The sequence below is a fragment of the Aquarana catesbeiana genome, linkage group LG06 (genome assembly GCF_042186555.1).
Source record: "Aquarana catesbeiana isolate 2022-GZ linkage group LG06, ASM4218655v1, whole genome shotgun sequence".
Classification (NCBI taxonomy): Eukaryota; Metazoa; Chordata; class Amphibia; order Anura; family Ranidae; genus Aquarana; species Aquarana catesbeiana.
The window spans coordinates 339,259,576-339,836,291 of record NC_133329.1 but is presented as its reverse complement, the minus strand read 5'-3'; the positions used below and the strand labels follow the sequence as shown (position 1 = coordinate 339,836,291).

Sequence of the window (576,716 nt, the reverse complement as noted above, 5' to 3'; positions counted from 1 at the left end):
ATTCGGATGCAGCTCACAGCAGGGGCGAATCAGGCCCGAATTTTTGCCTAAATTCGGACCTGAAACTAAGCTAAAGACGCACAGGACCTCTGTGCAATCTGCTCCGCAGCCGCCCCAGAGATATGTGATCCAGTTTCATTGAGAGCCAGTCACAGTCTCCTGTTATGCGAATTGGATGCGGAGAATCGACATCCAATACGCAAAAGTTTGAACCCAGCCTTACGTTGGTAGTCAATAGGAGATGGACTCCTTACATTGGTGTCCAGTGTGTACCACCAGAGACCAGTCACCGCACTGGGTATGTGTAAGGGTTTACAGCCGCTTTACGACCCCTTTCACACTAGGGCCGCCTGTGCGTTAGCGGTAAAGCGCCAATCGTTTTATCAGCGCTTTACTGCTGTTTAAGCGGTGCTTTTCAGCCGCTAACGGAGAGCTTTTAACCCCCACTAGCGGCCGAAGAAGGGGTTAAAAATGCCTGTGTTGCGGCACTGCCCATTTATTGCAATGGGCAGGGGCGCTCCCAAACTGCCCCAAAGATGCTGCTTGCGGGACTTTTTCTAACGTCCCGCAAGCGCACCGCCCCATTGTAAAAGCACTCAGGCTTTCACATTCGGGTGGCATGGGAGCCAGTTTTCAGGCGCTATTTCTAGTGCTAAAATGCCTGAAAACTGCCTCAGTGTAAAAGGGGTCTAAAGCTAAATTGCAGATATTATGTTTTTTATTTATTTATTTATTTTTGCACAGTTATACTGCTCTATCTTAGGCCAATGTAACTATGTATATTCCATACCTCTTAATGAATGCAAAGTGTTCTCTGATTGAACGAGGTAGAGAGGGGTGGGGCAGTAATGATATAATCTCCAACTTGTCCAGTAAGAGAAGGCATTGTATTCATTGAGAAAAATAGGCACTCCCTGAATGGCACCCATACTGAGTGAGGAACCCCCTGTGTTCTCTATGCAGCAGGTGTGCTGCTTGTCATAGAATCCTGAAGACAGCGAGGATCACTGTAGTAGCAATGGCTACTGCAATACTTTCACAAGGATCAGCCAGGTATGAAATCGAAATACTTACCCTTTGTTCAGACAGGAAATAACACCCCTATTATATGCAGACCCCCTCTGTTATTGTGCCTGCATTTGCCCTGGGTTGCGTGCAGGCAGCCTATAGAAGCAGATGAAGACACAGCAGCTGCAGGGACACTGCCACATGTCAAAATTTAACATGCATAGAGAAGTGGGTGCAGAAATCTGAATGCACACTGTGTGCACCTGCAATTCAGCTTTAAGGAATACTTAAAGGCGAAGGACAGCCAAAGCTTGTTTGGCTGTACTTCTGTGGATCACAGGAGTGCAGTTTAATCTGCATTCCTGTGACCAATTTTTAGCAGACAGCGGGCTGAAGTCACAGAGCCTGTCCAGGCTGGGGCAAGATCGCAATACTATGGTCAGGATCTGCCCACAACCCTAGACCAGCACTCGGCTCTGGCTCCCAGCAAGCCACTGAGAGCCTGAGCCAGCTGCCCCCTTTCACTGCCCAGCGCTTCAGTGAGTTATGGGGAGGGGGCAGAGCAGAGAGCGGTAACTGACAGTCACCAGCTCTCTGCTCAGAGATCCCTGAGAATGGAGTGATCAGTGGTGTTTGATTGCTCTGTTCTCAGTCTTATGCCCCGTACACACGGTCGGATTTTCCGATGGAAAATGCGTGATAGGACCTTGTTGTCGGAAATTCCGACCATGTGTAGGCTCCATCACACATTTTCCATCGGATTTTCCGACACACAAAGTTTGAGAGCAGGCTATAAAATTTTCCGACAACAAAATCCGTTGTCGGAAATTCCGATCGTGTGTACACAAATCCGACGGACAAAGTGCCACGCATGCTCAGAATAAATTAAGAGATGAAAGCTATTGGCCACTGCCCCGTTTATAATCCCGACGTACGTGTTTTACGTCACCGCGTTTAGAACGATCTAATTTTCCGACAACTTTGTGTGACCGTGTGTATGCAAGACAAGTTTGAGCCAACATCCGTCGGAAAAAATCCTAGGATTTTGTTGTCGGAATGTCCGAACAAAGTCCGACCGTGTGTACAGGGCATAAGAGCCAACAGGAGACCCATGGTGTATCGGACCGGTTTCCCTTACCTAAGATTCCGGGACCTGCACCCGAAGCCAATTGCAGAATCAGCTCGGGTGCGGACATCGCTGAACAGGTAAGCGTTCTTTTATTAAAAGTCAGCAGCTACAGTATTTTTAGGGTGCTGTCTTTAAATTTTTTTGGGGGGGGGGAGCGGAGCTCCTCTTTAACCACTTCAGCCCCGGAAGAATTTACCCCCTTCCTGACCAGAGCACTTTTTGCGATTCGGCACTGCGTCGCTTTAACTGACAATTGCGCGGTCGTGCGACGTGGCTCCCAAACAAAATTGACGTCCTTTTTTTCCCACAAATAGAGCTTTCTTTTGGTGGCATTTGATCACCCCTGCGCTTTTTATTTTTTGCGCTATAAACAAAAAAAGAGTGACAATTTTGGAAAAAAACGCATTATTTTTTACTTTTTGCTATAATAAATATCCCCCAAAAAGATATAAAAAAAACAATTTTTTTCCTCAGTTTAGGCCGATACGTATTCTTCTACATATTTTTGGTAAAAAAAATCGCAATAAGCGATTATTGATCGGTTTGCGCAAAAGTTATAGCGTTTACAAAATAGGGGATAGTTTTATGGCATTTTTATAAATTTTTTTTTTTTAAATGGCGGTGATCAGCGTTTTATTTTTTATTGTGACTGCGACATTATGGCAGACACATCGGACATTTTTGACACATTTTTGGGACCATTGTCATTTATACAGCAATCAGTGCTATACAAATGCACTGATTCCTGTGTAAATGACACTGGCAGTGAAGGGGTTAACCACTAGGTGGCAGTGTAGGGGTTAAGTGTGTCCTAGGGGCCTGTTTCTAACTGTAGGGGGATGGGCTGTGTGTGACACATCATTGATCTCTGCTCCGATAACAGGGAGCAGAGAACAGTGACACTGTCACTAGGCAGAACGGGGAGATGCTTGTTTACGTTAGCATCTCCCCGTTCAACCCCCACCCCCCCCCCGCCGTGAGGCGATCGCGGGTATCCCCATGGCGATCGAGTCCGCGCGACTCGACTCACAGAGCTTGCCATGGGCGCGCCTGCTGGCCGCCTGTTAAGGGGGAACTTACAGGTGAGTGATTCTGCCTGTACGTGCCCTTCTGCCGCAGTATATCTGCGTGAGGCGGTTGGCAAGCGCTTAAAGTGTAGGAACACTAGGAATGCTATTTTTAGCGCTGCTTTACCGTCGATTTAGTGGCGCTATTCGGCCACTAGCGGGGCAGTTTTAACCCCCCGAGAAAGGGTTAAAAACCACCGCAAAGCGCTGCTACAGCAGCGCTATGCTAGCGGTATAGCCGCGCTGCCCCATTGATTTCAATGGGCAGGAGCGGTGTACACACCGCTCTAAAGATGCTGCTAGCAGGACTTTTTTTAGCGTCCTGCCAGCGCATCGCTCCAGTGTGAAAGCCCCTGGGGCTTTCACATTGGAGAGACAGCAGCGGCCGTTTCAGGGCGCTTTTCAGGCGCTATTTTTAGCGCTGTAGCGCCTGCAAAGCGCCCCAGTGTGAAAGGGGTCTTAAGGCGTCTGCATACTAAGACATTTTGGACAATTTCATGCTCCCAACTTTGTGGGAACAGTTTAGGGATGGCCCCTTTCTGTTCCAACATAACTGCGCACAGTGGCAGCCCATCCATAGGGGGCGCCCGGGCCCTGCCCCCCCCCCTGCTGTAGTCACAAAAAAAAAAAAAATTTTTTTTAAATGGCCCCTTTACACAGAGGCAGAGGAAATTATGTCATCTCTCCTCGGCTCGGTATTCTCCGTTCCGGCGCCGAGGAGAGAAGACTTCAATGTGAGTGAAAACACACTACACACACAGTAGAACATGCCAGGCACACAATACACCCCCCTTTACCCCCCCGATCCCCCCCCCCCCGGTCACACTGACACCAAGCAGTTTTTTTTTTTTCTGATTACTGCATTTTTGTCAGTTTGTGACAGTTAGTGTGGTAGGGCAGTTAGTGTTAGCCCCCTTTTAGGTCTAGGGTACCCCCTAGTAAAGTTTTAACCCCTTGATCACCCCCCGTCGCCAGTGTCGCTAAGCGATCATTTTTCTGATCGCTGTATTAGTGTCACTGGTGACGCAAGTTAGGTAAATATTTAGGTTCGCCGTCAGCGTTTTATAGCGTTGGGGACCCCCATATACTACCTAATAAATGTTTTAACCCCTTGATTGACCCCCTAGTTAACCCTTTCACCAGTGATCACCGTATAACTGTTACGGGTGATGCTGGTTAGTTCGTTTATTTTTTATAGTGTCAGGGCACCCGCCGTTTATTACTGAGTAAAGGTTTAGCCCCCTGATCGCCCGGCGGTGATATGCGTCGCCCCAGGCAGCGTCAGATTAGCGCCAGTACCGCTAACACGCACGCACCGTACACCTCTCTTAGTTGTATAGTATCTGAACGGATCAATATCTGATCCGATCAGATCAATACTAGCGTCCCCAGCAATTTAGGGTTCCCAAAAACGCAGTGTTAGCGGGATCAGCCCAGATACCTGCTAGCACCTGCGTTTTGCCCCTCCACCCGGGCAAGGCCAGCCCACCCAAGTGCAGTATCGATCGATCACTGTCACTTACAAAACACTAAACGCACAACTGCAGCGTTCGCAGAGTCAGGCCTGATCCCTGCGATCGCTAACAGTTTTTTTGGTAGCGTTTTGGTGAACTGGCAAGCACCAGTGGCCTAGTACACCCCGGTCGTAGTCAAACCAGCACTGCAGTAACACTTGGTGACGTGGCGAGTCCCATAGGTGCAGTTCAAGCTGGTGAAGTGGCAAGCACAAGTAGTGTCCCGCTGCCACCAAGAAGAAGACAAACACAGGCCCGTCGTGCCCATAATGCCCTTCCTGCTGCATTCGCCAATCCTAATTGGGAACCCACCACTTCTGCAGCACCCGTACTTCCCCCATTCACATCCCCAACCAAATGCAGTCGGCTGCATGAGAGGCATTTTTATGTCCTCCCGAGTACCCCTACCCAGCGAACCCCCCCCCCCAAAAAGATGTCGTGTTTGCAGCAAGCGCGGATATAGGCGTGACACCCGCTATTATTGTCCCTCCTGTCCTGACAATCCTGGTCTTTGCATTGGTGAATGTTTTGAACACTACCATTCACTAGTTGAGTATTAGCGTAGGGTACAGCATTGCACAGACTAGGCGCACTTTCACAGGGTCTCCCAAGATGCCATCGCATTTTGAGAGACCCGAACCTGGAACCGGTTACAGTTATAAAAGTTAAAGTTACAAAAAAAAGTGTAAAAAAACACAAAAAAAAAAAAATAAAATGAAAAAAACAAAAATAGCTGTCGTTTTATTGTTCTCTCTCTCTATATTCTCTCTCTATTGTTCTGCTCTATTTTTACTGTATTCTATTCTGCAATGTTTTATTGTTATTATGTTTTATCATGTTTGCTTTTCAGGTATGCAATTTTTTATACTTTACTGTTTACTGTGCTTTTATTGTTAACCATTTTTTTGTCTTCAGGTACGCCATTCACGACATTGAGTGGTTATACCAGAATGATGCCTGCAGGTTTAGGTATCATCTTGGTATCATTCTTTTCAGCCAGCGGTCTGCTTTCATGTAAAAGCAATCCTAGCGGCTAATTAGCCTCTAGACTGCTTTTACAAGCAGTGGGAGGGAATGCCCCCCCCCCCCCCCCACCGTCTTCCGTGTTTTTCTCTGGCTCTCCTGTCTCAACAGGGAACCTGAGAATGCAGCCGGTGATTCAGCCAGCTGACCATAGAGCTGATCAGAGACCAGAGTGGCTCAAAAAATCTCTATGGCCTAAGAAACCGGAAGCTACGAGCATTTTATGACTTAGATTTCGCCAGATGTAAACAGCGCCATTGAGAAATTGGGAAAGCATTTTATCACACCGATCTTGGTGTGGTCAGATGCTTTGAGGGCAGAGGAGAGATCTAGGGTCTAATAGACCCCAATTTTTTTAAAAAAGAGTACCTGTCGCTACCTATTGCTATCATAAGGGATATTTACATTCCCCGAGATAACAATAAAAATGATTTTAAAAAAATGAAAGGAACAGTTTAAAAATAAGATAAAAAAGCAAAAAAAAATAAAGAAAAAAAAAAAAAAAGCACCCCTGTCCCCCCCTGCTCTCACGCTAAGGCGAACGCAAGCGGCAGTCTGGTGTCAAATGTAAACAGCAATTGCACCATGCATGTGAGGTGTCACCGCGAAGGTCAGATCGAGGGCAGTAATTTTAGCAGTAGACCTCCTCTGTAAATCTAAAGTGGTAACCTGTAAAGGCTTTTAAAGGCTTTTAAAAATGTATTTATTTTGTTGCCACTGCACGTTTGTGCGCAGTTTTAAAGCATGTCATGTTTGGTATCCATGTACTCAGCCTAAGATCATCTTTTTTATTTCATCAAACATTTGGGCAATATAGTGTGTTTTAGTGCATTAAAATTTTAAAAAGTGTGTTTTTTCCCCAAAAAATGCGTTTGAAAAATCGCTGCACAAATACTGTGTGAAAAAAAAAAAATGAAACACCCACCATTTTAATCTGTAGGGCATTTGCTTTAAAAAAATATATAATGTTTGAGGGTTCAAAGTAATTTTCTTGCAAAAAAAAAATAATTTTTTCATGTATGGGCGGCACAGTGGTGTAGTGGATAGCACTCTCGCCTAGCAGTAAGAAGGGTCGCTGGTTCGAATCCCAACCATGACACTACCTGCCTGGAGTTTGCATGTTCTCCCTGTGCCTGCGTGGTTTTCCTCCGGGTACTCCGGTTTCCTCCCACACTCCAAAGACATGCTGGTAGGTTAATTGGATCCTGTCTAAGAGCCCTTTCACACTGGGGCGGGGGCGGCGCCGGCGGTAAAACGCCGCTATTATTAGCGGCGTTTTACTGTCGGTATTCGCCCGCTAGCGGGGCGGTTTTACCCCCCGCTAGCGGCCGAGAAAGGGTTAAATACCACCGCAAAGCGCCTCTGCAGAGGCGCTTTGCCGGCGGTATAGCCGCGCCGTCCCATTGATTTCAATGGGCAGGAGCTGTGAAGGAGCGGTATACACTCCGCTCCTTCACCGCTCCGAAGATGTTGCTAGCAGGACTTTTTTTACCATCCTGCCAGCGCATTGCTCCAGTGTGAAAGCCCTCGGGGCTTTCACACTGGAATGAAAGCAGCGGCACTTTCGGGTCGGTTTGCAGGCGCTATTATTAGCGCAATAGCGCCTGCAAACCGCCCCAGTGTGAAAGGGCTCTAAGGCCCCTTTCACACTGGGGCGTTGGGGGCGTCGGTGGTACAACAGCGCTATTTTCAGCGCTGCTGTCCTGTCGATTTTGCCGCGGTATAGCCGCGCTGTCCCATTGATTTCAATGGGAAGGAGCGGTGAATTCACCGCTCCAAAAAAGCGGTTTGCAGGACTTTTTTCACCGCCCTGCCTGCGCACCGCTTCAGTGTGAAAGCCCTCGGGCTTTCACACTGAACAAACAGCGGAGGCTGTTTAGGGGCGGTTTGCAGGCGGTATTGTCAGCACAATACCGCCTGCAAACCGCCCCAGTGTGAAAGGGGTCTTAGGCTCGATTCACATCTATGCATGTTGCTTTTGAGCGTTTTTGGAGTTTTTTTTGTGATGCTTGCCACTTTTTTGAGCAGCGTTTTTGTAGCGTTTTTGTAGCGTTTTGCGTTTTTGGTTTTTTTTTACAGTTTTTTTTAGACTGTATACAGTTAAAAAAAAAAAAAAAAAAAAAACGCCAAAAATGCAAAACGCTGCAAAAACGCTGCAAAGCGCTGCACTTGCGCTTTTGATGCTGGTCCATTGAATTCTATTACATGCAAAACGCTGCATTTTGCATGAAAAAAAGTCCCTGAGGCTCGATTCACACCTATGCATGTTGCTTTTGAGCGTTTTTGGAGTTTTTTTGTCATGCTTGCCACATTTTTGAGCAGCGTTTTTGTAGCGTTTTTACAGCGTTTTTGCTGCGTTTTTGCCGCGTTTTGCGTTTTTTTTTTTTTACAGTTTTTTTTAGACTGTATACAGTCTAAAAAAAACAAAAAAAAACCCGCCAAAAACGCTGCAAAAACGCTGCAAAAACGGTGCACTTGCGTTTTTGATGCTTATCCATTGAATTCTATTACATGCAAAACGCTGCATTTTGCATGAAAAAAAGTCCCTGACCCTTTCCAAAAATGCAGAGGTACAAAAAGGCATTGATGTGAACATGTTCCATAGGAACCCATGTTAAAAAATTCCCATGCAAAATGCAAAATGCATCAAAAAACGCGCTAGTGTGAATGGAGACTCAATTGTCCCTAGTATGTATGAATGTGAGATACATACTTGAGGGTAGGGACTGATGTGAATGTACAATGTATATGTAAAGCGCTGCGTAAATTGACGGCGCTATATAAGTACCTGAAATAAATAAAATAATAAATAAATGTAAACAAAGTGTCAGAAAGGGCTTTGTCTTCAAGTGGTTAGAAGAGTGGGTGATGTGTGACATAAGCTTGTAAATGTTGTGCATAAAATGCCAGAACAGTTCAAAACCCCCCCAAATGACCCCATTTTGGAAAGTAGACACCCCAAGATATTTGCTGAGAGGCATATAGAGTCCATGGAATATTTTATATTGTGACACAAGTTGCGGGAAAAAGACAATTTTTTTTTTTTTTGCACAAAGTTGTCACTAAATGATATATTGCTCAAACATGCCATGGGAATATGTGAAATTACACCCCAAAATACATTCTGTTGCTTCTCCTGAGTACGGGGATACCACATGTGTGAGACTTTTTGGGAGCCTAGCCGCGTACGGGACCCCGAAAACCATGCACCGCCTTCAGGCTTCCTAAGGGCGTAAAGTTTTGATTTCACTCTTCACTGACTATCACAGTTTCGGAGGCCATGGAATGCCCAGGTGACACAAACCCCCCCCCCCAAATGACCCCATTTTGGAAAGTAGACACCCCAAGCTATTTGCTGAGAGGTACAGTGAGTATTTTGCAGACCTCACTTTTTGTCACAAAGTTTTGAAAATTGAAAAAAGAAAAAAAAAATTTTTTTCTTGTCTTTCTTCATTTTCAAAAACAAATGAAAGCTGCAAAATACTCACCATGCCTCTCAGCAAATAGCTTGGGGGTGTCTACTTTCCAAAATGGGGTCATTTGGGGGGGGGGGGGTTGTGCCACCTGCGCATTCCATGACCTCTGAAACTGTGATAGGCAGTGAAGAGTGAAATCAAAAATGTACACCCTTAGAAATCCTGAAGGCGGTGATTGGTTTTCGGGGCCCCGTACGCGGCTAGGCTCCCAAAAAGTCCCACACATGTGGTATCCCCATACTCAGGAGAAGCAGCTAAATGTATTTTGGGGTGCAATCCCACATATGCTCATGGCCTGTGTGAGCAATATATCATTTAGTGACAACTTTGTGCAAAAAAAAAAAAAAATTGGTCACTTTCCCGCAACTTGTGTCAAAATATAAAATATTCCATGGACTCAACATGCCTCAAAGCAAATAGCTTGGGGTGTCTACTTTCCAAAATGGGGTCATTTGGGGGGGTTTTGTGCCATCTGTGCATTTTATGGCCTTCAAAACTGTGATAGCTAGTTAGGAGTAAAATCAAAAATTTACGCCCTTAGAAATCCTGAAGGCGGTGATTGGTTTTCGGGGCCCCGTACGCGGCTAGGCTCCCAAAAAGTCCCACACATGTGGTATCTCCGTACTCAGGAGAAGCAGCTGATTGTATTTTGCGGTGCAATTCCACATATGCCCATGGCCTGTGTGAGCAATATATAATTTAGTGACAACTTTTTGTAATTTTTTTTTTTTTTCTCATTATTCAATCACTTGGGACAAAAAAAATTAATATTCAATGGGCTCAACATGCCTCTCAGCAATTTCCTTGGGGTGTCTACTTTCCAAAATGGGGTCATTTGGGGGGGTTTTGTACCGCCCTGCCATTTTAGCACCTCAAGAAATGACATAGGCAGTCATAAACTAAAAGCTGTGTAAATTCCAGAAAATGTACCCTAGTTTGTAGACGCTATAACTTTTGTGCAAACCAATAAATATACGCGTATTGACATTTTTTTTACCAAAGACATGTGGCCGAATACATTTTGGCCTAAATGTATGACTAAAATTGAGTTTATTGGATTTTTTTTATAACAAAAAGTAGAAAATATCATTTTTTTTTTCAAAATTTTTGGTCTTTTTCCGTTTATAGCGCAAAAAATAAAAACGGCAGAGGTGATCAAATACCATCAAAAGAAAGCTCTATTTGTGGGAAGAAAAGGACGCAAATTTTGTTTGGGTACAGCATTGCATGACTGCGCAATTAGCAGTTAAAGCAACGCAGTGCCAAATTGTAAAAAGTGCTCTGGTCAGGAAGGGTGTAAATCCTTCCGGGGCTGAAGTGGTTAAGTAAGTGCACTGTGTTCGGGCACCGGACTCTATGGGAAGTGCCACGTCAATGCAGTCATGATATTGCAGACGTGGCGCTTCATTGGCGGGGTTTGGAGCTGCTTTACGGCGCAATCGATCGCGCCAAGCAGCATCCGGCCAGGTGCTTTGTTATCAGTGTGAGAACAAAGTCACGTCCGGCGGCTTCAAAAAGATGGCCACTGTGAGGACTGAGCCCCTTGTGCTCAGTGGAAAGGGGAGGCCCCTCCCCTCTCCACTGAATACACGGAGAAAACCAGGAACTAGCACAGACGCGGCTTGAAGGACTGCTGTGCTGCCGGGACACAGACAACACACAGATAGGTGATACAGGGGCAATTATTGGGGCAGGATTATAGAGGACCCGGCTGCTCCACTGGGGACACAGATGTGAGGAGGACCCTGCTGCACCGCTGGGGACATAGATGTGAGGAGGACCCTGCTGCTCCGCTGAGGACACAGATGTAAGCAGGGGCTCCGCTAGGGACACAAATGTAAGGAGGCGCTCCACTGGGGACACAGATGTAAGGAGGGACTCCGCTGGGAACACAGATGTATGGAGAGGCTCCGCTGGGGACACAGATGTAAGGAGGGGCTCCGCTGGGGACACAGATGTAAGGAGGGGCTCCGCTGGGGACACAGATGTAAGGAGGGGCTCCGCTGGGGACACAGATGTAAGGAGGGGCTCCGCTGGGGACACAGATGTATGGAGGGGCTCCGCTGGGGACACAGATGTATGGAGGGGCTCCGCTGGGGACACAGATGTATGGAGGGGCTCCGCTGGGAACACAGATGTATGGAGGGGCTCCGCTGGGGACACAGATGTAAGGACGGACTTCGCTGGGGACACAGATGTATGGAGGGTCTCCGCTGGGGACACAGATGTATGGAGGGTCTCCGCTGGGGACACAGATGTAAGGAGGGTCTCCGCTGGGGACACAGATGTAAGGAGGGTCTCTGCTGACGGGACACAGATGTAAGGAGGGACTGCGCTGACGGGGACACAGATGTAAGGAGGGACTCCGCTGGGGGCACCTGATGTAAGGAGGGACTCCGCTGGGGGCACCTGATGTAAGGAGGGACTCCGCTGGGGGCACCTGATGTAAGAAGGGACTCCGCTGGGGGCACCTGATGTAAGGAGGGACTCCGCTGGGGGCACCTGATGTAAGGAGGGTCTCCGCTAGGAGCATCTGATGTAAGGAAGGACTCCGCTGGGGGCACCTGATGTAAGGACGGACTCCTCTGGGGGCACCTGATGTAAGGAGGGACTCCGCTGGGGGCACCTGATGTAAGGACGGACTCCTCTGGGGGCACCTGATGTAAGGAGGGACTCCGCTGGGGGCACCTGATGTAAGGAGGGACTCCGCTGGGGGCACCTGATGTAAGAAGGGACTCCGCTGGGGGCACCTGATGTAAGGAGGGACTCCGCTGGGGGCACCTGATGTAAGGAGGGTCTCCGCTAGGAGCATCTGATGTAAGGAGGGTCTCCGCTAGGAGCATCTAATGTAAGGAAGGACTCCGCTGGGGGCACCTGATGTAAGGACGGACTCCTCTGGGGGCACCTGATGTAAGGACGGACTCCGCTGGGGAAACCTGATGGCATCTGGTGGCAGGTGACGTGACAAGTGACACGCTCAGGGCTCCCGCTGATTCTGCATTATGGTGAGTTGAATGATTTCATTTTATATTACAATGTAATAATAGAAATATTGCGCTTCAATCATCCTGACACCATAACAACCATGGTGCCGGGATGATTGAAGTGCTATCACCAGGTGTTTGGAGTATCTTTATCTGCTGATTGTTAAACTTTCTAGAATACACATACAGTGGGGACAGAAAGTATTCGGACCCCCTTAAATTTTTCACTCTTTGTTATATTGCAGCCATTTGCTAAAATAATTAAAGTTCATTTTTTCCTCATTAATGTACACACAGCACCCCATATTGGCAGAAAAACACAGAATTGTTGACATTTTTGCAGATTTATTAAAAAAGAAAAGCTGAAATATCACATGGTCTTACGTATTCAGACCCTTTGCTGTGACACTCATATATTTAATTTAGGTGCTGTCCATTTCTTCTGATCATCCTTGAGATGGTTCTACACCTTCATTTGAGTCCAGCTGTGTTTGATTATACTGATTGGACTTGATTAGGAAAGCCACACACCTGTCTATATAAGACCTTACAGCTCACAGTGCATGTCAGAGCAAATGAGAATCATGAGGTCAAAGGAACTGCCTGAAGAGCTCAGAGACAGAATTGTGGCAAGGCACAGATCTGGCCAAGGTTACAAAAACATTTCTGCTGCACTTAAGGTTCCTAAGAGCACAGTGGCCTCCATAATCCTTACATGGAAGACGTTTGAGACGACCAGAACCCTTCCTAGAGCTGGCCGTCTGGCCAAACGGAGCTATCGGGGGAGAAGAGCCTTGGTGAGAGAGGTAAAGAAGAACCCAAAGATCACTGTGGCTGAGCTCTAGAGATGCAGTCGGGAGATGGGAGAAAGTTGTAGAAAGTCAACCATCACTGCAGCCCTCCACCAGTCGGGGCTTTATGGCAGAGTGGCCCGACGGAAGCCTCTCCTCAGTGCAAGACACATGAAAGCCCGCATGGAGTTTGCTAAAAAAACACCTGAAGGACTCCAAGATGGTGAGAAATAAGATTCTTTGGTCTGATGAGACCAAGATAGAACTTTTTAGCCTTAATTCTAAGCGGTATGTGTGGAGAAAACCAGGCACTGCTCATCACCTGTCCCAACAGTGAAGCATGGTGGTGGCAGCATTATGCTGTGGGGGTGTTTTTCAGCTGCAGGGACAGGACCACTGGATGCAATCAAGGGAAAGATGAATGCGGCCAATTACATGGATATCCTGGACGAAAACCTTCTCCAGAGTGCTTAGGACCTCAGACTGGGCCAAAGGTTTACCTTCCAACAAGACAATGACCCTAAGCACACAGCTAAAATAACGAAGGAGTGGCTTCACAACAGCTCAGTGACTGTTCTTGAATGGCTCAGCCAGAGCCCTGACTTAAACCCAATTGAGCATCTCTGGAGAGACCTAAAAATGGCTGTCCACCAATGTTTACCATCCAACCTGACAGAACTGGAGAGGATCTGCAAGGAGGAATGGCAGAGGATCCCCAAATACAGGTGTGAAAAACTTGTTGCATCTTTCCCAAAAAGACTCATGGCTGTATTAGATCAAAAGGGTGCTTCTACTAAATACTGAGCAAAGGATCTGAATACTTAGGACCATGTGATATTTCAGTTTTTCTTTTTTAATAAATCTGCAAAAATGTCAACAATTCTGTGTTTTTCTGTCAAAATGGGGTGCTGTGTGTACATTAATGAAGAAAAAAAATAACTTAAATGATTTTAGCAAATGGCTGCTATATAACAAAGAGTGAAAAATTTAAGAGGGTCTGAATACTTTCCGTCCCCACTGTATTTCTATTGTTGTGTAGGATCTGGGCCTGCTGTCCCTCCCTCTCTCCCTCCCTCTTCCTCCATCCCCCTCCATCCCTCGTTCATCTTAGACTCTAATCACACCACCTTAGAGCCAAAAAGGAAGGGCGGGGTCTGGATCCTAAAACTTCACCAGCCGCCACTGACTGCGCACCAGTGCACAAAGCAAGGTCCATAAAGACATAGATGAGCGCATTTGGGGTGGAGGAACTTAACTGGCCTGCACAGATTCCTGACCTCAACCTGATAGAACACCTTTGGGATGAATTAGAGCAGAGACTGCGAGCCAGGCCTTCTCATCCAACATCAGTGCCTGACCTCACAAATGCGTTTCTGGAAGAATGGTCAAACATTCCCATAGACACACTCCTAAACCTTGTGGACAGCTGTCCCAGAAGGGTTGAAGCTGTAAAGGGTGAGCCAACTCAATATTGAACCCTACGGACTAAGACTGGGATGCCATTAAAGTTCATGTGCGTGTAAAGGCAGGTGTCCCGATACTTTTGACAATATAGTGTTTGCATTACATGGTCGGCAAGAGGTAAAACTCTCACTGGTTCTCATTGCTGAAAATAATGGAGACTAGGACAAAAAAAGACCACTGTATCATAGTGAATTGAGCCTGTGGTTTACAGTGTTCATTCTTTTTTGTTAATTACAGAAAACATATGCGCTTTCTTTTTCATCTTCCTTTTTCTAGCACAGTAGGGCTTTTTTAGAATGGGAAAAATGATTTATGTCTCAATACAAAAATCAGAAGGTTATTCCATATTTCAGGACAGTGGGTGGAACCATGTAAATCATTCCTTTACACCCCAGTGACTAAGAGCCGGTTCACACGGGGGCGACTTGTCAGGCGACCTAGCCGCCTGACAAGTCGCCTCCCGTTCTGTACAATGGAACCGTTCTAATCGGAGCGACGCAAGTCGCTCCGACTTAGAAGAAAGGTTCCTGTACTACTTTGGGGGCGACTTGCATAGACTTCTATACAGAAGTCGTCTTGCAAGTCGCCGCGGCAGTCATGTGCAGGTCGCCTCGGTGAGGCGACCTGCAAGTCGTGCCGCTTCTAATGTGAACCGGCGCTTAGGGCTCTCTTTAGATGGCCGCCCAGAGGATGGTAAAAATGGGCTTCTGAGCCGTGATTTTACCGCTCCCTGGTCACCCATCTAAAGAGCCATTTTAACTCGGGGTGCAGAGTTTGACAAGTGGCAGCACTTGTAAAACTCACCCATAAAGTTCAATGGAGCTATGCCGAGTTCAATGCATGAGATTATTTCAGGGTAGTGGGGAATTACAGGGTTAAATCAGGCTTTGAGGAGGCGACAGAATGCCTCCTTGCTGTCTGTCAAATGCCCTTTGAAAAGCAATCCAAGCAAGAATCGCCCTTCAGAGGGCACCACAAATGGGAAAGAGCCCTAACTGCACATCCAGAACAGTACAGGAGCCCCCTAATATTATAGTAATAAACTAGTAATCTATTCCAACCTATATACTAGAGGGATTTTTGGTTCCTTTATTGCCCTGGTGCCCAACCTGTGTCCCAAGGGCCACATGAGACCCTTACGTACGGTATATGATGTTCAGCCCTCGGACCTCAGCAGTCTGTAGCGAAATTATTGATTACGTTAAAAGTATTGATCTATACTAGCCTCATATAGCATGTTCCCAGTTTCGTATGGTCTTGATTTTCCTTTACCGTTGGTCTCCAAGTCCTATACCATAGAAGACATGGGGGTTGATTTACTGTGCACTGCAAGTACAGTTGCTGATTACAGAAGCTCTGCTGATTTTCCCTGCATGTGATTGGGTATTGTTTCCAAAGTGAAGCTTTACCTCATTTACTAAGCTCTGGAGGAACTGCATTTGCAGTGCACAGCGTATTTGCTTTTAGTAAATCAACCTCAAGGTTTATTTTCCCTGCACTGAAGATGGCCAATGGGCCAAAAACAAATGTATGCAGTGCGGAAAAACAAACCATGGAGTTGACTTACTAAAGGCAAATACACTGTGCACTTTGCAAGAGCAGTTGCTCCAGAACTTAGAAAATAAGCAGAAGTTCTGCTGACTTGCTTCATCCAATCATGTGCAAGAAAAAACGCAGTTTTTTTTAAAAAAATTCCTTGCATGTGATTGGGTACTTTTTGCAAAGTAAGTGAAGCTTTTCCTTATTTACTAAGCTCTGGAGCAATTGCACTTGCTGAGTGCACAGTCTATTTGCCTTTAGTAAATCAACCCCATGAGTAAAAGTGAGCAGATTCTGTGCTGTTTATGGCAGCCAGTCAGCAATTGCCATTCATATGTAAATAGGACATGATTGGTTGCAATGAGTAACAGACAAATACTTTCAAATACTTTCAGTGCAATGTTCAGAATCCAACATGCAGCCATTTTGTTGGTAGAATCGGCGATCGGCCCTTCAGATCATTCCAAATTTTAATTTGATAGGTTTTTTTATTTTAATGTTGGTTCATGCCTTGGAACATGATGGTGGCAGGGCCACTTTAACACTTTGACCTACCTTTGGCAGTTTGCTTTATTTATTGACATAGCCAAGATCTTTTCAATATGCTTTGCATGTTCAGGAGGTAGGCGAGTATCACTACTTTGAATACATCTAACTTACCTAATACAATATTCCCGAGTCTATACAAATTTAAAATGAACATTTGCTTATCAGGCTACTATGAGGTTTTTTTTTTTTTTTAACACCACAAATAGAATTATTAACCCTTCTGGTTAAACTGTCCAAATTTAATACTTTGTGGTAAATAATTTTGTATGCTGATGGGAATAGCATATTGGGATTGCAACATTTGACTGGACCTTTATGGGAGCAAGTGAGATAAGTAGATTGGGATAGGTGAATACGTATTCTAAAATGTAGTAAAGCAGAGCAAAACAGCTGTTAACCACTTGCCCTCCAGATGATTTACCCCCCCCCCCCCCCCGACCTGGCCATTTTTTGTGATACGACACTGCGTTACTTTAACTGACAATAACGCGGTCGTGCGACGCTGTACCCAAATAAAATGTATGTCGTTTTTTCCCACAAGTAGAGCTTGTTGGTATTTGAACACCTCTGCAGCTTTTATTTTATTTTTGAAAAAAATATTATATATATTTTTTACTTTTTGCATTAAATCATCCAATAAAATAATGTAAAAAAAATTGAATGTCCTCATCAGTTTAGGCCAATATGTATTCTGCTACATATTTTTGGTAAAAAAAATCTTGATAAGCGTATACTGATTAGTTTGTGCAAAAGTTCTACAAACTGCGAAATATTTTTATTTATTTTTTGTTTATTTTTATATTATAACTGTATTATTATTAGTATTATTAATATTATTATTATTATATTGTAATATTATTATTATATTATAATTTTAATTTTGTATATTTTTGTACTAGTAATGGCGGTGATCAGCGACTTATTGTGGAACTGCGATATTGCAGCGGACAAATCCGTGCCACTTTGCTGCCGTATATCTAAGTTATATGGTCAGCAAATGGTAGGTGTAAGGTGTATATGGCTATATTGGGAATCTGGGCTTGTAGTCCAGTAAGCAGTCTGAGATGGCACAAAACGGGAACAGCAGGCCATGAAGAATGGAGTGTGGCCACCAAAAGAGGTTATCAAACAGAATTAGAAATATTTTAGGAGGTAATACTCTGTTCAGTTCACATGAATGTATTTCAGCTGTGCTGATTGGCTTAAGTTATACAGTCATGTTGCAAGGACAGATTGGAGTCTGAAATGGAAAACTTATTGCTTGCTGTTAGGCAGCATTGGCAGACATATGAGGTTTTATATGAGGTGTTAGATTCCCATACAGCAGAATAGTATGAATAATAAATGACCTTACTGCACTATCCATTTAATGTTAAATAGGTTGTAAGCCTCAGACACGAAATATGAACAAAGCATATCCTTCTATAGTGTGCACTTGCCTAAATTAGGGGACTAAAGGGTTGATTTAACAAAACTGGAGAGTGCAAAATCTGGTGCAGCTGTGCGGCTTCTAACTTCAGCTTGCTCAATTAACAATAAACCTGGAAGCTGATTGGTTTCTATGCACAGCTGCACCAGATTTTGCACTCTTCAGTTTTAGTAAATCAACCCCTAAGTGTCATTTCTTATTGCTGCTTCGTTCCTCTGCTATCAGCATGAGTCAATTCTGACAAGTTTTCCTGACACCAAGAAAAAATTGGTGACGGAGAGAGACCTCCAGCTGAGTGACAGCCTCAGCTCTGTTCCTATGCAATGTGTGGAGGGGGGAGTGTCTCTTCCCTCCAATCAACTTTCAGATCCCCCCTCACTAAGCCCTGCGGAGTGTAACTTCAGCTCTCCACCCCCTGTTTCCTAGAAGCTCACACAAGCTTTAGAAATTCAGCACTTTGAATGGATGTAGAGAGGAGAAGACTGCAGATAAACAGGTACAACCTATGTAGGAGAATTAGTTTAATCCCTGTGTATCACCTAAGGCCAGTCACATCACTAGGTGCTGCCCGGGTTTGGTGAATCTTGTACTAAGTTTGACGAACCCAAATTTAGAAGTGAATCCCATTAGGTTTACGAGGACAAATTTTGTTGCTAATTTCTGGCTGTCTAAGTCTAAAAGACAAACTACTGTCCTAAAAGGCCTGTGAGTTGGGCACTGCCATTTGGGACATGTGCCAATGCAAAAAAGTTTTTAAAAAATACAATGCAGTGGCATTAAGGTCTGTTGATGCAGTTTTGGGGGCAACCTTGAAAATACGTAAATTCTTTAAATAATAAGTTACATTTCAAGGCATATACAAAAGTTATTGCCGACTGACTGGATGAGACTAGTTCAGGGCCACATCACTAATACATAGTGTGAAAAGCAAGTTCCTCAAAGGTTGGACTTTAACGGACCATGAACAGTGATTATTCTTGTAAAATTACAAATTTATTGCACAGTACAAAAAGTGGGATAAAATCAAACACATGGTGAAAATGACAACAAAGGACAAACTGGAATAACCCAACTGTCAAGGAGACAGAGGAAATCCAACGAGTTTCAACAATTGAGGTAGAAGAATTCTTCAGGGACAATGGACTGAAGAGTTCCAGATGTGTACAAAGTTCATATACTGATCATATTTGAAAACATTTACAGACATAAACAAGAAGCATAAAAATAAATAAACAGAGCTGAAAATACTGACCCCATATGTTCGGCAAGAAGTTTTGAACCATCTACGGCTGACTTTAGTTTTCTGTAAGATTCTATCCGCTTGCTGACCGTATACTGTGTATATATATATATATATGGTGGCAAAGCGGCTCCGCTTCGCAGGATCATTTACCTTTACGTGATCCTGCACTTCTGGGTCTGGGGCATGCACGCCGCCGGTGATCCGCTCCCGCTGTGATTGGGCACAACGGGGGCCATTCAGCAGTTTCCGCTGGGATGTCCGCTGGGACCTGCTGATTGTTCCCAAGAGATACAGAACGGCGGTCTGCCTATGTTAACAAGTCAGATCGCCGTTCTGTGAGAAAGGGATGTAGTGATCCTGTGTTTCTGCTAAGCAGGAACACGGATCTCTGCCTTCCCACAGTAAAAGCACCCCCCACACAGTTAGCAAGCTCTCCCTAGGAACAGTGTTATTAGTACAGTGACAGTGCATATTTTGTAGCACTGATCACTGTATTATTGTCACTGGTCACCAAAAAGTGTGACTATGGGGTTGATTTACTAAAGGCAAATAGACTGTGCACTTTGCAGTTGCTTCAGAGCTAAGTAAAGGAGGTAAAGCTTCACTTTGCAAAGAATACCCAATCACATGCAAAGAAAATAAAAAAAAAGCATTTTTGCTTGCACATGATTGGATGATGGAATGTCAGCAGAGCTTCTGTTCATTTACTAAGCTCTGGAGCAACTGCTCTTGTGGGGTGCAACTGCACTTTACAAAGTGCACAGTCTACGGTCCTCCAGAGGCCCAATGGCGACCTCCAGAGTTAGGGACAGCTGACATTCTTCTGTGTAGAGTGGCATGGTGGGTGTGATGCAAGGAAGATTGATGGGCAACCAGGCACTTCTTGAATGCAAAGACATTTATTGTATTGAACCCTGGGAGAGAGGGCTTAGGGCCAGGACACTCTTTAGTAGTTGCAATGTTAATTGGCAGACTCCGAGACTTCTATGGGCAGACAGCCACGCAGGGAAAGGCACCAGCTAGACACCACATGTGCATGAGTAGGACCGCTGTCTCCTATGGCAACAATCTTGTAACAGTTTCTAAGAAAGGTTGCAATGAACTCCTTCACTTTTTCTACAATCTCCTATTGTAGAACCTCATTCAGCTGAGCTTCCAGTCTTTCACTAGACTAACAGATCCACTCGCCACTGGATCTCCTGAGCTCCTCCAATCTTCTCACTCAGTATCTTCCTCAAGCGCCACCCCCGCGTCCCTGCTGGATCCCTAGCTTGGCACTCAGAAATACTCCTCAAGCATCACCCCGCTGGCCTGCTTGGTCCCTGTCTTGGCACACAATAATGCTCTGCAAGCATCACCTCTACTGGCTGGGTCCCTGACTTGGCACTTGCTGAAGTTTCCCAATTCTTCACCGTCCTGTCTACTGGTGAGTATACTGCTCTAGTACTTGCTTCAGCTACTCACAGTGGTCTCCGGTAACAAGGTGGATGGTTCCTTAGTGGCGACAGCTTCCCCTCTACCTCCGACCACAACTGGTTATCCGGCCGGCAGAACTGTTACTTCTGGTTGGACTGCAAGCCCCCAGTCCCAGCCCTAAGCTGCTCTCTTGCTTCTGGATAGGCCCTCAGGCAGTCTAGCAGCCAGATATCCCCAGGATAGGCCTCAGGCTTCCGGCCTAGCAACCCGGGGCAGCACAACATACGTCCACCCAGGCAGCCTTCCAAGTGGCACAGAACACCGATCACCTGACTCCACCCAAAAAAATAGGCTCTCCCAGCAGGCCAAGGGACCCAATAAAATCCCTGCCCATTGGCTGAGGTATGCCATTTATTCCTAATCTGTCCTTGCAATGCCCTTGTGTTATCTAATGTCAACAGATACCCGGCCACCTAGCAACAGAAGAGAAAAGTGCAGCAGTTCCAGAATGAGGCCGAAGTCCATTGACCTCCTAGCAATTGGTCAAGACAACTTGGCAAATATTTATATTTAATAGCAACCCTGCCTATACATCAGGGTGCTACAAGTAAATCAACCCCTTGGTGTGCAATTTGTCTGCCGCAATGTTGCAGTCCCGTTATAAGTCGCTGATCGTCGCCATTACTAGTAAAAATTATTTTAAAAATAAAAATTCCATAAATCTATCCCATAGTTTGCAGACGCTATAACTCAGGGGTCTCAAACTGGTGGCCCGCCAGCTGTTGCGGAACTACAAGTCCCACCATGCCTCTGCCTTTGGGAGTCATGCTTGTAACTGTCAGCCTTGCAATGCCTCATGGGACTTGTAGTTTTGCAACAGCTGGAGGGCCGCCAGTTTGAGACCCCTGCTATAACTTTTGTGCAAACCAATCAATATACGCTTATTGGAATTTTTTTTACCAAAAACATGTAGCAGAATGCATATTGCCCCAGTGGAAGACCTTTTGAGTTGAAACGCGTCAGTCCACCACCTCTTTGCTTCCCACATTGCTTTTATTCTTTTAATCTTTTTTTGTGATCACTTTTTAATCATATATCCTGCATTCCTCTGCAAGATATTTTACCTCAATAAAGCATATTTGGTTGACCTGCACCATATGGAGCCCATTTTTCTTTTTCATTTTATATCTGGGCACTGATGTTTGTGCTTGATTTAAAACTCGAATAAATTTGCCTCAATTTTAAGTCAAGAAGCCCATCCATGGGTCAACCTATATTCCAACCGGCAAAGAAAGAGACAAAAGAAAAGCCCCTCACTGCAGACGACGTCTACACCTATTAAGTATAAACACAGTGAGGGTATTACACTGCTATTGCTTTCTATATCAAGTAAAAGGGATCTCCTCAAACGCTCAAAATCAGCACAAGGCTCCCAGGGATCCCAACAAAATGGCTACTGCCACGTGGGCCCTTAAATACCCCTTCCCGTTGCGTCAAAACACGGCACGACGCAAAGCGCCTTGTTTTGATGCAACGGGGAGGGGTATTTAAGGACCCACGTGGCAGTAGCCATTTTGTTGGGATCCCTGGGAAGAGGGGCCGCATGACACGGAAACATTCCCGGAATCCAAAGGCCGCGCCGGGCACTCCGGACAAGCCCACCACACACAGAGGGCATTGAGGTATACACGCCCTTAGGGCGGAGACCAGCGACTAATCCCCCTGTGTGTAAGTGGGACGCCACCACCGTACAGCAAGGAACTGGAAAGCCATGCCACAGGGGCCCCTTGGAGCGGGCTTGCACAGGGGAACTTAATTGGGGCGATCCCATGAACGCCCTTGGGGGCATCCGTGCGGAGTACTGAAGCGAAAGGGCAATAGGTGGTGCTGAGGCAGAGCAGAAATGGGTAGTGCCCCCTAATGGGGAAAAAATGCTTCATGACAAGGGTCCCTCTTTATACTTTCATATATCCCTAGATTCATGTAATGGTCATCTTAACTACTAGGCATTCGGAGTCATCTATCAGCAATCAAGGCTCCCACTATATATCACTCTTGATGAGAAGTCGGGTTTGAGTGAGTTGAGCATATATTTATAAGTCTGCCATGAATTCTCATATCTCACTCCTATGCAGTATAATTTGATGTAATTGTATGTTTTAATCAGCAGGTCATCTTCGGAACTGCTCTTTACCATAACGCTTTACACCCCTCACTACGGGAGACCAGGCAACTTTTGGGCGGTTTTGACTGTGCGGATGCACTGCATTATAGGACCCCACTCCCTATTTATATTTTAAATTTCATCCAGGTTCCCACACTCAGTCAATGAGGTAGGAACTTAATTTTTATTTGGTGTTACTTGCCATGTGTACAACTGCAGCCATATGTGTATAAATATATGATTTGTTCATTTTTGGGGTACTAATAAAGTTGATTGACTATAGGTCTTCATAGTTAATAAACGAATCTTCACGTTCTTTCCTGAGGAAGCCATATGGCGAAACATGTAGAAAACATGAACGTGATGAAAACACAAATGTGACTACAGTAATCATTGTCAATAATAGGATGTTTTCTCACACCTATGGCTATGACTGTATTATATGCATCGGTTTTATGACATGGTTAATATTATAATAAATTTTGTATATATTTTTACATACACTCTCGAGTGATTTCTGCGTTGTAATGCACCCATAAAGTCCCATATCTCCAAAAAAAAATTCTCTCTAAGGTTAAGGAGTGTGTCTATGGGAATGTTTGACCATTCTTCCAAAAGCACATTTGTGAGGTCAGGCACTGATGTTAGACGAGAAGGCCTGGCTCACAGTCTCTGCTCTAATTCATCCCGAATTCATCCGTGTTCTATCGGCTTGCATGTAAGCTCCTATGTATCAAAGACTAGTTTGACTGGCTAAGTGATCTCTGTACAGCACTGTGGTATATGTCAGAGGTATATAAATGTATAATAATAATTGTGTGTGACTGTGGGGGGACATTAGAGTGTAAGCTCCTATGGTTCAGAGACTGGTGTGACTGGCTCAGTCTTCTCTGTACAGCACTGTGGTATATATTATAGCTATATAATTGGTGAAAGTAAAACTAATCTTCATTCACAGAAGTAGAAGTTGAGGAGAGGAAGTGATGACGGTTGGAATAGCAGAAGCACACAGATGTAGTAATGGCTTTCAAAGTTTTATTACTCAGATTTTTTTTACAGCAGCTACAAAACACATCAGGGAGTCACGTGAATCACCCCCACATCCGCAGACAGATGTGAAGTGACATATTCCACCCTTCATACTATTGAGCTCTCTTGGACAAGCACTGTCCTGTTATCAATCATCTATCTCTTTCCTCCCCAGCCCGACTGTCCCTGGCCCGTCCATTTCATTCATTGGATTTCTGTTCTTTCAATCACGGAGGCATTACGTGTGGGCGTTGCCTATGCAAATATAGCCTGCCTAGGAATGCCCACTCCTCCAGACTGACACTCATCAAGGCTTCTTGATATTTGCATAACTCCTCCCAAGAACCAGTCCACTACTTGCATCAGGACTCAGGGCTCTTGAGAGGAGTACTAAACAGTGGCTGCTGGTGCTCAAAATTTTTGGGGGGGTGCAAACAAACTGAAAAATTCTGAAAAAATTTGTGCTGTGCCCATCAATTACTGCCACTGTACCATCAAACGCAGCCACTGTGCCCATCAATTGCCGCCTTTGTGCCATTAAATGCGGCCACTGTACCCATCAAACACAGCCACTGTGCCATCAAACGCAGCCATTGTGCCCATCAATTGCCGCCACTGTGTCATCAAATACAGCCACTGTGCCCATCAATTGCAGCCACTGTACCATCAAACGCAGCCACTGTGCCATCAAATGCAGCCACTGTGCCCATCATTAGCCGCCACTGTGTCATCAAACGCAGCCATTGTGCCCATCAAACGCAGCCACTGTACCATCAAACACAGCCACTGTGCCCATCAAACACAGCCACTGTGCCCATCAATTGCTACCACTGTGCCATCAAAGGCAGCAACTGTGCCCATCAATTTCCGCCACTGTGCCATCAATTGCCACCACTGTGCCATCAAATGCAGCCACTGTGCCATCAAACACAGCCACTGTGCCATCAAATGAAGCCACTGTGCCCATCAACTGCCGCCACTGTGCCATCAAACACAGCCACTGTGCAACATCAATTGCCGCCACTGTGCCCAACAAATGCAGCCACTGTGCCCAACAAACGCAGCCACTGTGCCCAGCAAATGCTGCCACTGTGCCATATCAAATGCTCCCTGTGACGGGAGAGCCCGTGGAACCCAGAATCCCTTGGAAAGTATGGGATGCCCTTGTTTCAGTTTCCCATACACCTCTTATGTCTAAGTCACGCTGTGTTATCCTGGCACAAGGTGAGTGAGAAAATATATCTTGGACTACTTAAAATGGGACAGTGATATTTGTCCACAATATCTCCCAGGATGTATGTAGAGACTATTCTTGGTTTGTTTGATTCTGAACTCAACATGTTCGTTAATTGAGAGAGCTGATCACATTGTCCTCTGTACAATGTAGGAGACGGGCCGACTCCTAGTGGAGCTCCTGCTATTGTGAGAAAATGTCCTGTGCTTTTACTTATGCTAATGTATAATGTACTGTGTGAAGCTCAGTGACAACAAGTCTGACCTGTAGTGAAATCCTGACGGGCACAGTCACATCGGCTGCTTAAAGGGATTAGTTAATTAGCTCATGTTAATTTGTTACAGGTGTATTGTTAGAGTAATATGAGCAGGAGGGGGGGAACTGTGCCCATCAATTACTGCCACTTTACCATCAAACGCAGCCACTGTGCCCATCAATTGCCGCCTTTGTGCCATCAAATGCAGCCACTGTGCCATCAAACGCAGCCACTGTGCCCATCAATTGCTGCCACTGTGCCATTAAATGCGGCCGCTGTACCCATCAAACGCAGCCACTGTGCCATCAAACGCAGCCATTGTGCCCATCAATTGCCGCCACTGTGTCATCAAATACAGCCACTGTGCCCATCAAACGCAGCTAGACATGTGCAGGATGAAAAAATTCGTTTAGTTTAGTTTCGTTTCGATTCGTTATTTAACTTAATTCGTTTAGTTAAATTCGTTGCATTTATTACATTCGTTTTCGGAATTCGTTTCGTTTCGTATTCGAATTCGAAAAAATTCGACCGCATTCGAAAAAATTCGACCGTATTCGAAAAAACTATCAAATTCGAAAAAATTCTAACACATTCGAAAAAAACTGTCACATTCGAAAAAATTCTACCACATTCGGAAAAAACTGTCAAATTCGAAAAAATTCTACCACATTCGAAAAAAACTGTCAAATTCGAAAAAAATTCTACCACATTCGAAAAAAACTATCAAATTCAAAAAAAATGTTACTACATTTGAAAAAAATATTAAATTCGAAAAAATTTGACCGTATTCGAAAAAAACTATCAAATTCGAAAAAATTCTAACACATTCGAAAAAAACTGTCAAATTCGAAAAAATTCTACCACATTCGAAAAAAACTATCAAATTCGAAAAAATTCTACCACATTCGAAAAAAACTGTCAAATTCGAAAAAATTCTACCACATTCGAAAAAAACTGTCAAATTCGAAAAATTTCTACCACATTCGGAAAAAACAATAACTGAATTTGAAAAAGTAAACTATATATAACCATTTTGCGAAATTTGAAATTCGTATAGAATGAAATCGAATTCCAATAGAAAAGATTAGGATAGAATAGAAAGTATAAAAGAATAGCATAGAAAAACAATAGATCAGAATAGAAAAAAATATAATATATTGTATTCTAAGCTTTTCTATTTGAATTCGAATTCATTCTGTACCAAATTCCAATTTTGGAAGATGGTTAAATATATATATTATATTTTTTTTCTATTCTGTTACATTGTTTTTCTATGCTATTCTTTTCTATTCTATTCTAAACTTTTCTATTCGAATTTGAATTAATTCTATGCGAAATTCGAATTTCGGAAGAGAGCTTCTAAAATTAGAATTTCGTATAGAATGAATTCGAATTTGAATAGAAAAGATTAGAATAGAAATAGAATAGACTAGAAAAACAATAGAACAGAAGAGAATAAAATATAATATATATATTTGTTTCTATTCTGTTTCATTGTTTTTCTATGCTATTCTATTTTATTCTATTCTAAACATTTCTATTCGAATTTGAATTCATTCTATACGAAATTCGAATTTCGGAAGATGGCTTCTGAAATTCGAATTTCGTATAGAATGAATTTGAATTTGAATAGAAAAGAATAGACTAGAAAAACAATAGAACAGAACAGAATAAAATATAATATATATATTATATCTTATTCTATTCTGTTCTATTGTTTTTCTAGTCTATTCTTTCTACTCTATTTTAATCTTTTCTATTCAAATTAATTTTATACGAAATTCGAATTTTGGAAGATGGTTATATATATATATATATATATATATATATATATATATATATATATATATATATATATATATATATATTTTTTTTTTTTTTTCTATTCTGTTCTATTGTTTTTCTATTATTTTCTATTATATTCTGATCTTTTCTATTTGAATTCAAATTCATTCTATACAAAATTCGAATTTCAGAAAATAGTTATATAGAAATAGAATGAAATCAAATTCTAATAGAAAAGAATAGAATAGAAAAACAATAGAACAGAATAGAAAGAAATATTTTATATATATATAAAAATAAATAAAACCATCTTCTGAAATTGGAATTTGGTACAGAATGAATTTGAATAGAAAAGATTAGAATAGAATATTTTATATTTTTTTCTATTCTGTTCTATTGTTTTTCTATGCTATTCTTTTATATTATTTTCTGTTCTATTCTAATCTTTTCTATTTGAATTCATTCTGTACCAAATTCCAATTTCGGAAGATGTGTGTGTGTGTGTATGTATATGTATATGTATATGTATATGTATATGTATATGTATATGTATATATATATATATATATATATATATATATATATATATATATATATTTTTTTTTTTTTTCTATTCTGTTCTATTGTTTTTCTGTTCTAGTCTTTTCTATTAGAATTCGATTTCATTCTATTTCATTCTGTTTCTGTGTAACCATTTTCGGAAATTCAAATTTCGTATAGAATGATTTTGCATTCAAATAGAAAAGATTAGAATAAAATAGAAAAGAATAGAAAAGAATAGAAAAACAATAGACCAGCATAGAAAAAAAAATAAAAATAAAAAAAATATATATAAATATATATACCGTATTTATCGGCATATAACACGCACTTTTTTCCCCTTAAAATCAGGGGAAAATCATGGGTGCGTGTTATACGCCGATCCCTTGCGATCCTGAGCTGACAGATCTTCAAAATCGCCGACCGCGATTTGAAAATGGCGCCGAAATACACAGAGCCGGTCCTCGGCTCTTCTCGGCCACTTTCGGCTTCACTCGAGTGCCGCCCGAACCTAGCCGAGTGTACTCGGCTAGGTTCGGATAGCTCCGCTCACAGTCACGCCCATCCCGGGCGGGACTACGAGTGGAGCCGAAAGTGAACGAGAGCCGCCGAGAAGAGCCGAGGACCGGCTCTGTGTATTTTGGCGCCGGCGGCACCATTTTCAAATCGCGGTCGGCGATTTTGAAGCTCAGGATCGCAGGGGATCACAGGATTTTCAAACTGCGAGCTGCAAGGCTGCACTGGGGCAAGGCTGCACTGGGGCAAGGCTGCACTGGGATAAGGCTGCAATGGACACTGGGAAGGCTGCACTGACAAGGCTGCACTGACAAGGCTGCACTGACAAGGCTGCACTGACATGGCTGCACTGGGGCAAGGCTGCACTGAGAAGGCTGCAATGATGGGCATTTAAATGTAAGTTTTTTTCCCTTAAACTTCCCTCCTAAAAGTTTTTTTTTCCTTAAAATTCCCTCCTAAACTTGGGGTGCGTGTTATACGCCAGTGCATGTTATACGCCGATAAATACAGTAATTTTTTTGTATTATTCTCTTCTATTGTTTTTTTATGCTTTTCTTTTCTATTATTTTATATTCTATAATAGTCTTTTCAATTCAAATTCATTCTATACGAAATTCGAATTTCGGAACATGGCTTCTGAAGTTTGAATTTCTTATAGAATGAATTCGAATTAGAACAGAAAATAATAGAAAAGAATAGACTAGAAAAACAATAGAACAGAATAGAAGAAAATATAATATATATATATATATATTATATATTATATTTTCTTCTATTCTGTTCTATTGTTTTTCTAGTCTATTCTTTTCTATTATTTTCTATTCTATTCTTTTATATTCAAATTTGATTTCGGTCTATATGAAATTCGAATTTTGGAAGATGTTTTATATATATATATATATATATATATATATATATATATATATATATATATATATATATATATATATATATATATATATATATATATATATATATATATATATATAATATATATATATATATATAAAATTTTCTATTCTGTTTCATTGTTTTTCTATGCTATTCTTTTCTATTCTAAACTTTTCTATTCGAATTTGAATTCATTCTATACGAAATTTGAATTTCGGAAGATGGCTTCTGAAAGTGGAATTTCGTATAGAATGAATTCGAATTTGAATAGAAAAGATTAGAATAGAAAATAATAGACTAGACAAACAATAGAACAGAATAAAATATAATATATATAATTTTTTGTATTCTGTTCTATTGTTTTTTCTAGTCTTTTCTCTTCTACTCTGTTCTAATCTTTTCTATTCAAATTCAAATTCATTTTATAAGAAATTCAAATTTTGGAAGATGGTTTATATATATATATATATATATATATATATATATATATATATATATATATATATATATATATATATATATATATATATATATATATATATATATTATACATATACATATATATATATATTATACATATATATATATATTATACATATACACACATTATATATATATATATATATATATATATATATATATATATAATGTGTGTGTATATGTATAATATATATATATGTATATGTATAATATATATATATATATATATATATATATATATATATATATATATAAAACCATCTTCCGAAATTTGAATTTCTTATAATATGAATTCGAATTTGAATAGAAAAGATTAGAATAGAGTAGAAGAGAAAAGACTAGAAAGACAATAGAACAGAATAGAATAAATTATATATATTATATTTTATTCTGTTCTGTTCTATTGTTTGTCTAGTCTATTATTTTCTATTCTAATCTTTTCTATTCAAATTCGAATTCATTCTATACGAAATTCCACTTTCAGAAGCCATCTTCCGAAATTCGAATTTCGTATAGAATGAATTCAAATTCGAATAGAAAAGTTTAGAATAGAATAGAAAAGAATAGCATAGAAAAACAATGAAACAGAATAGAAAAAAAAAAAAAAAAATATATATATATATACTATATATATATATATATATATATATATATATATATATATATATATATATATATATATATATATATATATATATATATATATATATATATATATATTTTTTTTTTCTATTCTGTTTCATTGTTTTTCTATGCTATTCTTTTCTATTCTATTCTAAACTTTTCTATTCGAATTTGAATTCATTCTATACGAAATTCGAATTTCGGAAGATGGCTTCTGAAGTGGAATTTCGTATAGAATGAATTCGAATTTGAATAGAAAAGATTAGAATAGAAAATAATAGACTAGACAAACAATAGAACAGAACAGAATAAAATATAATATATATAATTTATTCTATTCTGTTCTATTGTCTTTCTAGTCTTTTCTCTTCTACTCTATTCTAATCTTTTCTATTCAAATTCGAATTCATATTATAAGAAATTCAAATTTCGGAAGATGGTTTTATATATATATATATATATATATATATATTATACATATACATATATATATATTATACATATACACACACATTATATATATATATATATATATATATATATAATGTGTGTATATGTAATATATATATATATATGTATAATATATATGTATATGTATAAAATATATATATATATACTATATATATATAAACATCTTCCAAAATTCGAATTTCATATAGACCGAAATCAAATTTGAATGTAAAAGATTAGAATAGAATAGAAAATAATAGAAAAGAATAGACTAGAAAAACAATAGAACAGAATAGAAGAAAATATAATATATATATTATATTTTCTTCTATTCTGTTCTATTGTTTTTATAGTCTATACTTTTCTATTATTTTCTGTTCTAATTTTTTCTATTCAAATTCATTCTATACGAAATTCAAACTTCAGAAGCCATGTTCCGAAATTCGAATTTCGTATAGAATGAACTTGAATTGAAAATACTATTATAGAATATAAAATAATAGAAAAGAAAAGCATAAAAAAACACATATACATATATATATATATATAATATATATATATATATATATATATATATATATATATATATATATATATATATATATATATATATATACATATTCTATTGCTTTATTATTTTATATTCTACCTTATTGTTTTTTTTAGAAAAACGTTTTCTATTTCTTTTTAATTTGATTATGTTTTCGAATTCGATTCGAATATGTTTTCGAATTCGATTCGAATATGTTTTCGAATTCGATTCGAATTCGTTCGTTTTTTTTTTCGGATTCGTTTAAATTCTTTACTTTTGTCATTCGGAAATTCGGATGCATCCGAATTTCCGAATAATGAAAAATTCGTCCGAATTTCGATTCGGAACGAAACGAAATGCACATGCCTAAACGCAGCCACTGTGCCATCAAATGCAGCCACTGTGCCCATCAAATGCAGCCACTGTGCCCATCAAATGCAGCACACTGTGCCCATCAATTGCCGCCACTGTGTCATCAAACGCAGCCATTGTGCCCATCAAACGCAGCCACTCTACCATCAAACACAGCCACTGTGCCCATCAATTGCTACCACTGTGCCATCAAAGGCAGCAACTGTGCCCATCAATTTCCGCCACTGTGCCATCAATTGCCACCCCTGTGCCATCAAACACAGCCACTGTGCCATCAAATATAGCCACTGTGCCCTTCAATTGCCGCCACTGTGCCATCAAACACAGCCGCTGTGCAACATCAATTGCCGCCACTGTGTCATCAAACGCAGCCACTGTGCCATATCAAATGCTCCCTGTGACGGGAGAGCCCGTGGAACCCAGAATCCCTTGGAAGGTATGGGATGCCCTTGTTTCAGTTTCCCATACACCACTTATGTCTAAGTCACGCTGTGTTATCCTGGCACAAGGTGAGTGAGAAAATATATCTTGGACTACTTAAAATGGGACAGTGATATTTGTCCACAATATCTCCCAGGATGTATGTAGAGACTATTCTTGGTTTGTTTGATTCTGAACTCAACATGTTCGTTAATTGAGAGAGCTGATCACATTGTCCTCCTGAACAATGTAGGAGACAGGCCGACTCCTAGTGGAGCTCCTGCTATTGTGAGAAAATGTCCTGTGCTTGTACTTATGATAATGTATAATGTACTGTGTGAAGCTCGGTGATAACAAGTCTGACCTGTAGTGAAATCCTGACGGGCACAGTCACATCGCTGCTTAAAGGGATTAGTTAATTAGCTTATGTTAATTTGTTACAGGTGTATTGTTAGAGTAATATGAGCAGGAGGGGGGGAACCTCCTCTTCTACTGTATAAAAAGTCTTGTATTCTGGTTCTAATAAAACAGTCCATGTTAGCAGTTAAGCAAGTCTCGCCTTGTTTTGGGCTTCGTGAGCGGTTGGAATATCTGATATCTAGAGTCAGACTGGGAGGAAGTGGTATACTGACGGAAGCACTAAAGTGGAGTGTGGGACGTTCCGTGACACCCCCACTGTCCCATCAAATGCTCCCACTGGGCCCCATCAAATGCTCCCATTGTGCCATATCAAATGCTGCCAGTGTGCCCCCCTCCCGCCATCTGCACTTACACTGTCTCAGTGGGACAGCTCATCGATGTCTTCTCCGGTTCTCTGTTCCCGTCCTCTGCTATGATTGGACGCCTGAGAGGCGTCCAATCACAGCGCCTGTCGTTTCAGCCAATCAGGTGACGGGTAACAGATCTGAGCACCCGATTGGCGGAGAGGCGGTTTAGTGTTAGGAAAGCGAATATTCATTCGCTTTTCTAACACAGCTGAGTGACCTGCGAGCGCCCAACATGGCACTCGCAGGTCATCTTTTTGGACGCCTTTTAGAGCCTATAGATCTAATCAGGTGCTTCAATAACACCCTCCCGCCGCTGTAATTCAGATGCCCGGCGCCCAAAAAGGGGCCGGGTGCCTGAATAGGGGGTGGCAGCGGCGGCCATAGATAGATTCATGCAATGCATGAATCTATCTATTGGTGCTAGAGGGAGTGGCAGGAGAGAGGGGGCGGCGCCCGTGCGCCCTTTTGGACGCACCGCCACTGGTACTAAAGCAAGATGCTGTAATATTTTCAGCTCTGTACAGCACCCTGCTGGCAACTTCTGCAAGGTCATGATCTGCCTGCATTGCATAGAGAAGCACAGAGACCCAGTGATAACATCACTGGGTATAAACTAAGATATGTAATAACAACAGGAAGGTTTTATTTAACCACTTGCCGCCCACCCACCGTCAAATGATGGAGGAGTGTTGCGGCTCTCGTTCTGGGAGGACATCATATGACGGCGCCATAGAACGGCCGCTCTCGTGTGCCCGCGGGGGAGCGCAGCGATCGCGGCCACGCCGTGTTCCTAGGACACCAATGACACGGCTCTTTAACCATGTGATCGGCTGTGTCCAATCACAGCCGGTCACATGTAAATGCGGAAGTGCTGGTAACCAGCTCTCCTCGCCTCACACTGACAGAGCCACCAATGCCGCCTATCTGAGCCAGCTATCAGTGCTGCCTATCCGTGCCACCTATCAGTGCGGCATATTAGTGCCTCCTCATCAGTGCAACCTAATCAGTGCCCATAAATCCCGCCTCATCAGTGCCCATAAGTGCCACCTCATCAGTGCAGCCTCATCAGCGCACATCAGTGAAGGAGAAAAATTACTTATTTACAAAATTTACTGACAGAAATTAAGAAAAAAAATTTCTTTAAAATTTTCTGTCTTTTTTTTTGTAAAAAATAAAAAACCCAGCAGTGATTAAACAACATAAAAAAAGCTCTATTCGTGTGAAGAAAATGATTAAAAATGTATTTAGGTACAGTGTTACATGACCGCACAGTTGTCATTCAACGTGTGACAGCACTGAAAGCTGAAAAAATGGCCTTGGCAGGAAGGGGGTAAAAGTGTCCTGTATTGAAATAGTTGATAATGTCATTATCCTGTGATGGTGGAGGGGGGGGGAGGCAAAATATAAGCAAATTATACTTTAGCTTAAAGTGGAGTTCCACCCACTTTTACAACTCTTCAGCATCCCTCACTAAACTTCGCACTGTAAACAAATTGGATATTTTTAAATTTTTTTCTCAGCACCTACTGTATATCTGCTGTATTCATTTTTCACTTCCTCCTCCCTGGCCGCGGCCCATCGCATCATTTCCTGTTTGCAATGCCTTCTGGAAGGGGCGGCAACTTCCTCTGAAACTGCCGTTGCTAATGGAAACCTGACCTGAAACCTATTACATTGCTTGTGCTGCACTGAGCATGTGCGAGATCTGCAAGGATGAGATCCAGGAAGAAATACAGTCTGGCTTCAGATGCCCAGACTTAAGATGGCCACGGCCTGCTGTAAGTTTATAAAATAACAAACTACTGCCATAAACTAACAAAACAGACCTTAGTTTACAGACTAACTTTACTAGAATACATTAAGCTTGTGTATTATAGGGGTATTTTTATTTAAAAAGTATAACTTCGGCCGGAACACCACTTTACCCAAAAACTTGATAAAAAATAATGTTCTTTAGCAAGGTACATACATTCCACATATAATGCTGCCAAAATGAATGTGTGTTGTAACTTGCTTCCAGCATTGCTCCTGTTTTTTCTTGCTGGAGTCTGCCATTTTGCTGAAGTCCAGAGCTCCTGAACAGCAGTAAATCATAAAACGTAACTAAAACCATAGATTTAACGCTTTCAAAAAACAGTTCCATTCCTGGAATGCCGGGATTGCAAACCGTCACATTTGCGTGTGTCCTCAACCAAACTGTCAAACTATCAAAGCTAGTGTCATAACTGATCATAAGTGTAGCACTATGGCAGTTGTAGATCAAACAGAAGCAGCTGTCTTGGCTATAAAGAATCGGCATGTACAGAGCAGGGTAAGACAGCGTACTACCTGGATTCTAAACAGTATAGACACTTTTTCTTTTCTGCTTTACATAGCTATACCTGCAGAAGGAGCCAGCGTGAACTGATCTAGCAGGACTTAATTTTCTGTAGCAGGCCTGGCTCCTTTTTTATTGAGAGGTATACATTATATACATCATTACACAGCACAGAATATGTAAATGTTCATTGAGTTTATTGTGCAGCTTTAGATTATGTTGGCTGTGGTTAAGGAGTTCCCCCTAATGTTCAGGTCTATATGGGTATGTGCAACTGCTTGAGAAGGTGCAGAGGTCCATCTACACCCTTCTAAGGGAAAGGTTTTTGAATTAATCCAGTTCTGACCTCTAGTCACAATGCCACCAGAGCGTTCCCCGCTTGCTGTGTGCAAAATGGCTTTTTTTAAGGACGGAGCTTTTTTGACAAAGTGCTGGATCTTTTCTTGTTGTCTTGACCAGAGATGTGGAGGATGGGGGTAATAAACTCTGAGCTGCCCCCACTGGTGGCACTGCACAGGTACTGCAGAATGGCCTCTTTGGCCCTCGCATGGTCCATATTCTGCTCCTGGGAAACCATAAGACTCATCTGGTTGAGGTTGACCATGAGGATGTACGGCGACTTGGGGTTGGGGGAACCGTTGGTCAGCAGAGCCTCCTCAAAGCATTGTTTGTAAAGCTCCTGCATCTTTTTCTCCAGGAAGCCATTGAGGACAGAGTTGGAAAAGGGGGCAGATGGTAAGACATTTCCGTCCTCACTGTTTAGAACACCTTCTTCTGGAGGTCCTTCCAGGAGGTCAGTAGGAGGACTACTGCTGTCTATATCCACTGAGAGCAACACTGGGCCATCCTCGCACTCCAGGACACAGCCAGAGTCCTTCTTCTTCAGGATGTGGTCTCCTCCAATGTGAAGGTCTGGATAATTTTTGTAGAGGCTTGCATAGTTGCTGGACCAGGAGGTGTACAAGTCCAGACTACCACTAGTGGCCACCGCATCTCTGCTGGGAATGGCCATGGCTTGGGATGAAGACACAGCAGAATTCCATTCATGGCAGTGACGCTCCTCTTCATGGCCACAGGCTCCACCCTCAGTGGATGTCACCTTGCCAGAATGGTGTTCCTCTGCATGGTGCACATTGTTATGGGGACAATTCAGGGATATCTTATTGTGTGTTTCATCCTGCCCAGAGATACCGTCCATCGCCTTCTCAAACATGACGGTACTAAGGAACGCCTCCGAAAACATTCTGATGACTTAGAGTTGTTTCACCTAGAAAACAATAACAGTTCATGAATCTACTAAGATAGACAGGCTAAATCAGTCAAACTAAAGAAGTAGGACATATAAGTAGGGCAGAACAATATGAGCGAAAATTCAGTTTGGATTAGCTAAACGCATTACAGGTACATGCAAAAGGTATGTAGAATCTTACAGTTTCCTTTCTTCAGAAGGCAGCCACAGCCTGAGTAAAAACATCTGTCTTCTGCCAGCATACTGCAGAGAAGCATGTGTGGAAGCAGTGGTCCCTCTGCCAAGGCCCTTTTGTTTTCTTTACAAAGCAGCCACAGGCTGGGTATAAAATCTATTGCCAGCATGCTGCAAAGAATGTCCTTTGCTTTCTCTGTGGAAGCAGCGGTCTCTCAGCAGAGCTCCAGCATGCACTCTATTGAGTCAAAGCTCTACAAGCAGAAGGCAGTATTGGCTTTGTGGACTTGAGAGCTCTAACTTGTCAGAACTATGCAGAGAGACCACTGCTTTCAAACAAAATGCAAGGGTATTTCTCTACAGTATGCTGGCAGGGGTGGAATTTACTACTCCTGGTGTGGCTGCTTTCTAATAAAATCAAAGTCTGAATCCTGGATAAACTTGTGGTGACAGGTTCTCCTTAAGATTAAAGAAGACCACCAACATGACATGATCTCATCAACACCTTGTATGTGATCCTACTGCTTACATTTCCTCCTTTCTGTATGTTTTAACTTTTTGTTCAATCATTTTTGATCATTCTGAGATCAGAGTATATCGGATGTAAATAAACAAAGTAACCACCGTGACATAGGGATCATGTGACATTGCTTATAAACAAAGTACTAAGGTAAGCATCAGGATTAGTGTTTAGCAATAGGGTTAATGTTAGCATTAGTGTTAGGGTAAGTGTTAGGATTAACATGGTTTACACCACAAAAACGCACTCCAGATCCATTCCGAATGTGTGTTCTTAACACATTTTTGATGCGTTCCGGTGCATTTTTGATGCATTTCCAGATGCAGTCCAGATGCTTTTTCTTCTCTTTTCCAGTATTTTTTCTCCCTGTACTGGAGTCTGGTGCATTTTTTTTTATGCGTTTTTGATGCGTTCCAGTGCATTTTTATGCATTTTACCGCGTTCCAGTACAGTCCAGTGCAGGAAAAATGCGGCATGTTCTTTTTTTCTGGAATTGGAACGCCCTGGAACTGACCAAACTGTTTTGAACTGTGCCATTGGATACCATATAACCTACTTTCCATGCGTTTTTGATGCAGAAAAAAATCACTGGACTGCATGTGGTGTCAACCGGCCTTCAATGTTAAGCTTTGCATTGGGATTAAGTGTTAGCCTTAGGGCTAGTGCTAGCACTAGGATTGGTGTTAGGGTTCATTTTAAGCTTTGCATTAGCATTAGAGTTAGACATAGGTCCAGTGTTAGCATAAGTGTTAGCTTTAGGGTTAGTGTTACCATTAGAGCTAGCATTAGGGTTGGTGTTAGGGTTAATTTTTAGCTTTGCCTTAGGGTTAGTATTAGGGTTTACTATAGAGCCAATGCTAGCATAAGGGCTGACATTAGTGTTAGCATTAGGATTAGTGTTAGGCTTATGCCGCGTACACACGATCAGACATTCCGATATCAAAATCCTGGATTTTTTTCCAACGGATGTTGGCTCAAACTTGTCTTGCATACACACGGTCGCACAAATGTTGTCGGAAATTCCAAACGTCAAGAACGCAGTGACGTACAAGACGTATGACGAGCCGAGAAAAATGAAATTCAATAGCCAGTGCGGCTCTTCTGCTTGATTGCAAGCATGCATGGAATTTTGTGCGTCGGAATTGTGAACACACGATCGGAATTTCTTTGTTGTCTGAAAATTTGAGATCCAGCTCTCATACATTTGTTGTCGGAAATTCCGACAGCAAATGTCCGATGGAGCCTACACACAGTCGGAATTTCCGACAACAAGCTCCCATCGAACATTTGTTGTCGGAAATTCCGACCATGTGTACGCGACATTAGTGCTACCATTAGGGTTAGCAGTAGGATTATTTTTTAGGCTGAAATTCGATCTGTGGATGGCCCTGCAAGCACCACCTGGCTCAACAGATTTCTGTAAAGAATAAGACAGAAATTCTTCTACAAAAACAAGTCTGACTCCGCTCATTCCTGATAATGAGATTAAAAAAAATATGATTTCTAGAAGCTAAAGCTTTAAACTATAAAAAAAAAAAAAAAGAAAAAAAAAGGAAGACAAATCAGATCCCTGTGCCCCTCTATAATCCCAACCATGACACTACCTGCCTGGAGTTTGCATGTTCTCCCTGTGCCTGCGTGGGTTTCCTCCGGGTACTCCGGTTTCCTCCCACACTCCAAAGACATGCTGGTAGGTTCATTGGATCCTGTCTAAATTGGCCCTAGTATATGAATGTGAGTTAGGGACCTTAGATTGTAAGCTCCTTGAGGGTAGGGACCAATGTGAATGTACAATGTATGTGTAGAGCACTGTGTAAATTGACGGCACTATATAAGTACCTTTAAATATTAATAATAATAATAATAATTAGCCCCCGGATCTTTTTCGGTAGAGCAGCTAGTAGTTTATCATAGTAAACCTTTAGTGTCATCGCCATCCTGAGGATTCCTGGACATGCTGGGCCTTGTTTTTTTAACAGAAAAGAAGTTTTAATGCTGGGCCTTGTAGTGCTCCAGCAGCTGCACCAGCACTAACAGATGCCACTTCCTCATGGTCCCATAATAAAGGCTCTGTGTCAGTTTACAATGTTCCTCTTTTTATCACAGATACTTTCCCGGTAATCACATGATGGACAGGAAGATGACTATTGGCTGGTGGGACATAATAGAGGACAGTCACGCTGCATCTCTGTGTCACTGCAACAAGTTACATCGTGGTTGGGATAATGAGGTCCATGTACACAGGAAATGAAAGCAGACTGCGTATTGTAGGTTCATTATAGGATATAAACTGATGATGTCATTCCAATCACATGAATACAGAGGAGGGTAATCAAGAGATTATATTTCCCCAAAATAAAATTAAGAGATTTTACTTCCCCAAAATCTATAGTGGACAATGAGAAGCGATTCGCTATAAACGCCCAATAAAGGACAAGTAGGGATCATTCAGATGGGCGCTGAGAGCCGTCCTCGGTGCTGAGCTGCTTTTTGCTGCGCATGCATCCGCCTTGGAGTTGTGTGCAGGCAGCCCATAGAGGTGGATGCGGATGCAGCGGCTGCATGGACACAGCCATATATCAAAATCTGACATGTGGTCAGCAGCGGGTGCATGGATCTGAATGCCCGGCGGCTGCCTGCATGCAGCTCCAAGGTGGGTGCCAGCGCAGCAAAAAGCAGCTCAGCACCGAGGACAGATCTCAGTGTCCCTCTAAATATACTCTTATTACCAACCAGACGATGACTTGTGATAAACGGACACTGCAACCAATCAGCTGTGTGGGAGCTGAACATGAGCAATTCACCGACAACCGACTACACTGGCTGAGCGCTCCTCAGATGGTGGCACACAGGAAGGAGCAAAACGAGAATTTTCTTTTTCTCAAACATTTAGTAAAAAATTTGGAGAGTTTGGTGAAATTTCTTAATTTTGATGTTAAAAGGGAGTAGTGAAAATAAATCTAACCCCCGGCCTCCCTTCAATCTTGCACAGTTGTACAGGCTTCTTTTGTGGACTGAAATGGCGCACTCTGATCTCACTGCACACTGTAAGCTTCTCACAATGTGCATTAGAAGATACTGCAAGTCAGATAGAGCCACCTCATTTCCTGGCTAGAGGATGTCCAGCATCATCTATTCCTTTGCTCTCTAACTTGACCGGTGTAGCGTCACATATGGCGACCTATCACATTTCGCTACCTGCTGGAGTGCGCATGCGCAACGCCGCCCTATGCGTTACAACACTTTTACGACAAAACTCCACACCCCTTGCGGGCTCGCTTCGCTCGCCACACTTCGATCGCCACGCTTTGATCGCCACGCTTCAGGCACGGCCTCGCTTCGCTTGGCATAATTATATTCACTTGGATGGTGGGGGTTGAACCTGGACTTAGGAGTTGAGTTTTGTCGTAAAAGTGTTGGAACGCATATGGCGGCGTCACGCATGCGGGTAGCGAAATATGATGGGCCGCCATATGTGACGCTACACCGGCCATGGCCCACCCCTTTCATTCATTGTGTTTCAGTTCCCATATTCATAGACGCTTAGCATCACACTATGCAAATACAACCTGCCAAGGAACGCCCACTCCTCCAGATTGACACCCACTCATCAAGACATTTTGATATTTGGCTAACTCCTCAAACAACCAGCCCACTGCTTGCATCAGGAATGAGGGCTCTTGAGAGGAGTACCGAGGCTGTGATGTTTTTAGAAAGCTATGTACAGCACCCTGCCCCCCCCCCCAACTAGCCATGATCTGTCTGCATCGCATAGAGAAGCACAGAGACCAAGTAATGAGATCCCTGAGTTTAAATTAAAATATGTATCGAAAATAGAAAGGTTGTATTTAATAATTTCTTTAGTACATTGATGAGAGGGGAGGGGGGAACCAGGGAATGAAAAAAGTAAGCATATTCCGGCATTGGCCCTTCTAAACCTAAGACCACAATTTCTACAACAAAAACAGTTTATTAATACCGTTCTTAACAGCTACTAAACAGACTATAGCTAAAGCTTGGAAAACACCTACTCTGATTTTAGCCGATACCAAACATAGAATGAACGAAACTCTGTTACATGCAAAGATGGAAGCTTTAGACCCCTTTCACACTGAAGGCATTTTTCAGGCGCTACAGCGCTAAAAATAGCGGCGTTTTGCGGGCAGATTTAACCCCTTTTCGGGCGCTAGCGGGAGGGGTTAAAACCCCCCGCTAGCAGCCGAATAGTTCCGCTAAAACAACGGTAATGTGGCGCTATAAATAGGGCTGCTTTATTGTCGATGCCTGGGGCGGCTAAGTGTGAAAGGGGTCTTAGATAACAACAGTCTAAAAAAAGTTTAACAATCTCTGGAAACCATGGATTAAACAGACTTTGAAGACCAAGTACTTTTACCATGGTAGATGAGGATTTAATGTGTAGATATATCATTACCCTCTGGGAGTAACCTACCTTCGGGGACCTCCTATCCCTCCCTTTTCCTAGTTGCTTCCTTTCCCCTCCTTGTAGTAAACCCCTTTCCCTCCTTATTTTTCATATTACCTTTTTAATTCAGGTAAACTCCACTATAATGTAGTTGGTTGACATACAGGCCTGGGACAAAAAATAGTCCCGGGCATTTTGGAATGAGAAGCCCATGACATGTTAACTGGCCCCTTCCCCACTTTCCACCCTGATGGCTCCCCTGGGAGAGGGGAGGGGAAACCCGGCAGAGATGCGGGGACGAGGGGGACTGGGAAAGAGCATGGGGGGTGGGGGGGGGGGGGGCAGAGAGCACAGGGAAGAACCTTGAGAACATGGGGTGGGGCAAGAGCACAGGGGGGCTGGAGAGCACTGTGGGGGGAGGCGGAGAGCATGGGCGGCAGAGAGCACAGGGGTGAGACAGAGAACACAGGGAGGAAGAGGAGAGCACAAGGGGGCCGGAGAGCATGGGGGGGTTGGAAAGCACAGGGGGTGGGGGGTTGGAGAGCATAGGGGGAAGCAAAAACACTGGGTGGGGCAGAGAGCACAGGGAGGGTAGAGAGCACGGGGGAGTGGAGAGCACAGGGGAGGAGGTGGAGATCATTGGGGGGCCTGGAGAGCACAGGGGGAGGTGGAGAGCACAAGGGGGCTGGAGAGCACTGAGGGAGAGGCGGAGGGCACAGGGGGGCAGTGGAGAGCATGGGGGGAGGTGGAAAGCACAAGGGGCTGGAGAGCACTGGGGAAGAGGCGGAGAGCAGATGGGGGCAGTGGTAAGCAGGGGGGGGGGGTGGAGAGCACAGGGGGGTTGTGGAGAGCACAGTGGGGCTGGAGAGCACTGGGGAAGAGGGGGAGAGGCGGAGGGCACATGTGGGCAGTGGAGAGCATGGGGGGAGGTAGGGAGCACGGGGGATGGGAGGAGCACAGGGGGGCTGAAGAGCACTGGGGGGCTGGAGAGCACTGGGGGAGAGGCAGAGGGCACAGGGGGGAGGTGGAGAGCACAGGGGGGCTGGAGAGCACTGGGGGAGAAGCGGAGGGAACAGGGGGCAGTGGAGAGCATGGGGGGAGGTGGAGAGCACATGGGGGAGACAGAGAGCACTGGAGGGGCTGGAGAGCACTAGGGGAGAGGCGGAGGGCAAAGAGGGGCAGCGGAGAGCACAGGGGGAGGCAGAGAGCACTGGGGGGGGGGGCTGGAGAGCACAGGGAGGGGGGCTGGAGAGCACTAGGGGAGTGATGAATACAGTCCCTATACTACTCATTTACTAAGCTCTGAAGTAACTGCTCTTGCAGAGTAAAACTGCAGTTTGCAAAGTGCAAAGTATATTTGTCTTTAGTAAATCAACCCCTTTATTACAGATACTCTTTAAAATCAACTCGTTCTTTAAAAACAAGCTTGAAAACTTTACATGACAAGAATGTGTCCACACGCTAGCATCAGTTGGCTCGTTTGGCAGATTTCCAGCTTCTTCAGGACTGCTTATTTTATATCAGTGAATAAGATGACAGGGTAACACTGGTGAAGATTTTACTCATAAATGTATTTTACTACAAAAAATATATATTGCTGCAGAAGCCAGGAGTGGTGGAACCCTCCAACAACAATCCTCAGCCCTTCCCATTCAGTAACAGTAATCCTCCCCCACTCTCCCTGCCATATTCACACAACGTTTTGCACTGGGTATTGGAGTCTATTTGCAGCAGCTGATTTCACTATCACCTTCCCCAGACTACAGAAGTCTACAATGTACTATTCTGCATTAGAAGTCATTAGTAGAAGGATTCTTACCCCCTCATTGCGGTGGACTATACCGGTGGTGGAGTGTCAGGACCTGCATGGTGTGGCATTCAGTGTACTCGCAGTGCAGGTTGTGACTTTGTTCTGAGGCTTCGACGGCTTTTCTTGTTTTCGTTTTCCAGCTGTAAAGAGAAAAGAGAAGTGTTGAGGCAATTTCCTCTTTTAACTAGACCAGAGAGAAGGAAAGAATTTAAATCAGTAACTTCATCAAACTGACAACTTACCAAATATAGGAAGACCACTGGGCCACAAGGAGGAACGTAGTCCTAATGACGCCAGAAGAAATGCAGCACCTAGTAACCCATCTGTGGGAGTGCAGCACCTAGTAACCCATCTGTGGGAGTGCAGCACCTAGTCACCCATCCATGGGAGTGCAGCACCTAGTAACCCATCCATGGGAGAGCAGAACCTAGTAACCCATCCATGGTAGTTCAGCAACTAGTAACCCATCAATGGGAGTGCAGCAACTAGTAACCCATCCAAGAGAGTGCAGCAACTAGTAACCCATCCATGAGAGTGCAGCAACTAGTAACCCATCCATGAGAGTGCAGCAACTAGTAACCCAACCATGGGAGTGCAGCAACTAGTAACCCATCAATGGGAGTGCAGCAACCAGTAACCCATCCATGGGAGTGCAGCAACTAGTAAATCATCCATGGGAGTAAATAAAATAATGTGGCACTAACTCAGTAGGTACAAAAAAAGTGCGTAGTGCAAAAACATCAAATAACAAAATCAATAAACAACAAATCCATAAATAGTCCAAAATGTAATTAAAGTGTACAAAAGTGCATGTGCAAAAGTGAATAAGGATCCTGTCAGAAACCATGAAATCAGACCGAGACAGAAGTACAGTTAAATCACACTTGTTTAATAATAAAAGTAAATAAAACAAACATAGTCAAAACATAGCCAAAGTTCGGTAACCGGAACAGATGGTCAGCCAAGTCAGAAAGTCGGGGATCAGTGTAGTGGAACAGCAAGCAGGATCTGGAGCCAGAAGGGGTGTCAGCCAAACAAGTCTTTAAACAGGAACACAGGAGATGGTCTCTGTGATGTTGACCAAGGTGAAGGCAGAGATCCTCTGGGCTGGATGGCTTAAGTAGGCAGGTCTGCCGAGCAGGATATCATCAACAGGTGAGTAGCTGTGGAGAGATAGAAGCTGGCAATTAGTGACAGCTGAGCGGCCAGCTCAGAGAAGGAATGGCTGAGCCCAGCCCTGACAGATCCACAATCTTCAATATCATCTAGACATATGGAATTAAAAAGTGCAGTGATCAAGTGCAGGAAAGTTCATCCAATTCTAAATGAGTAATCACACTCTCTTCCACCATCAGTGATCGTACAGGTTTATATTCCAATCAAGTCTGTGGCAGAGACTTTTGTTCGTGCTGCGTACTGGCTGCTAGGTTAGTGAGAGAAACCTATCCAGGCGGGCAAAGATTCAACACATTTAAAAAGAATACATTCACCTACAAGATTCCAATTCCTAATACTACACTAAGAAAAGGTATTTGAACTTCCCTGCAACTCTTCTTCTACCTCTTTCCTGCTACTTCCTTCAATTACGTTTATTAAAGCATTGGAAAAGATACTCAAGTGTCCGGTGCCTACATTGTCTGGTACTAAACTCAACAGGACCCTAGAGCCGGTTCTGGTGAAATTAAGGTAACGAAGGTGACGGTAACAGCCCGCTTTAAACCAGCAGCTACACCGAGAGTTATTGCTACATGTGGGGGCTCATCCCGGATTTGTTAGCCGTCAACCTCCTGCAACCCTGAGAAGTATTTCACCGGGAGTTTACGTTGGAATAAGTTTCTGGACGTTGTCATTTTTTTGGGGGAGAAGAAGGGGTTAAGGTGCAGGACTTTATTTCTGACTGCGTAGGCTGCGGGTGAGAAGTAAAAGCCCGGGAGCTACGTGATCAGAGGAACAAGTGGGAGGAGCCTAACCTACTTGTTACCGCGTGGGACGCGTGTGTTTGGCGCCAGAGGAGAAGAGAGGCCTCGTGATCGTGCTGAGAAGATCAGAGTGCAGCCATGTCTTCTTTTTCGTTGGTACCGCCAACTATGGGACCTAAGATGTTACCTAAGATGTTCCCTACGAGTACCATTGCGGGTGCTATGCTGACCGGAACCCTGCTGACAGATACCGGCCATACAGAGGACTGGCCATACATCTCCGTCCATTTGTTCGTTGTTTGCAGTGCGGAGAACACTTGTTCACAGTGGAGCAACCTACTGTGTCGCCCCATGCTTATCGTGTGGATTGGGCTACAGGAATTGCCACAGTGGAGACTACTGCCATTGCTGCTGGAGAGCAACAGGCCGTGATCTCGTCTGCTACCATGAGTGCTTCAGAGGAAGATGCTGCTGTTACTGCTTCCTCTGCGGATATCACCGTTATGTCTACGTCTACTACACCTATCCCCGTTGCACCTGTCCAGAGGAAGCTGGGATATGTGAAGGCTTCCCGCGGCTGTGGTCGAGGCCTACCCCAGAGACTACCCGAACCGGAGCCGGAGAAATATATGGATCCGGAAAAGTCCACGTCAGGAACGGGTGAGAGATCAAAGGGGAATGTATCTGGGACTCTTTGTAAATATTTGCCAGCAGAAGAGTTGAGAGATTCGGAGATAGATTCTATGTCAGATCTCTCCGGTGATGATGATTTGTTTGAGACAATGTCACAGGAACTATTGTGGGCCCAGGGTGAAAATGTTGCTTCTGCCTTAATTTTCTCAGAGTGGACAGCCCTGGATTCTGGGAAGACATCACCTTGTGTGGAGCCGCACAGTATTACCAAAGAGACATTGTCTAAAGTTGCTAGTTTGCTTCCGACACCCGTCGGGTCTATGGTGAGTAAATCACCAAACTCTTGTGTGCCTCCTGGTTTGGGGAAAAATAGATCTTTGCCTAAACTTGCACGTTTACAGAGAGTGCTCAGCAAACGTGTTGCCACACAATATGGTCTGGAATTTCCATATGTTACGCAGGAAATTGAGGCCAATTGGGAACTGTGGTACAGTGAAGCTGTTTGGGACTGTTTGTCTGTGCCAAAACCTTTCTGGAGAACTGGATATTCTGTTGCTATGGATGAATTCTTCAGTGGATGTTTCCTACACTGGAACTATGGTCGGCACATCTATGCTGACAAAGTGGTCATTTGCAGACCAGGAAAAGATGATGTTGTGTACTTTATCACTACAGTGGATAAACTGGGAAAGAAACTGACATTGCCAGATCCTCGGTTTTATTGGTGATTATGAACAAGAACTTTGGGGTATATAGTTAGAGTGTCAGTATATAGAGATCTCCGTGGTCAAGAAGTGATATTCATCATAGCGTTTTCAAATCCAAAGACTCTTTGCTAGCTGGATTTTCTTTATTAAAAGTGTTTGATTCACTCAAAGATAGGGATGGACTTTTCAAGTTACTTTATTTCGTTTCTATTAAAAGGAAAAATATACGGGAAGAGAGTGTCATTCTTCTTTTGGACTGAGGCTTTGCTCCTAAACTGTTTAGTGAGGATACTGTACATATTTAGTGTGTGTCTAACTTTGTTTTTTTTCAGGAACAATTGGATCTCCTATCAAGCTGTTTGGCTTTTCAGCTAGATAGATAGTGGGACTTGTAACAGTTCTAAATGTGATTTCTTTTATGGATGTGAATATGTTGTTCTATAAATGTTAAAACTGTAATATTTCTATACTGTCTTTTCTTCCCCTTCATCCAAGTTTTTTTAAGTTCAAATACCTACTCTCAGGCTTGGGAGTTATTTTGGCAGACGTTGGGGACAACGTCTATTGTAGTGGGGGGAGTATGTAGGGCTGGTAGATTTTCAGTCTACTGCTTATAGGTAAATTTAGTGGGTTATCTGTTCATACATAGTCAGATTTGCCTCTGTTCCAGCTTGGCTGAGTTGCATGTAGTTTCGCACTGTGGGTGTTGTTGTCGCCATGGGTCAGTGTTGGAAAGGCAACACATTGAAGCGTATGAGTGTTCCTCTGTCCCGGAGATAATTCGGTGGAGGTGGTCCTCTGAGTTGCATTCTGGGAGAGGGTATTTATGGGACAGACGCCATGTTTTGGGGGTTCGTTTTCGTTCCACCTGCTGGCCCTCCTGGCCAACAGGTATGTGCTAGGAGTACTACCTCGTGGTCCTCCGACCGGGAGGCCCACGTTGCTGCAGCGTGTGGGTGGGCCCAGAAGCCTGTCTGGGGCCTACCACAGTGGCAAGGGAATGGTCCTGGGCTGTCTGTCCTGCCTGGAAGAAGCTGGACAACTAAGAAGATCCCAGGGGAGGACCCGTCATGGAAGGATCATGCAGAGTGCTGGTCTGGAAAGGGGCCTGGTGACTGAGTTGGTGGGTGCATTCTAAAGTAATCCTACCCCATAGTACTGCTGGGTCGGCTTAAAGGTTCTAGTGCTGTGTTTGCTATCCATCGTAAACCATTACATCCTGTGGCAGAGGATCGTACGGGTTTCTATTCCAATCAAGTCTGTGGCAGAGACTTTTGTTCGTGCTGCGTACTGGCTGCTAGATTAGTGAGAGAAACCTATCCAGGCGGGCAAAGATTCAACACGTTTAAAGAGAGTACATTCACCTACAAGATTCCAATTCCTAGTCCGGTGCCTACATTGTCTGGTACTAAACTCAACGGGACCCTAGACCCAGTTCTGCTGAAATTAAGGTAACAAATGTGACGGTAACAGCCCGCTTTAAACCAGCAGCTCCACCAAGAGTTATTTCTACATTCCAAAGATCCTCTCCAATCATGCAGTCTTCCCCTTGGAGTATAAGGAACAGCAGGATTAAGCAGCAGTGTTGGTGGATAAGAAAACAGTGTTCTCCCTCTAATATTAAATACGTTCTCTTTAAACCCCTCCACTCTCCTCCATATAAAACTCATAGAAGAAAAAAGAGATCTCCATAGTGTAGTAATTTGGTAAAAAATATTTATTTCAAAGCAGCAACTTACATTTAAAATCAGAGTATTCAGCAAAGCTAAACATAGGAACTTTCAATGACCGGAAGTAGACAAACGCTCCTCCCGACTCGTTGCATCACAGATCACGTGATTTCTCAAGGGCTGGAGTCAGGTGGACGTAGCTGGAAATGAATACACCTCTTATTGTCATGGCAACCTAATAGTAGCCATTTAAAATTTCCACTAAAATAAATATTAATCGTAGCATTGTTCCAGATAGTAGACAACTATTAAATATCTCAAATACATCATTATATGACAAAATTAAAAAATATTTTAAAAAATTAAAACCACGATACAACTGCTAATAGCAACATCCACTGACGGTAGGCTAACTAGATATGATGAGCACAACCCATCAACAGCGACATCTAGTGGTGACTAATTGTGATGTCAGATCTTAAATAATGATGGTATTGATAGTAAATAAATAATAATCTCATTATTGATATGGGGTTATTTATTTACTATCATTACCATCATTATTTAAGATCTGACATTTAATAGTTGTGAGAAACCGCACGAGTGGGCCGTTTCTTCAGTGCGCATGTGCCAATGATATCAGCACATGCTGATACAATGAGTATCTCCTAAACTGTGCAGGTTTAGGAGATATTCGTGGTACCTACAGGTAAGCCTTATTATAGGCTTACCTGTAGTGAAAAGCGGTGTAACAGGGTTTACAACCACTTTAATGCAGGATTATTACTAGATGTCTATGGAGGATTATTATTGAAGCAATATTATTGGAGGATTATTATTCGAGGATTGTTACTGAATGTGTATGAAGGATTATTATTAGAGGATTATTACCAGAGGAATATTATTGGGGAATTATTATTGTAGGATTGTTATTTGAGGAATATTATTGTAGGATTATTATTGGATGTGTATGGAGGATTATTATTGGAAGAATATTATAGGAGGATTATTACTGGAGGATTGTTATTGGAGGATTATTTTCGTATGTGTATGGAGGATTATTATTGGAGGATTATGATTGGACAGTTATATTTGGAGGATAAGGCTCAGAGTCATGTACAGACAATGTTGGGTTGTATAGTTTGTCCCTATTTCCCAGGTGTGCTCAGTTTTAATTTCTGACAAGTATGGTCTGTATTTCCTATGTATTGATCGATTATCTTCTACATTTTATAAAGAAGTGTGTCCCATGGATGGTGTATGTGCCAGTGGGATCCTTCAGAGTGTTTTCTCTTCTCTAAGGAGTTATAGAATTATTTTTGGGTGGTTAAATTAATTTTCTAACCAAAAATGATAAAATATCTATGGTAGAGAAGGGGTTAGAGCCACACTCTGGGCAAAAACTACCCCCCTCCCAACATATCCTAATCTTCTCCCCCATACCTGGTGAAGGCAGATGTATGCACCTTTGTCCTCAGTCCAGTAGGGTTGCCACCTCATCCCTTTAAAACACATATTAATTACACAGGTTCAGATTGATTAAGGTGGTAATTAAACTCACTTAATGCCTTATCTGCATTAAATTTGCCTCAGAACCTGTGTAATTAATGCTCTCCCCCTCTGATGACACCATCACCTTCTTTAAGACGCTGCCTCTTTTTTAGATGTGTTGTTTACAAGTTAAAAACTTTTTTTTTTTTTGCTAGAAAATTACTTAGAACCCCCAAACATTATACATTTTTTTTCCTAACACCCTAGAGAATAAAATGGCAGTCGTTGCAATACTTTCTACCACACCGTATTTGCGCAGAGGTCTTACAAGCGCGCTTTTTTTTTTAAAAATACACTTTTTTGAATTAAAAAAATAAGACAACAGTAAAGTTAACCCGATTTTTTTTTTTATATTGTGAAAGATAATGTTACACCAAGTAAATTGATACCCAACATGTCACGCTTCAAAATTGCGCTTGCTCATGGAATGGCGACAAACTTTTACCCTTAAAAATCTCCATAGGCGACATTTAAAAAATTCTACAGGTTGCATGCTTTGCGTTACAGAGGAGGTCTAGGGCTAGAATTATTGCTCTCGCTCTACCGATCGCGGCGATACCTCACATGTGTGGTTTGAACACTGTTTTCATATGCGGCCGCTACTCACGTATGCGTTCGCTTCTGCTCGGCGGGACGGGGTGCGTTTAAATTTTTTTTTTATACTGCTTTAAAAAAAAAAATTGTGTCACTTTTATTTCTATTACAAGGAATGTAAACATCCCTTGTAATAGAAAAAAAGCATGACAGGACCTCTTAAATATGAGATCTGGGGTCAAAAAGAGCGTAAGTTTCATATTTACACTAAAACGCAAAAAAAAAATGGCCCTTTAAGAGCTATGGGTGACGTTTTGACATCGCTTCCGCCCTGCAGTGTCATGGAGACGGGTGGGGGCCATCTTCCCCTCACTCATCTCCATGCACAGCCACAGGAAGGATCCGATCGCCTCTGCCGATGGCTCCGGCAAGCGGCGGAGGGCACCGGATTGCTCAGGTAAGTAAAGGAGGGGATTTAGAAAGCCAGTTGGGGCGGGGGGTTCTACACTGGAGAGTATGGATGGGCTCGGGCATGTTCGCACACTCCACGTGCAGAGCCCACCGGGAAGTCGGCACTGCACAACTCTAATCACAGGCAGTGAGACATTGTCCCGATGTGCGGCTGGAGGGATCGGGAAATGTCTCACTGCCTGTGATTAGCGCAGCGCAGTGCCGACTTCCTGGCGGGCTCTGCATGTGAAGTGTGCGAACAGGTCGGAGCTCATCCTTACTGGAGAGGACTTTAATGCCTCAGTTCACCTTTTCCATAACATAACCAGTCAGGTGCCCCAGGGGGTATTAAAGTTAAAAAGTTTTTATTTTTAGTTTTGGATAGAGTGGAGCAAGAGTAGAAACCTGTAAGGTTTTTATTGTTGTCTGTGTCCTAGGGTCGCCACCTCATCTCTTTAAACCCGAACCTTTGAATTACACAGGTTCTGAGGCTAATTTAATGCAGATAAGGCACCACGTGTTTAGTTACCACCTTAATTAGCCACAGAACCTGTGTAATTAATATGTGTTTGGGTTTAAAGGGATGAGGTGGCAACCCTACTGAGTCCCCATTAGGGAGATTCACTATTTCTATTTGTCCTGTTTACTGTTATTGAGTGAAAGAAAATCCCAAATTTTGGGTTGTCACCAGAGCAGGAATTGAGGGGATATCCTCCAATGGGGATACTAGTACACCCTGGGATCCACTTACTTTGGAGGGATTTCCTGCCAGTTTCTGTTTGGTTATGGGACAGGAAGTGAGGGGAAATCTCAATGGGACACAGATGGCAAAAAAAAAACACCTTACTTCACCTATAAAAACGAAAGAGTTTTGGCTTCAATTTTGTATGTGATTTTGTACAAACATCTCACGGAGCACTGTTCAATCCATCATCTGAAAATGGAAAGAGTATGGCACAAATGCAAACCTACCAAGACATGGCTGTCCACCTAAACTGACAGGCCGGGCAAGGAGAACATTAATCAGAGAACCAGCTAAGAGGCCCATGGTAACTCTGGAGGACCTGCAGAGATCCACAGCTCAGGTGGGACAATCAGGGCCGTCTTTAAGGCAGGGCAAAAGGGGCAGCTGCCCTGGGCCCTGTCATTGTTGTGGGGCCCAAAGCAGCTGCCTCATGCTTGCCAACTATCCCAGTTTAAATTCCCTTGTTCCTTGAGGTTTTAGTCCTGTGCTGTGTCCTGATCTCAGTGTGAAGTTCTGTTACTATTGCTGCCCAGCTCTGCCCTATTGTTGTGTACAGATGACTCACCTACAGACCCTGTGTTTACATATAAATACTGGCATTCATATGTAAATAGTGGTGGACCAGCAGCATTCATATGTAAATAGAGGCAGTATTCATATGTATATCATGCCCCCCTGAGGTCATATCCACCATCACCTATACTATATTCTGCCCACTGGGGAGATAAAAGGGCATGCTTGAAAGTCCTGCCTACAACTGCGGTCATTAAGCCTACCATCAGCCTGTTCTGCAAAGTTAAGCAAATTAGTGAGATGGAAGGTCATGTGGGGTGTGCAGAGGTAGGCAGAGAAGGAATTACAGTTTGGGGTGCACAGATGAGCAAAAAGGGGATGTATGGAGGTAAGAAAGGTGGGTGCAAAAATGAGCAGAGGAGGCAGGTAGAGTTAAAGAGGAGGGGGATAGGAATGGAGTGGAGAGGATGGGGATAGTTTGGGGTGCAGAGGTTAGAATGGGTTTAAGGATGCAAATGTGTACTGACAGAGTTGATAAAGATGTAGTTCACGTGTAAGGCAGCCCATTCATTTCAATAGGCTGCTCTATGCGCTACAAATGCAGAAGAAAGTCCCAAACCCCTTTTCAAAATCACACAAAAACAATTAATGTCACTGCTGTGTATCTGCTAAAGGGCAGCATGTTTCTGTGGTGTCAGGAAAGTGATTTTGCATGCTTTCCCAACACACACAAATGTGTACGCAGGCTAAATGTCTGAGTTACATTGTTGGTCAGTGTAAATCTTCTCACTACATTTGTGCTTGGTGTAGAATCCTTACATTCACACTAGTGGTCAGTGTGAATATCCCCCTTCACTGGTGGTCAGTGTAAATCCCTCCTTACATTGGTGGTTACTGTGAATGCTTTTATTACATTGGTGGCCAGTGTAAACTCCTATTACATTGGTGGCCAGTGTTGAAACTCCTCTCTATATTGGAAGTTGGTAAAAAAAAAAAATCAACATTGCCATTGATCACACCCTCCCCTCCCCCCAGCACTGCCACAGATCCTAGGAGTTCTAGGATCCCTAGGAGTTTTCTGTCTATTAATGAGTCCCCTCACCTCCCCAGTCCATGGTGTGCAGGCAGTGAGGAGATGATGTGCTTTAACCTCTAGCAACCAACCAGTAAGCAGAAATCATGTGCTGTAACCTCTAGCAACTAATCAGTGAGCTGTAATATGTGCTGTAACCTCTAGCAACCAGTCAGTGAGCGGTAATGATACACTGTAACCAATCGCTGCCTGATCTGATTCAGTAAACTGATTTTTAGTCTAGCTGCTATTTATTGTATGTCTCAGAGCAGGTGGGGAGCTGCATGGAGGGGGGCCCAAGAAAATTTTTGCCCAGGGTCCAATCAATATTAAAGATGGCCCTGGGGACAATCTGTCCACAGGACAACTAATAGTCGTGTACTCCACAAATCTGACCTTATGGACGAGTGGCAAGAAGAAAGCCATTGTTGAAAGAAAGCCATAAGAAGTCCCGTTTGCAGTTTGCGAGAAGCCATGTGGGGGACACAGCAAACATGTGGAAGAAGGTGCTCTGGTCAGATGAGACAACAATTCAACTTTTTGTCCCTAAAGCAAAACGCTATGTGTGGCGGAAAACTAACACTGCACATTACCCTGAACACACCATTCCCACCATGAAACATGGTGGTGGCAGCATCATGTTGTGGGGATGCTTTTCTTCAGCAGGGACAGGGAAGCTGGGGTAAGATGGATGGAGCCAAATACAAGGCAATCTTATGCCGTGTACGCACGACCGGTTTTGCCATTGGAATAAACTCTGAAGGTTTCTCCGATGGAATTCCGCTCAAGCGGTCTTGCATACACACGGTCACACCAAAGTCCGACTGTCCAGAACGCGGTGACGTACAATACATACGACAGGACTAGAAAAAGGAAGTTCAATAGCCAGTAGCCAATAGCTTCCGTCTCGTACTTGCTTCAGAGCATGCGTTGTTTTTGGCCTGTCGGAAACGCATACAGACGAGCGGTTTTCCTGATAGAAACTGGTTCCGTCGGAAATATTTAGAACATGTTCCATTTCTAGGTCCATCAGAATTTTTTAAAAAAAAAAGTCCGATGAGGCATACACACGATCGGAATAGACGATGAAAAGACTCCTTCTGACTTTTTCTGTCGGACATTCCGCTTGTGTGTACGTGGCTTTAGAAGAAAACCTGTTATGCCCTGTACACACGGTCAGATTTTCCGACGGAAAATGTGTGATAGGACCTTGTTGTCGGAAATTCCGATCGTGTGTGGGCTCCATCACACATTTTCCATCGGAATTTCCGACACACAAAGTTTGAGAGCTTGCTATAAAATTTTCCGACATCAAAATCCGTTGTCGGAAATTCCGATCGTGTGTACACAAATCCAACGCACAAAGTGCCATGCATGCTCAGAATAAATTAAGAGACGAAAGCTATTGGCTACTGCCCAGTTTATAGTCCCGACGTTCGTGTTTTACATCACCGCTTTCAGAACGATCGGATTTTCTGACAACTTTGTGTGACCGTGTGTATGCAAAACAAGTTTGAGCCAACATCCGTCGGAAAAAATCCATGGATTTTGTTGTCGGAATGTCCGATCAATGTCCGACCGTGTGTACAGAGCGTAAGAGTCTGCAAAAGACTTGAGACTGAGGCAGAGGTTCACCTTCCAGCAGGACAACGACCCTAAACATACAGCCAGAGCTACAATGGAATGGTTTAGCGCAAAGCATATTCATGTGTTAGAATGACCCAGTCAAAGTCCCGACCTAAATACAATTGGGAATCTGTGGCAAGTCTTTAGAATTGCTGTTGAGAGATGCTCTCCATCCAATCTGACAGAGCTTGAGTTATTTTGCAAAGAAGAATGGGCAGAAAAGTCACTCTCTACATGTGCAAAGCTGGTAGAGACATCCCCAAAAAGACTTGCACCTGTAATTGTAGTGAAAGGCACACCACACTTTTCACATATTTATTTGTAAAAAAAAACATTCATATATAAGCTATATATATTCTGGAATTAAAAAAAAGCAAATAAAAAAAAAAATAACATTTATTTATTTTTTTGTTTACAGGTACTTACCTGTTTTTTTTTTCAATGCTGAAAAAAACAGAATAATAATTATAAATCAATGTATTCATTTAATACAAATACAATACACACAATATATACATTTAGCACATTACAGAAAAAGCTATTCACATGCCTCATCCCATCACAAATACCAGAAATAAGAGAATTATTTCTAATATCACATTCAAAATATATTTATTGCTATAACATATAAACATATTAATTTATAATATATAAAATGTATAAACACATATTAATTTATATAACATATAATATACAAACACATTAATTTGAAACACTTACACAAAGCAATGTTTTTATAAAAAACATTAGAAATCCCAGTCTTTCGCTGAGGTGATGGCTGCCATGCCGGAGACTTTCACTCATTACGACTTATGTCTTGGGATACAATAAAATGGCAGCCATCCTGGAGACATACAGGAAGTGTATCGCTGGAGCTCTTGTAGTCAGAGCCCGGTCCTGTCACTGCTTTTGGGTGACGTAATTTTCCTTGCGCTGTTTTGGCTGTGTGGTCCCTCCGGCTCTCCGTACATCATCCATCCCGGAGTGTATGTGGCCGGTGGCGGGCGGGGTTCTCGGGAAGTGTGTACGGCGGTGACGTGATTGGAGCCGGTGGGGAGTAGTGAGCCTGGTGAGCTGGTGGGTGATGGTTCTGTGGGGGGTGGGGCGGTGGCTTGTTAGAAGTGGGGCCTACCGGCTGTCATTGTTCTGGTCCCTGATGGGTGGAGGATGGGAGGGAGCCGGCCGGGTGTGACTGAGGCCTGACTGCAGAGGAGAGGACCTGTCATCACTTGGATCTATCAGAGGATTACTCCATGTCCTTCCTCTGGGATCACGTGACTCAATGCTGCTCTAATACTAATCATACAATCTGATTGTACAATCTCCTTACCATCACCTCTGTAGTGCAGGGCCTGTCTGATTGGATAGATAGGGGTGTCCTCCTCCTCCTAGTTTTGGTAAATGTAAGAGATTGTACGATCAGGTTGTATAATGTATGGGGACACCTTGTCCCTGAGTTGTGGTCTCTAGGACCGATCAGACGCGGCCATCCTGAGGAAAGGGGACGAGTCTCTTCCAATGTCCGGCCTCCTGTACGGCGGATGTTCAGCTCCGGAGCAGGAGATCCCGGCGTGGTTCTGGTGGAGGGTACAAGAACACCACTGAGCCCCATTGCCGGCAACCTATAAAAATCCATGAGAGGCTGAAAGCTGACGGGTCAGGGTGAGGCGCGGAGCGGTACCTTAAAATATTAACAATATACAAAGCCATTCAGAACTCTGCCCTGAACAACATCACCAAGCTTTTCTCCAAATATCACCCAACCCGTCCTCTCCGCTCCTCTCCACACCTCCTGCTGTCAAGTTGTCTTGTCCCCTACTCATCACCAGGACTTCTCCCGAGCCTCTCCCGTCCTCTGGAGATCCCTACCACAATCTGTCCGTCTCCTACTCTGGGCACCTTTAGGTGATCCCTGACTTACCTTAAAGAGGTTGTAAAGGCGGAAGGTATTTTTATCTTAAAACGGATTCCATCGAAACTTCAGCTGATCTGCTTCCCCTCCGGTGCCACATTTGGCACCTTTTTTGTGTGTGTGTGTGTGGGGGGGGGGGGGGGGACTTGTTTTTGACAGGTACCCTTCCCCACTTCAGGGAGACAGTGCCGTCCTTTGGAAGTCTGGCCCCCTCCTCCTTCCCCTGCCGCTTGGGAAAATTTAGAAATTGCAGCGCTTTCTAATTTGCTCTTCGCGCGTGCACAGTAGGGAACCAGCCGAAAGGCTTCACTGCCGGTTTACCTTTAGGATGAATGGCGGTGGGGACAGCACCCGAGAGCCAATCTAAAAATAGGCTGTGGTGCCAACATTGCGGGCTCCCTGGACAGGTAAGTGTTCATATATTAAAAGTCAGCAGCTAAAGTATTTGTAGCTGCTAACTTTTTTTATTTGTTTTTTTTTTTTTTTTTTCCCCCATGCGGAGTGCTTTATTGTATTCTATGCATTAAGATAAAAAGCCTTCTGTGTGCAGCAGCCCTCCTCAGCCCCCCTAATACTTACCTGAGCCCCATTTCTATTCAGCGATGTCCACGAGTGTCTTGGCCATCCAGAACTCTCTCTCCTGATTGAGACACAGCAGCGGTGCTATTGGTTCCCACTGCTGTTAAAGTCAGTTATCCAATCAGGAGAGAGGGGGCGGGGCAGAACTGCAGCTCCATGTCTGAATGGACACACGGAGCTGCTGCTTGCTGTGGGGGCACTCAACAGGAGGGAGGGGCCAGGAGCAGCGAAGAGGGACATGAGAAGAGGTGGATCGGGGCTGCGCTGTGTTTGTTATTTTAATTTTTTTTAAAACTAGACTTTACAATCACCTTAAAACGAAGCCCTCCAGTGTCACGCTGTCCCTGCTGAGAGGGCTTTCATATTCACCCAGTCTTCCTTCTGGGTTCATGGCCTCCGGCTACATAAGTGGCCAGGGGCATGATAACGTCACTCCCGCGCATTCACGTGGGAGCCGCCGTTTACGGCACAGTATGCAGGACCTTCAGGGCTTTTACCTTACTGAATTTTTGTATGAGGGTAAAAATCCTTTTGCATGCAGCTTCCCTCAATACTCACCTACGCTCAATGGCGATCCAGCAATGTGCCCCAAAGCAATTACTCTCCCAGCTCTCTCCCTCCTCATTGGCTCAGATCCAGCAATGGGGGCAGCTCAGAAAGGGGCCTGGCAGCGAGCATGCACGGGTGATGGGGGCATTTGGGGGTAGTTTGGGGATGAGCAGGATCGCTGGCGGGTGACCCGAGAAGAGGAAGGTCACAGCGATTAGGGCTTTGATGTTAGACATCCTGTTTGCCAATGCCTCTCCTCAACAAAGATGTTTGTCTCTGTTTTTCTCCTTCGCTCCTTCTCTGAGGCTGGGTTCACACTGGTGCGATCGTAGACATTGCATGTGATTCTCACTGCATTGCTGTGCAGATCACATGCGATGTCTGTGCAATGCAAATTCAGCCATACAAATTGTATGGCTAAAATCGCATTTTTTTTTTTTTTTGGTCCGCCCTGGAATCTGCATGCATTAGTGTTCACACCTATGCAGTCAGATTCCTGCACCATTTCACAGTTCACACTGCGATCTGCAAACCGATCTGGGGGTGTCATTATCTTTACATTGACACCCGCAGCGGTTCAAAGAGGTCAGTATGAACCGTTGGTGATTCAGATGTGATGTGGAAACCCGCACAGGATTCGCAGGGTTTCCCGCATCGCACCAGTGTGAACCCAGCCTCAACCCACAAACAGGTAAAGGATGTGATGTCAGAGGAAACAACCTGCAAAAAGCATAGCAATTTAACACATACAAAAATGCATGTCAACGCACGGTAATATTAAGGTCAAAGGAAGGCAATGCACATCCATTTCTCAAGCACTTTTATGCATTTTAATGCACATTTATGTGTGAACAGACCCTAAATGTTGGTCCCACTTGGTGCACAATCCAGGCCATCAGCTTTCAGCCTCCCATTGAGTTTTACAGGTTGCTAGCAGTGGGGTTGGTTGGTGCGCTTGTAGCTTTCATCTACACCTGATCACTGGGATCTCATGTATCAGGGCTAAACATCAAGTGTACTTGGGACCCCAGACAGAAGAGGAGTTGATGTAAGAAATGGCTGTGATGTGTGGATATAATGGATGTGTGTTAATGGAAGGAGAAATCTGAAGCAGTGGCTATAGATGGTTCAATTTTGGATGTTGGACACGAATGAGAGAAAACCTATCATTCTCCCCATCTATGCAAATGGCACAGGTGTAAGATCACAACTGGAATCGCACAGCAAGTGCATGAATGCAATGGCAGGGCTGAGCAGTAACTGCGTCTGATAGGATTCAGTTCGAGTTCAGCAGATAATTTTGCACCTGGTTCAGTCAACTTTTTGCCCTCAGTCACACCAAATGCAGGTTTGAAATAGTGCGAGTTCAGCTGATTTCAAATCCGTGTTTCAGTGTGAGTTCGGGGCAATTTGAAAGACATCTGTGCGGGTTCATGCACAGATGTCTATTGAAATCGTCACCAATAGTAGTGCAGGATTCTACTTTTGGTAATCCGTGCGGTGCCGCAAAGTCAGTCATGCTATACATACCTTTTTTGAAGCCACTCCGGTCTGTTCTCCAGCGGCGGAAGCTCTGCAGAGGAGTCAGCTGACAATGGATAGGAAATGAATGGGGAGTGATGTCACCCATAGACTTACTATGGGGCTTCCGTTGTCGCCTGCCTCCTCTGCACACGCCTCCACAGAGAAGCCGCCGCTGACAACATGGGATCGGAGCAGAACGGCTTCAGAAAAGGTATGTATCGCAATTTCGTCTTTACAGAGCTGGATAGGTTAGTCCTAGATCTTGGATGCCAGTAGATTTACAGATTTTAGTGTTGGGGTGGACTTCTACTTTAATGCAGCTTTTTTTTTTAATTTCAGAAACATGCTGTCATTTAGGCTGGGTTCACATCATTGCAAATTGGGTGTGGGATCTCTGCATCCAGTTCGCAACAGCCGGTTTTACATATGTCCGCAGCAGGTCCGGTGCGTTTTGTACAATAACGTTGTGTGTCTTTTGGTCCGTTTCAGGTTTGATTTTAGCCCAAAATTCGGGCTGAAATTGGACCAAAACAGTGAACCAGCACGCATTGGACTCCTGCTGTGAGCCGCATGTGGCTCATATGTGAACCGTGCCTTAATGTACCGTATATACTCGAGTATAAGTCGAGTTTTTCAGCACATTTTTTTGTGCTGAAAGTGCCCCCCTCGACTTATACTCGAGTCAAGCACTTTTCTGCAGCAAAAAATTTCATTTTCTGAACCGACTTTGGGGCCCCGTATCTCAGGGCCACTTGGTGCTAGGAACCCCAAATTTGGTGTGCAAACCCAGTGGAACTGGTACCACAACATATACAAAGATGGAGTTCCTAGAGTTCCATATTCCTAGATATGGAGTTCCATATCCCTGAGATATGGGGCCCCAAATTCAGTTCAGAAAATGTCATTCTCTGCTGCAGAAAAGTGATTGACATTTTCTGAACCGAATTTGGGGCCCTGTATCTCGGGGCTACTTGGTGCTAGAAACCCCAGCTTTGGATATTTTATGGTGCTAGTTCCACTGGGTTCGCACACCAAATTTGGGGTTCTTAGCACTAAGTGGCCCCAAGATACGGGGCCCCGTATCTCAGGGCCACTTGGTGCTAGGAACCCCAAATTTGGTGTGCAAACCCAGTGGAACTGGTACCACAACATATACAAAGATGGAGTTCCTAGAGTTCCATATTCCTAGATATGGAGTTCCATATCCCTGAGATATGGGGCCCCAAATTCAGTTCAGAAAATGTCATTCTCTGCTGCAGAAAAGTGATTGACATTTTCTGAACCGAATTTGGGGCCCTGTATCTCGGGGCTACTTGGTGCTAGAAACCCCAGCTTTGGATATTTTATGGTGCTAGTTCCACTGGGTTCGCACACCAAATTTGGGGTTCTTAGCACTAAGTGGCCCCAAGATACGGGGCCCCAAATTCGGTCAATTGTGTCCATCTGCAGCAATGTCATTTTGGGACCCTTTGGGTTCAGAGACCTCAAATTTTGGCTGCAGCTAGGGGGCATCTAGGAACCCTTAACTACCGAGTTTGAAGTTCGGAGGACCTATGGCTGCAAATGGGCGCAGTGAGGCAGCAAATGGGCATTGTTGACCCTCTTTTCCACTTACAGTAGCTGTGCATTTCTCACCCTCGTCTTATACTTGGGTCAATAAGTTTTTCCCATTTTTTTTTTTTTTGTGGTAAATTAGGGCCTTATTAGGACTTATACTCGGAATGACTTATACTCGAGTATATACGGTATATGTAAAATCAATCCATTAAACCTCAGAAGTTTTAACATATTATTTTCATTTTTTTAAGTCTTCAGCTTTCATTAGAATAATCCCCGGTGATCCTGCCACTAAGGCTGTTATTGGCACTTCTTCTGTGGGGTGACAATGCTCTGCTCCTGTCTTCCAGTTGCTCTCCTGCAATGTCACCCAATCTCCCATTGGAGAATACAGGCATCTGTACTGATGCACATTGCACAGGGATGGTCCTCTGTTATCACCACTCAAGATTCAATGAGAAGGCGCTTCATCCCATCACTGCAGTGTATGCCTGCGGAATTTTGAGCATCCAGACTAATAGAAAAGTGGCCATGAGGCACAATAACCCGCGTGGCTCAGAAATGCAGAAGTTGGGACTTATTTGCTGTGTTTTTTTTTTTTTTTTTTTTTTTTTTAAGTTATGTGTGTTTGGGGATGGTGAAGGGTGACTGACAGTATGTGGTGACAGTGGTCTAGATTGGTCTTGCAGCTAATCCCTAGACCAGTGATTTGACAAACCTTGGCACTCCAGATGTTTTGGGACTACATTTCCCATGATGATCATGCACTCTGCAGTGTAGTTAAGCACCATGGGAAATATAGTTCCAAAACATCTGGGGTATCAAGGTTTGGCATCACTGCCCTAGACCTAAGCACTATGACATGACCAGCTATGTAAATAATACAATGAAGGAAAAAAAATTAAATCGCCCCACCGCCCTATGTATATGTAGGTCCCGCATGCATAATATTATTAATAATAATATATTATTATTATACACGATTTATATAGCACCAACAGTTTATGCAGCGCTTTACAATGTATAGGGGGGACAGCACAATTACAGTACAGTGCAATATGTAAACGGTGATCGCACCACACTTGGGAGGCATTGCTGTGAACATCAGAGTGAGAGCAATAATTCTAGCACCTGACTCTAAACTGGTGACCTGTAAAATCTTTTAACCGGGGCTAAAATGTATTTTTTCCTGAAAATTTGCAATTTGATAAACCACTACACAAACATCATGTGACATAGAAAATTGAAATACAGGCCCTGGGTCTGTAGGTTTGTTCAATGTAAAGTTGAATCTGTTTGTAAGTCGCAACAGGTAAAACATTTTTAAGTGTAGCTCCAACCAAAAAAAAATATTTTTAAGCTTTTTGGATAGCATAGGGAAGGTTAACACCCCTGTAATGTTTGTTTTGCTGCCTGAGCCCCTGTTCAGAAGATTTCACCTCACTTTCTGTCCCAATGATAATTTCATTTTGAAAAATGTGGGTTGTTGTGGAAACAAGCCTTGGTGATATAGCATCAGTGGAGGTATCTTCCCATATTAACTCTTTCAGGATTGAATTTTCCTCCCTAGGGGTAGATTTCCTCTCACTTCCTGTTGTCTCTCTCCTAGGGGACCCCCTGTAACCACCCCTTTTTTTTTCTTTGTTTCTTTCCTCCAGTGCCTTTGTTTTTAGAAAACATATAATGTTTGGGGGTTCTTAGTAATTTTCTTGCAAAAAATGCAGATTTTTACATGTATGTGAGAAGTGTCTGAACTGGCTTGGACAGCTAGTGGTGAATTCTTCACTGTGTGTAACCCCAGATATATTGAATTTATTTTGTAATTTCTAACATATTATGCACTTATTTGTTCCACAATCTGAGATGGTCCAAACTATAATGCCCTATACACACGGTCGGACATTGATCGGACATTCCGACAACAAAATCCATGGATTTTTTCTGACGGATGTTGGCTCAAACTTGTCTTGCATACACACGGTTACACAAAATTGTCGGAAAGTCTGATCGTTCTGAACGCGGTGACGTAAAACACGTATGTTGGGACTATAAACGGGGCAGTAGCCAATAGCTTTCGTCTCTTAATTTATTCTGAGCATGCGTGGCACTTTGTGCGTCAGATTTGTGTACACATGATCGGAATTTCCGACAACGGATTTTGTTGTCGGAAAATTTTATAGAAAGCTCTCAAACTTTGTGTGTCGAAAATTCCTATGGAAAATGTGTGATGGAGCCTACACACGGTCGGAATTTCTGACAGCAAGGTCCTATCACACATTTTCCATTGGAAAATCCTATCGTGTGTACAGGGCATAAAGCTTATGAAGGAACACTGGTACACAGGACAATGTTCCTTGTATTAGACAGCTTGACCTGGGTGTGGTTATGGTGACTCATGTATTCTGTCTGCACTGAAAATAAAATATTCAAGAGTCATTAGTTACCTATTCCAATGGAAACTCAGTTATGCTTTGGTTTTTCTGTTGGGGACATCGGGTAATATATGTCTTTTTTTTTTTTTTTGTTTTGTTTTTATAGATCCGTCATTTTTTGTTTCTAAAGTGAACATTTTTTTTTTTTTTTTTTTAATAGTCATCTGCATAACTAAACCTTATGACTATAAAAAAAGACGATGTTTTACCATTCAAACCTATTGCAACCAAGAATGCTGTCAAGTTAACATATTGCCTGAATGTCTGTATGCTAGTGGTCTTGTGAATAGACTGTTCCTGAAGTCATCACGTCTATTGACCAGTGTTTTGTTGGATATGGCGACCCGTCAGAATTTGTAACAGAAGTGACGTTCCGTCGCTGCCATCTTGCTACACCCCGCACTCGTCCACAGTAAGGATACAGTGAGAAGGCGGCAAGCGGACATCTTGTTACACCCACCGCAGTCTTGCGTTTCACACTTACTTTTAACAGTAAACTCGGCTTATATCGTGAACTACAGGATTTAGAAGTCCATCAGACTGTTTTGATGTTGATTTTTGAAAGCAGCGATGTTCTGTCAGTTTAGCAAACCCTGTGAGATTAGCAGGCTTGCCACTGCTTTTAAAATTCATCACGGAGCTCTAAATCCTGTATTTCATGATATGTGAAATGCAAGACTGCGGTGGGTGTAAAAAAAAAAATGTCCGCTTGCCGCCTCCCTACTGTATCCTTACTTTGGACGAGTGCGGGGTGAAGCAAGATGGTGGCGACGGAACATCACTTCCGTTACAAATTCTGTTGGGTCGTCATATCTGACGAAACACCGGCTCTGGACATGAGGATGGCAGGAACAGTCCACCACTGAACATAGTTTTCTGAAGGATCGGGTCAGTATAGCTTTGACTTCCACCCCTGGACAAAACTAGCAGTTAACCCATGCAGTGACGGAACAGCCCCACTGTATGGGAAAATAACATTTTTTGCCCGGAGTTCTTCTTCTTTAAGATAGATATGCTGTACGTGTTTTTCATCCACAGGAGTGTGTATGTGTGCAGGAGCATGCATTGAAGGGTGCAAGTAAATGTGTGTTAGATGAATTGCTGTGATCAAGCGGTTAGTAACAGTAATAGTCACTATGAAGGTATATGGATGCCCAGTTGATGATCACTGTCATTTGGCAGTGATCACACAAGAAAGCACAGTTGCATAGATGGTACTTTTTCATTAATAAACCATTCTGTGGTGTTAGTTTTTTTTTTTTTTTTCTCATTTTAGCTATTCTGTATCCCGTTGGGGTGATTTCCCTTCATTTTCTGTCCCATAGCCAGATATGAAGTGAGAGAGAATCTCTACAAATTAAAGGAATTCCTTGGGGACCCCCAGGTCACCAGAACTAAGCATCCCCATTGGAAGATTTCCCCTCTGTTACTTTTCTGGGGACAACCCAAAATTTGGGGTTTTCTTTACTTTGACTTTCGATGATGATGGGCAAATAGAGGATGAATCTCCCTAATGAGTGACACAGACGGCAAAAAAAACCCAAAAACTAATAGGTGTTCTAATCCTTCTCCACTCTATACAAAACGTAAAGTTTTGCCTTTAGTTATACTTTAAAGCGGTAATAAACTGCGGTTGATGGGGGGGTGGGGGAATCCTGCCCTGATTGCATACTAGCACATTATGAGAGGCTTGCCTTAGAATGAAGCCTTCCAGCGCCATGCTATCACTGCTGAGAGGGCTTCCATCTTCCCCCAGTCTTCCCTTCAGATTTGCGTCCTCCGGGGGCATGATGACGTCACTCCCGCGCTTGTACTGTATGCTGAACCTTCAGAGTACACGTGATGTCTCCGGCTGCATGCACTCTGAAGATCTCCTAAACTGTGCAAGTTTAGGAGATATTAACAGTACCTACAGGTAAGCCTTACTATAGGCTTGCCTGTAGGTACAAGTGGTAGAACAGAGTTTACTACCACTTTAAGGTGCCCAATTAGACTGCTACAATGTGCCTGAAATAAATCCAGGAAATGGGATCACTGTGATCACACACTGTACACCGGTCCTGCAGTGGGTAATAAGGTGAAGCTATTGGATCATTTGTCTTGTTTGTGTGTTTGCATTATATCCTATTTAGTTTTATAGTTGACAGTGTTTTTGTTTTCTTGCAGATATTGGTTCAAGGTCCTTCATCTGCGTTCTGCAAGGTAACGTCATCAGTTATACCTAAATGTTCTCAGAATATTTGCTGTAGTGTTTCCTGTAAAAGTGTATTTAGTGCCTGTAGTTTGCTAGCATTGTTTGGCTCTTACTGGCAACACTTTCCTGGCAAGGATAGATAAGAGGGTGGGCTATTTATATGGAGAAGGGAGAGAGCAATAGAAAAGTTGAAATGGCGAAAAGTGCTCCTCCAGGCTCATTCAAGTGCTGGTCTTGTGATACAATCTCAGTCATTTGGTCACATAATGTCTGTAGAAAAGGAGCATCATAATATTATAATATACTGGCTGTCACTCTTCTTCTACAGACCTCAAATGATTTTTGATATGAGCGGCACTGGAGGAAGCCTGGATTAGCATTATCTCCAGTATAGTTATTTCAGCCTTTCTGTTGCTCCTATTTAGAGATGGGAAGTCCTGGGGGGGAAAAAAAAAAAAGATATATATCTTTTTTTTCAAAGCCATTTTTTGTTGTTTTCAGGAAAAATTGTGAAAACAGGAGAGTGGAACATTTTCTTTTACAATGATAAATAATATGTCTGTGACATGGTGTTCAAACTATGTAACATGAAGACCTAAATGAAAGATTTCTGAGACTTTATGTAAAGTCTTAAATTATTGCAAATTCACTCAGCTGAGGACAAGCAAATCCTGGAATACAATTCAAGTAACACTGTACTTCTCAATGCACTCCTAAAGCAAGAGAAATATCCATTTCTGCCACCAGGGGGCACTGCATGAGGAGAGGCTCCAGTTTGGTTTGCTTGTGGGCTCCATCTTGTTCCTTCTACAGTTGGGTGATTGTTGGGATACAGTAGATGATAATTTCTGTCCTCTCAGGCCTTAATTGACAGGTAAGAGGGTAAATTTGTCTGACAAATTCATTTATCTGTTTTAACTTTTAAAAGGTGACTCCACTTTCCTGGGGAAAAAAATAGCAAATACAGAAAAAAAAATTATATAGTGTATACAATTGGGGCACAAGTCCTATTGTGTCATAGTCAAGTCATATTTAAAATTACCTTTCCTTATCAAACTGCAGCTCTGTAATTTTCTGCAAAAGGCAATGCCATATGGCTACCTGGAGGTGTTCTGTACAGAGATGGTGGACAGAACGCCCACCAAAAACACAATTTCCTGCTTGTGTGATTGGCTTACTGACTTTCCCAGAAGTCTACACTAAGATACAAGTTAGATTTCAGGCATCCCTGCAACAAAAATGTAATTTTTGGTGAGATACGCTCAAAGGGAAATTATGTCTAATGTAATGCAGACCCTGCAGCTTGCCTCATTGGAGCCTTGTAGGTGCAGCAGCTGATTTATAATTAATTCTAAAACCACTCCCATACAGATTCATTTCGCACATGGACACAGACAAACACACAGCTATTCCTTCAAAATAACAAAAAGTAGGAAACTGCAACATAGTTTGTTAAAATCCCTGCAATGTACATAGATCACCCAGAGGTGAATGTGTTTTGTTGGGGGAAAAAAAAAAAAAGTGGAGTTTTTAAATGATTCCTATTAATGTTCTCCACCATCACAGCATAATGTCTCCCTATAGTTTTTTTCTTTCCCTCCTTTTAGTAAAATAGTGAGACCAACATCTAGAGTTTGGAAACTCTTCCACAGTGCAATTTCTGCTTAGAACAAAACTGCAATTTGCAGATGCTGCACCTGACAATCAGGAGAAAATTGATAAAACTTATGCTCCTACTTCTTCCTTTAACCACTTGCCGACCGCCTTCCGCCTGTACATCGGTCCGTGCACGTGTTAGTATGGATGCGCACCGCCACCCACGATCGCAGTACAGAAAGGCATTACGGAGATCTGTAAACAAGGCTGATTCCCGTTCTGACAGGGGACAATACTGAGATCTGCTGTTCCTAATGATCAGGAACAGCCATCTCTGTGTTTTCCCAGTAAGCCCATCCCCCACACAGTTAGAACACACCCAGGGAACACAGTTAACCCCTTGATCACCCCCTAGTGTGCATTTTATTTTATTTTTTAAGCACTGATCACTGTAATAATGTCACTGGTCCCCAAAAAGTGTCACTTGGGGTAAGATTTGTCCACCGCAATGTCGCAGTCCCGCTAAAAATCACAGATCGCCGCCATTACCAGTAAAAACAATAAAAAAAAAATTAAAAGTCCCTAAATCTATCCCCTATTGTGTAGACGCTATAACTTTTGCGCAAACCAATCAATATACCTTTAATGTGATATATTTTTTGAAAAAAAAAAAAGTAGAAGAATGTATATTGGACTAAACTGAAGAATATATATATATATATTATAGCAGACAGTAACAATATTGCTTTTTTTTGTTTGTTTCAAAATTGTCGCTCCCTTTTTTTTTTTTTTCTGTTTGTCGCAAAAAAGTAAAACTGCAGAGGTGATCAAATACCACCAAAAGAAAGCTCTATTTGTGGGGAAAAAAAGGACATACATTTTGTTTGGGTACAGTGTCGCACGACCACGCAATTTTCAGTTAAAACGGCGCAGTGCCATATCTCAAAAAATGTTCTTGTCATTAAGGGGGCAAATCCTTCCAGGCTGAAGTGGTTAAAGTGAAGCTTTTTTCATTTAAAAATAACAAACATGTTATACTTACCTGCTCTGTGCAATGGTTTTGCAGAGAGCAGCCCCATTCCTCTTCTTCTTGTGTCCCCCGCCGGAGCTCCTGGCTCTACCCTCCTGCCAAGTTCCCCCAGAGCATACTGCTTGCTGTGGGGGGCACCCAAGCAGGCTCGTTCCTGAGCCGCTGCTCTGCGCGTCCATTCAAACACAGAGCCGCAGCTTGGCCCCACCCCCCTCTCCTCATTGAGTCCGCTGCTGTCTCAGCCAATGAGGAGGGAAAGTCCCTGGAGGCTTTTGTGCACAGAGCTCAGGTAAGTATTTGGGGGGGCTGCTGCACACAGAAGGTTTTTTCACCTTCATGCATGAAGGTAAAAAAAAACTTGAGCCTTTAGAACCACTTTAAGGTGGCCATACACTCTAAAGTCTGATTTACAATCTCTTTTTAGATCTACCATCAACTAGGTAGAGTAAGGACCAGTCTGATTTGATACAAAGTAAATGAATTGTTCATGTGGGCCCTCCTATAAAGGAAATTGTACAGAGATTGTACAAGTGGGTTGCATAGTGTATGGCCAGCTTTATACAAGTACATAGGAGGGAGTGGGCAGAGACAGCCGTCATTGTTCTTGTGTAAACACACCAATTTCACTTTCAAGCCTCATTCATATCTATTGTAGTGGGAGTGCAGTATTTTTTGCATGGTTTTTCCTGTGACACACATAGGGCAGCCCGCTATGTGCTTAAAGCTCCACTTTAATGAGGTCAGCTGCTGACGTACTTCTCCATTCCACTAACAGTTTTGCCAACCTAAAGGTCCTTGCGGCTGAGATAAAGCTTACTCTAGAATATAGAAAAAGCTTTTTCTTATCTGCAGCAGAGGTACATTGAAGTGATTTGTAAACGATCACCTTGTAAATCAACCCATTCAGTTTAAATTAGAAAGGCACACTGATCTTCCCAGTGAATGGCTGTCCAGTGGGGGGGGGGGGGGGTCAGGACAAGTCTGCTCATTGGAGGAGAGCAGGCTGAGATGCCAGCATAGCTAGAGAACTGACCACTATGTGCTCTCCTCCTTAGTGTGGTCAGTTTTACGAGACCCAAATGGCCCCGAGGGCTTTCACACTGGAGCGGTGCACTGGCAGGATGGTAAAAAAAGTCCTGCTAGCAGCATCTTTGGAGCGGTGAAGGAGCGGTGTGTATATCACTCCTCCACTGCTCCTGCCCATTGAAATCAATGGGGCAGTGTGGCTATATCGCTGGCAAAGCATGGCTGCAGCGCGCTTTGAGGTGGTTCTAACCCTTTCTCGGCAGCTAGCAGGGGGGTAAAACCACCCCGCTTGCGGCCCAATACCGCAGGTAAAGCGGCGCTAAAAATAGAGCCGTTTTACCGTCGATGCCGCCCCAGTGTGAAAGGGGCCTAAATAAAAACACAACACAAGTTTTTGACAAGTCCTTTATTAAAAAAGAAAAAAAAAACCTCCCTCCGGTGTAGACCTGTGGTCAACCACGCTGCCACTGGCGACCCGAAAAAAGAAGAAAGAAAACCAGACGTCCAAAGTCACATGACAAGTCACACAAATGTGAATGGGGCTTAAAGGCTCAAGGTTTCTTACCATCATGCATTGTATGCATGAAGGTTAAAAACCTTCTTTGTGCAGCAGCGCCTCCCCCCAGCCCTCCCTAACACCTGAGCCCCATATCGGCCCTGTGTCTAAATGGACACGCAGAGCAGTGGCTTGGGTGCCCCCATAGCAAGCTGCTTGCTCTGGGGGCACTTGGCAGGAGCGAGGGGCCAGGAGTGCCGGTGGGTGACCTGAGAAAAGGAGGAGAATCTGGGCTGGTCTGTGCAAACCACTGTACAGAGCAGGTGATTCTAAAAAGTTTTTGTTTTTATTGTTTTTTAAACCTTGCCTTTTTAATATCGCTAAGGCAAAGGAAATATGAATATAAACGTTTGTCTTGTAAATGTCTTCCTGATATGTCCATAATTGTTACTTTTTACTTCACCGGTTCCACAATTCATAAAAATACAACATGTATGTAGCTTGGTTCCTGACGTGACTGGCTATATTTCTATCCACGAGAGACTGAGTCATTATGAAGAGACTGACCGTTCCCTCTAAATGCAGTGTCTGCTACAAAGTGTGAACACTTCCGTCGTTCCTCACCATCTGCTCCGCTAAGTTGTAATTATTGTCTACCTGGAAAAAAAAAAAAAAAAAGCTTCCTTTTGAAGATTCCCCTTGCATCCTGTCTGCGAGTGTCTTAATGTACCTGTCTTCACACACATACCTCAGAATCCACAGCGAGACTGTAATGTTTTCCAGTAATACTGTCTTTGATGCTCTGCAATGAAATTGTTTTACTTCATCAAGCTAGCTGTCAAGCCAGATGTCAGTTTTCGAGTTTTAAATCACAATTCTGAAAGCAAACGTGAAGTGTAAAATACCTGATCTAGTGCCATTAGCCCACAGCAGGAACCTTAAAGCGTAGTTCCACCCAAAAGTGGAACTTCCGCTCATCGGATTCCTCCCCCCCTCCGGTGTCACATTTTGGCACCTTTCAGGGGGGAATAAACTCCTGCGGGAGTCACGCCTCCTCCCGCACTCCCCCGCTGTTTCCTGGGAAAGACACAGGTCCCAGGAGATAGCCAGGACCATTGAGAAAGTACAGCGCGACTCGCGCATGCGCAGTAGGGAATCGGGAAGTGAAGCCGCAACGCTTCACTTCCTGATTCCCTCACTGAGAATGGCGGCGGCTGGACCCCGGGACAGGTAAGTGACCTTATTTTAAAAGTCAGCAGCTGCAGTATTTGCAGCTGCTGACATCTAAAAAAAAAATTTTTGCCGGACTCCCGCTTTAAGAGACCAGCAAGTCAGGTCCTCTGCCCCACTGCAGCCCAAAATGGCCAGATGCTCTGTTATGTACATAATTCCTGGGTTGATGGGTTGAGTGCCTGGTCTGGATACCTTTTTGCCTTTTAACCCCCCGCTATTGGCATGTGAGGCATCTGGTTTTTGTAATGGGCTAATTAGGTGGGGTGGGGACTAGGCTGATGATCCATTAAATATGCATCTACAGTATATTTGCATTCTGGGTACTTGGGGGGGGGGGGGGGGGGGTGTTAAAGTGGAAAAAGTCTTAATGTGTAGGGGGTGACTTCAAGTTTACATTAAAGGTGCTGTCCTAGTGTTAGGGCCTGGACTTGAATTTAGGACCTCTGTTGTGTCTGGCAATGACTCTTATTGAGCCACCAGGTGATTCTGGACAGCTCCCTCTTGGATCTGTTAGACAATCTTGCCTTTTACCTTGTTTTTGCATGAACTCTTTGCTCCTCCCATGAACTTCCTGATTTAAGCCATGTCTCCGCACTTCCTGTTTGCCATATTTATTGTGCTCTCTCCAGCCAATATCTCTTCATTGTCTCTCCTTCTGTGGTCCATATCTTTGCTACCATTCGTTACCGACCTTTAGCTTGTTTACTGACTACACTTCTGCTAGATCTCTACCTTCTATATCTGCTACTGGACCCCGGCTTGCTCACCTTCTAGTGGGGCAATCCTGATGACCGCGACTTGGTGCTACCCTGCAGCAATACCCATCTCCACCATCAGGAGCTCTGGTGAATACCAGTTAGTACTTAGACCCCGCACCTCAGGTGAACCTGTGTTATCTGTGAGGGTGACCTGTTTGTTTACCTGTCCTGTCTGTCAGTGGGTGCTGCTCCACTGCTATAGCTACTGGCCTCTGAGCCTGACTCCAGATTGTGACACCTATTGAACTTGGGAACATTGAGTTTGGGCTTACTTTCTATCCGGTGCTTAAAGCGTAGTTAAACCCCCAAACCAAAATTGGGGGGCAGATTCGGACAGTAGCATTGTGGGTCTGACAGGAAGGGAGTGTTAGAAGTACTAGCAGATTTAATTACAGTAACAAATTGAAGCCAAACTCCAGCTAATAGTTTATAATTTGTCACAGCAAACTGTTTTGTTTCCTCTTGGGATAAAGGTTTAACATGAATAAATAAAAGCTGATCATTTTAATCACCTCTGTCAGTGGTAAATAGTTATTAAGTCTATCCCTGTAACTGCAAGAGAGCTTTTCTGTTAAAAAGCAGACTTGAGATTAAGGTCTGGAGACTGGCTAGGCCACTTCAGGATCTTAATGTGCTTTGGGTCATTGTCATGCTGGAATAGCCATCCAAGACCCATTTTGAATGCCCTGGCTGAGGGAAGGAGGGTCTCACCCAAGATTTGATGGCACATGGCCCCGTTCATCGTCCCTTTGATGCCGTGAAGTTGTCCTGTTCCTTTTAGCAGAAAAACAACCCCAAAGCATAGTGTTTCCACTTCTATGTTTGAAGGTGGGGATGGTGTACTTGAGATCATAAGCAGTATTCCACCTCCTCCAAATACAGCGAGTTGAGTTGATGCCAAATAGCTTGTGTGTGTGTGTGTGTGTGTGTGTGTGTTTTTTTTTTTTTTCTTTTTTTTTCTTTTTTTTTTTTTGTCTCATCTGACCACAACCCTTTCGGTCTTGACCATGGTGGAGAAATTGAAATCTGATTGCTTCTGTGGACAGGTGTCTGTTTGTTTTTTTTTTTTTTTTTTTTTTTTTATACCGGTAACAAGCTGATTTTAGGAGCACTCCCTTTTTAAGAGTGCTCCTAATCTCAGCTCGTTACTTGTATATAAGTTACCTGGGAGCCAGAAATCTTGCTGATTGATAGGGGATCAAATGCTTATTTCACTCATTAAAATTCTTTATAACTTTTTTGAAATGCATTTTTCTGGATATTTTTGTTGTTCTGTCTCTCACTGTTAAAACAACCCTACAATTAAAATTATAGACTGATCTTTTCTTTGTCATTGGGCAAACGTAAAAAATCAGTAGGGGGTTAAATAGTTTTCCGCCACAAATACAGTGAGGGAAAAAAGTAACACTGCACATTACCCTGAACACCCCCCCGTGAAACATGGTGGTGGCAGCACAATGTTGTGATACTTTTCTTCAGCAGGGACAGGGAAGATGGATGGAGTCAAATTCAGGGCAATCTTAGAAGAAAATATGTTAAATTCTTCAAAAGACTTGAGCAGGACAACAGCCCTAAACATACAGCCAGAGCTACAATGGAATGCTTTAGATTAAAGTATATTTATGTGTTAGAATGGCCCAGTCAAAGTCCAGACCGAAATCCAATTGAGAATCTGTGGCAAGAGTTGAAAATTGCTGTTCAGACGCTCTCTATCCAATCTGACAGAGCCTGAACTATTTTGCAAAGAAGAATGGACAAAAATTTTACTCTCGATGTGCAAAGCTGGTAGAGATATCCCTAAAAAGACTTGAAGCTGTAATTGCAGTGAAAGGTGGTTCTACAAAGTATTGACTCAGGGGGACTGAATACAAATGCACGCCACACTTTTCACATTTATTTGTAGAAAATGTTGAAAACCATTTATCATTTTCCTCACTTCATAATTATGTGCCACTTTGTGTTGGTCTATCACATAAAATCCCAATAAAATACATTTTACATTTTTGGCTGTATCATGACAAAATGTGAAACATTTCAAGGGGTATGAATACTTTTTCAATGCACTGTATTTCCTGTTTGATTGTAAGATGGAATTGGGATTAGAGTGTCCATATGGCAGTGTCGGGGCAGGAAAAGATATCTTTTGGTAGTCCATTAGTCCATAACTAATCAATAGGATCTAGTGCATATGTTCTATAAATCATTGTAACGCAGGATTGTGCAGCTTTAATGTCAGAAGGGGATCAGACAGTTGGGCCTAGAGCTTGCCTTAGCGATTGGAACTGTGTCTTTGTTCATCCACTGTGATTCATCATGTGATATCAAGCGTTTTGGGGAAGGAAAAGCAGTGCCATCAAAGAAGGTTTTGTTGAACTTTCTGTACTAGATATAATATTACAGCAGTGTAGAACAAGAACCTGGTTATGTAGTTGTAAGTGTAAATGGTTCATGTATTTAAATATCTGTGAACAGTAGAAGTTTGGATTTAGTCCTCATGCACACGGACGTTTTTACAGCTGCTTTTTTGAGCTTTTTTTGCAGCTTAAAAAGGCCTGTCTATGTTAGTCTATGGCTTCATGCCCACCTAGGCGTTTTTGAGCTGCAAGTGGCATAGGCGTTTTTAAGCTGTAAAAAAAACCCAGGACCAGTGGGTTCTGAGAGACGTTTTTCAGCTGTAAAAACGCTCAAACGCTCAAAAACGCTCAAAAACGTCATTCACCAACGTTTTTTAGCGTTTTTGATCCATTGAAAAAAAAAAAAAATTTGAAAAAAAAAAAAAAACGCTAACGCGGAAAAACGCTCAAACGCTCAAAACCGCTAAAAAACGCTATTACAAAAACGCTGAAAAAAGCTGAAAAAAGTCACTGCTAAAATACTGGCGTTTTCATAACGTTTTTTTAACAGCCTGTGTGCATGAGGGCTTAGGGTGATACCATTTATTGGACTGGTTAACTAAATACATTTTGAAGTGCAAGCTTTCGAGGTTTGCTGGCCTCTTCTTCAGGCAATATTGTCAACGGCTAACACAGTCCAATTTGCAATTACAGCATCTTTGAGCAAGTTTTGTAGGTGGTATAAGATTTTAAAATTTCATTGCCTTTAAAGAAAAACTCTACTAACTTTATTTTCTTAAAGCGGGAGTCTGGCGACCAATCTCTTTTTTTTTTTTTTTTTTTTTTTTTTTTTTTGCAATATTTCCGCCTCTGTTTTTGTACTGAAGAATAACTTAAAATATGTGATGCTGGCTGTTTCCATCTTGCTTGTGGGCATGTGAAGCCCACAAGCATTGATTTACTGGATGCGGTGAATGCTGTTCATTCACAGCTTGTTCACACGCATGATCATTGTTTCCGCACTGAATCTTGGGAAGCCTGACACTAAGCTCCCAGGAGACAGTGCGGCACCGGGGAAAGGCAATAAACAACGCCTCCTCCCATGGGAGGAGAGGTGCCACAATAAAGTACAATATAATGGTAATTACAGCGATTAAAAAAAAATTTTGTGCGGCATTTGAACATCTATGCAATTAACTGAAGGGGGTAAGATTAGGTTAAAAATTTGAGTGGAACCCCGCTTTAAGGTGTCTAACATTGTTATATGAAAACAAAGAACCTGCGTTTTTAGGGGAATCCAAATAGAAGTGCCATATTTTTTTAATTTGAGACAGACTATTCCAATTTGTAGATTTTTGAAAAGTTGACATTGATTTGGCAGCATGTTTGGGATCAGGGCTTCTTTTTTTTTCTTAGAAAATAGGTGCACACCCCACACACACCCTCCTAACCACATCAAATAGTGGGTGTGGTCAATTTCACTAATAGTGGGAGGGTCTTAAAGGGGCATTAAATACCAGGAGTGCATTACATGCAGAGTGGCTTCTGTGTTTACAAGTGATATTGGTGAGCAGGGAGCAGAGGGCCTGAGCCAGAGGTGGTGGAACTGAGTTCCACTCAGTTCCACCGAGTTCCATCTGAAAAAAGCCCTGCTTGGGATGAAGTCGGGCCATTTTTCCAGTTGTGTAGGATAGCTTTCCTAGCTTGGAAATGTTATTTGAAACATTGTATAAGTATGTGTAAGTGGTACCAAGTCATTAAAGAGGATCTCCAGGCTCCTTCTGAAAAAATGAAATACTGTAGCTGCTGACCTTTTAGTATTGGGGCACTTACCTGTCCAGGAATCCAGCGGTGTCCTCACCGGAGCTGATTTTTCAATCGGGTGTTGCCGCCGCCATAAGGGAACATGCGTAAAGCGCGCTGAGCTTTGTGAATGGACCGCCTGCAGGGAAAGGAGGGAGAGGGATGAAGTGGGAGGGGGTACCTGTCAAAACCAGGTACCCCCCCCCCCCCGCCTCCAAAAGAAGCCCAGTGTGGCAGTGGAGAGGGGGAGGAGGCAGACAAGCGGAGGTTCCCCTTTTGGGTGGAGCTCCGCTTTAAGAATACTTAAGAGACAGACCTCAGATGTCTGAGGACCAGTAAAACATAAAATTGTTTCATCATAGAAAGCCTACTAGCTTTAATTTACATTGAAAGTGGTTCTAAAGGCTGAACTTTTTTTACCTTGATGCATTCTATGCATCAAGGAAAAAAACCTTCTGTGTGCAGCAGCCCCCCGATACCTGAGCTCCCTCTAAATCCAGCGATGTACACGAGAGCTTTGGCTCTCCAGGGAATCTCCCTCCTAATGGGCTGAGACAGCAGCGGGCTGCCACTGATGTCAATCACAGCCAGTGAGCAGAGATAGGGGGGCGGGGCCGAGCCATAGCTCTGTGTCTGATTGCAGTTGACCAGCTTAAACATGTATTACAATATCCCTATTTTTTTTTTTTTTTTTTTTTTTTTTTTTATTGCAAGTGCAACGTTTGCTAGAAGGGGTATAGCATTGTGTAGAGGGTTCATCCAGTATTTTTAGTGTTAAAATGTGATCACACCCCTTTAAAACCTGGTAAATTATATGCATGTTCAAGCTATTGTGATCAGGACATGCAGAACAGTGGCTCAGGTGTGTGCCTGTTTGGGTGCCCCCATTGCAAGCTGCTTGCTCTGGGGGCACTTGACAAGGGGGGCCAGGAGTGTCGGCGGGAGACCCCGAGAAGAGGAGAATCGGGGCTGCTCTGTGCAAAACCACTGCACAGAGCAGGTAAGTATAACATGTTTGTTATTTAAAACAATTTTGTATATGGGTATGGTCACTCTTTGTCCGCGGCATATTATAGCGGTACAGGCCAGAGGTCAGTGTAAAAAATGCACATCTCTGGTCATGTATATGGAGCTTTCCCTTGTTTTGTATTGACTATGCTGTAATCACTTTGGTATAATAGACTACACAGACACAAAATAATTTAGGATGTCTGCTATTGGACAAAGTATTGCCATTGGACAAAGCTTGGGGACACGTTACTTATCCAAATTTCATATACACACGTCACATATCCTTCATATTAGCTGTATATGATGCTCTCCATGTCTGCCATGTATCAGCCAGGTCAGATACCTCTCTGTTGATTGCTAAGGAGATCACATTAGAAGAGGAGAGCCTGGCAGAAGTCAGAGTGAGTGCCAACGTCGAAGATTCCTGAAAACGTGTGTTGGAGGTTTTGAGCTCCCTGCAGAGAAGATGGTTAAAGAAAATGTGAACATGCAGGTAGAACTTTCTAGTGCCTGCTTTTCTGGATTAGTCATAAATAAATGTCACTTTTGAAATGACAGGTTCACTTTAATAGTGGCAAATATTTAATTGCAGAAAAGCATAGCTACTAGTGGGCTATTAATGTTACTGAACCCGCAACAGTAAAATCTCTGTAGTCTGTATATGCAGTAAAGCATGCTTGTTATAGTTACTGTGGAACCTAAGGGGTTAATCCTCTGCATTGGGTAAAAAGGCTGTTCAATCCTGTCTTCACAGATTCTCTCCTCCTTCTACTGTCCCCAGTATAAATCCTGATATTTACAAAGCCAGGGGACAGGCTGCATATGCTCAGTTTGGTGTGTATTGCTAGAGAGTTTTCCTTTTTTTTTTCTTGGGAGAGTGCTCTGTCCTGACAGTCAGGGGTCCTGCATTCTCATATAACAGTCGTGGGAGAATGAAAATTTCCTCCTACAAGCTTTAACCAGACACTGATAGAAGTCACAAGACTGCTGTAACTGCTGATGAAAAAAGGTATCTAGCAGTTTATATTTACAAAAATAATTGCATTTCCATGTTCTGTGTACCGAGGGAGACCAGATATAGTGAATGCAGGTTCCTGAGTTTAGTAACACTGTAAGAAATTTTACAAAGCTTTTTGTAGTGTGCCAAGCACTGAGATCAATGTGAATTAGGATTGATATTGATGTTCACTGAAGAGAACAGCTACCTCTTTATTGGGTGCAAGCACTTGGGTTGCCTAGGATAGCCTTTCTCAACAATTTTACCTCTGAGGAACCCTTAAAATTATTTTTTTTTTTTTTTCAAATAACATTTTATTGATCCAAAAGTCAGGTAAGTTACAAAGACAATGATATCTTGTTGTATAAGATTTGCCATGCCGGAGGCAAAACCGGCAAGTAGTCGGTATCAAGAGAAAAACATTCAGTTGTATAAAGCTTAGATTAGTAACCATATACTGTGCAATAATCAACATATGCATATAGACGTGTAACCTTACATCATCCAGTAAACATAAGGAATAAAAGAAAGAGTAGAGAAGAAAAGGAAGGAGAGGGGAGGGGAGGGAGGGAGAGGATGGGGGAGGCTCCACCTGTGGCTCAAGGAGGATCTTCTCGTCTATGCCAGTCTTCCCAGACCTTATCATGTGTTTCCAATCTGTCTTGCAATCTAGCAGTCATTTTTTCCATTAGCTCTATATCCTTGATTCTGGCATATAGATCTGTTGAGGTAGGCGGGTCCCTTCTTTTCCAGTAGAGGGCTATGAGACACCTCGCGGCTGTCAAGATGTGCCGAAGCAGTTTCTTGGAGTGCTTAGGTATCTGTAAGCCAGATACTCCCAAGAGGAATAATTTAGGGGTTCTGGGAACCTGTACTCCCAGCAAGTGGGTTAGTAAGGATTGCGCCTCCCTCCAGAAGGGCTCTATCTTGGGGCAGGACCAGTAAATGTGATATAGTGTTCCCCTTTCTCTCTGACATCTCCAACATCTATCTGAGCTAGAGGGGTAGATGGCTCGGAGGACATCAGGGGTCATATACCAAAAGAAAATGATTTTATAGGCGTTTTCCTTATAGAGTGTGCAGAGAGAGCTTTTAGCTGCTTGGGACCAAATTGTTTGCCAGGTTGCTTCTGGTATTTCTTCTCCCAGTGCTCTTTCCCATCTCAACATGTATGCATGTTTACCCTGGGTGGCAATACAATATGAATTTAGCACCTTGTATATATCTGAGATTAGTCCTCGACGTGCGGAGCCCTCTAACATCAGGTTCTCAAATACGGTTGGAGTTGAGAATTGTAAATTCGGGGCTATTGACTGGGCATAGTGCCTGATCTGTAGATACCCATAAAACACCTGACGGGGGAGGTTAAATTTCCGTTGGAGATCGATGAATGAGAGCGATTTGCGCGTGCAGGGGTGCACTAGATGACCAAAACGGAACAAATTTCTGATTGCCCATGGTGAGGACATTTGATGTGTAAGGCCTGCAGGCAGTCTGGGGTTATAAAGAAAGGATGTGAGGAGAGATCTCTCCGAGCCCAGTTTATGAGTTCTGGAAAGTTTACGCCAGAGAGAGCGAAGAAGAGACATAGGACCCAGGAGCCGGGTCGATTCCACCTCCACATTTGCATTCCAGAGTAAGCTATTTGGGTGTATGGGTGCCAGCCAGATTTTTTCAATTTCAGTCCATCTATTGTAAGACCGTTGGGGAAACCAGGTCGCCAGGGCCCGCAATTGGGCTGCTTGGTAATACTTGTTCAAGTCGGGAAATGCCAGTCCACCCTCTGAGCGCGCCGCCACTAATACTGATTGAGGTATTCTGTGCCTCCCGTAGTTCCAGACAAACCTCACCAGATCCGCCTGAAGTTTCCTCAGATCTGACCGAGGGACCGGAATGGGAAGCGTCTGGAAAAGGTACAGAAGTTTGGGAAGGATGGTCATCTTTACAGAGGCCACCCTCCCCAGGAGGGATATATGGTGGACCTTCCATTTTTGTAGCAACTCCCTTATAGATCTATAGAGGGGAAGGAAGTTGGCTCTATAGAGGGTGGTGTACGACGGGGTGATCTGCACTCCTAAGTATTTAAGGGCTGTAGTTTTCCAGTGGTAGGGGAAGCATTGTTGTAGATGTTGAACCTCTACTGGAGGGATATTTATGGGAAGGGCCTCTGACTTAGACGCATTTATTTTGTAACCGGATAGAGAACGATATAAATCTAGCTCAGCATGTAAATTAGGGAGTGATATCCTAGGTTGAGTCAGGGTAAGTATAATGTCGTCCGCGAATAGTGCTAGTTTAAAATCCCTGCCCCGTACCGGAACCCCGTGTATATTTGGATTTTTACGCGCCGCTGCCAGAGGCTCCACACATAGTGCAAATAACAATGGCGAGAGAGGGCATCCCTGGCGCGTTCCGTTAGCTATCGAAAAAGCTGATGATAGGGCAAAGGGTGTCTTAACCTGAGAGGAGGGATTTGTATATAAGTGTTGTATGGCCCGCAAAAAGGGGCCCTGGAACCCCATGTGTTTCAGTGTGGCAAACAGGAACGGCCATCCAAGGCGATCAAAGGCCTTTTCAGCGTCCAGCCCTAGGACCAATGTTTCTAGGCCATCCCTGTTTGCCACCTCTATGAGATCAATAATCCGTCTCGTATTGTCCCCTGCCTGACGGAGGGGGACAAAGCCCACTTGATCCTTATGTATTAAGGAGGGAAGTATTAGGTTCAGTCGCATCGAGAGGAGCTTGGTAAAAATTTTTAAATCAGAGTTTAGTAGTGCGATTGGCCTATAACTTGCGCATAATGAAGGATCTTTTTCAGGCTTAGGGATCAGCGTGAGGAATGATCTCTGCATGTCTGAAGGAATAGGGGTTTGCTGGAGGAAGGCATTGTACAATCTGCACATATGGGGCAGGAGGACCGGGAGAAATGTCTTATAATATTCATAAGGGAGGCCATCGGGGCCGGGGGACTTTCGTGACGGTAAACTTTTAATGGTGGCTGTCAGTTCTTCTACCGATATCGGGGCGTTAAGGGAAAGTAAATCAGATGCCTGAAGTTTAGGAATATTACTGTCTACTAAATATTGTTGCATACGCTCAGCTAAGTCAGGGGAAAGTGGGTCGTGTGGAATTTCAGGGTCATTATATAGGGCTGTGTAGAATTCTCCGAAAGCCTGAGCTATATCCTGGGGGTGTGAGAGAAGTGTATCTCTTCTATTTTTTATTTGATGAGGGGTGGTCATATGTGATCTTTCTGACAGTTTACGTGCTAGTAATGAGTGGGCTTTATTGCCTTTGTCGTAGTACGTTTGTTTTAGTCTAAGGAGAGCTTTCTCTACCTGGCCTAACGCTAGATCCCGAAGTGTAGTACGCAAGCAAACAATTTTTTTAAGAAGGGTTAGGGATGGCGAAGTCTGTAGTTGGGATTCTAAGGTTTTAAGATCCTTCTCCGCCTGAAGTTTGGATGCCTTTGCATCTTTCTTCATGGCTGAGGATAGTGCTATACACCGCCCCCTGAGGACCGCCTTGTGGGCCTCCCAGAGAGTGGCAAGAGTAACATCTGGTGTGTCATTTTCAAGAAAATAGTTTTGTAAGGTTGACTCGAGTTCTAGTTTAGATGGGGTGTGTTGTAGAAGAAAGTTGTTTAGTTGCCAGTGACATGGTTTACGTGTATAGGTACCCATCTTCAAGGACATAGTCACAGGGGCGTGGTCAGACCAGGAGATGGGTAGGATCTGAGCGTCCACAGTGGCGCGAAGGGTGGCATTGTTAACAAATAGGTAGTCTATACGAGAGTGCATGCGGTGAGGAGAGGAGTAAAATGTATATTGTCTGTCACCTGGGTGTAGTGCCCACCATATATCAAAAAGAGCATAGCGCCTAGTGAGTTGGCGAAATAATTGTGCTTCCCGAGCCACTCGGGCTTGGGGTTCTGTGGGGTTCATTACATGGCGATCTAGACCAACCGACTGACATAAATTAAAGTCTCCTCCAATGATCAAGTAGTCGTTGGGGGATTTAAATATGCGCGCTAGTACTCTAGTTAAAAAGTGTATTTGATGGGTATTAGGGGCATATAGTACACAGATAGTGACCCCTTGATCTTGCCATTGGCCCCGTAAAATAATGTAGTGTCCCTGTGGGTCTATAAGAGATTCAGTGCATTTGAAGGGGGAGCCCTTTTTGAACAAGATCGCCACTCCGGCTTTTTTGCGGGGACTAAACGCCTGGTAAACCTGAGGATAGCATCTGGATGCAAATGTGAAGGCGCCTCCCTTATTAAAATGTGTTTCTTGCAGCAGGGCCACATCCGCCCCAGACTGCCTGAGTTCCCTCGTAACTAGATGCCTTTTTTTATTTGAATTTAGGCCGTGAACGTTAAGTGATATTATTTTAACCATAATTGAGGGTATGTGTGAGCTCAGCGTTACTTAGCTTATCCAGCCGCGAGAGTGTCTCATTATCCAAGGAGGTGAGGGATCCATACGTAGGACATGTCCGGTCAGCCCTCCCGAGCCGATGATGTGCCAGGGGAAGGGAAAGAAAGGGGGAGAGAAAAAAGAAAAGGAGAGTGGAAAAAAGAAAAGAGATATTAGTTATCAACACAATCAAAAGAAGCAAACATTGCAAAAAGACCCCAAGCAATCCAGATCGCCCGGGATCAAGTAAGTTCCAATAAGTCTCCCCGGGCGGGCTCCCCATAAAGAGTCCAGTCCGGGGGGACATAGAGAACCCAACTGTCAAATACAGCAGTATTCAGAGAACCTCCTATAACAATAGGAAATAAAAAGGGGAACTTTGGTTAGGTAAACCTAAAGGGGGACTAGTGACCAGAGAAACTACTACTGTCAAGTCTCCAACTGAAAGTGCCTGATGTGAAGCAGGAATTAACAGGCTTTGGGCCTAAGAAGGGGGGGTTGCAAATATAGCTGATGGGTGGGCCAGGGGGGGGGCCCAATATGGCAATCATCCATTCCTATGCTTAGTGGACCCTCTAGGAGAGTCTCTGTCCCTGGGACGTTTTGTTGGAGATATCTTCTGCCAGATCACCGGCGGGGGCGTTGGTGTTTCTACCAAGTCCCATTCTTGAAGACGGGGGACAGGAATTTCTAGGGTGTTGCAAAAGTTATCCAAGTCCTCCGGGTAGCGCAAGATGGCGGATTTTCCTTGGTGGCGGGCTGTTAAACTGAAAGGAAAGCCCCATCGATAAGTTATGCGGTTCTCCTGTAGTGAGGCTAGTAGAGGCTGGAGAATTCTACGCTTTTGTAGGGTGATCCAGGAAAGATCAGGGTATAGCTGTATAGGCGCATTTCCATGAACAACCTTCCTGGCGTCTCGGGCCTTTCGCATGATGTCTTCCTTTAAGGGGAAGGAGTGGACTCTGCATATGACGTCACGTGGTCTGGAGGCAGGTCCCTTGGGTCGTAGTGCACGGTGGGCTCTGTCCATCTCTATGGGTTTATTCAGGGGGTCCCCCAATAAGTTGTTGAATAAAGATTGCAGGGTTTCGTGGAGATCCTCCGGGCCCTCCGATTCTGGTAGTCCTCTAATCCGAATGTTGTTCCTGCGACCCCTATTATCTAAATCTTCAATATGGCGTTGCATATTTCTGAGCATTAGGTGGTGATCAGCTCCTTGCATTTGAGTGCGATGTATAGCAAGTTTGGTCTCCTGAATCTCCTCTTCAGCCATCTCCACTCTCTCAGATAGGTGTTTGAGGTTGGCATGAATTGTTTGGATTTCCGCCCTGCATGCGGATTTAACTTCTTCAATAAGGAGTTTAAAGTCCTCTTTAGTGGGTATGGCTTGGAGACATGCTTGCCATGTAGTGTTTTGTTGGATTTGTGGGTCATCATCCATGTGTTGTTGGGGACAATGCAAGAAAGGGGGCTCCCCTCGTGGAGCAAGGGGGGGCTCAGTTCCTGGTGCTCCACTAGGCTGAATATGGGTGCCCTGTATGTTACCCCCTCTTAAGAAAGGGGGATGAGAAGCAGTTATTACGCCTTCTCTGTGGGTCAGATTTGGAGAGTTAGTCACTTGTGCATAGGACAATGCCTGATCCATGCCTCTTTCTGTCGTGGTGGAGGTATTATGCCGCGCTTGTCTTTGTGGCTGAGGTAGGCCCATGACATAGTGGCGTTCCTGCAGGGGGTTGCTTTCCCCTGTTTGTTTTGTGAGCTGGGGTCCCAAGGCGTACTCCGGCGCCGGTAGTGGGGGAAAGTCTCCCGAAGTCAGTGAGGGTGAGGGGGACCCCCTCCTTCCTGCTGAAAGAGCCGGGTCTGAGGCCGTTCGTAGCAGCCGCGGGTAGGCCTCAGAGCACTGGGCATAGCTGGCTGCTGTGAGGCCTTGTGTAGTGTCTCGGGGGTCATGCTGTATCCCATTATGGGGCATATAAGGTTGTGATGGACTCACCCCTCCTGGGTCTCGGGTGCCCGAACCGCTCCTCTCCCGATCCAGCACCAGCGTGTTCTGTGGGTACAGCAGCGGAGGAGAGTTCGGCGGCTGCTGCGGCATCGTGGAGAGAGAGCATGGCGGCGGCGCCATCTTGTCCATCCCGCCGTCGGAGCCGGAGGGAGGTTTAAAGTACTCCCGGAGGGTCGTTGAGGATCCGGAGGGTGGCGCGGATGGTCCCCTGGGATTAGAGGAGCGGGTTCTCCGATTTCCACCCATATACAGGTGCTTAAAATCCCCTTATTAGGCCGTTAGGCTGCAGGTCGGTGGAGAGCTACAGGATCAAGCGTCCATACAGGGCAGCTTCCGGTCCTAAAATTATTTTAATGTCTCGGGGAACCTTTGTCTAAATAAATTTATTGGGGGTGTGACAACAACTTTAGCTCATTGGTAGTGCTTTGCAGTGAGTCTAATCTATGGCAGATATTCCTTTTCAGGGCTTTTTCTGCCCACTTTTATTAAACACAATGGAAAAAAATTCACAGCAGTCAGTATCCCTCATAGGGGTTTCCACCATTCACACATAATATAACAATGTTCAGCCTTCTGGCTCTCTTTAACAGCACTGTTGCTCAGGCCTCCATCGTCCTCATCATCTAACACAACTTCATAGTACTTGAGCACAAACGTTGTACCTCTGTCAGCTCTCTCTTTCCTGCAGCTCCCTGCTACTCTGTTTCTGAGGCTTGGGCCTCTGTGTGCTGTTCCAGACAACCCCGTGCACACCCCTCTGGCTGTCCCCTAGCAAACCACACATGGACTCCTCAGAAGGGTGGAGCCCAGAACCCTAGCTCTGATTATCCTAAGAACCCAGCACACACCTGCACCATCATTGTGCTATTGGTGTACAAATCTGGGCACAGACTGCCTTTTAACACCATGACCAGGAACTGCACTGTCACATAGGTCATTGGAAAAATGCCTATTCAGTTGTTGGTAAGAATTGCCCCCTTTTCAGCTAAAGAGATTATTGGTGTCATGCAGCTGGCAGTATACGTCTATTTCCCAAAGACAACCTCTGGATAAGATGCTGAGCACGTGCACTCAACTTCTTTGGTCAACCATGGCGAGGCCTGTTCTGAGTAGAACCTGTCCTGTTAAACCGCTGTATGGTCTTGTCCATCGTGCTGCAGCTCAGTTTCAGGGTCTTTGCAATCTTCTTATAGCCTAGGCCATTTTTATGTAGAGCAACAATTCTTTATTTCAGATCCTCAGCCAGTTCTTTGCTATGAGGTGCTATGTTGAACTTCCAGTGACCAGTAAGAGAGTGAGAGCGATAACAGCAAATTTAACACACCTGAGACCTTGTAACACCAATGAGTCAAATGACATTTTCACTAAAGCTACTTTCACACTGGGGTGAGGGACGTTAGTGGCACTTTTCGGCTGCTAACCGGGCGCTTTTAACCCCCGCTAGCGGCTGAATTAAAGGGTTAAAAGAGCCGCTGCTGAAGCGCTGCCCATTGATTCCAATGGCAGAGGTGGTGGAGAAGCAGTGTATACATGGCTCCCGCACCGCCCAAAAGATGCTGCTTGCAGGACTTTTTCCAATGTCCTGCAAGGGCACCGCTCCAGAAAAATGCCCCAGCGTGAAAGGGGTCTCAGGGTTGTACTTACTTTTGTTGCCAGTGGTTTAGACATTAATGGCTGTGTGTATTTTGAGGGGACAGCAAATTTACACTGTTATACAAGCTGTACACTCACTACTTTACATTGTAGTAAAGTGCCAATTCCTCAGTGTTGTCACATGAAAAGATATAATAAATTATTTACAAAAATGTGAGAGGGTGTATTCGCTTTTGTGAGATACAGTGTGTGTGTGTGTGTGTGTGTGTTCCTACTGTGAAACACGGAGGTGGATCGCTGATGTTTTGGGGATGTGTGAGCTACAAAGGCACAGAAAATTTGGTCAAAATTGATGGCAAGATGAATGCAGTATGTTATCAAAAAATACTGGAGGAACATTTGCATTCATCAGCCAGGAAGCTGCGCATGGGACGTACTTGGGCATTCCAACATGACAATGATCCAAAACACAAGGCCAAGTCGACCTGTCATTGGCTACAGCAGAATAAAGTGAAGGTTCTGGAGTGGCCATCTCAGTCTCCTGACCTTAATATCATTGAGCCACTCTGGGGAGATCTCAAATGTGCAGTTCATGCAAGACAGCCCAAGAATTTACAGGAACTGGAGGCTTTTTGCCAAGAGGAATGGGCAGCTTTACCATCTGAGAAGATAAAGAGCCCCATCCACAAATACCACAAAAGACTTCAAGCTGTCGTTGTTGTTAAAGGGGGCAGTACACGGTATTAAGAGCTGGGGTATGTAAACTTTTGATCATAATGGCAACAAACTTCCCAAATGATGACCCTGATTTAAAAAGAGTAAACACAGTTGATTGATAATAAAGGGCTTCAGCCAAACACTAACCATGAGTGTAAGAAATGTTTTTGTGTTATCATTCATATTCTCTGGAAAATTACCAAGAAATCATTTATTCTGCCAGGGTATGTAAACTTATGAGCACAAGTGTGTGTGTGTGTGTGTGTGTGTATGTATGTAGTGGATATAAAAAGTCTACACACCCGTCTTTTAAAATGTCAGGTTTCTGTGATGTAAAAAAATTAGACAAATATAAATCATTGCAGAACTTTTTCCAGCTTTAATGTGACCTATAAACTGTACAACTCAATTGAAAAACAACCTGAAATTTTTTTTTTTTTTTTTGGGGGGGGGGGGAGTAAAAATAAAATCTAAAATAATGTTGTTGCATAAGTGTGCACACCCTCTTATAACTGGTGATGTAGCTGTGTTCAGAATTAACCACTTAAAGACCAGCCTCGTTTTGGATTTTAGGTGTTTACAAGTTTAAAACAGGTTTTTTTGCTAGAAAATTACTTAGAACCCCCAAACATTATATATTGTTTTTTTTCTAACATCCTAGAGAATACAATAGCGGTCATTGCAATACTTTTTTTTGCACCGTATTTGCGCAGCGGTCTTCTAAGCGCACTTTTTTTTGGAAAAAATTCACTTTTTTGAAAAAAAAAATAAGACAACAGTAAAGTTAGCCCAATTTTTTTTTATATTGTGAAATATAATGTTACGCCAAGTAAATTGATACCCAACATGTCACGCTTCAAAATTGCGCCCGCTCGTGGAATAGCGTCAAACTTTTACCCTTAAAAATCTCCATAGGCGACGTTTAAGAAATTCTACAGATTGCATGTTTTGCGTTACAGAGGAGGTCTAGGGCTAGAATTATTGCTCTCACTCTACCGGTCGCGGCGATACCTCACATGTGTGGTTTGACCACCGTTTTCATATGCGGGCGCTACTCACGTATGCGTTCGCTTCTGCGTGCGAGCTCGTCGGGACAGGGCGCTTTAAAAAATTTTTTTTTTTTTATTATTTTATTTTATTTATTTTTTCACTGTTTTTAAAAAAAAAAAAAATTTGGATCACTTTTATTCCTATTACAAGGAATGTAAACATCCCTTGTAATAGAAAAAAGCATGACAGGTCCTCCTTAAATATGAGATCTGGGGTCAAAAAGTCCTCAGATCTCATATTTAGACTAAAATGCAAAAAAAAAAAAAAAAAAAAAAAAAAAAGTCGTTTAAAAAAATGACACTAAAAAAATTTGTGCCTTTTAAGAGAGTGGGCGGAGCCGTCGTAATGACGTCGCTCCGGCCGTCACATGGTATGGAGACGGGTAGGCGCCATCTTGGCCTCACTTGTCTCCATACCTCAGCAGGGAAAGGACCCGATCGCCTCCGCCGCTACCGACGGCTCCGGTAAGCGGCGGAGGGTGCGGGAGAGCGGCGGGAGGGGGGGTGGCACCTCTCCCGCCGCCGATAACGGTGATCTCGCGGTGAACCCGCTGCTGAGACCACCATTATCGTGTACAGAATCGCTCACTGAAAAGATGGATATCTCGGTTGTGGCAGCAGCTGCTGCCGTTACCGAGATATCCATCTTCAAAAAAATGACGTATATATACAGTGAGCGGGGCTGAAGTGGCAATTACATTCAAACTCACACCTGCCATCATTTAAAGTGCCTCTGATAACCCCATATGAAGTCCAGCTGTTCTAGTAGGTCTAAAATGTTCCTAGTTGCATCCTATAGCAAAAGCCATGGTCCGCAGAGAGCTTCCAATGCATCAGAGGGATCTCATTGTTAAAAGGTATCAGTCAGGAGAAAGGTACAAAAGATTTTCCAAGGCATTAGATATACCATAGAACACGGTGAAGACGGTCATCATCAAGTGGAGAAAATATGGCACAACAGTGACATTAACAAGAACTGGACATCCCTCCAAAATTGTTGAAAAGACAAGAAGAAAACTGATCAGGGAGGCTGCCAAGAGGCCTACAGCAACATTAAATGAGCTGCAGGAATGTCTGGCAAGTACTGGCTGTGTGGTACATGTGACAACAATCTCCAGCATTCTTCATATGTCCAGGCTATGGGGTAGAGTGGCAGGGTGGAAGCCTTTTCTTAAGGAAAAAAACCTCCAAGCCTGGCTAAATTTTGCAAAAACACATCTGAAGTCTCCCAAAAGCATGTGGGGAAATGTGTTCTGGTCTGAAACAAAGGTTGAACCTTTTGGCCATAATTCCAAAAAATATGTTTGGTGCAAAACCACTGCACATCACCAAAAGATTACCATGCCCACAGTGAAGCATGGTGGTGGCAGCATCATGCTTTGGGGCTGTTTTTCTTCAGCTGGAACAGGGGCCTTAGTCAAGGTAGAGGGAATTGTGAACAGTTCCAAATACCAGTCAATATTGGCACAAAACCTTTAGGCTTTTGCTAGAAAGCTGAACATGAAGAGGAACTTCTTTCAGTATGCCCACGACCCAAAGCATACATCCAAATCAACAAAGGAATGGCTTCACCAGAAGAATATTCAAGTTTTGGAATGGCCCAGCCTGGCCCCAGACCTGAATCCGATTTGAAAATCTGTGGGGTGCTCTGAAGAGGGCTGTGCACAGGAGATGCCCTCGCGATCTGACAGATCAGATTTGGAGTGTTTTTGCAAAGAAGAGTGGGCAATTATTGCCAAGTCAATATGTGCCATGCTGATAGACTCAAACTCAACAAGACTGAGTGCTGTAATAAAATCATAAGGGGCTTCAACAGAGTATTAGTGTAAGGGTGTGCACACTTATGCAACCATATTATTTTAGTTTTTTTTTTTTTTACTTCCCTCCACCTAAAAGATTTCAGTTTGTTCTATTGAGTTGTACATTTTATAGGGCACGTTAAAGGTGGAAAAAGTTCTGAAATGATTTATCTTTGTCTCATTTTTTTTTTTCCCATCACAGAAACCTGACATTTTAACGGGGGGTGTGTAGACTTTTTTTATATCCACTGTGTGTGTGTGTGTGTGTGTGTGTGTGTGTGTGTGTGTATGTATGTATATATATGTGTATGTGTGTATATGTGTGTATATATATATATATATATATATATATATATATATATATATATATATAATATAAAATTAGGGCTGTTACTGATTAAAATATGTGTTCGATGTAAATCGATTTTTTTTTTTTTTTTTCATAATTGATTAATCAACTAATTTTGATTAATTATAACGCACATTCAGATCCAACTTCTTTTAGCTGATTTAGCGCAACGGCTATAGCCGGACATAGCGGGGCATGGCTAGGACGTTACACGTCATAAACTCAGCCTCACCGTGCCCATAATTGCAGCCTCGCCGTGCCCATAATTGCAGCCTCGCCGTGCTCATAATTGCAGCCTCGCCGTGCCCATAATTGCAGCCTCGCCGTGCCCATAATCGCAGCCTCGCCGTGCCCATAATCGCAGCCTCGCCGTGTCCATAATCGCAGCCTCGCCGTGCCCATAATGGCAGCCTCACTGTAGTCAGTGCCTGTGCCTGGATTACACAGTCTGCGGGCACCTCCCGCTGTGTGTCTCGAAGCTGAGTGTGAAAACTTTGGCCGTTCTGTGAGAAAAGTCCCGCCCTCCTCCTAGATCAGCTCGTGTGATAGACAGAACACTGCGTCTTATCACACGAGCTGATCTAGGAGGAGGGCGGGACTTTTCTCACAGCGCGGCCAAAGTTTTCACACTCAGCTCGAAGACACACAGCGGGAGATGCCCGCAGACTGTGTATGACATATAGTGGAGGAGGAGGGAGCAGAGCGCTGCGCTGCGCTGCAATCACAGCTTGGCCCAAAGCGGCCCCAGGGCAGACAGCCTACTGATCAAAAAAATTAACGATTATTCGAGGAAATAATCGTTAGTTTCCGCAGCCCTAATATATTAATAAATAATATAGATACAGTGGGGACGGAAAATATTCAGACCCCCTTAAATTTTTCACTCTTTGTTATATTGTAGCCATTTGCTAAAATCATTTACGTTCATTTTTTTTCCTCATTAATGTACACACAGCACCCCGTATTGACAGAAAAACACAGAATTGTTGACATTTTTGCAGATTTATTAAAAAAGAAAAACTGAAATATCACATGGTCCTAAGTATTCAGACCCTTTGCTCAGTATTTAGTAGAAGCACCCTTTTGATCTAACACAGCCATGAGTCTTTTTGGGAAAGATGCAACAAGTTTTTCACACCTGGATTTGGGGATCCTCTGCCATTCCTCCTTGCAGATCCTCTCCAGTTCTGTCAGGTTGGATGGTAAATGTTGGTGGACAGCCATTTTTAGGTCTCTCCAGAGATGCTCAATTGGGTTTAAGTCAGGGCTCTGGCTGGGCCATTCAAGAACAGTCACGGAGTTGTTGTGAAGCCACTGCTTCCTTATTTTAGCTGTGTGCTTAGGGTCATTGTCTTGTTGGAAGGTAAACCTTCGGCCCAGTCTTAGGTCCTGAGCACTCTGGAGAAGGTTTTTGTCCAGGATATCCCTGTACTTGGCCGCATTCATCTTTCCCTAGATTGCAACCAGTCGTTCTGTCCCTGCAGCTGAAAAACACCCCCACAGCATGGTGCTGCCAACACCATGCTTCACTGTTGGGACTGTATTGGACAGGCGATGAGCAGTGCCTGATTTTCTCCACACATACCGCTTAGAATTAAGGACAAAAAGTTCTATCTTGGTCTCATCAGACCAGAGAATCTTATTTCTCACCATCTTGGAGTCCTTCAGGTGTTTTTTTAGCAAACTCCATGCGGGCTTTCATGTGTCTTGCACTGAGGAGAGCTTCTGTCGGGCCACTCTGCCGTAAAGCCCCGACTGGTGGAGGGCTGCAGTGATGGTTGACTTTCTACAACTTTCTCCCATCTCCCGACTGCATCTCTGGAGCTCAGCCTCAGTGATCTTTGGGTTCTTCTTTACCTCTCTCACCAAGGCTCTTCTCCCCCGATAGCTCAGTTTGGCCGGACAGCCAGCTCTAGGAAGGGTTCTGGTTGTCCCAAACGTCTTCCATTTAAGGATTATGGAGTCCACTGTGCTATTATGAACCTTAAGTGCAGCAGAAATTTTTTTTGTAACCTTGGCCAGATCTGTGCCTTGCCACAATTCTGTCTCTGTGCTCTTCAGGCAGTTCCTTTTACCTCATGATTCTCATTTGCTCTGACATGTGCTGTGAGCTGTAAGGTGTAATATATATATATATATATATATATATATATATATATATATAACAGGTGTGTGGCTTTCCTAATCAAGTCCAATCAGTATAATCAAACACAGCTGGACTCAAATGAAGGTGTAGAACCATCTCAAGGATGATCAGAAGAAATGGACAGCACCTGAGTTAAATATATGAGTGTCACAGCAAAGGGTCTGAATACTTAGGACCATGTGATATTTCAGTTTTTCTTTTTTAATAAATCTGCAAAAATGTCAACAATTCTGTGTTTTTCTTGCAATATGGGGTGCTGTGTGTACATTGAGGAAAAAAAATGAACTTAAATGATTTTAGCAAATGGATGCAATATAACAAAGAGTGAAAAATTTAAGGGGATCTGAATACTTTCTGCCCCCACCGTGTGTGTGTATGTGTGTGTGTGTGTGTGTGTGTGTGTATATATATATTATATGTGTGCAGCGCTACAAGTTATATTAAACATCAAAATAAAAAACAAATTCATATCAGAAAGTCCATAATAAATCCACCACCCAGAATGCCTAAACAAACACAACGGATACAATTCTAGTAGAATTTCCACCTTACATTCATAAACACCACATGTCCTTCACCAAACAATCTGAGGCTTACCAGATTGTGTGACTCTCAACAGAGAAGTCAAACAGAACTTGTTGCCACTATAGCATTCAATACTCATATAGCTCAGCACATCACATAGCAATTCCTTCTTCCATTCAAATCGCTATATATATATATATATATATATATATATATATATATATATATATATATATATATATATATATATATATATATATATATATATATATATATATATATAAGCATATGAGATGAAAGAGAACCAAAACCCATTCCAATAGTATAAATCCAGCAAGTATATTTATTAAAAATCGGTTAGAAACACTTACTAAACATTCGATCAAAAGCCGCGTTCAAACGGGCAACATCCAGAATCCTTAGCGATGCGTGTGGATGCATGTTGACATCATGGCTTCTATCCCCGCCCAATGCGTTTAGGCAGAAATGACAGCATCAGAGGTGTGGTGGGTTTATTATGGACATATGACTTTCTGAGATCAATTTGTAGTGTATACTGTATATAACGTATAGCACATTTTTATATATTTATATTTGCACTATTTTGTTTGTATAGCATATGCTAAACTGTGTGCTAGCTGCTTTTCTTGTAGTACATTATTCCTTGCAGCTCAGATTTTTCTTGTTGTGTTTGGATGGTGTACCATGAGGAACCTTGATGTGTGGTAAGTACCGTTTGTGCTCCTGAACTAGGGACAAAGCTGGAGCAACCATTTACATAATTTCTAGGCTCTGTCTCCCTCCAGTCTTCTCTGTATAGCTTCATCTTCTCAGCATCAATCACATAAACCAACCTCCTACAGCCTTAATGTCTGGCACCACATACAAGATGAAGAGGGTTTTAATCTTTGCAAGCCAAAAGTGCAAATTTATTTTTATAGGATTGTGTGTGCCAAAAATTACAGGTCCACTTCAACCCAGACATTTTGGGGGTTTAGAAATGTCCTGCCAGTTCGTCTGGCAGCAGAGAAGTTATACTTTAAATGCTTGTCTTAAGTATTTTGCGGTCCTGTCCATGGATTAAAGGTGTTTACAAGAAATGCTGATGTGTTCTGACTTGTACTGAAACATAAAGCTTGGGAGGAAGATGCAATGTGATTTATTAGACTTGTGTGTTGCTGAGATCTCTCAATTAACTATATAACTTGGCAACCCCATTTCTGACATTGTTCCAGGCCCAGTGCTATGTGACATTTACATCATTAACTAAAAAGGCTTGTTAAATGAGTTGAAAGATACGTTTCAGATATGTTATGAAATGAAAATTCTTATTGTTAGAAGTGCATTTTCTTGTCCTGTAGCTAAATTCTATATATCTATATGGTATGATGATGGTAAATCGCATACTGTGTAAAATGTAAAAAACGATTTGTGATCACAGTTTTTACCATTGCAGAAATCTGGCTATTGCAATCTGTATAAGATAATGGGAGCCAACAGATGATTCACTGCGCTGGTGCCTGCTCAGAGCTGAAATATCCATTTAGATGACGTCAGCCTTAACATTCTTTTCATCTTTCCAGATCTCTCATCATGTCGGATAAAAGTGAACTGAAGGCAGAATTGGAACGAAAGAAACAGCGGTTGGCTCAGATCAGGGAGGAGAAGAAAAGAAAAGAGGAAGAGAAGAAAAAGAGTCAGGTGGGTGTATTAGAAGAGAACTGGTGTGAGAAACCTTTGATGGAAGTAGCCATTTCCCTGGATTCAGGGCAGTGGCCTAAATTTCTGGGTCTAGTCTAACAAATGGATATAACACTTCCCCACTTTCTAGTTTAAGTAATATTGAAGTGTTCATTTCCTAGATTTAGCAATGTTTGGAGTAGGGGTCATTTCCTGGATCTAGTGGTTGCTGCGGTAGGGGTTTTTCCACTGATCAGGTAATGGTTTTGTAGAGGCGGGGGTCATTCCCTGAATCAAGTAATGCTTGTGGTAGGGGTTATTCCTTAGATCTAGTGGAAATTGTGGTAGAGGTCTTTCCCTAGATCAAGTAATGATTGTGGTGGGAGTCCTTCCCTGAGCCAAGGGGGTAATTCCCTGCATCTAGTGACTGTGATGGTGGTCATTCCCTGTGTATAATGATTGTGGTGGGGGTCATTCCTTAAATATTGTGATGGTGGCTTTCATACCCTGGATCTCATGGTGGGGTGGTGATCATACCATGGATCTAGTGCTGATTTGGGTGGGGGTCATTTGTTGGATCCAGTGATGTTTGTGGCGGGGGGTCATTTCCTGGATCTAGTGTTTGTGGTGAGGGTCGTTCCCTGAGTCCTTAAAAAGGAACTGCTCACATTTGTAATAAAACCATCTCTGCTATTCTGAAGCTTCCCCCCAACCACTTTTCATATTATTTGATATATAATGTGATTCTGTACTTGCCAAATATGCTGCAGAATTCTCCCTCTATGAAGTCTGGCTGCAACCATTTTAACTGTGGGCAGCTGAAGCTGCTGCCTGTTCACTTCCTGGATTTACACAGACACACAGAGGCACACCTCCAGCTCTGCAGCACTCTTTGGGCCTCTCATGACTTCTTCCCCCCTCCCTTCCTGGAAAACTCTCACGAGAGAGATAGAGCTGTGCATGATGTCATAAGCCTATGCTAATGACCAGAGAAAGAGGAAGTGGGCTGTATAAGGTTTTTACTGGTAAAATTCTTTTTTTTTTACCATCCAAAATTAAAACAACAAGGGCAGAAGATTTATTAGATGGAAAGTTGCAAAAATGACCGAAGGTCTGCTTTAAAGAGGAGCCCCAGGCTCCCCCCTAAAAAATTAAAGGCATGAAACTGGTAACGTTTCTAAACTACAATACTAGAACGTGCTACATCGACAAATATAAAAGAAAACCAGGATAAAATGACGTGTATTATAAAAAAAGAAAAAGATATTAAAACTGTGATATTGTTGTGAATGAAAGAGGAGTACAGGGGGACCTGGTAAGTTTGAAGACTCTATATGAAGCCTAAAAATACTCATACTACATGGTCTGAAGGGGGGTGGGTGGGACAGAAAAAGATAAATGGGGAATCAAACTAAAGGGAAAAAAACACTCCTTTCTCCTAAACATGCGTTAAGGCTAAATAACGAATACAGTTAGCAAAAAAGGGAGGAATTGTCATTATTATAGTGCAGTACGAAAATATGACAGCTGCAACAAGACAAAAGGGGGTAATAGGGACCATTGACAGCAAAAAAATAAAATAAAAGCTTAAATTATTTACTTTTTTTTTTTTTAATAAGTCATTCAAAAAATATAGCATGGTCCATACTTCCAACTTCTCATTCAGACCCCCTGGTGATAAGGTGTTGAGATGGTATGTCCAAAAAGTTTCCCTGTGGCAGAGAATGTAGTACCTCTCCACCGCAGAGTCACAGGGGGGATCTGCTTGAGGACCCAAACACGAAGACCCTCCGTGGAGCCATTATGAATGGACTTGGTGTCGGACGCTATGATCCATGTTCCCCTCTTCAATCATCCTCCCGTGCTCACCAGATCTGCTTTATGAGGTGATTCTGCCCAGATCCTACCGGAGCTGCAGAGGTGAACCACATTCCATCCATCTATCCACTCTTAATTCATCCATCATCCATCTATCTATTTTTCATCCACCCTTCTACCATTTATCTACTATTGCTATAATTGATGTACTACCACAGACTCTCAGTGTGTTTATCCATGGACAAATTGTCATTATATTGTACATTGGAGCGCTGAATGATTTGTGTAATATTTTTTTTTATTATTATTTATTTTTTTATACTGTGTTTTTTCGTGATTTTTGTGTAATTTTTACACGTTTCTTTTGTTTTTGGTAAGGGTTATTCCCTGGATCTAGAAGTGATTGTGATGGAGGTCTTTTTTCTTGGATTTGCAGTGATTGTGGCGGTGGTTATATCCTGAATCTAATGATGCTTGTGGTGGGATTCATTCCCTGAATCTTGGTAAAGGGTTTTTCAACTCCTGTGTTTGTCATCCAGCCCAAATGTTTGTCTCTGTCTCTCTCTGTCTCTCTCCCTCTCGCAAAGTTTTTGATAGATTGGGGTTAGGACACCTGTCAGGTTTTTATTGTTATCTGGGGCTCACAGACTTTCTGTCAACAAGTTCTGAGTAAACTAGAGCTGCACCGAAATTTCAGCATCCAAAACATATTGTCCAGAAATGATGTTTTTCGGCATTTTGCCAATCGAGAAAATGGTGTCAAACTCATGTGATTTTGCCAGTTTTTGATTTTACTGTGATTATGGTGTGTTTTTCATAGGTCATGTGACTGAAAAACCACATCAAAAAAGTAACGATGTGTTAGTGATGTTTTCTTGCTGCGTTTTCAATGCATTTCAAGGGGCTTTTTTTTTTTTTTTTTTTTTTTTTTTTTAATACTGCATATAAATACTGCAAGCAAGATTTTTAACACTGCAATGGACCAGTGTGAAGACATGCAAAGAATTTAAAGGGATCCATTTTTTCTTGAGCTTTTCTTGCGCTAAAGGTGCCAATATTGGCAGACAGTAAATTCATATCCATTTAATTTCATGATATTAAATAAAAAGTAGAATATATTACAATTGTATATAAAAAAAAAAAAAAAAAAAAACCATAGTAATACTTTGGATTGTGAGTAATGCGGTTTACGATCGTTTCGCAATACGAGCAAGTTTCTTTTAAAAATCCTGACCTGGTTTGCGAGCGTTGTCTCTCAAGACTAGCAGGATTCATGCCTCTGGGGTGTGCAGTACCGCATGTGGCCAGAGGTGCGGGGCCGCCGATGACGCTTGGAGACACTCGGAGACAATCCTGAGCGTCTCCGAGTGTTTCTGAATGTCTGCGGCTCCCCCGCACCTCCTGGCCACATGCGGTACTGCATAGACCAGCAGTGCCACTGGAACGCATTATATGAGTTTCCATTGATTACTATGGGGAAACTTGCTTTGATATACAAGTGCTTTGGACTACAAGCATGTTTCTGGAACAAAATTATGCTCCTAATCCAAGTTACTACTCTGTGTGTGTGTGTGTGTGTGTGTGTGTGTGTGTATATGTATGTGTATATATATACAGTCAGGTCCATTAATATTGGGACATCAACACAATTCTAATCTTTTTCGCTCTATACACCACCACAATGGATTTGAAATGAAACGAACAAGATGTGCTTTAACTGCAGACTTTCAGCTTTAATTTGAGGGTATTTACATCCAAATCAGGTGAACGGTGTAGGAATTACAACAGTTTGTATATGTGCCTCCTACTTTTTAAGGGACCAAAAGTAATGGGACAATTGGCTGCTCAGCTGTTCCATGGCCAGGTGTGTGTTATTCCCTCATTATCCCATTTACAAGGAGCAGATAAAAGGTCCAGAGTTCATTTCAAGTGTGCTATTTGCATTTGGAATCTGTTGCTGTCAACTCTCAATATGAGACCCAAAGAGTTGTCACTATCAGTGAAGCAAGCCATCATTAGGCTGAAAAAACAAAACAAACCCATCAGAGAGATAGCAAAAACATTAGGTGTGGCCAAATCAACTGTTTGGAACATCCTTAAAAAGAAAGAACGCACCGTTGAGCTCAGCTACACCAAAAGACCCGGAAGACCATGGAAAACAACTGTGGTGGATGACCAAAGAATTCTTTCCCTGGTGAAGAAAACGCCATTCACAACAGTTTGCCAGATCAAGAACACTCTCCAGGAGGTAGGTGTATGTGTGTCAAAGTCAACAAACAAGAGAAGACTTCACCAGAGTGAATACAGAGGGTTCACCACAAAATGTAAACCATTGGTGAGCCTCAAAAACAGGAAGGCCAGATTAGAGTTTGCCAAACAACATCTAAAAAAGCCTTCACAGTTCTGGAACAACATCCTATGGACAGATGAGACCAAGATCAACTTGTACCAGAGTGATGGGAAGAGAAGAGTATGGAGAAGGAAAGGAACTGCTCATGATCCAAAGCATACCACCTTATCAGTGAATCATGGTGGTGGCAGTGTCATGGTGTGGGCATGTATGGCTGCCAATGGAACTGGTTCTCTTGTATTTATTGATGATGTGACTGCTGACAAAAGAAGCAGGATGAATTCTGAGGTGTTTCCGGCAATATTATCTGCTCATATTCAGCAAAATGCTTCAGAACTCATTGGACGGCGCTTCACAGTGCAGATGGACAATGACCCGAAGCATACTGCGAAAGCAACCAAAGAGTTTTTTAAGGGAAAGAATTGGAATGTTATGCAATGGTCAAGTCAATCACCTGACCTGAATCCAATTGAGCATGCATTTAACTTGCTGAAGACAAAACTGAAGGGAAAATGCCCCAAGAACAAGCAGGAACTGAAGACAGTTGCAGTAGAGGCCTGGCAGAAACCCAGCGTCTGGTGATGTCTATGCGTTCCATACTTCAGGCTGTAATTGACTGCAAAGGATTTGCAACCAAGTATTAAAAATTGAAAGTTTGATGGATGATTGTTAATCTGTCCCATTACTTTTGGTCCCTTAAAAAGTGGGAGGCACATATACAAACTGTTGTAATTCCTACACCGTTCATCTGATTTGGATGTAAATACCCTCAAATTGAAGCTGAAAGTCTGCAGTTAAAGCACATCTTGTTCGTTTCATTTCAAATCCATTGTGGTGGTGTATAGAGCCAAAAAGATTAGAATTGTGTCGATGTCCCAATATTTATGGACCTGACTGTATATTATAATATTATTTTTTTTTTTTTTTTTTTTACTGTCATTTTCAGTTTCGGCCAAATGCATCCCAAATTTTCAGTACCAAAATTTCCATTCGGTGCACCTCTTAAACATCAGTAAATTATTACACCCATGTGTAACTGGCCTAAAAGTTTCGTTCACATTTGGACCTTTTGTTGTTGCTTGGGCCATCCTAAATGATCATGCTTGTTTTGTTGATGAAGTAGAATTTTTTTTTTTTTTTTTTTTTTTTTTTTTTTTTTTACTGAGGTTGCCTCTGCCTTTACTATTGGGGATTATGCAGTGTTTACCTGCTACTGTAACTGCTATTAAAACAGTTTTTATCTTTGTCATATGTTTGCTCCTGTAAGAGAATACTGGGAAAAATATCTAATAGGCCCTCTTAAAATATTTCACTAGTAGTAAGAGTCGGGTCCAATCTGGCTAATAACTTTTGCCTGGTGCCTACCTGTTGAGCCTTGTCTACTTTAAACAGTGGTAACTGTCATTTCTTGGTTACATAAAATTGCCTGTGGGCTGCTAGGTTGTTTAGCTGGGCTTATAACCATTGAGAAAATCCCCACTTGCAATTAGCAAAGTGTGCAGCAGGGGGTACTAAAAGCCTATCTAGTACTGTGATGTTTTTTGCTGTTATCTGCAATCTTTATTGGAGTATAAATAGATCTAAAATATGTTGTACACTAATAACTACTTTACTTTTAGAGCACTTTTTTCGTAATGTATTTTTTTTTCCTTTTTTAAATCTGGTGTATTTTTATTTGTTTAATCACATCATATTTGTACTGGAGAAGAAAACATGAAGTTAAGTGCTGTATTCTACCTTTTGTTAGAACAACCCTTCTGACAGTTCTGCAACAATATATACTTTTTGCTATTGTTGACCATACACAGCTTGAATTTCGGCTGTTTCCTGCTGAATCAGCTAAAATTTGAGCCTTGGGTGGTCCTGTTGGCACCAGCCAGCTCAACAAAAGCAAATTAAATATCAACTGACCAAGGTTGAACATTGTCAGCTGAACGCTAATGGAATTTGATCTGATTGTCAATGTTTGAATATTTGGACTAGGGGTGCCCATCTTCACTGGTCTCACGATTCGATTCTGATTTATCCTGTCCACGATTCGATTCCGCGATGCATCACGATTACTGCTCATGGTTTTTATCCAAAAATTCAAGCAGTCATAAGAACAAATTTTTTTTTTTTTTTTTTCATCTGCTCTTAGTGCAATATCCTATTTGGGGAGGGTAATTCTCATAATCATCCTACAAGTTATTCCCTTTCAGTTCATTACAGACAACAAAGGGACATTCTTTACATATAGAGGAAAAACAGAAAGGCTTCTTTGCCATAAGAGCTGTGAAAATGTGGAATAGACTGGCTCTCTCACAAACTAGTTCTGGGCTGCTCAGATTGTTTTAACAAAGACCTGAAATGCATTCTTGTCCTAAATGCACAAAATATAAGTGATAATGACAGAAGGATGGTGGTGGGGAGATGGGGATCAGTCAGAGGGAGGGATTGTGGGATGGCGGGGATGGGATCAGCGGCAAAGGGATGGTGGGATGGATGGGATCAGTGGCAGAGGGATGGTGGGTTGGATGGGATCAGGGGTAGAGGGATGGTGAGATGGATGGTATCAGGGGCAGAGGGACGGTGGAATGGATAGGATCGGGAGCAGTGAGATGGATGGTATCAGGGGCAGAGGGATAGTGGGGTGGATGGGATCAGGGGCAGAGGGGTGGATGGGATCAGGGGCAGAGGGGTGGATGGGATCAGGGGCAGAGGGGTGGATGGGATCAGGGGCAGAGGGGTGGATGGGATCAGGGGCAGAGGGGTGGATGGGATCAGGGGCAGAGGGATGGATGGGATCAGGGGCAGAGGGATGGATGGGATCAGGGGCAGAGGGATGGTGGGATGGATGGGAACAGGGGCAGAGGGATGGTGGGATGGATGGGAACAGGGGCAGAGGGATGGTGGGATGGATGGGAACAGGGGCAGAGGGATGGTGGGATGGATGGGAACAGGGGCAGAGGGATGGTGGGATGGATGGGAACAGGGGCAGAGGGATGGATGGGAACAGGGGCAGAGGGATGGTGGGATGGATGGGAACAGGGGCAGAGGGGTGAGGGTGGGATGGGATCAGGGGCAGAGGGATGGTGGGATTGATGAGATCAGGGGCAGAGGAATGGATGGGATCGAGGCAGAGGGATGGTGGGATAGTTGGAATCAGGGGTAGAAGAATGGTGGAATGGATGCAGTCAGTGGCAGAGGGGTGGATGGGATCAGGGGCTGAGGGATGGTGGTGCGGGGGGAGAGGGGATCAGTGGCAGAGGGATGGATGAGATCAGTGGCAGAGGGATGATGGGACGGAAGGGATCAGTGACACTGCCACTCACTCAGCACTGGTGTCAGTCACTTCCCCCTCCATGCGCTATGCATGTCTCTGTCTCTCTTCTCCTTTCCAGTGATGCCTCTCCTGACGTCGGGTCCTCTCGAGCTCCTCCCCTTGCACTCTACTGGCTGTCAGCTCATCAGCTGACTTTCATCTTCAGTGTCCATATCTGTGGGCGGGGAAGGAGAGGGGCCTTTATTCACCATGCAGGCTCTGCCTCTGTGTTTCTCCAGGAGAGGCAGAGCACAGCATGGAGCACCAGATGACGTAATTGCAGATCGATTCAGTTGACTCAGCATCGATGCAGAACCGCAAGTGTATGAATCGCAGTGCATCGATGCTGCGGTTATATTCAACACCTTTAATTCAGACACCAATGGGTGCTGTGGCTTTTTAAATGCAATAGGTACCACTGCACAATCCTCCATCCATGTTCTTTAGCTTGGATGGGGGAATTTCAGTGATGGCTATGGCATATAGCTAGCTTAAAAGTCATGTTTTGTTTAGACTTTGACAAAGAAAAACAAATCTCTTTCGCTTGAGAGATATGTGCGACCAAGGACAGCCTAAGATCTTCAACTGATCTGTCTCTTACACTGGCTTAGCTGATCATGTTTTATCTGGCATCATGCCTTATACCATCTCCCCAAGAGTTTTTTTACTGGTACTTAGACCTCTTTCACACTGGGGCGGCAGGTCCGTTAGCTGTAAGGCGCAGCTAGTTTTAGCTGCGCTTTACCGTAGTTTTAGCGGTGCTTATCGGCCCCCGCTAGCGGCCGAAGAAAGGGTTAAAACTGCCCGCGTTGCCACGCTTCAGAAGCACTGCCCATTCATTCCAGTGGGCAGGGGCGGTTTAGGAGCGCTGTATACACTCTACACCCTCCCCGAAGAAGCTGCTTGCAGGAATTTTTTTCCCGCCTCGCAAGCGCACAGTCCCTGTGTGAAAGCACTCGCGCTTTCACACATGGGAGGCAATTTTCAGGAGCTATTTCTAGCGCTAAAACGCCTGAAAACTGCCTCAGTGTGAAAGGGGTCTTATTGTACGTTTTATGTAGCAAGTATTTTTATATCAAATACAGGACCAACAATGCATCTATCTCTAGCAGGGCTTTCAATTCAAAGTCATAGAGAGCCCAGACTCCCTATTGCAATTATAAGCTGAAGCCAATTAACAATATTCCTGGAAGAAACCCTTAGGCCGGCCATACACGATTCGAACTGTTAATGGGCAGTCTGGATGTACCAAATTAATCAATCAGCTTGCATACAATCAGCCTGCTGGATTCACTTGCGATTATCGCTAGTGGCAGCTATAGCCTCCTGGTGGAGACAATTGCTGGTTCTCCTGTCAACACTCCGTGTTGATGGGGGAATTGTGCAAATTTTTTTACTGCAACCAGTGGTTGCAGGAAACCCATTTTCACTGTGTATGGCCGGCCTTACTCAAGAATATGGTAAGCATCATTCCTATTGGGTTCTAGCTGGACTTAGGTCCGGGGCCCAGTGCTGCATGGCAGCAAAGATTACAATTTTGAATTAGTATGTCTAATGTAGTATAGACACAATCAGTTTCATTCAATATTTTATTTTTGCAAACAGTTTGGCTGCTTTCTGTGAATCTTTTGTTCAAAGTCAAAGAAAAGAAAAATGAATACCAGTGTTGCTCAACCAGCCAGATGCTTGTTTTAATTTTCTAGCCTATGCTAGCAAATGACAGATGAAACTGAACTGGTTGCTATTGGCAACACCAACATTTCTGTTCTAAAGTTATGACCCTGTGTGGCATTATCATGTTTAACTTCTGGACATTGTTTCTGTTGCTAGACTGAACAGAAGAAAGAGGCAGCTCCTCCACAAGAAGAATCTGACTTGGAGAAAAAGAGAAGAGAAGCTGAAGCCTTACTGCAAAGTATAGGAATTACCGCCGATACCCCTCTGGGTAAGCATACTGCATGAATGTTGCTAGCTGCACTTGACCGCATGCTGCCTGCTCTCCTGTATTACTGCCTGCAACTGACCTACTAATCACATAAACTCCAGCCATTCCATTACTGACCAAACGCCACACAGTGTATAAGTAGGGTACTAGTTAATTATGTTCCTAAATACAGTACATTACAAATTATAAATTACAGACAAAGCAACGGAATTGTCTGCATAGAAGTGTATTTATAGAAGGAATATGAATAATACTGTATCGTATGTTTGTTTTTGTGGTTATTATAACCCCCGAAGTATGGCTGTTTACATGAATTTGGCAGCACAGACTGGGCCTTGTCATGCAGTCACAAATTTACATAGCTGTGTTTACGCTGTGAGCGTTCTCGATCGTTTGCCTCCAGCAGTAAGACCAAACTGTCTGACAACTTCTGGATCAGGATCCAGCAGTCACAACTCCCAAACTCCTATTCCTCCGTCTGTGGGGATACATTGTATCTTTTGCAGAGGCTGGTTCAAAAAAAGTAAAAGTAGTAAAAAAAAAAAGTTACATAAAAAACGTAAAATACAACAGTTAGCTCAGTGCTTGATCTAGTTTGTTATAAGTATGTTTTAGGTTGGATAAAAATAATTACATTTAAAGCTAAAGTTTAGTTACACTTTTTTTTTTTGCAATGCAGCACCAAGGATATAACTGTAGCTGGGTATACACATAACAAAATATGGCTAGTTCAGCAGGAACTGGACAAATTTTGGCATGTGTGTACCGCTGTTCAACAGAAGCCGGCCTGGCTTCTTTCAAGCAGTCATGTTGGAAAACTAGCATTCAATCAGTGCTTGCAGCCAATGGCTGCAGTGCTGATCTGTATATTCTGACAGAGGGGGAGTCCCTGCTGGAAGGAAGAGAGGAAAGATCCCTGGTGCTGTACATCCACGTCCTATGTTGGTATGAGAAGACTACCTCAGCCTGGGCTCCCACCAGGCCACGCCCCCACCGCGTTTCACTCCACCCCTCAGAGCTTAGTCATGGGGGATCCCTGCTTTTAGAATACAAAAGCACAGCAGGGGAGATGCCTACAGCCACATCGCTTGTGTGGATGCGGGGATCTCTTTTTTTTTTTTTTTTTTTTTCTATTTAGCCCACTGGTTGAACGAAAAAAAAAAGCTGTCTGTGTGTACCCTGCTTTACTTCTAATGAAGTGTGTCCCATGTCTAGATAGCTGCTGCATAGTGTAGAAATCAACTCCTCCATTGCTGCCAGGTCTTTCCCACAGCACTGATCTGCTGATACTGCTGGGATTAACGTCAGCCACAGCAAGAGTGACGAAGTTGCGCAGCTTGCCCTACTTTTCTGCCCGCCTCCTCCATTCATAGAACTTGTACTATTCTTTCCTAGAGTGCAAAGCCTTTTGCAAATAGAGGACGACAAGGCAGACGAGATCTACCGCCTCCAATCGCAGAACTCTTTGCATTTAAGGAAACAGTGCTACGAGTTCTATAGATGAGGGGGGTGGGCAACTTTCACACTTGCAGTGGCAGCACTGGAAGATCAGTTCTGTGGAGGAGAAGATTTCTACACTGCGCAGCAGCCAAGTGGACATAGGACACACTTTATCAGAGGTAAGTTATGTCCCTGGAGCTGCATAGCAAAAATTAGTTTAAACTTCAGCTTTTTAATTTTTATTATGTGGTGTGTAGTGTGCTCCGTTTGTCTTTCTGTGGGTGCCAGTGTTTTAGCTAGGTCAAGAAAAATAGTTTGTTTATTACTGTTGTAATGTGCAGTATGTAGCTCAGTTTCGTATTGCAGAGTGTCTGTAATGTGTGTCTGATACCCGATAATTAGATTTGGATTCATTGCCCACTCCAAAGGTAAAACATGCACTGTTGTCTCTGGGTCCTACAATGGGTACAAACAACAAATAATGCACACATACTGTATATGGTATCCCTATACATGTCGAGAGTAGGAAAATGTATTTACTTTTTTTTTTTTTTTTTTGTGGTGGATTACAGTAATGACAAGACATATACAGCTAACGCTCAGAATATTATCAGTTAACATTTACTACTAAACGGATTCCCAGTTAGTCCTGAAAAAAGGGTGTAATTCATCTGGATACACTGTAGTTGCAAAGATATGTACATTATGTATATTAGCACAAGTTGCAAAACTTGGTTCACAGTCATTAGTAAACTTTTAATAAAAAAAAAGCTCTCCCTGCGGGTTGATACTATAATGTGCTAGTATGCACCACATACTAGCACATTATGACATGCTTCCCTTATAAACCAAGCCCTCCAGCGGCGTGCATCACCACTGCAGGTTCTTCCATCTTCTCTGGTCTTCCTTCCAGGTCCGCACACTTCGATCGTTTGAATAAAGGTCGCAATGATGTTACTCCCTTGCACATGCATGTTGATGGCTCCTTGTATCCTCAATGAAGAGCACACTGGGCATGCTCTGGTGATGTCAATGGCTGCTGCAGCTGTAAATATCTCCTAAATGGTGCAACTTTAGGAAATATATACTGTATCTACTGGAATGACTTATAAGCTTGCGTGTATTTACAAGTGAAAAAGCAGAGTTTCTTACCACTTTAAGGTTTTTTTTTTTTTCCCTTTTTCATTAATGTGTTGAAACATTTTAAAAAGTGTAATTTATTCCTATAAGCCAATTTTCTTTTGAAAAGCGAGTACTGTTAGTTTGTTACACTTTAATTGTATGTTGGAGTGGAACAAGTAGCCTTTAGTTTTACATCTATACATTTTAAAAATCGAGGATAGCAACCAATCAGGAATGCCTATTCATTAGTCTAGTCTATATTGTGTTGGTTAACCTGGGCATCTGCAATTAGCCTTTTGTAGTGTTTGATTTTTCTCTATGTGCTTTTGATCTAACTAAAGTATTAAAAACTTTATTTTTTGGTCCTTTGTTCTTTTAACAAAAAAAAAAAAAAAAAAAAAGCACTGTTCGCTACTATATTATCACAGCAGATTTTTTTTTTCTCAATCCCCCTGTAAAATAGTTTTAATATCTTTTGATCCTACCAGTAGATTATTTTTTCACTTTTGTTAACAGGGTGACGACACTTATGTTTTGCAGTGAAATTGCACAGCAGAGTTGTCACCTTGTTAGAACAGTAGTTGTAAATCAACATCATATTCTTTTTTTTTTTTTTTTTTTCTTTGTATACAGGGCAAATTAAACAGGAAATCACCCCCACTTTTTTTTTTTTTTTTTTTAATTTTCTTACCTTTTTCCTGGGTTATTTACAAAACGCATACACCCTTCAAATCCAGAGGTGTTCTGTACTGATCTGCCAGTCTGCTGTGGCACACCCAGTCCTGCACTGCCTATTCTTTTTTTACGTCATCAGGAGCGAGGTGTCTATTCCTGGTTTTTGCAGCGGTCCCCCTGATGACCTGTCATGGCATATGCTGCAGATTTCCTCAAAACCTCCTGGAATGCTTGACTTAAGGTGGTAGTAAACTCTGTTCTACTACTTGTACCTCCAGGCAAGCCTATAGTAAGGCTTACCTGTAGGTACTGTGAATATCTCCTAAACTTGCACAGTCAGAGTGCATGCAGCTGCTGACCTCACCGCCGCATGTGCTGTGAAGGTCCGGCATACAGAGCCAGTGCTATAAACAGCGACTCATGTAGCCGGAGGACGCGAACCTGGAAGAAATTTCTGGGAATGATGGAAGCCCTCTCAGTGGTAACAGCGCGGCGCTGGAGAGCTTTGTTCTAAGGTAAGTCTCTCATAATGTGCTAGTATTCCATGCATACTAGAACATTACGACATTTTTTTTTTTTATTTTTTTTTTCAACCGGAATTTTTTTAAAATTTATTTTAAACTGCGGTTTACTACTGCTTTAGAGTGGTTCTTAAGACTGAAGTTTTTTACCTTCATGCATTGTATGCATGAAGGTAAAAAACCTGTGTACAGCGGCCTCCCCCAGCCCCCCCAATCCTTACCTCCACCCCCTCTGATCCATCTATGTTCAAAATAGCCTTGGCCCTACAGGGACTCTCCCTCTTCATTGGCTGAGACAACAGTGGGAGCCCATTGGCCAATGAGGAGAGAGTGGGGGGGTCAGGGCCGGGCCGTGGCTTTGTGTCTTATGGACGCATAGAGCAGCGGCGCCCCCAGGGCAAGCAGCTTTCTCTGGGGGCACTGTTCGAGGAGGAGGAGCTGGGAGCGCCAACGGGGAACCTGAAAAGAAGAGGATCAGGGCTGCTCTGTGTGAAACCATTGTTGGTTATTATAACAAAAAAAAAAAAAAAAAAGAACACAAAGCTTTAGTATCACTTTAAATATTTCAGGAGACTTCAAGCAATCGAGAAATTGCAAGAATTCCCAAGTGCAGGACGAAAAAAAGTTATTACAGAAATACATTTAAATAAAGGCTTGCAGCCTATAAAATGAAATACATATACTAAATTTTATCCTTTCATGTATTGTCCCCAATGCAATATTGTTAACTATCCTTTTAGAGTAAATTGTAAAACTTAGTGAACACCCCTATGCTTGCTGCTGAAAAAACGTATTCCTATTTTTTACCTAATCTATAATTTATTAAATGCAAGTCTTGCAACAAAGTGGTGAAGAAATATAGAAATAATCAGCAGACTGGGTGAAGGTTTTTTCAGTTGGGAAAAGAGTTGCAGATTAACAGACAAGGAACTGGTAATGACATCCTGTTCTGGATTTAATAGTGGAGTTAGTAGGTTTAACAATAATGTTGTGCATCAGAAAGCTGTGTTTTACTAGGTATAAGCAAAGTGAAAGATTTCCTTTCTGAGCCAATCAATTCCCTTGTAACACATACCCAGTAAATGTGTATAAAGCTGTTTGAGGCCTAATTATATCCCTTTGTGAATAGTTGGTTTAAGGACAGTCACTTTTGGCCAGGTGTCTGCATCTTAACCACCCTTAATTGGTTTGTTAGCCAGTTTCCAAGAAGCACCCTACAAGTGAATGGCCAGAGAGCCTGAACGGAGCCCCGCAGGTGGCCCACTCTCATCCTCTCTTCAGCCCAAGCTAGGGATTAGAAGGCAAGTCAGTGGTAAAAGACTGGCTCTTGTGAACCGGCAGCACTCGCATTCCCCACACTGCTTATCTGTCCCCTGTTCAGATGACCTAAATACAGAGTCAATGTGGCCAGGCTCCCTACCAACAATAGAACAGTTGGGAAGTGCCGTAACGTATCGTGCTCACGCACAGCAGTCACATTACATATGCATATTTAATGGTTTGCTTTCTGCCTGCCATTAGATTTAATTGTACTATACAACGCTACTTAATTTATGCCTTCGTTATATTTTAAATGCTGGAGACATTAAAATGTAACTTGTAAATGGCTTTTCTTTTTGTCTTATTAACTTACATCCAGCATGTATTGTTCTTATACTGTCAGGGGATTACAAATTTATCCATTTTGCATATTTGGCTTCACAGCTGGTGAGTGGTTAAAAGCGAACGGTGGCTTTACAGGGGCTGATTCAAGTGTCACCTGTGATGATGAAGTAATATAGGGTCACACTTGCAAAAAATATAGCGCACCTATAGCGTTAATATGTGTTTTTGATGCGCTTGACGCGTGTTAAAAGGACGCATCCGACACACCCTCCAAGTGTGTGTGTATGTGTGTGTATATATATATATATATATATATATTTATTGTTACCCCAATACTTCATATTCCTGATATATGTCTGCTGTACCATGTACTTGTATGAGAAAGTATCCTGTTCTCTTTTTTTATTGCTTCCTTTTATGTGAAATCCCTGGTGTTCCTGCCAGTCCCTCTGCTTTCCTATTAAAAACTGACCACACTAAGCACACTAAGCAGGAGAACACATCCTTGTCAGTTCTCTAGATACGCTGGGAACTCAGCCTGCTCTCCAATGATCAGACTTGTCCTGTCACGCCTCTGTTGCACAGCCATTTACTAGGATCTCAATGTGCTGCTGCTTCTCCACCCAGCTCTTATGCAGCTGAGAAAAGAGGAATAGTGATCAGTTATAAAAAAAAAAAAGGGGGGGAAGAAAGGTATTTTATAATGTATTATTATATCTATACACAAATGTTTGCCTTTCATTTCTATTTTAAACTGAATGGGTTTTTTTTTTTTTTTTAAACAAGGTGATCATTTACAATCACTTTAAGGGGGAAGTGTTTTTTCCCAACTCACTGATATTTTATAAACGCTTGTCAAGCACGTTATGCATTAACTGTGTATATACGTGATGTGTTTACCGTGAGTTACCAAAGACCAGCTTCAACTCCTCCCAGACTCAACATGTGACTTGATTTTTGCCACACAGAGACACAAAGCAACGCAAATGCTACATGTTTTTCAAATGTAAACGGCTCTGTCCGCTGTCCACATTATCCATTGTAGACTGCTTTGATAGGTGTTTTGGGAGCTGCAAAAACGCATCCCAATCACCTGTTTCTAATGCCATTGTGAACAGGGCTTAAGGGTGCATGACTAGCACTGCAATAAGAATACGTGCAAATACAAAGCATAGATTACACAAAGGATTAAAGGATAAGTTCACCTTCGGGAACATGTTACACCCGTTGTTAAGGTGGAACATATAACATGTTCCCGCTTCTGCAGATGCTTGGGTATCTGCTGCGTCTGTGTGACAGCAGTACGGGTAGAAGTTCCCTGTACTAGCTGTCACTTTTTAAATCAGCGCGGCCATGGGAGGCTCCGCCCACACGGCCGTGTCACACATAAATTACAAATACCAACATCTTTTGGCTGTCTTCTTGTAGTTCTCAATGAACTACCACAGTGACTGTTCCTGTCAGTGTATCTGCTTGCCCGTACCGGATGTACGGGTACACAGCTATACCGACAGATTTGCAGGAGACTGGCATGGCACCAGTGATCTAGTGCAATGCTTTACAGGCTCCCCAAAAAAAAAAAAATGCACATTTTTTTCACCTGCAGAAAAAGTGCGTATATTTAAAAAAAAAAGAGTCAACTTCTTCTTTTAAAGTGGAGTTCCATTGAAAAATTGAACTCCTTACAAGCACCCCCCCCCCCCCCCCCCCCAAACCATCTTTTTTGGATATTTTTTTTCATACCTTTTTATCTTTTCTTTGGGACTTCCATCCCATGGCGCCACTTCCGCAGGTTTTTTTTCCTCTACAACCCCCCCCCCCCCCCCCGTCGCCTTCTGGGAGACGATGGACGGCTTCGAGTGCCGACATCGCAGGCTCACTGGACAGGTAAGTGTCCTTGATATTAAAAGTCAGCAGCTACAGTATTTGTACATGCTGGAACTTCGCTTTAAAGCAATCTCAAAAAGGCACAAAAATCTTTCTGTCAGTAGCCATTCACAGATTGAAAGGACCTGGGTGGAAAATTGTCGGCCAAACAGTGACTGCATGCAGTAAGATACAGTCACTATTCTGGTATTCAGACACTCCTGGGTGTGAGCTGCCTCGGTACAATAGTCGGCAGGTGGAAAGAAATTGATTTCTCTCATTCAGTGTAGGTTCACACTGACAGCGGAAATTAAATCATGCAAGTTCATTCCTGTATGTCAGTCCCGACTTCGGGGACCATTTCAGAGACATTTGTACGGGTAGCTGCACTGATGTCTATGGAAATCGCACCCCAAAGTCACCAGAAGTAGTACAGAAACTACTTTTGGGAATCAGTGCGGCGCCACACCGTTTCGGACGGTGCAATTGCCGCCAATTTGGCACACAATTTGACATGTTACATCGCATTCCAAATCACTCCAGTGTAAACCAGGACTCAAACCACGGGGTTGAGTAAGAGAAATCTAACTATGTATGGCTAGCTTATGTTTACACAGGACTGATCTATTTTAGTCATATGTGGACTTTACCCTCAACCTCTTAATGCTAAACACCAAACGGAAATAAAAAAAACTGATTATGGTCAATGTAACTATTTGTTTACTAGATTGTTGTTTGTGTGCTAGATTTGTTTATTTCAAAATAGTTTTTGTTTTCTTCGAATTTTTGTTGTTATTGATTTTTTTTAAACCATTCATATCAGTTTTTTGATAACTAAAGAGTAATACAAGACAAAGGTGTCCCTGAGCACTTCGGGTTATTCGTACCGACAGCCCAGCCGGACAGCTTGGTTTGCAGCTCCCCTTGTCTGAAATCTCCAAATGAGCTGTCTGATAAGTAATTGCTGGAATGACTCTTCAAGGGTTCATTCACACCATAGGGTAATGTGCATAGAAAACAGCTGTTTTCCATGTGCCCGGATCACACCACAAGCAAGCACAATCTTTGGGGTGGTTTGGAACGCTGTATACAGCGCTCCTAAAACGCCTCTGCCCATTGCAACGAATGGGCAGCGCTTCCGAAGCGCCTGAAAAGCATTTTGGAAGCGCTGCAACACAGGCGTTTTTATATCCTTCGACTGCTAGCCAGGGCTAAAAGCGCCACACTAGCGGCAGAAAAGCACAGCTTACACAACGGTAAAGCGCCACTAAAAGGAGCAGCGCTTTACCGCTAATGCACGGGCGGCCCCAGTGTGAAAGGGCTTTTAAAGGCAAAGAGTAGGGAGGTGAACACCTCGATATCCTTTTAACTGTAATGAAGCAGTGGCAGCCCATCCTTTAGGGGTGCACGGGCGACCACAAAGCCCCCCCCCCCAGCCATACGTCCGGCCCCCTGATCTACATGCAGGGCGCCGGACGCATATCTGATACTGCCTCCAATATTCTGTTTGCCAGATTTTTAGAGTTGCTTCCTTTATTATGCTGGGAATAATTGCAAGAGCTTAGTGGTATATGCTGAAACTTGCTATCTTGTGGCGATCCATCACTTTTAAGAATAATAGGAGATACCTTAAATGGCTGATCCTATATCAGATTAGATTGGGTTTATTATTGCCACCACACAATTTTCAGAAACATTTCTAGGAATTAGTAAGCAACTGTAAATATGACCACTTTGGCTCATCATCTTTTGTTACTCCATTATTAATGCAATTACTTTTGATACATTTCCTTCACAGTCCCTGTCACAAATAGCTAAGACACTGGACAAAAGTTGAAGCCAGTGTCACATATTAAGACATAGTAGCTTGTATTATTATCTCCGCCTGCAGTGAGGGACCTAATCTTCTCATGCCTCATTACGTTTCCACTAGGCATTTTCTCTTGTTCAGATTACATGCTTAAATAGGAAGGAGGGGGGTGAGGATTTAAATGTAAATGATTTTGTAAATCCTATGTAACCTGTCAGCAGTTTTGAAAGAACAAATAAATTCTTATTGATACAAGCAGCGTCTCCGTTTCAAAGGGAAATTGAGGAATTTAGATGCGGCTCCTGGGGATGCTACATCATTGTGTCCTTTTATTCACACTGCATACACACTCCTAACGACTTTTGTACCACTGGACAGGACTTGGAGAAAAGAGAACAAACTTGATTTTGTTCACCGCTAATCCATGTACTTATCTTAGGGAAAACGTGTGTCTGAGGACTACGCAGTTTAGCACATTGATGGCAACAACTTATGTTGATCATGGTGTGTTTTTATTTTTTATTTTTATATATAATGTAAGGGTTTAAATCTATGCCACATGCAGTGACCAGCACCCTTCATGTACAAATTTCACGTGTTTATAAAATTGCACGTGCGAAAAAAAAGCATACAAGAGCAAAGTTTATTTTTCAGTGTTTGGAATCATGTTTCACTGTTTCCTTAGTAAATAATTATTTGTGAAGCTATTGTAAAGTTTCCTACTTGGAGAACCTGGCAGTAAGGCCAAGTCCTGTTGCAAGCTGACAACAACAATCCACTGCTTTGTAAGTAGCAGCAGCAGCATTACCTTTCCATGTGCTCTCCTTCCGTTGGGTGTTGAGCCACCTCTCAAGTTTTTGGCAGCCCAATGGCTCAGAGAAAGCTTGCATGACAGGGTGACAACACTGCTGATTGAGAGGCAGCGGCTTAACATTGTCCGCTTGCAACAGAAAGTGATGTTACTGGCAGGATCTCATATAATAAACTTGTAAACCGATTCACATAAACTATCTGTAAGAAAATGTAAAAATATATACTCACCTATTTGACTGCAGCATCAATCTGATGCTGGATCTGTACCCCACTGCCTCTAATACCAAAAACTAAGCGATCAAAGACCGTCGATCGTTCGCTTCTCGGTCTTCAGTGGTGAGTAGAGAGCCCATGACTGTCAGTCACTGGCTCTCTGCTTTTCCAGAGCTCACTGAAGTGCTGGGCCGTGGAGCGCCTGGGTCAGGCTCTTAGGAGCATAATGAGAGGCTGTGCCAGCTGTTGTCCAGGCATCTGAGTGGATCTCCAAATTAAAGCCGGGATCACTCAAGAGCCTGGACCGCCTGAGTGGCATCAGCCGACAGCAGGCTTTAGGCCGCTGTCAGCTGAATCTGGGTCACAGGAATGCAGAACTAAGTGCACTCCTGTGGCCCACAGGAGAAGTCGGGCCAAAAGAGCTTTGGCCCGACTTCTCCTTTTTATAAATTTGCATGCAGAGATGCATGATGCTAAACATACTGAAAATTGATTTAGAGCTTACATAATGCTCTCCACCCAAAAATTAAAAAATAAATTCCACGTTCCAAGTTTCACAGTGCATATAAATTGTACCAATCAAAAAGAAAACCCCATCCATATCTCTGTGCATTGACTGAAAACCAAGTACAAAAAATACTAGAGAAACTTAATTTGAACAAATCACCAGGTCCAGATTACTTACAACCGCAAGTCCTTAGAGAACTTGGCCCAGTTATAACCAAGGCACTATTTCTAATTTTTAATGACACTTTACTGACTGAAATGGTACCATCTGATTGGTGTAGAGCAAATGTGGTACCAATTTACAAAAAAGGATCAAGATATATGTATATACCAGGAAACTACAGACCAGTCAGCCTAACATTAATAGTATGTAAGGGACTCTGCAAAAAGTGTCATAAGTGACAATCCGCATAGATTTATGAAAGACTATGTTTGTCAGAACAACCTGATATCGTTCTATGAGTAAGTAAGAAATTGGATGGTGGAAGTCCAGTGGACAAAATTCATCTAGATTTTGCTAAGACATTTGATAATGTACGTTCTAAAGATTTAAAGTGATTGTAAGCCCTCACATATACCCAGTGAAATGAACAGCCTCAGATGATACACAGGGATGAAACAAATCTCCATACATAAGTTTAACATGTATATCTGCTGTCTTCCCGAGCGGCACATTCGGCTGATAAGGTAGATCGACACAGAGCGGTTTGCAAACCAGAGAAGATCCTCAGTGAGCTTCTAAAGACCCTCCTCTGCTAGTGGTCTTGACGAGCATTATCTTTCTATCGTTTCTAATTCTTCTTCATCTCCTTTTTTTCCTCGCTGATTTCTGGATTTCTTATATATGAACCCAGTTGGTGCTTGGTCTATTGCCTTGCATTTGTAGTTACTGGGAATCCTCCAGGAAACTATTACCAAGTTTTTGCACAACCAGTTTGATTGATTCTCCTGTAGTTTACGAGGTAAATGATAGCGAAGTTAATTGCAAATTTGAAGGCTTCATTTGGTACCTAAAGTGTATTTTTGGATGTACTTTACTACGACTTGCTATTAGATTCTTGCAAGATTTCCAGTGTTTGTTAATCTTCTCCTTTTCTTTTTTTCCTTTTTGTATTGGTAAAAAATATAAAAATGTAATATAAATTGTCAATTCTAAAAAAAAAAAAAAAGTTCAGATCGTGTTAGCAATCTTTCTTCCTCTTTCAGCAGTGGGTGGGGAGTCTGCACTTACACTGTGTGAGAGCTGATTGGAGGAAAGGCCCCCCCCCCCTCCATATAGGCAGAGGAATGAAGGAACATGCAGGGCTGCAGTCTGAATAGACCAGCTTCCTGCTAATCTCCCCCTAAGCTCCCTCTCTGACACAAATTTTTAGCTACTGTTATCTCATGTGTTGGAGAACTTGTCAGAAGTGACTCATGCTGATAACAGTGGAACACAGCACCAGAGAGAAATGGCACTTAGAGTTTTGGAGAGAGATAAGTAAACTCTACACACATGTGCTTAGATCAAATTTTATGAATGGAGTTTACAACCACTTTAATCCATAAAAAAAAGGTCTATTGGAGTTGATGAAATTGTATGTACGTGGATAAGAAACGGGTTACCTGAACAGGTCTGGAGAGTAGTGATAAATTACTCATTTTGCTGAACAGTCTAAAGTTGATAGTGCCGTGCCCTAGGGACCTGTCTTGGGCCAATGCTGTTCAATTTGTTTATTAATGATATAGAAGTTGGAATCAAGAGCTTAGTTTCAGTGTTTTCTGGTGATACCAACTTATGCTGGGAAATCACTTTGGCACAGAATGGAGCATCATTACAGGAAGACCTTGACAAGTAGGTGGTTGGGCAAGCTACATAGCAGATGAGGTTTATTATTGAAAAAATGTAACATTTTGCACTTGGGAGCCAAAAATATACATTAGGAAGGGCTCTCCTAGGAGAATCAGTGATGCAAATGGATCTGGAGGTGCTTGTAGGTCAGGCCTATCAATAGCATACAAAGGCAAGACACAGCTAACAAATCTAGCAAAATACTGTCCTGCATTGAAAGCAGCATACATTCCATAGATAAATCCATAATTCTACCCCTTTACAAAACACTGGTTTGGCCTCATCTCGAATTTGCAGTTCAGTTTTGGTCACCAATCCTCAGGAAAGACTATTTTAAATTAGAGTTAAAGGAGTTGTAAACTCTCAGGGTTTTACACCTTAGTGCATTCTACGCATTAAGGTGAAAAAACTTCTGTGCTGCAGCGAACAGAAAATTTAATACGGGGGATAGAGGACTTCGACCATGAGGATTGATTGCATAGATTACAGTTATCCACTCTGGAGAAGAGGTGCTTAAGAAGGCATAGGATTACAATGTACAAATATATCAAAGGTGACTCCAGTAACTGTAATAAACTGCCCCTGACTAAGGTCCCCGAAGAGGACCCTTGACCAACTGACGGTGATTTGAGGTTCGAAAGAAGGTTTAAGTTTAGATTGTGGAAATAGTTCTTTACTGTTAGAGCAGTAAGAATGTGGAATGCCAGAAATGGTACTTGCTGAAAGTGTCATCAACTTCAAAACCTTTTTACATATCTTTACCTGGAAGCAAAATATACAGGGCTGTGGGAATTGTTAGACAATAAAAATAGCACACACATAGGTTGAACTGGATGGACCTGGGTCTTTTTTCAACCCAACACACTATGTTTTGTGTAGGAGTTCAGCTTTACTAACTTTTACACCAGTGCAGGGTAGTCAGAAGAAAATAAATTTACAGTTGGCCCCTACTTTACAGGTTCTTCGATTGGCCTGACTTCTAGATAAATTATTCTGCCTCTGCATAAATGTAAAACACGACCTGTTGCTAATGTGTTTTGATAGGGACTCCTTTTTGATAATATTTTTTATTTCCCTCTGCAAACTCAAAATGACTAAAAAAATGCCACTAAAAAGTCTTAAAGCACTTTAAAAATCACATTAGTCACCTCAAATTACCCATAATCCGTGGATTGTGCCAGCATGCCAAAGGCGTGACAAACCAAACTAGAAAGCTGATTGGATGCTATGGCTTACAGCTCTTTGCCCACCACCATTACTTTTTTGCATAGCTGATGAATATGGTGACATAGTATAGGTGTGTTATGCGGGTCACCTGGATGAATATGTGAATTATAGTACTGGCTCCACTGTAAGAATTGCTCTTTGGTAAGGATCATCTTCTGGTTTTTATGCTTGGAAAGGACTGCTGATTTTGTTTGGAATCCAAATAGATGCTGGAATAAAGGTTTTATAGATGATCAGAACCAAAATGGGGTCAGGTGGCCCTATGGTGTATCATAACTCTGTAGGAATCATTTTTAGGATCTCCGCTTGTCTGAGATTATTTTCTTAGATCTTTCGCATGTAGCAAAATGGTGACATTTTTTTTTTGGTCACTTTTTACATTGAGTGGACATTTATTACAGTAGTTCTATTATTATTTCAGTTATCATTACACATCATTTTAAAATAAAACTTAGTTGATATTCCCACCGTTTTCCGTAACATTAATTGGATATCTGTATAAACAAATAAACCTATTGCACCATGATTTTAAGTACAGTATTTTTGACAGCATGCAGAATATTTTTGAGCTCTAGATGGCAGTATTTGTCCAGAAGTGTGTTCAAGACTTGGTGGCTCAGTATACATAAAGACCTGCACATCATTTTAAAAAAAGCAAGCAAGGCTTACTCGAGGTTAAATATATTCTTATTAGCCAGAATTACTAGATGTTTTCCTTTTTTTATATATTTTTTTTAAATGTTAGTGTTTAGAATCTTTTGTTTGGCACCTTGTCATGCAGACTGTTGCTGTAGTTTTTGCAGGCTGTCCATGTCCTATACTGCTGACCCTGAACATGTAACATAATTCTTGCTGAGACTTTGCACAGTAGTTAAACAGAATTCATTTCCCTGATTGACATTTCCTTTTTCAGTAAGCTAGAGAAGAGAGTATAGTGCGCTATAGATTACTACTAAGTGTTGTCAGTGTGAGAGAGGGCCGAGGAAGCGTAACCTTGAATGGCATTAGCATACAGCTGGTATAGAAACTAGTGTATAGCTTTATGTGAAGAATAGCAAGAAAAAGAATATCTTATGGCATTCATTTGGGATATGGAAAAATGAACGTATATGCAATCCCAGTCGCTAAAATCTTATATGAGCTTTCATTAAAAAAAAAATTTGCCTCCTTTATTAAAATAATACTTTTTGTAATCCGTGAAATTCCTTGTTAAAAGTATGGGATTTAAAAAAAAAAAAACAATCATCTTTACTAGAAGGCTGCAGTAACGATCCGATGCTGCACCTGTCCCCCACCACCTCTAAGACCAAAAAAATGCGTGATCACACACTGCTGATTACTCGGCTCTTGGTCTTCAGACTGCAGAGAGCCAGTGACTGTCAGCCAGTGGCTCTCTGCTCTGCCACCCCAACGCTCACTGGAGCACTGGGCTTTGGAGGGGGTGAGAGCAGCTGGCTCAGCCTCTTAGCGCCTTGCTGAGAGGCTGAGCCAACTGCTGGTCCAGGCTTCTGGGCGGATCCCAACCATATAGTCAGAAACTTTTCAGAGGGTGGTCCTGACCTCTGACATCAGCCAACAGCGGGCTTTAGCCTGCTATCGGCTGAAAATGGGTCACAGAAGTGCAAAACAAACTGCACTGCTGTGATCCATAAGAGAATTATAGCCAAAGCTTTGGCTATACATCTCCTTTTAACCAGTTGCCGACTAGCTGCCATCCATATATGGCGGCAGGTCAGCATGTTCCCGTAAATCGCCGTAGGTGTAAGTTGGCACCTTTTAAGGGTGATAGCAGGTGCGCATGGCGGGGGACCCGCTGCGCGTGGCCGGCGGCTGCGATGTCTGCCGGCCACCCGCGATAGCGGGCACGGAGACAGAATGGGGATCTGTCAATGTAAACAGACTGATCCCCGTTCTGACAGGGAGGAGTGCCGTTCCTAGTGATCAGAAATAGTGATATGTCTCCTCCAGTCAGTCCCATCCCCCCACAGTTAGAAACACCTCCCAGGGAACACATTTAACCCCTTGATCGCTCTTTCCCTACAAGTGACATTTACACAGTAATCAGTGCATTTTCATAGTACTAATCGCTGTATAAATGTCAATGGTCCCAAAAAAGTGTCCGATCTGTCCGCCACAATGTCGCAATCCTGCTTTAAAAATTGCAGATCGCCGCCATTACTAGTTTAAAAAAAAAAAAAAATAATAAAAATGCCAAAACTCTATCTCCTATTTTGTAGACGCTACAACTTTTGCCCAAACCAATCAATATATAAGCTCATTGCGTTTTTTTTTTTTTTAAATTGTCGCTCTTTTTTTGTTTTATAGCACAAAAAATATATAAACCGCAAAACCACCAAAAGAAAGCTCTATTTATGGGGAAAAAAATGACGTCACTTTTGTTTGGGTACAACATCGCATGACCACACAATTGTCAGTTAAAGCGAAGCAGTGCCGTACTGCAAAAAATGGCCTGGTCATTAAGGGGGAAAATCTTCCGGTCTGTAAGTGGTTAAAGCCGAGCACAAAAACATTAAATTAAATTTATTTCCCAATAGCCACAAAAGACTTAAATCCACTTTGTGTGCACCAAATGCCTTTGCAAACCCAGATATTACCTTGTAAAAGTAGCAGTGAGATCATCACTGTGTTGTACATAGCCTGTTTAGAGAGCAGAGCAGTAGGAGGAACCCAACATCCCCACTCACAACAGGCTGCCTGCAGAAAAATACAGGAGAAGGTGAATATAAAACCAGTCACCCGGCACAAGGAAAGAGTAGCACTGGCTGGTCTTTGTTACAGGAAGTTCTTGCAAAGAGGCAAAGTTTCACACGGGATTAGTGCAAGAGCTGGAAGAAATGTCCAAAACACACCAAGATTTAAGTGAGAATACACAAGTCTTTTTTGCAATTAGACCAGGGGTCTCCAAACTTTCTACACAAATGGCCAGTTTACACTCCTTCGAACTGTAGGGGGGCCGGACTGTGGCCAGTGATAGTAGAAATTGACATGGTGTTAGTGGGAGTAAACCGTTCCCCATCTTTGGTATTAGGGGGGAGAATAGTTCCCCATAGTGCCCATTGTTGGTGCCAGTGGGAGGAATAGTGCCCCATTGTTGGTGCCAGTGGGAGGAATAATACCCATTGTTGGTGTTGGTGGAAGGAATAGTGCCCTGTCATTGGTGTTAGTGGGAGGAAAGGTGTCCCGTCGGTGGAAGGAACAGTGTCTCGTTGGTGTCAGTGAGAGGAATAGTGCGTCTTTGAGAGGACTAGTGTCCCATCATTGGTATCAGTAGGAGGAATAGAATGGCAGAAACTATGGCCCACTGTTGCTGACAGTGGGGGAAATACTGCCCCAGGGGCCAGATAAATGCAATCAAAGGGCCACATCCGGCCCCCAGGGCGCAGTTTGGAGACCACTGATTTAGACAATATTTGCTGGAGTGCATAAAATTTACACACTATTGATGTTTATATGATGCCCGGCTCACCTTGGCAGTCATGACTTAAAGTGGTTCTCTTTCCCTGAGCCTCCTAATCACCTGAGTTCAATCCAGGGATTTACACGAGAGCAGAATATCTCCCAGGTCTCTCCTTCCTCATTGGCTGAGACACAGCAGCGGGAACCATTGGCTTCCGCTGCTGTCCAGCACAGCCAGTGAGGATGGTGCAGGGATGAGCTGTGCTATGATTTACAGCTGGAGCCAATGGCTTCTGCTGTTGCATCTCAGCCAATCAGGTGGAAGGAGGCATGATTTGCCTCTGAAAAACATTCTGATTGGTCAGTTCTACTCTGGGTCTGACAGCTCCCTGCAGCTCGTGGTTTCAGTGTCCTCCCCCTTGTCTTCACGGAGCCTAGGACTATATCGTGCAGGATCCTTTGCACAGCCCACCTGGGCACAGACAGCGTTTCATTACCCTGTGTGTTGAACATGTTACTGTGTGTTACATTTACTCATTAAACTGTTTTACACTATTGGTCGCCTGGCGCCTCTCTCCCCTTCCCCTCTTCTGAATCAGGAGGGAGAGACCCGGGAGAGCCTCGGTCTCGTGCACATCGCTGGGTCGGGCTTAGGCAAGTATTAGGGGCTGAGGGAGGAGCTGCACACCGAAAGTTTTCGTAGAATACAAAAACCTTCGTAGAATACATGAAGGTATAAAAATTGTGCCTTTATAACCACTTTAAGGCTGGTCATTCTACGCATGCACTGCCACCACACGATTGACTCATTCAGAGCTGACATGTAAACAATAGTGTTTAATCGTCAGGGCTGCTGATTTACACATTGTTGAGATTTATATGTTGGCCCTAAACTGTAGAAATAGCCAACAAGGTCCATGTACATTGATCTGTGGGGGCAGATCAAGAACGCGAAGCTAGAGCGGTTACATCGTTAGGCGTGCGCATAAGATTGCTGTATTCCCCCAAATAACAAAACGACAAACGCCTTTTATACTATTCAAATCGAGTTGCTCTATCCTAAAGACATGTTTTTGGATACAAATGGCTTATATATTGTATTTGTACATAGATCTGCCATAGCAACACTTTTCGAAACCCGTTAAAGCACACAAATGTGTAGAATTTCACTTGTGCTGACCATAAAAAGGGATAATAAATGACTGTGGCCTTGCAGAAAAAATAATCTATCGTTTTTCATTTCCATTAATTTAAATACTTGTAAGATAAAACCTCAATTATGTGCAATAAAGTTCATCCTTTCATTTCTCAGATGAACATTTTAATTACAGGTTTATTAATATCTACAGAAACATAGATGACATTAGCAGAGGAAATTTCTGGGGTTGTTTTTTTTTTTTTTGCTAAGATCCTGCCATCATAAAAACTTTCAACTCCTATATACCATTCTGTCTTATTAAAGCGGGAGTCCACCTAAAAAAAAATATTAAAAGCCAGCAGCTACAAATACTGCAGCTGCTGACATTTAATAAATGGACACTTACCTGTCCCAGGGTCCAGCGATGCCGATCACTCGCTCGACTCTCGGCAGCTGTATAGGGATGGGATGGTCAGATATAGCTTCAAAAATGACATTTTTTGCAGACAGGCCTTTACAGTACCAGCTACCAATAGATGCTTACATAGAAATCAGCCGAGCTTTAGAGGATATTGCTGGCTTGCATTACTTTATATGCATTATGGAATTTTAATGAAATATCCACCATGGTATTCTGTCTATTATAATACATTTGTAGTACTAGGAGGTGTGATGGTTTAGTCCACCCTAAAGTTAAAGTACATATCAGTTGCTGATGGTGTGAGTCAGCTGCTGCTCCCAGCATCTTTTATTTATTGGGTACTTAAAGTGGAACTAAACCCTCTTATGCTTTACAGTCAAGGAAGCTGCCATCTTAGTCTGTTTGATCAACAGTTGCCACTATGCTGCACATGTGATCAGTTATGACACCAGCCATTTGATGGCTTGATAACCGTTTTGGTTAACTTTTAAATCGGTGGATTTAGTTCTACTTTAAGTAAGGAGATATCTGAGTTCTTGGTTGTATTGTTACTAATCTTGAAAATGACCCGCCCACCCACCAAAATGACCTGTGGAGTATTGCATTCATAAAGGATATATTGCATGCAGGGCTTTAATGAAGAAAATTGCAGGGTCTGCATCCTTTTAGACGTGATTTCCCTTTGGGAGTATCTCACTAAAAATGTAGTTTTTGTTGCAGGGGATGCTCAAAATTGTATTGAAGTACAGACTTCTAGGAAAATCAACGAGTCAATCGCACAAGCAGGGAATGACATTTTTAGGGGGTGTTCTGTACCCCATCTGTGTACAGAACACTTCCAGATTGCCACATTGCATTTTACAGAAAATGATAACACTACAGATTGAAAAGGAAAGCTTTGCTTTCGAACCGCCCTATAACAGTTTTACTGCAGATCACATATATGCATGATCCTACACGTCTGCTTGAAGGGGCACGCCCTGCCAGCCGATCGATGTCCGCCAGCACCCGCTGATCGTCGGGCAGAGAAACAGAATGGAGCTCTGCCTATGTAAGCAAGGCAGAGTTCCATTCTGACAGGGATGTGTTCCTTCAAAGCAGTAACTAAAATTCATCTCTTCCCATAATAAAAGCAGCACCGATAGTAAACACAAACACTGGCTAGGCACACACATAACCCTTTTATCGCTTAGATGTTTAACCCCTTTCCAGCCAGTATCATTAGTACAGTGCATATTTTTAGCACTGATCGCTGTATTCCTGTCACTGGTTCCTGCAAAGTGTCAGTCAGTGTCCGATTGTCCGCTGCAATATCGCAGTCCCGCTATAAGTAGCTGATTGCCGGCAGTACTAGTATATAAATACATTTCCAGTTTATATCCCATAGTTTGTAATCTCTATAATGTTCACGTAAACCAATTAATATGTGCTTATTGGGATTTTTTTTACCAAAAATATGTAGAATATACAAATTGGCCTAAATTTATGAAGACATTTTTTTATTGGATATGTTTCATAGCAGAAAGTAAAACAATATTTTGTGTTTTTTTATTTTTTGTTTTTTAAATTGTCGGTGTTTTTTATGTTAATAGCGCAAAAAATTTGAAAATGCAGTGGTGATCAACTACGATCAAAATAAAGCTTTATTTGTGGGGAACAGTATTGTATGACTGTCCGTTAAAATAACACACTGCAGCATCGCAAAAAGTGGACCTGGTCATAAAGAGGGATAAATCTCCCAGAGGTCAAGTAGTTAATGACATTCAATCACAATATTACTTGTGTCACAATTGTAAATGCTTTATTATTTATTTATTTTATTTGCTTTTTTTCCCCCCACGAAAGTGGAGTTTACCCTTTCAGTTTAGTTTTGGCTGGACTGTCCCATTGTTGATGGCCTTGCTCCGCACTTTTGATCTGTGCTTCTAAAGTAGCATTCTGGGCACCTTGATTACGACCTTGGTCCCCCAACCCCCAGAATATAATGGTGTATGTTTGTAGTCTATTACCAAAAATCTTTATAAGTAGGTCCATTCTATGGGTTTTGCAGGACTTGGGCAGAGTGTCAGTTTCTAGTACTATTGCTGGTGCTTTGTGATTTGGTTTAACACAACTTGAATCCAGCACCCCCCAAAAGAAATCTGAAGAGATTTATAAAAATAAACTTATAGCAGTATTGGACTTGTTTTAATTTGATCACAAATGGTATACAAATGCAGAGTTAAGCAGGAGTAGGGCTGCAACTGGTAATAATTATTTTCGTAATCAATTAGTTGGCCATTTCTTGTTTCGATTAATCGACTAATTGGATAAAAACCTCAGTAAAAGGATGATGTATAATTTAGTTTAATATTCATGAATATCTATATGCAGCAGTAAATATAAATATCCAGCTATATATAGTTATAACAGACAGATATATGTATTATTAGAGGTTGAATCTGGTACATGGCAGACCCAAAGATCAACATTTTATAAATTTATAAAGACCTAAAACACTGTTTTGCAGATTTTCGGACAGGACTGTAATATTCTACATGACGGACTCCCTTGTAATAGGCAGGTAGCTTGATGCAAGCTCCCTGCGCCTGCTGTCACTTATGCTTGCCATACAGGAACAAATTTTTCTTTCGGAAATGCTTGTTTTAAGAAGATTAATCCGATTTTCTAACTATTAATGTGGTCAAATCAGCATTTTTTTTTTCAACCACAGTGATAGGAAAATACGAAGGAGCAGAATCGGAAACTTTTCTTGATCAAACAAATTTTCAAATAGTGTATGTGGTTTTTGCTCAGAAGTTACATTTGTTTTAAAATTGAATGTTAAAAGCAAGTGAAATTTTCAAACGACACTTGTCCATTCTTCGAATGTACAAAAATGATTAACGAATATTCGAGAAAATATTCACGTTCAAAGATCGATGAACGTATGGCCAACATAAGACATTTAGTAGCAGCAGCATGTGTTTATTTAATCATCTGTTATGATGGGGTTAAAAAAATAACCCTTTATAGTAGGGCTGGGGAAAAAATCGATTTAAATCTTGAATTGAGTTGAGAGGTCAAAACGATTCAAAATTTAAGTAAATCGATTTTTGTAGATTTTTTTTTTTTTTCACCGCGCCGGTCCTGAGGAGCTGCGGGCAGGAGTTTTTAGGCGAGGCAGTGGCTTCAGCCTGGTCCGCGAGGCCGGATTCCGCGGACTAGGCCGAAGCCGCGGCCTCTCCTACAAACTCCTGCCCGCTCCTGAAAACTCCTGCCCGCAGCTCCTCAGGACCGGCGTGGTGTCCAAAAAAAAAAACTCGATTCAAGATAACAAAATTGCAGATTTATTTATTTTTTTTGTGAAAATGGCCCAGCCCTACTTTATAGTACAAAAACAGCAGATAATCACTACTATAAGGGATTCGTTTATACTGTGAAACAGTGAAAGTGATATATTTTATATAGTGTGTGTGTGTGTGTGTGTGTGTGTGTGTATATAATAGACCCAGAGGTCTGATAAATATATAACCCCTTCCCGATCAACCGCCGCAGTTGTACGACGGCAGGTTGGATCCCCTGGGCGAACTGACGTAACTACGTCGGTTCAGCTTTTGACCACTAGGGGGCACGCCACGACGCCGGAGCCGATGCGTGTGCCCGGTGGTCGCGATGACCACCCGGCACCCGCAGTCGCTCCACACAGAGACAGTACGGAGATCTGTCAATGTAAACAGACAGATCCCCATGCAGTCAGGGGTGAGGAGAGCGATCTGTTGTTCATACTAAATATAAACAACGATCATTCTCACCCAGTCAGTCCCATCCCACCACAGTTAGAATCGCCCCTAGGGAACACAGTTATCCCCTTGATCGCCCCCTAGTGTTAACCCCTTCCCTGCCAGTGCATTTTTTTATAGCACTGATCGCTGTATAAATGCAAATGGTCCCAAAAATGTGTCAAAAGTGTCTGATCTGTCCACCATAATGTCGCAGTCCTGATTAAAAATCGCTGATCACTGCCATTACTAGTAAAAAAAAAATAAATAAAAAAAAATGCCATAAACCTTTCCCCTATTTTGTAGATGCTATAACTTTTGCGCAAACTAATCCATATACGCTTATTGTGATTTTTATTACCAAAAGTATGTAGAAGAATACATATCGGCCTAAACTGAGGAAAAAAAAATTGCTTTTTTTAAAAAAAAATTGGTGATATTTATTATAGCAAAAAGTCTAAAATATTTTTTTTTTTTTTTTTTTTTAATTATCGCTCTTTGTTTATAGCGCAAAAAATAAAAACCGCAGAGGTGATCAAATACCACCAAAAAGAAAGCTCTATTTGTGGGAAAAAAAGGACAGCAATTTGTTTGGGTACAACGTCGCACGACCGCGTAATTGTCAATTAAAGAGACGCAGTGCCGTATCGCCAAAAATGGCCTGGTCATTCAGCAGCCAAATTTTCTGGGGCTGAAGTGGTTAACTTAGAGTCAGACATGAAACTATATGAAGGATGGAGGGGGGGGGATAAAACTTTTATATTAAAGTAGTACTAAAGGCTGAGACTTTGTTTTCCATGGATATTTATAATTTTAAATATAATACACAATATTGGTAAACTTTTACTTTAAATGTAATTGTATTGCCTTATATTACCTCCAGCCCCTAAAGTGATTGGAAATGTTTAATATTTTTTTTTTAAACAAACTTGTCATACTTGCCTGCTCTGTGTAATGGTTTTGCACAGAGCAGCCCAGATTCTCCTCTTCTGGTCCCCACCACAGGCACTTCTGGCTCCTCCTGCCTTCAGTGCCCCTATAGGAAGCCGCAAAGTATAGTACTGTATAGTGTGTCCCTATAGCAAGGTAAAAAAAAGTCTGCCTTTTAGAATCACTTGCATCCTTCTCTTGCCCAGGACTACATGTCCCATGATGCATTGCTCCTCGCACATTCACAAGTTCTCAAGCATTAACTGACATGTTTGAATGGTGTACTGAGCTGTATGTGTGCTGCACTGCATTTACTATGTAAACAAATAATGCATTCTGTATGCAGGCCAAAAAATTGGCTGATCGATTACGAAAACAGTTGACAACCATTTTCATAATCGATTATGTCGATTAGTTGTTTCAGCCCTAAGCAGGATTGCTGATTTTTATGGGAACTAATCTTTCCCCATAAGATACGAAATGTTTAGATTGATATCTACTCGAGTACAGTGAGTGAATTATTGCAAGGTGTGCAGGCCAGACACATGAGTCTTGGTACAATGATGTGTATGGCCTTGTACATAAGCACAAGCTGTTGGATAGCCTAGTCCAGTGTCTTCTCAACGTTTTTTTCCATTAAGGAACTCTTTTAAAGTATAGACACTCAAGGCACCCTTTAAAATTATGGACAGTCTCGAGGCACCCCATTCTAAAATGTAAAAAACTATTCTAATTGTATTACATAATGCAGCATCATCCACATATAGGACCCCCCAACATTAGAGGTGATTTATTCTTCCAAAGCAAATACACTTGTGCACACTGGTACTGACTAAGGATGAGCTCCGGCGTGTTCGCATGCTGCACGTGCTGATCCCGCCAGGAAGTCAGCACGGCGCATCGCTAATCACAAGCAGTGAGACATTTTCCGGATGTGCAGCTACAGAGCTTGGGAAATATCTCACTGCTTGTGATTAGCACTGCGCTGTGCCGACTTCCTAGCGGGATCGGCACGTGCAGCATGCGAACACACCGGAGCTCATCCTTAGTACTGACTAATATACCTTTGTGTCTCTTCTCCCTCAATTTCTCTCCATCAGTTAGCTAATTTGACCCCAGTGCCGAGGGGGAGGGGCACATGAGAGTCAAACATGGATGCTGTGGAGGCAACAGACTGATTATCAACTGATGACCTCACTGGTTGTTAGGATACCAGTGTCTAGAAAGTCATAATGGTGCATAACATTGTCAGCCTGCGTATGGAGGGCAAAGTAACATTGGGGGTTATTTACGAAAGGAAAATCCACTTTGCACTACAAGTGCACTTGGAAGTAAAGTCGCTGTAGATCCGAGGGGGACATGCAAGGAAAATAAAAATCAGCATTTTAGCTTGCACATGATTGGATGATAAAATCAGCAGAGCTTCCCCTCATTTCAGATCTACCCCTCAGATCTACAGCAACTGCACTTCCAAGTGCACTTTCAGTGCAATTTCAAGTGCACTTTGCACTTGTAGTTTGCTCTTGTAGTGCAAAGTGGATTTGCCTTTTGTAAATAACCCCCCTTGTCTTTGTAATGGGGCCCCTGACTTAATCATACTCACTTTGCATGCCTTCCTTCATCACAGCTAACAACACTACATGCCACTACTGAATATGTTGTAGTATGTGACCAGTTCCCTTGTGATGGTGCTAACACCTTGCCAATCGCTAGGCCCAAACACTATCACATGACAAGGGAAATGACATTAAAGCTCCCTCCCAGGTTGCCGATGCCCCAAAATATTTAGTGGCAGTTGTGATGCAAGAATAAGTAAGTATAAGGGGGTGGGGGCTTTGCAGAGACGCTGTCATTTTTCCTGCATTGGCAAGGTGGCAGTGTCTCTTTAATCTCTGTAAGAGGTGGTGCTGTCATCAAAATCATTATTTTTAGAACTATTGTAAGTGTTATGGGCAGCATTAAAGAGCAGTTTTACATAAATTACATCTAAAGATTACTGTATGACTGACTAAAGACATCCCAGATCCATTGACCATATGATTCACAAGCCTCATTAAACACCCGAAACTACCTCCTGCAACATCAATGCTTCATTGAAGAAATTTACCTTCACTTCCTGTCCTGTAGCTGCAACAGGAAGTAAAAGGAAAACTCAAGTGTGGGAAATCACCTCTTGGACAGTTGTCATCACAGCAAGTGTTCCCATTGGGAGATTTCCCCTATATTTCTGTTCTAGTGGCAACTCAAACTTTCAGATTTTTGAGCAAATTCTTTTCCACTGATAATGATCATCATCAGGATAGATAGAGGGTGAATCTCTCTAACCGAGACACAGACAGCAGCAAAAATTTGACAAGGGTTCTTATCCTCATCCATTGTGTCTAAAATAATTTTGAAAAATAGTGTTTAGTTATCCTTTAAACGGAGGCCACAGTTCTACTTTAGCTAATAAACATAATGCTATGATAGGGTGATAGCTTTGCATTGAGCTTCTGCCTTTATGCCTCAGCCTGAAAATGCAATGTCACAAAAAAATGGAATGTCCTAAACCTCTCATCATTTTCTCATTCTTTCTCCCCTGAGTGTCACCGACATGTTTTATGCAAATGCATGAGTAATCCAGCATGTGATTGGTAACTCTCTCTTCCCTTCTTTTTTCCCATTCTTCATCTCCATCCATGTATGTTTTTGGTTCGCCATCCTTCTCTTTCTGTTATCCCGTTTTTTGTGTTTTGTTTTTTTTTTTTTTTTACCAACCCCCTCACTTTAACTTGCTTTGGAAACATCTTAAGCGGTCCAACCCCTGCGAATAGTAACAGAAGATACGTGTCTGTTTCACTATTTAGTCCCTCCACCTACGTCTCCCTCCTCTAAGTCTGTGAGTACACCGAGTGAGGCTGGAAGTCAGGATTCTGGAGATGGCACCGGAGGAGCAAGGTATGTGACATTGTTAAGTAAATACTGTAACTGCTGTGTAGAAGTAATTAAGAAAGACCTCCACCTAAGGCTGTAAGTCAATTTTGGTGCTTTGTTGGTAAAGTTGGGTTTGTGCAGATGGTCATTTTTCAAGTTGTCTTCCAGGGCAGCATCTGAGATGAGTGCTGCCCTGGAAGACTTCCTAGAAAATGAGTTACCAGGTACCTAACCCTGTTTTCTCAAGTCATCTTCCAAGGCAGCACTCGTCTCAGATGGTGCCCTGGAAGACTTCCTAGAAAATTGGTTACCAGGTACCTAACTTTGTTTTCAAGGAATCGATTAGTTCAGGTTTAGAGTTTGCATTAAGCAAGAGTTTGATGGCTGTTTTTATATGTGTCTTAAAGGATAAGTTCACATTTTGAGAACACGTTACATGTTCCACCTGTTTTTAGGGTGACATTCCCACTCAAGCAGCATCTCCCCAATCTGTTGCATCAAGTGACAGCAAGAGGGGGGTGGGGGGGGCGCATCTTCTCCCCCCACTTGCTGTCACAATTTTTTTAAAATGCGGCCAAGCAGGGCTCTTCCCACCTGGCCGCGTCATTCATTCACAGAATTCTGCGATTGAGAAACTGCAAGTACAGACTTTGCGGCTGACAGCTTATAGTTCTCAGCAAACTACCAGGGCGCTGTTGATTTGCTCTCAGTAGTTTGTCTCTTCCTGTCAGTGTGTAACTGCCTGTCCATATGAGGTACAAGCAGACAGATACACTGACAAGTCTGTAGGAGTGCTGCTTGGCTTCTGCAATCTGCTGATCGCGGGTGCAATGCTTTACAGGCTCCTAGCAACAAAAATAAATAAATGCACATACTGTATTTTATTTATTTTTTCACCTGCAAAAAGATGTGCCTTTTTATATTTTTTTTAAAAAAGTTGAACCTATCCTTTAAACACAGTGACCAGGCTATATATGGTATTCTTAACCAGCAGTAAATTACAGTAAATTACCTTTAAAAACCTTCACTGTCCTCTGTAGCTGCAGGCATTCTAGAACAATTCATCCTTAAGGTTTACAGCAAAAATGTTCATTTTATATCAATAGCTTATTTTGCTGCCCTCTCCCAGCTCTGTCTTGACATCTCTAATGTAAATATAGAGCAGCTCCATAGTATCTGTAGCTACAGAGGTTGGTGACGCTTTTTTTTCAAAGCATATTTTACTGCTTTCAAGAATATGTAAATATTTAAATGTCCATAGCCTGGCTACAATTCTACTTAAACCATATAGGAATTATTGTGGTTTCTGCACAACTATATGCCCCTGTGTTATGCACCCACAAGGTTTTGCAGTTCTGTCTTTGATGTATCTGTAGAAACCAGTCACAAGATATCTCTGAGGCCTCCTGAAGAAACAATCTTATACCTATGAAACATGTTATTATCCTCACTCCACTGAAGTATCAGCAGATTCTATATGAATGTATAGCAATATGTAACAATATATTAATAGCTGACTAGTGAGGAAAACTGTATATTGTTTATCTGTGAAGTAACATTTACATTATATTTTTTAAAGACTAAGTTCATCTTTTGTAAAAAAAAATTAAAAATAAATGCACATCTTTTTGCAGGTAAAAAAAGTGCATTATTTTTTTACATTGCAGCTTGTAAAGCATTTCACCCGTGATCAGCAGATCCGTGGATGCAATGCTCGAGATCCTACAGCCTCTCAGTATACTGTTTCCTGTATCTCCAATGAGGGCAGGCAGTTACTGATTTGCAGGAACAGTCAGTGGACTGCGAGAGCGCTCACCAGCAAATTGTGACAGCGGGTGCTGGGACAAGATCCCCTGCCCGCTGTCACAGAGAGGGAGGTGGGAGGAAAAGGAGCATGTTACATGTCAAACCCTAAATATAGAAATATAGGTGTATTATGCTCCTAATCCTTTAAATATTTTTTGTTTTCATAAAATTTACTTTTAACCGAAAAACATTACATGATGTGGTATTGTTAAAGTCCATCCTTATTAAAAAAAAAAAAAAAAAATCTGTAAAAAAAAAAAAAAAAAAATGGTTGAATGATATCATATGGTATGACAGTCCTTCTTTTCAATATGACCTGCTGGCCTGTATAAATATCTCAGAAACAAACTTGGTGGAAAATTGCAAAGTATTGACCATTTTATTGGTAAAATTTAATTTACGTGATTTGTGATAATATGACTGAGAATGATTTGCCATTGTGGTGAGTATTGTTTATATCTGTGTGCTTTTTTATTTCTTGTATGTCTCTCATGACAGGTTACCTTTTAATGCGAGCCTATGATTTTTCCATGCATAGAAGAGTTACAGGCTTGTGTTAATACCCCTTGCCTAGCAATACATACCTCAATTGAACCCTGTTCAACTATTGGGAGCAAAAAATAAAATACTCACATGACTGGATATGGTACAGCATGCGATTCACTCACTTGCATTCTAAAAATAGTCATAGCTATGACTAAGCACTCCAAACGCATAAGCTTTGTTCCATTTTACTGTGACCTGTATTTTGGATGACGCCTTATTGAATAAAGGCAAATATTTTTGGAGTGCGTCTGTCCAGAATTTCTTTGTCTAACTGCCATAGCATTGCCAGCACCTGGACTTCTAGACTGAAGGAGATACCTTTTACCTTGATCTGACCCACCTGGAGCGGTGATACTCTCTCCCTCCAGGTTCCCAGTACCGGCATCTTTCGTTTGGGAAGCTGGCTGTGATAGCTTGTGGCTTCACAGCCGGCTTCCTACTGCGCATTGTGAATGGTCCCACAGCGTTCTGGGACCGGTGACATGTTCCAGAAAGAAGCGTGGGGGGGTGAACTGCTGCTCAAATCACCGTCCTAGAAAATCTGAGCGGAAGTGGGAGGAGGTACCTGTCAAAACTAGCCACGCCACAGAAAACCAATAAAAAAAATTTTAAAAAATTGGTGTGTGTGTGAAACCAACTGCCAATCAGATGTAATTTCATTTCACTCACATGTGTAAAATATTAGAAGTTGCTGAGAACTATGACATGCTGGCACCCAGAGGCACCTGCAGAAACGTTTGGTGTTCTCTGTTTTGCCCAAATGTCAGGCAATGCCTCCTCTGTCACAGGTATTTTCAGACCATGCCTCTAAGACCTACGCATTTCAATTGGTCCATCATTCTGATTGGTTGCCTCCCTTGCCAATAGGAATGTGCAGGTGTAGGCTTTTTCTTTGATAAAGTGCTGAAGCTTTGCTCTTTCTGAACACCTGAAATTTGGATTGGGGAGCTGCACTTCATGGCTTTCACTGTTCTTATATTTCTTTATTACATTGAATTCACTTTGTGATATTGAGCAGATCCAGTCTTCTGCTGGTCCTGGCCAGAGATGGGTTGCACACCTAAACCCCACACCAGTTATCTGCATAGTATTGGTTTTTAGTGACATTACATTCTAATCCAAATATCTCATTCTGAGTGTTTAACAGATCTTTCCGCAGTTTTTCTTTCACAAAGGACCTGCATGTTTTTTAGCGGAGAACCCCGAGATATTTGTTGACTTCTATTTGAATTACAACATGCACATTGTTATAAATTACAAAGCAGTGCCTACAAATTATAATAAATGTTTTTAACAATTCTGTTACTAATTTTACTAACTGTCTGTAAGGTACCTTCCATTGTTTGGCTTTGTTAGTTTTGAAATTTGCGTATTTAATAATCTTTACCATTTTAAATCTCTAAAACGTGCGCAATGACAGTACTAGGTTAGGTGAGTTAAAGTTTAGTTTTGAGCACGTTTTTCCTAGTTTAGCCAATGGAAGGTACTTCGTAATCCTATCTAACATTGTGGTGACCTGTGATGTGTATTAACTTCCTGCATGTGCTTGTTTTACAGTTCCAGAAGTGCAGTTACCAAGAAGTAAAGCATATATCTTTTTATTTTCTTAAAACATGCTTTAGAGTTCATGTATATAGATGTCTTCTAAAAGAAAGCTAATATAAGAATATTAATAAAGACTCTGCACCACCAGTTGCTGATCAGTAACAAACAAATCACAGTAGCACAGGACCCTTTGTCATTGTAGATTTGCAGCTGCGCTGCATTGATGTGAATGGGGACCATAGGACACAATGTTATTTCCATTGTCATGTGATTCCATGCGATCCAAGTCACATCTGAAATCGCATCAGTGTGACCCAGGCCTTAGGTATCTAGTAAGTACCAAGATAGAACATCTACTTTTCAAACTGCTGCATACTAATGATGGTTATATGACAAAGCAGATCTAAACCCGATTTAGCCATTTGGTTAAAATTGTTACATTCAAGGCTTCTGTGAATGATGACTGTCACGGTTGCTTGTGCTCTCAACCGAGATGTCAAATCATCAAATGGCCGGTGTCATAAGTGATCACATGTGCAGCACCATGGCAGCTGCAGATCAAACAAAGGCTAAGATGGCAGCTTCCACAGCTGTAAAGAATAGTTCTGCTTTTAAAAAAAGGGGAGGGGTATAAAAGATCCATTTGATATCGGTATCAACAAGTGAGATTTTGTTAACAATTTTAGTTCCTTAAAGTGATTTTGTTTGTGTGTGTGTTTTGTTTTTTTTTTTGTTTTTTTTTGTTTTTTTAACAAACGTATCAAGCTTATCTGCTCTGTGCAATGGTTTTGCACAGAGCAGCCCTGATTCTCTTCTGGGGTCCCCGACTGGTGCTTCTGCCTCCTGCCTTCCAAGCACCTCCCCCCAGCAAGTCGCTTTCTGGAGGGGAACTGTTTGTTTTTTTTTAAAGGATGATTGGGGGGGGGGTGCACTGGTTTGTGTTTTCAGTTAGAGGCCATCATGTCTACTGTGATTTTTGTTTAACCACTTGCCGGCCGCCTTCCACACATATACTGCGGCAAGGCGGCTCGGCTGCGCAAACCGACATACCTGTATGTCAGTCTGTGCAACTGGTAACGGCGCACGGGTCTGGCGAAATCAATGTCCGCCGGCCACCCGCGATTGCTGGAAAGAAAGGCAGAATGGGGATATGTCAATAACAACAAAGCAGATCCCCGTTTCTGTCAGGGGAGTACAGTGTGATCGTCTGTTCCTAGTGATTAGGGACAGCGATCTCTCTGTCCTCCCTGTCAGTACACTCCCCCCGCAGTTAGAAATGCCTCCCTAGGACACACTTAACCCCTTGATCGCCCCCTAGTGTTAACCCCTTCCCTGCCAGTGTCATTTATACAGTGATCATTGGATATTTTTAGCTCTGATCACTGTAATAATGTCACTGGTTCCAAAAAAGTGTCACGTGTCCAATCTGTCCGCCGCAATGTCGCAGTCCCGCTAAAAATCACTGATCACCGCCATTGCTAGTAAAAAAAAAATGCCATAAATCTATCCCATATTTTGTAGACGCTATAACTTTTTTGGGAACCAGTGACATTATTACAGTGATCAGTGCTAAAAATATCTATTGACACTGTATAAATGACACTGGCAGGGAAGGGGGTTAACATCACGGGCAATCGATGGGTTAACTGTATTTCCTCAGTTTGTTTCTAACTGTGTGGGGGGGATGGGCTCATTGCATGGACACTCTGATCTGTGTTCCTGATTAGCAGGAACACTAGATCAGAGTGTCCATGCCTAACATCGGCAGACTGCTGTTCAGTCTCTGCGGGGAACGATCGCGGGTGGCCGGCGAACATTGCGCCAGCTGGGCCCGCTGATTGGTTGCCCTGTGGCCAATCGGCATGCAATCACGGCTTCGGCGACACGCGGTCTCCAGTTGCTATTACCAAAATCACGTACAGGTATGTGATTTTGCGTAATAGAGCTGCCTTGCCGCAGTATACGTAAGGTAAGTGGTCGGGAAGTGATTAAAGTGAGGGGGAGGGGCCAGGAGTGCCGGCGGGGGGGCCCAGGAAGTGGATTATTTGGGCTGCTCTGTGCAAAACTACTGCACAGAGCAGGTAAGTATGATTTGTTTTTGTTTTTTTATAATTGCCTTTAATATCACTTTAAAGCGGTATTCCAAACCAAAAATGTAATTATATTGCAACTTACCGATTCTTAGATGTAGTGGCTGCCTTAGTTTTCTTTTCCCTTTTTTTTTTTTAAGGCTTTTTTCCCCCCTGTTTTCACCTGGTGATCTGGCCAGTAACACACCTCCTGTCTGCCCCCACTCTGGATAAATAAGCACAGAGGGCAGATTTGGACAGCAGCATTGTCCGTCCTGCGGAGACGATAGTGTTGGCTGTACTAACAGATTTAAATGGCCTAACAAATTGAAGCCACGCTCCAGCTAATACTGTATAATCATTTACAGCAAACAGTTTTTTTCCTTTTGGGATAAAAGTTTTACATGAATAATTAAAAGATAATCATTTAATCACCCCCGTCAGTGGTAAATGGTTTGTCTCATCCCTCTAACTGCTTGAGAGCTTGTTGTCCTGAAAAACAACAGACTTATTGGCTGGATCACTAGATTAAAATAGAAGAAAGAAATCCTAAAAAAAATTTAACTAGCCATCACATCTAAGAAATTGTAAACTACAATATGTTTGCTTTTAAACAGAATGGTGGGCGTGGGCGTGAGCGTGAAACGATAGTTAGCACTTTAAGGTTAGCGACAAAATAGCGCATATCGTTTTTCCAAATTTTTTTTTGCCATTCGTCAAAATATCATAAAATGAGGCATGGGTTATTCCTTCGAAGTGTGCACCTCATGAAACCGAGTAGTTTTTCATCACATGACCTCATATCCAACGGGCATTATTTTTTTCCAGTGGACAGTTCTGAGGGACCTTGCAGAAGGAGCAATGGCAGAGAGTTTGGAGGAAAATGTCCTGGATCTTGTAGAACAGATGGTGCTTTTTTAAACACTTCCATGCCCTGTCCCCCTCCTTACTAAGGATGAGCTCCGGCATGTTTGCATGCTGCACGTGCAGAGCCCGCCAGGAAGTCGGCACGGCGCAGTGCTAATCACAAGCAGTGAGACATTTCCCGATGTGCAGCTGCAGAGATCGGCAAATGTCTCCCTACCTGTGATTAGCGCAGCGCCGTGCCGACTTCCTGGCGGGCTCGGCACGTGCGCCATGCGAACACGCCGGAGCTCATCCTTACTTCTTACCAAACAAATGTTATACATTCCTTAAAGAGGAGGTCCGCCCACCCCTGCAAAAATTAAAAGCCAGCAGCTACATATACATGTGCAGCTGCTGACTTTTAATAATAGGACTCTTACCTGTCCTGGAGTCCAGCGAAGTGAGCAGCGCAGCTGATGTTTCCATCAGCTGTCAGGTGCTGCAACTGCCATTGCGGTAAGGGAACCTGGCAGTGTAGCATTACAGCTTCACGCCTGGTCCCTACTGTGCATGCGCGTGGCACCACTGCGCTCTCCTACTGGCCCGGTGGTGGAGGGAGCCGAGCTGTGACATAATGCATCACGGCCCGGACACCTGGGATTGAGGACAGGATTCCTGTCAAATACAGGTATCTGCTCCTCCCTGAAAGGTGCCAAATGTTGCATTGGAGTGTGGGTGGAGACAAATGAGCGGAAGCAGCCTGGATCCTCCTCTTCTCAGGTCCCTCGCCAGCACTCTTGGCCCCTCTCTCCTGCCGAGTGCCCCCAGAGTAAGCCGCTTGCAATGGGAGCACTCAAGCAGGCTTGTTCCCGAGCAGCATGTCCATTCACGCACACAGCCATGGCCCAGACCTGCCCCCTCTCTCTCCTCATTGGCTCACTGGCTGTAATTGACAGCAATGGGAGCCAATGGTTCCCGCTGCTGTCTCAGCCAATGAGGAGGGAGAGTCCCCGGGGAGCCAAGACTCTTATGCACATGGCTGGATCGAGATGGGGATCAGGTAAGTATCGGGGGGGGGAGGGGGGGCTGCTGCAAAAAGGAGATTTAAAAAAAAAACAAAAAACGTTGAGCCTTTAGAACCACTTTTATTATCGCCTGCCTGGACCACTACTTATTTAACGCATTTGTGTTTAATTACTCTAGTGAATTGACTTTAACACTGTTTATGCAGTATTTACAAAGAGTTTTGTTTTTTGAGGTAAATACTGCATAAACGGATAGTGAATTGACGTTTTTAATATCACATGCGATAGTTGGGGGAAAATGTGTCACATGACCCAAATATTGCATATGACATCCTTTAGTGAATTGAGCCCATTAATGTGTATATTTTTACAGGCTAAGGCCAGGCTATTCTGAATGGGCAAAATGCCGCCACTACCTTTTATAGTCCTGAAACTTGTCCACCCCCCCTCACTCGTATTTTTATTGGGCAGGAAGGCAGTCCATCATAGTGATGAGCCAATAGGAATTTGGGAGGGCAGGAGGACGTGAGCTAAATTTGACACTTACCAGGAAGTGAGGAGTTTTGCCTGTTCAGAAGAGTTCAGTAGTTGGGCAAACCAGAAAGCGGGGAAGCCACAGGCCTGCAAAAACTGCACAGTGCAAGCTCCTACTTTAAAAAAAAAAAATAGAATACGGCTTCTTAAGAGGTCTGCAAATTATGATATTAAGAGTGGTTACATGAGATCTCATTTACTTTGCTTCTGTCAGCGTGCAATTAGCTTGCCTTATAGTGAAGTTGCTTAGAAGTTCAATTATAACTAACCATTTGTTTGTTGACTCTGGCCAACTGTATTTCATCTATGCCCACAAGTAGAACTGGCATCATTTAAAAGTCACATTCTCACCACTGCAGGCAATTCTCTTGTGGGCACAGTTTAAGCAAATTCCACTTTAATGTGCATTTGAAGCTTAAAGGGTAAATTAATTATGACTGGACTAGAATCACATAGGTGGGCAGCAAGCTGGAATTGTGTCAAATCTCTAATTGCTGGATACAGCCGAGTGATGTAGATTGAAATATGGATTGTGTGACACATCAGTGCAAGAGGTTAGTTTGTAATGTCACCCCTCACCCACTTCCAGTACATAAAAAGACTGGAGCCGCCATTGCAGAGCATGGGGGTTAAGCAGGCCTGCCCAATTCTGCTGGGCTGCTGAATTTATATTAGATGTATGGTGGGTTTCACATGAATTGACACATCTGAGCCTAAGGCTGTGATTAACCCATAATTACAGCCGTGTCACATCTTGGCAAGACTATCAGTACCACATCCCAGTGGAAATGCAGATTGCTTCCTTACCAAAGAACCGATGTGTTAGCCTTCTTCCTGTAGCAATAGTACCATTTCCTGCACATGTTTTCTGCTGTGGGCAATGTTACCAGATACTGATCATTCACACCGAGCATGTACGGGTCCTGCTTAGGATCACATGCTACAGAGGGATCGGATCTCACAGTGGATGAGAAACAGATTACAGCATTCACTTCAGTGCTGTGACAGACCTCAATACATCACAGAGGGTCTGCTGTATCACAATTGCTGTGCTTTTTGTATCCTCAGTGAATGCAATATGAACAGACATATACGTTTTGCTTGAATAACTGGCTAATGAAAAATGCCAGACAAATGTAAAACACACATGTATGTGTATGTCAGATGGATGATTCTCTCTCTCTCGTTCGTTCTCTCTCTCTCTCTCTCTCTCTCTCTCTCTCTCTCTCTCTCTCTCTCTCTCTCTCTCTCTCTCTCTCTCTCTCTCTCTCGATCTAGAGAGAGAGAGATAGTAAAACCTTGGATTGAGAGTGTTTTCCAAAGCGTTTTTATAAATTTAGACTTGATATACAAATGATGGCTTGATATACAAGTAGCGTCATGTCACAACTAAGTATAAAAGAGAAGAGAGGAGCCTCTAAGTGTAGCATTATGGTTACATTTAATGAAGGTCCAACATTTAGCAACTCTCATGGTTGATGATTAAAACAGGCGCATCCAAGTTATGCAGGCATCACATCCTCTGCACTGCCATCTATGTCGTCCATTCCACGCCGCGCTCCACAAGCGCTTCTAGCCTCGCTTTCAGATCGCTCTACTGCAGGGTAGTCTTCCCAGTCATGATTGCAGACAGAGTGGTGAGAGTCGGCGGTGCAGGGGATGGTCTATGTGGACCGTTTTACCTTGGTTGCCTGCATACTTAGATGTGCCTCCTTTTAATCATCAACCATGTGAGTTGCTAAATGTTGTACCTTAATTAAATGTAACCGTATTGCTACACTTGGAGGCGCCTCTCTTTTCTTTTCTACTCTGTAGCTACTGCTGGCTTTTGCTTCTAATCCCCTTGTGGAGGCTGCCATTTGTGGATGGACATTTTATGGTTACACAGTCCATCACATTGCTATAATCGAATTTTTTTTTATATGGACTATAAACTGAAGGATTTATGAATAAATGGTTGTGGAACGAATCATCTGAGTTTCCATCATTTCTTATGGGGAAATTTGCTTTGATATACAAGTGCTTCGGATTACAAGCATGTTTCCGGAACAAATTATGCTCGCAATCCAAGGTTTTACTGTGTGTATGTATTAAAATTAAATATATATATATATATATGTGTGTATGTATGTATGTGCCTTGAAAAGTATTCATACCCCTTGACATTTTCCACATTTTTCATGTTACACCCAAAAACGTAAATGTATTTTATTGGGAATTTATGTGATAGACCAACACAAAGTGGCACATAATTGTGAAGTGGAAGGAAAATGATAAATGGTTTTCAAAATGTTTTACAAATAAATATGTGAAAAGTGTGGCGTGCATTTGTATTCAGCCCCCTCTACTCTGATACCCCTAACTAAAATCTAGTGAAACCAATTGCCTTCAGACTTCAAATTAGTAAATAGAGTCCACCTGTGTGTAATTTAATCTCAGTATAAATGCAGCTGTTCTGTTCTGTGACTCCCTCAGAGGTTTGTTAGAGAACCTTAGAGAAACTTGTCATGCTGATAACAGAAGAACGGAGCAGGAGACAGCCACGGGACATAGTGCTTTGAATAGAGATTAGAAAACACTGCAGATATATGTGCCCAGCTCAAATTTCATGAATCTGGTTTACATCCACTTTAAATTACACACAGGTGGACTCTATTTACTAATTAGGTGACTTCTGAAGGCAAATAGTTCCACTAGATTTTAGTTAGGAATATCAGAGTAAAGGGGGCTGAATACAAATGCACGCCACACTTTTCACATGTTTATTTGTAAAAAAAAATGAAAACCCTTTATCATTTTCCTTTCACTGCACAATTATGTGTAACTTTGTGTTGGTCTATCACATAAGATCCCAATAAAATACATTTACGTTTTTGGTTGTAACATGACAAAATGTGGGAAATTTCAAGGGGTATGAATACTTTTTCAAGGTGTGTGTGTGTGTGTATATATATATATATATATATATATATATATATATATATATATATATATATATATATATATATATATATATATATAGTGTGTGTGTGTGTTAAAAGCGGTCCCCAGCACACTTTTTCAATCTAGTTTGCAAAATAGACCTAACCAAAGACCTATAAAAAAAAAAAAAAAGTTTTAGTTGTATGCATTTGCCAATATGTGACAGTCATGCTGCCATGTCAAGGCAACTCTGATAAATGTGATTCCTAGCTCTAAACTAAATATATTTGTGTGTGTAAAAGATAGGCGGACAGCATCAAGCATTATACAGCCTAATGCCGGCCATACACGGTTCGAATTTCGTAAGAATTTTCTTTCGAAAATCGTATGAAAGAATTTTCGTATGAATTTCGCACCATTAGTGGGCTGCAACAACGGCCGATTTTCGTGCGGCAATCAAATTTGAGGAATCGGACATGTTGGAAATTTTTAGAAAAACGATTTTCTAATCAATGATGGGAGAATCGTGCGAGAAATGTAATAAGAAAAGAAAATTTACGGAGAGAAAAGAAGATTCCCGGCCAAGAAAATTCTTTTCTGTAGCAACATGAGGTGAAATTGAAGGCTTGGTCGGCCGAATTTCGAAAATCAATGGTGGCATTATCGGATCACAAAAAAAAAACGAACTTTCTGATTTTGAAAGAAAATTCGTTCGAAATTCGTGTATGGCCTGCTTAAGTCTATTGCTTGTAAGGCAGGAGTGCTTTGTACATAAAGTCCTTTGCATAAAACTAACAAAACATCTGCTCGTCTGAGCCACTAACTAAACTCGCGTCACATCAATTTCTGTCTACCTGGGGACCCCCTAATGGGTTCCCCAAACAGACAAGTAGCTCAGTATCTTTTGGTGTTCTGTTCAGCCTTTTCACACAGCAGCAGGTTCCCACAGCTCGCATATAGAAAGACCAGCTAAATCTAATAATAAGGCCCACCCAAAACTTTTCAAAGCTCCAGGACCCAGAGAAAATCAAATGTTTGTTGTTCTTCATGGCAATCCATATACCTTAGAATCACCTCACCATGTGTAGGTGAGAAACCTTGGTGACACATATACACACCCAGCAGCCAGCCAGTTCATTCACACACATTCTCAGGTGGGAGAATCTGTCCACCGGACAACTATGGCAAGAAGAAACCCATTGTTAAAAGAAAGAAAGCTGTAAGAAGTCCCGTTTGCAGTTTGCAAGAAGCCATGTAGGGGACACAGTAAATGTGTGGAAGAAGGTGCTCTGGTCAGATGAGAACAAAATTGAACTTTTTGGCCTAAAAACAAAACACATAGTATGTGTGGTGGAAAACGAACACTGAACACACCATCCCTACTGTGAAACATGGTGGTGGCAGCATCATGTTGTGGGGATGCTTTTTTTTCAGCAGGGACAGGGAAGCTGGTCAGAGTTGATGAGAAGATGGATGGAGCCAAATACAGGGCAATTTTAGAAGAAAACCTGTTAGAGTCTGCAAAAGACTTGAGACTGGGGCGGAGGTTCACCTTCCAGCAGGACAACGACCCTAAACATACAGCCAGAGCTACAATGGAATGGTTTAGATCAAAGCATATTCATGTGTTCGAATAGCCCAAGTTCAGACCTAAATCCAATTGAAAATCTGAGGCAGGATCTGAAAATTGCTGTTCAGACGCTCTCCATCCAGTCTGACAGAGGTTTTGCAAAGAAGAATGGGCAAAAATGTTAATCTCCTAGATGTACAAAGCTGGTAGAGACATATCCAAAAGGACTTGCAGCTGTAATTTGTAGCGAAAGGCAGATCTTCATAGTGTTAACTCAGGGGGATGGAATACAAATGCACGGCGCACACACTTTTCAGATATTTATTTGTAAAAAATAGTAGAAAACCATAGAGATAATATATAAATATATTATATTGGCCTGGGATAGCCAACCCCCCACCACCCCTTCGCCGGGGCGGGGGCCGGCGCTTAGTGCCGCTCGCCTCGGGACCGGAGCACGGACGGAAGCGGGCCGCCTCTCTCCCGGAGCGCATCGCATGTTCGTTGGGAACCCGGTGCTAAATTTTATATATATATATATATATATATATATATATATATATATATATATACACATACACATACACACACATACACACCATATTTATCGGCGTTTAACATGCACATTCATTTTAAGGGAGGGAAGTTTCAGGTAAAAAAAAAACTTAAATTTAAAATGAGGAACTTTGAAGCAAATAAGGGTCAGTGCCCATCTGCAGCCTGATCATTGTCCATCTGCAGCCTCATCAGTCCACATCAATGCAGCAGCCTCACCATTGCCATCAGTGCAGCCTGATCGATGCCCATCTGCAGCCCAGAGGAGACAGGGAGGGGGGCGGGACGAGCGCCGACAGATTACATACAGTGAGAATCTCCTATGATAGACAGAACAGTGGTCCAATGGCGACCCAGGAGACGGGACTTCCTATTACAGAGGCTGCCAAGTAAACAGGAGATTCTCACTGTATGTAATCTGATGACGCTCGTCCCGCCCCCCTCTCTGTCCCCTCCCAGGCAGCTAAAATTGAAGTATTGGCGTATAACACGCTATTTGCACCCGATTTTCAGGGTGAAAAAGTGAGTGTTATACTCCAATAAATACAGTGTATGTATGTATATATGTGTATATATATATATATATAATGTGTGTGTGTGTATATATACATGTATATATAGAGATCTCTCTCTCTCTCTCTCTCTCTCTCTCTCTCTCTCTCTCTCTCTCTCTCTCTATATAGATATATAGATATATATATATATATATATATCTATATATCTATATATATCTATCTATATATATATATTCTCATATCTAACCCATACACCTTAAGCCCTGGTGAAAATTTGTTTTAAAGGCCTAGCAGCAGTAAGGAGGCAACTCCAGTTTTACTAACTTTTTAATATAATGTAATATCACATGATTCAGCACTGTTGGCTTACACATATATCATCTTCTATAAGCATGGCAAATTTTAAAAATTCTATTTTACGCGTTTGTAAATCTTCCTTCCAACATTCTCAACAGGCACCTTCTGTTGATAAACAAGAGAACGAACGCTCAGAGCTGCCCTATGTTTGCACCAAAAGAGATAGGCTATGTAACCAAAAAAGTGAAAATATGGAGCTGCCCCTTTTTTTTTTTTTTTTTGCTTCAAACTCTTCAGTAGGAATGACTTTTATGAGACAACGACAATTCTGGGGTAGATCACCCATGCCCATGTTTTCTGTATCTTTAGTACAGTGGGGACAGAAAGTATTCAGACCCCCTTATATTTTTCACTCTTTGTTATATTGCAGCCATTTGCTAAAATCATTTATTAAAAATGTTTTTTTTTTTTTTTTTTTTTTTTTTTTTTATAGTCATGTTTGTTCAGACATAGTCGAAAGCTGTTTTATTACCTTAGAATCCCCCAGTATACTGTGGCTATCCAGACGCTTGTTAATAAGGACTTTTCAGCACCATCATGCATAACTCCCATCTGCATTAACATAAACTGTTTTGTAAGCACAGGCAAAAGTGATTAATTTCGAAATGCGTCCCTTGATACCATCTGGGGAAAAAAGACGCGGTCTTCTCTCATATTCCTGTTTTTCAAAAATGTCTTAAATATGCTGATTCCTAAGCTGGACAGCTGCAGTGAGTTACACAACCAGCCTGATTGTTGCAAAGCTGGAGTTTGTAAAATTAGAAATTACGTGACTTTTTTTGCTTAGGATTATCAAACTGTGACATCATAACTGGTTCTCTATGGTGTCTCCTGAGAGCTGAGATCCCAGTATGTGAAAGACTGTAAATAACACAGGTAGTCTTGCAATGGAGGTCTTCTTCGGTCAAAAAAACACCTTTCACAGTTCCTGTGTAAATGCCACATTTTAGGTATGTTTGGAATCAGAAGTCCATATTCTCAAGGATTCCTTGTACCACACGGAATGCTTTGGCTTAACACAAAGCTAAGCTCCAGTGTGGAGGCAGTTGCACATATGTTTTGTATATATTTTCATACTTTTTTTATAGAATGTTTACATTTGTTTTCAATATATTTTTGTTCTTTATTCTATTCAAATAAAAAGTTATTATTTTATTTCAATCTGATAAATGTGAAATATTGTACATAGACATTTTGATGTTTATTGATTCGCAGCCAGCATGTAACGCTGCGGACTTCTTTACACGTTTAGCAGGCTATCCTTACTTGGTTTACAGGGGAAAAAAATAACCTGCAGAGTGTAGCAGCGCAAGATGAAAATACCCACTCTTGGAACTGAATAACCGCCAAGTCACAATTTTTTGCCAGATGGGTTTTCCCTTGAAATCCGTGGAAATAAATGTCATGACACACATCAGTGCACGTTGAGATGTGGTATGATGTACTTTAACTTAACTTAACGTAAAGTGCATTGCAACTCAAATTAAAATGGAAATTCAGCAGGCAAAGTGTGAATGGCCCCTAAGGCAGGCCATAGATAGTGCAATTTTTTTCTTTCCCGCAACCACGGGTTGCAGGAAAGAAAATTGCTCTATTACCCCATCAACACTGACTGTGAATCTCTCCTGCAGTACTATTGCGTTCTGCCGGTGGGGAGTTTTCTCTGATGGCAGAACACATTGATTACTGATAGCAGCGATAGCCGCTGGCAGTAATTGCATGCAAAAAGTCTGACAGGCTGGTTGTACTGAAGTAAATTGATGTATTGACTTCAGTACAACCAGCCTGCCCATAGATGGATCGAATCTTGGCCATTCCCTCCTGAACTGGCCGAGATTCGATCCATCTATAGCCAGCTTAAGTTAGAGGAGTGACCCACCCCTTGCCCTGCCTGTTTTCTAAAGATGCGCCATGTGGAGGTTCAGTTAGAGAGGGTATGAAGGTAAACAGCTTCTGCTGTTTTTTTTCTTTAGAAACCCCCATAATCTTGTAACATTAGTGCAGTTTGTAAAAAAAAAAAAAAAAATGTTATAGCGATTTAGGTTAAATAAAAACTGCACACAGGAATGCAGCAAATTTTTCTCTTTTATTGAATAGCCAGCAGGAACACAATTTTGATGCATTTTGCAGTGCTTTCTCTGTAAAGGGAAGGGTGTCTTGAGCTGTTCATGCTATAATAAAAGGGCATGTTTGTTGCATCCCAATGTCTGGTATTCCTTCAACGTGAGTCTATGTTTCTGGTGGAAAGGAACTGGAACCTAGCATCTCAGATGTGCCTTTAGAGTGCAAAACATGATCTGATTTGGAGTGGTATTAAGAGAGATGTAGAAAAAATGTAAGCATTGAAAAAATGTAAGCATCAATAAAATTTACCCAAAGCCTCCCTTCTCTTTATAGGCCAGTTCTATAAAAAGTGCATGGCTGTGACCTAGACACTTAGGGGGCCTATTTATTAAAAGGTTTGTTCACCTTTACCAAAATCTGCCTATTCTGGTAAGAGATGCAGATTTGACTAAAGATAAATATAGGTGTAGGCCATTTACATACCTCCTGAAGCCTAATTGGAATATTCCCAAGATGTTGCTAAGAGAGGTCTAGTCTTTACTGCTCACTTCTACCATCACAGAAGTGAGCTCTCAAACGCTGAGCTCAGAGCTACAGCATCAGATGAGAGAGCATGTGAGGGAGGTTGAATCACTCCTGTGATGGTGGATGTGAGCAGTAATGACTTGGAATGGGCTAGAACAGCATAGAACGCTGGAGTGTCTGGTCGATCAGGGGTGCTGCCCCCCCCCCCTCTTAGTTTGCATGCGGGCACCGGACTCGTAGGTTTCTATGAGTTTTTTTTTTTTTTTCAAGCCACATGATTAGAGCCTGAGGCTCTAAATGGCTTGGAAAAAAGTTGGGCTGGGGGGAAATTGCCCCCCGAACCCACCCACTTGTAAAGGCACATATTTGCTATTGTCTTCCGTCTTCCCCTCCCAGCCAATCTGGACAGGAGGCGGATCAGGTTGGCCGGGAGGAGAAGCTGAAAAAGCCGCAGTGCCACAACCTTGGAGGGGTAAGTGCGCACCTGCGGGGGGGTGTGTGTGTTTGTTTGCCCCCCACCAAAAAAAAAAAGCTTAGCACCAGTCGCCACTGATAGCAGGTCCTAGTGTTTATAACCATGAACATGACCAGTAGGGATGCGTACAGAACCTACAGTAGTATGGGTATAAAAGCAGTTGGCTTGTGACCTGGACGTGGAGCACAGAAGATTCTTTTATTTTTATTTTTTTTTTGGGGGGGGGGTAAATTTAGTTTGAATAGTGCCATCTGTCTCTTACTATGGCATTTAGAAAAGCCTTGTTTTTCTAAACAACAAGCTGTCCTGCAAATGTAGTAGTTACAGGGTTAGGACAAACCGTTTACCACTGACAGGGGTGCTTACAATTATCAGCTTTTATTTATTTATGTAAAACTTTTATCTCAAAAATAAAACTGTTTCAATTTGTTAGTGTATCTAAATCTGCTAGTACATATAACATTTTCCTCCTCCCAGACTGACAACGTTGCTCTCCAAAAGTTCTCCTGTGCTTCTTTATCCAGAGTGGGGGCACTCTAATACAGGAGGTGTGTTACTGGCCAGATCACCATGTGAAAAAAGACTTAAAAAAAAAAGAAAAACTAATGCAGCCATCACTGCTAATGATTGGTTATTTGCAATTTATTACATTTTTGGTTTTGGATTTAATACAGCTTTAAAGGGCAAAGCAACGGGTTCACTTTAATCCCCCTGCCCAGCAGCACATAATAACCTGTTGTTCACATAGAGAAGTCTCCCATGTAATCCAGGAGTAGCTCAGGCTCTAGTTTACACGGCTATGGATTATTTTTATGTTGGAGCCTATTCACAACAGCAGCTGCTTTCTAATGTGGCCTCTGGTGTGCGCTGTGGAGTACGCAGTGCCAATGAGCTGATTACAGTTCATTTCACATTTTTACTTTTTTTTTTCTTTTAACAAAATGACATTTATGTTTATTTACTTCATCACATTCCAATGCAATTCAGTGTGCTACTCTATTCAGTGCACACCACCCCAATACAGTGATGTTAACCAAACAAGTAGGACATCGGGCAGTTTGCCTTGTCCCTGTGTTGGGACTGTGCATCTGGTGTGAATAGGCCTTAAAGTTCTCCATGTATGGGTGCTCAACCTGTGGCCCTCCAGCTTTTACAGAACTACAAGTCCCATAATGCCTCTGTTTTTGGGAGTCCTGCTTGTAACTGTGGCTTGCAATACTTCATGGGACTTGTAGTTTCACAACAGCTGGAGGCCCACAGGTTGAGAACCCATGACAGTCTTGATTGTACATTCTCATTTTAGATCCACCAACAACTTTGCAGTTCGCGGGCTTGCCTGGTTGGGTACAAATCGATTAGCTAGATTAGGTAGCTCCTCATATTATATTGTTTTGTAAACCTAAAGTTGATTGCACGGTCAGTTTATAACTCTTATGGTGACTATAACTGTGCCAGTCCCATGCCCAGTATTGTCATATGGAGTGTCAGATATTTTCTTTGCTCCCAGGACCTGAATGGAGCATTGGGGGAGCAAAAAAATGGTGAGTGTGTTGCAGAAACAGGGCAATTAAAGCGAACCGTTTATTTTTTTTGCTCTGCATGGGTAAACCATAGATCAAGCCCGCTTACCGTACAGGTCAGATTCACTTTAGTGAAAATGGTTTACTATGTTCAAGTAAAATGGTGGTGTTGGCCATGTTTCTAAAGCATTTTTTTTTTTTTTGAGTAGAAATCAGCTCTGAATGTTCTTTGACATGTATTTATATATTTATTGTATTTGTCTTTACTACATGTTATTTCATTATGCTGCTAACCACTGGAAGCTGTTCTCATCTAACCCATGCTAACTGTCTTATGTATAATATTTAACAAGTTTGGTTTGTTTGCTTAACTAACGTTTGACCTTTTCCGCTAATGCTGCCAACCAATCAGGACACTGCATTGGGACACTGATCCATCAGTTCTTCAGCTCCACTCTGACCATGAACTGGGGTACTTCAATCTTTTTCTATCTGTTCTTTTACATTTTGCTTTTGGATTTGTACTTGTCATAGCTAATAGTGACATTTCCTTAGATAAGCTTATTGTAGTTAAAAGGATAGTGGTTTTATTATCTGTATTTTTGTATCGGCACACATAACCCCATTCCACATGTACATCACTTTTCTTATTTGTTTTGGGCTACTCAGCATCACTTGCTAAGCATCATGAGATTATTTTGGGTGCGAGCAGCTTCTGTCTGTAATGCTTAAAAATAAGGATGGGGTTTTGGGTTGAAAATGAGTCTGACCATGTTTGGTCAATGACATCACTCGGGATCCCCTGGCCTGTTTGTTTACAAACAGAAACTGGTCTGGAATCTGTCATTTAGCAGTGGTTGCGCTACTGACTGACACTAAGGCCAGCCGTAGACAGACCAAAAATCATCTAGTTCACCGGAATCTGCCAAATATCGATTGACTTCAGTACAACCAGCGCATTGGGTTTTTCTCTTGCGATCACTGCCAGTAATGATCATTATTTTCTGACGACGGGGAAACCTCCCACTATCAGAATACAATAGCGCAGCAGGAAGGATTCCCCCATCAAGACTGTAAAGGGGAAATCAAGCGATTTTCTTTACTTTAAATCTATGACTTACTTGCTTAAAGTGATACTAAAGGTTCCTTTTTTTTTTTTTTTAAATCACAAACATGTCATACTTTCCTCCACTGTGCAGCTCGTTTTGCACAGAATGGCCCCAAACCTGCTCTTTTGAGGTCCCTCGGTGGCTCTCTCGGCTCCTCCCCACATTAGATAACCCCCTAGGAGAAGCACTCTCCCGGGGGGTTACCTTGCAGGTGCGCATACGAGTCCAGCATTCAGCGTCCGTAGACGGCGAATGCAGGACTCGGCCCCGCTCCCCAGCGGCCACATCATTGGATTTGATTGACAGCAGCAGGAGCCAGTGGCTGCGCTGCTATCAATCTATCCAATCAACAGCCGAGGACCCCCTAGCCGAGAGACGGCACGTCCCCATGGGACAAGTTTGAGGGTTCAAGTAAGTAAAACGTGGGGTCTGGGGGCCGGTCACTGCCAGGTGTTTTTTCACCTTAATGCATAGGATGCATTAAGGCGAAAAAACACTTACCTTTAACAGACAGATTCCTGGTTGCTATTTGTAAATGTCCCTTTTTTAAAGTAGTACTTCATACTGTTCCAAAACATTACATGCAGGTTTAAAGAGATTGTAAAGTTTATTGTTTGTTATTTTTATAGAAAAAAAAATGTTATACTCACCTGCTCTGTTGCAGTGGATTTGCACAGAGCAGCCCCGATCCTCCTCTTCTCGGGTACCTCTTTGGTGCTCCAGGCCCCTCCGTCCTATTGAGTGCCCCCACAGCAAGCAGCTTGCTATGGGGGCACTCAAGCTGAGCTGCGGCTCCCTGTATCCATTCAGACACGGAGCTGCAGTTCAGCCTCATCCCCTTTCTCTCCTGATTGGCTGATTTTGATTGACAGCAGTGGGAGCCATTGACTGTGAGCACTGATTGGTTGCTGGTTTTCCAGCATGTTCAATCGACATAAGCCAGTCATGGAACTGTGCACACGGGCCGAAAGTCGGATGGTTCCTGACGAACCGATTGTTTTTGGCATGTGTGTACCCGCTAGTAATAATCACTGTGTTCTCCTGGCAGCAACAGCTCCCCGCAACCCCGCCCGAACAACTCTCACCAGGAGAGCACAATAGCTCTGCGTGAGGGATTCCCCCATCAACACTGACTGGTTGCAGGAAAGAAAATCGCATCATCTATGGCCTGCCTTAGTATTAAAAACTAGACCAGCACATATTTTCAGATTTTTATGTTACTTCTTTTTCTTCATATTGTGTTTGTTAATAGTATATAATGTATTCTTGTTAGGCTAAGTTCACACTGGCATTAAAAGCAGGCGTTTGAGAGGCGTTAGAAACACCCCTCAAACGCCTATGCAAACGATACAATGGACAGCACAAAGTGCTGTTCATGCTATCGAAACATTCAGCGTTAGTGTTGCATCGCTTCAAAATTGAAGCCTCATGTTGAGTCGGGAGGCTTAGAAGTCTTTTAACGCCTCCCATTCACGTCTATGTTAACGCTTCGCAAACGCTGTGGCAGGCAGTTGCAGGGCATTAAGATTATTTTATTTCCTGTAATGGAATAGGCATTTGTGGAGCGGTTTTAAAACATCTTAACGCTATACTGCCCATAGGGGGTTTGGGGAGCATTTTTTAATGCGTCATTAATGCTTGTAAAGCGCCAGTCTAATGCCCATACTAAAGCTCATTAACGCGAGCCTAACACCCATACTAATGCTATAGGAGCGCTTGTTAAGCATTAGAAATGTAGTCAAGTGTGAAGAGGCCCTTATAGTGTATTGGATTCAGCCATGTCTTCTTCCTTTCTAGAATCTAGTAACTAAGAATAAGCCAGAGGGTTCTAACCTGCTGTTTCACTCTCTCCAGACGTGGCCCCTTGAAGTTGGGCATGGCCAAAATCACTCAAGTGGATTTCCCTCCTCGAGAAACAGTCACATACACAAAAGAAACCCAGACTCCAATCTTGACCCAGCAAAACGAAGGCAAGTTACGACTTTTTATTGTTGTTCCAATATGTTACTTGTGTCAACGTGTCCCTTTTTTTTTCAGCTGTACAAAGTTATTGGATTCACTTTGGGGTAGATGACAGTGAGTTGAATTTTCTATATTTTCACAGTGTAATCCTGCAAATAACATAATCCCTGTCATAGGGTGGCTACGCTTACTCATTCCACTATTTTTATGGAGGGAGCCTTAGTTGTTTTGAGGCTGGACACCCTCTTCACCCTAATTATATAGGGGTTGAGGGATTGGGAATTATAAATTTGTAGAAAGAAGATAACATTGGTCATGCTTTTAGTTCAGATTACAGAAAGTGACAAGGACGTTGCATTTCTAACATGATCACAAGGTTTTCTGTACTTGTTGAAAGTGTCTTTGGTCCATACTCCAAGGCAACACTTAGGCGGGGGTCGGGCCCAATCAGAGCTGCTGTAAGGCCTTCATAGGGCTTCAGCTTGTATAGGAGCAGTATGTAAAGCAAGCTTTGCAAAGCATTTAGCACGCTCTTAGCAGCTTTGTTCAAATCTTTAAAGGATAAGTTCACTTTTGGGAACATGTTCCACCCGTTTTTACGGTGGAACACGTAACATGTTCCTGCTCCTGCAGCCGCTCGGGGATCCGCTGCCTCTTTGTGACAGCAGTACAAAGAGAGGTTGCCCGTACTAGCTGTCACGTTTTGAAAAGAGTGCTGCTATATGGGGCTCTGCCCACATGGCTGCGTCATTCTTTCACCGAGTTCTTTGAATGAATGAACTACAAGTACCAACATCCTTCGCAGCTCTTGGCTTGTAGTTGTCAATGAACTACTACGGTGCTGTGTGAGCGATGTGGTAGTTCATTGATTCTTGTTTTGCAATGCAATCTGCATTGTAGATTGCATTTAAAAAAAAAAAAAAAAAAGTTACACCAAAGCACATAAAATGCCCCCCCCCCAAAAAAGTTGAGGCACCCCACCCCCACATATACGCACATACAAACACAAACATAAACGCATGTGTCTGGGGCGCCTACACATGAAAACGATTGTGATATCGCTGTGCACGCTGGAGTGAGCAATAATTCTAGCCCCAGACCTCCTTCGTAACACTAAACTGATACCTATAGGGGGCTTTTGAAGCGTCGCCCTTTAGAAAATATAGGGTACTGAAGTTTGTCGCCATTTCACTGGCACACACAAATTTAATGTTTGACATGTTGGGTATCTATTTACTCAGTGCAACCTCATCTGTTATATTTTACCAAAAATGTGGGTCGTTTATTGCATTCGTCTGCCCTAAAATTCACTTTAGTGTGTTTGGTTTTTTGTTTTTTTTACTAAAATTTTCAGTTTCCTAGACCTTTGTGGTAATAACGTGTGACATAAAAAATTCGACCTGCCACTATTTTCTTTTCTAGGTTGTCTGCTTTCAGAAAATATATAATTTTGGGGTGTTTTGTGTAATCTTCAGCCTAAAATTATTTTTTAAACGTGCACAAAAACGGCTCTGGCAGCAAAAGGGTTAAAGTACAATGCAGGTTCAGTTTCGATGCGGGGGAGGGGGGTTAAAGAATAACTAAACCAAAGAACAAAAATGTAATACATATCGCACTTTGTCAGTCAATAGATGTGGTTGCATTCGTTTTCATTTTCTTTTAATATTTTCAGCAAGTACAGAAAATACATGTTGATCATGCCAGAAATGCAATGTCCCTGTCAACTACTAATCCCATCTACCCACATTTTAATAGAGATGAACATATGCAGACATGTTTGAATTCCGGTCTGCCTATCAGACACGGCTTCTTCCATAGATACAGTGGAGAGAGTGAGCGTATACACCCAGGGACAGGAAGCGTGGTGTTCACAGGATTGCCAGGTGAAAAATAAGAAAATAAAGTTCAGCTACCACATTTAAGGACTGGTAAGCTACTGTATAATAAATATTTGATTTTGTTTTGTTGTAAATATGCTTTAAAGACTTGCACACCATATAAAAAGCAAACTTTTCATTGGTAAGGATTAAAAATGAATAGACCTTGGCCTTTTTGTCACACTAGACAAAGCAAACCTATGCTCCTCCACCGAATAAAGAAAAACAGGCTGTGAAATAAAATGTGATGTCGCACATGACATGGTTTACGCATTATATATGTATGTATTCATTTGCTTTTAAAAGCTGTTAAGTTGAGAAGAGATAAAGTGATCTTACGCCAGGGTTCAGAGACAGCTCTTAGGAAATGCAGCTGGAACAACGGAGCTCTCAGTGAAATAAATGAACATAGGTTTTTTTTTTTTTCTTTTATTCTTAGATGCATCTGTAAATAACTGTGTGACAGGCACCTGAAATCATCTTCTGAGCGATCGAGAAGGGAGTTTGAGATTAGTGTAGGCACTGTGGAAACGTGTATACCCCATACTCCATAATGAAGTCTGTAGAGGGGTTAGACCACAGCTGTGTGCTGCAGTGTAGAGCTGGGTACAAAATCCCTTTTTTATTTATTCACTGTTTGAGCATAGTAATAATAATGTTTATTTATATAATGCTCATCTCTCAGCGGGATTCTTAAATGACTCGCAGTTACAAGTAAAAACCTGAAAATGTACAAAGAGAGCAAACACAATATAAATATAAAGGATATAAAAGAACAGCGTGCAGTGAAAGGAAGACATTTGTGATCAACTGATCATAGTAAATAACCACAACTTCAGCTTGGCTTTCAGAAACCGGCAGTGACTGATTAGGGCTTGCTCAAAAACATTGTTTTCCTATAATGGGAAGGTGTCTGACAGCTGTCAAGCATTCATGCATTTAGGTGTAAGTAACTTTAATAAAGTAAACGGTAAAGTAAAGAAACTTCTAGAAAACTGTGCTGTATTTTCCACATTACTACCGTATTTATCGGCGTATAACACGCACTTTTTTTCCCCCTTAAAGTTGGGGGGAAATCGTAGGTGCGTGTTATACACCGATACCTTCTGTCTCTGAGGGAAGAGGAGTGAGCGCCGCTGAAATACATAGAGCCGCGATCTTCTGTGTACTTGGCGCTCTGTCACTCACAGCCACGCCTCCTGGCCCCGCATTGGGCCACTGTTCTGTCTATCATATGAGCAGGGCCAGGAGGCGTGGCTGTGAGTGATGGAGCGCCGGGTACTCAGGAGATCACGGCTCTGTAATTCGGCGGCGCTCGCTCCTCCCCTTCCCTCAGAGACAGCAGGGATAATCCAACACTGGCGAGCCTGCAGTGATGGGAAAGGTGAGACTGCAGATGGGCACTGAACAGGCTGCATTGTTGGTCAATTTAATGGCTGCAGATGGGCACTGAGCAGGGTGCGTTGATGAGCTGTAACCCTAATTTTGCTTCAAAGTTCTTTATTTAAAATGTAAGATTTTATTCCTTTAAACTTCCCTCCTAAAATTGGGGTGCGTGTTATACACTGATAAATATGGTATATATGCACCTGGATGTAACAGCAGACAACCATATCTATGGATGTCTTCAGATCCCAGTAGACTCACCTCAGCAAAGGGGTGGAAGGCAACAGTGTTAATTACTTGGTATTCCCAACCAACCCCTGTAGTTTTCTTTATAGTGTTAGTTCACCTTTACTAATAAACTGCATATGTCTGTAGATAAAAACAAGCTTTGCAGCTTTGATTGAAGTTGAATAATGCCCTTGCTAGTGTAGGCCTTTTACGTACTTCTTGAAGTCTGACTGGAATACTCCCAGGACGTTGCTAGGACTGGCTAAGTAAGACCTAGTCATTACTGTTCATCTTCTCCATCACAGGATTGAGCCCTCAGGCTCTGAGCTCAGAACTACTGCATCAGGAGGGAAAAAGTGCATGTGAGGGGATTTGAATCAGTGAAAGAGCTCAATCCTGAGATGGTGAAGGCGATCAGAAATGACTAAGCCTCACTTAGCAACATCTTAGGAGTTTTCTAGTCAGGCTTCACAAAGTACATGAATGGCCTACACTGGGGGTCGTCAGCTCATCGATTGCGGGCAGTTGACAGATTGCGAAAAGGTCCCTGTGTTGTCGAGCCTGTGTTTCTCCCCCCACGGCTGCAGACTGCGCAGGCGCACACTCAACCACTGCATGGCTAGAATTCCATCCAGCTGAGCTCCCACCTGCCTCGTCTGACTGTGACTTCATTTCTGGCTCACCATCTGCGTCACTTCTGGCTTTTAGACGGCCCCTTCCCCAGGACTCTGGTGGCTGCCAGAACTACTTACAGTGGCATCTCCTCCAGTGGACGACTGCACACAGTGTCAACTTTGTCTCTGGACCTTTTTTCCTGATCCCCCAGTACTGTTTTTTCTCCAGATCCCCCAGTAACGTGCCCTCATGATCTCCCCCCCCGTACCGTGCCCTCCCCTCCTGATCCCAACCCCCCCCCCCAGCACCATTCCCTCCTGATTCCCCCCCCCAGTACCGTGCCTTCCTGACCCCCCCCCCCCCCAGTACCGTGCCCTCCTGATGACCCCCCCCCCCCCAGTACCGTGCCCTCCTGATGACCCCCCCCCAGTACCGTGCCCTCCTGATGACCCCCCCAGCACTGTGCCCTCCTGATCCCCCCCCCAGTACTGTGCCCTCCTGATCCCCCCCCCAGTACTGTGCCCTCCTGATCCCCCCCCCAGTACTGTGCCCTCCTGATCCCCCCCCCCCAGTACTGTGCCCTCCTGATCCCCCCCCCCCAGTACTGTGCCCTCCTGATCCCCCCCCCCCCCCAGTACTGTGCCCTCCTGATCCCCCCCCCCCCAGTACTGTGCCCTCCTGATCCCCCCCCCCCCAGTACTGTGCCCTCCTGATCCCCCCCCAGTACTGTGCCCTCCTGATCCCCCCCCCAGTACTGTGCCCTCCTGCCCTACTAATCCTTATACATTGCTCTTCATACTGATGACCTCTGTACACTTCTCTTCATCCCATTTTACCTCTTTACACTGCCCTACTTACTACTAACCTCTTTGCACTTCCCTGCATACGACTTACACTGGCCAGAGATCAGAGCACATAGCCAGGCCTGAAACTAGTTGAAAAAATCAGCCTGTAGTACTAGATGTTCTGCTTTCATGATGAACTCTGGCATTAGACTTTTGGGAGTGACAGATTACTCCCCAGATATGAAAAAAAAAATATGAATGAAAGTGAATGCTGAGTTTCTCACTGAAGCTAAATTTTAAGATAGGCTAAGTTTTTATATTTTTACAGTGACATTGGTTTTATAGGATTTTTCTAAGTTTTTTCTTTATGCCGTCTTTACTTTTTATTTGGGGCTTGCTATATATATATATATATATATATATATATATATATATATATATATATATATATATATATATATATATATATATATATATATATATATATAAAGGTTTCCGCACCCTGGTGATCTTCTCTTCCATGTTGTCCAGGTAGATCTCACACCCTTGCAAAGGTTGCCTATCTCTGGTCTACACCTAGAGAAAGGGCATTATTCAGCTTCAGTAACAGCTAAACAGTTTTTTTTTAATCTACAGACACCCCTACTTGCATAGTCAGTTTTTTTGGTAAGGGTGAACTAACCCTTTAAGAAAAGATATCAGATGCTCAGCCAACATAAGAATGCCTGTTTATGCACCTGTCTTCAAAGTAGTGGTCATGACCTGATCACCAAATTTGTGTGCCATTTCAACCTTTTGAGTCATGTCAATAAAATGTAAGAATTCATTATTCTTAAGTTTTCGGAAGAATTCTTATCCATTACTTAATGAGGTGCTGTTAAATATGTTATAATAGAGCACTGGACTGTGACAACATAACAAACCCTGGCTTAAAGTGGGGGTCCACCTAAACCGCCAAAAAAAAAAAATATTAAAAGCCAGCAGCTACAAATACTGCAGCTGCTGACTTTTAATAAATGGCCACTTACCTGTCCCAGGGTCCAGCGATGTCGGCAGGCAACGCCGAGAACCCGCTCAGTTCTCGGCAGCTGCCGCCGCCATCCTAGGTGAGGGAATCAGGAAGTGAAGCGTTGCGGCTTCACTTCCCGGTTCCCTACTGCGCATGCGCGAGTCGCGCTGCGCATCGTAACTGGTCCCCGCTATCTCCTGGGAGCTGTGTGTTTCCCAGGAGATAGCGCGGAGGGACAGGAAGAGGCATAGACTCCCATGGGAGTCTATGCCGGAAGTGGGTGCAAATACCTGTCTTAGACAGGTATCTGCACCCCCCTCCCCCCTGAAAGGTGCCAAATGTGACACCGGAGGGGGGGAGGGTTCCGAAAAGCAGAAGTTCCATTTTTGTGTGGAACTCCGCTTTAAGTCAAATGTTGGGATCTCCCGTACCATGATCTGATCAGGGTCTCTGCCAGCTTCATGTGCTAGATAGTATGATTGCTCATGGAGTATTCAATTTCCATCCTGATACTCCTCTCCCATTGCCAGACTCTTAGCAGTATGTTAAAGTCTTAGTTTATATAAATCTATTTTTGAGCTCCATGACTAGGATGTTCACATATTGTCAACTTTACTTCCTCTACTAGCAGTTCCCATCTAAATGAGAAAGGTGTTTGTAAGAGGAACTTTAGTCAAACTTGTTACACCATTATAACCATTGTTGACAAATGTAAAGCCCCTTTCACACTGGGGCGGCGTCGGCGGTAAAGTGCCGCTATTTTTAGCGGCGCCTTACCGTCGTATTTGCGGAGGTATTCGACCGCTTTTAACCCCCGCTAGCGGCCGAAAAAGGGTTAAAACCACCCGCAAAGTGCTGCTGCAGCAGCAATTTGCCGGCGGTATAGCCACGCTGCCCATTGATTTCAAAGGGCAGGAGCGGTGGAGGAGTGGTATACACACCGCTCCTTCACCGCTCCAAAGATGCTGCTAGCAGGACTACCGTCCTGCCAGCGCACCGCTCCAGTGTGAAAGCCCTCGGGCTTTCACACTGAAGAGACAGGAGCGACTCTTTCAGGGCTCTTTGTAGGCGCTATTTTTAGTGCTGTAGAACCTGTAAAGCGCCCCAGTATGAAAGGGGTCTAAAGCTGATGGTTATGATTTCCATAAATTACAACTGAGTCTGTTACACCTGCCAACCTACCTGTTGATTTACTAAAACTGGAGAGTGCAAAATCTGGTGCAGCTAAGCAAGGTAGCCAATCAACTTCTAACTTTAGCTGGTTCAATTAAAGCCTTTTTTACCCCCTCATTTCATATTACTCATATGTGTCTGCTGTACTATGTATTTGTATGAGAAAGTATCCTGCTCTTTGTATTGCTTCCTTTATGTAAAATCTCTAGTGTTCCTGCTAGTCCCTCTGCTTTCCTACTAAAAACTGACCACACTAAGCAGGAGAACACACTGTGGTCAGTTCTCTAGCTATGCTGGGAACTCAGCCTGCTCTCCAATGATCAGACTTGTCCTGACACGCCCCCCTTCACAGCCATTTACTGAAAAGTTCAGTGTGCTGCTGCTTCTCCACCCCCCAGCTCTTATTAAGCTGAGAACAAAAAAAAGGGTATTTATAGTGTGTGTGTGTTTTTGTTTTTTTTTTCTTTTTTATACAAAAATGTTTTGCCACTCATTTCTATATTAAACTGAATAGGTTGTTTTACAAGGTGATTGTTTACAATAGCTTTAAAGAGGAAGTAAACCCTAATGGGTTTTACTTCCTCTTTTGATCCCCGCAAGGCCTGCAAATGAAAAGCATAATGGGCTAGTATGCATCACACTTACATGCAAACAAAGCCTGCGCTGTCCCCCGAGCAGGCCGCGTCCATATTTACCCCTCTTCCTTCCGGGGCCACGGACTCCGGCTCTGTGACTGGCCGGAATTGCATGACGTCACTCCCACGCATGCGCGCGGGATCCATCAGTCACGGCACACGCTGGGGGAACAAACGACACGGTGGTCCGTTTCTTCACAGCGCATGCACCGATGACGAAATTGGCACACTACAAGTGAAATATATTTCCACTACCTATAGGTAAGCCTTATTCTAGGCTTACCTATAGGTAAAAATCAACAAAATGGGTTTGCAACCACTTTAAGCTTTGGCAAAAAACTTGGAGGCTGGTTTCTATGCAGAGCTGCACCAGATTTTGCGCTTCCAGTTTTATCGACCCCGATGTCTTTTTCTCTGTTCCTTAGAATTCTGCAGCGGCTCTCTTCCATCTATAACTGTCTACAGTACTACATTTTTTAAAATAAAATGTCAATTTCATACTTTAGATACTTGATCCTGTGCAGGTGTAACTTGCTGAAGTTACTTTCGCTATTTCAAAATAAAGCACAGACTAATTTTTCTGAGCTATAACAATCGTTATTTACCAGAACAACAAGTATTTTCACTTGAAATGAACATCCACAATAAGACTTATGGTAAATAGGTGTTCTAGATTAATAGATTGAGCCTTCTTGTAGTATTATTTTTGACAGAAAACAAACTTCAAGAAGATAAATGCTAAAGCTTTGGCGAAGGGTAATGCTTAAAGTAACATTAAACTAAAATACATTTTAAAAATCTATAGATTATTGCTCATTCTTCATGGTTCACTGTATGTGGGAACATGGCTACCCCCTTTCGCTTGCTCTTAGGATGGACTATGGGATGTTTATTCTGCATTGAGCATTGCACATGACCGCAACTCACGTCCACTGCTTGCTCCAAACATAGGGAAGTGAGGAAGAAAAGGAGAGATTTAAATAGCTACCGAAGGACATTACAAGGAGGCAGAAACGCACCGTAAGAAATTATTTCATGAAAAATAGATTACAAGGCCGCTAAGTAATAATAAGAAAAAAATAAAAGCGTAAAACATGGGGTTTTAACGGTGCTCGGCACCCCAGAGATGCCCATTACCAACTTAGATATATGTTCCTTTTGGGGTTATCTATGATATTTACCATATGATTTAGGCTAAAGGCTATTGTGTCTGGTATACTTGCTTTTAAATAATTGCTGGTTTTTAAGAAGTCTTTTGTTTTGTATGGAATAAAAAGGTAATTTTTTTTTTTTTTTTTTTTTTTTTTTTAAAGTCGTCTTGTATGCATTTTCTGGGATGTTGAGCATTGTTAAAGCCCATACTTTGTATTTTCCTATTTCCCAGTTAGGAGTATGGTGCTCTATTTGCCCATCCATGCCATTTCTATCGTTTTTTTATTTTTTTTTTTCAATAATAAGGACATTATTTAGTGTCCCTTTTATAATAAGCTTGTTCACTCTGGGGAAAAGAAAAATAAGAGTCAGCATCTACAAATACTGTAGTGGTAATAAAAGGACACTTAAAAATCCAGAGATCCAGCACCGTCCTCACCCGGGCTAATTCTTCACTAGCCTCTTGGTTCCTGGTGCCAACATCATAACTGTGGGCAGCTAGCTGTTCTACTTGCAGCTTCACACTACACGTACATGAGCCATGCTGCACTCGAATGGCCCCGGAGTCTTCTGGGACCTATGGCGTGTCCCAGAAGACTGTGGGGAGGGAGGGGAGAACTTACTAGGATCAGCTAGGTGATCTGAGCAGAAGTGGGGGCAGGTACCTGTCAAAATTAGGTTCCTCCAGAGATGTATTTCAGTTCGGATGCTTAAGAATAGAGAACAAGGACCCGTAAAGTGGCGGGCAGCAGGAGGTGTTTAAAACACTATGACTTGTAAAGGATTCCATAGAGGCCTTACATATTACACTTCTATCTCCCAAATATCTGAAATAGTTCTTAATAATTAAACAGAGTTTCATAAATAAGTCTAAGTATAATTAATATTATAGATTTCCATGTAACCTCTATACTGAGCGATGGAGGTAATGCAAGTAACCCTGCCACAACAGTTGTACTGATCACCCATTAGCTCCCCTGTATGACATTATCTTTGTATCCCGCCACTTCTTGTCATTTATTCTTTATTTTAATAGAAGGCTCTTGTTAATTGAACTCAATTTTCCCATTAAGCTTTTGTTTTACAGAATTAATCTAAATTCCGACTTGGAGCATGCAGAGAGCCTGTGTTCGTCATGCATAAAGAATAGGTTATCCGTGGGATTGCCTGCCTGCATCTTTCTCTGACATACTGACGTGCTCTAAATATACATATCTTAATGCCCTTGTTTGTGCATAGCACAGTCTCCCTACCCCCCTCCCTTCCATCGGGCATGCCCAAAATCTTAAATGAAATCTTGCTAGAAAAACCTTGATATGAAGACACCTTGAGCTTAACAAAAGGCACCCATTTCACAGATGATTTAACTTTGATTAACCTGCTCTGCAGCAAAATATTATTCAGACAACTGGAATTTTGCTCTATAGTGTTATTGTCGTCTGCAGCCTAATTTCCAGAGCTGTTTTACCTTCCATCTCACCAAAATACATCACAATTTTGATGTTATCTCAAAGTAAAAATTCATCGGTTCATTAAACCTGGCTTTAGCATCTATTGACAAGAGGTTTGTCATTCCTTAAGGCAACCGCTACTTTGCTGCCATTTTTACTATTCCGCATGTAACCTTAGATCTGCTGTCAAAAAAAGCATGGAGTTAACCACTTAGGAAACAGCAATGAATATTCATTGATACATTGACGTGACACTTGGGGTCTTAACAGCTTGGAAGTTCATTCAAAGTTTTTTTTTTTTTTTTTTTTTTTTTCTTTTTTTTTTTCTTCCCCCTCATCTTTATTTTACATCTATTATGCATTGCACTTTAACTGAAGAAAAGGAAAATGTAGATGCAAAAATACCTAGAGGGTGAATACATAATGTTAAAAGCTAGGGTATGATGGTGTTGCATTAAAACACTCATTCATTTGTTATTTTCAGGAATTTTTCAAAGATCATTTGGAAAGGTTGATAAACAAATTTTCTTTGGTCTGCTTATATGTGGCCATACCTAAACATTCTATACAGCCATACATATGTATTCTATACATTTTGAAGTATTACTATAACTAACTGCTTCCAGTTTTTTTTGTTTGACTTTTCATTTTTTGTTTCCTTTTCCACATTTTGGTTTGATTTTTTTTTTTTTTTTTAATTCATAGATTTAAATGGTCGTCTCTATTTGTGGAAATGTAATTGGTGTTCCCTCCTTAAAGTGGACCTACCATTAAAATGGAACACACACAGAACAAGTGGCAACTCTGAATAGGGAACAGGCACGATCACAAAGTGAAGCCAGCCATAGGAAAACTTTTGGGAAAAAAAAACACACATAAATAGATATTATGTTACACATTTAGATGAAATTTAAAGTTTGGGGTTTAATGCCACTTTAAAATCCGTCAGTTTTTTTTTTCTGTTTGTGTCCATTTGAGGGGGTTATCTTGACTTCCTGTACTGGAGAAGAAATAGTAAGTGAGGGAAAATCTCTATAAAGTGAGAGAAATCAGCTCTTAGTCATTTGTTAACCACTTCCAGGCCTATTCTGGCATTCCTCTGTTCCCTAAAAAAACTATAATTTTTTTTGCCAGAAAATATATATATATTAGCTGAGACCCTAGGGAATAAAATGGCGGCCGTTGCAACTTTTTATGCCGCACGGTATTTGCGCAGCAATTTTTCAAATGTTTCATGAATTAAATAAATAAATAAACGCTTAAGTTAGACTGATTTTTTTTTTTTTTTATTGTTTTGTATAACGTGAAAGATGTTACGCCGAGTAAATAGATACCTAACCTGTCCCGCTTATAAATTGCGAACACTCATGGCATGGCGCCACACATCGGTACTTAAAAAATCTCCATGGCGACACTTTAAAAATGTTTACAAGGTTACCTGTTAAGAATTTCAGAGAAAGTATTGGGCTAGAATTATTGCGCTCGCTCTAACGTTTGCAGTGACACTTTACATGTGTGGTTTGAACGTTGTTTACATATGTGGGCGTGATGTATGTATGCGTTCGCTTCTGCGTGCGGGGACGGGGCGTTTTCATTTTTTTATTTATTTTATTTTTGTTACACTTTCCCCTTTTTAAAATATATATATATATATATATATATATATATATATATATATATATATATATAATATATATATATATAATTTTTTTTTTTTTTTTTTTTAATATTACTTTTATTCCTATTACAAAGATTGTAAACATTCCTTGTAATAGGAATAGTGCATGACAGGCCCTCTTTACAGAGAGATGTGGGGTCTATAAGACCCCACATCTCTCCTCTAGGCTCGAAAGCCTGAGATAAAAATAAAAAAAAAAAAAACAATCTCAGCCCTTCCAGCTAAAAACACGGTAGTGTCTATATCTGCTGAGGCCGCAAATGACGTCCTAACGTCGCGCCCGGCCTCCATAGGCTATAGAGATGGCCGGGGACCATCTGGTCCTCTGTCAGCTCTTTGGTAGATGGCCGCCGCTGGCCGATTAATTCTCCGGCTCGCCTATCCCACGGGCGAGCTGGTACAAGCACTGGAGGGCGGCGGGAAGGGGGGATGTCCCCTCCTGCTGCCTGTAAAAACAATCAAGTGGCTAAACATTATTGTTTTTACTTTGCACCGTGTCGCTGGCAGAAAAAAAGATATATGAATGATGCCTGCAGGTGCAGGTATTATTCAGATATCTCAACTCAAAATCCAGGACATCATTTGATGGCCATGGGCAGGAAGTGGTTAAAATAGAAGATTTACCATATATAAAAACATCAATATTTCAAACACCAGACTTCCTCCATAACGCTAAACTGATGACTTAGGGGGCTTTTAAAGTGAAGAAATCTCCTATACATGAAACGTCTTCTTATCCAGTGTGACCTTGATTGGATGATCTACTGTCATCTCTTCTGGTGACCACTATTAAAGTTCAGATTTCCCATCATTTTCTGTCTTGGTGACAATGGTCACCAGGACAACTTGAATCTTCCTAGTAGGGACACAGACACCAATAAAAACCTTTAATAAATATATTACATGTTCCAAGCCCCTTTGCACTGCTCTCCCTACTTAAAAGGGCGACAGTGCAGCTCTAGAGCCTGTCCTGTCTTTCCACGTGTCATCAAAAACAGAGTTTTCTTAATTTCGATGGTCCAGGTACTTCCTGTTCACAAGGAGCTTAAGCAGTTTCCTGTATTCCAGATAATGTTATGATGGGAGCTTGATGTGACCAGGTGTGCTCCTACTTCTCTATCTACACTGTGTGCACAATTATTAGTCAAGTTGTTTTTTTAAGGATTCATTTCTTTATTGAACAGCTACAGTGTTCTCGGTCAATCCAAAATGTTAACCTCAAACCTGAATATTTTAGAAAGTAAAAGGGAGGTTTTGGCTTTCTTAGGAGAATATCTGTGTGTGCACAATAATTGGGCAACTATTCGTGTACACTATTATGCAACTAGATGAAAAATGAAAATTTTCCCATGTCATTTGTTTATTTTTATCTTTTAGTCATAATAATAAAGAAACAACTTAAAAGGGAAAGTGTAAAAAATGTACAAATAAACATTTCTGACATTTAAAAAAAAAAAAAACGTGACCAATATAGCCACCCTTGTTTTCAATAACAGTCATAAGCCTTCCATTCATGGAGTCTATCTGTTTCTTGATCTGTTGACAATCAATTTTTTATGCAGCTGCAACCACAGCCTCCCACTGTTCAGAGAGGTGTACTGTTTACCTTCACCGCAAATCTCCCGTTTTAAGAAGAGCCTAGAAGCTCTCAATAGGGTTTAGGTCAAGTGAGGAAGGGGGCCATGTCATTTATTCTTTCATCTTTAGGGCCTTTACTGGCTAGCCACGCAGTGGAGTACTTTGATGCATGCGATGCAGCATTGTCCTGTATAAATATCATGGTAGTCTTTAAAGATGCAGACTTTTTCCTGTACCACTGTTTGAAGAAAGTGCCTTCTAAAAACTGTCAGTAGGTTTGGGAGTTGATTTTGAGTCCATCTTCAACCCAAAAAGGTCCAACTAGCTCATCTTTAATAATGCAAGCCCATATTGGTACCCCACCTCCACCTTGTTGGCATCTGAGGTTGAAGTGGAAGTTTGTGCCCGTTACTGATCCAGCCACAGGCCTATCCATCCAAGAGTCACTCTCCTCTCATCCGCCCATAAAACCTTTGAAAAAAAATCTGTCTTTAGGTATTTCTTGGCCCAGCCTTGACGTATCAATTTATGTGTCTTGTTCAGTGGTGATCGGGTTTCAGCCTTCCTTATCTTGGCCATGTCTCTGAGCACTGAACACCTTGTACTTCTGGGCACTCCAGGTAGTTTGCAGTTCTGGAGGATAATGGGTTCCTGGTAGTTTCACGTTTTGATTCTTCTCAAATCTTTGGCAGTTAATTTGCGTCTTTTTTTTTTCTCAACACATTTCTTGCGACCCCGTTGACTACCTGCAACAAAATGTATGATTCTGTGATCATGCCCCAATATCTTAGCAATTTCAACAGTACTGCATCCCTCTGAAAGACTTTTTAGAATTTTTAACTTTCAGTCAGGTAAAGCTCTTTTTTGACCCATTTTGCCTGAGGAAAGGAAGCTGCCTAATAATTGCACACCTTGATATAGGGTGTTGATCCCCTTAGGCCTCACCCTCCATTATTACACAAATACACATCACTTGATATGCCTAAATTCAATAAGCATCCAAGTTTATACAGCTTGGAGTTGGACGATTGTTAAAGTGGTGTTCCGGCCGAAATTATACTTTTTAAATAAAAATACCCCTATAATACACAAGCTTAATGTATTCTAGTAAAGTTAGTCTGTTAACTAAGGTCTGTTTTGTTAGTTTATAGCAGTAGTTTGTTATTTTATAAACTTCCAGCAGGCCGTGGCCATCTTAAGTGTGGGCATCTGAAGCCAGGCTGTATTACTTCCTGGATCTCATCCTTGCAGATCTCGCACATGCTCAGTGCAGCACAAGCAGTGTAATAGGTTTCAGGTCAGGTTTCCATAGCAACGGCAGTTTCAGAGGAAGTTGCTGCCCCTTCCCAGAAGGCATTGCAAACAGGAAATGATGCGATGGGCCGCGGCCAGGGAGGAGGAAGTGAAAAATGAATACAGCAGATATACAGTAGGTGCTGAGAAAAAAAATTAAAAAGTATCCAATTTGTTTACAGTGCACAGTTTAGTGAGGGATGCTGAAGAGTTGTAAAAGTGGGTGGAACTCCACTTTAACAATATGCATAAACATACACTGTGTGCACAATTATTAGGCAAATATTTCTCCTCATTTTCACAGGATACATTCTTTCATTAAAGGCCAGGTATACATTTAGGAACATGTTACACTCGTATTTGGGGTCTAAGACGTTCCTATGGACTACCCCTCCTTACTCGCTTAGTCCCCTTTCTGTGACAGCAGGCAGGGGTTCATCTTCCCCGCAGCCTCTGTCGCATTCAAAATTGGGGTGGCCGTTCAGGGCTCCGCCTGCACAGTCGCATCATTCATTGGGATTTGTGAGTGAATTAACTACAAGTTCCGTCTTCCACCGCGGCAGACAGACTTGTATATTTCAATGAACTGCAAGCTTGCTGATCAGTAGTCGTAGTTCATTCATTCTTCCTCTAGCTTGCTAACTGCAAGCCCATAAAGAGATACGGGCAGAAAGTTGGAGGGAGAGTGTGCATGAGCCTGATATTGTACCCATATCTGCTGATCACAGGTGTAATGCTTTGCAAGCTTCTGTAAAAAAAAAGTATATATTTTCCTGCAAAATAATGCATTTATTATTTTGTTAAAAGGTGAACTCAAAGGGGTTGTAAACCCTCGTTTTGTAACCTTAATGCATTCTATGCATTAGGGTGAAAAACCCCCTTTATTGTAGCAGCCCCCCTGTGCCCCTGTTTTACTTACCTGAACCCGGTCTTTCCTGCGCCGGAACGAGCACACCAGCTCCAGCCGGCGTTACATGTCCTGATTGGATAGATTAATAGCAGCAACGCCATTGACTCCCGCTGCTGTCAATCAAATCTAATGGCGCGGGAGCCAGGGGCAGGGCCGAGTCCTGCTGTCTGTGTCCATAGACGCAGCAGCAGGACACGGGAGCGCGCCCGCACGGGTGCCCCGAGGGAGAGCTCTTCTCTGGGGCACTCGAAGAGGAGGAGCACTGCTGAGGGACCCCAGAAGAGGAGGATCGCGGCCACTCTGTGCAAAACCAACTGCACAAAGAAGGTAAGTATGACATGTTTTTTGTTTAAAAAAAAAAGAAAATTACTTTTTTTGATATCCTTTAAAATCTTCATCCCTCAATCATAGTGGTCATCTTTTCACCTTCTGCCTACACTACTGCAGTATATGCACAATCCCCTCAAAAAGCCATTAATTATAATTAACCACTTCCGGACCGGCTCACGCCGATATACGTTGGCACTTTAAAAAGGGATATAATTGTTATGGCAGCATGTAGCTACCATAACCCCTGTATCCTCTTCTTCAGTGAGCGTTCTGTTTCAGATAAAAGTGGTCTCTGCAGTGGATTTGCCGTGAGATCACTTTTATTGGCGGCGGGAAAGGGGCCCCCCCCACCACAGAGCTGTGGGTAGCGGCGGAGGCGATCGGGCCCTCGTCCTGGCTTGGTATGTTGACGAGTGAGGGGAAGATGGCTCCCACTTGTCTCCATACCATTGCAGGGCGGAAGCGATGTGAAAACGTCACAAGCCCATAGCTCTTAAAGCAACTTTTTTTTTTTATTATTGCATTCTAGTGTAAATTTGAGATCTGACGTCTTTTTGACCGCAGATTTCATATTTAAGAGGTCCTGTCATGCTTTTTTTCCTGTTACAAGGGATGTTTACATTAATAAAAGTGACACTTTTTTTTTTTTTTTTTTTTTAAAGAACAGTGTAACTATAAAAGGTATAAGGTAAATAAGAAAAAAAAAAAAAATCTTTTTAAACGTGCCCCGCCCCTCGAGCTTGCGAGCAGAAGCGAACGTATATAAAAACAGGTGTTCAAATCACACATGTGAGGTATCACCGTGATCGGTAGAGCAAGAGCAATAATTCTAGCCCAAGACCTCCTCTGTAACTCAAAACATGCAACCTGTAGAATTGTTTAAACGTCGCATATGGAGATTTTTAAGGGTAAAAGTTTGTCACCATTCCACGAATTTTGAAACTTGGCATGTTTGGTATCAATTTACTTGGTTAACATTATCTTTCACAGTATAAAAAAAAAACATTGGGCTAACTTTACTGTTGTCTTATTTTTTTAATTCAAATTAGTATTCAATTAGTATTTTTTCCCCAAAAATTCAGCAAATACGGTGTGACAAAGTATTGCAGCGGCCGCCATTTTAGTCTCTAGAGTGTTATATATAACGTTTGGGGGTTCTAAGTAATTTTCTAGGAAAAAAAAAACTGTTTTAAACTGTTTTTAACTTGTAAACACCAAATCTCCGAGGTTCGGTCCTTAGGTGGTTAAAGCATAAAAAAGGGTTTTTTCAGGGTTAATCCCCAATATTGTAGCTCAACACCACCAAGAGCAATCCTCAAAAATCCTTAACCTTTGGAAAGCAAATCTCTGATAGCTTTGTAAGTTACTCAACAGAAACAATTGCATACCTGTATTCCACTTCTTTCTATGTAGCATGGGTTGAGGAGAGATATATGTCCACTAAAATCAACATATTACAAAAAAAAAAATGTATTCTAGCTCCAGATCTACAAAAAATGTTTGGCGTCTTCCGGTTCTAGATATCTAAATCCACCTGCGTTAAAGGTCCTTATTACAGACTCTATGAACCATAAATAATCCAGACATGTCTGAATGCATTCCAAATGTCAGAAAACACCCAGAAGCTACTATTTACTGTACATAATACAAAAGGAATCTCAGACTGCCCAACTCCCCTGTTGCTCCAAGGACAGCAGTGGTATGCTCTAAAAGGACTGTACCATTTGTAAATTGTGCCACATTAATATAATTACAGTAGTTGCAGTCCTTGTATTCCAAAAGCACTAATATGATGGTCGCGGGAAAAGTTATAATAAAATAAAGGTTTGGTGATTTATATCTACATGCATTTGTCACATACCCCAAATCTCCTATAGCACAATGGGGCCTATAACATACAACATTAAAATGTATGCTCCACATCCAAGAACAATAATATTAAAATTTCCAATGCGTGAACAATAATGATCTTTATAATTTGGAATTTCACTTCCAAACCTCTAAACATGAAAATCTTTTTCTAGGTAGTTTCAAAACCATGCAGGGTCTCAAAGAGATTAAAATAATATTTCATACGAGCCCAGATGGGTGATCTCTGCAGCAGTTTGCATAATAATGTGTAGTCTCTGAAAGTAATGAGGTAATTATATGTTCTTTGTTCACCAATGTGTGCTGTAAGGTACACTACCACGGGGCTAAAATAAATTCAGTAAAGCAATGTGATACTCTGTATGCCAGTAAAGTTGCGCAAGTTGCCAGATGGGACACCACGGCATACGTATTATGCCTTTACCTGCCAAAGTGTTTCCTTATATAGAGCCCCAGTGGATGCTCAACAGATTGAGGTTTTAAAGCAAAAATCTAATTGTACAGTTGGTACACAGGACACAATGGTCGTACTGGACTAGTATCTGCCAGTATGCGTCCTGAGTTTTCTCAGGGATGTTATCTTATAACACCAAAATCAGCACACTTAGGTTTCCAAGATTAACCGCTGTTCTCTTATAAGACAAAGTAGTTCCGTCACAACCAGAGTATATCATTGCTTGTTGATATGGATCCATAGCTTACAAAAAGGAAAAGAGATTTGTTCTCCAAATACGGAAGGGCTTCTTCGCAGTAAGAGCTGTAAAAATGTAGAATAGACTCCCTCAAGAGCTGGTTCTGGCCAACTCAATAGATTGTTTTAAGAAAGGCCTGGATTCTTTCCTAAATGCATGTAATATTACTGTATTTAATATTTTATAGTTAAAGTTGATCCAGGGAATATTTGATTTGCCTCTTGAGGAGCAAATTTGATAACGCTTTATTGGAGTTTTCTTTTTTTGCCTTCCTCTGGATCAACTGTGGGTATTGGTATTGTATTAGGGGTTTTTCTATTCGAGTGTGTTGGTATTCTTCTGGAACAGCCCAGGAGGGATAAAACTACACCTTAAGCAGTCTATAGAGTTTACAAATATCGTAATGTTCTCAGTCTCTGTAAATCACAGATCCATACGGGATCTCATGCAGCCCAATCTGCACATAAGAGAGAAGTTTAGTCACTGGTTCCCATCATGAAACTGTTGCATAGTCCCAAATTCAAGATTCAGAAATGTTTGGATGATTTACGTTCTATACAGGTCTCTATTGCAGGTGCATTTAACTCCATTAACAAATAGCTATACATTCTGTACAGTAAAGTAGAGTTTCACGCACCACATTTGTTGGTAAATTCTGTTCATCTAACAGGTCAAGCAAAAAATTTGTATGTTTCTGGCCAGTGTAAAATGAACATTGTCTTAGGACTGTTGATCCAGAAGAAGATGAACCAAAACCCAAGTATGGCAGCTGCCAATTAATCATTGCTCACTACACACAGAATCAAGCCCAGACCCCTTCAACCTTGGCAAACAGATGATACTAGAAGTCTGAAAAAACGTAGTCGTGCTCTGGAGCGCCTGTGGCGTAAGACTAAGTCCCAGAGAGATTTCTACCAATATAAATCTGCCCTCCAAAAATACAACTCCAGCCTCCTCTCTGCCAAGCAGACCTATTTTACCACTCTCATTAGCAACTTATCATCCTGTCCCCGTCAACTCTTCTCCACCTTCAACTCTCTACTTCGTCCTCCACCCGCCAACTCACTCACTACACAGGAGATCGCCAATCACTTCAAACAGAAGATTGATAATATTCGCGCTGAGATCTCTACTGTGCCGACACCCTCCACGCTTTACACTTCATGCCCACAGGCACAATCATTATTTCCCTCTTTCAACCCCACCACTACAGACAAAGTAGCTAAACTACTTGCTAATGTCCACCTTACCACCTGCCCTCTGGATCCTGTTCCCTCACAAATGCTACGTTCACCCTCTGGCCCTATACTACACTCTCTAACCCACATCTTCAATCTCTCCTTCTCTTCTGGCATCTTCCCTAACTCTCTAAAACATGCACTTGTCAGGCCCATACTTAAAAAGCCCTCACTGGACCCATCCAATCTTAACAACCTACGCCCCATCTCCTTGCTCCCCTTCTTATCCAAACTCCTCGAACGTCTGGTCTACAACCGACTGAGCGTCCACCTCGCTGATAATGGCCTTCTCGATCCCCTTCAGTCTGGATTTCGTCCTCAACACTCCACAGAAACTGCTCTCCTAAAACTAACAAACGATCTACTAACGGCCAAAACCAATCGACACTATTCTGTACTCTTACTCCTGGACCTCTCTAGTGCCTTTGATACGGTTGACCACCCCCTCCTCCTCAAAAAACTACACGCCTTTGGTCTCCGTGACTGTACACTTCGCTGGTTCTCTTCCTACTTATCCAACCGCACCTTTAGCGTTTCTTATAACTCTACTTCCTCCTCTCCTCTTCCTTTCTCTGTTGGGGTCCCTCAGGGTTCTGTTCTTGGACCGCTACTATTTTCAATCTACACTGCCTCCCTGGGTCAACTGATAGCCTCCCATGGCTTCCAATACCACCTCTACGCTGATGACACCCAAATCTATTTCTCTACCCCTCAGCTCACTCCCTCTGTCTCCTCACGTATCAGTAATTTACTCTCAGATATATCAGTCTGGATGTCTCACCACTTCCTTAAACTCAATCTAGCCAAAACCGAACTTATAATTTTTCCTCCCCCCTATGCCTCTTCCCCTGATCTCTCTGTCAAAATCAATGGCACAACTATAAGCCCATCCCCACATGCCAAGGTTCTAGGTGTAGTCCTAGACTCTGAACTCTCCTTCAAGCAACACATCCAATCACTGTCCAAATCCTGCCGCCTCAACCTCCGCAACATCTCCAAAATACGCCCCTTTCTAAACAATGACACAACAAAGCTCTTAATTCACTCGCTGGTCATCTCTTGCCTCGACTACTGCAACTCCCTTCTCATTGGCTTACCTCTACATAGTCTATCACCTCTTCAATCCATTATGAATGCCGCTGCCAGACTCATCCACCTTACCAATCGCTCTGTGTCTGCCACTCCTCTCTGTCAATCCCTCCACTGGCTTCCGCTCGGCCAAAGAATTAAATTCAAAATTCTAACAACTACGTACAAAGCCATCCACAATTTCGCCCCCAGCTACATCACTAGCTTAGTCTCTAAATACCAACCTACTCGCTCTCTTCGTTCTTCTCAAGACCTCCTGCTCTCTAGCTCCCTTGTCACCTCCTCCCATGCTCGCCTCCAGGCCTTTTCCAAAGCCTCTCCAATCCTATGAAACTCCTTACCCCAATCTGTCCGCTTATCTCCTACTTTATTAGCTTTCAGAAGATCCCTGAAAACCCTTCTCTTCAGAGAAGCCTATCCTACCCCCACCTAACAACTGTACTTTCATTTTTTTCCATCAGCTCATCCCCCACAGTTATTACCTTTTGTCTCTACTTGACCCTCCCTTCTAGATTGTAAGCTCTAACGAGCAGGGCCCTCTGATCCCTCCTGTATTGATTTGTATTGTAAGTGTACTGTCTGCCATATGTTGTAAAGCGCTGCGCAAACTGTTGGCGCTATATAAATCCTGTATAATAATATGATTGTGAAGTGGAAGGAAAATTATAGTTTTCAAAATTTTTTACAAAAATTTTTTTTTTTAAAGTGTGGTGTGCTTTGTATTCAGCCCCCTTTACTCTAATACCCCTAACTAAAATCTAGTGGAACGAGTTGCCTTCAGAAGTCACCTAATAAGTAAATAGAGTCCACCTGTGTGTAATTTAATCTCAGTATAAATACAGCTGTTGTGTGAACCCCTCAGAGGTCTGTTAGAGAACCTTAGTGAACAAACAGCATCATGAAGGCCAAGGAACACACCAGACAGGTCAGGGATAAAGTGAAGAACTTTAAAGCAGGTTTAGGTTATAAAAAAAATATCTCTAGCTTTGAACATCTCACGGAGCACCGTTCAATCCATCATCCAAAAATGGAAAGAGTATGGCACAACTGCAAACCTACCAAAACATGGCCATCCACCTAAACTGACAGGCCGGGCAAGGAGAGCATTAATCAGAGGAGCAGCCAAGAGGCCCATGGTAACTCTGGGGGAGCTGCAGAGATCCACAGCTCAGGCGGGAGAATCTGTCCACAGGACAACTATTAGTCGTGCACTCCACAAATCTGTGGAGAAGAAGAAAGCCATTGGTGAAAGAAAGCCATAAGAAGTCCCATTTGTAGTTTTCGAGATGCCATGTGGGAGACACCGCAAACATGTGGAAGAAGGTGCTCTAGTCAGATCAGACCAAGAGTTAACTTTTTGGCCTAAAAGCAAAACGCTATGTGTGGCTGAAAACTTAACACTGCACATCACCCTGAACACACCATCCCCACAGTGAAACATGGTGGTGGCAGCATCATGTTGTGGGGATGCTTTTCTTTAGCAGGGACAGGGAAACTGGTCAGAGTTGATGGGAAGATGGATGGAGCCAAATACAGGGCAATCTTAGAAGAAAACCTGTTAGAGTCTTCAAAAGAGACTGGGGCGGAGGTTAACCTTCAAGCGGGACAAGGACCCTAAACATACAGCCAGAGCTACAATGGAATGGTTTAGATCAGGGGTGTCAAACTGGTGGCCCTCCAGCTGTTGCGAAACTACAAGTCCCATGAGGCATTGCAAGCCTGACAGTTACAAGCATGACTCCCACAGGCAGAGGCATGATGGGACTTTTAGTTTTGCAACAGCTGGAGGGCCACCAGTTTGAGACCCCTGGTTTAGATCAAAGCATATTCATGTGTTAGAATGGCCCAATCAAAGTTCAGACCTAAATCCAATTGAGAATCTGTGGCAAGACTTGAAAATTGCTGTTCACAGACGCACTCTATCCAATCTGACCGAGCTTGAGCAATTTTTCAAAGAAGAATGTACAAAAATTTCACTCTTCTAGATAATAGTGTATGATAGTATAAAGCTGATAGTGTAGTGTGATGATAGTGTAAAGCTGGTAGAGACAAACCCAAAAAAGACTTGCAACTGTAATTGCAGTGAAAGGTGGTTCTACAAAGTATTGACTCAGGGGGTCTGAATACAAATGCACACCACACTTTTTACATATTTATTTGTAAAAAATATGGAAAACCATTTATCATTTTTCTTCACAATTATGTGCCACTTTGTGCTGGTCTATCGCATAAAATCCCAATAAAATACATTTACATTTTGGTTGTAACATGACAAAATGTGGAAAATTTCAAGGGGGTATGAATAATTTTTTAGGGCACATAAATATATACACCCACCCACTTCATTCCATTCTCTACCATACACTTCCAGAGCAACACCCATCTTATTATTTTTGCATTAAAAAACACATATATGTTTTTTTTTTTTAATGCAACAAACACAAGCGTCTCTCTCTCTCTCTCTCTCTCTCTCTCTCTCTCTCTCTCTCTCTCTCTCTCTCTCTCTCTCTCGAGAGAGAGAGAGAGAGAGAGAGAGAGAGAGAGAGAGAGAGAGAGAGAGAGATGTGCAGATTTTTATATATACACTTGTGTTTGGGGGGGGGGAAACGTGTGTGTAAAATAAATATATACACACACACACACACGTCACTCCACAAACACAAGCATATATATAAAAACGTGTGTATATATATATATATATATACACACACATACGCACATATTTATGTATATCAACAATGGTTGTGTAGTTAGCGTGCACCTCCTCAGTGGATTTTAGTACCATCCTCTGCACAGCCGCCAACGCTTTTCCATTCGGTGATTATCTTGCCCCCAAAAAGCTTTCTCTCTTTTCCAAGAAGCACAAAAGCCCTAACTGGCATGCTTTGTAAAGAAGTGTCAGTGTGTTAGTGAGTGCAGATCAGTAAGAATTCTTTGAAGCGCTCTTTCCCCTTTGCACCACCGCCTCCTCAGCAGGGTCACTGAGATCACTAGCTTTTCTTGAAATGGCCATTTTCACTGGCAGGTGCATTATACCCTGTATTTTCAGATTGTTTTTCCATTCTGAATGCTTGGCAGGTTGATTGCTCGGGCTGCATTGACGGAGAAAGGGCTGACAAATGCGGTTGGGCCGGCTGAAAAGACAGTGATTACTGTTTTCCTTTGTGGCTGATTGAGGCCCTTGAAAGGAAAGATTTTAACCTTCACCATTTGGTTCAAAAGTATGAGCATATATTGAAATCATTCATGCCATTTATCCGAGTTCTGTAAACTTGTCAGAACGTGCAAATCACTCAATTTCAAGTAATGTCGGACCGGCATATGTCATTATCGTTTGGATTAAAGCACCCATCCTTCTCAAAAAAAAAAAAAAAAGAAGGGTACTCTTTAAACCAAAAATCATGAATTTAAGCTATAGGCCTTGGATGGTGTGCTTGTTCAGGTGTTTGTGTTTTGGGTGAATTCATTTTGTACCGTCACAGGTCTCAAGAGCTTATAGATGCTGCTAAAGTAAGATGATAGTTGATTGATCCAATTGATTTCCCCCCTGTAGGGTGATAGTTGATTATTTGCAGAAGAACAGGCATGTGTTTGAAATAAAGCTGATGCTAGCAGTATCCGGTCTTTCTCAGCAGAGCTTTTACCATGTTGTGTTTTTTTTTTTAAATCATGAACAGCTAGTTAAAGTGTATGTCTGGGCAAAATAATTAAAAAAAACTGTTGCACCTGCCAGAAATACAGTGAGCTCTTAAAGCTGAATGTATGGATTTTATTGCATATGGTGGATATAAAAAGTCTACACACCCCTATTTTCTGTTTCTGTGATGTAAAGAAATGAGACAAAGATAAATCATTTCAGAATTTTTTCCACATTTAATCTGACCTATAAACTGTACAACTCTTTTGGGTAGAGGGAAGTAAAAATAAAATAATATGGTTGCATAAGTGTGTACACCCTTAAACTAATACTTTGTTGAAGCACCTTTTGATTTTATTACAGCACTCGGTCTTTTTGGGTATGAGTCTATATCAGAATGGCACATCTTAACTTGGCAATATTTGCCCACTCTTCTTTGCAAAAACACTCCAAATCTGTTAGATTGTGAAGGGCATCTCCTGTGCACAGCCCTCTATAGATCACCCCACAGATTTTTAATGGGATTCAGGTCTGGGCTCTGGCTGAGCCATTCCAAAACTTTAATCTTCTTCTGTTGAAGCCATTCCTTTGATTTGGATATATGCTTTGGGTCGTTGTCATGCTGAAGGATGGAGTTCCTCTTCATGATCCGCTTTCTAGCAGAAGCCTAAAAGTTTTGTGCCAATATTGACTGCTATTTGGAACTGTTCATAATTCCCTCTATCTTGACTAAGGCCCCTGTTCCAGCTCAAGAAAAACAGCCCCAAAGCATGATGCTGCCACCACAATGCTTCTCTGTGGGTATGGTGTTCTTTTGGTGATGTGCAGTGTTGTTTTTGCGCCAAACATATCTTTTGGCATTATGGCCAAAAAGTTCAGCTTTGGTTTCATCAGACCATAACACATTTTCCCACATGCTTTTGGGAGACTTCAGATCTGTTTTTTTCAAAATTTAGTCAGGCTTGGATGTTTTTCTTCGTAAGAAAAAACTTCCATCTTGCCACTCTACCCCATAGCCCAGACATATGAAGAATACGGGAGATTCTTGTCACATGTACCCCACAGCCAGTACTTGCCAGATATTCCGGCAGCTCCTTTAATGTTGCTGTAGGCCTCTTGGCAGCCTCCCTGACCAGTTTTCTTCTCATATTTTCATCAATTTTGGAGGGACGTCCAGTTCTTGGTAATGTCACTGTATTTTCTCCACTTGATGACAGTCTTCACTGTGTTCCATGGTATATCTAATTCCTTGGAAATTATTTTGTACCCTTCCCCTGACTAATGCCTTCTAACACTGAGATCCCTCTGATGCTTTGGAAGCTCTCTGCTGACCATGGCCTTTGCTGTAGGATGCGACTAAGGAAAATGTCAGGAAAGACCTACTAGAATAGCGGAACTTTTTTGGGGGTTAATCAGAGGCACTTTAAATGATGGCTGGTGTGTACCGACTCCTATTTAACATGAGTTTGAATGTGATTGCTTAATTCTGAACACAGCTACATCACTAGTTTTATAAGAGGGTGTGCACACTTCTACAACCACATTATTTTAGTTTCTTTTTTAACCCCCCCCCCCCCCCCAAAGATTTTAATTTGCTTTTCAATTGAGCTGTACAGTTTATAGGTCACATTAAAGGTGGAAAAGGTTCTGAAATGATTTATCTTTGTCTCAATTTTTCACATCACAGAAACCTGACATTTTAACAGTGATGTGTAGACTTTTTACACTGATTGCAGTTGCATTGATGCAGCTCCTAAGCATGCTAATGCAATACCTGCAGGGCCACTATGCAAGCAAAGAGTCACTGAAGCAATAGTCGCTACTGCAGTCATTGTCCACTGTCTTATGAGTTTCGTGTCATACGAGTGCCAAGCTGCATTGTAACTACAAGGGTCCCTTGCTTGGCATAGGCACTCTTCACAAAATGCCTTGCAATTTTCTAAATAAATATAAAGTGTCCTCTGATTGGATTAGGTGGTGATTGTGATGTCACTACCCCACATCTCCATTTCAGCCTTTCAGGGAACAGCTTGCATATATTTTTAAAAAATGCAAGGCTTTCTGTGAATGTCGATGTTGACTTTGTAGCAGCGACTACTTGAGTAATTCTCTGCTTCCACTGTGGTCCCACAGGTATGGCATATGCATGCATGCAAGCTGGATCAATGTAACTATGCAATAAAATGTATACCTGGAGTTCAGCTTTAAAGCAGAACTATAGGCAAAACTTTTGTTAATTTTGCATAGAGTAAGGGAGGGTTTTAACCCCTGTAAGGTTTATTTTGCCATCTGTATCCTATTGGGAAGATTTCCCTTCACTTACTGTCCCATAGCTAAAACAGGAAGTGAGAGGAAATCCCCTCAAATTAAGGGAATCTCTTGGGGACCCCCAGGTCAGCAGAACTAGTGTCACAATTGGAAGTTTTCCCCTCTTTTCTGGGGACAACCCAAAATTAGGGATTTTCTTTTATTTACACTTTTAATGATAATGTTAATTAGGACAAATAGAGAGGGTGAATCTCCCTAACAGGGGCGCAGTCAGCAATAAAAACTGACAGGTGTTTTATTCCATCTCCACTATATCCAAAAGTATTTGCCTGTTGTCGACTAAAAACTGCAGAACTGAAATCATAAGGTGTGTTGTCAGCCCTGTCTGTGTTCTAAGAACCTGTCTTCAAAGAGTGTCTCAATAAAGGGATCTTGGTAAATTCTTGGGAGTAGTTCTGCAGGGGCATGCCTAAAGCCTCGTACACACGGTACGATTGTCTGACAGACTGTTGTCCTAAAATCTTACTATTAATACGCTCCTTTTGACAATTGTTGTCCAATTTTCACCCAACAAATGTTGGATGACAGGCTAGTAAATTTTCGTCAGACAACTGCTTGACCTCAAATTTTCGTGTGGTCAGTACACAAATCCGTCACACAAAAGTCGAAAGTACAAACACGCATGCTCAGAATCAATACTCACCAAAAACGAAATTAGCAGAAGGGGCCCAAAGGGTGGCGCTCAAGAGCTGAAATTCCTCGTAGTGTACGCCACTACGTTCGTGTTTGTGGCACGACAGTTGTGTACCGTTAGTATGTAAGACAAGCTCCTGGCACACGCCCTATTGACAAAAATCAGATGCTTGGTTGGCCAACAATCATACCGTGTGCAAGGCCATAAGAACTGGCACGGGACACACCGATTCTCACTCCCAGTAGCTGCACTTGCAAGAATTTTTCATGCCTGAGAATAACATCACGGGCAGTAAATACGTTTGTTTCTCACCAGAGAAATTAGGTAAAAGAATAAAATAATGCTTTAAAGGGGTGTAAGGTTTCTACTTAAATTTGTTTCACTTTTTTGACAAGCCACCAGCTTCAATACTTTAAAGTGACTCATTCCACTCCTCTTGCCATCCTATCTAACAGTATCTGTGCACAACCATTTATGTAACCCTAGATGGCAGCTATAAGAAAATATAATTTTCTAAATGTTATTTAACTTCCTTAATTCCTTCTTTCCCCATTGGCTGGAATTATTAAAGTAATAATATTTCTAGTCAATCTGAGAAGGGAGAATGAAACTTGTATACAGGCAGACTGAGCACGGACTTTTAAAGGTAAAGTCAATTTTTGCACTGTTTTCACAGCTGCTACCTAGAGATTGCTGTAGAGCTATGATGGGAAAGAGGGAGCAATAAAGCGCTTACAACCACCTCTAGGCACAGGCACAGGTACTGTTAGATGGGATTTAAAGAGGAATTAGATGTGTCCTTTTTGAAGTTACTGACTCAAAACACAAACTGTTAATTAATTTTGTTTTTTGCTGATCTGCATATTTATTCTGTCAGTGACTCAAAGTATTAAAGCTGGTTGGTCAGGTAATTCGGGCAAGAATCAATTTAAGGAGAAGGTCAGCAGTGGTAGTACTTTGCGTACCATATTTTACTCGAGGAAGGTTTACTTTGCGTGAACCACTTATAACTGCCATGTAACCAATCCGCTTTCATTGCTTTAATTTTACATAGCTCAGCACAAATTTCTAGCGCATTCTGTAGAAGAAATTGTGTTTTAGGGTCAAGAAACATGTAAGGTTGCTGAAGGTAAGGCTGTGTCACATGTACAGTAGGTCTAAAGCAGGAAGAAAAAAGGTATATTTCAGATACAATTCAAGATTTCAGTATTTTTCTCGAGTATGCCAATTTCAGCAAGTCATTGTGGCCGCAGACACCATTTTTAAGGGTGATAGGTGCTATCCTGTTTTTTTTTTTTTTTTTCATTACATTGAAAATATTAAGTGGTTCTTTTTATTGATCTATTTAAAAGGGTTGGTAAAGGCAAATGGGGTGAGCACCGCTCCAAAGGCTTTCCTGTGAGATCTTCAGCTGCCAAAAAATCCTGGGTGCCTGCCTGGGTCCGCATACCCCATATGCAGGTAGAAAAGAAAAAGATAGCGGCACTTCCAGAGAATAAAAACAGTTCCTTTTATTGGGAATTGGAAATGGGAATGAAAGACATGTCACACACTCTCAACCCACAGAGGTTGAGTGGAGCTGTTTTTATTCTCAGGAAGTGCAGCTATCTTTTTCTTTTCTACCTATTTAAAAGGGTTGTCCTACTTTAAGGCCCAACTCCAGGCAAAGACCAAGTTTAAAGGCCTCTTGCACACGGGAGTTAAAAATTCTTAGTTTTTTACTGATCTGAAATGAGATGCATTGTTGGCTATGGGATATTGCACACAGCTGAGTAAAGATCAGTAATACAGTATTGAGTACAGAGCAGTGAAACAAAAATAGAAAATGTTTAATTTGAGCGTAGTAATTTCATTCATATGCATGTTTACTCATCTATAAGCAGGTTTATGCAAGTATAAATAAGTATTTTACAATACTGCCAGTGAAGAAAAATGTTACTTTTCTATACTCGTCTATACCCTTACGCACCTTTGCTCGCCTGTACTCAATATTACTCAGGTCTTTACACAGTGTTTGGCTCCTTGCACACGGGTGTCGCAAGTTCTTTAGTAAACATCAGTAAATTGTGACGTCTGTGTGCATCAGTTTTCCAAACCCCTGTGCCTAAGCCATCCTGCAGAGTAATGGATCAAAGTCACACAAGTCACATGTTTCCTCTTTCAGCCAAACTATCATTTTTTCTTTCTCGCTATCTTTTTGGACATGATCCTTTCTCCACCCCCATTAGTTCTCCTGCCCTATGAAAGAGAACCTGGCTGCAGCTTCACCAGTAGGAGGTGTCCACATCACGCAGGAAGTAAGGTGGACACCCCAAAAAAAAGACCCTCTAGAAGTAAACAGAAGAATAGAGAAGGAGGTGGGAGGTAGGGTTGATAACATCCCGGAGTTAGGTTTTAAACCATATTTTTTTTATAAAATTGTGGGGAATCATCCATAAAATTGGGACCATAAAAATAAATTCTAGCTTTGCTCTTAGCAACCTGATATCTAGTTTAATATGTGAAATTTAATATGATCATAATATGGATACATAAGGCCCATAGAATCCTTTAGCTTCCTTATTTTTCCACTTTTAAACCTGCATTGGGTGTTGCATTGTACAAAGAAGCACATTTCTAAAATCTGGACCAAAGCATAATTAGTGACATTACAATAGCATCCTTCAGATCATTTCTTTAATTTTCGTAACCTTATTAAAAAAAATGTATTGAGGTTTCTAATTGTTTGCTGTTGTAGCACAAAGTTATCATTTGTTCAGCACAGTTTAGAGAACAAATGCCTGACTGTCTAGAACCAATATAATCTACAGTTGCAATAAAAAGTATGTGAACCCTTTTGGAATGATATGGATTTCTGCGCAAATTGGTCATAAAATGTGATCTGATCTTCATCTAATGCCCCGTACACACGATCCGAAAATCGTACGTAAAATGCCGCATTCGAAACGATCGTACGATAATCGGATCGTTAGTACAGAGCTTTCGAGAGCCGATCAGGACAGTTCATCCGATATTATTCTATCGGACATGCACGGAAATTTTTTCCGTACGATGCCAGATCGTACGATTTTCGTTTAATCGGTACAGCTATCGTTCGAAAATGCAATACAAATGCATTGCAACACATGACATCGCTTCCGAATTTTTATTCTGTCGTACGGGAATTTTCGGGACTTTAGTAAACTCATCAGATTCGATGTGAGATTAGCATGCAAACAAAAACGGACGATCATTCGTCCGATATTCGGATCGTGTGTATGGGGCTTAAGTCACAACAATAGACAATCACAGTCTGCTTAAACTAATAACACACAAAGAATTTATTGTTACCATGTTTTTATTTAACACACCATGTACACATTCACAGTGCAGGTTGAAAACGTATGTGAACCCCTAGACTAATGAGATCTCCAAGCGCTAATTGGAGTGAGGTGTCAGCCAACTGGAGTCCAATCAATCAGATGAGATTGGAGGTGTTGGTTACAGCTGCCCTGCCCTATAAAAAAACACACCAGTTCTGGGTTTGCTTTTCACAAGCAGCATTGCCTGATGTGAATGATGCCTCACACAAAAGAGCTCTCAGAAGACCTACGATTAAGAATTGTTGACTTGCATAAAGCTGGAAAGGCTTATAAAAGTATCTCCAAAAGCCTTGCTGTTCATCAGCCCACGGTAAGACAAATTGTCTATGAATGGAGAAAGTTCAGCACTGCTGCTACTCTCCCTAGGAGTGGGCGTCCTGTAAAGATGACTGCAAGAGCACAGTGCAGACTGCTCAATGAGGTGAAGAAGAATCCTAGAGTGTCAGCTAAAGACTTACAAAAGTCTCTGGCATATGCTAACATCCCTGTTAGCGAATCTACCATACGTAAAACACTGAACAAGAATGGATTTCATGGGATGATACCACAGAGTAAGCCACTGCTGTCCAAAAGAAACATTGCTGCGCGTTTACAGTTTGCACAAGAGCACCTGGATGTTCCACAGCAGTACTGGCAAAATATTCTGTGGACAGATGAAACCAAAGTTGAGTTGTTTGGAAGAAACACACAACACTATGTGTGGAGAAAAAGAGGCACAGCACACCAACCTCAAAACCTCATCCCAACTGTGAAGTATGGTGGTGGGGGCATCATGGTTTGGGGCTGCTTTGCTGCACCAAGGCCTGGATGGATTGCTATCATCGAAGGAAAAATGAATTCCCAAGTTTATCAAGACCTTTTGCAGGAGAACTTAAGGCCATCTGTCCACCAGCTGAAGCTCAACAGAAGATGGGTGTTGCAACAGGACAACGACCCAAAGCATAGAAGTAAATCAACAGCAGAATGGCTTAAACAGAAGAAAATACGCCTTCTGGAGTGGCCCAGTCAGAGTCCTGACCTCAACCCGATTGACATGCTGTGGCATGACTTCAAGAAAGTGATTCACACCAGATATCCCAAGAATATTGCTGAACTGAAAGAGTTCTGTAAAGAGGAATGGTCAAGAATTACTCCTGACCGTTGTGCATGTCTGATCTGCAACTAAAGGAAACGTTTGGTTGAAGTTATTGCTGCCAAAGGAGGTTCAACCAGTTATTAAATCCAAGGGTTCACATACTTTTTCCACCTGCACTGTGAATGTTTACATGGTGTGTTCAATAAAAACATGGTAACATTTAATTCTTTGTGTATTATTAGTTTAAGCAGACTGTGATTGTCTATTGTTGCGACTTAAATGAAGATCAGATCACATTTTATGACCAATTTGTGCAGAAATCCATATCATTCCAAAAGGGTTCACATACTTTTTATTGCAACTGTATTTAACCTGTCACCTTTTATTGGTTGTAGTGATTGTATTACAGCTAATACATACAATACTGTATATAGTTCTTATGGAATTTTCAGCAGCACTTACAACAAAATATTTCAAGAGGAAGTTCAACTTTATAGGTAAAAAAAAATTGCATTTATTACTTTTTTCTATATGAGCCTGAAAAGTATTGCACCCACGTTCAGTGGATTGTGGATGTGATGTCAGACTCCTGCACTCTTTCCAGCTTTCTGGCCATACCTCTGTACAGGCTTTCAGTTTGAAAGCTGGAGGGAATTTGAATTGGACTATGAGCACACTGATCGGCAGGCTTCCAATCCATTGAAACTACAAGTCCCATCTGCTGCGATGGCAAACATGACTTGCAGTTTATTCAATTATAGATCCCTCCACCCGCACGGCTGTGCCAACTTTAAAATGTGACCAAGGCTGCAGGGAAGAGGCACCCCTGTCCGTTGTCACGGGGAGGGGGTGGCAAGGTGCTGAACACATTACACCCTGAATACTGGTGTAACATGGAATATGTTCAGAAGGTGTACTTATCCTTTAGCCACTTGCTTACTGGGCACTTAAACCCCCCTCCTGTCCAGACCAATTTTCAGCTTTTAGTGCTGTCGCACTTAATAGGTGGCACTTGTGGGCACTGTGGGCACTGGCAGATGGCACTTGGAGGCACAGATGAGGCATCTGTGCCTCCTTCCTCTTCGGGACCGATGTCCCTTTGACATGAGCCGGTGATCGGCTTTTTTTTCCTCCTCACGCTGTCAGCGTGAGGAGAAAACAAAACCGATCACCGAGCTTTTGTTTACATCATGTGACCAGCTGTCATTGGCTGACAGCTGATCACATGGTAAGGGGCCGGGACCGGCCCCTTACTCGGATCTGTGATCACCCGAGTCTCCGTGACTCGGTGATCACAGCGCGCACACCGCGCGCCCTGCAGGGTGCGCGCGGTGCGCGTGCATAGGGGAGGACGTCATATGACGTCCTCCCGGAGATTGAGGTCCGCGCTGTAGCCGTCATTCGGCTATGGCCCGGACCTCAAGTGGTTAAAGTGTATCTAAGCCCCCCCAAAAAAACCCGTTGCAGCTTGCCAGTCACTTAATGTGATTCATCAGACCAGGTCAACTTCTTCCATTTCTCTGTGGTCCAGTTCTGCTGCCTATGTGCCCATTCTAGATGATTTTGGCCGTGGACACGGGTCAGCATTGTTCTAGCTATTACAGTCGCTCAAATCCTTACACTTTCCCATTTTTTTCTGCTTTCAAACCATCAACTCCAGGAACAACGTGTTCACTTGCTGCCTAATTTATCCCACCCTCTTTTTTTACCATTGTAATTGGATAATTAATGTTATTATTAATGTTACAAGTACTCATGCAAATGCTCGATATCGGCATCGATACTAGCATCGGTATTGGTGCAACCCTACCACATACTGATTCAAATTTGGCCAGTCCCTGCTGAACTGGGTGAATTTCAATCAGTGTATGGCCAGATTTAGTGTGATCAGTGGGGAGGGGAGACTGTGCAGTATCCCACATTCTTAACTCTTCAACATAACATAAAGGAGTGTAGGGATCAGGAGCTGCTGACAGATTGTCCAATAGGAAAGAAAATATGTAATGACTATTTCCAGCTGCTTTCATATTGCCCTCAAAATCGTGGCTTTAGTGACATCATCATTGGCCAGCCTAATACCTGTAAAATTGTTGACTAGTCTTACAGAAAAATGCTTCCAATGTACACCCCGGATTGCCTCAGAAAAAAAAATAAAATACAAACCATTACTTACTTACATTGTTTGTGTAAATCCACCCATACAGAATGTAAAATAAGCATTGTACACGTCATCATTTTTCAAGGTAAATCGATTTCTAAAGGTGCTATTGACATTGAAATTTTCACCACATGTCGGTAACAATCCATGCAATCCATACATACAAAGAAACCAAAACAAATAAGTTCAGAAATGAAGTTATGTGTAATAAAATGGAATGCCACAGGAAAAAAGTATTGAACACGCTAACAAATGTATTTAATACTTCGTACAAAATTCTTTGTTAGTAATGACAGCTTCAAGACGCCTCCTGTATGGAGAAACTAATCGCATGCATTGCTCAGGTGTGATTTTTGGCCCATTTTTTAACACAGTCTTCAAATCTTGAAGGTTCTGTGGGCCTCTTCTATGCACTCTGATCTTTAGTTCTTTCCATAGATTTTCTGTTGGATTCAAGTCAGGTGAATGGCTGGGCCATTCTAGCAGATTTATTTTGTTTCTTTGAAACCAATTGAAACTTTGTGTTTGGGGTCATCGCATTGCTGAAATGTCCACCCTCGTTTCCTCTTCATCATCCTAGTAGATGGCAGCAGATTTTTATCAAGAATGTCTTGGTACGTTTTTCTATTCATCCTTTCTTCAATGAAATGAAGTTTGCCAGTACCGCATGCTGAAAAACAGCCCCACACCATGATGATCCCACCTCCAAACTTCACTGTTGGTATGGGGGTTTTTTTGGTATGAGGTGATGTGCAGTGCAATTTGACCTCCAAACATGGTGTGTATTATGGCATCCAAAGTGGTCCCATCTGACCAGACTATATTCTCCCAGTATTTCACAGACTTGTCTAAATGTTGTGCAGTAAACTTTTAAACGAGCTTCAATATGCTTTTTCTTTAGCAATGGAGTCTTGCGTGGTGAGCGTGCATACAGGCCATGAGGGCATTACTTATTGTTTTCTTTGAAACAATTGTACCTGCTAATTCCAGGTCTTTCTGAAGCTCTTTACAAGTGGTTATTGGCTCTTGGACAATTCTTCTGATAATTCTTTTCACTCCTCTGTCAAATCTTGCAAAGGGCACCTGGTCTTGGCTGGTTTATGGGGAAATTATGTTCTTTCCACTTCTGGATTATGGCCCCAACAGTGCTCACTGGAACATTCAGAAGTTTAGAAATCCTTCTGTAACCAATGCCATCAGTATGTTTTGCAACAATAAGGTTGTTAAAGTCTTGAGAGAGTGCTTTGCTTTAACGCATTTTGAGATTTTTTTTGTGTGACACTTTGGTAATGAGACACCTTTTTATAGGCCATCAGTTGAGAATGAACCAGCTAATATTAATTTGCCCTGACAAGGGGCAGGATTGCTTTCTAATTACTGATAGATTTTAGCTGGTGTCTTGGCTTTCCATGACCTTTTGCACCTCCCTTTCTTCATGTGTTCAATACTTTTTCCCTGTGTCATTGCATTTTATTACACACAATTTATGAACTTATTTGTTTTGATTTCTTTGTTTGTATGGGTGCATGGGTTGTTACCGACGTGGTAAAAATTTCATGTCAATAGCACCTTGCGACACTACCTGCCTGGAGTTTGCATGTTCTCCCTGTGCCTGCATGGGTTTCCTCTGGGTACTCCGGTTTCCTCCTACACTCCAAAGACATGCTGGTAGGTTAATTGAATCCTGCCTAAATTGTCCCTAGTATGTATGAATGTGAGTTTAGGGACCTTTAGAGTGTAAGCTTCTTGAGGGTAGGGACTGATGTGAATGTACAATGTATATGTAAAGTGCTGCATAAATTAACGGCGCTATTTAAGTACCTGAAAAAAAAATTATATATTTACCTAGAAAAATGGTGGCCTGTTCAATATTTTCAATATTTTACCCGCTGTATAAACTCACTCATGTAAATCTTTCTCAATAGATAACATTGCAAAGTTGCAGTAATTGGTGATCCTGCTATAGGGTGACTGTGTTTCTTACAAATGTGTTCCTGTGATGTCACCTTATCTAGGAATTCTGAAAAAGGCTACAGGTGGCTGTTCAGAAACACTTTTCACACAGACGTATTTGTCACCATCAGTAAAACCTACCCTGAGAAATGGAAAGTAGCCATCATTAAAGTACATGCATGTACTTAGGAAATGGCTGAAAAGAACTTGCAAGAGATCAGCATCACTGAGATGTGACTAAGGATGAAAAAAAGTATTTTATTAAAAATAGGTATTTTATTAAAAAAAACTCTAATCTTTTTTAAGATGTACAGGGGCATTAGCAACCTAAATGTTGTTTACTTAGTTTACATTTATGGTAAATGTCGCATAGCTTATTGATCCAAAAATTTTAATCCAATTATTTTTCCAATTGCCTTAAGTGTTCAAAAGGGAATTTTTCCTCTTGAATAACTTTGACCATGCTATGTAAGGGATTTTGCCTTGCTCACATTGCCTGGGACTTTAGAAGATGTATTTTTTCATGCGGACCCTAATGCACTTTTTTTTTTCTTACATTCAAAAGTAATATACCCCATTGGTATAACAATAAATACCATGTGCATCATTCCATTTTTTGTTTTTTTGTTTAATATGCTGCCATTACTAATTTTTAGAACTACGCTTTCCTGCTGTCTCTTACTTTGGCAACCGTTTAATCACTTGGCGTTAACTTGCTTTCTCCACCTGCTAACATACCTGAATGATATAAATACATGTCCGTAAATATCCTGCACCAAGCAGGCGACCTTCAAGATGTGCCCGGGATCCTGTCTATGTGTGTGGCTCTGCAGCTGGTTATAGAACCCTGCTAGATGTATTATTTTTTCCACTGCATGGGTGCTTTCTTGCCTGCGGGACCACCTGCAGGGCTAGTAATTGCACATCCTTGCCATTGGGGAAAGCCATGATTGGAAGCAGCCAAGCAGAAAAATGCTGTGCCATCCCATCGCCACCTCCGTAGCAGAAGGAGACAATCCCCAGCAGTACCATCTGGTTGTTGCTATCTTGTCAGCTGTCTGAGCTGGCTGAGACCTGGGCTTTGCAGCTGTTCAGTGTCCTCTGACCATTTTTATTTATGCGGCGCTCTGGATAACTTTGAACATGGGTCAGAGGCATTGCACAGACAAACAAGTTGAGCTCCCGTTGAATAGTTGCTCATTACCAGAGATAAAGCAGGTTCCAATCTCCTGCTGCCATTTCCTTGTAGACAGATGACATAGCTGTTTGACCAGTAAGTCTTTACCGTGGGAGGCTTGCCTTTTAAGAAAAATAAAATAAAATCCTGTAGGAAATGCCTGTGCCTTGTCTGCATTTAACCACGTTGTTAAGGTTATTTTCTGGTCCCTGTTTGCAGAAGTAGGATATACAGTGATTATGCAAAGCAGTTGTCACACCATTCTAGCAGGCATTGCTTTCCCGCACGCTGTACTAGGCTTCTACATTATTCATGGAAATTAAGAGGGGGGAAAAAAATACATTTTGGTTTCAAATTCTCATTGTCAAACATGATACTGTGTGGCAAATGAGACTCGCATCCGGGATGTCAGCAGAATCAAATGGAGTCGAGACTATTATGTTTTGTAAGAATTTGTCTCCGAGCATCAATCTGAAAGCTAATGAAAGACATCTTTATACCAGGTCCCGGGGCCCATTAAGCCGATGATCACAAGCCCCATTTTGGATCTTTATTCACCAATATTAATATGTCATTGTGTTGCACACAACGAATACAGCAAAGCTTGTTTTGTTTGACTTTGCCTGGGAACTGCATGTATTTTGTTCTGATGTCTATTGAGGGTATCAATAATTTTCATTGCGGCTCTGACATAGTTCACTTCTCAGTTTTTTCTTCTATATTTGAATATATTTCCTTTTTATATTTGGACTTTTTTGTAGGAAACTGAATGACGTTCTTTTGCTTTTTTTTTTTTTTTTTTTATAACCAAGAAGCCCAAGATTTTTGTTTCTACTCATTTGAAGAAACATTGAATGTTTCTATTTACACACAGGGCATGCGATTGACGTTATTCGTCTAATAGAGAAGCCAGGGTTTTGGGGATTTCTGTGAGCTGTGTACACTATTTGTACCTATATGCAGAGCCTTCTAGGTGCCAGCTTTTCACTAGCTTTAAACATTTTTAATGTAGATCCAACACTATCGCTATAAGTTCATTTTAGCTTTACCACGTTAATCTCATTTGAAGAATTGTTTTAATTTTTTTTAAATGTGCAGACTTTATTAATAATATACCTTGTGATCCTGCTATCAAAGTCCTTGTTCAGGCATTTCCTGTTATGGGGTGACAGCTGTCTCCCAATTGAGATCCAGCATTGTTACTTTTGACCCTGGTTGAAAATACACTGTGTGCACAATTATTAGCCAAGTTAGTATTTTGACCAAATCATCATTTTTATGCATATTGTCCAACTCCAAGCTGTATAAACTTGAATGCTTAATGGATTTAAGCATATCAGGTGATGTGTATTTGTGTAATGAGGGAGGGTGTGGCCTAGGGCGATCAACACATTATATCAAGGTTTACGAAATTCTTGGGCAGCTTCTTTTCCTTAGGCAAAATGGGCCAAAGAAAGTGTTTTAAGTGACTCAAGTCAAAAATTGTAAAAGTCTTTCAGAGGGATGCAGTACTCTTGAAACTGCTAAGATATTGAGGTGTGATCACAGAACCAGCAAACGTTTTCTTGCAAATAGTCAACAGGGTCACGAGAAACGTGTTGAGAAAAAAAGACACAAATTAACTTCCAAAGATTTAAGACGAATCAAACATGAAGCTACCAGGAACCCATTATCCTCCAGTGCTGTCCTATTCCAGAACTGCAACCTACCCGGAGTGCCCAGAAGTACAAGGTGTTCAGTGCTCAGAGACATGGCCAAGGTAAAAGAGGCTGAAACCCGATCACCACTGAACAAGACACATAATTTGAAAAAACTGGGTCAAGAAATATCTGAAGACAGATTTTTCAAAAGTTTTATGGACTGATGAGATGAGAGTGGCTCTTGACAGATCAGATGGATGGGCCTGCGGCTGGATCAGTAACGGCACAGAGCTCCATTTAGACTCAGATGCCAGTGAGGCGGGGTACTGGTATGGTCTGGTATTAAAGATGAGCCAGTTGGACTTTTTTGAGTTGAAGGTGGACTCAAAATCAACTCCCAAACCTACTGCCAGTTTTTAGAAGACCCTTTCTTCAAGCAGTGGTACAGGAAAAAGTCTGCATCTTTTCAAAAAGACCATGATATTAATGCAGGACAATGCTCGATCGCATGCATCAAAGTACTCCACTGCATGGCTAGCCAGTAAAGGCCTTAAAGTGGTGTTCCGGCCGAAATTATACTTTTTAAATAAAAATACCCCTATAATACACAAGCTTAATGTATTCTAGTAAAGTTAGTCTGTAAACTAAGGTCTGTTTTGTTAGTTTATAGCAGTAGTTTGTTATTTTATAAATTTACAGCAGGCCGTGGCCATCTTTAGTGTGGGCATCTGAAGCCAGACTGTATTTCTTCCTGGATCTCATCCTTGCAGATCTCGCACATGCTCAGTGCAGCACAAGCAGTGTAATAGGTTTCAGGTCAGGTTTCCATAGCAACGGCAGTTTCAGAGGAAGTTGCCGCCCCTTCCCAGAAGGCATTGCAAACAGGAAATGATGCGATGGGCCGCGGCCAGGGAGGAGGAAGTGAAAAATGAATACAGCAGATATACAGTAGGTGCTGAGAAAAAAAAAATTAAAAATATCCAATTCGTTTACAGTGCACAGTTTAGTGAGGGATGCTGAAGAGTTGTAAAAGTGGGTGGAACTCCACTTTAAAGATGAAAGAATGACATGGCCCCCTTCCTCACCAGATGCATATCCCTATTAGGAATGTGTGGGTTGTTCTTAAATGGGAGATTTACGGTGAAGGTAAACAGTACACCTCTCTGAACAGTGTCTGGGAGGCTGTGGTTGCTGCTGCACAAAAAATTGATTGTCAACAGATCAAGAAACAGACTGCATAAATGGAAGGCTTATGCCTGTTAATAAATAGAAGGGTGGCTATATTGTCAATGATTTTTATTTTTTTATTTTTGTTTGAAATGTCATAAATGTTTATTTGTAAATTTGGAGTTGTTTAATAATTATTCTCACTTTAACAGATGAAAATAAACAAGTGATATGGGAAAATGTTTAGTTGTATAATAATTCTGCACACTACGGTCGGACATTGATCGGACTTTCCGACAACAAAATCCATGGATTTTTTCCGACTGATGTTGGCTCAAACTTGTCTTGCATACACACAGTCACACAAAGTTGTTGGAAAATCCGATCGTTCTGAACGTGGTGACGTAAAACACGTACGTCGGACCTATAAACGGGGCAGTAGCCAATAGCTTTCGTCTCTTAATTTATTCTGAGCAGGCGTGGCACTTTGTGCGTCGGATTTGTGTACACACGATCAGAATTTCCGACAACGGATTTTGTTGTCGGAAAATTTTATAGCAAGCTCTCAAACTTTGTGTGTCGGAAATTCCTATGGAAAATGTGTGATGGAGCCTACACACGGTCGGAATTTCTGACAACAAGGTCTTATCACACATTTTCCATCGGAAAATCCGACCGTGTGTACAGGGCATAATAGTTGCCCAATAATTATGCACACATAGATATATTCTCTTAAGAAAGACAAAATCTCACTTTTACTTTCTTAAATGTTCGGGTTTGAGGTTTATTAACATCGATTGACCAAGAGCACTGTAGTTGAATTATGAAATTTAATCCTCAAAAATACAACTTGCCTAATAATTGTGCACACACTGTTGTGACTATTGGTAAATCAGCCCAGAGCAGATTATGTTTAGATGGCACTGGAGAGAGTACACATTGACAGTGTCTGCAAAGGAACTGCAGAAGATCAGATGCACTGGGGTACAAAAATCAATAATAAAAAAAATGTCAAAAAGACAAGATCTAATGAAAATTACAATTGTTTATAATACACAGTGCTTTGGCAAGCTAAATGTCATGCATCTAGGGTTTACTTTTACTTTAAAGCGGATCTCCATGTTTAATACCATTTTTAAATAGTTTGTTTGCGCCAAGCTGGCACTGACAAACTATTTACTGCACTAACAGGTGTGTTCGCTGAGCATGCTGTTTGAACAGTATGTAGCCTCAGCTACATTCAGTAGACAGCTATAAGTTCAGGCAGTGGGATGGGGAGTTCCTATTCCACTCCTCAAACAAAATAGAGTTGGGTTGAGTCTGCTTGGCCCTGCATGGGAAGACTTGTATTTATTTTTATTTTTTTTAATAAATACAAAGCTTCCTCTGGCTGAGGTGGAAAAGTTGGGTGAATGATGTCACGATCTACAGCTCAGCCAATCAGAGGAAGTTTTGTATTCATTTTTGGAATACAATCCAAAGATTCCCATGAATGGCTGAGCACCACTCAGCCCGACTCTAATTTGTTCTAGGTGGATGGGAAGTCTCTAACTGCTGGAACTCAGCGCACGTGTACTGTGTGTAGCTGAGGCTACATACAGTTAATACAAAGGGCACCTGTTAGTGCACTAAATCGTTTATTTTGGCTAGCTTTGCCCAGTCAAGCTTTTTAAAGGGACATTAAAGGTGGAGATCAGCTTTGATGTCTCGTTACAGGCCTAACATATGTGAAGTTTTTTTGTTTTTTTTTTGTTTTTGTTTTTTTTTCAGGAACATAAACTTGATACAAATCAACTGATTTTTTTTTTTTTTTTTTTTTTTTACTGTAATGACGTTCATTTTATTAGAAATAAAATTTCAATTAGAAAAATGTGTTTATTAAGACCCTAATTCTGTCTGCTTAACCCTTCTGTAGGACTAAAGTTTAAAAGCTCTTTGAAACTAGTTCACTAATCAAACTCATTTAAACCCATAATGGAAGAGAAGACATTCAGTGTTTACTTTGGAAGGAAGCCTTGGTAGCCCGTCCTCTCCATCCAGAATCTAAATACACGAAGAACACGGATGTGATGGGTTAAAGTCTGTATATAGCCATTGCACTATAAGAACTTTGTCCCAGAGCTTAAAGTTCCTTTCTCCAAACTTACATGTGCGCCTTAGCATCTAGTTTCCAAATTTAGTCTCCTCCCTGCACATACCTCGGTTAATGCTCTATCGTACATTTTAATGGGTAGTCCATTCAAAAATAAAATTTTTGATTAGTCGCCGGTCAGCCAAGTCAACCAGCAGATTTATGTCTTTCAGGGCCTCTAAAGGCCAGGTACTTACCAAAGAGTCTGCCTCTGTATCTCTGACCTTGGAGTGTCTCTTGTGCTACAGTATAGGAAGTCTGCATCTTGCTTTCCTTCTCCATAATATAAAATCCAACAAAAGGTCCTTGTAACTGCTGTAACACGTGAACAAAAAGGAGAGTAGCTAAAATATGTACATGGTTGATGCAAAAAAATGTAACCCCGTTTTGTTTTTGCCTTTCCTCAATTCATGCAGAATTTCCATTTATTGTCTGAGTTCAAATTATTACAGAGATGGTCAAGGCTCTACCCAATCTTCTATTTTTCTTGCGCTATTCCTATTGTATTGTGCTGTCCCGGTTATTTTATCCTTTTAACTTTGGCGCTGGTCCATTTTCTGTGCAGCATCTTACAATCATGACCACTCTGGCAGTGAGTTACTTGTATAAAGCTCTCATATTTTGCTTTGGAAAAAAAATTATATTCAGCGCAGTTTTACAGCTGCATATTTTATTTTTTTTTGCAAAATCTTTTTATTAAGTTTTATATTGTCATACAAAAGGTACCCACACAGGGGCCAAACATTGCCCACGCAGGGGCATATCCTATAGACTGCACCAGGGCACATAATTCAACATAAACAAACTTACTTAACTATACCCCAATGGGGGGAGAGGTTTAATTCAGGAAAATCCATGCTCTGCATTGAACTGATAGGATATATGAACGAGAGATATTGGGTTAACTTGCCAACATATTATAACCATAATGTTAATTTAGGAATTGGTTACTGTATCAGTTGCCATGGTATCCAACCAACAGGTCCATACCTTTTTCAAATTTTTGGGGACAACTCCTGCCTGAGTAGGTGGCTTTATAAAGGGGCAGACTGGCATTCACTAAGCTCTTCCAGAATCTAACAGATGGGGGAGATGACTGTTTCCAGGTCATCGTGATGGCTTTACGTGCATAGTATAGTAACAGAGATATTAGTATTTTCCTAGCTCTGAGTATTGGCATTTGGTCCACTAGTCCCAGTAGACAATGTTTAGGATCATACGGGATACTAATCTTAGTGATCACTTGGAGTACTTCTTTCCAATACTGTACAATTGCCGGGCAAGCCCAGAAAATGTGAAAGAAGTCCCCCGGCTGGTAGGAGCAGCGCCAGCACGCCGGAGAATACGCCGGCGACATCTGGTGCAGCCTTTGGGGCGTGTAATAAACTCTGTGTATGATCTTGTATTGGACCAGTTTGTCCCTGGCTGAGACCAGAGGGGAGAATGGAAAATCCCAAATCTCCCTCCAGTCATCTTCATCCATCTCCGGTATGTCCCCCACCCATTTCCTGTGGAGGGAGGACAGCTCGGGAACGGCAGCAACCAGCAGGGAACCATAGATCTGAGACGTGGGTTTCTCGAGATCCTTGACCCGGAGGGTGGATTCAAGTTCTGAATATTCCAATACAATCGGTTGGCCTAAGAACTGACACTTCTAGGCATGAGCGACTTGAAGATACCGAAAGTGGGCCTTTTGCAGGTACATTAAATTTGGTACGCAATACGTGAAAAGGAATGAGCTCCCCATTGGTGATTACATGTTCAAGGGTCAATATCTTATATTTGGCCCAGGCCTGTGGATCCAGGATAGTACTAAACTGTGATAGGGTAGGGTTCAGCCACAGGGGAGTGTGAGGAGACCAAGAGTTTGGCTGGGGTGCCCTCAGCGCCTCTCCCACCTTCCACCCCCGCATAGTGGTGTGCATAGAAGGGGTGAGGGAGTGAGGTGTTTTTGGTCCCCTGAATAGTAGCCCCTTCAGCACCGTTGCAGAATTGGTCAGGTCCGGCTGCAACCACCAATGGGCAGTCACAAGCTGAGTGGCCAAGAAATACTTGTGACAATCAGGTAGAGCCAAGCCCCCACTGTCCACAGGCCTGGTCAGAGTGGTATATCTAAATCTAGGTGGCTTTGATCCCCAAATGAAGGAGAGGAAGAGTTGCTTAAGAGAATTAAAAAAGGTTTTGGTCAACCATTGTGGGGAATTTCTAAAAATGTACATATGTTTGGCGAGGACTTTCATTTTAAGAAGATTGATACACCCAATGAGGGAAAGAGGAAGATTGCTCCACGCCTTCAGTTTGGATCTAATAATTACCAGGACAGGGTCAAGATGGAGCCGGGCAAAGTCCCCGCTCTCCCTTGAGATGATGATACCTAAATAGGTAAATTTATCCACCCACTGGAGCGGGGTTGAGGAGGGTGAGGAGGACCTGGCCCCCTCATCCACCGGAAAGAGCTGAGACTTGTGCCAATTCACCTTCAGTCCCGTGAAGGCGGAGAAGGCATCCATGATCCCAAATGCGCCCCTCAGAGTCACCAGCGTCATTTAAAAAAAGGAGTAAATCATCAGCGTAAAGAGCCACTCTCTCCTCCAGCCCACCCACCCTAAGCCCACGGACCTCGGCCGAGCTCCTGAGGGCCAACTGCATATTTGCTAGCAAACTTTGTTTTGCCTGGAGTTGTCTTTTAACCACTAGGTGTCCGCGCTATAGCCGAAAGACGGCTACAGCGCGGACTTCAATTGCCGGGAGGGCGTCCCTGGACGTCCTCCTGTTTACTTCCGCATTGCGCGCTCCCGCGGGCGCGCATCGCGGAAGTTTTGTGCTGGCCATGTCCCTCGGACACAGCCAGTCACAGATCACCGTAAACGGCCATTGACCACGGGCCGTTTACAGTGCGTTCGTTGGTGCCAATGAGAGAGGATGTCATATGTAAACATATGAGATCATCTCTCATCGCCGGCTCTCCCTCCTCACACAGAGACAGCGTGTGAGGAGGGAGAGCGGAACCGCTGCGGCGGTGAGTGTAAAAGAAAAAAAAAAGGAAAAAAAGGTGTCCCGCTGTTAACGGTCCCTGCCATCTGCCCTGCTATCTGCCCCTGCCATCTGCCCTGCCATCTGCCCCTGCCATCTGCCCCTGCCATCTGCCCCTGCCATCTGCCCTGCTATCTGCCCCTGCCATCTGCCCTGCTATCTGCCCCTGCCATCTGCCCTGCCATCTGCCCTGCCATCTGCCCTACCATCTGCCCCTGCCATCTGCCCTGCTATCTGCCCCTGCCATCTGCCCCTGCCATCTGCCCTGCTATCTGCCCCTGCCATCTGCCCTGCTATCTGCCCCTGCTATCTGCCCCTGCCGTCTGCCCTGCCGTCTGCCCTGCTATCTGCCCCTGCCGTCTGCCCTGCCATCTGCCCTGCCATCTGCCCCTGCCATCTGCCCCTGCCATCTGCCCTGCCATCTGTCCCTGCCATCTGTCCCTGCCATCTGCCCTGCCATCTGTCCCCAGTGCCATCTGTCCCCACTGCCACGTATAAGTGCCATCTGTCATCAGTGCCACATAGTGCCATCTGTCATCAGTGCCATCTGTCATCAGTGCCACATAGTGCCATCTGTCATCAGTGCCATCTGTCATCAGTGCCATCTGTCAGTGTCACGTGCCATCTGTCATCAGTGTCACGTGTCATCAGTGTCATCAGTGCCACGTATCAGTGCCATCTGTCATCAGGGCCACGTATTAGTGCCATCTTTCATCAGTGCCACGTGTCATCAGTGCCACATATCAGTGCCATTTGTCATCAGCGCCACATGTCATCAGTGCCACATATTAGTGCCATCTGTCAGTGCCACGTATTAGTGCCATCTGTCAGTGCCACGTATTAGTGCCATCTGTCAGTGCCACGTATTAGTGCCATCTGTCATCAGTGCCATGTATTAGTGCCATCTGTCATTAGTGCCATCTGTCATCAGTGCCACATCAGTGTCAGTGCCAGGTATCAGTGCCATCTGTCATCAGTGCCACGTATCAGTGCCATTTGTCATCAGTGCCACGTCAGTGTCACATGTCATTGTCCTGGTTCTCCAGGGCCTTCAAAAGTGTAAGAGGTAGTCAACAAATTAGATGTGTAATTTATGCTCCTAGAACACCTGATGGTGCTCCCTGCATGTTGGGCCTCTCTATGTGGCCAGGCTGTGAAAAAGTCCCACACATGTGGTATCGTAATACTCAAGAGGAGTAGCAGAATGTATTTTGGGGCGTCATTTGTGGTATATACATGGCATGTGAGAGAAATAACCATTACAATGACAATTTTGTGGGGGTAAAAAAAAAAAATCTTCATTTTGCAAAGAATTGTGGGAAAAAATGACAACATCAAAAACCTCAACATGCATCTTACTAAATACCTTGGATTGTCTACTTTCAAAAAAGGGGTCATTTGGGGGGTATTTGTACTTTCCTGACTTGTTCGGGTCGCAAGAAATGAGATAGGCCGTCAGTACATCAGGTGTGATCAATTTTGTATGATTTGCACCATAACTTGTAGACTCTCTAACTTTCACAAAGACCAAATAATATCCACTAATTTGGGTTATTTTTACCAAAGATATGTAGCAGTATAAATTGTGGCCAAAATTTATGAAGCAAAATTACTAATTTGCAAAATTTTATCACAGAAACTAAGAAAAATGCGTTTTTTTTCAAAATTTGCGGTCTTTTTTCATTTATAGCGCAAAAAATAAAAAACCCAGAGGTGATCAAATACCACCAAAAGAAAGCTCTATTTGTATGAAAAAAAGGACAAAAAATTCATTTGGGTACAGTATTACATGACTGAGTAATTGTCATTCAAAGTGTGAGAGCGCTGAAAGCTGAAAATTGGTCTGGTCACGAGGGGGGTTTAAGTGCCCAGTTGTCAAGTGGTTAAGCCCCGTTCACACCTGAGCATTTTGTCACATATTTACCAATGGATGTCAATGCTCTACATGAAGAATCCCACTGTTTGCAATAGTAATCTTCACAACTGGACATTGTTTCTTGTAGCTTGATGCCTGCTGCTCCAAAAAACAATATGAGCTTTTTTTTCTGGCAGAATCGTGTGTTTTTGGCCCAATAGACATTAATGGAAGCACCTGAAAATGGGCAAAAATACATTGCTCGCATTTTTCAAATGTACAGTAGTAAAAGTCTTTGGGGCCAAAATGCGCAATCCTTTCCCAAAAAAACACACAAAGCCCTAGAATTGCTTAAATATGCTAAGCTCAAGTGTGAATGGGGGCCCTAATGAAAGTTTGGAGCTTAAAGGAGAAGTCCAGCCTGAGCTTTTTAGGCTGGGCTTCTCCTAAGGGTCACAGGAGTGCAATGTGTTTTGCACTCCTGTGACCCGTTTTCAGCGGAGAGCAGTCTGAAGTCCACTCTCCGATGACGTCACCAGTATCAGTCCAGGCAGCGCGTCATCCCGACTTTGGAAGTTTGTATCCGCCAGCTGCCTGGACTGATGGCAGTGTCAGGGAGCCACTGAGATGGCCACTCCCTGCCCCTCCACAGCTCAGAGCTCCAATGAGCGTGGAGGAAGAGAGCAGGAGAGATGCTGACTGACAGTCAGCAGCTCTCTGCTTGGGGAGATGAGAGAACCGAGCCATCGGCGATGTTTGGTGGCTCGGTTCTCAGTGCAGAGATGTCAGGACAGCTACCGCAGCAGTCTGATGCTGCATCCACCGTAGTAAGTATGAATATGCAAAAAGAAAAAAACATTCTCTTACGTGATACCCTTTACAGGCTAACTTAAGTTATTAGAGATGTAAGTTTTTTGGAATTGTTATGGTCAACCCCAAACGTTTTGCATGAACCAATGGCTAACACAGTGCAATACTGCATTGAATACCTATGGCATTTTGCACCTTGTCCACCTCCACTCACAAGATATGACATTCAGATGAAAGTGGATTGCACATCATACAAAGATGCAGTCTATTCTTCTGTACCAATACTGTCAATTTTGTCCAAAGGATGCCTCCCCTCTTTGAAATTGTTTGGATGTTATTACTGACCACCTTCTGAAAATACTAGTTGCCATGCCGATCTCCTGACTGAAATCTTTTTAGACTGAATATGTATCAGTGTTTGACTTTACTGGCTGCATACATGTTCCAGGTCAGTATTGAAGCCAGAAAATGACAACCAGGAACCCAACACTTTAAAGTGGTAGTAAAGGCAGAAGGATTTTTATCTTAATGCATTCTATGCATTAAGATAAAAAAAACCTGTGTTCATCAGCCACCCCTAATACTTACCTGAGGTCCATCTAGATCCAGCGATATTGCAGCAGTGTCTCTGCTGCCTGGGACTCTCCTCCTCATTGGTTGAGACAGCAGCATGGCACCATTGGCTCCCGCTGCTGTTCATCAAAGTCAGTCAGCCAATGAGAAGAGAAAAGGGGTGGGGCCGGGCCGCGGCTCCGTGTCTGAATGAACACACGGAGCGGTGACCCGGCTTGGGTGCCCCCATAGAAAGCTGCTTGCTGTGGGGGCACTCAACAGGAGGGAGGGGCCAGAAGCACCGAAGGGGGACCCGAGAAGAGGAGGACCCAGGCTGCTCTGTGCAAAACCACTGCAAAAGAGCAGGTAAGTATGACATGTTTGTTATATTTAAAAAAAAAACAAAACTTTACAACCACTTTAAGAAGTGGGCTAGAAAAGCAGCCTACGTATTTCTTAAATGACAGATTTGTTTCAATAGCAGTATTGCAATTGCTATTACAATGTAGACTTTCCAGTAACCAGCACCTCATCTTTTCTAATAGGGTCCTGTAAAGTTGGGTCAGATTCATGTTCTAAGGGTAATTATTTTTAAATAAAAAATTAGTGTTTAGCAGGTTTATGGAAAAGTTTACTTTACACATAGCAGCCTTAGGATTGAGTAATGATGTATAGATGTCGTTTATGGTACAGTATACTCAGTTTGAAGAGAAAAGCAAAGAAAAGATTATACTTCCAATTATCATTTGTCTTTTTTTTTTTTTTTTTTTTTTTTTAAAGCCTTCTCCCTAAATCAGCGGAGAACAGACATTTATTGTAAACAGATATTTGACAAAACCTGAAACATAATAAGCTTATGATTGTCATACGGCTAAATGGGACTGATTAGAATTCGTAAGATTATCATTATATCAAGTGGAATCTTCCCTGGGCCTCTCTGGAATGAAAGCTGTGGAATTCTTTGCTGGCTTTCAAAGCACCATCAGGAGAACATAAAACATTGCGGTTTCCCTCTAGTTTCCACCCACCATAAGGTAACAAAGATGTATCACCATGCAACAAAGGCACTCAAATAAGGTTAGGATGAGGAAATACACACAGAAAATGACATCAATCTCTTTTAAAAGCCGTTTTTCTTTTACAAAAATACGTTTTGGCTTGTTCATTGGAACTCTAGGTGGTCTTCTACTAAAACTTCTGGTCTCACAGTTGTTTAAATTTGTAGGCAGAATGAAGTTTTTCTTTATAGAAATAATAATCTCAAAGTGATGCCAAACACACACTGTTTAATTTACGTTGTCCATTCTCTTTCTGTATATGGATGATGGCACTGTAATTTAAAAAAAAAAAACCTCTCTGTACTTTTTTCGTAATCGATATACAGCTGTCACATGCAGGGCTGCTGACAAGAGGGCACCACCAGCCCACCTGAACCTGGGCCTGGCCCTGCAGGGGGGCCCAGAGGCCGAGAGGGGACTCCCAAATTATGAGCACTATACTAATCCTGCGCTCGGGTCCCATGTAGTGTGCACAGGGGGCGGGGAGTGAACTACTTAAACACTTTTGTGAGTAATCTGCAGCCGCATGTCCAGACGATTACATTACACATGTCCCAGGGTCTTCTATATCAATACGCTGGCCGGGACTTGTGCAATGTAATCATGTAACCATCTGGACATGTGGCTGCAGATTACTCCTGAAAGTGTTTAAATAGTTTGCTTTCTGCTTCTGGCTGCCCAACTCTGTGCCCAGGAGGAAGGAGCAGAGGTTTTAGAGGAGCTCAGCTTCTGGCTGGTCCCCAGGCTCCAAGCTCCAGAGAATCCAACCCCCCATCCCGGGAGAAGCACTGCGTGAGGACCCCAGATAAGTCGAGGGATGTTGGGGGGAGGTGGAGACTGGGCCTGGGCTCTGTGCATAAGGCTGGCCATACTGCTCTCCCACATATCTAAAAGATTGTGGGTATTCACTGTGCCCAGAGTGAAAGTCTTCTCCCCACTGTACTTTCTGTTGCGTTAATATACAGTATTAAAGGCTGCCACAGTAACCACATGGTTGGAGTAACACATCTCAGTGGCATTATTGCTTTGTGTTAATGAATGCTTGTGTTGGCCGCTGAAGAGTGATCCACAGTGGATCACTTTTCAGTGGGTTTTTGCTAGGTGGTGGTAAAGCAATAAATTGCCTCCTGATTTAATTCATAAAAACCCCTGTACCTTGCTGCAACTACATTCATTATACATGGTTGCAAGCAGCCCCCGTTAATGGTATGGATCATTTTTGGCCATCAAATACCACATGGGAGATAACTTTTTTATATCCCTATTTGCTACCTTTGCCTGTTACCCCCTCCAGACCCCTGCACTCTGTATGCTACATACTCCAGACCCTCTGTATTCTATGCATTACCCACTCCTGACTCCTTTATTCTGTATGTTACATACTCCATACTGCATTTTATGTATTACCCAGTCCTTACCCTTGAAACGCGTACATTATCCACTTCTGATTCCTGCATATGTATATTAAACCCTACTTTTCTCCACTGTACACAGTCCATGCCATCTCCTCCTCCTCCACTGGCTGGCTGTGGGCTAGAGGGAGGGGTGCTCGTGTTCAGGCTCCACCTCTGTCATGTGGGGGGCCCCTGCCAGATAGGCTGTATGGGGCCCCATGGTTTCTAACAGCGGCCCTTGTCACATGACCCAGCTTTTTCCCAGGCTGTCTGCAGGGAAACATAAGCAGAAGAAGCTTCTAGTCCTTTTCTGCTGGTCGCATGTTCAAAATAAAAAAAGCAGCCTTCGGAATACAGAGTAAAAAGAAATAATATCAGTAAACTGTTATAAATTGCCATGCAAATATATATTTGAAATCAAATCTTTATTAGTTTATGGCAGTAATATGGTGTGGGTGGATTTCTGCCAGTCACAGGCTGTGTCACGCCACTCCAGCCTGTGTCTTAGAATAAGAGGGAGGTAAAGCTTCCATCAATTTACATGTAATATCCCGCTCCCATAGTGTTTAGCTGGTTAGTGGGCATTTAGGAGGAGGGAGGGAGTTGGCTGTCATTTACCGCTGTGTAGATGCCCTGATGTGTGTCTCTATAGTCACATGGGCTGCTCATATGTGATAGGAGGAAATGCTCAGAATAGAAACGCGCTGAAAACTGAGCATGTGCAGAGTTGCCAACCCTGCTCTGCAAAATCCCTAGCTGATTTGGGGACTTAGACAGAAGGTGGAGATAGAGAGCAGCAGGATCAACCAGATTTTTTGTAGAATACAGAAAACTAATCTCATAGTGACAGTATGAACAGCATGTAATACACCATTTATTGATATATTTTTTATGATGTGTCTGTAGTGATACAGTTATTTTAGACATTCTCTGTCATCAGCTGTCCTGTGTAAGGGCTACTTCCAAGAACAGAGGAGTGGATTAAGGTTATAGAATGGTCAGAACAAAAAAAAAATATTTGAGTTTAAGTGTGAAACTCTCATGCAACTGTTTCCACTGCCCCCAAAAGGATCTTGATGTTCTACACCTACAATGAATGTTCATATCTGTGAGATCTGGCATCACTGTGAATGTCTACGGGCCTGTTGTCTAATGAGCTGTATTGATCTGCAAAGAGCAATGCAGGCTCAACGTAAAGGTGCATAGAAAAAAATATTTTTTATGTGTACTGTTCACACCATACATGTTTGGTGGTGTAAACCATGCAATGCATCCTGAACAACACACCCAAGTGTGCATGCATTATACAGAGCATAATGTGTGCAGGCTGTTGTAATTAAATGCCAAGCCTGCTGATCAATCCACCACAGAAGAGATGTGGAATCATCCAGTCAGTTACTCTTCTTGTGATGAACAGCTGTAGGGCGCCATTATATCTGATTGGATGAACCAGAATATAAGAATTTTTTCATTGTAAAGCGCACTTTCCAACATGCAAGAAACATTGAATGTGCATGTATTCAGAAAGCCGCTTACTTAATCAGAATTTAAATTTTGATTGTGGAAATGCTTGCTTTTAATGTCCCCTGTGGACCTACTCTTAAGAGGTCTGCTTATCTTGTTGCAATCTCTGTAACATTAAATAAATGAGCAGTAATGAGTAGGAAATTATGGCAGCTACTTGTTCAAAGACTTCAGATGTTGCAATAAGAGTCCACTAACTTGGACCTTTTTTTAACTCAAAGTTTGAGAAAAAATATGAAAAACATATACATGTTCCAGATAGTGTACAGTATAGATAATTATGTAACCGTTCTGACTTTCAACAAGGATACAATAGCACAACAACACAACATTGATCAATAATGACAACCCAAGACAAAATAACTTGCCACAGACATATACGACAGAGGTTATATTATAGCAGTCTGTCCAACACTAGGTCTACTGGAGATATCCATGGGGTATCCAGCCATGGGGACCATGTTTTTCAAATTTGCTAGGGCACCCTCTGTGTTAATGTACTTTTCCAGACCAAGTGTACCCCCTATTTAGGTAATCCACTCTTTCAATGAAGGTGGGTCAGTTGACTTCCAGTGTCTGAGGATTAGTTTACAAGCTTGAAAATGGGGTTCTAGCTATGGCCTGTTTAGGGATGTCTTCAATTAGAAGATCATCTAGGATACCTAAACGGCATGATTTGGGATCTTCCCGAAATGTTAACCTGAAATAACATCTACCTTTAACTAAAATATTAGAGTTGTGATGACTGACCTTTTTTTTTTTTATATATATATATATATATATATATATATAATCTTTATTTTATTTTGAAAGTACATATAACAAGACCTGTCCAACATTTTGCATTAGAATGAAATTGTTGACCCACATGGGTCTGCCATGCATGTACTGCACAGCTTAACCAGTTGAACAAAGAAGAAAGATAAAATACAACATTTAAATAAAATAAGTATCATGTGTGGAATGACAAGGGGGTTATAATCAGTTAATAGGTTAGAAGCATCGCCTTGGTGGCGGTATTGTGGGTATCTGTAGTAGGTGTACAGGGTAGATAAGGTGTATAGGCTTCTTGCGCGACCGCTCTACCCCTAGTGGCAGACCAGAGGGGACCATCAGCAGGACCATAGTAAGGGTTTGCTCTCCCGGCCACGGCCGGGGCAGAGGGGGGGGGCCCGATTGCCTCCAACTAACCTCCCTCTACCCCCCGCATGTCCCAGGGGCACCAGAGGATCACCTCGCACCCCCAGGTGGGACTTCAAGTGTCCCCTATAAACAGGGGGTCCATCCCGTGAGTGCAGAGGTTCAAGGCATATATATCAGTCAACCACACACCAGTATGCTATTTAATCATTAAACCGGTATCAATATATCAGAAGTTATGTTCAACCCATAGGATAACTAGAAAAAGGAGGGGGGGGGAGAAGAAGAGGGAGGGGAAAGGAAAGAGGGGGGGAGGAGCGATCTGAGCGTACCTGCAATCCTGTAAGTGGCTTTAGTCACGTCCTCACCGAGCACACCACCCCCAAATGATCCAATCAGCTCCTTTGGTCTCCAGTAGCCACCGTGTGTTAAGGGGTAGCTCCCTATCTTCTAGGTTCTTGACGGCCTATGTGTTTTAAGGGGTGGGTCTGCCAGTTCTAATATAGCTATGTCCAGGCTAGAGGGTATATCTCTAGAGTCTGTGGTGTATTCAGTCCAGGGAGTCCAGATACCGATAAACCGGCCCCTAGACCCCCTGCAGGTCGCTATTCAGTCCTCAGCTTCTCGGACCGCATTCACCCTGCTGATCCACTCCTCCCTGGTGGGGACTCTGGACTGCTTCCAATAAGTCGGAAGCAGTCGCCTTGCAGCATTCAATAAATGGGGCAGCACATTTTTTTTATATTGGTTGAGTGGGTTTGGGGGGATATGCAGGACAAAGTGCGCCGGAGAGAAAGGCACCTCTATCCCTGTTATGCTTTTTATTTGGTCTTTTACATCCTCCCAAAAAGGTACGATTAGGGGACATTCCCACCATATATGGATAAGCGTGCCTCTGAGTCCGCAGCCTCTCCATCAGAGCTCTGAACCAGAAGGGTAGATACGTGCTAGGTCAGCAGCAGCAGCGAGACATTATCTTATAGTTTGTTTCTTGGGCTTTGGAATCTATACGACGAGTGTGTGATATAGTACAGGTGGGGTAGTTGCGAGTCAGTGAATTCCCGCCCCAGGTCTCTTTCCCACTTCCGAATGTAAGTGGGCTTGGATTGATGGGCAGCTGAGCCCAAGAGTCGATACAATTCTGACACGATGTGAGGGATGGGTTCTTCATTCACGAAGAGTTGCTCAAACGGGTTGAGGGACAAAGAGTCACTGATTGTGTGGCTGTGCATCTCAAAAAAGTGGTGTAGTTGTCTATACCTCCAAAAGTTCATTCATGAGCCTTGATGCCTGGCCTGTAGGGCGTCAAAGTTCAGAAGTTTACCATCTTTCATAAGTTTACCACAACTGACGTCTCCGTCTACCACCCAAGGCCCAAAAAAGGCCATCTGTTCACCTGGGGGGAACCACAGGAACCCACCCAGCGGGGACACAGGGGGTTCAATTTTTAAGAGCGTGTTGATCCGGTCCCATACTGAAAGCACCTGGGCTGTCAAGGGGGAGGTCATTTCGGATAGCTCCCTGTGTTCCCTCGGCAAACATGGGGCATAGGATAAATTCCTGCCCGCCAGACATTTCTCCAGGGAGACCCAGAGTTTTGAGCAGGTGTGAAAACGCCAGTTGAGTATCCTCTGGAGGACTATGGCACGATAATACCGTCTAATATCTGGGATCCCCAGGCCACCCTCGTATTTTGGGTGCCTTAGCACCTTTAAGGCTATTCTAGGTTTCCGTGCATTCCATACAAATTCAGACAGCAAGCTGGACAGACGGTCAAAGAAAAGTTTAGGTAGGGGAATCGATAACATCTGTAAGAAGAAGAGTATGCGTGGTAATATGTTAATTTTTATTTTATAATGTTTACCAGCCCCAACCATGTAAAGGCAGTCTGTGTCCATTGTGAGAGGTCCTTTTTGATCACCGTAAGCAGCGAGGGGAAGTTGGCCGTGTACAGGGTGTCAAAGTGTACACCCAAGTATCACAAAGACGATTCGGCCCAGGTAAAAGGGAAGGCAGCTCGGAGACTCGTGGTTGGGGGGGCAAATAGATGGGTAGGATTTCGGGCTCTGTGTAATTTATTTTAAAATTGGAAAGTGATTCAAAATGGTTAAGTTCCTTCATCAGGTTAGGCAGAGAAATCAGGGGGTCTGAGAGGTGAAATAAGACATCATTGGCATATGCCGAGAGCTTATGTTCCGCGTTGCCAACTTGCAAACCCTTAATATCTTTATTGGTTCGCACAGTGCGGAGCAGTGGCTCCAACACTAGGGCGAATAGAAGGGGTGAGAGGGGACACCCCTGTCTTGTGCCGTTCCTGATTGGGAAGCTGGATGAGAGGGTCCCGTTCACCTTTAGCTGCGCGCAAGGAGTAGAATATAGGGCCATGATCTAAGTCAGCATTCGTGACCAGTACTGTACTGCATTTAAATATGACCAGTCGACGCAGCCGACCGCTTTTTCCGCATCTGCCGATAGTATAGTATAAGGTTGGGGGTCTGAGCGGGTACGGGCCCAGTGAATGAGTTGAATTGCTCTGAGGGAATTGTCCCTTGCTTCTCTGCCTGCAATGAAACCTGTTTGGTCGGGATGGACAATCCCAGGCATGAGGTGCTTAAGTCTGTTAGCCAGAATTTTTGCCAAGATTTATGTCTACGTTTAGGAGGGAGATGGGGCGGTAACTCTGGGGGGCAGTGGTGTCCTTGCCCTCCTTCGGGATCACAGTGATGTAAGCCAAGAGTGCCTCTGGAGGGATGGCTTTACCTCCCGCTACAGAGTTGAAATATTTGCACATGGGTGCTGCTAGATGGGGGAAGAAAGTTTTATAATATGCCTTAGTAAACCCATCCGGTCCGGGGCTTTTCTCATTGGGCAGGGACTCCACTGTCGCACCAAGTTCAGTTGGGGTAATCGGCAGCTCCAGAGCGGAACATTGACCTTCTGTAAGGGGGGGGACGCCGGCTGAAGTCAGATATTCTTGTACTGCCTTTTCTCTGGTGTCGTGTGTATGAGGTGGAAGCTCAGAGTCTAAATTATATAGCTTAGCGTAGTAGTCTCGAAATCCTGCAGCAATCTTAGAAGATTGCATCGTCATTTCCCCAGAGGACGAGTGTAATTTCTGTATGTATGTCTGTGCTTGCTTCTTCCTAAGTGCCCTGGCGAGTATACGACCACATTTATTTCCATGTTCATAAAATTTGTGGGACATGTATCTAAAGGGTTTACAGGTTTGGCGATCTAAAAGGCGCAGGAACACCTCCCGCAGTTCACTTAATTTCTTCAATGCCTCGGTGCCCCCGGTTGCCTTATGTTGGAGCTCAGCCTTTTGGAGGGCTGTGTGTACTTTTTGGAAATCTCCCCGGTGTGCCTTCTTAAGTCTAGAACCCTGGGAGATCAGTTTTCCCCTGATCACAGCTTTATGGGCCTCCCATACTACACCCTCACTGATGTCATCTGTGGAGTTCTCTCCAAAGTAGTGGGTTAAGGCGTCAGTTACTTCCTTCACCACCACCACATCGTCTAGCAAATTCTCGTTTAGCCTCCATGTCCAGGGCCTCTGAGTGCCTGAAGGTAGGGCGATGGCGATCGTGACAGGGGCATGGTCAGAAATGGTAATGTTGCCAGTGGACGCAGACTGCAGGAGTTCCAGGGTAACATGGTCCAAGTATATGTGGTCTATACGTGTGTACACATCATGCACCTTGGAATAATAACTGAAGTCTCTATCTGAGGGGTGTAACACTCTCCAGCTATCTATCATCCGGTGAGACTGGATTGTCTTGCGAAAGTGTTTGAGAAAAGTATAGGAGTGTGGGGGTCTTGCATGTGATGTGTCAAGCAAGGGGGCTGGGCTAATATTAAAATCTCCCCCTATGATCAAGAGGCCATCTCTAAAGTCAGTCAGTTGCTCTGGGGTAGAGTCAATGAAAGTGGCAAGATTTGTGTATTGCAATGGCAGTTCCCCTAGATTTCCATACCAGGGAGGTGCTGAGGAACCACTGATTAAAAAGATGAGTGGGTAGTTTGGGAAGCGACTGGGGTGTGAAATGGGTCTCCTGTAGGAAGACCACCTGTATCTTTAACCGCTTTAGTTCCCCCCATAGTTTGTTACGCTTGTGTGGGGAGCAGAGGCCTCTAACGTTATATGAGCTTACCTGTAGAGCAGCCATGTATAGGTCTGAGGATGTTCGGGTTGGCAAGGTAGATGGTGTGCCCGGCGGGCAAGATGATGTAGCAGATCACTCCTGGGAAAGGGAGAGGGAGAGAGAGGGAGGAGAGGAGTGGGGAAGAAAAACAAAGACATATAAAGCAAGTATTAGAGACATAACGAAACAAACAAAATGGCCGAAGCCATTTCAACATGTGAGTCATCTAAGGGTTGCGTTCAGAACCCTGTCCTCTAGAGGAGGGGGAGGACCCGAACACCGACCCGCATCCCAATAGGGATCGTTACCCAAAAAAAAAAAAGTGTGGCCTATGTGGGGTACGTGTGCCAACAAGGGGGGGATGGGGTGGGAGGGCCTCCACTCCCATCCACCACATCTAACAATGTGCGGCAAAGGAGGGAAATGTAGGGTTATTCACCCGTAGCAGTTTCCAGATAGAGTGGGCTTAGTCAGGTATAGTGCAGTTAGTTAGACTGCAACTAATGTGTGCGGGTCCCAATCCTGCTCTGCCAGTCATGTAAACAAGACGGTAGTCTGGAATTTTAGGTAGAGCAGGTGGCATTGGGTAAGGTTCATCTCCGGCATCACTGGGAAATTCAGGTACGGTAAGTACGAAAGTTCCACTCAGGAAAAAGGTAGGACCAGTGCAGCAGAACCGGCTGGAATGTACCATCAGTCTCTCGTGGGAGCTGGACCTGACGAGGCATCAAAGGGATGGTGTCTACGGTCCCTTCTGTGATTTCTGCGCCTGGCTGGTATCCATGGCTGGGGTGTTGGGAGCCTTGCGGTTGGGAAGTCTGATGTTCCTCGCCAGTTCGGGAAGTCCACAGGGTCTAGTCCGAGGGAGGACAAGAAATTAGGCAGGTCGTCTTTGTTGCATAGGGTCACGGTTTTGCCATCTTTGGTGACTTGGAGGAAGAAGGAAAACCCCAGCGGTACAGCAATCCTGCATCTTGAATGGCTACCAGATCTGGGAGGAGTGCTCTGCGCTGCATAAAAGTGCGCCTGGAAATGTCCTGATAGAATGATAGCTGCGCACCATCGAAATCAAAATAGGGCTTGCCACGCATTTTCTGCTTAATGCGATCCTTTAGCGTGTATTTATGTAACTTACATATGATGTCTCTGGGGTTATTCACATCTTAGGATGGGGACTTAAGAGCCCTGTGTGCCCAATCTATCTCAATGGTAGCTGTAGCTGGCAGGCCTAGTATCTCCTTAAAGATGTCCTCCAGGGTAGGAACAATGTCCTTAGCACCTGTCGCTTCAGGCAAGCCTCTAATCCTGATGTTGGCCCTGCGGCTGCGATTCTCCGTGTCGTCTAATTGACAGAGCAGGGCTTCAATCTGATGGTCTTGTGCAGTGCACTTGTCCTGCAGCATGGAGATAACAGGGAGGGTTTCTGCAACTCTGTGCTCCAGAGGTGTCAGCTTTGAGTTGCGCTATATCCTCTTTAAGAGCCCTCTCTACCCTGTCTGCAAATCTCTCCAGGTCATCTCTGGTGGGTAGAGACCAAATATGGCGCCTAATGTCCACATCATCCAGAGCAAGGCTCCTCAAACTATGGCCCTCCAGCTGTTGCAGAACTATACATCCCAGGAGGCATTGTAAAACTCTGACATTCACGGACATGACTAGGCATGATGCGAATGGTAGTTCCTGAACAACTGGAGGGCCGTAGTTTGAAGACCCCTGATCCAGAGGGTCAGGGACTTCAGGGCCTCTGTCCAGGGATGCAGGGGAGCCTGGAGAAGTAGGGGGGGGCCGATTCACTCACCGACCTCGGGGATGGTATAGGGGGGCTTGCAGGCTGTTGCGGCCAGGCGGCGGCGCTCTGTGAGGCCTTAGTAGATTTCTGGACCTTCCCGGCCGGTGCCATTTTTGAAGCCTCGCAGTTCTGCCCTCGAGTCCCTGGGAAGAAAGAATCCAGCTGTCCCTGCTTGGCTTGGATCAGTCGTTCCGCAGTGGCTGCGAGGATACCCGGTGTCTCTGGGACATGTTAGAAGTCGGCCAGTGTGAGTATTTCCTGTTTAGCGGTGATACAGTGCGGCAGTGGGACGGAGCTGCAGAGACACACTTCCTCACTCCTCCATTGCCAGGACATGCCCCGACTGACCTTTTAAAGGGCCACTCAATATACAAATTACAAGCTGGTTTATGTAAATAGAAACATTTTGACAATCATTATGTAGTAGCTCACAAGGTTACAGTTAATATGGAGGTGTTATAATGATGTTGGCTTGCTTCCTGCCCACTAATTCTATTATGGTTAGCTGTATATTTTTAGGAGCTCTTCAGTAGGGATGAGCTCCGGCGTGTTCGCATGGCGCACGTGCCGAGCCCGCCAGGAAGTCGGCACGGCGCAGCGCTAATCACAAGCAGTGAGACATTTCCCGATGTGCGGCTGCAGAGATCGGGAAATGTCTCCCTGCCTGTGATTAGCGCTGCGCCGTGCCGACTTCCTGGCGGGCTCGGCACGTGCGCCATGCGAACACGCCGGAGCTCATCCTTACTCTTCAGATAACGTTGGGCTGAGCGCTGTTCTTTTATACAAGGCTTCCTCTGATTGGCTGAGGTGGTGTGTTATTCCTCACTTGATTTCTGGAAGGATTTTTCTGGACCTGCAGCATTTTTTTTTTTTTATTTGTTTTTTTGTTTTGTTTTTGTTTTGTTTTTTTTTTTAAGAGAAAAACATTGGGAACTGTGTGTATTGCAGAGATGTACTAAATGGGGTTTTTATTTTTATTTTGTCCAGACCCAAACTTTAAGAGAATGAAAAGCCAGATAGGGAAAACATGCAGATGATTTAAAAGTATCTCAACAATTTCACTTTTTTATTTATTTATTTTAAGTTTGGAAATTTAAGAGATAGCTCTGCCTCGTCTCATCAGTCATGAATATTTCAGCGTGTTTACTGATCACCGCAAACCCGCGTTTTTTGTATTCATGCCACATGTGCAAAAACGCTGAGATCATTTCTTTGATCAAGTATTCACTGCTCTTATTAGGAAGCCCTCCCATGACTGCTCGTTTCCTCGTCGAGCCCCTCATTCTTATTTAAAACTTCTTGAGTAGCCCCATTGTCTTTTGATTGCCGCAACATTTGTGCAGCTGTTTTCACTGATTAGAACTGGCAAGAAAACATATTTTTTTTCCCTCCATGTAATATTTCAATCTGCTGAATATATTTACATTGTAGTTACAAGGATGCTTGGCAATCATCCTGTGTATTTATATATACCACAATGTAGTGGTTGTTGTGCATTCACTTTTGTCACCTTTTTAACAAGTGCCTTAGATGTATGCGTTCTTTATCATACCAGCAATTTATTTTCTGCCCACAATACAATGGAGCCAACGTTTGCACACAATTCTTCTGTTTGTTTTTTTTTCCTTCTTCCATACAGCGTCTGATCTTCAATGGGCCTCACTTCCTTCCCAACCACAATCAACAAATATTATTGAACATCCTGCTTTAGGGGTTTCATGTGGGTATAGTGTCTATATGCTCAAGTATCTGTGTATGCTTGATTATAAGTATTTGTCTGTTATGGTGGCATGTCCAATTTCATTCCAGATGTAAGGTCTTATTTTTATTTTTTATTTTTTTTGGCATAAGAGACAATTCATTAATTTTTTTCAGCTAGATTTAGAAAAAAAAAAAAGGAAAATTTTATATACAAGGTAGAAATCGCATAATTGATAACTGAGCAACAGGATAAAGCTTAAAAGGGCAATGGACTTCAATAACTTTTTTTTTTTTTTTTTAATCTATTTATTTTTAACAATTGATACATCAAAATGCATACTTGTACATAGGTGGATTGCTGCATAGGCAACGTTGACTGCAGTGGGGGGGCTCATTCTGTAAAGAATGAAAGGTTCTAGACTGGTGGTCTCCAAACTGCAGCCCATGGGCCAGATTCCTCCCTTTGCTTGCCTTTATCCGGCCCTTGGGACACACTTCCTCCCACTGACACAAGGCACAATTCCTCCCTCTGACACCAACAATGGGGCACTATTCCTTCCACTAACACCATTGATGGGGCACTATTCCTTCCACTGACACCATTGATGGGGCACTATTCCTTCCACTGACACCAACGATTCTGCACAATTCCTTCCACTGACACCAACGTTGGGGTACTATTCCTCCTACTGACAACAATGATGGGGCACTATTTCTCCTATTGACAACAAAAATGGGGCAGTATTCTTTCCACTGGCACCAACAGTTTGGCACTACTCTCCCTACTGACACCAACAATGGCGGCACTATTCCTCCCACTGACACCAATGATAGGACAATATTCCTTCCACTGATGCCAACAATAGGGCACGATTTCTCCCACTAACACCAACAATGGGGCACTATTCCTGCCACTAGTATTACTTATGGGGCATTATTCCTCCTCCTAACCACTGGGGTCCTGTGTAATTTTTTTTACACCGACCACCAAGCCTGAGGCATTATCTACAGTCTGGCCCTGCTAAAGTCTGGGGGATGGTAAACTGGCCCTTTGTTTAAAAAGTTTGTTGTTCCCTGTTCTAGACTGCTGCCCTTCCCACCAGTGCAATCTAACTGGGTCCTTAAAGTTGCTGGCACTGCACAGCTTGTCAGTTTTTTCGTTATGCAATAGTTGACTGTGTACTAGTACAGTTAACCAACTATACACCAGAGCCGAACTACTAGCAGACTATGGTGATAGTTTGCCTTACTTTACTAGTTTCTGGTTCTGTGTGTATTGACGCAAGTTGTCTTTCAACGATTTCCCATTCAGCTTTGGTGTGCCCTCTGTGCTTGTGATATCTGCTTTTGTTTGTATAATACTCAGACCTACAGTAAAACATGATATGAGAGAAATAGCCTAGAACAGTGGGTCTATGTGGCCGGAGGTATATATCTGGCCCTGCTTGTAATCATGGTGCAGATTTCATTACAGGGAGACAGGTTGGCCAGCATGGCCAATTAGCTGTTCCTGCTAAGAACAGGTAGCAAATTGTATCACAACTTGGCCATAGACTTAAAGGATAAGCTCACCTTTTAAAAATAAATTTAAAAAAAAAAACACTTTTTTTTGCAAGTAAAAAATGTGCATTTATTCATCTTTTTTTTTTCTTTTTTATGAGCCTGGAAAGCATTGCACCAGTCACAGACCAGACTGATGCAATGCAGGTCTCCTGCAGACTGTCAGTGTAACAGTTTCACTCTAATCAATTAACTACTACAGCGCACAATAGCACCCTGGTAGTTCATTGAAAACTTCAAGCCGACAGCCGCAAAGGCTATCGGTAATCGTAATCCATTTACAGAACACTGTGAATGAATGATGCAGGCGGAGATTAGATTGTGTCAGCTGGGGGGGGCGGGGGGGGGGTGGGATCTCACACACTCGGAGGATCAGGGGTGGGTGCCAAAACAGGAGGATCTGGGGTGGGTGGCTGGTATATTTGTTACACCCTGAATATGGGTGTAACATGTTACAAAAGGTGAACCTATCCTTTATGATTATGAATAAAGACTGTAAATACACATTCTGTACTAATAGTCGTGGATCCCAGACAAGGAACCTATGTCAGACATCAAAAAGAGAACATTACCACACTTTTAGTAATATAGTATAAGTGGTAAGTTTTTAATGTTTGAGTAGAATTTTCAAAAATTGCTGCATGCCAACATTGTAACAAGAGAATAGCTTCAAAATGGGAGAGTAATAAGATGGAAAACAATGTTAAAAAAATTAGGGGTAAATAGGTGGACAATTTTGTTTGCAATAAAATAGTTTGTTCAAAGCTGGATCGCTTAGCCTGTATTGAAAAGAAAGAAGGGAAAAATCTCCCATATCCCAAGTATGCTGAGGATCCAGTTCTGGAGCAGGGCCATAGAGGTCCTTACAACAGTCCTTCAACAACAGCCAATTTGAGAAGATTCCAAGTCATTATCTGATGCCCCTCTCTTCGTTTTAGGACGCAAAGGCCTCTTGCACACAATACTCCTGTTTGAGCATCTATTTTTTTCAGTCGTTTTTTTCTTGTATGTATTTGCTCACATTATCGCGCATATGCTTTCGCACATTATGTGCGCAAACCTATTCCCGTGTCTACAATATGTTAATCAATATTTGTGCACAAATGTGTGGGATTGCACGCAAATGTGCGCGCATTTACACGCATGAGGCGTAAATTTCTGACCAAAAATGCAGATTTTTTTTTTTCTATTTTTTTTTTTTCTTCTGCTTGTTTATGCACCTGTGTGCATAGGCACATTACAATGAATGGGCTGTATTTGAGCTCAGTAAAAAAAAATAAGCTGTACTGAGCTTTTTCAAGCTGCAGTGTGCAAGAGGCCAAATTGTTCTACGATGCTCCTCCAGTTTCTAAGATTTGTCTGGATCATGAATATTATATATTGAATATTATATATGTTTACATAGGTTACCATTTAGAGATGATCATGAACAATTCATATTTTGCATTATTGAAGACTCAAGTGAAACTTAACTTAACCTAATAATAAGAAAAGGACACACATTTTGGTTCTTTTATGTCAGCCATGTCATTTTAAATGAAAATGATGTTTAGTGTTTTCCATTTAATTTTTTTTAACAGGTGATGAAGATGAAGAGGAAACTGTAACTCCAAAGCCCGCACCTGTTCCTGAAGAGAACAAACCCACCAAGAAAGAAGAAAACAGTGAAGGTACAGCCATTTGTCGTGTGTTGTGGTTTCTTTTCTGTTCATGGTTATCTATGTAAAGGACAAAATGGAATGTCAAGCTGTATCCATTCTGCATCTTTTTTTCTTAGTATAGTATCATTACTGTGTAGTGGCTAAGACTGCAGTATTAAGTACCAGAGGGCAGAATATTTTTTATTTACAAGCTTGTTTCCTATTGAGAAGTGATATGCCATAAAAAAGAGAATACAGAAAGGAACAGACATAATGGCCATTGCATGCTTTTTTAAATGCTTTCTCTTCTTATGCAGCAAATCCTTGTTTCCATTAGGAGCCTCCACGTTATATTGTTCCTTTGTATGAACACTTTAGACTGACGCTACAATTATTTCTCTTGAATTGTTTGCTAGTGTGCTAGGAAGTGAAAAAAAAAAGGAATTGTAAAGAAGAGGTTGAATTTTTGGCAAACAACTAAGCTGTTGACGTGTAAATATATTTGGACTGTACTATCTCCAAAAGCACTTGTAGTTTTGCTGAGCCAGCTCTGACTGAGCAGGCACCCCAGTTGTGCTCAAATGCCAGGTTCTGGAACTCATTGTAGACTACACTTACAATACTGCCCAATGTAGGACACACCTCAACCTTGGACAGTGAAGGTGCAGGAACAAGTTAACCACTATGCAAAAGAAATTTAGCCCTGATTGGCATACATTGCTGCCCTGCCCTCTTCCTGTCTTAGTGTGACAGTGCAAAGGACGGGGGCACTGTCTGTGATGCCCCCGTCCTTTGCTCTCTCCCCCCCATCACAGACTCTCTCCCCCCCATCACAGACTCTCTCCCCCATCACAGACTCTCCCCCCCCCCATCACAGACTCTTCCCCCCCCATCACAGACTCTTCTCCCCCCCATCACAGACTCTCTCCCCCCCCATCACAGACTCTCTCCCCCCCATCACAGACTCTCTCCCCCCCATCACAGACTCTCTCCCCCCCATCACAGACTCTCTCCCCCCCATCACAGACTCTCTCCCCCCCATCACAGACTCTCTCCCCCCCATCACAGACTCTCTCCCCCCCATCACAGACTCTCTCCCCCCCATCACAGACTCTCTCCCCCCCATCACAGACTCTCTCCCCCCCATCACAGACTCTCTCCCCCCATCACAGACTCTGTGCCCCCCATCACAGACTCTGTGCCCCCCATCACAGACTCTGTGCCCCCCATCACAGACTCTGTGCCCCCCCATCACAGACTCTGTGCCCCCCATCACAGACTCTGTGCCCCCCATCACAGACTATCTTCCCTCCCATCACAGATACTCTCCCCCCATAATCAGACTCTCCCCCCATAATCAGACTCTCCCCCCATAATCAGACTCTCCCCCCATAATCAGACTCTCCCCCCATCACAGACTCTCCCCCCATCACAGACTCTCCCCCCATCACAGACTCTCCCCCCATCACAGACTCTCCCCCCATCACAGACTCTCCCCCCATCACAGACTCTCCCCCCATCACAGACTCTCCCCCCATCACAGACTCTCCCCCCATCACAGACTCTCCCCCATCACAGACTCTCTCCCCCCTCCCATTACAGACTCTCCTCCCTCCCCCCATTACAGACTCTCCTCCCTCCCGTCACAGACTCTCCTCCCTCCCGTCACAGACTCTCCTCCCTCCCGTCACAGACTCTCCTCCCCCCCGTCACAGACTCTCCTCCCCCCCGTCACAGACTCTCTCTCCCCCCCCGTCACAGACTCTCTCTCCCCCCCGTCAGACTCTCTCCCCCCCGTCACAGACTCTCTCTCCCCCCGTCACAGACTCTCTCTCCCCCCCGTCACAGACTCTCTCTCCCCCCCGTCACAGACTCTCTCTCCCCCCCCGTCACAGACTCTCTCTCCCCCCCGTCACAGACTCTCTCTCCCCCCCGTCACAGACTCTCTCTCCCCCCGTCACAGACTCTCTCTCCCCCCCGTCACAGACTCTCTCTCCCCCCCGTCACAGACTCACTCTCCCCCCCCGTCACAGACTCACTCTCCCCCCCGTCACAGACTCACTCTCCCCCCCGTCACAGACTCACTCTCCCCCCCCCCCATCACAGACTCTCTCTCTTCCCCCCATCCCAGACTCTATTCTCTCCCCTGATCACAGACTCTCTCCCCCCATCACAGATTTTCTCCCCCCCCATGACAGACTTTCTTCCCCCCCCATGACAGACTTTCTTCCCCCCCATGACAGACTTTCTTCCCCCCCCCATGACAGACTTTCTTCCCCCCCCATGACAGACTTTCTTCCCCCCATGACAGACTTTCTCTCCCCCCCCCCATCACAGACTTTCTTCCCCCCATCACAGACTTTCTTCCCCCCCTTCACAGACTCCCCCCCCCCCCCGCCTTCACAGACTCCCCCCATCCATCACAACCCCCCCCCCCAATCACAGACTCTCCCCCCCCCCCCCCCCCCCAATCACAGACTCTCCCCCCCAATAACAAAGCTCTCCAATCATAGATCCACCCATCAAAGATTCCCCCCCATCACAGAGCCCTCCAGCGGTATTACATTGCCTCTTCTATGAGATCACAGCACTCCTTCTCCCCTACCTTATTCACACAAGACGCAAAGCATGACAGGTCCAGACATAGGGCAGGACTTTTCAAGTGAAAGGCAGGTGATTGATTGCTGGGACCGCCCCGCTGCCTAGTAACCAATCACCCGCTTAACTCCAAAAGTCCAGCCCCATTGTCCAGACCTGTCATGTTTCTCATCTTGTGTGATTAAGGTAGCAGAGGGGAGGTGGAGTGCTGCGATCTCATGGACAGGGCAGGCTGGGTAAATCAGCCTGGCGGGCCGTATGCGGTCCGCAGGCCGTAGTTTGAGGACCCCTGAACTAGATGGACTTGTGTTTTTTTTTCAACCAGACTAACTATGTGACCATGATCAATGATTTATAACACATTTATATGAGCAAAAGATATTTCTTTGCTTTGCTAGAAGTCCTTTTTAAAGTGTACTGTTGATCGCCATAGAGTTATTAGGATGATATTTCCATTACACATAAGATCGACTTTCCTCTAGGGCACAGGTCTTTTAACATTTACAGATCACAATTATATGGCTGCTGTGGTCATGGGCTCTGGTGTGTTCCCTCCTGCCTCCCAAACCTACGGTTGACCCATCACTATGACAGGGCAGCCTCCCACATCTTATGGTTTACCCTTTACTATGGTGGGGCAGCCTGACTGACCAGTAGTGAGGAGCATAAATCGGTTGGTCAAAGCCTATGACAAATAAAGCTGGTTGATGCTTGCACAAGGTTTTTGGTCTTTCAATGCACTCTACAGCGAAACATTGCTGATGACGTGCCGGTTTATTGGCGGAATTGTGCTCTCTTGAGCTCTACTTGAAGCTGTCCACCAACTTCTGCTGTGAACTTTCTGTGGGATCTTGATCTGAGTGCTGTTCATGTGATTATGACCATTTGTATGTAGGCTGTGGTAGTGGATTTCTGTCACATGCTGGTAACATGTTATCCTAGTTACCCAGGTTTGTAATGATCTTCCAGCCCCACCACATGAGCTCACAGAAGAGGAGAAACAACAAATCGTTCACACTGAGGAGTTCATCAGTTTCTTTGACCACAGCACAAGAATTGTGGAGCGTGCCCTTTCTGAACAGATCAACATTTTCTTTGATTACAGTGGCAGAGATCTAGAAGAAAAAGAAGGGTAATTATTATTTTACATTACTTCAATTTACTACTCATTTGAAATAATTTGCTTTTCTAATCAAGCTATTTATTTTTACAGAGAAATACAAGCAGGTGCAAAGTTGTCTCTGAACAGACAGTTTTTTGATGAGCGTTGGTCAAAGCATCGTGTTGTTAGCTGCCTGGATTGGTCCTCTCAGGTACTGAGAATAAGACTTTCTGATGTTATGAAAGATTTTGGGAAGCTACAAAACAATGAACTTTTATTTAATAAAATGGTGTGGAAAGCATTTTGGCTACATGTTAATTGCGAGCATGGTGGTTTCATATATTGATGCTTTATTTGCAGAAAAATAATGAAAATAGAGGGTTTTTTAAATAGTTTCTCAGAGCACTTATGTCTATGAATGCTATTTTTTAAATAGAGAAATATATAGCGTAGGTTAAATTTCAAGGAGAACTCACATTAAAAAAAATATGAATAGCCCATTAATAAAAAGAGGAAAAATACCTTTTAATCCATCGCTGTCCTCCACAGAAAGTTGCCTCTTATAGAAAAACAGCTAATGTCATTCAACCCACTTCCTCAGAGGCCCAGCTACCATGGGCCTACTTCTTGAAGGTGGAGGTGCGTCACCACAGCAGTGTGTACTGCTGCTTTGAGTGTCATTCATGTGTCATTAAATAAGTGCCATTCTCTGCAGCTGTAAGGACTGCCCACTGACTTTACAGGACCAGCCAGAAGATTTTTTTTTTTCTCTAGTTTAATCAGTGTTTAATACGTTTTTAAAGAACAAATTTGTGTACAAAATGTACAAAATAGCGGTCCACAACCAGCAGAAGGCAAGCAACCAAGTCAGGCGGTAAGGATAGATGTTACATCAGTACAGGCAGGCATAACATATTGGAACATGTCCAGTAACAAATAGTCATGTCTACAATTCTTGCCTTTCCATAACAAACACCAATCAGAAATGACCAGTATAAAGACCAGCAAGAGTGCAGGAACAGGCAAGTCCTGTCTGTGCACAATACCATCCTACCATCAGCATAGATAAAGTAATGGAGTAGGATGGGCTCGTGGTTGAACCTGTGACTTTACAGGACTCGCCAGAACTTGGAAAGAAGTGGCTTTTGCCCAGAATTATACAATGAAGATGTTGAGTTCATTTATATTAGTAGATTTTATTTATTTTTGCCATCGCTGTCCTCATTCACCTTATTGGGAATCTTGGACCTTTTTTTTTTTCTTTTTAGAAATCTTTTTATTGGTGTTAAAAACATATATATACGAGTAGTATACAACACAGTACATAGATACAATAGTGACTTTCACCTAGAAACATAGGCGTAAATTATCAAAAACGTATTAGTATATTTAAGTCAGTCACCATTATGTTCAAATGAGGTGTGGATCCCACTGATGGAGATTGGAGAGACGGTACGGACATCAACCCCACGATCCCACTTCTATGCGGGAAATGAAAAGAAAAAAGAAGAAAAAAAAATAGATAAATAAAAAGAAAATCTGAGAAATGTTCTGCTCACAACCACGAACCTACGTGAAGAATGTAGAGATATATGGGGGAATCTTGGACCTTTTTAATAAAGATTTCATATGCTAAGAGTCATACAACTTGGGGGGAAAAAGGCTCTGAGGGCTGGTTAGTATTGAAACCTCATCGTAAACTCCTGTCTCCTCCAGATCATTTCAAATGAAGGTGAAAATTGTGAGCCATTTTATGGGTCATTGTATAGGTCAATTTTTTTCAACAGAAGGAAATCCATTACAGTAGTGCTTTTATGATTTATGTTACTTGTTAAATGCTAATAAAGCACAACGCAGCTAGGATTTATTAACTTAAAGAGACATAAAACAGTGCCAATGGAGCATGATGACCTTTCATTTAAAGATGAAATCTATGTAAATATATAAAAATACGTCTTGGCTTATTCCTTAAAGGAAGCCTGTCAGGACTGAATAATTGCTGTTGTAATTTTGAAGGTGCATACTGCATGGCTGTAATTCTTATCCTTGCTTTGCTGCTTTGTGAGCTGCTGACCTTGAACAAAGATGCAGGTGAGGTGTCCTGTCTTGTGATATTCTAGGTCAGTGGCTCTTCAAGAAGGGTAGAAAAGTAAAAATGACAGCTCTGTAGCTACATCTTCAAATTCATTTCAGCAATGGCAGCTTCTATGTAACTGTCCAGACTTCTTTAAATAAATCACACAGGTAAATCTTATACACAGCCAATTTTTTTTCTAATTGGCCAGTCCAACTATCTGAAATCTGTGTCTATGCTGAAGTACTACACAACAAGTCAAAATCACAATCAGTGGCCAGTGATTGGAGTGCAAATTCATTTTGGATTTATAAACTAGTGAGGAGGAGCTGAAACTGTCTCTGAATCTCCCCATTAGGGACACAGACAGTAACAGAAATGACATGTTTTTTCCCTTCTCCATTTGATGGACAAGTGAAAAAGAAAAGTTTTTGGGAGAACTTCTTTAAAATGATTCCAAAGGAAAGATTTTTTTTTTTTTTTTTAAGTTTAAATAACAAAACATGTTCTTCTTACCCATGATCCCCCCCCTTTTTTTTTTTGGGTCCCCTGCCAGTGGTCCTGGCTCCTCCCCCCTTCTGAGTGCCCCCAATAGCAAGCCTCTTGCTATGTGGGCACTCGAGCAGGCTCAATTCCGTGCCTCACTCTATGTCTCTGTTTACACACACAGCGTAGCTCGGCTCTGTCTCCGCTCTCTCCTCATTGGCTCACTGGCTGTATTTGACAGCATCAGGAGTCAATGGTTTCCCCTGCTGTGTGAGTCAATGAGGAGATAGAGAGCCGCTGTTCTCATGCACATAGCTGGATCGATATTGGGCTCAGGTAAGTATAAGGGGGGAGCTGCACCAAGAAGCTATTGTACTTTAATGCATAGAGTGCATCAAGGTAATAAACCTTGAGTTTTTAGAACCAGTTTAATCTGCTCAGTTAAGAGATGAGTTGAAGTACTTAGGTGACCTCAGATGTGATAGAACTTGGGAATTTATTTAAAAAAGAATTCCGGGCAACAATTTTAGTGGAGTGGAGATATACTTTCCTAATCCACCGATCTTCTGAGGGCAAGACCAGCCCCTGCTGCTCTTGCCCCCCGCCCCCCACCCCCCCAAGCTAGCGATCTTGTGAATGGACTGATCCTGACGTCATCCTGCCCATAGACGTGCTCTGGACACAAGGACGGCAGGAACAGTTCACAGATGGACGTGGGGAATGCGGTTTTACAGAGGATTGGGTAAGTGTAGCCGTTAACCAATCCAGTGCAAGCACAGCCCCACTGCATAAGAAATAAAAACGTTTTCACGGAGTTCTGCTTTAAGGGAATGGTAGTGTTCCATGGCAGACCTAAGAGCAGCCAGAGGATGGAAAAGTGTTTGCAGGTTTAACAACTCTTTTGCTGGAAAATATTAACAATGTTAACACAATGGATATATATGCATTGCTTCTAATGTATTGCATTAGAATAGCATAGATTAATTCAGAGTGAATTTGTCATACACTTTCTTTTTTTTTTTCCAAAGCCAAATATCATTTATTATAGCATGGGGAACGCCCATGCAGAGTAAACAAAGCCATTACACCACTGGGATCAACCTAATTCAGTATTGTCAGCATTTATTGGAAACAAAAGTAAGGTACCATATGACCTGATGCCAAGTGTCAGTAACACAACATAACTCGTGTTGCAAAAAACATTTTTATGATATATATACATGCTTGTAACCAGCCTTTCTGCTTCTCAGGATGTCATAGTAGCATAAAATAGCAAAAATTCTTAGTTCCCGCCATTCATTGAGGACTTTCTCCTCTTTGTTGATTTTGAGCAGCTTTGCTTATTTAATAACTTAGGAGAAAGCGTTCTGATGAGTTGTGTAATGCATATCAGCCCTTCATGTTTTAGTGTCCTCAAGTCAGTGAAAGATGAACTTAGATTAATTGTTACGGGTTATTTTGCACATCATCTAATGCTGTTTTAAAGCTTAATACAGAAGGTGAGTGTTAATGGGTTTTATTTTATAGTTTATGTTCCTTATTTTTTTTTAAAAACCTAATATCTTTAAGTTCCAGTGGAGTTCTTGTGTATGTTTTTTTAATTGTGATCCTTTGTGTTTTCCACCTGTCCAGTACCCCGAGCTACTTGTAGCATCCTACAACAACAACGAGGACGCCCCTCACGAGCCAGATGGCGTGGCACTCGTATGGAACATGAAATACAAGAAGACAACCCCAGAATATGTGTTTCACTGCCAGGTACAAAGGCAAATGCTTTATGTTAATTATCTGGATGCATACTTCCCTACTCCCCCAAATACTAGTATTTAGCATAATGATTTCATTGCTTCTATTTAAACCACATGCATCTGCAAGCATACGCTGATTGAGCTCTTCATCAATTTAAAAAAAAAAAAAAAAGAAAATCTTTCTTTTTTTTTTCTTTTTCTCTATTGGACCTTTCTGACATCATTCATATAGTTTAAGAATGACTGAAAAGCTGCATGCTACTATCCCTTCTGATTTGTATTAATACAAGTCCTCCCCATCTAAGCTGCTTTCTCATGCCAGACAACATGTTTTGGACCATTAAACGAGTAGGATGTGGCCCGGGGAGATGGAAACGGACTTGTTTAAGTGGAAACACATGCTCAGAATGTGCTGTAAATTTTAAGCAAAGAGGGAAGCTTTAAATGTGTTTGCCAACAAGTGAGCAACTTCTATTTTCTTCATGTCAAAATTGCCAGAGTTTATTGTGATGGATTAAATGTAGCATGTAATCCCGAGCTGTCAGATTACTGTCAGGGCACAGCCGTCATAACTGACAAATGTTAATTTTGCAGAAACTGATATGAGAAAACCCTTAAATGTTTCTACAGTAAAAACTGAGTTCTTTGAAGGTTTTAAGTGATTTTGTTATGCCTGCACATAAATTTTCTTTAGCTGTTCTGAAAAATAGCTAGTAGCACAATAAAAAATTATACTTCATAATCAAACTTTTTAATTAAAAAATTTAGCATAAGGTGAATTTTGCATAACTCTAAAGTTGCATATAGCACTGCTATTATATACATTCTTTTTCTTCTTTTTAGGTATACACTGAAACAGAAATTAACCCCACCATCCCAGTCTCTTTCAATAATAATCATTAATAAAAGCAAAAAACTTTGATTTATAGTTTTTATGGTAGCTGGTCACATGACTAAATTACTTGACATTGATTGTGTTCTTTAGTGTAGGGGACTTGTGTCTAAGCAGAGCCAGCAAATCAGAAGCTCTGCCTAAGCTGCCAGATTTGGTCACCTGACCAGCTATCATGGGAGCTCAGCACTGCTTTTTTTGCAGGATACATTATTTCAGGATTTTTTTTTTCTTTTATTGCTTGTATTATTGTAAGGAGGAAAGATAAACTGGATGACAGAAGGGAGATTACATTTCTTTGTACATTCTGCCTTAAGACTATAACAAGAGCTTAGAGAAAGGATATCTCATCACTGTGGACATGAGAACCTTCCTTGCTTGTTAGTACCTTTTTTTTTTTTTTTTCAGTTGCAATGCTGTGAAAAAGTATTTACCCCTTTTCTGATTTATTTTATTTTATTTTTTTGCATATTTGTCACACTTAAATGATTCAGATCATCAAACAAATTTTATTATTACACAAAGAAAACCTGAGTGAATACAAAATGCAGTTTTTAAATGATGGTTTCATTTATTAAGGCAAAAAAGCTGTTCAAACCCACCTGGCTTTATGTGAAAAAGTAATTGCCCCCTAAACCTAATAACTGGTTGTGCCACCCTTGGTGGCAACAACTGCAATCAAGCGTTTGCGATAACTGGCAATGAGTCATTCACATTGCTGTGGAGAAATTTTGACCCACTCTTCTTTGCAGAATTGTTTTAATTCAGCCACATTGGAGGGTTTTCCAGCATAAACTGCCTGTGTAAGGTCATGATGCAGCATCTCAATTGGATTTAAGTCTGGGCTTTGACTAGGCCACTCCAAAACCTACATTTTGCTTTGTTTGAACCATTTGGAGGTGGATTTGCTGTTGTGTTTCGGATCATTGTCCTGCTGCATAACCCAAGTGCACTTGAGCTTGAGGTCACAAACTGATGGCCGGACATTCTCCTTTAGGATTTTCTGGTAGAGCTCATAATTCATGTTTCCATTAATTATGGTAAATCATCCATGGTCCTGAAGCTGCAAAGCAGCCCCAAACCATCAGGTTACCACCACTGTTGGTATAATGATCTTGTTATGAAATGCTGCATTTGTTTTTTATGCCAGATGTAACGGGACGCACACCTTCCAAAAAGTTTGATTTTTGTCTCATCAGTCCGCAGAATATTTACCTAAAAGTCTTGGGGATAATCAAGATGTTTTTTTGGTAAATGTGAGATGAGCTCTTTGATCAGCAGTGGCTTTGGCCTTGGAACTCTCCCATGGATGCCATTTTTGCCCAGTCTCTTTCTTATTGTTGAATCATGAACACTGATCTTACCTAAGGCAAGTGAGGCCTGAAGTTCTTTAGATGTTTTATGACCTCCTGGATGAGTCGTCGTCATGCTCTTGGGGTAATTTTTGTAGGCCAGCCACTCCTGGGAAAGTTCACCACTGTTCAAAGTTGTCTCCATTTGTGAATAATCGCTCTCCTCGTGGTTCACTGGAGTTCCAAAGCCTTAGAAATGGTTTTGAAACCCTTCCTAGACCGATAAATGTACATTACTTTTTTTCTAAATTGTTCTTTATTTTTTTTAGATTGTGGCATGATGTGTGGCCTTTTTGTGATCTGTTAGCATGCTTCACTTTGTCAGAAAGCTTCTATTTATGTGATTTCTTGATTCAACAGGTCTGGCAGTAATCAGGCCTGGGTGTGGAAAGTAAAATTTAACTCGGCTTTCCAAAAAAATTGTGGTTAATCACAGTTCATTCATGATTCAGCATGGGAGTGTGCAATTATTTTTCACATAGGGCCAGGCAGGTTTAAACAGCCTTTTCTCTTAATAAATGAAATAGTAATTTAAAAACTGCATCTTGGACTTAATTGGGTTATCTTTGTGTAATATTAACATTTGTTTGATGATCTGAATCATTTAAGTGTGAGAAATATGCAAAAAAATAAAAAATCAGGAAATACTTTTTCACAGCATTTTATTTCATGGTTTCCATGCCTGGGCAAATTATGTCACACATGCCAGGAGTCTTCAGGAGGGGAGGAGCAGTTTTCTTAGTTAAGCATACCCTACTGCCTGCATGCTAGTGCTAAGGGCAGATGGATTCCAGGAAGTAACTGCTACATGAATCATCTGCCCTTACTCAAGATGGCCATGGCCAGAAATGCTAGGGGAAGTTTTTCAAAGTGATTTCTTAGCAAAATAAAGCATGGAGATATGGACGGATGGGGGTATTTGCTTTGAATTTTAAAAATGAATTAGATTGTGATTTTGGTTTGTGGTGCTCAGATGCAGTGTAGTTCTGCTTTAAGAATTCCAATTCCACCAACGAATCAATGATGCTTTACGGTGGCCTTTTAGGAGAGTTTACTCTTGGATACTAGGCTTCTGTTCGATTTCCCTTGGCGTGGAGGATGCACCTCAAATGTGTCTGTTTCACTATAATCTGTGGTCCATGTTGGTGTAATCTAGACCAACCTTTCTCAACTTTCTCAATACAAATAAACCCTTTAAATAACTTTCCAGTCTCAGTGAACCCCTGCTAAAAATATTATATCTACAACTCACCACGATACATTTAGTGTGATGGTCAGTGGGACGAATGCTCCTTACCCTTGTGGGCATTGGTAAACATGACCCCCTTATAGCTAAAAAGATCAATGGTGTAGGGAGTGGTGTAACTGGTGTAAGTAGGAATTTATCTGAGAGGCATAAATTGCTCATTGCTCAAGAAACCCCTAGCAACCTCTGGAGGAACCCTGATTCAGACAGTTAATTGAATTAAAAGCGTAGGGATCCCTTTTTGTCCATTGAAGGGCACAGTGAGTCTTAAAGCTTAAGGATTTACTGCTGTCTACAGGAGGATCGGACATTGACAAAAACTGCAGGCCAGCCAAGGGTATAATCTCTCCTATTACTAGCATGCCTCAGTTTTCTTGCTTGTGTCCTAAGAGGAAGGATGTCTTTTCTCTAGCTCTGCTGCTTTATAGACTAACCTGTGATTTTTATCTAGCAATTTTATTTTATTTTTTTTAAATCATTACTTTTCTGTATACCACTGCTGGAGGTTTCCATTCTGATTTACAGCTATCCAGCATCCAGTTGTCACCAGCCTGGCTTTTAAACCATACTACATTCCGCCCCTGCTGGACTAAACAGTACATTGTGGGGCCATCCTGGAAAGTGACCTTAAGGTACTGAATTCCACATGGGACACTTTCTAGATTCAGTTTTGGTTTAGTTAGCAGCAGAGTGCTTTCCAGGTCATCAATGCTGCCAACGTGTGCAGCCTGGAGTCATGTTGTCCTCTGCTGTTGGTCTCTCCCATCCACAAAGTCCTTCTTTGCTCTGTCCGGTGTAGTTGAGTCCTCTGCTCTTTCATCTGAAACTATTTATCACAATCATGCGGGACTACTTTGACTCAAATTACCCAGTTTATTTCTGACTCTGATGACAGGGGCCATAAGTACACTCTCATGCCTTCTCCAACTGATTCACTATATCTGATTTAATTATGGTCTTAGCATCTTTTAACCTAGTTGCTAAGGTCCTTGTTGGATGATTTTCTTTCTTTTTTTTTTTTTTTTCTTTTTTTTTTTTTTTTCTTCTTTTTTTGTTTTATTAGTTCCCTTTTCAAATGATCTTTCCCCTGAGGAGTCAGTCTACTGATATTGCGCCTAAGTTAAAGAGTACCCACTTTTGTTGAGAAAAAAGCAATCCCCTCTAGGTAATCAATGTTCATTGCAAGGTTTTTAACAAACTGTTGCAGATTCCTAAATGATCCTGCTTTGAAGAAAAAGCTGTTTGTGCTTGCTGATTCTGAACTGGAATGTTTTTTTAATTTTTTTCATTATTAATCAGCTGATGCACTTAGCGTTGGTAAGAGAAAAGTTGCAATATCAGCATCCCTTCCAAAGCTATTAATCTTTTGGTTAATGGAGTATCTTGCCAAAAATGAATTTTTTGTTGTAGAGGATGCCTAAAATCTGACTTGTATCTTAGTGCAGACTTTTGGGAAAATCAGTGAGCCAATCACACAAGCAGGAAATTTTATTTCTGGAGAGGTTTTGTACTCCAGCTGTGTACAGAAGACTTCAAGGTTGCCATGTTGCATTGAATTTTACGGCTAATTACAGTAACTGCAGACTGAAAATACATCAGTTACAACATGGCTTGTATAGCAATTGTATATGCTATATTACTTTTTTTCCCCCACAAAAGTGGTTACCCTTTTAAAGCTGTGGTGTTCATCACTCTAAGGCTGGGTTCACATTGCAGACAGATGCGGCTGACAGCATTGGGTCCAGTGTGTTCCTGTTCTCCATTTGAGGGACAAAGCAGGCCCGAATTTTTGCCTGAATTTGGACCTGAAACGGAGCCAAAGACTCACAGGACCTCTGTGCAATTCGCTCCGCAGCCACCCCGGAGATGTGTGAACTGGCTCTATTGAGAGCCGGTCACAATCTCCTGTCATGCGAATTGGATGTGGGGAAACCAGCATTGAATTCACACTAGTGTGAACCCAGCTTTAAACTAGATGGTCAGAGTGTTGCTTCTATCAATGCTCTTTCTAACCTTGGGTCATATTGAGTCCCTAAGGTGACAACATTTTTCCTTTTGTGACTGCTTTTCCAGCTGCATCTGTAAGAAGATGGAAAGCGCCATGATAGGTTGTTTGCTCCCCTTACTACCAGTACTTGTTGACCTTAAATCCATTTGGTGAGAATTTTCTTGAAAAGTGGATCCAGTTGTGTTTTGCCTTAACAAAGGCGACTCATGTTGTGGTGGAACACTCTAGAAATTCATCTAAATAATTCATGTCTATTTAGAGGAGGAAGTCCAGCCAATAAAACCATGTTTCCTAAAAGCTTTCCTCCCTGCCTTTGGGGGTGCTTATAAGGTCTTCTATGAGTCTGATTTTAACATTGTAATGTTTGCTTTGGCAGTGTTGACCAAAGTAATAAGTAGAGACATTTGTATTACTTTATTGGAATTCTCTTATGGTGAAGGATGTTTAATTGGTTTTTATTTGATGTGTCGTATTCTTCTTTTTTTTTATTATTTTTTTTTGTTTGTTTCAGTCTGCTGTAATGTCTGCAGCTTTTGCAAAGTTTCACCCCAACCTGGTAGTTGGTGGGACGTATTCCGGCCAGATTGTGTTATGGGACAACAGAAGTAACAAGAGGACACCAGTCCAGAGGACTCCACTTTCAGCTGCTGCTCACACTGTAAGTGTCTGCTGATCACCAGTGCCATGCGTATATCAGTGTTGCCAGGCCAGCAATGTGCTGGTGTCTGTTATTGTAAAAATACTGTGCACAAGTGCACCTTAAAGCAGAACGTCAGACTTAATTTTTTTTAATCAATAAGCTATACACATATCTGCTTAAACATATATAGGTTTTATTTTTGGATGAACCATTTATGAAAGTTATTATAAAAAGTTAATGTTGTGTTCTGAATTTTGGATTTGCTTGCTTGTGATGCAGTCATTGGGTTTGGGACCAAGCGAACATCTGAGACTTTGTGATCTAAGCAAACATCAGACCTACATACAATGAATCTGGATATTTTTTTTTATATCAACCACAACTAGAAGAACTAAAATTGTAAACTTGGAAAAGAGACATCTGGATCCAACATTTAGGCTGACCACACACACACATTCAAATCTGATTGTAAAATCTCTTTTTGATCGACCAACAACTTTGTAGTGCATGGGCCTACCTGATTGGACAAACCAATACAATAGATTGTTTATATGGGCTCTTACATTTCACAGTTTTGGGGATCTAAAGGACAGAGATTGTACAGTTACAGACCTGGAACAAATGTACTACAAATAAGTGTCAACATTTCTCCTCTCTATATTTGTTCCAGATCAGAAATGAATGAAGCCAGCACATTAGCATGTCAGCCAGAAAAATAATTTCAAAGGAGAGGTCAGCAGTGGCAGCTCCCATACTTTTCTCATTTTGCACGACAGAGTCATTTTAAAGAAATAATGTAAATATCACTTAAGAAGACTAAAGTGATCAGCAGCACTAAAATACCACATCCAAAATATACAAACACCTGAAAAGTGAAAAAGTGATGGAAACGCAGTAAAAGTCCAAAAACAATCAATAATGGTGCAGAAAAGAATGTCCATAAACATATGAACGATCTTCCAAAGAGTGGTAGGGTCTTCACACAACACCATGCGTGTCTCAAGAACTGCTTCCCGTCAGTATTGAACTCACCAAGAGGTATTGCCTTAAACTCACGTTTTTGGCAGAAGCGCAGTTACCCCTAAAGGGTTAAAATAACAACCAGCTCCTCTTCACTCGGTGTAAACAGGTGGATGCAAACACATGGGGGAGGATAACAAAAAGAGCTCCACTAGTGTGATAACATCAAACACACTGATAATTTATTAAAATAAAACCCTCATCCATTGCACTTACATGGTGCAAAAGAAAAACAAGCATTGAAATGTGAACCAGAGCACTCCAGCAACAAAGAGAAAATCCAGCCGGCGATCCCTCACCACGCTGCAGATTCCACTGGAGCATCTCACGTTGTGACAAAATCTTCCTACTACGTCATCTTGACTTCGCCCTGGGATAATTTTAACCGCTTGCCGTCCACTGCACGGCGATGTACGTCGGCAGGATGGCACGGCTGCGCAAATGGGCGTACCCGTACGTCCCTCTGTCATCGCAGGTTAGCGTGCGCCGCAGAAGCATGCCCATGGACTCGATGTCCGCCAGCGGCCCATGACACGGAGAGGCAGAATGGGGTGATAAACAAGGCATTTCCCTGTTCTGCCTAGTGACATGAGAGGGATCTACTGCTCCCAGTGATCTGTCATGTTCTAATGATCCCATCCCCCCTACAGTTAAAACACACTTAACCCCTTGATCTCCCCTTATTGTTTAACCCCTTCCCTGCCGGTGACATACAGTAATCCATGGCTATTTTTAGCTCTGATCGTTGTATAAATGTCAAAAGTGTCCGATCTGTCCACCGCAATGTCGCAGTCACAATAAAAATCACAGATCGCCGCCATTACTAATAAAAAATATAAAAAATTTTAATAAAAATGCCATAAATCTATCCCCTATTTTGTAGACGCTATACCTTTTGCGCAAACCAATCAATTTACGCTTATTGCGTTTTTTGTTTTGTTTTTTCCAAAAATAAGTAGAAGAATATATATCGGCCTAAACTAGAGAAGAAATTAGTTTTTTTTTTTACACATATATATTTCTTGGGGAAATTTATTATAGGAAAAAGTAAAAAATACATTGGGTTTTTTTTTTTTTTTTTTTTCAAAATTGTCGGTCTTTTTTTGTTTATAGCGCAAAAAATAAAAACCGCTGAGGTGATCAAATACCACCGAAAGAAAGCTCTATTTGTTGGAAAAAAAGGACGTCAATTTTGTTTGGGTACAACGTCGCACGACCACGCAATTGTCAGTTAAAACGATGCAGTGCCGTATCGCAAAAAATGCTCTGGTCATTAGGGGGTAAATTCTTCTGGAGCTGAAGTGGTTAAAGAAAACCTGTTACAGATCCAGACACTTTATGAGCATTAGGCCTCATGCACACTGGACGTTTTTACAGCTGCTGTTTTTTGGCTTCAGATGTTTTTTTTTTTTCTGCAGTCAATAAACTCCCAAGCATGCTATCCTATGTGTCCATGCAGACATAGGCTGTTATCAGCAGTTTTTGGCAGGGGTGTTTTCTAGCTGGAAACCCCCCCCCAGAACTAGTGGGTTTTGAGAGGAGTTTTTTAGCTGGAAAAACGCTCTAACTCTGAAAAAAGCTGAAAACCGCTTAAAAATGCCAAAAAATGCAGCTATTCTGCGTTCATCAGCGTTTTTGAGCCATAAGCTTTTATGGGAGTATAGTTTTGCTAAAATCGCCAAAAAACACTGAAAAACTCACTCTACAGCTACTGCTTTCTACAGCTAATGTTACTGGCTTTTTTTATAATGTCCAGTGTGCATGGGGTCCTTAATGAAAAATGCATAAGCAAAAGTGTATAGATAGGCAGAGTTCACTGATAACATTTCAAAAGTGTAATCCTGATTTGTGAGTTTAGTGGTCCATTGCCCTGTATCACTGTAATGATGGCATGGGGTAAACTCTGCGTAAACCCCGGCCTTACATGGATCGAAATTCGGCCGGTTCAAAAGGGTGCAGCTGAACTTCAATCCATGTGTGGGCATGCTGATTTGTACACAGGTCGATCTATCAACTGACTTGCGTACAACCAGCCTGAATGAGCTGCTGGCTATAGCCAGCAACGTTGATCGTTGTATTTTGACGGCGAGGAAGGTTCCCTGCTGTCAGAATACAGTACCACAGCGGGAAGAATTCCCCCATCTATCTTGAATGTGTGGATGGGGAAATCCTTCTTTCTTTCGATTGACCTGCTGTTTTTTTGTGTTTTTTTTTTTTTGTTTTTTTTTGTTTTTTTTAGTTTTGGATAGAGTGGAGAGGGATTAGAACACCTGTCATTTTTTTTTTGCTGGCTGTACCCCTGTTGAGGAGCTTCACCCTCTCTATCTGTCCTGTTTACTATTTTCATTGAAAATTTTGGGTTGTCCCCAGAAAAGTAATGGAGGTGAAATCTTCCAATGGGGACACTAGTTCTGACCTGAGGGCCCCCAAAGAATTCCTTAAATTTACAAGGATTTCTTCTCACTTCCTGTTTGGCTATGGGACAGGACATTTATTTATTCCAGGTACTTATAGACCTCTTGCACACTGCAGCTTGAAAAAGCGTGTAAATACGCACAAATGTGTGTAAATTTTCATTTACATATCGTGCAGAACAAGAATGTGAGAAGTTTTCACGAAATTGCGTGAACACATATGTGCAAATACATACAAAAAAAGTCTTAAAAAGTAGATGCCCAAACAGGAGTACCATGTGCAAGATGCCATATAGTGCCTTCAATTTACGCAGCGCTTTACATATACATTGTACATTCACATCCGTCCCTGCCCTCAAGGAAATTAAGGGAAATCTCCACAATGGGACACAGATGGCAAAAAAAAATAAAAAATTCTGACGGGGTTTTACACCCTCCCTTACTCTATCCAAAATGGAAAAAAAAAAAAGTTTTGCCTATAGTTCTACTTTGTTTGTAAAGCTCCTAATACACAGTACAGTCTGGCTGTACATCTACCAACAGCTAGCAATGTAAGGGCCTGCCTGATTGGATACAATTTAATTGAATCGTTTCGGTATGTTCTCATATTACATAGTTTTTGTAAATCTGAAGTTCATTATACAAAGATTTCTAATTCTGATATTGCATGCCATATACAGGATATTGTGACCACAAACAGGGCCACACCTAGGGTATAGTTTATAAAACCGTAAATGTGACTTTCACTAAATATTCACTGCAAATGCATTTTTCTGGGGCATGTTTTAAAAGACATTGATTTTACCTGCAATTAATTTTTGCTGAGTATCGCATTTATTGCTCTATAAATATGCCCCTAGCACAATATCTTTTAAATTAAAAAAAAAATGGTCTCATGCTGCGTTCTTGCATCGTTTAATTTCAAAGATTCTCTGGGAAAAAAAGCAATTTGAGGGAGATTTGACCAAAAATGATATTTGTATAAGATTACAGCACCATTAAAGAGATCTAGTATGCAGTGTTCGCATTTGTTACTGTGTGAATGAGATGAGTTTTTATTGTGTTTATTTCAGCACCCGGTCTACTGTGTAAATGTGGTTGGCACACAGAACGCTCACAATCTGATCAGTATATCTACAGACGGAAAGATCTGTTCTTGGAGCTTGGATATGTTGTCTCAACCACAGGTAACTGGACCACGTTAATGTTGATCATTCTGCTTTGCTGTAAAAAATCTTTCTTAACTTCTCTTTGTATTAAATGAGCTTTTATGAATCAAGCTATTTATTGCCGATAATGGTAATACAGCTCCTCTAATTGCATGTCTGTCCCTTCTTTCCAGGACAGCATGGAGCTGGTTCACAAGCAATCGAAGGCAGTCGCTGTCACCTGTATGTCCTTCCCTGTGGGAGATGTCAACAACTTTGTAGTGGGAAGTGAAGAAGGCTCAGTGTACACAGCATGTCGCCATGGAAGGTAAGATAAAATCTTCAATGCATCTTGAAACAGCAGACGTGAAAGAGGTCTCTCTAATGGCACTTAGACCCATCAGCGTGAACTCTAGGGATTAATGTCTAAGGAAATTGCCCCATTTAGGAAGGACAAAAAAGCAGCCAAGTGACCTGCTCTCTACACAGCATCTTTTCTTTTGAGCTCTGGTTCATTCTCGCTTCACTTTTTTTTTTTTTTCACAACTTTGTTAAAAATATTAGTTAAAAAGGGGGGACTCCAGGCAACAGTGCTAAGTAACCATCATTGGCAACAACCCAGGCACAAGTTGGTTATACTTTAATTTCCTGTATGCTTTTCTTGCTATCTTATATATGCAGGTAAGAGGCTGCAATCTTTCTGTCCCAGTCCACGCTGTACACAACTGAGTGCTGAGCTTTCAGTGCCCACGCAGCCAGTGTCGCGGTTCCGGTATTTGAAATCCCCACTTTTCTCCCTGTTCTGTGCAGTGCTTCCAGGACAGATAAGAGCGATGCTCTGGGCCAGTGCTGACCAATCAAAATGATAGGGATTTGAAATGCCTGACCCGCTGCTCCAGCTGTGTGGGCACTGACGGCTCAGCACTCAGGGGAGTACAGCGGGGACTCGGGGGTGGACTGGGTGGGTGTATGTGTTAGTTCACCTTTCAATTTTTTCTGTAATGGTGAGCTAACTCTTTAAAGACACATTTAGCCACAAACATACTAGCAGAGAGACTTGAAGCACCTTGATGGCCAGTCAGGGCTTCTAAGGCATTTTGTCAGTACTGCTCAAATGGCTAACTTCACCTTTAGGGGCATGTTAAGTGTCACTCCCCACTTTGTGACAGTGGGCAGGGGATCTTGCCCACGCAGCCACGTCAGTTTCTTGTGAATGAATAGTTTACGAGTTCTGTCAGCCATGCGGCTTATAGTTCTCAATGAACTGTGAGGGCGCTGGTGAGTGCTCTTGTAGTTCATTCATTTTTTTTACCTGCCCATATCGGAGGTACGGCAGACAGTGTACTGTACAGAGTCCGCAGGATCCAGGCATTGCACCCATAATCTTCTGATCGATGGCGCAATGCTTTACAGGATACAATGCAAAAAAAAAAAAGCATTTATTATTCTGATTTTTTTTTTTTATTTACAAAAGGTGAACTTATCCTTTAAAGTTGAATGTATGATGAAATGTATGTTTTGCAAATTTCACATAATATACACACACAACACTCAGTACAACGGGGGCCCCCAGCATTCAATATACAGTGAAACCCCGGTTTGCAAGTAACGCGATTAACGAGCGTTTCGCAAACCGAGCACTGTTTTTCTAAAAATCCTAACCCGGTTTGCGAGTGTTGTCTCGCAAAACGAGCAGGATTCAGGCCAAAAGTGCTGTGCAGTACCGCTTTTGGCCTGAGGTGGGGGGGCGCCAGAGCCGAGCAGAGCCGAAAGTCGCAGATTGGCAATACACGGAAGGGCCCGAGGACAGTTCGGCTGACCTCGGCAAACCCCGTGAATGGAGTCCTTCCAAGGTTTGCCGAGGTCAGCCGAAGTGTCCCTCGGGCCTTTTCCGAGGCTCTCCGGCGTCCCCCGCCTCTGGCCGCATACGGTATTGCATCCCATTGAAGTCATTGCGGAACAAATTATTTTCGTTTCCATTGACTTCAATGGGAAAACTCGCTTTGATATGCGAGTACATTGGATTACAAGCATACTCCTGGAACGGATTATGCTCGTAATCTGAGGTTCCACTGTACTGTATATTGCTAACATTTTTAAATTTTTTTGTAAATATAAAATGAACCTTTCTTAACCCTGTTTTTTTTTTTTTATCGATTTTATAGTAAAGCAGGAATAAGTGAAATGTTTGAAGGCCACCAAGGACCAATTACAGGCATCCACTGCCACTCTGCCGTGGGAGCCGTGGACTTTTCCCACTTGTTTGTCACATCTTCCTTTGATTGGACAGTGAAGCTCTGGACAACAAAGGTAGGAAAGGCAATATTTGCTGCAAGAATATTAGACACATTTAAAGTACATTTTAAGGGATACCTGTAGACATTAAATGATCATTTCCCAATGCTGCTGAGTTTGGCTTAATCCAATGATGGTTGCTTTGTCCGTGGGCATCATTAGACTTTCACAAACACCCAACTTAATAGTCCTGAGGAGGAGAAACCTAATCACTGTCCTTTGTGTTGGTACTGCTCACTGTTTCAATATCAGTGCTCTTTGGGTGATCTCTACACTGGTGAATCTCAGGGTATACACTCACTGGACTTTTTATTAGGTAAACATTTCTAGTACCAGGTTAGACCCTCTTTTGCCTTCAGAACTGCCTTAATTCTTTGTTGTATAGATTCAACAAGGTGTTGGAAACATTCCTCAAAGATTGACATGATGGCGTCACGCAGTTTCTGCAGATTTGTGGGCTGCACATCCATGATACAATTCTCCCATTTCACCACATCCCAAAGGTGCTCTATTGGATTGAGATCTGGTGACTGTGGAGGCCATTGGAGTACAGTGACCTCATTGTCATGTCAAGAAACCAGTTTGAGAAGTTTTGAGCTTTATGACATGGTGCATTATTTTGCTGGAAGTAGCCATCAGAAGATGGGTACACTGTAGTCATAGTGGGATGAGCATGGTCAGTAGCAATACTCAGGTAGACCGTAGCATTTAAACAATGCTCAATTGGTACTAAGGGGCCCAAAGTGTGCCAAGAAAATATCCCCCACACCCATTACACCACCACCAGCCTGAACCGTTGATACAAGGCAGGATGGATCCATGCTTTCATGTTATTTATGCCAAATTCTGACCCTACCATCTGAATGTCGTAGCTGAAATTGAGACCAGGCAACGTTTTTCCAATCCCCTTTTGTCTAATTTTGGTGAGCCTGTGCCAATTGTAGCCTCAGTTTCCTGTTTTTAGCTGACAGGAGTGGCACCTGGTATGGCCGTCTGCTGCTGTAGCCCATCTGCTTCAAGGTTCGATGTGTTGTGCATTTAGAGATGGTGTGCTGCATACCTTGGTTGTAACGAGTGATTATTTGAGTTACTGTTGTCTTTCTATCATCGCGGACCAGTCTGCCTATTGCCCTCTGACATCCACACAACTTGCGTTCAGTGCATATTTACTCTTTCTCGGACCATTCTCTGTAAATGCTAGAGATCGTTGTGCGTGAAAATTCCAGTAGATCAGCAGTTTTTGAAATGCACAGACCAACCTATCTAGCACCAACAACCATGCCATGTTCAAAGTCACTTAAATCCCCTTTCTTCCTCATTCTGATGCTCAGTTTGAACTTCAGCAAGTTGTCTTCACCACATCTAGATTCCTAAATGCATTGAGTTGCTGCCATGTGATTGGCTGATTAGCAATTTGTGTTACCAAGCGATTGAACAGGTGTACCTAATAATAAAGTGGCCGGTGAGTGTAAATGGCCAGTGGAATCATAATAACCTGACCGTAACTGCTAACAGCCAGCCAAGCACATTGCAGATAAGAAGTGTTGCATGCAGGTACATCTAAAGATTGTTCTTATCCACATAACACCAGAACAGAAAAACTTGTAGAAAGAAAATGATTCCAATCCTCTGACGGCATTGTAAGGTAGGATCTATCTGAATGCAATGTATAAATAAACACATGGGGAGAATGTTTAGGGTGTAAAGGTGGTGGCTCAGTTTAATGAAATGTATGAGATGTTGCTAATGTATAGACGTTAATGCTGTTCCATAGAATATATTTTTATATCAGACCTCACCATCAACAGATCTTAATTCTGATTTTTGTCTGCAGCATGTTTTACTTGCTTGCTCTATCACGATTTCCAGCTTCCCAGCTTCCCAGCTTTTCTCAAACACTGAAATAAACAAGTACCACACTTTCCTTTTTGGCTTGTGTGCTCAAGGATTACTCCTGAATACCCCTCTTCACCTGTTTTTCTTTGTGGTTTACTTTATTTGTTATCTGTTGCAAGGGTTAATTATTTATATGTAGCGAAACACTAACAGGAGAAATACTTACCCGATTCTCCGCTCCACCTCCACAGCTAGACCAGTCCCTGCAGCTTCTGCAACCCCCCCCCCCCCCCCAGCACCACTAAATTGTGGGGGAGCGCCTCCAACTGGGGTAGCTGAGGATTGGGTACATAATTGGTTTTCCTCTCCCCTGTCCAAAAGGCGCTCTTAACCTTCGAACTGCGGGCACAGCCCCACTGCAAGGGATCATTTTTTTTTTTTTTTTATCTGCTTGGAGATAATATATCTGCCTGGGGATAATATATTTCTAGGCTATTAGGCCAAATGATTTTTTTTCCCATAAAGATTTTATTATAATTTTTAAACAGACAATACAGAGGACATCTATAAAGAGATATCAACAGAGCAAGACAGGGTTCCAACCACAATGCAATATACAACTATATACCAACAACAGAACCCATAATTACAGTTCCTGTATTAAATGCATCCTGAGTGCCTGACATATACAGTCATATATTCTTCTTAGGCCAAATGATTTTATATGCTCAAGTATTGTGGCCTGTGATAGGTTTTTCTGTATTGTTGTCTTTGAAGAGTAACCGTTTCCTTAGAGGGATAAAATCATTGACTGAAAATAAATGAATACTAAGCCCCTCTGGTACAGCACATATTGGGCGTTCTGAAGGAGACATCATTCACTTGTTGTCTCAGCCAACTGCCTGAAAGACTACAGCTATTACTGCTGCCAGCAGCCATTTTTATATGGCAAGACTGAAATCCATTAAAGTGGATGTAAACCCTCACATATACCCAGTGAAGTGAACAGCCTCAGATGATACACAGAGATGAAACAAATCCCTCTACATAAGTTTTACATGTATATCTGCTGTCTTCATCTTTCTGTATTCTTTAGAATTCTAACATTGTGTTAGAATTTTTACTTCCTCATTCGGCAGTAGGAGGGGAGTCTTGGAATACACTGTGTGAGTGCTGATTGGAGAGAAGGCACATCCTCCCCCATCCACATAGGCAGAGGAAGAAAGGAATGTGCAGAGCTGTGCTGTGAATAGACCAGCTCCCTGCTAATCTATTTATAGCACCCAACCTGACACAAATATCAGGCTGGTTTTATCTCGGTTGTAGGAGAACTTGTCAGAGGTTATCATGCTGTTAACAGAGAAACAAACAGTTCCAAATAGCAGAAATACACTGGACACAGTGCTTTGGAGAGAGAAAGGTAATCACTACAGATATGTGTCCAGGTCAAATTTCATGAATCAGGTTTAAATCCACTTTTAATACTCTCCTATTAGGTCCTGAATACTGGTTTTCTGTAATGCCACTATAAGTAGTGAAATGATTTGGTTGACTCCTTTAAAAAATACTGTATAATAAATAATTATAACATGAGTTTACAGCACATCTCTATTTGCTTTTTAGCAATTTCCATCAATGACAGAGAGAGAGATTTGCATTGTCTGCAGATGTCATACTGTCTGTTTACTGTATGTGCACAACAATGCAAATCTCATTGCACCCAACTCACATACGTATATACAGTGCTCTACTACATACTACATTGTATAGATGTAAATGCTCTGTGTTGCAGTGTGCTGTATTTTAAAAAAAATGTGCAGGACCTATTTTTTTTCTCCATTAATGAGCTGCCTAACACAACACTCCTAAGTGCATGAAAACACATGGTTTGGAGTGAATGAGCCCTTCTTTTTTCTGATTTTGGTCAATTAGTCTTAACCTTCAGGAATCCTAGAATGTCAGTTTTTGGCAATAATAGATTTTAAACCAAATAAAATTGATACCGCTCAAATGTCCCATTCTGTTATCCCAGCCAACTGGCCACAACGTTTGCAGGGTTGAATAGTGGCTCGTCAGACACATCAAGGACTACAACAAAATGGTCTGCACACTGCTTTAGGATATAGTGAGCTCCTCTTAATAAAAAGATGAGTTACATAGTTAGTCAGGTTGAAAAAAGACACAAGTCCATTTAGTTCAACCATAAAATAAATGAATATCGTACAATCCCATATACCCAATCCTATACCCACAGTTGATCCAGAGGAAGGCGAAAAAAAAAACAAAACAGAAAAGCAGGATCCAATTTGCTACAGCAAGGGAAAAGATTCCTTCCTGATCCCAGAGAGGCAATGGGATTTTCCCTGGATCAACTTTACCTATAAATGTTAGTACCCAGTTATATTTTGTACATTTAGGAAATAATCCAGGCCTTTCTTAAGGCAATCTACTGAGCTTGCCAGAACCACCTCTGGAGGGAGACTATGCCACATTTTCACAGCTCTTACTGTGAAGAAACCTTTCCTTATTCGGAGATGAAATCTCTTTTAGTCTAGACGTAAAGAGTGCCCTCTTGTCCTCAGTGTTGACAGTAAAGTGAATAACTCAACACCAAGTTCACTATATGGATCCCTTATGTATTTATACATGATGATCTTATCCCCTCTTAATCTCCTCTTTTCAAGAGAGAATAAATTCAGTTCCTCTAATCTCTCCTCATAGCTGAGCTCCTACATGCCTCCTATCAGTTTGGTTGCCCTTCTCTGCACTTTCTCCAGTTCCCAGATATCCTTTTTGAGAACTGGTGCCCAAAACTGAACTGCATATTCCAGATGAGGTCTTACGAATGATCTATACAGGGGCAAAATTACATCTCTCTCTCTGGAGTCCATACCTCTTTTAATACAAGAAAGGACTTTGTTCACTTTGGAAATCAGCTTGGTCTTCTACTCATGGGAGAATCTCCTACAAAATATTTCGCCCAATAGGGGCTTAATCGTGGAGGTGTGTGGACAAGTGCCAATTTGTTGTAATAATAGATTTTGCTCCAAGGCTCCGGGTGACGATGGACTCCCCATCGAGGTATACAAACAATATGGCGAACATATACTTCCACGCCTATTGCAGGTATTTAATGCAGCGAAACAGAGTGGCAGCCTCCCTCAATCAATGACTAGAGCAAATATAGTTTTGATACTAAAACCCAATAAGGACCCTCTCGACCCGGGGTCATACCGCCCTATATCTCTTCTACAAACTGATGTAAAGATATTAGCTAAAGCATTGGCAATTCGCATGAATAAAGTCATATCCAGTATAATCCACTCGGATCAATCCGGGTTTATGCCCCAAAAGTCGACTGCGATAAACCTTCGCAGACTCTTTCTTAATATCCAATCCCAGGCAGACAATAGGGGAGATAGAGCGTTGCTGTCACTGGACGCCCACAAGGCGTTTGATAGCGTCGAGTGGGACTATCTATGGGCAGTGATGCGAAAATTTGGAATTGGGGAGGGCTTTATTAAGTGGGTGCGGCTACTCTATTCGTCTCCTATAGCAGCCATTAGAGAAGGAGGAAGGATTTCATCACCCTTTAAACTATACAGAGGTACGAGACAGGGGTGCCCCCCTGTCTCCCCTCCTGTTTGCCATGGCCATTGAGCCCCTAGCGGCTACGATACGAGCTAATCCCTTGATACAGGGTTTTAGATATGGAGACATTCAGGAGAAGGTTATCATGTATGCAGATGACACCATGCTGCTGCTTGGTGATACATCTAACTCACTGACAGAAGTAATGAGAGTAATTAGACAGTTCGGGAAGTACTCAGGCCTAGTTATTAACTGGACCAAGTCCTCTCTACTACTGCTAGACCGTGAACCGCCCCCAACCCAACAAAATATGCAGGACATCCCAGTCTCGACATCCTTTAAATATCTGGGTATACAGATTACAGCCCATATATTGGACTATGTTAATCTTAACCTAACCCCATTGATCAATAGATGTTGTGATCGGGTCAAAGTGTGGAGTAAATTAAAACTGTCCCAAGTAGGCAGAATAAACCTAATTAAGATGATCCTCATGCCACAATTACTTTATGTGCTCCACAACTCTCCAATGGTTATTACTCTGAAAAAGTTTAGAATCATCAACTCCCTTTTCCGCTCATTTATATGGCTTTCAAAACCCCCTAGAATTAAACTTGAGCAGCTACAACGACCTAAAGACAATGGCGGCTTAGCATTGCCTAATCCCTGGGTTTATTATTTGGCCTCCCAGGTACAACACATTGCTAGAGTCATAGGTCCCAAGGAGGGCTTGGAGATGAACCTGAGAGACCCTTCGGCCCAAATACTCCGGTTCACTTCCAAGAGAGAGGTAGTGGATGGTTTAGAAGCCCTACAATATAACAAATCCAATAAGCTCTTCCCAACCTACGCACTTATGCAGAAAATCTGGAACAAAGTCAGGATGCTGCAGAGTGTGGAGGGCTTCACCAAGTATAGCCCCATCTGGGAAAACAATCACTATTCAGAAATAGCTAAAATACCTTATGGCTTTAAATGGCAACAATACGGGGTGTCCCACATAGTCCACATACTTAGAGACGGTAAATTGAGACCCTTCTCGGAGCTCAGAGAGGCTTTTCAATTGCCGAGTTCTATGCTCTTTTATTACAGACAACTTAAACATGCGATAGATGCACAGAGGGGTTCTGACATTTGGAACCTGCAACCCACTCCCATTTTCAACCACCTACTTACCATAACCACTTACAGAGGATTTATATCTGCTATACCATGCTTCTGAACCTTTTCCTAGGGGACTCGCCTCTGAGAGTCGTATCCCACTGGGAACGGGATGTTGGCTCTTTTGAGGAGGAACAATGGGAGGAAGCCTTGCAGGCAGTTCCCACGTGTTAAACGCTGCTCAAAAGCTCTCACAGCTTTATATTATCTCCAGAGTGCATTACACGCCGGCTAGATTGGTCCGTATGGGATTGGGCACTGATCCTACCTGCACCAGATGCTCCAGAGATCATGGAGATCTCATGGAGATCTCATCCAAAATTGCACCTCTATTGGAGCGAGGTCATTAACACCATTAATAGAGTTTTTCAAATAGTGATACCTTTGGACCCCAAACCATGTGTGCTGGGGATTGTGGATGATCTACTGACTGAGGATATCCTTAAACAGGCTATTAGAAGGGCCTTGTTTCAGGCCCGCCTGCTTATCTTCAGGCACTGGAAATCCACGAGTCCTCCCACGGTGCAAGAATGGATTACACAAATGGGGGCCACAATCCGTATGGAAAAAATTATATACCAGCATTGGGGAGCTTCACAAAAATATGAGAGACTATGGGCTCAATGGTTGGATGTACCAGGCCTAGCGCCAGTGGATTTAGTGTTTGATCGTTTATTCTAAAGGTGGTCCTTCTTAGCTTCAATACACATAGGATGTATGATGTGCACTACATAATTAGCCAGTACGGTAGGAGATGATAAGTAAAATATCCATTGAAGGAGCGTGGATTGCCCACAGATGGCTCTGATGAGAGGTTTTTTTTCCTTTTTTTTTCTCTTTCTTCTTTTCTTTGCTTTCGATGTAATGGATTATATGCCCCCTTCTTTGTGCTTTTTTTTTTTCTATCTTATTGCATATGTAAGATGTGACTTCTACTCTGTAAATTGTTGTATGCGCTCTGGAACTGTATACACTTATTCAATTTCAATAAAACATTTTGTTTGAGAAAAAAAAAAATAATAGATTTTGCCACATTATACATTTACTACACCCAAAAAACAAAACAAACGTGTTGCACTCAAAAATGTAAGAGTTGATTTATGGCCCTAAACCTCAACATAACACCTAGCCCTGTTCCCGAGCTTAACCGTAGGTCATAACCCAACACTTTACAGCTGTAAATACTAGAGGTCGACTGATATGGGTTTTTCTCTGGCCGATGCCGATACCGATATTCAGAAATTGGGGCGGCCGATTGCCGATTATATGATGCCAATTTAAAAAAAAAAGACCTCACCCACTCCACTCCGCCCTGCTTGCTCCTGTCACTCTACCACACACTTGATGTCCTCAGTACAGATGGCACTGGCTGTGGCAGGTGGCACTGGTTGGCCTAGGCAGGTGGCACTGGTTGGCCTAGGCAGGTGGCACTGGTTGGCCTAGGCAGGTGGCACTGATTGGCACTGGCAGGTGGCACTGATTGGCACTGGCAGGTGGCACTGATTAGCAGTGGCACTGGTTGGCACTGGAAGGTGGCACTGGTTTGGAACTGACTTGGCACTGGCAGGTGGCGCTGGCACGTGGCACTGATTGGCAGGTGGCACTGATTGGCAGTGGCACTGGTTGGCACTGATTGGCAGTGACACTGGAAGGTGGCATTGGCAGGTGGCACTGGTTTGGAACTGGCAGGTGGCACTGATTGGCGTGGCGCTGGCAGGTGGCACTGATTGGCGTGGCACTGGTTGGAGGAGGCAGGTGACACTGATTGGCGGTGGCACTGGTTGGCACTGGCAGGTGGCACTGATTGGCGATGGCACTGGCAGGTGGCACTGGTTGGCACTGGCAGGTGGCACTGATTGGCGGTGGCACTGGTTGGCACTGGCAGGTGGCACTGGTTGGCACTGGAAGGTGGCACTGGTTGGCACTGGAAGGTGGCACTGGTTTGGAACTGACTTGGCACTGGCAGGTGGCACTGGTTGGCAGGTGGCACTGGTTGGCACTGGCATGTGGCACTGATTGGCAGTGGAACTGATTGGCACTGGAAGGTGGCACTGGTTGGCACGGATTGGCACTGGAAGGTGGCACTGGTTTGGAACTGAAAAAGGGGGTGCTCAAACGCTGACTTGAATAAATAACCAAAAAACAGTGATGCTGAGAGATAGCCAAATAATATAGCTGCAATTAATTGATAAATGATACGTGCTAAATTAAAAATGGGTGGATAATTGCGCTAATATTAACCTCTCATGTGCATATCTAAGTGTAATAACTCTGTGTGACTAAAAATTCCTCACAAATAAATATATAAGTAAACTGTGTAAACATACACTAAATGACATAAAATGTGAAATATGATACCACAATGATCCGAAAAACCAAAAACTTAATAAATAATTATGTGATTCATCAAATGTGTATCCAAGTGAATAAAACCTAAAATTACATAAAAAACCTTAGTGCATTCAGTGCTACTAAAATCTATTGTGCACCAATAATCATAAACTTATAAATAAAACCTTAAAATATTAAAATAGATCAAATATTGATACGTGAAAACAATAGCAACAATTATTCAATAAGTCGTAATTAATTAATAATAATTAATACGTAATTAAATTAAGTTCTGTGCATTGGAACATGAAAAAAGTCAATAATAAATGCGTGGATAGCAGATATAGTGAGTAGAATGCCAAAAACTATGACTTCAATGATGGTAGTAATAGCAAGTTCACTGTCACTTTTCTCCTCTCTGTTCCCAGTGAGGTTTACACTTAATTCTCCGCTCATTCACATGCCATATAAAATAAAGAGAGACAGGTCCATTGCGCAATGATCTCAGCATGATGTGTAGTGATAACAAGGATATTAAGATGTACTCACATATCCCCTGCTTGAGAAGATCGGGTATGGGCAGTAATGATCAGCTGCATATAGCTCTGTATCACGGGTTTTTTGTTCGCCGTCAGTGCTCCCACACAGCGGTTACTAGCAGTGTCACAGGATCCTCCTGGAGGACCATCATTGAAGTCATAGTTTTTGGCATTCTACTCACTATATCAGTGAATTGTGGGTGCAATGTCAGGCTCCTGCAGACTCTTCCTCCAGCTCTCTGCCCGTACCTCTGTACAAGCTGTCAGTTGGAGAGCTGGAGGAAGACTCCAATGGTGTATGAATGCGCCGATTTACCGCACTCTTAGTCCATTGACAACTACAAGTCCATCTGACACCGTGGAAGATGGGACTTGTAGTTTATTTATTCACAGATCCATGTGAATGAATGATGCAGTTGGATGTGAAGCCCTGTACAGCTGCACCAAATTTACTGTAAGTGTGACAGCAGCTACAGGGGAGGGGAACCCCTGCTCCTTGGGGGGGGGGGGGTTTAAGGGGAAGCTTTTGGGCCATGTCACATTTTTCACCCTAAATACGGATGTGACATGGTGCAAAAGGTGAACTTAGCCTTCAGTGGTGTTTCTTCTGGTGTGATTATCTGCACAAGTCTTGTCAGCAGTAGTACATGGGACAGGGGGTGGCTGCAAAGAGGCCGCAGGAAATTAGCAGTGCTGAGATGCAACAAAGGATTAAAAAAAATGTGAAAACAGTATTTTATTTTAAAAAAATCATTTTCTTTAATAAACAGTGCTTTAGCAAACAATGCTATTCATTTTAGTGTTTAAATCTACTTTGTTTGCTAAGCTTTGCTCTAAAAGCCAAGGAAAGCCAGCTTCACACACTCAGCGGCTCTGGCAAGCATTAAGTGCCGCGCTCCTGTTTTGAAATGAAAGCTCAAACCTGATTTGTCTGCTGAAGTTGACACCTCCATTTTCCTTTCCGAAGTGTTTTCACACATCTGCCCCCCCCCCCCCCCCCCCCTTTATGATTACTATTGCTGTTCCAGCAACATACAAATGGCCTTTGCTGAGCAGCTAGTAACACTAGGGGCTGCTCTTCACACTTCTTTAGAAATCGCACATAATGTTGGTGGTCTTTATTGAATAATTCGATTTGCAGAAATAAAATATTTCCTCCCCAGGCACAGTACCTGTAGTATGTGTGTGTATTTGAAGTGATGTTAGATTTCAATAATTATAAATGGTAAGAGAGTAGAGTTTGATTATATTTGATGTGTTTTATCTGCAGTGAATCCTTTGCACAGAAGGTCACGGCCTGAAAATTCCTCATTATTTTACTTCTCGTTTTTCTGTCAAGTACCAATGAAAATGACTTTTTATTTTTTACGGAAAGATGACATTCAAAAATGTTTTAGTGTGTGCATAAAAGATATTTATCTGGCATCATTATAAAGAAAAAAAAAAAAAGTGCGTTTTAGACAAAATAATACATCAAGCAGCCTCCATGATGTTCACCTGTCAGTCACGGCTGCAATTCTTTGAATAAATTGTATGTAAGTGTAGCACTATCACTACTTTGTGAGGGAGGTAATTAGGCAGAAAAACGGGGAAGGTAGCAATCTTCAAATGTAAGTATTAGCGCTGTTTTAGATAGTAAAATAAACCTGCATACTATATACACATTGCTCACTTACCTCTTTTTCTATACTTGACTCCTGATAAACCTGTAATCATCACGCTGCAAAATATTCCACAGATTTACTATAAAGCCAAAGCAAAACAGCCTTTTTGTTGGTTCTCGTAGTGTTTTCAAAGTATCTTCTTATAGAAGAGGTTTTCATTTTTAAAGCTGAATGTTCATCACTTTTTAAAGGTAAGAAAACAGAATCTGGATAATTCCTGGGAGTAAATCTGAAGACCAGCTTCAGCTGACTAGAGGTCAATCAGTAACCTGTTATTGCAAGGGTTCACCTTAATCTCAGTTGTTCCCATAGGTGTGCGCCCCAAAGCTCAAACACACTTGCCTTTCTCTGCAGCCTCAGCTGCACTGGACAGTGAATGAACGGCATAGTACTCTGTGCTTAGTGTGTTCCTGTTTATTCACAAACTGAAGCATAGTAAACAATTTACTTTGCTTCAGTTATTATTGAACACAGTGAGTGTGTTCACTGTGTACACTTAGAAAAGGAAGGGTCCGGTAAATTGCATATTTACCAGCCCCTTCCCCCACTCTCCATTCTGAAACATCCCCCTGCAGAAGCTGGGGGGGTGGAAAGGAGGGAAGTTAGCACTGTGGGGGGCGCAACACGGGGGGAAGCCCAGACAATAGGGGGGAATCAGCACACCACATGCAGTGATTAGGGTGTGCCCTGGCACACCCCCTGTGCACGACAATGGTTGTCCCATAAAGTCCCATATGTCCAGATTTAGGGCCTGTGTCAATGGGCAAATGCATTCACTTGTATTTGTAATGAATCACATTTCATTGACGGGTGCATTTGAAATGCAGTTGACTTCATTCTTTTACAAAGATTTTATTAGGTTTTCTTGCATTGACATAGAAAGCAGTAAAGAAATTACATTAAAGTAGTCTAAAGCTGGTGAAATATCATCCAAATTTTTTTGTTGTAAGAACACTTGTTCGATTTTCTAATCATTAGTGGGGTCAGATTGACCCACTAAATTCGAAGCAGCAGGATGGAATCTTTTCTTGAGTGACCGAATTTTTAACAATATGTGGGGTTTTCATTTAGGAAAGTCCGTTCATTCCAGGCATCCTGAGAATTTTTTATACAAATGTTCGTAAGAATGTTTGTTTGGAAACCTCCCAGTGTATGGCCAGCCTAAATTTTGAAGAACAATGGCAACTAGAGTACTCGTGCAAATGCTCCGATACCTGAAACGGATACTTTCAGGCTCGGTTCTCTCAGCTGTCAGCGGGATTCGCCCGCTGACAGCTGAAATTTAAAAGTGCAGAAGTGCAGTCGCATCCTTAACAACCAGTGACTCATTCTGATGTCAGTGGGGTTCTCCTTTGAAAGCTGAAGTGTCCTGGAAATTGGAGCTATCAAAAAAAAAAAAAAGCAGCCTGACAATCTTTATCAACAACATAGCTCAGTCGCTAAAACAAAAAGATGAAAAGAAACATTCTTTCATTTTGTATTTTTCTGTCTATTCATCTACAGATCAAAGAAATGAACTTCGATCTGCAGATGAAGTCAGTTTAAAGTAGTTGTATACCGCTAGACTTTTTTTTTCTTCGTCCCGCAAGGTAAAGTCATAATGTGCTAGTATGCATCACATACTAGCACATTATGTGAACCTTGCCTTAAAACGAAGCTGTTCCAGCGCCACGATGTCAGCGCTGCAGCTGCTTCCATTTTCACCTGTCTTGCTTCTGGGTTCGTGGGCTCCGGCACTGTGATTTTCCCAGAGCCGCGATGATGTCACTCCCATGCATGCATGCAGGAGCCACCGTTCATGGCACAGGACTCGGAGGTCCGTTCCTTCAGAGCGCATACGCCAGTAATGTCACTGGCTGCATGTAATTTAAATATCTCCTAAACGGTACACGTTTAGGAGATATTTACACTACCTATACAGTAGGTAAGCCTTATTATAGGCTTACTTATAGGTAAATGTTAGCAGAGGAAGTTTACAGTCTCCATTTAATTATCCTTTTCCTGATTTTTTTTTTTTTTTTTTTTTTTTTTAACTTAAATTTTATAAACAAAACTATTAGGTTCAGTTCACACTGGAGCGACCTGTCAGGCAACTTGGCCACCTGACAAGTCCCGCTCCATTCAGTGCAATGGAACTGTTCCAATCAGAGCGACTCAAGTCGCTCCGACTTAGAAAAAATTTCCTGTACTACTTAGGGGCAACTTCAGAGAGGCTTGCATTAACTTCTTTTAACCTCCCTGGTGGTAATCCCGAGTGTGGCTCGGGGTTAATTTTCAATACCAAAAACGGTAACCCCCGAGCCACACACAGGATTACACCGCAGTATCCTTGTACAGTTACTTATCTTTTCCCTAGGATCCCACAATGTCCTCCGCTGGATCCTCCGTCCGATGTATCAGTGTTCCAGGCTCTGTTCAGTGCGAGCATCGTGACGCATGGGGGCGGAGCTCAGCAGCAAATTTAAATAAGTACAAAAAAACATAACACACACAATACATTGTAATCTGTTGGGATTACATTACTGTATCAAAACATTTGACCTCAGTTTTGTCCCTAGTGCTTTGTCCAGTGCCCTGCCTGCACTTTTACTGTTTTTTCTGCCTGGAAACTTGAGAACATCCATGGCATCCAAAAAGTATCCTTCTACCTCAAAAGCGGTTTTAGACTAGCTAGAAAACAGCGATAGGTGACGACAGCGACGATTCAGCGACTAAACTCAGTGATGTGCGAACTTGGTGCTCTATTGACTGTGGTACGGATCATGCAGCACTGAGCTCAGTCACAGAATCATCGCTGTCATCAGTTGCAGTGTCTGATGACGAATTTCCCCACGAATCGCTATTGCACAATTCTGCAAGTGATTCTTATTTTCTGAAAAAGTCACTTATTGTGTCTTTGATGAAAAAAAGTAACCCAAACAGGTCCTATGCTGGAAATAGTGCTTCAATAGATTCTTCCAAGGTGGCACGCAAACAAAATCACCGCAAGAAAAGTGCACAAAGAAAATAGGATAGTCCCTCCACCTCTGTATATACTGCCGCTTACCAACTGTAATTGATCTCCTATTACAGAAGATCAAATAAACTTGTGGCTTATTCCCCCGCCTCGGGTCTCTATATGGTGCGCCAATGCTCCCAGCGTCCTCGCCAAATGCAAAGCCTCATGCACAGATATATTCCATAAGTCCTCATAGAAAGACAATAATGGCTAGAATAGTGTAAATCCTTATTTATTTGGTTTAAATAAAGGGTAAGATTGCACTTACAGTTATGCAGTTTCAAAACAGTATGTAGGGAGGAGCGACATGCTGACGTCACCACGTGTACGCAGATCCCAGGAAGCAGCGTGCTGCTGTCGAGAGCTGGCCGGCTCGATGTTTTAAAGCTCTTTTGAAACTGCATAACTGTAAGTGCAACCTTACCCTTTTTTTAAACCAAAGGGGCTGGTTCAGGCTCTCAGCGGATTGCTGAGAGGCTGAGCCAGCTACTGGTCCAGGCTTTTTGGAAAATCCGACCATATGGACTTTAGCTTGTCAGCTGAAAATGGGTCACAGAAGTGCAGAATTAACTGCTCTCCTGTGATCCATAGGAGAAATACAGCCAAAAAAGCTTTGGTTATATGTCTCTTTTAAAATATTAGACTCTCTGTGTTTTTAAGCTTAACCCAATTAGCACAATAAAATAAACATTCCCCAGTAAACTATTTGTTAAAATTCCTCCCCCAGCACTTGCAGTTTATAACTTTCAATGCTACTGGCTCCTGGTCTCTCAGTGCTGCTTCCTTGAACTTCTTTTCTTCATAGGAAAGCATTAGCTTTGGAAAGTGCAAATTCCAGTTACTCTGGAGAAGGGATAAGGAGGGAGGAACAAGGGAAGACCCCGTCATCCTAAGCTATAGGGCTGTGTGTTTCTAGTGATGTACAGCGTGGTATACGGAGACACAACTGTAGTCCCTGCATCCAATGGTGGCTCCATAGGATGCTGCAAGAGAAGGGGGCCACTGTGAAAAAAGAAACCTCTGTGGTCATGGTTATGGCACCAAATTAACTTGGAACATAGGCGTTGGATTAAAACATCAAGAAGTTGCATACTCAGTAAGTGATTACATCAGCTTTCAAAGATTTCATCAGATTTCAAGGATCACAGCAGCAACCAGCACTAGGAATTCTTCATTCATGTAAATACTGTCCCTGATGAGTGACATACCAGTCAGGCATTGCCCAACTTTGTAGGCCAAAAAAAAAACAAAGATATAAGAAGAAAGTGGAGAAGCAAGAAAAACGGAGGAATAGAAACCAGGAAATTAAAAAGTAGAGAGGGACAAGGGGTAGCGGCTAGGATGGTCTGCCCCGCAGTTCATCTCCTCCTCAGCTTCATTAGCCTGATTTGAGCTGTTTTTGCAAACTGATTGACTGGCGTGCAAAAAGAAGCAGTTCTGGCGTGAACAAAATCACATGCTGAGGTTTGAGATGCCTTCACTTTAGAAGAGGGCATTTGGCCTGCAATTGGCCTTCTCATAAACTGTATGCACTTTCTTCAAATTACTTTTGCATACCCTTTGAATTCTATGAGGATGGCAATAGTTCTGATATAAGCAAAAGCCCACGGGCCTAAGAGCCACTCTGGCTGGCTTGCCTTAAGACCTGTGTTGATGGTCCTTTAATGCTGGTGATTTTCCTTAGCATAAGAGGAAATTATATAGTGAAACTATGATGTCCCTTTATATCTACAACAGTAGTAGTGATTGCTGTATGTGTATCATAAGCTGTACATATGGGGGGGGGGCAACCATGATAGAAAAGAGTGCACAGAGCTGATTATTAGGCTCTCATCTATGCTCTTCACTACTTCTGCTCATACCAATACTATCATTGGTCATATTGATCAATCGGGGAACTCTACAACCTCTCCTATCATTTTTTTACTTTGCTAAATATTTGCGTACAGATTTATGAAATTGATGCAATTCATAAATCCAGACAATTGTACTTCATGATTTGTACAGTTCTATGCAGGTTAGACTAATCTGAATGTATTCAGTATATATACATGCAGAAGTCAGATGATGGGACTCTTAGGCTGGCCATAGATGGATCATTTTTTTTATTCAGCCCACAGGCTGAATTGAAAAAAACAAAACCGGATCCTCCAGCTACACAGCTGAGGTATAGAGAGGGGAATCCTCCCAGCTGAGACATTGTATTCCAACAGCGGGGACTCTTTGCTGTGAGATTACACTGATCCCATCGGCTGCAGCCCCTGAGAAGATTTTCCAACAAACCAGTTCCACAGAGTCCTTATTGAACCAGCTGAATTTTGATCCATATCTGTCCTGTTTAGGGACGGGTTCTCATATTTACCTTAAAGGAGTCTGCAGGCTCTGGGATTGGACCGACATACTGTTAAATTCTCCTCTTGATTATTATCATTTGATTTTGCTTCCTGCACATTGAGGATCTGTGTTTTGTTTTATTTTTTCTAGAATAATAAACCTTTGTACTCGTTTGAAGACAATGCAGACTACGTGTATGATGTCATGTGGTCTCCTACTCATCCAGCTTTGTTTGCTTGTGTGGACGGTGTAGGAAGACTGGACCTATGGAACCTCAACAATGATACAGAGGTGAGCCATAGATTTACAGGAGCTGGGCCAGCATCCCACGGGTCTGATGATTGAGGCTTTGTCTTACATAACATAATAGCGGTAATTTGTTTCTCTTGTCACAACAACTACATCATTCAGGCACAAAGTTACAAAGCTGTGAAGGTAATTTGCAAAAATATTCGGTGGAGTTTATAGACATAATTTTTCATGTGTAATTATTTCTCTTTACTTTAGTGTATACAGTATATAATAAGCACAGAGCCCTTACAGCACCTCTTTTGGAACTGAAATTAACCGCATCCCTTTTTCCTGATCAATCAGAACATGGACTTAGTATTTAGTTGTTTGTATCCTAGTTTCTACATTAAAAAAAACTGGGAAGCCCAGTAAGCTATGAATGCAATGATTATTTTACACCACACAAGGTTTCCCCTTTACTGGTATTAGAGGGACCTGTATAGTTGAAACTGTTCCCAAAATAGGCAAGGACTAGTCACCAGTATTGTCTGTGTGTCTATGATCTCCCTGCACTTGATCTTTTCCCCATCAATGACTTGGACCCCTTTCACACGGGGCAGACTCCAGCTGTAACCCACTTGCTCAGTAGGGCATTTTTCTGCTTATCCCCTGCCGAGCAAGTGTATGACAGGTCCATGTCCACTCTGCTTATGTAGAGCAAACACAGCCCGCTCTACTCTGTGGGCAGTCAGATGTAAACGAACCAGCTGTCCATTTACACCCAACTTCCATCCGCTCCGGTAGACAGAAGGGAACTAATTCCCCTTCTGTTTGTTTTTGCTGGACCTGAGGTAGCCAGGTGTAAACAGACACAAGTTTACATCCGGCTACCCCTAGGGGAGAATGGAGGGTCCGGTCGGGTCAGTCTGAAAAATGGACAGGTGGACATGACTGCACAACCCCTGTGAAAGGGGCGTCGTCATTCTTTGTTCTGCATTGTATGGAGTTGGCCATATCAGTAAAGAAATATGGTTTGTATCTTCATGTCAGAGATCCACCACCCCCATATCCCCCTGAATACTGGTGGTGAAATATTCAAGAAGCAGCAGAAGTGAAGGAAGCACAGATCTGCTGAATGGGTGGAGCTCAGTAGAGACATCACTAAATCTTACACCAAATCTCGAAAGGTTAGTAGTCAGAGGCAGCAGTGCCTTAGATGATCTAACACTGAAGATATGCAGCTATGGGGCTCAAGGCACAGGATGTGCACTGCTATTTTTCACTAGCAACCCAAAGCCTAATTTATCAGGGTACTGCTAAGGTACAAATAACGTTCCTAGATTTTCATGTCCGCTTTATACGAATGTTTATCAAACAGCCAAAGGAAAGCTTTTAGTCTAATCATGTTTTTGAAAGTTGACTGTGACTTTTCTTTTGAACAGGTACCAACGGCCAGCATGAATGTGGAAGGGAACCCGGCCCTTAATAGGGTCAGATGGACTCACTCCGGGAGGGAGATTGCTGTAGGAGACTCTGAGGGGCAAATCTTTATATATGATGTTGGAGAGGTGCGTTGGTCACTTTTTTATTTTATTTATTTTTTTATAATTTTTAGTTGGTCCTCATCGTTATAATACAAATAATAAGCAGGGCCAGAAAAGGTTTGCAGTCTGGCATAGTTTTGAAGGAAGACTTGTATTCCAAGTATAAAAGCGTTGCTAAAGTTACACTTTTGCTGTGGAAAGCAGCCTGCTTCCAGCTGTCATATTTTTAGTGCAGGAATTAGAAGGGCAGTTTTGTCACCTGTAGTGAACAAGTAAGAGGGGTATAATTTACTAATCAAGAAGTGATGTGGGTGAATGTTTGCAGTGTGTTTTGTTGTTTGTAATGTTGGTGTTGTACACTTTTGAAATGCTTAACAAAAGACAAACCATTCTGTGCTCTAGTCCTAAACAGCCAGTAGTATTCCATCACGTTAAAGCTTTCTTTCAATTTAAAGTGAACCTGTCCTGACCACCAACGTGTATAAGTTACAATTATTATTCCTTCAAGCTGAGATTAAGCCCCACCCCCTGTAATTTAGTTGTCAAATGCCAAGACCCTTTTTTTGGGCTGTTTTGTATTTGACAGTTTAATGGAAAAAGATGGAGCTTTGTGCATGAAAGGAGCAGGGAGTCATTCCAATGTAGAGAGAAATGGAGGTTCTGTGTACAGCCTGATCCACCAAAGACACAAAGGACTGCACCTTTACAGCAACCAGTTATAATTTTAGTTTATTAATATGGACAGTACAGTGGCTAAGTGGGTTAGCACTTCCGCCTAGCAGCACTATGGGGTCACTGGTTCAAATCTCAACCACGGCACTACCTGCTTGGAGTTTGCATGTTTTCTCTGTGCGGGTTTCCTCCGGGTACCCTGGTTTCCTCCCACACTCCAAAGACATGCTGGTAATTTGGATCCTGTCTGAATTGATCCTAGTATGTGTACTGTATGAATGAATGTGAGTTAGGGACCTTAGATTCTAAGCTCCTTGAGGGCAGGGACTGATGTGAATGTACTAACTATATATATATATATATATATATATATATATATATATATATATATATATACACACACACACAGACATATACATAAAGCACTAAGTAGCTGTAATAAATGTTTATAAAAATCAGAAAACAGATTGATTGCTCAGGGTTATTGGATTAATGCTCAGGAGTTACTGATGTATCTTTCTTTACAGCAAATTGCTGTGCCACGGAATGACGAATGGACCCGCTTTGCCAGGACACTTGCTGAAATCAATGCCAACAGGGCTGATGCCGAGGAAGAAGCTGCAAACCGCATTCCTGGTTAAACTCCCTGCAAGTTTGGATAACAGGGAGCTCAACACTGACCTAACAATCCCTCCAGAGCACTAGCATGTGTCCATTGAAGAGATAATGTCAGAAGAGTTATTTGGCTGGGATCTGTGGACTACAATGTTTTATAAACTTCATTGCAACCCAATGCTGCGTCCCTTTTTATGTATCTGTGCATACATACCCCTGACCTTCAATTATATCTAACAAGAGTACATACAGCTTTATTTACTCTATTGGAAAAGTTGCTCAGTCATTTTCCACTTTTTAAAAACCAAATAACGTACAAATTGAAATCCTATTTTTTTTTTTTCAGAGAAACTGGTTTCTCCTCTGCCTCCTTAGGGCCGTGTGTGTTGAAGTGGTTGCTATAGTCCCAGCACACAAAATAACTGCATGCCATTGGACACTTCCTGTAGCTTTCATGTTAAAACCATTACTTAGTCTGCCATTTTATTAAACAAAAATATTTCTAACTTAATATTTCCAATTATTGTATCGTTCTGTGTCAATACTATAGTAAAGTTCAATAGATTATTATAATAAATGTGACTGGGAGTTTCTTCTGTGTAGACCTAATGGGTCAGATTTATAAAAACTGGGGGAAAAGAAAATGTCTTTACTTCAAGCTATCCAGTCCTTCCATCCTTTATTCCTCTGAGCCTGACTGCTGTGATTAACAAGGACATTTTACCTCTGTCTGTTTCTACATTGAACCTGGAGCCAGGCTGTGGATATTCAAGTATTTACATATTCTTAACAAGCAGAAAGTAGGCTTTTGTTCAAAGCCTCTACTAACCTCTATAGCGGTTTTTATTCAAAGCTTCTACTGATCTCTGTAGCTGCAGGCAATTCATTTTCAAATTTCAAATCAGAAGTACCAAAAGTCATGCAATTTTTTTTTTTCTCAGCGCCTCTGCTCCCCCATTCCCAGTGCATTAGAGATTAGGAGGCTGTCGAGTCACTGCTGGGAGGGGGAGGCTGAGCTGCAGAAAGAAGGACTTAAAGCGGAAATAAACCCATCCATAAAACAGTTTATAACTGTAACACTCCTATTAGTTGTGCTCTCAACCAAACTGTCAAACCATCCAATGGCTGGTGTCCTAACTGATCACGTGTGCAGCATCATGGCAGTTGTAGATTAAACAGAGGCAAAGATGGCAGCTTCCATAGCTGAAAACAATAGGGGGGGGGGGTTACTTACACTTTAAAGGATCTTAAAAGAGAAGTATGGCTTTACAAATAAACATTTATACTCACCTAGGTGGATGCAGCATCGATCCAGTGCTGAATCTGTCCCCCGCCAGCTCTGCATTGAGAACTGAGCAATCGAACATCGCTCAGTTAACCCCTCAGGTCTGAGCAGAGAGCCATGACTGTCAGTCAGCGGCTCTCTGCTCACTCCTCCAGAGCTCACTGAAGCACTGGGGCAGGAGGGGGGTGCCTCAGGCTCTCCGGGATCGCTGAGAGGCTGTGCCAGATGCCGATCCAGGCTTCTGGGTGGATCCCAACCATGTGATCGGGGTCTTTCCAGAACCTGGACTGGCTCATAGGAGTGTAGAACTGCACTCCTGTGATCAATAGAAGTATAGCCAAAAAAGCTTTGGCTATACTTCTCCTTTAAGTGCTTCATCTGCGAACTGTGAGGATGAATTGCTTCATAGTGCCTGCAGCTACAAAGATCAGTTAGGGCCAATTTGCACTGCAAAGCTGTTAAATCACAGAGCAGCCGGAGCACGATTAACCGCACCGTCCCCCTATTTTTTTCTTTCGCTTTTTTTACCAGCTTTATTTGACACTTTTTTTGACACTTTATTCACTGCAGTGTCGAGCAGCTGGATGAAGTGCAATTCGGGCCTGTGTGCTGAGATAAAATGTAGCATGTCTGCATTTTATCACAGCACGCTGCAGCGCTAAGCTGCATTCCAGTGTGAATGGGACACATGGGAAACATTTGTTTCCTATGTGTCCCTGTAGTGAGACGTTTTACCATGCGCAAAAACGTCTTTCACCGCACATAGTGTGAATTAAGCCTAAGAATTTGTCGTTTTTAAGCTCATTTAGTGCATGTAAAGAATATATGAAAACTTGTGTGTTCGTAGCCTGGCCACAGATTTATTTGAAGGCCCTTTGTATGATTGTATTTGTTTTGATTTTATAAGTACTAGTAATATGGTGAAATGTAATGGCAATAGGATTGCCAAAAATGAGCAGACATCTCACCACCAGGTGATTGGACATCTGCCAGGCCTCTATTATATCACCAGAGCACCAGGACCCAACCTGGAACTGGAGGTGGACAATAGGTGGATGTGATGGAGACCGCTGAGCGCAATGTTTGTTATCCAAAGAAAAAAAAAAGATTAGCAGCACACTCCAGTGAAGTTGAGATCTCATCCTGAGACAGCTTTGGTATTTATCTGTCCTAAATGAGCCTGTCCTGTCCTTTGGGGGCAAAAGGGTTCACATTCATGCTAAACCCCAGCAGCTGGCTCTCCTTGCTGTCCCAAAACTCCAGTTACCCAATGAAGTGAAGACAAAAATCCTTGTGTGAGCTCCAGTTGATCAGGTTGAAGCTTACACAGAGATAATGACTCTATCCCTGTACCCATGTAACTTCACTAGGTGTTTAAGCAGCCAAGTAACAATGCTGTCATGTGGACCGAAGCGGAGTAAGTAACATTATCCCCTATACCCCTAGGTACAGGGTATGTCACTCCACTTTCCTGGATGGAGCAGCTGTAAGGGTTAGCATTCATGTGAACCTGCTTGCATGTACAAAACACATGTTCTTACCCTAAAAAATATTTGTACTTAGAATATGCAGCCTTCAATTGCTGAACTCCTCTCTTCTCCTAAAAATGCTAATTGCCTGGCTAAACGTTGAGTCGGTAAGTAGCTGAACCAGCAGGCAGTTCTGGCTTTCTAATCTGCATGATTATTCCAGGACAGTGACTCAAAGTACAGGAGCTAGAAACAGCCAATAAACTGGTATTCTTAGAGCTCTGCAATGTATTTCCTTCAGTACAGGTTTCCTTTAACAGACAAGTGCACGTAAGAACAAAAATATCAACCTACTATCACCTCCCTGTTCCCAGATCTTTACCAGGGATAGTACAATGTTTGCCTCCTCCAGAGCTCTTTTTCTCCTGCTACAATGGTAAGAGAATAATGACCAGTTAGCCTGAGACTTGCATCAGGATGAAGACAAAAACTGGGCAGGTTGGACATTATTCTCTATGGTGCTACATCTACAGTGCCATGACATTTTTCACATTTTGTCAAGTTACAACCAAAAATGTATTTTATTGGGATTTTATGTGATAGACCAACACAAAGTGACACATAATTGTGAAGTGGAAGGAAAATGATAATTGGTTTTCAAAATGTTTTACAAATAAATATGTGAAAAGTGTGGCGTGCATTTGTACCCTTGAGTCAATACTTTGTAGAACCACTTTTTGCTTCAATTACAGCTGCAAGTCTTTTTGGGGGTGTCTCTACCAGCTTTGCACATCTAGAGAGTGAAATTTGTGTCCATTCTTCTTTGCAAAATAGCTCAAGCTCTCAGATTGGGTGGAGAGCGTCTGTGAACAGCAAATTCTAAGTCTTGCCACAGATTCGTAATTGGATTTAGGTCTGGACTTTGACTGGGCCATTCTAACACATGAATATGCTTTGATCTAAACCATTCCACTGTAGCTCTGGCTGTATGTTTAACCGCTTGCCTCCTGCCGACCGTCATATGACGGCCAGGCGGCGCGGCTCTCATTCTGGGCGGGCGTCATATGACGTCCGTCCATTTAAACAGGGAATGTGTGTGATCGTGTGCGCGCATCCCTGTTCCTATGGTGGTGGCGTGTCACGGAGACACCGCTCACCACCGAGGGGGGTGAACAGCCATTGGGCATGACTGTTTACCATGTGATCGGCCGTGATGAAGTCACGGACGATCACAGATGGTACCGCCCCACTTTGCATGGAGCATGCATGCGAGCACGTCAGTGGCAGCGTGTTCCCGGGAACACTGTTCGTCACCGACGCTGGTAAACAGCCATTGGCTGGTGGCTGTTTACCACATGATCGGCTGTGATCCTTTCACAGCCGATCACTAATTGTAAATACAGGGCAGTAACAAGATGTTACCGGGTTCTCCTCCTCACACACCGTTCGTGTGTGAGAAGGACATTGCGGTAACATCTCGTTACCGTGTACACCAATCACACTGATTTTCCCCCCCAATAAAGAGGACCTGTCACCACCCATCAAAGTACCTGTCACAGTCCATATAAGTACTTGTCACAGTTCATCTGAGTACCCGAGTACCTGTCACAGTTCATTTGAGTACCTGTCACAGTCCACCTGAGTACCCGAGTACCTGTCACAGTCCACCTGAGTACCTGTCGCCACCCTTCAGAGTACAGGAATACCAGTCACCAGCCCATCAGAGTACCCGAGTACCTATCTGTAGCCCATCAGAGTACCTGTCACCAGGCCATCAGAGTACCCGAGTACCAGTCACCAGCCCATCAGAGTAACAGAGTACCTGTCACCAGCCCATCAGAGTACCCGAGTACCTGTCTGCAGCTCATCAAGTTACCCGAGTACCTGTCTCCAGCCCATCAGCGTACCCGAGTACCTATCTGCAGCCCATCAGAGTACCTGAGTACCTATTTGCAGCCCATGCCTCATAGAATATACGTTGGGGTGTTTGCTTTCCAAAATGGGGTCATTTTGTGGGTAATTCCATTGTCCTGGTGCTCAAGGACCTTCAAAAGTGTGATAGGTAGGAATGAAATGAGATGTGTAATTTATGCTCCTAGAACGCCTGAAGGTACTACTTCAATATTGGGTCTCTGTAGGTGGCCAGGCTGTGTAAAAGTCTCACACATGTGGTATCGCCATACTCTGGAAGAGTAGCAGAATGTATTTTGGGGTGTAATTTTTTTCTATGTACATGCTATGTATTAGAAATATCTTATAAATTGACAACTTTGTGTAAAAAAAAAAAAAAAATGTGTTTTCCTTTTTTTTTTTCACATTTTCCAAAAACTTCTGGAAAAAAATGAACCGTTCAAAAGACTCATGCCTCATAGATTATACGTTGGGGTATTTGCTTTGCAAAATGGAGTCATTTTGTGGGCAATTCCATTGTCCTGGTGCTCCAGGCCCTTCAAAAATGTAATGGGTGGTTGAGAAATGAGATGTGTCATTTATGCTCATAGAAAGCCTGAAGGTGCTACTTCGATGTTGGGCCTTTGTATGTGGCCAGGCTGTGTAAATGTCTCTCATGTGGTATCGCCATACTCGGAAAGAGTAGCAGAATGTATTTTGGGGTGTAATTTGTTGTATGCATATGCTGTGTGTGAGAAATAACCTGATAATATGACAATTTTGTTAAAAACAAATCTTCATTTTGCAAAGAATTGTGGGAAAACATTACAACTTAAACTCACCATGCTACTTACTTAATACCTTAGAATGTCTGCTTTATAAAAAGGGGTCATTTGTACTTTCCTGACTTGTTAGTGTCTCAAGAAATAAGATATACCTGATGTACTGAAGGCCTGATCAGATGTGATCAATTTTTGGTGATTGGCACCATAGTTTGTAGACTCTATAACTTTCATAAAGACCAAATAATATACACTAATTTGGGTTATTTTACCAAAGATATGTAGCAGTATGAATTTTGGCCAAAACTTATGAATACAAATTACTAATTAGCAAAATTTTATGACAGAAACAAAGAAAAAGGCTTTTTTTTTTCACAAAATTTACGGTCTTTTTTTATTTATAGCACAAAAAATAAAAAAACCCACTAGTGATTAAATACCACCAAAAGACAGCTCTATTTTTAAAAAAAGGACGCAAATTTCATACGGGTACCAGTGTTGCATGACTGAGTAATTGTCATTCAAAGCGTGAGAGCGCTGAAAGCTGAAAATTGGTCTGGGCAGGAAGGGGGTGTAAGTGCATTGTATTGAGGTGGTTAAGGTTGTTGTCCTGCTGGAAGGTGAACCTCCGCCCCAGTCTCAAGTCTTTTGCAGACTCCAACAGGTTTTCCTCTAAGATTGCCCAACATTTGGCTCCATCCATCTTCCTTTCAACTCTGACCAACTTCCCTCTCCCTGCTGAAGAAAAGCATCCCCACAACATGATGCTACCACCACCATGTTTCACAGTAGGGGTGGTATGTTCAGGGTGATGTACAGTGTTAGTTTTCCACCACACATAGTGTTTTGCTTTTAGGCCAAAAAGTTGTGTCCCCCACGTGGCTTCTCGCAAACAGGACTTCTTATGGCTTTCTTTCAACAATGGCGTTCCTCTTGCCAGGGCCAGATTTGCACGACTAATAGTTGTCCTGTGGACAGATTCTCCCACCTGAGCTGTGGATCTCTGCAGCTCCTCCAGAGTTACCATGGGCCTCTTGGCTGCTGCCCTGATTAATGCTCTACTTGCCTGGCCTGTCAGTTTAGGTGGACGGCCATGTCTTGGTAGGTTTGCAGTTGTGCCATACTCTTTCCATTTTTGAATGATGGATTGAACAGTGCTCCATGAGATGTTCAAAGTTTGTGATATTCTTTTATAACCTAACCCTGCTTTAAACTGCTCCACAACTTTATCCTTGACCTGTCTGGTGTATTCCTTGGTCTTCATGATGCTGTTTGAGGGCTTCACAGAACAGCTGTATTTATACTGAGATTAAATTACAGGTGGACTCTATTTACTAATTAGGTGACTTCTGAAGCCAATTGGTTCCACTAGATCTTAGTTAGGGGTACCAGAGTAAAGGGGCTGAATACAAATACATGCCACACTTTTCACATATTTATTTGTAAAAAAGTTTGAAAACCATTTATCATTTTCCTTCCACTTCACAATTATGTTCCACTTAGTGTTGGTCTTTCACCTAAAATCCCAATAAAAATACATTTATATTTTTGGTTGTAACGTGACAAAATGTGCAAAATTTCGAGGAATGCGAATACTTTTTCAAGGCACTGTATAGCTTGGCTCATGCTGGACATTTCAATGAGAAACACACTTCACCAGCCCTGGGCAGTAATTTATTTAAAATGGAGGTTAACCGGTTTAATGATGGCAAGGCTGGGGGAAGGTGGCCTTAAAGTTAGCGCTTGTTATTTTTCTTAATAATTGTACCTATTTTTTGGGGTCAATTCACAATTGTGCGAGGCAATTTGAGCTAAAATGCATGTTGCCACAATGTATGCCAATGCACCTTCTCTGTGTGGTGTGTTGCAGTGCCATTAACCATGAATGGCACACCTACACAGGATACAACACAATGCCCATATTGTTTGTTGTGGTGCACTACGTTTTGAAAAAAGGCTCATGAATGTCTTTTCATTCTTTTGAGGTGCCTTAAAGTTGATGTAAACCCGATTCATGAAATTTGAGCTGGGCACATATATCTGTAGTGTTTTCTTATCTCTCTTCAAAGCACTAAGTCCAGTGGCTTTCTCCTGCTCCATTCTTCTGTTATCAGCCTGATAACTTCTGACAATTTCTCTGACACATATTAAACCAGTCTGAATTTTGTGTCAGGGTGGGTGTTATAAATAGATTGGCAGAAAGCTGCTTTACTCACAGGACAACTCTGAAAGTCTTTGCCTATGTGGAGGGGGGTGTGTGCCTTCCCTACAATCAGCTGTCTCCCAGTGTAATCCAAGACTTCTCTCACAGTGCAGAATGAGGAAGTGAAAATTCTAACATGATCTGCACTTTCTAAACCACATATAAAGCTGAAGACAGCAGCTATACATGTAAAACTTATGTAGGGAGATTTGTTTCATTTCTGTGTATCATCTGAGGCTGTTCACTTCACTGGGTATATGCGAGGGTTTACATCCACTTTAACACAACGCAGATTAGCATGTGGAAAAACACTTGATAACACACGTGCAACCGATTGCTTTAGTGTAAATGGGCCTTACAGGAAATCTATATATGTAAAAAGTAGTGAATGTGATATTCACCAAACATTCTTAAGTGGTTATCCCCTGTAATAAAATTTTTTTAAAAAGCCTCGTGAAGATTCACCTGCTGTGAATATTTGGTTAATGTTTACTGCTTTGTAAATATATGACTCTGTGTGCATGCGCTGTGCAGGACTGACTGTGCATGCGTTGTGTATTTAGAAAACTTTGCTTGAGCTGTGCAGTAACAAAACTATATGCATGCGCTGTGCAGTTAGAAAACAATCTCTGTGCCTTCAGTGTGCAGTTAGAAAACTTGTGCATGAGCTTTGCAGGTCCAGAACTCTGGGCTGACTCTGTCACATGCAATGTGCAGTTGCAGAACTGAGTTGGTGACCTGCCATTACAAATATGGAGGAGTTGTAGGGAGTCCAGTTGGCTCATAAACTGCACAACAGTTCAACCACAAGCAACTCAGTACAGGGACCAGAGGTGTAACTAGAACTTTTAGGGCCTTAGAGCAATAAACCATGTTGGGCCCCCCTGGCCAGGGCCCTTCCTACTGATCCCAGAGCCTTTTCCTCCTGTTGCAGGACTCTTTATTACAGTCCCACAGTGGAACCCTTCCTGCCATCTTGGGGCCCCCACCGCGGCAGAACACCAGGACCTGGTTGCAAGCGCGCCCTTTGTGACCCTGGTAGCTCTGCCACTTTATCAGTAGTTTTTTTTTTATCTTTATAGTTTTAGTTTTTTTCTCCCATTTTATTTTAATTACTTATTTTTTTAATTGTATTATTTTTTTAGGAATCCCGTGTGGGGGATTTGGTGAGACATCCAGGGTCTAAGCAAACCACTGATGTTTCTTTGAGACAGGGAAAGGAGATTAAGGACACAGCCTTCAATCTCTATCTCTGCAGCCTAAGCTAGAAAGAATGAATGGACAGGAATAGCTCTGTACAGAGCTTCCCGATCATTTACAAACTCTGTTTATTATGTTATGAATGAAAATGGTGATCTATACAAATCGGTGACATTTATCGACCTCTTCCCCCGCTCTCCATCCTGACACATCTCCCGTAGCAGGGCCAGGAGAGCACACACAGGCCTGGGGACAGCAGGACCTGGATAGAAGGGGTGGTAGGGTCGGCATATAGAGAAACTGATCTATTCCATTGTCTTCCTGCAGCCACTGAATGCCTGTGGGAGGCAGAGGAGGAGAAGCAGGCTTTCAGCAGCTGAAGGAGGAAATTGGAGGGCATCTGTTCTTCTATTTGCTACCACACCCCTCTTTATCCAGGTGTACAGGGGAGCTGCACGGGCCCCCTGGAACATGGGACCAGGTCGCAATTGTGACCCCTGCAGGTATGTCTCTGAAAGGGAACCTTATGTATAGGCCATTATAACTAGGACCTACTGAAAGGATTTGTCTTCTCTGTGTTATCACTCTGGCAGAGGGAAAACAGTTTCCTGCTCTAATAAATGGTTTATGAAGAGATGAGATGGTTTTATTTCCAGCACATCCTCTCTGCGTCCATCTCCATTCTCCTCCGGTATATTGGTAGTGATTAGTGCGAATAGTGAGAACCACCCTCGAAGATTGAATGAAGTGTATCAAGTGAAAATTGCTGGAAAAATGAAATACAAGAAATTGTTCCTACAATTTTTTCCGGAGATCCCGCCGAGAGGGAGAATGTCTGTCAGTCTCAGTCTTACTTGAGAGGTTTAAAAACACTTCATGCAAACCCCTTCGCTACTACAGAGATTACTGAGAACAATCCAGTGTGCGGTGTAATGATTTAATACCCTTCTTTGCAAGTTACTAATGAGCTGAGATGCAGGACATAGGGGTTATATTGTAACACTTGTGACATCAGTTTTGTGAAAACCAATAACTAGAAAAAAAATAAGATGCACGGTGCTATGTACAAGTTTCATTAAAATCTACAGTATTTTGGGAATCAGATTATAAGAGAATTGGAGCTTGCTGAGAAACATGCATATGCAAATGAGCCCGGGTTCAAGGGAGTTTCATTGTATCCTGGCCAAAGTTCACAAACCCTGAACTTCATGCCAGACCCCATTAAAGTCTATAGGAAGAGAATCTTATATTTTTTTACTGGCTATTTTCAAGGCTAGTATGCAAACTATTGTTAAAAAGGGTATAGGGAGCTTGGCACTGCCATGGGGGACATGTACCAATGCAAACATATATTTTTTTAAATACCATTTAGCAGGAAGAGGGTCTTGTCATGTAGCTTAACCGCTTGCCGACCAGCCGCCGCAATTGTACTGCAGCAACATGGCTCGGCTGCGCGAATTGCCAACATGTTACGTCGATTATTTTTGTGGCCACTAGGGGCGCACGTGCTGCTCACCCCCCAGAGCCGATGCGAGTGCCCGGCGGTCGTGGTGATCGCTCGTGACACGGCGAGAGCGGGATCTCTGTGTGTAAACACAGAGATCCCGTTTCTGAGGGGAAAGAGACAGATTGTGTGTTCATACTTGGTATGAACACACGATCTATCTCTTCCCCTAGCAAGTCCTCCTTCAGTTAGTACATGTAGCAGGGAGCACAGTTAACCCCTTGATCATCCCCTAGTGTTAACCCCTTCACTGCCAGTGACATTTTTACAATAATCAATGCATTTTTATAGCACTGATCGCTGTATAAATGCCAATGGTCCCAAAAATGTGTCAAAATTGTCTGATGTGTCCGCCATAATGTCGCAGTCCTGATAAAAATCGCCGCCATTACTAGTAAAAAAAAAAAATAATAATAATAAAAATGCTATAAATCTATCCCCTATTTTGTAGACGCTATAACTTTTGCGCAGACCAATCAATATACCAATCAATCAAACAGACCAATCAATGGGCTGCACATTGTAGTAGTGGATAGTACTTTCGCCTAGCAGTAAGAAGGGTCGCTGGTTCGAATCCCAACCACGACACTACCTGCCTGGAGTTTGCATGTTCTCCCTGTGCCTGCGTGGGTTTCCCCCGGGTACTCCGGTTTCCTCTCACACTCCAAAGACATGCTGGTAGGTTAATTGGATCCTGTCTAAATTGGCCCTAGTATGTATGAATGTGAGTTAGGGACCTTAGATTGTAAGCTCCTTGATGGTAGGGACTGATGTGAATGTACAATGTATATGTAAAAGCGCTGCGTAAATTGACAGCGCTATATAAGTAACTGAAATAAATAATAAAATAAATATACGCTTGTGATTTTTATTACCAAAAATATGTAGAAGAATACATATCGGCCTAAACTGAGAAAAAGTTAGCTTTTTAAAAAAAAATGGGGATATTTATTATAGCAAAAAGTACAAAATATTGTGTTTTTTTCAAAATTGTCAAATGCCACCAAAAGAAAGCTCTATTTGTGGGAAAAAAAGGACGTCAATTTTGTTTGGGTACAACTTCACACGACCACGCAGTTGTCAGTTAAAGCGACGTAGTGCCGAATCGCAAAAAATGGCCTGCTCATTCAGCAACCAAATCTTCCGGGGCTGAAGCGGTTAAAGGGCAATATTGAAAATACACAAATCCTTTAAATAATGTGCTTGGGGGATGCCTAAAGCTGCAAAGGGTGTTACGCGACAGTACAAGGTAGTTCTTTAAAAAAAAAAAAGTGTGGCTTTCCTCTTAACTTTCTGCCCAGACCCCTATCCAGACATGAAGCCTGGGTGTTCAGAAGAGGTAGGGAAGTGAGCCTGCCCCCCCCCCCCCCATCTTCCATCATCCCAGACCACCTGGCTATCAACATTCATACCATGTAAGGCGGCCTGCAAAACCTCACCCATCTGTTTGCAATGCACCTGTGTCCCAATGCTGAGGGACAAGGGCCTCATCCCCACCTCCAATACCCCAACAAGCAGGTGAGGGTAATATGGGGAGTAGTGAAACCTGGAAGTGCCTTTTGGGTGGATATCCCCCCAAGATACTTTAGTACCCATTTCCACAAACAAATCTATGGTTACAGCATACACAAATAATAGTTGCTTTTGGCAATGCAATATACAGTAAGCAGCTTGATTTAACCAGTTGTCTACCATATTACTTAAAACAATACCTTGGTGGACAAGAGCTTGATCCTTTCGCTGCCATACGGATGTGGCTACCGCCACCAGAATTGTGTGTAAATGTGACAGGCAGACACTGTGCTGCTGTACTTGACTTACAGGTATGCAAAGCCTGAGATGACGAGGGTGGCCTCTTGCACAGTTCCTGTCTGAGCACCCCTGAATGTTAAGACAGAGACTGTAGGGGCGAAGGAAGGGAACAAGTGCCAAGATGTAGACACTGAGGAGGTATGTGGGAGCACGGGTAGCTGACAAGCATGGGTACAGCCGGTGATGCACTATGAAGAAGCCAAGTCCAGTTGATGGTGTGGACTCAGGTCCCACACCTGGTTACGTGACAGTGGAGTGGAAGGACACCAGAACATAAGCAGAGCCAGAAACAGGCAGAAGATGGCAACAATCATTCAATGAGGTACATATTCACTAACCAGAAGTGTGCTCAGTAGTCCAGAGCAGGCCGGGGTTGGTAGCAGAGGCAAGCAAGGGTAATCCGAGAGCAAGGTAAAAGAAGCTGGGTCAGTAACAGGATCAAGAATGCGTTTCAGGAACTGGATCACAAGAACAAGGCTAAAGACCATACAGCAAGGAGCTAGTGGAGTTCAGGTTTAAATAGGCCACTTGGCAACAGTAGACGTGTTTGTGCTCATACGTGTGGGCAATGATGTACATGCGGTCTGTCTTCTATGCTCACAGAAATGTGCACGCCTATGCGCACGCACATTAGCCAGACAGTGAGTTTTAGTCTAACAGCTGGCACCATATTCCAGACAATATCAGCGATGCAATCCGTTTGAAAAGCAGTAAACTTTGTATAAAAATGGGCAATTGGCACTGTATCAGCAAAAAGGGTTCCTTACTGAGGGAGCTGTGAAAATATGTAATAGGTTTCCCCTGGAAGTGAAAGAAACTGATACAGCAAATTCCTTTAAAAAATTGTTGAATACCTTGTTTCCCCCCAAAATAAGCCCTACCCCAAAAATAAGACCTAGCATCAGTTTCTGGGATGGCTGCAATATAAGCCCTAGTTAAAGTCCTTGTAAAAATCATGTAATCTGTTTTGTGAAAAGATTATATATAGTGTAGTGTGTCTCCTTGTATAATTTTATTGTGGAAAATACCTTATGTAGAGTGCCGCTGGGCGCTCAAGTGACCTGCCGGAGCTCTTCTTCTCCCAGCTGATGTCAGCAGCCCCTCCCTCTGCAGTGCTCGGAGTGGGGCTGACGTCAGCGGGGGTCTCAGTCTCTCCCTCATTAGTATTTGGAGCGGGGAAGAAGAGCTTCGGGTGGGTCACATAAGCGCCCAGCGGCAGTGTAAAAAAAAAGGTAAGACAGTCCCTGAAAATAAGCCCTAGTGTGTTTTTCTTTTAGCCAAAATTAATATGTGTGAAATGTGTGTCACCGGCGCAAAAATATAAATCTATAAAAATGTGTCTTTCCGGCCATCAAATGACAGCGGGGCGGGGCGGCTCGGCTCTCGTTCTGGGTGGACGTCATATGACCGCCCTCCAGATCGACTGCTCACGTGCGCCGCATCACACCAATTGGTGGTGCGGTGTTTCAGTCTGACACACCGCTACACCGATCTCGGTAAAGAGCTTCTGACGGAGGCTCTTTACCACGTGATCAGCCGTGTCCAATCACGGCTGATCACTATGTATACAGGAAGAGCGGTAGATCGGCTTTTCCTCACTTGCGTCAGATAAATGCGAGTATCGGAGAGCCGTTCGGCTGCTCTCCTGATGGGGGGTCTGTGCTGATTGTTTATCGGCGCAGCCCCCCCTCGGATGCCCACCCAGGACTACCAGGATGCCGCCAGGACCACCAGGTATGCCACCCTAGACCACCAGGCAACTGCCAATCAGTGCCCATCCCCAATGCCTGCCAGTGCCATCAGTGATGCCTATCAATGCCATCTATCAGTGCTGCCTATTGGTGCCACCCATAAGTACCCATCAGTGCCACCCATGAGTGCCCATCAGTGTCGCCTATCAATGCCCATCAGTGCTGCATATCGGTGCTGCCTTATCAGTGCCCATCAGTGAAGGAGAAAACTTACTCATTTACAAGAATTTATAACAGAAACAAAAGAAAAACTTTTTTTTTCAGAATTTTAGGTCTTTTTTTATTTGTTTGGCAAAAAGTAAAAAATGCAGAGGTGATCAAATACCACCAAAAGAAAGCTCTATTTGTGGGAACAAAATGATGAAAATTCTGTTTGGGAAAAGTGTAGCATGACCGCGTAATTGTCATTTAAACAGCAACAGCGCTGAAAGCAGAAAATTGGCTAGGACAGGAAGGGGGTATAAGTGCCCTGTGATGAAGTAGTGATGAAGTAGTTAAGTAGCGGAGCTGCTGCGGTCATAGATTCCCCACCAATAATGTGAGGTGAACAATATTACAGTAAAAAGGATAACTGCGCTGACCCTAAATAGTGTATATATATATATATATATACAGTGGGGACGGAAAGTATTCAGACCCCCTTATATTTTTCACTCTTTGTTATATTGCAGCCATTTGCTAAAATCATTTAAGTTCATTTTTTTTCCTCATTAATGTACACACAGCTCCCCATATTGACAGAAAAACACAGAATTGTTGACATTTTTGCAGATTTATTAAAAAAGAAAAACTGAAATATCACATGGTCCTAAGTATTCAGACCCTTTGCTCAGTATTTAGTAGAAGCACCCTTTTGATCTAATACAGCCATGAGTCTTTTTGGGAAAGATGCAACAAGTTTTTCACACCTGGATTTGGGGATCCTCTGCCATTCCTCCTTGCAGATCCTCTCTAGTTCTGTCAGGTTGGATGGTAAACGTTGGTGGACAGCCATTTTTACGTCTCTCCAGAGATGCTCAATTGGGTTTAAGTCAGGGCTCTGGCTGGGCCATTCAAGAACAGTCACAGAGTTGTTGTGAAGCCACCCCTTCGTTATTTTAGCTGTGTACTTAGGGTCATTGTCTTGTTGGAAGGTAAGCCTTTGGCCCAGTCTGAGGTCCTGAGCACTCTGGAGAAGGTTTTCGTCCAGGATATCCCTGTACTTGGCCGCATTCATCTTTCCCATAATTGCAACCAGTCGTCCTGTCCCTGCAGCTGAAAAACACCCCCACAGCATGATGCTGCCACCACCATGCTTCACTGTTGGGACTGTATTGGACAGGTGATGAGCAGTGCCTGTTTTCCCCACACATACCGCTTGGAATTAAGGCCAAAAAGTTCTATCTTGGTCTCATCAGACCAAAGAATCTTATTTCTCACCATCTTGGAGTCCTTAAGGTGTTTTTTAGCAAACTCCATGCAAGCTTTCATGTGTCTTGCACTGAGGAGAGGCTTCTGTCTGGCCACTCTGCCATAAAGCCCCAACTGGTGGAGGGCTGCAGTGATGGTTGACTTTCTACAACTTTCTCCCATCTCCCGACTGCATCTCTGTAGCTCAGCCACAGTGATCTTTGGGTTCTTCTCTACCTCTCTCACCAAGGCTCTTCTCCCCCGATAGCTCAGTTTGGCCAGACGGCCAGCTCTAGGAAGGGTTCTGGTCATCCCAAACGTCTTTCATTTAAGGATTATGGAGGCCACTGTGCTCTTAGGGACCTTAAGTGCAGTAGAAATTTTTTTGTAACCTTGGCCAGAGCTGTGCCTTGCCACAATTCTGTCTCTGAGCTCTTCAGGCAGTTCCTTTGACCTCATGATTCTCATTTGCTCTGACATGCACTGTAAGGTCTTATATAGACAGGTGTGTGGCTTTCCTAATCAAGTCCAGTCAGTATAATCACACACAGCTGGACTCAAATGAAGGTGTAGAACCATCTCAAGGATGATCAGAAGAAATGGACAACACCTGAGTTAAACATATGAGTGTCACAGCAAAGGGTCTGAATACTTAGGACCATGTGATATTTCAGTTTTTCTTTTTTAATAAATCTGCAAAAATGTCAACAATTCTGTGTTTTTCTGTCAATATAGGGTGCTGTGTGTACATTAATGAGGAAAAAAAATGAACTTAAATGATTTTAGCAAATGGCTGCAATATAACAAAGAGTGAAAAATCAGAAAGCAAACAGCCATCATTGCGCAACATATTATGGTTTATTCCATCATTGAAATAGATGTAAAAGATTTTCACTCCCAAATATAGTGCCTATTGACCAGCACTGAGTCTTTCCAGCGATACTTTTGGGGCTAACATGCGCTGTTCCATCTCCCGGGGTCGGCGTGTGATCCAAGCCTTGATATGGTGCAGGCTGGGGCAGGAAGTGACGTCGGCGGTACCCAGAAGCCTCTACACGTTTTGCATCCAATCATGTGTCTTCAGAAGGCCTTTGTCTGAATGGAGCCTAAGGGTCTTCTTGCAAATCCAATGGTTTAACTTTAACAGGTTCTTTTACTTCTCCAATGGCAACAATAGGTTCTCCTTAGGCTACTTTTACACGGGGGTGTCGGCGGTAAACTGACTTTATCATCGTTTTTGTGGAGGTTTTCGGCCACTAGCGGGGCGCTTTTAACCCCCACTAGTGGCCGACAATGGCTTAAAAGCGCTGCTATAGCGGCCTTTTGCCGGTGGTTTTGGTGCCGCTGCCCATTGATTTCAATGGGAAGGGCCGTTTTAGGAGCGGTGTATACACCGCTCCTACAGCGCTGCAAAGATGCGGCTTGCAGGACTTTTTTTTACCGTCCTGCCAGCGCACTGCTCCAGTGTGAAAGCCCTCGGGCTTCGGGCCCTCGGGCTTTCACATTGGAGTGAGAGGAGAGGCTCTTTCAAGGCGCTTTGCAGGCGCTATTTTTAGCGTTATAGTGCCTGTAAAGCGCCTCAGTGTGAAAGAAGCCTTATGATGATGCTGACATCTCCGAACTAAAGGTGAGTATTGTAGCAAAAGTACATTTTTTATTATTTTTTGCTATAACTGGGATTTTCATTATCTTTTTTTGATTTGGTAGCCAGGGTTCAGCATTAAACTGTGGAATGGGTAATAGAATGAAATGGAAGTGAAGTTTGAAAGTTCTTGCAACTCATAATATCTGGGGTTATAATCATTTAGGCTATGAAAGCAATATTTTTGCAGGAGTTGTGAGTGGCTAAATTTGTTGGTGTTTGTCAACCTTATTAGCTTTATAATGCAGATTGAATTTTTTATGCCTTCCTGGGATCATCTGCGGAATCTCAGGATGCATGGTGCTTCTTATTTGTTGGTTGGACTTGATGGATGTTTGTCTTTTTTGCTCCCTTGAGTTGATTGGCTGCACTTTCCTTTGTTCAGCCTCCATTAAGGCTGCATCCGGTGTATAGATAATTTGTACGCTTCAGTCATGGAAATCCTTCTATAAACCCCGACGAGATTAATAAACTTGAAACTAATTAAAGCACTTTGAGAATACCACTTGCTGATATGAATTCTTATTCAATGAATCGGCAATTACACAGAATTATTAACTTGAACAAACATGATGGAAACATTTGTGTTAGCACAATTGATTCTTTAACACACTACACAGATGATTTATTAAATTCTCTCTTGGACTTAGCTAAAAATATTGAGCTCGCAGAATGCTTAATTTTTATTGTAGGGCTTTGATGATTATTTTAACGTTTGTGATTGTAGCTTGGCAGTGAAAGTAATTGGAAAATTCCATATATTAGCAGTAAAATCACAAGACAGAATGCAAATTACCAGTAACCTACATAGTAGCAAATTATTTGCAGTTGTTATTATTTTTTTTTTAATTCTGAGCTATATTAGTGCCTGCATTGAAGATTACAAGTAAGCTCCATGCAGCTAAAGGAAAATTACTAAACAAGACAATTTATGAATGGGGAGGCAGTGGTGGGTCTTATGGTTGGCAGCAGCATATATACATTATAAAGAACCAAAGCTTTTTCACTGTAGCCTGCACTGCAATCCATGGCTACATAAAAAATGTACATTTTATTTTTTTTTATTTTAAATGATTCAGGCCTTTTCATAAATCCAATTACAGTTTTTGCAATAGACATGTCACATCAATTACTGACCATGCAGAACTCAACTTCTGAAAATGTTAGCTGCCTTGCTGTCCTTTTCCTTTTGGCTTCAATATTTTTAATACATTTGTAGAAAAAAAGAATCTTATGATTTCCCTGATCTGCATACTTGCTCCAGGTTAGTGACTCAAAAGGTACTGAAGTCAGTAAATCTGCATATTATCCAATATCCAGGCAACTAGCATTTCTCTTTCGTTCACTGACGGACACAGCACTTCCAGTCTTGACCTTAGGGTTATATCGCCACCTTCAGGAGTAGGACTAGGCAGAAAAAAACAAGCACAGCACCACCTAGGGGCAGTCCTCACTTGCAGTAACCCCCCACTCTGCTACAGGCAGCTCAGTTTTTTCCTGCCTAGTCTAGGAGAAGGACCTGGCTCCCTGCTGGGACCTGTGGTTCTTTGGCTTTTGTTTTATTTTCTTTTATTTCTTTTTTGGTGATGCATCTGCAATCAACTGCTGGGCTGGGTGATATGCTGGATATATAGATCCTGATAGTCTCCCCAGCCTGGCCACCGAGCGCGTACAGACCTGAGCTCCGTGCTGGGTCGGCCGCGACAAGCCCCATTCTGGACCGGGGCGGCCGGCGAGATAGACGTCTCGCAGGGACACATATGATCAGACGCCTGACGTCTGGGTGACAGTGTTGCCATGGCCGACAGCCACTCCGTCTAGGCGGGAGGTGGATCTGTCTGTGGAGTGTGACCTGCAATCCCTGCAGGAGGGGTAAGTATGTGCTCCACCGGTCCGGGCACGGTGGAGCAGCTGGGTACTCCCTGGGGTGGTCAGTTTTGGGAGATTGTTTCATTCTCTCCCCAACCCCCCTCCCCCCAGTTGCGCTGCCGATTGCTAGGCTCAGGGAGGTTGTGTTTGGCATCTACCTGGCCTGGTGGGCTCCCCTCTGGGTGGTCTCGGAGTGTTCTTGGTACTGGGGGGATAGCTGGCGTTTTTCCTCCACGTGTATAGCTGCCATTGATTGAGGGACGGGCGCTGCGGCCATCTACTTGGAGCACGGCGGCCATTTTCCCGTAGTCTCCAGGCTTTCCAGGCACTTGTGCTCTAGCTGAGGAAGCGCGGCTGGCAGCCATTTTTTTTGTAGCCGTGTGAGGAGTGTTTTTGCTGGGCCTCTAGCACTGGACTCTGCAATTGAAGCCAGGCAAGAGCTCAGATCTCCTCTTGGTTTGTCCCATCTGCCGGAGGATGGACGGCACAGCACTGTTCCTGGGTCAGGGTGGTGAGTCCTTCTGGGGGGCCTCCCAGTCTGTGGCAGCAAGGAGGGTGGTCCTCTCTCTTTTTCTCTCCGTTCGGTCCCTGGTAGTGTCAGGGAGAGCGTGGGACGGCATGGCGTCTGAAGCAGGTGCCTCCCCCCAGACACCCCTGTGATGGCAGCTGGTTCCTCTGGGTCTGCGGTGCCCCTGGTCGCTTTGTTGGCAGTCCTGGAATCATTCATCTCCCAGGTTGAAGTGGCGTGTGGAAGCAAGGCGGGTAAAAAACGCCCCCTTCCCCCCTCCATCTTCTGGGGAGGACTCTGATCCGGACTCGGGCCCCGTGGTAGCAGACAGCCCCTGCCTGGATGGCTCGAATGATGCGGCCCCTGATCTTTCAGACAGTGAGGAGGAATCCTCCGCACGAGAAAGCGCTGGTGGGTGCACTCATTACGGCGGTGCGTGATACTTTCAAAAAATGAGGATACGGCAGGGGCATCTGCAGTGGTGTTGGTCTCCTTTGGGTCTTACAAGCCGTTCGCACCACTAAGGTGTTTCCTTACCTGTCTTATTTTGATAAGTTTATTTACAAGGATTGGGAACGCCCGCAGCGCTCCTTTTCAGTTCCAAGGCGGTTTTCGGTGCGTTACCCTTTTGAGGAGAGTCTGTTGAAGAAATGGGCATCCCTTCCGGTCGTTGATTCTCCAGTGTCCAGGTTAAATAAGGCGACCATGATTCCGGTGGAGGGGTCCCCTTTTTTCAAGGATCCTGCTGACAGAAAGGCCGAGGTCTATGTTTATGATGGCTGGGTCGGCTCTTCGTCCGGTGCTAGCCACGGCTCTGGTGTCGTAGACACTTACTGAATGGGCTAAGTTATTACACCGCGAGTTGGGTAATGAGCAAGCTGTCTGTGTGGAACTGGCAGACCAGTTAGTGCAAGAACTTAAGTATGTCTGTGATGCGGCCCTAGATACAGCCCCGTTACTTTCAAAGGTCTCTGTGTCGGCCGTAGTTCTGCGCCGGCTACTTTGGCTCAAGTGTTGGTCGGCGGACCAGACATCTAAGAAAGCTTTGGCAGAATTGCCTTTCCAGGGTGGGAGGCTATTTGGAGCCTCTCTGGATGACATTATTAAGGACATCACTGGGGGGGGGGAGTTCTTTTCTCCCACAGTCCAGAAAAGGCAAGGAGCCCCGTTGTAGGCAGGGCCTCTCTTTCTTTTTCGTACATCATGGGACACAGAGCCACAGTATTTACTGAATGGGTTATATAGGCACCACTAGGTGGTGGACACTGGCACACCCTAGACAGGAAGTTTAGCCCCCTATATAACTCCTCCCCTTACTGGGAGTACCTCAGTTTTTTCGCCAGTGTCTAAGGTGGTCACGAGTAAAGATGGGCTGTGCTGAGCTCCATTGGAGAAATCTTTGCTGTGGCAGGCCATGCACCCGGATCCATTCAAAGTGCCATTTCCGGGCCAAATTGAATGGTACCCGGGCCTCGTGTCTGAAGAAACAAGGTTTTGCCTGTAACGCTTCTCTTTTTAGAGAGCTGGACCCCGGGATCCAGTATTTGTTTCTTTCTTTCTTGCTTTACAGGCCCCCTGTATCCCCCCCCATAACAAGGGGCTCCGGTTCCTGAAGGTTTTTTAACAGAGCCCACCGTGAGCAGTGAAGATTGGGTCTGTTACCACAGAACTCTGCAGCTGGATAAGGTAAGGGAGATTCCTAAGGAATTTTTCTAATTCTTGTGGGTTTTCTCCTTTAAGTAAATGTTGCTATGCCTGGGGGGCTGTCAAGAACACATACCTGATTCCATGCTTGTCAGTCTCGTCTCTGTGTCACAAGCCGCACGCTTCCTCTGAGGCCCATGCTCCAGGTAGGATGTGGGAAGGGGGTTTTTTTCTTTCCAGGTATGTCCCCCCACAGCTTCCTTCAGGCTAGAGGCCATGTGTTAGTCAGCGGTATGCCACACCACCTCCCGCTGCCATTACGGAGGCTCTTCATCCACCGACCCTCCTCTCTCCTCCTCCCCAGTCTCCCCTCCATGTGCGATCCGATCGGAGCCCTCGGCTAGTGCGGGAAAAGCGGCCTTTTTTTAAAAAAAGACGAAGGGGGCAGAAGGGGTGGTCGGAGAGGGGGGCGGAGCATTAGCACGACATCGGCATGGTTTAACGCCCACAACGCGGGCTATACAAGGCTATAAAGGTGCACTTTTTTGCAGGTGCACACAGCTCAAGGAGGGACACAGAGCAGATGGATGGCATATGAGTGTGGGTGACAGGCATTCCCTTAGCAACATTTACTTAGCATCAGACTGAGCCTTGATAGTTGCCGGAATATTTTGCTCAGCAGTGGGTGCATTACTGGTAGTACCTCTGCATTTGTGCTTAGCACTATGGGCAGAAGGGGAGGTACAAATACCCTGAAAAATAGGGGCTCAAAGGGATCTCCCTCAGGCTCTGAGGACCCCCCCCTCTGCAACACCATCTCCCCCTGAAAGACCTAGGGAGGCTGGTTAGAGTGAGCTGGCGGGGTCAGGGAAAGCAACTGCTTCTGGAATTTCAGCTCCTGTATATATTACTCAGGAGGTTTTTTCCTCAACCATAAGTGGATAAGAGGAAAGATTGATGGCCTTAATCGCATCTTCACAAAGTGGAAGAAAATGTATTAGGTCCCCTTCTACCACCCAGGACCCTCAAACAGAGGAACTCTGGGAAAGGGGAGATGAATCCCCCTCAGAGGACTGGGATGAGACTGATGACTCCTCTTCTGAGGAATCAAGTGGGGAAGGACCCTCTTCAGCTGCACAGGCTGAGAAATTACTGGTGCAATCTCTTACTGAAATGGTCCACTCCACATTTAAGTTACCCGTAACGGAGTCAGTTGAAAAGCCCACGTCTAGTTTGGGTTCACTGAAGCCTCCTCAAGCTGCGCATGCTTTTCCTGTTCATTCCTTGCTGGAAAAGCTTATTTATTCTGAGTAGGATCACCCAGATAAACATTTTTTCCCTCCTAAAAAGTTTTCAACACTTTATCCTATGGAGGAAAAATTCACAAAGATGTGGGGTATACCGGCAATTGACGCTGCTATATCCTCTGTGAATAAAAGTTTGACTTGTTCTGTTGACAACGCTCAAATGCTTAGGGATCCAACCGATAAAAAAATTGGAATTCCTGTTAAAAAACATTTTTTCCTTGGCAGGTTCAGTAGGTCAACCTGCAGTGGCGGCAATTGGGGTATGTCAATCCTTGAGAGATCACTTGAAGCAGGTGATTAAAGAAAAAGAGCATAAAAAAGCCACGTCCATAAATTTAGGGAAAAAAAAAAAAAAAAATCAGGTAGTACTGAATATTATGGTTTGTAGCAAGAGATATACAAATAAACCGCCCCTGAATTTCTCTTACTCCACTGCGCCAAAGAAAAGTGCAAAGCTATATAAAAGATGTGTAAATGAATACAAAATATGTGTACATACACAGTGTACAGTGAAAAAAAGCTGCCACTTAAATAAATACATAAACTGATCAAAATCCCCAAAACTATACCTCTCACACGTGTACAGATAGAGATAGCGGCGCTAATATAAATTGTGTAAAATAATGGGTCAGAGCAGTATAATGCCTATGACCCTCTACTTATGCATAAAAATATTAATAATAATAGTGTCATGAAAAATACTAATTTTATCATGAAAAGAAATTTCTTTAACACCCAGTGAAAAGTGTCACTATAAATAATAAATTACAAGAAATGAATGATCAAGTTCAACAGTTGTTTTTCAATCTTCTTGTGAAAAATCTTCTACTCTTCCACCACACCACCGTGATAGTGACACCACTCCCTCTGAAGAGTGCACTCACCAGATTGTATAGCCTCCCACTCTCGTGTTTGGCAAAACAGCAATTGAACCACACCTGGGTTGCATATGATGAACCGTGACTCCAATCAAGCCAGCTCCATATGTGAAAAAATGAATAAAGTGCTCCACATAGCGTGATACCATTTTGACAGATTTATTAAAATCACTTCAAACACACTTCAATGGTTACACTCACTTTTAAACTGAAACATAAAAGCCTTTAAAAAGAAATCCACAGCAAGCACAGCAAGCAACAGGATCAGTGATCCAACGGTGCACCGTGGTCACAGCGGACCTGAAGTGTAAACTGGTGTATCTCTCACACAACCTTCTAAGGCCCAGCCATCCGATCGGTGTAGTCCTCCTCAGACAGCGGCATCTAATGTCAGTGCGATGGAATGCCGTGTAACCATGCCCAAGACATGTTTCGTCGAATAGACTTTTTCAAATGGGATTGGCTACACGGATGGTTCATCAATCCTTATATATTATCTATGATTAGTCATATGATCACCATCAGTCATGTGATCACCATCAGTCATGTGACCTCCTGCTCTGCACATGCTCACACTTCATGTCCCCCTGACCATGAAGCACAGGTACAAAGACTGAATGCATTAGTGGATCCCAAACATTTTTACGGTGTGTAGTTAGAATGCTGCGTCCAGCATTACCATATATGACATGTGACATATCCTAACTTATAATCCACCACTAGTTACAGTGCTAATGTGGAAAAATAACCAATAAAAATGAATATTAATAAATTAAAATGAACATTTCAACAGGAGATAATGAATTTGTCTGGTTTAAAATACAAGCTATATAAATTAGTCATGATACTATCATACAGCTGCATAGGACAAACAATGACTGAAACACAATCTGATCCTATTAATAAAAAATATGGATGACTGCAGACGAGTCTAAAAAAAAGGAGAATAATAATGATATATCATCAGTGGTCAATGAATAAAACCACCTCAAACATGAAAACATCCCACCAAGTTTTAACTTGTTTACAATTAATGGCATCTAAGGCTGCAGGTGGTAAATAAATAGACAATGGTTTGTAGCAAGAGATATACAAATAAACCGCCCCTGAATCTCTCTTACTCCACTGCGCCAAAGAAAAGTGCAAAGCTATATAAAAGATGTGTAAATTAATACAAAATATGTGTACATACACAGTGTACAGATACACATATTTTGTATTCATTGGACTGCTCTGACCCATTATTTTACACAATTTATATTAGCGCCGCTATCTCTATCTGTACACGTGTGAGAGGTATAGTTTTGGGGATTTTGATCAGTTTATGTATTTATTTAAGTGGCAGCTTTTTTTCACTGTACACTGTGTATGTACACATATTTTGTATTCATTTACACATCTTTTATATAGCTTTGCACTTTTCTTTGGCGCAGTGGAGTAAGAGAGATTCAGGGGCGGTTTATTTGTATATCTCTTGCTACAAACCAAAGTACTGAATATTACCAAAATAGCGGACTTTTTAGGCTTAGAAATAATAAAGAGAAAATTTAATGAAAGCAATCAATTTTATTGAAAATTTACATACAATAATCAAAAAAGGTAAAAACATCACATATGTGCATCTGTATTTATGTGCAGTGAGCCCTTGTGCGTATACACATTTCGCCGTTAGGCTTCTTCAGGACACGACCAAGGTTCAAAGACGCAACAGATAAGAGAATATATTTCTCAATCTTAGTATGATATACATTGTTATAATATCCATGATAAGATGAACAGTAGATCTGGGGATTGAGAATCCATCCATGATAGTTGAATCTAGAAGCAGGGACAAATGGACATTCTATAGTCCTGGCATGAAGGGCGCCAAAGGCGTCAGAAGGCGTCCGTCATATACCGCTCAATAATTGGGTTTGGATAATACAGATGACCATATAGAGCCCGGCAGCATATAGCTGTTAAACCGGGATTTTAATAAGAGAGCATGCCCCTGGGAGACAGCCGTCCACTGCACACTGTGTCTGGTGCATATTGGCAATCTTCATTCCAGGGGTAGAGAACTGGCAGGCGCGCTACTTAAGTCGCCAGCAGTTGTTCCCAGGGGAATGGTCTCTTCACCCCGACATCTACCTGGCTATATGCCAAAGATGGGGGATCCCGGACATAGATCTGTTTGCGTCCAGGTTCAACAACAAGATCAACAACTTTGTGTCAAGAACAAGGGATCCACTTGCATGCGGGACAGATACGTTGGTGACTCAGTGGAATCAGTTATCACTGATTTATACATTCCCTCCTATTCTGCTGCTACCACGACTTCTTCGCAGGATCAAGCAGGAAAAGAAGTCGGTGCTTCTGGTGGCCCCAGCGTGGCCCAGAAGATCTTGGTATGCAGAAATAGTAAAGATGGCGGTAGGGCCCCCATGGACCCTACCACCACGTCCAGACCTGCTATCGCAGGGACCAGTGTTCCATCCCACCTTACAAACGCTAATTTTAACGGTTTGGCTATTGAAACCCACATTCTGAAGAATCGTGAGCTTTCAGGCTCAATCATTTCTACCTTGATTAATGCAAGGAAGCCAGCTTCCAGAGTCATTTATTTTAGAGTCTGGAAGGCATATGTCTCCTGGTGTGAATCCAGGGGTTGGCATCCCAGAAAGTATGTCATAGGGAGAATCCTTGCTTTTCTGCAAATGGGGTTAGAGATGAAGCTGGCCGTCCGCTTGCTTCGCATTCTTTGGTCTGAAGCTTTATACAGGGGGTAACACGTCTTAATCCACTGGTTAGAGCTCCCCTGAACCATTGGGACTTGAATTTAGTTCTGTCGGCATTACAGAAAGAGCCTTTTGAGACCGATACAACATATTCCCTTGGTCCTTTTGACAAGGAAGTTAATTTTTCTGGTAGCCATTTCTTCTGCAAGAAGGGTATCCAAATTGGCAGTTCTTTCTTGTAAAGAGCCATATTTAATTATTCATAAGGATAGAGTAGTATTGGATCCTTCCTCATCCTAGCTTTCTACCGAAGGTGGTTTCAGGTTTTCATCTAAACCAGGATATTGTTCTGCCTTCATTTTTTCCAGAACCCTGTTCTACGAAAGAAAAGTCACTACATTCTCTGGATGTAGTGAGAGCGGTCAAAACCTATTTGGAGACAACTGCTCAGATTCGCAAGATGGATGTTTTGTTTGTGTTGCCTGAAGTTCCTGAAAAAGGACAGGCAGCATCGAAATCTACTATTGCTAAGTGGATTCGGCAGGTAATTATTCAAGCTTATGGTTTAAAGAGGAAAGTTCCACCTTTTCAAATCAAAGCGCACTCCACCAGGGCTGTTAGTGCTTCATGGGCAGTGCATCACCGGGCCTCCATGGCTCAAATCTGCAAGGCCGCAACTTGGTCTTCAGTCCATGCATTCACCAGATTCTATCAGGTGGATGTGAGAAAGCATGAGGATATCGCCTTTGGGCGCAGTGTGCTGCAGGCAGCGGTACAAGGGCCTCAGGTCTGATTGCACCCTATCTTTGTTTGTGTCTCCCTCCCCTCAGATAGCATTGCTCTGGGACATCCCATTCAGTAAATACTGTGGCTCTGTGTCCCGTGATGTACAAAAAATAAAATAGGATTTTTATAACAGCTTACCTGTAAAATCCTTTTCTTCGAGTACATCATGGGACACAGAGGTCCCTCCCCTCTTCTAATACACCTATATTGCTTTGCTATAAAACTAAGGTACTCCCAGTAAGGGGTGGGGTTATATAGGGGGTTAAACTTCCTGTCTAGGGTGTGCCAGTGTCCATCACCTAGTGGTGCCTATATAACCCATTCAGTAAATACTGTGGCTCTGTGTCCCGTGATGTACTCGAAGAAAAGGATTTTACAGGTAAGCTGTTAAAAATCCTATTTTTTCCGCTCATAAGTTTCTTTTTCGTCCACCCGTTTCTGCGGGCAAGCGTTCCCAGCCCAACAAGTCTCCTGTGGATGGGCAAAAGTGTCCTTGGCATCGCAAGCCAACTTCCGGCATCAAGCATCCGTTTCTCAAGTGTGTAAGGCGGCTACCTGGTCGTCAGTACACACTTTCACCAAGTTTTACAAGGTGGATGTTGGGGCATCTTCAGATGCGTGTTTCGGCCGCAAAGTTTTGGTTTTTGTTTTGGGTGGAGTTTATTTTTTGGTAATTTTTTTTTCTAAGGTCAAGACTGGAATTGCTGTGTCTGTCAATGAACAAAAGAGAAAATGGGATTTTTTTCTACTCACTGTAAAATCCCTTTCTCTGAGTTCATTGACAGACACAGCACCCACCCTCCTGTTTGTGTTTGCACTGCTTTATAACAAACTGAGCTGCCTGTAGCAGAGTGGGGGGTTACTGCCAGTGAGGACCGCCCCTAGGAGGTGCTGTGTTTTTTTTTTTTTTTATTTCTGCCTAGTCCTACTCCTGAAGGTGGCGATATAACCCTAAGGTCAAGACTGGAATTGCTGTGTCCGTCAATGAACTCAGAGAAAGAGATGTTACGGGGAGTAGAAAAAAATCGGTGCTCTGGAGAGTTAATACACTGCCAGAACTGCCAGTGCTGGCAAAGGCACTGTTACATGTGAGTGTAAAACTTTTTTACCTTCTGGTCATATGAAAAGGAATAAACGGGTTGCACTATGATTCTGTATTTGGTTTATCCTTGTATCTGAAAGTTCGTTGAAGGGGATACCAGGGAGTTCACCTCATCGCTATCCATGCTTGGGACTGCTACAAAGCGCTATCAGACCCACATAGGTCTAGGGATCTGGTGAGTTACAGCATGATAGGGGTGTGGTGTGAATACACAGAAGAGCATTGGTTGGAGGCAGCAAGTCTTTTTTGAATGAAGTGTGTGGAGCACTTTTTAAGGGAATCCAGATACGTGAATCCTGACACTACTGATGGACTTTTTGTGTTTGCACTAATTAATGGTATCATTATGAGATTTATTATAAATGTTTCACTTTATTTGATTATATTTTTTTTTGATGCACTCTATCAGGGGTGATATTATAAAGAGGTCACTTGTTGGTCACCAATATTAGTTCACATGTGATGTTTGGGGGTTATATTGGCACCTAGCGCTCACGTTTGGTTTTAGTTGAAGAGAGTGCTTCACTTACTGTCTGGTAAAAAAAAATTGTCCCCTGGAACAGGAAGGGAGGGAAAGTATCTCGTACAGCAACAAAGACAAAAGATAAAATGTTTATGTCTTTGTCAGTTTTTTTTATTTAATTTTATTTTTTTTTGTGGTTTGTTTACATGGTGCATATTTCAAGCAAAGGAGAAAATGCATGAAGGACTTCAGTGACACCCCCTGGGAATATATCTAATTGAGCAAATATATAAAAACACTCTTTTTTTATAATGTATAAAAAATATGGCATATTCATGAACACAATATATACAGTGCCTTGAAAAAGTATTCATACCCCTTGGAACTTTCCACATTTTGTCATGTTACAACCAAAAACGTAAATGTATTTTATTGGGATTTTATGTGATAGACCAACACAAAGTAGCACATAATTGTGAAGTGGAAGGAAAATGATAAATGGTTTTCAAAATGTTTTACAAATAAATATGTGAAAAGTGTGGCATGCATTTGTATTTAGCCCTCTACTCTGATACCCCTAACTAAAATCTAGTGGAACCAATTGCCGTCAGAGGTCACCTAATTAGTAAATAGAGTCCACCCGTGTGTAATTTAATCTCAGTATTAATGCAACTGTTCTGTGGAGCTCTCAGAGGTTTGTTAGAGAACCTTAGTGAACAAACAGCATCATGAAGGCCAAGGAACACACCAGACAGGTCAGGGATAAAGTTGTGGAGAAGTTGGAAGCAGGGTTAGGTTATAAAAAAAACATCCCAAGCTTTGAACATCTCACAGAGCACTGTTCAAGCCATCACCTAAAAATGGAAAGAGTGGGGCATGGCCAGGATGGTGGACTGAGCAGACGTGCTTGCTGAGCTCTGCTGGAGAAGAATCCGTTTATAGATCCCTTTTTGGGTCACACTGCAACTTTATTGACCTGCCAGCCTCTGCATGCCTTCTAGGACCTCTGGAGGCCTAAAACGGGGCAAAAAGCTGAAGTTTCCCCCCCGGTATTGAGGATACGGTGACCCCGTCTCTGGATCAGCGGCCTACACCAGCGTGCCTTAACAATATGGCGTCGCAGACTGACCACGAGGAGACTGCTCCACCAGGAATACCGGAGGTTATGGCAGCAATTACCATGTGCCAAACAGCGCTTACATCCAAGAGGCGGTGCAGTTGGATGTGGGGCTGCTGAGACAAGACCTAGATAAAATCCGATCCAGGATAACTGTGGTGGAGCAACGGGTTGGCGACACGGAGGACACTGTGACCGATCACGCGGCCTCCATCAGGGCATTACAAACAAAAGTCAAGGCTCTTGAATATCGGGCGGAGGATGCCGAAAACCGGAGCAGGAGGAACAACCTTTGTATTGTCGGGCTCCCGGAGGGGGTAGAGGGACGTAACCCCGCTGCCTTCACAGAGGATCTATTGCGGTCGGTTCTTCCTGCAGCACACCTATCATCCTACTTTATGGTGGAGAGGGCCCACCGAGGCCAGGACCAGAAGGAGCACCCCCTCGCAATCTTATACTACGACTGCTAAATTTCCAGGACAGGGATGAAATACTGAGGGCAGCTCGCACAGCAGGAGACATCCCTTACCATAACACGAAGCTTATGATGTTCCCCGACTACACCCTGGAGACACAGAGGCAGCGCCGGTCCTTTGACGCTGTAAAAGCAGCTCTTCGCATCAAGGGGATTTGTTACAGTATCCTGTTTCCTGCCAAGCTACGAGTAGTCGATGGGGAGGATCTTCACCAACCCTAAAGAAGCCGGTGCGTGGCTGTAGACCTTGCCTCCGTAAGCTCCGGTATTCTTGCCCTAAGCCTCCGGTTCTTTTTCCTTTGTTGTGACCGCGGGGGCCGCAGTACAGGGCACAGCACCATGGAAGATACAGATGCTGTTATATACAGATTCCACTCAGCTATCGGTCAACAGTAAGCGTTCAGTTACAGTTAAACATTGACTCGTTCTTTTTTATTTTTTCTCCTTTTAAATTTTTTTCTTTTCTAAGGATATTTAATGCTAACTGTGACCCCCTCATGTGCTGTACCTTGTGTAGAGGTCCCAACGCGGCGGCTGTGTGCGATATACCCTGCTATATCCCAGCTGCAAGGTCGAGACATATTCGGGACATATTCTCAGCGCCCTTACAAATTTCCCTTCCTTTATCAATCTCCAGCAACTCAACCAAGTGAGAGGAAAGAGTTCCCTTTTTCCTGAGGATTTTTACTTTTCTGTGGTTCCGTTTTTCGTTTTCCTTTTTTCCTATTTTGGTTTGTCAGCTCAAACTTTGGCATGTCCTAATCAGGCCCACGCTCCCGATACAATCTTTTGTATTTGGTTTCAACTGGTTTGGGGTCATGTGTCTCTCGATGTTTGAGGGCGCATGGGGTAGGGGGTGGAGTTGGATGGCCGTTGCCATCTATAAGTTGGTTGTTGTTTTTTTGTTTTTAAGATTACTGATGTTCATGGTTGGTTTCTGTGTGCTAATTGATATAAGCAACAAGTGGCCGTCCGGGTGTGTGCGGTCCCCCAAACCTGACAGTGTGGCGGGCTCTCGGGAGCAATGGCTGGTGGGGGGGTCACACACAGGTGGACGAGCCCATTACATATCAGCACTGTATTATCCTTCTTTTATGGCTGTGTGTGAAGTATGGCTAACTTTACGGTGTTGTCTTGGAATGTCAGAGGGCTTAATTCTGCAATAAAGCGATCCCTGGTGCTTAAATACATACAGCAGCATAGCCCTAAAATATGCATTTTGCAAAAAAAACATTTAATAGGTGCCAGGATTCTAGGATTAAAGAGGGACCTGGGTGTCAGCCCATTATCATGCCTCCTATTCCAACTATGCTAGAGGAGTAAGTCTGCTGGTGCATAGATCCCTGTCCTTCCAACTAGTGACAGTTAAAACTGATCCTGGGGGCAGATGTGTTCTAGTGAATGCACTGATAGATGGGTTTCCATATGTGATTGTAGGAATATATTTGCCTCCTCCTGCTGATACCACACTACTTCATAACCTGATGCAAAATGTTATACAATACGATATTAGTAGAGTGCTGCTTGTGGGGGATTTTAACCTAGTTATGTCTAATGAACTGGACAGACTTCGGTCCTCCCCTTCTACTAATACCAGTCTGGCACAATGGGCTTCCTCCTTTCAGCTGACGTATCTCTGGCGCCATTTCCACCCCTCGGACGCCCAGTATACCTGTCTATCCACTACCTATCGGACGCTATCCCGCATAGACATGGCCTTTGCATCGTCTGATCTGCTGCGGGAGATAGTGTTCACGGAGATTCTCTCTCGTGGCATCTCGGACCATGCTCCATTGATGGTCACGGTCCGGGCGGCTCCATCTGGGGGTCTGAGGTTATGGAGATTATCCAAATACTGGATTATGGATGTGGAGATCCAGGAGGAGATGCCCGAGGCATTATGCAATTTCTGGCTGAGTAATGCAGACTCCTCTGGACCTTTAATAACATGGGATGCCTTTAAGGCCTGGCTGAGAGGTGAATATATGCAGAAAATTGCTAATAGAAAAAGGGCATCTGTGCATTCTTTTGGGCAATTAGAAGAACAGGCCCGGGAAAAGGAACAAGTGTATGTCAATACCCCAACTTCAGACAATTACATCTCCTGGCAATACACCATGAGAGAGCTGTCACTGTTGCGAGTGGACCTCACTAAGAAGTCTATGCTAGCGTGCGCACAGAGGGTGTTTGAGTATGGGGACAAAAATGGCAGACTTCTAGCGTGGTTGGCCAAGGGGCAATATGCAACGACTCACATAGGCAGGTTACGGGACGCGGATGGCTCACTCCTAAGCACCCCTGAGACAATTAGCAATAGGTTTTTACAGTTTTACCAGGAGCTGTACTCCTCTAGGGTAGATTATACAGCAACTGACCTGGATACATACTTAGACCTCATACCATTACCTACACTTACATTAGACCAAAGTAAAGTTCTGGAGGAAGATATAACATTGGAGGAGATCCAGAAGGCCATGGGCTGTATGCAGGCAGGAAAAGCTCCGGGTCCGGATGGTATCCCTATAGAGTTTTACTCATTGTATCAGGAACTGCTGGCTCCTAGACTGACCTCTCTCCTATCGCAGTTCTATACTCATGGCTCCCTTCCAGATTCCATGTCCGAGGCAGTGGTGGTGTTGGTGCCTATACCTGGTAAGGACCCTGAAGAATGTGCCTCCTACAGGCCCATATCTCTAATAAATACGGATGCCAAGTTATTGGCTAAAATCCTGGCTCTTCGATTAGCCACGGTGATTGAGGATCTGGTTCATAAGGACCAGACGGGGTTTATGCCGGGGAAAGGTACCGACATCAATCTACGCAGACTTTTTCTTAACCTTGATACGGCCCACGATAATACAGGTACTAGAGTCATAGCTTCCCTAGATGCGGGGAAAACTTTTGACTCCGTTGAAAGGGGATACTTGTGGGAGGTACTGAGGCGTTTTGGGTTTGGCCCTAGATTTCTCACTTGGCTAGAATTACTTTATAAATCCCCCAGGGCGAGGATCCGCACAAATGACACCCTTTCTGACTATTTTCTCCTCCAGAGGGGCACGAGGCAAGGGTGCCCGCTGTCACCTAGCTTGTTTGCGCTGGCTCTTGAACCGTTAGCTATCCTAATAAGGGAATCGCGCGAGGTACGGGGGCTTAGAATTGGCCCTCTGGAGGGAAAAATGTTGTTATATGCGGATGACGCATTACTGTATTTGCAGGATGCCGGGGCCTCATTGCAAGCAGCACTGAAGATGTTTGATGAATTTGGGAAGTTCTCTGGGGTGAAAATTAATTGGTCCAAGTCGGTCATTTTCCCGATTGATTCTCAGACCCAGGCAGCGATCCCATCGACCTCGTTGATGTGGGTTAAGGAATTTAAGTACCTTGGAATTATAGTGACTAGGGACCTTCAGGCTTTTAGACGCCTCAATCTTCAGCCCATTATCACAAGGTTAAAAGAACATTGCACTAAATGGAAGGAATTACCACTTAACTTGTTGGACCGTGTCAACATTTTGAAAATGCTGTATTTACCTAGATTCAATTATGTATTTCGAAACTGCCCAGTCTGGTTGCCTGGCACTCTGTTTAAACTGGACATGTGCATTGGCTCATTTATATGGAAAGGGTCCTCCCCCAGATTAGCTAGATCAACTCTACAGCTACCGGTTCACTGTGGGGGTCTTGCTCTACCCAACCTTATGGTCTATTACTGGGCGGCGGTATTGGTCACTGTGAGATGGTGGTTTGAGCAATCCAGATCAAATGCGGCTACATGTTTGGAAGCCGCTATTCTAGGCTCTCTTACAGAACTGAGTAACCTGGTATACAGAGGTTCTTCTGCATACCCCTCACTCCCGGGCCCCACCAAAGCAACACTCAAAGTGTGGTCCGTGGCCAGGAAACGATTCCTGGGTCCACAACAGCAATCCCCCTTCTCCCCATTGTGGGGGAACCCTTCACTTCCTCATTTCAGGACAATACCGGACCCGCAGTTATGGGCTCGATTTGGGATTAAGGCCCTTCAGGATATTATCCACTCCGGGACACTCCTTCCCTTTCAGGCTTTAGTCGTGAAATATGGGCTCCCAGAGAGGATGATATTTAGATATTACCAGCTGCGGCATGCTGCTAGGGCCCAATTCCCCTACTCTATAAGCATAAAAACTGATCCCATTGAGGAAATTCTGGCACAAGAAACCCTCAAAAAGACCTTTTCTACTCTATATATTGCACTACTAGAAACGGATTCCCCTAAAATGAACGCCCTCTGGGCCAAGTGGCATGTTGACATTCCCAGCCTGGACAGGGAGACATGGGAGGAATGTTTTGAGGATGGGTCTAGGTTGGTGATATCTTCTAGAGATAAACTGCTGCAAACTAAGTTTATGCATCGTGTTTACTACACACCACAGAGACTGCACCAGAGTTACCCTGGTAGGTCACCGAACTGTCCTAGATGCCAGTCCACTGATAGCACCTACATACGCATGTTCTGGTCTTGCCCCCTTATCAAGCAGTTTTGGTCAGCGGTCTTTGAATGTATTAATATCCGCTTGCAACTAACATTACCGATTTCGCCGGAACTGGCTCTACTGGGCATTCAGGAGGACGATCAGAGGCCTCGGTATGCCAAAATACTTATATCATTGCTGTTGTTCTATGCTAAGAAAGAAGTCCTTAAGAAATGGGCCTCACAGTCCCCCCCAAGGGTGGAGGTATGGGATGCTAATGTGAATGCTGTACTACCCCTATATAAGATTACATACACGAACAGGGGTTGCCCTCAGAAGTTCAGTCGGATATGGTTACCCTGGACTGAACAGTTCTAATACCCTCTCCTTTTCACGAGTAAGGCACCGACCCCGAGTAGGGTGACTAGAACATAAGCTGGTATAATCCCCCCCCCCCCCCCCCCCCCCGGATGAGTGATAATATTGTAACCTAATGTTATAGAACATGAACTTGTGGACAGTTATATGTAGTACTAACGTATTGACCTGTATAACCTACTCTCTTTTCTTTTGTTACATTTCACTTTGATTTCTCCTTCTGTTACTTTAATTCTGGAATTATACTATGTACATTCCTGTTGCTTATATGCGCTTAATGTATGTATATGGATTGTTATATGATGTCTTCTCAATAAAGACCAACCTTGTTGTTAAAAAAAAAAAAAAAAAATGGAAAGAGTATGGCACAACTGCAAACCTACCAAGACATGGCCGTTCACCTAAACTGACAGGTCGGACAAGGAGAGCATTAATCAGAGAAGCAGCCAAAAGGCCCATGGTAACGCTGGAGGAGCTGCAGAGATCCTCAGCTCAGAATCTGTCCACAGGACAACTACTAGTCATGCATTCCACAAATCTGGCCTTTATGGAAGATAGGCAAGAAAAAAGCCATTGTTGAAAGAAAGCCATAAGAAGTCCCGTTGGCCGTTTGCGAGAAGCCATGTGGGGGACACAGAAAACATGTGGAAGAAGGTGCTCTTGTGTGATGAGAACAAAATTGAACTTTTTGGCTGAAAGCAAAACGCTGTGTGGCAGAAAACTAACACTGCACATAACCCTGAATACACCATCCCCATCGTGAAACATGGTGATGAAAGCCTTGTGTTGTAGGGATGCTTTTCTTCAGCAGGGACAGGGAAGCTGGTCAGAGCTGATAGGAAGATGGATGGATCTAAATACAGGGCAATCTTAGAAGAAAACCTGTTAGAGTCTGCAAAAGACTTGAGAATGGGGTAGAGGTTCACCTTCCAGAAGGACAACGGCCCTAAACATACAGCCAGAGCTACAATGGAATGGTTTAGATCAAAGCATATTCATGTGTTAGAATGGCCCAGTCAAAGTCCAGACCTAAATCCAATTGAGAATCTGTGTCAGAACTTGAAAATTGCTGTTCACAGATGCACGCCATCCAATCTCACAGAGCTTGAGCTATTTTGCAAAGAAAAATGGGTAAAAATTCCACTCTCTAGATGTGCAAAGCTGGTAGAGACATCCCCAAAAAATACTTGCAGCTGTAACTGCAGGGACAGGTGGTTCTACAAAGTATTGACTCGGGGGGCTGATAGAAATGCAAGCCACACTTTTTACATATTTATTTGTAAAAATATTTTGAAAACCATTTATCATTTTCCCTCCACTTCACAATTATGTGCCACTTTGTGTTGGTCTGTCACATAAAATCCCAATAAAATACATTTATGCTTTTGGTTGTAACATGATAAAATGCGGAACATTTCAAGGGGTGTGAATACTTTTTCAAGGCAGTGTACAGTATGACAGAAGAAAAACACAGCAACACATGGAAAGGAAGCGTTTAAAATCATAAGAAAGTTTGGGTCTACACAATTCGTGAACAACTCTGTTTCATTAGGACCTTGAAAGCTAAGAAGTTAAACATGGTGAACATAATTCTCAGTGTCCAAGAAGAAGTGGTGTTGTTTACGAAATGCGTAAACCCAAACTTTCCTATAATTTCAGATGCTTCTAGTAGTTTTCCAAGTGTTGCTGTGTCCTTCTTTTATGTCATAGTTACATAGTTGGTCTGGTTGAAAAAACACACAAGTCCATTTAGTTCAAACAATAAAAGGAAAAAAAAATCATACAATACTATATGCACAATCCTATACCCACTGTTGATCCAGAGGGGAAAAAAAACAGAGCAAGGCATGATCCAGTTTGTTCCAGCAGGGGAAAAAATTCATTTCTGATCCCAGAGAGGCAATTAGATATTCCCTTATTCAACTTTACCTATAAATGTCATATATATTGTGTTCATGGATATGTCACAATGTTTTATACGTTATAATAAAAGAGTGTTTTATATAATTGTTCAATTGGATATATCCCCAGTGGGTGTCAATAAAGTCCTTCATGAATTTTCTCCTTTGTTTAAATGATATTGGATAATACCACAGGTTATCGTGTTAATAATGTTTATAGCTTGGTAGTTCCCCACTTTTTACAACTTCATAAAGTCCTGGTGCATATTTCCTCTCAATTCCTGTTTGGTAAAAGGTTGTCCCCAAACAAGAAGTGTGTGAAAATCTCTCTCCAATGGAGCCCCGGATAGCAGTAAAACCTGACAGGGGTTCTAATTCATCCCCATTATATCCAAAACTAAAAAGAGATGTGAGTATAGATACACTTTAAATGTCCATTAACCTAGCTATAGGTTCACTTTAAGATCACTGGTAGGCTTGCCGTCTCTGTGCCCGCCCTCATTGTATCCATTCAGAGGAGGACAAGTGATTTCTAATATTTGGAATTCTTCCCCATCTGTCTGACTGTTAGACGATAAATTACTGTTTTTACAAAGGTTATTGTGTGAAATGGGATTTGGGGTATGTTATATATAAAGCTGAGATGGAAATAGTGCTTAGCAGAGTTCCCCTTTAGGTCCTATTCAATCTAAACATGATGACAGTTTTCATTTCTCCCATTAATAACAAGCCTGTTGGACTATTGGCTTTCTTTGCCTACCAATTCAACAAGAAAATACCCTACAAGGGATAAAAACACTAAAAAAGAAAAAAGGAACACTAAAATTCCATTAAAAGAAGCTCATGCGGAGTCTTCTCCGGCAATCAGAGCTCTGTCTTCAGGTGGTTAGCCTTCCTGAATAGGTTTGAAGAGGCCTAGCACCAGGCTTTCCAACAGGTTACCTCATCATAACTCTCCCCTCTATTTCCAATCCAAAACCACTGCTGTTCAATTTGACATTTGCCCTGTGTGTTTTCATCACCTTGCTGGATTTTTTCCTCTCTGACAGATCTAGAAGTCAGTCACTTGGAAAAGACAGACTGTTTCATGCCCCCTTTGACCCTGTAATTTGCATATAATTGCTGTCCAGCTGAGATCCAGTTTAACCCTTTGCTGAGCTCAGTGGCAAAGAGCATTTCAGATGGATATTGTTATTTTTGGTGGGGTTATGCTGCTGTTCTATTCCCACTGTTTTATTATTTTAAATTTAAATTGGCTGTTTAAATAATACATTTTCTTTTTTTTTATCTGCTCCTACCTTGTTTCCCCTATAAACATACACACCCAGCGAATCCAGCTTTGCCCAACTGCAACTGCAGCCCACCAGGTCCTGTGTCGATATTTTCTCTTCCTAAGTTATCAGGGGGCTGGCTGACTTTTCCTGGTTCTTGCAGCAGGCCCACTGGTGTGGCACATGTGCAGTGTGGTGTAGGTCCTCCTGGGATCCGTGACGCAAGTATACCAGGAGCCTTCGGGCAGTTGGGGATATGTCATCCTCACCTAGGCTGGAAAGGCGAAGATGCAAGGCTGGGCAAATTATAAAAGGCGTCCACAAAAAAAAAAAAAAAAAAAAAAAAAAAGAAATATCAGCAATTGTGAGTAAAGAGGTGGGATGGAGTACTATGGTGGAAAGTGGTTGAAGATGGTCTGTTTAGATTTTACCCCAATCACTAAAATCCCATATACGCATTCATGTGTGTAACTTCAATGGTCATTTTCAATCTTTTTACAACTATAGCTTTCATTAAAATAATTCCTGGTGATACTGCTATGACTGCTTGCTTACTTCAGAACAAATTGAACTCTTGTTTAGTGTTGTAAAGTACTGCATAAATGCAGGCCAGCATGACTGGGGGGGTGGTGGCTTCTGACAAGCTCCAAAAAACCTTTACAACCTCTAGTTGTGTAGTAACATGGTACTGCATTAATTAAAAGAGTAACTCCAGATAAGCATCTATAATAATGTCGGAAAGTTAATTTGGTTTTATATAATGTTCCTGATTCTAGCCTAAGTATAACTTTTCGGAAGACTTTCAGTAGTGAAACATCCTTTCAAACTCTCTGTAGACTGCAGTAGAATTGGAGCACTGGAGCAGGGAGATGCATAAATAGACTGTAAAGAGTCTTTTGAGGGCTGAGTTGTGAATTCTTGGCTGGCAGAATCAATCCAGGATTTGGTGTTCCCAGAACAACAGGCATCAGAGGTATCCTTCTAAAGGATTGATATGCAATTAGCGGACCTCCAGCTGTTGCAGAACTACAACTCCCATGAGGCATAGCAAGACACTGACAGCCACAAGAATGACACCCAGAGGCAGAGGCATGATGGGACTTGTAGTTTTGCAACAGCTGGAGGTCCACTAATTGCATATCCCTGTTCTAAAGGATTACAAATAAAAACCCTGTTTAGGTAGGTACCCCATGTATGACTCTATGTTATACTTTTCATCCAGAAAAGACCATCTCCCACACATTTCGATTAAATAAATAGTTAGATGAGTTGTTAACTGTTCTTTTTTTTTTTTTTTTTTTACTACTCAGTGAGTCTTATAAGAGACTTAATCCACCTTATCAGTGTCATCCACGTTCCCTCAATCTTTTCACATCATTGTAGCTTAATTAACAAATATCCAAAACATTTATTATCGAAAAAAATATAAAAATACATAAGAGGAGGTGGCGTAAAAGGTTCAGACTCAAGGACCGACCCTTATCTTATTGCCTCTACCCTACCCCATGTATATCCCCAAACCCCACCCCTCACCCACCACCCCCCCCCCCCCCAGCATCCGTGCACCTCTGGCCATCTTTATTCTCTTAGTTAAATCTAATTTTTAGTCCCTCAGAAACACTCCACTGTTTTTTAAACTCTTTCCAACCTTGCCAGATGTTATTCTCTCCCGTTGTGTTGCCTTCTATCTCATAATTCTCTTCCTCCATCAGACGAATACCTTCCACTTCGTTGACCCAATCCCATATTGATGGGGTTTCTACCTTCAGCCACTTTTTTGGTATAGATTTTTTTGCCGCATTAAGCAAGTGTGGTACCAAAGACTCTCTATACTTTTTAACCTCTCCTTCTATTGCATGATGTAATACCATCCAAGGATCAGCTTTTACTTCTACCTTTGTTATTTCCTTAATGAACCCCAATATTTTTTCCCAGTATTTTTTTATTTCTGGGCAGTTCCACCATATATGAACCATATTGCCCACTCCTTTACATCCCCTCCAACACTCCGCTGTCTTATCTCTTTGATATTTACATGTTTTATCAGGGGTATCATAACACCCTGTCAAAATTTTGTAGTTCATTTCAGCAACATTGGTGTCGATCGATGAACGATGTGTCAGTTCTAACATTTTCCTTAAAGTGTTACTATCTATCTGCGATCCCAATTCTCTTTCCCACTTTATGATATACGGAGGCACCTCCAGCCTACCCGCCTTCAGCCCCATTCTATAGATTTTAGATATTATACCCTTCGTATTGCTTGCCAGACACAGCCTCTCCCCTCCAGCTGTTGCAGAACTACAACTCCCATGAGGCATAGCAAGACACTGACAGCCACAAGAATGACACCCAGAGGCAGAGGCATGATGGGACTTGTAGTTTTGCAACAGCTGGAGGTCCACTAATTGCATATCCCTGTTCTAAAGGATTACAAATAAAAACCCTGTTTAGGTAGGTACCCCATGTATGACTCTATGTTATACTTTTCATCCAGAAAAGACCATCTCCCACACATTTCGATTAAATAAATAGTTAGATGAGTTGTTAACTGTTCTGGTCAATTTATTGGACACATGCAAGAATGCTGCCTCAAAAACCTTGGTGACCTTGAAACCAGCCTTCCTGGCAATAACAATCATACTTTTTTTAAAAAAATTAAATAGGTCAGTCTTTAAGCTTCTGCCAGATAACCAGGAGCGATCGTTGTTGGCATTGCCAATGAGCTTGTGGCACTTTATATGTATATTTTAGTCATGCCCCCGAATTGAACCGTACTGGAAGATGGTACACAATCTTTTACAAACACTGTTCGATTCTGGGTTTCCGTTTACACCTAAATTATTTCTACTGGGATTACCATCGTCAAAACTTTCTAAACTTCAGAAAAAGCTGTTAAGACATGTTATCATGGCAGCGAGGTGCCCGGTTGCACTTAACTGGAAGAAGAGAGAACCTCCATCTCAAGCCACCTTATATGTGAGAATCAAGGATGTGGAATTAATGGAACTGCTTATGGCTAGACTTAACAATACTGTGCAAAAACATAGTGCTATCTGGGAAGTATGGCATCTTCATGATGCGGCACATTAGATTTAGATTTTCGAATTTATAATTAGTTGGGCAACTGCTGGGTCCCAGCTATGCTGGACTAGAGCTCTGTATCTCTTTCTTGGTCTTGTTTTTTCCTTTCTGACTTTTTCTGTGTTCCGCTTGGTTCCACGTGAGTTTATACTTCTAGTGGATATTATACATTATACCTTGTTTTTTGTTTTCATTTCACTACTTATTGTTTGAATATTCATACCATTTTGGCATTGTTCGGCAGTATAAAATGTTCCAGTTGTGGTTAGCCTCTTGAGATAACTTTACATTGAGTTACGATATACTCTACTTTCAATTAGAGCTAAACTGTTCGTTTGGTTCTTTAGATGGACCCATTGTTATTCACAATTAAACGATATACGTAGAAGGCTACCATACAACAAGGGGATGAATTTGACTTGTTCTATGCCAGATTTTAGGTATTACCTTGGGGAGATGCAGACTAGAATACTGCAATCACTGAGCAGCAAATGATATCACCTGTGATGTATTTCAGTTATCTTGCAAACCTGGCCTGTTAGTGGGTCCTGAGGACAGGCGTTGAGAACCACTGTTCTATGCTAATGTAGGGGCTTCATAGTTACCTTTCTGTATGAGGTTTTCCAACTGATGTAATATGTGCTGCTTATTGCCTTAAGGTTTATCCTTATTGATATAATATTTTATAATTTATTTTTGTAGAAAAAATTGTTAATTAAAAAAAAAAAAAAGAAAAAGCTTCTGCCAGAGCCAAATTTCCAAGACTGGGGGCCTGTAGGCACACAACCTTTAGCAGCCAAAGGAACCAGTCTGTCAGGATGAACTTTTTTGCATAGAATATTTCCTTATCCTTGCCCAGATTAGAATATTGGGTCAATTTAAATAATCTAACATGAGATGAGTATTTCTACCAATGATGGAGAAAAATGTGTTGTTTGCTATGCCCTATGGGAAATTTGACCCTGGCTACTACTGGGTAACCTGTTCACATACAAGTGTAGAAAAGAAGTAGTAGTTACACAGTTGACACAGATGGACACAATTATTTAGCAGGGTTGCTATTTTTTTTTTTTTTTCCTTGTCAAAAGAAGTTTATTGAGTATACAATGTTATAAAGATACATAAAGTAAGTTTACAAGGATCTATAAAGTAAGCTCATTGTTTTACAGTAGGGTTTATATAGGTAAATATCATGAAATTTCAAATATTAAACATTGGGTTCACGTAAACCTAAATTAAAGATATATATATCATTTCCTTAGTTACTTTTGTAGGTATTTAAATGATTTATACCTACTATACATATTGTTTACAAGTAGAGTGTATATAGGTCAAATAAATTCTGATAATGAGCTTTAATCGTAAGGTGGAGAAAAGGAAAGAGAAAGAAGAAAAAGGGTTGAAAGGTAGAGGTATGGTCCACAAGGTTGTCCCGCTCGTCAGTTTATTATTCTTTTTAGTTCTCTTTGAAGCCTTAGAATGGGTGTCTCTGTAAGTCATTTAATCTGTTACCATGGCAACAGGACAGAGTCATTGAAGTTTGACAGGAACTGTTGTTTTATCCAAGGATGCCAAAGTTTTTCAAATTTTGGAATTTGATTTTGAAGACTTCCTTCCAGAAGGTTTGGATTACTGGGCACGTCCACCATATGTGTAAATATGTGCCTATTTCTGTGCATCCTCGAAAACAAAGAGCTGAGGTATTAGGTGAATATTTTGCCACTCTAGCGGGTACAAGGTACCAGCGAGTTAGGACTTTATAATTTGTCTCCAGTGCTAAGATGTTGGGTGAAGATGACTTAGATGTGAGCCATATGTTAGACCAGTCCGTGTCTTCTAAAGTTCGTCCCAGGTCCTCCTCCCACCTCTGAACGTAAGAGGGTCTATTAAGATTTGCTACTCCATATAATTGATTATAAAGTGATGAAATTGTACCTTTAGCAAATGGATCTTTTGTACAGATTGATTCAAAAATGGATAATTGGGATAATGGTGTATCCCCCTTTAGGAATGGTGTATAGAAATTTTTGATTTGGAGATATCTAAATATCTCAGAGTTTGGTAGATCATATTTTTCTCTAAGCGATGGGAATGAAAGGAATGATTTAGATGCTATGAAGTCATTTAGTGTCTGAATGCCTGATGTTGTCCAAGCTTTAAAAGAATTTGGGTAGATCCGTGCCGGATAAAAGGCCGGATTTCTGATAAAAGAAAGGAGAGGATTGTGTGGAGATTGTAACTGATATTTGGTTTTTAGTTTATCCCAGAGAGATAAGAAGTGTTTAGTTATGGGATTATGAATTTTAAAGCGGTCTTTAGGATCAAGCCATAATAAATTTGATATTAATAGAGGGTCATTTTCTGAAGCCTCTATAAATACCCATAATGGGATTTCCTGTTTTGCATGGTATTTGGACAGACTGGCCAAATGTGCTGCTCTGTAGTAGTTAGTAAAATTAGGGTATCCCAGGCCTCCTTTATTTTTGGGAAGATGTAGTGTGTGTATAGGTATACGTGGTTTAGAAGAGCCCCATATAAACGAAGTTGCTCTTTTTTGTACTATTCTCAAAAAATAGGAAGGAATTGGAATAGGGAGGACTCTGAATAGATAAAGCAATTTGGGTAGAATAGTCATTTTGATTGCATTAATCTTTCCTATCCAGGATAAAGGAAGTTGCGACCATTGTTTTATTAGATTTGTGATCTGTCTTAATACAGGAGGATAATTGGTTGAGAATAAGTCAGAATGAGATGCTGTTAAATGAATTCCAAGATATGGGATTGATTTTTCTGCCCATGTGAATGGGAGTGCAGCCCTAGCCGGGATCAATTCCATGTTTGTGAGTGAAATATTAAGCACTAGGCATTTCTTAGGATTAATCATAAGGCCGGATAGGGCTGCAAATCCATCAAGAGCTGGTATTAAGTTAGGACCAGAGACCTGTGGTGATGATAGAAAAAGTAATATATCGTCTGCAAATATACATAATTTGTGTGTAATACCTCCTACTTCAATGCCAGTTATAGTTTGGTTTGTTCTGATGTATTGGGCCATGGGTTCGAGTATAAGGGCAAATAATAAGGGAGATAATGGGCAACCCTGTCGGGTACCTCTTTCGATATTAAAGGCTTCAGATTTGTATCCAGCATATTTTATATAGGCTTTGGGTTTATTATATAATGCTTTGATCCATGTTAAAAAGTGGGGTCCAAAACCCCATTTTTGTAATGAATATTGCATATATTGCCAGGATACTGTGTCAAATGCCCTCTTAATATCGAGAGATAGAAAACATAAAGGGATTTTCCGTTTTTTAGCAATATGTGCCAATAACACTACCCTGCGTATATTATCGCCTGCCTGTCTATTTGGCATGAAGCCTACTTGATCTCTATGTATTAATTTTCCTATAATGCTATTGAGGCGTTTTGCTATTATTTTTGCTAATAATTTAATATCGAGGTTTAACAGAGAGATAGGCCGATAATTCACACAGGAAGTATCATCGGAAAGGGGTTTTGGGATCATACAAACAATTGCCATTAGTGTTTCTTGCCGAAAAGAATGTCCATCTAGAAGTTTGTTAAAAGTTTCAGTGAGAATGGGAGAGAGTATTTCTGAGAATGTTTTATAGTATAAAGCCGAGTAGCCGTCTGGGCCTGGTCTTTTGTTAAGTTTTAGGTCTTTTATGGCGTTAGCAACTTCATCTATAGTTATAGGCTCATCCAAACTGCTTTTTTGATTCTGAGATAACTCAGGTAAGGTTATTTTTGAGAAGAAGGATTCAGCTTCTGTAGGATTAAATTCATTGTTTGTCTTGTATAAAGTTGCGAGATGTGAGTGAAATGTATGGACTATTTTAACTGGATTACAAGTGTAAACATTTTTTGATAATTTCAAACGTATTGGTTTGAAAGATTTGTTAGTTGAATTTAATGCCCGAGCCAAATATGTACCTGGTTTGTTTGTATTCATGTAGAAATTGTGTTTGGAGCGTTTGAGGGATTTATCAACTGATTCAGTGAGAAATAGATCGTATTCCAATCTAGATTTTTCCAGATGAGATTTTGTACTCTGAGATGGATTATCTTGAAATGATATGTAGGCTGCATTAAAATTGAGTTCTAGTTTTTTTGCTAGATTTTTGCGTTCCCGTTTAAATAGTGCCATTTGTCTTTGTATTGTACCACGCAAGACAGGCTTATGAGCTTCCCACAGTGTTATTGGGGAGATGTCTGTTGTATTATTAATTGATATGTATTCCTTTAAAGCTTGTTCAATGGCCATCTGATGTAGTGGGTGTTTGAGCATTATGTCCGGTAAGTACCACGTTGGGTCATGCGCTTTTGGTATGGCTGAGGCTATAGTAGTATATACTGCATTATGGTCAGACCACGGAATCGGAATTATATCTGATGCAATAATTTCTGGTATCATTCCTATTGTTAGAAAAATATGATCTATTCTGGTGAAGGTTTGATGAGGGTGCGAGAAATAAGTGAATTTCTTTTTCATTGGGTTACTTTCTCTCCATGAATCTACCAGATTGTATTTGGAAAGAAGTTGAGAAAAAGGTAATCTAGAGGTTATTTTGGATGGTGTAAAAGGTGATTTATCTAGAAATGGGAGGAGGACCTGGTTCGAATCCCCACACATTATCACTGTTCCTATTTTGTGTGTATTAATCACTTGTAATATATGTGAGAGGAATGGTGTAGGTTGTTTGTTAGGAGCGTAGTAGGAAATCACCGTGATTGCTGTATCCATTATATAACCCATGAGTATCAGGTATCTACCTTCTGGGTCTTTAATTTCTGATGATAAGGTGAATGGTGTGGATCGGTGAAATGCAATTAGAGTTCCCCTTTGCTTGGTACAGGCAGAAGCCGTGTAAATTTGTTGATAAAAAGGAGAAATATATTTTGGAGTAGAATCTTTGGTGAAGTGTGTTTCTTGGAGGCATACTATGTGAGCCTTCTTGTTATGGAAAGTACGGAAGGCTTTGGTCCTTTTTTGAGGGACATTTATTCCCTGAACATTCAGGGAAAGTATATTCAGTGGTGCCATGGCAATAGATCAAATAGTTTTGACTTACTTTTTGTTATGCAGAGCTGACTGCGCAGATCAACCTGTGTGGACTGAAGAGATGAATAGATAGAAAAGAAACCAGTGAATTCTGGAGTAAAGAGTAAACAAAAAACATATGAGATTAGATGATACATTGTATAAATTATTTTTTGCAAGTAATCACAATTTACCCGTGAAAGAGAATAAATATCTCTCTCAGGGGAATAAGTGCCTTCGTCACACTCCCACATAATATGGTTGGGAGAATGAGGAGGGCTAATGGGGGTACATGGATCTTCCGCTTACAGGAGAGAAGTGCTATGTCAAAAGACATCAAAATGATGTTTCATTAATTGGAGTGCAGAATATAGTTTTTGTTGAAATTATTTATTCCAGGGTGGTTGTATATGGTTAGTCTTGCCCTAGGCTAAATAATTCAGTTAGAAAGGTACTGTTAATAACTTTGGTATTGATGAAGATAGTTTGAATTATTTTGGGATTTTAACCCCTTTAGAGTAAACAATTACATATTTTATTCATATGTAACTGTTTAGATATGTTAACTCATAAAATAGAGGTTGTATTGCTTCAGATTAGAATAAACAAAAACATAATTCTAGGAACTAGTTAGGTAATAATATATTTGTTTTAAGAAAAGAAAGAAAAAGCTTCCATTACTTCTGGATTATTGAACATATTTGTCCTAAAAAGTAATAAATCTATTGTTATTACCTGATAATATATAACTGAACAAGAATTTCCTTATTTCACTTATATATTCTAAGGCTATATGAATCAGAAGTAATAAGAAATATAACTGGAATGTAACATGATCCCACACAGTGTGTGACTATCAGAATGCAGTTACATTCAGTTATAAATATAGGTTTTTTATAGAGAACCATCTCTTAGTATAATAAATGAAGAGATATCAGGAATTAGGATGTCAGTCCATTGAATCTTCTTGGTCCATGGATGATGTGGCATAATGGCCTCTTTTGTGAGAATGATGATTCCCATTTTGTTCTGAAATTTTCTGGGTGCTGCCTGAAGGTGAAGATGATGCCATTCTTCTGCGTGTGGGAGAGTTGCTGCTTGTGGGTTCTGTCAGATTTAATTTTAAAAGGGTTTGTTGTAGTTCATCTGCTGATCTGCTTCTGTAAATTGTACCTTGGTAGTTAAATCTGACTGAAAAGGGGAAGCCCCATTGATACATAATGTTGTGGCGTTGCAGTTCCATTAGTTGGGGTTTCATGGATCGTCTTTTAGTAATAGTAAGTTGGGATAGGTCAGCAAAAATTTGATAATTGTGTCCTTGAAAATTAAGTTCCTTTTTTTCTCTTGCAGCAATTAGTATTTGTTCTTTCGTTCCGTAATAATGAAATTTTGTGATTATATCACGTGGGGGTCCATCTTTCTTTTTGGCTGTGAGGGCTCTGTGTACTCTGTCCAGTTCTAAACGTTCAATAGGGATATCTGGCTTTAGTTCTTGTAATAGAGCAGTAATAGTAGATTGCAGGTCTGTCACAGTTTCAGGTATTCCCCTTATGCGCAAGTTTGAACGTCTGGCTCTATTTTCGTAATCCTCGAGCTTAGTTTGAAGTATTAAATTCTCTTTTTTTAATTGTTCCAATTCTGTTATATTTTCTTGGGTTGTAATTTCAATTTCATCCATTTTTATTTCTAAGGCTGCGGTGCGGTTTCCCAGCTCTCTTATTTCTTTGGTTAGGCTTTTTGTTATTTGGTCTGAGGTTTGTTTTAAAGCCTTATGAAGCATCTTTTCAAATTGTAATAATATTACTGGGGATACTGAGGAGGCTTGTGGAGAAGTTTGTGAGAGGATTTGTTCTGTATCTGACTCAAATAGAGAGTCTTGCTGTGACATTTTCTGTCTGTGAGAGCGCCCTGATGCTGTATCTTGTGAGGTGACTGGAGCTGCTTCAGCTGCATTGAGTGCCTGTGAGCTCTTTGTGAGGTGATTTTTATTTCTGCCACGGTTTCCTCCCAGTACCATATTTCCTGCCCAAACTTTCACAGTTTGTTCCCAGGGGCAAAAAGGTTCAAATAGATACCTTTTGAGCCTGCAGGCTCTGCTTTGTCCTTCTCTTCTCTCCTCAGCGGTGTGGAGCTCTAACAATGCATGTCTGCTCCACTAGGCTCCGCCTCCTGCCCCCTTCAGGGTTGCTATTTTTATCTATTTTCTTTTACTGCTCTAATATAATGTTATATATGTATTTGTCACATAATTATATAATAGGAAAAACTACACTTTTACACAATATTATCACAGACTGCAGGCAGATTAATGTAGAATTTGGAGGATTGGACAACTCCACCCAATGTTAACAATTTTAAGTGGGCACTGCAGGGTGAATCCAGTATCTCCAATTCCATTGTCACTCCCTTGTGGCCAGTTGTCACTTTTTAGCGTATTGCCTAATTATTTTTTTTGCCTTGCAGGCTAAAGACACTATTGCTTTTTCGTGGTGGAGAATATCTGAGATTTCTGGTGGGGATCGCTCACCCCCTGGACCACCTCAAAAGGTAATGAAGCCAGTGTGCGGTTCTTCCTTCTACAGTCTCGGTTGTGTCTGGACCTGCTGTGACTTGCAGTTCAAGAACTGTTAGAGAACCACAGTTTGCCAAACTCTGCCCTAGGAGATGAAAGAATCTGCAAATGGTCAAGTTGTTGTATGCGGATTGCCATCTCCAGTTTCTAGAAGGGGCTATCACAATACAGCAGCCCAGAGACGGGTGAGTGAATCCCTCTGAAGCAGAAATAGAATGTACTGTGAAACTGAAAGGCACTACAGAGACACAAGTTATTATATTACTTCTGCTAGTACTGGCATCCCAGCAAGAATTCATTTGTTGCTGGTGTTGACATGGAGCACAATGCTTGTAACATCACACCAGCTGGATGAAATTGGTCACTGGAAGCCGAAAAGTTAACCCTGGTAATCTGCACACTCCTCTTTGGCCTGCCAATCACAGAATGAGCCTTGTCCAAGCTGCCATAGCTAAGGAAGGAAAAATGTACAAAGAACATTATATAGTCCAGAATTTGCAAACAGCTTGTGCTTGTGTGTGTGTCCGTTACATTTTTAAATATGTCAGAAATAATTACTTTCAGCTAAAGGACCCAGCATGACATGTCTTGACTGCAAATGAAGCTTACGTAATAGATGAACATCTCTGTTACTGCCTTGTTAAAAAAAAAAAAAAAAACGTAATTTGTTAAATGAAGGATATCACCATTTTATGTATTATTTAGTTTGCTTCTGCAGTGAAAGATGTAAATTATACAGTTAGGCTACAATGGCATGTTTGTGTTTTAGTGCATTAATAATAATGCTGCTTCTTTTGCCCAGCAAATCACACCTTCCATAGGGCAATGTCAGGCTACTAATCCTGTTGCCAGCAATGGCATCTCTAAAACGAGTACTTCCCGATTCTGATGTGTCACTCCCTTAAGGGCTGAAACACTGCCAAATTTTCCTTATCGGGTCAGGAGTAATGCCATAAAAGTAGGGGAGTCGTTTCTTGTCTACTGATCCTAATACTGGCAAAGGATTGCTAGTGTGACATAGGCCATACGGAGAGCTGGTTTCCATCACTGCAGCATGTAAGTACAAAGCTTTGGTCCCCCCAAAGAAATACTCACCTCTATTACACAAAACATGTTCTAGGTTCACTGATCCTCACCTACCTTTTCGATATTGTCCCAATGTTTAAGCAAGATATTTCTACTGATGCTTGAAGAATAATGTAAAGTGAGATAACTTAAAGTGGTTGTAAACCCTTACATATACCCAGTGAAGTGACTGGCCTCAGGTGGCACAGAGATTAAACAAATCCTCCTACATAAGTTGTACCTGTTTATCTACAGGTGGTTATGACTAAGGCCTTGTAGGCTGAAACGTGTCAACCTTTCTTTTTGCGTTTGGTCACTGTGGCCTGTCAATAAATATTACACTTTTTAAGAGCAATCACCGGATCATCTTTTCCTCATTTCCCTACTCAGCCAGCGACTGTGGATCGAGCACCTGGGATCTCTGCTTTCTATATGATGTATGGGTAGTAGCACTGACTTTTTTGTTTATATTCTGTTTATCTACAGCCCTCTGTCCTGTACAGCCATTCAAAATACAGAGTTTATACAGCTCGTTTGAGATTTCAGAAAGCAGGGGACGGGGAGCTGCTTACACAATGCAGAGCACAGTGAGAGCTGATTGGAGGGAAGGGACACATCCTCTTCACACAGCACACAGGAACAGAGCTGAGGCTGTCCATCACAGGCTGTGTGCTGGAACTCCCTCATGTCACCTTTTTGTTTCTCTTGGTGTCAGGAAGTGACTCATGCAGATAGCAGAGGAACACGGCAGCAGAGAGAAATGACACTTAGTGCCCTGAATTGAGACAAGTACACACTATAGAGCAGTGTTTCTCCACCTTTTTTCAGTCAAGGCACCCTTTAAAATTATGGAAATCTCAAGGCACCCTCTAAAATTATGGACAGTCTCGAGGCACCCTATTCTAATCTGTAAAAAACTATTCTAATAGTTTTACATAATAACATAATCAACATCCACACATGTAGGACACCCAAAGTTAGAGGTGATTTATTCTTCCAAATCCAATACACTTTTGCACACTGGTACTGACTAGTATTCCAATGTTTCTCTTCTCCCTCAGTTTTTCTCCATCACTCAGCTAATGTGACCCCAGCACTGAGAGAGAGGGGCAGGGAAGGGTTATTGGTTGTTAGGATGTCTGCGGCTAGAAGGTCGTAATGGTGCACAATGAAAACCTGCAATCGCTCCACAGAGAGGCAGAATGGGGATCTATGTAAACAAGGCAGATCCCCGTTCTGGCAGGGAAGTACACAGAGATATTCTGTTCCTAGTAATCAAGAACAGTGATCTCTGTGTTCTTCCCGTCAGTCCATCCCCCACACAGTTAGAAAACACTTACAGGGAACACACTTGACCCTTTGATCGCCCCTGATGTTAACCCCTTCCCTGCCAGTGTCATTTATACAGTGACAGTGCTTTTTTTTTTTTAGCACCGATCACTGTATTGGTGTCACTGGTCCCCAAAAAGTGTCACTTCACGGTCGGACTTTTCAGCTACAAAAGTCCGACAGCCCGTCCGACAGACTTTCAACAGACTTTCTAACGAACGGACTTGCCTACACACGATCACACAAAAGTCTGACGGATTTGTACGTGATGATGTACACCGGACTAAAATAAGGAAGTTGATAGCCAGTAGCCAATAGCTGCCCTAGCATCGTTTTTTGTCCGTCGGACTAGCATACAGACGAGCGGATTTCTGGGTCCGGCGGAGTTACGACGTAAAGATTTGAAGCATGTTCCAAATCTAAAATCTGTCAGATTTGCAGCTGGAAAAGTCCGCTGAAAGTCCGGGGAAGCCCACACACGATCGGATTGTCCGCCGGACTTGGTCCGTCGGCCTTTTGTAGCCGAGAAGTCCGACCGTGTGTACGCGGCATTAGGGTCAGATTTGTCAGCCGCAATGTCGCAGTCCCACTAAAAATCGTTGATCGCCGACATTACCAGTAAAAACAATTAAAAGAAAATAAAGTCCATAAACCTATCCCATATCTTGTAGACGCTATAACTTTTGCGCAAACCAATCAATATACGCTTATTGGGATTTTTTTTTACCAAAAATATGTAGCAGAATAAATATTGGCCTAAATTGATGAAGAAATTAGTTTTTTTTTTAAATTTTGGGATCTGTATTATAGCAGAAAGTAAAAAAATTATTTTTTTTTTCAAAATTGTCGGTCTTTTTTTGTTTATAGCGCAAAAAATAAAAAGCGCAGAGGTGATCAAATACCACCAAAACAAAGCTCTATTTGTGGGGAAAAAGGACATAGTAAATTTTGTTTGGGTACAGTGTCACATGCCTGCGCAATTGTCAGTTAAACTAATGCAGTGCCGTATCGAAAATACAAGGCAGAATGTATCGATGCTTTTATGTTGTTTACGCCCCTCCATCAGAATGTCGCAGATGAAATCGATGCTCATCAGACAGGCAACATTTTTCCAATCTTCTATTGTCCAATGTTGGTGATCCTGTGCTAATTGTAGCCTCAGTTTCTTGTTCTTAGCTGACAGGAGTGGCACCTGGTGTGGTCTTCTGCTGCTGTAGCCCATCTGCTTCAAGGTTCGGTGGGTTGTGTGTTCAGCGATGGTATTCTGCATACCTTGGATGTAACGAGTGGTTATTTGAGTTACTGTTGCCTTTCTATCATCTCAAACCAGTCTGCCCATTCTCCTCTGATCTCTGACATCAACAAAGCATTTTCCTCCACACAGCTTGATAATTTCTCTTATTCGGACCATTCTCTGTAAACCCTAGAGATGGATGTGCGTGAAAATCCCAGTAGATCAGCAGCTTTTGAAATACTCAGACCAGCCAATCTGACACCAACAACTATGTCATGTTCAAAGTCACTTAAATCCCCTTTCTTCCCCATTCTGATGCTCGGTTTCAACTTCAGCAAGTCGTCTTCACCATGTCTAGATGCCTAAATGCAATAAGTTGCTGCCATGTGATTGGCTGATTGGAATTTGTGTTGCCAAGCAATTAAACAGGTGTACCTACTGTAATAAAATGGCAGGTGATGCTTTTAAATAGCTATCCTGTCACTGTGTCTAAATGGGATAAATATGTAAGTGGGCTATCACCACAAGGTGGCACTGTGGACAGCACAAAAAAGTATTCTATGCCACGTCCTATTATATAGTCAAAACCATTAGGAATGGGCAAGAATGGACTTTATAGGCATATTTTAAAAAGCGTTTACAATTTTTATTAATGAAAAGACATAGACTGGTTAAAAAAACAACATATAAAAATCAGTGAAGTTGACTAAAAGTTGATGTCTCAGTGACCACACAGCAGCCCAATGGACTCAATAGGCTAGGCTGGGGGGCCAAGAGGAAACCTGTATATACCAATACCCTAATGAGATAATACATATAATGACCTGAATGGATACAACCCTATAATGATAAAAACAGTTAAAAAATTGTGTTGATACGGTTTTTCAGGTATTCAGAAGACTAGTTTCACATTTAGAAACACTTCTTCTGGAGCTAACAGAAGTACAGAAAAAAGAAAATGACTAGCTTGTATGGTTACTACAGGCAAAAACAGATTTTTTTTAAATGGTTATATGATTTAAACAAAAACCACATGTACATATATTTTAAAATGAGGTTTTCTTCAAACAGAGAATGTATGTATAGTCGTTTTACTTACAAAGGTATCATATATATATATATATATATATATATATATATATATATATATATATATATATATATATATATATATATATACACACACTATACATCACTGAGGTAAGGCAAACAACTGGACAGTAGCCTGGGGGGGGGGGGACCATCACGTCAACTCAAGGGAGGGCGGATATAGAGGTGCACGAATGAAAGGCAGGTGACTGGGTCTGATAAAGTTGAGGATAAAGATGTAAAAGGATTGTGCAAATTTGTAATCAAAGGATAAATTATTAAACTTTATAAGGTGGAAAAACCAAAGGCTACACATACAGTGCCTTGAAAAAGTATTCATACCCCTTGAAATTTTCCACATTTTGTCATGTTACACCCAAAAATGTAAATGTATTTTATTGGGATTTTATGTGATAGACCAACACAAAGTGGCACATAATTGTGAAGTGGAAGGAAAATGATAAATGGTTTTCCAAATTTTTGCAAATAAATATGTGGAAAGTGTGACGTACATTTGTATTCAGCCCCCCTGAGTCAAAAGTTTGTAGAATCACCTTTTACTGCAATTACAGCTGCAAGTCTTTTTGGGAATGTCTCTACCAGTTTGCACATCTAGAGAGTGTTGGCTGGTACTGGTGGGTACTGCTGGCAAGTACTGCTGGCTGGTACTTGGAAGTACTGCTGGCGAGTACTGGTGGGTACTGGTGGGTACTGCTGGGTGGTACTTGGAAATACTGCTGGCGAATAGTGCTGGGTGGTACTGCTGGCTGGTACTGGTGGGTACTGCTCGCTGGTACTTCTGGGTACTGGCGGGTACTGCTGGCTTGTACTTCTGGGTACTGGTAGGTAATTTTTGGTACTGCTGGGTGGTGCTTGTGGGTACTGCTAGCTGTTACTTCTGGGTAGTGCTGGCTGGTACTTCTGGGTACTTTTTGGTAATGCTGGGTGGTGCTTGTGGGTACTGCTGGCTGGTACTTTTTGGTACTGGTGAGTGGTGCTTCTGGGTACTGGTGGGTGGTACTTCTGGGTACTGGTGGGTGGTGCTGGCTGGTACTTCTGGGTACTGGTGGGTACTTTATGGTACTGCTTGGTGGTGCTTCTGGGTATTGATGTGTACTGCTGGGTACTGGTGGCTGGTACTGCTGGGTGGTACTTCTGGGTACTGGCGGGTACTATTGGGTACTGCTGGCTAGTATTTCTGGGTACTGGTGGCTGGTTCTTGATCCCCTATACCTGACATCAGTGTGACAGGAGCGGCGCTGGAGGAAGCATACGGCTGCAGTAGAGAGCAGAGTCGATGCTTCCTGTATCGCGCTGGGAACTGTCAAAGGTGGAACACATTTGGTATCACTCCGCCTGAGACAGAAGCCGGTGCTATACAGGAATCATCGGTTCTGCTTCCTCTAGCGCCGGCTTGAATCTTCCCGCTGATGCTCAGAGATGGCGGACCGGGAACCCGTAATCTGGGCTTGTTGACCCGCCATCCCAGAGCAGGAGGTGGCGGGCCACATCAGAGGACGCCGCAGGCCACATGTGCGGGCCAGCGGTTGGGCACCCATGTATTAAATCTACAGTCACTTACTTTTCTTGTCCTAATCCATGTTTACAGACATTTCCATTTGTAATGTCTTTCTTCTTGATCAGACTTTAGGTCATGACACAGGAAGGAGTTGATCAGCTGATCTCATTAGCACACACCCTGCATCATCCACCCTCCCATTCCCAGCTGCACGTTTTTTAAATGAAATGCAATCAATCAGTGATCACCCTTCTCACTAAATACACAATATACAATCAGAGTATATGCATAGTGTATGGCTATGTTTATACACCTAAAACTACTAGTTGCGCTTTCAGGGACATTAATTGTTAACGGCACACCAAACACAGAAGCAAACACACATTTTGCCATGTGAAAAAACGAGGGGCAAATGCTGCAAAATGCACAGTAAAAAACACACAACCCACAAAATGCCAAAATGTCCCATTAACCCCATGTAGTGCAGCCAATTGAAATCAACAGGCTGCCCTATGCGTGTCACAGGAAAAACGAGACAAAAAATGTGCGCTCCCATTTTGCTAGATGTGAAGGGGGCCTGAAAGTGAAGTTGGTGTGGTAACACAAGAACAATGAGGCTCCATTCACAGCTGTGCGTTTCCTTGCCTTTCAGAAATGTGCTGCACCAAAAATCGCAATCTCTAAAAAAAAATAGTTCTGAAGCTTCTTTGGGGCAATTGCTGTGTGTAGGGCAACCCATTCAGGTGGGTGGACTGCCCTATGTGTGATGAATGAAAATGCTCCAAAACGCCTCCCCCCCTCGCTAAAAAAAAAAAAATCGCATGTCGGAATGCGAGTTCCCGCTATGCAGAGATGTGAACGGGGCTTGACAGCTGAGTGTTTCTGTCCACTCCCTTCTATGTACTTGTATAAAGATGGCCATACACTATGCAATCTGTGTATTTAGTGAGAAGGGTGATCACTGATTGATTGCATTTCATTTAAAAAAAAGTGCAGCTGGGAATAGGTGGGTGGATGATGCAGGGTGTGTGCTAATGAGAGCAGCTGGTCAACTCCTTCCTGTATCATGACCTAAAGTCTGATAGGGAAGAAAGACATTACTAATGGAAACGTCTGGAAACATGGATTAGGACAAGAAAAGTAAGTGACTGTAGATTTAATGGAAAGCTTTGATATTTTTGAAATTAAAAGTACATGGATGCTATATTGGTGCATAGGGGAACTGGAATTTAGAAAAAAAAATATGTGTACAAAGGTGAACTTACCCTTTAACGCTGACCAGCTTCCTTGTCCCTGCTTCCCTGTCCCCACAACATAATGCTGCCGCCACCATGTTTCACGGTGGGGATGTATGTTCAGGGTGATGTGCAGTGTTAGTTTCTGCCACACACATAGCGTTTTGCTTTTTAGGCCAAAAATTTCAATTTTGGTCTCATCTGATCAGACACCTTCTTCCACGTTTCCTGTGTCCCCCACATGGCTTCTCCCAAACTGCAAATGGGACTTCTTATGGCTTTCTTTCAACAATGGGTTTATTGTTGCCACTCTTCCATAAAGGCCATATTTGTGGAGAGCACGACTAATAGTTGTCCTCCAGAGTTACCAGGGGCCTCTTGGCTGCTTCTCTGATTAATGCTCTCCTTGCCTGGCCTGTCAGTTTAGGTGGATGGCCATGTCTTGGTAGATTTGCAGTTGTGCCTTACGCTTTCCATTTTCGGATGATGGATTGAACAGTGCTCCGTGAGATGTTCAAAGCTTGGGATATTTTTCTATAACCTAACCCTGCTTTAAACCTCTCCACAACTTCATCCCTGACCTGTCTGGTGTGCTCCTTGGCCTTCATGATGCTGTTTGTTCACTAAGGTTCTCTAACAAACCTCTGAGGGCTTCACAGAACAGCTGTACTTATACTGAGATTAAATTACACACAGGTGGACTCTATTTACTAATTAGGTGACTTCTGAAGGCAATTGGTTCCACCAGATTTTAGTTAGGGGTATCAGAGTAAAAGGGGCTGAACACAAATGCACGCCACACTTTTCAGAAATGTATTTGTAAAACAAATTGAAAACCATTTATCATTTTCCTTCCACTTCAGAATTATGCGCCAATTTGTGTTGGTCTATCACATAAAATCCCAGTAAAATACATTTACATTTTTGGTTGTAACATGACAAAATGTGGAAAATTTCATGGGGTATGAATACATTTTCAAGGCACTGTACCTATATTAATCCCTTCCCGCCGACCGTACGCACATCTGCGTACTCGGCTTTCCAGGGTTATACCGGGATGATGCCTGCAGCTGCAGGCATCTTCCCGGTACCGTTGTTTAGAGCCGGCGATCGGCTATCTGAGTATAACAACCGATGCGGCTAAAAGCCGCTCAGCTGTTATACCGGAGGAGCGGGAGGGGACATCGCCACCTCCCGCCGCTCTTACTGGGCCTCCCGTGCGATCAGGAAGCCCGGTGTCCAATCGGCCGCCTTCGGCGGCTGGGGGCGGGCTGGAACGAAGCTGTGGGTGGCTTTGTTCCAGCCTTCTCAATGTAAACGCGGAAGCGACGTCATGACGTCACTTCCCCTTTACTCAGCTGCCAATGGCGCCGAATTTAAAAAAGTACACAGTATTCAGAATCGCCGTTTTCGGCGATCTGAATACTGTGAAGTGCAAAGGAGGGATCGGGGGTCTTTTAGACCCCCGATCCCTCCATAAAGAGTGCCTGTCACCAACTATTACTGTCACAAGGGATGTTTACATTCCTTGTGACAGCAATAAAATATAAAAAAAAAAAATGTTTTTTTTTTAAACGCAATTTACAAGTATAAAAAAAAATAAAATAAATAAAAAAAAAAAAAAAAATTTTTTTAAAGCGCCCCCGTCCTCGCGAGCTCGCGCAGCGAAGAAAACGCATACGGAAGTCGCGCCCGCATATGTAAACGGTGTTCAAATCACAAATGTGAGATATCGCCACGATTGTCAGAGCGAGAGCAATAATTCTAGCCCTAGACCTCCTCTGTAACTCAAACCTGGTAACTGTAAAAAAAATTTAAAGCGTCGCCTATGGAAATTCATAGGTACCGTAGTTTGTCGCCATTCCACGAGTGCGTGCAATTATAAAGGGTGACATGTTTGGTATCTATTTACTTGGCGTAACATCATTTTTCACATTATACAAAAAAATTGGGGTAACTTTATTGTTTGGATTTTTTAAAATTCATGAAAGTGTCCCTTTTCCAAAAATTTGCGTTTAAAACACAGCTACACAAATACCGTGTGATATAAAATATTGCAACAATCTCCATTTTATTCTCTAGATTCTCTGCTAAAAAAATATATATAATGTTTGGGAACTCTAAGTAATTTTCTAGCAAAAAATACGTATTTTAACTTGTAAACACCACAGCGCCGGAGGGTGGAACTCATTTCTCAGCAGTGTCAGCGACTGCATCACTGAACCATCCCCTGTAACTACAACCTAACAGGTGTTGATGACTGCCTCCACTCTACAAGTGTTGCTCTGATCAATTAATAGACTTTACCTTTCTGTCCCCTGTGGTTGCACATCCGGCCTCATTGCTTGTTCCCGTTTTGGTCGGTTTATGCGGGTATTGACCAGTCTTTGGGTCATTATGGGGAATCAATAGGAGTGTTGGATGATATCACCCTCAGTTTGCATATCCCTTGAAAAAGCGACACTGTGAAACATGTCGGGCTAGTATGCAACTATATCATCTCTCAAAATATATGTACACTCATATTCCACCTGACCACTGTAACTTTATCAACATTGAAATTTTATGAACTTTGTACAAATTGTATGTTTTTTAATGGTTGAATTAAAATTTTGGTTTTTAAAAATTTTTTATGCTTAGTTCATTTGCACCGTAAAAATCCCTTTATCCTCCTTGTTACTTGTAAACACCACATTTCAAAAATAGGCTTAGTCATGAAAGGGTTAATAATAAATGGCATAAGTGACCTCACATGGCCAATGATTTTACATAGGTAGTCATTTCCTCACTGCCTCTGGTATGACATTCTATATAACAATGAAAATTGGCCATGTGAGGTCACTCACGTCATTTATTATTACCAGAAAAAAAACATGCAATAATGGAAGGAGCGTCAGATCAAAGGATAAAGGAGTCTAAATTCATTTATTAATTTATAATAAGAAGACAGCCGGCCCTTTCCGGGGGTCAGAAAAAAAAAAAACCCTTTCATCAGGGTTACAACAAGACACAATATACTAATGTACATGCTACTGATATAATTATACGTCAAACAATGATAGAAAATTGTGGATAACATAGATATGCATCATTATATCAGACCCATGATTTTCTATGATTGTTAGACTTATTGTTATATCAGTCAAATTTACATTTACAATATATTGTGTTTTGCTGGAGCCTGATGAAGGATGAGCCTTTTCTGACCCCTGAGATGTGTTGGCTGTTTTTTAGTATAAACTCATAAATTAACTTGGACTCTTTTATCCTTTGGTCTGGAGGAGCATGTTTTTTTTTTTTTTTCTGGTAACCTGCTAGTGTTCCCACTGGACGATAGCCTTGTCTGTTGTGAGAAGCCTAACCTGGGCCAGTGAGCTCTACAAATGTTTTTGTTCTCTCACTGCTTTGTATGAACTCAGATCAAAGCCCCGGCTCCTCCTGGGTGATTTTTTTCTTCATTGGAATATACAGTCATATGATGACCATTTTTGGCCAGACTGGTGAGTGACAGTCTTCATGTCTCAGTGATGGACCAACAGCAGTTGGTCCATCACTGTTGACAGGAGCCGCCTCATTGCCAATCAAAATGATTTAATAGGACATGTTATTGGGCGATGGGTCCTATTTCAGATCTGCACTTTCAAGCAGGATTCTTGAATGACTAATATTTTTAAACAAGGTAGTAAAAGGGGTCCTAATTGCACGGGCACATAATGCCCATTTTTCCTGTAAGTGTAGTCTTAATGAGCCTTCCTGGCACCGCTTTCAGTCTCTTGGCAGCCGCAGCAAGAATTAATCTTGGTGTTCCTGCCTTTGTCATTTGCATTCTAGTTGACCGTGTTCCTGGTTAGTTTGCAATGGCTCACCAGCATATTACAAATCTCTCTGCATGGCCCTTCTTTTTAAGTATGTATGAAGTTACAGGCAATTCAATCAGGGTCTTGGCTTATGCACTGCCTATTAACATATTGTACTGTTAAAACAGGTGAAACCTGCAGCACATAAGTGCCTGGCAATGAGCAATGCTGGCTTGGCTGCGATTCTTCCAACTTTATTCATATGACTTGTAATGTTTAATGGTGGGCATATTTATAAAGCAGTGAATGTGACATTCACCAAGCATTTACTGCAGGTGCATCTTCCCAGGGAATGTATTTTATATACATTGATTGATTCAACTGTAGTTAATGTTTGTCGAATATCACATAATTTTTTCTGCATTGTATCCAGCTCTATTATGGGATGCAAAGGAATTGTGAATTTCCTTATGAAGGGTATGTTGTACTCTATACTGCAATTTATTTTTTTTACGATTTATTTGGTTATTTTTTTATTTATTTTTTTAGTATTCCATGGCTTTGGTTCACATCTATGCTTTGTGAATTTGGTGCGAGGAAAAAAAGGGTCCTGTGCGTGTTGACTGCGGGTGCGTTGCGAACTCCTATGGTGCAGTGCGAATTTTATCTTCATAGGCTTCAACTGAACTTGCAGTAAACTCGCAGCACACAGTTCACATCTCTGCGATTTGCTCACCGTCTGCCTCCTAAAATTTGCGGTAAATTCGCACCTGTCCACCTCAAAACGCAAGGCAAATTCATACCTTACACAGGGCAAAAAAAACGGATCAAATTTGCAAGTACATTCCATTGTAGTATAAAAAAAGAGCAGCGCCGCTCTAAGGGTAGTAGTGTGTATAAAAGGCTTTAATAATGTTTAAAATATGCACTCACATTTAGGCTGATAAAAACAGGCATGTAGTGTTACTCTTTAACATCATGCGATCACATCCGGTGGACTGCTGGGCTGTGGAGTCCACAGCCCAGTGGAGGAGTGGAGGGTGTGGCCGTAGCGCCTTCGTTGGGAGCATGCGTGCTCCTTCATCACATGCCTGATGAAGGAGCACGCATGCTCCGAACGCGAGCGCTACGGCCACGCCCCCCGGCTCTCCAGCATCTGAGATCTCCACCCACGGACCAGCTGACGCACTGTCTGACGGAACTACATACCTTGGAGCTTCGGACGCCACCGGAAGCGGCCGGGGAATGGCTCCTCCACAGCCCAGCGGTCCACCGGATGTGATCTCATGATGTTAAAGAGTAACACTACATTTCTGTTTTTATCAGCCTAAATGTGAGTGCATATTTTAAACATTATTAAAGCTTTTTATACACACTACTACCCTTAGAGCGGCGCTGCTCTTTTTTTCTGCTTGTCTTCCCCATAGAGTCCCTTCTGCTCTGAGAAGCTGGCCGCCGCCTACCCCATCCATTTGTACCCAGTACTGTAGGTCTAACGACCATCCTCAACTGTTTGCCTCCTGTAAACACCACACTTCCTGATCCACACCACTGTCCCATTTTTTATTTCAAAAATAGCACCTGTCAGCGCTCCATTTCCCATTTGTTCCTGTATCCATCGTACTAGTCTGAACCTAGGCTCAAACAGCTATTTATCCTCTTCCATTTTCTGGCCTCACATCAGGGAACCAAAAAGCCATACACTTGAATTTTTTTTGCAATTCTGGTTAAATCAAATGAAAAACAGGATTCCTCCTATTGTCCTCAAAATATATACATTGTATTACCAAAAGTTTTGGAACACCTGACTTTACAAGCACATGAACTTTAATGGCATCCCAGTCCAATGCTCCGTACACACGATCGGACATTCCGACAACAAAAACCATGGATTTTTTTCGACGGATGTTGGCTCAAACTTGTCTTGCATACACACGGTCACACAAATCTTGTCGGAAATTCCGAACGTCAAGAACGCGGTGACATACAACACGTACAACGAGCCGAGAAAAATTAAGTTCAATAGCCAGTGAGGCTCTTCTCCTTGATTCCATGCGTGGAACTTTGTGCGTCGGAATTGTGTACACACGATCGGAATTTACGACAACGGATTTTGTTGTCGGAAAATGTGAGATCCAGATCTCAAATTTTGTGTGACGGAAATTCCAAAGAAAAATGTCCGATGAAGCCTACACACGGTAGGGATTTCTGACAACAAGCTCCCATCGAACATTTTCCGTTGGAAAATCCGACCGTGTGTATGGGGCATCAGTCTGTAGGGTTTAGTATTGAGTTTTTGCAGCTATAACAGCTTCAACTCTTCTGGGAAGGCTGTACACAAGGTTTAGGAGTGTGTCTATGGGAATGTTTGACCATCCTTCCAGAAGCGCATTTGTGTGATTTGGACGAGAAGGCCTGGCTCGCAGTCTCCGCTCCAATTCATACCAAAGGTGTTCTATCGGGTTGAGGTGAGGACTCTGTGCAGGCCAGTCAAGTTCTTCCATCCCAAACTCACTCATCCATGTCTTTATGGATGTTTCTTTGTGAAGGTAGAGTCTGGTTATCTTGAAATCTTGAGTTAGCATTCCAACAAGCTAGCTAGTGATGTCGGTACTCCTGTGGTCTACACATACAATCTTTCCTACTACACTCAATGGGAGATTAGTGCCCCAAAAGTATTTATACTGTGTGGTAATCTTTGCCACTGTAAAGCCATCTTAAATATCCATAAACAAAAGTCAAAACGGTTTAACTTAAGGCGAGTCTTTCCATTTTTACTGTACCAATAGAAAAGCCACAAAGACAAACAATATTTTATTTCCATAAAATACATCAAAATGAGTAAATGAGAAACCGAAATCATAATACATTATATAATGTCACGGTAACACCTCCCATATGTCCTGTACATTTTCCTCCACCCCTCGACGAAAGACGTCCTATGTGCCGTGATGTCTCTGTACAGATGTACAATATGTACAGTAAGTGCAAAGCTGTGTAAAGCAGTCTAATAAAAAGAAAAAAAAACACGCACATGCTCTCTTTAGGAAACAAGGATACATTCTATGTGCTGAATTAAGCAAATAAACCTCTTCTGTGCAAACAGGTGATTTGTCTTAACGAATAATTATATTAAAATGGGACGAGCAGCAGATAAGCCCACATGCAATTGACCAGAGAGTTACATTACTTTGCTGCGTCTTTAAATACTATATGTACCGAGGCCTCCAGGTCTGCATTTATACCGAAGCTGCAGTTTTGACCTGAGACGCCGCCTCGGAAGACCTAAACTTTGGCAGATAGAGACCAAACTTGTTTTCTATCCCTGCGAATGTAGCAGTGGCCAGTCTGTATCCTCCTATATGGTCTGGATGTGCCGGAGGAAGGTTGGAGATTCTGGTCTTTGGTGAAGGCTCTGACCCCAAAGGCTTGCTGCAAGGTGAAAAATACAAGTCTTCATCAATGAACAGGCTCACATTGTGCCATCTGATTACAACGCGAGGCTCAAAACATAAACCAATCAGTTAGCTACAGGTTACAAAGCTGTTTATTTTTTTGAACGGGCTAAGCTCACAGAGACCTTTATGTGACTTTCACAGCAGCTCCTGCATGGAAGATTTAGAACAGAGGAGAGCTGATTGGTTCAGACAGTTTTTAAGGATGTTGTGAACTAGAGGCTAGAATATCAAGCAGTTGGTTAAAATACGCTATTTATCCTTCTACATGTACACACTGCAATATATCTATGTGGGGCTGCTGAATAAATAAGAAGAAAGAAGGATTTGCTGGTAAAAAGTTAACAAAAATCAGCTTGAGTCTCAACTATATAGTAACAAAAAGACATACCCTACAAAACACAGCCTCCTTGTCAACAGCAGCAGGGCCCCACAGAGTATCTAAAGACAGAACTTTTTTTTTTTTGGATACAGTGGGAAATGACCCCTATCAGTTTTTTGTATTTATCATCTGTGTCCCCTGGGGAGATTTCCGTTCACTTCCTCTCCTGTTGACAGAACAAGTAATGAAAGGGAAATCTTTAAAAAGTGAGGAAAATGCCATGTTAGACTGATGTTTCCCTTTGGAAAGTTTCTCCTCTCCTACTCAGTGGCGGCTGGTGGTATTCTTTTTGGGGGGGAAGGGCAAACAATACACCCACAGCCACCATGTAACCCGCACCCCACCAAGACCCCCCGGTCGGTGTCACCAGCCCTGCACTTACCCCATCTAGGTCGCGGGCAGCGCTTCCTCCAGGCGGCAGCCTCCCCTGCGTCTCCTCCTCGGCATCACGACGGCTTCCGCCGTGTGTCTCCTCCCCCTAGGCGGCCAATAGGATCGCTTTTTCTCTCGGCCAATAGGGTGACAGGTCTCATGACCCACATCCTGATTGACCGGGAGGAGAATCATGAAGACAATAGCGAATATTATTTCACTATTGTCACATAACTCTCAGAGCCCACCCTTCTTTGAAGCCAATTATAGGCTCAAGCTCTAATCACGTGCTTCTAAAAAAAAAAAAAAAAACCCTATTGGAATCCATGCGTCCGGCATCTGGCATGTAGATTAGGGACCGGACGCATGGATTAGGGAGCGGCACCACACTATGGATGGGCCGCCACTGCTCCTAATGGCTACACAGATAGAAATAAAAACCTGAGATTAGTTCTAACCCCTCACCATTACATCCAAAACGAAACACAAAATTTAAAATATACTTTAAAGAGACGCTATTGCCTGGCCAATGCTGGGAAAATCCACAGTGTCTCTCATATAATTTTACCTACAATCCCTTGCTGTTCCTTACTCCTCTGCAGCCAGTGCTGAGAGTGGCTGGGTTGTCAACATGGGGGAGCAGTGATGTCAGTCCCCCAGTCATGTGACATGCTCTGGTCCAGCGGCTGGCTGTTATAGGCTTGGGTACCACCCACAGGGAAGCATGTCACATGTCCCTCCATACCTAAAAGAGCCATCACTGGCTGAAGAGGAACAAGGAACTTAATAGAACTCAGGTAAGGAGAGTATATGGGGGTCCTGAGTCAAAATAACAGTGTCTCTAAAGTAGTGAAAAGTGGAAATATAACACTGGACCTGTAGGGTTATCTCATTGGTATTGCTATCTTAAAGAATTGATGTTGAAGTAAATCATTTGGTTCCCAGGCTGGCAGCTTCTACACCCCAGAGGATCTCCACGATCTCCTGTGCTTGTAGTGTTATGTAACAGAAAATAAAACTGAAGCATCACACCACTGCTAAGAGGTCCAGATACAACTTTATTCCAATAAAAGTCAGGTTGACAACTAAAGAACCAGCCAATTTGCTTCAGGGGTCCAAGGGTGCTCCCTTCATCAGGGCTTGATTGAAAACAAAGTGAATAGACTAGAAGTAAACTTGACCTTTAAAGGTTTTTTTTCCAATATGACTGCAAGCACAGGCCTTGTTAGGCAGCTGGTATGGTAGCTTTAAAGTAATGCACTGCCAAGATTGCCAGACAGCTGAGCTACTGGTAAGTACATAAGGCAAATGGTCAGCACAGTGTGATTAAATTAGATATTACTACAAGGAGATGTCACAATACAAAAGGTATGTTTTCCTGGAAATCATTTTAAAGGAATTTAACTTTTAAAAGAGCGTTCATACAAAATTTATGTCATAGGCATGACTGGGCACACCCTAATCACTGCATGTGGTGCCAATTTCCCCTATTGCCTGGGCTTCCCCAGTGTTGTGCCCCCTACAGTGCTGCTGGCTTCCCTCCTCTCCCACCGGTTTCTGCAGGGGTAGTTTCAGAATGAAGAGTGGGGAAAGGGGATGGTAAATATGTCATTTAATGGACCCTTCCTTTTCTAAGTGAACACACTCACAAACTGAAGCATACTAAACCCCTATGCTTTATGTTTTCTGCCAACTCCATCTGATGAGGTTGGTGACTTGTGCATAAGCGTGCTTAGAAAGAATTGGATGCATTAAAGGAAAAATCTGTTTGACTGCTCTAATCTGTAAGAAAACATTTATTGATGATGACTGCTTTGCCCATTAACAAGTACAGGTCCCACTGGAATACATGGCTTATTGCAGCTCTCCTACTTTGGTTGTAATGAACACTTTACTGTTTGAGCTCTATGTTCATTTGTATGGAGCAGAGACCATACAGAAAAAATGGGTTTAGTTAAAGAACTGAGTTTCAATTTAAGATGTGTTCAGCTAAATGATATAGTTTTTTCTCCGCTTGTGAATTGATATCATTCTGCAGAAGAATCCAGACTTTCACAGACATGCCTCCCGTGTCAAATGTCTAGAATGAAATCACCAGAGGACCGGAAAGAGAGAATTTGTTCTATAATAAGCTCAGGCGGGCTGCAGCACCAGGCTGAATAGAATTTCACCAGATCCCCATGCTGCTCTGTATAAAAACAACATATATACTTACAGAGAATAAAATACTTACACTCCTCCAAAATCAACATACAACCATCTCTGCAGAAGCTCATAGGTAACCAGTGTAACACCAAACTGGGGGGAAGATCGGAACACTCGAGCTGTGGGAACATAAAATGCCATTATTAAATATATTTACCATGGATGGCTATAGCTTGGTCTTAAAAGACAAGACATACAGTAAAACCTTGGATTGAGAGTAACTTGGCTTGCATGTGTTTTGCAAGACAAGCAAAATAGTTTTATAAATTCTGACTTGATAAACGAGCGATGTCTTCATATACAAGTAGCATCACGTCATAACTGAGTATAAAAGAGAAGAGTGGCGCCTCTAAGTGTAGCAATATGGTTACATTTAATGACGGTACAACATTTAGCAACTCACATGGTTGATGATTAAAACAGGCACATCTAAGTATGCAGGCATCCAGAATACTTAGATGTGCCTCCTTTAATCATCAAGCATGTGAGTTGCTGCCAGCGGGCTGTGTTAGCGGTAAAGTGCCGCTAGTTTTAGCGGCGCTTTACCGTCGTTTTAGTGGCACTTTTCAGCCACTAACAGGGCGCTTTTAACCCACGCCCGAGGCGGAAGAAAGGGTTCATTGCTCCTGAAAAACACTTCAGCAGTGGCACCCATTCACTTTAATGGGCACGGGCAGTGGAGGAGCCGTGTATGCACCTCTTCTAAACCACTCCAAAGATGCTGCTTGTAGGACTTTTTCTAACGTCCTGTAAGCGCACCGCTCCAGTGTAAAAGCGCTTGTGCTTTCACAAAGGGGGTTGCAGGGGAGGCATTTTTCAGACACTTTACAGGCTATTTTTAGCCCTTAGTGCCTGAAAACACCTCGGTGTGAAAGGGGTCTAAATGTAACCATATTGCTACACTTAGAGGAACCTCTCTTCTCTTTTAGTCTCTGTAGCTCCTGCTGGATTTTGCTTCTAATCTCCTTTTAGAGGCTTCCATTTGTGGATGGATATTTTATGGTTACACAACCTATCACATTGCTATAATCTTTTTATATGGACTATAAACTGAATAAATGGTTGTGGAACGAACCATCTGAGTTTCCATTATTTCTTATGGGGAAATTTGCTTTGATGTACGATTGCTTTAGATTACAAGCATGTTTCTGGAACGCATTATGCTCACAATCCAAGGTTTTACTGTACATGTTCACTTTTACATTTCTAAAAGCAGAAATGCGTGGATTAAAATGAATCCATAACATATTTTTAGTGGGTAGATATTGTTAAGATAAAATCTATCTGAAAGAAAACACGTACAATTCCATTGATGACCAGCGCCAGCTCATGCCTGCCTGCCTGCCATGCTGTTTCTTTATCTCCAAAACTTTCTGTACAGACATGGAACAAGTATAAAGCTCGCGAGTTATGACTTCACTCTGAAATTCACTGAGAAATTACTGATGCTAAAGAGAGCCAGGTAAGTTGTTTTTTTAAAAGAAGGTCAACTCTACCCCATGTAGACGAGAGGTATGGTCAGCCACCACTCATCAAACTAGATGACCTTTATAAAACGGTCATGTACACCTATCGTGTCCACATATCAAATTGGATGTTTTAGGTTATGAGCATCTTTCAATAAAAACAGAGAAGGTCACCCATAGCAGCCCCCATATTTCACTCAACATGTTTCCCTAATGTTTGTTGTGGTTTTTGTATTTTTACATATTGGCTGTTTTAAATTTTGATGCTGATATCCTACATGCAGATCTGCAGTGTAACGGGAGTCACTTGGGCGGGGGTCCTGTAGGACCCAGAATCCCTTGGAGAGGATGGGAAATCCATGTTTTATCTCCCCATGCACCTCCTATGTCTAATGCCGCGTACACACGGTCGGACTTTCCGGCATACTTGGTCCGGCGGACCAGAGTGTGCCGGACAATCCGCCCGTGTGTGGGCGGCGGCGGACTTTTCCGGCGGACTTCTTCCCAAAAGCCCGCCGGACCTAGATTTCAAACATGTTTGAAATCTTTCCGTCGGACTCAGTTTCGGGCGGAAAGTCCGCTCGTGTGTGTGCTGGTCCGACGGAAAGCCCGCTCGTGTGTAGGCTGGTCCGACAGACCAAATACGACACGAGGGGATGGTATTGCATCTCGCGCTCGCTGCAATAGGAAAAACAAATCTTCCTATTGCGGCGAGCGCGGGGCATACCAGGCCCTTAGGTCTGGTATGGATTATAAAGGGGAACCCCGCTACGCCGAAAAAACGGCGTGGGGTCCCCCTAAAATCCATACCAGACCCCGATCCGAGCACGCAGCCTGGCCGGTCAGGAAAGGGGGTGGGGACGAGCGAGCGCCCCCCCCCCTCCTGAACCGTACCAGGCCGCATGCCCTCAACATGGGGGGTGGGTGCTTTGGGGGAGGGGGGCGCCCTGCGCCCCCCCCCCCAAAGCACCTTGTCCCCATGTTGATGAGGACAAGGGCCTCTTCCCGACAACCCTGGCCGTTGGTTGTCGGGGTCTGCGGGCGGGGGCTTATCGGAATCTGGGAGCCCCCTTTAATAAGGGGGCCCCCAGATCCCGGCCCCCCACCCTATGTAAATGAGTATGGGGTACATGGTACCCCTACCCATTTACCTAGGAAAAAAGTGTAAGTAATAAAACACACTACACAGGTTTTTAAAATATTTTATTAAACAGCTCCGGGGGGGGGATCTTCCTCCGGCTTCGGGGGTCTTCTTCCGGCTTCGGGGGTCCCTCCGCTTCATCTTCTCCCGGCGTCCGGTTGGTTCTTCTCCGCTCTCCGGCCTCTTCTCCCGGTGTCGCAGGTCTTCGGCCGGCCCCTCCGCTCTCTTCATGTAGCTCTATTGCGAGCGGAGGTCCGGACTTCTGGGCTTCTTGGCTTCTTGGCTTCTTGGCTTCTTGGCTTGGCTTGGCTTCTCTTCTCTTCCCCCAGATGTTGACACGACGCTCTCTCCGGCTGGACTGGTCTCTGAGGGCTGCGTTGTGACTTATATAGGCGGAGACCCCGCCCCCATATGATGTCACAGTCCTTGGGCATGCTGGGACTGTGACGTTTTAGGGGGCGTGGTCGACCACGCCCCCTAAAACGTCACAGTCCCAGCATGCCCAGGGACTGTGACATCATATGGGGGCGGGGTCTCCGCCTATATAAGTCACAACGCAGCCCTCAGAGACCAGTCCAGCCGGAGAGAGCGTCGTGTCAACATCTGGGGGAAGAGAAGAGAAGCCGAGAAGCCAAGAAGCCAAGAAGCCCAGAAGTCCGGACCTCCGCTCGCAATAGAGCTACATGAAGAGAGCGGAGGGGCCGGCCGAAGACCTGCGACACCGGGAGAAGAGGCCGGAGAGCGGAGAAGAACCAACCGGACGCCGGGAGAAGATGAAGCGGAGGGACCCCCGAAGCCGGAAGAAGACCCCCGAAGCCGGAGGAAGATCCCCCCCCCGGAGCTGTTTAATAAAATATTTTAAAAACCTGTGTAGTGTGTTTTATTACTTACACTTTTTTCCTAGGTAAATGGGTAGGGGTACCATGTACCCCATACTCATTTACATAGGGTGGGGGGCCGGGATCTGGGGGCCCCCTTATTAAAGGGGGCTCCCAGATTCCGATAAGCCCCCGCCCGCAGACCCCGACAACCAACGGCCAGGGTTGTCGGGAAGAGGCCCTTGTCCTCATCAACATGGGGACAAGGTGCTTTGGGGGGGGGGGGCGCAGGGCGCCCCCCTCCCCCAAAGCACCCACCCCCCATGTTGAGGGCATGCGGCCTGGTACGGTTCAGGAGGGGGGGGGGCGCTCGCTCGTCCCCACCCCCTTTCCTGACCGGCCAGGCTGCGTGCTCGGATCGGGGTCTGGTATGGATTTTAGGGGGACCCCACGCCGTTTTTTCGGCGTAGCGGGGTTCCCCTTTATAATCCATACCAGACCTAAGGGCCTGGTATGCCCCGTGACGGGGCTAGCAAGGTGTCAATCTCGCCGATAAAAGCGGCAAGATTGACATCCTTTTCTAGTCCCGTCGCACCTGAGTCACGTTCAAAATGAACGGACTTGTCCGTGTGTGGGCAAGTCCGTTCATTCTGAAAGTCCGCCGGAACTCCGGCGAAAGTCCGTCGGAAAGACGGGCGGACTTAGCCCGCCGGAAAATCCCGGCGTGTGTGGGCAAGTCCGTTCGTTTTAAAGTCCGGCGCACCTGGCGGACAAAGTCCGTCGGAAAGTGTGCCGGACCAAGTAGGATAGAAAGTCCGCTCGTGTGTACGCGGCATAAGTCACCCCGTGTCTAGAATAGGGGCACAGGGTGATGAGAACCCCAGTCTGATCTGTACTAATTGGACTCACTGTACAACCACACTGGAATGTTGTGTGTGTGTATATATGTTGTCTCATACTATGGTGTGCTCTATGTTGGGTCGTTTGGGGTGTGGCTGCATTGTTCTATTGTGTCTGTCTGCTTTGGGTATTATGGGATGTGTACGTAGATTAGCTGTGAGAAGCGAAGAGGGGGGATTCCTCTACAGTTCTCCCTGCTGATTGGACAGTCTACCCCTCCCTGAATGCAGGGGGGGGGGGATTGTCCCGAGTGTTACCTCTCTGTTTCAATAAACAGCTTCATGTTTAGCAACCAAAATGAGTACTGTCTAGTTATTGGTTGTCAATGGATGCATACTAGCCCATTATGCTTTTACTTTGCAGGTAAAAAAAAAGGAAGTGAAACCCATTAGGGTTTCTCTTTAAGAATGATATTGGTCTTATAACTATATTAACCTGCTTAGACTGAGACTGTACTGCATGCCGTAGTTGTAAATATAACAAAAAAAATCGTGATGAGGCTGTTGATAAGACTCTTGAAGATTCTGAAAGGACTGCAGAGCATCCTGTGAATAAAGCTGGGCCATATATTGAAGCCCTTGAGAATTCCAACCCTCGAACCCCTCCAGTTTGCATAGTTCATCGTAATGCTTGTTCCCCCAAAACGATAAGTACTCTGAAGCCCCTTCATATTTCATTATATGTCTCATTTCCTGCCAGACTCTATTCATGAGTACAAATGTTGGACCATAACAAGCATAGGCAAAGGCTCCCTATTCCAGCTAAGCCAAAAGATTAAAACAAGAATAATGGCTCAAAAGTAAGGCCTGTATAGGGTCTTCCTGATTCATCACTCCCCAACTGGCAAAATGCTGAAGTTGGGAAGCTATGAAACATAATACTCTAGTAAATACTGCTTCATATAGTCCATCATTAAAAGATAATTTGTGATTGTTGCACCGGATTATTGCTCTTTTAAAATTATCTTATGCACCTTCTTATTATATCTGCCTGAGAATGAGCGTTATCTTTTTTTTTATGAAATCTCCTCATCCAATAACTAAGACAATAATGCTAACAACAAATACCTCCAGCTCCTTTCCAGAAAGCTCTTGCTCCTTCTTCTTTAAGGATTTTCCTAAAGCAGTCAGTAACGCCAGAATACGTAGTTTGGCCGGCTCGTGCTGCCACTTGCAGTCTTGTCTTGATGACATCAGCAGGGGTTACTAAGGAAGCTGCAGGTACACCTGTATAAAGACAAGTGATATACACATATATGGAATCATACTTATCTTCACAGGGGAAAAAAAAATGAATCAGATAATTAAATTGTTCAGACTGTGGTAACTCTTCTCAGAATTCAATAGAAATGTTCTAGAGTAGAATGTGCTATTTTGAAAAACATGGAATATAATAAATGTGCCTAAAGTTCATTTAATGCTTCTTGAGTTTGTGTTGTATAGGAACACTTAGTACAAGAATGGGTGACTGAGCCAAGAGGGAGCTGTTTGATTCAAAAGGCAAAAAATACTCAACAACCTATGACCATTTACAAAACTTTATATATTATACAAAAGCAGAACAATTTTGCTCTTGAAAACCCACAAGTCATTCTAGTTGGTAATAATCAGAAAAACTGTCCACCACCAATTCTTCAGTTTTCCCAGTTCTGCTCACATAGCACTCTCTGAGAAGAAGTATACTGGAACTAGTATAGTGCGAGTTATATAAAAATTTAAAGGACTGGGTTAAGAATTTTGCCTAAAAAAATAAAATCCATAAATATATAATCAGCTGCAGTGGACAAAGAACCTAAATTATTCAGAATATACTTTTCTGAAATACACAACACTTGTTGCAAAGCCAACTACAAAGCCAACTTGTATCTCCTTATCTTGGGAAACCGAAAACATAAAAAAAAGAAGGTTCTCAGCATAGACATCGTAACACCATTAAACTAAATCTACTTATAGGAATTATGTAGCTACTTTGCCCAAACCCTATTCCAGTCATACCTAAACAACTTTAAAGCTAAAATGCGGCCCTTTATCTAGTAGAAAAACCTTTTCCGAAATCTTGTATCATTCCAGAATTCTTGGGAGTACCACATCCAACGTAATGTTAAGTTCAACTTTTCATTATTCATTATTGTGTTACATGTTACAACCTTATCTTAGAATTTTGTAGCTAGATAAACAAGTAACAGAACAGCATTTACTGTATCATTGCGTCAAACCCAGTAGCATTTTATGTTTACCTATCTGCAGTCTACTTACCACATAAGAAGTAAGAAAAATACACAATCCCCAAATCCGACATTTTGTCATTTTACACAACAGATTAAGATGTGCACCTAGTAGCCCAACACAGATCATAGGACAGTATCAATGCTAGATAAACTTTTAGAAGGTTAGGATGGCTCTGTCCCAAACAGATTTGTTATAGAATGAGAAAACTTTTATTTTATTTTAACTTTAAACCTATTTGAAAAAGGAAGGAAAATGTTCAGACCGGGCATTTATACTTTGTATATTGATAAGCTGGGAGAACCAGGACTCACAGTACATTATAGGTTGCTGTAACCAATCATAAAGGTAAACTAAAGCTTAGAAGAAAAAAAAGTGTATTTACTCAAAAAGCAGCTTACAGACACATTGTTATTCCTGCAAAAAGTTAACATATACACAACAATGTAGTGCAGTAATAATACTTACCATTAGAAAAAAGGTTGACTCCAACTTATGCTTTCTTGCAGAGCTAGCGGTAATGTCAGAATCTCACCGTTGCCCACTTTTGCCCCCTCCTTGCTGCTAAGTCACTATCTCTGCAGGAACACACTAGTATGTGGCTAGGGGAGCACGCCGGGCAAAACAAACAACGTCACAATGAGAACTGCCAAAGATTCTATCTGGAGTCTACCTAGTGTATACTGTATTGCTGTATGCATTTAAACTTTTTTGCAAGAATGACAGTGTCTTTTTAAAGCATTTCCAACTGGATGATGAAAGAGCCCATCATAATATTGGTTGGTTTCACTCATTATTTCGTTGATTCTGTTGATGGTTTGGAAGTCTGACTAGAACAGTGCTTCTCAAACTTTTTTGTCTTGCAAAAAATTTTCACGGCACACCTAAAAAGATTTTCCAATTTTGTGGTGAAGAACTTTTTACATATATATTTAATTTTAAATAGAATGTAGATGATGTGCCTGCTTTCGAGACCAAATCAGATTCAAGCGATTGTAATCCTTGTACTTTCGCTTGCTTCCTTGCTTTTCATTTAACAGTTTCTCTTTCAGAGTTCCAGACTTGATTAAGTCTTTCTCGATTGCTAAACAATGAACAGACTTTATTTATAAGCATCCACGTTGGAATGAAACGGTCTCTATTATTATAATATAATTAGAATGATCGAGTTCTCCAGAGATCTCACACAAGTCTCACGTTATGAAAGGAACCAAAGAATGACAGACTGACAGAGATTGCATTTTTATATACTTTACTTTTTAACTTTTGCGATATTAATTTACCATTACATTTTTTGATATGTTCAAGGTTTCAAAACGCTAGCAATTTTAAATATTTTTCAAAACTCCCATGACACAACTGCAATTCTCACGCGACACACAGTTTGAGAATCACTTGACTAGAAGCTATGCCAATACAATTTTACAGTAGATCATTTGTTTTGTGTCATGGAGAATCAAAAGAGAACCTAAAATCTATTTAACCCAGGGACATTGAAACAAAGTCTGGAACATTGTGGTTAGAACCTATACCAACACTGATCTTATGAAGGTGGGACAAAAGTACTTATTGGTGGGATATGATCTTAAAACTGCAATATTGATCTCTTCTGTATAGCCCAATTTCTTTTGGGGTGAAGAGAAGAAGCAATGCTTATACTATTGTTGGTGATCAAAATTAGCCATTTTAGCCATTTTAGTTTGGTCTTCATCACACTACTTCTGGATGCAGGACTGCTGATACAAATTGAGGGGACCTGTACAGACTACCAGACAGACCCCCCCCCCCCCAATTGGGGCTCATTCACATGGGTGCTATGGTCTGTACAGTGAGAATCAGTGGTTCATTTATGTAGCTTGAGCCACCTGGAGCTGTACGAACACAGCTGCCGGTCCTATTTGACAGGTGTGGGGATGCAGGTGTACAGCCCCCACATTGTGTGCATTGAAGGCCACTCACCTGCACACCTGTCAAATTAGGTGGCTGTGTTCGTACAGGCGCTGCATCCCCATAGAATGACAAGTGGCTCCAGCCCAAACCCCTCCTTTACACAGTACCTGTGTAAAGGAGCCTTTAATTATATGTTTCTAACAATTTTTTTTTTCTTTAACAACCCTGTTGGGAAGGGGGGGGGGGGGGACGGGCTTTGGAGAAATATTATTATGACAGACCTACTAAAAACAGATCTTTCCAGCAGCGTGCTGTCACTACTTAGAGGGATTCCATCTTCGTCTGGTCTTGAAATGTATGAGTATTGCCTCATGTAACAACTAACTAGCAATAATTAATAAAGTACCATCATCCAAATTAATATAGAGAAACAGGACAAGAAGGGTCTATAAGGACAGTTGCTGTGGCTGACCATGGATATATACCCATCAAGTAGGTTGTACTTGACTATCTCGGTACTGATACACAAACAAGTTCTTAATATAAAAACATAATTTTAGTACATATAAAAATATACAAGAAACAAGAAATAAAATTCAACCACAGACAACTACTAACGGAGTCACCCGAAAGATGACTGTTGATGTGGGATATAGACAAATTACCTGCGCAGTGCGAGGAAACTGACCCAGTGACGTCAGACGCCACCCGCTGGCGGCGTGTCTTGACGTGCACAGGTTGGGGAGCACACTTAACGGGTCCTTCAGACCCGCTGGGTGGGCTGTACGGTCCTGATCCAGGGGTGGTGTGCTGGTCGGTGTGGAGTCCCAGGTAAGATCCAGCCTCCTCTATCTGCAGTCTTTTATTGTTCCTGATTGCACTGTCTTACCTGATAGTCTGGCTACTTTCCTCACAGGTTCCATTACTTTACAGTGCCTCCTGGCTGGATAGCCATCGGCACTGCCTGTTATAGGAATTACATCTTCCTTGCTACTGTTTGGCTGTGTCCCTTTCTCAGTGTCCCCTCCGTTCAGCCTTGTTCACTACCACCCCTGGCAATGTGTTACCTTTGTAACATTTACTGGTGAGTTTTACACCCATTCAATCCTTCTGTACAATCTGGTGGACTTTGGTTTCATTTCTCCCCTCCCCTAATCCCCACCCCCCTTCTCTCCCTTCCCTTTCTCCCTTCCCCCTCCCCCTCCTTTCCCCCCCTTTCCCCCTATCAGACAGTTATGGAACCCGGTGTAACAATAAATTCTTCACTCCATGGAAATGCAGCTGATCAGCTGTGACTGTGTCAGGGAGACAGAGGAACAAGGGAGAGAGCAGGAAAAAAAATATATGGGCTGGGACAAGGAGTATAGGAAGAACTAACAAAGTTACAGAGATAACAAACACACCTAGCAGAGCTAACTTTAAAGCCAGCGGAGGGGGGTTAGTGACAGGGGGCCCACCCAGGGAGGGGGGTTAGTGATGAACAACAACAATGTCTCTTTTCCTCCAGCAACTGAAAGCTGGCAGAAGGGAGAGGGGGAGAGACCAGCTTTCATCTGCTGGAGGAAGAGAGACACAACTGTCTTCTGTCACAAATCCCCCTCCCTGTGTGGGCCCTCCTGTGTGCTCGGGCCCCTTACAAGAGGACCAGTAGTCCCCTCCTATCAGCGGCCCTGTCTGCCTGTCCCTAGGAACATTTAGGCCTAAGGCCTGGTTCACAATACTGCAGGTCTGTGGGCCAGGTTTGTGAAGGCACAGCAGCCTATTCATTTGAATGGGCTGCTGGCCTGCATTTCATGCAGTAAAAATGTATTGCTTCTCTGTAAACATTAGAAAATGTATTACTTTTGTATTCCTCAGTTAAACAAGCCTGATACTGGCTGGAACTGTGTCAAGTTATTTTGATGTAGAGTACGTTTTGTGTACCGTTATATGTTTTTACAGTATCTCACAAAAGTGAGTACACCCCTCACTCCTCCTTGTAAATATTTATTATACCTTTTCATGTGACAACACTGAAAAAAATGACACTTTGCTACTTCCATTTGAGGATGTCCCACAGATGCTCAATAGCGTTTAGGTCTGGAGACATGCTTGGCCAATCCATTACCTTTACCCTCAGCTTCTTTAGCAAGGCAGTGGTCATCTTGGTGTGTTTGGGGTCGTTATGTTGGAATACTGCCCTGTGGACCAGTCTCCGAAGGGAGGGGATCATGATCTGCTTCAGTATGTCACAGTACATGTTGGCAATTATGGTTCCCCATTGCCAGCAGCACTCATGCACCCAGACCATGACACTCCCACCACCATGCTTGACTGTAGCAAGACGCACTTGTCTTTGTACTCCTCACCTGGTTGCCGCCACACACATTTGACACCATCTGAACCAAATAAGTTTATCTTGGTCTCATCATAGCACATGACATGGTTCCAGCAATCCATGTCCTTAGTCTGCTTGTTCTCAGCAAACTGTTTGCAGGCTTTCTTGTGCATCATCTTTAGAAGAGGCTTCCTCCTGGGGAAAACAGCCATGCAGACCAATTTGATGAAGTGTGGTGCGTACAGCACTGACAGGCTGTCCCCCCCACCCCTTCAACCTCTGCAGCAATGCTGGCAGCACTCATACATCAATTTCCGAAAGACAACCTCTGGATATGACGATGAGCACATGCACGCAACGTTTTCGGTCTACCATGGCGAGGCCTGTTCTCAGTAGAACCTGCCATTTTAAACTGTTGTATGGTCTTGGCCACTGTGCTGCAGCTCAGTTTCAGAGTCTTGGCAATCTTCTTCTAGCCTAGGCCATCTTTATGTAGAGCAACAATTCTTTTTTTAAGATCCTCAGAGAGTTCTTTGCCATGAGGTGCCATGTTGAACTTCCAGTGACCAGTATGAGAGAGTGAGTGTGATAACACTAAATGTAACATACCTGCTCCCCATTCACACCTGAGACCTTGTAACACTAACGAGAAACCGGGGAGGGAAAATGGTTAATTGGGCCCAATTTGGACATTTTCACTTAGGGGTGTACTCACTTTTGTTGCCAGCGGTTTAGACTTTAATGGCTGTGTGTTGAGTTATTTTGGGGGGACAGCAAATTGACACTGTTATACAAGCTGTACACTCACTACTTTACATTGTAGCAAAGTGTAATTTCTTCAGTGTTGTCACATGAAAAGATATGATAAAATATTTACAAAAATGTGAGGGTGTACTCACTTTTGTGAGATACTGTATATGCAAATAAAAGATACTTTAAAAAAAACAAAAAAACAAAAAAAACAATCCTGATGCTGGCAGAAGTCAACTTTTATTTTCAGCAAATGAAAACAATCCTCTATAATACGAATAACTAAAGAACTATTAACAAGAACCACAGACAAACATCAATTACAAAAATGTATGGGGACCTTCCCAAATAAGGTTCCTTGTTCCAATCAGACATATTAAAAATCTCAAGAAAAAGGACTTATCAGCCAACCTCTTCAACTCTCTCATTCTCCATCTTTCTTTTCTGCCCAGACTGTTTTTTCCCTCTTACCTCCCTTTTCTATCATTCAGTCGTACATTTTTATTTCTTTTCATTGCCTTAATTATAGCTACAATGCAGGTTTATGCTTTCACTTCTTTTAAATAACATAGCACTTTCAGAAGACAGCAATTTATCGACCAAAGCAAACCTATTTTGTGGTTTGGTTACACTTATATTGGCTTGTATACTTAATGTTGAACGAACAAACAGAACAAACAGCACCATACAATTGTTTGTCTCTATTAATTATTTTGCGTTTACTTTCAACAGAAACAATGAGAATCGAAAACTTTGCAGTAAAAAGTTGCTGTATGACATCAGTGTTTAATAAAAATATAAGAAGGACTTTTGCGCTCCGTTATGTGTCTTACAATAGTCAACATTTCAATAACCTTTTCTTTATTGTAAAGATGAACAATTTAAAATGTGTTTTCTTACAGCTCTAAAAATGTCTCCAAGTACAATAAAGTGAAATTACAATATTAATTAGTAAATATTTTAACATTTTGTTTGAATGGATGCCAACCTAATCCAGGAAACACCAGGGCTAGTATGTTTTCAGTATGTTTTAAACTGTGGGAGGAAAGGACATACAAACTCATGGAGATTGTGTTCTCAATGGGACATGAATTCAGGGCCCCGATATTGAAAGGCAAAAGAAGCAGCAAAATCCTAGACCATGCTGCCTCACAGTATACCCAATAGAAATGAATTTATAAAGCACTTTTCCTAATTATGTTCTACTTGATATGTAGCGTTAACCTTGCCACTGTTAGCATAAATGTTACAACTATCACAAATCATTAGTAAGGTCCCGTTCACACTAAGCGATTTGGAATCGCCGACAGAATCAGACTCCGCCCACAATTCCAAACCACACTAAAATCGAGGCAAAATGCACATGTGTTTATATGCCATTCATCCTTCAAGTGGAACTTTACCCATAACAACTTGATAAAAAATAATCTTCTTTACAAGGAACATACATTTCACATAAATAATTATGCTACCAAAATTAGCGTATGCTGTCAATTACCTCCAGCACTGTTACTGTTTCGTTTTGCTGGAGGCTGCCATTTTGCTGAAGCCCAGAGCCCATGAACAGCAGTAAATCTTTAGGCTTTCACCAGATCGGCCTCTACATATTTGGCACAGTGCCCAAAAGTGGAGAGCAACTGAGCATGTGCAGAGCAGATGAGACAGTGTATTACTTGATTTTAAACATTATAGGCACTTATTTTTAATGTTTTACATAGCTATACCTGCAAAGCGGCCAGCCTGAAGTGATCTAGCAGGACTACATTTTCTGGCTAAAGATCCACTTTAACCCCTTTGTGCCTAAGGGTAAAACAAATCTAAATGCCTACACATAATGTATATCACCACATATACTTTGTGCATCCAGATGGATTATACTGTGTTTTTTTTTCAGGCTAAATAGGGCTTTCTTTTGGTGGTAAATGGTAATGGACATCTCCTGATTTTTTTTTTCTATTGTCAAAGGAAAACTGGCCTTAAATATAAAAAAAAAAAAAAAAAAATTTTTTAAATGTAGCTGTTAACCGCTTTCGGACCAGCTGCCGCAGTTATACTGCGGCGGGCTGGCTCCCCTGCGCGAGCTGTCGTAGCTGTATGTCGGCTCTTTAAGATGCCTCTGGCAGCGCGGGGCCGATGCAAGTGCACAGCGGGCGTGATGACCGAAGGGCACCTGCGATTGCTCGTTACAGAACGGCAATGTGTGTGTGTAAAGACACAAATCCCGGTTCTCTCAGGGGAGATGAGACAGATTGTGTGTTCATACTAAGTATGAACATCGATCTCTCTCTTCCCCTAGTCATTCCCATCCCCCCTACAGTTAGAACACACCTAGGGAACACAGTTAACCCCTTGATCGCCCTCTAGTCTAGTGTTAACCCCTTCCCTGACAGTGTCATTTATACAGTAATCAGTGCATTTTTATAGCACTGATTGCTGTATAAATGTCACTGGTCCTAAAAATGTGCCAAAAGTGTCCGATTTGTCCGCCGCAATATCGCAATCCCGATAAAAATCACAGATCAATGCCATTACTAGTAAAAAAAAAAAAAAAAAAAAAAAGTTAATAATAAAAATGCCATAAATCTATTCCCTATTTTGTAGATGCTATAACTTTTGTGCAAATCAATCAATATACGCTTATTGCGATTTTTTTTTACCAAAAAGATGTAGGAGAATAGATATCGGCCTAAACTGAAGAAAAAAATGTGTTTTGTTTTTTAAAAAAAATTGGGATATTTATTATAGCAAAAAGTAAAAGATATTGTGTTTTTTTTCAAAATTGTCGCTCTTCTTTTGTTTATAGCGCAATAAATAAAAACCACAGAGGTGATCAAATACCACCAAAAGAAAGCTTTATTTGTGGAAAAAAACAGACGTCAATTTTGTTTGAGTACAACGTCGCACGACTGCGCAATTGTCAGTTAAAGCGATGCAGTGCCGTATCGCAAAAAATGGCCTGGTCATTGAGCAGCCTAATCTTCCGGGGTTGAAGTGCCTAATGTCTTGCTACTTCCAAAACCTTTGACCAAAGAATAACCCAAATCAAATTCTGCTGCTCCTGACGATTGCAGCGATACCACATATATGTATGTTGGTTGTTGTCTGTACCCGTAGTACAACCCAAAAACAATAAACACACTGACACTAACAAAAAAGAATAAAAAACACTGACGAGAGAGAGAGAATCTTTCTCCTCCATTCATAGAGAAAGAAAACATGGGGGAAGGCTTTACAGTGACTGATCAAAGTGATCAGGTGACTTAGAATCGGGAGATACCCACTGGCCTGACCTCAACCTGATAGACCTGATAGAACACATTTGGGATGAATTAGAGGGGAGACTGTGAGCCAGGTCTTCTCATCCACATCAGTGCCTGACCTCACAAATGCTCTTCTGAAAGAATAGTCAACACACTCCTAAACCTTGTGGACAGCCTTCCCAGAAGAGTTGAAACTGTTATATCTGTAAAGGGTGGGCCAACTCAATATTGAACCCTACGGACTAAGACTGGGATGTCATTAAAGTTCATGTGTGTGTAAAGGCAGGTGTTCTAATACTTCTGACAATATAGTGTAAATGGCCTACACCTATAGCGAAGCATTATTTAACTTTAGTCAAAGCTACACGGTTAGTTTTATCTACAGATGCCCAGGCAGTTTTTTGGTAAGGCTCCATTCACACTTGTGCAACTTGTCATGCAACTTTGGACATCAAAGTTGCATGACAAGTCGTTCCCTGTGTTTTCCAATGATAACCATTCATATATGTGCGACCTAAAGTTGCAGCAACTTCAGAGTAGTTCAGACACTACTTTGGTCTGACTCTCATGCAACTTGAGGGTCGTAGACTTCAATGTTAACCCTTAAAAGTTGCATGAAAATCCTACCTGAATGTTATACAATGCAACAGTTGTCCATTATCACTGGTCACTTGAATCAAAGGTGCGTCAAAGTTGCACTCGAAAATCGGCGCAACTTTGGAGTTGTACAAGTGTGAATGGAACCTTAAGGCGAACTATGACTTTAACTACCTCCCGCCCGCCATATAGTAAAATGACAGCGGGGTTGATCCCTCGTTCTGTGGTGACGTCATATGACTTTTCCCCGTGTCACTGCTCCTGCGCTCCCATGGGGGGGGGCGCGCAGTGCGGAGGTCAAGGTCACGCCGTGTTCCTAGAACACGTCGATGATTTGGCTCTTTACACATGTGATCGGCTGTGTCCAATCACAGCCGATCACATGTAAACACAGAAGTGCTGGTTTTTGGCTCTCCTCGCTTTACACTCTGTCGGTGTGAGGAGAGCCAATCAGCGACATCTCCTCGTAGCAGGGTGTGTAGAGGTAACCATGGCACTGATCAGATGGAACATAACCTCATCAGATGGAAAGGCTTCTTCACAGTAAAAGCTGTGAAAATATGGACTCCCTCCAGTTCTGGTCAGCTCAGTAGATTTCAAAAAAGAGCTGGATGCATTCCTCAATGCACAAAATAGAACTGTTCATGAACATTTATAGATGATAACACCTGAGATTGTTGAACCAGGGAGTATTTGATTGCCTTCTGGAGGATTAGGGAAGAATTTAGTTTTCTCCTGCTAGAGCAAATGGGACCATGCTTTACAGGAGCTTTTTTTTGTTAGTTTTTGCTTTCCTCTGGATTACCTGTGGGTATATGGGAGGGTTTGTATTTATTTATTTTATTTTATTTTTTCTATTGGTTGAACTAGATGGGCTTGTGTCAACCTGACTATGTAAGTAACTATGTAACTATAGCTATGTTTCCACTATTGGGTTCCCATAGTTGCGCGATTTTGCCACGATTTTTTACCGCGACTTTTGACCGCGACTTGAAGAAATGCCTGTGTATTCTTGAGATCTATAGACCTCAAGTCGCATCAAAGTGGAACCAAAGTAGTGCAGGGACTACATTGAAGTCACAGCAACTTGAAGTCGCACAGATATGAAGGGTACTCATTGGAAATCATGGGGTATGACTTGTCATGCGACTTTTCAGTCCCAAATTGCATGAAAAGTCGCACTAGTGGAAACATAGCCTAAGAATATCTTTTTCATCATTAGGTCACAATATAAAAAAAATTGTAGAGACACTTTTTAATGTAATAGAGTACATATAAAAAGCAACACTCTCAATCATAAAAAAATCTGAGCTGCCAATAAACCTTTTCACTTAAAGTAAGAATAAAATAGCTCAAATAAAAGGCCACAGCTTAAATGTCATTAAAAAAAAGAATAATCACAATAGTTTATGGTTCAATTAGTACTAAGAAAAGGGTTTATTTTTACAAAGGTTTGACCCTCAGCTGCTGACAAATGTACTAATCTGGCACGCTCTTCTGTGACACAATCCATGTGCCGGTAGATATAGTTCTGGTACACCAATGACATGCTTGTTACAATAGTTACACACACACACCAGGCATTAAGCAAAGTGTGCATAATGAAGACATAAATTGATTAGCACGCTTGTATCATTCACATTCATAGGACCTGTGAATAGCTTATCTACGGTCAATCCGTAAGGAGAGATTTATGATGACGGATCCTGTTAAGTAACTCATGCATATCCGTATCCTACAGTTGTTGAAGGATTTTAGATCCCACCATGCCTTGCATCCAGATGCTAGCAGGGCGTGCTGGAAATTTTAGTTCCTTAAACTGTAAGTCTAGAAAAAGTCTATTTTTTCGTTTTTTTATTTGTTTTTTTTTTAGTATAGAATGAGGGAGAAATAGAATTGCTTTTTTCATAGAGAATGCATTAAAGTAAAAAAAAAAAACAAAAAAAACCTTTTACCTTTAGAACAACTTTAACCACTTGAAGACCAGGCCTTTTCTGGTCTAAATTAGTTTAAAGTTTAAACTAGTATTTTTTGCTAGAATCACTTAGAACCCCCATATATATACACATATATATATTTTTAGCAGAGACCCTAAAGAATAAAAGGGTGATCGTTGCAATATTTTATGTCACACAGTATTTGCACAGAGGTCTTTCAAACGCATTTTTATTTGAAATACACTTTAATGGATTTAAAAAAACAAACATTATTTTTGTATATTGTGAAAGATGATGTGCCGAAAAAATAGATAGATACCTAACATGTCATGCTTTAAAATTGCGTCTGCTTGTGGAATGGCGACAAACTAGGGTACTTAAAAATCTTTATAGGCTATAACATTTTTTTTACAGGTTACATGTTTAGAGTTACAAAGGAGATCTTGTGCTAGAAATTTCGCTCTCACTCTAACGATCACGCCGATACCTCACATGTGTAGTTTGAACACTGTTTAAATGTGTGGGCAGAATTTGCGTATACGTTCGCTTCTGTGTGCAAGCACGGAGGGATGGAGTGTTTACATGTTTTTTTTTCTTATTTATTTTACTTTTTATTTTTACACTGTCCCTTTATTTTATTTTTATTTTTTGGATCACTTTTATTCCTATTACAAGGAATGTAAATATCCCTTGTAATAGAAAAAAGGATGACAGGTCCTCTTTATTAAGAGATCTGGGGTCAAAAAGACCCCAGATCTCTCATTTACCTTTAAAAGCAAAAAAAAAATGTTTTTTTTTTTTTTTTTTTTGCATGTTTACTTAAAAAAAAAAAAAAAAATTATTTTGACCCGAGAACCAGAAGTGACGTCAGACATCGCTCTGGTCCTCCAAGGACATAGAGAGGAGTGGTTGCCATCCTGGCCTCACTCGACTTCCTGCCCGGCAAACGGCGGCATCGGATCACTCCCGGGCTTTACCGATGAGTCAGGTAAGCCCAGGGACGACCACAAAGCGGCGGGAGGGGAGCACTTCTCCCACTGTGTCTAAAAGTGATACTGCGGCGAATCCGCCCGTGGGATCACTTTTATCTGAAAAAGAACCAGTCATAGTAAAAAATGATACCGGTGTTATGGCAGCTAGCTGCTGCCATAACACTGCTATTAAACGTCAAAGCAATGACGTATTTTTACTCTGGGCTGGTTTTCAAATGGTTTAAGATAAGGCTGCATGAGGTCCAACCTAGGAGCCCCATGAAAAAGCTTTCATAGATTATTTAAAATTTAGTTTACAGTGAAATGAAATAGGCAGATTGTAGCACAGTTACAGCACTTCCAGGATAGCAGACTGCATGTGCAATTGCATGGAGTTACACTTTAACTAGAGCTGAAGAATCCTTCGTTTTGTACTGCTGGAGGGCATATGAATAGATGACTTTGCAGAGGAGAATTACAATGCCACCTCTATGGCCGGTCAACAGGAAGCAGAGCCGCAGCATCCTGCCAAGAGCGTGGCCCCGAGCAAGAGGTGGCTTTTGCCCTGCTGTGCCCAGGAGTCAGGATGTTTCAGGACACGAGCACAATGTGGTTTATATGAGAAGACAGACTGTCGTCTGCACCACCTATTTCCCTTCAGCCTCCTCATATATGTCACTTAGATTCCTGGAAAACATTGCCTGACATATGGCAGGAGGATGACACATAAAATAATTTCATTTTCCACAAGCCATGAAGGAGATTCTTTTATATCAGAGACGAAAGGGGACGCCGATACATTTATAACAGAACGCACATACAGCGCCTTGAAAAAGTATTCATACCCCTTTAAATTTTCCACATTTTGTCATTTTTTTTATCATTTTCCTTCCACTTCACAATTATGTGCCACTTTGTGTTGATCTATCACATAAAATCCCAATAAAATACATTTACGTTTTTGGTTGTAACATGACAGAATGTGGAAAATTTCAAGGGGTATGTATAGGCAAGCCTTAAGTATAGGGACTATTCTACATTCTTATACAATGCTGCTGAATGACCAGGCCATATTTTGAGATTCGGCACTGCGTCGCTTTAACTGACAATTGCGCAGTCGTGCGACGCTGCACTCAAACAAAATTGATGTTCTTTTTTTTCCCCACAAATAGAGCATTCTGGTGGTATTTGATCGCCTCTGTGGTTTTTGTTTTTTTGCGCTATAAACAAAAAAAGAGCAACAATTTTGAAAAAAACGCAATATTTTGTACTTTTTGCTATAATAAATACCCCCATTTTTTTTAAAAAAGCAAATTTTTTCTCAGTTTAGGCCGATATGTATTCTTCTACATATTTTTGGTAAAGAAAAATTGCAATAAGCGTATATTGATTGGTTTGCGCAAAAGATATAGTGTCTACAAAATAGGGGATAGATTTTGCGCATTTTTATTATTAATTTTATTTTTTACCAGTAATGGCGGCGATCTGCGATTTTTATCGGGACTGCGACATTATGGCGGACACATCGGACACTTTTGACACATTTTTGGGACCATTGGCATTTATACAGCGATCAGTGCTATAAAAATGCACTGATTACTGTAAAAATGTCACTGGCAGGGAAGGGGTTAACACTAGGGGGTGATCAAGGGGTTTACTGTGTTCCCTAGTACGTGTTTCTAACTGAAGGGGGAGGGGACTGACTAGAGGAAGTGACGGATCGTGGTTCCTAGCTAATAGGAACACACGATCTGTCACTCCTCTCAAAACAGAACAGGGAAGTGTGTGTTTACACACACTAGTCCCTGTTCTGTCTCTTGTGCTCGCGATCGCTCGTGGCTGGCGGTCGTCGCGACCGTCGGCTATGAGCATCGGCACCCCCGCTGTGCAGTGGGCGTGCGTGCCTGCTATCCCAATCCCGCGAGCCTACGTATAACTACAACGGTTCGCGGGAACGTGCCGACCTGCCAGAGTAAAATGACAGCGGCTGGTCGGCAAGGGGTTAATCTGAAATCTGCACAAGGTAAATAAAATCTATTAAAGCAGAACTACACAGCACCTGAGCACCATAAACACTATTTAATTCATTTTTAATATTCAAAACAAACTCCCCCATCCATTTATGCTTTCATGCTTTATTTTGCTGAGAAATCACTTTGAAAAGTACACCTCCTAGAATTTCTGGCTGCAACCATTTTGAGTAAGGGCAATTTACTTTCTGGAATCCATTTGCCCTTAGCTCAGGCATGCTGGAAGGAGGGTGTGCTTAGCTAAGAAACCCCCTCCCCTTCTGAAGACCCCTGGGATGTATGACATCATTTGGAAGCCAGGAAGTAACTGAAGAAATGTAAAAACAAAATATGATATAGTTTCCTATCTGTTTGCTAATGTTAGCAGCATACGGATTAAAAATAGTCAGTGTTGCCGGAGAGTAAAATTCCACGTAAAAAAAAAAAACACACCTATATCTCTATTCCACAACACAAATCCCCAATGACTATCATTATATCGCTACAGCCTTTTACTGGATGTGTCATCTTTACCACTTTACCAACAGTCATTCTTTGGATCAAACCAAACCAATAGTCACGAGAGTAGGAATGTGAATTATCTTATGCTCGATACCCCTTATCATTAAAATACAATAAATGAGAGCACCAAATTAACGTCCAAGATTCATAGTAGAGAAAGTATTGGGGCCAAATGCACTTCCCCAAAACGCATTGGCTTTTTTTCTACTGTGAATCAATTTTATCATTAAAACCCCTGGTCTCTTAAGCCTCGTACACACAATCAGATTTTCCGACGGGAAATGTGTGATGACAGGCTGTTGGCGGAAAATCCAACCGTTTGTACGCTCCATCAGACAATTGTTGGCCAACTTTCCGTGGACAAATGTTGGATGGCAGGTTTATAAATTTTCTGCGGACAAATGTCTGTTTTCGAATTTTCTGAACGTGTGTGCACAAGTCCGTCGGACAAAGGTCCAAAGTACAAACACGCATGCTCGGAAGCGAGCCAGAAGTGCTCGGTCTTGTAAACTAGCTTTCATAATGGAGAATTCACATTCGTGACGCGGCAAATTATGAAATCTCGAAATGCAGCGCACACTCTCTTCTTTAATGGGATAATAATGAAGCTGCTTTGCTGGTAATACTGATGGAGTTCTGCCAAACGTATTTAAAAAGGCTTTTTTCTCCTAGTAATATCAAGAATAATATTATTATGTTTATTTATTTTTTTGGTCAAATTACCACAACACCATTATCCAGTAGTTTTTTATATCAAAGATACAACTATGTTGGCGTCCCTTGTTAATTTTACATTGTATTTTTTAAAATGTAACTGCCTACTCCCAAACTGTCATTTCAAGTAAAACACATAGCCAAGTATTATTCTCCACAATTTTTTATTATGCAATAAAAAAAAGTGAAAAAAAAAAGAAAAATAGACATGCTATCTGCCAATAGAACTTAACCAAAAAGTGTATTCTATGCATCCAAAAATATAGAAAATATACCAAATCAAATCCTTATTCAACCAAAAAATAAAATAAAAGCCTCATGCATGTGTCCTGCTTCTTAATATAGGGGGTCAACAATGCCAAGAGTTGGTGAAAGCAGAGGTCCGTCATCTGGAGATAATCACTTGGATTATTCTCCTGGAGCTCCCGCAGCAAAGGCATATGACATAATTGGTCAAGATTAATAAAGCAACCAATTTTTGGTCCAAGAAATCCTCCTCCTCCTGTACCTGGACTGGACTTGGGTCAAAGCAATAACTCCAAGGCCAATAATAAATAACACGTTATCTCCTCCGATTCCGCAACATGTCTGGTTGACGAAGGCCGTTCAGAAACTAACTGAAAAGCGCAAAATGAAAAGCGCAAATCAACACTCACCAAACTTCTACTAACATGTAATTAGCAGAAGGAGCCCAAAGGGTGGCGCATGACAATTGAACTTCCTCTTTATCGGCTCGTAGTACGTCGTGTTTGTTAGCCGACAATTGTGTGCTGTTTGTATGCAAGACAAGTTTTGGGCCAATGCCCTTTGGACAAAAGTCCCAGGTTTTGTCTGGGCAAAATCTGATTGTGTGTACGAGGCCTTAGACTTTTGTTTGGAGCTCTCATTGGAGTCTTCCCCGTGATTATGTAACCTACTGAACCGGACTTGGAGACCATTTAACGGCTCAGGAAACCTTTACAATTGTTTTGAGTTACTGTAATTAGCTGATTAGAGTGCGACACCATGAGTTTACAATATTGAACTTTTTCACAATATTCCAATTTTCTGAGATACTGAATTTTGGGTTGTCACTAGCTGTAAGCCAAAATCATCAAAATTAACAGAAAGAAATGCTTGAAATCACTCTGTGTGTAATGAATCAATATAAAATATATGTGTTACACTTTTTGAATTGAATTACTGAAATAAATTAACTTTTTGATGATATTCTAATTTTTTGAGATGCACCTGTATTACATTTTTGGTTTTGGGTTTAATACCGCTTTAAATTACACCCGTTCGCATTCGCCATATCTGCTCGTTCTCTTCCTAGAATGGTGGTGAAAGTAAAACTAAGGTAGATAACAGGAGCTGATAATGGAGGTAGCAACGCGCTGAGGGCCAGAAAAGATGAAGAGGAATTGGTGAATTTGGAATGCCTCAATACGTACCACGTAACACAAAATTATGCCAGCTGATTGACCTGGGGAGAAATAACCATAATGATATGTGGTAATAAAGAAATGTTAACTGAGAAAAGTAGTAGGAGTGTTTAAGATAATAAGAACATTTTTCTCCATCAAAATATTTCCACCGACCTCGCCATCCCAGTGCCAGCACTTGACAGAAACCTTCCACAGATGGACACCTATAATGCTGTGCTAAGTCATTGAACGACATTAAGCTGTTTACACCAGTTATGCTAATGCAATTAGTAGCTCATTAAAACAACGATATCACCCACCGCGAGCATATGTTTACTGCTCCTCACCGGTGACTGATACTGCTTTTGTATAAACGGGTTGATGAGGACAATTTTCATGTTCTATAAAAATAACAACAACAGAGTTGTCTGGCGTGGGGATGGGGCAAATACATCCAATAATAGGGCCTTACCTGCAATGGCTCCAGCTGTAAGCAGTTGTAAGGCTCCTATGTGGCCGTGTTCATCAGCAAAGGCAGATTTGCAATGCGCATAGACAGGGAAGTAGATGGCAGAGAAGGGGATGTCTCGTAGAAAACAAGCTTTGGCACCCTATGACAATGATCACAATGTTAAATGATATATAAACTCAATCACTAAAATCTCATATAAGTTTTAACATGTTCATGAAATTTCAAAGGTCATATTGAAAAATGAAGCTTTCAATAACGTAATACCCAGTGATCCTGCGAGGAAGGTCCTTGCTCACTGACAGTTAAAGGGTGACAAAGCTCTATCCATGTCTCCTAATTGTGCTCCTGTGTTGTCACCCTGTGATGGAGACTACAATTGGCCTTTTCGAGGCACACTATACAGCAGACCTGGGCTATTTACAGCCCCGCCCACCTTATCTGGCCCTTTGGATGTCCCTGTCCAGCTTGTGATACGGCACTGTGTTACTTTAACTGACAATTGCGCGGTCGCGTGACGCTGTACCCAAAATTCTTGTCCTTTCTTTCCCAAAAATAGAGTTTTTTTGTTGTTATTATAACCTCTGCGTCACTTATTTTTTGCGCTATAAACGAATAACGAAAATTTTGAAAAAAAAACAAAAAAAAAACAAGATTTTTTACTTTCTATTATGAAACATATCCAATAAAAAAAAAAAAAAATCTAATTTCTTCATCAATTTAGGCCAATATGTATTCTGCTACAAACTATGGGATAGGCATGTGCAATTCGTTTCGTTCCGAATTCGTTTTTTAACGAATTTTGACAAATTCGTTAATTCGGGAATATCCGAATTAACGAAAACCCGTTTAACTAATTTTTTTCCGAATATTCGTAAATTCGATAAAGTTGGACATTCATAAATTCGGGCATTCGTGCATTCGCAATTTACGAATGTACATTCGTAAATTCGAAAATTCGGAAATCTGAAATAATAGTTAACTAATAATAACTTAACTTTTAGTAATTACTAGTAACTTTTAAATTATAGGTATTGTAATTTACTTTCAAATTTGGCTGTTAGTGAACGTAACACATACAAATTTATCCAAAGTTATGATCCGAAAAAACGGAATGGAATGTAATGAATAATAATAAATAACAATAATAATAATAACAACGTTTTATTATTATTATTCATTATTAATTTGTTCCGTTCCATTTGTTTAGATGCAGCATTTGTTTTGGATAATTCGTAACTTCGGATAAATTCGTATTAGTTACGTTCACTGACAGTCAAATTTGAAAGGAAATTACAATACCTATAATTTAATAGTTAGTTACTATTTCAGATTTTTGAATTTTTCGGGTTTTTGGATTTTCAAACTTAGAATTTACAAATTTCCGAATTTTCTAATTTACAAATGTACGATTTTACGAATTTACGAATGTACGAATTTACGAATGTACAAATGTAAAATGTATAAATGTACGAATAAACGACTGAACGAATGTTCAAATTTACGAATGTACGAACGTACGAATGAACGCATTACGAATTTACGAATCGCGATCATAACGAATGACCTGAAAACGAAAAAAATAATAAACTAATGAAACGAAAACGAACAAATTTTTTTGGCTGTGCACGTCTACTATGGGATATAGATATGGAATTTGTGTTTATTTTTTTCTTTTTTACAAGTAATGATGGCGATCAGTGACTTATAGAGGGACCGCAATATTGCAGTGGACATATTGGACACTGACATTTTTTACGCTTTTTTGGGAACCAATGACACGGATACAGTGATCAGTGCTAAAAATATGCACTGTTACTGTACTAATGACACTGGCTGGAAAGGGGTTAGCAACAGGGGCGATCAAAGGGTTAACTGTGTGCCTAGTTAGTGTTTTAGTTTAGCGTGGGAGGTGCTTTTACTAAGGGAAGGCATGGATCCATGTCCCTGCTTTGTATGAACACAGGATCTATGCCAGTGGTTCTCAACCTTCCTAGTGCCGTGACCCCTTGATAAAATTTCCCAAGTTATGGGGACACCTAACAGTAAAATTATTTTTGTTGCTCCTTCATTGCTGTCATTTTGCGACTGTTATGAATCGAAATATAAATATCTGATATGCAGGAGCCATCATTGCGCAATATTCCAAAAAAGATCATTTATTTAACATAAAATATGAACAGATGTACACTCACATAATAGGGTGTTATTAGACCGGCACTAAGTCTATCCAGCATTTACAGTTTGTATACGCCGCTCTGTTCTTACAAGCCAGCGTGTGTTCCAAGCCTCATTTTCGGTGCGGGTCAGGGGCCGGATGTGACATCAGCGTTGCTCCACTAGCCTCAATGCTTCCTGATGACGTATATTTCATGCAAAACACGTTGAGGCTAGTGGAGCGATGCTGACAACACCCTATCATGTGAGTGTACATCTGTTCATGTTTTAAGCTAAATAAATTATCTTTTTTGGAATATTGCGCAATGATGGCTCTTTATCCTGCATGAATATATGGGTGGAGAATACATACCGCTGGACCTGCTGCGGCATCTTTGGAGTGACCAGTACAAATGATTGAAAGATCCATGGTCTGATCAGGCCCTTATTATACGTAATCTGTTGAGCGCACAATTCAGAAGGTGGTGGCGCATCACGGGTGTTTGGGTGCTATACAATCTATTGATTGATTGGGCTGGTGACACACATCACTAATATGTTTTTATTAATTTCTCTCTGACCTACCAGTTACTCAGGTGTTCCATCAGAATCAGCAACCCGTCTAATGTGGAAAGGGAAGTGACGTTCAGTCGCTGCCATCTTGGTACACTCGTCCGCAGTAAGCCTACAGTTAGAAGTCGGCAAGCGGACATCTTTTTTATACCCACCGAAGTCTTGCATTTTACACTTATTTTTACTACTAAACTGAGCTTATATACTATATAAGTCTTATATAGTATATAAGCTCAGTTTAGTGGTAAAAATAAGTGTAAAATGCAAGACTTTGGTCATCTAACTGTAGCCTTACTGCGGACGAGTGTACCAAGATGATGGTGATGGAACGTCACTTCCGTGTGGTCTCTCCTCTCCCGAAAGTGACGTCTCGCTGGCTGAGACGGACCCGACATTACTATATGTGCGGAGTCGGGTCTGTTCGGATTGGAACAGCGTTCCCGACCCCCTGGCAAATCAGCAATCGCCCCCCCCCCCCCCCCAGGGGGTCGCGACCCACGGGTTGAGAACCGCTGATCTATGCCATCTTTACTGACAGATCGCCAATCTGCCTCGTTTACATAGCCAGACTGCCATTCTGCCTGTGTACCGATCAGCGGGTGCCGGCGGACATGGAGTCTGCAAGTCCCGCTGTGTAGGATCACAGCAGGACCAAGCCGGCGGCGGTGCACACACGCGCCGCTACCCTGAAGTGCAGGACCATGTATACAGGGCTTTTTTTCAGCAGGAACTAGGGGGAACTCAGTTCCACCACCTCTGGCTCAGGTCTTCTGCTCTCTGCTCACCAATATCACATGGTAACACTGAAGTCCAGCTTCTGCGTTTACAAGTGATAGCTTATCCCCCAGTAGCTCCCACAGGTCAGAACTCCTGCGCAGATCCCACTGAGTGCCGGACAGGCACAAGGGACATACAGAACAGGTGCCCAGGTTTTAGTGCAGTCATGGGCAGGAGAGGGTGCGTGGTAGACTGCACCCTCTGTGGTCTCCATTTTTTCCCTGGTGACCAGTTGTTGATGCTCCTACTGCATCATCTTCCTTGCAAGTGACTGTAGTATAGTATAGTATGCTGGGAGGTACTACAGCCGGATAGGTGCTTTAGCTTAATATTGCAACAAAAATAAGAAATATGACAGATGGTGGAGCTTTTAAAGAGGGGGAGAAGATGAGGGCAGTGGAGGGAAGGGTTGTATGCAATGATGCCATTTGGCAGGTATGTATGTGTGGCGGGCATGGTTGAGTTCCTGCACCTATTCTCTGAGAAAAAAAAGCCCTGCATGTATATATACGTGATCCTGCACAGCGCAGCTGCACTGTAGCTGTAAAACTGCTATAAGGTGGTGGGCAAGTGGTTAAATAAGTATACGTCATGTAACGCATGTTGCATGGCTCTAAGGTAGGAGTGTGGGTTCCCTGGATCCAGGCCGCCCAGTCAACAAGATGGCGGCTTTGCTTCAGCCCTCATTGCTCCACTAGTCACCAAGTTGGCAGAAGTTGCCATTTCTGAGTGGCTTCAGCTGTATAGCAGGGGCAGAGCCAGCCCTTGGGCAGACCATGGGAGGTATATAAATATCTTCATGGGGTTCCCATAGACAAGCTGCTCTGCTGACTTTAAGTATGTTTGACCCAAAGGATTGCTAGCTTGCTATACTGCAGAAGGTTGGTTCCCTATTTGGATTTGTATTGTATATTTGTTTAAGGGGGGATAACATGTCTAGTTACAGTGAGGGGAAAAAAGTATTTAAAACACTGCTGATTTTGTATGTTTGTCCACTGACAAAAAAATCATCAGTCTTTAAATTTTAATGGTAGGTTTATTTTAACAGTGAGAGAGACAGAATAACAGCAAAAATATCCAGAAAAACGCATTTCAAAAAAGTTATAAATTGATTAGCATTCTAATGATTGAAATAAGTATTTGATCCCCTATCAATCAGCAAGATTTCTGGTTCCCAGGTGTCTTCGAAACAGGTAACAAGCTGAGGTTAGGAGCACTCTATTAAAGGGAGTGCTCCTAATGTCAGCTTGTTATCTGTAAAAAAGACACCTGTCCACAGAAGCAATCAATCAGATTCCAATATCTCCACCATGGCCAAGACCAAAGAGCTGTCCAAGGATGTCAGGGACAAGATTGTAGACCTACACAAAGCTGGTATGGGCTCCAAGACCATCGCCAAGCAGCATTTGATTTGAGTGCCCAATGCAATGCTGGGGACTGGACATTCTGATCTACATCTGCCGAAACACGTTTTCCATATCAAAAAGCTAAAATAGATTTGCAAAACTTGCTGTATAATTTTTGGTTGAAACAATCATTCCATCCCTCTTGGAAAATCTGGAAAATCATTTGTTCTCAATAGGAGTAGTTTAATCGGCTCTTTCCAAGCTGGCCACACTGGGGTTGATTTACTAAAACTGGAGAGTGCAAAATCTGGTGCAGCTCTGCATGGTAGCCAATCAGCTAATAACTTCAGCGTGTTCAATTAAGATTTGACAAAAAAACCTGGAAGCTGATTCCTATGTACAGCTGCACCAGATTTTTCACTTTCCAGTTTTAGTAAATCAACCCCAGTACATGTGTATGAATGTGAAGTAGGGAACTTAGATTGTAAGCTCTTGAGGGCAGGGATGGATGTAAATAAGAAATATGTGAAGTGCTACATAAATTGTTGGTGCCATATACAGTAATAACGTGAAATAATTAAATTAATTTCTGCCCATCTATGACCAGTCCTAGAGCCTGATGTATGAACCTGTTTTTATAACAACTGAAATATTTCTCTACAGCCATCATTTAGATTCAGCCCACGTTCACACTGAGGACAGGTTTGAAACTGCGCAAGTTCAGCTGAACTCGCGCAATTTCAAACTGGCATTTCAGTCCGACTTTGGGGGGGGGCGATTTGACAGACATCTGTGCAAGTTCATGCACTGATATCTATTGAAATCGCCCCTGAAGTCACCAAAAGTAGTACAGAAACTACTTTTGGGAATCGGTGTGGCGCCGCAAAGTCAGTGTCGCTCCAATTCGGACAGTGCCATTGCCGGCAACAGGCTCCAATTTGGCATGCGATTTGACATGTCAAATTGCAGGCCAAATCGGCCCAATGTAAATGTAGGCTGAAACCTTCAGGGCTCATTACTTTGAGGTGGAGATACATCAGCACATAAAATAACTGCTTTTCATTCTTCTACACATTACTCTACGAGCTCATTGACACTAGCTCTGCTCTAAGGCTTGATAATGCGATCTTTGATGCTTTTTGCATTTTGCAGAAATGCAGGGAATTTTTTTAACATGGGTTCCTATGGAACACGTTCACATCAATGCATTTTTGTGCCTCTGCATTTTTGGAAAGGGTCGGGGACTTTTTGTTCCTGCAAAATGCAGCATTTTTACCGCGATTTCGCACCCCCCCCCACCAGACCAAAGCACCTTGCCCCCATGTTGATGGGGACAAGGGCCTCTTCCCGACAACCCTGGCCGGTGGTTGTCTGGGTCTGCGGACTTATTGGAATCCGGAAGGGAGCCCCTATTCACCAAAAAAGCAGTGAAATGTAAAAAATAAAACAAAAAAAAAAACACAAGAGCCAGTTTTTGACGAGTCTTTAATTTAAAAAAATAGCTCGGTCTTCTCCCGCCGCCGTCTCTCCCAATGCTGTCTTCTCCCCGAGCCGTCTTCTCCCACCATCATCTCTCCCGGATCTCTTATCATAAGGGACGGGCTCTCTGGGTGACGTCATCGAAAGGCCACACTCCATGGCTACACAAGAGATGTCAGACAGTGGATGATGTATGCGGTCTGGTATGGTTCAGGAGGGGGGAGGGAGCTCACTCCTGATCTGCCGGGCTGCATGCTCGGATAAGAGTCTGGTATGGATTTTGGGGGGGACCCTATGCCATTTAAAAAAAAAAAATTGGCGTAGGGGTCTCCCCTCCAAATCTATACTGGTCCGAATGCCCTGTATGGACTGGGGGGGGGGGGGGGGCGCATGTCATTTTTCGTGAATTTTTTTAGCCGGGAATTTTTTTTTTACATTCAGCTGTCAGCGGGAAAGCCCGCTGACAGCTGATGACTCATCCGTTGCTAAGGACGTGGCGGCTGGCTTCCCGACCCACCCCATAGCAACCAGCTATATACAGTGAATGTAAAAAAAAAATGAAAAAAAAGACACAAATCGCAAAACACAAATTGTGGTAAAAAACGCGGTTAGCACAGCAAAAAGCACTGCAGAAACGCTCAAAAGTAAGATGCATAGATGTGAATCGAGCCTAAAAGAGCAATCTACGTGCAGATTGGTTGTATTACTCACTACTTGCTTTAACCCCCTAAAGCCTACAGTAGCACACCACAATCACATATACTGCACACTGTTGCAGGGCGCTTGCAATGCGGCCCTATTAACTTGAATTGGTTGCATTTGGCAGGCAGTAGCGCCTGCCCAAAGTGACAGGGGGTATAATTTCGGCAGTGGGCACAAGGCAAAGCATCACGGCGGTGGCATGTGTACACTTCTGGTCGCTGCCTCTGCAGCTAAAAGAAGTAGCGGTTGAAAGGGACAGTAAAAGCGAGGCTCAACCGTGAGATTTTACTGCGCCCCCCCACTATTAACACAATTGTAAAATGAAGAGGTAACAAAAAAGGTAAAAGTAGCCACATTACCTACAAAATAAGGCAATTGACGTTCAGTCAATTGTACATAACAAATGAATTTTTAATTCTTCTATCAGCGGATCCTTAACAATTGTTACCTTTTATACCACTCGCCCCTCTCTATTAGATTGTAAGCTCTTATTAGCAGAGCCCTCCAATCTGATGTTAGTACAGCGATCTCCACTGCTGGTCGGCAGACTTTTTTTCGCTCATGCAATACACACAGGCTGAATGTCGGCTGGTTTCTATTGAACCAGCCAATGCGGCTTGACATTCGGCCTGTGTGTACAGGGCTTAGCCCCCTTGTATTGCAACCATTCTGCCTCTCCTTATATTGTAAAGTGCTGCGCAAAATGCTGGCGCTATATAAATCCTATATAATTATGTTTCACATGCGGCAACAGGTGGGATCAGTCTCCACACTCCACAATCTGGCTCGTTCATCTCAACTGAAACAGTCAATTGTACCAGTTACAGGAATGGCACACATTGAGATGCAATATAATATTATTTCTTTATTAAAACAGCCAGTGGGAACAGCTTCTAATCTGACATGTTTTGCGCTAAGAACAGCGCTTTCTCATTCCTAGCGCTGTGCCTAGTGCAAAACAAGTCAGAATAGAACCTGTTTCTGTTGACTATATTATTCAAGGAAGAATATTATTTTGCGTCTCAATGCGTGGCATTTCCTGTTGCTGATACAATTCACTGTTTCAGTTGAGATGAACCGAGCCAGATTGTGGATTGTGGAGACTGATCTCGCCCCATGTGAAACATAATCCAAGCTTAGAGTTTTCACTCAAAAGCCCATTGCAGCTTTATCAATAGACAGACCTTTTTGGGAACTATACTTCTCATTTAAAATACACGTATGTAGAAATTTGAACCTTTATCAAATGTCGCTCTCTGTGTATTGGATCGCTACCTGCCAATCATATTAGAAAAAATAAAGGTAACTGGCCACCTCCCCCTTTCCCAGCATCACTAATCAGATGTGAATCAGGAAAAAAAAAAAAAAGATTTAATTCCATGAATCAGCAGGAGCCTTCTTTTCCGTGCCAGCCATGATGACCCAATGGCGCAATGGAAGGCACTGACACAGTACAACTCCCACTGTAACCAATGTTCTTGAAGCAGGCCTTGGAAAGCCAAAAAAATAATTGTAGCAATCTGAATAATGCCATTAGCTGCAAATTATCTAAACTCCCAGCTTCAGAGACAAAAGAAAAAGATTTTAACAGGTTATATTTTGGAGGTTAACTGTTCTCCTGTAGAAACTATATAAAAGTTTTTGTTTACACTACATTTCCTCTATAATTCTTTCAACCCATGTTCCAATACGTAACGCATGTAGCATGTGTGCTTGACAGCATGCAGACACATATGACATATATGGGATGGTCATGCAGGCAGCAGCTGAAATAATAAGGCAGAATGGGCTGTCTACCCCGGGACACATGAAAGCTATCAGGATTAATAGAGGCCAATTTGGTCCATGCAGGTGTCAGGGGGACATACATCATCATCATGTATCTCAAGGTTTTTTTTTACTTTGAAAACAAATTTAGATTTTTTCAACCCGCAATCCACTATACATATCAGAGGAATTTGATAATCACATATCTATATGTAAATATTTAAATGGCTACTAAACAATTTATGAATTGGTTAACATTTAAAAATGATAAAGTTTCTGAATAAGTATGTATTGTTTCTAGACATTATCAGAACAAAATATATTTTAAAATGTATTCTCTGCTGCTAGGATGGTAACACTCAGTCTTTGGAAACTGGTGACTATACCTTCCCTGGCACAATGCAAAGCAAATTTGGATTCTATCAGGGACCTGAAACATCTGTTATCCTGGGAAAGTGATAGATTCTAGCATTTGTTAAAAAAACTGGGTCTCATGGTCGGTGTTTCGACTCTTTCCTACATTCAGGGATGCTTCATACCAATCACCAAGATTGAACTAAAATATATTTAGACGTGGCATCTAGACGTGGTGAAGATGACATGCTGAAGTGCAACCCAAGCATTAGAATGAGGAAGAAAGGGGATTTAAGTGACTTTGAAAGTGGAATGGTTGTTGGTGCCAGACAGGCTGGTCTGAGTATTTCAAAAACTGCTGATCTACTGGGATTTTCACACACACAACCATCTCTAGGGTTTACACATAAAGGTCCAAAAAAAGAGAAAATATTCAGTGAGCAGCAGTTGTGTGGACGAAAATGCCTTGTTGATGTCAGAGGTGAATAGACAGACTGGTTCGAGATGATAGAAAGGCAACAGTAACTCAAATAACCACTTTTTACAACTAAGGTTTGCAGAATACCATCTCTTGAAGCAGATGGTCTACAGTAGCAGAAGACCACACCGGGTGCCACTCCTGTCAGCCAAGAACAGGAAATGGAGGCTAAAATTTGCACACCAAAATTGGACAATAGAAGAATGGAAAAACGTTGCCCGGTCTGATGAGTCTCAATTGCGACATTCAGATGGTAGGGTCAGAATTTGGCGTAAACAACATGAAAGCACGGATCCATCCTGCCTTGTGTCAACGATTCAGGCTGGTGGTGGTGTAATAGTGGGGGGGATATTTTCTTGGCACACTTCGAGCCCCTTAGTACAAATTGACCATCTTTTAAACACCAAGGCCCACCTGAGTATTGTTGCTGACCATGTCTATCCCTTTATGACTACAGTGTACCCATCTTCTGATGGCTCCTTCCAGCAGGATAATGCACCAATGTCACAAAGCACAAATCATCTCAACACTGTTTTCTTGAACATGACAATGAGGTCACTGTACTCCAATGGCCTCAACAGTCACCAGATCTCAATCAAATAGAGCCCCTTTGGGATGTGGAGGAACAGAAGATTCGCATCATGGATGTGCAGCCAACAAATTTGCAGCAACTGTGTGATGCTATCATGTCAATATGGACCAAAATCTCTAAGGAATGTTTCCAACACCTTGTTGAATCTGTGCCAGAAAGAATTAAGGCAGTTCTGAAGGCAAAAGGTGGGTCCAACCCAGTACTAGCAAGGTGTACCTAATAAAGTGGCTAGGGAGTGTATATGTGTTGTGTGTGTGTATATATACATATATACACACACACACACACACACACACACAAATCCACACAGTATATAGAAACATACACAGTAAATATATTGAGTTTTTGAAACACAGTAGAATGCAGATTACACATATTCACAAACCGTTCATTCAGTTGCATGAATTTCAGCTTGTTTTCAGCTGTTTCACTTTAGGCGCATATCATCAGTACTCACCTTATAAAGACCAAAGAAACCCAGATCTCTGAGCACAGTGAGTGCGCGGACTTTAGGGCCTGTTGTAATTTCTCCTGCGACCTGCAAGCGAATCTTGACAATCTCCAGCGGGTTTGTGAAAATGACTTGGGAGCCTCCTGCCTGCACACAAATAGACAATGTCATCAGAGTTTTTACTGGACTGAGTGAATGCAATGACTGTATAACAAGCAAAACATTTCTCTGTAACTCTTGCAAATTAGTTATAGTCAAAACCTTTTTATGTTTTGGAGAGATGAAGCAAGGGTTAGAACCTGCTGTGGTCATACAACCTCTCTATTTGTTCTGGTGACACTGATCTGACCCAAAACAGAAAAAGATGAGATATCCAAAATTTTACAGTGGTCACCAAATAGAAAGAAAAAAATCTTCAAACGGGGTACCTCTTCTAGTGACAATTGTCTGTCTACAGTCTACACAGACAATCATCAGTACAGAAAGTGATGGGCAACCAACATTTTACAATTGTCTCCAGAACAAGCTTTAAGGGTAAGTTCTCCAATGGGGACATCTGGGGACTTCCAATGGGGACACCTGTTCTGATGACAACGGTCTAATGAAGGGAATTCCAATCAATGTATAAAGATTTGCTCTCACTTCCTGTTGTGTCTCCAGGACAGGGCGTGTATATGGAAATCTCCCCAATGGGACACAGAAAGCAAGACATAAACTTACAGAGGTTTTAATTCTTACCTAACCAAATCCTTAATCTAAACCGAAGAAAAAAGCTTTGGCTATTTGTACTATACACTATAGTTACATCTGTTACATATCTATGTTATCTCTCATTTGTGATGATATTATACAATGTTCACATTTTAGATACATATCTAATATTTTATAGGAAATGAAGCACAAATAGTGCCATCTTTCTGGCTAAATTACTCAACAATTGGGGGGTTATTAACAGTTATATTCAGTATTCAATATATTCAATTTATAATTTTACTACAGCTGTGATAACAAATCTTCTTATTTGTATGCGCCTGTTGGATTATACACCAATTTTAACTGGCATTTACATTTCTGAGGGCTTTTGCATACATTATCTTGGATTTTTAATACGTTTTAGGGGTTAGGATGCTATATGTTTTCTCATACAGTCAATTTTTAAGAAATTATATATGTTTTACATAAGCAGAGTGAATGATTTCTTCTTTGGGGAGATTGTGGATTGTGGTGGTTTCAGATTTAGTTTTCCCTTGTTTGGGTTAATCTTTTTGATTATTAACAATTGTTATAGGGTTCTCCCTACCATATAATGCTTCTATATCCATATGTTTGAAACCAACCCCCAAAATAGACGGCTGGTGAACTTACCTGACAACCATATTGAAAATATGATTAGTTGAGTATGTATAAAAAATGCATGACTGGACCTAAAGAAGGACTGTGGTTGAAAAAGAAACACTTATATACTTTATCTTGTTAAAGACCCTGAGCATATCTTCATTGACAGATCTTGGGCCCCCCACCGTGCCCACACTGATGGTCCAGCTCTGTAACAGGAGTACTGGCAAACCAAAAATTCTATCTAATTCACTTTTAATATTCAAAGCAAACTCACCCATCCATTCACGCCTCCATCACTTAGAAAATCAACCCCTAGCATTTCTGGCTGTCGCCATTTTGAGTAAGGGCGGATGATTTATGTAGCATTTACTTCCTGGAATCCATCAGCCCTTAGCTCAGGCATACAGACAGGAAGGTGTGCTTAGCTAAGAAAACCCCTCCTCCCCTCCTGAAGACTCCTGGGATGTATAACATCATTTGCCTAGGCCTGGAGTCCAGGAAGTAACTGAAGAAATGTAAAAAAAAAAAAAAAAAAAAAAAAGTTTAAAACAATTAAATGAAATATACTTTCCTATTGATTTACTAATGCTAGCAGCATAAGGATTAAAAATGGTGTTTGTTGATTGAGAGAGATTTAATGTGAGCAAAGATATTATAAAAATATTGGATGAAATGTAAATCCCATATTTAAAAAAAAAAGGAAACAAAACAATGTCATGTATGCTTTTCTATTTGTCAAATAGGCAACAGAATGTAAATGATGTTAATTGTTAAAAAATATATATCTAAATAGGGCTGTTGTATACTTTTACAGAAATAAAGTGTAATGCTAAGCTACCTACAAATGATGTGCTGTGCACTCATTCTATTAAAACACTACACCAATACACAGCACAATATAATACATGAAGCATGCTTAATAACAGTACTGGAACATTTACTAACTATACTAAATCTTGTTTTTACTAGTTTGCAAAATTCTGTGTTTCTTTTTGATTACTGGGAAATTACAAGTGACTGCAACATACAAACCTTATGAATTGTGATCCAAAGTATTCTTGGATATTTCTAACTCCCAGAACAGAAAGGATATCTGGACTTAGTACATCAACGACATTGTTGCACATGGGGATAGAAAATTAGTTTTTACAAATCAGCGCGGTTCAAAAGTTCAATTAATCTCAAGGACCTTTGGATGCTGCAGTCATTACTACAGAGAAAGAAGCAAATTAAATTAATGACTTTGTGCTTTTTGAAGTTTATTTGATGTTCAGTAGTTCCAGGCCTGGAATAGAGACTTCACAGAAAAGCAAGATTATAGCTAACCCTGATGTACTGCAGTTACAGATAGATAATAAAAAATGGAATGAATGAAAATGCTAAAATAAGTGTCCTCCCAGGTTGGTAGAAGGTACAAAAAGTCGATTTATCAGTCATTAGAGCTGGAGAGGAGTACACACATTTGTGACCTCTGAGGTCAATATATTGTCCTCAAGCTACGTCTAATATACAAATGGGCTTTTGTGCTTTGTTTATCTATGTACCTTTTAATTCAGCACAACCTATATTAAAACTTTCTACACAGTCTCTTTGGACAAAAGTGGCAGATTCAATCACATTGGCACTTTTCCCATGTTATTAGAAATCCAATATCATCTCTAGAGCTTCGGACAAAAGAACTTTCACTGCACTCAGAAAATACTTTTTTTTCTGAGCAATTTTCCTATCTGCCATCTACCTAATTCTCCAAAGTATCCAGTGTGCGTGAGATTAAAGGGCTGAGAAAGCTTGAACAAACTTCAAGAAGGATGTGTTTGTATGACATCATTCCAATTAAAAAGAGTCATGGATGATGCAATGGTTGATCAAGACAAAGAAACATAGAAGAGTGACGGCGAAAAAAAAAGGCCAAGTGGTCCATCAAGTCTGCCCCAATTTATATATATAATTTTAATGGTAGGTTTATTTTAACAGTGAGAGACAGAATAACAACAAAACAATCCAGAAAAACGCATTTCAAAAAGTTATAAATTGATTTGCATTTTAATAAGTGAAATAAGTATTTAATCCCCTATCAATCTGCAAGATTTCTGGTCCCCAGGTGTCTTCTATACAGGTAATGAGCTGAGATTAGGAGCACTCTCTTAAAGGGAGTGCTCCTAATCACAGCTTGTTAACTGTATAAAAGACACCTGTCCACAGAAGCAATCAATCAGATTCCAATCTCTCCACCATGGCCAAGACCAAAGAGCTGTCCAAGGATGTCGGGGACAAGATTGTAGGCCTACACAAGGCTGGAATGGGCTACAAGATCATCGCCAAGCAGCTTGGTGAGAGGGTGACAACAGTCGGTGCGATTATTCGCAAATGGAAGAAACACAAAATAACTCTCTCTCTCGGAAAAAACATCAATCTCCCTCAGTCTGGGGCTTCATGCAAGATCTCACCTCATGGAGTTTCAATGATCGTGAGAACGGTGAGGAATCGGCCCAGAACTACACGGGAGAATCTTGTCAATGATCTCAAGGCAGCTGGGACTATAGTCACCAAGAAGACAATTGGTAACCCACTACGGTGTGAAGGACTGAAATACCGCAGCGCCCGCAAGGTCTCTCCTGATCATGAAAGCACATGTACAGCCCCATCTGAAGTTTGCTAATTAACATCTGAATGATTCAGAGGAGATCTGGGTGAAAGTGTTGTGGTCAGATGAGACCAAAATCGAGCTCTCAACTCGCCGTGTTTGAAGGAGGAGGAATGCTGCCTATAACCCCAAGAACAAACATGGAGGTGGAAGGGGGGTTTCTGCTAAGGGGACAGGACAACTTCACCGCATCAAAGGGACGATGGACTGGGTCATGTATCGTCAAATGGGCATTAAAAAATGGGTCGTGGATAGGTATTCCAGCATGACAATGACCTAAAACACACGGTCAAGGCAACAAAGGAGTGGCTCAAGAAGAAACATATTAAGGTCCTGGAGTGGCCTAGCCAGTCTCCAGACCCTAATCCCATAGAAAATATGTGGAGGGAGCTGAAGATTCGAGGTACCAAATGCCAGCCTTGAAACCTTAATGACTTGGAGAGGATCTGCAAAGAGGAGTGGGACAAAATCCCTCCTGAGATGTGTGCAAACCTGGGGGCCAACTACAAGAAATGTCTGACTTCTGATTGCCAACAAGGGTTTCTCCAAGTATTAAGTCATGTTTTGCGAAGGGGTCAAATACTTATTTCACTCATTAAAATGCAAATCGAGATGTACAAAATCAGCAGGGGATCAAATACTTTTTCCCCCTCACTGTATGTGTATATATATATATATATATATATATATATATATATATATATATATATATATATATATATATATACACACACACAGTATCTCACAAAAGTGAGTACACCCCTCACATTTTTGTAAATATTTTATTATATCTTTTCATGTGACAACACTGAAGAAATGGCACTTTGCTACAATGTAAAATAGTGAGTGTACAGCTTGTATAACAGTGTAAATTTGCTGTCCCCTTAAAACAACTCAACACACAGCCATTAATGTCTAAACCACTGGCAACAAAAGTGAGTACACCCCTAAGTGAAAATGACCAAATTGGGCCCAATTAGCCATGTCCACTCCCCGGTGTCATGTGACTCTTTACTGTTACAAGGTCTCAGGTGTGAATGTAGAACAGGTGCAAAGTGTAATTTCAGCAGTGTTGTCACATGAAAAGATAAAATATTACTTTTGTGAGATACTATATATATATATATATATATATATATATACACACACATACACACACACACATACATACACACACACACACACACACACACACAAGAGACAAATAATGTTTTTTTTTCTTTGTTCTTGCAGGACGTAGTTTACACAAACATTTGTCTTTCTATCTCTGTTAAGTTTTCATTACAATGTGTTCCAGACAAGGCCTAGATCTCATACAATTTACAGATAGTTCGATCTTTACTACACTGGATGTCCTTTATACAATTCCAGAGGTCTCAGGCTCCACATTCTTTCCCTTTGACTGACGCTAGAGAGTTTTGTAAGTGATCTGCATACACAAGGATTTATTTTCATTGTATCTACCAAAATACCATGTCACCTATGGTCAACAAATTAGAGTATAGCCAAGATCAGGCCACTCGGGTGGGGCTTACAGTTCATTTTAGGGGTATATAGAGGATTACAAATGATATTCAAGCAATACAATTCTGCTACCGTGCTACAAAAATACATTTCCAAAGCAATAGGAAGGAAACAATGAAAAATAATTCACTGAGCTCTATAGTAATGCCAAAGTTCAAGCAAAATAAACATTAGTTTTCTAATAAGACATTTACCCAGTTATTCAAATTTTGCATTTTAGTGCTGCACCAATTTACTGAAAATGTTTTTTAATAGTCTAGTCCAGTGGTTCTCAACCTCAGGCCTCAAGTTCCCCCAACAGGCCATGTTTGCAGGTTTTCCTTTATCTTGCACAGGTGCTTTAAATCAGAGTCAATGGCTTGATATTTTGGACAGCGATTTTATCTAAGAGAAATTCCCAAAACATGGCCTGTTGGGGGTGCTTGAGGACTGAGGTTGAGAACCACTGGTCTAGTCTATAGGGTATGAATCCCAGTTTCAGACTTCAGCATTTTATTTAATAAAAAAGTAAAAGTTCCAAGTCAACATTTCATGCAATCATGGGATTTTGATCCATTTTTGCATGCAGTTTTCATGTGTTTTAAGTTTTCTGTTCTTTTTTTCTCTTTAACAAACTATGAATAACCGGTTGTTAAGGCGAGGGTTGCTGCCTCGTCCTTAACAACCGATAGATAATTTATCAGCAGTCAGCGAGCTTCCCCGCTGACAGCTCAAAGTAAAATAAAATGATTTGCCAGCAATAGAAAAAAGAATTTGGGAAAAAATGGTGTGGAGTCAACCCCCCTCTGCTTACCAGGCACTTCGGGTCTGAGGGATTTTGAGGGGAACCCCATGCCAAAATTTGTAAAACAAAAATGGTGTCCCCCCCACCAAAATCCATACCAGACCCTTATCTGAGCATGCAGCCCGGCTGGTGAGGAAAGGGGGTGGTTGAGCGAGCGTCCCCTGGACCCATACCAGGCCACATGCCCTGAACATGGGCGGGTGCTCTGGGGCAGGGGGGTAAAGTAAGTAAATTCATCGCCAACCACGATGCCCACTGCCACCGCCAACCCAAAAAAACAAAGGAAAAAAGAAAAGAAAAAAAAAAAAGGTCCACTCCCACCATCTGCCAGCTCTGCCGTCTGACAGTTCTTAAATAATTAAGGGGCAGGGCCACCTGGGTGACTTAACTGGGTGATCCTGCCCCCTGGTGACATCATCAGCAAGGGGCATGCTGTGCTAATGATGTCACAAGGGGGCAGGGTCAACCAGCTACATCACAAGAGGCCACACCCCTTAGTTATTTAACAACTGTCAGGCGGCGGAGGTAGCAGACAGCGGGAGCAGACAATCTTTTTTTTATTTTTTTCGGGCTGACAGTGCCGACGGGCATCATGATTAACGATGGATTTTATTTGGGAGATATTTTTTTTTTTTATAAAGGAATAGTCAAAAACTGCCGACTGTGAATTTTACACTACACCTTTTAATTTTTTGGTGAATGAGTAGGGGTACTACGTACCCAAAACTCATTCACATGGGGGGGAAGGCCGGAATCTGGGGGCTTTCAGATGTCGATAAGTCCCCCACCCGCAAACCCTCACAACTACTGGCCCAAGTTGTGGGGAAGAAGCCCTTGTCCGAATCAACATGGGGACAAGGTGCTTTGGGCGGGGGAGGCAGAGCCCCCATGTTGAGGGCATGTAGCCTGGTGTGGTTCAAGAGTGGGGGTCGCTCGCTCATCCCTTTCCTGACCTGCCGGGCTGCATGCTCGGATAAGGGTCTGGTATTGATTTTGGGGGGACCCCATGACGTTTTTTTCCCGATCTTGTTATTACCGACAACTCTTTTTTTACCTTCCGCTGACAGCTGATGACTCATCGGTTGTTAAGAACACGGCGGCCACCTGGGCCTTCTATGCATTGGGGGGGACCCCCACGCAGTTTTTTTCCCAATGTTTTTATTTTTTTTTTTACATTGCGCTGACAGCTGATGACTCATGGGTTGTTAAGGACGTCGCTGCCATCTGCTCCTTAACAACCGGCTATACACAATTTGTTATGGAGAAAAAAAAAAACGCAAAACGCATGTAAAAAAGCAAAAATTTGCGTTTATGGTGCGTGCCCATTGAAAACGCAACCTGCTGTGGGAAAAAAGTCCCTGCCACTTTGCAAAAACTCAGCGGCTAAAAAATGCATAGATGTGAATGTGTACCATAAGAAACAATATTAAATTATTAAAGTATTACTTTAAATGTCTGACCAAGTCTTGCTAAAGTTGTTGCGAATTTGGGATTTTATAATGTTATTAATGATATTAAAACATTTTCAGTTCTGGTAGACGTACAAATGCTGCTAGAGCAGAGAAAACAGCGTTAATTTTGTATTGCATATCCCACCGGTTTATGCAAAGCTCAGGAGCAAACACCTACAGACCTGTTGACAAATTACACTGCAAATACTCATTATCCAGAGCATCAATGTGAATAGTACAAGTCATCTGTTTAACCTCTGTGTCAAGCAAACGGGGGAAAAATCCCACAAAGAACAATTAAGCAGAGGAAAACTGACCGAGCTGGGCACAGAAAAAATACGCACACTGACATCCGGCAGACAGCACCCCGTGCCACTTTCCTGCTGCAGGGCATAAACATGTGACCCTGCACATTAGACCTATTGCCCTTTCCAATTCCACCCAAGGCAAATCCTCCAAACATTAGGATGCCCCAGTGAAGACTCAAGCAGAGTTTCCTACTTGCAACCTACATACTCCTGAGCCAGCTAAATATTTGACAGTAAAAGACCTGTCATTCCAGATCTTGCCTGTGGGGGCAGTCTTACTTCATTCTTACAATGATCTGGATGCATAGAACAGCCAAAAAGGCATATATGCTGACTGCTGAACAACAGCCATTCTATATATTTTTTATTCACATGTATAAATACTGTCAAGTTTTTAGCACAATTAAAAAAAAAAAGAAAACTGAACTAATATAGTTGGGTTTTTAGAGAAAACCAGTTAATAGCCTATTTGGTAAGTGGCTCTAACTTGCTGCCAACATGATTCCCAGAAAGAACAGTGGCTTAGTGGTTAGCACTTCTGGCATGCAGCGTTGGAGTCGTCAATTCAAGCCTTGGTCAGAACACTATCTGCATGGAGTTTGCATGCTCTTCCTGTGCTTGTGTGTGTTTCATCTGGGTACTTCAGTGTCCTCCCACACTCCAAAACAGACTTAGCTGGAAACGAAGCCCTCCACCGATGCGCTGTCGCTGCTAAAGGTGCTTCCATCTTCACCCGGTCTTCTTTTAGGGTTCGCAGGCTTTGGCTATCTGATTGGCCAAGCCAGTGACAAAGTCAATCCCCCACATGCGACTGGAGTTGCTGTTTACGGCACAGCTCTGAAGGAACGGCACGGGTATGCTGTTCCTTCAGATCGCATGCACCAGTGACATCACCGGCTGCCTCTAAAGTAAATATGTCCTAAACGGTGCGTTTGGCAGATATTTATATTGCCTATAGGCAAGCCTTATTATAGGCTTAACTATAGGAAAAATTAAACATGGGAGTTTACTACCACTTTAAAACACACAGTAAATGTGGATTAAAAAGGCATTATGATGTTAGCGCCATTCCGATAATTTCATTTTGGCTGTAGCAGCTCATTATCTGATTTTATGTGTCCCTTTGACCTGTTTTTTTTTTAAAGCTCTCCATACACAAATAAATCTTTAGTCATAATGAAAGACACATCCTTGTAATAATTAGCAAAGCCGGAAGTTCTCATTATAAATGTTATGGAGCTCACACACCTTGTCCCTGTTCAGTCACAAACACACACATACTTGGGAACACTTGTAAACATGGGAACATGCAAACCCCACAGAGATAAACATTGGGGTGGGAATCAAACACAGGACCCCAGTGCTTCATGGTAAGAGTGTTTACAATACATATTTTGGTTAAAGTCCATCTCTGGTCTACGACCTCCCCACTCTCACCCATTCAAAACGTATGTTTCTTTTTTTTATACTCACCCAGCTGCACTGTCCTCACCAAGGGTTCCTTTTTGGAGTGACGACGAGGGGATCCAGTGCTGCAATTTGAGCCAACTGGTCACCTCTTCATGACATCATCATGCCACTGCAGTCTTCTGAATTCTGAGAGGACCCTGCCACTGAACAGCCAAAAACAAGTGTCCACATCACCCCAAAAAGTGTCATGGACACCTGAAGAAGGAACCTCCTTCTCTGCAGGAAAGTTGATAAAAGACTCAAAACCTGGTGTGCCATATGACCATGTGTTTTTTTTAACTAACTCACTGATTAGTTGGGGGGGTAGTTGTGCTTTCAATAGAAAGTAGAATATGTACACATGTAAAATCAATTAGTGCTAAAGCTACCCAATGCTATCCAGGAAACATTGCAACTGTAATGAACTAAAAAAGGCCACATCGGCCACTCAACTCAGGTTTACAAAAGTCCACTGCAACTACATTAGCCACAACGCACTTCAGCCTCTTGTCATATGACTTCATCATGGGAGGACCCCACATGTTATTCCATACCCATGTCCATTCCATGCTCCAGGCATTCCACAGCCACTCCAAAGGAGGAACAGAGTGGTAGAGGAATGTAGCAAAGGTACTGTATGTATGGTATAAGTAGGTTGAGAGTTGGCATAAAGAGACTAATTCTTTGCTCTGGATGTGCTGTTTATGTCACTGATTTGGAAGAAGCATGAGAAGGCTTTCTGGCTTTGACTTTCCTCTTATGTGCACTTGGTTCTGGGTCAGTGACTCAAAAAGCATTGAAGTCAGAGGACTAGCACATCCTCCAAGCAACTAGTATTATCAGGATGGATCAGCAATGGCAGCCTCTGTATTTCTCTTTTAAGACTGAATGTTGTGTATTTCCTAGAGGTATGCTTTAAGAGTTAAGGCTGTGAACAGATGTCCTTGTGTGAAAGACAGTCTTCTAAAATACAGCATTTGACAAATGATTTCAGGAAGTGAACAACTTTCGTCTGCAAATACGCTCATTTCCTGCCTTTAGGTGCAGCTATCAATTGTCTGGGAACCAGCAACATCATCCAGGCATTTACTGACTAACCGTCAAAGTACTTTACTGGAGACATGACGGGCTGAATTATCAAGAACATGGATCCAGAGACAGGTGCTGTATAAGACATAGCTCAATGTACACATGTAGGTGTGCACATTGTGTACAGTTACTATTCTATGATGGACTGTCCAAGTGTATATACCAAAAAACCCTTGTATGCACTTTATGAGACTACTACAGAAAAACAGAATACATATTCCCAGTTAAACAAATATGTATATCATCCGAAGAGAAAGCTGCAAATATCATAATTCTAATCAATGTATTATTTATTATTTGTCAACACATCTAAAAACCTCCAAAATGACTTAAGGGCAATACATACGCCACCTAAAAATCCAAGATAGTATTTTCATAAAAAAAGAAGTGTACCCTTTCTTTACTGGGATATACTGTATGTATGCATATAGATTTAGTATCATACATAGCTTTTTTCAAAAACCTATGCATAACATATACATCCTTTAAATCAGGGGTGTCCAAACTTTTTTCAAAGAGGACCAGATTTCATGAAGTGAACATGCGTGAGGGCCGACCATTTTGCCTGACTTTTTTTGAACCATTAAAATTAAATGCAAATTAAATATTTTATGCAAAGTTTTTTGCAAATGGAATACTATTCATTTCGTAACATTAATGACAATATATGATGATATATAATATATATATCTTCTCTTCTCAGGGTAACAATGAGCTCAGGCATGTCATGTTTAAAAAAAAATATATATATATCTCTTCTTTAGCCTTTGACCAATCCCCAAGCACCTCTCGGGGTAAGGATGAGCTTGAGCGTTTATTATTTTTTAAAATAATAATCTTTTCTTTAGCCAGCCTAATCCACCAGTGCCTCTCACTGACTGAAAGGAACCGCGTTCCGGTTTGATGTGGCCCCCACTTGGAATTTACATATATATCCATCTTTGCTCCCCCAAGTATATCCATCCGTGGTCCCCAAGTTCGAGCATGTTTTGTTTTTTTTGCTGTGAATATACCTATCTTCTTTAGCTAAACAAATCCCCAAGCGCCGCTCTCATTGTTGAAAGTTGATGTGCCCGAGCCTGCAAGGAAGAAAGCTGACAGCGCGCAGCGCCACCACCAATCACAGGCACTGTGACATTTCCCCGATCTGCGGACTGCAGATGCAGAGATCGGGAATAGTCACAGTGTTTGTGATTGGCTCTGCGCGCTGTCAGCTTCATAGCAGCTCTGGCACATTGACTTCTGAACACGCCCAGCCACACCCCCACCCCCCCACCCCCCGGCTCATCCTAACAATGAGTGCGGCGCTCAGGGATTTGTTCAGCTAAAGAAGATTTATTCACAGCAAAAAAAACATAACACGCTCGAGCTTGGGGGGCCACAGATGGATGTATATGTAAATTCCAAGTGGGGGCCACATCAAATCGGAACGCGGGCCGCAAATGGCCCGCGGGCCGGACTTTGGACATGCCTGCTTTAAATGAACCAAGCAAGCAATATACAACTGTACCAAAATATAAATATAAAAATCAAGCTATATGTAACCAAGTTTAACCGGTTCCCGACCGGCGCACGCCGATGTACGTCGGCAGAATGGCACGGCTGGGCAAATGGGTGTACCTGTACGTCCATTTGAATTCCCCGCCGTGCCATTGCGTGCGTGCGCGCGCCGGCCGGGAGCTTCGTGAGTCGGGCCGCGGGTCCCGCGGACTCGATCGCCGCGGGGATACTCGCGATCGCCTCACGGAGAGGACGAACGGGGAGATGCTGATGTAAACAGCATCTCCCCGTTCTGCCTAGTGACAAGTGTCACTGGATCTCTGCTCCCTGTCATCGGAGCAGAGATCAGTGACGTCACACACACAGCCCATCCCCCTACAGTTAGTAATCACTCCCCTAGGACACACTTAACCCCTCCCAGCCCCCTAGTGGTTAACCCCTTCACTGCCAGTGTCATTTACACAGGAATCAGTGCATTTTTAATCGCACTGATCGCTGTATAAATGACAATGGTCCCAAATATGTGTCAAAAATGTCCGACATGTCTGCCATAACGTCGCAGTCACAATAAAAATCGCTGATCGCCGTCATTACTAGTAAAAAAAAATTATTAATAAAAATGCCATAAAACTATCCCCTATTTAGTAAACGCTATAACGTTTGCGCAAACCAATTAATAAACACTTATTGCGATTTTGATATGTAGAAGAATACGATCGGCCTAAACTGAGGAAAAAAATGTTTTTTTTATATATTTTGGGGGGATATTTATTATAGCAAAATGTAAAAAATAATGCGTTTTTTTCAAAATTGTCGCTCTTATTTGTTTGCTGTTTATAGTGCAAAAAATAAAATTCGCAGAGGCGATCAAATACCAGCAAAAGAAAGCTCTATTTGTGGGAAAAAAAGGACGTCAATTTTGTTTGGGAGCCACGTCGCACGACCGCGCAATTGTCAGTTAAAGCGACGCAGTGCCGAATCACAAAAAACGCTCTGGTCAGGAACGGGGTAAAATCTTCTGGTCAGGATGGGGGCTGAAGTGGTTAAATTCCATGTGGTGGTCCTAATGAAACCAATGTCAGGGTTGTTTAGATCATGACCGAATACTAATATCACAAAAATTGTTGGGGGTTTAAAGCATTTTGAAGACAGCTCATAGAGGAGTTGGTAATGGAAAAGCCAACTTTTAGCTTGTTTTGCAAGCCATTATTCATAACATAGAAGCCTGGTCTCTAACAGCATTTGTTTCTATTGGCTGCTGCCCTCTACCAGTAGTTGCTTCTACAGTGGGGACGGAAAGTATTCAGACCCCCTTAAATTTTTCAATCTTTGTTATATTGCAGCCATTTGCTAAAATCATTTAAGTTCATTTTTTTCCTCATTAATGTACACACAGCACCCCATATTGACAGAAAAACACAAAATTGTTAAAATTTTTGCAGATTTATTAAAAAAGAAAAACTGAAATATCACATGGTCCTAAGTATTCAGACCCTTTGCTGTGACACTCATATATTTAACTCAGGTGCTGTCCATTTCTTCTGATCATCCTTGACATGGTTCTACACCTTCATTTGAGTCCAGCTGTGTTTGATTATACTGATTGGACTTGATTAGGAAAGCCACACACCTGTCTATATAAGACCTTATAGCTCACAGTGCATGTCAGAGCAAATGAGAATCATGAGGTCAAAGGAACTGCCTTGAAGAGCTTAGAGACATAATTGTGGCAAGGCACAGATCTGGCCAAGGTTACCTAAAAATTTCTGCTGCACTTAAGGTTCCTAAGAGCACAGTGGCCTCCATAATCCTTAAATGGAAGACGTTTGGGACGACTAGAACCCTTCCTAGAGCTGGCCGTCCGGCCAAACTGAGCTATCGGGGGAGAAGAGCCTTGGTGAGAGAGGTAAAGAAGAACCCAAAGATTACTGTGGCTGAGCTCCAGAGATGCAGTCGGGAGATGGGAGAAAGTTGTAGAAAGTCAACCATCACTGCAGCCCTCCACCAGTTGGGGCTTTATGGCAGAGTGGCCCGATGGAAGCCTCTCCTCGGTGCAAGACACATGAAAGCCCGCATGGAGTTTGCTAAAAAACACCTAAAGGACTCCAAGATGGTGAAAAATAAGATTCTCTGGTCTGATGAGACCAAGATAGAACTTTTTGGCCTTAATTCTAAGTGGTATGTGTGGAGAAAACCAGGCACTGCTCATCACCTGTCCAATACAGTCCCAACAGTGAAGCATGGTGGTGGCAGCATCATGCTGTGGGGGTGTTTTTCAGCTGCAGGGACAGGACGACTGGTTGCAATCGAGGGAAAGATGAATGTGGCCAAGTACAGGGATATCCTGGACGAAAACCTTCTCCAGAGTGCTCAGGACCTCAGACTGGGCCGAAGATTTACCTTCCAACAAGACAATGACCGCACACAGCTAAAATAATGAAGGAGTGGCTTCACAACAACTCCGTGACTGTTCTTGAATGGCCCAGCCAGAGCCCTGACTTAAACCCAATTGAGCATCTCTGGAGAGACCTAAAAATGGCTGTCCACCAACGTTTACCATTCAACCTGACAGAACTGGAGAGGATCTGCAAAGAGGAATGGCAGAGGATCCCCAAATCCAGGTGTGAAAAACTTGTTGCATCTTTCCCAAAAAGACTCATGGCTGTATTAGATCAAAAGGGTGCTTCTACTAAACACTGAGCAAAGGGTCTGAATACTTAGGACCATGTGATATTTCAGTTTTTCTTTTTTAATAAATCTGCAAAAATGTCAACAATTCTGTGTTTTTCTGTCAATATGGGGTGCTGTGTGTACATTAATGAGGAAAAAAAATGAACTTAAATGATTTTAGCAAATGGTTGCAATATAACAAAGAGTGAAAAATTTAAGGGGGTCTGAATACTTTCCGTCCCTACTGTATATCACATGTGGGCCTACTTACACCAATGCACTGCAGTTACTGCAACACACATAGTACACCACCCTTAACACCTCATTACACTAATGGAATGCACTGCGTTACAGCATAAAGAAAAAAGAAAAAGAGGGAGGTCTTTAGTCTGTGAATACCCATTATTCTGAGGAGGGCTGCAAGACGGCAGATACCACTGAACGTATTCGATCATACCACATATTGAGGAACTAGTCACCTGAGCGCAGGAGAGATTTCTATTTTTGTCTGCGTTACAGCATAACACACAGTTACACACTATCGTGTGTTGTGGTGCAGTGGATTACAAAACATGCTGCATAAGTCCACTGGCAGCCCATTCAAATGCATAAGCAACCATAACGCAATGCGTGTTAACGTGCGTCATATCACAGTGCAAAGTTTCAGATCAATTTGAATGGACCCTAAATGGATTTGCTAATTTGTTTCTGTAGGTTCTAATTAATCAATCGAAAGCAGGCCATACATGGTCGAATTTCGAACTAATTTTCTTTTCAAAATCAGAAAGTTCGTTTTTTTTGTGATCCGATAATGCCACCATTGATTTTCGAAATTCGGCCGACCAAGCCTTCAATTTCACCTCATGATGCTACAGAAAAGAATTTTCGTGGCTGGGAATCTTCTCTTCTCTCCGTAAATTTTCTTTTCTTATTACATTTCTTGCATGATTCTCCCATCATTGATTAGAAAATCGTTTGTTTTTCAAAAAATTTCCAACATGTCAGATTCCTCAAATTTGATTGCAGCACGAAAATCGGCCATTGCTGCAGCCCACTAACGGTGCGAAATTCGTACGAAAATTCTTAGATACGATTTTCGAAAGAAAATTCTTTCGAAATTCGAACCGTGTATGGCCGGCATAAGTTTCTTACTGTGATCCTTCTTGGCCAAATCACACTATATTTTGTTAACGTAGGCTTGTATTTGCACGTTACTAATACTAGTAGTGCTATGGCATGCCACAGAAGAAACCCCCGTTGTACAGGCCAGTCTGTATACAGGCTGATTGTGGAGGAATTCCTCTGGTACTCTCAGAATGGAGGGATGTTTGGATAAAGAAGAGGTGGGGGGGGGGGGCAAGTTTGTTCTGGACTCATGGGGAATAATAGACTAGTATCGTCACCTTAGCTTCTAAGTTTCTGTTCCATCTGTAAAGAACCAGAGGATCTCCTTCAATCAGCTTCCTAGATCTATACAGGGCAGCCTGTGCAAACAGGTGTTTTATTTTAAGGTTTTTCCAAAAACCAAGTGTTCCTGTTTAAAAAAAAGATAAGTATAGTACACAGTGCTTTAAACGCAAAATTTATAATACTAATTTTCTATTCTTTGCTATTTTGAGAAATTTGTAATTCAGTAACAATCTATAATTCCTTATAGAATCCTTGTTGAATGTAAACTTTTTGGTGAGTTCTCCAGGAAGGACCAGATGTATTTATTTAACATGAACATGTTGAAAAATACTCTTTTAAGTGGAGGACGGGATTTCTGCCTGTAGGCACACAACCTTCGACACACAAATCAGGTGGAGGACGGGATTTCTGCCTGTAGGCACACAACCTTCGACACACAAATCAGGTGGAGGACGGGATTTCTGCCTGTAGGCACACAACCTTCGACACACAAATCAATTTGCCATACTAGGATTGTCCCATATACACATTGCAATTTGTGTTACTGCTTCTAACCTGGTAAGGAACATTGTGCCAGTTCTGAAATAAGCAGATAAATGATAACTGTATTCCTAAATATTGTGGGGAAAATATGTGAACAAGAACGATGCAGGATAGGAACAAGCCTATGGTGCCCAATAGTAAATCCTTCCCCGAAAAGGTGCAAAAACAAACATACAAGCTGAAGGAAGGTCTATCTTGTGTCCTAGCATTTCCTAGACAATATTAAGAGGAGTCTTTTATTAGGAACCATTGGGGTTGATTTACTAAAACTGTAGAGTGCAAAATGTGGTGCAGCTTAGTGTCCAGTTTTCAAAGCTTAATTGAACAAGCTAAAAGTTAGGCTTTGATTGGCTACCATGCACAGCTGCACTTGATTTTACACGCTACAGTTTTAGTAAATTAACCCCATGAAGATGACCCAAAGCAAGAACGAAGCAAGAATACTCAAAAACCCTGAGTGAATTAAATGTTGCAGGTCTGAAAGTTCTAAAGGTATTAAAGCTTTTGTATGAGCCTGAAGCAGGATGCGCAAATCTCCTGCTGCCAACTATTGTATTCTCAAAAATATAGTGTTCTGACCCAAAGCTGTCAACATACCCGAACAGTGACAGCAACTGATTGGCTGCAGACACTGTTCAGCCGACTTTTTCCAGCCTATCCCCTTTGAATTCTGAATCAAAGTTTTTTCGGCCCGGGTGGTGCTGGCCACTGATGAGTCAAATTTGGCATGACAAAATGTGAACTGTCAGCATTACAGCCAACTAGAATTTTAAAAAGGAGACAGCAATTGTAGCATATTCTTCAAGTAAAGGTTTCGTTTAAAGTGTATGTCCAACTAAAACTTTTAGTTTTCCGTTTTGGATATAGCAAGTAAAGCTTAGGAATCCTGTATGGTTTTTATTGCTACTGGGTGCTTTGTTTTTCCTCTTTTTTATTCTTATTTTTGTGTACTGGTATTTGGAGCTGAACTGGTATACTTTATGGTTAATTTGCTAAAACTAGAGAGTACAAAATCTGGTGTAGCTGTGCATGGTAGCCAATCAGCTTCTAACTTCAGCTTGTTCAATTAAGCTTTGACAAAATAACCTGGAGCCCAGGTTCACACTGACAGCAGGATTGAAATCGTGCAAGTTCCGCTGAATTCACACAATTTCATTCCCACATTTCAGTCCTGAGTTCGGGGCAATTTCAGAGACATCTGTGCGGGTTGCTGCGAAGATGTCTATACAATTCACACGCCGAAGTTGCCAAAAGTAATGCAGAAACTACTTTTGGGAATCGGTGCGGCGCCACAAAGTGGGTGTCGCACCAATTCGGATGGTGCCATTGCTGGCAATCGCCGCCGATTTGGCATGTCAAATCACATGCCAAATCGCTGCAATGTGAACCTAGCGGAAAGCTGATTGGTTTCTATGCACAGCTGCACCTGATTTTGCACTCTTCAATTTTAGTGATCAACCCCATTTGTTAATTATCTTAAAGGCATTGATGAGCTATGGAACATACAGTTTTGTTTCTTTTTATTTATTTCTTTTTCGTATTTTAAACACAAAAAAAAAATAGAGCGAGAGATCTTTCCTCATTTCCTGTCCTGCTAACATTGTTATACCAGAGAGGAAATATAAAATACTAAAATATATACCTTTTTTTATTATTTGTAGAGTAGAGGAAGGCTAGAACCTCTGTTGGCTGTTCATTACTGTCAGGGTTGTTGTTGGGACGTTGCTTCACTTCCTGTGTAGTAAAATAGTTTTCACTGGGATAGAAAGTGAGGAAAAAATCTCTAAAGGCAGGGTTCACATTTTCACGCAGTGATAACGTGTGTTGCAATAGGGCAGCCCATTTATTTGTCTAAAGCAGGGGTCTCCAAACTATGGCCCTCCAGTTGTTCAGGAACTACAATTCCCATTGTGCCTAGTCATGTCTGTGAATGGCAGCGTTTTACAATGCCTCACGGGACATGTATTTCCACAACAGCTGGAGGGTCATAGTTTGGAGATCTCAGGTCTAAAGCACCAAAATGCACATAGTGCATTTGCAAGGAGGCAAGGATTAAATTGTGTAAGGATTAAATTGTTGTAATGCAGCACACTAGAATATACGGTAGTGTGTCACTATGCTTTGATGTGAGCTGCGCAGGGGACATACACGTTAGTGCAGCACAGTGGTGTAAAAGGAGCCTCAGATAGCAATGAAAGCCAGACCGGGATTCAAACCTTTACTGAGTCTATTCATACTAAAAGAAAATGGGGGCGATTTACTAAAACTGGAGCATTCAGAATCTGGTGAAACTGTGCATGGTAGCCAATCGGCTTCTAACTTCAGCTTGTTCAATTAACTTTTGACAATAAAACCTGGAAGCTGATTGGTTTCTCTGCAGAGCTGCACCAGATTTTGCACTCCCCCGTTTTAGTAACCCCCCCCCTATGTTTTGTCTTTACGTGTAAATTGTCACTGAATCCCTGTTGATTTGTTCTTCATATAAAGCCTCCTTCTTGGGGTCTGTTCACACTGCCCACACACTAAACCGCAATGGTTTAGTGCGCAGGCAGCTGTCTATTCCAGCTACTAGAGCTGGCGGTAGGGGGGTGATGTGATGCGCGTTTCAACAGCATACCTGCATTTTATCGCAGCTCGGTGCACCGCAGTTCTGGGCTGCGTTGCAGTGTGAGCAAGACAAATAGAAAATAATTGTTTTTGGTGTGTCCTAGAGGTGACCTGCGCTCATCCAGTGCAGTAAAACACAGGTCACTGAAGTATGTGTGAACAGGACCTTATACTAGACATTTTGAAGTTCCCATATCACCAAAGTTACTGCACAGCACCAGTCACAGTAGGAAAAAAAATGTTTCAGTAAACTTTATTCACTAGAACAACAGAACTGAGACATGCTGGGTGATCGAAGAGCTACAACCTGCACATCGCTTATGGGGCATGTCTGTACAGTGTTCTCATCCCATAATTGAATTGGACCTTTTTCTCCAAGCACAAGAAATCCGATTAGAGGCTGGCACTTATTTCATATGGATTCTCTGCTAATAATATCAGGACAGATGTCGCCGTGACAATCTCAAGAACAAAGAGTTGATCAAATCTGTAAGACTCAATCACCATCACTTCCAGCGATGAATTAGCATCCTCTGTCTCAGTGATGGGACTTTGTCAGTGCAAATTAAGTGTCTGTTCTGCTCGGTCCTTCATCAATTGATTGTTTCCCAGCTTTGACATTGAACTTTGCTAGAAGTTTTCTATCCTTTGGTACAGGTAAAAACTATAGCACTATTTTTTTTGGGGGGAAAACTGCCAGCACAAAATACTCCAGAGGTTTAATTCAGGAAATAAGTACAGACATTGCCACTTGTGTGACTTTTTTCTCTTTTCTAAATCTACCAGGTAGTTTTGCATTGAAGGACCATGTTCAGGCACTGCTTGTTGAAGTGTCAACTGTCTCCCAATTCTTCTCCTGCGTTGTCACCCTGTCATATGCACTGCTGGGGAAGGTGACAAGCAGCAGTGACAACACACATTGCGCAAGCATGGTCCACCATTTTCAGATAGCCAGTTCAGAACAATGATGTGTAGTTGACACTAGAGTACATGTAGAAATGCCAAGGTTTGGAACTTCCATACCTGCAAATCTTCGCGCATGCACAGAAACTTAGATGTGTAACAGAGACCTGAAACCTGGGGAGGGGGAGAATGTCGCTGAACAAACACAAAGATGCACAACAACCTTATGAAGTAAATATATATATATATATATATATATATATATATATATATATATACATACATACACACACAGCTTTTTTTCTGGCAGGAAAAAAAAAAAAAAAAAAGGAGACAGAGATAGTGTGAGAGGCACCATGCCGGAGTGATCATACGGCGGCCTGGGAGAGCAGGGGATACAGCTCCGGTCTGGCTATAGCCTGAGAGCAGAAGGTAGAATGATCTGCACTGCGCTCTGCCTCTCCCTGCAGACCAGAAGCTTGTTTTGGTGCAGTGATGTCGCTGTGTAGCAGAGGTATGGAGCAGATAGACCGTGTCTCCGTGAGTTTTTAGCCTTTTTTTTGGTAAATATGTAACAATGCTGCTGATTGGAACTGTGCTGTGCCTGTCTCTTTGCTGAATGGGTTGTCTCTTTGCTGGATATTGGCCTGTCTCCTTGCTGGATATAGGGGGCTGTCTCCTTGCTGGATATAGGGGGCTGTCTCCTTGCTGGATATAGGGGCTGTCCCCTTGCTGGATATAGGGGCTGTCCCCTTGCTGGATATAGGGGCTGTCTCCTTGCTGGCTATAGGGGCTGTCTCCTTGCTGGCTATAGGGGCTGTCTCCTTGCTGGATATGGGGGGTTGTCTCTTTGCTGGATATGGGGGCCGTCTCTTTGCTGGATATGGGGGGTTGTCTCTTTGCTGGATATGGGGGGTTGTCTCTTTGCTGGATATGGGGGGTTGTCTCTTTGCTGGATATGGGGCTTTGTCTCTTTGCTGGATATGGGGCTTTGTCTCTTTGCTGGATATGGGGCTATCTCTTTCCTGGATATTGGTCCGTTGAAATTGTCTGGAAGTGCCTATGAGCTTACCGGTACTTTGGTAAATGCTGGATATTTCTAATGGTTTGTGCATTTTACTACGTCGCTTTTTATTAACAAATTCCATACAAATTACTTGTATAGCCCCCTAAATTACACTTGGTTACCTGTTCTCTAACTGGGGCAGTGCTAGGAGGTGTGTAGGGGTGGAGACAAGGGGCGGTTCTAGCGGTGGGTAAGGGCAGAGACATGCATGGCCTAGGGGAGGGGGGTGAGTTGCTGCATCTTTTCTCTGAGAAAAAAAGCTGTGTGTGTGTGTATATGTGTGTATATGTATGTATATATATATATATATATATATATATATATATTTATTATTGAATACAAAGCTGCATTTAGCCGAGTTCAGCTTTAATAGTCTCACATGGTCCTCAAACAATTACATTTTTTTTATTCCAGGAGCATTTATATGGACATTACTATTCAACAAAACAATGCAAACACATGCAGTTAAGGCTATGTTTCCACTATTGCATCCCCAAAGTCGCGCGATTTACACTGCGACTTTACAATGCGATTTATGTTGCAATTTGATGCGACTTTAAAAACGACTTTGATGTTCTGCGATTTAGCCAGAGTGATGTAATTCCTTATCCTGCTTAGTTATTTCCCCTTCCTGTCTTCCATACTCACGTACATCAATATAGGAAGTGATGTATTTGGGAGGAGCAGAGATCATGTGCTTCCGTAGACTTCCGTGGAAGTCGCAACAAAGTCGCGGTGTCAGACATGTACATGCGACTGCATTGCGACTTAATACCTTTCTATGGAGAACAAGTCGCACCGAAGACGGAACAAAGTAGTGCAAAAACCTTTTTTGGAGATGCTGCGACCTGAGTTGCACTAATTAGAACGGGGACCATTGAAATACATGGGATTTGACTTGTCATGGGACTTGACATGTGTCAAGTCGCAAAACAAGTTGCAGGAGTGGAAACAGAGCCTAATACACAGTGTAAGTGTAACCAACCTGAGTTTAGTTCGATCAGCTATGATGTGATTTCATTTTTCACTTCTTCAAAATCAGCCTGATCACATATTGGTAACTGATGTTATACAAAATTCTGACTAAAATATCTTAATTCAAGCCCTGATATTAAACCTGTTTTGGAGTATCAGCATGAATATTTGAATATGTATTGTATACCCAATATATTTAAAAGTGTAATAAAGAATACTAAATGTAAGAGGCTGCTTGATATAGAAGATTTGTGCAGAATTTGTTACACTGTATATGGGCAGATTTGTACAAACACGGCAGAGATGCACCTCGCTGTCCTGCAGGAACACAACCCTTGCTATATCTGTCTATGATACATGTTATTCTTACTGATTGCTCCCACTTCTTCACAACAGCGTTTCTCACATAGAACTGAAAGCAAACTTTGTGTAGTGACAGGTGAAGGCCTAGGTATGCACTGGGCTGCCAGATCCAATCATAGGAGACTACAAACAGCCTCCTTCGGAGGCCATCTGGGGATTTGTCTCAGAATTAGAAGCCAGCAGGGGTCATTAACCTCCCTGCCCCGAACTCTGTGCCAAGTGTGGAGAGACTTTTTTTTTCTTTTTTAAATCCCAACATGTCAGCTTCACTCAACTGGAAGTCATTAAAGATCATATCGTAAGAAAGGACATATCCCTCGCATGATTCCAACAAAGGAAGTGACATACAAGAAATAGCTTCTCTCTTTCGTGTAACAGAAAACCAAAAGCGATTGGTGAGCAGATGACCGCTTTTTGTGCAAATAAATGCAAACATCCAATGGTACTTTGTTACAAGAAGATGTGATTGTTTATTTTTGAACCTCCAAAATATACCAATCCACACTGTCCATTTTCTGATGAAGTGCACAAGCAACAACTGACAATTAAAGTGCTATTAAACCCAAAAACAAAAACGTATTATATTGCACCTTATCATTAGATGTGGTGGCTGCATTAGTTTACTTTTCTCTGGCTTTTTCCCCTCTGTTTTCACCTGGTGATCTGGCCAGTAACACACCTCCTGTATTAGAGTGCCCCCACTCTGGAGGAATGAGCACAGGGGGCACAGCAGACAGCAGCATTGTCAGTCTGTGGGGAGTGTTAAATGTATTAGCATTTTTAGAACCACTAACAAATTGAAGTCTATCTTCAGCTCACACTATATAATCAATCACAGCAGTTTTTTTCATTTTGGGATAAAGATTTTACATTAATAAATTAAGCGGATCATTTTAATCGTCCCTGCCAGTGATAAGTGGTTTGTCTCATCCATGTCAACTGATACGTTCAGCTGGAGAGTTTGTACTGTGAAAAACAGCACAGTCTTGCTGGCTGGATTACCAGATGAAAACATCTGACGGACTTCGCTTGCTCTGCAGAGGATCGCTCTGTTGATCTCCGCTGAGCAGGCGGATGACAGGTCTGTCTCTGCTCACTCTGCAGAGCATAGACAGACAGACTCCTCTATCGGGAGATCGGATGAAAATGGACCACCTGTCCGTTTTCCTCTGATCCGATCGACGGATAGAAAAAAGGACCACCATCCGTCTGGACTTAGCGGACAGGATTTGAACCGGATAGCAGCGGGTGACAGCGGACATGCCACCACTGACATTTGCCACACCATAGGGGTAAATGGAGGGTCCGATAAGGTCCGCCTGAAAAACTGACAGGTGGACCTGATCAGACAACCTGTGTGAAAGAGCCCAAAGAAAGCCTAAAAAAGGAAACTTAAAAATACGGTTATCACTTCTAAGGATTGGTAAACTGCAAGATAATAAAGGTTTGCTTTTGGGTTTAAAGTGATTGTAAAGTCTTGTTTTTTTTTTTTTAGTTAAAAATAACAAAACATGTAAAGGCCCGTACACACGATCGGACTTTTTGACATCAAACATTCAAATTAGCTGTTTTGGAGCAACATCCGACCGTGTGTACGCTCCATCGGACAAACTTTTTCTGTTTCCATCGGACTTTTGTTGGCTGTGTGAACAGACAAACTTTCTGGCAACAAGAGTCCGATGGAGCAAAGTCCGATTGTGTGTACACAAAAGCATCGGACTTTTGTACAAACTACAGTACGCGGCCATGAGAATATTTCCAGTGCGAACCCATCACGCTGGTTTTCAGCGACAGGGTACTGTACATCTCACGCTGGCTGCAATAGGAAAAACACATTTTCCTATTGCGGCGAGCGCGAGAGAGAATTCCCCTCTGAGGGCATACCAGGCCCTTAGGTCTGGTATGGATTTTAAGGGGAACCCCCTACGCCGAAAAAACGTTGTGGGGGTCCCCCCAAAATCCATACCAGACCCTTATCCGAGCACGCAGCCCAGCCGGTCAGGAAAGGTGGTGGGGACGAGCGAGCACCCCCCCTCCTGAGCCGTACCAGGCCGCATGCCCTTAACCACTTAAGGACCGCCTAACGCCGATTTACGTCGGCAAGGCGGCACGGGCAGGCAAAATCACGTACATGTACGTGATTTGCCTCTCGCGGGTGGGGGGTCCGATCGGACCCCCCCCCGGTGCCCGAAGCGGTCCCGTTCTGTTCCCCGGCGATCCGAGATGAGGGGGAGGCCATCCGTTCGTGGCCCCCCCCTCGCGATCGCCGCCGGCCAATGGGAACACTCCTTTGCTGCTGTATGCTAAACAGCAGCAAAGGAAATGATGTCATCTCCCCTCGGCTCGGTAGTTTCCGTTCCAGCGCCGAGGGGAGAAGACATCAATGTGAGTGCACAACACACACACACAAAACACCCCGATCCCCCCCCCGATCGCCCCCCGATCCCCCCCCAATCACCCCCCCCCCCCCCCTGTCACAAACTGACACCAGCAGGTTTTTTTTTTTTTTTTTTTTCTGATTACTGCATAGTGTCAGTTTGTGACAGTTACAGTGTTGGGACAGTGAGTATTACCCCCCTTTAGGTCTAGGGTACCCCCCTAACCCCCCCTAATAAAGTTTTAACCCCTTGATCACCCCCTGTCACCAGTGTCGCTAAGCGATCATTTTTCTGATCGCTGTATTAGTGTCGCTGGTGACGCTAGTTAGTGAGGTAAATATTTAGGTTCGCCGTCAGCGTTTTATAGTGACAGGGACCCCCATATACTACCTAATAAATGTTTTAACCCCTTGATTGCCCCCTAGTTAACCCTTTCACCACTGATCACCGTATAACCGTTACGGGTGACGCAGGTTAGTTCGTTTATTTTTTATAGTGTCAGGGCACCCGCCGTTTATTACCTAATAAAGGTTTAGCCCCCTGATCGCCCGGCGGTGATATGCGTCGCCCCAGGCAGCGTCAGATTAGCGCCAGTACCGCTAACACCCACGCACGCAGCATGCGCCTCCCTTAGTGGTATAGTATCTGATCGGATCAATATCTGATCTGATCAGATCTATACTAGCGTCCCCAGCAGTTTAGGGTTCCCAAAAACACAGTGTTAGCGGGATCAGCCCAGATACCCGCTAGCACCTGCGTTTTGCCCCTCCGCCCAGCCCACCCAAGTGCAGTATCGATCGATCACTGTCACTTACAAAACACTAAACGCATAACTGCAGCGTTCGCAGAGTCAGGCCTGATCCCTGCGATCGCTAACAGTTTTTTTGGTAGCATTTTGGTGAACTGGCAAGCAAGCACCAGGCAGCGTCAGGTTAGCGCCAGTACCGCTAACACCCACGCACGCACCGTACACCTCCCTTAGTGGTATAGTATCTGATCGGATCAATATCTGATCCGATCAGATCTATACTAGCGTCACCAGCAGTTTAGGGTTCCCAAAAACGCAGTGTTAGCGGGATCAGCCCAGATACCTGCTAGCACCTGCGTTGTGCCCCTCCGCCCGGCCCAGCCCAGCCCACCCAAGTGCAGTATCGATCGATCACTGACACTTACAAGGCACTAAACGCATAACTGCAGCGTTCGCAGAGTCAGGCCTGATCCCTGCGATCGCTAACAGTTTTTTTGGTAGCATTTTGGTGAACTAGCAAGCACCGGCCCCAGGCAGCGTCAGGTTAGCGCCAGTACCACTAACACCCACGCACGCAGCATACGCCTCCTTTAGTGGTATAGTATCTGAACGGATCAATATCTGATCCGATCAGATCAGATCTATACTAGCGTCCCCAGCAGTTTAGGGTTCCCAAAAACGCAGTGTTAGCGGGATCAACCCAGATACCTGCTAGCACCTGCGTTTTGCCCCTCCGCCCGGCCCAGTCCAGCCCACCCAAGTGCAGTATCGATCGATCACTGTCACTTACAAAACACTAAACGCATAACTGCAGCGTTCGCAGAGTCAGGCCTGATCCCTGCGATCGCTAACAGTTTTTTTGGAAGCTTTTTATTGAACTGGCAAGCACCAGCGGCCTAGTACACCCCGGTCGTAGTCAAACCAGCACTGCAGTAACACTTGGTGACGTGGCGAGTCCCATAAGTGCAGTTCAAGCTGGTGAGGTGGCAAGCACAAGTAGTGTCCCGCTGCCACCAAAAAGACAAACACAGGCCCGTCGTGCCCATAGTGCCCTTCCTGCTGCATTCGCCAATCCTAATTGGGAACCCACCACTTCTGCAGCGCCCGTACTTCCCCCATTCACATCCCCCAACGAAATGCAGTCGGCTGCATGAGAGGCATTTTTATGTGCTCCCGAGTACCCCTACCCAACGAACCCCCCCCAAAAAGATGTTGTGTCTGCAGCAAACGCGGATATAGGCGTGACACCCGCTATTATTGTCCCTCCTGTCCTGACAATCCTGGTCTTTGCATTGGTGAATGTTTTGAACGCTACCATACACTAGTTGAGTATTAGCGTAGGGTACAGCATTGCACAGACTAGGCACACTTTCACAGGGTCTCCCAAGATGCCATCGCATTTTGAGAGACCCGAACCTGGAACCGGTTACAGTTATAAAAGTTAGTTACAAAAAAAGTGTAAAAAAAAAAAATATATATATAAAATAAAAAAAAATAGTTGTCGTTTTATTGTTCTCTCTCTCTATTCTCTCTCTCTATTGTTCTGCTCTTTTTTTACTGTATTCTATTCTGCAGTGTTTTATTGTTATTGTTATTGTTATTATGTTTTATCATGTTTGTTTTTCAGGTATGTAATTATTTATACTTTATTGTTTACTGTGCTTTATTGTTAACCATTTTTTTGTCTTCAGGTACGCCATTCACAACTTTGAGTGGTTATACCAGAATGATGCCTGCAGGTTTAGGTATCATCTTGGTATCATTCTTTTCAGCCAGCAGTCGGCTTTCATGTAAAAGCAATCCTAGCGGCTAATTAGCCTCTAGAGTGCCTTTACAAGCCGTGGGAGGGAATGCCCCCCCCCCCCACCGTCTTCCGTGTTTTTCTCTGGCTCTCCTGTCTCAACAGGGAACCTGAGAATGCAGCCGGTGATTCAGCCAGCTGACCATAGAGCTGATCAGAGACAAGAGTGGCTCCAAACATCTCTATGGCCTAAGAAACCGGAAGCTACGAGCATTTTATGACTTAGATTTCGCCGGATGTAAATAGCGCCATTGGGAAATTGGGGAAGCATTTTATCACACCGATCTTGGTGTGGTCAGATGCTTTGAGGGCAGAGGAGAGATCTAGGGTCTAATAGACCCCAATTTTTTCAAAAAAGAGTACCTGTCACTACCTATTGCTATCATAGGGGATATTTACATTCCCCGAGATAACAATAAAAATGATTTAAAAAAAAAAAAAATGAAAGGAACAGTTTAAAAATAAGATAAAAAAGCAAAAAAATAATAAAGAAAAAAAAAAAAAAAAAAAAAAAGCACCCCTGTCGCCCCCTGCTCTTGCGCTAAGGCGAACGCAAGCGGCGGTCTGTCGTCAAACGTAAACAGCAATTGCACCATGCATGTGAGGTATCGCCGCGAAGGTCAGATCGAGGGCAGTAATTTTTGCAGTAGACCTCCTCTGTAGATCTAAAGTGGTAACCTGTAAAGGCTTTTAAAGGCTTTTAAAAATGTATTTATTTTGTTGCCACTGCACGTTTGTGCGCAATTGTAAAGCATGTCATGTTTGGTATCCATGTACTCGGTCTAAGATCATCTTTTTTATTTCATCAAACATTTGGGCAATATAGTGTGTTTTAGTGCATTAAAATTTAAAAAAGTGTGTTTTTTCCCCAAAAAATGCGTTTGAAAAATCGCTGCGCAAATACTGTGTGAAAAAAAAAAAATGAAACACCCACCATTTTAATCTGTAGGGCATTTGCTTTAAAAAAATATATAATGTTTGGGGGTTCAAAGTAATTTTCTTGCAAAAAAAAAAAAACTTTTTCATGTAAAAAATAAGTGTCAGAAAGGGCTTTGTCTTCAAGTGGTTAGAAGAGTGGGTGATGTGTGACATAAGCTTCTAAATGTTGTGCATAAAATGCCAGGACAGTTCAAAACCCCCCCAAATGACCCCATTTTGGAAAGTAGACACCCCAAGCTATTTGCTGAGAGGCATGTCGAGTCCATGGAATATTTTATATTGCGACACAAGTTGCGGGAAAGAGACAAATTTTTTTTTTTTTTTTTTTTTTTTTGCACAAAGTTGTCACTAAATGATATATTGCTCAAACATGCCATGGGAATATGTGAAATTACACCCCAAAATACATTCTGCTGCTTCTCCTGAGTACGGGGATACCATATGTGTGAGACTTTTTGGGAGCCTAGCCGTGTACGGGACCCCGAAAACCAAGCACCGCCTTCAGGCTTTCTAAGGGGCGTGAATTTTTGATTTCACTCTTCACTGCCTATCACAGTTTCGGAGGCCATGGAATGCCCAGGTGGCACAAAACCCCCCCAAATGACCCCATTTTGGAAAGTAGACACCCCAAGCTATTTGCTGAGAGGTATAGTGAGTATTTTGCAGACCTCACTTTTTGTCACAAAGTTTTGAAATTTGAAAAAAGAAAAAAAAAAAAAGTTTTTTCTTGTCTTTCTTCATTTTCAAAAACAAATGAGAGCTGCAAAATACTCACCATGCCTCTCAGCAAATAGCTTGGGGTGTCTACTTTCCAAAATGGGGTCATTTGGGGGGGTTTTGTGCCACCTGGGCATTCCATGGCCTCCGAAACGGTGTTAGGCAGTGAAGAGTAAAATCAAAAATTCACGCCCTTAAAAACGCTGAAGGCGGTGATTGGTTTTCGGGGCCCCGTACGCGGCTAGGCTCCCAAAAAGTCCCACACATGTGGTATCCCTATACTCAGGAGAAGCAGCTAAATGTATTTTGGGGTGCAATTCCACATAGGCCCATGGCCTGTGTGAGCAATATATCATTTAGTGACAACTTTGTGCAAAAAAAAAAAAAAAAAAAAAAAAAGTGTCACTTTCCCGCAACTTGTGTCAAAATATAAAATATTCCATGGACTCAATATGCCTCTCAGCAAATAGCTTGGGGTGTCTACTTTCCAAAATGGGGTCATTTGGGGGGGGGTTGTGCCACCTGGGCATTCCATGGCCTCCAAAACTGTGATAGGCAGTGAAGAGTGAAATCAAAAAGTTACACCCTTAGAAATCCTGAAGGCGGTGATTGGTTTTCGGGGTCCCATACGCGGCTAGGCTCCCAAAAAGTCCCACACATGTGGTATCCCCGTACTCAGGAGAAGTAGCTGAATATATTTTGGGGTGCAATTCCACATAGGCCCATGGCCTGTGTGAGCAATATATCATTTAGTGACAACTTTTTGTAAATATTTTTTTTTTTTTTTGTCATTATTCAATCACTTGGGACAAAAAAAATAAATATTCAATGGGTTCAACATGCCTATCAGCAATTTCCTTGGGGTGTCTACTTTCCAAAATGGGGTCATTTGGGGGGGTTTTGTACTGCCCTGCCATTTTAGCACCTCAAGAAATGACATAGGCAGTCATAAACTAAAAGCTGTGTAAATTCCAGAAAATGTACCCTAGTTTGTAGACGCTATAACTTTTGCGCAAACCAATAAATATACGCTTATTGACATTTTTTTTACCAAAGACATGTGGCCGAATACATTTTGGCCTAAATGTATGACTAAAATTGAGTTTATTGGATTTTTTTTATAACAAAAAGTAGAAAATATCATTTTTTTTCAAAATTTTCGGTCTTTTTCCGTTTATAGCGCAAAAAATAAAAACTGCAGAAGTGATCAAATACCATCAAAAGAAAGCTCTATTTGTGGGAAGAAAAGGACGCAAATTTCGTTTGGGTACAGCATTGCATAACCGCGCAATTAGCAGTTAAAGCGACGCAGTGCCAAATTGGAAAAAGACCTCTGGTCCTTAGGCAGCATAATGGTCCGGGGCTCAAGTGGTTAACATGGGGGGTGGGTGCTTTGGGGAGAGGGCGCCCTGCGGCCCCCCTCCCCCAAAGCACCTTGTCCCCATGTTGATGAGGACAAGGGCCTGTTGAAGGCATGCGGCCTGGTACGGCTCAGGAGGGGGGGCGCTCACTCGTCCCCACCCCCTTTCTTGACCAGCCGGGCTGCGTGCTCAGATAAGGGTCTGGTATGGATTTTGGGGGGACCCCCCACGCTGTTTTTTCAGTGTAGGGGGTTCCCCTTACAATCCAGACCAGATCTAATGGCCTGGTATGCCCCTGGAGGGGAACCCATGCTGGTTTTTTATTTAAAATTTGGCGTGGAGTTCCCCCTCATGATTCATACCAAACACAGTGCCTGGCATTGGCGGGGATCCAAGTCGGATCCCCGCACCAGTGTGAACCCAGCTCGCAAAGTGTCAATCTCGCCAATAAAAGTGGCAAGATTGACACAATATCAGACAACAATACAAAAGTTGACCAAAGGCTGGTGGTAAAGAGCTGAAAAACCACGTGATTTGGTAAAAGTTGGCGTCTGTATGCAAGACAAACTTCTGGCCAACGCCCTTTGTACAAAAATCCAAGGGAAAGTTTGTACAAAGTCCTATCGTGTGTATGGGGCTTTATACTTACCTGCTCTGTGTAGCGGTTTTGCACAGAGCAGTCCGGATCCTCCTCTTCTCAGGTCCCTCTTCGGTGCTCCTGGCCCCTCCCTCCTGTTGCGTCCCCCACAGCAAGCAGCTTGCTATGGGGGCACCCAAGCCAAGCCGCTGCTCCCTGTGTCTATTCAGACATGAAGCCGCCACCCGTCCCTCCCCCATTTCTCTCCTCATTGGCTGAATGACTTTGATAGCAGCGGGAGCCAATAATGTCTCAGCCAATAATGAGGGGAGTCCTGGGCAGCTGAGACACTTCTGCAACATTGCTGGATCTAGAGGGAGCTCAGGTAAGTAAGTATTAGGGGGCTGAGGGTGGCTGCTGCACACAGAAGGCTTTTTATCCTAATGTATAGAATGCATTAAGATAAACTTTCTGTCTTTACAATCACTTTAATACTGAACAAGTCGAAACAAGCTAAAGGCCCACATTTGTATAGGGGATGATTGTGCACATCTCTAATTTTTATAAAATAAAATGATAGAGTATTTTCAGTTAGCATATATTTTAAGTCGTTTTTGTACCGATTAGCTATAACCCCCTTTTATACCAGGGTCATTTTTAGGATATTCACACACATCTGAAATTTTGTGCTAGAAATTGCTTTAAACCTCCAAACAATTATATTATATATATATATATATATATATATATATATATATATATATATATATATATATATATATATATATATATATATATATTTATTCTGAAAGCAGTGGTCCTGTAGAATAAAATAGTAATAGTTTCAATTTTTTGTGTCACACAATATTTGCCTAGCTGTTTATAAAGCTGATATTTTCAGAAGAAATACACTAAAATACATGTTTTGCTCTTCTGATAATAATAATAAAAAAAAACAAAAACACAACTTTATGCGAACAAACATAACATTATACCCATTTTTTGGTAAATTATAAGAAATGGGGTTGCGTTGAGTAAAAAGGATACCAAAACATATCAAGCCTTAAAATTGTGAAGTCCAGGATTTACTGGACATTTTCAAATTAAAAACTCCCCACTAAATTATTAGATACAATGCTCCTATGTTTAAAAAAATTGGGAGCCCTGGTTCACCAGGTACTTGCCAAGCAAATCTGACCAGCAGTTACTGGAAACTTAGGCCCCTTTCACACAACTCCAACTTCAAAGTCACGCAATTTTACGGCCGCAATTTTGCCACGATTTCAGGGAATGCCTGTGTAACTGGCATCAAAGTCGGGCCAAAGTAGTTCAGGGGCTACCTTGAAGTTGGAACGACTTGAAGTCGTACTAATTTGAATGGTTGCCATTGGAAATCATGGGGAACGATTTGTCATGCTACTTTGCAGTCCCAAATTGTGGGACAAGTTGTACAAGTGTAAAAGGGGCCTAAGATGTACCAAATGCCACTGATTATCTTGAATTAGGTCCTGACCTGGGGTACCCTACACCACCACCTTAATTTTCTCTCTTTTTTTTCTGGAAATTATTGTATCTTGTTAGAGAATGCTATCTGGACCTACTCTGGCCCTTGCAAGAATAATTTCTTCTTATGACAGGTACACATTTGTATAATCTGCCTACACACCAAAAGCCTGTGGCAGTCAATCCTTTTATGGAATCCAGGGGTTTGTCTTTCAGTTCACGGAATGCTTATGGGCAATTCTGATTGTGTAATTAAAGAAAAAAAAAAATCAGGCATGCAGCTTAGTATATAAACACATTTTAGACTTTATTGACTGCACCGTGGACTTCCTAACCAAAACACTACATTTACAGTTATTATGGTTTGGAAGCTTTCCAAAGAAACTGTTCTCATTCCTACTGTATACCCATGTCTAGCAAATGTTTAAATTATACGCTTCCTATAATAGTTATGTATTATTTTTCTTTATTTCTCTTCATTTATAAATTGTCAAAATAAATTGCAGCCTTTTATAATCTGTGGATTTATATATTATTTTAGTATTATTATGTGTTGTGGGCAGAGCTGGATTTATGTAAGTGAAAATAATAATATTAATAACAATCTTCATGTAATAATTGCCCTGTAAAGTGCTGCATTTTAGCATAATATATTGAGAGTCCTCATTATTAGTATTTTATTATTATCATCATTATGTACAGGCATATTCAAGTAGGCAAAGAACAAAATGTGGACAACACTAATCTATACTGACCAATTAGATCCTTCCCTGATCTGACTGTTTATGGTTAGCATTATAGCCCAAAGGAGCAATGATAATGGTTCTCATTATTAACACCAACACTAATCAGAGCAATGTCTGACTTGAATGGAGTTGTAAGTAATAAATCTTATAGCCCAGCTCCGTACATTTTTTTTAAAGGCCCTCTTAGACAAGAGTTATTTCCTTTTCACCCATCTTGAGTAGACTAACGACATACAGTGAGTGCAGGGCTTTGTGGATCCACCCCTTTAGGGGTAATCACCATGGTGCTCTACACTCACAGTGTAATATTAAAGAAAGCAGCATTAATGTCATCACTGCTATCTGCATCAGTGAGAACAGATCACTACCAGAAGACTCAAAGAGCAAGAGGACTCTAAAGACCCCATACACACTACACAATTTTTGTTGTCTGATTTCCTTTAGATTTACCAAAACCATGTAGTGCAAGGGCCTGCCTGATTGCATACAAATTGAAACTCTTAACCACTTAAGGACCGAGCCTCTTTCTGAGATTAGTGTTTTACAAGTTAAAAACAGTTTTTTTTTGCTAGAAAATTACTTAGAACCCCCAAACATTATATATATATTTTTTCTAACACCACAGAGAATAAAATGGCAGTTGTTGCAATACTTTCTGCCACACCGTATTTGCACAGCGGTCTTACAAGCACACTTTTTTGGGAATAAATACCCTTTTTGTGAATTACAAGTCAGATCCCAAGTCGCGACAGTGTGAACCGAGCCTTACTCCTCCAACAAACCTGTTTTGGGCAGATCGATATGAAATGGGTCCATTTACAGAATAAGAACAAATAGCATAGAAAATAGGAATTGCTGAAAGAACTAAAGAATGGAAATGAGCCACGCGGGTTAGAAGTGGATGGAGTTGGTTCCATTGCTGGATGACAATGCAGAGGTGTGAGAACATTGTAGATCCCAGGATTGCATCTGCCAGTTGTCATCTGTAAGCCTTCATAAGCCTAAAATGGCTGTTAACAGGGGAAAAAACAGCTATACAGCAAAGGAAAATATAATGCCAAGTTGAGCCAACAGATTTCAGGTTCCAATCACGTGTCAAACCAGCATATTTTCTACTGTATCAATCGTTTCTAGTTTATAGAACTTGGGTTCCATTACTCATCGTGTGCTTGCCTATTTTTATGGACTGTTCCAAATTTTGCATTTATCCATGTAAAATAAAGTCTTTACATTTATTTTAATTTAGCCCGGGTTCACACCTATGCGAATTAGAGGTGCGTTTCCGCACCTCTAATTCGCATAGCAGGAGAATGTGACTGGCTCCCTATGGAGCCAGTTCACATATCTCCGGGGCGGCTGCGGTGCGCACTGCACAAAAACGCTGTGCGTCTTTGGCTGCGTTTCAGGGCCGAATTCAGGCATTGAATCGGCCCTGATTCGTCCCTGAAACGTGGAACAGGGACGCACAGCGCTCCTGTGCGATCCGCAGCCCGTTGTGGTGTGAACCCGGGCTTAGTATATTTTCTCATCCCTCTTCAATGTTAAGGATTATAGCAATTTCCATCTATGCAGGTTCCTTATTTATGTGTTTATATATATATATATATATATATATATATATATATATATATATATATATATATATATATATACACATATATACACACAGTCAGGTCCATAAATATTGGGACATTGACACAATTCAAATTTTTTTGGCTCTATACACCACCACAATGGATTTGAAATGAAACGAACAAGATGTGCTTTAACTGCAGACTTTCAGCTTTAATTTGAGGGTATTTACATCCAAATCAGGTGAACTGTGTACAAATTACAACAGTTTGTATATGTGCCTCCCCCTTTTTAAGGGACCAAAAGTAATGGGACAGATTAACAATCATCCATCAAACTTTCACTTTTTAATACTTGGTTGCAAATCCTTTGCAGTCAATTACAGCCTGAAGTCTGGAATGCATAGACATCACCAGTCGCTGGGTTTCATCCATGGTGATGCTCTGCCAGGCCTCTACTGCAACTGTCTTCAGTTCCTACTTGTTCTTGGGGCATTTTCCCTTCAGTTTTGTCTTCAGCAAGTGAAATGCATGCTCAATCGGATTCAGGTCAGGTGATTGACTTGGCCATTGCATAACATTCCACTTTTTTTCCTTAAAAAACTCTTTGGTTGCTTTCGCAGTATGCTTCGGGTCATTGTCCATTTGCACTCTGAAGCGCCGTCCAATGAGTTCTGAAGCATTTCGCTAAATATGAGCAGATAATATTGCCCGAAACACTTCAGAATTCATCCTGCTGCTTTTGTCAGCAGTCACATCATCAATAAATACAAGAGAACCAGTTCCATTGGCAGCCATACATGCCCACGGCATGACACTACCACCACCATGCTTCACTGATGAGGTGGTATGCTTTGGATCATGAGCAGTTCCTTTCCTTCTCCATACTCTTCTCTTCCCATCACTCTGGTACAACTTGATATTGGTCTCATCTGTCCATAGCATGTTGTTCCAGAACTGTGAAGGCTTTTTTAGATGTTGTTTGGCAAACTCTAACCTGGCCTTCCTGTTTTTGAGGCTCACCATTGGTTTACATCTTGTGGTGAACCCTCTGTATTCACTCTGGTGAAGTCTTCTCTTGATTGTTGACTTTGACACACATACACCTACCTCCTGGAGAGTGTTCTTGATATGGCAAACTGTTGTGAAGGGTGTTTTCTTCAGAGGGAAATAATTCTTCGGTCATCCACCACAGTTGTTTTCCGTGGTCTTCCAGGTCTTTTGGTGTTGCTGAGCTCACCGGTGCGTTCTTTCTTTTTAAGGATGTTCCAAACAGTTGATTTAGCCACACCTAATGTTTTTGCTATCTCTCTGATGGCTTTGTTTTGTTTTTTCAGCCAAATGATGGCTTGCTTCACTGATAGTGACAGCTCTTTGGATCTCATAGCTGAGAGTTGACAGCAACAGATTCCAAATGCAAATATCACACTTGAAATGAACTCTGGACCTTTTATCTGCTCCTTGTAGATGGGATAATGAGGGAATAACACACACCTGGCCATGGAACAGCTGAGCAGCCAACTGTCACATTACTTTTGGTCCTTTAAAAAGTAGGAGGCACATATACAAACTGTTGTAATTCCTACACCATTCACCTGATTTGGATGTAAATACCCTCAAATTAAAGCTGAAAGTCTGCAGTTAAAGCACATCTTGTTCGTTTCAAATCCATTGTGGTGGTGTATAGAGCCAAAAAGATTAGAATTGTGTCGGTGTCCCAATATTTATGGACCTGACTATATATATATATATATATATATATATATATATATATATATATATATATACTGTGAGGGGTTAGCTCGGCAGCGGGTGTGTGTGACCCCCTGGATGGGTTCACCACACAAAAACAGGCACAGCAGACAGCTTGGTAGGTGAAACAAAAAACAAAGGTGCGGTTTATTCAGACTAGATGCATTGAAAAAATAACAGAAAAACAAAAAAAGAAACATGAAAAGAAATCCTGGTCAGCTTGACCGCTTACTACACACGTAGATTCCCTAACTAACAACTGGGTGCAGCCTTGTGCTGCCCCAGACCCTATCTCTCTTTGAGAAGTTTTGCCACACAGGCATTAACTCACCGCAAAGCTCAGATACCACACTCCCCAGTCTACACAATCACAGAACTGGTTCCAGGATGGAGCATCTCCCTAAGCCTGCTGGGGTGTTTTCTATAGGTCTTAATGAGCCCACTTACTTCAGCTGGGCTCATTAACTCTTCCCCTGCAGGACTCCCAGCACTCCCCCTAGTGGTATAAGTCAGCATAAAGCCTGAATCTAGGGCATACATATTTTCCATCCTGGATGCAACCAGGTGTTTTTACCTGCCTGCTGTCACATACCCCCCCCTCTTGTTTCAACCTTGGGGTTGGAACACACGCAGTCAGGCACGCATGTACTCGAGACAAAGCATCCACATTCCCCATTTTAACGCCAGGGCGATGCTTTACTGTAAAGTTGAATTCCTGTAGGGCCAGGAACCACCTATTTATCCTTCTATTGGTCTCCTTGTTTTGAGCCATCCACTTTAAAGGAGCGTGATCAGTTACCAGGTCAAAGTGCCTACCTAATAGATAGTACCGAAGGGAATCTAGAGCCCACTTCACAGCTAAACACTCCTTCTCAATTGTGGCGTAATTTACCTCATGGGACTTCAATTTCCTGCTGAGGTAAATGACTGGGTGCTCTTCCCCGTTCCAGACCTGGGACAACACTGCTCCCAACCCAACGTCTGATGCATCAGTTTGTACAACAAAGTCCTTAGAGAAGTCTGGGGAGTACAACACTGGCTGGCTACATAAGGCGGTTTTTAATGACTGGAATGCTGCTTCAGCCTCTGGGGACCATTTGACCATGACAGACTCTTTCCCTTTTGTCAGGTTGGTGAGGGGCACAGCCTGAGAAGCAAAATGGGGGATGAATCGCCGATAATAGCCAGCGATTCCCAGAAAGGCTCGTACCTGTTTCTTGCTGTTGGGACGTGGCCAACTCTGTATGGCCTCAACTTTATTGACTTGAGGCTTTATCACTCCCCTCCCAATAGTGTACCCCAGATATTTGGCCTCCTCCTGTCCAATGGTGCACTTCTTTGGATTGGCTGTAAACCCAGCTTCCCGTATGGAGTCTAAGACTGCTTGCACTTTTGGCAGATGTGAGACCCAATCTGTGCTATGGATAATCACATCATCCAGGTAAGCTGCAGCATACTTCTGATGGGGCCTCAGAATTTTGTCCATTTTCCGCTGGAATGTTGCAGGTGCATTCTGTAACCCAAACGGCATTCTCTTGTATTGGAACGCCCCATCTGGGGTTACAAACGCCGTTTTCTCCTTGGCCGACTCGGCCAGGGGAATTTGCCAATACCCTTTGGTGAGATCGAGAGTTGTCATGTATCGGGCTGTTCCCAGCCGGTCGATCAACTCATCTATACGCGGCATGGGGTAGGTGTCAAATTTTGTAACTTTATTCAATTGTCGAAAATCGTTACAAAACCGCCAGCTCCCATCTGGTTTGGGCACTAGTACGATAGGACTGGACCAGTCACTCTGGGACTCCTCTATCACACCCAATTCCAGCATCCTTTGAACCTCCCCACGTATTGCCTCCCGTCGGGCTTCTGGTATTCTATAAGGTTTTAGTTTTACCCTTTCTCCTGGCGGGGTAATAATATCATGCTCTACGCCAGAGGTTTCTCCTGGTAGCTCAGAGAAAATCTCTTTGTTGCGAAGTACAAACTCTTTAACCTCCTGTTTTTGGGGTTTCGATAAGGAGACTGCGATTCCAACCTCAGGAACAAAGCAATCAGACTGGACCGGTGACAAAGTCTCTGCGACTAGGGATTCCCTATCCCTCCAGGCTTTCAGCAGATTGACGTGATATACCTGTTCCGGCTTTCGCCTTCCTGGCTGTCTAACCCTATAGTTCACCTCACTCACTTTTTCGAGAACTTCGTATGGACCTTGCCATTTGGCCATGAATTTGCTTTCAACCGTAGGGACTAGCACCAATACCTTATCCCCTGGGGAAAAAGTACGGGTCTTGGCCCCACGGTTGTACACTCTCTGCTGTGCTAACTGCGATTGGGCCAAATGTTCCTTTACGATTGGCATTACCTGTGCAATTCTATCTTGCATCAGGGCGACATGCTCAATCACACTCCTGTGGGGAGAACTCTCATTTTCCCAAGTTTCCTTGGCGATATCCAGCAGTCCTCTTGGGTGTCTCCCATAGAGTAACTCGAAGGGTGAGAAACCCGTAGAGGATTGGGGTACCTCCCTAATGGCAAACATCAAATAGGGTATTAGACAGTCCCAATTCTTTCCATCTCTATCCACCACCTTCTTTAACATTTGTTTTAGGGTTTTGTTGAATCTTTCAACCAACCCATCTGTTTGGGGGTGATACACAGACGTACGTAATTGTGTCACTTTGAACAACTTGCATAGTTCTTTCATAACTCGGGACATAAAAGGTGTACCTTGGTCCGTAAGCAGTTCCTTACAAATACCCACACGGCTAAAAACAAGTGATAGTTCTTTGGCTATGGTTTTGGCCGAGGTATTTCGAAGAGGAATCGCTTCCGGATAACGGGTGGCATAGTCCATTATAACCAAAATGTACTGATGCCCCCTAGCGGACTTCATTATCGGACCTACCAGATCCATTGCGATCCTCTCAAAGGGGATCTCAATGATAGGAAGAGGTACCAGCGGGTTACGGAAATGTGGCATAGGTGCCGATTTCTGACACACAGGGCAGGAGGAACAATAATTTTCTGTTTCCTTCATGACCCCAGGCCAATAGAATCTCTGCAATACTCTCTCTCTGGTTTTCTCTGTCCCCAGATGACCTCCAAGAATGTGCCCATGGGCCAATTCCAACACCAACTTCCTGTAAGGTTTGGGCACCACAAGTTGCTCAACGGTTTCTTCTGCCCTTTGAGCCACTCGATACAGTAGGTCCCTTTCCACAGTGAAGTACGGGTAAGTGCAAGTTTTTTCTGGGTTCACTAACTCGCCATCTATTTTCACCACATTCTCCCGTGCCTTTATTAGGGTGGGGTCTTTTAACTGTTCTGTGGCAAAATTTTCCCTGTGAACCTCAAGATCTGAAAATTCCACAGACGGCATGTTTTCATCTGAGGATGTTGGCTCCTCCCCATTTTCTCGAGTTTCCCCTGCCAATACCGACAAGGGAAATTCTGGAGAGTCCTCACCACTCTCAGAGGAATTCTGGTCATCATCTTTCTGGTCTATAGGGGCACCAGTGGGGGGCTCAGGACAATCCCAGAGTTCCCAGAACATTGGAAAATCCCTTCCCACAATGGCATCATGTGGTAAGTGAGACACTAACCCCACCTGATGAGAGAGGTTACCTTTGTGGGTCTCAAAAAACACTGAAGTTACAGGATACTCTCGGGTGTCCCCATGCACACAAATAACAGCCACCTTGTTATTCCCAGAGACCACTGTAGTAACTAATTCAGCCTTTATCAATGTCACCAGGCTACCTGAATCCAGCAACACATCCACATTTCTACCATTAATACACATTTTACATAAATGTTTCTCAGGTCCCCGAATGGCAGTACAAGCGACTGTCGCAAACATCGACTGACGTCTGTCCCTTATAAAGTCACATTGCATAGGTTCATCCACAACTGGGCAATTAGCTGAAATATGTCCCTCTTGCCGGCAGCGGTAGCAAATAATCTTTTTCGCTGCCTCTTGCGGCCTGGGCTTCCCGGGCTGCTCCCGCCAGACATTAGGTTGAACCCCCACCTTCTCACTCTCTCCACCCTCACCCCTTGGAGTCATCTTACCCGCCACGGGGAATGGTCTGGTCTTAGGGTGGAAAGTCCGTGAGTCCCTGGAAGAGGTGGTCAGGTTCTCTGTAGCCAAGTACCTCTCAACCAGATCCACAAGCTTATCTGCAGTTTCTGGGTCTCCATGGCTTACCCACTTTTGGATGGAAGTAGGAAGAGCTCTCAGAAAACGATCCATAACAACACGTTCCACAATGTTTGGTGCGGTCAAAGTCTCTGGCTGCAGCCACCTCCTGCTCAGGTGAATGAGATCATACATTTGAGACCTGGGGGGTTTTCCAAGCCGGAAAGTCCAGTTATGTACACGCTGAGCCCGGACGGCCAGGGTGACACCCAGCCGTGCCAATATTTCTGTTTTTAGCACCACATAGTCTTTTGCTTGGTCCGGCTCTAGGTCATAATAGGCTTTCTGCGATTCCCCTGTTAACAGAGGGGCCACAAGTCCAGCCCACTGCTCCTTAGGCCACTTTTCCCTTTCAGCAGTCCTTTCAAATGTGGTCAAAAACACCTCCGGATCATCCTCTCCAGTCATTTTTGTCAGTAAACGGCTCACACCAAAGGATGCAGTATTAGTGGAACCACTTGCCTCACTGGTCTGCGGCCGTTGCTGCATTAATGTCTCGATTTGTTGTTGGAGTCTCTGCTCTTGCTTTTGTAACAGCTCTATGAAGCGGGCCTCAGATTGCTGCTGGGCTTGTTGCTGAGCGTCCAGACTCTGCAGTTGAGCTTTCTGCTGAGCTTCCAGACTCTGCTGCAAAGTTGCATTTGTCCGCTGCTGATTTGCATTTGCTAGAGCCAGCTGTCTCAGTATCTCCTCCATGCTGGCCTTAAAAAAAAAAAAAACTGCCCCTGCTTCTCCACCAACTGTGAGGGGTTAGCTCGGCAGCGGGTGTGTGTGACCCCCTGGATGGGTTCACCACACAAAAACAGGCACAGCAGACAGCTTGGTAGGTGAAACAAAAAACAAAGGTGCGGTTTATTCAGACTAGATGCATTGAAAAAATAACAGAAAAACAAAAAAAGAAACATGAAAAGAAATCCTGGTCAGCTTGACCGCTTACTACACACGTAGATTCCCTAACTAACAACTGGGTGCAGCCTTGTGCTGCCCCAGACCCTATCTCTCTTTGAGAAGTTTTGCCACACAGGCGTTAACTCACCGCAAAGCTCAGATACCACACTCCCCAGTCTACACAATCACAGAACTGGTTCCAGGATGGAGCATCTCCCTAAGCCTGCTGGGGTGTTTTCTATAGGTCTTAATGAGCCCACTTACTTCAGCTGGGCTCATTAACTCTTCCCCTGCAGGACTCCCAGCACTCCCCCTAGTGGTATAAGTCAGCATAAAGCCTGAATCTAGGGCATACATATTTTCCATCCTGGATGCAACCAGGTGTTTTTACCTGCCTGCTGTCACAATATATATATATATATATATATATATATATAGATCTATATCTATATAAGTTTTAATGAAAATGAAACATAGTTACTAATGAATTAATAATGTGCCACAAAAAAAAATAATATACTATATATCATAAATATTTAATTACAATAATTTAATATATAACCCTGCCCCTCACGTACTTCATTTAAAGTCCCACTTTCCTTTTATACATAATGAAGGTAATATTTCTGTTGCAGATGTGGAAGCTTTGAATGGTTTGCTGGTCCTTTAAAACATATTTCTACACATTGAAAGCTGCCATTTTGTTGTAGCTTTATCCAAACACAGTCATTGGGTAACTGAGACAAGGTTATTAAATCATGAGCACACAATTATAAGATTATCTACATTTCATTCATGTGTACAGTATAAAAAATGTATCAAAAATACTATTTTTATATTATAATAGAAATAATATATTATAATTATATCTTATATATATAATATTATAATACTAGTATTAAAAATACTCTGTAAAGCAGGGGTAGGCAACCTGAGGCCTTCCAGATGTTGCAGAACTATAAGTCCCATCATGCCTCTGGGAGTAATTGTAACTGCCAGCCTTGCAATGCCTCATGGGAAATGTAGTTCCACAACAGCTGGAAGGCCCCAGGTTACCTGCCCCTGCTTTAAAGCCTAACTACATTTTGTTTGAGGGGGGTAGGCTGAGGAAGTGTTAAAAATTCTGTCCAGTTTTAAATTCTGTCTGTGACCCAATAGAGGCTCTAATCCTTCCCAGTGCTATTCAAAATAAATGTTTAGTTAAAGATGAATTTTAAAGGTAGATGTAGACATGCATCTAAATCTCTCTTTCCTCTGAAGCTCGATCCGCATCAGAAGCTATAGACAGACGGTGAGGAAGAACCATGATGCCTCTTCACTGCCTCTTTTAACTCTATTTTTGCCAACAAATGCCACAACGGCAGTGGTTCCCCAATTGCTCGAGTGTATAGTGTATGCTTTGTTGCCCGCCAATTGCTACATGTCGGATAAACTTTACTGCAAAAGCATCATGACTGCAGCATGTAAACACCCCTGTCCACTGCCTATTGCAGCTCAAGAGGGGGTGGTTGGCAGGTGGGAAAATATGTGACTCAACCGCACATATCCGCTGCCCCTAAATTGCATGTCTAAATGAAGCCCTAATGTGAAACTCTAGCTAAGGGCTTCAAAGTGCCCCCTCCCCCAAACTACAATGGGTATAGAAAGGAATCACCACCTTTAAAATAATCACATTTTGTTGCTTTGCAGCCTGAAATGAAGACAGACAAGGTTTTTGTTTTTAACCAGCTGACCATAACACCTTTTTCCATTGGGCCTCAGAATCTTTAAAGGTGCATTTAGGCTCCATTCACATCTAAGGGTATAGGGGCGACAATTGTGAAATTGCGCAAATAGAATCGCGGGACCCAGTCGCCCAATAGAAGCTCATGTACTTCTTTTGGGCGACAGGCGTCCTGTGATTCCATTTGTGCGTTTTTACCATGATTCGCGCCCGACCAATCGAGGGAAAATCGCATCGCTTTTGGGGTGCTATTGGAGTCGACAGGCAACGCACCAGGAATACACGGGCGTCCCGCAAGTTGCCTCTACTGCGAATCGGGGGAAGAATCAAAGCGATCACGCCCACGATTTGGAACTCGGAGTTGTGAACGGAGCATTAAGATGGTCAGATGAAACTAAAGTGTTATTATTTGGCCTCAACACCAAATCCAATACAGCTCACCATCGAAATAACACCATTCCTACAGAAAAGCATGGAAGTGGTAATATCCTGTTATGGGGGTGTTTCTTTGCAGCAGGGACTGGAGCACTTGTCAGGATAGAAGGAAAAATTTATGGAGCAAAATACCATCAAATTCTTGAGGAAAATCTGTTGCCCTCTGCCAAAAAGTGGTCAATGGGAAGAACGTTTTCCTTCCAACCTTAGGCACAGAACAAAAATGAAGTCAGAGTCCAGACTTAAAGCCCATTTAAAATCTGTGGAATGACTTAAAGACTGCAGTCCACAAACGGTCACCATCAAATTTAGCTGATCTTGAGCTGTTCTGCAAAGAAGAGTGGGCAAATATTGCAATGTCTAGATGTGCAAAGTTAGTAGAGACATATCCCAGCAGACTAAAAGCTGTAATTAAAGCAAAATGTGATCCAACAAAATACCGACATAAGGGTGTGATCCTTTTTCCAACTCAGTGATTCTGTTTTTGAATTTTTTTTTTTTCCTGACATGTTGGTGTTCTATCTTTCACTTGGATGTTATAAGTTGCACTAGTAAATACAGCTGGATAAAACAAAAACTGTGTCTGTCTTTGTTTCAGGCTGCAAAGCAACACATTGTGATTATTGTAAAGGGGGGTGATTCTTTTCTATACCCACTGTATATGTACATATATTTTATGTAGATATATATACTATTACAGGGGTTGTAAAGGTAAAAGAATGCATTAAGGTGAAAAAACATCCGACAATACCGGCCCCCCCAGCCCCCCCGTTTTACTTACCTGTCCCCTCAAAACTCCCGCGCTCACCCCCGACATCCTCTTCGCCGCTCAGCCTGGCCATTGATTGGTTACAGTGGATGGATTGAAAGCAGCGCAGCCATTGGCTCGCACTGCTGTCAATCACATCCAATGACGTGGCGCACCGGGGGGCAGGGCCAAGTGATACAGTGAGTGGCTATGGCCGCCGGCTGTATCACGGGAGCGCGCCCGCAAGCACTCAACACCATGCGAGGGAGCTCGCATGAAGGTGTTGAGTCCTTGCAGGGGGGAGCCGAGACAGGCGCTGAGGGACCCCAGAAGACCAGGTTCGGGGCCACTCTGTGCAAAACGAGCTGCACAGTGGAGGTAAGTATAACATGTTTGTTATTTAAAAAAAAAAAATATATATATATATATATCTTTAGTGATCCTTTAAGCTTGTTTGCAATTGTGGTGCATTCCGGTGGAAAAGGCTTTACATAAAAAAGTGTTTGATTCCCTTTGTTTTCCTGTCCTGCAGCCATCATTATGCCCAAATAGGCCCTGTGTGTGCCCCAGTATTCAAAATAATAAAAAGACAGCAAAGTTGTAAAGCATATAAAGAGGGAAAATGGTGGTCAATAAATAGAAAATAGAATGTAGCTTAAGTTTTGACTCTTAAATATAACGGTCAGATGTAAGGATCTTCTTTCTTCTGCTTCATGTGGACCTGTGCTTCCTCCACCTCTTCTAATTTATTCACCCACCAGTCAACAGATCCCCAGTTATCAGGAGGACAGTTTTTAAAAGAAAAGGTCAAGTCCTGCTGCTTACCAAGATGGCCGCCTTCACACAAACACGGCACAGAATAAGGCTTGGTAAGCCAATAATTGGGAAAAATCTTCTGCAAGGAATTCACAGGCAATACTGGTGACTATTCCTTTGCTCTAGGCATGCATTTTTTTGGGCACAGCTTTCATAGTTCAGATCCTCTTTATGTTAAAAAAGTAAACAACCATGGCCTTCTTTACAAATTAAAGTCATTTAATACAAAAAGTACCCCCCCCCCCAATAAATATTTTTCCCTTGTATTAATTATTCTTTGAACAAGTTACTCACACATCCACCAGCCATGATTTCAGCCAGCATCGGAACTGAGCCATCTCGCTGAGTAAACTTGTCTCTAATAAAATCATTCACCTACATGAAAAAAAAAAAAAAAGAGAGAGAACATTGTAACATAGGAATAAACAAAACAATAAGAATACTTTTCTAAGACCCCTTTCACACTGAGGTGCTTTTCAGGCGCTTTCACGCTAAAAAAAGTGCCTGAAAAGCTCACGAAAACCTATTTCCATTAAAATCAATGAATGCTTTCACACTGGAGCAGTGCACTGGCAGGTCGGTGAAAAAATGTCCCTCTCCATTGAAATGAATGGAAAGCTCTTCAAAAGCGCCTGAGAAGCTCTTTAAAAGCGCTCAGTGTTTTACTGGCAGTTTAGAAGCGCATCAGTGTGAAAGGGGCCTTACCATTTTCTGTACTGCTGTTGCTCTTTTCTAGCACACACAAAATAAATATATAATGCATTCTAAAATCAAGGCATACTAGTGATGAGATTTGATTCCTATATAATTGGCTCCTCAGATTTACTCCAACAGCCTGAAAAGAAACATACTTGGGTGTATTAGCTTACTCAGTCTAACAAAAAAATGCAGCGGGTAGCCTCTCATGTGGAAATAGATATGAATGGGGGAGATAAGTTGCAAGATATGAACATTTTGACACTTTTTACATACAACTGCTGCAATTTAAAGTCCAGCTCCAAGCTCACTGTTTTAAAAGAAATATCCCAAATCTGCAATACTCATCTTCAACTCTTTTCTGCTACTAGGTGTCCTCAGTCTTTTTGGTTGAATGATGCCCAGCATAACTCAACCTGTCAGACTTCAGATATTAACTGCGAGTACATGGCATCATGGGCCAGCCCCCTGCATTCACTGTGTGTAATGGTACAGAGTGTGTTTTTTGGAGATCATTAGCATTTGGTAGGGGAACTGGCACACTTATTTTTAAGGTGGTTTGGAACAAATGCACGTGAATTTTCATTATTTTCAAGATTTCAAGTTATCATGCATAAGTTTCAATTATATGTTCTGTGATGGTCACTTAACCATGTATAATTTGCACAAAGTTTTCAATTATGATTAATGATAATATATAATGTATTACTGAGTTATTGATTGTGACAGTCTCAACCAGGACAGGGGCTTTTGGAGAGGACTGCAGGGTGGCTCCCCAAAACACGCAGACTTAAAATCAGCAATGGCTGCTTTAGACTGAGAGACTCAAAGTAGATGTTAATATCATCAGCTCAAAGCAACCTGATTATGGGGTCTCCTAATAAAATCAGTTTAATGTGTTTTGTGCCAAGTGTCTTTCTCCCAGTGTGTGTCTCCTAGGTGTGCATTCCCATTGTTAATTGAGTCACCTATTGTTTCTATATGTCTGCTTATCTTGGAGATGAGAATAATATCGTGTCCACATTACCTTGTTATCGAACCATTGTGGGATGCTATGTGTTTATGTTGATTCGCTTACGATTTAATTAGATTATTGTTGATGTGTATGTTGGCTGGTACTTAGCCATGTTAATTATATTCCTGTTTACAGTTTGTATTGTTAGGGTAATGTGATCAGGCCCTACCTGAAGTTGTGTGGTATATAAATTCTGTGTGAGCTTTCAATAAAGTGAGTTACAGTTCCAGAGCACCTAAGCTATGTCGACTAGATTCTTGTATGCTATGCAACATTCCGCTATATTACCTGGTACCTGGGCCCAGAGCGTAGGAAGCTGTATACCGACGGAAGCACCCAAGCTGGATGCTGGACAGTTCCGTCACATTGATATCTTGGATTTGAGCACTTTTGAAGTAGTTATTTTTAGATTTTCCTTGTGTCCAGAATATATGTATAATATAAGTGCAGCATCATCCTTTTGCACTAAGTGCACAATACTTTTTGGGTTAAAAACCCTGTATAGGTCAGAACCACCCAATATCACCCAGCGCCAATCAATCAATAAAGACATCAGTAGGTTGAGTCACCTGTTGTCTTCTTATAGTTTAATACCTAAGTATCAGGATTTTTTCCACAGCTCTTCTGTCACGGACACTTTACCACATATTTTGATGTATAGTGTGTATGAAGTTTTCTATCATGAGTTATGATTATATATACTGTATTACTGAGATATTGAGTAAGTATAATTCTTTGGAATAAATCAGGCTTTTCATTAGAAAACTAAAAACTAAGCTGTTTCGCATCATCACCAATCCATAATTATATAACAAAGAAACCTTAGATCAAAGCAATCCTTTGCTCCTCTTTCACAAGGTAGCACATTGAAAATTCAATTTAAAAACACATTATGCATAGGTTGGCCAATAGCAAATACAGCAGGAGTTAGCAGTTTACATCCGTACAGTTTGCTCCTGTACACGTTTAATTTGGAAACACCCTTCGTAAAATCTACACATCAATATATGGCACCCATAAATAGAATACTGCAAAAAGCTTCTGAAACCTCCCATACTTCAACACCTCTGCATGATTATGATCCGTGGTGAGAGAAGTCCCAAGATTTGGGTATTATGAATTTATCCATGGCTACCTAGCCCAGTTAGGACCCCATCCCTTTTGATAGGCCTAATGTAATCTTTGAATTTTAAATGAACAAACAATATTCATGCAGCAGACAAAGTTTATGTGAATCTCTACGTAAAATATTGCAGTCTTTGTGCAACTTACCGTCAGTTTAATAGCTTTTTCAGGTGCAACGCCTACAAGCTGTGGTAGAAGACCTGCACAGGAGGTACGAAAATAAATTAGGATTTCATAGGAATGCACTGTAATTGTTTAATGTTCTCTTCATCTTCATTTACAGCACTAGCTCTGAGCTGCTAAAAAAAGTATATTATAGAACAGTTTAGGTGGTTTCTACTTTCTACAAAGAGCTGTAACACATCTTAAGCATAAGCATTCAACATATAATAAGCACAATATACAATTAAATAAATACATCATACAGAAAAATATATAAAACACATTTTGTTTTAAATTTTTTAATTACCCCACTGGTAGTATGCCTAAATGGTAGGTTTTCAAGCATGGGATTGAGCATATGCAGAGATGATGTGTAGCAGGCAGTTGGTTGTGTAAAGTAAGTGGGAGGTCTTCATTCTCCAAGGCAGTATGTTTACTCGTGTGTGAGGGTGCATGTAGAGTCATTGAATGATTTCTCCTATATATCCAGTAATTTCTCCAGTGTTAACCTTGTGACTAACTGGGAATCCAATTATAGTGAAGGGAAGGGTATAAGGTGCTTAGTTTGAGAGGGTGAATGTAGGGTTCAGGAAGGTGTGGGTAGGGCAGGGGGAGGGAGAGAGTGGGAAAAAGACAAAAAAATATTTTTATATGTTATAGGAGGGGATAATTCCTTTACTGTTGAGAACTCATCATGAGGGCTCAAAGGTTAGTTAAAAGGTCACTGGTATGGGACCCTTCTAGTCTTTCTGACTTTGGGTTGAAAGAGTAGACTGATTAGTCTGCACAACCATCATGTGAGTGTGTATTGTGCTACACTCACAATTTTGCTCCAGCTTTCATAACTCCCAGGATTGACTTTACTAGATCACGTCAAACCGATAGGCAGAATTGCTATAGAGCAATGTGCAAATAACCCCCTACAAATGTAAAAAGACATTCTGGGAATGGTAATGCTTTGCAAGGCAGAACAGTAGGTTAAAGCCATGCCCACTGAGTACTGATTCAGCCTAGTGGGCCACATGGGCTTAGAAGCACTGACACTTGCAATAATGAGCAGAAATACCAGAGGATGTCCAAGGATCAGTATTGTGGTTCTTTAAAGGTTGCTTGATTGCTTTAGACATCTAGTCAGTTGGGCATTCAGATGCAGGGTTGCCACTGTAAAGATGATATTACCCAGAAGTCCTTCTTTCAAGAGGGTGTTATTTTTGTGGGCGGCACAGTGGTGTAGTGGGTAGAACTCTCACCTAGCAGTAAGAAGGGTCGCTGGTTCGAATCCCAACCACGACACTACCTGCCTGGATTTTGCATGTTCTCCCTGTGCCTGCGTGGGTTTCCTCCGGGTACTCCGGTTTCCTCCCACACTCCAAAGACATGCTGGTAGGTTAATTGGATCCTGTCTAAAATTGTCCCTAGTATGTATGAATGTGAGTTAGGGACCTTAGATTGTAAGCTCTTTGAGGGTAGGGACTGATGTGAATGTACAATGTATATGTAAAGCGCTGCGTAAATTGACAGCGCTATATAAGTACCTAAAATAAAATAAAAAAAATTAAATTTGCACAAATCAGGCTCAATTTGTTGTGAATGTGGAAAAAAGGCATCGGGCTTTCTAGGTCTTCATTTTAAAGTATTGTAGTTGGTCCTTACATATGTTATATTGGCAGTTCTTGGAAACTGTGATGAGAGAGAGTAAGTTGTCAACAGAAATGAACATCTGAAGGGAACAGAGATGATACTACAGAAAGACAACTTTAAAAAAAAAAAAAAAAAAAAAAAAGAAGAAAAGCCTAAAAACAGGTGATAGTTCTAGGGAAGCCACTATGTTCTACTACTACTACTACTAGTTCTAGGCTAAGCACTTTATGAACAGGAATATTTTGCCTTGTTGAATGATCCAGGGTAGATAGGTAGAGAAGAGAAAGGAGGTACGCAGCACAGGCAGATGTTGTCAGTGCCTCCCATCTCAGGGGACCTAATTAGTCATCAGGACAGTTTTCTTACCCGTCCAAATCAAATGTTCCCCCAGATCATACCTAACCTAGCCCATTGCAAACATCATCATTTTCTTAGATTAAAGAAGGGTCAGTCAGAGTTTTCTTATGCTGTGTAATAATTTAATCTTGGTTTTCTTCAAACAGCTTAAAAAATAGTTGTTTTAGCTTTGCCAGACTGTACAGTTTTGCCCGCTGTACTTCTACCCCCCCCCCCCCATCAACACTATAGATAGTGTTATCTCACCGCCCCACCCATGATTGGGTAAAATGGCACTGCAGCCATGCATTTTCGTGAATGGCCAAGTGGAGATGTTGGCAGAAAGCTGAAGTGAAACAGGAGCTGTACTATCCAGCAAAAGCAAAAATAACTCTGTTTGAAGAAGGCTAACATTAAGTTTCTGCACAGTAGAGGCAAATGCTTAGTAAGCCCCCTTAAGCTAGATAATGATTTACAAAAATGTAGTGGGGGGGCACAGAGTTTGGCTTTTAAGGGGCTTTTAGATGAAAGATTGTCAGTTGGTAACTTGGAAAGTACTTTCCTGCTCCAGCTTTTCTCTGTAGGTTACTATTCTCTTGCAGTTGCTTGGGATGGCATGTGGCTCACAACCAAACCATTCAGCAATACCCTAGTAACACGTGTGGCCAAAGCAAGACTTAGGCAGCTGTAAATCTTCACTTTTCCAAAAATCAAAATAAATACTAAAAAACTGTTTTTGTTGTGTTCAGGTTTTATTGAGCTATGCTTCGGTTTTGATACCCAATGTGGTAAATCTGTGTTGACACAAACGTATAATTAACCCAATCAAATTGCTACCATGCTGTTTTCTCCTACAACACAGATATTCACATTCACACATTTTAAATACATTTGTATTGCTGATAGAAAAGGGAAACACAATTAAGTACAAAAGGCTTATTCAAACAGCTGAAAAATAAGTTTTTGTACTTCACGTTTTGCAGAAGGCGACAACCCCATACACTTCAATTAAGTCAAATAATATTCAATCATAACTCAATAGAATTATGCAATTTTACATTTAATAAAAGCAATAATTGAAAATTGCCGTTTCTTTGTTCCCTTCACTTTATACTAAACAAACATCTAAAACTGCAGAAATAAGCTCCAATGAAAAGAAATCCAAAAGTGTTTTTAAATTAGAAATTCAATTCTAACAATTTTGATTAAAAAGAAAACTCCAGTTAAGAGAAAAAAAAAATCACATATAAGTTTATATTAGGCCAATATTTTTATACCTGTGCCTGCTTTTGGCTTTGAATAAGATGTGGTAATTTAAAGTATGTAATACAGGACTAGCAATCAGCCCAAAATGTATATAAGCACAGGTAGTGTAGTAATGGGTGGGGTTAAGTGAAAGGGGTGGATTTATCCTAAAGGACTAAACCTCCTACTTTCAGAAAAAAAAGTTCCACAGAATCGCTATTGTGTATTTTGACATCTTTGTGCAAATTTCGTTTACAAGATAAATAATTTGTATATCATCATAGTCTCCCATGACACTGTATATCATACAAAAGGTTAGTATGACAGATACTACAGACATAAAATGCTTTCAATGACACAGACATATTTTATATATTGTATGATAACTAGGAAAAAGTCAGCCAGCCCTGATCATGCAAGCTTAGTATCTAGAGCAGCCTTTCTCAAATGGGGTTCCAACTTCCTACAGCCCACCAATGTAAGATGCATTCCTTTCACTGATCATTAATGTAAGGGGTTCTTCTGGGACTAAACACCAACTAAAGGAGGCCCTTCTCCTACCGAACACCAAGGTAAAGAGGCCCTTCCCAAACTGACCACCAAGTAAGGGGGCACAGACAGTGAAAATCATAAATCACCACTTACATTGGTGGGTAGTTATGAATATGGACTACCAACGATAGGGGACACAACAGTTTTTACGGTCTGCTTTTTTATAGGAAAATCTGTGCAATTTTAATTATTTATTTTAAATAGAGAAAGCTGGTGTTAAAAAGAATATTTGTGTTAAAGTGGAAGTTTAGTTAAAATCTAACTAAGGCTAAGCCTATCCTAACCCTGTAAAGAAAAGATCTGTCTACTTACCTATGTTGAAGCCGCTCTGGTCCAGTCATGTGATCTCTCCAGTGGGGACTTCTGTGTTGAGAAATCGCTGACAATGGCTGCAAAGGTCTGTGCTGCGATGTCACCCATAGGCTTACTGTGATGTGTCTGTTGTCAGCTGCCCCTCCTCTACACTGAAGCTCCTGCTGACTTTAGTGTTAGATAGAATAGGCTTAGAATGGGGATGGAAGTAGATTTAGCCTTAGCTAGATTTGGACTTTGCTTCCACTTTAAACATGCTTGGTTTGGCAGTGGGTGCAACTGGGCACAAGGGATTATCTGGGACCTCAAATTAGTTTAAGGATTCATCCAAATTGAGAAATGTTGATCTAGAAGCAAAAACTATATAATCAAGAGGTGAGGTAAAGTGACTATAAATGCCTTATGAGACACAGCATTAGAGAACATATTGTCAGGGCTGGGCTCAGCCCTTCCTTCTCTGAGCTGGCCGCTCAGCTGTCAGCTAATTGGCAGCTCCTATCTCTCCACAGTGACTCACCTGTTGATGACATCCTGCTTGTCAGTCCTGCCTACTTAAGCCGTCCAGCCCAGATGATCTCTGCCTTCGCCTTGATCATATCTCTAGAGACGCTCTCCTGTGTTCCTGTTAAAGACTTGCTTGGCTGACATTCCTTCTGGCTCCAGATCCTGCTTGCTCTTCTACCAAGCTCATCTCTGGCTCCCTGACGTTTTGGCTTGTCTGACTATCCGTTCCGGTTTCTGGACTCTGGCTATGTTTTGACTACGTTTACTCTGTTTACTTTTTTTATTATTATTAAACAACTGAGATTTACCTGTACTTCTGTCTCAGTCTGATTCATGGTTTCTGAAAGTAGGCGAAAGCCATGAATTCAGAAGATGCAGTCAATCCACTTGTTGGTAATATTTTTTCCAGATTGGATGAGCAGGATCACCGCATGGATCAGTTTGCCATGGCCTTACAAACGCTCCGGAGTCCCACGGCTCACCTGGATACTCCCACTGTGGCTGCTCCGGTACAACCTGTGTTGCAGGCCATCCCTGCTGTTGCTCCAGTCTCTGTGCAAGCACCCACCTCGAGTATTACCTCTATAAGAGGTATGTCTGGTTCCTCTCCGCTTCCCCAGCGATTTGGGGGCAATCCAGTCCAATGCAGAGGGTTTCTCAACCAGGTTGAGATATACTTTGAGATGCTGCACCAGGCGTTTCCCACGGACAGAAGAAAAGTAGGTTTTGTGATATCTTTGCTTTCTGAGCCTTAGCCTGGGGAAACCCTCTATGGGAGATGCAAAAACCTGTTGTCTTGAGCTACTCTGAGTTTGTGGCTTCCTTTAAAAGGGTATTTGGCGTACCCGCACGCTCCGCTTCTGCTGCCAAGTGTCTCATGTCCATCAAACAGAGTATGAGAACTGTTGCCGATTACGCCATTGAATTCCGTACTCTGACAGGAGAGGTTGCTTGGAACAATGAGGCCCTCATGGCTGCTTTTTCTCATGGTCGGATACCATCAAGGATGAGATAGCAGCCCGAGATATACTCACTGAGCTGGAAAAGTTGATCACGTTTGCCATCCTCATTGACTCCAGACTCAGAGAAAGACTCTCTTTTGAAAATCATATCTAAGAATTTTCGTTCAAATTTTGTATCAATAGTGGGCTGCAGCAACAGCCGATTTTCGAGCGGCCATTGAATTTGTGTAATTGGGCATGTTGGAAATGTTTTGAAAATCAAACAATTTTCTAATCAATGATGGGAGAATTGTGTGAGAAATGTAATCGAAAAAGAAATGCGTATGTGCAAAAAAAGAAAATTCCCCGGAAAGAAAAGAAGATTCACAGCCACAAAAATTCTTTTCGCAGCAACAGGAGGTGAAATTGAAGGCTTGGTTAGTCACATTTCAAAATCAATGAAGGCACCATCGGATCACAAAACGTACAAAATTTCGTATTTTCAAAAGAAAATTCTTTTGAAATTCGAGCATGTATGGCCAGCCTAAGTTGGTGTAAAGCTCCCCTTGTCAGTAGTGGGCCGAGTTAATTTAATAAAGATGGTTTGGGCCCAGCAACTTCTGTACATCTTTCATAAATCCCCTATGTGGATCTCTAACAAGTGGTTTAAATGTATAGATTCTCAATTCCAAGATTTTATATGGAAAAAGAAAAAGGCCCATATTAGCTTAACCACTTTGCAGTATAACAAAGATAGAGGAGGCTTAGCGTTTCTGCACGCCAAGATGTATTTTATGGCATCTCAGATGCAACAACTTACTGGCTGAGGCCAGTGTGACACCTCAGACCCTATAGCTAAACTGATAAGCCTGCTAAACCCTAACTTGCCTGCTAGCTCTTATCTAGAGATTGATCTACCGAGCCTTCCCTCTTCCTCCCTTAAAGCAGCTCTTCTTGGAAAGGTCTGGAAGGCCTTAAAAGAGGCATTAAATATTGCTGATCCTTTGGATTTTACCCCGCTATGGCATAACCTTAAATTTTCCTGAGCTTTGCAAATTGACAGGTTTCTCAACGTGGCAGCAAAAGGGTATTTCATTCTTTAGATTAGATAGTGAATTATAGGCAAATGTTGTTTTACCTTGCTTCTCCTTTTTTATTTTCTATTCTTTTCCCTGGCACCCTGATAGCACAGATTCACTATTGTATTCTGTATATCCTTAATGTATGACTTATACTGCTCATTTTGTCTGTGTATTATTCAGATGCCTTTTTAATATCAATAAAAACGTTTGAATTAAAAAAAGAATGGTATCTTGAAACTAGATTGGAAATGTATGGAAAGGCTAGACAGCAGAGAGCTTGATGGGATAGTATTATAGGGCGTACACACGGTCGGACTTTGTTCGGACATTCCGACAACAAAATCCTAGGATTTTTTCCGACGGATGTTGGATCAAACTTGTCTTGCATACACACGGTCACATAAAGTTGTCGGAAAATCCGATCGTTCTGATTGCGGTGACGTAAAACACGTACGTCGGGACTATAAACGGGGCAGTGGCCAATAGCTTTCATCTCTTTATTTATTCTGAGCATGGGTGGCACTTTGTCCGTCGGATTTGTGTACAGACGATCGGAATTTCCGACAATGGATTTTGTTGTCGGAAAATTTTATCTCCTGCTCTCCAACTTTGTGTGTCGGAAAATCCGATGGAAAATGTCCGATGGAGCCCACACACGGTCGGAATTTCCGACAACACGCTCCGATCGGACATTTTCCATCGGAAAATCTGACCGTGTGTGCGGGGCATTAGAAGTTCACACAGATATATCTGTGATACTGGTAGCCAGTTAAGGGCCTGACAGAAAGAGACAAACTGAGCAGCAAGAAGTGAGATGAATTAGTTGAGCAGCAGAAAGTGTAGAACACAGAGGAGATATTACACATACTGAATATATTCTGTGGAATGCATGGATAACTGTAACAAACCATAAGACAAGCTCATTCCACAAAGCAACATACCAGTATAGGTATACTTATTTTTAATAAAGTTAGTTATTTTCAGCTGAGCCAGGTGAGATTTGGGAGTAATGCCGCGTACACGCGGTCAGAATTTCCGCCAGAAAAAGTCCGATGGGAGCTTTTGGTCGGATATTCCGACCGTGTGTATGCCCCATCGGACTTTTTCTGTCAGAATTTCCGACGGACTTAGATATAGAACATGTTCTAAATGTTTCCGTCGGAAATGCCGACGGAGGTTATCCCGTTGGCAAGTCCGACCGTGTGTACGCGGCATAACAGTCACTTAGAGAGCCTTATTCTTGTGTTAAAGCTTTGTGAATTGAACCTAATGCAGGCAAATAAACCATAAACATGTAAAGTGGACAGCACCTTAAAGTTTATGTAAAACCAAAACTTTAACTGGACAGAGTGGGAAAGTGTATAATCCCTATCTGTTATTTTTTTAGGTGGTTGTATCCCATTGGGGATATTTCCCTTTACATCCTGTCTCAGACACACAAGAGGACATAAGGAGGGAATCTCTTGCAAAAAAAAAAAATCCCATTTTGGAACTGGTGTTTTACTTGAAGATTTACCATCACTTTCTGTTCCTGTGGTAACTCTAAAATGTTGGGTTTTCCCGTCTCTTAATGTACCAGAGATAATAGTCAGAGGACAAATAGAAAGGTAAATTCCCTCTACAGACAGTAATGAAAAGTTGATAGGGATTTTAAAATGTCCCCTGACTATCCGAAGTTTTGAAAACGGAAAAAAAAAAAGTTTTGACTTTACATACACATTAAGATTGTAAGCTCTTCTGAGCAGGCCCTCTTATCCTCTTGTATCTTATTGTATTATAACTGTATTGTCTCCCTTTTATATTGTAAAGCGCTGTGTAAACTGTTGGCGCTATATAAATCCTGTATAATAATAATAATAATAATTATTAAGACATGTTCAGGAAAGTAAACAACAACAATGTTTTGAGGGCTCGTAGCAGTAAATAAAGACTGCAAAAACAATATCACGCTTCTGGAAGTTGCATATAAACTGGCCATTGTACACAATGCAGTTCTCACCAGCTGTGGAGGATCTAAAATTGTAAATTGTAAAATTCAATATGCATGGACTGTTTACAATTACACAAAACCTGAAAAGATCTTAACATTATTTAGTTTTACTATTGATTTACATTATGACTGAAAGACTCTGAGGTTCAGTAAATTACTTCTAAAGCTTAGATTTAAACAATATTTACATAAATCAATATTAAACTGCTTATGATTTTTGCCCCGATTGGATTTTACTTTACAGACAAATCATTAAAATTTACACTCCATATAAATCATGTCAGGGTTCATGTCAGTATTACCAAATCACATTATTACTGTGTATAAAATTCCTCTTTCTTTCCTAGCTACCAGCATGATTACTGATTATAATGAGCATCTTTTAAAAGGTTTTTATTTGCCAAGTGTACATACACGTCAGGAAAACCTGAAAGCAGGGTACAGTCATCAGTGGGTAAAACAGCATATCATTTGCTTAAACAAGTCTTGATGATCTCTATGACTGAATACAGTATATTCTTCAGTACAAATAGCTCTTTTTCTATTTTTGTATTGGTAATTGTGATATATATGTCATATCTTATTCTCGTAAAGAGAAGAGAAAAAAAGAAAACCCAAAACATCACAAAATCAAAAAACAAAAATTAAACTAAGTCGGAGGTGAACTCCTCCATAAACTCTCGTACTGTGTGCTGTTATTCATCCAGAACCAAATTCCCATCTCTTGTTCATACATCACGGGACACAGAGGCTTTGGTAATTACTTAGTGGGTTAGATAGTACCTTCAGGTGATTGGACAATGGTAACCTTAATTACAAGATGAGTTCCTCCCCTATATAGCCACTCCCATATGGAGAGTACCTCAGTTTTTTCGCCAGTATCTAAGGTGGTTGGTCACATTGAAGATGTGCTAAGAAGAAAGCTCTGTTTGATGGTCTCTGCGAGGACCTAGGAGTTATACAACCGGATCCATACCTCGGGCCAATACTAAAACACCTAATATGGATGGTACCCGGGCCTCGTGATAAGAAGAAACAAGGTTTTGCCTGTAATGTCTCTCCTTGGAGGTCTGGGCTCCAAGGAGAGGTTGGCACAACACTACCCACCGTGATGGGTGAAGGTTGGAATCTGTCTGTTCTCAGCAGTTCCTGCGGTGGGGATAAGGTAAGTGAAGACAATCCTAAAGTTTACACATTATGGATTATCTTCTGTGAGTAGTTTGTATGTCTTACCCGGTTTCCGCCACTAAAGGGAGTAAGAGACATACCTGGTGTATACTTACATGCCTTCCAGGATACACGCTCAGTGAAGCTAGTCTAAGAAGCCGCTCACCTCCTCCGCTGCAGGCTCTGCCACATAAACTGAAAGGGGGGATCCCACGCAGTCCGGGGGTCCCACGCAGTCCTCAGAGGGTCTCCTTTCTCCCCCCTCGCCCCGGCTGCCACCATGATGGTCCTACACGGGCATGCTTTTACATCAGGGTCGGCGGGGAAGGAGGGGGGGTGGTTGCGGCGCCGTGCACGGCACACCAGTGCGCAGGTGCAAAACAGCCGTTTTTTAAAACCCAAGGCACCAGAGCTCCTATAAGCGGTGGGACACAGAGCTGTAGGCAGTAAGCATCTCAGTGGATCGGATTCAGGCAAACCTAAGGCACCTACTCGGCATAAGGTTGTGCAGTTTGTACCTAATGTTTATATTGTAAGACTATAGCACAACAGTGATTGCACTTTACACTAGTACCTCTGCTTTGTAGCTTAGGACTATGTCTCCTCGTAAGAGGGCTTCAGGGGGAGGTAAAAGAGGCACTAGAAAATCACCGCCTACATCTAGGGGTTCTGGACATACCTGCAGGATACCATCCCCCCCTGCAAGACTGGAGGCAGCCTCACAGGATGAGTCTGTACCCCTGTCAGGTTTTGCAGCCTCTCCCAATGTTTCAGTCCCTGTTTATGTCACAGAAGAGGCTTTGAAGGTTGCATTGGATGGTTTAGAAGGAAGGATTACTACCTTTGTCACAGCTTCCTTAAAAAATAGCAGAAAAGGGGGTAGATCCTCTCCCTCTGCTTTGGTTTTCCTATCGGATGAGCATTCGATAATGAGGAAATATCCCTATCTGAGGATAGGGATCAGGTGCAGTGGGACGAATCAGGGAAAGAGGAGAAGCTCTCTTCTACCTCCCAGGCCCTCAAAGCGCAGGTGGAATACTATACTGAATTGGTGCGTTCCACATATAGATTGCCCTCTGCTGAGGCTGCCATTTCCCCTGTTTCCTCCCTGGGGTCCCGGAAATCCCCACAGGCTGCGTACGCCTTCCCAACTCTTCCTTTGCTAGATAAATTGTTATATGAGGACTGGGGTCACCCAGATAAACTATTTTCTCCTTCTAAAAGGTTTTCTATGCTTTATCTGGTGGAGGAAAGTTTCACCAAGAAATGGGGAGTCCCAGCCATAGATGCGGCTGTTTCTTGTGTAAATAAGAGCCTGACCTGTCCTGTGGACAATGCTCAAGGGTTTAAGGATCCAACTGACAAAAAGCTGGAAACTTTATTTAAAGCCTCTTTCTCTGTGGCGGGCGCTGTGGTCCAGCCTACAGTCGCAGCAATTGGCATATGCCAGTTCCTCAAGGAACAAATGAAGCAGGTACTTAGCCTACTTTCCACTGAGGAGGCTGAGGTTTATGCAGACCCTCCTAAAGCCTTGTGTTTTATGGTTGATGCCATTATGGATTCTGCTCAGCAAGCATCTCGCCTCACTCTCCTGCTGGTACACATGCGCAGGTCCCTTTGGCTTAAACATTGGGCAGCTGAGGCTTCATGCAAAAAATATTTAACTGGGTTCCTGTTTCGTGGAGAACACCTGTTTGGGGATGATCTGGACAAATATATCCAGAAGATTACCGGGGGTAAACCACGTTGTTACCAGTCAAAAGGAAGAGTAAACGTCCTTCATTTAGACGTTCTCTGTCCCCAACCCCTGGAGCCTCATCCTCCAGGCAGTGGCGACGGCCTCCCCAATCAAATACTAGGGGAAAGGTCCAAAGTCAAGCCCAAGGGCAAAAGAAACCTTGAGGTCCAAGATCTGGTAAACAGAACCCCAAAGCTTCCCATTGAAGGGGTGCCCCCACTCAGCCGAGTGGGGGGGAGGCTGCTGCAGTTTGCAGGCACCTGGCGGGAAGAGATTCAGGACAGATGGGTAGCCTCCACGGTGTCTCTGGGCTACAAGCTAGAGTTCCGGGAGCTTCCCCCATCTCATTCCCTAAAGTCCAGAGTCTCCAGGGATCCAGAAAAAAGAAGGCCCTTACTTCTGGCCTTAGAACGTCTGTTATCCCAAGGGGTAATTATAGAGATGGCCCGGAATAGCATGACTCAGGGTTCTACTCAAACCTCTTTACGGTCCCAAAACCAAACGCATGGAGTCTATCCGCTCAGTAGTCTCCACCCTTCAGGGGGGAGAATTCCTGGCATCAATAGACATCAAAGATGTATATTTGCATGTGTCAATATTTCCCGCTCACCAAAGATTCCTAAGATTTGCGGTGAAGCGGCGCCACTTTCAATTTGTGGCCCTTCCTTTTGGTCTTGCTATCACTCCTCGAGTGTTCACAAAAGTTCTAGCCCTGCCCCTGGCAAATCTAAGGGCTCAGGGCATAACTGACAGCTTATCTGGATGATTTGCTACTCATAGAACAGTCTGTAACACATTTAAGCCACAATGTGCACGGTAAAGTACTTAGAGTACCTAGGCTGGGTCCTTAATATAGAGAAATCCTCCTTGCAGCCCCTAAAAGGGCTGGAGTATTTGGGCATGGCCATAGACACAGTCCAAAGCAGTGTGTTCTTACCCAGGTCAAAAGCCAGGGCCATAAAATATTTGGTCCAGGTACTCACAGCAAGGAGAAATCCCTCCATCCGACTATGTATGAGACTATTGGGGAAAATGGTTGCCTCTTTCTAGGCTGTCCCTTACGCCCAGTTTCACTCGAGGCCTTTACAAAGCAGCATCTTCTCTGCCTGGAACAAGAGGGTTCAAGCCTTCGATCTGCCAATGTGCCTATCCCCAGGGGTGCGCCAGAGCCTCAGTTGGTGGTTACTGACCAAGAATCTTCTAAAAGGAAAGTCCTTTGTCCCCAGTTACTTGGAAACTTGTAACCACAGATGCCAGCCTAATAGGCTGGGGAGCAGTTCTGGAAGAAGCTTCCACCCAGGGAAGATGGTGTAGAGCCGAAAGGCTCTTGCCCATCAACATTCTGGAAATTTGGGCAATTTGTCTAGCCCTCAAGGTCTGGACTTTCAGATTACAGGGTCATCCTGTCCGGATACAGTCTGACAATGCCACGGCTGTGGCTTATATCAATCACCAAGCAGGCACCAGAAGCCTGAATGCCCAAAAGGAGGTGAATCACATTTTTTTCTGGGCAAAAAGGCATATTCCTTGCCTGTCTGCGGTCTTTATTCCAGGGGTAGAAAATTGGCAGGCGCATTTTCAAAGCCGCCAGCAGCTGTGTCCAGGAGAATGGTCTCTACACCTCGACATATTTTAGACCATATGTCAAAATTGGATTAAAAAAAAAAAATTTAAAAAATTGGGGTACCCCGGATGTAGACCTGTTTGCGTCCAGGTTCAACAAAAAACTGGACAGCTTTGTGTCAAGAACAAAGGATCTGCTAGCACAAGGGTCAGTTGTCTTAACAATTCCATGGGATCAATACTCTCTGATCTATGCCTTTCTTCCAATTCCGCTTCTTCTGTGGTTCCTTCGGCGGGTCAAAGGGAAGCATAGTCGGTCATTCTGGTGGCCCTGACTTGGCCCAGATGACCTTGGTATGCAGAGATCGTAAAGATGGCAGTTGGAAGACCTTGGGTTCTTCCGCTGCGTTCAGATCTACTTTCACAAGGTCCAATATTCCATTCTGCCTTACGCAGTCTGAATTTGACGGTTTGGCTGCTGAGACCCACATTCTGAAAAGTCGTGGGCTCTCGGAATCGGTCCTTTTCACTCTGGTTAATGCTAGGAACCCGGCCTCCAGGCTCATCTTCTACAGAATATCTGGTAGGCAAATGTTTCCTGGTGTGAACCCAGGGGGTGGCATCCTAGAAAGTATGCCATTAGCAGGATTCTTGCTTTTCTTCAATTAGGCTTTGTTCAGGGGGCACTGCGCTTGAATCCGCCAGTCAAACCTCCTGTGTGCCCATGGGATCTGAACTTGGTTTTGTCCGTTTTGCAAGAACAACCCTTTGAACCGTAGCCCCATGCTTCTTTAGTTCTTCTGACAAAGAAACTGGTCTTTTTGGTAGCCATTTCCTCGGCTAGAAGGGTATCAAAATTAGCAGCTCTTTCTTGTTAAGAGCCATATTTGATTATTTACAAAGACGGGGTGGTGTTGCGTCCTCATCCGACTTTTTTACCTAAGGTGGTTTCAGGATTCCATCTGAATCAAGATGTGGTCCTACCGTCCTTTTTTCCAGATCCGCAGTACACTCTCTAGATGTTGTAAGAGCAGTCAGTATCTATCTGCAGGCAACCTTATTCTGCCAGAAGGCCCCAAAAAGGGCCAGGCAGCAAAATCCACTATTTCTAGATGGATTCTGCAAGTTATTATTCAGACCTATGGTATAAAGAAGAAGATTCCTCCTTTTCAGGTTAAGGCACACTCAACTAGAGCGGTTAGTGCTTCATGGGCAGTGCATCACCAGGCCTCCATGGCTCAGATCTGCAAGGCTGCAACTTGGTCTTCAGTCCATACATTCACTAGATTCTATCAGGTGGATGTAAGAGGGCATGAGGATGCCACCTTCGTATGCAGTGTGCTACAGGCAGCAGTATAGATCCTCTTGTCCGTTGGCGGTTTATGTATTTTCTGATCTGTGTCTCCCTCCCCTCAATTTGGGCATTGCTTTAGGATATCCCACTAAGTAATTACCAAAGCCTCTGTGTTCCGTGATGTATGAACAAGAAAATAGGATTTTTAAATACAGCTTAACTGTAAAATCCTTTTCTTGGGAATACATCACGGGACACAGAGCTCCCGCCCCTCTTCGGGATTATACATTGGGGTACTTATTGCTTTGCTACAAAACTGAGGTACTCTCCATATGGGAGGGGTTATATAGGGGAGGAACTAATCTTGTAATTAGGGTTACCAGTGTCCAATCAACTGAAGATACTATCTAACCCACTAAGTAAATACCAAAGCCTCTGTGTCCCGTGATGTATTCCCAAGAAAAGGATTTTACAGGTAAGCTGTATTTAAAAATCCTATTATTCACATCTCACATTGTGTACAGATCTCATAACATATTCGTTGTAAAGAAACCATCTTAAATGTCAGTTTGTACAGTTTCACTCGATTTTATCCATTTACCCCAAACTTTGTTGAATTTTTTTGCACATCCCCTGGCTTCATAAGTCATTTTATATAATGTTATATTGGCATTGATCAGGCCCTTCCAGGTGGCTAATGTGAGATAGCCCCTCTTAATCCAATTGAGAACAATCAGCTTTCTAACATAGAAGAATAGTATATAAAGAAGGAGGGAGTGGGACTTTAAATGAAGCCCATGGTTTGCAAGCCGACACATAACGGTGGGTCAATAAGCTTTATTGCATATTCATATAAACAACGGTATCAAACAATGTCAAAATTAACACTTGGTAAAATGTTGGCATTGATAACCAAAGATCAGCATAGGGATCATTACATTGTTATCAAGGGTATGATGGATAAATTGAGTAATAACATGAGTATGAGCAATATTACTAAGTAAAAACAAGGGGTCATATATTGTAGTCATAGGGATGGAAATGTGCGACCTTACCGGGCGCAATTTCATTTAAAGTCCCATTTTTCCCCCTCCCCCTTTTCTGTTCCTAGAAGAATAGTAATCGTAATAATGTTTTCATATTGTTACTCATAACTTCATCTTCAATAATACCTAGAAGTCCCAGTAGTGGACTACAAATATTTGGAAGATCAAATGTATCAGCAATAAACTGAGTCACTTGCGACCATGAGGGCCATATCCTAGTACAGTCCCATACCATATGGATAAAGCATCCTTCTGCTGCTAAACATTTATGACATGTGGGGTTGTCTCTCCTTCCCATTTTATACAGTCTAAATGGAGTGTAGTACATTTGGTGTAAATACCAGAGTTGTATCATTTTGTCCTTGGCAGAGATAACTGTGGGCGTATATGAGGTCAACGCTTCCCCCCCCATTGTTCCTCCGTTAGTTCTGGTATAACAGCGGTCCACCTATCTCTAATTTTCTTTTCTTTTGCGTGTTCTTTGCCTATGAGTACACTATAATGGGTGGATATCAATTTAGTGTGATCAGGGGCAGCAAGGAGTTTTTCTAGAGTAGAATTTTCAAGGGATACTGGTTCAGTCCCAAACTGAGTATGAGCTGCATGTTTCAGTCTAGTAAACTGGAATGCCCAGGAGTCTGGAATGTTATAATGAGCATTTTACTGTATTTTCTTGTTAAATACATTTTCAATAAGGTTTTAATAAGGAATAAAAGGTATAGAAGGTAAACATATACACACTCAGTTCAACAGTGCAATGTCAATACAAGGTCCACTGAGCAATTATGAAGCATCAAAGTACTGTATGACCTTTCAAAAATGATACAGACCAGAAATATGGATGAATGGCATATCTAGTGTAATTTGAATCAAGGGAGCTGTAATATATGCTTATCTAGAACTGGAAACTGCTTTCCATACGCAACAAAGCAGGACATAAGCTGGTCATAGATCAATCTTTTTTTGGTTTGGCTGGCTGATCAAAAATAACAAACCTATTCCACAATCAAGTTGAATGGGGAAATTCCCCCATTGTGCTATTTGATTCCGGCAGTGGGACTCCTCCGCTGGCAGAATACACTGATCAGCACTGCAGCCAACTGGCTGCAGTTCCCTTCAATAGGTCTTGATTAATAGATCAACTTCTCTCAACTGGGGACGGCCATACTTGGACCAAAATTCAGCTGGTTCCTGCTAAACTGTCCAGATTTCGATTCATGTATGGCCAGCTTAGGGGTGGCCTGTAAGTAGCCCTAACTGACTTCATTATAATTGACTGTAGATGCATTACCTAAAGGGAATATGAAAGACTGCAGATTGTATATTGTTTTGAGTCTGACAGCCTTTGGTAGACTTGCTATGAGATCATCAGTGAGGCTCAATCACTGTGCAGGACTACCAATAAAAAAGCAGCACCATCATATGTAATGACTAAGTATGGCCACCCCTATGCGCAAACATATTTACAAGCTGTACATAGAAATAACATTTTTAAAACACTCACACAATTATATGATTTATAAAATTAATCTGCACACTAAGAAAAGGTCACATTTTTGGCAAATCATAAGTGACTCTGTTTCAGCTGAAATCCCCTTCTTTTTTAAAACTGAGAACTGCACTTCATAATGATAAAGCTGCATCACGCAGTAATTTCAGTCTTCTGCGCTTGTCATATTCATCACATATGTTATAACGAAATATCGAAAACTTGTATGCTTATAAATTACAGAGATATACATTCATTTATTGATTAAAAATGCCCATAATTTATGACCATTACTATCAGAAGAACACATGGCAGAACAGAAAACTTCAAAACAGTTTTATTTATCAAATTTGAAAAATAGGGTCAGGGCTGAGTGCTCAGGGACCCAGTTGATTTCATAGCATGTGTGTTCTAACCTCAGCCTGAACTCCATCGCAGATGTTTGTGAAATAAGACGATTCCTGATGTCTTAGCACATATATTATACAGTTATACTTTGTCCAATTCTCCTGATTGCTGATTGTGCTGACATATAGACATTCTTCAAAGGGCACTTATATTTTTAAGGATATATCTTTTAGGTCTCATATGAACAAGCCCCATGCCTGCTGTATTTAACTGGGATTTCTTTGGCAAATCGCTGGGTAAAATCTTAAAGAGGTACTCTAGCTGACAAAAGTTTTCACGTAAACCTATATCAAAACATAACCTACTCTTCCCCACTGCCTGACTAGCCTGTGCATTTACATCAATAGCCAGTAAATCATTTTTTAAAAGATCAGTGATACTTTCATTTTCTGCAGAAAACTTAAAGTGGATGTAAACTCTCACATATACCCAGTAAAGTGAACAGCCTCAGATGATACACACGGATGGAAACAAATCTCCCTAGATAAATATTACATGTATAGCTGGGGGTCTTCAGTTTTATATATTCTTTAGAAAGCGCACATCGTGCTGGAGATTTTCTCTTCCTGTTCAGCACTGGGAGTGGATTCTTGGCATACACTGTGTGACAGCTGATTGGTGGAAAGGCACCCCCCCACACTACACATAGGCAGAGACTTGCAGAGCTGTTCTGTGACAAGGCAAGCTTTCTGCTAATCTATTTATAGCAATAGCAACCACCCTTGACACAAAATGCATTTATTTTGTTAAGGAAGCTCAAGCCAATAGGTTAGAACCTCAATTAGGTTTTATTGCCGTCTGTGTTCTCATTCATCTTCTTACTCTAGTTCAGTGTTCATGTAACCACCACCAAGACAGAAAGGCAAACACCCGAAAGCTGGACTGGGCTGGTCATAAAGGTCAACGTTACTTGAACAACTTTTTCTGTAAGCCTTATTACATTTAACCTACTTGCAAAGGGAAGGTTTTTCGTAATACCAATTGGATACATAAAACGTAGGGTGTTGTGATTACCATGGTTTGGTTAAATGGGAGTGTTTTTTTATTGCTATCCCTATCCTTGGTGTTCCAACATTCCTGGGTGTCTAATACAAAACAAATTACTTAGCGCCATGGCAACAATAAGTGACAAAACATTAAAATGAATGACCAGCAGCAGTATCAAAGTGGCTCAACAGCAACACTACAACTTAAAATATAAACGGACACTGCACTTGGCTTAATAAATCAAAAAATAATACATCAAATTAAATGTATATAAAGTCCCACAAAGGTGAAGAGAGAGTGCTCGTGCTCAAATCCAAAACTGACAAATATGTGCTCCACTGCTAGGTGTTCAGACCAGGTGCCACACATGGATGTACACTCACCCTGGATGTTGACCACCAATCTCTAGTGTGGTCACTTGCACTTTGTGGGGAAACAAACTGCTGGGTGATGACTTTACGGCTGGTCACACTGCAATTACTCCATAGGTGGGGAGAGAAATGACAGAGGGGGGAGCCCATAGTGTAAAACCGTAATTTATTGGTTAAAAGTTGCAAAAACAAGCATAGGTACGCTCACATATTCCAGTGTTTATTAAGCCTGGCACCCGGTGTGTTTAGCATTTGTTTTTAATAAGGGAATGGTCCGGCCAACATCCATTGGTTACTGCTCAGATGCGGTGTTGGCTCAGTTCCCTGGACAGATTCCTCGAGTGGATGTGGTGTCACGATGACGCGATCAAGTCTCAACGCGTTTCAGCCAATAAGAAGGGCCATCATCAGGAAGCTCTGAATTCATCATCTTAGATGTGGGCTTTATTTATATATATATATATATATATATATTATATACACATACACACACATATATATATATATATATATATATATATATACCCTGTGGGCAATCGCCTCACTTAGGCCCCTTTCACACTGGGGCGGTTTGCAGGCGTTATTGCGCTAAAAATACTGCCTGCAAACCGCCCCTAAACAGCCCGAGGGCTTTCACACTGAAGCGGTGCACTGGCAGGACGGTAAAAAAAAGTCCTGCGAGCCGCATCTTTGGAGCGGTGAAGGAGCGGTGTGTTCACTGCTCCTAAACCGCTCCTGCCCATTGAAATCAATGGGACAGCGCAGCTATACCGTGGTAATACCGCGGCTATAGCCGCGCTGTACGAGCGGGTTTAACCCTTTTTCGGCCGCCAGCGGGGGTTAAAACCGCTAGCGGCCGAATACAGCCGCAAAAACGATGGTAAAACAGCGCTAAAAATAGCGCTGTTTTACCGCCGACGCCCCCACCGCCCCAGTGTGAAAGGGGCCTTAGAATTCCTACATTTGTGGTCATTATTTACCACATGCTGTGCACATTAGGATGCTCATAATCTAAGAACCTAATGTGGCATAGTTAAAATACAAATAAAAAAAGAAAAAGAGGATTGTATATATTATATTCATTAAACCTTAAAATACATTCATTTCCGATTGCCATCTAGTGGTGAGTCAATGGTAATTATTAAGTGGTTATGTAACACGATTGGATTCGGCTAAAGGTAAATAAACTGACACTAATAAATGTATATGTTAAAGAGGTTGTAAACCTCTGAAAAAAACCCCCCCCCCCCCAAAAAAAAAAACCACCTACAAGACAAAGGCATAATGAGCTAGTATGCATCGCATATTAGCTCATTATGAAATACTTACCTTAGAACGATGCCCTGCAGTGCATTCTACTCCCATGGCCCACAGCTTTCCCGGAGTTACTTCCGGGTTCGCAGGCTCTGACGCTGTGATTGTCTGGAGCCACAATGACTTCACTCCAGCGCATGTACGTGGGTGCCGCCGGTCACAACACGGGTCCTGAAAGATGGCACGAGCGGGCCGTTTCTTCAATGCGCATGCGCTGAGGACATTTAACCCCTGGGGGGGGTCAGAGTTTGAAGTTAAAATATCCATTTAGTTTAACTTAGGCATTTTTTTTGACCATTTACGTATGTTCGTAATATGTTCACTCACACGTTTTGTTAGTGTCCTGGAAGCTCTTCCTACATATTGGTACCCATAGGTACATTCTAGAACATATGTGACATTCCTGGTTCCACCTGTGATAACGTTTTTTATGTTGTATCGTTTGCATGTTTGTTAAGACATAAATGTGGTTCTTTTCTTAGACGTAGGTTTAGTGCTTTTACAGGGACCACATCTCCCGCATCTAAAGAAACCTTTGAAACATTGCTAAGATTGAAAACGCCATCCCCTAGTTTTCCCTTTTTCTTTTTGTTTGCCTTTCCCCCTCTACACCTTCATTTCCGTTTCTTGGTGTGTTTTGGTTCATTGATTCCCACGAAGGTTGTGGGTCGGGGGTGGGGTTTGTAAGGCTCTTGCCATTCCCTCCATCCCCCCCCCCTATTGTGGTACCCTAATATAGTTAGATCAATTCCACCCTCTACCTCTGCCTCTTCCCCTTCATGGTCTTGTATACTGTGGTGGACCTCTCCATGGACTGTGTGCCTGATGATATGCATCTTGTAGGGGTTGGAACCTATTATAGGTGGGAATGGGGTATTTGGGTGAATTAACCCATTCCATGGGTGGTGGTACTGGTCTCTGTTGTGGAGTATGCGAATTAGTTATTTGGGGTCTAGAAAAACTAATCTTTAATGACCCTGTATGTTTGTAGTTTCAATTGGGTTGCCCTCAGTATTCATATTGTTATCCTGCCATTTATAGATTTTTTTTGGTGGCACAATCTTACTTATTCCTCACATATTTCTTTAGTTTTTTTTTTTTTGTTTTGATATCATTTTCTAGTTTGGAAACTGCTTCATGCAATTTATTTTGTCTATATTTATACTCTGATAAGTCCATATGAGGAGAAATTCTCTTTTAGCTCAGTGATTTTCTGTTGCATATTTTTCTATTTGCATTTTCTTCTATGTATAATGTTCCCCAATAACTTCTGCTCACATTGGCTAAATCCTGGGTGTCTGTCCTTTTTCAAACTTTGCAGTAGTAGATAACAATAATCCTCAAACTACATCCTGCTCACTTTACCACTGTTGGAATAAGATTTAAAGAATCATAATTCAAAAAATGGCTAATAGGCATCATCACACAGCTGCTCTGCAGATGTATTTTAGCTGCACTGGATAAATCACTCTTATGTTCAGAGCCACACACTTGCAGTAAGAAGTCACCAAAGACCTACGTTAAAGAAGTGTACTTGCACAGAAACAAATTTAAAAAGCCTTAACATCAAAACTCTGTTAAAATAAAGTATATGCAGAATGCACACAAGGCTTGTTCTGTAAGTATGCGCCAGTTCAAATTAAGTTTCTTTGTATGCTCCCTAAAATAAAATAAATCACCATTCTACTAAAAAAATAGAGCAGTCAATTTTCTGCAAGGCCTATGTCTCTATCAGGCTCAGGGTAACCAGAAATGAACAGATCTAGCTGTGTGTCCACTTGATTAAAGGCCCAGTTGTCACAACTGATAGCAATCACTCATGTATCACTTGAATTGTTTAAACTGTGGATGTGCTTTACAATTCATCTTTCACTGATCTTGTAACATTAAAATGCAATTTGATTGGGATCCAGTTGATATGAATCACCGACTTTTGACACGACCATGGTCTTAAGATATTTATGTATTCTGGATAAATTTACCAGTAGTATCCCCAGTACAAATTATGTGTATGATGATAGTCCGATTACCAGGTAATTATACCACCCTCCCAATCCCAATGTCAACTGGCCATCAACTGAGTTTGAGTAAGATGCTACATGTCATTTTAGATGTAGAAGAAAGAGAAGGATTACCTGACACTTTTACAGTGCTCAGCTGATACCAGATGTCAGTATTAGTAGAAATTGATCTCTTCACTTTTATTACCAAAGTTTACAGCGCTACTGCTTCATGGTGTGACTTCCCAGAGGAAAATAAGACATAGCTCACCTAACATAAGGGAAGTTTTACCAAGCAAGCCATGTCATATCAGTAGTAATGGAGTATATGGCTCAATAAGCATGGTGTATACATGTCTATGCAGAACAGCAAAAAATTCATAGAGTCCAATTGGAGTGTTCAGGGTAACTTTCTGCTGCTCTCAATGCACCAGATGTAGCACCTCTGAAGAGACTGACGTATCTCTAGGCAAACAAATAAGAAGAACAGCAGTGTGCAATCTGAGTGTAGTATATTAACAGATTTATTGTGCTAAAAAGACAAATGGCAGCTCACATTGTGACAGTTAAAATCAGGCTCATCACATAGTAAGGGCTTACGATAAAACAGTCTCACTTCAGCAGGGAACCTCAATTAATGTAGACCAGGACTTTTGAGCACACAAACTTTCTAATCTGTATACATGGTCTGTGTTGACAGGAACAAGCGTGGCTTGAGTTATGGCTGATTCACAGGAAATCAGCAAAAATTCAAGCCATGTATGGCCAACTTAACCCAGTCCTTGTATACAGATTAGAAAGTCAGTGTGCTCAAAACTCCCGATCTACATTAATGCTCCAAGTCAGTGCCTCAAAGAGTTGAAGCCACCGGATCAGCTCTCCACCATCTTGTTGGTTTCCACTTCCTCATCTAAGCCATCATCCAGCCTGAGGTCCAGACATTCCAGGCTGCAAGTTGTAGGAAGAGGCTCCCCATTCCAGATGCATGAGCCGACCACTCACGGATTACATACAAAAAATAGGATTTTTACGTCATACTTACCTGTAGTATCCTTTTCTTTGAGTACATCATGGGACACAGAGTCAGGCTAATATTCATTACCTGCTGAGTTATACTCCATCATCATTAGGTGAATGGACACTGATAGACCAAAAGTCTTCAGACAGGAAGTGACCCCCTATATAACCCCTCCCATACAGGAAGTACTTTAGTTTTGTAGCAAGCACTAAATCCTCAAAAAAGAGGGGAGGGATCTCTGTGTCCCATGATGTACTCAAAGAAAAGGATTTTACAGGTAAGTATGACCTAAAAATCCAATTTACTTTTTCAAAGTCAGGCTAATATTCATTACCTGCTGGGACATCCCAGCCAATAGCTTTGAGGGGAGGGAGACACCCTGCCAAACAATAGCCATCAGCACTTATACGGCAGCCCCCAGTACACTGCGACTGAAAGCCGAATCCTCGGCTGCTCGAACATTGCACACCTGATAAAATTTTGTGAACTTATGCACTGAAGACCAGGTAGCAGCCTTACAAATCTGAGCCAGAGATACCTGATGGTGAAAAGCCCAGGAGGTTCCTCCACCCCTGGTAGAATGAGCTCTCACCCTAAAGGGAAGAGCTTTATGTTTCAGACCGTAGGCCTGAATGACCAATTGACGGACCCAATTGGCAATGGAAGCTTTGGAAGCTGCCTGCCCCTTCTTGAGTCCTTTTGGTAAAACAAAAAAAAGTCTGATCCTCGGATCTCCGCAGATCTAGACAGATAACCCTTGACTGCCTGGACAACGTTCAAAGAATGCAGTCGTCTCTCTTCCGCCGAACGAGGCTGAGAGAAAAAAGAAGGCAAAATAATGTCCTGATTTAAATGAAAGGCCGACACCACCTTTGACAAAAGGGATGGAACAGGTCATAACACGACTCTGTCATGGTGAAGGATCAAGTACGGTTCCCTGCATGAAAGGGCCACCAACTCCGACACCCTTCTAGCCGAGGTGATAGCCATCAGGAAGGCTAGCTTGCATGACAGCAAGTCTAAAGGAATTTCCTTAATATTTTCAAATGGTTGTTTCTGTAACACAGACAGCACCAAGTTCAAGTCCCAATGACACATAGGTGACCTAATGGGGGGAAGCAAGCGAGTTGCCCCTTGCATACAGGTTCGGATCAGTGAATGAGAGGCTAAAGGACTTTAGAAGAATACTGATAGGGCCGAAACTTGACCTCTGATTGTACTCAAAGCCAGTTTGATTTCCACAGCTGACTGTAGAAAAGAGAGAATTCTCCCAATCACATATTTCCGAGGATGCCGTTTTCTGGCTTCACATCAAGCAATATAAGTCTTCCAGACCTTATAATAAATCTTCCTAGTGACAGATTTTCTAGCATTCACTAGAGTAGACACCACTGGTCCCAAGATGCCACGGTCATTTAACACCCTGGCTTCAATAGCCATGCCATCAAATTGTAAATTGGGCTGGAATATAGGACCTTGAGACAGTAGATCGGGGCGATGCGGAAGCGTCCATAGCTTGTCTATCGTCAGCCTCACAATCTCTGGGAACAAGGGCCTTCTGGGCCAGGCTGGTGCCAATAGAATGACTGAAACCCTCTCTCTGAATCCTGTGCAACAAATGTGGAAGGAGAGGGATCGGAGGGAATGCATAAACCAAGGAGGACTGCCTCCATGGAACTATCAGAGCATCTGCTCCAATTGCCAGAAGATCTCTTGTTCGAGACACAAACTGCTTTAACTTGTTGTTGAACCTGGATGCCAGTAGGTCAACATCTGGCCATCCCCAACGTTGGCAAATTTCCTGGAACACCTCTGAGTGTAGAGACCATTCCCCCGGGCAGATCTGCTGGCGGCTGAGATAATCTGCCTTCCAGTTCTCTACTCCCGGAATATGGACTGCTGAAATCATTGGCACATGTCCCTCTGCCCAGGCTAGTATGTAGTTCACTTCCTTCAGAGCTGAACGACTCCTGGTACCGCCTTGGTGGTCCGACATGTCGGACTGAACCCTGATGGGGCAGTCCTGAAGCTCCACCATCCAGGACCACAGGGCCAGACGTACTGCCCGTAATTCTAGGATGTTGATGGGCAGGGTCTGCTCTGTCCCTGACCATTTCCCCTGAGCTATGAGCCCATCTAGGGTCGCTCCCCAGCCTGAGAGACTGGCATCTGTAGTCAGTACTCTCCAAGTTACCGGGAGAAAGGATTTTCCCTTTCGCAGGTTCTGATCCTGCAACCACCAGTTTAGGCTTAAGCATACCTGAGGAGATAAGCACATTGGATAATCCAGGGCTTTTCTTCCTCTGTTCCAAGCCAACAAGATGTCTTGTTGTAAAGGCCTGGAAAGGAACTGGGCATAGGGCACTGCCTCGAAGGAGGATACCATCCTCCCTAGAAGACTCATACAGAGCCGAATGGAGGGTTGTCTGGTGCCCCTTATCTGATGCACCTGATCCTTCAGGGCATAGATCCTTACAGGTGGCAAGAATACTCTTGCTTGGACCGTATTTAAAATCAGACCTAAATATTTTGGACTTTGAGCTGGTCTCAAGGCTGACTTTTCGGTATTATGATCCAGCCTAAGCTTTTCAAATACCTCACGGTGTATATTATGCTCTGTTCTAGAGCCTGTACTGAGTGATCTCAAAGCAGGAGGTCATCCAGATACCAGAGCACCAGGATCCCTTGGGCCCTTAAAAGACCCATTACTGGTGGTAGGACCTTTGTGAACACCCGGGGATCTGTAGCAAGCACGAAGGGTAGAGCCACAAACTGAAAATGACGTTCCTCCACTGCAAAACCCAGGAACCTCTGATGAGGCCGAAAGATAGTTACGTGTAAGTACGCGTCCTTTATATCGATGGAGGCTAAAAAGTCTCCCCTCTGAAGTGAGGTTACTGCTGAGTGGTCAGACACCATCCAAAAGGACTGTATCAATAGATACTTGTTCAGGGACCTTAGGTCCAAAATGGGCCTTGTGTCCCCGTTTGGTTTCTGAACCGTAAACAGGTTTGAGTAAAACCCTGTGCCCCTTTCGAATACAGGAACCTCTACAATCACTCCTTGATGCACTAGATGATGTAGTGCCTGAAGCAATAAGTTTATTTTTGGAGGATCTGAGGGAACCCTGGATCTTAGAAACCCACCTCTTCCTGAATTGTTGTTTTCCAAATGTCCACAAAGTGCAGCAGCTTTCCCCCCCACCCAATGGAGTGGGGGCATTCCCTCAAAAGGAGGGCTTGGTGCTGTGTTTAGAAGAATTTTGGACCCAGGGCCTTTTCTGGCCCTGGCATTGCGGCTTGCCCCTGGTCCTAACGCCCTGTTGGAGGCGGAACCGCCCTGACACTGAGACATTTGAGGAAGCAGTCCCTGGATTTTTAAACAAGGGATGTTTGGTGCTTTTCTCTTCACAGGAAGTAGAGAACTCTTCCCTCCTGAAATCTTTTGGATATATTTGTCCAAGTGATCACTGAATAAACATTCCCCATGAAACGGGAAACCTGCCAATAACTTTTTACAAGGAAGATCCGCTGACCAGTTCTTAAACCATAAAAGTCTGCGCATATGTACAGACAACAGAGCCAGACTAGAAACCTGCTGTATTGAATCCTAAAGCATCAACAGCAAAACACAGCGCTCGAGGAATATCTGTCTTACTTTTAGGCAGATCATCCTCCTGGTTAGGCCTATTCGGCCGTTTAACCTGATCCTTTACGGACTGGCAAATATCAATTGCTGTAACAGCTGGCTGAATAGCTGAACTGGCCAAAAGTAAGTTATTTACCGGGCAAGTTAAGTTCTTGTTTAAGGAAGAGACTACTGCATCAATGGCTGGCATGCTCCATTTTTTAACAAACTTTTCATCCATGGGATATAAAAGGGAAAACCTTTTTAGGAGGCAAAAAAGTCCTGTCAGGATGTTCCCAATCAGCATACACCGCCTTTTCCAACAGGGGGTGTAGCGGGAAAGTCTGTGCGACCTGAAAAGGCCTCAGGGATTCCCAAAGAGGGCCATGGGGGCTCAGTCACCTCTGCAAGAGGCAACTTAAAGGCAGAACGAACCATTTTGGTCAGAGTCAGGATCAAAAGCTTCTGCGACTGAGAGGCAGACATCGACTGGATATCTTCTTGTCCAGATTGCTCGGAAGCAGACTCATCTTCGGGGCATTCCACCGAATCCTGAGCTTTCAGCTCTTCCCCATCCTCACCCCATTCTTGCTCCATACTAGGAAACTCCAAGGAGGGGGATCTGTCACGCTTCCTGCCACCCTGCGGGATGGAGGCAATCATGCCGGCAATCCTGTGCCCTAACTCGGCTAGGGCGGAGGACAGTTCTTTCTTAGTGATAAAGGGTGAAGCAGCAGCATTGACTGTAGGCACAATACCAAATAGTGGCTACGGCTCAGATTGCCCGGGAGCCTCTGGTCTTTCAGGGGATACAACACTAAGGACATGATTGGTTCATCAGGAACTACTGATGACATAGGTGTGCCCTTCCCTATGATGTTAGTCCCACTCCTCTTTTTGGAAGACATTCAATGCCGCAAACAAAGAGTACTTGGGTGTAGTTAACACACCTCAGAAGGGAGACCCTTTAATAGGGCTCACCAAGCCCCTATGTAACAATCCTGCTAAGCACCTTTAGTCTGCCAAGAAACACCTGGTGACTCGCATGATCCGGGTAAGGAAAAATGAACCACTGCGAGTGTCTGTTTAGAGCCTGCTCTGTGTCCCACAGCTGCCTTCTGGAAGCACCACATGCTTGGCCTGCACAGCTTAAATAAGCTGGGTGTGCGCCAGATTTTCTCTGCGTGTGTGTGCACGCATGTGCATGGTCCCGGAGAGCGAGCGTGACTATATTCACGTACGACGCAAATCTTCATGCGACCAGATAAAGGCTACGTTATGGCCGCCAAACAAATTGCTGAGCCCAGCGGCACTCTTGCGAATGCACGTGCACCATGGTGAACCATGGTGAAATGGCGCACTATCATGCGCCATCATACAGGTAAAAAAACAGCTAGACACAAGCAAAAAAGGTACACTTTGCAAACACCCACAACTAGCCCAGAACTCCCCCGTATGGTCAACGCACACAGGTGTCCAGCCTTTAGCTAGCTTGACTGATTGTTACAATCACTGGGACACCCCACAATAATAAAATAAAGGGGTTTCACTTACCCTTCCAGGTGCAGGGCTATTTAGAAGCTAAGGGCCTAATCTTCACCCCTCACGGCGGGTTCCTGTCACTTGGATCTTCAAGGACTGGGTACCCTTTCATGTTTAGGGTCCACTCCCTTGGACCTGTACAGCACCCTGTAGGAAATGCCTTAGCGCTGTAGTGTCCAGGATTTCCACTCTGCAGGGTCCAGCTCCCGGATGCCACGTTACAGGCAAAACCTAACAGGATCTTGAGACTTCTTTGCGAGGCTTGGGTACCATTTATCTAAGCATAAAAGCCTGTGTCAAATGGATCTGATCGGTCAATCCCTTGATTCATTTTTGGAACCGTTTGTGGGACTGGAGACCTGGAGCTCAGAGAGCTCAAACAAACCGTGCTATCCACCTTGCAGACACTGGTAAAAAAAAACGAAAGTACTTCCTGTATGGGAGGGGTTATATAGAGGATCACTTCCTGTCTGAAGACCTTTGGTCTACCAGTGTCCATTCACCTAATGATGGAGTATAACCCAGCAGGTAATGAATATTAGCCTGACTGTGTCCCATGATGCATGAAAAAGAAAGTGCAATTTCTTCTTCCCATGTGAGTTACTAATTCACATATAATTCTCAGTACTATTAATGCTGCACTTATATCCATCCACCCAGTACTCCCATCTTGGTCTGAGGTTCCTTGTTGATGTTATACTTTCCATCAGAAGCCCTTACTATGTGATTAGCCTGATTTTAACTGTCACAATGTGAGTTGCCATTTGTCTTTTCAATAACTGAAATTGAAGGAACCGGGTGGAAAAAAGTCAGCCGAACAACAACTGCAGCTAATCAAATGCAATCACTCTTTGGGTATTCTGACAATCGTGAGTGCTGGTTGTCAGGATACAATAGCCCGCAAAAGAAGATTTGTCCATCCACGCTGTTTACCATGGATGGGGAAGCAGCCCTGAACCTCCTCTTCTGGGGTTCCCCGCCAGTGCTTCTGGCTCCTTCTCACTTATGAGTGTTCCCATAGCAAGGCTCTGGCTTGCTTTGGGGGCACTCATGCGGACTCAATCTCAGGATGGGCAGTGTGTGTCTATTGACACACAACCCAGCTTGAGCCCACCCCCTGCTCCCTCTTCAGGGCAGCAGCGGGAGCCAATGTGAGGACAGAGAGAGAGCAGCACCGCTGCTCTCAAGTACAGCGCTGGATCGAGATCAGGGTTAGGTAAGTACTTAGGGGGGCTGGAGGGGACCTGAATATGGAAGAATTTTTATCATTAATGAAGAGATTGCACCAAAGTAAAAAGCCTTTAGCCTTTACAACCACTTTAAGTACAAATGTTGCTTAGAGTGGTTCTTCAGATGACTGAAATGTGAGGGCTATGTTAAAATAAAAAAAAAATGTAAAATGCTTCCTTTTGTTGAAAAACAAATAGATCTGCCTGCAACAGTAACCACACGGGAAGTCTCTCATCTAAAGGAGCCACATCAAGTATCCACAATGAAAAGGGAAAGTGATTTGACATTATTCATTGCAGGATAGTGATTTCTCGTTCCCCCTCATAGAGCATATAAATAACAAATCACTGACGTACTAAGGACAAGACAGAAGAGGGATGATCCCTTTCTTTTAACATTTACCAAGAGGAATCCAGCCAATAGATAATGAAACTGCCTCAATTTTCTTCCCCATGTCAGTAATTTAAAAGGCTTCTATGCCGCAGAAAGGTAGTTATTAGTTGCAAGGGGAGTTGAAGAGAACACAAAGAAAGCGATCCTCCCTCCATGGTCTGTGAACCGTTGTAAGAGAACACCCACTGAATATTATGAAGGAGACAAGTCACAAAGTGCTAGCACACCCCTTTCATCTCCTGTATTACAGCAGAGCTCTTCACTAACAAGAAACCAAGTTTTCACTACTAGGAGAACAAACTTGGGTCTTCGGGGGGAAAAATAAATATATGTAGATTATTTATGTGAAACCTATATGGGTAATTCATAGGTGTCAATACACAAACCCTGAAACCACAACATGGAGCTGCTGTGCCCCTTGCTACATATTTAGGTTGATAGAAGACACAAGTTTATCTAGTTCAACCAATAGAGAAAGTGAATAAATAAATACACTGAAAACCTCCATAGCAAGAACCCTATATTTACAATTGATCCAGAGGAAGGGACATACATCCTTGTAAAACACTTCATTTTGGATTGCTTGGATGATATGCAATATTCACTTAGGTGCACAACAATATCATATTTTATACATCACAGGTATGCTACCTGGACAGTGTTATTTTTAAATTTGATCCTATATAGTTGTATAACAAGATATGTTTTATGATGCATTTTTCCACCTTGATTTAGTTTAGGTTTTATTTGTGTATTCTCTTTATTATCAGGGAGCTCCAGCCATTGTCCAACACAAATTTGGGTCTAGAAGGCACGTTTGAAGTGATTGTAATTTATAAGTGGGCTAAGTCAGCAGCTGAAATATTACAGAACCTCTACTTTTTTTTTTTCTTGTTGACTAAATATAGTGTACTTGTCATTCTACATCTTTTTCTGCTATGGTCATTGATAACATCCCAAATGTAAGATTAACTTTCCTGTCCCTTTTCTTGGTCTAATGCAGTGGTCTCCATACTGTGGCCCGGGGGCCAGATGTGACTCTTTGCTTGCTTTTATACGGCCCTAGGGGCATTATTCCCCACAGTCAGCAGCAGTGGAGCAGAGTTCCTGCTGCCGATACTGACAGTGGGGCACTATTCCTCCCACTGACACCAACAGTGGGGCAGTATTTCTCCCACTGACACCAATGATGGGACACTATTCCTCCCACTGACACCAATGATGGGACACTATTCCTCCCACTGACACCAATGATGGGACACTATTCCTCCCACTGACACTAATGATGGGACACTATTCCTCCCACTGTCACCAATGATGGGACACTATTGCTTCCACTGACACCAATGATGGGGCACTATTCCTCCCACTCACACTGATGATGGGGCACTTTTCCTCCCACTGACACCAATGATGGGGCACTTTTTCTCCCACTGACACCAATGATGGGGCACTCTTCCTCCCATTATAAATGATAGGTAGAGTAGCGCAGGTCCTTACACCAAACTCTATACACAATCCCAGTAATATATATATATACTTGCATCAGCTGCATATACTCCAAAATGTGCAAACATACAAATGTGCATACAAATTTTGTGCAAATATGCAAATAAAGTGCAATTAAACAATTGTGCATACAAAAACATAAGTGCAAAAAATATCTCAAATGCTTTAATACAATAATCCATGGACTTCATTCCCCCCAAAATATCTATATAATAATAAAAAAAAATTTAAAAAAAACGTGAAAAACTGATAGTGTTCATCAAAATTATATAGTGTTCCAAAAATTTTTTTGATAGTGTTAAAAAAAAAGTCCATTATTTTGATGAATTCCCACAAAATCTTAAAAAAAAAAAAAAAAATCACTAAGTGCTCTACCACAGCGTGAGTCCTTCACCACTCTCATTAAATAATGGAGCATTATTCCTCCCACTGACACCAATGATGGGGCACTATTTCTCCCACTGACACCAATAATGGGGCACCATTCCTCCCACTGACAAAAAGGATGGGGCACTATTCCTTCCCATAATACCAAGAATGGGGCAATATTTCTACCACTGACACCAATGATGAGACACTATTTTTCCCACTGACACCAATGATGGGCCACTATTCCTCCCCCTAATACCAATGATGGGGCAGTGTTTACTCCCACTGTCACCAGGACATTTTCTACTTTTGCTGGCCACAGTCCCCCCCCCAAATTTGAAAAACAGTAAATTGGCACTTCGTTTAGAAAGTTTTGAGATGCCTAGTCTAATGTAATATACCTTTATAAAAAAAAAATACTATATATTTACTTATTATAGATATTTATATAGCACTTTCAATTTACCTGCCTCCCTGCTCTCAAGGAGCTTACAATGTAAGTGAGGAATCCATTGCAACTACAGGGAGAATATTCAGGTTATGTCCTGGTCAGGATATGAACCAAGGACTCTAGGTACTGCAAGTAAGTAGTGCTAACCCCTAAGCCTCTGTGCTTAGCTGTCAGAAGCAGTATACTGCATTGAACCATTCATCAGACCTCTAAATTATTGCATTTGTTGTTTTGAAAAGCCAGTATAAAGAAAAGATGTGAGTAAAAAATGCACGTATGGATAAAATCTGTTTTTTTTAACCCGAGTGTGCCCTTTGCCTACATACTTTAAGCTATAAATGTGTCTGTTTTTCTCATCTCAGAAAGTTGCTAAGTACAGAAGTGGTAAAGTACATCCAATGTATAGCACTGCAAAAGCAGGAAGCAGAGGCTGAAAAAATGGTTGTCCCTATGTACATATAGGGGTTGATTTACTAAAACTGTTGTTCACAGAATCTGGTGCAACTGGGCATAGTAACTAATCGGCTTTTAACTTCAGCTTGCTCAATTAAGCTTTGATTATAAACCCTCGTTCACATTGGAGGCAGGTTTGAAATCGTGTGAGTTCAGCTGAACTCGCACGATTTCAAACGCGCATTTCCTTGCGAGTTCGGGGGTGATTTGAAAGGCATCTGTGGAATATGTACAGATGTCTAATGAAATTGCCCCAAAGTTGCCAAAAGTAGTGCAGAAACTACTTTTTGAAATATGCGCCACAACAATTCTGACAGTGCCGTTGCCGGCAACAGGCTTCGATTTGGCATGCAATTTGTGAACAGGGGCTTAAACCTAGAAGTTTTAGTAAATCTCCCCCCCCCCCCCATACTGTTAAACAAACTATGCATAGAAACAAAGTTCATGAGTTACACCAATACACCAAGTTGACCTCTTTTACCCGTATATCTAAAAAACAGCATACAATAGAACCCTTTTAAATAGTCCAAATAAAGTATAAACTTGACAAATCATTATATCCATCACTGCCCTGCAAAAGTAGGGAACCAAATAAAAACTGAATTTTCAGGATCTAATGACAAAGAAAGGCTGACAGAGATTTCTGTAGGATTGTGTTCTTTTCGGAGTGCATTTTAATAATGTGTTTTCTAAAAGAATATCCATAAATAATCAATTTATATAAAATATGCAACAGAAAGGGAGAAAACAGATGTAGGCTAAAACTCAAACATACTTGAGCTGCTCATACTGGCTGTCAGGCAGATCAGAAGTCCCAACAGTTCTGTCAATAAAATAAGTCATAAATCTAATAAGCCATGGCTCTAGCCAACAATAAATCTAGTGAACCAAGTTAGTGCTGAATGACCGTATAGTGCAGCTTCTGCGCTGCCTTGTTAAAGTGAGACGGTGATGATAGAAATATGGGCACTGTCACTGCAAACTTTTTTTTTTCTTTCACTCTCACCCTATAGATGTACCATCAGAAGTTCGGAGGACAGGATGAAGCGATATAAAGAGCCTGCAATTGAGACTGGATACAAACTGGATGGTGTGTCCTAACAATATATGAATATCCAGCTGTTATTTGTCCAAGCTCTGAAGAATGGTGTCTTTTGTCCATTCCCTGAAGAAGGGGTAACCTTCATCCAACCAAAGAAGGGGGTGTCCTTTGTCCAACCCCTGAAGAAGGGGGTGTCCTTTGTCCAACCTAAGAAGGGGGTGTTCTTTGTCCAACCCCTGAAGAAGAGGGTGTCGTTTGTCCAACCTAAGAAGAAAGGAGTGTTCTTAACACAAAAATATTTAAAGCGAATTTCAAGAGAGGTGACGTTTTTGATAGGTGCTCCTAACCATACACCGACACATTGTTCATCTGCAAAGAAAGTGGACTATGGTGATCAGAGAGGCAGCAGCCTAGTGCCCAAAACTCAGTCCACATCTGTACCCTAAACCAATCTTCAACTACAAATACACATATAAATCTATTATACTTTTAAACTAACCTCTACTCACAACACCATCATACACCTACCAGACTCCCATCCTTCTCTGCATATTGAGCAACTAAAACAAACATGAAGCAAATGTTGTCAGAAGAGGTGACCTTTATGTTTGTTCATCATCACAGCCTCCCTTTAACAAGGCAGGACCACAAGCTGTGGTGTGCAAAGTGGTCAGCACCATAGCCAAAGGGCTGGAACTTAAGCCTGGTACACAGATTAAAAAAAAAAAAGACAGAAAAAAAACGCCTTCGGAGCAACTGTCTGATAATATATTTGTTAGTTAGTACATAGCTTTGGAGAGACAATCACAATAGTTTATGCGAAAATATCAGAAGGGACAAGCACAAAAAATTTTTTGTAATATAACAGAACAAATGATTTTCAATTAATTAGTATAGTATTTGTATGAAAAAAAATTGAATGACCAAGACCACGCATGCTTAGAAACAAAGAAAATTAATAACATAATACATCACTTCTGAAATTATATTTCGGTCTTACGGAAATTTTTGCAACCTATTTGTTTTCAAATCTAGCATGGGAAAAAAAAACTGGATGATCATTCATCCAATATTCTCATTGTGTGTACTAGGCATGCCAATTCGACGTTCAGCCGGCTTATGTCGGACAGGCTGCTGTACACACAGGCCAAATGTTGGCCGCTTTCTGTTGAACTGGTCAATACTGACTATTTTTTGGCCCGTGTGTACCAGGCTTATTGTAAATCCACCAGAAAAAAAATACTAAATTGTTGCCAACATCCCCAAAAACGTATAAGCAACAAACAGAGTACCCCCAATATTGGAACTTTAAAAGAAGTGTACCAGGTTTTAGCCTTTCAGCACTGTGTTTCTTGGCTCAAAATCCATCAAGGGCACCATCAACGAGGAGGTTTTTTTTCCCCTGTATTTATTTTAGTCACTCTAGTTTCCTCCTGCAGTCCAAAAACACTTTCTTTCCTTTTCATCGGTCCAGAGAATGACAGGTGAATTCTGGCTCTGCATACTACACTTTGCCTTAATAAATAGCTTCATAAATCCACCTCAGAGTTGAAAAGTCATTTTTTTTTCCTTCAATATAACAGATTTAGTTTTAGCACATTTTCCTACCGTACTAAAGCTTTCCAAAAAAATACAAGACCTTCTATTCTTTTTCACCTCTACCCTCCAATCTAATTCACCAGGGAAGGTGCAGTGTGCAGTGCTAGCAGCTAGGCAGCTTTTCAAGTCCTCCCACGCCATCCATTAATACTGCTCAGTAGAATACAGCCCATGTAGTCTTAAGTCTTTTGTCATCATCACAACAGCCAATGACGCAGGGCAGAACAATGAATGATTCCTTATTTTAAAAGGCACTTTAAATCGTTGAAATCATTTTGAAAATGCAGAAACTTCTACTGTGGTGCAATATTATTTAAGACAGAAATATGTTAGTGATACAGAACTGTGAACTGCTTCAGAGACCTGCTTTAAAGTAAAAGCAAGAGTGAAAGGTCCTTCAAAATAAATTCTATGCAGTCACCAGCATTATGTCCTGCTAAAAACTGAAGGGCACACATTTTACAGTGTTATTGGAGAATTCCCTTTAAATTTCCCAACAATGTCATGGCCTATCTGAGTGGATGCAGACTGAATGGTTTGGATGTGTCCACCACACTATATAAAGTTGCTGGCTAATTTACAAAAATTGTACAATCAGACTGCAACATGTGCGGCCAACTTAAAAGTATATATATATATATATATATATATATATATATATATATATATATATATATATATATATATATATATATATATATACGCACACACACACATCTTCCTCATTATTATACTTCAAGACTAAAACATAAAATTTCTGAAAAGATAGCTTTATCATTCTTTCATTAGGATAAATATAAAATATATCATATGAATACTATGTAGCTTTCCTTCCAGCATGCGTGTGGCTGCTTAGGCTCCCTTTCACATTTTTCCTTTTGCTCCTTTGTTGAGAAAATCCATCATTAACAGAGCTCAACAGCTCAAGCTGAAATTTGCACACGGTCAGAACAACGCCATAGACGACTCTGTTTGCAGTTTCAATCAGACAAAGCAAGCCTGAAGGCAGGGACCTACTGCTATGCTGTCCCTTCAAGTAGTGCTTCAGGAATCCTTTATAAGGTTTATTCATTATTATTATACAAGATTTATATAGCGCCAACAGTTTACGCAGCGCTTTACAATGTATTTATAAAGCAAAGGCTGTGCCCATATTATGAAAAGAAGATCAATATTAGTTTAAAACGTATAAACTTTAAACCCATATAGAAAATAACCAAAAACCATAATAGTCCTCCCTGTAAATCTTATCTCAGCTTTTAGGGCACATACATTAGACCCCTGATGCCCAACTTACAGCCCTTTGGTATATGATGTGTGACTCTAATGCCTCGTACACACGATTGCACTTTCCGACAACAAAACCGTGGAATTTTGTCCAAAGCACGTTGGCTCAAACTTGTCTTGCATACACACGGTCACTCAAATGTTGGCCAACAATTACGAACGTAGTGACGTACTAGACTTACTACGTGGTTTTTCGGCTCTTTAGCGCCACCCTTTGGGCTCCTTCTACTAATTTCGTGTTAGAAGAAGTTTGGTGAGTGTTGATTCACGCTTTTCTTTTCGTGTCTTTCATTTCGCGCTTTTCAGTTCGTTTCTGAATGGCCGTTCGTCAACCAGACATGTTGCAGAATCGGAGGAGATAACGTGTTATTTATTATTGGTCTTGGAGTTATTGCTTTGACATTATTATTTTGGTTGAATAATGATTTGATTTGGTATATTTTCTATATTATATAGTTCTATTGGCAGATAGCATGTCTATTTTTTTTAATGCACAAAAAAAAAATTGTGGGGAATAATACTTGGCTATGTGTTCTATTTCAAATGACAGTTTGGGAGTAGGCAGTTACATTTTAAAAAATACAATGTAAAATTGACAAGGGACACCAACATAGTTGTATCTTTGATCTTATAAACTAGGGGATAATGGTGTTGTGGTAACTTGCACAAATACAAAAAAACAAAAAAACATAATAATATTATTCTTGATATCACTATATCATTATCACCCCATTAAAGAAGAAGAGAATTGTGCGCTGCATTTGGAGATTTCATAATTTGCCACGTCACGAATGTTAATTCTCTATTACGAACACTAGTTTACAAGACAGACCACTTCTGCTTCCGAGCATGCGTGTTTGTATTTTGGACTTTTGTCCGACGGACTTGTGTACACACACTTGGAAAATCCGACAACACACTTTTCTTGGCAGAAAATTTGAGAACATGCTAGCCAACATTTTTTTGGCGGAAAGTCCGACAACAAATGTCCGATGGAGCATACACACAGCTCGACATCCATTTCCCGTCGCAAAAAAACGATCGTGTGTACGTGGCATAAGACTTCAGCAGTCTGTAGTGTGAACATTGATTAGGGGTAATAGCAGTTGATCACTACTAGCCTCATGTAACATGTTCACAGTTTCGTATTGTCTTCTGCAGCATATCCTCAGCCAAAAATGTAGCATGTCCACACTCTCTGATAGTCATTTTCTTTATTAGGTCTGCAGTATACGACAATGCTCTCTAGCATTACACACTGTATATTGAACAGTATATGCAGCCCTTTGGTGATGTCAGGAGCCCTTTTTGAGGCCCCCTTTAGCATAGAAGTTGACAACCACTGCATTAGAGCAAAAACACAGGTCAAAGCTGCATTTAATTTTTTACAAAACAGGAATGTGCTGAAAAAACACACACACACACACACACACACTAGTACAAAAAAACTACACTCTGTAACACTGTCTGCATGTACTGTAAAAGCATCACCAAAACTGACCTAAACAGCCCATTGAGCTGGTATCCAATCAGGCAGGCAACTGCATTACATAGTTGTTGGCAGATGTAAAGTATAGTCAGATTGCCACCTGTGTGGCTAAGGGTTCATTGATCAGACCAGTTTTCTTTATCCATGTACAGAATGGCATTTTTCATGCTCCAGCAGAATACATAGCATACATAAATTAGCTGAGCAACAAACTCTAAAAGGAGGTTGCTGGCTAAAAACATTTGCCATAATCAAAATGGACAATGCTTCTCCTGATATGTCTTTTCCTAAGATGTTTAAAGTGTATATAAAAGTTTTCTAGCCTTGAATAGAGTAGGGAAACGTAAGAAGTTTTGTCAAGTTTTTGTTGATGTCTGTCCCTGCTGGGGAGATTAATTTCTTTATTTTTCCTGCTGACCATTGTCACTAAGAAAGAAAGTGAGGAGAAGCCCAAAAAATTTGAGTGGTCATCACAGCAAGAGGTCAAAGAAAATCCTCAAATGGGGACACCTGTTGATATTTAATTCAGATCTTGCATCACGATCTTGCATCTCTTGCTTGCTGCCTGCCTAGACCTCTGCTTAGACCTGGCCACATTCTCATTTGTTACCTGCCTCCGTCTTTGCTTAGACCTGACTACTCTCTCACCTGAAGCACGGAGTCTAAGCAACAGTTTGTCTTCACAGAGCCCCCAGAGGTGGAGATGGGATGAGGCTTTAGTAGCCCCATTTTACTTTGCCGCAAACTGTCACCATGTCATGGTCCTCAGGATTGCAAAACCAATGGGGTGAGTGGAATGGAAAGTCTACAATATGAAGTCTGTTCACAGGGCTTTGGAAGAGAGAGTAGTCAGGTCCAGGCAAGAGCTGAGGCAGGCGGCAAGTGAGAATGTGGTCAGGTTTAAGAAGAGGTCAGGGCAGAAAGCAAGCAAGAGGATAATCAGGTCAATACGAGTCAGCAATAGTCAGGCAATCTCCCAGGCAAGTATTCTAGGTATTTGCATGAAGATCATTTGCAATAAGACATGGCACCAACCAGTTAAAAGTTTGGTACTTAAATACCCTTCCCAGTTGGAGGACATGCCCATTGTTGTTACTGGGAACTATGGAGGTCATGGTAGGGACTTTACTAGTACCATTGGTGGTGCTGGCAGGGATTCTGCGAGTACTATTCAAAGTCCTAATAGAGATTCTGTGAGTACCAGTGAAGTCACATGTAGTGATGAAGGGAACCACTGAGGGCAGCGTTGAAAAAAGGAGATCAACACTTCAGGAACTGTTGGTGTCTGCTGGTAGGGGGCGTGACCGGATGCAGGTGTGAGTGGTTGAGCGTGTGTGCTCTCTCCTGAATCCAGCCCTGATGCTGCACTAATGCCCGGCAAGATTTTCTAGTTTACTACCTGAATAGTGTCCCTCAGCTGTAGTTTCCACTCCTACCTATGTTTCTTGCTGGCCGCTGGTGTGAGGGGGGTCGGCGAGCTGTCTGCAGGAGGAGACGTGTAGGAAGGCCCTGCTGTGTTGTTGTGCCGTTGTGCCGCCGTGCGGAGGAACGAAGAGGAGGAGGAGCGAAGTCCGAGGGAATTCCGCTCCACCGCGGCTGCCTGCTGTGAGACGCCCGGGGGGATACTAAGTGAGACTGAGGAAAGGCAACCCGTGCCGTGCGGAGGAGGGAGCGTCACCCAAGCAGCCCAGAGCGGCAAGTGGAAAGAAGGGAGGCTTTGTGTGGAGGATCCCTGGGCTGGCTGTCCCCTATGCGCTATCTGTGAATGAGGTGGAGTGGCGTCCGGAGGCAACTGTAAGTCACAAATTATAAATTGGAGGAAGGTGAAGAAACGGACTTTTAAATTACGTTAAGCATAGAGACTGTAACTATTGCTATAAACCGTTTGGGGGCCCATCTTCTCTCAGCTGTTGTCTTGGGGAGGACTGGACACTTTAACTGAGTTGGTTTAATAGTAACCTGTTTCAGTCTGGGCTAGGTTTGCTAGATAACGCTTCATAGTACAGTCTGCCATGACTAGGAAGAAGGGGGAGGATCAGCAGCAGCCCCAGGAAAATCTATCTTCACAGACCACCCGTTCAGGGAAAGAAAAAGAAAAAGGGAGCCAAAATCCATCTGCACTGGCAGCCGCAGCAAAATTGGAAAAATTTGCTCACAGCTCCTCGCAGTCCTCAGCTAAGAACAATCAGCCTCCCCCAGGGAAAACGTTGGCGGGAAGTTTGGGGGATAGAAAAAGCATGGGGAAAGGGGCTGATAATCCATCGGCTAGTACAAGGCCAATGAATAAAAAAAGCCCTGAGAGGGAACCCCTGGGAATGTCTGTGGATTCTAGTGATTCTAGTGCTAACCCAACTGCAGCTAGCGACCAAGAGCCTACGTTAAAAGAGGTACTTAGTGCAATAAACGCTTGCAGGAGCTCACTAAGTGGGATGTGTGAAGAGTTAAGAGTCCTAAAGGAAGAATTTTGTAGTATTAGGAAAGAATTTCAGAAAACTGCGGAGAGAATTAAGGAGGTGGAGGAAAGGGTCAATCAAGTGGAAGATATCGTATTCCCACTGCGGCAGGACTTTAAAAAAATGCAAGCGCAAGTAGATGCCAATAAACTCAAAATGGATGAATGGGAGAACAGGTCGCGTAGACAAAATGTGAGAGTGTTGGGTCTCACCGAGAAAAGTGAGGGCTCTCGCCCTGAAGAGTTCATGGAGAAATGGTTGAAGGAGAATTTTGGGGCAGAGTCCTTTTCTCACCTTTTTTCCATTGAGCGAGCCCACAGAGTGCCTTCCAGGTCAGAGTACTCAGGAGATCGCCCGAGACCGATGATAATGTGTTTTTTTAGTTATAAAGACAAGATGAACTTAATGCAAAAATCTAGAGAAAAAGGGGATATTTTTTTCAATGGTGCTAGAATATCAATATACCCAGATTATTCCCCGGACTTACAAAGGAGAAGAGCTGTTTTTTTGGATATTAAGCGTTCTTTACGGAAATATAATATCCCATATGCTTTGTTATACCCAGCGCGCTTGCGGATCGAGGCTTTAGGGAAAACTCATTTTTTTGAAAATGTCGGAGGAGTCACGGACTGGCTTGAAATGAACAGAAAAAATTTATAGAGATGAAATTGCATATGTGTAAAGGAAATCTTTTTTCATGCATAGGATATCTGGATTTTTTTGTTTTTTTTGTTTGTGCAGCAGTAGGGTCTGGGAGGGAGAGGGGTGGTTCGGTGTAGTGTAGGATGAGAGTAATGTTAAGGTTGGTGATGGGGGCCTTTTGGGCCCTCGGGGTGACAGGGTCACGGGGGATGGGGGGGGGGGGGGGGTGTGGGGTTTGACAATTAGAACAATTAAGTTGTATTTAGAGTGGGAGGTAGGGGTGTGGATGGTGTGGGTTGAGGGGGATAGTAAGGTCACAAGCAATGCCCCTTGGGCATGCCAAGTTAGGCAATGGGGAGGGAAGAAGGGTTTGCTTAAAAAAAGGGGCACTATAGTTCAATTAAAAATGGTAAAAAATCACAGAGCACTGTTATTAAACACATTTTCTGTCAAGGTAAAAGGAAAGAAGCGCAAACACTTAAATCGCACAAGAAAAAGAATGAATGGAAAAAAAACCCTAGGTAGTGGTGGGGAGGCGGAGGTGGGGGTATTTCCATCCCTAACCCTCCCCTCCGCATAATATTAGCACTGAGTGAAGTAAGAAGAGTTACGATGGATTTGATGCATAAGGCCAAACGGCTGTGGGGAATAAGAGCACTTGTGGTAGTTCGGTGTTGTTAAAAGAATGGTCAGAGATTTTTTCTTTTTTTTTGTAGTTTTATATACATTAGCACTGACCTAGACCAGAGTTATCCTATGGTCTTGATTTTCTTATTGTTAAGTAGGAGGTTAACTTCATGCCGGTTCATATAATCCTGGTACGGTTTTATTTTGTTATATACTTGAATGCAGCCTAAAACTTTTGCCATAACCTCTTGGAACATCAGGGGGATGAGTGAGCCTATTAAAAAAAACTGCCATATTTTCGGAATTGGAATCAGGTGCTACGGAACTGATATGCCTGCAGGAGACTCACTTGACTGATGAGACGAGACGACTAATTAGAAATAAAAAATTTCAGATACAATATCATTCAGTGTACTCCTCTTATTCAAGGGGAGTGAGCATCTTGGTCAGGAGGGGGTTGATGTTCTCCTGCAGGGATGTCAGTATTGATAGGTTGGGTTGTTATATTTTCTTGTACTGTCTAATTGAGGGTAGGCCATTTGTTATTGTAAATCTGTATATCCCTCCCACATTCAAGATGGAGATTCTATTCCTGTTATTGAGATTTTTGGAGGACAAAAAGGGGGTACCGGTTATTATAGTAGGCGATTTTAATGCTGTGCTGGATAGCAGGCTAGATAGGTTCCCGCCGGGGCTTGGAGGTGGCAGAGGGCCGGAGGGTAGGCTGGCACAGTTCTTGGAGGAGGTTGGGTGGTGTGACCTGTGGAGAGCGCGTAATCCGAGTGCTTCTCGGGGTCGCACCACACTCTCTCCCGTATTGATATGGCCATAGGTAATCAAGAAGTCCAATCTCTTATTGGAAAAATTGAGTACCGACCATGGGGGGTATCTGATCACTCGCCGCTGATGGTAACTATAACGGTCCGGGATAATAGTGGCCAGAGAATGTGGTCATTGAATCCAATATGGTTAGAGATAATGGGGAATAGAGATGAGATAAGTACAAGATTAAAAGAGTTTATTGAATATAATACCAGGACAGCCTCAGTGGGGGTGATCTGGGATGCCTTGAAAGCATACCTTAGAGGGCTATTAATTCAACAAATATCAAAAATAAAGAAACAAACAAGGGCAAGGGAAGAGCTTATTAGAGATGAGGTCTTGGAGTCAGAAAGAAATTATGTGTTAGATCCAACTCCGGAAAACCGAGAAATATGGGTAATGAAGCAACAAGAATATAAAACGGAAGAATTTAGAAGAGCAGAAAATAAGAAAGTATTCCAGAGGCAGAGAAACTTTGAGGAGGGGGAAAGAGTAGGTCGGACGCTGGCCTTGCTGGCCAGAACTAATTCACCCTCTTCAACAATTCCTGTGATTAAGACATCAGAAGGAGAAATTTCATCAGATCCCCTGGTAGTGAATGGAATATTTACAGAATACTATAGAAACTTATATAAGTCGCGACACTGCCCAGTATGAGGAGAGATGGTGAAGTTCTTGGAAGGTACTAAGCTCCCGGTGTTGTTGGACACAGACAGGAAGAGTCTGGATGCCCCAATAACACTAGAGGAACTTCGGCATGCAATAGTGGATATGCCGAACCAGAAGTCCCCAGACCCTGATGGATTGCCGGTTGAAGTTTACAAACAGTATGTGGAGGTGCTGGCCCCCGAACTCCTGAAGACATTGAACTGGTCAGCTGCAGCCGGTAGTTTACCATCATCGATGTCTGAAGCCATTATCGTACTAATTCACAAGGAGGGGAAGGACCAATTAGACACATCATCATATAGACCAATCTCGTTGCTGGGTACCGATGTCAAGATTTTGGCAAAAGTCCTGGCAACTAGGTTAAATAAATGTATCTCCTCCTTGATTCACCCGGATCAATCCGGGTTCATTCAGAATAGGTCCACGAGCAAAAACATAAGAAGGACCTATTTGAATCTCCAGGCTCCGGTAGAAAACACAGGTTCCAGAGTTGTCCTGTCCTTGGATATTGCCAAGGCATTTGATACTCTGGAATGGGGGTATTTATGGTGGGTAATGGAAAGATATGGGTTCGGCCCCCTATATATAAATTGGCTTAAAATATTATATCACCAACCCAGCGCTAGATTAAAAATAAACAATGTACACTCGGAACAGATTTCCCTGGAAAGGGGAACTAGACAGGGGTGCCCGCTATCCCCTTTGCTGTTCGCCCTAGTTATGGAGCCCTTTGCGGAGGTAGTAAGAAATTCATCTGGCCTGCAGGGTTATATAAGAAAAGGGGGCGAGGAAAGAATAGCGCTATACGCTGACGACGTTTTGTTGTTTTTGGGGGATATGGGGCCATCATTAGTAAGGGCAATTCAGTTGGTGGAAGGATTTGGGAGGATTTCAGGGTTGATAGTCAACTGGGAGAAGTCTACTCTCCTTCTGATTGACTCAACCACAGGCTCTCTTCTGCAGGGGATACCCCATTTTAGGGTGGTGGACAAGCTCAAATATTTGGGTATAGTTCTAGATAATAACCCAAGTCATTATATTAGGGATAATCTAGCTCCGCTTCTAGAAAAATTTAAAAAGAAAAAAGACGTCTGGTGTCGGCTCCCCTTATCTGTGGCTGGCCGTGTGAATCTGGTTAAGATTATCTGGATGCCACAATTAATGTATATCTTACACAACTCGCCAGTTTGGATTGGGAGGGACTGGTTTGTGAAAATTAACTCCCTTTTCCGGGAGTTGATTTGGAGGAAGAAACAGGCCAGGATTAGCCTCCAAACCTTGCAACGCCCTACCAGGGAGGGGGGACTAGCGGTTCCGCACCCATACAGGTATTTTTTGGCGGCCCAGCTGCAACAATTGGGTGGGTGCGAACGTGAGGGAAAGGCAAACACCAACGTAAGAATTATGTTGGCAGGTAATCCGCACAAATCTTTAGCAGGAGCCCTGGAAGCTGGGTCTTTAAGAAGCGCACTCCCAACATACAAATTAGTTACCAAAGTCTGGCAGTTAGTGAAGAGAGAGATGGGATATAGGGGCCTCACGGAGCTAGCACCAATATGGCAGAATGGACAGTTGCAAGAACTACTATCAATAGGAACAAACAGGCAGTGGGAAAGGTTGGGCATAACCAGGATGATCCAGATATTTGAAGGTAATATCCTAAAGTCTTTTGCGGACCTGAGACGGGAGTTTGGAATTCCAAAAGAAACATTTTATTTTTATCTTCAGCTCAGGCACGCATTAGACAAACAATTTAAGACCAAGGGGATGGAATGGTGTAGAGCATTGCGTCTTAATAAAGTGGTATGGGTATCCAACCTTAAGGGCCTGATATCAGAAATTTATGATCAGCCAACGGTCAGGGCGACGAGTTTAGAATCACTCTCGCGCTCCAGGGAGGCGTGGGAGTCCGATGTGGGGGAGTTGAGGGATGATCAGTGGGAGAGAATTTTGGGGCTTGGCCCGCTGGTGTCCCTCTCCCCATCGCAGCGGGCTTCGCACCTCCTGTTGGTGCATAGAGCCTACTATACCCCTAAGAGGCTGCACAGATTCGGTCGAAGACCAGACGATAAATGTCCTAGATGCTCAGGGACAGGGGACCTTATTCATTTAATGTGGAGATGTCCGAAACTGATCAGGTATTGGACGGAGATCCTAAATATTATAGAAATGAAGTTTGGGATAAGAATAGAACAAACGGCTAAGTCCTGCGTGCTGGGGCTAATAAGACCGAGCACTGAGTATAGACCTATAGACATAGCAATTATAAGATGCCTATATCAGGCGAGGAAATTGATTGCGAAAGCCTGGTTATCAGCTCTACCCCCTACACCTGAAGAATGGGTTAGAACGATGAACTCAGTAGTAAGCACTGAAAAGACAATTTACATTAGAAGGGGAAGTTATAAAAAGTTCTCTGGGATATGGGAATTGTGGTGCCAGGGAATGAGTAATGTAACATGAATTCCTATTGAGGGTTTGAAGTTAAGAACGAGGGAATAAGAATAAGGGGTAGTAAGCATCAAAACTGGATTGATCATTTCGATCAGTATGTCTTGTCAGACCAAAAATTAAGCGCATTTTATAGAAGCTAAGTGCTGGGGGTGGAGGGTGGGTATTGGTGTTGTTGGGGCGGGGGGTGGGATGGGTGGGATGGGTGGAGGGGGGGTAAAAAGACACATGCAAGATACGTGGTTTATAAAGAAACTTGCAGCGTTATGGAATAATAATGGATGTATAGATGTAATTTTTTATACTATCATGATGCATTATGTATAATTTGAAAATGTTAGAATAAAAAGGATTTGAATAAAAAAAATAAAAAAAAAAAAAGGAACTGTTGGTGTCTGTAGAGACTTTGGGGGACATTCTTAACAAGCAGAAAGAGAGCACAAATAAACTCAAATCCTCACACACTATCTACTTGCATATACTATGAAGTAATTCATTCTTAAGGATTATCAAAGATCCCAACAAAGACTAAAGTCAGTTTCAGCTGGTTTCTAACAATTTACATTAGAAGGCTGGTCTTAATAGAAAATAACTGAGATTTTTGTGCCTGTTGTGAAATTTGAGTTCAACTTGCAGTCCAACTCAGGAATGTGAAGGAAAGGGTTAAAACATTGTCACCCTAGTAAAGGAAGTGTCTGTGGATACACCTTGCTGGTACAATTTAATTAAAAGTAGTACATATGAAAAAAAAAAAAGCAAAATAATTTTTGAAATTACAGAACCATGTGCAACTAGTTATTTAGTTTGAGTATTTGATTTTAAATACACTTTAATTAGGAAATATAAAACTGGTGTAATATAAAACATTAAGCCTCAAGGAAAGTGTATTTTCTTACTGCCTACTCTAGATTAGTTATATAAGCAATGAATTATCTACAGAAGTCATTGAATCACTTACCTCTGTAAAGCCCAAAGAAACCTTCATAGCGCAACACTTTTTTAAAACAGTCAAAACTGTTTTTATACACCAACTCTCCAACAAAGGAGGATCGCTGGTTCTGCATGCGAGTCTTCACAAGGTCAATGGGGTAAACGGCCGTAGCTCCAACAGCTGAGAAGACAGTGTAAATGTACAGTTAATACTGTAAGTCTACCATCTTTTTACCCTGTAATAAGTATCAAAATTTCCCTTAAACTGGGATGGATAGAAACACCACTATTTTCTCTTGCCACAATACAGCCTCCAGTGTTACATGTCTGCTCACTGGACTGTGAAAGCTTATTATCACACTGAGAACTTTTTCTGGGCTCCCCTTAGGGCCGGTTCACACTGATAATTACACAGAAATGTGTAGTGTGTTCCTGTGTGATCCACATGCGCTTCCGTGCGGTGAGTTTTCAGCCCCTTCTGAATGGGCTGAAATTGCACCACCGCACTGTACCAAAAGTAGTGCATGCACTACTTTTGAAAACTCACTGCAACTGGATTGCATGGTACTTCTGTACCATGTGATCTGGTGTGGGCAAATGCACTGCATTTTGGGTGTCATTAGCCCAATATTGACACCCACTGCAGATCGCAACTGCAGTGCATTTTGAACGCAGTGCGGTAAATGTGCATGAAGCGTGGGTTCACCGTTCCTCATTGTGGTGTGAACAGGCCCTTATTTCTGCTGTGCAGAGGATTGTAGGGAGATAATATGATATATTTCATATAGTTACAGTAGCAGTATTTAACACACAATCACATTTGTTATTTGTATTGCATTTGTAGTAGTTAGCACTTGGAAACAGTACTGTAGCAATTGGCAATCATTTTAAAAGGGAGAAAAATACTGTGGGACAGCTGAGTATCACCTAGTCGTAACTGGTGAAATACCACAGGGCCACTGGTCCCAGACCATTTTTTAAGCCAGTCACACAACAAAACAATATGTCCAGCGGATGGCCCCAAGCAGGTCTGTAGCCAGTTGTTGACTTATGGTAGTTACAACTGATACAACACTACCACACTACCATACACAAAGCATGGAAGAAGGGCAAGAGGCATATGATATATAGTATACATTTTTGTAATTGTTTTATTATATCTTTTCATGTGACAACACTGAAGAAATTACACTTTTCTACAATGTAAAGTAGTGAGTGTACAGCGTGTATAGCAGTATAAATTTGCTGTCCCCTTAAAATAACTCACACAGAGATTAATGTCTAAATCACTGGCAACAAAAGTGTGTACACCCTTACATGAAAATGTGCAAACTGGGCCCAAAGTGTCAATATTTTGTGTGACCACCATGATTAACCCTCTTGGGCATGGAGTTCACCAGAGCTTCACAGGTTGCCACTGTAGTCCTCTTCCACTCCTCCATGACAACATCACAGAGCTGGTGGATTTTAGAGACCTTGCGCTCCTCCACCTACCATTTGAGGATGCCCCACAGATGCTCAATAGGGTTTAGGTCTGGAGACATGCTTGGCCAGTCCATCACCTTTACCCTCAGCTTCTAAAGCAAGGCAGTGGTCATCTGAGAGGTGTGTGTGGGGTTGTTATGTTGGAATACTGCCCTGCGGCACCAGTCTCTGAAGGGAGGGGGATCATGCTCTGCTTCAGTATGTCACAGTACATGTTGGCATTCATGGTTCCCTCAATGAACTGTAGCTCCCCAGTGCCGGCAGCACTCATGCAGCCCCAGACCATGACACTCCCACCACCTTGTTTGACTGTGGGCAAGACACACTTGTCTTTGTACTCTTCACATACGCTTGACACAATCTGAACCAAATAAGTTTATTTTGGTCTCATCAGACCACAGGACATGGTTCCAGTAATCCATGCCCTTAGTCTGCTTGTCTTCAGCAAACTGTTTGCGGGCTTTCTTGTGTATCATCTTTAGAGGAGACTTCCTTCTGGGACCACAGCCATGCAGACCAATTTGATGCAGTGTGTGACGTATGGTCTGAGCACTGAAAGGCTGACCCCCCCACCTCTTCAAACTCTGCAGCAATGCTGGCAGCACTCATATGTCTATTTCCCAAAGACAACCTCTGGATATGATGCTGAGCACGTGCACATTCTTTGGTCGACCATGGCGAGGTCTGTTCTAAATGGAACCGCTGTATGGTTCTGTCAGAAACCATGAATCAGACTGAGACAGAAGTACAATTAAATCACACTTGTTTAATAATAATAAAAAAAGGTAAACAGAGTAAACGTAGACAAAACATAGCCAGGGTTCAGGAACCAGAACGGATAGTCAGACAAGCCAAAACGTCAGGGAGCCAGAAAACAGCGTAGCAGAACAGCAAGCAGGGTCTGGAGCCAGAAGGCACGTCAGCCAAGCAAATCTTTAACAGGAAATCAGGAGAGCGTTTCTAGTGATTTCACCAAGGCGAAGGCAGAGATCACCTGGACTGGATGGCTTGAGTAGGCAGGACCGACGAGCAGGATATCATCAACAGGTGAGTCACTGGAGAGATAGGAGCCTCGCAATCAGTTGACAGCTGAGTGGCCAGCCCAGAGAAGGAAGGGCTGAGCCCAGCCCTGACAGGTTCATGGCCACCATGCTGCAGCTCAGTTTCAGGGTCTTGGCAATCTTCTTAAAGCCTATGCCATCTTTATGTAGAGCAACAGTTCTTTTTTTCAGATCCTCAGAGAGTTCTTTGCCATGAGGTGCCATGTTGAACTTCCAGTGACCGGTATGAGAGAGTGAGAGCGATAACAGCAAAATTTAACACACCTGTTCCCCATTCACACCTGAGACCTTGTAACACTAACAAGTCACATAACACCGGGGAGGGGACATGGCTAATTGGGCCCACTTTGGGCATTTTCACTTAGGGGTGTACTCACTTTTGTTGCCAGCAGTTTAGACATTAATGGCTGTGTGTTGAATTAAATTGAGGGGACAGCAAATTTACACTGTTATACAAGCTGTACACTCAGTACTTTACATTGTAGCAAAGTGTCATTTCTTCAGTGTTGTCACATGAAAAGATATAATAAAATATTTACAAAAATGTGAGGGGTGTACTCACTTTTGTGAGATATTATTTATATATACACACACATACATACACCCTGTTCCAAATTATTATGCCAATGATATTTTTCTCATTTACCTAAATAATTGATGTAAACAACAGTCAGCATAATTCTCAATTTATCAACTATTAAGAGTACAATTTAAATTTTATTGAACAAACCTCCTAATGATAACAGTTTTTTTTTTTTCAAAATAAAAAACTTACAATGCACTGTTCCAAATTATTACGCACAGTAAGTTTCAAAACAATTTATAGGCTGTAAAGAACTGAACATTGTCATTAGTTGTGTTTGCAGCATATTTACTGAAATCAAAAGCAATTTCAATCAAACTTTGAACAACATTTTAACTTTTTTAAACATTTTAACAGGTCACGTTACATTTTAACATAGGACCCCTTATTTGATAGCAGCTTCACAAGTTCATCCATCCATTGAACTTGTGAGTTTTTGGACAGTTTCTGCTTAAATTTGTTTGCAAGATGTCAGAATAGCCTCCCAGAGCTGCTGTTTGGATGTAACCCGCCTCCCACCCTCATAGATCTTTTGCTTGAGGATGCTCCAAAGGTTCTCAATAGGATTGAGGTTAGGGGAGGATGGAGGCCACACCATGACTTTCTCTGCTTTTATCCCCATAGCAGCCATTGATGCAGAGGTATTCTTTGCAGCATGAGATGGTGCATTGTCATGCATGAAGATGATTTTATTACGGAAAGCATAGTTCTTCCTTCTGTACCAGGGAAGGAAGTGGTCAGTCAGGAACTCCACATACTTTGCAGAGGTCATCTTTACACCTTCTGGGACCCTAAAGGGGCCGACCAGCTCTCGTCCCATGATTCCGGCCCAAAACATGACTCCACCACCACCACCTTGCTGACGTTGCAGCCTTGTTGGAACCGGGTGGCCGTCCACCAACCATCTACTACTCCATCCATCTGGACCATCCAGGGTTGCACGGCACTCATCAGTTAACAGGACTGTTTGAAAATTAGTCTTCATGTATTTTTCTGCAGCCGTTTCTGCTTGTGAGTGGTGGCCGAAAGAAGATTTATGCAGTTGCAAGATTCTGGAGGACTCTACACCTTGATGTCCGTGGGACTCCAGAGGCACCAGCAGCTTCAAATATCTGTTTGCTGCTATGTATTGGTGTTTTAGCAGCTGCTCTCTTGATCTGAATAGATCTGGCAGAAATCTTCCTCAATGTGCCTTTATCTGCACAAAACCCATCTGTGCTCTGAATCAGCCACAAATCTCTTAATAGTGCGATGATAACACTTACGTTTTCGTGAAATATCGAATGTTTTCATACCTCATCCAAGGCATTTAACTATTTCACTCTTTTTGGCAGCAGAGAGATCCTTTTATTTCCCCATATTGCTTTAAAATGGTGCTCTGCTTAATAATGTGGAACACCCTCCTTTAGTAGTTTTTCCTTTAATTGGGCTCACCTGGCAATCTAATTATCACAGGTGTCCGAGATTGTTTTCAGTGATCAAAAGAACCCTGAGACACAATGCCATCCATGAGTTAAACAAAATATTTAATCTTACTGTATATACACATACAGTTGTGCTCATAAGTTTACATACCCTGGCAGAATTTATGATTTCTTGGCTATTTTTCTGAGAATATGAATGATAACACAAAAACTTTTCTTTCACTCATGGTTAGTGTTTGACTGAAGCCATTTATTATCAATCAACTGTGTTTACTCTTTTTAAATCATAATCACAACAGAAACTACCCAAATGACCCTGATCAAAAGTTTACATACCCCAGTGCTTAATACCGTGTATTGCCCCCCTTTAACATCAATGACAGCTTGAAGTCTTTTGTTGGTATTTGTGGATGATGATTGTTCTCAGATGGTAAAGCTGCCCATTCCTGTTGGCAAAAAGCCTCCAGTTCCTGTAAATTCTTGGGCTGCCGCATGAACTGCACATTTGAGATCTCCCCAGAGTGGCTCAATGATATTGAGGTCAGGAGACTGTGATGGCCACTCCAGAACCTTCACTTTATTCTGCTGTAGCCAATGACAGGTCGACTTGCCCTTGTGTTTTGGATCATTGTCATGTTAGAATGTCCAAGTACAACCCATGCACAGCTTTCTGGCTGATGAATGCAAATGTTCCTCCAGTATTTTTTGATAACATACTGCATTCATCTTGCCATCAATTTTGACCAAATTTCCTGTGCCTTTGTAGCTCACCATCCCCAAAACATCAGCGATCCAAATCCGTGTTTCACAGTAGGAATGGTGTACCTTTCATCTTAGGCCTTGTTGACTCCTCTTCAAATGTAGCGTTTATGGTTGTGGCCAAAAAGCTCAATTCTGGTCTCATCACTCGAAATGACTTTGTGCCAGAAGGTTTGAGGCTTGTCACTGTGCTGTTTGGCGTATTGTAAGCGGGATACTTTGTGGCATTGTGTAGTAATGGCTTTCTTCTGGCAACTCGACCATGCAGCCCATCTTTCTTCAAGTGCCTCTTTATTGTGCATCTTGAAACAGCCACACCACATGTTTTCAGAGAGTCCTGTATTTCACCTGAAGTTATTTGTGGGTTTTTCTTTGCATCCCGAACAATTTTCCTGGCAGTTGTGGCTGAAATTTTAGTTTGTCTACCTGCTCGTGGTTTGGTTTCAACAGAACCCCTCATTTTCCACTTCTTGATTAGAGTTTGAACACTGCTGATTGGCATTCTCAATTATATTCCTTTCCTTTATACAGTTCAACTACCTTTTCCCACAGATCCTTTGACATTTTTTTTTGCTTTCCCCATGACTCAGAATCCAGAAACGTCAGTGCAGCACTGGATGAAAGATGCAAGGGTCTGTCAGGAGTCCAGAAACTCATTGACCTTTTATAACACACACTAATTACAAGCAAACAGATCACAGGTGAGGATGGTTACCTTTAATAGCCATTCAAACCCCTTTGTGTCAACTTGTGTGCATGTTATCCGGCCAAAATCACTAGGGTATGTAAACTTTTGATCAGGGTCATTTGGGTAGTTTCTGTTGTGATTATGATTTAAAAAGAGTAAACACAGTTGATTGATAATAAATGGCTTCAGCCAAACACTAACCATGAGTGAAAGAAAAGTTCTTGTGTTATCATTCACATTCTCTGAAAAATGGCCAAGAAATCATAAATTCTGCCAGGGTATGTAAACTTATGAGCACAACTGTGTATATATACACACACACACACTGCTCTTCTCTGCTAATGCTTGACACCAGTTGTGACTTCAAGACCCCTTTCACACTGAGCCGCCCTGGGCGTCAGCGGTAAAGCAGCGCTATTTTCAATGGGGAGGAGCGGTGTATTCACCGCTCCTCCACCGCTGCAAAGAAGCTGCTGGCAGGACTTTTTGGGACGCCCTGTCAGCGCAGGATCCCAGTGTGAAAGCACTCAGGCTTTCACACTGGGTTTGCAGCTAAGGCTTTTTTCAGGTGCTTTACAGGCACTATTTTTAGCGCTATAGTGCCTGAAAAATGCCTCCGTGTGAAAAGGGTCTATGACCCCTTTCACACTGAGCCACCCCGGGCGGCAGGGGTAAAGCGGCGCTATTTTTAGCGCCGCTTTACTGGCGTTTTAGCTGCACTATTCGGTCACTAGCGAGGTGGTTTTAACCCCCTGCTAGTGGCCAAAAAGAGGTTAAATCTTCCCGCTGCAGCGGCGCTTTGCCGGTGGTATCACGGCACTGTCCCATTGTTTTCAATGGGCAGGAGCAGTGGAGGAGTGATGTATTCACCGCTCCTCCACCGCTGCAAAGAAGCTGCTGGCAGGACTTTTTGTGACACCCTGCCAGCGCAGCGCCCCACTGTGAAAGCACTTGGGCTTTCACACTGGGTTTGAAGTTGAGGCTTTTTTCAGGCGCTTTACAGGCGCTATTTTTAGAGCTGTAGCGCCTGAAAAACGTCTCAGTGTGAAAGGGGTCTAATACTTCATCTTGAACATTCTTACAGCAGAATTCCAGACAAACAGTTAAACAGAGAATACACATATGGCAGCTGTTCTACCTGCCAAGGGTTCTGTATTCCTGCCCATCCAGTCCTGAGATTTACAAAGCACAAACATGTCTAACAGGGGAGAAAACCTGATACTTCCCTGTTGAAGTTTCACTTTCACTTACTGCACCCCCCCCCTTTCATCTCACATGACTGGATGGTACAAGAAGCAGCAGCATTGGTTCTATCCTCCAATCAGCATGCTCTTGCACTGCAGCACTGGACTGGCTCCTTGTGCTGCTTCTCCCTCCCCCTCTGAAAGCTCTGCTGTGGACTGAAAAGACTGATACCAAGTAAAATGCATGTACTTACACCACTTGCATTAAAAATAAATGTTGCAATGTAATAACGACTACAGAGCTGCGTTAATTTGTGCTATTTATAGACGCCTAGCATTTAGAATAGGTATATTAATAAATTCCAATGTGTATCAAAATTTATCCATAAGGCATTTTAAGGACTGAACAATGTTTTTCCCACAATACAGCTTCTTTCAACTTTCAGCAAGTGAACTTTTCCTAAGAAAAAATTTTCTCTCTAACAAAGTAAACTTGTCTTTTAAATGTCCAGCTAAAGTAAAGGTATTTTCTTGCTCCACTGATATCATTTCTGCTTCCTTTTAATTTTACAGATTCCGCATTTTTCTCTCTTCTTTCATCTTAGGCTCTCTGTTGCTTGTACCGGTGCCACCACACATAATTAATCTCCGCAGAGAACGCAGTATGCGGAAATACTGTATTATTATGGAAGTTCTGTCCTCAAGACTGTCTGGAGCCAGAGGTGGCACAGCCGATCTGACGGGTCCCTGTGATCACAGCCAAAAAATAGGCCTCCGGTTCCTACTCTGGTGAACAATGCAGTGCACCTTAGCTGATCTGTACCGCTCGACACAGCTAGTATTACATTAAGCCAAGCATACAGACATATCACTCACCTCCAGCAATTGAACCCAACATGAATCTGTAGGCAGACTCTGCAGCCTGGAGCCAGATAGGCCTACCCCTGTCGCTGTAGGATTGCTATAGAAGGAAACAAAAAAAATGAAAAAGTTCATGGGAACTAAAAAAAAAAGACAAGGTGGTCTTGTAGATATGTAGCATGAAGTTTCCATCAGTAATACATTTTTGAAATATTAATGTATTACAGTATTAGAGGAAAAATACCTGACATACAAAGCAAGTCATATAAAGCTTTTCAAAACATACCAAGTGTAGGATGTATATAAATATGTATAAATGTGACAAACTTAAAGGGCTACTAGCAACATTTAAACACCTTCTCATAGAGAAAAGACACCTATTCATCTTGGTACAACCATGAAAGTCACATTACTAACAATGAGCCTAAAGTAGAACTATAGTCAAAACTTTTTTATTTTTTTTATTTTGGGAGGAGCAAGGGAGGGTTATAATAACCCGTCAGATTTTTTTTTTTTCACCATCTGTGTCCCATTTTGGAGATTTCCCCTTACTGACTGTCTCTTAGCCAAACAGGAAGTGAGAAGAAATCCCTGCAAATTAAGGGAATCCCTTGGGGACCCCCAGGCCACCAGTATATACCCTTAAATACTATTCTGGGGACAACCCAAAATTTGGGATTTTCTCAATGCTCACTTAGAATGATAATGGTAAACAGGACAATTAGAGAGGGTGCACAGGGGCCCATGTAGCAATAAAAACTGACAGGGGTTATAATCCCTCCCCACTCTACCCAAAACTAAAAACTAAAAAAAAACAAACTTTACTTTTATTTTAAGATGAATCTGTTAGGATGGAAAGAAGGGTGAACTCACACTGGCAAGAGATTAACTAAACCATGCCTGAGTTTAATGTTTTCCCCTCCCACTGGTCTGTACTCACACTGGGCTATAAGCAGGTGCTCCTGGGCACACTTACATCATCAACCAGACCACAGTGATCCCTACTTTTGTGCTCTGTCACCTATGGGGAGTTCTGTGCTCAAGCACAGTTTGCATACCAAGTGTTTCCGGCCATGATAAACTTAGGATACGCTCACACTGAGACTGGTTTAAGGGAACCATGCCCAAGTTCGCTTGTTCCCCTCCCTACACTCTGCTGGTCCGCACTTACACTAAAGTTTAAGGCTGAGTTCACTATTGCAATAGAGTCCTGTGCGTCTTTGGCTCCATTATAGGTGCAAATTCAGGCAAAACTTTGCACCTGAATCGGTGAACAGGGACGTACCAGACCCCTTGCTGGGACTCACGGCCCCACCAGTGTGAACCCAGCCTTAAGCAAGTGATCCTGAGCACATTTGCAAGTGGTCCCGGGCACACTTACATCATCACTCCTGCTAACCACAACTGGCATTCCTGCTTTAGTACAAAGTCTTTTATGAAGAGTTCTATGTTCTGGCACAGTTTGCACTCACCTTGCAGCAAACCATTCTGGACCACAAGTGAACCTCTTCCAAGTAATCCCAGGTGCAGTACCACCTAACTTTACACTACACAAATGAACCGGCCCAAGGGGCTGAACCACACCCAGAACTGGTTCAAAGTCCCAGTGTGATTGCACCAGTGGATTTAAACACTATATCTAAGCTTAAAACTGCTCCCACCCCCTTCCAACTCCAATTCTAACTACCCTGTAGAAGAAAGATGCATATACTTACCTATTCTCAAGGCACTCCAGTCCGGTCCGGTGATCTCCCCAGTGACTGACTTCAGGAGAGAAGAGAGAGCACCAACCACGGATGCAATGCCTGAGTGGTGATGTCACCCATAGACTTAATTATGGGGCATCGGTTGTTGGCTGCCCCTCCTGCCCCATGAAGCCGACCGCTGGGAGCTGATCAAGTGACCGGATCTGGGCGCCCTGAGAATAGGTAAGTATAAGCTTCTTCTTTCTACAGGGTAGTTAAAACAGGAGTTAGAAGGGTAGTGTAAGCAATTTTAAGCTCAGTTAGATCCAGCCTGGACTTCCACTTTACCTGTCCCCAAGAACTGTTTGGAGCATTCATAACACAAATGAATCAGACCAAGGGGGTGAACTGTGCCCGGGCTTGGTTAGAACTGCTACAGTGAGTATGCCCCAAGAGAGCTGCCAATGCTGTGCAACCTCCATGGTTGTCCTTGTTTTACTTGTTCCACTACTTGGTAGATCACTGACTTTGTATTTGCAGATTAGGTATCCGGACTTGGTTGTGCATGGTTAGTGACTCTTCAAGTGGAGGAAAAGGAAAAAAGGATGAACACCCTGGAGCCTGTACCTTCAAAATTAAGTCAAGAACAGGCAGGATCTGCATTTCAATACTGGCATCCCTTTAAATAGTATGCTGTTACAACTACCAGAAGAAGTGCTTGGATCATGTCTTTACGCAGATTTAGAATTCCTATACAAGCTTATGGGAACGCAAAACCTGCTTGAAGCAGGTCAGATGCAGATAAGAAGCTTAACTGCAGGTCAAATGCACTTGTCAAGTAATTCCAAATGATCTCAGAAGTGTCTCAAACTGGTGCCATCAACACAAGCCCAAAGCTCATTGACATGGGTCCTACATGTTTCTCTCAGCAAGGGTTTCTTGTAAAGAGAACCAGTCACAGAGCAATACACCTGCATAAGATGGCTCTGATGAAGGCAGGTCTTCATCAACTTGTACGCAACAGTCTATTCCCTGGTCAGTAAAGTTAAACGTATTCACTGAGACAATGCACTTAGAATTCTAATGTCACATATAAGATAGGAAATCGCTGTTTTCACTTAATTGCTTGCTTTATGATGATATTCCGTCAAAACAAAAAACAGAAAAACAAAACACGTCCTAAAAGCAAGTGACACAGGCTTCAGGAAACCTTTACCTCTGAGCCAATAAAAGAAAGTCATGCATTGCATCACAGGAATCCCAGGAGAAAGAGGGTAGACAAAAGACTAAGTGACAACATGTAAATAAAAAAAGTATTTTACTGCAAGTGTAATAAATATTTTAATGGCAAATATGTTTTCTTGTGCGATCGCTTTGTGAGTGATAAGCTCGGATATTCTGGATCAGCAGCAGAATACCCCAGATTTTATTTTATAATGCCGCCAACTCTGTAAAACACACATGAAATCTGTAGCATGGATGGCTGAGGCTTAACACGATTTGCTCTCACTGGCTGCTCTTTAAATCATTGTGATCTGGGTGATGACAGCACCTTTGCCTATGCCCCGCTGGTTTTATCAGGCTGTGTCAAGCTTGAGGGAGTTTCGCTGTAAGGGAATTCACTCAATAGAGGCCGGCTGCCATCGGAGCAGCTCTATCCCAGCAAAGTCTACTCCAGCACTTGCTAACTAACAAAGATCACTGCAAAAGTTCAAAAGGCCAGCTATAATTATGTTTTCAGAGAGGGATTAAAACTCTCTCTGCTGATGATAGCTGCGGCACTGCCATGTCATTAGCTTTTTGTTGCCTGTTTTCTCTCAGTATGTTTTACTTCTCCAGTATATGCCCAGGGACACCTGCCAAAAATACCACCCACATCTCTAGATTTCATTCACCAGTTCCAAATTCCATCATCAATATTAAAAACCCCTATACTTAGCATAGCAAATCATGATAAGTGTACTCTATTCTTGTGGTTGGAGCAATGATAAAATGTACAGCTAGATTTTTTAAATGCTACAGTTCTCATCTTTACGCCAATTTTCAATTCAATTTTTGGTTTTATTATGGTGATACATGAAATCAAAACAATACACACTGAAACAACAGGTTAGATGAGAAAAGTATTTGTGGGTACATTTAGTGACTAGCCTCAGGTGATACACAGAAATGGAAAAATTCCTCCAATATAAGTTGTACATGTTTATCTGCAGCCCTCTGTCCTCTATAGCCTTTCAAAATACAGAATTTACACAGTATTTCCCAGCTCCAGAAGGCAGAGGGCAGGAATCTGATGTCACATTCTGCACTTTGTTCTATGCTGTGCAGTGTGTAATCTGATTAGGTATCAGGACTTCCCTCATTCCAGGTCTTCCCTCTGGATTCGCTCTCCCTGGCTGCTTGAATGGCCAGGCTATGATGCCTATAGGGTCACTTCAGGATGGCATAGGGCGGGTGCCGTCAATGTAGTCTGAGTTGCGCATACACAGCTCAGATTACATTACCGCTGACAGGCTGGAAGAGGTATTTATGACAGAAGAGAGTATATGGATACACCATGACAAAAAATTTAGAGGGCTAACTTTCTCTGCCCTCTTCAACTTTTTTTTTTGAAGGGGTTGGTGGCTGATTTAGCTCATCATAATCCACCAATAATTAAAAAGTCAGTGTAGGGTGGCATAGCATATATCACCCCCTAAACTGATCTCCTCAACAGTAACTTTTCCTTGATTGTTTCATGCTGTGTTCCTGCATTCTTTACTAATAGCAGTTGTGGAATAAAAACAATGCGGATTTAAACATGCAGACTTACTGTAGCCAAATATCCCACAATAAATAGGTCTGCCTCTTGAAGTTTGAGTTATGGCAGCCATAAAGAATGATCTGAGAAGGCAGACATGCTGGTACCTTCTTCTCTGACATGGATTCCCCGTCTTAGGAACACCTGTTTATCTTTATCCCTTTCAAAGACAATTCCCTTCCTCATAAGCTTCCCCAAGTCACAGAGAAACCCAAGGATTACACTACCCATTGTCTGAAATCGCTTTCTTGGCTAAAACTTGTATGTCTGTAAATACTGTAATTTTCTTTGAAGGATAGGTCTCTGTCGCTCAATTAAATAGTAGCAGATAACACACAATGTCTGGTTACCTGAATTTTGCTGTATATCAGTAATTACAGCGGTCTTCACTCTCTTAGAACCACATGGATCGAAATGAAATTTATCTTCTGGGGTTACATTAAGGGATTTAATAGCAGCAGTAGATACCAGACTTTACAAGAGGGAAAGCTGCTAAAACTGTATTTTCTTGAAGGTGGCCACGGTCATGTCAGTATGGTAGGCATACACCGAAAGATATCATTGCATATTTTGGCTGACCAAGCATCAATCTCATGGCATATGACTGTGAATGATTGCCCAGGAGTCCGAAACCTACCTGGGTTAGTTTAAAATTTCTGTCTAACACAGAGGTGCAGCCATTGGCTCTTGCCGCTGTCAATCAAATCCAGTGACATGGGATTTGTCAATAGACACAGCAGCAGGATTTGGGAGTGCGCCAGAACGGGTGCCTCTATTGAATGCGGCTCTCGGTGGGGGCACTCAATAAAGGGGAGGAGCCAAGAGCGCTACCAGGGTATCCCAGAAAAGGAGGATCGGGGCCGCTCTGTGCAAAACCCTTGCACACAGCAGGTTAGTATGACATATTTGTTATGTAATAAAAACCCTTTACAATCGCTTTAGTAAACAGATTAAACATAAAATGTATGTCTAATGTTCCCATCATCTCCAACGAAGAGAGTAATACCAGCAATGTGATACCACATGGTACTGGTTAATAGATTGCTATGAATGAATCATTAGTATCTGTTGGTGAGCCTGAGATTGGGGTAAGGGCAAGGGGAAGGACTAACGGTGGCACATGAAGCGCTCTGCAAACAAATAGATAAAATGGCTGTGATGCAAACTGAAGGGTTTAAAAGTGGTGAATATGGTGTGCTTTGGTTAAATATGGGGGATAAAGGATTTCAACCCCTGTGGAACCTTACCAGACAGCAAGAGAGGATCATTCTTCAGTGGCAATACTGACAAAACTACTGTAAAGGTCGGTTCACACTGAGGCAACACGACTTACAGCGCGACTGCCTCAGGCGACCCAGGACACGACCCAGCGGCGACTTGCAAAACGACTTCTGTATAGAAGTCAATGCAAGTCGCCCCCAAAGTCGTACAGGAACCTTTTTCTAAGTCGGAGCAACGCAACGGTTCCATTGCACAGAACGGGACGCTGCTTGTCAGGCGACTAGGTTGCCTGACAAGTCGTCCTAGTGTGAACCGAGGCTAAATATCTCAGTGGAACAGGAAGTAAAGTAAAAATGAAGTCCAGGCAGTGATAAAAATAAAATTGACACGGATACTAAACCCTTCCCCATTCCAAAAAAAAAAAAAAAAAAAAAGGATTTGGTTGGACATACACTTTAAAGCGTTAGCCCTCTTATCTTTTACAGCCAAGTAAGCTGCAGTTTTAGTCTGTCAAAAGGGCTGATACCAAGTGTGATTTTTGCATCTTTCATATTACATTTATTAGTGCAGCTATAAACACTCCTCTTCTAACATGCCTGTAAACGCCTATATGTGCATGGACAAATAGGCTAACACAGAGGTGCATTTACAGGCATAAAAAAAAAAAGTGAAACTCCTGTAAAAGTAGCGTTTAAGCCCTGTGCACGAGGCCTTACACTATTATGCAAACACTTTAGGCAGGTGTAAAAAAAATGCTGTAAATGAAGAATGCTTTCAGAAATAGAAGTGTTAATAGTTTATTTTTATCAATTAACAAAATGGAAAGTGAATGAACAGAAGAGAAATCTAAATCAATATTTGGTAGGACCACCCTTTGCCTTCAAAACAGCTTCAATTCTTCTGGATACACTTACACACAATTTTTGAAGAAACACAGCAGCTAAGTTGTTCCAACATCTTGGAGAACTAACCACAGATCTTCTGTAGATATAGGCTTCCTCAAATCATTCTGTCTCTTCATGTAATCCAAGACAGACTTGATGATGTTGAGATCAGGGCTCTGTGGGTGCCAAACCATCACTTCCGGGACTCCTTGTTCTTCTTTACGCTAAAGATAGTTCCTAATGACACTGGCTGTATGTTTGGGGTTGTTGTCCTGCTGAAGAATACATTTGGAGCCAATCACACACCACTTTGATGGTATGGCATGATGGATAAATATCTTCCTCTATTTCTCAGCATTAAGGACACCATTGATCCTGTCCAAATCTCCAACTCCATTTGCAGAAATACAGCCCCAAACTTGCAAGGAACCTCCACCATGCTTCATTGTTGCCTGCAGACGCTCATTATTGTACTGCTCTCCAACCCTTCCACAAACAAATCGTTTTGCTTGCTTCTAGTAAGGTCACATTGCAAGAAAGCAAAGGAAGCTTAGACCTCTGCTGTGTATTAATACTTTTACTAAACAGGAAAAATGGCACATACAACCACAGGATACACAATTCATAGCATGCAAAATATAACAAAAGATGCCCACAACATGCACAAACTGACTATCTTCCTAGCAAATAAGCATGTACAATATATGTATGCAATAAGTATACTAAACAGCTACTTAAAGCGGAGGTCCACCAATTTTTTTTTCTAAAAGTCAGCAGCTAAAAATACTGCAGCTGCTGACTTTAAAAATAAGGCAACTTACCTGTCCAGGGCACCCGCGATGTCGGCACCCGAGGCCGAACCGTCCCTCGGTCCTCGGGTGCTGCCATCGCCATCTTCGGTAAGAGAATCATCAAGTGAAGCCTTGCGGCTTCACTTCCTGGTTCCCTACTACGCATGCGCGAGTCGCGCTGCGCAATCTGAATGGTCCCTGTGTCTCCCAACAGACAGCGGGGGGGGGGGGGGGGGGAGTGGCATAGACCCCACTGTGGGAGTCTATGCCTGGAAGTGGGTGCAAATACCTGTATTATACAGGTATCTGCACCCCCCTCCCCCCTGAAAGGTGCCAAATGTGACACTGGAGGGGGGGAGGGTTCCGAAAAGCGGAAGTTCTATTTTTGTGTGGAACTCCGCTTTGAAGCAAAGTTACAGCCATTTCTGTGTTCATTAAAAGTCAGCAGCTACAAAAAGTGTAGCTACTGATGTTTAATAAACACACGTTCACCTGTCCCACGGTCCAGCGATGTGGCCGCCCAAAGCCTCAGTTCTCTCCCTATCCGCGGTGCCGGCATCCCTACTGTGGGCTTCACAGCCGGGTACGCACTGCGCATCCGCGAGTCGCGCTGCGCGTCCTGAATGGCCGGGCAATCTTCTGGGACCTGTGACTTGTCCCAGAAGATTGCAGGGAGGGAGGAGCTGCCTATGCGGCCTAAGCAAAAATGGGAGCTGGGTACCTTTCAAACTAGCTACCCCCCCCCAAAAAAAAAAGGACATGCCAAATGTGGCATGTCAGGGGGTCAGGATTGCTTAAAGCAGAAGTTCCACTTTTGGGTGGAACTCCACTTTAACTTGGGCCTTACATTGATGGAATCATCTTCATGATTCTTTGCTCAGAGTCCAACTGCTTTCTCCTCCGAAGTCTCCAGAAGTCTTCCCTCTTTGTCTTTTAGAACAACTCTGTCTCTTGTCTGCCCACATGCTTGTTCAACAAGTCTTAATCCCCTCCCCCATACTTCCTGTATATCATATCCTGTAACCTGACTTTAACTAGTCTTAAACTAGTTTGACTGGCTCATTTGCAAATGCACATGGTCATAAATCTAAATCTACTCCATATTAGTGCTATAAAATCACTACAAATAGCCATGGCAACACACAAACTGTCTCCTGCTACAGCCAAATATTTCAAATATTTATTCATCAGTCCAGATCACCTTCTGCACCCCAGCTCCTATGTTTTTGTGCATAGTTGAGTTGCTTAGCCTTTTTTCCATGTCAGAGGTATGGCTGTTTGGCTGCAAATCTTCCACGAAGACCACTTCTGGCCAGACTTCTCCAGACAATAGATAGGTGTACCTGGGTCCCACTGGTATCCACCAGTTCTGTGCTGATGGCACTGCTGGACATCTGCTTATGTCGAAGAGAAGTATGATGTGTCTTTCATTTGCTGCATTAAGTTTCCTTGGCCGACCACTGTGTCTACATACCTCCATGTTGCCCGTTTCTTTGTGCTTGAACACCACATCTTGATACCCCAGTCTGCTTTGAAATCTTTGCCTGGGAGAGACCTTGCTGATGCAGTATATCTACCTTGTGTCCTGATGCAGAGCTCAGTCTTGCCATGGTGTATGACCTGTGACATGAAACTGTCTTCCACAACTTCACCTTAGCTCTTCATCCAGTTTTAAGCCTCTACACAGCTGTTTCTGTTTGAGTTAATGACGGTCTTTCAACCTACATATGAAACTGATGATCATTAGCACCTTCTTGGTATGATTGGTTAATCATTCACCTAACAAAGTGTGCAAGTGCAACGAATGCTGGTTTGAAGCCTAGGGGTAGTCACACCAAATACTGATTTAATTTCGATTTTTCTTCTGATTGTTTATTTTTATCTACGGTATTTACAAAATGAAAAGTGAGCAATCAAAAAATAGATTTTTGAAAGTGTTCTTACTTTACAGCGTTTCTCCACACCTGTCTAAAACTTTTGCACAATACAGTATAGTGGATAGCTGAACTTATGTAATATGAAAGATATACAAGTTACACTTGGTATCATTCCTTTGTTTATGTGTGCAATAAATAGGCCACTGCATTGTTTATTCTTGCTTCTCCTGGTCTGTATCAAGCCAATTAACTACATAAACAGAAAACACCCAGAGCACAATGGAGTAGTGAAGATTGTTATATACATAAATATAAAAACTCTACTCACAAACGTGATAAACAAATGTGCTTTGAATCCACTCTTAAAGTATTAGTTATTTTTTCCCAAAATACCACCTATGTATGAAAGGAATTTCAGTAGATTAGAACAAACTGTGCAGTTTTCTCCAAAGCTTAAAAATGCCCTTGATATAGGTGTAGGCCATTTATCTACCTCCTGAAGCTTGAGTGAAAAACTCCTTAGAGATGGCATCGTCCCATCCTGCATTGTTGCTAGGATGTTGCTAAGAAATTCCCAGACAGTTCAAACCTCCTCTCACATGGTCTCTCTCTCTCTCCCCTGTCGCAGTAGCTCTGAGCTGTGACAGAGGAGAGAGTGGATCACACACGTCTGTGGATTTGAGAGCTTGCTATGGTGGGGGTGAGCAGTAACAGCTGGGAATGTCTTAGCAACTATGCAGGATGGGATAATGCCACCTTTGGGAGTTTTTTCAGTCAGGCTTTGGATTGTACATAAATGTCCCTTTTTGTCACAGAAATATTCTCTTATAGTGCTCTTAGATAAAAATAGATAAATAAAAATAAATAAAAGTAAAACTAAAATAAAAATACAAAAAAAATCATGATAAACAACAATTGATAATAAAAATAAAAATAAAAATAAGACAAATGGCATATACATTTTAAACATGAGATAAAATGAAAAATAAAATAAAAAATTGAAAAAATTACCAATTTGAGAGAAATCAATTCAAGTCTAACTCAATACAGTAAAACCTTGGATTGTGAGCATAATTCATTCCAGAAACTTGTTTGTAATCCAAAGCACTCTTATATCAAAGCAAATTTTCCCATAACAAATAATGGAAACTCAGGTGATTCGTTCTACAACTATTTATTCATAAGTTCTTCAGTTTATAGTACATATAAAAAACATTACAGCAATGTGATAGGTTGTGCAGTCTGCAATCGTGACCGGGAAGACTACCCTGCAGTAGAGCGATCTGAAAGCGAGGTTTGAAGCGCTCATGGAGCGCAGCGTGGAAGGGACAACATCGATGGCAGGGCGGAGGATGGTCTATGTAGACAGCCTTACCCCGCATGCCTGCATACTTAGATGTTCCTCTTTTAATCATCAACCATGTGAGTTGCTAAATGTTGTACCTTCATTAAATGTAACTATATTGCTACACTTAAAGGCGCCTCTCTTCTGTTTTATTCTCAGTTGAGACATGACACTACTTGTATATCAGGACATGGCTTGTATATCAAGTCAAAATTTATTTAAAAATTTTGCTTGTCTTGCAAAACGTTCTCAAACCAAGTTACTCTCAAGCCAAGGCTTTACTGTATTCAACCCAAAAGGACTCAGAGTAGCCAAAAGTTGGATCCACTGCATTTCATTTTGGGAAATAGCCTTTTTTAGGTTTCCTCCTCTCCAATGGGCCTCTACTCTGTCCATATCACAGAACGTAAAACTACTTGGATCCCTCGCATGGTGAAGTCTAAAGTGGCTAGACAGACTGTGGTGCTTATAGCCTTTCTTTATATTGTTCACATGTTCTCTGAGTCTGACTCCCAACTTTCAAGTGGTTCTACCCACATACTGAAGCCCACACGGGCAGGCTAAAAGATAAGTAACATGCGTGGTCCCACATGTGATAAACTTTTTTATCTTGTGGGACTCACCCTGTGAGTAAGATGTGAAATATGAAGTCCTACAAATCACACATCTTCCCCAACTGAAAAAACCCACTTAGTCCAAGATGGTACTGACCTTTTTAGGGGAAGATACTGTATTAGGGGCTAATTTTAAACGTAATATTGGAGGCTTTGTGTATATAATCTGCAGCCTAACTGGTAACAGCTTCTCTAAATCAACATCCTTCAATAATATGGGCCAATGTTTGGTAATTATTTTCTCAATTTGTTTATGCTGACGAGTAAAGCCCGTCTTAAAAGCTACTCCAAAATCCTTTGCACTGGTTTCCCTCTTTTTAAATAAATCCTCTCTTCTCATATCTCCCACCTTTTTCTTGGTATTCTCTAAATCTTTGAGACTATATCCCTTTTCTCCGAAATCTATATACCAAAATGCCACTTGTACTTCATAGTCATCTCTCCTATCAAAGTTCTGTCTTACTCTCATTAGTTGACTTTTAGGAATGGTACTCAACCATCTGGGATGATGGCACCTTCCCTGTGGGATATACCCAGTCCTGTCAACTTCTTTGAAATAGGTTTTAGTAAGTAACTGGTGATTGTCCTTGAATACTACTAGATCCAAAGAAATGATGCATTGTTAATTAAATGTTGCTGAGAAAGAAATACCATATCGATTATTGCCAATCCTATCAAGGAATTCTAAAAATGAATCCTGCGATCCTGCCAAAATAATGACAATGTCATTTATATATATTTAAAAAAAATTTAATTGTGGTATGTCACTTTCAAAAATGACTTATTTTTCCTAATGTTTCATAAACAGATAAGCCACTGAGGGGGCATATTTGGCCCCCATGGCCACACATTTCCTCTGCCTGAAAAAGTCATTCTCATGCCAGAAGAAATTGTGGCTCATGGCCACATCTAACGACTGAATCTAAAAGTATTTTTGCTTCCTTTTGATATTGGTACTATCCAAGGTCCACTTCTATTGCATGTTGCTGTTTAATGTTGGTATACAACAGATTGATGTCAATACTAGCTAAAATACTCTCATTATCTACCTCAATCCCTCTTAAAAGTTCCAGCAAGTTTTTACAATCTCTTAAATATGCTGGACATTTTTGTGCCAAAGGCTGTAAAAAAACAATACATATATTCTCCTATTCTAGCAAATAAAGAATCTACCACACTCACAATTGGCCTTCCAGGAGGCATGGAGGGGTTCTTGTGTACTTTTTGCAATTGATAGGATTACGGGAACCCTGGGGCATCTGGTACCAAATATCTAGTCTCCCTTTTGTTCAAAACTCCTTCATCTTGAGCTCTCTTAACTAGATTTTTAGGTTTAGCCTTATATTTGACTGTTAGATTCCCCTTTAATTTTGAATAGGGTTCTTGATCCCCTACCAATCTATTTAGTTCAGCTAAGTTGTCTGATTTATTCAAAATCACCAACACTCCCCTATCTGCCTCTCTGATGACAATCTGTTTGTTTTTTTTCCCAATGATTCTAGACCTTTTTTCTATCTCTCTTTTCCTTCTAGTAGGGTTGATTTGGAGTTTTTCCAAGTCATGTTCCACAAAGGCTTTAAACACTTCAGAAAAATGATTGTTGGTCATTTTAGGATTAAAAATTGATTTGTTTCTCAAATCGGTCTGTTGGTAATATAGATCCTTTAATACTGGATGACCGATTTCTTTTGTTAAAATGTTTCTTAATATTAATCTTCCTCATAAATTTTTGAAAATCAATAAAAACTTCAAACTTATTAAGGTTCCTATCTGGGGCATATTTAAGGCCCAATGCCAATACTTTTAATTCCTATATTGTAAAAGTAACGTCACTCAAATTAAAAATACCTTGCATTAGGTCTCTCGTTTTATTTTTCCCTCTCCCTCCTCTACACCCTCTTGTCTTCTTATTTCTTCTCCACAAGATTGGGGTGGTAGCATGGGGTACCAAGGTCTCCCTTCCCCTCCTCTCCTGGGGATTTTGACCTCTCCCTCTGAATGGGGGTCCTCCCCTCCCCTTTCCCAGGTGACCTCTATATCACCTCCTCTGAAAATTCCCCCTATAGTTGTTTCATCCTGGGTGACCTCCTTGTCCCCTTGTGGGGGGACCCCTTCTCGAATGATTGGAAGTCCGATGGGGACCTCCCCACTCTCTCCCACCATCATAGCCTCCTTGTTGATAGGATCCTATTGGGGAAGAATATTTCTCCTGATACAGCGGTTCATATCTATTATATGTAGGCACTCTATACCAATTGGAGTCACCCTGGGGCCTACTGTTCCTATCGTTAAAATTGTTCTGGGGTCTAAATGCTTGTGCATTGTTCCCACTAGGGGGATTGGATTCTCATTCCTCAGTGGAGGCTCTAGAGACACTTTCTTCATCTTCAATTAATTCCGGCCATTTGGGTTTTTTCAGTTGTGGAAGATGTGCGATATGTAAGACTTCTAAATTTAGATCAAGGAGGACTTCAAATTTCACATCTTACTCACAGGGTGAGTCCCACAAGATAAAAAAGTTCATCACCTGTGGGACCACGGGAAAAAAGACAGATTTTTTTTCCCCTGGTTTAATCACTATTTTTTGTAGATGGACTTTTTTGCAGATGGACTTTTGAGTCTTTTCTATTACTTATTGATATTAGGCACATATATCACAATATTTGTGTATATTAGTTAGAGCTACATTTCTAACCATTTTATTCTTTATATGTTTGTCACATTTTATGTAGCTGCTTATTCATTCTTCTTTTTTGGGGTTAGCGCAGTAATTCTCTCTCACTTTCACCTGTGGGACCACGCATGTTACTTATCCTTTAGCCTGCCCGTGTGGGCTTCAGTATGTTGGTAGAACCACTAGATAGTTGGGAGTCATACTCCGAGAACATGTGAACAATATGAAGAAAGGCTATAAGCACCAGTCTGTCTAACCACTTTAGACTTCACCATGTGAGGGATATGAGTAGTTTGACATTCTGTAGTATAGACAAAGTAGAGGCCCATTGGAGAGGAGGAAACCTAAAAAAGGCAATTTCCCAAAACGAAACGCAGTGCTTTGAGTCCTTTTGGGTTGAATATTGAGTTAGACTTGAATTGTTTTCTCTCACATTGGTAATTTTTTTAATTTATTTCATTTTATCCCATGTTTAATATTAATATGCCATTTTATTTAAAAATGTAATTTTAAATTTTTTTTTTTTTTGTTTTATTGATTTTTATATTTTCATTTTATTTACATTGTTTTTTAGTATGCATATTTCCTTTCTAATAAAGGGTGTTCATTACAATAGCTTTTACATAATAGGATGTTTTTATGCTTTTTATAACTAAAATATGTACATGTGTGGAATTGACTTCTTTTGGATGGAGTATAAAGATATATATTTTCTTTTTCTATGGGAAAATGGCCACTGCTACAGTTGAAAGTAGTAATGTCATCTTCAGTCCACACAAAAATGTCAGCTAGCAAAAAAACCTATTGGATAGACAAGAGGGAGGTGACTTCCCTTGTATATAAACGCTTGGTCTGTTCAACCGGAAATGAGGTCCTTGATGACACCTTGTGGGAGGGCGAAACACGCTGACGTAATTTCCAATGCCAAGTCCATACGACGTCATTTCCGGCTTTGGTGGAACGCACGGTGGATGCGGCGTTCCTGATGATATTTTTGGATTAATACACATGCCTATTTGATCTTGGAGTGTAAGTAGGACTCAATGTTTGTGCAACAAACACCTATTTTACAATACTTCATTATTAGTTCCCTTTCTTTCCATTTATAAACTGCTGCGCTGGGGAGATCATTTATGGAGACCTGTTCAAGCCATCAGCCAGCCGCTGTTGGATTTCTGCTTGTTTGACCCTTAGACTGAAAAGCTAGGGGTCCAATAGATCTGGTGAGTGGGGACACAGAAGGGGAGTATGCCACACCACAGAGTGGAAATTTGGAGCATGTTGCACTTTGTAGAAGATTGGAGCACAAGAGCCCTTTTTTGGGACGTTATTTAATTTATTAATATCATAATTTGTTGGATTTGTTTATATATACAATTGGTATTAACTTGTACACTGTTGCAAATGTTATGTGTTAATTTATAGCCTAAGAGCACCATAAGAGAATATTTTTGTGACACAATTGCACATTATTTTAATGAGGTAGTTTTGCACGGTTGCGAGCGCAGTAACCTACATTTATAGAATTCCAAGTGTTTAGCACTTTGTGTACAGCTACTGCAAGTTTTTTTTCACATTATATTTATTTTCACCTTACCGCGAGTTTTTATAAAATTCATAAATGTCCTTTACATAGGTAATTGGATATAGAGCAAGAACATTATCCAACTTTAGACATAACTGCAGTTTGTTTTTATCTTCAGTCACCCCTTACCTGCAAAGACAGTTGTCTGGTAAAGGTAAACTAAGTCATTAACTGATGCTTTATAGATAAGTTGCATGGCAGGCATGGGGAGGACTATTCCAGTATGCTCTGAGTATTTTCTGTTCACAATTTCTGAAATTATCTTTCAGTTACATGTATTCATATTGTTATAGGTGTTGGGAAATTTTGGGCTACAAAGTGATATACTGCATCAGCAATATCAAGAAGGGCAGCAGTCTAAACAAAGTCTGCCCAGAGGGTCCATTTTCAATTGCTTGATGTGCATGAGCAAAAGTACTACATGTTTGTTCGGTGTCATGTTACCCATGACATCCACTTTTTATTGCAGTATTTTTTCTTATTTTTTTAATAAATGAGCTCTAAACAATGTTTTGACTGGAATGCCAAATGCAACGAGTCTTTTTCCCTTGTCATCAATTGCTTTAGTCTAACTAGACCATTACCAAGAAGCACCCAGAGCACATCTCTCTCCCGCCTCCCAGAATCAACAAAATGAAGTTAGGATTCTGCTGCTTGAATACAGTAATTAGTTTTGATTAATCACCGCTGTGACATTAATCAGTCTGAATTCTCTCTCAGGCTTTGCTCAGACACCTAATTTTGCTGCCCCAACAGGTGTCTCATAAATGGCTTTCAGAGAGGCAATATATAGAAAGGTTCAGACAGTCAGCAGCAACGCAGTTCTGTCAGTCTCCCTTAACATGTCAAAACAGCTTATTGACATGTGCCCTGCCACACAGGCGGGATGAAGATATGGCAATCACACATGTAGAGCTCATTAGGCTAACCTGCAGACATTTCTGTCCTTATTTGTATAGGCAACAAGACTAGCTAAAAATTTACAACCACACAAGTATTGGTGAGGCTGGCTGAAAAGGGAAACCCCACCTTCAACATTGAACCAGTGCAATATACTAGAATGCCTTTGTAGAACAAAATGTATGCAGTTTGGAACAAATGGTTCTACGATATTAGACTGTATCTGTGCTTTAAATCAGAGATCCTAGATTAACAGCTGTATTAACGTTTAAAGGAAGAAACCGCGCATGGGATGAGGGTACGGAAGATAGGTTGCTGCCTCCCCTAATAGGGCTCCCCTAGGGAAACGCTTAAATGGGGTGTGTGGCGCTACCTAATACCTGAGGGCACACAAGTGTATGTAGGGGGAGTGAGAGGAATACACCGTGGATGTGCAAACTGCACCAATGCACAGCTCCTAATACTCCAGCCTGAATTAGAGTGTCAGTGTCTCATATAGAGGTGAGCCTAGGAGTATATAGGTGTGTGAATAAAAACATACACCCTAAAAATGTGTAAGTGAACTGCCGTGCGGAGTGGCCCCTAGTATGGTAACTACAAAGTACAACCTAGAGGTACCAAATATATGTGTATATGCAAACCTGTGAAATATTATATGGCATGTACGTACTAACAACTACATACGAAAAGTGCATAAAAAGTGATGCACACAGTACAACACATATGAGTGAATATCCAGTGATGTTGCATCCAGCATCCAAAAGATTAATATTAATAATGATAAAAATAATAAAGGTGAAACACATCAAAAGAGGTCTGGAGGACCTAAAGTATAGGTGTCAGAAAGTCCCAAACACAATAACCATAATATGGGGGTGTAACAAAGTCCAAAGGGTCAAAACCACACTCCAAAGGCATATATACATCCATATGTGTGATAAGGAAGCAGTTCATATATAGATGGATTAATGACAGTTCATATATAGGTGTGAGTCTGGTTATGCTCAAGGGTATGACAGAAACCTATAGGTGACTTGAGTGCTCGCAGTCTCTCCAGGTGACTTATGTGCTCCCCCTCAAGGGTCCCCACTCACCGGATTCTATCACCCCTACAGGGGTAATGCGCATGTAGATATAATCAATTCGGCCAGTTCACCACAGTATCTGCTGTGGCTGTCCCAGAAGCATTCCTCTGACTCCAGGTAGATTGGGCGTAATCCTTAAAAAAAAACCCCGTATGACAGCTGGGGAGACGAGGAAAGGCAGCTACAAGAATTCCCATTTTTTCCTGACCTTTATTTTGCAGAATCCAGTGCCGTCACTGACTTTGATTCTTTTTCTTTCTGAGAGTAAAATCAGCCAGCAATCACACCCACTGGCTGATTTTACTCTCAGAAGGAAGTAGATTCAAAGTCAGTGACGGCACTGGATTTTGCAAAATAAAGATCAGGAAAAAATGGGAATTCTTGTAGCTGCCTTTCCTCGTCTCCCCAGCTGTCATACAGGGTTTTTTTTTTAAGGATTACGCCCAATCTACCTGGAGTCAGAGGAATGCTTCTGGGACAGCCACAGCAGATACCGTGGTGAACTGGCCGAACTGATTATATCTACATGCGCATTACCCCTGTAGGGGTGATAGGATCCAGTGAGTGGGGACCCTTGAGGGGGAGCACATAAGTCACCTGGAGAGACTGTGAGCACTCAAGTCACCTATAGGTTTCTGTCATACCCTTGAGCATAACCAGACTCACACCTATATATGAACTGTCATTTATCCATCTATATATGAACTGCTTCCTTATCACACATATGGATGTATATATGCCTTTGGAGTGTGGTTTGACCCTTTGGACTTTGTTACACCCCCATATTATGGTTATTGTGTTTGGAACTTTCTGACACATATACTTTAGGTCCTCCAGACATCTTTTGATGTGCTTCACCTTTATTATTTTTATCATTATTAATATTAATCTTCTGGATGCTGGATGCAACATCACTGGATATTCACTCATATGTGTTGTATTGTGTGCATCACTTTTTATGCACTTTTGGTATGTAGTTGTTAGTACGTACATGCCATATAATATTTCACAGGTTTGCATATACACATATATTTGGTACCTCTAGTTTGTACTTTGTAGTTACCATACTAGGGGCCACTCCGCACGGCAGTTCACTTACACGCTTTTAGGGTGTATGTTTTTATTCACACACCTACAGTATATATACTCCTGGGCTCACCTATATATGAGACACTGACACTCTGATTCAGGCTGTAGTATTAGGAGCTGTGCACCGGTGCAGTTTGCACATCCACGGTGTATTCCTCTCACTCCCCCTACATACACTTGTGTGCCCTCAGGTATTAGGTAGCGCCACACACCCCATTTAATTGTTTGTTCCTAGATTAACAGCTGGACAAGGAACCAGGGACAAAAAGGAGGGATCTAAATGGCTCCACCCACTATCCTAAAACAAGCAATAACCCCCTCTTTTTAGTATTTTTGATTAAATGTAGATATTTTCTGTATATATAGGACTGAAATATTGCCACTACACCAGATAACATGGTGGATAAAGGGAAGGGACAACAACAAAAAAAATCCCCAAAAAAACCCAAAATAAGTTAACCACTTGCGAACCGCCCCATTGAAAAAATACTGCGGTACGGTGTCCGTTCTGTTGCGGATCATGTACATCTACGTGACCTGGCATTTCTGGGTAGGGGGCGTGTGAGTGTGCCTCCTCACCTGATCTGTGTTGTCATTCGGTACAGCACAAGTCTGTCAGCCGGTCTCAGCCAATGAGCTATGGCTGGAACCCACTGGCTTAGCAAATCACAGTACAGAGCCCTTTGTTTACTAACCACACAGAGCTCTGTACCCGGATCAGCGATGTGGCTGTTTTATTCTCCCTGCAAAGCAGGGAGAAAAAAAAAAACCAAAAAAAAAAAACCTAATTTCTTACTAAGGGCCAGTTCACACTGGTCCGACATGCGCTCCGACTTTAATGAGAGCACAAGTCGCATGACATGTCAAAATCAATGGTTCCCTATGAGAGCCATCTTAACTGGTCCAACTTGCATAAGTCTGACTTTCAAAAAGGTTCCTGCACTACTTTGGTCCAACTTGGGCATGATTTCAGCCCATTGAATTGAATGTAAGTTGCTTCCAAGTCAGATCACCATCTTAACTGATCCGACTTGTGGCATGCGACTTGTGCTCTGAGTCTGGTATGGCTCTTGAGGGGGAACCCCCACGCCAAAATAAAAAAAAATTAAAAAATGGCGTGGGGTCCCTCCTCAAGACCATACCAGAGCCTTTGGTCTGGTATGGATTTTGAGGGAAAACCCCATGTACAAAAAAACAAAACAAAAAAAAAAAAAAAAAAACAAAGTCATGCAACTTCTGTTTCGGAGCAGTGGGAACCCAGCTTAAAAAGCAGCACACATTACACATTGTTAGGCACACGGTTAACCCTTTGATTGCCGTATATATTAAGCCCTTCCCAGCCAGTGTGATTAGTACAGTAACGGTGTATAGTATTAGCGCTGATCACTGTAATAGTGACACTGGTGATGTTAGTGTAAGTTAGTCAGTTCCCACTCAGTGTCAGTTAGTGTCAGATTTCCGCTGCACTATCACAGTCCCACTATAAGTCGCTGATCACTGCCATTACTAGTATAAAAAAAAATCCAGAATATATACACCATCATTTGTAAACCGTATAACTTTCATGCAAACCAATATACACTTATTGGGATTTTTATTTTTACCAAACACATGTAGCAGAATACATTTTGGCCTAAATTTATGAAGAAATTTGTTTTCTATAAAGGATATGATTTATAGCAGAAAGTAAAAAATGTAACACTAAAAATGAAGAACCCTCAAGGTTGCGCCTAATGTGAATATAAAAACTAATATCTTACAAAAAAGTTGAAAGGGGAAAAAAGGGAATGGGGCAAGAGCTTCCAGCAAAGAACATATACTGTATGTGTAACTCAAATGAAATATATAGCTCAACCATCTCCAAAATGATTAAATGAATGTATACAGCTCACTGTTCATATCAGTTAGAAAAATGTATTATATTCATTATATCAAAAATACGGTGAAATAAAATAACAAAAAAACACATAAACAAGACATGTACAATGTTAAAATGACCACCTCGGTAGTTGTATGAATCAGACCATATCAGTCTCTGATAGAGCTTCTGAAGCAGCCGGCATTGCCAGGTGAAACCAGTCAGACGAATCCCTTGGACACCTCTTATGTTGTGACCCTAACAAGCTACACCTTGTGGACTGAAGGTATGGCAAAACTTGCGATTTAAAGGCACCTTGACAATGATGGAACACTCTAGGATTGGATAAGTACTTTTGCATTTTATCACATTGGAACTGTGACATTGCACTAGCATGCATATTATCCTGGTTTACAAAATTAGAGGGACCCCAAAAGCTCATTGTTGACAGCACTGTGTCTTTCCACTATAGACTTTGGGTCTACCATACAGTACAAGGTAGGGAGTCTAGGCTACAGAGTGTCATTCACAATCGAACATGTGGATTCATGTACCTGTGATATTTGACCCTGCTCCTGACACCTGATCCTCCTCTGGACCACTGTTTTCAATCTCTAACACAGCAAGTATCGCTGTTTCTCTGGGGTGCTCCTCCCCGGCCAATTTTGCACATGAACTTGGGACTCAATCCTTGTTTATTACGGATCCGGGATCTTTCATATTCAGTGCTTTTTGCAGTAAACTTTGCCATTCCACTATATCTATAGGAGCCCTGTGGAACAATAGGACATCCATGCACACTTAATGGTCTGATTCATACAACTACCAAGGTGGTCATGTATTTTAACATTGTACAGGTCTTGTCTATGTGTTTTTTTATTAGAAGACTGCAAATAGGCAGGTAAGAGTCTCTTATTGCAGAAGAGACATAGCATGCCTCTTCTGCAATAAACACTTGTCTGCTCACAGTTTTTAAAATATTAAGTTTAGTTCAGTTTTAACATAACCCAACTGGAGCTGGAGGGTGCTTTAACCTCCCTAGTGGTATTCCTGAGTCTGGCTCGGGGTGAATTTTCATTACCAAAAGCGGTAACCCCGAGCCACACTCGGGATTGCATCACAGGATCCATGTACAGCTGACTTACCTTGTCCCCAGGATCCTGCGATGTCTCCCCGCTGTGTGTGCGTCTGCTCGATCTATCACAGTGCCGGGCTCTGTTCCCTGCGGGCGTCACGACGCACGGGGACGAAGCCCGGCACCAAATTAAAAAAGTGAAAAACACAGAACATATACAGTACACTGTAATCTTACAGACTACATTACTGTATCAAATCATTTCACATCCCTTTTGTCCCTAGTGCTTTGTCCAGTGCCCTGCATGCAGTTTTACATTTGTGCTCATAAGTTTACATACCCTGGCAGAATTTATGATTTCTTGGTAATTTTTCAAAGAATATGAATGATAAAACAAAAATTTTTCTTCACTCACGGTTAGTGTTTGACTGAAGCCATTTATTATTAAACAACTGTGTTTACTCTTTTTAAAGCATATTTGCAACAGAAACTACCCAGATGACGCTGATCAAAAGTTTACATACTCTGGTGATTTTGGCCTGATAACATGCACACAAGTTGGCACAAAGGGGTTTAAATGGCTATTAAAGGTAACCATCCTCATCTGTGATGTGTTTGCTTGTAATTAGTGTGTGTGTGTGTGTGTGTGTGTGTGTGTGTGTGTGTGTGTGTGTGTGTGTGTGTGTGTGTGTGTGTAAAAGGTCAAGGAGTTTCTGGACGCCTGACAGACCCTTGCATCCTTCATCTAGTGCTGCACTGACGTTTCTGGATTCTGAGTCACAGGGAAAGCAAAAGAATTGTCAAAAGGATCTGCAGGAAAAGGTAGTTGAACTATATAAAACAGGAAAGGGATATAAAAAGATATCCAACGAATTGAGAATGCCAATCAGCAGTGTTGAAACTCTAATCAAGAAGTGGAAAATTAGGGATTCTGTTGAAACCAAACCATGTTCAGGTAGACCAACTAAAATTTTGTCCACAACTGCCAGGAAAATTGTTCCGGATGCAAAGAAAAACCCACAAATAACTTCAGGTGAAATACAGTACTCTCTAAAAACATGTGGTGTGGCTGTTTCAAGATGCACAATAAGGAGGCACTTGAAGAAAGATGGGATGCATGGTCAAGTCGCCAGAAGAAAGCCATTATTACGCAAACGCCACAAAGTATCCCGCTTACAATACGCCAAACAGCACAGAGACAAGCCTCAAATCTTCTGGTAACAAAGTCATTTGGAGTGATGAGACCAAAATTGAGCTTTTTGGCCACAACCATAAACGCTACATTTGGAGAGGAGTCAACAAGACCTATTATGAAAGGTACGGAGGTGGATCGCTGATGTTTTGGGGATGTGTGAGCTACAAAAGGCACAGGAAATTTGGTCAAAATTGTTGGCAAGATGAATGCAGCATGTTATCAAAAAATATTGGAGGAACATTTGCATCAGCCAGGAAGCTGCGCATGGGACGTACTTGGACATTCCAACATGACAATGTTCCAAAACACAAGGCCAAGTCGACCTGTTATTGGCTACAGCAAAATAAAGTGAAAGTTCTGGAGTGGCCATCTCAGTCTCCTGACCTCAATATCATTGAGCCACTCTGGCGAGATCTCAAATGTGCAGCTCGTGCAAGACAGCCCAAGAATTTACAGGAACTGGAGGCTTTTTGCCAAGAGGAATGGGCAGTTTTACCATCTGAGAAGATAAAGAGCCTCATCCACAAATACCACAAAAGACTTCAAGCTGTCATTGATGCAATACACGGTATTAAGAACTGGGGTATGTAAACTTTTGATCAGGGTCATAAAAAGATATCTGCTAAAAACTGTTAATGATTGCGATGAATCACTTGCAGAGTTGAATGTTAGTGATTTGTGGGGATATTAGTCATCAAACACTAAAAGTAATGACAGCGACAATTCAGCAACTGAGCAAGTTTCAGTGTTTTTGATTTGATTACATTATTGAAAACATTTTATTATTATTATTTGTTATAATTATTTATAGTTATTTATTATGTTATAATTTATGATTTTGTGTTTCAAACTTTATCATACCCGGGATGCCTACTAGACTCTTGTTTGGACAGATTTAAGTGAGTTATTCCTAAGAATTACAGGCCTACAATATAAAATGCCAAATTCATGCGACACAATGTACCGCTTTCAGCATAAAAAAATTTGACATAATTATACCGCCAGGGAGGTTAAAAGCCTCAAGAATAACTGAAGTCTGCTAAAAGCTCTACAAATTCTTAATAAAATCTTCCTGTACAAGCTGCAACCTGAAGCCTGTTTCTACAAGGTCTTAAAGTGGTTGTAAAGATGTATTTAATATTTTCTTAAAATAATAAACATGTTATACTTACCTGCTCCGTGTAATGGTATTGTACAAAGAAGTCCCTTACCTCATCCAAGGTCCACCATGAGCGCTCTCTGCTCCTCCTCTTCTCTGAGTGATTTAAAGTGGTTTTCCGGCCGAAATGATACTTTTTAAATAAAAATAACCCTATAATACACAAGCTTAATGTATTCTAGTAAAGTTAGTCTGTAAACTAAGGTCTGTTTTGTTGGTTTATAGCAGTAGTTTGTTATTTTATAAACCTGCAGCAGGCCGTGGCCATCTTAAGTGTGGGCATCTGAAGCCAGACTGTATTTCTTCCTGGATCTCATCCTTGCAGATCTCGCACATGCTCAGTGCAGCACAAGCAGTGTAATAGGTTTCAGGTCAGGTTTCCATAGCAACGGCAGTGTCAGAGGAAGTTGCCGCCCCTTCCCAGAAGGCATTGCAAACAGGAAATGATGCGATGGGCCACGGCCAGGGAGGAGGAAGTGAAAAATGAATACAGCAGATATACAGTAGGTACTGAGAAAAAAAATTTAAAAATATCCAATTCGTTTACAGTGCACAGTTTAGTGAGGGATGCTGAAGAGTTGTAAAAGTGGGTGGAACTCCACTTTAAGACGAATGCAAATGATCCTTTACAGCATAAAATCTGTGGAGGTACAAAATCCAGAAAACGAGCAGCTTACATGCTTCATTCCCAGGGGGCCTTAATCTTCTCTGAGTGAGTCTTCTCTGAGGGCACTCATGCAGTTGCAATTCCAAGCCAGGCTGTGTGCATCCATAGACACACACAGCACAGCCCCCCCCCCCTGCTACCTTCTCACAGGATTTGATTGACAGCAGTCGAAGCCAATGGGTCCTACTGCTCTCTGTGTTTGTAAGAGAGAGGGAGAGAAGACAAGCGCCGCTGCAAACGGGCACAGCACTGCATTGAAAGAGAAGTCAGTTAAGTATTTTAAGGAGGGGGAGAGGGGGCTGATCATAGAAGGTTTTTTTTACCTTGGAGAATGCATTAAGGAAAAGACACATCATGCCTTTAGAACCGATTTAAACTGTCTCACTCTAAGCTAACACTTTTCCAGGGGTCTTCTATGGAGCATCTGTATAAAATAAGCAAATCTCCTCAAATGGCACAACTCAGTTTTTTGTCATTTTGTATATTATTTATTCTAGAGAAATAAAAACTCACTGTGGAATGTTGACTATTAGTTTCCAGTTATAAGCCAACACAGATTGACATCATGTATTTATCCAGGTAGAACATGCAACATGTAAAATGGTCAATGAAAATGAACCTTTTCTACTTTCGTGCTAGAGTCAATATCCCAAACTGACAAAATTGTTTTGTACACAGCAAACATTGTATAATTTTTGATTTAGAACATCTCTGTATGTTGTTTGTTCTTCAGTATGGCCGTTGGGGCATGTCAGGAGGAACATATTGGGTGAATAAAATTTCTTCCTTGCCTCATTTGTCTCTGTTGGTGGGCCAACAAGGTTCACTATTGTGACATTCACCATCCCAGAGCGACAGGTTGTGAGCAATTTCAAAACAAGTAAAAGCCCGGTTTCCTGAACATCTGTTCATGACACTTCTGTAGCACTAAGCAGGCCTGGCGTGTATTCACAAGGCTTTGCTACATGATCCATAAATTCACATTCAATGCGACTTCTATATGGCTATCCACTGCATACCCTACCGCATATCCTGCAGCAAGATATTACATTTTATTTTAATTATCAGCAGACCTTGATGGAAATGTAAACTTCTCATTATATTTGTATGGTCATTCAAGATTAGAAGTTTGATTCAAAATTATCTGGCAAAGAGTTAGTGGACTACAGATTGTGAAAGCCAGAATTCAGTAATGACTCTAATGCCGCATACACACGAGCGGAATTTCCGACAGAAAGAGTCGCTCGTCTGTATGCTGTTCTGACGCACCAAAAACGATGCATGCTCTGAAGCAAGTACGAGACAGAAGCTATTGACTACTGGCTATTGAACTTCCGTTTTCTAGTCCCGTCGTACGTGTTGTACATCACCGCGCTCTGGATAGTAGGAATTTGGTGTTACCGTGTGTATGCAAGACAGCTTGAGCGGAATTCCGTTGGAACTCCGTCATAAAAACCTTCAGAGTTTATTCCGACGGCAAAACCGGTCGTGTGTACAGGGCTTTAGGCTAAGATTTAGATGTGCAGCAGCCCTTGCTGCCCCTCTGAAAAGCAACTTATGGTCAATAGGTTGCCTCTTCACCACCTGTTTTAACCCTGTAAATGCCACACCACAAAGCACACCCTGCAACTGCCACATGGCTGCATGGCAGTTGCAGTGCGGCGCCTGGGGAGCTTTATATATTTCTATATCAAACAGAGGGTCCGCCCATCAAACAGAGGGTCTGCCCAGTGGCATGACTGAACCCCGTAATGTTCCCTTTAAAATCCCTGCCACCCACTATATGTTCTCTTTGTGAACCTTATTTTAGAGCTAATCATTCTACAAAAATCATTTTTTCTTGGGTTATAGGGAGATATTAGCCATTTATCTCCTCCCAGATCCCGGTTTATCTTTTCTACATATGATCACTCACGGTCCAGTAACTCGGTGATATGACCTTATTGCAACAATATATGCTATAGTATTATGGGTGTGACCTGACGAGAGTGCAAAACAGGCATTATGTATGGAGGTGAGTAAAATCAGAGGATACAATTACAGCTTCAGATTTCTGAATAAACAATGCAGAGATATAAAAAACTGCATTCAGCCTACCAGACAGTTAAACAAACATTTTCCAGCTCTGTAATTGACAACAAGAAACAATCTAAAAATGTCTATTCTCAAAAACAGAGTGTGTTTTACATTAAACCATGCGGCTGTGAGCGAGGTACTGTTTTCATCACAGTTAGCTGTCAGATCTGTCATATTACTAGTGAAATGCTGCATAGCTTACAAACAGAATTAGTTACAAAAATCTACTGTATAAATGCATCTTGCAGGAATTCTAGCTTACGGTCTAAGCTTCAACCTTCCTCCTGTTCAGGCCACCAGAGTGGGACATATTTCTTAACAAAAGTTAACCAAAAAAGTGGATGAGTTAAGACCGAAGAGGGAAATGTTTGGGACTTTATAGGAGGCCATGACAATTAAATTCATATACCTCCGTCCCTGGTACATATTAAAAGAAGGGGGGGTAAACATGATAATAGTAATGGGAATAATTAATTATGGTAAAAAATGATAAAATTCAAATATTGCATGTCCACAAAATGCGTAGAGCTTTCCTACGATGCTACATCACAGTAACCATGTGCAATATTTTAATTTTATCATTTTACTATAATGAATTATTCCCATTACTGTTATCATGTTTACATGTTATCATGTTTGTTTACTCTGGGTATACATACTTTAGGCTCATTACAATGTGTATCATGTTGGAATAATTGTGTACATACCTACGAATTATCTAGATTATATTTATTGAGACCTATTATATATATATATATATATATATATTCTACTGATTTTATGTGTATGCATGCTCATATGCAATAAACAATCATTATCATATATTCATTGGGTTGTTCATTTTAGCTGTGTGCTTCATATAAAGTCCCCCCCCCTTCTTTTAATATGTACCAGGGATGGAGGTATATAAATTTAATTGTCATGGCCTCATATAAAGTACCAACCCTTTCCTTCTTTGGTTTCAAGCAATACAGGGATGGAAGCACACAACTAATTTATTATTATACATTATAAACTGTGACACATTTCTGCCATTATGGACCTCTATTTGATATAGGGGCCAATTTTGAATGATCACTGAGGGTCAGCTTTAGTTTTCTTCATCCCCAGTAGCTGCGACACGCACCGGGGCCTTCCCCTCCTCTCTCAATCTACCACATACGTAGGGGGATGGGCGGGCACTCGATGCGGATGGACGCCACGCCCACATGTCGACCGGGTGGCATCATGTCAACGCCAACATTTTGTTTGTTCATCTGCGTACACCACGAGGGATGTTTGAGCGCCAACCACCAATTGCCGCTCAGGCGCTGGCTCCCCTTTCACTACGATGTGTGACGTTGGTGGTGACCCGTGGCTGATTGCTGGTACTTATACCACACTCTCACTGAGCTGACACCTTGGCTTGTTTTATTCTTGAGACACTGCTGCACCTTTCTGGAGCATAGCTCGTTCTCACACTTAAGGTACCTTGTGGTCTAATTTACCCATTGACTAATTTCTACACTGCCACCTTTCTCTCATCACATAGTCTCGATGAGATGCACCATTTCTTTCTTATTTACTTGGCTTTCCTATCATGCTACACAGCTTTTTGGAGTTCATTCCCATATTTATTCACTGGTGTTGGTGCCGCCATTTTGACACAGTTATTACTACCTCCTGGGGATTACATCTCCTACAGTGCCTCCAGCCATTGCTATCATCAATACATTTTTTGCCCACATACTATAGTTAGTTAAGAGCGTTTGGGATCCATTGTTGTTCCCCCTCTTTTTCCTTTTTCACTCCCCCCCTTGTTTTATCTACCATCATACTATTTTGGAAATCTTATTCTATTATAGATAGATGCTCCTGATGAGTGGCACTACGTCCACAAAATGAATAGAGCTTTCCCACAATGCTACGTCACAGTAACCATGTGCAAGATTAGAATGCTATCATTTTACTATAATTAATTATTCCCATTACTATTATCATGTTATTATTATTATTATTATTATTATTATACAGGATTTATATAGCTCCGACAGTTTACGCAGCGCTTTACAACATTAGGGCAGACAGTACAATTACAATACAATTCAATGCAGGGGGGAATCAGAGAGCCCTACTCATTAGAGCTTACAATCTAGGAGTTATACAAAAAGGTAATAGCTGTGGGGGATGAGCTAATGGAGAAAATAGTGAAGTTGTTAGATGGAGGCAGGATAGGCTTCTCTGAAGAGTAAAGTTTTCAGGGATCGCCTAAAAGTGGTTAAATTTGGAGGAAGTCTGACAGATTGGGGTAGCGAATTCCAGAGGATGGGCGAGGCTCGAGAGAAGTCCTGGAGGAGAATATGGGAGGAGGTGATGAGGGAGCTAGAGAGCAGGAGGTCTTGGGAAGAACGAAGAGGGCAATTAGGTTGTTATTTTGAGACTAGGCTAGTGATGTAGCTGGGGGCAGAGTTGTGGATGGCTTTGTAACTGATTGTTAGTATTTTTAATTTAATTTGTTGGGCAAGTGGCAGCCAATGGAGGGATTGGCAGAGAGGGGTAGCAGACACTGAGAGGTTTGTAAGGTGGATGAGTCTGGCAGCAGCATTAATGATGGCTGGTAAGCCAATGAGGAGGGAGTTGCAGTAGTCAAGGTGAGAGATAACCAGGGAGTGAATCAGGAGCTTTGTGGTTTCATTGGTTAGAAAGGGACGTAGTTTAGAGATGTTGCGGAGGTTTAGGCGGCAAGCTTTGGAAAGTGATTGTATGTGGGGCTGAAAGGAGAGTTCAGGATAATATCTAGCACGCTGACATGTGGGGATGGGTAGATGGTTGTGCCATTGCTCTTGACAGATAAGTCAGGGAAATAGGCATGTGGGGGAGGAAATATTATAAGCTCGGTTTTGGACAAGTTGAGTTTGAGGAAGTGGTGTGACATCCATACAGATATGTCTGTTAGTAAGTTAGTGATGCGTGAGGAGACTGATGGAGTGAGTCGAGGGGCAGAGAGATACATTTGTGTGTCGTCAGCGTATAAATGATATTGAAAGCCGTGAGAGGCTATCAGCTGACCCAGGGAAGAGGTGTAGATTGAAAATAAAAGAGGTCCAAGAACAGAACCTTGGGGGACCTCAACGGAGAAGGGAAGAGGGGTGGATGAAGTAGGATTGTAAGTGACATTGAATGTGCGTTGGGATAGGAAGGATTAGAGCCACTCAAGAGCACAGTTACGAGTCACGGAGACCAAGGGAGTAAAGTTTTTTTGAGGAGGAGGGGGGGGTGGTCAACCGTGTCAAAGGCAGCTGAAAGGTCCAGAAGTAGGAGTACAGAATAGTGTCCATTGGTTTTTGCAGTTAGTAGGTCATTTGTGAGTTTTAAAAGAGCAGTTTCTGTGGAGTGTTAAAGGCCAAATCCAGATTGAAGGGGATCAAGAAGGTTATTCTTAATGAGGTTGTAAACCAGGCGTTTAGAGGAAAAGGGGAGCAAGGAGATAGGGCATAGGTTGTTAATATTGGTAGGGTCCAAGGACGGCTTTTAAGTATGGAGGTGACCAGTGCATGTTTTAGAGCATTGGGGAAAATGCCAGAGGTGAGGGAGAGATTGAAGATGTGGGTTAGAGAGAGTGTAGGATAGAGTCAGAGGGCGACATTAGTATTTGAGAGGGATTAGGGTCCAGGGGGCAGGTGGTTAGGTGGGCGTTAGAAAGCAGTTTAGCAACTTCGTCTGTAGTAGCAAATTTGAATAAGTGGAGTGTCAATTGTACCTGTTGACATGGGGTCTTAACTGGGGGCGATACCTGTACATGTTTACAGGTTACCATGTTTGTTTACTCTGGGTATTACTAGGCTCATTACACTGTGTGTCATGTTGGAATAATTGTGCACATACCTATGAATTATGGTTGTTCATTTTAGCTGTGTGCTTCATATAAAGTCCCACCCCCCCCCCCCTTTCTTTTAGGATAGGATAAGTTGACACAACCAGGTTTCAGCTTTCAAATGCAGCAAGTTATCTGATAGTTTCACTTTTCCAATGCTTCTAGTACTCATTCCCATAAATTATTGAAGTGGCAAAAAAGGAAAGGTAAAATAAGAGTAAGCAGCAGAGGAAAAGGGTTGGTGGAGCATTATAGTGAACATTGCTTTATCTTATTGGCAATGAGCAGGTTCAATTCATGCCCTAAAATACACAATAACCTTAGGCCTCCAGAGTAGGCCCAGAGTGCAAATTGATAGGGATTTCTTGGCAATGCATTAGAAATCCATAGGAAGTACCTGAGCCTGTGATTACCAATGCACGATCCCAACGCACACGTTCCTGGATAATGGCTGTCCATATAGACAGGTGCTGTAGCGACCATTGGCTGGAACGGAAGATAGTCAAGACAGAAGAATGTCACCAGCACACTGGGGATCTCCAATGTGCGTCCAAAGCTTTATTCAGCGATCACATTCTTATAGCAAAAGCACCATTTTGGATCCTTGCAGGACCCCTTACGATCACATGCCTGATGAAGAGGTCCTGCGAGGCTCCAAAATGTTGCTTTTGCTATAACAATGTGATTTCTGACTAAAGCTTTGAGCTTGTGATTAGACAAAAGGACACATAAGTGGTAGCATGTACAAGAAATTTCTTTTTAAAAATAACTTCATCCAGCCCTTCTTTTGGATGCTGAGGTCTGCCATACAGTACCAACAGTGGGTCTATGTACATCACTGATAACCATCTATAGTTTAGGAAGCTTTTTTTAGCAAGCGCTTAGCCTTTGTTCTCTGAACCTACCAGTCTCTGGATTTCAGCCAAGTTGTAAGGCAAAGCTCCTTCTTCTAGTGGTGCAATTCTCTCAATATCTGTCAGAGTGAGACGCCTGAACAAAGAAAAACAAAAAAATAGACACATTATCATATACAACCAAATATACATACACAAAAAAAAAAAACTCTGCATACTGCCCATCATCACAAACATCACTCATTCATAAAAATGACCAGGGATTAAAGGATGAATGCACCTTCATATAAAATAATATTTCCTACCCCTGCCCTCTGCACAAATGAAGTCAACCGGACCCTAAACCCCAATTTTCATGAGACGCTGCTACCCACTGCTCAGGGCTGGCACAGTATTTACGAACTACATATCTTCTAACTCATGAATAAATACGACATCCAGCTGAGGCTGGTTATGGCTATAATGAATACTGATGTGTGCACAGAGATGAAGTCCTTGTTTCTTCTCTGTTCACAAACTGGGCAGGCTGCTCTTGTTCTATGACCTGATCCTGCTTCAGCTCAGTGCATACATTGTTTTCAAATGGCAGAAGGAGTGCTGGAGTCTTCAAAAACCATGCAAGCCCCAAGAAGGCCAAGCATCAGCATTCCATGACATCTGAGAGAAGGGGAATGTCTTTGTAGGTCATGAGGAAGGGGGGGGGGGTGACTCCCAATGCAAAGACGAATTGTTCAGGCACTCCAATGCAGCCAACATTTTAGTCATGGTTGGTATGACATGGCTTCTCTGGGTCGAGGGCTCAAGGTACCCTATGAGTTGGTTATACAGCTCTATATTTAGTGTCTTGGACATCCAGAACTTCTGCAGGGTATCAGCATCTGTGTATCTATCCAGCAATGTGCGCTCCTTAAAGCATCTTTCCTTTTAAAGGACAACTCTAGATCTTCTCCTCCTCCTCTTCATTACTTTAAATTCCAGAAGACTGGATTCAAAAGGCTCCATCGTCTATGCTATGCCATCTGCCAGCCTCCAGAGACAACTCCTGAGTAGATACTAGCTGCCACCTGTGCCAGCTTGCACTTTCCTGCCTATTGTTTTTAAACCGATCACTTACCTCCAACCCTGGGTCTGACCATTGCCATACTTATAGCATAGTTATCGCAAGCTTGGGCCACTACTTAATTACCGCATTTGTTTATTTATTTATTTCCTTCTGTGAATTTACTTTAATGCCTTTTTATGCAATATTTAACAAGCATTTTTGGTGTCTGCGCTAAATACCACATACAAGCAATAGTGAATTTACATTTTCATTATCGCATGCGTTAAGTGGTCACATGACCATCATAATGCATGCAATAACCTTTAGTGAATTGTGCCCTGTGATAGACTCACCCGGGACAGAGGCTTTTGGAGGGAACTGACTGCTAGCCTCTTGCCTACCGACTATGGGCCCTGGCATTTGAGGGAGCTACAAGCATTTAGGAAGATGTTCTGTTATGTAATGCAAAAGGATATTATTAAGAAGGCCATGACGGTCTCTGCCAGCTTGGGACTCATAGCTGATGTTGATGTCATCAGCAAGCTACCTGTCTGGGGCCCCCGGCCATAATGTGTTTATTGAAAGTAGGTCTCCTGCTTTTGTCTGAAGGTGTTCTGTGTTTATACTTATGTTAATGTGTATTGCACCTTCTGAGCTTGGAACCGGCAAGTCTGACCTGCAATGAGACATCTGAGTCATCCAGGTGGCTAATTAATGCAATGTTTATAGTATATGTTGGTTGTTGTCATTATATAGGTGTCCTCCTGGGGTGTATAAAAGCCTGTATTCTTGTTCATATAAACCGTTCTTATTCTCTTATTCTAGTTTACTCCAAAACTGGTGTTGCCTAGCTCTTAGGGTAACTATAGCCAGATTCACTGATCTCGTGTTCACATGATCTCGTGTTCCAGAGCTTAGGAAGTGATATACTGATGGAAGCAGAGTGTGGGAAGCGGTTCCGTCACATGCCCAACATAAGCCGAAGTTGGAGTTAGCTTTTTATTCAGCACACAATTATACTTACCCAGTAGCATTAAACAAATCTGAAAGCTGGAACAAGATGTCAATTTCTAGTGGGCTAATCTGTCCAAATTTGTTTGCAGAATTAGTAAATTCCTCTGTAAGAAAATCACCAAAGCATCAACAACTCTGAAGTCTCATAATACAGTAAACATTAATCCTGAAATCTAAGCTAAATAAACATTGTTTAAATACAAGAGCTGAGCTATTCTTACTTAAGTACTGGACTCACTTGTGTATTTGTTTCAGATCTGTGCAGCAGCCCAGTATAAAACAGCTTCAGAATTTTGCCTATGTGTAGCAATTTCCTGTAATAAAGACTGGTTGGTGCTACTCTCTCTCCTTGTGCAGAAGGCTGGTCGTGTACCCGCCCATCTGTAATTTTCAGCAGGGAGCCTACATTCAGTGGATGTGCTGAGTCCCACCCACAAATCATTTTTCTTTACAGGCTATGTAACATCTAGGTTTTCAATTGTATTTAGTGCAATTAAGGGTTTCTTTATCCTTTGTGGCTTTTGAGGAATATAATTAAATGAAGGTTTTGTGTCTCAAGTTAAGCTTGAAGTAAAAACTTTGAACATGGAAAACTATGAAAACACAATAAAGAAAGTACCTTTAGTGACCTCCAAGTCTCTTTTTGTGCCTGCTAATGTACTGTATATCTTCCGTATCAACTCCATATTGTTTAGCAAGGAATTAAAGGCATTGAAGTAAGAGAAGCTGACTTGGTGTGAGATGGTTCCTCCTGCAGCCTAAAGAAAACAGCATCTGATGAGTGAGAGTTTGATATAACCAATACAGATACTAAGGGCGCTTGGGGGACCTAAAGTACTTAGTGAAACGTGTCATTTGATCGCTCAATTTAAAAAAATAAACATTCCTAAGGTTGTTTTTTTGTTTACAATGGTGGTCTAATTGCAATTACAATTTGATAACTTAAAGAGAGTTATACAGAATCATTTTTTTCTTAAAGTGATTGCAAACGATCACCTTGTAAAACAACCCATCCAGTTTAAAATATAAATGAAAGGCTACACATTTGTGCATAGATATAAAAAAACATTATAAATTATACATTATACCGTATTTATTGGCGTATAACACGCACAGGGGTATAACACGCACATTCATTTTAAGAGGGAAGTTTCAGGAAAAAAACTTAAATTTTAAATAAGGAACTTTTACGCAAAATAAGGGTCAGTGCCCATCTGCAGCCTCACCATTGCCATCAATGCAGCCTGATCAGTGCCCATCTGCAGCCTCACAAATGCCATCAGTGCAGCCTCACCAGTCCACATCAATGCAGCAGCCTCACCATAGCCATCAGTTCAGCCTGATCGATGCCCATCTGCAGCCTAGAGGGGACAGGGAGGGGGGCAGGATGAGCGCCAACAGATTACATACAGTGAGAATCTCCTATGATAGACAGAACAGTGGTCCAATGGCGGCCCAGGAGACGGGACTTCCTATTACAGAGGCCACCAAGTAAACAGGAGTTTCTCACTGTATGTAATCTTATGGCGCTCGTCCTGCCCCCTTCCCTGTCCCCTCCGAGGCAGCCAAAATTGAAGTATTGGCGTATAACACGCACACGCTATTTGCACCCAATTTTCATGGTGAAAAAGTGAGTGTTATACGCCAATAAATACAGTACTTTTTTTGATCACATACCCTCAGTTTTCAGCTGCATAAAAGCTCGGGGGAAGAGAAGCAGCAGCACATTGAGTTTCCCATTGAAAGGCTGTGCAGGAGGCGGGGTCATGTCCGGACAAGCCTGATCATTGGAGGAGAGCAGGCTGAGTTCCCAGCATAGCTAGAGAACTGACCATGTGTGTTCTGATTAGTGTGGTCAGTTTTTAAAAGGAAAGCAAAGGCATTGGCAGGAACACCAGGAAATTCACATAAAGGAAGCAATACAAAGAGAACAGGATACTTTTTCATACAAGTACATGATGCAGCAGCCACATATTAGGAATATGAAAATGTTGGGGTTACATACTCTTTAACTTGTCACAAATCTGGCCAATTGTACAAATTGTAAATCAGGTACATAAAAACAAAAAGTGTTAAGTCTTACAGCTTGTTTTCTTTACAAAGCAGACACGTCCTATGTAGAAAAACCTGCTCCTTTGATGGTTGCAGATATACCAAATCACATGCTAGTCTATAACCCTTGGGAAATTCATTAGTAAGTTATCCCCTCTACAAATCCCAGCTTCAATCAATTGCTATGGACCTTGCAAAAACGATGGGGTCACCACCACCACTTAACCACTAACGTCTCCAAGAGCACAAAAAGCAGGTTGTTTATTTAAGTCACCATAACATCTGGTCTAATACAGTTATCACTCCTCCAAAATACTATACTGCCCGTGACAGGGTGATATGTTACAGTGTATCTAAAGTCTAAGCTTTTTTTTTTTTTTTTTTTTTTTTTTAGTTTTGGATAGAGGAAGGAAAGAAACACCTCTTATCCCAGTGGGGATATCCAACATTTCAACTTGTCCCAACATTGTCACCAGGACTGAAAGTACGGAAAAATCCAATCAGAACATACGTTTCAGTGACAACTTTCCAAGAAGGGAGCTCTCTTATTTCAGAGAGATTTCCTCTCACTTTGTACTGTTGTGTCTATAAGGGCCCTTTCACACTGGGGCGGCGTCGGCGGTAAAACGCTACAATTGTAAGCGGCGCTTTACTGTCGGTATTCAGCCGCTAGCGGGGCGGTTTTCCCCCCCGCTAGCGGCCGAGAAAGGGTATAGCCGCGCTGTCCCATTGATTTCAATGGGCAGGAGCGGTGTATACACCGCTCCAAAGATGCTGCTAGCAGGACTTTTTTTCCCATCCTGCTAGCGCATCGCTCCAGTGTGGAGAGACAGCAGCGGCTGTTTTGGGTCGGTTTGCAGGCGCTATTATTAGCTCAATAGCGCCTGCAAACTGCCCCAGTGTGAAAGGGCAAAAAGCAAGCAAGCTTCTAATCTCCTAAACTAGCCACACATGTCAAGAAAAACCAACAAGATGTTCACCTGTTCTTCTCCAAAACTTTCCCTTTAAGTTGCCTTATAGCAGTGGTCTTCAAACTGTGGCCGGGGGGCAGATGCAGCCCTTTGCTTGCCTTTATCTGGCCCTTGGGGCACTATTTCTCTAACAGACACCAATGATGCCAGGACATTTTCTACTTCCACTGGCCACACTCCAACCCACCCACAGTCTTAAGGACTGTAAACTTGGCCCTTTGTTTAGAAAGTTTGGAGACCCCTGCCTTATACACACTTTAAGAGGAGGTAAAAGAAGTAGAGCTGTAGACATAATGAGAGGTGCAGAGGCCAGAATGGTAGATGGGAAACCCAGAGGCTTAAATAGTAATACCTTGATTGTAACTGCAGCAAAAGCCAGTCCGGAGAAATGGCATTCACATGAGGGACTGACAAGGGAGAAGGAGCTGGGTTTGTTAAAATGAAAAACAGAAATGGTAATGCAAGAGCCAGCTGAGGTGAGGTAACAGACATGCATGTGATGGTATTGGAGTATCAAACCTGTTTTAGATATATTAAAAAAAAAAAAAAAAAAAAAAAAAAAAAAAAAGGACATTTGCATGTTACAGAGCCCTGAAACTTTTTCTGCTCACTTTCATTTTGCGTTGTGTTACATATTAATTTACCACTGTTCCACACTTTGCAAACTAACGCTGCTTTGGATGAGCATTGTTATGACATTTTACACACAAACATAGATATTGATCCCAGCTGTTACTTACAGAGACAAGGTTTTCTTCTACAAATGGCGTTAGCATGTGAGGGCGTATAGTAGACATAATATCGCTAAAGTCCAAGGCCGTGATCATGCCAGTCTTACTCTTGTCCTTCTGGGCAAAGGCTTGTCGAGCATGTTCCAGTTGCAGCTCCTAGATTCCAAGGAAAGCAGATTATTTTAGGTTGATATTAAATATTTATGTACATATTTTCAGTGATCAATGTGATATACACTAGAGTTTACACTAACACAATTATTTTCACAACCTCATATTTTTATGCTGTCTCTGACAGAATTACCCTCAAGATAATAATGAACATTACTTCTATGCTAAATGTGCATTGATCAATGGCCAATATGGACATTTTACTACTACGTAATGCCTGGAAAAATGTTTAGGAAGGTTCATGTAAAGCCAAAATGTTTTAGTTTTTTTCGTTTTTGATAATGCAGGGCAGGGTTCAAACCCTTATCAGATCATTTTTTTCTGCCTGTGCCAGGGATTTTCCTTCACTTACTGTCCTAGAGACACAAGAAAGAAAAAGAAATCTCTCCAAATTGAATGGATTTCCTATCTTAGAGAGCTGTCACAAAAACAGGTTTCCCTATTGAAGGATGTTCCCTCGCCTCTTGCTTTGGTGACAACTAAAATACTTGTATTTCCCCTCACTTTCTGCCTTTTACTTCAGTGGTCACTAGGATAAGTAGAGGGATGAATCTCCCTAGCGGGCACAGACAGCATTGAAACTTTACAGTCTATTTGCTATGCAATGGAAAACTATAGTAATATATACACTACTGTAAATTCTGCAAATTTCCAGGTTTAGGGCAAGAATAAACCTAGAATCATAAAGGGATACGAGTTGATCACCAAGTATACGTATTTACGTCTTCTTTAGTATTTTTTTTTCTTCTAATTATGCATTGTCACACTGAAAATGATTTTTGCATCTTAAGTTAAACAAGAATTTGGATTGGTTGCAATGAGTAAAACTCATTTTCAGCCAATTATCTTTTTCCAGTTATCATGAATGAGCCCCAAGAACCCTTTTTCTTGATTCTATAAATAATTCACCTGTAAAAACTCTGTAAACTCCAAGTAGGTAAGATGTTTCTTCCGGTTGTGGCCGAAATGTAGTCGAATAAACTCACAGTCCCAGTTGAAAGGGATATGATGGTGAATGATAGTCTGTCCGAATATTTCCTTAACATTCTCTTAGGAGGAAAATGAATCCAGAAAATCATATTGTTTAAACTATAGTTGAAAGGACCAACATGATACACTGAAAGCATTAAATAGAATCTCAGTAATAATAGAGACCAAAGCCAACAGATTCAATGATACAAAATCAGCATTGCATGACTTCAATCCCTTAGATACTGAACATTAAGGGCTGTATTTAATAAAGGATCTTGGATGATTTGGGTTATGCAGCTGCCTTCAGGTGACACTTGCAAACAAATCTGTAAAAACAGTCCCAAAATAACCCTATCTACTCTCAGCAAATCTCAGTTTATCAGTAAGCAATAATGAATCAATCATAAGAACAGAAGGATAGAACCTGTACAGGTAAGTCAAAAACCCTGGTTTATTAATCATACATTACAGTACAGATCTTAGTCTTAGGCGATTGGGATGTCCGAAAGCAATGCAACTGAAGCGTGGGCAACACAGCAACAAATGCTAAGACCATGGAAACAGGGGGTTTAAAAACTAAGACTCCTTTCACACCGAGGGCGTTTTGCAGGCGCTATAGCGTTAAAAATAGCGCCTGCAATCCGCCCTCAAACAGCTGCAGCATTGTCTCCAGTGTGAAAGCCCGAGGGCTTTCGCACCGGAGCGATGCGCGCGCAGGACGTCAGGAAAGGTCCTGCCAGCAGCTTCTTTGGAGCGGTGTGTTTACCACTCCTCCACCGCTGCTCCCCATTAAAATCAATGGGGCAGCGCTGGGATACCGCCGCTATTGCGGTGCATTGCAGGCGGTTTTAACCCTTCCTTGGCCGCTAGCGGGGGGTAAAAGCACCCCGCTAGCGGCCGAAATGCGCCGCAAATCCGACGGTAAAATGCCGCTATAAATAGCGGCGTTTTACCGCCGACGCTATAGGCGACTCGGTGTGAAAGGGGTCTTAAAGAGCAGCATGAAGCCCCCTATGCCAAAAACTGGCATCAGAAGAGGCCTGAGACCAGCCTTTCAAATTTGTGAAACAGATGTCTGATGTTGAAAAGCCCAAGGAGCACTTACAGACCTGATAGAGTGCGCCTTAACAGGAAAGGGAGGAAACTTATCCTTGAGACTGTAGGCTCAGATGATGACTTGCAATGGTGGAACAAGAGACAGGATTTTCTCTACCTGAACCCTTAAGAATGACAAAGAGTAAATCCAAGTGTGTAAAAGAAGTTGTAGCTTTGGGGTAAACTCACACAGTCTACCACTTCCAGACATTAGAATGAAATCTTCACAGAATGTTTCAGAGCAATCTTCTATATGTTTTTAGCAGCTAAGTTATCTATCTCCACCACTTGGAAGACACCTACGGTTGACATATCTGTCATGATGAGCAAACTCACCTGGATCATGTTCAATTAAAAATTGGTTAGTATCCTTTAGGATAAACAATTCAAGTTTGATGGAGTTTGGGATTCCTGGTTATGCCACTTACAATGCCCATCTTAACATATGCAGGTTGGTGTGGGGGAAGTGTGTGATTTTGGTCAGGTATTCTTTCCCCTTTCCTTTACCTAATCCTTTTCTTGCATTCATATCCTTTTTGATATAATATAGCAAACGTTTCCATGCTCCTTATTGTTGTTAACCTCAGCATGCTCAGTACATGGGCGATTGACCTTTATGGAGTGAAGGATAGTAGACTCTTCCTCTTGCCACCTTTCTTTGTTTCCTGTTGCTGAATATGTACTACGCTATATTGTCAAAAGTATTGGGACACCTGCCTTTACACACACATGAACTTTAAAGGCATCCCAGTCATCGTCCATAGGGTTCAATATTGAATTGGCCCACTCTTTGCAGCTATAACAGCTTCAACTCTTCTAGGAAGGCTGTCCACAAGGTTTAGGAGTGTGTCTATGGGAATGTTTGACCATTCTTCCAGAAGCACATTTGTAAGGTCAGGCACTGATGTTGGACGAGAAGGCCTGCCACGCAGTCTCCGCTCTTATTCATCCCTTGATTTGGGTACTGGTCCAAATCATTTGGTGGAGGGTTGGATTATGGTTTGGGGTTGATTTTCAGGGGTTGGGCCTGGCCCCTTAGTTCCAGTGAATGGAACTCTTAAGGCATCAGTATACCAAGACATTTTGGACAATTTCATGCTCCCAACTTTGTGGGAACAGTTTGGGGATGGCCCCTTCCTGGTCCAACATGACTGCACACCAGTGCACAAAGCAAGGTAAAAAAAACATGGATGACCTCAACCTGATAGAACACCTGCGGAGACTGCGATCCAGGCCTTTTTGTCCAACATCAGTGCCTAACCTCACAAATGCGCTTCTGGAAGAATGTTCAAACATTCCCATAGACACACTCCTAAACCTTGTGGACAGCCTTCCCAGAAGAGTTGAAGCTCCTGGGCCAACTCAATATCGAACCCTACGGACTAAGACTTGGATGCCATTAAAGTTCATGTGCGTATAAAGGTAGGTGTCGCAATACTTTTGACTATATAGTGTATGTATGGGAATATACCAGCTCTACGACTGCCTGGACTCTCCGGGTTGGTTATCTCAAAGAATTTCTGTGTGTTTACTGTCTGAGCTATTTTAATGTATCCAGCTATACCCTGAACTTGCGTGCCTCATCTGTACATCCTGTATATGGATTATAATGTGCAGCCATGTGGGCACTATGTAAAACAAATGTTCATTTCTGTTTGTTTTTTGTACAAAACCCATTAAAAAAACTATTAAAAAGAATGTTTTGGAACAAGACATAAGGAGGGAAGCACAATGTCCTAGTTAAGGAGGAAACCACCCAGGAAAGAAAAGAGGCCTTAGGTCACAGGACAACTTAATATTTGTGTAATACCAAAAAGAATTCCTTAAAGGTTAAGGTTTCTAATTCTGACACGAGTCTCGAAGAGCCACAAAAAAGGCAACCTTGTCAGTAAGGGAAGACAGTGTGATATCCCCGATAGGTGTATAGATGTATTTTATCTCTGCTCTTAGTGACCGTGGAACCTAAGATGACTAGCAAAGAACTGAGGCTTGTTGGGAGTGGGAGGGGTTATGATGGAGTTGTCCTTACAGTTTTGTTTGCCAATCCTATCACTGGAAGGTAGCTGCATCCATCCAAGTCTAAGATCATGTGTCCTGCAATGTAGGCTTTTAAAAAACGCTTAAAGTGGTACTAAACCCAAAAGCAAACATTATATTTGAAGCTTGTGATAGCTGCATTATTTTTCTTTTTTAGGCTTTTTTTTTTCTTTTATTTTCATCAGGTGATCTGGCCAGCAAGCAAGTCTGTTTTTGTTTCAACAGAACAAGCTCTCCTGCAAATGTATCATTTTACAGTGTTGAGACAAACCACTTAGCACTGATAGGGGTGCTTACAATGCTGGGCTTTTATTTATTCAGGTAAAACCTTTATACGAAAAGAAAAAATAAACTGTTGCTGTAACTGCTTGGGTAACTTCAGTGTGAGCTGCAGTTTGGCTTCAATGTGTTATGCCGCGTACACACGGTCGGACTTTACGGCGGACTTTGCCCGGCGGATTTTTCGACGTACTTTCCGACGGACTTTGTGAATGAACGGACTTGCCTACACACAATCCACCAAAGTCCATCGAATTTGTACGTGATGACGTACGACCGGACTAAAACAAGGAAGTTCATAGCCAGTAGCCAATAGCTGCCCTAGCGTGCCTTTTTGTCCGTCGAACTAGCATACAGACGAGCGGACTTTTCGACCGGACTCGATTTCAACGGATAAATTTTAAACAAGTTTAAAATCTAAGTCCGTCCAACTTTTGAGAAAACAAAGTCCGCTGGAGCCCACACACATCGAATTGTCCGACGAAATCCAGTCCGCCGGGCAAAGTCCGCCGTAAAGTCCGCTCGTGTGTACGCGGCATTAGTGTATCTTAGTCTGCTACTGCATTTAACACCCCCCCCCCCCCCCCCAGATTAACAATGCTGCTGTCTGCTGTGTCCCTGTGTTGTTTTATCCAGGGTGGGTGCACTCTAATACAGGTGTGTTACTGGCCAAATCATTAAGTGAAAACAGAGCGGAAAAAAAAAAAAAACCTAAAAAACAGAAAACTAATGCAGCCACCATATCTAATGATTTGTAAGTTACAATTTATTACATTTTTGGTTTCGGGTATGTAGTACCTAGATCTGTGGCTCTTCTCAAATATACACAATTATATTTTTCAGAAGAATCTCAGAGAAACTTTACTTTACATTTGGGTCTCCAAACTACGACCCGCGGGCCACATTTGGCCCTCTACAAGATTTTACTGGCCCACAGTTAGGGTCAGTGATGTACCCTCAATGTGAATGTGCTCAGGTTGAGAATTCAGGTCACCAGGGGTTGCCTATGATCTCCACTTCACCCCAAGCAGTCACACCCCCTCCCCCCCCAGTCATAAGCTCAGTTTCTCATCAGCGTAGCAACCAATTACGTGCTTGCCCGAGCATTCACAGGACTTCTTCTGTCAAGACCTGCTTAGCTTCCCAGCTCTCACCCTGCTGTTACAGTATACTGTAAGCCATACAATGGTAAGGGGGACTCTTCTGATGGGGACCATGATGCAAATGGGGAACTCTGATGCAAGTAGGGAACTCTGATGTAGAAGGGAGAGAAATCTGATGAGGACTCTGGTATGGGGTGAGTGGGATCCATTAAAAAAAAATAGGATTTTTTCCAGCACATGAATATTTGTAAAATATTCAGTGTGGCCCTTGTACTAAAACGTTTAGAGACCCCTGCTTTATATAATAAGGATATACTGTGCACTACTAATTTTAAAAACAAAGAAAACAGTATTTGTAATATACTTGGATCATGCAATGCTGACTATAATCAACCACAATCAAGACCTCTTTTCTTTTAGATGTACAGTATGGTAAGAATTCAGTTGCACCACAAATAAAATAAAGGTGCAATGCTGTGTGTATAATTGTATATTTCATAGAAAAAAAAATAGTGATTGTGAAAAAATGTAATATCCCATAAATACCAGATTCTGTATACATTCAATTATGTAATGATTCCACAGAAAAGAATAACTTCATCTGTACAGAATTAGAGGTCAATTAGTAAGGAAATTAACCCTGTAATAGAACAGAATGATATCTGTGTGTTACCCCTTTAATATTGCCTCCCACTGTCAGTGAAGGTCACATTCATAATCATAGGCGATTGGATAAAAGTTTCAGTTTTTGAGCTCAGACGCACAATTCAGATTATCTTAACCAAAAAAAAAAGGTAAAATGTGAGAATGCAGTAAGAAATATTTACCAAATCCATTAACATTGCTTCATGACATACTGCCGCCTCAAAGAAAAAAACATTTTCACAAATACATGTTATGTTATATTTCTCACAGTATTTATTGAATCAAAGAATCTGAAAGAAAAATTGTCTGTTGTCCACTCCAAAAAGAAGTTTATTGTAAAAACGTATAAAAAAAAAAATTATAGTTTTACCATCAATTATATGTCCCCACTTTGTGTCTTGATGTGGGTTCTAACCCTTCCCTGTGCTAACCCAAACATGTGCAAGGAAAATAAAATAAAAAAGTCAACAAAGCTTTACGCCATTCAACAAGCTAAATTCCCTTGCACAGTGAAGAGCCTATTTGTCTTTAGTAAATTAACCCCAACTAGAAAGAAAAGAAGACAAGGAGAAGTAAAGAGAAGAGAAGTAAAGGAGAAGGTGAAGAAGGAGAAGGAGAAGAAGGAGAAGGAGAAGAAGGAGAAGGAGAAGAAAAAGGTGAAGAAGGAGAAGAAAAAGGTGAAGAAGGAGAAGAACAAGGAGAAGAAGGAGAAGAACAAGGAGAAGAAGGAGAAGAACAAGGAGAAGAAGGAGAAGGAGGAGGAGGAGAAGGAGGAGGAGAAGGAGAAGAAGGAAAAGGAAAAGGAGAAGAAGAAGGAGGAGAAAAGTCAATGAAAGAAAGAAAATAACTGATCAATAGGTGCAAAACAGATATTTATATTTTGTGTCATTTACATTCTTGTTTTGTTGCACGAGACTCACAGCACATGTAAAATTACCATCTTCAGCTGCTGGGAAAAGGGAAGTTTTGAATAGCGAAGTAACACTATTAAAGAAAAAATTATAGCCATTTAAACATTTATGTTCCCTGAACTTGCCTAAGCTATAAAAGCTTGGGCTTCACTTGAGCTTTTAATCGGGCAAGCAGAAACTGAAAAGTGACCCTGATATACAAACTGTTCTTATTTGAATTATTTAGGCAGTAGTGGCCTTTTCAGGATACATTAACTCCCACCTGAAATCTAATTTAATGATAACCGTGCATGCCATTTATCGACACTTACCGAAAGTGACCTCCCCCAAGGCGCTCTTATCAAATAACTGGTAAGCCACAATGAACATAGCATCTGGGGCACACAACACCGACTCGAATGCCAGGAACTCCTGGAAGGAGATCAACCTGCGGATAACAAAATAAATACACTTTGTCGGGCAGGGTAAAAGGAAATAGGCAGCGGAGGGCTCAAGTTAACAAAGTGGTACATTCTGTAAACATTTTCTGTACTGCTATCTAGCCGCCAATCTGTGCACTTGTTCGCCTTTTACCTAATGCATTATTGTAGCGTGTTATCTTATGTCAGAGCCCACATGTGTTGACAGAGATTTAAACAGATGGAATTCCAGCATGGGAAGCAAAAAGACTAATGTACTGCTCAGATAACACAGTCGTGCCATTTCCGATTTAAATTTTGGTAGTAAGTCGATCTAATGGAGTTGGATTGTAATGAAACACGAATGCTTTCTGAGGAGGTTTCCAAAATGTGAACGGTTACCAGTTACATCAAACCTGAAGATTTACATTTTAAAATCATGATATTATAGGCATGTGATTGGACTACAGTACATCTATACTTGGTTGGTACCATGTGAGACAACACTCCCTACGTAGAGTAAAAAAGAAGAATTCAGTATGAACAGTTGCGTTGGTATATATGTACTGTATGTTTTAAGCAGACAAGTAGATATGGGCACTGACAGTAAAGGGCCCCATTCAAAGAAATAATTTGGGTTTCCCTTTGATGGCCACGATTGCTTTTACATTTACATGGATTGTTCTAGATCCCAGGTGGCAAACACAAGGCCCACGGGCCTTGTCATGTGGAGCACGCAGCGGTCGCCAGCCTCCACCTCCTGTTCTCACCAGCCGCTTTCCGCTGTCACGAACAGGTCTCCTTGGCAACCAGAGTAAACACTTCCTCCGCTCTCCTCCTAAGTCTCCCCAGCGGCACTGGCTGTGTGTGTAGCTGAGCGCATGCGCTGTTGATCTGGCATAGCCTGTCATTGGCAGAGGTACCTGACGGCTCCGGCGGTTGTGTGTTCTAATCTACATTTGGTGGCTGCATCTTGAGGGAGGGATTTTGAGGACTTTTAGCAGTACTGGCCATGAAAGCATTCTTGTAAATACCATCTTACACCAGGTAGGAGAGAGTACAGATCGGAGATTCGCTTTGGAAGGTCGGGGGTGCTGTGGAGGTGTGAAGGAAGATGTGTTTAGAGGTGGGGGGATGGAGGCAGAGTGCTGGGTGCAGGGGTCAGAACCCAGGGTGCAAGGTGGAAGTGAGATGTCGCACATTGAGCACAGCACATCCCTGAACCCTGCCCTCTGTACGTAGCGCACCCCTCACTCCCTGCACTCTGTACGTAGCGCACCCCTCACTCCCTGCACTCTGTACGTAGCGCACCCCTCACTCCCTGCACTCTGTACGTAGCGCACCCCTCACTCCCTGCACTCTGTACGTAGCGCACCCCTCACTCCCTGCACTCTGTACGTAGCGCACCCCTCACTCCCTGCACTCTGTACGTAGCGCACCCCTCACTCCCTGCACTCTGTACGTAGCGCACCCCTCACTCCCTGCACCCTGTACGTAGCGCACCCCTCACTCCCTGCACCCTGTACGTAGCGCACCCCTCACTCCCTGCACCCTGTACGTAGCGCACCCCTCACTCCCTGCACCCTGTAGGTAGCGCACCCCTCACTCCCTGCACCCTGTATGTAGCGCACCCCTCACTCCCTGCACCCTGTACGTAGCGCACCCCTCACTCCCTGCACCCTGTACGTAGCGCACCCCTCACTCCCTGCACTCTGTACGTAGTGCACCCCTCACTCCCTGCACTCTGTACGTAGCGCACCCCTCACTCCCTGCACTCTGTACGTAGCGCACCCCTCACTCCCTGCACTCTGTACGTAGCGCACCTCTTAATCCCTGCACTCTGTACGTAGCGCACCCCGGACTCTCTTCACTCTGTACGAAGCGCATCCCTCACTCCCTGCACTCGAGGATGTCGTCATGGAGGAGTGTTAGAGGACTCTAGTGGCAACCTGTAAAGCTCTGGTAAACTCCATGCCCAAGAGGGTTAAGACAGTGCTGGAAAATAATGGTGGCCACACAAAATATTGACACTTTGGGCCTAATTTGGACATTTTCACTTAGAGGTGTACTCACTTTTGTTGCCAGTGGTTTACACATTAATGGCTGTGTGTTGTTATTTTGAGGGTACAGCAAATTTACACTGTTATACAAGCTGTACACTCACTACTTTACATTATAGCAAAGTGTAATTTCTTCAGTGTTGTCACATGAAAAGATATAATAAAATATTTACAAAAATGTGAGGGGTGTACTAACTTTTGTGAGATACTGTATATAAATAAACACACTGTATATACTGTGTATATATGATAAGTAAAATGTATTTTAAAAGATACTAATAAACTCAGGGTGCATTAAATCTAAAAAAAATTCTACGGTTAGAAAAACCAGTAAAATTTGAACAGCGTAGTGTTTGTTTATAGAGCTTCCTCACTCACAACAGAAAAGTCCATGCTCAATTCAGAGGCTGCAGCTAAATAAGGTTGCACTTTGTGTGAAAGCAGAGGTCTCTCTGCAGAAGTCTGACACATCCCCTGCCTTGGTACTTCTACAGCACAGTAAGTGTGAGGGTTGCTTGTTGCAGTGTTATAGCGGGGACTCAACAACGGCCATATGAGACTTCTGTAGAGAGACCACTGCTCCCAAATAGGGCAGCTTTTAAAACAAAAAATGAAAAAAAAAATGAAGATACTGAAATCGTACGGTTTGGAAGTAGCTGAAGTTTAATGGTATAATTTAAAATTTCAAACTGCAACTTGGCTTTAACAAGAAAACAAAAAAAAATTATCTGAAATCGTTAACGTTAATTTTATGGCAATTTGAAGCTCAGTTCCTCAGTGTTTGAAAAGCGTTTCATGTAAGTGATTAGCTCGCCAGCAACAACTGCTCATCAATGATGGAGGAATAGACCTTTTGTTATGGGGCTGGAGGAAGAAATCATTAGCCTACAAGTGCGCTGACATCAACACACTTGTCATCAATTGACATCCATTCACAGGAATCCTCTGGTGGATTCCGGTGAAAGGATGACATGGCTGTGCAGGCACAGCCACATCGAATTCAAAAATAAAGTCTGCATTAGACATGTGTAGCACAGAAAATTCATATGTGCCCTTAACAACCGATGACTTCCTTCACTGAGAGTTGAAATGTAAACAAAAGAATGCCGGAAATAGAAAATTCTGAAGAAAAAAAAACAGGTATTCTTTTGTTTACATTTCAGATCTCAGCGGGGAAGCTTCCGGCTTCCCGGCCGGCTCCTTAACAACCAGCTATTCTTCACACAGAATTGGAATGGGTCGATTATTTTTTGACCGATCCTAATTCGAATCGTTCCGCAAATCTGGAATTCGTTAGACACAGAATAAACGATACGTAATTAACCACTTCAGCCCCGGAAGTTTTGGCTGCTCAATGACCAGGCCATTTTTTTGCGATTCGGCACTGCGTCGCTTTAACTGACAATTGCGCCGTAGTGCGACGTTGTACCCAAACAAAATTGACATCCTTTTTTTCCCCACAAATAGAGCTTTCTTTTGGTGGTATTTGATCCTCTCTGCGGTTTTAATCTTTGGCGCTATAAACAAAAAAATAGAGCAACAATTTTGAAAAAAAAACACAATATTTTGTACTTTTTGCTATAATAAATATCCCCATTTTTTTTCAAAAAAAAAAAGCTAATTTTTTTCTCAGTTTAGGCCGATATGTATTCTTCTACATATTTCTGGTAATAAAAATCGCAATAAGCTTATATTGATTGGTTTGCGCAAAAAGATATAGTGTCTACAAAATAAGGGATAGATTTATGGCATTTTTATTATTATAATTTTTTTTTACTAGTAATGGCGATCTGCGATTTTTATCGGGACTGCAACATTATGGCGGACACATCTGACACTTTTGACATATTTTTGGGACGATTGACAATTATACAGCGATCAGTGCTATAAAAATTCACTGATTACTGTGTAAATGTCACTGGCAGGGAAGGGGTTAACACTAGGGGGCAATCAAGGGGTTAACTGTGTTCCCTAGTGTGTGCTCTAACGGGGGGGGGGGGGACTGTCTATAGGAGAGGACAGATCGTTGTTCCTAGCTAGTAGGAACTCTTGTTCTGTCTCTCCTCAGCTCATAGAACAGGGATTTGTGTGTTTTACACACACACACACACACACACACACACACACACGTCCCTGCTGTGGCTCTCGTGCCTGCGATTGCACTTGGCCGGCGGTCATCACGACTGCCGGCCACGCGCATCGGCACCCCTGATGTCTGCTATCCCGCTTAAAGGAGCAGACGTACAGCTACGATGGCTCGCGGGATCATGCCGACCTACCGCAGTATGACGGCGGCTGGTCGGTAAGCGGTTAAATGAATTTCAATGAAATTCGTTATATTTTATTCGGAGATTTCGATACATCTGAACCACCAAAAATGAATTTACATTTGGACCGAAACGAATTGCACATGTCTACTCTGCACTCACACCAGCATATTCGTGGTGATTTTCACACTTGTTCCAGGACACCTTTTACATTTTACAAACTTTGCACGAGTGTTTTTGCACGTGTAAGATTTCGCTGTTTGTTTCCCAGCCTGGGAAAGGGGAAGGCAGCAAAAAAAAAAAATTGTGAAAACATGTGGGTAACTTGTTTACAGGTGTTCCCACTGAAGTCTCTGGGGTCAAAAATACCAGATTATGGTAAAAAAAAAAGAATCATATACTTCTTTGAGCGTTGGGCATTGAGTGTGCAATCAACTTTGAAATCTGAGCAGGTACAATTACAAACAATGGGATTCTGAAGGCTCGGCTATGAGCATCGTCAATGCTGACAGACAAGACTGTTGCTTGTCAATCAATACATGGACACACCTAGACCTGCCCACTGTTTTGTGGTTGGACAAGACTGTTGCTTGTCAATCAATACATGGACACACCTAGACCTGCCCACTGTTTTGTGGTTGGACAACGCTGTCTCTATTGTTGAAATCCTCCCAGTGTGATCTGCAGTGTCTGGGAGGGGGAGCATGTGAGACACAAATAAAGGAGGATTAGGCTCAGTCAAGGGAGGTGAAGGAAGCTTTTTGCCTATTTTATGAGGCTTGTGCATCACACAATAACTTGATTTGGTACTTGTTTCGACTGTCATACAGAAGCCGTTCCTACAAGTTGTGGAATTAGTCTTACCCATCTTTGGTCTGGTCAGCAACCCCTCCTAGTAGCTCTACAGTCTTGGGATTGTGGTGAGGATCTGTGTGCAGCCCGAGGTATCTCTGCACAAAGTCAGATGGTGTCATGTAATCTTCCCCATCTTTCTTAATGCTGGCATACTGAGAAAAACACAAAAAAGAAGGAATATGAGCATGTTAATGGACAGGAACACTACAAAGGATACATTACAAGCTCTGACATCCTTATGTAGACGTTAAGAAAAGGAACACTGCAAAAGAACATTTAGATCATTTCATAATGCACTTGCTTGAAAAGAGAACCATTATAAAAAAAAAATCTCAATCTCTATTAAAATATGAAGAAATATTCTGTATGGCTTTATGTAAATCTTGGCTTTATGTACATCTTACATTTATGAGACAAATGTAACTGTATCTAGAAATATATTCGGACACCTGTAAGAAGTGAGAACATCACTTTTAAGGAACAAGGGTCCTGATAAATTAGGCTATACAGTGGCCTCTCAAGTCATTATATCACATGGGATCACATAGTTCAAGTGGCCACTTTACTGTGATTTAAGTGCAAAAGCTAAACAAGTCTAAACAATCAGACTAAAGATATCTCATGTGTACAGTGTCCGTTGTCCATAGTAACCCAATTATCTTTTAGGGCTTATTTCGACTACAGTGCAGATTACCGAACCCACAAACCGCTTGTAAACCGGGAGCAATGTTCTATCCTATAGGCAACAGTACAGGGTACATCCCTGCTGTAAATGCATTGTGCGGTTACAGTGCACTCCGTTATACATCAGTTTGAGTGCATCTTACATAGCAAAGTGGAAGGATAGGCATCTTCTGGAGGCATCTAACTATCACACTGTAGCTGCATTTTGAAAGGTTTCCAATGTCTATGATCAATTACACTAAAAAAATAGAAACCTCTTCAGCTAAGCCTTCCAGTGATCCCAGAACTAGAATGGTGGGAAATTCCAGAAGCCAGGATGTCACCCATTGTGCCAAGCTGGACCAATGTAAGTTGGCAATGAAGATATTTCCTTGAGTGATAGTATATAGTGAAATGATATTGCTACAGCAGTATATACTATCATGGCACAAAAGTGGCAAAAATGGTTATATTGAGAACGTTGTAATAAAAGCTTATTTACAATAATTACTGAAGCTGAAACAGATGTACCAAGATCTGTGGCCTTGATAATGAAATGATGTGTCAGGAGAAGAGTCTCCAGCAATTTTATATGGAATTAGCACCAGACAAATTAATAAAAAAGGGATTCTGCTCTGCTCCCTTCGCCGCTGTGTGCAGTCTGTTAATACCGATATGCTCAATACAGTAAAAAAGCAGGTGCTGAATATAACAGCCCGGAACCTATTGCCAGAATTACCCTCCAGGGTCAGTGCGTCATTGACAGAACTCGCTTTGCTGCCAATATGTGTGATCCAGATTTTTTGGATGCTGATCTGTGCTGTTCACTTTGTAGCAGATCTCTATGCTGTCATAGAGTGAGGAGTGTCCTTTGTGTGAATGGCAGGAATTTAGACGCTGCAAGGTTTGTGTCCATTCACTTTCTCTCAAAACAAAGGGACCATGTGCTTTGTGGTATGCTGCATGCCGTGCGAATGTCCTGACATAGACTGCACAATGTATTCACAAAGCACGAACATGTTGGGGCATATCAGGACAGATGGGATATTGATAAGATACAGCGAGTCCAGGCAACAAAAATGCTGCAAGGTCTGGGGGATAAAATATATCAGAAGAGACTGGAGGAACTTATTCTGTAGAACCTTTGAGGAATGAAGGGACACGACTAAAACCTTTAAATAAAACCTTTAAATATATTTGCCCCCATTCAAACCTGAGCGCGATTCCCAAAGCGAAAGAATGCTCAACATAAAGAATTCCATAGTTTTCAATGGGCCTCCATTTACACCTGAGCGATGTGTTGTTTGTTGCCTGAAGCTTAAAAAAATACATGAGCTTCTTTGGGGCAGAAACCCCTTAAACACTAATAGGACCGCATTAAAAACACAAATTCTATTGGGCCAATAAAGGCTAGGTTCTATGCATGCGAGGTTGATCTGTTTTTGCAGCACATTTTGCTATTTTTAACAAAGATTTAATGAATTTTGAAATGTGCTTTTTTTGGGCCAATGGCAAGCTATGTGTTAATATTGCTAAGAGGAGGTGTCTATTGTCAAGCAGGAAAATGCAGCACGTCAAAAAACAAATATATATATCTCGATTCCATTGAACTCTATAGAGCTTAAAATGCACTGTGTTGCATGTAAAAAAAAAAAAAAGTCCCTGCACCTTTATAAAAAAAAATAAAATAAAAAAAAAACGCATTGCAGGAAACTGCACAGATGTGAATGGGACCCGTAGAAAATAAATATTAAATGGTTAAATGGATTGTAGTGTGTTTCTATAGATCTGCAAATGCACTTAAAAACATACAGATATCTGTTAACCTTGCCTTAGGTGCAATTCTGCCCCAAGGAAGCTCCTGTACTACAAGTCTTGTATAAAAATGTGTAAAAAATACACCTCTAAATCAACCAGCTATGTTCACACTAAGGGGTCCATTTAAGAAAAAAAAAAAAAAGTAAACCCATTTGCCCAGCAAATCTGCATGTGCATACAGTGAATTGGCAAAAACAAATGTTCTTTAGGCTATTTTCTCTTCTGAGCAAAAGTTCTTTTATTATGGGCATTAGTAAAATATCTAATTATGGCCACTAGATGGCAATAAGGAGCACATGAAATACATCTTTGTAAGAGATACAATGAATCATAGGAACACAAGAGGGATTCCACTTTACAGCAGAGCTGGGCCATTCTATTTTACAGCAGGTTGGCCAACTGGTTACATTTATTTGCCAACTTCCTTTAGGGTTCGTTCACACATTATGCTGTTACTGGTGTTGTTCCGCACTGGATGGATGCTAGTCACCACTAGGGCACATATAAAACAATTGTTTTATTTGTGCCTCATTCGTATTGCAATGGATCCCCCGGTGCAGTGACCTGTAGTAAAATACAAACATACTGTATTTTAGCTCAGCACCACCACATGTGTGTGCACAGTATTGCAATACACTGCATTGCTGTGCAGAGGCATGAATAAAGTGTCACTTTGTGCACTTCAAGAAAAGTTAACAAAAATAAATAATAAATAATAAATAATAAACTGTGTGCTGTGCATCACACTACCCACAAATTGCATACCTCCCAACATTCTGAGATGGGAATGAGGGACACCTACTAGCAAATGTATGTAGGCATAGGACACGCCCTCTGCCACACCGCCTTAAAGGAGAATTAACCAGAAAAAAAAAAAAAAAGGTTAATTAAATCCACAAGGACTTTTTTTTTACCACTACTATTCCATTATATCGGCTTTAAAATTTACAAATGCAGCAATTTAGAATTTAGATGAAAGGTTTAGCACTGGGAAACACTTTTTGAACGATAGAAAGTGCATTTTATATACAATGCATTTTTTATATGCAGCGCATACTAGCTCATTATGAAATACTTACATCAGAGCGAAGCCCCTGTATCGGAGCCTGGTACATGCTGAGGGAGCTGACATCTTGCCCTCGGCATGTCTTAGGGGTTTGCAGGTCCAGCGCTGTGAGTGGCCGGAGCCGCGATGACGTCACTCCCATGCATGCGCGCGGGAGTTTACTTCCAGGCAGGGTCCAGCAGCGTCTGCCAGACCTTCAGCCGGTCATTCAGAGCACATGCGCCGCTAACATCAGTGGCTGCATGCAAAGGGAATATCTCCTAAACTGTACAGGTTTAGAAGATATTAATTTTACCTACAGGCTTAGCTATAGGTAAAAATGTCAAATTTGGGTATACAACATCTTTAAGATAAAAAAAAAACCTGTGCCTTTACAACTCCTTTAATTGCTCATTTAGGTCTAGGGGACAAGACCTATGCAATCCTCCGTGCTGCTAGACTGGTCCCCACAGCGTCTTCTCCCCCACGCTCCAATGGTCCAAGGTCTTCACGTTATCAAGACCAATGCAGAGTACATAGTCCTGCAGAGGACATGATGTTGCAGAGGGGCAGCCCACCACCAGAGTGTGATGGAGGGCAGGACCAGGTATTAAAAGTACAAAAACTCCCCCGTAGACTAAAAAAAAAACAATTAACCCTTGCAGTTTGGGTGCAGCCCAAGTTTCCCATACTTGGGCTTTAAGTAATTATTTATTCTTTATGGCTATTGAGGAATATATTTACATGAGGATTTTTGTGGCCAGAGTTCAGTTTTAAACATGCTTAGAATAAACATAGGTCTAACCACAGGAAAAAAAAAAAAAAAAAGGAAGCAGGACTGATGGACCACTTGCTTTTATGTGACTTCTATCTACATCTATTAGGCTTAGCAGTTTCAGCAGAGATCTATTTTAAATAGGAGAGTGTAGTCTGGAAAAATGATCTGGTGTGCAGATAAGAGCCTATTCACACCAGAATGCAGTGTGCTGCAGTGCATATTTTTTATGTGTTGATGCACACTACTTTAGGCAGCCCATTCAAGCTTAAAGTGGTTGTAAAACTCAGACATGAAATACGAACAAAGCATATCCCTTTATAGTGTATACTTGTCTCAATTAATTGTCTCATTTCTCTCTGCTGCTTCATTCCATTGCTATCAGCATGAATCACTTCCAACAAGTTTTCCTGACACCAAGAGAAAAATGGTGACAGGGGAGGGATTTCCAGCTGATTGACAGCCTCAGCTCTGTTCCTGTGTGCAGGGGGGTGTGTCTCTTCTCTCCAATCAGCTCTCAGAGATCTCATCACCGAGCCCTGCAGAGTGCAATTTCAGCTCTCCACCCCCTTTTTTCTAAGATTTCAGAAAAGCTGTGTAAATTCTGGACTTTCAATGGCTGTAAAGAAGAGAAGACTGGAGATAAACAAGTACAACTTACGTTAGAGGATTTGTTTCATCTTTATGTATCACCTGAGGATGGTCACATGTAAGGGTTTACAACCACTTCAATGGGCTGCTATGTATCCCAACACAGACTGTGTTTTTTTCGCAATACAACACAACGCACAGGACATTGTGCATTGTGCTTTGGTGAACTGCAGCGCACAAGCATTCAAAAGGCGTGTTAGGGTGGCATTTAAAATATTGACAAACAAACATGCTGCAGCCACATTACATACAAATATTGTATTTACCCCGCCGATCAAAAGGTACACCAAAAAATTGCCAACAGTCATGTAGTATGTTCAGTTTGGGTGTAATCCTCAAGTAGATCCCAACATGTTTTTAGAAGAAAATTTCCATCTTCAGGGGAAAGATGGGGTAGATCAGTTCTACAGTTCTAAAATATAACATTTATTTTATTTTATTTATATCAGGTACTTATATAGCGCTGTCAATTTACGTAGCACTTACATATACATTGTACATTCACATCAGTCCCTACCCTCAAGGAGCTTACAATCTATGGTCCCTAACTCACATTCATATACTAGGGCCAATTTAGACAGGATCCAATTAACCTACCAGCATGTCTTTGGAGTGTGGGAGGAAACCGGAGTACCCGGAGGAAACCCACACAGGCACAGGGAGAACATGCAAACTCCAGGCAGGTAGTGTCGTGGTTGGGATTCGAACCAGCGACCCTTCTTACTGCTAGGTGAGGGTGCTACCCACTACACCACTGTGCCGCCCATAACATGCAACATGTTGGTTAAGGCTCCATTCCCACCTGTTCGACTCCAAAGTGGCGCTGATTTTGGGGTGCAACTTTGACGCAACTTTGGATGGGTGCTACTTGGATACGATTTTGGCTTTGACCAGTAATAATGGACAACTGTTGCACACAAGTTGCATTATATAACATTCAGGTACAACTTTCATGCAACTTCTGAGGGTTAACATTGAAGTCTATGGCCCTCAAGTTACATGAAAGTCGGACCAAAGTAGTGCATGAACTACTTTGAAGTTGCTGCAACTTTAAGCCGTGCATATATGAATGGGCATCATTGGAAAACATGGGGAACGAATTGTCTTGCAACTTTGATGTGCTAAGTTGCAGGACAAGTCGCACAAGAGTGAATGGAGCCTTATTCTTGCTGTGGAAATCAAGCATCATGACAGCGGCATGGGAGGGGCCCTAAAAACGCAGCTCAATTGCGGATTTTGAATGCCCTTCAACCGCTAGTCTAAACGAGCCCTAAAGAATGATTTCAAGCGTCTTTTATAGCTTTTTTTGCATCATATTATCAAAAAAAGTTTGTTTTGAGTTGCAATGGAATAAAAAATGATTTATAAAGCACAAACATCCCAACATGTACTCAGAACATCCATTTAAGAACGCATGTAATAATGGTAATTATAGAAAAGTGCTTTTTGTTGCTACAAAAGCTGTTTACGTACATTGAAAATGTACAGAATTTACAAGTCACGTTGAATGACAAGAATGTTCACAATAAAATCTTCCTAATTTCATCATATTCTAAAGACTCTGAATTTTGACAAACGCAGTCAGAAAAGTAACAATCCGGTCGATGTTTATGTAACACCGGCTGTAAACCTTGACATAAGTAACTCATATCTCGGGGCAGGGACTCTTTCCACCTTTTAGAACTGAATCTTTGTGAGATCCTAGCAATGGGGCTCTGTTGCTGCCATAGCCAGTTGTTGGAGACGAACTCCTCCCCATTAGACTGACGGTTTTCAGCACGCTCACAATGCACAAGGGAACCTCAAGTTAGACGTTAATTTCAAACACAAATATTTTGCCTCTCGTTTTACAAGGCGACACGAAAGTGACAGACTCAATGTCAAAAGGGTTTTGTGTTCTATCACAGAATACGTTTTAGAAATATCAGGAATTGTGTGAAATGCTAAACACCTACAGATTATTAAAACAAAATAAACAATTAAAAGGCAGGAAAGGAGGTGACAGAAATAAAGGGACCAATTTACGCGTTTTGGATATGTTCTACTGCACTTAAAGTGTCACTAATCCAACATCAATAAAAACTATCAATAAATGGTGTTTTCCATGCTGTTCATACTCACTCAGTCACTATGAGATTTGTTTTCTGTATTCTGCAAAAAAAACCTGGTTGATCCTGCTGCTCTCGATCTCCACCTTCTGTTCATGTCCCCAATTCAGCTAGGGATTTTTCAGCTATGGTGGCAACTCTGCACATGCTCAGTTTTCAGTGAGTTCCTATGCTGAGCATTTCCTCCCTATTACATCTGAGCAGCCCATGTGACTATAGAGTCACCCATGTGAGCGTATACACAGTGGTAGGATAGCCCACTCCCTCCCTCCTCCTCCATGCCCACTAACCAGCTAAACACAATAGGGGCCAGATATTACATGTAGAATAATTGAGGCTTCCCCTCCCTTTTATTTTAAGACATAGACTGCAGGGGCGTGACACAGCCTGTGACTGGCAGAAATTTACCCACACCATGTTATTTCCACAAAATAATAAAATTTCAAATATATATTTATACAACAATTAAAATCAGCTTATTGATATTATTTATTTATTTTTACGTCACATTCCAAAGGCTGTTTTTTTTTTAATTATTTTAAAAATGTGACCAGCAGCAGAGGACTAGAAGCTCCTCCTGCTTATGTCTCCCTGCAGACAGGCTGGGAAAGATCTGGGTCATGCAACAGCTGTATATCAATTAGGAAAAAGGTAGATATTTATTTTAATTAAAGCGGTGCTCCAACTCCCCCACAGAAAAATTAAAAGTCAGCAGCTACACCGCGAAGTGCGGTGCACTTTCTGAATGGCCCGGCGGCGGGGAGGGAGGAGGGGGGCCAAACCAAATTAAACAGTGTGCGTTTAGTATCACGTTAAGGTCCCACTGCACTCCTTGTGAAGTGCTACCCAATGGTGCCTGTTCATCCCCTCTATCAAGTTCCAGAGCACCCCAAATCCTGGGGTACAGAAATATACAAATAGGGGATACCTATCAGAAGTAAGTGCTTAAAGTATAACTAAAGGTAAACCAGTTAGTTTTGGACATAGTGGAGAGTAATTAGAACACCTGTCAAGTTTTCATTGCTGTCTGTAGAGGGAGATTCACCCTCTTAATTTGCTCCGTTTACTACAATCACCAAAAGTGAAAGTAAAAGTAAATCCCTATTACTGTTTTGGGTTGTCCCCAAAACAGTAATAGAGGGGAAATCTTTCAATGAGGACACTAGTTCTGGTGACAACTAGGGATTCTCCCACTTTGGAGGTATTTCCTTTCACTTTCTGTTTTGGCTATGGGACAGGAAGGGAAAAGAAAATTTCCACAAAGTGACACAGATGGCATAATAACCTGGACAGGGTTTATAACCCTCCTTTACTTACTTTATCCAAAATAAAAAAAAGGTTTGCCTTTAGTTCTTTAACCCTCTCATATTTCTCTCCTGTGCCTTATGGTTAATCAATGTGCCAGAGAGATAGACATCCCTATCCACCAATCTATGCAATCTATAGGAACATAGGGTAGATAATGCACTTAGGTGCCAAGAAGTCCCCTCTGATCAAGGGCTTGAACAGTATCTAATGGATCGATCAACCTGCTGCTGTTCTGCCACTCAATACTGGCACTCACTCAATGTTCCCCCTCCTGGTTCTCATTGATACATTCGGGTTTTTATATATTAAATACTGTCATACTGTTAAAACCTTGATCAAGAGAGTTAGTTTGGCCATTCCAAGGCATTTTCTACCCTGTGTTGCCCTGCTGGCACTTGTGGAAGTAATAAAATAAATTTTTGGACTCTTGTTTGTTTGGTGGTCCTTCTGGCTCAACTTTACATAGACTTCTCAAGCTACTTGACCCCTAATTCCCGGGAGGACCCCCTCATTGTGGTGTGCTACCAAACCTAGGCTACTGGCTCAAACAAAGACATCTTACGTACCATCCAAGGATTTGTGTTTGGCCCCTCACTTCCACCTCCACCAATTTTCATCCTGGCATTAGTTTTGAATAGCCAACTACCTATAAAACTCACAGCCTTGTTTTTGGATTGGCCCTAAATCCGAGTATGTAAACATGCAAGCTGGTACAGGTGAAAATTGTACTGGCAACTGGTAAAAAAATGTACTTTACAAACTTTTCTATTAATTTATTGTTTTAAAACAACAATTTTGCTTTAACTGTTAACTAGACAACTGATATATTTCCTGGACATCATTTCACTAATAGACGTTGCTTGCTTCCTAGTGGTCTTCTTTAATGGTGTAAATGAGGCTGAAGCCAACCTGGAAACTAGAAAGTTAAACATGAACTTTTTTTCTTTTTCTTACAACACAGAGCAGTGTGGTCTGGTGCCTGGCACATTTTACCAAGCGCATTACCCTAACACACTAATCTGAATGGGCTCATCATTTACAAACTACTTATACTCATAAGTATGTAAGGCTGGGTTCACACTGAAATCGGCTGCGGATCGCACAGGAGCGCTGTGCATCCCTGTTCCCAGGTTCAGGGTCGAATCAGGGCCGAATCTATGCCTGAATTCGGCCCTGAAACGGAGCCAAAGACACACGGCGTTTCTGTGCAGTGCGCTCCGCAGCTGCAATGGAGGTATGTGAACCGGCTCCATAGGGAGCCAGTCACATTCTCCTGCTATGGGAATTGGATGCGGGGAAACCCACATCTAATTTGCATAGGTGTGAACCCGGCCTCAAGGACCGATTCACACATATGCACACATTGCAGCAAAAGGCTATAGGACTATACACATTAACAAAAAATATACAAATCCACAAACATATACAAAAACTCATTAGGCTCAAATCACAAAGCTAACACACCAAGATAAGCAGATTTATGTTTACAAAAAGTGACAGTCATTTTCAGCCATGTCCAACGAAATCTGAATATTATGATTGCATGGCTAAAAATAAAGATTCTAATCCTTGTATATAGCTTTGTAAATGGATCCCATTTGGTTTACCTGGGCATAGTAACCACAGGTGCAGAAATTACTATCCCTAAATTAATATACTGTAGATCAGGGTACCAATTTATCCCTAGACATCCAGGGTTCCTAATAGACATGTGCAATTCGTATCAGTCCAAATATAAAATCAGACAAATTTTTGGTTTGTTGAAATTCATTTAATTTTGTTTTTATATATTCATTTTCTAACGAATTCCAAATTTTCAGAACAATTTGAATCAGTCAAAAAATGATCAACAGATTCGAATTCTGTGTGAAGAATAGCTGGTTGTTAAGGAGTGGACCAGAAAGCCAGCTGCTGCATCCTTAACAACCGATGACTCTTCTACTGTTGCGGGTTGAAATATAAACAAAAAAATGCCGGCAATTCAGAAAAAAAAAAAAAAAAAAAACCAGCATGGAATTGTCAGAACTATTACTATGTACCCCATACTCTTTCACATGGGGGACGTAGCAACCGGCTTCCCGGCCTGCTCCTTAACAACCAGCTATTCTTCACACATAATTCAAATTGGTGGATCATTTTTCAACAGATCCGAATTGAGTCGTTCCGAAAATTTGGAATTTGTTAGAAAATTATTAAATGAAACAAAACTAAACAAATCTGAATTCTGAAATGAATGAACAAAATTAAATTAGTAACATAACAAATCTATCTGAAACAAAACACATTTTTCCACTCTGCACAAGTCTACAGTAGTTCCTAATTTCCTTCTTATTTCCAATTAATCTGCATCCAATCAAGCAGACCCTTGCACGACATAGTTAGTAAATTAATCCAAAAAGGAGATTGTACAGCAAGATAGTAACATGTGTGGTAGACCCTAAAAAGCTTATTACATCTTATTTTTCAGATAAAAATTAACAGTCACCTTGTAGAAAATAAATATCCTTATGATTAATTTAACAATTGAGGTTGAGATTTATAAATTGAGTATAAAGTCTCCAGACATTCTCCCACCCTTTGCCAGTGAAGGTCAGCAGGGACAGGTCAGCGAGGGTCGATGTATCTCATATCCAATGTTTAAATAAAGCCACACATATACAGTAAGATGTATCCATTTGCCCTCTGTTATGTGGTGTGTACGGGGCGTCATCATGACAGAAGTGTAAGCACGCAGACATTAAACCTGAGGCGAAACTTGAGACAAGTCGAAAATCCTTGTTTTACTAAATCTGTATTTTCACATGCAGGTTTATCATGATAACAAGCCAAAATGTATTTTAAAACAGAATGGCAGCTGTATAAGAACAAAGTGTGCCAGTTAGAGGAAGGCAACTATACAGAACTCCTTCAGGAAGGAGAGCCAAATTTAGGCCGGTATGTGTGGCCTTTATGAGCCTCAAGACGAAATGTTCTACACACTAACTCGTGTGACCTTCCTTGATGCCTGTTCCTCAGACCTGTTTTGTTATGATAGAATTGTCAATTCAGCTGCAGACACGTCTTCAACAATAAATTCTGTCTAAAAGGCGATTACTGACTATAGAAGAAATCACAAAAGTCAAAGCAATACAAATTTGGCACAGCTCCACATGTCAAATACATCTCAAGACCAACACTGAAAGAAAGAGGTATTCCCACTTTAAATCCATACTATGGAACCATGTGATATTTCACATTTAGGCCTCATTCACACCATGTGTGCAGATATTATGTGCATAAAAACTATTTAGGCCTTTAATATCTCCACTCCCTTAGAATAGAATATGGATCTATTCCAAACTTTACTCAGAAAGATCTAACTCATAATTCCTAGAGTGACACAAGGGTTGCATTTAAATAGCCAAATCAGACCTAAACCTGAATACCATTGTGAGTGATAAATATTAATTCACAATTGATATAATCTACATATTGAACACGCCTTACCACAGGGCTTGACAAATTTACTTTGAATGCAGGAGCCAGCTAAAAAGGTTAGGAGCAATGTTTTTTTAGCGTAGCATGGTTTGTCAGCGCCAGGGGCACGTAATCTGCACCCCCCCAACTTATTTACAGCAGAGCAGCCAGCCAATAACCCTGACGTAACACCAGGTTATAGGTTGGCTGGATAAAAACCTGATATAGGGGGAAACTCATTATTATTATGTCGATTGCCCCTCCCCCCAGCAATTTTCAGAACCCCCCATAGCTCTCACCTCTACACAAATCCCCCCCCCCCCCACTCTTCACAAATCCCCCCTCGGAGTGCTGGTATGTGAAGAAGAAAAAAAAAAAAACTTTAGCTCTGCTTCAGGTAAGCAGGGAACCTGAAGAAGGGGCGTGTCTCCAAAACATGTAGTGTCTCCAGTCGGCGATGTGTGACTCTCTTTAGTCCCTTGGCATCGGCAGTTCCTAATTGGCCCCAGAAGCAGGGTTTGCCCATACTCTTCGGAGTGCCTTAGCTGACCTTCGCCAGGCTGTGACATCATTTCAGGGCTTCGTACACAGTGCAAGTGGCCGCTGTATACTGGCCCCAACAGTTCCTGTGCCTGCAGTTTGGTTCCCCCTTCCTCGGACCCCTGGCCTTATGGTCCTGGACAGACCCCCCACCAGCGGTGCTCCTGTGTTCTTTGTCCAACGGTTTTGTGCTGGGTTTCCCTAAGCCCCTGTGTCATCCATGCGGCTCCAGCCACCAGGTACTGTCAGTTTTTTAATCCAAGTCTCTGCATGACCATCAATTGACTGCTGTATGCCTTGGTGAACATTTTTTTTTTTTTTTTACAATAATAAAACATTTTTACTTTGCCTCTGAGGGTCCTATTTATGTCTGTTGATCAGCGCTGTTCACCCCTTTGATTATATATACACAGGTAAGCAGCAGAGCTAAAGTTTTTTTTTTCTTTGTTTTTAGATTTTACAGGTTATTTCCACCTTCACACCTGAAAAACCCCCATTAAGACCCTCCTAACAGCCTCCTCTCTGCTGCCATCCCCTGTGCACTTATCTGTCTTATGTAACATCATACGTCGCCGTGCTGCCCACAGTCGCCGGTGTGCATCTCCGAAGATTTCGTCCCACACTTCAGAAACACGCTGGTAGGTAAATTGTTTCCGGTCTAAATTGGCCCTAGTATGTGTATGTATGAATGGGAGTTAGGGACTTTAGATTGTAAGCTCCTTGAGGGCAGGGACTGATGTGACTGTATAATATATATGTAAAAGCGCTGTATAAATTGATAGTGCTATAGAACTACCTGTAATAAATAAAATAAACAGACATCTTCCGCGGTGCTTTAGCAAACTAAAAGGTCAGTCAGTTGGGGTTTAACCGCTTGCCGCCCACCGGCTGTCATATGACGGCCAGGCGGCACGGCTCTCGTTCTGGGAGGGCGTCATATGACGCCCTTGCCTTCCCTACCCACCAGGGGGCGCGCGCGCTGCCGCCGGCAATCGCACGCGCCCGCCGTGTCACTGGGCACCCAATGCGCGTGCCCGGCGGCCGCAATTGCGCGGTAACACAGCAGGACGTGGATCTGTGTGTGTAAACACACAGATCCACGTCATGTCAGAGAGGAGAGGAGAGGAGAGGAGAAGAGACCAATGTGTGTTCTCAGTATAGAGCAACACCGATCGGTCTCCTCCCCTTGTGAGTCCCCTCCCCCTTCAGTTAGAAACATTCCCTAGCAACATAATTAACCGCTCGATCACCCCTTCCCTGCCAGTCACATTTATACAGTAATCAGTGCATTTTTATAGCACGGATCGCTGTATAAATGTGAATGGTCCCAAAAATGTGTCAAAAGTGTCCGATGTGTCCACCGCAATATCGCAGTCACAATAAAAATCGCAGATCACCGCCATTACTAGTAAAAAAATAATAATAATAATAAAAATGCTATAAATCTATCCCCTATTTTGTAGACGCTATAACATTTGCGCAAACCAATCAATATAAGCTTATTGTGATTTTTTTACCAAAAATATGCAGAAGAATACATATCGGCCTAAACTGAGAAAAAAATTTGTTTAAAAAAAAAAAAAAATTGGATATTTATTATAGCAAAAATTAAAAAATATTGTGTTTTTTTCCAAACTTGTCCCTCTTCTTTTGTTTATAGCGCAAAAAATAAAAACCGCAGATGTGATCAAATACCACCAAAAGAAAGCTCTATTTGTGGGGGAAAAAAATAATAAAAATTTTATTTGGGTACAGTGTTGTATGACCACGCAATTGTCATTCAAAGTGTGACAGCGCTGAAAGCTGAAAAATGGCTTGGGCAGGAAGGGGGTTAAAATGCCCTGTATTGAGGTGGTTAAAAACCATTTTAAATGTTTTTCATGGGGATGGATGGGTTAAAACTTATTTATTTATTTATTTTTATTTTTAGTCAAGAAGTTGACTTTGAAAAATGCAAAATATAAAACAATGCTGTAGGATATGGTGAGTAAATTGTACACGGTTCTACCTCTGCCCTTGGTTGTTTATTTTGTATAACTATCATTTTGACTTTCCTATGTTTCAACGAATATATTTGCCAGCACAACACGGATCTTGCACATGCCTGACGAAGGGGTCCTCTTGCTTGTGATGTGATCACGCTTTAAAAGAAAAAACGTTTGGACCCAAGATCCAAGGTGCGCTGGCAAATATATTTGTTGTGGCTTTCATGATCCAGTCTCCAGCTGGTGGTTGCTACAACACCCAGTATCCTAGAGCTTTCCCCAGGAACGTGTGCGATGGGAATATGGATTATTTCCTATAGGTTTGCCTATAAACTGTAATTTGACAGCATGTGTGAGCTCGTATTACTTTGTATGATTCCTATGCTCACATGTACATCGCTGCATATGTTTTAATAAAATTTTATATGTTAAAAAAAAAAAAAAAAAATGCTGAATAAAAATCTAATTAAAAAGGAAAAAAAAATATAAGAAAATACAGTTATGAATGAAAACTACTGCATGCACATTATCCTACACGGAACCTTCGAAAATCAAAGGCGGCTTTGTGCTGTAGATTACACAAATCGTCAACATCACTTTGTCAGACTTGAACCATTTGTAATGAAACAGAACACTCGGTTTTCCACATGCAGTTATTGTTAAGTGTTTCTCTTCAGAACGCCCTGTAACTAAACTTAGAACAGAGTCATTAACCTTTGCCAGGTGCTGACCCCGAAGCCTTGTGGCCTACCGCACTGTGAATGGGACAACCGGGCCTTTCCCACTATAGACATTTCCATGTCATTGAACAAGGACACTCTTTAAAAGGAGACGGAGGGGATACACACGATCGAGACTTTGATATAAAATTGGCATTTGGCTTGTTAAAAATACAATGCCCACTGTAGGCGGATGTAGCACTATATGCACCCATTCTATATTTGCTCTGTCAATACACCCGGAGTGAGAGGATCAATGAGGGAAGGAGCTCAGCAGTTTATTTACACAAAAGCGATTTAACGATCAGCGATACACTGGTGATTTGGATCTTTAGTCAGGACTATACTAATCCAAAAAAAACTATGATTATTTTTCCTGCTTACTTGTAACTATTCTGTGGGGAGGTCATTTCTTAAATCCCCATTCACATGTGTTGGCCGACGTGCAACAAAACACAAGGGTATTACCATTATTTTTCATGGGGCCCATTTATACCAGCATTTTTCTTCCACGCACCTTGGAAAAAAATACAGTTGTCTTGTTTGGTGCCCTAGACTCCAATGATAGCACATAAAAAAACACATGAAAACTGCGTAGGGTGACAAACACTGCTTCCTCACCCAGTATGGTGGGTGAGCATTGTCACCATCGGACCTAATGGTAATACTGGCATGATCTCAAGGTGAAAATAAAGGGAAAACAGTCTGAAGAAAAAAACTAATGCAGCCCCCACATCTAAAGACTGGAAAGCTTTTACAATGGGTTAAAAGACATCATATAGTTACAAAATAAAAAAAGAATGGGCACCTCCACGTACTTGAACAACAGTTTTGTTCCATTGTAGACCACATGTGCTCCTCAAAATCACAAGCCACCCTTTAATGCTGCTGGTAAGTTCCCAGGTCATTTAGAGCCCAGGGTGAACATGTCAAACTGCGCCCCCCACCCCCCTTCAGGATGTATGAGCATTATGTGTCAACAAAAATCCCCCCCACAGAAACACTGAGCACTGATCTGTATGCTTACCCCCTAAGCATAAATTCCCCCTGCTCCAAATACAAATCTCCCCCCTCTCTGCACAAATCTTTGTCCCCCGACCTCTTTTTTTTTGCAAGGAATGCTTGCTAACCACTTCAATACCAGGCACTTTTGTCCTTTCCTGTCCAGGACAATTTTCAGCGCTGTCATACTTTGAATGACAATTGCGCGGTCATGCAACACTATAACCAAACAAAATTTATATAATTTTCTTCCCACAAATAGAGCTTTCTTTTGGTGGTTTTTATTTTTTGCTAAACAAACTAAAAAAGACTTTGACTTTTTGAAAAAAAATTTAAGTTTTCCTTAGTTTCTGTCATAAAATTTTGTTTTCTCCTTCACTGATGGGCGCTCATGAGGAGGCACTGATATGTAGAATTGATGTGCACTGATAGTGCAGCACTCATATGCTGCACTGATGGGCACCGATAGGCGGCACTGATATGCGGCATTGATGGGCACTGACAGGAGGCACTGATGGGCAGCACTGATGAGGTACTGCCAAGTGTTACTGCTTGGCACTGAGATGGGCACTGTGGTGGGCACAGTGCCCCCTCAAGAGACTTTCTTGAGGGGGCACTGACTGGCAGCTGTTGGGCACTGACTGGCAGCTGATGGGCACATCTGATGGGGGCTGTGTTGATAATCAATGTGCTGATTATCAGCACAGACCCCCCCCCCCCCCCCTGACAGGGAGAGCCGACGCTTGGCTCTCTCTGTCAGCGCAAACCGAGAAATGCTGTTAACCGGCACTTCCTGGTTCACGCGATGATCAGCTGTGATTGGTCATAGCTGATCACGTGGTAAGAAGCCTCTGTCAGAAACTCCTTACCACAATCGGAGATGCGGCGTGTCAGACTGACACACCGCAACAGCGATCGATGCGCTGCGCGCCGCATGTTATCCTGCTGGACGTCATATGACGCCCAGTCAGGATAACAGAACCACCGCCCGGCTGTCAATCTGCTATAGGCGGATGGGAAGTGGTTAATATACGGTTTCTTTTAAAGGGTTACTCCACTTTCATGGGGGAATAAAAATAGCAAATAAAGAAAAAATAGAGCAAATACAATTGCAACACAAGTCATATTGTAATTGAATGTTATTAAAAATTACCTTTCCTTTTCAATCTGCAGCCGCTCTGATTGCCAAAAAATGCAATGGAATATAGTTACCTGGAGTTGTTCCGTACACAGAATGTGTATTGATCACCCCCCAAGGCGTTCCCTGCTTGTGTGATTGGCTCACCAATTTTCCTAGAAGTCTGCCTAAGATACAAGTCAGATTTCAGGCATCCCCTGCAACAAAAATGTCATTTTTGGTGAGATACTCCCAATAGCAATGTGTCTAAAGGGATGCAGGCCCAGCAGCTTTCCTCATTAGAGCTATGCAGCTGCACAGCGGACGGATAATAAAAACCACTCCCATTAGACCCACTCAACACAGAGGCACAGAGGAACAAACAGTGATTTCTTCAGAATACCAAAAGATAGAAATCTGCAACAAAGGTTGTTATAATCCTTGCAATGTACATACATCACCCAGAGGGGAATGTTTTTTTTCTCAACAGAATTGGAGTTACGCCTTAAATAAATAGGCTATATACTATAGTTATGGTAAAGGAAAGTTATCATGAGAGAAATACTGTATGCAGGCTTCCATTGTTCACCTCCTTTTGAAAATCCAAGTTGACTAATCACTGGCCCAGAAGAAGCTTTCAAGAAGTGAAAACTTTTTGGGCATATTTGCAGACATCTCAAGTCTTCAGCGACTTGCGGGAGTCTCCCGCATTTGACGGTGGGCTCACAGACACCCGCGAGTGCGGCACAATCTTCCAGCTGAGCTGCCTGCCTGCACTGTCACCCACTGCCCAAGTGACCGCTGTGGCTGTACCATTCACGGGAGGCAGATGATCGGATCTCTGTCATAAGAGACCTGCGCGAGGAGGGAGGAGTTACACTGACTCTGCTATGCACAGGCTGGTCCTCCAGAAGAGGGCGTTTCACAAACATGTGTGGAAGTGGCTGGGTTACTCAGTGAGTTGGCAGATGAAGGAAGGTGGACGGAAGGTTGAGGGATCATTAGAGGCGTCATGGAGCCGTAAGTGTGTGTGGGGGGGCTGGGAACATCTGAAGCCGACACCTGTGTGCTGTACACTAATAGGGTGCTGCATTAGTGTGTTGTGGAGATAGTTCAGAGCCTGTTGTACAGTGACTGGAGGGTTTGTGACACCTTATGTGCTGCAGGGCATGTGGAAATACACTTCTGACCAATAGACTTCGGGAGACTTCTATTGCAGCATTGTTGGCTCCCATATTATCAGACTTTGTACATGTTTGGGGAGCCATTTTTCTTCTCAGATCTCCCATTGTCATTGGAGGATGATATTAAACATATTATGTCTGTAGCAGTCTCATTTTTTTCTGTGTGTTAATAAAAGATCTCATTATGTCTGGTTTCACTAAGAACACTTTGGTCCCATTCACACCATGAAAGAAGTGGGCATTAATTAAGTGCCCACGGCATGGGATTGTGGCTGGCAAAAGAAATAAAAAAAAAAAAAAAAAATGTGTTACTGTTCCTTTAAATGGAGGAATCTGACAGGCATGTGGATTCCAAGCGGGAAAAACGTGATTCCAGGCGTGAAAAACATGTGTATTGCGGAGTAATGCATGTGTTTTTTGGGGCTATATAAGACCCTTGCACCCAAGCTTCAGTCACAGTTGACCCCACAGCGGCTTGACGAGCTCCATAGGCTATAATACAGGGCTTTAATACAGGAGCTCGTCTGCCGTGTAGGTCATGAAGACACTAGTAAGGAGGGTCCTCAAGAAGTCGGTGTCCGAAGGAGGAGAGGAGTGGCTGAAGTGCCTGGCGGATTTGGAAGCGGACCTGGAATTGGAAGCGGGCATGGAGGATCCAGTGGAACATTCGTCGGCCCCAGATGTAGAGGAACTACAGAGCCCACCACCGCCAATTAGTCACCCAGCGACTCACCTCATTCCAGCACGCACGCAACAGCAAAGCCGCCCGCCGGAGCGTCCTGCTACGTCAGCATCTAGGTTGAGAACGGAGTCCCGCCCATGTGAAGATGTCGCTGCGGATGATGTCATTCCGCATCAGCGCAGTGGCTGCCGTATTCGCAAGAAGAAGAGGGCGTTCTCACAGTCCCCTCTTCGTAGCAGAGAAGGGCGGGGAAGCGCTCATCCATCCCCGCCTCCCAGAAAAAATCTCTCTTTTTCTCCACAGGCACCAGCGTCATACGTTGCCATGCCGGCGGCATCGCGAGTGTCCAGGCTTGTTCAGCTGGACAATATGATTCCGGAAGCTCCTGCAAGAATGGTTACTATGAATAAGGATGATCAAAACCGACAGCTATCTGATCTCCAGTCTTCTACAGGTACAATACCTGCTGGTGAGACAGCTCAACAGCTTTTATTAACATAATTACTTGATTCCTTGTCTAAATTTACAGCTTCTTTAGGCAATACACAATTTTCTACACCTGTCAATTCACCAGCTAATGTTTGGTCAAAAAATACTTAATTACCTGTTAATTCACATACTTCAGTTACTGCGACTGCTGTTGATCATACAAACCAAGATTATTCTGTTAATGCACATATATGCAAGTATTGCCATGTGAAATATCCCTGTTAGGTTTTCATTTAGCTTCAAATATAAAGGAAAAAATATGGAAAGGTGAGTTTATTGATCTTTTAACGTTGTTGCCTAGTTCTAAAGAGTTATCTATTAAATATGATAAAAGAAATGATGATGAGGATAGACGTCGTACAGCTCCAAGATCTTTTCATAACTGGCTACAAGCCTTTTGTATATTTTCAGCTATAATGGGTGAAAAATTCCCTGAAAAATGTAGTGGTTTATTTCAACATCTAGAGCATATTCTTGAAGCTTATACAAATTTTGGTTGGTACAATTATGATGAATCATTCCGCCAAAAAATGGCTGTTTACCCTTCTCTCAAATGGGGGATGAAAGATGTTGGTTTATGGTTAAATGTAATTCTTCCTCAAAAACAAGTAGTTGCTAAACAACCTCTTGTGAATTCAAACATGTTATCGGTTTATAAAAAAGGCATTTGCTATGCTTATAACGAGTCCCAGTGCAAATGGTCAACTTCGTGCCGTTATAAGCATGAGTGTTCTTTTTGTTTTGGGACTCACCCTTTAGTAAAATGTTTTAAAAGGAGCTATTCCCATGTGCAATCCCGGGACAATTTCAAAAGCTCACACACCAGTGAAGCTGGAAAAAATGTACCTGTGGCTACTTCTCTACCCAGACAGGGAGAAAGCGGGAATTTTACTTGACGGTTTTTCTTTCGGTTTTAAGCTTCCTGTTTTTTCTGGTTCTGGGTGCCATATGGTTGATAATCTTAAATCAGTTTTTCTTCATAGTCGGGTAGTTAGACAAAAGTTGATTAAAGAAATCATAGCTGGCCGGGTGGCTGGTCCTTTTGTATCTCCTCCTTTCAAAAATTTTCGCATATCTCCATTAGGTTTAGTACCAAAAAAGGAACCTAACTCTTATTGTCTTATTCATCATCCTTCTTTCCCAAAAGGTAATTCTTTAAATGATGAGATTGACAATTCCTTATCTTCGGTAAAATATGCCAGTTTTGACGATGCTGTTTCTCTGATAAGGAGATTCGGTATTGGAGCGCTAATGGCTAAATCAGATATTAAGGCTGCTTTTAGATTATTACCTATTGCACCCGAATCTTTTAATTGTTTAGGTTTTTGTTTCGAAGGTTATTTTTTCTATGACATGTGTTTACCAATGGGTTGCTCTTTATCATGTCAGTATTTTGAAACTTTTGCTACTTTTTTGCAATGGGTTCTTTTGCATGAATCAGGCTATGAAGGAATATTAAGTGCCCACGGCATGGGATTGTGGCTGGCAAAAGAAATAAAAAAAAAATGTGTTACTATTCCTTTAAATGGAGGAATCTGACAGGCATGTGGATTCCAAGCGGGAAAAACACATGTATTGCGGAGTAATACACGTGTTTTTTGGGGCTATATAAGACCCTCGCACCCAAGCTTCAGTCACAGTTGACCCCACAGCGGCTTGACGAGCTCCCCATCCCTCCCACCCTTGTCGCAGCACCTGTTATGTGGTTTGTCACCCTTGGATCAAGGGGGGACTTTGATGAATGTTTTTATTTATGGTACTCGCTCGAGTTCTATAACTGAGCGAGATATTTATATATGTTTTTATTTAAAAAAAATAAAAAAAATAAATAAAAGAAAAGAGAGAAAATTTAAAATATTTAATAATGTATTATTTATAAAGTTTATGTTTTATACCAATAAAGGTGCCGCGGCCATTTTATCACCATTAAGAATAAGTCTGAGTGTGGATTAATTCTTTATTTGATATTCTTTTGTACGGCCTACATTCCCATGTATTTGCGGTAACGCATGTTATATGTGCTGGTTTGATGCACTTCTTCTTTCATTCTGCATGGCACCCCAATGCACTAACAGATGTGTTGTATAGCACTGTGCAAACTATTGGCTGCCATTTATTCTTAATGGCACCTCAACACATCTAAAAAAAAGCAGCGCGTTTGCAGTCAGTGTGGGTCACACTGACTCTGCTACGCACAGGCTGGTCCTCCAGAGTGTATGAGTTCTGCAGAGTGTGGATAGAGTGAAGCAGTGAGGCTGAGCATCAATGTGTGTCACATCTCTCAGCTCACTCATCACTGACTTATGTGTCACTCACAATGATCCCATTTCCATGGGCACTGGTAAGGCTGTATTTAATTGGCACTGGTATAGCTGCATTTAATTGGCACTGATCAGGGGGTATTTCATTGGGGTGGGGTCGGCGCCGGCGCGAAGCATCACCTCCCTGAAATGAGCTTTTGCAGGTCGGGATGTCAGTATTTGTTCCAGGACAATAGCAATGCAATAGTATCCTCCGTATTCCTCTCATGAATGATTTCCTTTAAGACTAGTTCACACCAGTGACCCTTTATGTGTTTTTAATGGGTTTGTAATAAGTTCCAGTGCGTTTTTTTTTTCCCCCATTTTGAAAATCAGAATGCTAAGGATCCTCTTGTGCTTGTGTGCATTCCGCTGCGTTTTCACACGTTCTGGTGCATAATATACTGTATGTTTTTAGAAAGCAATGATAGTAAATGCCGTGGTATGCAGTAGAGCAGGGGTGTCCAAACTTTTTCCAAAGAGGGCCAGATTTGATGAATAGAACATGCTTGAGGGCCGACCATTTTGCCTGACATTCTTAAACCATTAAAATTTGGTCTAAGTGTGTCGATCCGAGCGCTAATACACAGCCCAACAAGAATTCTCTTGCCTTTGTGCTGTGTGTGGTGAAAAGATGAGCTTGGGCGTGTTATTTGGATATACTGTATTTAATCGGCTTATAACACGCACCTTCACTTTAAAAAGGAATTTTCAGGAAACAAAATCTTAAATTTTAAATAAAGAACTGTGAAGCAAAATAAGGGTCAGTGCCCATCAATGCAGCCTAATCAGTGCCTATCTGCAGCCCCCACTCCATTGCCATGAATGCAGCCCCCACCGTATTGCCATGAATGCAGCCCCCACCGTATTGCCATGAATGCAGCCCCCACCGTATTGACATGAATGCAGCCCCCACCGTATTGACATGAATGCAGCCCCCACCGTATTGACATGAATGCAGCCCCCACCGTATTGACATGAATGCAGCCCCCACCGTATTGACATGAATGCAGCCCCCACCGTATTGACATGAATGCAGCCCCCACCGTATTGACATGAATGCAGCCCCCACCGTATTGCCATGAATGCAGCCCCCACCGTATTGCCATGAATGCAGCCCCCACCGTATTGCCATGAATGCAGCCCCCACCGTATTGCCATGAATGCAGCCCCCACCGTATGGCCATGAATGCAGCCCCCACCGTATTGCCATGAATGCAGCCCCCACCGTATTGCCATGAATGCAGCCCCCACCGTATTGCCATAAATACGGCAGCCCCCACATTGACATGAATGCAGACTCACCATTACTGTCAGTGCAGCATGATTCATGTCCTTCTGCAGCCTTGGAGGAGACAGGGAGGGGGCAGGACGAGTGCCAACAGATATACAGGAGAAACTCCTGTTTTTATTGGCAGCCTCTAATTGAAAGTCCCGCCTCCTATGATGGACAAAACAATTGTCCAATAGCAGCGCAGGAGACGGGACTTCCTTTTACACAGGACGCAGTGTAAACAGGAAATTCTCCTGTATGGCGCTCGTCCTGCCCCCTCCAAGGCAGCCAGCATATCTATCGTTTGTGGCCCCCGGCGCTCTGTGATTTGTTGGGGGCCACAAAAGATATATATGTCAAAATTACCAGGTGGGCCGTCCGAAACCAGACCGCGGGCCGCGATTGGCCCCCGGCCCGGACTTTGGACATGCCTGCAGTAGAGAGATTGAAAAACATTGATTTTACTGTTCATAAATTCAGGATGCATTTAAAAAAACGCACCTGAAAGCATCTGTTGTGAAGAAGGTCTTAAAGTGATTGTAAAGCCTTCATTTTTTTCTGAAATATTAAACATGTTCTACTTAACCTGCTATGTGTAATGGTAATGCGCAGAGTGGCCCGAACCTCCTCTTCTGGTGTGTCCCCCTGGCAATCATGGCTCCTCTTCTGTGTGTGCCCCCATAGAAAGCTGCTTGCTATGGGGACACATGTGCTGGCACCGCCTCTGCTTCCTTCTCACAGGATTTAAATTGACAGTAGCAGCCAATAGCTCCCACTGCTCCTTTCATGTCTTGTGAGGAGAGGAACACAGACCAGCACTGCTGCAGACAGGCACAGCACTGAATCGAACCAGGAATAAGGTAAGTTTATAGGAAGGTGAGGGGGAGATACAACTACTGGGACGTTTTTTACCCTAATGCAGGCAATGCATTATGGTAAAAAAATGTCTTGCCTTTAGAACCACTTAAAGGAAATGACACATAGCATTCTGTTAACGTTTGGGCACAGGTCCACTTTAGGCCTCATGCACACTGGTTTATTGTAAAACGTCTGACAGAAAAAAAAATCAGCTTTAAAAACTCACCTAAGCTGCGTTTTTATCAAACCTGTATAGCAGCGTTTGGTCATTTATTTAATTGGCCAGAATTTTAATTTATTCTGGCTATTTAAATGAATAAAAGCTGAGGAACTAAAACGCACCTAACGTTTAGGCGCCTTTAGCATTTTTTTCTGTCAAAACTCTGCTGCTCCTGGATGCACTAGTAGTGGGTTTTTTTCCTGCCTCTAAACGCTGCCAAAATCTGATGTGCGCACAGATACATAGGAACATACATGTTAATGCTGGGGAGGTTAGAGGCAGAAAAAAAAGAAAAAAAAAAAAAAAACACCCTATGAGCAGCTGTAAAAATGTCCAGTGTGAATGAGGCTTTATAGTTAAAGTATAACTATGGACAAAACTTTTTTTTGTTTTGGATAGAGCGGAGAGGGATTAGAACACCTGACAGCTTTTATTGCTGCTTCCCCCATTAGGGAGATTCACCTTCTTCATTTGTCCCGTTTATCATTAGTATTGACAGTGAAAGCATACAGTAAAAAAATCCCAAATTTTTGGTTGTCCCCAGAAAAGTAATAGAGGGGAAATCTTAAACTGGGGACACTAGTTCTGGTGGCCTGGGGGTCCCCAAGGGATTGCCTTATTTGCAGGGATCTCCTCTCACTTCCTGTTTTGACAATGGGTCAGGTTGTGCAGGTAAATCTCCCCAACAGGGCACAGATGGCAAAAAATAAACCAACAGGGGTTATAACCCTCCCTTAGGCCCATTTCACAAGGGTGCCTCTGCTAAGCGGAATCTGCTTGCTCAGCGGGGGGATCTCTCCGCTGATACCTGCTGAGCAGGCGAATGACAGGTCCGTGTCTGCTCCCCTATGCAGAGCAGACATGGATACAGTCAAGCTCTCCTGTATGGGGCAATCAGATGGAAATGGAGCGCCAATCCGTTTCCATTCGATCCACCGGATGGAAAAAAAAAAAAAAAAAACCACCATCTGTCTGTTTTAGGTGAACAGGATCGGATCGGATCGGATCGGATGGCGGCAGGTGTCAGCGGACATGTGTCCACTGTCATCATGTGCCCACTGACATCCACCACTCTATAGAGGACAATGCAGGGTTCGATCAGGTCCGCCTGAAAAACTGACAGGCGGACCCGATCGCACAGCCAGTGTGAAGAGGGCCTTCATCTATCCAAAATGAAAAAAAATGTTTTTTACCTATAGTTCTACTTTAATCGAAATGCAAAGAAAAACACAAGTAAATATGGTTATATATTATATTATATTATAAGTTCATCTTAGTAACATGGCTACTGTAAATTTTTGAATGTATCTTAATGTTAGTATCTTGCAACCCCTGCACAGAAACAGACTGGGAGAGGGAGGCCTCATGCCAGAAGCAAATCAGGCTCTGCCATGGTGCACATGTGCAGGCAGGGAACATGTTGGCAAGCAATATAAAGCAGAATGATATCCTTGTCTGTGTTCTGCTGCTCCTACCCTGGCCCACCAGCAGGTTCGGGGTGTGTTTTTGAGCAAGCTGTGTTATTGCAATGGAAGTAGAGGACCTGGCTGTGTTGGTAGGCTGGAGTGTCTGAGCCAAAACAGTAATTGAACAAAATTCTAAATCCTTTGGCACACAAAGATGTCAAATATGACTTTACTGCAGCACAGTAGCATGTTCTCCTTGTGTTAGCATGGGTGTCCTTTGGTTTCCATCCACACTTCAAAGATATGCTGGTAGGTTAATTGGCCACAGTATATTCGACTGAACACGCCCAAAATGGCTGCCTCATCATCTGCCTGAACAGCAGATAAAGCACTATAAAAATGCTACGGTAATTAGCAGCTTGCCAGGAGTTCATTAAGGCAGACAAATTCATATTTGGAATTCATATTTATTAATCTGTCATATTGTTAAACAGGAAGAAGACCCTTCTGCAATCTCATGTGAAGTTATGGAATGATCTGTTCCTGGCAATGGAAGAATTTGACGCTCAGATTTTACGACACGGCATGCAGTGAATAAGCAATATTGCTCATATTTTTAAAGCATCTCCTTTTGTTCCACGTCTGTAAAAGAACAGCAGCGGCCGCATTGTATAGAATGTACAGGTTCAGCTGCATCTTTCTTTTGTGTTGTCTTTCTTATATGCATGTTCAGGACCACTTGCTGACTACTGAATCCAATTGTCTGAGTGCAACTACAGGCAGAAAACAATAAAGCAATAGAGTTCTGAACAAATCCCAGCAGAGGCCGTCCATAAATAAGATTACCAAAGCCCACACGCCGCGCATTTTCAAAATTGAACAATACATACACACTCTTGGACAAAGACGGAATATCGCTAAGCCCACATAACACAAAACGTCATCTACAGAGAAAGCACTTAAAGTATTGCAGGATTGATGCCAAGTGGATCAGGGAAGAAAATTTAGCATTTTAACATACGGTACTTGTTGAGGTAGTCTTGGTAGCTGCGTTTAGAGAAGAAAGCAATACCCTAATACAGTTATCTGTATTGAGGTCTCACTTTCTAACATAGACAATAAATCTACTTGAGATGCGTAGTAAGGAAGAAGAAAATGTACTTATCAGTATATATCCTGCAAAAATAGGGGTACAAATGGAGAGCCAGTGCATTTTCCTACACAATGGTCCATTATACCAAAAAGTGCCCTGAATCCAATAAATTTTACAAATGCTTTCTTAAAGGAAATCTTTCAAATCTTTTATTTATTCAAAAGACAAGGTCCAGAGGGCCAACTTAATGAAAAAAAAAATCACAAAAAAACTTTTAAACACAGGCATATATTACAGCACAGTGCATCAGTCTGTAGTGTTACAGAGGTAAAGAAGATGACAACAAAATCAAACATGTATCATTAGCGACTGTATCACATCGTGTATGTTCGGTGTATAATTGTACTAGTCTTAACATATGGCATATATCTCCCCTGCAGACATAGCGGAATATGGGATGCCTGAATGGGGCATTAGGCAGTGGATCCCGTCTCTTACAGTTTTCCTTTTTTTTTTTTTTCTTAAACAATACAAACCGAAAGAGATAGCAGTAGACAATAAAAAAAAAAAAAATAGAGAAAGAGAAGTACAAGGGTGGAGGGAAAGAAGTTGGAAGAATAGAAGAGAGGAAAGAAGGGAGGGAGGAAAGAAGGGAGGGGGGGGGGTCAATGCACATGGATTCGTATAGTGGCTAAAGAGTATAGTGTCCAGTGAGTCAGTGGTATCATTTCTCATAAGAGCCCATCCCTCGTCAGAGAAGACAAACAGGTTCCATAAGGTCCAGGTCTTGGAATATTGGTCCTGTCGGTGTCTGGCTGTTGGTGTCTTCCATTTTGTTTATGTCCTCAACTTTTTTCAGCCAGAGGCCGATGGTCGGTGAATGTGGGGATTTCTAACGAAGGGCGATGCATGCTTTGACAGCGTCAAGGAGGTGGGGCACCACAGATTTTTTATAAATTTTCTCTGGAGTGGTGGGCGTGAAGGAGAAAAAAGGATGTGTCATCTGGGATAGGACGTTCCGTGAACTCCTGTATGATTTGACGAACCGTTTTAGAAAAGTCTGCAATTTTAGGGCAGGACCAGAAAATATGTAGGAGTGTTCCTCACTCCTCCTGGCATCGCCAGCATAGATCTGACGTTGAAAGAAAGAATTTATGTAATTGTGATGGGGTACAATACCACTGTGACATTAGTTTAAAATTAGTCTCCCGTATTCTCGCACAAATGAAGGATTTGTGCGTGAACCGAAGAATATGGTGGCGTTGGTGTGGGCTAAATTGGCGGTTTAAATCCTGCTCCCAGCCGAGCAAGCCTGGGGGTTGATAGTCCACTGGGGGTGTGATCAGCAGGTTGTATGTGAGGGACAGCACATGAGGCAGGACGCCGGTGCCCGAGCAGTACTCCTCAAGGGTTGTGAGAGGTTGGTCAGGGTTGCCGGAAGACAATATAGATTTTAAGAAATGGCATAGCTGAAATGCTCTCCAAGAATCCAGCCGGAAAGGACCCACGGGGCCTGTAAGCTCCAGCATGGACATCTATCTCTATGCGGTCCTGAATCCAGAGGTTTGAAAGTGGTCTGAACTGATCAAATTCTAGGGGACGACATCGTGGAGTCCTGGCGTGAACAGTGGGTTCCCCAATATGGGGAATAAATGAATTCAATGAACAGTGAGTGCGTCAGTTTAAAATAAGTCGCGGGGATAGAGATGGGTAAGGCCTGAAAGAGGTATAAAAACTTAGGGAGAATACTCATTTTAAGTATACTACAGTGGCCCAACCACGAATGAAGTCCCGTGTGCCATGTATTGAGGAGGGTCTTGACTGTTTTTAGAAGTGGGGGGAAGTTCAGTTAAAAGAGTTTTGAAAGCTTTGGGTGAATGAACGTGCCCAAATATTTCAGGAGCGGTCCCTGTCCATTTCAACTTAAAGCTCGCTTGGAGGTGTGAGAGAAGGGGCTGCTGTACACCCACCCCCATTGCTTCAGATTTGGTAAAGTTCACTTTTTGATTGGATAATGCTCTATAAGTTTTGAATTCACGCAGCAGATTGGGGAGAGAAATTAGGGTGGTCGTAAGTGAGAACGTCATATCGTCTGCGTACGCAGATACTTTTTGTTGGGAGTCCCCCACATCGATTTCAGTGACATCAGGGTTCAAACGCACATGACTGAAGAAAGGGTCCAGGGTCAGGGCAAAAAGGAGAGGCGACAGAAGACAACCCTGTCTCGTCCCATTAGTGATAGCAAAGGGATCAGATAGAACTCTATTAGCCCTGACCCTGGCTGTCGGGTTAGAGTAAATGGAAAATATCCATTTGAGCATATTGCGTCAGAATCCCGTACGCCGTAGGACCGAGAACATAAAAGGCCAGTGCACCCGATCGAATGCCTTTTCCGCGTCTGTCCCCAGGAAGACACACAGGGTGGGGTAGTGGCGATATGTAAGAGGTTGAGGACTTTGGTGGGATGGTCTCTGGCTTCTCTGGATGGAACAAAGCCCACTTGGTCCAAATGCAGTAAAAAGGGTCACTGGTTCAAATCCCAACCACAGACACTACCTGCCTGGAGTTTGCATGTTCTCCCTGTGCCTGCGTGGGTTTCCTCCGGGTACTCCGGTTTCCTCCCACACTCCAAAGACATGCTGGTAGGTTAATTGGCTTCTGTCTGAATTGGCCCTAGTATATGAATGTGAGTTAGGGAACAGACTGTAAGCTCCTTGAGGGTAGGGACTGATGTGAATGTACAATGTATATGTAAAGCGCTGCGTAAATTGACGGCGCTATATAAGTACCTTAAATAAATACAAAAATAAATGAATCAAGTAGGGCAGGTGTTGCAATAATTTTGGTAAATAGCTTGAGGTCTGTTTTTAGTAGGGATATGGGCCGGTAGCTCCCACAAGAGGCGGGATCCTTGCCTTCTTTTGGGATCATTGAAATTTGGGCTTTGAGGGTAGTCTCATCGAAAGATTTCCCTGTGCCTAGGTCATTAAATAGTTCAACCATGTATGTTCCAAGAGAGGGGAGTAGGGTTTTGTAATACTGAATCATGAAGCCGTCCGGCCCTGGTGCTTTCCTTGGTTTGGTGTTCCCTATAGCCAGTTGGAGTTTAGGTAGTGTAATGGGGTAGTCAAGGAGTTCACCAACATCGTCAGGTAGCGAAGGCATCTGGGAGGAGGGTATGTAGTCAATTATGTGATTTTGGGAGGGGGTCACTATTTGGAGGAGATTATAGAGCGATTCATAAAATAGTTTAAATTCTCGTGTGGTACGATTAGGTAAGGTGGTTTTATGACCAGTAGAGGATATGACGTGTGGTATGTAGGACGCTGATTTCTGCGACTGTAGGGACTGGGCCAGTAGTCTACCACATTTACTGCCCGATTCGTATGACCGTTTACGGCAGACCTGAAGCATCATTTTGGCTTTGAAGTGTAATAGGTCAGTGATTTGTTTACGGATGGTGTTTAATTACCTCTCCAGAGGTGGTGACGGGGCATGTTTATGACGTGCTTCAATTGTGTGCAAATCGCGCAGATGGGTGGTCAGTTGTAATGCGCGTTGCCGTTTAATCATGGACCCGTGTTAAAAGAAGCACCCCGCGTATTACCGCCTTGTGGGCTTCCCAGACAATGCCTTAGTCGCAGTCAGGTGTGTCATTGGTGTGAAAATGGTTCCCTAGTTCTTTGACGATATTGGCCAACGCGTCTTGGTCTTGTAGAAGGCTCTCATTCAGCCTCCCATTCAGTCTCCGTGACCTATTTTGAGCTGTGGAATTGTCAGTGAGGGCATAGGACAGACCCACCGGAGCGTGGTCTGACCATATTATGGAGCCTATGGAGGTGTCCCGAACCGCATGTAACTGGGCATGCGGAATAAGAAAGTAGTCCATACGCGGGTAGAATTTATGTGGTGGGGAGTAGAATGTATAGTCTCGTTCGCCGGGGTGAAATAGACGCCAGGCATCTACTAAATGGGCATTGTGAAGGTATATTGCGATATGTCTGTGTGAGCCAGGAGGTACCGAGGAATATCCTGCGGAGGTATCTTCAGCGGGGATCAGGGGGGGTATGAAAATCCCCTCCAAGAATTAGTTGGCCCTCTGCAAACTCAAGAAGTTTCTCAATGTGCCGGCAAATGAAAAGGTCTTGTTGACTATTGGGGACGTAGAGGGGCAAAGGTAAGATGGGGAGAAGAATTCAGTTAAGTTGGTGGGAGAGGTTAGGAAAGAAGTAGAGCAGAATAGCAATATAGAAGGTCAGAAAATACAAAGGTGTAGGAGGCTGCAGTAAGGCACGGCAACCTCAGTCCAAGCTAAAATTGTAGCAAAGCCTTGCTAAGACGCTCGCCAGTAAACGACTGGGTATTGAGCACAAACCTACGTGGGAGAGTGGTTGGACAAAGCCGAGGAGGGAGCTTCCAGCCCGCCCCATCCACCCCAGCAACGTGAAATATTCAGTATAACACAACAGCATGCAAACAGAATATATATTACAACATGTGCTAACTTGAGGTAACTGCTAAACAAACTTTTAGAAACAAAGATAAATGTGAGTGAAAATGTGAGTCCCCCCAAGAGATACTGTTGCAACAGCTTCTGAGTCCCTCCCTAAAAGAGCGACCCGACCCCTTGCACAACCTACTATGGGTCACTACTGCAGGCATCACGTGGGGCACATCCACCGTGTAGTAATATAAGACGGACCCCCAAGCTCTCCAGCATTGATCAAGGATTCATCTTTCCCCTATGGGCCGTCTCAGCTTGGCATCTCTCTCCGCCCGAGGTAATGATTGAATGACTCAAGTCGGGGTGCACCCAGCTACATGGGAGCCATATTACCCCCAAGTTTGTTGCCCAGCAAAATGTCCTCCACCTCTCCCTGTTAACAGTAAAGGATGATTTATGATGTACCTGACTGCCACATGTTACCCACGGTGTGTTCCCAACCCAGACCTATGGGTCGGGAGGTCAGGCCATTCCACCGTCAAAGGGGGCCTGGGGCAGGTAGACAGGGCCCTGCATATAGATAAATAGAGATTAGATAGATAGATAGATAGACACACAGTATCTCACAAAAGTAAGTACACCCCCCCCCCCCACATTTTTGTAAATATTTTAATCTATCTTTTCATGTGACAACACTGACGAAATTACACTTTGCTGCAATGTAAAGTAGTGTGTGTACAGTTTGTATAACAGTGTAAAATTTGCTGTCCCCTCAAAATAACTCCACACACAGCCATTAATGTCTAAACCACTGGCAACAAAAGTGAGTACACCCCTAAGTGACAATGTCCAAATTGGGCCCAATTAGCCATTTTCTCTCCCCGGTGTCATGTGACTCGTTAGTGTTACAAGGTCTCAGGTGTGAATGGGGAACAGGTGTGTTAAATTTGGTGTTATCTCTCTCACTCTCTCATACTGGTCACTGTAAGTTTAACATGGCACCTCATGGCAAAGAACTCTCTTAGGATCTGAAAAAAAAATAATTGTTGCTCTACATAAAGATGGCCTAGGCTATAAGGAGATTTTCCAGACCCTGAAACTGAGCTGCAGTATGGTGACCAAGACCATACAGAGGTTTAACAAGACAGGCTCCACTCAGAACAGGACTCGCCATGGTAGACCAAAGAAGTTGAGTGCACGTGTTCAGCGTCATATCCAGAGGTTGCCTTTGGGAAATAGACGTATGAGTGCTGCCAGCATTGCTGCAGGGGTTGAAGGGGTGGGGGGTCAGCCTGTCAGTGCTCAAACCGTACGCCGCACACTGCATCAAATTGGTCTGCATGGCTGTCGTACCAGAAGGAAGCCTCTTCTAAAGATGATGCACAAGAAAGCCCGCAAACAGTTTGCTGAAGACAAGTAGACTAAGGACATAGATTACTGGAACCATGTCCTGTGGTGATGAGACCAAGATAAACTTATTTGGTTCAGATGGTGTCAAGTGTGTGTGGTGGCAACCAGGTAAGGAGTACAAAGACAAGTGTGTCTTGCCTACAGTCACGCATGGTGGTGGAAGTGTCATGGTCTGGGGCTGCATGAGTGCTGCCGACACCCGGAAGCTACAGTTTATTGAGGGAACTATGAATGCCAACATGTACTGTGACATACTGAAGCAGAGCATGTTCCCCTCCCTTTGGAGACTGGGCCGCAAGGCAGTATTCCAACATGATAACGACCCCAAACACACCTCCAAGATGACCGCTGCCCTGCTAAAGAAGCTGAGGGTAAAGGTGATGGACTGGCCAAGCATGTCTCCAGACCCAAACCCTATTGAGCATATCAGGGGGGCATCTTCAAACAGAAGGTGAAGGAACGCAAGGTCACTAACATCCACCAGCTCCATGATGTCGTCATGGAGGAGTGGAAGAGGACTCCAGTGGCATCCTGTGAAGCTCTGGTGAACTCCATTCCCAAGAGGGTTAAGGCAGTGCTGGAAAGTAACGGTGGCCACACAAAATATTGACATTTTGGGCCCAATTTGGACATTTTCACTTAGGGGTGTACTCACTTTTGTTGCCAGCGGTTTCGACATCAATGGCTGTGTGTTAAGTTATTTTGAGGAGACAGAAAATTTACACTGTTATACAAGCTGTATACTCACTACTTTACATTGTAGCAATGTGGCATTTCTTCAGTGTTGTCACATGAAAAGAGATTTTATATATATATATATATATATATATATATATATATATATATATATATATATATATATAATTTTTTTTTTTTTTAAAGCAGATCCCTCCCACCCAGGAGTCCCCCAGGTAGACATTCTGCTCACTCTGCCAGATAAGTCAAACAGTAAGACATCTAGACCTACCAAAAAAGAAGAGCCATAGCAATATTGTATATTCAGATAGCAGCATGAGCACATCACACAGGGCTTCCAATAAAATGAGACCTAGGACAACTTTGTTCGGTCACACAGATGTAATCCATGAGGGGGGTCCTGCGAACTGGGGGTAGAGTTCCCTGTAAGCCGGGGAAAGGGAGCAGCAGGAGGCCGGATTCAGTTTAGAATGATGAGGGCCGGTGGGGAGGAGGGGGTTGGGATGTTGTGCTGGAGGGGATCCCGCAACAGTATTCCTGCAACAGACAAGCAGCTGACAATTCATAGGTCATACTGGTGACAGAGGTGGGAGGTTGCAGGGGGGGGGGGGGACAAAAAAAATGTCAGCACGATCAGGACTCCCGTGACTGCTCCAGGGAGGGTGCCCGGAATCTTCTCCGTGTTCTCTGCGGGCGGGCTTGTGGAGGGCCTCAGTGTGTACAGACGCCTGATCTGCCGGTGGGTTGTGGGAGGTACTGGAGCCAGTCTGGAACCTGTATGGGATCTGTGTCAAGGAAGGAAAATAGAGCCGGTAGGTCCGCTGGAGCATGAAGAGTGACGGAAGATGAATCCTTTCTGAATATGACCGCCAGCGGATAGCCCCAGCGGTAGGTGCAGCCATGGTGTTTTGCCAGTTCCAGGACCGGGCGGAGGAGTGCTCTGCGTCTCAGCGTCACTCTAGAGAGATCCGATAGGATCTTGATTAGGGCCCTATCGAATTTCACATCGCCATGATCCCAGGCTCTGAGCAGAATATCCTCTTTCTGTGTGTAGTGGTGGAGTCTGTATACCACATACCATGGTGTGTGGGGATCGGGAAATCTCGGGCCCAGGGTCCTGTGAACGCTGTCTAGTTCCAGTGAGGTTGGAGGGGTATCCAGGATCTTGTGGAAGATCGCTATGACAGTGACCCCCAGGTTTTCGGTGCCTGTGGCCTCTGGGAGGCTGCGGAGCCTCAGGTTGTTACGGCGGCTCCGGTCCTCGATGTCTTCCAAATGTAGCTGCAACTCAATGGCTGGGTCTACGTGGGAGTCTTGGGAGCATTCCAGGGCTGTCACCCGCTTCTCCAGGGTGGAGAGAGATGTCCCTTGGTCATCCTGTCTGAGCGCGCGGGCACCTCATCCTTCACCTCCTGAAGGTCCCGGGGGTACGTCTCCTCCAGCCGGAGCATTAGAGCCCTGATGTTCATTTTGGTAGGGAGGGCTTGCAGCAGGGAATGAATGTCCTGCCTGACCGGCGCTCAGCAGGTGCGGGGAGGCAGACATCTCTGGCCAAAAGGCTGCCAGGGTCCCCAAAAAGCAGTCCGAGGTGGCAGAAGGACTGGGAGAGAGGTGTTGCGTATGTGGGGCCTGGCCCTCCTGAGGAGGGCCACATGGAGCCGCCATTGTAGAGCCCGGGGAGAGCCTCTGAAGCTGTGAGAAGAAGTGCTGAATATCGCCTTTTGAAACGCTGGGTCAGCTGAGTCATTGCTCTGGTTTTGTGCCTTTTTGCCAATAACATACCAGTGATGGTAAGGTGAGAAAGCCAGGGTAGATAGGGGAGGCCAGGAGCTCACAGGAGATGTGACTTTACTCAGCCATGTCCAGGCCAGCCCCAGAACTGTCATTTTTTTCATTTGTAAGCAACACCTTGCAAAAGAAGACAGTTAAATCCCAAGCTGTCAGTACATTTTTTTTTAAAGAAAGAAGTGTCCCTTGAGCTGGTCTTGTCTGTCCTAGTTGATATCTGAAATCCAAGGTCTGTTTAGGTTCTGGCTTGACTCTTACCTGTACCGTTGTTTCCTAAGCTGGGTGAGTGATTATCCCTGACAGTTTCTGGATGAAGCTTCCAAAAGATAGAGCAGGAGCGTCAAACACTCACTTATGAATATTAAATTAAAAGGAGAAAATATTAAAAGGAGATCGCCAATGCGCAAAAACCTCCCCCATGCAACACCCCATGTCCACAGATACAATCATTACTTCCCTCATTCATCCCTGCTACTATTACTGAGGTTGCTAAACTTTTATCTAACACTCATCTAACCACCTGCCCCCTGGATCCTGTTCCCTCGCAAATGCTACGCTCACCCTCTGACTCGATTCTACACTCTCTAAATCACATTTTCAACCTCTCCCTCTCTTGTGGCATCTTCCCAAACTCTCTAAAACATGCGCTAGTCACCCCCATACTTAAAAAGCCCTCACTGGACCCCACCAATCTCAACAACTTATGTCCCATCTCCTTACTCTCCTTCTCCTCCAAACTTCTTGAAAGACTGGTCTACAATCGACTAAGCGACCATCTGACCATGAATAAACTTCTTGATCCCCTTCAGTCCGGTTTTCGCCCTCAACACTCCACAGAAACTGCTCTCCTTAAACTCTCAAATGACCTACTAATGGCTAAAACCAGTGGACACTATTCTGTACTACTTCTCCTGGATCTCTCTGCTGCCTTTGACACAGTGGACCACCCCCTCCTCCTCAAAAAACTCCACTCATTTGATCTCCGTGACTGTACTCTTCGCTGGTTCTCATCCTACCTATCACACCGCTCCTTCAGTGTCACTTACAACTCTACTTCCTCCTCTCCTCTTCCTTTCTCCGTTGGGGTCCCCCAAGGTTCTGTTCTTGGACCTCTCCTTTTCTCAATCTACACCACCTCCTTGGGTCAGTTGTTTGCCTCCCACGGCTTTAAATATCATCTCTACGCTGATGACACCCAAATCTATCTCTCCACCCCCCAGCTCTCTCCATCTGTCTCCTCACGCATTACCAACTTACTAGCAGACATATCAGCCTGGATGTCACATCACTTCCTCAAAGTCAACTTATCCAAAACCGAGCTCATGATATTTCCTCCCTTAGGTGCCACTTCCCCTGATTTCCCTGTCAATATCAATGGCTCAACTATCAACCCATCTCCCCACGCCTAGGTCCTAGGTGTAATCCTGGACTCTGAACTAACCTTTCGACCCCACATTCTATCACTATCCAAAACTTGACACCTCAATCTCCGCAACATCTCCAAGATACGCCCCTTCCTAACCAATGTCACCACAAAGCTTCTAATCCACTCCCTGGTCATCTCCCGCCTCGACTACTGCAACTCCCTCCTCATTGGTTTACCTCTAAATAGGCTATCCCCACTTCAGTCCATCATGAACGCTGCTGCCAGGCTCATCCACCTGACTAACCGCTCAGCGTCTGCTACACCCCTCTGCCAATCCCTTCATTGGCTGCCACTCAGTCACCGAATTAAATTCAAGATACTAACTATAACTTACAAAGCCATCCACAACCTGGCCCTCAGCTACATCTCTAACCTAGTCACAAAGTACCAACCTAATCGTTCTCTTCACTCCTCCCAAGACCTCCTGCTCTCAAACTCCCTTGTCACCTCATCCCATGCTTGCCTTCAGGACTTCTCCAGAGCCTCCCCCATCCTCTGGAATGCTCTACCCCAATCCGTCCGATTTTCTCCTACTTTATCCACTTTCAGACGATCCCTGAAAACTCATCTTTTCAGAGAAGCCTATCTGGCCCCCACCTAACATCTGTACATTTACCTTCTCAATCACCACATCACCCACAGTTATTACCTCTTGTATCTCTTGACCTTCCCTCTTAGATTGTAAGCTCTAAGGAGCAGGGCCCTCTGATTCCTACTGTATTAAAGTGTATTGTATTTGTACTGTCTACCCTCAAGTTGTAAAGCGCTACGTAAACTGTTGGCGCTATATAAATCCTGTATAATAATAATAATAAATCATACCTCAGCCAATCCCTGGAGAGGGGTGCCCAGAAGGTGGATGGGGAGGTGATAAAGGTCTGTGAGGCCTGGGCAGAGCGTTTGTTCCTTTCCTGGGAGGGTTCCTATCCTCCTGGGGCTGCTGCCCCTGGAAGGCAGCTAATGAGAGACAAATGTTGGAGTTTGGGCCTCAGCAGGAGCTGGGCTGAGGGCCTTCAGAAGATTGCTAAAAGGATTTTGCTGGAGGGCACTGTTCTGTCCTGGTCTGGAGAAGGATCTTTTTATCTCCCTCACTGAGGAACTACCCAAGGATGCAGGGTGGCAGTCAGATCCTGGGATATGGTGAGTAAGACCTACTGCAGGACTGTGTTTCTGCAGCTATAAGGATTTGTGCTAGAAGTTTGTACTACCGTTGATTGTTTTGGTGTATCCTGAACCCCAATAGATTCTAAAAAGACAAGACTTATGCAGGCCATACTCATGACAATTCCGAACAAATTTTCTTTTGAAAATCAGAAATTGTGTGTGTTTTGCAATTCAATGGTGCCACCATTGATTTCAAAATTCGACCAACCAAGCCTTCAATTTCACCTTGTGTTGCTACAGAAAAGAATTTTCGTGGCCGGAAATCTTCTTTTCACTCTGGAAATTTTCTTATTTTGCGCTCATGCACATTTATTTTTTGATTATATTTCTTGCACAATTCTCCCATCATTGGATTAGAAAATTGTTCATTTTTGAAAAAATTTCCAACATGTCCGATCACCCAAATTCGATGGCCACATGAAAATCGTCCATTGCTGCGGCCCACTAAGGGTTGAGAAATTTGAACAAAAATTCTTAGTAAAGGTTTTTGAAAAAAATCATTATGGAATTTGAAGCATGTATGGCAGGCTTTAGACTGAGCCTGTATGGTCAGTGTGCTTGGAACTGGGTCTGCAGCAGGCAACCACTGTACTAGAAAAGAAGACCTGGGAAATTTACTCAAGAGACTCCTTTAAGGGCGAGAGCTATATGCACATGGTGGATTGCACGATTAAATGCATTAGGAAGGCCTTGTAAGTAATTGATATGGGATGTAACATGCTGCACCTCTATGTAGAGAAGGTTGTTGAGCCCTCTGATGATTCCTCCTGTATTGATTTGTATTGTAACTGTACTGTATGCCCCAAAGTTGTAAAGCACTGCGCAAACTGTTGGCGCTATATAAATCCTGTATTATAATAATAATAATTTGAAATAAAAGCCCCCTTTCCTCACTTCTTGGAAACATAAGGGTATAAATGCCAAGTGTTTCCTTACCATCAGATGAACTAAAGAAGCCAATTGGGTAAGTTAAATGTTTTAAAAAATAACCAGCCTGAATCAGAATTACAAACACTAGATATCCCATGACCTAGATGACTGAAAACAGACAATATCTGTTGGGTTTCCTAGAAAAATGTAACATTTGATGAATCTTCTGTATCATACATCACTAAAAAAATTAGTGCCCTAAGGTTATGTGTACAGTGGGTTGTATTGTTTCCTCACTCTCGCCTTAAGTAGCACAAAGACTTCTTAAAGAATAATCCCAGGCATTGGCATGTTATACATAGATACATTGGTCCAGCTTGGACCAATGTTACTACTGTATGTATATATATTATATATAAGACATACCTAGACGATGCCGCTGGAGGCTGGATATCACTGTAGATGGTGTTATCCTAGTGAACTCCACTTGTTTCTGGGTCCCGTTCTGAGCGACCGGCCTTATGCATTGTGTATACAGGAGCACAGTCACTTTACACTGGCACCATTCAGAGAACGCTTTGTATTTCAGTGCATGCAAAGAGCTCTCCGATTGAACGAAGTGGAGCACTGACATCACAATATCCACCTCATCCAATAAACTAACGCTTTGCATTAAAATTAGGAAACTTTCTCTGAATGGCGTCTATGCGGAGTGGCTGACCTCCTGCATTCACAAGGCATCGGGCCAGCCGCATGTGGAGCTTACTGGAGTAGCGGTGTCTACTTCGGTGATTTCCAGCTTCCAGAGCAGTGTTAATTTCAGCGACAAAAACATTTGTCAGTGGCATGTTTCCAGTGACAAAAACCTAAACGAAAAATGACCCCTTGTTTTCGTTAACTGACAAAAACTATGACGAAAATCAATTCCCATTTCCATCAACAAATGAAAATGTAACGAAAATGTAAGGGAGTGACATTTACCCAAGTCAACTTCCGGTTTCCTCGGAGCTCCGCCTGTAAAGCTTGTGTTTTCCCTCCCAGCAAGCAAGGTAGTGATCGTAGCGTGCTTAGTGGTGTGGTGTGCTTAGCACTGTGCACCATTTACAGGCCTCCTCAGACCACCGTCCAGAGCACTGTGCATTACAGACCTCCACAGACCACCATCCAGAGTGTCTGTGTAGTTTGCTCAAACCTTAGTACCATAAATAATTAACATATCAGATTTTTTTTTACTTTAGGGGTATGAGTTTGGAAATTCTAGAGCAATGCTTAAATAATGCATTACAATTTAACTAAACCCATTCGATTTTAGTCGACTAAATCTTTAACAATTCAGATAACTAAAACCAAAATGAAATTTTAGTCAAAAGACTATGACTGAAACTCAATCGAAATTTGACACCAAAATGAACACTGTTCCAGAGGCATTGTCCACGTATGGTATACAGTATATGGACCAGTGTAGCTATGCAAAACATTCTGATGCCTAGAATTATTCTTTCAAAATGGAAGGTATTTACACGTCTCATTGTATCACATATCCCAAAAACAAGGGGATTATTTCTCATTTCAAAACAGTGGCCACAAAAATGCTAATTTGGCTCTCTGGCCAGATGCACATCCAGAACTGCTGAAACATGCTGCAACTATAACCTAATATTATAGAGCCATTTTTCCAAACTGTTTCAAGTTATCTACCCATCACCAGTGCAGTGTATGGGAACCAGGTTATCTATCGAGTAATGTCTAGAACCCAACGAGACAGCATAACCAAACAGGTTATGGCTTTCAGACTGCTTTAACCCTTCTCACCCTAACCTGTATGGTTTACTAAAGAAAAAAAAAGGGCACTTAAATGAACTTATTGTTAGTGGGGCCTCTGTGCGGATTATTTCCTAGATAGACCTTTTGGCTAAGATAAAGTATAGTATCTGTTCTTATCAGTTACCAATGGAGGTGCTGTGCTAACTGTCCCAGTCTATGGCGGTAGGTTGGGGTGGCGGTGGATATGCAAATCCACTGGTGTGATGGTAACCTGGAAGGTTAGTATCGGGGGGACATGGCCTTCTGGCTTGGTTCGCCCTCTCTCATGGGGTCTTCCTTTGGGGGAGCCTCACCTAATACTTGGGTGGGTCTGTTTTGGCAGATCTCCCAGAGAAAGGGGTCTGTTTAGTTTTGGCCAGATGGACCCGTGAAATAACCCAGTCCCTGTCTACAGCCTAACGCTCTGGGGGAATCAGGGCTAGGGTCCTTTCTCTTTGGAGGAGGACGACTATATGTACACCCTGTGCACATTTTGTGTTTCTCTTTTTGGTGTGCATTTTTTTTTTGCACTGGGTGGAGTAGGAGTGTGTTCACACACCACGGGCTTAAAAAAAAAAATTTAAAAATTCCTAGATAGAACCTTTAACACTTCACTGTGGAGGTCTTCACTGAGTGGACTGCCCAACACCGCTCAGCTTTTCTTCCCAGTCGGCCAGTGCATCTGCCTTGAACTCTATTCACTCCAATGAAGTTCAGTCTCTGCATGCACTGGGGGCTTAATGGAAAACTGGGAGGACTGTGGAAGAAAAGCTGTGTGGTACCAGTAATGCCCTGTACACATGACCGGTTTTCCCGTTGGAATAAACGATGAAGGTTTTTCTGACGGAATTCCGCTCAAGCTGTCTTGCATACACACGGTCACACCAAATTCCGACCGTTCAGAACGTAGTGACGTACAACACTTAGGACGGGACTAGAAAACGGAAGTTCAATAGCCAGCAGCCAATAGCTTCTGTCTCGTACTTGCTTCAGAGCATGCGTCGTTTTTAGTACGTCGGAACAGCCACACATAGCATTTTGCTTTTAGGCCAAAATGTTCAATCTGAGCAGAGCATCTTCTTACACATATACGAAGTTCCGTTTGCATTGTTTCAAAGATAGCTTTCTTTTTCCCACACTTCCATAAAGGCCAGATTTGTGGAGTGCACAACTAATGCCCTGTACACACGACCGGTTTTGCCGTCAGAATAAACTCCGAAGGTTTCTCCGACGGAACTCTGAAGGAATTCCATTCAAGCGGTCTTGCCTACCACGGTCAAGTCCGACCGTCCAGAACGAGGCGACGTACAGCACGTATGATGGGACTAGAAAAAAGGAAGTTCAATAGCCAGTAGCCAATAGCTTTCGTCTCTTACTTGCTTCAGAGCATGCGTCGTTTTTGGTCTGTCGGAACAGCATACAGACGATCGGTTTTCCCGATAGGAATTGGTTCCGTCAGAAATATTTAGAACATGTTCCATTTCTAGGTCCATCAGAATTTTTCGGAAAAAAAAAGTCCGATGAGGCATACACACAATCGGAATACACGATGAAAAGCTTCCGTCTGACTTTTTCTGTCGGACATTCCGCTTGTGTGTACACGGCTTTATAGTTGTCCTGTGGACAGATTCTTCCACCTGGACTGTGAACCTCTGCAGCTCCTCCAAAGTCACCATGGACCTCTTGGCTGCTTCTCTGATTAATGCTCTCCTTTGCCCAGTCCGTCAGTTTAGGTGGACAGCCATGTCTTGGTAGGTTTTCAGTTGTGTCATACTCTTTCCATTTTCAGATGATGGATTGAACGGTGCTCCGTGAGATGTTCAAAGCTTGGAATTTTTTTTTATAACATAACCCTGCTTTAAACCACTCCACAACTTTATCCCTGACCTGTGTGGTGTGTTCCTTGGCCTTCATGATGCTGTTTTGTTCACTAAGGTTCTCTAACAAACCTCTGAGAGCTTCACAGAACAGCTGTATTTATACTGAGATTAAATTACACACAGGTGGACTCTATTTACTAATTAGGTGACTTCTGAAGGCAATTGGTTCCACTAGATTTTAGTTAGGAGTAAAGGGGGCTGAATACAAATGCACGTCACACTTTTCGGATCATTTTTTGTAAAAAATTTGGAAAACCATTTATCGTTTTCCTTCCACTTAACTCACAATTATGTGCCACTTTGCATTGGTCTATCACATAAAATCACAATAAAATAAATTTACGTTTTTGGTTGTAACATGACAAAATGTGGAAAATTTCCAGGGGTATGAATATTTTTTCAAGGCACTGTAGCTGAACTCCAGTAATCCATGAAAAATTAATAGTATGTAGTATCCCATTCCCCTCAGCCCTATTCCATTGCATAGCAAAGTATAATTCTCTGTTCATGCTAAAGCCTGGTATACACACTCAGCGGGAACACCCCAGAAGGTTGAACTGAAAAAAAACTGTCAGCTCTGGTTGGAAGCGCTGTACTAATGATCCGTCGTTAGTACAGCGATCTCCCCACGCTGAGCTGTTGTGTTCTGACAGGAGGACGGCCCCCCAAACACTCCAATCAGCACTCTCTGCCTATGGCAGAGAGCGCTGATCGGGAGCCGATCGGGTGCTGGTTTTCCAGCATGCATGCTCGTCTGACAGAAGCCGGCCAAACAAGGTTTTTTTCAAACACTCGATCAGTAGGTTGCTGGAATACTGCTTAAAAAAGTGGTGATACATTTCTGAAACACTACCGGCTGACAGAAGGTTGCTTCATGTGGAAACCAAGGTCAGCTGAATCCCTATTTTAGTATTGTTGGTTTTATTAGTGGGTTGTATCCACTGTTGGTTTCTTATATCACATAAAAATCTCCAACAAAGTTATAATGTAAGTGTTCTAGTCTTAACAGTGGACTTTTCAGTTTTTGTCTAATGTACATTCTGAAGAATCCAAAAGCATATCATTAAATTCATAATATAATTACCATTAGTGCTGGATGGAACTGGAAATTTTGCTGAAGATACCTCACTGCTGAAGACCTTGGAGCCATTGTGTAAAAGGGGGATTTTAGTCTTAAGTGGAGCTGACTTTGGGCATTTTTAAAACAAATAGAAAACATATTTTTTTTTTCATGTTACAGCTGATCTGGAAACTATTAATCATTCAATAAAGAGAGACACATATGATCAGGGAGGACACATTAGCATAGGGCTGGCATGCTGGTCAGTCAAGCTAGGAGCAAGGAAATTTTACTAACACAAGGAGCACTTGGCACTCTGCACACAATTCCATTTCTGTCAAGTGTCCCATACACTGTAGTGAGCCAAACTGCCTAGGACACATGCCCATATCCACCATGGGTGCCTTCAATTCATGTCAGACAAGTCGTTGCATGGAACATTCATGCTATACCTGACCATTGATTCTACATAGCTTGCTGGGAGAACATTCTTCTGAAATTCTGTCCAGGTAATACAAACGATCACCCAGCACCTGTCTGTGGGAGTCATTGCCAAACTATTGGTCACTTAATTGTCATTTGGAACCTTCTGGGTTCAATACTTTTTGTGTCCATGGACTTGTAACAAACAAGCAGATTAAAAAAGTCAAGAAAAAAAAAATTATATTATAATATATATATATATATATATATATATATATATATATATATATATATATATATATATATATATTAAAAAAAAAAACACCTCCATCCTGTATTTACAATGTACATGGCTCCTGGGACTTAAGGGTTGTAAGGGAAGCAGTTTCATTTTAATAACGGGATCCTTGGTCTGCCATCATTCAAGAGAGGTCAGTCTCTGGGAAGGAATCATATTGCATAAGACTTCTAAGGTATGCTGGCCAATATCACAGCTTACAATCAAAGCAGCGAAACCGGTTTTAATAACAAGTTATAACATGTGAACGTTCTAATACAGAGTGGATGTGTGCATAATAAACAAGAAATAATCAGAAGCTAATTTCTTTTCAAGCAGACACTAAAAATGATAAAAGTCTTAACGAGAACTAACTGGCAGCACAGTGTTAAACATCGACTAAGCCGAAATAACTAAATAAACCAGATTTGAGCACTTAAATTCTATTGGCAGATTTCCCCTCTTTTCCTGTTCTAGTGACCACTCAGAATTTGGGTTTTTATTTCACTCTCAGTGATAAGAGTAAAAAGGACTAATAGAGAGGATGACTCTCACTAACAGAGGCACAGACAGCAATAAAAACCTGACAGGTGTTCTAATTCCTCTCCACTCTATCAAAACTAAAATGCATTGCAAACAGTTGCATTGCAGCCCCATTCACTTGAATTGCTTGGTTTGCTGTGAATTAGAGCATGGCGGCCATGGCATGTGCACACTCCCAGCTACTGTTTTTGCTGCTTAAAGAAGTTGTAAACCACTGGGTGCCTTTTTTCTTTTTCACAGACCTGAAAAAGTAAAGGCATAATGTGCTAGTATGCAATGCATGTTCCCACCCCTGCAGCAGCTCCCCAATCCCCCCCCCCCCCCCACCCAATTACAGTGAGTCGGGGATCTTCTTCCCACAGTCACGATTTGAGAAAAGCATGACCTTGCGGGTCTCCGACCACAAAGCTGTGTCATTCACTCAGAGATCTGTGAATGAATGAACTACAAGTACCGACAGCCATTGAGAGCTCCGGTAGTTCACGTATTCTTCCTGTCATTGTGAAACTGCATGCCTGCACGAGGTACAAGCAGACAGATACACTGCAGGAGCCCTGCATTGCACCTGTGATCTGCTGATCGTGGGTGCAATGCTTTACACGTTCCTACAAAAAAAAAAAAAAAAAAATGTACATTTTTTTTTTTAGGGCTGGGAAAGTTAAGGATTACTTCCTCGATTAATCGTTAATTTTTTTTTAATCGATCAAAATTCTTTTGATCGGTACTCACTTCTCCGCCGGCTTCTGGGTGTTCAGGGAGTCCCGTTGGAGATCCGGTGATGTCACGGACATCGACGTCACCGGACTCCTCCTCCTTCCCCAAGTGCCACCGTCTGCTAACGAAGGGAAGGGGGGAGGAGTCCGGTGACGTCGATGTCCGTGAAATCATAAATTGAGGAAGACAGATCCTAATGATTTGATTGATCTCACTGGTCAAAGTATTCAGATAAACATCCATGTAAATCCTGGACTTGGCTATGAAAATCAACATATCTGAAGTCTTTCCTGGCTGTAAGTCAGTTTGAAACATTTATGATGAGGGCACTTTTTTCCAACTTTTCCAACACTTTGCTGTCTCAGCAGGTGATGGATGTCTCTGGCTCTCCATCGGTCCCCCTGCGGTAGCAACGCTGCTATTTAAATAGACTGTAGGGTGACGCCGTAGCCCCGCCCCGCTGAGGAGGTTTTGATTGAACGTAACGCGTACGGGGGAGGAGCTACGCATGACGTCAGCTAAAAGTAGTTGGATCTGTATGTGTGTTATAATTAATCAAAATTAGTTGATTAATCGATTTAAAAAAAAAATTGATTAATCGAACACGAAAATTTTAATCAGTAACAGCCCTAATTGTTTTACCTGCAAAAAGATGTTAACACCTATGTGAACAGGGCCTTGGGACTGACCCTAGCATGAACAACTTTAAGGGTACTCAAGGAACAGGTAAGTCATCATTGAAACTTGTAAAATGTTTATTTAACAATCATAATAAAAGAAGAAAAAAAAAAAATCAATAAGACAATAAAATCCCTCCTATAGGTCTAAATAGACTCTACGGGGGTATATATTAGTATATTATCTATTAGAGGGAGCAACATACTGTATACCCCTGTAGAATCTATTTAGACCCATAAGCCCTTGTTCACATTGACTGCAGCTTTGAAATTGTGCGACTTCATCTGAAGTCACACAATTTCAAAGCCACATGTCAGTGTGACTTGGAAGACATCTGTGTGGCTTCATGCACAGATGTTTATACAAGTTGCACCTGAAATCGCCAAAAGTAGTGCAGGACCTACTTTTTCAAATCGATGCGGCACTGCAGAGTCGGCGTCGCACTGATCTGAACAGTGCAACTGCAAGTAATAGGGTGCAACTTGTCATGCGATTTGACCTGTTCAACTGCATGACAAGTCTCTCCAATGTGAATGAGGGCCAAGAGGGATTTTATGGTCTTACTGATTTTTTTTTTTTTTTTTTGGTTACTCATAATTGTTAAATAAACATTTTTAAAAAAAGTTTAAATGATGACTTACCTGTTCTTTGAGTACCATTATAGTCCATTTCTTTTTTCCTACATAAAGTAATAAGGGGGCGGTGATTGTACTCAGTGCAGGGTCATCCAGCCCCCAGGGCAAAAATGCCAAACTGAGCCGCCCCCCCCCCCCCAGTCCCTTAGGGTTAGGGTCAGGGCACCCCCATCCCTGCAATAAACCATTGCGCCCAGGGCAGCCGTCCCCCCTGCCCACCCCTTGTCCTGGTCTCCACCCTCGCTTGCTACACATCAACTATAGTGAAGAATCCCTAAACGAAAAGAAGAAAAGGAATGCAGCCGCCACATGCGCAGATCGCTGAACTGCGATAGATGAAGTTTTATTTGTTGGGTTGAATGACAAACCTGTCAGCACACACAGAGAATACAATGCAGAAATGGAGGCCATCTTCCCCTTACCTGCAGGAATATATTCTTCAACTCACTGGGATCGGCTCTTTTGGTGAACTGTAATCAGAATCAATAATGAAAGGGTCACTGGGGGTCTGCCATGTACAACTGGCACTTCATATGACTGGCAGGCAAGAAGCACACACACAGTGAACTGATTGTGAGTTCACCAACACAAAATGAATGGAATTCCCAGCACCCCCCCCTCCCCTGATCAGGCTGGATCCCTACTAGAGAAGTGTCCCCCTCCTCCCTGATCAGGCTGGATCCCTGATAGAGAAGTGTCCCCCCCCTCTCCCTGATCAGGCTGGATCCCTGATAGAGAAGTGTCCCCCCCGCCCTGATCAGGCTGGATCCCTGATAGAGAAGTGTCCCCCCCTCTCCCTGATCAGGCTGGATCCCTGATAGAGAAGTGTCCCCCCCCTCTCCCTGATCAGGCTGGATCCCTGATAGAGAAGTGTCCCCCCCCTCTCCCTGATCAGGCTGGATCCCTGATAGAGAAGTGTCCCCCCCCTCTCCCTGATCAGGCTGGATCCCTGATAGAGAAGTGTCCCCCCCCTCTCCCTGATCAGGCTGGATCCCTGATAGAGAAGTGTCCCCCCCCTCTCCCTGATCAGGCTGGATCCCTGATAGAGAAGTGTCCCCCCCCCTCTCCCTGATCAGGCTGGATCCCTGATAGAGAAGTGTCCCCCCCCCTCTCCCTGATCAGGCTGGATCCCTGATAGAGAAGTGTCCCCCCCCCTCTCCCTGATCAGGCTGGATCCCTGATAGAGAAGTGTCCCCCCCCCTCTCCCTGATCAGGCTGGATCCCTGATAGAGAAGTGTCCCCCCCCCTCTCCCTGATCAGGCTGGATCCCTGATAGAGAAGTGTCCCCCCCCCTCTCCCTGATCAGGCTGGATCCCTGATAGAGAAGTGTCCCCCCCCTCTCCCTGATCAGGCTGGATCCCTGATAGAGAAGTGTCCCCCCCCTCTCCCTGATCAGGCTGGATCCCTGATAGAGAAGTGTCCCCCCCCCTCTCCCTGATCAGGCTGGATCCCTGATAGAGAAGTGTCCCCCCCCTCTCCCTGATCAGGCTGGATCCCTGATAGAGAAGTGTCCCCCCCCCTCTCCTGATCAGGCTGGATCCCTGATAGAGAAGTGTTCCCCCCCCCCCCTCTCCTGATCAGGCTGGATCCCTGATAGAGAAGTGTCCCCCCCCCTCTCCTGATCAGGCTGGATCCCTGATAGAGAAGTGTCCCCCCCCCCTCTCCTGATCAGGCTGGATCCCTGATAGAGAAGTGTCCCCCCCCCCTCTCCTGATCAGGCTGGATCCCTGATAGAGAAGTGTCCCCCCCCCTCTCCTGATCAGGCTGGATCCCTGATAGAGAAGTGTCCCCCCCCCCTCTCCTGATCAGGCTGGATCCCTGATAGAGAAGTGTCCCCCCCCCCCCCCCTCTCCTGATCAGGCTGGATCCCTGATAGAGAAGTGTCCCCCTCCTCCCTGATCAGGCTGGATCCCTGATAGAGAAGTGTCCCCCCCCATCACCAGTCTATACACAACAATGGCATGGATGACATTCCCACACATGGCTCATGACGTCATCGGTGACAACACACAAGCGGCATTATAGAAGGCACAGCCAGGGGTGACCCCCCGCCCTCTGTATCCCCGCACAGACACATGATTAGTCTGATCATGGCATGCATTGCACTTCAGGCCGGGTGGGGGTCTCTCTGACGGTTAGGGACAAGCGGCTGCAAAGCACGGAGCGGGGATTATGCGGGAACAGCAGAGAGATCAGAGTCACCTTGACCGCCATGCTGAGGCTGTGTGATGTCAGAGCTGGTAGAGGCGCGCTCCCGTGCGGGGACGCGCACGGTCGGGTAATCTCAGAGGCGGAGGTGGTTGCGGGATGTTGGCTGTCTGCCGCCCGGCGCTGTCAGTGTCACCTCGGTGGAGCGGCTCCAGGACTGTGCTCGGGGGAAGGTGGGACTGCCATAGACTCCCCCTCCCCGCACAGCCAGAATAGGCAGTTTTATTTATATGACAACTCACGGTGACCCGCACATGGCTCGGGTGTCATGTTCCCGGGTCACGTGGTGTCTCTGCTTTACATTCTATGGAGACGGGTCAGCTGTACTGCAAGACCTCACCTTTACTGGACAGCTGGAGCCAATCACAGAGCACACACACAACTCGGACACGCCCACTCATGGGCAGCATGGAGATCCTGACTTCACCATCCAGATCTGACCAACTTTACTGGGCATGACATCACACCATCCACATATGACATCATCCACATACAGTATCTCACAAAAGTGAGTACACCCCTCACATTTTTGTAAATATTTTATTATATCTTTTCATGTGACAACACTGAAGAAATGACACTTTGCTACAATGTAAAGTAGTGAGTGTACAGCTTGTATAACAATGTAAATTTGCTGTCCCCTCAAAATAACTCAACACACAGCCATTAATGTCTAAACCGCCGGCAACAAAAGTGAGTACACCCCTAAGTGAAAATGTCCATATTGGGCCCAATTAGCCATTTTCCCTCCCCAATGTCATGTTACTCTATAGCAGTGGTTCTCAACTCCTGTCCTCAGGACCCACTAACAGGCCAGGTTTGCAAGATAACTGAAATACCTCACAGGTGATATCATTTGCTGCTCAGTGATTGCAGTATTCTAGTCTGCATCTCCCCAAGGTAATACTTAAATTCTGGCCTGTTAGTGGGTCCTGAGGACCGGAGTTGAGAACCACTGCTCTATAGTGTTACAAGGTCTCAGGTGTGAATGGGTAGCAGGTGTGTTAAATTTGGTGTTATCGCTCTCACTCTGTCATACTGGTCACTGGAAGTTCAACATGGCACTTCATGGCAAGAAACTCTCGGAGGATCTGAAAAAAAGAATTGTTGCTCTACATAAAGATGGCCTAGGCTATAAGAAGATTGCTAAAACCCTGCAACTGAGCTGCAGCACGGTGGCCAAGACCATACAGCGATTTAACAGGACAGGTTCCACTCAGAACAGGCCTCTCCATGGTCAACCAAAGAAGTTGAGTATGAGTACTGCCAGCATTGCTGCAGAGGTTGAATGGGTGATGGGTCAGCCTGTCAGTGGTCAGACCATACGCCGCACACTGCATCAAATTGGTCTGCTTGGCTGTCATCCCAGAAGGAAGCCTCTTCTAAAGATGATGCACAAGAAAGCCCGCAGTTTGCTGAAGACAAGCAGACTAAGGACATGCATTACTGGAACCATTTCCTGTGGTCTGATGAGACCAAGATAAACTTATTTGGTTCAGATGGTGTCAAGCGTGTGTGGCGGCAACCAGGTGAGGAGTACAAAGACAAGTGTGTCTTGCCTACAGTCAAGCATGGTGGTGGGAGTGTCATGGTCTGGGGCTGCATGAGTGCTGCCGACACTGGGGAGCTACATTTCATTGAGCGAACCATGAATGCCAACATGTACTGTGACATACTGAAGCAGAGCATGATCCCCTCCCTTCAGAGACTGGCGCTGCAGGGCAGTATTCCAATATAACGACCTCACACACACCTCTCAGATGACCACTGCCTTTCTAAAGAAGCTGAGGGTAAAGATGATGGACTGGCCAAGAATGTCTCCAGACATAAACCCTATTGAGCATCTGTGGGGCATCCTCAAACGGAAGGTGGCGGAGCACAAGGTCTCTAACATCCACCAGCTCTGTGATGTCGTCATGGAGGAGTGGAAGAGGACTCCAGTGGCAACCTGTGAAGCTCTGGTGAACTCCATGCCCAAGAGGGTTAAGGCAGTGCTGGAAAATAATGGTGGCCACACAAAATATTGGCCCAATTTGGACATTTTCACTTAAGGGTGTACTCACTTTTGTTTCCAGCGGTTTAGACATTAATAGCTGTGTGTTGAGTTATTTTGAGAGGACAGCAAATTTACACTGTTATACAACATGTACACTCACTACTTTACATTGTAGCAAAGTGTCATTTCTTCAGTTTTGACACATGAAATTATATAATAAAAAAAATTACAAAAATGTGGGGGGGTACTCACTTTTGTGAGATACTGTATAATGGCATCATCCACATACAGAGATAGTATAGAATGACATTATCCACATACAGAGATAATTATGTAATTACAGTTGTGCCTTTAAGTTTACATACCCTGGCAGAGTTTATGATTTCTTGGCTATTTTTTAGAGAATATGAATGATAACACAGAAAATTTTCTTTCACTCATGGTTAGTGTTTGGCTGAAGCCATTTATTATCAATCAACTGTGTTTTATTCTTTTTAAAATCATAATGACAACAGAAGCTGCCCAAATGACCCGATCAAAAGTTTCCTTCCCCCAGTTTTTAATACCGTGTATTGCCCCCTTTAACATCAATGACAGCTTGAAGTCTTTTGTGGTATTTGTGGATGAGGCTCTTTATCTTCTTAGATGTTAAAGCTGCCCATTCCTCTTGGCAAAAAGCCTCCAGTTCCTGTAAATTCTTGGGCTGTCTTGCATGAACTGCATGTTTGAGATCTCCCCAGAGTGGCTCAATGATATTGGAGGTCAGGAGACTGAGATGACCACTCCAGAACCTTCACATTATTCTGCTATAGCCAATGACAGGTTGACTTGGCCTTGTGTTTTGGTTTATTGTCATGTTGGACTGTCCAAGTACGACCCATGCCCAGCTTCCTGGCTGATAAATGCAAATTGTTCTCCAGTAATTTTTGACAACATACTGCATTCATCTTGCCATTGATTTTGACCACATTTCCTGTGCCCTTGCATCACACATCCCTAAAACATCAGCGATCCACCTCCGTGTTTCATAGTAGGAGTGTACCTTTCATCATAGGCCTTGTTGACTCCTCTCCAAATGTAGCGTTTATGGTTGTGGCCAAAAAGCTCAATTTTGGTCTCATCACTCCAAATGACTTTGTGCCAGAAGGTTTGAGGCTTGTCTCTGTGCTGTTTGGCGTATTGTAAGCGGGATACTTTGTGGCATTTGTGTAGTAATGGCTTTCTTCTGGCGACTCGACCATGCAGCCCATCCTTCTTCAAGTGCCTCCTTATTGTGCATCTTGAAACAGCCACACCACATGTTTTCAGAGAGTCCTGTATTTCACCTGAAATTATTTGTGGGTTTTTCTTTGCATCCTGAACAATTTTCTTGGCAGTTGTGGCTGAAAGTTTAGTTGGTCTACCTGACCATGATTTGGTTTCAACAGAACCCCTCATTTTCCACTTGTTTTTTTTTTTTGTAATTCTTTATTTCTTTCAAAGACATCACATGTTAATTAACAGATATAAATGTAACAAATGACAGCATATACAGAGATGGTTGAGTCATAGGCATGTCACATAGAGGGTTATAGATCGAATCAGAAGTGGCAAACAAACAGGCCCCTTAATTATATGTTCAGTGTAGCGTATGTAGGGTTACAACCTTATGGTAGGGCAGTCCGAAAACCCAGCCTGAGATAAGCAAAAAAAAACTTCTCAAGTATCATCTTAATAACCCGTTTGAGTCTGCATAGCAACCAAGACTGACTAGTGATAATAAAATTAAAATAAAAAAAAATAAAAAGAAATTCCCCGGCTGGCCGGAAGGGAATACCCCCATGCGACCAGCTGGGTTCAGTCGTGGGAGCATAGATAGGCAATGTGCATCAAGATATTCTCATTATCTGGCTAAACTTTCCCCACAACTGGAGGGGATTGAGGGGGAAACAGGGGGGGGGGGGGGCAGAAAAGGAGGAAAGAGGGGAAAAGAAAGAAGAGGAAGAGAATACAGCGGCGGTGGCGTCCCCCGGCCAGGCAGGCAGCGCAGGCCCCGGAATCATTCAGCCCGAGCCATCTCCTGGAGGTACGATTCAGAGTAAGTAAAGTGTTGCCAAGGTCTCCAAGTCTCCCGAAAGGCCTCCTCCCTGTCGTACAGCGTGGCAGTTAGATCCTCCATATTGCGAAGTTCGTTCACTTTAGCATACCACTGCGTTTTTGTAGGTGGGGACTCCGATCTCCAACATAAGGGTATACATGCCTTGGCTGCGTTCAATAATTGAATGGTTAGAGAGGCTTTATATTTCTTGATCGGACGTTTAGAGAGATGCAGCAAGCAGGCCCCAGGGTCTCCCTCCAAAGCAACACCAGTAAGGTGTTCAACTGTGCGTGCCACCTCCAACCAGTAGGGTTTGATTTTGGGACAATCCCAGAAAATGTGAAGCATCGTTCCCTCTCCCTCCCCACATCGCCAACATGAGCTAGAAACCTGTGGGAAAAAACGGTGCAGTGTAGAAGGTACTCTGTACCATCTAGTCACAATCTTATAGCATGTTTCTTGAACCCTGGTGGCCAGGGATGATTTCTGGGCAAAATGTAGAATCTTTTCTCTCTGTGGTTCAGTGAATTGTACGCCTAGTTCTTCTTCCCACTTAGAGAGAAAGGGGGGTACGAATCCTTCTGCTGGTGATATCAGTGAGGAGTATATCATTGATAGACAATGGCGGGTCGGTTCTTTACAATAACAGATTTGTTCCAGCTCTGTAAGCTGGCGCGATATACCCGGAGTCTGTGCACAACGGCGTAGGAAATTGCGAAGTTGGAGGCCGCTCAAAAAGTCTAATGGAGGGTCAGAACCTGCCAACCCGGCGTCCGCCGTGAGCTGGCCAGTCGGGTCTAGAAAATCGTGGAGGTGTGGCCAACTGCCCTCCTTCGTTAAGTGACGGAATACAGGACCCTCGCAACCGAGTGGAAAATCAGGGTTGCCCGGAATTGGCACCATAGGTGAGGGTATTGGGGATATCAAGGAATGCCTGAAGGCATCTCTCGCCACCTGAATCGTGCTTCCTAGAGTGGGGTGGGCAGCGATGGCCTTCGGTATGGGAGTGGTGGTCCAGGGCCAGCTTTTGGCCGTGCCTTCGGAGTCCTCGAACTCCATTGCCACCCACTGCTTTGCCTCCGCATGACAATGCCAATCCACTACCCTGGTGAGGTGAGTTGCCCTATAGTACGCTTTTACATCAGGAAGACCAACCCCACCTTTGTGTTTTGCCATGTGGAGAAGTTGCAGTTTAATGCGCGGCTTTCGGTGTGACCAGATAAAGTCACGGAACAGTGAGTGGATCCGCTTAAAGAAGGGAGGAGGGAGACGAATGGGGAGGGCCTGTAGCAGATAGAGCACCCTTGGCATGGCTGTCATCTTGATGGCATTGCATCGACCAAACCACGTCAGGGTCAAGGAGTGCCAGTGGAGCAAATCCGTCTTGAGTCGAAGGAGTAGAGGAGCGAAATTCGCCTGATATAAATTGGCAGGGTCGGGGGTAATGTCAACTCCCAGATATGGGATAGTATCGGTTGCCCAATGTAGCTGGTACTCTGCGCGCAGGCGGCGTACTATGTCTGTGCCCACCGTGATGTTAAGTAAGGAGGATTTTGTTAAATTAATTCGGAACTGGGAGAGATCTCCATAGATTCGGAGGGAGTGAAGTAAAGTAGGAAGTGAGGCCAGTGGGTCCGTCAGATGAGGTCATCGGCGAAAGCGGCTACCTTATGTGTCCCAGAGGATTTGTGGTAGCCGATAATGCCCGAGTTCGCCCTTATCCTGCAAAGGAAGGGCTCCAACGTGAGTATAAAGATTAGCGGAGACAGAGGACAGCCCTGTCGAGTGCCATTACGTATGGTAAAGTAGCTCGACCTTGTTTCGTTTACCTTAACTGCTGCTGTAGGATGAGAGTAGAGGGATAGTATCCAGCTGAGCATTGATGAGCGGAGACCTATATGCTCCAGGGTGGCCTGTATGAAGGACCAATCTACACAGTCGAAAGCCTTCTCCGCGTCTGTAGACAGCAGGAGAAGGGGTCGCCGTGATGTCCTGGCTGCATGAATCAAATTGATTACCCTGATGGTGTTATCACGGGGTTCTCACAGTGGCACAAAACCTGCCTGGTCCTTATGAATCAAGCTCGGCATATGCAAAATTAGCCTATTGGCCAGTATCTTGGCAAACAATTTCAGATCAGTGTTCAGGAGAGCTATTGGCCGGTAGCTATTTTCCACTTGTTGATTAGAGTTTGAACATTCTCAAATTCTTGGATATCTTTTTATATCCCTTTCCTGTTTTATACAGTTCAACTACCTTTTCCCGCAGATCCTTTGACAATTATTTTGCTTTCCCCATGATTCAGAATCCAGAAATGTCAGTGCAGCACTGGATGAAAGATGCAAGGGTCTGTCAGGAGTCCAGAAATTCATTGACCTTTTAAACACACACACTAATTACAAGCAAACAGATCACAGGTGAGGATGGCTACCTTTAATAGTCATTCAAACCCCTTTGTTTCAACTTGTGTGCATGTTATCAGGCCAAAATCATCAGGGTATGTAAACCTTTGACCACAGTCAATTGGGTAGTTTCTGTTGTGATTTAAAAAGAGTAAACACAGTTGAATGATAATAAATGGCTTCAGCCAAACACTAACCATGAGTGAAAGAAATGTTTTTGTGTTATCATTCATAATCTCTGAAAAATGGCCAAGAAATCATAAATTCTGCCAGGGTATGTAAACTTATGAGCACAACTGTACATCATCCACATTTTGCCTTGTCTTGCAGGTGGGCGGTGCATTGTGTGGAATGGCCACACAATGCAGTCCCACCATACCTGGTATCAATGGATCCCGATGGCATTTAATACAACCATCCAGACAATTGCCATTTTATGTTGACAAATTTGGCCTCCAGTGGTTTCAAAGGAGTTCTCTATACCCTGGCCTAACCAAACCCAAGACAGTTCGGCTCATCATTAAATGGGTCACAAACCTAAAAGGGGTTTACCACTTCTTTACCACGCTATAGCCGAAAGACGGCTATAGCGTGGCTCTCTCGTTCCGGAAGGGAATATATGGTCATCCTCCCAGAGCCAGGGTTCATAGTCAGTAGGCAAGAGGCTACCTTGTAGTCCCCTCCAAAAGCCTCTGTCCTGGTTGGGTCTCTCACAAGCTATACTTACCTAATCCTTCGATATTCCTGGAAACAGCGCTCCCATATGTCCTTCGGTGGACTGTTCCTGCCGTCCTTACATCCAGAACTGTTCTATGGGCGTGTTGACGTCAGGAACAGTCGATACACAAGACCGCTAGCATGCAGGAGCGACAGGGAGCGGTCTTGTGCTTGGAGGATCACTGGATTAGGTAACTATATCTCAGCTCTCCTCACCCCTAGACAAAAACAAGTTTTCTGGCAGAAAAAAAAAAAAAACACTAAATGCTTTTAAATGTGTACAAAAACGTTCTATATGAGTGGTTCCCTGCCAAGGGAACTGTTTTTTTTTAAGCCCAGTATGCATAAACCCTTAAAATGGATAGTAAATAAATAAATGTAGCGCTGTGTGTAAGATTATAAATGTAAAGTGCAAATCTCTAAAATAAATAAATCTTACATATAAATGAATAGTCCATAAAATGAAAAAATGAAGAAATAAAACATGAAAAACTCTTCTTGTGATCAGTGTATCCACACAAAATGTGATTTTAAAAGTTTTTATCTTGCAAGTGCAACTTGTCTGTTTGGGGGCTTTGAATAAATTTGTATACGGAGAACACTATGGTCTCTATACTTATTTACATGTCCTGAACTCATGGAATCTTGAGCCAAGCTGGGAGATGATCCGCTTCTTCGGATATTAATGAGCTGAGTTACCATTAAGAAAAGAGCCATCTGGATTACCAACCATTGATTGGGAAGAGGAAGTGAGAGCAAAGAGCTTGTGGGGAGATGCGCATATGAGTTTTGACTCATCTGGGATGTGAGCGCGCATTTTTACTGGTGGTGGTGTGCACTCCTTTTGAGGACGAACAATCACTCTGGTGGAATTGTGTGGATACACTGATCACAAGAAGGGTTTTTCATGTTTTATTTCTTCATTTTTTCATTTTATGGACTATTCATTTATATGTAAGATTTATTTATTTTAGAGATTTGCACTTTACATTTATAATTTTGCACACAGCGCTACATTTATTTATTTACTATCCATTTTGAAATTAGTGTGGTGTACCACTTGGAATGTTCAGCAACTGTGGAGGTTTATTATTAGGTTATCTTATTTAAACATCACAATATTTTTTACTTGTGGCGCTGATTGTTTCATCTTATAATAGACCCTTAAAACTCTACTCTATTTTTTATCTCAGTATAGATTCAATTAGATACAAAAAGCAGCATTCCATTTGAAAAAAAGGATATAATGTTGCTGCAGGGAAGTTGGAGAAATATATCTTTTCCAGGTAAGGCTCCGTAGCGCGGTAGTGTAAAACCACTCTATCCACAGCTTTGATACTTCCTAATACACAGTATCCATGGCTTCACTGCTTCCTCCAGATTGGAAACCTTTATAAAAAGCTATAGGAAAAAAACAGAAAATGCACAAGCATTGTGTGACACTGTCATATAGCAGTGGCGGGTGGTGCTCAATTTTCTTGGTGGGAAGGCCCCCCTAGCCAGCCAGCCACCCCCCTCCCCAGCCAGCTAACCACATAACCCAGCCACCACCCCCCCCCTCGCTCAATCGATTTCCCGTCACCTGCCATCCCCCCCGCCAGCCCCTGCACTTACCCCATCCAGGTGGCAGCTTCCCCCCTGCGTCTCCTGAGTCCCGGTGGTCGCCTTTACTCCCGGCCAATCAGTTAGGACTCATGGCCAATCGGGTCTTAGGACTCCCTGCCAATTGGGACTCAGGACCCGCTTCCTGATTGGCCGGGAGGAGGAACAGGAAGACATTAGCAAATATTAATTCGCTAATGTCACACAACTGGGTGGGCTCTGCACTCGAGCCCACCCTTTTTGAAGCCAATTACAGCCTCCGACTCTAGTCATGTGCTTCTAAAAAAAAAACAAACATTGGAATCCATGCGTCCGGCGCCCTGCATGTAGATGCATGGATTAGGGGGGCAGCGCCCCTGTGCCCCTAATGGAGGGGCCGCCACTGTCATATTGCCTTTATGGGAATATAGTACATTTTGGTATTCACAAGTGTTCTTTATAGACCAGCTGTGCTTTCGAGCTACAGTATATTTCCTGGGACTCTCCCTTGGAGCCCTACGACCAGTCCCGGGACAAGGTCCTCTAGAGTATAGGGCAAACCCCCTCAAGATGTATGGGCATTATATGTCAGCAAAAATCCCCCCAGAAAAACACTAAGCAATAATCTGCATGCTTATCCCCTAAGCATAAATCCCCCCGCCCCTTCACCTAAGTACAAATCTGGCCCCTGTTGAAATTCCCCCTCTCAGCACAAATCTTTGCCCCGTCCCTAAAATCCCCTCCTGCTAAAAAAAAATTCACCCCTCCTAGCACAAATTCTCTACTCTTTACATTTCTCCTCTGAGTACACATCTCCCCCACTTTAAATTTCCCCCTCCCAGCACACATTTCCCCTAAATCTCCCTCCTAGCACATATCTTCTTCCCCCTCCCAACACAAACCCCCCTAAATCACCACTGTTAGCACCCCCCCAAATTTTCCATCCTAGAACAAGACTTACCTCCTGCCGCCTCTCAAATTCCCCCAGTCAACACAAATCCCCTCCCCCCAATCTCCATGTGGCACCCCCCCTCCTGACATAATACCACAGTGCCCAGGACAACCGTCCCTCCTGCCCACCCCTTGTCCCGGCTCTGCTTATGGTAGTTTAAAGTGGTTCTAAAAGCAGAAGTTTTTTTTTTATCTTAATGCATTCTATAAAAAAAACCTGTGTGTAGCAGCCCCCCTAATACTTACCTGAGCCCATCTCGATCCATCGATGTTGCATGAGAGCCTCAACTGTCCGGGTCTCTCCCTCCTGGTTATCTGAGACACAGCAGCAGGCGCCACTGGCTCCTACAATAAGCCAATGAGAAGAGAGGGGCGAGCCGCGACTCGGTGTCTGAACGAACACACAAAGCAAGTAAGTATGCCATGTTTGTTATTTTTGAACAAAAAAACAAGACTTCAATCCCTTTATTTTTCCTTTAGGGGGCCCATTCACACAGTTGATGTTTTGGTGCGTTAGTTGCATTAAAGTGGTTCATTCTGTATGTATTCATGTATGAAGGTAAAAAACCTTCTGTGTGCAGCAGTTCCCCCAGACCCTCCTAATGCTTACCTGCGTTGGCTCTCCAGGGACTGTCCAACCTCATGGGCTGAGATAGCAGCGGGAGCCACAGCCAGACAGCCAATGAGGAGAGAGAGGGGTGGGGCCAAGCCGCAACTCTGTGTCTGAATGGATATGCAGAGCAGCAGCTCAGAAGCACACCTGCTTGGGTGCCCCCATTGCAAGCTGATTGCTATGGGGGCACTCGATAGGAGTAAAGGCAAGGAGCGCCGGCAGGGGGATCCAAGAAGAGGAGGATTGGGGCTGCTCAGTGCAAAATACTGCACAGAGCAGGTGAGTATGGCGTTTGTTATTTATTTTTTCAATCTTTTGCCTTTAAGCCCCTGACACCGGCTGTATGCAAATATGCGGCCTATCGGCACCTGGTCCTTAGCACCGAGGGGCCACATATTTGCTTGAATTGTCCACAATACACCTGTGCCGATAGTGTGCTCCCGGCACAGTTACCATTGCCTAACTGAAAGCTACCGATCGTTCCTTGCGACCGGTAGTTTTCGGGCCACGTGACTGCAGTGCAGCCAATTACAGCAGTCACACGATCTTAAGGAGCACCCCATCTCCCGGAGTCATAAACTTTTTAAAGGCCTTGGAGGCGCCGGCACCAAGAGGCTAATCTCTTTAAGGCAGCCCATTTTAATTCAAAGGTTTTGTTTCCGCCCCTCCTGTAGTTTTCTGCAGGCAGCTTGTAGTGGGTGGAGCTGATGGGTCCTTCCTACTGCACTGGTCTCTGCACATTGTTGAAGTTACTGCTTGAGAAAAAGAAGAAATGACTGCACAACAGTTACTGCTACTGTTGCAAAAGTTGTATATCAGTTTGCAATAGCATTTGGTGCATGCAAATTGGATTTAATTTCGTTGTGGCTGATGAGGAAAGTATTTGTGCCCAGAGTTTAGCTTTACAGCACAACTCCAGGAAACTTAAAGTATAACTTTTTTTTTTTAGTTTTGGATAGACTGGAGAGAGATTAGAATACCTGCCAGTTTTTATTGCTGTCTGTGCTCGCGTTAAGGAGATTCACCCTATTTGTTTGCGTTAAGGAGATTCGCCCTATTTGTTCTGCTTATCGTTATCATTAAAAGGGAAAGTAAAAGAAAATCCAATATTTTGGGCTGTCTCCAGAAAAATAATAAGAAATCTTCTTTTGGTGACACTAGTTCTGGTGATATGGGAAGTCTCAAGGGATTCCCTTAATTTGCAGGGATTTCCTCTCATTACCTGATTTGGCTAGGGGACAGGAAGTGAAAGTAAATCTCCCCAGATTGCAGTAAAAAAAAAAAATGACTGGGGTTAGAACCCTCCCTACCTCTAGCCAAAATGAAAAAGAAAAGTTTTGCCTTCTGTTCTACTTTCAAAATGACCCCTTGCAGTGGGGCTGTGCCTGCATTGCAAGGGTTAATTGCTCATTTAGGTCTAGGAGACATAGAAAAAAAGATCTACTTACCCGATCCCCTGTGCTAGAACAGTTCCTGCAGCATCATTGCCCTCATGCTCCAGGGGTCCTGATATCATCAAGATTAATGCAGGGTACATAGCCCTGCATTAGATATGATGGCACGCACCAAGGGACAGTCCACTGCCAGAGCATGGAGAAGCGCCATCTGCCAGGGGAGAGGAGCACAAATATGCGGCCTAACAGAAGTGGTCTTTTTTTCCATGGGCGGCATAGATGTGTATCTCCCTTTGTGCTAGAAGTGCAACTCACAGAGCGCTCCCAGCACAGAGATCGGGATCTCACAGAGAGACCCAGGCCCTGTACTAACGATTGGGACCCGGAACTCCCAATTTCGGGTCACCTGATCGCTGTGAAAGCCTCTAATTGGCTACCACAGTGGTCAGTCACTGTGAAGCTCACCCCTGTGTTTCTTTTTCTGTGAGAGGAAAGATACAATGTATCTTTCTCTTTCCTTGCAGGGAGGGGAAAAAAAGGGTGTGAGTGAAAATAATAATAATAATGATAATAATAAAAAAAAAAAAAAAAAACCTAGATCAAGGTTTGATCTAGGTTAGTGACAGGTTTACTGTTTGGGTCAAGCAAGGGTCAAAGGTCAATGTTAGGGTCAAAGATCAGGGTCAGTATATTTTGTGCAGGATGAGTTCACACTAGTGCAAATTGGTTCACATATCTCTGCAGGGGCTCTGGTGTGATTTGCACAGGAACCCTGTGTGTCTTTTGGTCCATTTCAGGTCCGAATGCAGCCAAAATTCGGGCTGAAATGGTGAACGGGGACGCACCAGACTTCTTACTGAGATCCCCTACATGCTTATATGTGAACCCAGCTTAAGGCCCCATACACACTTTAGATTTTCTGCAGATTTTTGTCTTCAGATTTACCAAAAAAAAGGTCCTGCCTGATTGCATACAGATTGAAACTCTTAAGGTTTGACCTCAGATTATATTGTTTCGGTAAAGCTGAAGACAAAAATCTGCAGAAAAGTGTATATGGAGCATAAATGTGTTTTAGGTAGGACAAAAAAAAAAAGAAAAGAAAAGCAAAATGCGCACTATTGCTCTGGGCTCTACTATTGGTACAAATAACAAACACATATGTGGTGTCGCTGCATTCGTCAGGAGCAGGAGAATTTATTTTGGGTTGTTCTTTGTTGGTAGGTTATAATAGTAACAAGAAATATACAGCCACATTTAAAAAAAAAAAGTTTTCTTTTACAATTTTTGCCCAGTTTTCCTTTGATAGTAAAAAAAAATCAGGAGATATCCATAACCATTTACTACCAAATGAAAGCCCAATGTGTCCTGAATTAAACAAGTTATAATCCACCTGGATTTGTGAGGATATGTATGGTTTTACTAACACATGTCAAAGTTGCAAAATTGTGCTTAGGCATTTACATTAGTTTTACTCTTAGGTGTGAAGGGGTTAAAGTACAAAAACTCTCCCCCAGACTGAACAAGCAGTCAACCCATGCAATGCAAGCACAGCCCCACTGAAAGGGAGGATTTTTAAGCTTTTCAGATTTGGGTTTTAATGCAACATATCAATTATATTTTCTGCAGTGTTTTAATTTACATTTTGTCAATGAGCTCATGTGCAGTGAATGCTACATTCAATACTGGTGATAACTGTGTCTATTGCCAATATGTCAGCTCTCAACCAGGGCAACTACAAATCTAAACAGAGGCTAAAGCCTCGTACACGCGGTTCGATTGTTGGCAGGGGATTGTCTGTTGACAGACTGTTGTCCTAAAATCTTACCGTTAGTACGCTCCTTGTGACAATTGTTGTCCAACTTTTGGCCAACAAATGTTGCATGTCAGGCTAGTAAATTTTTGGCGGACAACAGCTTGACGTCTGATTTTCGTAAGGTCAGTACACAAATCCGTCACACTAAAGTCAAAAGTACAAACACTCATGCTCGGAATCAATACTCACCAAACACAAAATTAGCAGAATTCCTCGTAGTACGTCACTACGTTTGTGTTTGTGGCACGACAATTGTGTACTGTTAGTATGCAAGACAAGATCCTGGCACACGCCCTTTATACAAAAATCAGACGCTCAGTTGGCCAACAATTGTACTGTGTGTACGAGGCTTCAGACAGCACCATCCTCAGCAGATAGAAAACTATTGGCATGTATTGTATATATTTTTAAACTGACTTTTGTCTGAGGTTTAGAAACGGTTATCTTGTCCCATAAGCACCAACTAGATTGAGATCTGCACAGGTAAATGACAGTTGGAGAATGGAAGTTTAAATCTGAGTCCAATGTTCTAAGAAACCTAAAGTTTACACTTTGCAGTTTATTGATTTGGAAACCTAGGAATATAGAATGATACGTGGAAGGGACAGATTGTACAGTGGCCAGGTGCAGAGAAAATGACTTCCCACATCTTTTGTATGTTCAGGAAATGGTCTGTTAAAGGATTCTTTAAAGTTTTCTGAATGTCTCCCATGGTGAATACTATGAATTGTGCAAACTCCGGGTGGTTTTTTTCCCTGACAGTTATTACCCACTTCATCCTTTACCAAACACGGCTGCCAAACTCCTTCACTTATCTCTCAATATTTCATCTGCTACTTCACTATGCAAATCCTTTTCTGCTTCTCATTTCCTCTCAAATCAAACTTCAGATCCTTGCTGTCACACATACATCATTTAGTCTTGTTGCCTCTCCTTACATCTTGTCCCAGGTATCCATATACTTCCCTGGGTAATCCCACCGATCGAGCCATGATTTACTACAAACTTTTTTCCTCATTTACACACCCTTCTTCTATCGCACAAGACATGATACTCTATAAAAGCAATAGAATTCAGAATTCTGAAATCCCTAGTGCCCAATAAATGTATTTAATGCTCTGATGAATGATTCTGAATTATAAAGATATACTTTTCAACAATTTCTTTGGCCTTTGCTATTTCATTTGCACTAAAGGAACATATGAGGGCTGTACCAAAAGTAATGCAAAAATTGGCATAATTTTTTGATTAACTTAGAATATTAACACCTTCCCCACCATCCTAAAGCAGATTGATGGCTGGGTGGGCCTTTTGTCTTTCTGAGTAGACATCATATGACATCCTCCCAGAATGCGCCTCTCATGGGACCACACATCGGCGCGATCTGTCACCAGCTGTGTCCACCAAGCACAGCCGATGACTAATCACTATACCAGTCCACTTCCAGTACCATGTGATCACTGTGACCAATCACAGCAGATCAAATGACAATTGTAAACAATAGATGGCCTTCTTTCATGCCATCCATTGTATACACTTGTGTTGCTAGCTGTGATTGGTCACAGTGATCACATGGTACAGACAGGGACAATCACAGTCCATCTATACCATGTGATTAGCTTTGGCCAATCACATCTAATCACAACAAAAGTCACTAAATGAATCAGTTTCATTCAGTAAAAATGGTTGCTTATACCAATGAAATTCACTGGTATAAGCAATCACAATGTGTAAAAAAAATAAAAATTCCCGATCACTTCCCGAGAGTAGTACAGTGTTACTATGGTAACACTGTATTGCTCTGGTCTCAAAAAAAATTACAACTTTAAAAAGCTTACCATGCCTTTTACTAAATACCATGGACTGTCTACTTTCCAAAAAGGGGTCATTTGAAGGGAAATTTGTACTGTCCTGAAGTTTTCGGGCATCAAGAAGTGAGATAGGGTGTCAGCACATCAGGACTGATCAATTTTCAGATATACCGTATATGCTATAGTTTTCCTATAGACTAAATAATAAACAATGATTTGGGTTATTTTCACCAAAGAAGTGTAACAGAATACATTTTGACTTAAATTTATGAAGAAACATTATTTATTTGCAAACAGAAACTAAGAAAAACGTTGTAATGGAAATTTGTAAGTTCTGTATATAATTGTATTGTATTTTGTATGTATTGCACACTGCCTTCACTGTGCACACGGCACTAATAATGTTTTCAGTACATGTTTACATTCTTTTGAGTCCTGATTAGAATTAGCCTGCCTATGTAACGCCCCTTGTTACCATAAACGTACAATTGTAATATTAATGTGATACCTACGTAATCATGTGCATAAAAACCTTCAATTGCGTCATAATAAAGCAGAACAGTAATTTGGAAAGATGCTGAGCGTATCTTTTGTGTCTGTTCCCTACTGCAGTAGTTATTATTAATTTGGAACCACTAATCAATATGAGGATAGGAGTTGCCTATCATCAATTCAACCGAGTCAGCATGGCGAGCCAGCCAGGAGGGGATTCCAGGTGACCCTGAGTATCCGAAACAAGGAGCTTGAGACGATCCGGGAATTTCTGATAATCAGCCGGCTGAGGTAAGCCTTTTGCTTACATTTGAGTTATCAGACTTCCTTGATCGGTAAGGCATTTTCGGGACAAAGGGTACCTATTTTACTCCCCTTAATCGAACTGTATTGATTGGTGGTTATATGTTATGTTGTCCCTGTCTATTGTCCATCGGAGTGTTATAGATAAGAAAGGGAAGAATAGTGCTGTTCACAGGTATATGTAGTACATCTGCTAGATAAAGTAGTTTAGAGGCAAGAGGGTATAGGCACAAGTAGAGAAGAGAGAAGACTGGCCAGTCATTATGGGCATTGAATTAAGTAAGGGAATGAAGGGTAAGAGACCCTCAAAAATGCCCAGCGCAAGAGGAGCGCTATATATGAACCAAAGGTGCGGTTCCGCCTATACTGAGCCCCTAGATTAATGGTTAGAGTGGACATGGATCCACATTGGGTAACTGGGTTACCACAAAAGTCCACGGGGACTAAGAATCATGCAGAGTAAACAGCTAGAGAAACAGCTATCTATGTGAGCAGGATGGATCAAGGGTGACAAATAACACTAGACAGAAAGGGACATTTTCATGTTAAGTTGTGGGATGAATTTGGGGTCAGGCACTACAACTAGTAAAAGTCAGAAACAGAGAAATGAGAGGTAAAACAGAATACTTTATATGTTGTCAGAGAGAGAAGATGGGATGAGCACTCTGGCTGACCGTCTGATCATAGAAGCTAGATATAAAAGATATCTGAACAAAATAAAGAAAGTAGAATTTAGACAGGAAAATATTAATGAGAGTTAAAAGAAATTGAGAGAATGATATGCATGTGTTGTGTACAAATGGGAAAAATGTAAGTGATTTTAGAGAGATATTGGTGTATGTGTGTGCGAATGCTGGGACCTTTAGTTCTATTGCTTGTGTGTGTCATGTATGCAGATGTGACCCCCTCCTTTGTGCTCTCCTGAAAGAATGTGGTCAGTGATAAGCTGGAAGGACATCATGCCAATTTCTGTTTTTTAGACAAAACATTTATAACAAAATGTGCCGGGTTAACGAATCTAATGGTAAACAATGTGATCACAATTATTTTGAATCTGTTTTCCAGACATGGTAAAATGGAGGTTACATTTAACCGTGTATTACACAAATTGAATATCCTTTGATAGTGGAAACAGTGCATTTAAAAAAGGGAAATTAAGTAAAATTAAGTAATAATGAGTATTAATTTCTAATATGAGTTTAACAATTTTATTAATAATATAGATATATTGAAACTGGTTTAGACAACCTTTGGTTGGAAATGAAGTCGAGGTTAATGGGAAAATTTGTAATGAATGAGATTAGTTTAGATTAAGATAACAATTTTGTAATTTTACATTTATTCAATAAGCCCTTATTGAGAGAAAAAAAGATTAAGATGAGGTTGTTATTTGGAATACAGCTGACATAATATTTAACAAAGCCAAGATGGATGGAATACATAAGAAGTTTTTCTACAAAAATGAAATTTCAAGGTTCTTGATAATAACTTGATGTCAGTCCATGATGTGAGAGTTGTTATAAATAAAATTTAAATATAACAGACCCATCACATCAAGTCCACACACCCTGTTAGGATAGATGCCACCTGCAGACAGTTGTTTTATGGTTTTTGATGCTTTCTGGTCCATCATACAGATTGTTGGTCCTTTTGTTTTTATTTATTTTTATTTTTGAAATCCAAAGCAGAATGTGTGGATTGTGAAATGATGTGCCCCTTTTTCTTGTAAGTACAGTGGTATAAGCAGAAGAATATTTTGGATTTATGGGCATCTCTCCATGACCGCAGGGTATTGTTATCATTTATTATAATATTGCCAGGAAAAAGTTGTCTTTTGAAACATGAGACTGGAGTTCTTACACAAATAGTGTGATAGAAAACAAGCCATTGTAATATATTTATGCAAGCTGGACCCAGTAATGAAGGGTTCACCCCGATATATCAGAGCTGTAGCTTTTATGCAAAGGTGCTATTAGACAAAGTTAGATATTGTTTTGGTCAAACATTTAATTTTTAATGGTCCGCCATTCTGTGCAGCAAATATACAGCTAACTAAATGTTTGTTTAATGAAAG

The 576,716-nt window shown here is 42.4% G+C and overlaps 3 protein-coding genes across 15 annotated transcripts; 1 reads left to right on the top strand and 2 right to left on the bottom strand.

Annotated features, from left to right (window-relative positions):
• Window positions 1–35,187: 35,187 nt before the first annotated feature.
• LOC141146998 (TLR adapter interacting with SLC15A4 on the lysosome-like) lies at window positions 35,188–43,330 on the bottom strand. The gene is made up of 2 exons (XM_073633911.1): window positions 43,195–43,330; window positions 35,188–36,276 (listed from the first exon to the last, which is right to left on the bottom strand). Exon 2 carries the CDS (start codon window positions 36,250–36,252, stop codon window positions 35,413–35,415), a length of 840 nt encoding a protein of 279 aa, XP_073490012.1. The 5' UTR covers window positions 36,253–36,276; window positions 43,195–43,330; the 3' UTR covers window positions 35,188–35,412.
• A 12,164-nt stretch (window positions 43,331–55,494) lies between these two features.
• Window positions 55,495–256,986, top strand: DYNC1I2 (dynein cytoplasmic 1 intermediate chain 2). 13 transcript variants are annotated; one of them, XM_073633899.1, is made up of 19 exons: window positions 55,495–55,682; window positions 65,325–65,360; window positions 93,820–93,937; window positions 103,219–103,333; window positions 129,423–129,567; window positions 133,453–133,476; window positions 148,830–148,889; window positions 151,381–151,496; window positions 215,877–215,966; window positions 219,477–219,666; window positions 219,748–219,847; window positions 223,829–223,954; window positions 229,954–230,100; window positions 234,590–234,703; window positions 234,859–234,992; window positions 236,830–236,974; window positions 253,564–253,704; window positions 255,087–255,212; window positions 256,388–256,986. In XM_073633899.1, exons 3-19 carry the CDS (start codon window positions 93,830–93,832, stop codon window positions 256,499–256,501), a joined length of 1,995 nt encoding a protein of 664 aa, XP_073490000.1. In that variant the 5' UTR covers window positions 55,495–55,682; window positions 65,325–65,360; window positions 93,820–93,829; the 3' UTR covers window positions 256,502–256,986. The 13 variants fall into 13 exon arrangements, with proteins under 13 accessions (XP_073490000.1, XP_073490004.1, XP_073490002.1 ...); XM_073633903.1 differs by having other exon boundaries at window positions 55,496–55,674; window positions 129,477–129,567; XM_073633901.1 differs by having other exon boundaries at window positions 55,496–55,674; window positions 219,504–219,666.
• Window positions 256,987–319,059: 62,073 nt separating this feature from the next.
• SLC25A12 (solute carrier family 25 member 12) lies at window positions 319,060–558,793 on the bottom strand. The gene is made up of 18 exons (XM_073633896.1): window positions 558,487–558,793; window positions 556,707–556,754; window positions 509,791–509,933; window positions 504,513–504,628; window positions 498,069–498,208; window positions 496,998–497,144; window positions 493,854–493,992; window positions 493,245–493,338; window positions 491,230–491,314; window positions 459,907–459,991; window positions 451,875–452,027; window positions 405,249–405,301; window positions 402,560–402,640; window positions 356,747–356,887; window positions 346,068–346,206; window positions 328,065–328,223; window positions 322,701–322,791; window positions 319,060–319,690 (listed from the first exon to the last, which is right to left on the bottom strand). Exons 1-18 carry the CDS (start codon window positions 558,496–558,498, stop codon window positions 319,498–319,500), a joined length of 2,019 nt encoding a protein of 672 aa, XP_073489997.1. The 5' UTR covers window positions 558,499–558,793; the 3' UTR covers window positions 319,060–319,497.
• Between the last annotated feature and the right edge of the window lie 17,923 nt (window positions 558,794–576,716).

Bases quoted from the DNA above. Each gene is read 5' to 3' on its own strand.
- LOC141146998 (XM_073633911.1), bottom strand. From the start codon at position 36,252: ATGTTTTCGGAGGCGTTCCTTAGTACCGTCATGTTTGAGAAGGCGATG.
- DYNC1I2 (XM_073633899.1), top strand. From the start codon at position 93,830: ATGTCGGATAAAAGTGAACTGAAGGCAGAATTGGAACGAAAGAAACAG. The intron at 223,955-229,953 runs GTACAAAGGCAA...TGTTTGTTTCAG, and splicing joins AATATGTGTTTCACTGCCAG to TCTGCTGTAATGTCTGCAGC. The intron at 234,704-234,858 runs GTAACTGGACCA...CCTTCTTTCCAG, and splicing joins ATATGTTGTCTCAACCACAG to GACAGCATGGAGCTGGTTCA.
- SLC25A12 (XM_073633896.1), bottom strand. The intron at 452,028-459,906 runs GTGAGTGATATG...CTGTCTTCTCAG, and splicing joins GTTGGGTTCAATTGCTGGAG to CTGTTGGAGCTACGGCCGTT. The intron at 402,641-405,248 runs GTAAGTTGCACA...TTTTTCATGTAG, and splicing joins AAAAAGCTATTAAACTGACG to GTGAATGATTTTATTAGAGA.